Source organism: Falco rusticolus, chromosome 4, assembly GCF_015220075.1.
Source record: "Falco rusticolus isolate bFalRus1 chromosome 4, bFalRus1.pri, whole genome shotgun sequence".
Lineage (NCBI taxonomy): Eukaryota > Metazoa > Chordata > Aves > Falconiformes > Falconidae > Falco > Falco rusticolus.
This window is the reverse complement of record NC_051190.1, coordinates 39119598-39696313: the sequence shown is the minus strand read 5'-3', so window position 1 is coordinate 39696313 and position 576716 is coordinate 39119598. Positions and strand designations below refer to the sequence as shown.

Sequence of the window (576716 nt, the reverse complement as noted above, 5' to 3'; positions counted from 1 at the left end):
CCTGGTCTAGTGGAAGGTGTTGCTGCCCATGGCAGGGGAGCTGGAACTAGGTGATCTCTAAGATCCCTTCCAACCCAAAACATATTGTGATTCCAAGATTCCTTCCTTATAAATTCTCAAGGTCAAATCCCAAGGTCATCCAAGAGCTCAGACATCTCCACTTGATTTACTGAATATTTTCAATTAAATTGACTGCAGTATAAGTGTCTGACAGATGTGAAATCTATTTTAAATATAAATGAATGTAACAGAGCAGAAATATGTAAATCACTCACTACAAATATATTACAGTACTAGAAGTATAACAATTAATTTGTTGTGTACAGTAATTGGATTCTCTTTGCACAATTTATTTATTGCACATATTTCAACAGAACATGCACATTAATACTTTGAATATTTCCACTTGTGCTTTCTACTCTCACAAAAGCTATTTTGTTATTCCTCGCTTCTGTGGTGATTCTTTATTCTTATTTTAATTGTAAAAAATCTCAATAAGTGCAGTGAATTCCTCACTCACAATTATTTTTAACTAGTTTTTCATGTCCTGTTGAATCTAACAGCTTAAAAGCTTTGGCTTTAACTGCACTTTTTGAACCTCCTGTCCTTATAAATACAGAGACTTTTTCTTAATAGGATTTCCAATTTGATGTGCCCTGAGATGCAAAGCCAGAAGGATTACTTAAACTGTTGAAATTTAATTCTAAATCATTGTGGGTTTGGTCACATAACTGAAGAGGTTTTACTGCATATTGTACAGGGACGTGCCACACAGGCCTTTTTCACATCAGAAAGTTTAGAAAAAACAGTGTTTGTAGGGCAAGCTGATTATACTTTAGTTTTTTGGGCTATAGGTCTTATATACCATGATTTTTTTTATCATAGGTTTACATATTTCTATTTAAGTAGATATTCTAAGGGTCAAGCTCAAGCCGTTCCTAGGTCTCTAAATCAGGAAGAATAAGGATGAATGATAAAATACTTTAGAAGATTTATCACATTGAAAGCATCTATACCACCAGGGAATCAGATCCTCAGGAAGAATATTTGTGCTTTTGGACAAGGACTTCATTTCTTTTGTAGTAGATGCAAGAGAAGCAAAACCAAAAACTGAGTGGGAGGAGCCAGAATCTTTGAAATATAAGGAGAAAACCCATGTGGAATACATGATACATGAAGAATATATTCACATAAGCATCCAGTAGATGACAGGAAAGATCTTCAGATCATTAAACAGCCAACACGAACGCAAAGTCCAAGTGAACTAGTTGTTCAAGTCTTTCAGAAAGATAAGATGTTAGACTTGCACATTCAATGCCATTAAAAAAATACTGACCCACAGTCGCTGAAAAATAAAAATTGTAATCTGATCTGTTGTGTAAAATACCCCAAAGAGTTTCATTCAACATTATCTATATCAAACCCATAACTAATTAGAGCTGAAAGCTGCCTCTTCAAAAATTACTGAAAGTCCCTACTTCAAGTAAAAATTTTAATATTTTAATAGACATTAACTTATTTCTTAATAAAAACTTCTCCATTTTTATTTTTTTCTGACACCTCTAGCATTATCCTATAGAAATTCTGGTCTTCCTGTCTAAAATAAAATAAAGTACTCTACAAAGACAGTATTCTGTCTTACGGACTGCTCAAAAGTTAAATATCTTTTGGGACTCCTGAATTCCTACAGAACACCATAAAGCTTCTACGTGAAAATTAGGTGTCTGTATCTTTTCTACAGAATCACTGTGAAAAGCTGAAATTTACTGTTATTGCACACTTGTCAGAATTGACATTTGATTTTTAAACAAGTTGAGATTTGTCTTCACTCCCTTTGATGGCCATTTCAAGTTACTTTTTCTACCCTCTGTTTAACCCTATTGTATTTGTCACCTGCACCAAGAGTACTGTATCCAATCTTCCCCGTACTAAGGATGTAGCGAGTCCAGAGGAGAAGGCCACCAAGGTTTTGACAGGGCTACAGCACAAGACAGGAGAGACTGAGAGAACTGTGTTTAGTCAGCGTGAAGTTAGACAGTTAAGGGGGTTGGTCGGTCTTGCCTTAGGTGTGGTTATATAGAAGGAAGAACCAGATTCCCCACAAACACACAGCAAAAGGCCAAGAGGCAACAAATACATTGCAAGAAAGTCTGGTTAATTATAAGGACAAATTTTCTATGTAATTAGAAATGTGCTGCCCAGAAAGTCCAGACTCAACAAGACACAATCCTGAGCAGCATGACCTAACTCTAAATTTGGGCAAGATGCTGAACTAACTGACATCCCAAGGCCCTTTCAAAGCTAAGTCAATCTGTGAAATAATCAAAGAAACTTATTATTCTTTGGTTAACAAAGACTCTCTGGATTAGCCCAACCCATTTTAAAACATACTTTAAAAATCTGATCCATGTTTTCACTTTATTTTTCAAATGTCCCAGGATGAATTTCCCACACTGTTTCCCATTTAGCGGCTGCCTCTATTCCACATAGGGCAAAGGGTAAGCAAGGACAAATAATCCCACTTCTGTGCTGGCTCAGGGTATTTCACCCCATCTGCAAAGATCATATTCGTCATGGATTCTTCCAGGGTAAGTATAATGCCAGTTCTTTCAGTAATCACCAGCTGTAATCACAAACGTAGATGACAGCAGCATTTCTAGTGGGCTCCCAGATCTATACAAAGGCTTTGGAAATTCATAATTTCTACATAATGCAAAGTTACTACTGGCAACACTGGAAGTTTTATATTTGATTTCTCTCTGATCTCTTCAGAACACTTGCTATGTTTAGCTTTGTCTACCATTGTGCTAGCTCTTCTGACAGTATCATGCTCGTCTTTTCAAACATGAGTCACCAGAAGGATTTTAGCGCTGTATGAAGCAGCTTGAGTAGGAGCCACTAGCATGAAAACTCACTGTGCTGGAAAGTTACCAGCTGTTACTACCTAGGGAACAGTGAAACACATCAGTTAAGATATAGGCAAAAACTTCACATCAAAAAATATTTTCAACTTTGAATGAAAACAAGTTTTGAAATATAGATATTTCCCATACATTAGAAATGTTGAGTTCTGACCACTCTAAAAGCAGTGTTTCCCTTTGAGATAAACACAGGGAGAAAGCAAAATAAGTCAAGCAACCATCACTAACTGAAATTACAGCAGTGTTAGAAATCCAGATATGTATGATTTGAGCCTTTTACCAACTTATCATACACCCTTTGGCAGGTGATGTCCAAATTCCTGCTCTAAACATACTCTTCCTTTATGTGCAATATTCATTATCACACTCTCCATGGGTTAACTGCGCATCATATCTCCTATCTGCAATGTCCATGTGGCTTGAAGTTTGCTACTTTGACTCTCTGATCCCTTAAGTTAAATATGAGGTAAGAAACTGGAAGATTCTTTGGAAAAAAAAATAAAGCCAACTTTTTTCCCCTAAGCAATTACCTGAAATTTGCATGATCTCTGAATTTTATTTCTGAGGTTAAAAACAAACAAGAAGTTTTAAAATGGAATTTTAAAAAATAAACAAAAAATGTTGGAAGAGGATTTTTTTATTAAGAAAAAAGTTTTCAGTGAAGACTGTCAACTGGATAAATCTACAAGTGTGTGAAAAAAAACCCCTATTTTTCATTTTCATAACACATTTCTATACCAACATATCCTCATCCTAAGCAGACGTCTCTGCCTGATCTTTATGTACCAAAACGACAGAAGATAAAGCCAATAATGGGAAAATTGCACTTAAAGAACTGTCTGTTTGGCAATCTTTTTCCCCCAAAGAGAACATTCAAACTTAATGGACAGAAGTCTTTGTTTAGACGGACAAGAAAAGGAAATCTCTCCAATTGCACTGAATTTAGGACCATCTGAAGTCACTAAGAGTGGTGACATAACAAGTCCAGGGTAATTACTTATCTATGATTAATCCAAGAGCATGTGACCTGTGTAAACTACATTGGGTGTAGGTGGTAAGGTTTTGGCAGTGTGGGTCTGCAGGTGACAACCGCTACCCATACTGAGGCCCTGCTTTGCAGGGAATGGCTGAGCATTGATTGCTGATGGGAAATGCAATATAAATGTCCTTTGGTTTGTTTTGCTTCTGCACATGACCTTCACTTTTTTTTCATTAAACTGCCTTTAACTCAAGCCAGGAGTTTTTATTCTTGTTTTCTTCCCCTGTCCTGCCGGGTATGAGGAGTGAGAGAGCAGCTTGGTGGGCACCTGGCAGCCAGCCAAGGTCAACCCACCAGAAATGGTAACCCAGTGATTAATATATAATAAACTATCAATTATTTTTAAAGATATTAAAGCTATTGGGTGTTTCTTAAACAATGGCTGGTCATACCTGACAATTTCAGTTTTTCTGGATATGCTCAGCCATTAATTGGAAAACTAGCAAACAGGACATATCTCAGTAAATGGATCATACTGTAAAAAAGTATGTATATCCCCATATGAAATCTTTTCATAATGGTAGCAGTACTGTCAGCAATCAGGCACCCATTCCTTCAGACAAAAGGGATTTATGACCCTACTTTGCAAAGCTAAAGTTTCGTTTCACTTTTTTTACAGTTGTAAATCACCAGTTGTGGTATTTCTTAAAACAAATAATGGATTGAGCATTCTCCTTTGTGATAATTCCACATATTAAGTACAAACCCATCAGGAAATTATCTCAATGAATAATACGTCAAAATAAAGCAATGCACTTTAGCTCATATTCTTCTGATGGATTTAAAACCAGTCTTTAGGAAATGATAATGTTGTTTTGAAGATGAATCTACTTATAACAGACACTATGACAAATGATTTCTTTTCAGACCAGCAATTTATAACGGCCAGGTGGAAGATGATATAAACTTAATAAAAGTTTGAAAACATAACAGAACTGAAGGCAGTGCATCAATTTCTGAATCTCCAATCACGAAGGTAATGTCCTTAATAGCTTTTTAGAGCTCTGCCTCTCAAGGCTATAAATGTTAAGTTATCCAGCTCATGCATCTCCTATCTTTTCCAGTCCTACTTTTCTCCCCAGTGTGAGATTATGAAATACATTTATCTTTGCCCAGTAGAATACTGTAGCTATAGACACAAAATATGTTGCTATCAAGGAAACAAAGTACAGTGGAAAGTGTTCTGATATACTTATTAACTGTTTAGTGTTTCTTTATTAGAAGACTAATATAAGCTTAGCTTCTACAAAATCCCCAAGGATTCACGTATAATTGACTGAAGTCTGTTATTGCAACAAACACTGTAAAAATGAAGTTTACTTTCACCATGGGAAAAACATGCCCAAGTCTCAACTGTTTATCTAAGAGTATTCTCTAACAACATACTCCACATCCACCCCACTCAATTTTGTCACATACATCCTGAGAAACAATCATGAGACGTTAATAACCTCAATATTAACTTAGTACAACTTCTTCCAGGGACACAAAGTTCTAAGCACGCATACTACTTGAAGCAATGGGGCAGAAATCCTAGGAAGAATTATTGCTGCGATTGCAATGCCAACATCTTCAGCTGATACTGAGGTTTTCATCAACATTGACATCTTAGTTAAAACTAGGTATGTTGCCTCCTGCTCCTAATGCTTCATTTGGTTGCAGAACAAAAATAAATGATGTCCCACTGGTAGCAAGTGGGTAGAGTGAGCAGGGAACAAAGAACATGCTTAAACATCGTACTATGAAATATATGCTAACATTTCATCAAGTAAGTCAAGAAACCGTCTCAAAATAACTATCACACAGAAAGAAATAGCTTAATTCAACGAATACATGCATGTCTGTACACAGTTCAGCCACTCTGCTGAGAACTGTTGTCATCTCCCAAGATTCAAAGATTAAAAACCAAAATGACCAGAATTGTTCAGACACATGGCTGTCAGCTAGGCTTTGTGAAAAACGGAATCTTTCCCAGAATCTAGCATCAGTTTCAATTTTTGCTCACTTTTTGTATTCTTACTTTGTTAATTCAACAACAGAAACAAACCCCCCAAGTTTCACAGTAGACTGAAGACTGAAGTAACCAAGTTACTTTAATTTTGAGAACCTTTAAATATAGTCTTAATATTTTTTTTGCATTACCATAAGGCACAAGATCTCCTGTTTTAACGTAAACTGCCTTTGTCCTACCTATCCTAAAAATGCAAAAAACAGGGCAGACACCGATCACTATTCACTAACATTCTAAAGGAAAAGACAAAACAAAAACCAAAGGGAAGTTACAACCGGTAACAACAGTATTTGCAGTTTCTCTATTATCAACATTTCAATTCTCTCAGCAAAGCAGATGAAACCTGAAAAATAATCAGATTGCTGTGCAGGTGTGTGCCATCAGTTTCAGTGCTGACTGACTGAATTAGAGATGATAGGGTAGACAGAGCCATGCCTGCCTATCAGCAGTGAAAGCGAAGGTAAGCAGAGCACTTGATCACTGGACAAGAGTTATCAGTGCAGTGATGCACAATAGGATAGATGGGAAGTTTGAGAAGGGTTACTTTTTTCTCCTTTACTTCCTCCCTCCCTCTTCCTCTCTCAGGAGCCCTTGGATGAGAAGTGAAAGACAGGAAGCAGAGCACTGAAGGAAAGGAGTAAGCTAGAAGATGAGCAGAAATGCAAGGGCAAATCCAGAGAAAAGATAGGACATGAGATAAGGGGTAGGAAACAGAACAGCTAAGAACCTTCTGTGTCCATGACAAAGAAAGTCATCTGAAGAGCGGAGAATATATGAATAAATGACTCAGTTCAAACACAGAAAATAAAAATCAGTCTAATCTTCCTCTGTACCATTTCTACTACCAGTAAAGCACTCAAGTTCCTTGAAAAGATATAACCAAGGCCTCCATTATCTAGCCTGATTTGTTAGCCTTTGTAAATCACAAAATCCCAGTCTATAACAACCACCATATCCATATCTCAGAGAACATCACAGCTGATAAACAGAGATGTTCTGACAGACGTAGGTGGTTTGTAATGTTCACGGTAGTGTTGCTCCTATGAACAGAGGGTGCTTTCCTCCCTTTGTGCCACACACTCCCAATCTCAAAATCTCCCAATTGACTATTAGGCTCATCTTAATCAGAATGAACAATATTTTCCACCCCATGTTCCCAAAGGAACAGAGAGAACAAAATCAGGATGCACCCAATGGGAAATGAAACTGGAAATTTAGGCATTCTAAGAATTTTAAAAAAATATACAGAATTTTGTGATGGAAGACTAAATAAATGGGAAAAGTAAAACTTGAAAAAAAGAAATATAAATTCTAGAATACAAAAATCTTGGTACTTGAATCAATTACAATGGACAACAACTTCCCAAAAGAAGCAGCACTCTCTGTCACATGTTACTTTCAGGAACTTCTTTTCAATATATTGGGTTAACATGTAGTTTACCTGATGATTTTTACAAAACTGTGGAAATACAGTTTTGTAAGTAGTCCACAGAAATCTGCTGAACCACCCCTCTGCCCATCTTTAAGACTGAAGCAGGTGCCTCTTTACTGCAATAACATAACAGCAAAACTACTAACGTTGCATTTGACATTATAAAAAAACATCGGGAAACACAATGGTAAACTTTGAACATTCCAAAAATGCTGAAATATAAAAATACCTCTAAGAAAAGATTTTTCAGAAGGTACTAATAAGAAAGACTTTTTTTAAGAAATCATGAAGTATATATGCATAAATTTTTCACCTTGAAAAAGAACTTGAAAACCTAGACTAGAAAGCTGTCCATATGTTTGCTCTAACATTCCTGGAAATGTGAAAAAAAATAGGTAAAATACTCTTCAGTAAAGTATGAAATAGAGTCTTAAAATTTTTGTTTTCCTTTTATAGGTTCTGTGATACAGGAAATCAGGAAGAGACTATCAATGATTATGATGATCCCTGGAGGCGATAACCTTTTACAAACATCTAGACACCCGCAAGAATACCTTTCTCCTACATACAGAACCTTAGGTGATAATGGCAGGTGTTGCAGTCATGCAGAAATTCAGCATCTGTCCTAAAACTCCCATGGATGTGATCTTCCTAATCGACACCAGAATTAATACTTTTGTGTAAATTTGTTCAGTCACATTTTCAGCTGAATTAAGGAAGCAGATAGTACAGAAACTTAAGTGGAGGGCATAAAAGTACAAAAGTAGAGTTCAAAATATTTGGCCGAAGTTCTCTGAATTCTTCTCCCTCAGTTGTGCAAATGTGTGAGTGTTCCAAACTGTTCTGTCCACATAAAAACCTGTATGGCAACTAAAGGATCTGGCCAATAACACTTCAGGGACTTTTTTTATTGTTACTTATTTATCGATTATTTCTGATACATACACCATTTCCAGTGAAACCAGAAATCTGTTTCAGCATGCTTTATATATCTAATAGTTGAGATTTCCTCAAAAATAACATTTTATAGGTGTTTCAGTTCAAGCACTATATAAGCACATGTCAACCTCCAAACATTTTTGCTACAAGAAAAAACAAACATGTCAGCATTTTATTAATTAACGGTTTAGTTTTACTTTTAAAATTACCTCATTTCAGAGTTCTCTATTTAAAAGCATTATAAAAGTGGAAATAATCATAATTAAATTATTTATAATTGTGTTAAAACAATAATTTGAAACCCCAAAATGTATTTGGACTTTTCAAAGCTTTCTATTTTCCAGAATTTTTTATTTTCATTTATGATCAAAATGCCAAGTAAAAATAGAATTAAAAGGTTAATAAATAAATAAAAGCCCCTCTACATATTTCTTCAAGTCTCCACAAATATACACGGGTACATGTATAATCCCAGATTTTTGTGGGTTACCATGGTTATCTGCTTTCTTTGCTTGTTTGAACCAGAAATTAAAAAAAATAAATAAATTCAGAAAAACATATATTCTGCCACTTCCTATAATTCCCTTCTTCATGGTAGCTTTAAAGTATCAGCATAGAAGGGCAGTATGATTCACATGCCCTGGACAATGTTAGGGTTGTCACGTTATCAGGAAGGTCTATAATCAGAATGACCTACTCCGCTATATTTTAGAGCCATATGGACAGTGATCAGCACTTCCCAGTTAAAATGGTTGAGCAATAATTTTTTAATTCTTGGACCCCTGACAGAGGCCAACAGTGCACAGGCAATGATAAGGCTTTTAATGCATGCAAATTCGCCAGGCATGATGCATTTAATAATCCCTCATCTGAGTAAGTTGTAAAGAAGCCAGCAGGAGGAATAATTAATTTACATTAATAGCTCTCAGTGTGGTTTGCTGTAGTGCCTGAGTTAAAAAATAATAATAATAATAATAATAATCTGGAGAGCTAGAAGTAAGAGTTCACTCTGCAACAGCTATTTGCATTCCGATTCTCTGAAAACCTGTAAGTGCACAATTAGATATCAAACACTTGGTACATTTAACAGAGAGCAAGATGTGCCAACAGCAAACTATAGTAACACAGCAATTTGCCAAACAGTGGCAAAAACTGCTTTTCATAGGCATTGAGTTTACAATTAGGGAATCATTTCCGAGTGAGTCCTCATTATCCTGCATGATGGCAACTGATGGATCATGCTCATAAAAAGTCTTTTGAAGTAAAAATAGTGATGGAATAATTGTATCACAATGTGATACACCATGTTTAATGAAATGGAGCAATGCCAAGTGACATTAGCCTTGTGAACTTTGTGCCCTTTCAATACCACTTTGAAAACTACCATAAGGAAAATTTTTGCATGAAAACATGGTTAGCATCTACAACAGCTATTATCTTTCAGTTTCAACTGTTCAGTCTCTAAATTTCATTTAGTTCACATTTAGGTCCACCCTAACACTTTGTTACCAGGACTTTTTTTTTTTTCTGATAAATGAAAACTATAAAAAAGCAGAATCCATCTATAGAACTCCCACAGGAATAATCTCAAGTAATTTCATTTAATGCATCACCTAATAAGACCATAATTTTATTAACAGAATAACATGTGACTCAAAATTACTCAATGTGACCGTATTTGAACAAAGTTGCAAAATGGTGCATTTAGTTCACCTCACAAGGTCTTAAGCTACATGAGAACTCATTTGCTTATTTTGATTCTCCATGTGGCAGACTAAGTTTTGCTTTCCACTATGGAATAGTTAGATAAGAGTCATTGTAATAGGCTTTATTATCAGATCACAAACATTTTATATCATCTGGTGAACAACTGAAGTAGTCAATGAGTTAAATGGAGACATTCAGCAGTTGCTTTCTAATGAAAACAATATGCTTACAATCTGTTCTACATAAATAACAGTTGCAGAGAGCTGAATTACAATTTCCTACCTATGGTAAATATTATTTTAATAGGATACAGTGTTAAAGGGGAAACAGTGGGATGAAAGCAAAAGATGTAACAATATAGGGTCAGGGTTAGGTAGGTTGCTCAAAGGAAAATTGTTGCCAAGCATCCACACTTGAAGAGCCAGCAACAGTTAGTTAATGACTCCTGACATGTCTTTTATTTCCTTTGTCTTGTGTAGAGAAATATGAAGCGAGGAAACAGGTGTCAGGAACGTTAACAGTCTTTCCCAACTGGGATGAATGTTGAGCATGCCTTTTTGGTTACATGGCAAGAATAATCTCAACAGCTGCATTCAGATATATACACACACACAGAGCCAGGGAATTATACAGATTTTTTTTAACATAGAGATGTACTTCATTATGCTCCCCTTCTTTTGCAACCACTGTGCTTTAGTATGTTTTCCCTACTCCTGAAGGTGTGACTAGCTGCAAGGATGTTCAAGGGGCAATGAACCAAGCTAATTAATGACTTCAGGGGAAGACAAACAAAACCCTTCTGGGCAAAGAACTTTCAATTCAACCACATTTTATAACCTGCTCTTAAACATGGGACTTTTTTTTTTCTTTTCTTTTTTTCACTCCCTATGCTTTTTCAGGTATTGATTTCATTACCAGTCACCTTGCCATCTTTCAGGCACTTCCCACCGCACACGACCTTTTGCAGAAGGGAACAACAGTAATTCTCATACATTACCATGCTGTGTCTCAAGGTGCAGAAAGATCTCATTATCTGTTGCGTACCAGTTTGTAAACCCTGATTATTCATGCAATGATGCGACTGGAGCTTCACAAATGTGAGAGGTCATGTCACAGACCTTATATTCAGTAAGTTTCATTTTACTGTAGCATTTATTTAATTTCTTTTTTACTTTTACTTTTGCAAACTAGTGTTTAGCCACCTCACCTCATATAAGGCCACTGTATCACTTCAAGGGGGATATCACATATATACTAAGGTCTAGAATATAAACAGTGCTTTCAGAAAAGATCAGATACTTAAGAAATATGAGAATAGTGATCACGGAGTGGTTTGGCCTGGAAGGAAACTTCCAAGTTCATCTACTCTGGGCAGGGACATCTTCCACTGGATGAGGTTGCACAAGGTCCCATCCAGCCTCACACTTCAAGGCTGGGGTGACCCGACCACACATGGCCTCCTGTGGCCTGAACTGCCCGCAGGGCCGCCCCACTCCCACCCATGCCTTCTGCACGCCAGCAGCCACAGCCCTGGGTGCCTCACAAGCCTCCTGCTTCTCACGGCCGCCACGGCAGCTGCTCCCCTCAGCTTCCTGCCTTTTCAAACTGCCCTCAGGCACCTCACGCACCTCGCGCTCCTGAGGTGGCGGGGCTGGTGGCAACTCCCCCTTCAAGTTACTGCACCACAACTTATGCTCTAAACTACTGTCCTGAAGGTTGTGTCTCACATTCACGTGGTCAGTATATTTCTTTGTGTTTAACTATTAGTAGTGTATTCATATAAAACACAGATGGACGGACTGATATATATTTATTCTAGGCCCTTCTAACATGCCCAGTAGAGCAGCGTGTCACACGTCAAAGCTGCAGTTTGGTACACTCCACAGATCTTTGATACAAGATCTGCAAGAACATATTTCCTTCTAATTTTTTAGAAGCTGAGTAGCTAAGTCAGTCTTTTCTTACAGTATTTCTAGAAAATCCGTGAAGTGCTGTGCTTGTGTCAGCATCAACAGAGCCATCTTTATCAAAGAAGAGCTACAGAATGAGGGTAATAACATAAATTTCCTCACGGATCTCTCTCAAACCTAAGTTAAACACTTTCAGGAGAGCAGCACACTGGGACTGTTCAGTCCTTGTCCCCTCCAAGAGAGATGATGCAATGCACCTGCACCTAAAATGAATGGGGAGCTGCATTCCAGCAGCACCTGTGGCTTAGTGGCAGCAAGAGAAAGAAATAAGTGACCAGGGGGGTCATTAGCCTTTATCTGCTAGTAGGTAATGTAATGTACAGGCAGAATCACCAGTTATGCCTGTGAATTGACGAGTTTGTGATATGAATGTGTATAAGTAATATTTAAAAAAATTAAAGTTTGCATAATTTAATTTTTATTCCCATGTATCATGAAAGCTTTTTGGCATATGAATCAAGTTCAATTTGTAAAATTTAAGTCAGAGCTCTATGCTTGGTAAACCTACTAGTTCAGCCTTACACATGACAAAAGAACTACAGTTTTACCACATACCATGCAGAAGGCATCTGTATTTAAACGTCAAATAACAAAGAGCATATTGCATTCTTAATTAAGTTGTTTAAAAGCTAAACTATTCTCAGTCTTAAAATATCTACATTTTTTCTGTTGTCTGAATTTGTTTTACGCAGGGATCTTGTTCCCCTTTTTCTTCTGGATTAGAAGTGATCTCCTTACAGTAGTATTAGAAGACCATCATCCATTCATTCTTAACAAAATAAACTTACTTTAAGCTCCTTATTTTTACTCATGCTTTTGCAGGCCTTGACTAATACTTTTTGCTCTTCTCTGCATAGATTTCAGCATGGTCACGTTTTCCCTAAAATGGATTTGCCATTATAGTAACCATCTCCATAATGCAAGATTCACTTATGGTTTTTCTGAATTGTAACTTACTTTTCTTGAAGATTGACAAATTACTGTGCAAGATGAAAAGTGCTTTGTAAATATTCGTTTAGAAATACAGCAAGATCTCAAAGATAATTAGATTCAAATGCCTTGTGGTATGATAAGAGGAAAAAAAAAAACCTTAAATCAACACTTTAAAAAGTTGGGTCTGTAACACATCCAAACTACAGAACAGTATCAAATGCCAGCCCCTACTGGCCTTTTACAATGGAATTACTGATTATAAGGAGATTCTGTAGAAGGCCAAAAAACTACAATTCCATAGTTCATAACAGCCAAGAGACTATAATTACTTTGCAGTGTTCACCTCAACATTAAATATTAAATGCAGAAATGAGGACATGAACTGAATTTGTAGTGAGAAACTAAGAAAATAATTAGAAATAAATGCTGCTCATTTGGTTTCCCCCTTACTATACAAACTACTAAAACCATAACTAATTCTACAAATACAGCACTAGACATTTTGCTGAAGTGCATCCCATGCTTGTACATGGATGAAACAGCACCACCACCCTACCTCCAGTTGCCTCAAAAGGAACTCTGTTCTCCGGCAAGACTAAGTTAAATTTATATAAAAAGCACTCAAGCAAAATCATATCTTTCACTGTGAGAAAGCTGGAGGCATAACACTCACAGAGGGAAGTCACAGATTACTAAATTTATGCCCTGCCTCACTGTTTTACAGTTTGGAATTAGCACCTGAAGGCCTAACCTAAAACACAGTAACAATTATCATCAGATCCTTAATCCTTGAGGATTATTCACATCTCAGAACACTGTTCTCTAAAATTTTTGCACTGGGAGACAAACTACAGAGATGAAGTTGAAGCCTTGCAGATGGTTTGGGGAGGAACAGGGGAAACATTCCTGGTTTCTGGTATTCAGCTAGGGAATAAAGTAGACAAGCTCAAGGCATGTGGCTATACCAATTTACCAGCATTATGGGAAATAGCTGTTACACCATTGAGATAGAACAACAAGTTGGGAAGAAGCTGACCAAAAAAAAAAAAAAAACACCAACGTTTAACATATGGTTACCAAGCACCATGACTTTAAAGACAATTTAACAAAAAGATTGCTCTTAGATACATATTTTTCAGTATTTTTTTTTTGCATGATGCTTGGAACCAAGCTTTGAAACCTGATTTGACTTCCAAAGCGGAAAAGTACAGTCTAGATGCAAATGATAAACCCAGAATATTCCATCCCTTTACCTCTGAAATCAATGGCACCAAATGCATTTCAGTAATTCTGAAAAGCCAGGATGAAACTGGCCCTGCCAGTATAGTGACTCTTACCAGCTCAGATAATGAATCAACTCATCTTGAAGCAATACCTTTTTAAATTTATATCTCTATTCAAATGTCAGCAAATTTCTGGCAACATTGCACTGCAAGGTCAGTCATGGAAAAGTCACACCGGTCAAACAGTTGCCAGGGTCACCTCAGGAGCTAGCCCAGTGCCTGCTGAGGGCAGCCACTGATTTCCAAAGGCTTTGGATTTAACTCACACCGAGAAGCTGAAATGTGTAGCATATAAGGTTGTGTAATGTCCTGGTTTTGGCTGGGATGGAGTTATCTTTCTTAGTGGCTAGCACAGTGCTGTGTTTTGGCTCTGATGTGAGAACAACACTGATAACGCATTGTTTGTAGGGGTTGCTGTGTGATGTTTATACTAAGTCAAGAAGTTTTTGGTTTCTTGGGCCTTGCCAGCCAGAGGGCTGGGGGGGCACAAGAGACTGGGAGGGGGCACAGCCAAGTCAGCTGACCTGAACCAGCCAAAGAGCTATTACAGACCATGGGGCGCCATGCTTGGCATGTGAACTGGGGGAGGTAGCTGGGGGGTGCTGATCATTGCTCAGGGACCAGCTGGGCATTAGTCAGTGAGGGGTGAGCAGTTGTACTGTGCATCGCTTGTTTTCCTTTCTCCCTTTTCCTTTGGATTTTATCTTTTTCCCCACCTTTCCTTTATAACTGTTGTTATTATTATTGTTGTTGTTGTTGTTATTGTTGTTCTTTCCTTTTTATTCTGTTTAAATTATTAAATTGTCTTATCTCAACCCTCAACATTTCTTTCCAACTCTCCTACCCACCCTTCGGTGCGGGGGAGTGAGCGAGCAGCTGCGTGGTGCTTGGGTGCCGGCTGGGGTTAAACCATGACAAGTAATCTTAAGGAAAGATTATAGATAGATTCATACCTGTCTACTGTTGAATAAAATAAACTAGGACTAATAATATATATCAGAAAAAGTAACTCCAGAAAACATTTGTTAGGCCCTTTTTCTGTCATGATCCAACCTGAAGTAAATTAAAGGCAATTATTTTCAAAAATATATTCTTTATCTTTTGATCCTGCTAACAGGAGAAACCTATTTCTTGGGTTTGTGCATTTCTAAAACATGTCACGCTTTTAGTCTTAAATTTCAATTTGTATTTTTTAAATGGTGGTTATATATATATAGCTTATGTCACAGCTGTAAAACTTTATGTCTTCAAAGTAAGTAGAAAAATTACTACTAGGAAACATTATGATGTTTTGCTTCTGGCAAAACCACTGTCAACACTGAAATCTGTACATTCTGATTAAAACAGAACTTCCATCACAAATTTTTGTCACCAAATTCACTTCCAGCTTACATCAGCCAAAAACTTTGGCCATCTCATTTGATTGTAGTGTATTAGCACACAACTTTTGTTTCACTTGGGAATTCTTGAGAAAAATAATAGGTCAATTTTTCAGACAAGCACAATAGAATCAACTAAGATTAAAAACTGAAATAGAAGATATACCCTTCTCTTCCATCTTTTGAAGCGTTCTCAAAACCTTTCCTGTCATATTGATGATCCACTTAAACTTTTTGCTCTCAATCTGATCACTTTGTTCACACTGCTTGAGAGATTAGGTAGAAAAAAAGATGTTTTAGCCATACTGTTCAGCAAATGCCAAGAGCTCATCTTCATAACATCAGTGCTATGTGATTACTTCCTTACATCGTATTTCCACAAGTAGAGGATTATACAGCCTACTGTAAAATCCACTTATTTCACTATTACCAAAGGGAATTTTATTGTCATAAGTACCTACATGCATTTTTATCAGTTGAGTTTACTAAAAGCAGTTGGAAAGAAAAAAATGTCCATATTCCATTCTCACAGCAGATGTAATTAATCATAAATCTCAGGGCAGATGGAACTGTTGTACAGGCTTGGAAATCTCTGCAGTACTTCCAAAATTATTGCATTTGCTGTTTTGTGATACTGCAAAACAAACAAAAATTGCTTGGTATTCAAGTTCGGTTTTCATGTTTATGTTTATATATCTAGTCTGCCCTCAATGTTTTCTGTTTTTCTTATTATTTGGTTTAAAGGATAGGCTTTACTAGGATTAAGACAGCTGTGTTTTGAACATTTCCAATTGTCTTCAGTTTAAAGTACTTAGACTTGATCCACTATTGTAGTACTAGTCCACCAAGAATACTGGGATAGCTCGCTGGCACCACTGCTCATTATAATTTTAAATTTTTCTACCCATATTTCTCTTTCTATCTGCCTGCACATCCCAACACAGCATTTACTTCTGGCTTAAATGCTGCAATGACCGGTCTTATTTCTGCTGCAAATTGAATGGCTGAGGTTTGTGCAGGGATGCTGATGGTGGAATACATAATGCCCTGAACAGAATCATATTTTGCAACGAACTGTATTTTTTATAAATGTAATGCTGCATTGTTATGATTTTGAAATAAAGATCCTTGTGCAGTCAGATATGCTTCTGCAAACTGGGGTTTTTTTGGTCCTCAACCCCATAGCATACACAAGTCCCTTTTAGTAATGAACATCAGGTTCAGACCATGACCCTTTTAATGACATGTAAAACTGTCTCCCTATTATAAAACTTGAGCTGATCAAAACCAGAACCAGAAAATACTTTTCATCATTTTCAGGACTTGTCCAGGAACTCTGATTTTGCAAAGTTCTTGGACAATGTAAAGGGACTACACAAACCCAGAGGAGATATAACTCTAAAGAGAACAACAGAGTTCAAACCTAATACATTCTCTAGCATTTATATTGCACCTCCCTGGAAACACTGTGTACTAGTCGTCATATCAGTAACACACTCCTTGCTCCCAACCACAGCAAAGTTCAGTCCATTTGCCTGAACAAAGTGACCAGAATGCTAACTTACTGTAGAGGAGTCCCCCAGTCATTGTTTTGTACATTCTGTCTGAAGCTGTTCCTTATTTCACAAGCACAATACTTTCTATGCAGTGTTTCATCATTCCTCTCCCTCCAATGCCTTCACTTTAAAACATATTGAGAGTATTTCCATTCACATACAAAATAGTTTCCCTTGATTTAAAAATAAAATAAATGCCACCAGACTGTAAAACCAACCAGGGCCTGAATCCCTGGAAGTTTCTTTAAATATTTCAGTAATACATGCATTGATTAAAGTATTTCATCCTCAGTTCTGTGTAATCAGCAGAATTACCAATACTCATAGCATCACCCACTCCGAATCACAAAATGCTAAGGCTATGAAAAGATTAAATTTGTAATAGCTTTTAAGCATTAATACTAAAATAAACACTTCAGCAATAAACATTTCAGCTAAGTGGCACTGCAGACTTTTCCATAACCTGAGGAAAAGTAAATGCTCATGAACTGTTTTCAGGATTTTGTACATATATTAGAAAAGTTAGAATTGCAGAAATTTCTGTTCATCTGCTTTTACATTAAAACTGGCAGTCACGGCAATTTTTTCCAAAGTTTAAGTCTCTCAATTCTATTGAGCGATAGATGTCAGCACTTTTAACTTACCCTTAAGTGAGCTTATAAAGCATTAAAAAAATTTATCTGGAAGTTCTAAGTACATTCCTATTTTTACTTTTTGCTTGCCTGCCAGTAAGAAAATCTTCCCAGGTTACTTGAGAGCAGACTTGCAAATTTAATATTAAAAGTTTTGTTCAATATTTTAAAGCACAACATTTTAATAATTTGAAGTTTTACAGACAAATAGACACTAAAAGAATTTTAAAATAAACTGTAGAAATAGCTTCAAGCAATCTAAGTTATTTACGTCCCTTTTGATATTAAAGTATCTGATTATTTCTGAACAGCATCGTACCAGTGGAATCTCAGAAACTTAACAGCTATGCTGGAAATACAAATCTGTAAACAAAAACCGTGGTTTGAGCATCACTTCATCTGTATCTAAATGAGCAACTGAACACTCAGTTAAGGAAGCCTCTCTCTCTGTAGGTGGACACATATTTCTGCTAAACCATCGATCATATGCCCTGGGTTGTAGATGTCCCAGCCCATGCTACACAACCATTAGGTTTCAAGCAAATGGAATTTTTGCTGTTCACATCAACAGCATTAGAATTAAATCCTTAAGATGAGAACTGATTGAGAAGAACTATAGTGAAGCTCTGTAAACACAACAGGAAACTTCATTCTTCCCATTTTACTGGCACGGAAATGAAAAAAGAGAATGCTTTCTCATAATAGGATCATTCTCTAGGTTATTTTCCAAATGTTCCCAGAATTCAATTCTTGATTCTAATCAACCTTATTATTTCAACTCCCAACAATTCTTATATAAAATGTTTACAAGATAGAGCGCATACATTGTTTCTAACTATTTTACAATTACCTACTTTGAAGTTAATTATATCCTCACTCAGGACAACCCAGTTCGCTACCACTAATTTACCTCAATTATTCAAATGGATTTAATTGATTTTTGTAGTACATTACTCAAATGCAAATATAGATTAAGCCTGATATTTTCCTTTTGCAAGAGAAACCTTTAGACTGCTTATGATTTGCATAACTTTGTGAAGACCTTTCTTCATTAAAAATAATGACAACGCATTTTAAATGGACTTGCTATTAACAAAATGCTCTATTTGTACATTTCAGGCTCAAAGCCCAATCTTGCAAATAGCTAAGTAGTTTCAGCAAAGCTTGCTAAGTGTCAGAGTACTCTCTTTTCCTTCCTAGTGGTTTTCAACTTATTCAATTTGTGAAAGATAATAAATTTTTCAGTAGAGAGGAAGTCCTTGTATAGCAAATACAAGCATCCTGAGCACCAGTATGGTTTGTGTAGATTTTATTGTACATGCCTTACAGCAGTCTGCAGAACAGATTGAAAACCATTCCTCAGAAATTCAGCAGCATGCAACTTTGATTCCTAACTCTTGGGGGGGAAGGGGGACGCAATACTTGGGTAGAACCCAACCCAAATGTCCAGCTCTGTTGATCACTCAGATAAACCCCCTTAAATTCATTTTGCTTTAATATGCCAAAATTCTCATTTGAGAAGTGAGCATAATTTATGAAGCAGAGAACCTGTGATGAACAGCTCTGAAAAAAGAGGCAAGTGCTACTACTGAGGAATTAGCTGTGCAACAGATCCTAAAAAACAAAATTTAAAAAAACACAAAGCGTACTCTAGAAACAATATTCAATTCACCAGGATTTGCATTAGCACTTTGATAACAAGTCCAACAAACTGCATTTCTTTAGAGGGAACAGAGAACAGCTTGTCTCCACAGTCTATTATAATTACCGCAGAACTGCACTAGAAACTTGGCAATTTTGAATTTCATAACACCCATGACTGACATTCCTAATTAATACTATTGTTTTTCTCCTCTGGCTGAATTTCCTGAATTCCAACCTGCACAGCATACACTAAAAACAGGCATTAAAGAAAATAATATCAATGTTAATCTCTAGCACAAATATATTAAATGCCTTAGTAAAGTGTACGGAAAAGGACAGCATTCCTATAAATAATGGATCATTGCAGCCTGATAATCTTTATCCTCCTACGCTAATAAGATGATAATCTTTCTCCTCCTGTGTCCTTGCCTTTGAATTTCAGTGCTGCAGTGGCTAAAGTGCATTACCAGCTCTCCTTGTCATCTTGCTTTGAAATTTGTATATAAAAGAACCTTCTAAAAGAGAAAAGAAAAAAAATGGCCTAATGAAGATACAATGCAGAATGCTGTGCTGCATTAGTCCCTGATTAATACTGATACCAAGTTTTTCCCATTTCCTTTCTGTCATTTTAGTGTAGATCTAAGTCCTGGAAAATTCATAGATTTATGTATTTGATTCACGTTGGTTCGCTCAGGGCCCCTCTCTAATCTGCAGTAGACATCACAGATCTCCAGGGTATCCCAAACTATCTCCAGAAGCAGAATCAACATATTCGAAAGCAACATCAACACCAAGCTGACATCTCTCCACACCTCGTTTATGAGCAGAGCTGGTATTTATTTCTGCATAGCATGGTACTGAAGAATATAAGAGTATTAACTGTTACTGATTTCATGACCAGAGATTGTATGGCAAAATAAAAAAAATACTTAATTCATTAAAAATTCATTTCATTTCAGAAATGCTAAACTTGTATTACCTTTAAATTTGAAATAGTGATTTTGATGCAACTGGGGGGAAAATCTGACAGAAAGGAAGTAAGAAGGATAATATGAAAAACAAAGAGATTATTAGAGGTGATCAGAAAACTATTTTATTTATAAATAGTATATTGATTTGGCTTCACAAAAAGGAAAAAACACCAGTATTTTTAAGCTGAACCCACAGCATCCTACAAACCCATGTCATCTTCGTTTACCCACCCCCATAACTTTATTTAAAAAAACACTTTGATGTAATTTGGATGTAGAAAACTACCTTAATTTGATGTGGCCAAGATCAGTTGGAAATCAGCAAAAGTTAGATTTCATTTCCAACAGAGACTTCCTGCAGGCCAGATATTAACAGCTCCAAGTTTTAGATCTAAAATTTAAAATATTTATTTTGACAGATTTAAACTGAAATAAAACAAAAAAAACCCCAAACACAGCAGAGACTGTACCATACATATTCTATATATTGATCAAAAATATTTGAAGTAGAATACTCTGCATACAAATTACACCGACAGCCACTGTCAACATACAGAAACATGGAGGTGATAGACTTAAATACTGGATTCCTGGGAAGTGGCCAAACATTACCTGCTGATGGGAAATAGAGAATAACATTTTTTACTTTCCTTTACTTCAGCACACATGACCTTTGCTATTGCTCCACTAAACTGCCTTTATCTTGACCCACAAGGGTTTTTTTCCCCCCATCTTATTTTTTCCTCCCGCTTTCTGCTGAGGAAGGCAATGATCGACTGTCTTGGTGGGCACCTGGCACCCAAGCCAAGGTCAACCCACCACACACATGTATTTCTTTCTAAATTGGACAGTTCTGCAATGCTAGATCCATGGTCACTGATTTCCCAGTAAAAGAAATTTGATAATAATGCCTGTCTCTTTGAACTCATGATCTGAAGACTTAAACAAATTTCTAGCTACAGGGAACGGGAAAGGACCATAAAGCATTTAAATAGAGAGGCAGAGATTTTAGTTCAAGTGTTGGACGATGGAAGTGTGTATGAAAGTCTCAGTGTCTTCTGTTTCTAACTCCGTAGACTGCTTTCAAATTTCTCACTTCCATGAGAACCAATAAAACCAAAAATAGAATAGCACGGCTTGAGAATGACATTCAGAAAGATGCAACTGTTGGAGTCTGTTCTGCAGTGCTATTCAGTGAAACTAATGTATGTATGATTGATTGCAAAATCTGTTCTTTTGTAGATTGGGCAGAATTATTTTTTTTTCTAGCCCATGAAAATGTTAAAGATATCAAAAAGTGTTTGCCTACTGAATCTCAGTAAAATGTCAAAATTTTCAGTGCACTGAATTTGTCAGTTTAAGTCAATCAGTAGGCTTTATAAAATAGTTTTTATATGCTTTTGACTTATATTTCACTTTTTTAAAAATGTGTATCTAAATTGAATTGAAATATCAAAATAGAATAATTAAATCAAGGGGGGGGGGGGGGGGGGGGCACTCACGGCGGGGGGGAGAGATGCCAGTTTGAAAATACCTAGAATAGAGTAGATCTTCTTACAACCTCAAAACTACTTTACCAAAATTTCTATATACGTCTTTTTGCTTCACTTTCACATCCTATAAGGAAGTAGTAAAGTGCCATATACACTTAATCCTCATAACTGCTTTATCCACAACCTTGCAAATATCAAGCAGAGCATCCATCTACAGATTTTGTTTTGAACACTTCCCTTTTATCACAAGGTCATTCAGTCAGTACAACATTCAAAGACCAAAAGTCTGTGCATGTCAGAAGTCTGTCTTTTTTTTTTTTTTTTTTTAAATCTGCAATGTCATCTTCATCAAAGTCTGCAAAGAGCTTGGAAAAGGCTGTAGTCCCTTGGTAGCCCTGTGTTTCGTGGTGTGTGGTTTGAGAAACGCTTTTATCAGGAAAAGTGTCACAAAATTTTCTTTATGAACCCCATAAAGTTCTGTGCTTTGGTATCAATACATTCCTAGAAATGCCGGCACTGCTTGAATATTTCTCTTGTAAAACTTTGACAGACTTGAGCATGTGGCAGTTCTAATGATCTTTGTCTTGTCCCTTTCACCTCATGACACGTTTTACCCTTATACTTCTCTCTTGATATTGCCACATCCACAGTCCCCTTTCTACAAGTTCCTCTGAAAAACTCAGTGCGGCTGACAGCAAATTCTCTCTTCTTATTCCTTTGGATGTGCTATGGGAGATGCACTTCTACGTGACAGAGACAGACTGTCCCCTAAGACCTCTTTCATGACTGGATCACAACAAGAATGACAGACGTGACACTAGGGACAAGAACGCATTTTCATTGGGTTCTGGAGAAAAATATTTATATTTCAAAAGCATTTTTTTTTTATTTGGCTGTGAGAACGACCAGACTTTGTGCCTCAGGATTTGTTGGCTAAAAGACTTAGAGAGTGAAATGCCAAATTGGAAAAAAAAAAAAAATAATCTGAATTTAAAGCCTAATACCAGTAATGAAAAAAAGCCATTAATAACAACAGGAAGGCATCACTGTTTCAGTATCTCTTTCTTTTGCCTTTTCTACTTCTTTTCTCTGGTCTTCTCCTGTTTTCATTTTCTCCTTTCCTCTCATGAATCTTTCTATCATTTTTATCACTTATTCCAGCAGGATTTAAAATATATTTATCCAAAGGTATATGAAGTATAGATTTTTTGTTATTTTTTTTTACCTTTTGTCATTTACCTTCTTTTAACAAAATGGACTGTAACAGTACGTATGAAAAATACCTGTAGTTGAAAGCGCAATGTTTTCAGCATTGGGTTGGGAAGTGTTCCTAGCCAACAGGTACAATATGATTACAATATGTCCTGGATGCCTGGGGAAAAGCTGCAAAACTAAGGCAAAGGATATGTGGAAGATGTGAAATCCTAATCTAGACAAGTGTTTTACAGGAGAGTCGAGATTCACTAGAATAAGGAGCTATTCTGGGAACACAACAGTTCTTCATGAGTATTTCACTGTTAGATGAAAACAAACAAGAAGAATAAGAGAAGCTTACAGTTTTCAGAGAAACTATTTTATCTCAGTATTACAGTGCTAGTTGTATGGAGAAGAGATGCTGGAGGATCATATGCCACTGAGATTCCTGCCATAAGGAGGCTGGTCAGATTAGACTAGACTACAGGTAAACCTGTTCTAACTCCAAGGAAAGACATACAGTTACATGGAGATGGCAGGAAGTTTTTCACTTCAATAACATATTAAGCATCTCCACCAGATAAACTGACATGGAAGAAGAAACACACAAGAGAAACAATAGGATAAAAAGGAATGGGTGGTTGTTTTTTTTTTTCCTCAGGGATCCACAAGAAATAAAAGGAACAATCAAGGGAGAAGGAATATATGGACCTGTAGGAAATGATCGAGACAGGCCTAAATCATAAAAGACAGCACTATCAGGTAATACAAAAGGATTCCAGTAAAGATCAGTGCATACCTGAGCTTATTCTTAAATTTCCTTGCTCTATGGAAGAAAGCAAGTATAAAATCATGCTTATTTCCAATTAGAAATCAGGATTTAGAAGGTCAAATATTTTTCTCAGTAAATGGACATAAATCTGTAGTTAGTCTGACTCCTAGACGGACATTTTAACAGAAAACTTCTCAAAGGTAATCATGGCAGAGTAACTAGCACCTTTTCTCAGGGACACTGCAAACAACCTTAGAAATTACAGCATACAGCATTGAAGCATAAAAAATATGACCCTCCAGATGAACATTGCCCTAACCCAATGTCCCATTTTTAAGCTAAAAATGTACCATACAGGGGGTTTTATATAGACTAATGTTTAAAATGCTAATACAAAAGCATGCAGAGAAACATGTACTTCTAACACACAATGGCATCCTAGAAATGCAGAGAAGTTACTTACAATTCCTTTGGTAGGTATGTGTTGAACCTGATGTATGTGTTAAAACCAGTATCTGTTGCATAAGGTCACATTCAGGGTGCAGCTTTGCTAAGCTTTAACTAAATCCTCCAATTTCTTGCCTACTGTACTTCACGCATTTGCAGATCATGTATAAGACTGCTTCTCCATTTCAGAATGCTAGTTGCAATTCTGTTGTCATTTGTCTGTGCTTCAGTTGCAGCAACACATATGATCAGCTTGGTATCTCTCCTACTGTACACTGTTACTCTGCATCATCATCTTTCTAGACATATCCTGTTCATCTCAGTCTCATCCACCCTCGCTGGCACTGTTTATATCTCAAGAGATAATTTGTGACAATTTACAGATGCTTGCTTTATCAGTTTAGTTTCAAATAGTTATTTTCAGCTTATTCTCTGCATTGTGTATGTAAAAAGTAATGAACCATAGTAAAAAACATATGTTAGTTCTGAATACAGCAAAGACTTGAATACAAGTTCACTCCACAGTCTGACAGGAAAAAAGAAAAAATATCAAAAATACTATGAAAAATATTTAATTACACGAAAAATACTTGTAAAAAAAAGCTAAGCAATTAGTATAAAATTTTGTGAGCATACGTTACTCTATTTCAGGACAAATATGCCTCAAACATGGGAGCCATTATTTCATTTTTATTTTAGATTCAACGTTCTTATGTGAGTCATGATAATACAAGCTGATGGTCAGGTCTGAACTGTCATCACGTTCAACAGTGTTTGCTTCAGAACGCTCCATTGTGTGATATTACAATTAAATACTCTCTGTTCTCATAACAACCGCACTTTGGGGAAGAATTGGGCTTTTAAGCATTATCCATTTAATATAGCCCTTTGAAAGTATCTATTTCTAAAAAACCTAGAGAGAAGCAATTGTGTTGATAAGGATCATTTCTTCTATGTTCAACACTATTGAAATCTGTGCTGCCATGGGAATTATGGTTCTTCAAGGCTAATCACAAGGGCAGTAGTAGCATGGGTCTTTATTCATGACAAGAGACTGTTAATCCTGAAGTGTTCGGTGGCTTGACTGCCTTGAAAGCCAGAAAGAAATGCATTCAGTACCACAAACTGGGAGACAAATTAGCTATAGCTCCTAATTTCCACTTGGAAAAAATAAAACTATAGGAAACCCCTAATTAAGATTCTTCCCTTAATAGAATAACTTCATCATCAAATGAAATAAGAAATACAACAACGACTAGTAAGTACAGATCACAACCTCTATCATGTGGTTGCAAGTGACTCAACACATTCGATTCCACAAAGACTATAGAGGGGGGATTCAGCCAAGTGCCTGAGCTGATGCACTACTGTTATCCAGCACTTCAAAAGAGCACCATATTTAATTTTCGTGTACAGACATTAAAACAAGCTTTTAAAATGGAATTTGAGATACCACTACTGGAAAGTAGGCCAGGTATATCAGGGATCTAAATGGAGATTTGTTCCCTCCCATAAGCCAGGTTTGAAAATTTTAATCTTTGCTTTTCTTCACATCATTCACAGTACATCATAAAAATTCACCATAAAGTGGTAGAACTGCTTTAGAATTAAAGACCAAAATTTCTTCATTTGCTCATGCATCACCCAATAAATAATCACAAACGGTTGTTATTCTAATCATTTTATTAATGGGATCATTTGCAATGTTTTCCTGAACTGGGCATAATTATAACCCACACTTCATCACCCCACCCATCCTCAGTCTTTTTTCAGCCTCTTTTGTTGTTTTGGGTTTTTTTTTCCTCTTAACTGCCAGCTGCTGATACAGATGTCACTTCCTGCCAGATGTTTTCATATTATTATTATTATCTACCCACAAATAGAAGTGACTGTACCAATCCAGACTTTGGAAGTGCAAGTTGCTAAGTGAGATTCTGTTGCTCCCTACAATGTGTCTCTACAGGTGCAATCTTGCAGGTGAAGATTATCTGCATTATTCTTTCTAACTAAATTTAAAAGAATAAGCCAAACAGGTACTTTTAAAACAGCCAATGTGTAATAACCTATCAAAGGGGGATATAGAACTCAAACCTATAGCAAAGAGAGAGATACTGTAGGGAGAGCTGGGCAGGTTGTGGTCAGTCCATAACAGCTCCTCTCAGTCACTCCTTGCCCCTCACACTTTTCCCTGCTCCAGTGTGGATCCTTCCACAGGCTTTAGTACTTCAGGATAAACCACCACCAGCATGGGCTGCTCTCCACAAGGAGCCACTCCTGTCAGGAATGTTCCATCATGAGCTCTGCAGGGCTGCAGTCTTCTTCAGGTAATATCCACCTGCTCTGGCATGGGATACCCTCCATGGACTCCCATGTGGATACCTGGTCCGCCATGATTTCCCCGTGCATCAGGAGAATCTCTGCTCCAACATCTGCAGTGCCTCCCATCCTCCCCCTGCTCTCACCCAGGTGCTCACAGGGTTGGTTCTCACACATTTTTCTCCTCACTGCCTGGGCAGGGTTTTGCCATTTCTTAAGTAAGGAACGGGCTGGAACCATCTGCACCTGGCACAGCCCAGCCTCCCCTTAGCTCTCCTGCTACCGAAACTTTACCACAGACACCCACTACAGAGCCCACACATCCTGCGAGGCTGCTTAACCTGTGTGCCCAGTCACAGTACTTATATAAATCACCCCAGGAATAAAGACTTTTACCTTGAAGTTTTAGGGAAAGTAGTATAACTGAAATTAAACACGAGGTGAGATGAACACAAAATCCACAATATTCCACTGTGCAATAACTTTGCACTTAGGTTCTGATCTTGCTCCATTTTAACCTGTCATCACTTGTTAAACTTCTATGCCAGCTTAAGACACTGAGAACAACAAGCCTCGTATCATTACAGTAATAGCTTTATTAAAGGAATGAGGTTTAAAGCATTACCTTTCTCAGCATCTGAAAACACAGAGATAATTATGCCTGATTTTCTTCAAAGCTTTCCACCCTCCTAATGAGGTCTAATGAATTCAGCATTGAAGATTTAACAACAGGTGCCTTTACATTAGGAGGCCAAGCTGCACAGGCACAAACAGCACCTGTGTTTTCCTCAAGAATGCTAAAAAAGGCCTCCAAAGCTGCTCCCTGGAGCAACAGCTGCCTTAATAAACAAATAAATAAATGCTATTACCTAATGTTCATAACTTGCCCAGGCCCTGGCCTCTACCCCAGTGTTGGAGTGTCTATATCTATCACAAGTATTGGTTTGTTCTCATAACACATGCACAGTTCCCAACTTTTTAGTTCAATCTAGACTATCAGATGCAGGTTGGTAGGATTGTTTTTATCCCTTTGCTTGAAAGTCTGCAAGAAAACCTTTGTAGGAGGCACTCCCATCTGCTGCTGTCTTAGGGAGCAGAATGTTCTTCCCAGATCACCACAGTGACCACATATCTGAGAGGGCATGTAACTTTCTTATCACACAAGAAGGCTGAAAATCAGAAACTGTAATTGTACCTCAGGCCCGTCCTTAAACCATGAGACCACCCTGCTTTTTCAAGGTGAAGAGCTGACCTCCTTTGTCTACAAGGCAAGACCTAGTTTTTCAGCCCAGTGTTCTCCAAGTCGAGAGACTTCTCATGGAATACAACCCAGATTCAGGTCACAGACTGGGATGGGTTAAGAGAGATCATCTCAGAGCAAGATCCCCTCACTGCTGTATAGGAGATAAAGAACAGGAATTCCCCAGGCTGGTTCACAGACCTACAGTGACAGCTAACTCAGCGATAAAGAAAAGCTTCTAAGTGATCCTACAAATTTGGAACAGAGCCTCTGTGAGTGGTTCAGTGGCCGTTGGTGTTCACTTGTATCTTACCTGAATCCAAGGCATTTCCTTTTCTGCCTAAATGTTCCCCAATGTCCAAGAACTTTTATTCTCTTATTTCATGCTGATTTATTCTAAGGAAGGCAATTTCTCAGCATTTGTTTCTTTCTCTTAGCAAGCAATTTAACTAGTGAGAACTCAGCGAAACAGCTGTTAAAAATTGGTGCTGATACTCACAAACTCTTTTATAACCCATGACAGCAACACAAGGGAGTGTCTCCTTAATACTTGCTGAGGAACTCTGGGGAAAACACAGATGAGGCTGGTCTCACTTCTAATTAGGAAAAGAATTATGCTCCTGCATTTTGGTCCCTACCTCAGTGCATAAGATAGCTACAACCTTCTCAAGTGAGAACAAAAGACACTCAAACAAAAAAGCCAAGCAACTTAAAAGGTCTTTTTCACTGAAGTTAACCCACAGTCTCTGTCAGTTTCCAACTCCTACTTTTCATGCTTTGTTTGTCTCCATAAGAGCTACACGTTCTTCTGCTTCAAACTAGTGATGCTAGGAAGAGAACTCACAGAAATCTGTTCCCCAGGCTCTTGTGCCTGAGTCTTTTCCTGCAGACAATTGTGATTTGTGGTCATCCCTAAGCGGTCCAGCTATTTACCTACCATATTGCCACACAAGCATTTCACTCCGAGATCTCCAGCTGTGCCTCAATCTAAAAGTTTCTAATTCTCTTCAGATCACTCAACACATCTCCTGCCCACCCACATCTGACTTCTTGTCTGGATCTGCAGAGGTAAACACATATTTATCTAAGGTGGTCAAGAGACAAAGAGGTGAAAAACTAGAGTTACCAATCACTAAACTGAGATTTTATCACTAACCATCACTGCTTATTTTCAGATCCTTAAAGAGGAAACATCTACATGGTAAATTACATTATCTGAACAGTAATATATGATCTAATAAATCATATTATGTTCAGTAAGATAAAATATATAAAACACATTCTTTGATGTAATAAATATGCTCTAAATGATAGATAACACTCACATAAATCCTTTCATAAAAATGTTGGTCATTTTAATTGTGACACCCACATAAAAATAAGACCTTAAATATACTTAAGTTTCCTATAAAGAAACACATACATAATACACAAAAGACAGTTAAGCCCCTCCCCAGAAGACTCTTACTCATACCACACAAACACCATGAGCATTAGCGTTATGGTCATTGCTCAATTGTTGTGGCACATTCCACTTGCAGCTTTATTTCGGGAAGGTACAATGGCCGAGTATGATTAATCAGAGTCTATTTGTTGCAGAAGCTAATGGAAGGAACAGTGCTAAGCATTTTTCAAAAATGAATAATAACCCAGGTACCTGGCACCTGCATGTGATGTGAAGCATTACAAACAAATGAGGAGTAATAGAGCTTACTAGGCATAAAATGTTACCGTTTCATAAAAAAAGTGCAGAATAAGCAAACTAGAAGTAATCACCCTGAGCACTTCCACCAACTAAATAACCTTTAAACTTTCTGAGGTCCTACAAAATACCATGATTGATTAGCACCTGCATGAATCTAAAGGGGAACGGGACATATTTACTTTGAAATTATACTAGAATTTTAGACCTTCCTTAGTTCTGTTACTGTTCAAATACTAAAACACTGAGTTAACTATTGTAATGATCCAGATCTTTCTATTGTGTTTCCTGGGCTTTTAAAGTACTTGGAGAAATTTTATTGAGGCTATAGGTATTTGCCAAATTAATGTCTGGAGACTGCCAGGCATTTTAAAAAGAAATGCCAATTAATTGTTTCCTTATGTTGCACATTATTTAATATACTTTGCTAGAGATCCATCTTGTTAACAGTCCCCCTGCTTGGAACTTTATTTAAAGAGCAAAAAAAGAACTTCTAAGGAAACCATGGCTGATATATATGCAGATAGCAGTTTTACAGCTGGACAATACCCTTTTTAGAAAGGGTAACAGTCACTGCGTTTGCTGGGTAAAATGTTGCCAGTTCACTGATACCTTATTTCCAGAGAGCTGGAAATCATATTTTGTCATACAACTATATTAATCCTACCCTAGAAATCAAAATTAAACTTGGATTCATCATTACCAATTTATCAATTTTAGTAGTCACCTATCCATGGCTTCATATTTTCCAATTTGTTGGAACTTTTTTTCCATCTGGTTTAGCTTCTTGCTAAAGATTACTCGTACATGCTTTGTCTGTCCATAAACACTCTTACCTCAAAAATCTTCCTTCTGATGTGTCCTAATGTATGAGAGACTTTAGGGTCTGTCCTTTTAATGGAAATATTCTCAATTTACACTAAGAACAAAGAGGAAATTTATTGGTCACTAATTCCAGCCAACATGTAATAAATTCCACTCAAGGAGAAGTAATTCACAGTATACATGGACCAACACCTGAAAAAAAGGATCAGTAAGAACTTCAATTGCCCAATTACAGCACCTTTAAGTTAAATCCAAAGACTTGGGTTCTTTTTGTGGATTTATATTCCATACAGGCCTTAGAAGAACAAACAAAGTAGAGAGAACTTGAAAGACCAATATTTGTTGATCTTCAGAATGCTGGAAGTTCAGGAAGTTATGAGTATTAGAATTTCTGAGAGTCAGCTATCGTCAAATTGTTGTCCTTTTATAACTTACACACTTCAGAGGATTAAACAAAATAAAGAAAATCTTACCTAACTTTTTTCCTATAAGTAATAACACACCTGGAGCACAATTAAATATGGAGAGTACAAGGCAAGTGCACTGAGACTGTAACAGAGTTAAATATGGGTTAAAATTGAATACTATGAAAATCTTAGCCATCTTATTTCTCCTGAAATTAAAGTGCATTTTAAATAAAGGCTTTTTTAGAAAACAATACAGTACCATTCTCCTCTGAAAGAAGTTAGATATTTAGTAGGCTGGCTGACATTAGGGGTTGAATTTGCATTTGGCATACTTTAAATGTTCAAACTGAAAGGAGTGAAAGCCTTTGTTTTGAAACACAAAAATATCACACTGTGGAAAAAGAGAGAGAAAGAGACAGTGAAAACAACTGAATGATGGATTGAGAGATAAACATTGAGCATTATTGTTTATTCAAGCAGCTAGCAGCACTAAATAAGGTTTTCCCAATATCATTACTGTGGTGATTAACATCCTTTTTCACACTTAAAAATCATTCCTGAAACTCAAAAGTGAATTGATTTCTCCCCACTATAATTAATTACTCCACAATTAATTGCAGGAAGCTGCATATTTTTTCAACCCTGTACTTGCAAAATAGGGGCTTAATTCTACTCCCTTTCAGCTCTGTTCTGTGTGGGACCAGTGAACACTGGGGTATCAGGATGATGAAGTACCTGCTCCTAGCTTTCTTTCTATATAAAGCAAGAAACACAGATCTGCCGTACTACATCTCTGCCTCAGGAGAAGGAAAGCAGCTAGTTCTCAGTTTTAAATAAGGTACCAGAGACAAAAGACAGGACTGTAAAAAATATTCACTGTGGTTTAACAAGCACAGCCAAGCGTTCTGCTGGTTATAATGAAAATGGTGTCTTGAGAGTTTCTGTGTTGTAATAAGATAGCAGGGGTCACCTGGGCTACAGTGCATCACATTGGTATTTGAAAGAAAATTCCTATAAAAAGCAAGTAAGAGAAACGGAGACTAAAGATTGTTGAGGATATGTCAAGAATACTGTAATTTGTTTCCAGGTACTTTTTTTGGTTTTTTGAGCTGATTTTTGACAGGGAGAGAGAACAGAGAAATGGTGCTAATGTTTCATATTTAACAGCTACAAGAGTTTCTTGGCATGAGTTTGCTAATAATGTAATCAACTGAATTCTGCCATTCAGGTTTATTCTTTTATTGTTTTGATACACTGCACTTCAACATCAGCAATAATGGTACAACCTGTGGCACTTACATGTGTATGTGAACAACAGTGATAAACTAAACATAGTGCAATGAAAAAAAAAAAAACCTGAAGTAGCTCATAATTCCCACATTGGTGACTAAAGAAGGTTTGGGCATTATTTTTTCAGAATTGAACCAGCCTGGATCGTTTCTGTATTTGTGGCAACTTGGCACTTACCAATCATCAATAATCTAGATTTGGATTTTGTTAAAAACAGACCACCTCTATATATTACTAGTGGTATCAAAGCATTTTTCTGAGCTAGTAAGTATTTAACACAAGTTCAATAACAGAATCAAATGCAGAATATCATCATTGCATCACAAGTCACCTTTTCCAGTGTCTGCTAAGGATGACATCCCTTCAGTAACTTATTTTAGTAGTTCTTTTACTGCAGAAAAAAAAAAAACGTAATAAGGCCTAAAGCCCACATTAACACATTGCTGAGGTGCTTTCTATGCCACTAGAGCATTTGAAAGTATAAAAACTTGGCTTTCAGATCCTAACCCACATCCAATTCCAATGCACAAGATAATAATATGAAACTAGTTTATGTACGTACACATATGTGCAAGTACGCTTTCCAGAAATAATAACTTTGTGTTGATGAGATACTGGAAAAGCCCTTGGAGAAGAAAGCATTGAACTGGTTACCTTATGGTTTACCTTCCTATTTCAGCTTATTTGAAATCCTAACCTATAAATATGGGCAACACCAAGGAAAGAAAAACACAGGTTTTAACAGGTCTGAGGAAATTGATTTGTTGGGCTGAAGAACATTTCTGAACAAGAAGGTTACGTCATGTTTTGTCTCTAGCAGTCAGTACAAGGAAGACCACCCACTCACAACACCAAGAAGTACTTCCACCATGGCTTATCCACAGCCGGTACAGTCAGGCACAAAGCTCAGATCTCACATGAGAGAATACATCCAAATCCTGAAAATGGTCTCCAGTGCCACACCTCAAACATTCCCACAGGGGTTACAACTAGCTTGAAAGCAATATACATCAGAGAGAAGACTGCCTTTAGTTGACCTGTTTCCTGAGCTCTAGGGCCCACAGGTCAAGTGTTTCTCAACAGCTGCTAGAACTAGAAACTGTCTCAATGAAGGCAGATAAAACAGCAAAGTATCATATGACTCAAGGAACTGTGGCTATGCAAAAAAGGTCCAGCTGCTTAAGACTTGCAAACAAAAGTGAACTTTGTTTTCATGATTGTTAGGAGGGCATTATAAGCTGTATTAGCAAGACCATGACCTGCAGGTTGAAAGAAGTGATTCTCCTCATGTTCAGCAATTGTGAAACCACACCTGCGTCCAGGCCAGGGCTTCCCCATACAAGACAGACATTGAGATAACATGTCAGAAGCCATGAAGATGGTCAGGCACTGTACTGAGGACTCAGGAATGGCTGAAAACTGGGTTTGTTCAGCCCCAAGAACAGAAAGCTAATAGACGATACGGCTCCCTTCAGCTACCTAATGGCAGCATGTGAGAGAAAAACAGGCTCTTCTCACAGGGGTAACAAAGAAAAAAGAAGAGGCAAGAGATACTGCCTGAGATATGGGAGCTTCTGGCTAGAAAGAAGGAAAACAAATTTAATCAGGAAGATGGTCAAACACTGGAAGAGAGACCCAGAGACCCTATAGGACACCCATCCTTGGAAAAATTCAAAACTCAACACCTATGGAACTCAGCAAGTGAAGAAGAAAAATGAATAATCAAGTAAAACAGTAAAACAATAAAACAATCCTTAAAATAAGCATCTATATATCCTGATAACATTCTGATTCTTTTAGCCTCTTATTTCAGTCAAGAATCAAGACCCAAATGTGCCAAATCCCAAAACCAAGGCAACTTCACAATGAAGCACTTGCAAGGTGAAGTTACAATGGCGAACTGACTGATAAACCATACAGACAAAAAGCATAGACTAACAATGAAACTGCTCAGAGCAGAGCAGTAGTAACATCACAGCAGTAACATCACAAGTAACATCACATCCTACACACCATAATTAATTCATCATGTTATCCAAAAATTCAGCAATCATTTCAATATATTGAAGTATCTTCAAAGAACAAAGCCTTTGTGAAAGACGACCATGCTTTCAGAATCAGACTTCATTGATGACTGAAAACAAAAGCTAAAGGTGCACCATTAAACAACCTTGTCATGGCCTCATATTACAATAATAAGGTTGTCAATAGATCTAAATTAAAGGCATCATTGTCCGCACTGAAAAACGTTTCATTTCTGCAGGCTGGGATTCACTTTCCCCTGCATGTTCCCTCCTATGTTAAAAAAAACCCCTGTAATTATAAATGCTTTTATTCAAGCAAATGCTTTTTCCCCCCCGACTCTGTAGCTGCATATTTTAATATTGCAACAGATTAGAAATCACAGCTTTCTAAAAAACAAAGAAGTGTCCCAAGAACTACGTCCTCTTCTAAAATGCTAATTTTCTTGAGATAAATAACATTGTCATATGTCAATTATTCTAAAGGAAAAGAAACCAAAGAAAACAAACTACGCACATCCTTGGACTACAACACTGCAAAATTGTACCTTTTGAAAAGCTTTGTTTCCTTACCATGAACTTTTGCCTTTTTGAATTGCTAATTCAGTTAATGAGTTCATTTTGCTCTGAAATTTGCATCATGAAAATTACCAGCCTTACAAGGTCCTCTGTGCACAAAACAGTTTGCATATTTTGTTATAAAGGTTACCTTTGAAATTGGGAAATAGTAGGATGTCTTGAAAACATAAAAATGTAATAAGCTACATTAGGGTCAGTACTATAACAGTACATATTTTCATTTTTAAAAGAAAACATTAAGAACTGCATTTATTTTTATTCAATTTGTTTATTAATACAAAAACCCCAACCCTAAAATAAGTCTATGATCATTGCTTTGTCTGTCAGGTTAGCCAGAGTGGCCAGCTAGACATGCAGAGCTGGGACTTGGACCGCCATAGTGCAATTCTAGATTTGCAGATTTACTTGTCCTATTCCCAGTGATAGGCAGTATATATGAGCACAGGGAAGACAACTAAAAAGTCTCATCTTAAATCTATGGAAGTTAACGTTTGTTTTCAGCTAAGTTTCCAGACACTGTTCTCTATGGAAGGCAGTGTTCAATATCTGCATGACGGGGAATATGAAGGAAATTATACTGTAAGGCACGTGCAGTGGAAACCACACCTTCGTTCTTGATTTGTTCACCACGTAGCAAGAATGTGTCTTGAATCAGGTTTTGAGGCTCCTGTGTCTCAGAAAAATGCTAATGAACCGCTACCTGCAGATTTTAATGCTAAAGATGGTAATTTCTGGAAACTAACATGTGTCGTATTTAAACAATATGACAAAAATAAATACAAAATTACAACATCTGTTTCCAAATCAACCAATGTCACAAGTGTATCTAGAGTCAGGGTTCAGATACATGGATTTCATACATTATACATTATAAATCAAGTCTTGGCAAAGGCATGGAGCGAAAGTCAGAAATATTCACATAGCTCTGATATTCTCAAACTTACATACATGCTGATTAAGATGCGTAAGGTTTTCTTTAACCTCTGCTTCTGTGTTGCCAGGACAGCCTAGTATCATCACCAGAACTAAGCATCTAACAAAGTGTAAGCAACAACCGGACAGTGGTGGCTTTATCCAGCTACACAGGACTGAGGGAAATTGTAAAAAAATCCTTCCGGGATTAAAACATTGTACTGTACTTAGCTTTCCGAAAAGATTGTTGTGGGACATTTTCCCTAGGAAAAACTGAGAACAATCCAAATGAGCAGATACATATTGGAATATGTATTTACACAGCTCAAAAGCCCTTTGAAAGCTTGGTGTTACAGGCAAGACAAGAAGGCAAAGCCTAATTCAGAGCACTTTTGCATTTTGTATTGTTTTAAGCCTAGGGTAAATAATCACAACTGCTAATAGGGCTTTACTGCACCAGAGGTTGAGCAAAAGATTAACAAGTTGGGTGACAAGGCTGAGGAGACAGCTCCACACTGTCTTCCACAGGGAGAAGGCTGAGGAAACAGCCTCACACTGTTCTCCACAGGGAGAATCCCTTCAATCAGGCATGTGAAAAGAGTAGCTGGTACAATCTACAAAGCGGCTGAGAATGACACTTGGGACTTAGTAGCTCACCAGTAGTTTATGGACCAGAGTTTTAGAAGATCTGAAGCGACTGAAGTACTTGACCAGCTGCCTTGAGCAGCTCTCAAGGCAATGTTGCACATCCAAATAAACTACAATATTCTACAAAATGTACTTTATGAAGCAAATCATAACTTCTTTAAACTCCTTAACAATCAGAATGTCACAATACCTATTGATGGGGAAATTTTAATAACTAATGGCTTACACATTTAGGTGTGAAATATAATTTTTGAAGGATAAGAATGTAAGTTCTGAAAGCAACCGATTGCACTGTTAAAGAGGTCTTTAACTAAGATAATACATAAACATCAAGAATTACATGGTGCTGGAAGGACACAGTGTTCCAGGTTGTAATCGTCATATCCCAACTTCACAGATATGTTTATAATAGTTCTTGCTATGAAAACGGTACTTTATGAAAGAAAAAAAAGACCGACCCTGTATATACAATTACTAATTCTGAAGTCTAAATTCATCTGCCTGTCCACTTACAAACCGCAGAAGGATGAATGACTAATGCTGCAGACCCAGTCACGTACACAGGACTCCAGTCTCAGAAACTGCTGATGGATGCTTGCATCAAAGGTTTTCATTTCAATATCACATTCTAACTGCTAGCTATTCTACAGTATTGCTCTTATACCCTTCTAAAATGGATCTACCATAATCTTTTGATTTCAGCGATACAATTTTATGTATTTTCAGAGATAAAACACCACAAAACAAAAATTCCCCAAACTCCTTAGATACCATAGTTCTAAGTTTTGAATTGCTCTTTAGTATTTCACTCTAAGACTGGTTCAGCCACCATTAGTGTATTTTATTGTTTGTGCTTTGTATATCCACAGAGTGCTTTCCCAGCATCATCAATGCAGTCTTGTTACAAAGTAATTTCAATGAGTCAATACACACTAGCAGTTTGAAACAGCAGGGACTCAAAGTCTGAGAAGGGCAAACTCCTGTCACAGTTATGTTTCTTGATTTATTGGAACATAAATGTGATAAACAGGACCCACACTTCATAAAAGCAGCAAGGTACTTTCCTAGGATCGTAGGGTACATGCAAACCACAAGCTTCAGAGGCTTTTGAAACAGAAGGTCTTTGAGAGGAAAGAGGGTCTCAGCTGAAGGTTAACTACATGCACAACATGCACCAATAATGTTTGTGGCTCTTGGACTCAATCCTAAACCTTCAAAGTTCTGTATAAATACAGAATATTTAAGATTCCTAAAAGGCTCTTTAATAAGATACACGTGACCCACATACCGTCTTTCTGTGTTATGAAAGAGCATCATCACATTCAGAAAATAAGTTCTTGCATTAACAATGTTTTGTTTGGCCAAAAAGAAGAAATATATTCCCTTTTCTTTGTTACACTTATGTGATTTCTTAATCATAAGACAGTATGATTGGCTATACTGATGGCACCTAGCATTAAGAGGTTACCCAGCATTCAGAAATAAATGCTTCATAAAATCATCAGATGCGAGTTCTTAAAACCAAGAGACAAAAGTCTTCAGTCCTCTATTCCAATTATTCATATCTTGAAGCGGTATTCCTAAACAAAACAAGGCAAGAGAAGTATCACTGAAAACACATCTTCTAGCACTTTTCTTCAAGTGGCTTAGACAAGGCAGAGAACTTCAGAATAAGTGAAAAAAGGGACAAAAGAAAAGTAGATGAATGAAGTGTGCATGATCATGCTTCCCTGTCCTTATTAGTTCTGCAGCAATTTTTCAAAATGCTGTTGACACCATAATAGTCCCCAGGGAGAACATGTTAACTAAAGGGATAGCAGCTTCATTTATCAACAGTGGGATAGCAAATTTGCCTGTAGAAATTATGCCAACCTGCTAATACAGCTAATCAAGTATTGGTAAAATCAAGACATGCTACAAGAAGTCAAGGTCAAATTGCTGGGGTTTAGTATAGTTGCTGGGAATTTTTTAAGAGTTTTTCATTCTAGAGTGTATGTTCTGCAGGGCTACAATGCACAGCCAAACATGGAGTTTAACAGACCAAAAAAATACTCTCACAGTATGGAATAGGCAAACATTTTTCTTTGAGAAACCTGAGCTCCCCTGTCCAATCCTTGAAAAAATAAAGGAAGCTTAAAAGGTTTTGTCCACAAAGATTGCATAATAGCATAAAGACCCACTGTTACAGTTTGAGTGGGAAAAGATGATAAAATACTATGTGTTTTCACACATACAACTTGAACTTCAGATAACCCACTTCCTTTTGAAAGTAAAGTTCCTCAGATAATTCAGGAATATAAAAAAATAGTCCTTAGATATAATTCCACATAAGAAAACAAATGACTTGCAGAGGGAATCAGAGGAAAGGACATTAATAGATGAGAACAGGACTGCTGTAATTATACTTCATTTATACTATTCACTTTCAGTTGTATTATTCACAGTGGGAGGAAGGTAGAATAGAAATTTCCTTGTTTTGACAGCGTGTACAGAATCTAGGCCTTTACAAACAGTTAAACTTTTTCTTGCTTTTCTTTTATGTTGGGTTGCACACGCAGATAAGGCTTTTGAAGCCAGACCAACCAGAGCAAGAAGAGGCGCTGATAACCCAGTGCCTATGACAGAACCTTCTGTCTAAATCTCACATTTGAAAAGGAAACTTGGGAGTTTAACTACATTCACAGGCATCTTACAAGCTGTGACCTTTTTTCCCTTTTCAAAAACCTAAATCATGCCATTTGCTTTACTAATCGTTTTTTATCTGCTTTCTATTTATTCTGCTCCTTTAGAAAGATGTGCTGTGGAGACTCCCAGTTACCTCTAGATCAGCGGCTCCTGCCAATAACTGGTTGGCATTCTTGTGCAGTAGGTTTTGTCTTACAATAGGTACACAACTGGTAATAGGATATTTCACCTCATTCTTTATATACTGGCCAGCTTCTGAAACAAAGGCAACCAATTAATTCCACTCTCACCTCCCACTCTGGAGAACTTTGCAGAGTGACCTGTGGTAATTCTGTCAAACACTATCTTTTGGACTTGCGTACTGCAGAGCAGCGTACCATCTGCTCCACAGTGCGATAGGTTAGTCAAAACATCACACAGAAATTGGATTCACTGAAAGTAATCACACACTAGCTCAGAAATTGCTAATAATGCATAGATAATAGGAGGATCTGCAGAAAATACAGATACTGTATTCTGATTAGCAAACAGAACTTCACTCCAATGCCTGCAGGTCTAGAGTTCCTGCTAGAAGAGCAAATACATACACATTAACGCATGACATGGGTAAATCCGGAACCCTGCGACCAGCATATTAAAAGCAGAAGCATAAATGTGCTCTCTCATCAGATTTTGTTACTAGTTTGGACTCAAGGGTCCTTATACTTTTTTCTATGAAAAATAAAATACGAATTCCGACTTAGTTTTAAAGAAGGGGGGCGCAAATAAAACGCAAGCATGGAAAGCTGCCTTATATTGCTTATATGAACTAAGCTGGAACATACTCATCTGTTTCATTTTGTTCAAAAAGCACTTCCTAACACAGCGCTTCAAGGGAAGCAGAATGTTCAGAAAGGCAGAACTCTGGGTAGCAGAACAAAAAAGTTACAAGCACACTTCAACAAAAACCCTGCACCAAAAGCAAAATGGATGTATCTTGGGCCCTTGCTAAGCCTTTACAGAGATAAAACATTGAAATAACAACCCTTTCCATTGGTACTGAAGTACTATCTGTGTATATGAACATTAGAGGAAAGAAATGCAGTTTGTTTGTGTATCAATGGCTTGAGTGGTCAGAACACTGAGGTGTAAACACATCTGAGAGTAGGCAGTCATTTAATGGCTTTGTCATGAAGAATACTTTTGCTTTTTGTAACCCACTGTCACAACCTAAAGGGTTAGCTTGTTGACAGGCGTATAGAGATTGCAACCATGGATTTGGAGGATTCCACTGTACACAAGGACACGGAGGCGTTATCCTCTAAATTTCTCTACTTTATCAGATTATGGCAAATACCACTAAAGTCACCACTCACAGCTACATTTTGTAATCACTAGTCACTTCACTGTAAGCCATGGCAGTACCTTAAATAGTTTTAGTCAAAAATTTGAAAAGCCCCATAACAGTTTAATGAGGTATTTTCACAAAACAAAAAAAACCCCACTGGCTGCACTTGCACAAAGCACAGTTGCGTATCTGTAATAAGTTCTTTATTTGTAGCTGAAGGCTACAAATGCGTCTTTCATGAACACTTAATGTAAGTTAGCATCTGCTGTTGCAGTTATTCAGTGAAGTCACACACAAAATGGTGATTTCACACACAAAGAGGCAGGTAAACAGAAGTGTGGATCTACTCCTCAAAATATATTTAAGTATTTACTCCCAATGATTAAGACACACGTAAGGCAGACATACAGTGAAATTTCACCTTCTCCAGTAAGATACTATCAATGCTACTGGACTGAGCTTCTGTCCTTGACCTTGGACTGCAACAAACAGAAGTCCTGTAGCTCTGCAGAGAGCACATGAAGCAGTTCCCTTAAAAAGAAGCTAGAGAGGCATCATTAGAAGTTTTCCGTGCCTACAGAAATTCTTTTATTTAGGTGCTGTGTTATTGTTATGAGAGTGATTGCATCACCTGAGATCGGGTGAAGGCTCACAGAGCTGTTGCTCAAAGTTAAAATACCTTGCCAAGCTGCACGCCTCCAGCCCCAGGCAGATCTGCTGCTGTTTAACAGCCTATGGTGAAAATACTTCCTAGGTGGATCAGGATGCTGTATGCTAGCTGCTCTACAAGAGGAAAAGCAAAAATAGACTCCCTTAAACCGATATTAGGAGAAATAATCTTGCCATATTGTCATCTGGTGAGTTCTTTCCTGTCCATAATTTTATATGTATAAAACCTCAGAAGAATAAAAAGCACATAATTGAGAAGATACAGATGGCAAATGGGGCATCTGACCTTCTGCCTTTAAATACAGTGGTCTGAACAGTGTGTTTTTTTCAGGGAGTTTGATTTGTAATAGCAGAACCTTTTAGCCAGAAAATAGGAAATATATATAAAAAATGGAAAGCATTTGCTTTTATTATAGTACCTTTCAAGACCGTCAAAGCATTGGCTCCCTCCCAATTGGGGTAAATAACTACTATAACTTTATTGGCAAATAAAAAGACTATTTTTAAAATTTAAAAATACCAACTCTACTTTCTGTATTAAAAAAATGAATATGAAAACAGTATAATTTGGCTGAAAGAGGAAAAACTTGTTTTGCAAGATTAAAAAGATAATTTGACCTTAGTTAACTAACTTCTACACCTGTACTCAACCAATGACCCCAGGGGTAAGATTAGCCAAAGTACATGATGCTAATGGGAGTTCAGTATCTATTATTTATTTCAGCATTCTGTAGGAATTAATTTTTAATAAGCAAGCAGGCATTGTGAATTTAAAAACAAATTTTCAACATCACAGATATTTATGTCACCAGAGGGAAGAGATCTTTAATTATGAGACAATAGGTTGATATTTTTTCCCCTACAAATTTCTTTTCCACACTGATGCTTTTTATCTCAAAACATTCATCTCACTTTGCAGGCTAGAGTCAGTGTAAGTTTGTCTTCCTCATTACTTCTCTACATGGGTAATTGTGCTTCTAGTTTTCAGTCTCACTTCACTGGTGTACACCATTTTTTAATATCATTTGTTAATTTTTATTCCACCAGCATTGTTTTTAAATATTTTTTTTTGTTTGGATCCATTGTCTAATTGTAGGCAATGAAATTTCCAGTAATATTAGATTCATGATTTAATTTAACAAAAAATGATTCAAAATTGGTGGTTTTAAACTTTTTCAGAGATATCGTAACAGAACATCACCATTCATTGCTGCTGTGAGGGTGTTTATAAATCAGATTCCAGCCCAAGTCCCAGTTCCTTGCATTCATTCCAGCGACTCACATCTTGTTGCTACACTCATGAAGTGTTTTATTAATTGAGACTGAATAACAAACACCCACATTCTGGCACATCCACTTCAGGCCTCACAGTTTTACTTTTCTCTTTACGGGTACTTTTGCACTTTTGTTTACTGTATCTCAGATGCTTGAAGCTGTGATATCATCATTATAGAAATGTTTAATCAAACCCACAGTTTACTCCGACAATATTTGGCAGCTATAACTCACTATAAACATTAAACTGGCAAGCTTACTCATTAGATTTTTCCATGGCTTCTAAATAAGAATCATGTGGCATAAAACAGATATTTAGATACACACTGTAATTCCAAATTATTCTACCATGACTTTTTGTGTACAAATGTATACAAATAAGAAGAATCAGCAGATTTCTTCCAATGTTATATATAAATATAAAATAAAGTAACAGCAACTCGGCAAACTTGTATATTGCCCAAATAGGCAGAAGCCCCATTCAACTGAATGATGCAAAAACAGAGTTAAAGATACTGCAGATGCCAAAAAGATGTGCAGGTTCAAAAGCTATTTAGAGAAAAATGTTTATTACAGATGACTGAAGGCCAAAAATGGAGGCTTCCTTAGCAAGCCGTTATATCCACAGTCATAAGCTGCAGAAATTTAGGAACATAAAGATTATTACACATCTGATTGTTCTTACAGGTTTATAATACCTATTACTGGCCATATTAGAATAAAACATCTTGCACGATAGTCTCACCAAGAGCATTATCGTGCTCTTAACAACACTTTCTATCTTAGGCAGGAAATTACTGGTAGTTTTCTTTGAATGTAAATTGGAAAACACTGATGAGCAACATGCAGAATTTACAATTGCTTCAATTACTTACATAAACCCTTCCCTTTTTTAAAAATGTCAATACAAGATTGCTTTTGGGAGCTTATTTCTTTCTGCCTTCTTTTTAATACTGGTCTTCATAAATGGATGTTTAGCTACTTCCTCAGAAGCAAATCTATCTCTCAACATATACGCTTCCTTCACAGGTCCCATGAAATGACGTGAACAATCAAGGGAAGAAAGGATCAATATTTAAAAAAAAATAAATAAAAAAGCAAGTGTCTTCCCTTACAAATGATAAGGTTTACACAGTTTATTTTCAGCCACTTAGTCTTTAACCTGAATACATTCAGACTACTAGAATCTCCAAACAATTGTTTAAATTTTTGCACATCATTTGTATTTGTCAAACTCATTTACATCCAAAACCATATTATCTGTGTCTATTCAAATAGGTACACCACAAATCCTTATTCTGGGTCTGATAGATTACTGCTCAAATATTAGCCTGTTATGAAATGCTTTGTTTTGTCTCAAACAGACTGTTCACATGCTTCAGGTTAAGGATAGCTTCAAGTACTCTGCGATACAAAGACATTTATGAAGCCACTTCTTCAGTTATCTCACCTTTTGTAAACAGTCACGTTAAGAACTGTAGTAGTATAAGAACATTTTGTTTTCTGTTACGTAATTAAGAAGTTGGCAGTTATGGACAGGTTCATAGAGGTAGCTGACATGTTCTGGACTTTGTTGACTTGACATGACTTGACAAAATGACAAAAACCAGACGTTTTCCTTGCATGCTCATGCTAATAGGGCCCAGAGGACAGTGCTCACTACACCCTCTCAGGTAACCCACTCTAAAGATCATTTCTGGAACAAAATGAATCTAGTCTGACATCAGTTTCCCAGGATGCAGTAAGACCACATTCTCCCAAACTAGATTTGGCTGTCTCCAGGGAAACCAGGTGGCTATTACCAGCAAAAGAAACTATTACTTAAATAGTAGGTACCTAACCTCAATCTCTGTCTAATCAGTGCTTTCACAGTAAAAGAAGGTTAACTGTCCTGACAATAAACCCCAGACATTCTATGTATCTGATATTTCTAAGCAGCAACTGAATAAAAAGATTTATTTCTTTCTTCCAATAAGGAACAGAAAAAATATGCAAATACTCACAAGTTTAAATTAATCTGTTTGGGTTTGATTTGTTTTTTTAAAAAAAATAATTAAGCATTCTATATTCAAAATGACTTCTTTTCTAACATTATTACATATATTCTTTGCCAGGGAAGAGTAGAACTGCTGAAATACTACTCCACCAAATTCATCAAGGAACACATTTTATGCTGACCCGAGAGACAGGCTGATTTGGGAGGCAGCAATGGCAGTATTTGCCTTTACAAAGCAAAACCACGGGCAAGTAGAGGAAGCAAAGGAATTGAGTACCAGCGTTCCACATTTAATATAGCAGAAGATGAATCTAGTGCCAAACATTTTTCGAGAAAAACAACCTCTGAGTAACATGATGTTTGAATTTCTGCTCTGAAGAACAACCTCTGACTCCTTAAAAGGAGAAAACTTTTCTGTAAATACACATTGTGAACTACAATTTCCTACAAATTGTCACTAGATGGCATCTTGTCATCACTTTAAATATCAGAGTTCATCACCACTGTCATTCCCCTGTGACAGAAAATACTAAAGAGTGTCCTTATGAGATTTCAGTTTACAATAATGCATAAAATCCTGGCTCTACCATTATGCAATACATACTATGCGGCTGAAAGTCACCTCAAAAAAGGCAGAAAATAAGTCCCCATAAGTTGGCTTTTAGTACATGTTACAGTGTATGCGTAGAAGTGATAGCAAAAAATAAGGGGAGTTAAAGGGGCAGTTGGGAAGGTAAGCTGTTGGGGAGTGTTCTAATTTATATTTTCCATCCATTGGAATTCTAAAAGTTTTTATTGCTGGCTTTTAGAAACATGTTTTCTGGATTGGGTGGCTGGGTTTTTTTATTATTATTATTTTAGTACAGGATTTTATACTTTATGAACATTTTTAAGAAGAACAGAATGCAAAAGAAAACCACAGAAATATTAACTGAACTGTAGGTACTTTTAATATTAATGATGCATTGATTTATTTCCCTCTAAGAGAATGATAAAGACATCAAAATTAACAGTATGCAATTCTCATAACACAGTTAAATAGAATTTGTTTGATGGGTAGCTATACAGTATTAGAATCTTGCTTATACAAATATTTATGCAAATCAATAATTGTATTCATTTGTTTTCCAGTAGCACATTTTTGCAAGCCCTAACTGAAAACCAAGCAAAAGGAAAAAATTCAAAGGAAAAGCTGGGCAAAATTATCACATCCCATTTAGTTTCACTTGAATTAAATAAGTAGATATTTACAGAATCGCTGTATGAAATGTTTATTTATACCCTATGTATTATAGTCTCTTGCATTCCGTCTATGGGAGCACAGTCCACCCCACAAACAATCAGGACTTCTAGCAGTGGAAAAGATCAGCTTTACACAGCTTTTATACAACTTTCATGCAGATACCACCTTTTCCTGCTTTTTCTTAACCTGTTTGCTTATTCTTAGATTGTGAGTATGCTTACAAACTCCTTCCTGAAAGTTTGTCAAAATCCAGTATTTAGAACCACCAAAAATTGAACATTACTAACAGCAAAGACATTTGGTTTTCTCCTTTGCTTACTCCACAATTCCTTTTGAAAGAACCCTGGTTCAGTTCATTTCACCCATAGGGTGGCTTCCTTAATCTTCCAAGTAGAAGCGGTGCGTTGAGAGCCTTCAACGTCAGTTTGGCTTATCCTCCACGAGTGACAATACAAACAGAACTCCTAGACACCCACTCTATTCATAAGTGTCCTCTTCTTCAGGTATGCCTTCCCTCTCTGTATTGACCTGCTGCTGAGCCCCAGCTTTTCTTTCCACAACAGAACCATGAATATTCCAGAAGATACAAAGATCTTCTATCAACCTTTACCTGGTATTTCATCAGCTCTCTAGATTCACCTGCTTGTCAACATTTGAATTTCCAACTATTGGAAATTGCTTATTCTTGTATTATTTAGACGGACTTTCAAGCCCTCAGCTAAAGCACAGAAGCAGAACTTCAGATAGGGAAAGGAAGGCTGCCAAGAGAACAAGGCGTTGCTTAGTACCATCTCTACTGCCAGCCGAGGCAACACCAAACTTTATTTTAATCAGTGAAAAAAATCAAAACCTCAACCTCTGTCAATTTATCCTAGAGATCTGCTTTTCTAGGAATAACACACACAGCTACGACTTTGTAGACATCCACACTGTTACCACTGTAGGCAACCTATACAAGCTATAAAAGTAGCACTACCTCATCATCTAAAGGGTGCTGGAACATTTTCAAGGAGACTATTTCCAGTTAACACGGATTGCAACCTCCAGCCACTGGGCCAACTCACCTGATGCGATAAAAGACAGCGCCATATGCAACAACAGTGAGCAATAACACTAAACAACCGAAGATGTAAGGAATAAAAGTCAAGGTTATTTAACTGTTTCTAACTTTTCCTGTCTGCTGTGGATCAACACAGCAAGATACTTCATGTGCCTGGACACTCAAAAGCAGCCAAACCACATGATGTAAAACTTGATAAAATCTACCCACGTTAGGCAACTCAGGTAAAAATTTGACCTTGTTCTAAATTCAATTCACATGCAGTGAAAACCATAATGCACTTTCAGATCCACGTGACAAAGCTGTAAAGAATTTTCCTGTATTTACAACAGTTCTGTAGATTAGGTTGAGGATTAAAAAGAATTAATATATTTTCCCCTGATTTTTTCTTTTATTTTCACAAGTTAGATCAATTCTACAGTATCATCTGAGGTATCTGCACAATGAACTTTCCCTTTTCCCCTGCACAGACAATGCTCCCCCTCCCACCCAACATATTATCCAAATGGTCTTTAATGATGCTTAGGGAGGAGCTGTTTTTTCTTTCAATTCTATTCTTGTCCCTGGTAGTGACAGATTTTTTTTTATTATTATTTTTTAAATGCCAGTGTTAAGATATATTCAATTCAATAGAAAACTAAAATGTAAAGAAATCTACTTTTTTGGCAAACCATTATCTCCAACTAAGCATCTTTGATGATGCTTAGGGAGGAGTTGGTTTTCCTTTCAATTCTGTTGTTGTTCCTGGTAGTGACAGATCTTTTATTTTTTTTTTATAATGCTGCGGCTAAGATACAGTTAATTCAATACAAATCTAAAATTTAAAGAAATCTACTTTTTTTGGCAAGCCATTATCTCCAGCTAAATAGGTATCTCTCCCAAAACAGCAGTAGAGATAAGGTAACTTCAGGTAGCTAGCACATTTCTATTCAGATCACAGGCAGCAATTTCTGCAGCAATTTTATTTCTCCACAAAAATCATTACTGTCCCTACTGAATTACCCTGAAGAGTCCTATTTTACTCTCAGTACCTTTTTTCAACATCTCTTGATTAAAAACCACACATGATATTTGTTATCAAATATCAATATATAGACAAGAGTTTGAGAAATGGAGACTGGGGAAAAAGCAAAACCATTTTAGAAAATGTAAACCTTTAAATAAGCAGGAATGAGATTTAAAGGTAGCCTAGGAGAAGAGTACGAAACTGCAGATAGAAGAGTACAGCACTTAGAGGATGCCATGAGAAAAGGGATAATAATGGCAGAATCCTAGCCCACATCCAGCCCTCTGGATTGTGACAGCTAGTCATTTGACAGCTTCCTAAAGCTTCCCAATGTTCATTTCTTCAGTTAGATTTTCTTGGCTGCACAGGTATAACTGATTGCCTGATGAGATTTAAGAACAAAAGGTTTTAAAAGGCACAATCACTCAGCTTAATGAAAACATCCTGAATTATTTAACAAACAATCTATTAGGCAGCTATACCTATCAAGAAACATGAAGTTTGATAGATCTGATTCACCACTGAGTTACCACTGTGGATTTATATCACTAGCTCCAGTCATTTCAATAAAATCTCAATTATGTAACACAGAAGTAAATTCAGTCTATGAGTTTCAGCTGCATTAGATTTTCGTATAGGCTCTGTCACTAAGAGCAGAGAAAGCAGCCATCAATTATTTAAAAAAAAATACCTGGAAATAAGCCTTTTAGGCTTTGGAACTGGGGCATTATTCAATAATTCATTTTTTTTATCCATTTGAATTCGCATATGTCAACTCTCCTTTTATTACCAGATTGTTCTATAAGCAATGATCTAGCAACACATCTAAAAAAAAAAAAATCTATGTATTCCTTCTCATCCATCACAACAGTTTTCCAAGCAGCAACAGAGACAGCGTAATTTCAAGAGAAGAAAGCTAAACTCATAACTCATTTTTTTTATGCCATGCTTGTGTGGCATCAGAAGTATCGTGGAAACCATGAAACCCTTTCCTCTTCCTATCACAGCTCTCTCCGGTAGATCAAAATACACTGCTCAAGCTGCCTTTTAACTCTTCCCCTCATCCAAAAGTAAGCTAAAAAGCAATAATTAAAGGTCTGAGTTACTGAGGCTCAAGCAAGACAACTCAAGTCCTGGGGTTTTATAAGGCAGTACCTTGAAGTTTGAGGACACTTTCTTACAGGCAACAGCAATCAAAGGATTCAATCATAAAATAAAAGAAAAATTACAACTTCCAGGTTACATTTGGCTAACATATTCTGTAACACCGTACCCCACCCCTTCTCCCCTCCTCTTTAAAGAGAAGGAGCTTTTCAATATGGAATGAAAGGTGTTTCTAAAAACTTGCTCTGCACTTGTAGCAGACCATTTTCTATTTTAGAACACACATTCAGTCAGAAAAACCCTACCTAATTCTTCAAAACGTTCATTTTTACCTGATACAAACCTAGTTTCAATGCAAATATATGACAAATTCCTAAAAAATTTCCTTCAAATTCAAAAACAAATTCCTAAAAATAAACCTTCACCTCTCATAACATTAGTTTACAAGTTAACTTTTGACAAACAGAAAGGCTGTGACTTTTCAGTAGCTGTTATTGATTTTGAAAGCTGTTCTGGTAGGGAAGGCAGATCAGTGTCAGTGCAGAATTACTGAAAAAAGGTATTCTGCCAAAATTTAGTATATGGGATAAAAAGGATTCTGTCAAATCATCATCAGATAAATTTGAAAATTTGTATATATTATGAACTTTCAAGATATCTTTATTTTTACATTAATGTATCTAAGCAATTTCAAAAGGCAGGGATCTCAAACTGAATGACAGTGTTCGTTCAGGAAACATCCGCCACCACTTCTTTTCAGGGAACTGTCAGTGTTTAAGGTTCAAGTTTAAAGTTGCATTAATCATACCAGCCAAGAGGAAAAAAGGGGTTGCCAAAATTTGAAATATTCTGTATTCCTTTCTTCTGACATAAATCTACATGCCTACATCCTCAGGTCTGAGAGGATACCATTTAGATTATCAAATGAAAAAAAAAATGACCACAAAAAATAGAAACCCAAATGTGCATCAAGTGACATAGTGTCAGTGACTGCCATCATCCAACAAAGGGCACGTGAAAAAACCCTATGGCATGATATTAGCATTTTAGAGAGACAAAAGAGATTAAAGCGACTTAACTGCAACAAATTATTAACTCGGTACATCAAACTGACTTGAATATCATCAGCACCTTTGTAAATCAGGCCCATAACACCTCAGCATAAACTTATTTTATGGTACACTTGTTCCCCACCAAGTAATAATGTTACATGGCAAATGAAGGATAGGTGCAGTATAGAGGCAGACTGTATTATTTTTATTCTTTAAACCAGCATAAGGTACTTCCTCTTGGTCCAGCCCTGTTCAGTTTTCAAGCAAATAGCAGCATTACTCTTCTGAACACTTTGGTCTCACATGCCACTGAACTTCTCCAAATTTCTCTTTTCTTTTTCTGTATCTCCCTTCAGCTGGGGACACCATTCCGATATGGAATGGCAGGGGGAGGCTTGCAGTTGTAATCCCACCCTACAATTTACTCAGATGCTATCCCTCTCTGCACAGTAGTGAGACACAACCTGAAGCAGAGTCTATATGTTGACATTACACAATTAGTAGCACACAAGATAGATTCACTGGGCTGTTAATGAACTTACACTGCAAGGACTCTAATCAGTTTTATTCAGTTTGGTAAGACAGATCTTTGCCATACTATATATTCAAGTATTAAAGAGCATTTATGCTAATTCAAGTACAATCATGTCAAAAGCAGCAAGATGTCACAGGTAAAAATTGGTTCTAGTGATTGATGACTGCAAATTTAAAACACAACCTAAACTCAGCTACAGAATCTAATCTATTCAGCAAAATATTTCTACTTACTGGACCTTGAGGACTGTTCTTGGCACTGGAAACCAGAGTCATAACATCAGATTTATAGTCCTGAAAAGAGAGGATGGGGCAGGGGGAGAAGTCAGAATAAACAGAAGAGTTTGCACTTTACATAACAGGAATAAAAATCAGCATTGAGCACGACTATAATTAGGGTCAAGGGACCCATTAGTAAAAACATTTGATTACAGAGATTTTCATTGCTGTTCATCTTGTACATTAGTCCTTTTACTAAATTACACACTTCTTTGGTTTTACTATAATGATGCCAAGCCGGCTAGTATTCTTACCCCTACTTTAGAAGGGTGTGGGAGGGAAGGACAGGATGCTGATACAGCTACTGCCTTTCAGAAGCTCAGTCGAGAAGTCCAGTCCCGAACTAGGTCTGCACAGCCTCACCATGGAAGTTTGGATAACAGTTTCTCAGCCAGCCAAAATTCTCTTGTCATCTTCCAAAAATGACTCTCTATCCCATTAGAAGAGCCCTGGTTGATTTGCCTGCTAGGCGACACATGTAATGTGTTACAGACCACTACAGCACAGGCTGTGCAGGCAGGTTCATGGCTGTGCTGCCTCATCACCCTTTTGGACAGGGCTACCTTGGGGTCCACCCTAAAATGACGTAAAATTCCTAGTTTGCTATCTAACCCTCATGGAGCTTCTACTACATCCAAAGTGGCATTCTGCAAGTGTGGAGATAAAGCAGTTTGGGGCTTGGACACATCTTCCAAAGGCTTTGCAGTTACAGCTGAAAAGACCAGAATGCAGGGGAAAAAAAATAGTAATACAGAAAGTGTGAAAATAAGCTGACTATGTTGCCACTAAAGCAATAGAGAAACAAAAGCTTAGAGAGGTTTTTCAATAGGTGACACAAGTGCCACGGTATCTAGATACAGACACAAGAAATACAAGTGCAAGACTCAAGTCAGGAATTAAAACAACTATTTTTAAAAGGATGTGTTAGAAAGTAGTTGGCAAGTTAGATTTTTGCCTCTTCCCTAATGAGTGCAGCCACTACATTCATGTTTATACTTCGAAAAGGTCTCCCAGGGCTAGCGTCCTGTTGTCTTGCTGCTCCTGTCAATAAGATCAGACTTGCACGTCGAAGTGAAGCTACGCAGTTCCTCCTGATGTTTAGGAATGGAAGCCTGAGCAGCTGAAACTGAAGCATGTCTGGCAAAGGCAACAGAGTAACTGCTGTGAACTTTTTTCATTATTATTATTATTTTTTAGTATGCCTCCAGATATTAAGCTTCCCGATCTTATATTTATAGACGTGCTGTGATCCAGTAGACGGGACATATTTCAGGGAGCTGATAGTAGTTCTCTGGCACTTCACTGCATGACCTTTTTGTGTCACAGTTTGCCCATTAATATATAGAGGACTACACCGCTTTCTTACCTAAAAAGAAGCTTCATGCCTGTCAACTGTCTCAAAAAACAGCTGTTGCAGAAACACAGCAGTTTGAAGCATATTACATTTGCCACTGACACACAAAAAGAATTGATGGACTACAAACATGAACATCTCTAACGGCATCAAAAGTAATTAAAAAAAAAAATCCTCCATGTATCAGAAGTCACAAAAGGAACTTCTTATGCAGTGACTATCCACTTATCATATTAGTTCCTGAAAAGTATATACAGGAATATCAGATGCTCTCCATTCAATTAGACATTGTATACATTAACATACGCATTTCTTCATAGCAAATGCTAAGAGACAGACTCTACAGGCCATATTTGTATATACACACACCAAACTACCATCAAAATCAGCCAACAGACCCAATTCCTTCAGTCCAACTGCATATTTCCCACAGAGGAAAGCAGTCACTTCCATCCACTGTGAGAAGCTGCAACATCTCAGGGGTTGACATCAAATGAAACCACCAACCAGATCATCTGTTTTCTAGCCTCTGCATAATTTAATAGCACTTCCACATCCATACTCACTGCTGTATCATTGATAAACTGTGCATTTTCTACATTTTTAGGTTTTCTTCATGTTTACTCATTTCACTCTGCTTGCTTCCTCACCTTAGCTCTCTACCTTAGTGCTACAAGCTACAGTTCAGCCACCTCATACCCATTTTACTTCTGCTTTATTATGCACATTATACAGAGTGTACACAGAGATGCAGTACAATGTACATTCAACTATTTATATTTAATGCCCACTACCTTCCACTTCATCTTCTAATTAGCATGCTTTTTCTTGTTATAAAGGTATCATGCAGTAGGTATCTATGACCCTAGATCATAGTTTCACAGTGCTTGCAAAGGGCACTGTAAGAATTCAAACCCCATAAACTGTTTTGCAGGGATGTTGCTCTTGCGAAAATCTCTAGGAGAGGCAGGCTGGCAGACATGCAGAGACAGATTTTATCCTACACAACTCTTTTCCAGAAGGCAATACCCTGAGTTCCAAGTAAGTATGCCATTTTTAACATGTATTTTGCAAATAGACTCTCTGCCTTCTCTGCTCCACCCCCCTTATTTCTAAGCAGCACACAGCTCTGTGAAGCAGTAACAAACAGCTTTGCACCAATGTTGCATATGGCACATCTACTCAGAAAGCTTGTGATGTGCTCCAAATCAATGACATGCTTGCCACCTGTGATAATCCAGGACAGACTGAGCCAGAAAACATTAGCAAAATTAGCAAAAATCCTCAGGCAAAGGTTATTTTTAGGGTGGCATAGAATTCCATCAGTAGTCCAAACTAACCTAAGCCTGTTAGCATACTAGGAAGAGCCTCAGTCCCTTGTCCAGCAGGGCCAGAAGTTTGGGCTGGACAAACTGGTATGTGTCAAACACCAATCTCCTCCTGTATTATAAAGATTAAAATAATCATTCACTCCCTACAGCTGCAATAACAGCATTTGGGTGCAGCTTTCCGATAGACAAAAGAGATTAATTCTCTAGTCCCAATCCCACGATGATCATAATAATTTTCATATGTAAGACATTTTCCTAGACACTATTACTGTATTTAAAACAAAACAAAAAAACCAACATTGTTTGTGGAGTTGCATTCACACCCTTTTTCAGGTAATATGCCGTAATATTATCTCATCTATGTTTGGGTTATGCGAAGTAGTGTGCCACTGAAATCATTTAACTGCACGCTTGCCTTAGAGTCTGCAGGAAATGGAAATTACGTCACTTCAACACTGCAGCATTCAGAGCAGCACAATAAAAAAAAAAACTTACTCACTCCCATGGAACTATACTTCATGCTCCTATCAGTGCCTCCTCCAGGTAATTTCTTTTGGGCCTCTTGTTTCCATGAATATTTGTTTTTTGAAATGGTTTCTGCTTGGTACTCAAAGATGGAATTGCAACAGCCATTTACAGGCTGTTATCAGGGTCTACGCTGTTATAAAGGGAGCTGTGCAGTCTCCACATCAGGGTTTCCAGAGGCTTCTTATGATTTCTTCTTCTACCCTTCTGCCCTTACAGAAATCATGAAATAGCATTAAAAAGCTCCCTAATTTTTATATGGGGCACACCCTTCTCCCTAGCGCTCAAACTGAAAGTTTAGAGTAAATGTCAGCTTACAGACATTACTATCCATTCTTCTGCCTTTAATGGGAAAAATAAATTTTGGCAGTCTTTCCCCAGTGTTAAAAGTCTTAGCTACTCCCTGGGGATAGAAAGAATCAATGCAAGTAAGATCCATATTTTCTTTCTTGGAACACTACTACTTCCAGCAATTTATTTGACTGACTATGCCTTCTATTACCATGTAAATTGTTTCAGGCTGCAGGGAAAAAAAAAAAAAAAAAAAAAAAAAAGTATTAATCTCCCCTCAGTAAGTCATAAAATAAAGAAATCAATTTCAAGGTCAATTTAGTCTAAATAACACCTGCTGCCCTTTTTGTAACATGCAGACTCCTCTGAAACACTAAGTTGCTGTCTATAAAGGCATCAATACGTGATGTTTCACGTAAATCAAGGTAATGTATGGTACAGTACAGCCTATTTTCAGCATACCATCTGAGGCTTAAAGGAAGATTCAAAACAGGTCCCTTGTCATCATGCCTTTTCAGCATAAGCATGAGGCTTTATAACAGAAAACTAAAGCTAAGGAACTCGTGTGTGTATAGAGGTCTGGTTCTGCCAGAAGCTTGTATCTCTGAGGTTTTGGGGCTATCAAGGGATTCGCAGCTTTGTGCAGGAACTATTTAGATCCACAAAGGGTAAACCTCAAAGCAAGAACTTCAGGGAGGAGAGGAGGGAAGTGGTAGGCACAAGAAGAAATCTTTTCGTCTTCTAGTGGAAAGCAGAATGGAACGACAAAGAATAGGAAGGAAATAGGGTGATGGGGGGTTTTCCCCCCCAACCTCAAACCAGGAGTTCAGGAAAGGAAAACAATTTGAAAATTTCTCTCCTGTTTGCACAGAGGGAAAACTTAAGTGGAGATCCATTTTTCTTTTGGTCAAACCCAGTCCTATTTTTCCTTTAAGTATACTTAATAGGTTTTCATGGTAGCAGAAGACTATTTGATGACTCTACAGATCCTGCACATTCATGCACTGTTTCCTGAAAGGTTCACCTTGAACTCTGTTGCTTGTCTGGACCATCACAGAAAAGCTACAGACGCACAGGACTGGGTGGACAGGTGGATGTATTTCCACCCACGGTGGTAGTTTTCCCATAAGGTTAGTACAACTGCTTTTCCTTTCGCATGTGCAATTTGCAACAGTGCTGCTGCCTCTCTAAATAAGAAGTCCCTGATGGAGTAATTCTGAGCCAAAAGGTAGTCAAGGACAGTTATCTCGGGCAAAACTGGAGTTCAGGGAGAGGTTTCTTTCACAAACACCCGAGACATTCCAAGTCTTTGTAGAACCCATTAGGTTGGAAGTTAAGGAACATGCCAAGCCTGCTGCATCTAAAAAGATAGAAGAGATATTTTTTTTTAACAGCCTTTTTATTTCTTCCCTTGGGTCTCCCAGCAGGAGACGACAATCTAGACAGTCAATACCCAAGCAGTGTTCCTGAATGAAGCAAATATTCAGATATTCTGGAAAGAGGATTCCATAGTCTTATAAGACATTTAATAAATAAAAATACAACTTGAAGGCTTTTTAAAAGGGCTGAAAAAGGCTGAAAAAGCAAGGCTGAGCAGACAGGAAACTGTAATCACATTCTAGAAGACAGTTTCACAGCAAGAGTCATTTAAACCATAAATAGATTTTCACTTCCTTAACAGGGACATATAATACAGTTCTCCAGAATAAGGAATCTCCCAAGGGTTTTTGCCAGGCATGCAAAGGCTGACATTCCTACACAGAGTGTTACAGTAGCAGAATTCTCCCTCAAACAGCTGGCTGGCAAGTGGGAAGTGGTGTCCAAAGCCTTTCCACATTACATTGCATAGGTGAATCCAGCAGTTGAAAGCATTTTCACTTCCTATTCTACATGGCAGAACTACATTCCTACTGTACACAGAGGGGGAAAAAACACCAACCCAAGAATAACCATGTTCTACAGAGCAGGGACTGAGTTAAAAGTCAGACAATACTACCCCTATTTCACAATCCGTAACTAGCAATGGAATGTGGAGCAATTTTAATTATACCGTCTTTCTATACATTCAGCTTTATATTTAAGGTATCTAGAAGAACATATTTTACTTAAAATAATCAAAATATCATTTAATCAGTGCTAATTTTTGCATATATTTATAAAGTATAACAATTCCCCTATGATATTATACTAGGGAAAATGATCTTTAGAGGAAACAATAAGGAGTGCTCCCTTTTTCCAACAGACAGCACTCGGTCAATCAAATCAAAGGTTAGAAATAAATTTGAAATATAAATTCCCAGAACAGCCTGTGAAAAATACTTATTGGATACAAGAACATTTTTCATTGTTGAAATCCATGGTTCTGAATCATATTTAACACAAACCACTGAAATCTTACTATCACAAGCCGTCAAAAATAATGGTTGTGTACCAGGAGCTGCCAATATACTCACAGCTTAATGAGTCAAGAAACAAGTATGAGATTTGCTCAAAGTGATAAGCATATTAATTTGTATGATGTAAAATTATACAAATATCCATTTTGCAGTTGAATTGTCTGGCAGCATGAAATTCCACAGTAGAAAAATAAATAGAAGTCTGGATTGGCTATTCAAAAGCCCAAAAGGTTAGAACCATAAGGAAAGAGCAAGCTAAAAACAGTGTATTTGCTAAAGTTAAAGGAAACCAATAAAACACTAACATCAGAGATGTGCAGCAAGAAAGAGTAATGTAAGAAAAGAGAGGAAATTTTTTTCAGCAGGAAATTCTCTTCTCAATATGCCAAGCAGACACTTCAAATGCTGAAGAGTGAATCCCTTGGAAGAATACGGGGAGGTGTTTCCTGAAGATGAAGGATGTAAGCAATGCAAGAGGAAACCTAGAATATCCCTAACTACATCTGCTCAACCGAATTGTTAAATATTTCCTAATCCTCAAACAGTCAGTCAGTGAAGTGGGTAAATTATTGCAGGATGCGTTGTGAAATCAGGTTGAAGGAAAAGACAAAACAACTCAAGAGTTAAATACTTTCAAAATGTAATCACAAAGAAAAGCATAAAGATGAGGATGTCTGACATTTCCTATCTCCCAAGTAGAATAGCTTTAGGTTTACTGAGGCAGAAGCTTTCAGTAACCTACAAGTCTCTCAGGGATGTTTATCTAGGAGAGTTAAAAGACAATCAAGAACAGAATCTACAGAGCAGTGATAATCATCACCGAGGTCTCACAGTTTGAGGAGTTCATCCTTGCGCTGTAATAACCAGTAAACATCCCCACATATCTTCGAAAATCAGTACTGCCCTTGGGCATAGGTAATACTGATTGGTAGACCTCAAAGTACAAAATTCCAGCTGAGTTCAGAAAAAGAAATAAAAAGTTTCTGTCTGTTGGAAGCTCAGAAAAACCCAGCCAGGCTGTAACTCTACTCAAAACAGCCTCATATAATGTCTCCGACGACGACGACTCTGCAGCGAGGCAAGAAGTGTTTTGCTAGAAACCTCACAGAAGCATACTCCCATAGCACTCCATCACTGAAATATTAAATTCAGGAACTCTCTAACATTTTCTTTAACTGAATTTAAAGGCAAAAGGTCAGACACAAGAAAGTATCCTGATTTGCCCCGCCCCACCCCCTAGCACGGAAATATTTCTTATACTACATCCTTTTTGATCATGGATTGTTTTCAGATTTATTTCTTCTGAGTGGTCTGCCTGTCTTAGCACAGAAACAAAGAACACTTATTCGTAGAAGATACTTTAATGTGATTCTATGGCATCAGTTACAATGGAGTGATGCACAAATCAAATTTAATATCTGCCATCAAGATCCGTTAATGGCACAGCATTGATGTTATACCAGCAGCGATGCATTTTAACTGCCTTCCATTCTCATAACCCAAAATGCTTAGACGAGTTAGGTTATATGCAAGCTTCTAGGGCTGCGACTTCAGACAATAATAAAATATAAGCATAGTTATCATGTCATTAGGAACAGTTATATGAATCTTTGAGGTTTATTCATTTAGAATTAAATTGGTATCTCTCATACTTATTGTAAAATTAACTGGTACCAACATACAGTCTTTTTCTCGGGAAGACCAGAATGTACTTTTTCCAGACTTTGATATATTACATACAGGCCCACATATGTTGAGCCATTGTTACAAAATTTCCTTTGCATGAACCACTGTTCCTCAAAAATAATGGAGCCTTGACTCAAAAAGTAAATATTTCACTCTTGTGAAAAATTAGAAGTTTGTACAGGCCAAACGATGGCTGCACACCCCTTTGCTTTAAACAGCTTAGGGAAGCATAGCTGACTACTTCCCAGCTCCCAGGTGAATACCACATAGTGAATCCAGCTTTCAAAAGTATTTCTATTTTTCCTTCCTGCTAATAGCAATAGCATGTCATGAATTCTACATCCATGAGTTAAATAAGGATTGATAAAGATACATATTTCTAAATATTAATACATCATACCTTGCGCTATGATATTTGATATGTAACCTTCCCTCATCTCCTGTTAAAGCAGGAGGCTGTGCACTACCCATGACTTGGGCAGTTCCTCCTAAGAGCATTTAAGCCAAAGTTTACTTTATTAAGAACAAATTTTAATATATGTACCACCTGTTTTTTGTTAACATTATAACTATACTGACTGTTCTCTGAATGCGGTTTCAACAAAGAGCTGCAATTACAAGCCACCTTATGCTCTGAAGACTTGTTTAGCACAGATTTCTTGTAGGACTGATAGAAAACTACAGTTATGTATTTCAATTTTTGTTATACTACTATTATTCATGTTATTTTTCAGGAAGGTTGATGAAGCCTGAAATAATAGGAGATTTCTTCTTTTTATTGAAGAAGTACATATAAATGCAAACAAAAGTGAGGAATCAATTCAAAATCCTAGGATAGCTCTCCAATAAATAAAAGTAAAATGAAAATTCAGCTGCATGCAGCTATTACAAGCTCATATAACTCTGACAAGATAGCACTTATAGCTCTGTGTTTATTTCTGGCACTATAATATGAGGAATGCTCTATCAGTTGGAACTGGATTAAAAAAAACAAGATTCAATTTAAGAATAAATGGCATGAGTCTTGAGGGAAATTTAAAATTTGTATATTTAAGAAAAATAAATCTATACAGCTTACAAGAAATAATACTTTGCACGGTAAGTTTATGAAGGAGGTATACAAGCTATGAAATTATATAGATAGTGCTAACATACAGTACACGTCAGTTTAAGAGAACCAGCAGTAGAAATTATAGTAACAATAGAAAAGGAAGGCAATAAAAAGCAGATGCTCTGAGCAAGGACAGTAACACACAGAGAATTAGGTGCACAAAGAATAGAATTTAAGGCAAAAATCTTTGTATCCTTTCCCCACAACTCCCTCCCTCCTCGCTGACGTTGGGTTAAGCCTGTTTCCAGAATACATTATAGAAATTGGAATAAAAACAGTCAAATGATTTCTGCAAGAATTTTCAGCATCTCTGTAATGCTTTAAGGTATTAGAAATTAGAGGAAAAACATGTGACTGCATTAGAAACTGAGAATGTCCCTCGATACCACTCTATGCTGTACCTATGCCCTCTTCCTAAAGATTTCTCCTCAAAGATGGTTGTACGGAAGCAAAACCCTCGCTAGCCCAGAGAAATCAGGTGTATTCAAATCTACAACCTATAGAACCAGTTGAAATTTTGTCACTATTTCAAGACCACAAACATCATATACCAAGTTTGAGTTTTCATACAAAAGCTTTCTTTTACTAATGACTTGGTTAAAAGTATATGCCTTTTCTAACCTATTTAACGGACAATTCAAGTACATATTGAAACATGTCAACCCCAAACTTTCAGCTTCCAGAGAACAAGAAATTCAGGTCAACAAAAAAAATTACAGGCCTAAATCAAAGCTCCAGAAAAGGAGAGAACCCTTCCCTTGACTCAAGCTCAAGGGAAAAATTGGTAATAGGATGGCCTACACACACCTAGTTCAGCAGCACCGTATTGCTGCTTAACCTCTGCATTATTCCAGATTTTTATCAGTGAAAGAGTTCAGAACCACATCGATCGTCTCTTACTCAAATGTACGTCTTTCACAGGCACCAGCCCTTGGCAAACAGCAATACCACGATATATATGCAGATATTTCTAACTGACAGTGACACTTTCTACTTGTCACGAGTCTCTAGTATTAATTGCCACTTGAGAATCAATTCCTCGAACCAAAGGTGTCGGCAGAGCACATACCTGTATCAATATGGGAAATGAACAGGCACGTGCATACATAATAGTGGCTTGATTTCCTTTAGGCCACATAGAGAAACCTTCTAGTAATATCAGATCTAGCAGCTTGTCTCTAGCAGAGACCTTTACTTAGCACAGACCTTTACCTCACATGTTCCCAAGTGTAGTTAGCACAAATTAGGGCACATAATAAATAACCATTTCCACTCATGGAACTCAGGCTGTCCTTTACAATCTGAATGTGTCCATTTAAAATAAGGGAAGAAAGCCTGTATTTAGGGTTTCTGAAAATAATCTACATTCCTTAGGGTGCTGTAAAAAGCTCTTTTTAATGATTACTGTCTTGGTAGAGAATAGGTCAGTATCCACAAAATCCTCTAAGCAAAGGAAACAGGGTAGATGTACTTTCCTGATGGAAATGCAAATGCACCCAAACAACCCCCAAGACGAGAGAAATGAGGGCACTGGTCGTTCCTTGAGGGCACACAGAAAAGCAGCCGCAGCAGCCCTCAGAGGGGAAAATGCGAGAACAACGTGGACCAAAGAGACCATCGCTTGCCTGCATGGCAGCCCAAGCCAGCTCACACCCAAGACCTGAGCCAGTGGCCCTATTAATATTAACAAGGCTTCCAAACACAGTCACCTTCACACTTTGAAGTCAGAGCACTGAATAACGTCCTAAATAAGCCCCTAAACTCAAACTTCTCAACAAGCTAAAACTTGTTGCTTGAAGGAACCAAAATGCTTTCATTTATTCATGATGAAACTTTCATCTCTTGTTGCTCCCTGAGTGGAGCTGAGCATGAAAAGGATTTCTGGGTGTTTTAGCTTCAAGGCATGAAAATGTGCAGTCAAAGCAGATGGCTGTTAGCCAGCTCAAAATTATATGTGACAGGTGAGAATTTGCTTCTGAAACAGACATCAAATTCCAAGCAAAGATGATCTTTAATACTTTCAAAACACAGGCTTTCCCCAAACAAACAGTTTCTGAAGAAAGCTTACAAAGCAGAAGAAACATTTAAAGTGAAGAAACATTTGAAATAGTTCCTTCTGATTTACAAAAATGACTTAGCAATTTTCCAAGTCTTTATTGAAAACTGCGTGGTGAGAATTTTCATCATTTTCACCACAGTGATTGCCTGGGCACTGATACCTCCCACAATCAGACATGGTTTCTGACTCAGTTGTAGTTCAATCACTTGATCTCCTGTCTCTCCTTTGCCAGAAGGAACTGCGTCAAGACTCTGCTCTCTCCTCCATGCCCTTGTGTTAGCTGTCTATAACCTATCTATTGCCCACAGAGTTTTATTACAATTCAATTAATGATTTGCCAGCGGCGGCTCTGTTCCCTGTGTGACTATCCTGTAAGAGAAGGAGCTCATGCAAGTGTGCATATAGAGGAGCTGGTACCTACCTGCCTCTGAAAGGCACAGGAGAGGCACAGGGCAAGTCTTAACCGTCCTGTCCACTGGCTGCCGACAGCTCAGCGAAGTACTGTTTACACAGGATTCAATGGCACAATGAGCAAGACTTTACACATCTGAAACTGGATACTGAGAAGATGGTGCAGAAAAGGTACAAAGGGCATAGGAAAGGAAAGCTCATCTCCTAAAATATATTTTTGTTTCATAAACTTACTTCAACTAAAGGTCTTTCTGTTGGGTGGTAGAGTGATGCCAGCCCTTTATAGCTTACAGTCTTCCATCTATGATACAGGAATCCAAACCGAGCACATTTGAACAGAGGGCTTGTTTGCTGGGTTGTTGCAACCAATGTCATCATTTTCCGCACACCTATTATCAGTTGCCCTTGTCTTTCTCTGGCTGCCTTGGTTTATTTTGTGGGACTTTTTAATAGAAGGAATAAAACTGAACCCAGTCTTCAAGATACTGACACAGCAAGGACTCCCACAGCAGCATAACAATATTCTTGCTTCTGTTCTCTACTCTTTCCATAAGACAGAATTTGTCTTCTTAAGATACTATACAGCTTTCCAGTCTGAGATTTATCACACTTTGCTACAAAGCATCCAGCAGCAGATACTACAAAACCACACTACTCAATCCTGTTGCTCAAAGGGAAGAAATTCACCTACCAGTTGCACAACAGGTTCCAGCTTGTGTTCTGTGACACAAGTTACACAGGCTTTTCCTGGGGCGCCCAGCATTTAAATCCTTACAGCAGAGAACTCTTCAGCATTCTTTATGTTACAGCGCACATTAGACATCCTACCCTCCAGATACAACTAGACCTGACTTAAGAGCACTCTTAAGCTTTGCATATTAGGAAGATATGTTGCTACAAGACAAAACTCTTCAAGTTTGTGTCCATCATCATACATTTATCTGATACAAGACTGCTTATTCTCTTTTGGGAGAGAGAGAGAAAACACATTGATTTTACCCTAGATGGATTGGCAAGTGAAATGATACTGAGACAGAAATTTCAGCATTTACTTGGCTTTAATAAACCAAAGTGAGTAGAGTGCCAATGCATTACTGCTGGCACATTGAACATGGAAGGAAAGGGAAGGATATCAACCCACAATTTACACCAGTCAATCTGTGCAGGGAAGTGTGAACTCAACATTCACATCAGTATTTGTGCACACATTATGAGAGCACACAAGTCAAGCTGCAGAATCTGCTCTTAGATTTATTTCAGGGGGGGTATATACTTGAGCATGTGTGTTTGAAGTGCTGCCTTCTGCAGCAGAGAACTTTGCTTAGGGTTGAAATTCACTGTTGGGCAGGACAGCACTGCAGCTTCCAGTTGTTGCAGATCTCTGTGCTTCTGTGGACTCACAGAAAATAGTCAACTTCTAACACAGCTGCAGTTCCAGATAACTAGATTCTGTACTTTGTATCGCTTAGTCTAAATGTCACTCTACCAACAGGAGGTACATTTGAGCAGCCAGTACTGACTCCCCGTGTTTTGATCCATTTCAAATATGGAAACAGCTCCCTGGTTACTTACTAAGCTGAATTTACATGGGAAGTTACCCTACCCGGGACCTGTTCAGTTATCTGAGGCTTACAGATTCCAAAATTAAGAGTACTTAGGTTATAAATCAAATGACATCTAGTTAAAATAAATTCTAGTAATATTAGAGCTTACAATCTGCAAAACTATTGACTGTACCCATGAGGAAAGTATATTGATTAAAATTTATGTAGAGCCAAAAAAAGTTAATGTCCAAAAGAAAACAATTTGCTTTACATGTAATGAAATTTCCATTAATTTAGTAACAGTCAGCTTGTAAATAACATCTCTGTGATAAAGATTGGCTTCTTCTGGCTGCGTGTCCAGCTTTACAGAGAATTGTTGAGTTTCAGCAGGTTTTGTATTTGGGACTTTTTTTGCCCCTCAGCCATTTCAGCATAGGAAGCAATGGAAAAGAGATCATTGTCTTAAAGGAAAAGAATCCTGCATACAGATTGCAGGACTTGATACTAGAAGCCATAATAGCCCTTTATGTTCAGCAAGAAGTACTGATAAGCACTGAAACCATCCTATATCCAGTGCTCACCGTACAGTTGCCTGAAGGTGTAAACATGAATTTAATGCTAAGTCTACACGAGATATTTTTACCAGCACAGCTACACAGTTGAATCACCTATGGCTGTAGAGAGACTAGCTATACCTTTACTGGAGAGAAGGGCGAGCTGTGATATCAGACGCCAATCCTCACTTCTTATTGTGCACTGATCCGCCTGCATGGCTGGGGGAGGGAGCAGGACTGAGGAAAGCTTAACCCTGCTAAACCGAGCCCCCAGCAGAACACGAAAACTACTACTGAGATACCATTACACTGGCGATGGCTGCTCCCTGTTCTCCCAGGTTCAACCAGTGTATAATGAAGAGCAAAACACTGGTCAGACCTGCTGCACCCGCTTCTAAGTCTCTAGATGAGTTAAATCCTCCAGAGGCCCTTAATCATGGAATTGAAAGACACTATGAAAATTAGGAGGTAGTTTTGGGGTTTTGCTTTAGAAGTAATTTTTTTCAGGATGAAGAGTTACTGTTGTGTATCTCTGAAATTGCTTGGCAATACAACATAAATATTTTAGAAAAAACTTTGAGAGCAGCAGTCCAAAGAAAGTGTTAATAAGATGTCTATAAACAGAGGTTTCTCTCCTCTCAAATTAGATCACCAAAACCTCAAATAACACCCAGTTCAACAACTTTGAAGGGTCAAATGTTGGCTTCACTGTCATTTCATTTTTCCCCTGGTTCTTTATCTTTTTTAAACAGCAGCTATGTTTATGCTTGGAAATAGTGAGAAGTGAATCTTCCCAGAGCATTTTGTGCTTACTTGCCAATCCATACTTTGAATCTGCTTAACTAGAATTTACAAGTCAATTGATACAGTGGTTACATCTGACACACATCAGTCATCCTGTCCCGATGATGGACGAGGCAAGCTGACTGCAAAACGTGTCAGTTTTTAAAGCATTGCCTTAACCAAACAGAAATGAGCTAATAGCAATGCCAAGTTGTCACTCTATATTTATCAACAAAAGGGAATAATTTTTAGGAAAATAATAAACCCTTCTCACAATACTAATGCTAAATGACCTGAAAAACTTTCCTAAGGGACTGAAGTCATAGAACAAAGTTTCATTTTATCTTCATAGATCTGACAGCTCAATTTCCCAAGTTCCCAGGGACTTTCAGCAGTGCTGAACAGAGGCAGTAACAAATGTCAGTGTTTACTTTGAGATCCCTTTGTTAAAGCTCTCTGTACTCAGCAGTCTCTTTAATAACACTCTTTAGGCACAAGGAAAGCATATTTTGCATAAAGCAATAGGGAATGACTCAGCAGAGTGTGTCTATTATGTTTAAACAAGATGGAATTGCTGTATTTAACTAACATATGTTGAAGGTTTCCTAATGTGAATTCAAACTCTTCAGCTCAATGTGACCATAAATTATCATTTGAAATACATTATAAAACTGTTCAGATTCAGTCATTTCCCACAAGCTCTCCCTAATTCCACACACTGACTCTAGAAGCAAAGGATTTTTCCTTCTGTGCAGGAGTTCACAGTAAATAATATTCAAAACCACCCCTAACGTCCCCCAGATTCTTTTAAAAATAAATCTCTTCTCCAACATCATCCCTACAGCCACGATCTGCAATGACAAATGGTACAAAGGGTCAGACTGTCACCTGTTGTAATCCGCATCCCCCTCATGTGCATCCACTCATTGAATCTTGTTACTTGTGTCATACACTTACAGGCATATGGAAATACTGAAAGCCCTTTCCATATTGCCACAAGAACAAAGAAGAAAAATGCAGACATACAGAAAACAGTTATAAGCATGGCATCAAGGAAAGATGCTCTCCAATATGTTTCTTTTCCTCATCCTTTTTCCTCCAAAACTATTTCACATCTTCCTAGTTGAAGGAAAATTAGGAGAGACAGGTATTTTCCTTTCTTCCAGCAGAATACCAAAGCATTAAAGGTTTTCCTTCCAGTAGACTGATGTACTGTTTCCTGCTTTCAGTCTTGGTGGCACAGACCAAAGTTTTGGTCCATAACATTTACACTACCCACACAGGGTCTCATAGCTAACATGTGACAGCCCTAACAATGCAGCAAATACTTCCGTGAAACCATGTTAGCGTAGCTGTTATCCTCCTATGATACATGGCTATTCCAATGAGAGAACTGAATAGGGGAAAATATGTGGGATATAACGCTGAGGGAAGACAGCACTTCTCAAGTCATTGCACCCACAGGCTTAGTTTTGCATTTTCATCCCATGTCCCATCCATTGACAGCATTCTGCTGCCTTCAAGTGACCTAACCTACCAAAACAAATTTCCATCCTTGTTGACGTGAAACAACAAAACACTCAAGTTAATAAAGAAAAAATTTGGTCAATTCCTTAATAACTCAACTCTTAGTCTTCCATACAACGTCAAAAAAGGAAAACAAATTTTAATTGTGGGGTGGGGTTTTTTGTCATTTTGTTGTTTGGTTTTTTTGTTAATAATATGATATGGTGTAGGAAACTTTGATAGCATCTCCCTTGCCTCCTGAAATTTGTGAGTCTTATAACAGCTCTACACATCTTCATCCATTTTGGAAATTTATCTTGATATGTGGGAACTTGTTACAACACTTCTACTGGCCAGAGAGGATTTTTCCTCATTGCAATATCAACAGAACAATAAAGGTTAGAAACTGCCTGGGCTGAACCCTTTTTTTTCAGCATGTACGCTTTTTCCGTGGTAAAAATCAATAGATATTGTTAGTTCAGCTAGCAGTTTTATTTATCAAGCAATCAAATATCAAGTACATAATGAACAGGGAGATATTTTAATCTAGTCCACATCCAGCTCATGTTTACATGCATACATCCATTCACTTCAGCCACTGAAATGAAAGCAATTGCCAAGATCAGTGAATTATTCTCAAGCACTAATTTTACCTAGGAATCCATACTGGTATTTAGCATGAGACAGCTGCCTTGACTGCGGGGGGGGGGGTTCTTGGTGTTTTTTGGGTATGTTTTGTTTTGGTTGGTTGTTGGGGGGTTTTGGTGATGTGTTTTTTTTGGTGGTTCGTTTTTTTGGTGGTGGGTTTTTTTTGGGGGGGGGGGTTGTTTTGTTGGGTTTTTTTTGGGGGGGGGGGGCATGAGGGTGGGGAGTTAAATTGCATACATTTTTCCTCTTAGGAAGAAGAAACACTGCCTTTGAAAGCAAGCTGTGCTGACATTGCATCTATGTATAGTCACTTACATATTTAAACCTTACCAGCTACGCAAAAATCTCCAGTCTCAAACATATACATATTAATACTACTAAACCTATTAAAATATAATAATGCTTAGATATCCACTGTCATTATAAATGCATTTATCTGATTTGATCTCAAACACACAGATGTGTCCTTTTTTGAAAAAAGATATCTGTAAACAGATCAGATCTTGCATCAGACATTCAGATAAGCTAAAAAGCAAAATAACGATTTGAGAAGGTATTTGTGAAAAAGCATACCACACATATTTCTTGCCTTCTTTCCAGAAAAAAACTCCTGAAAAATTCTATTTTTTTCAATTCTCATTATAAAATACCCGATTTTATTAACTACTAAGCATAAATATGGCATATATTCTCTTATTATGTACATTAAACTACAGGGTAAGGCAGCTAATTCCCACCTTAAAACTGAAAATCAGAATCCAACTTTATCTGAACTGGGGGACACTGCACTGCTAGAAATCTAGAAATAGTGTCATCAGTAGTTATTAACCAATTTATATAGTGATTACAGAAGTGAGCAAATCAGTGTAGGCTCAGAACCATAAAGAAAAATCATAGGTGTCTCTAATCCCACACACCTCACAGACACTTTCTCCGCCCTCAGACTTTTTTCACATGTATCTTTCTTCACAAATACTCCTTTTCTAAGACAAGGCTACAGTTCTGCTCAGTCATTAGACCTGACCTTATGAAAAGATTTTCAGAACAAGCAAATAAATTCTGCACATTAACATTAACATCTATAGTTTGAAACGCAATCTGCTGAATGGAAAGTATTAGAGGAATATAGCAAAAAGGAGAGGGTACAAATAACTACACTGTAAATGAAGCATTCAGCTTCTTTTATAACTGGAAAAGATTTTCAGCTTGATATTTTGGGGAGGTATTAACTCCGCTTTACACATTGTCTTAAACAATATTTTTATTCCATTCAACAGAAGCCTTTATTATGGACACGAAACAAACAAGCAGTAAAACCATTTTTAGTATTTATTCATTGCATGATGTGGCAGGATATGCTACCAGATACTCTAAAAAACACATCTATACTATGCAGAATCATATTTCCTATGTATTCTGCATATAATTTAAATCACCATATAATTCACCACATTCAAATATTCCTAGGTTCCTTGTTTGGCAACAAGAGATCAACAAAAGACAACAAGCAGATGCAGAAAGATTAAGGGTCAGATTCAACACAACTTAATACACAGCCAGAGCCTCCAGCTCCACAGTAAAATAAGAAACAGGTTTCACTTTAGGTTTTACGCTTACTAATATGCAACACATAGCAGTAAACATTTAAAAAGCCTACATAGAAGAATTTACTAAGAATTGAACTCTATAGCTAATTCCCACCTTATTACTAAAGGTCAAAATCCCACCAAAATGTCTGTACGTATCCCTGCAACAGCTGCAATGTGATGTCTCTGTCTAGCTCTCAAGCAACACCGTAGCACATAGTAAATTATAAACACTTCTTTGTCTTAGAAGTTAAAAGAGATGTGATATTGGTTGCAGTTTTGATGGGAGCTTTTTGGTAGTTTTGGTTTGTTTTTTTCTTCCCCAATAATTCATTTACGTGGTGCTGAATAACCTCAGTATTGTCCTTACATGATTATAATTAAAGTCCTGAGGACATCTTATTAAACCTACTTAATAGGAACCAACAATGTCCAAGATTGCACTAGATCCAAATCCTCAAAGATCACAAATAATCATGTTCCCTATTAAGATACTTCTCTTGATATCAATGCTGGTAACAAACACAGCTCTGTTTTCAAGGACAGTCTCCCCACTTTCAAATGCAGCAATCAATGCTTTGCTTTTTTTTTTTATTGTTTTCTGACTGCAGCCAAGATACTGCCTCACATTTTCTCATAGCTCACATGGAAATACGATGCATTGCAGCTCTGGAGTTGCTGTTGGCCGGATGTGATGTGGGAAAACCACCACACTCCAGGAGTTCACAACTTTCTGCATGCAGCAAGAATGATGGTTACACACCAGGAACAGCAGGCTCCATGAGGCAGCAACAGTGAGAATTTCAGTAACAAAGTGTGATGATGTGGCAAGATATGTTCACTTTTAAATGACATACCCAACTGCTTTGGTCAAAGCTCATCATAACTGTTTTCCTCATAATTAATTGGTTGTCCAAGGTTTTCAAAATCTAGCTGTAAATTACAGATTCAAAGGTGGTTAACAGCAGCTCAACTGGGTGACAGGAGTTTATGCAGAAAGTTTAATCAATTAGAGCTTTTTTTTAAATATTAAAAAAATAAATCAGACTAATTTCCAGCTCAAGACTTGATATGTAACGAAAATAAGTAACCAAGAAAATAACTGGAGGCTTAACTGCCCATTTAAAACAATGAGTTTTATGAACTATTTTCCTTTGATAATATATTTGGCCAAGAACTTTTTCTGAAAACTAGTACATGCAAAATGGGAGAGAACCAGGATCAAAGAAAACAGAATATAGAAAAGAGAATGTAGAAAAATGGAAACAAGCAATGGAGACAGAACAATAGGACAGTGAACTAACTTGAAGAAGCAGGATATCCAACTCAAGTTGTTCTGTAGAGCCATCCATCTAACCTCTTTTTAAAAGCCTTCAGTTATAAAAATTTCACTTTTCCCCAAGTCATTTATTCCTGTGCTTAATTTTAAGCTTTCAGTTAGAAAGCTCTTCTTAATACTATATCTAGATCTCTCTTGCTACAATTTAAACCCATTATGTTTTGCTCTATTCTCTGTGGATCTGCATTATCATCATCATTACTTTAATCTCTGCAGCAACCTTTTCTGCATCTAAAGTTTGCTAGTATGTCTTCACACACTTTTTTTTCTCTTCTTTAGACTAAGCAACCTTCACTTTTTCAACCTTAACTCATAGACAATAATACAATGTGTAAGAGTCACTATTTTACATAAGTTCAGGCAGGAGAGGGCATAACAGGGATTGAAGCTGAGCCGGAATACCATGCCACTGTTCAAATGTGAAAGATTTTATATTTTTCAACAGCTTTTGAAAGTGGCACAGCACCCGAGTTACTTTTATATACAGTTATGCACACACATATACAGGTACCTTTGCTTTTGTGATATCTTAACATTGGTGGTTCAAACCTTAAAGGATTTGTATTGTAATCTATGTATTTTTAAAAGTGCACATCTAGCCAAGCCAGCCCCCTGAACTGGAGGTGCATTCCCGAGTGCAATTTTCATTTCAAAATTCCCGAAGATTAGGTTTATTCAGCTTTCAGAAGCTGGTTAATTTATTCAAGCCTGGAAAGCACAACCACAGATGGCAGCTTTTGGCTCCAGTTCCAAACTCCCAATCGCAATTCCCTTCAGATGTAGAGTTTTCATTTGGCCCATACTACCAGAGACAGCTGTGAAATCTATAATCTGGTGAGTCTTTCAGATTATAAACTCGGAAAGTATTTAGTTATTCTCAACTCTGTACTTTGGATGTGTTCATGTGCCTAGGATCTCTGAGCAGTAACGATTCTCAGAGTGAAGGATGCAGGAAAATACAACTTTTTGCATGTTCCAATACCAAATTCCTCATGCTACTCCTGCCTAACAACTCAGTTCCACTCTTAACAAAGAAACACTGCTCCTGATAGATTAAACATACTCACCCAGGTGTAGATAGCGCTGCTTTTTTTTTTTTTTTTTTTTTTAGAAAAAAACTCTGTAAACATAATGAACAAAAGACAGCAAAGAACAAATACGTTATTTGTCCTTTTTTGATTTGGACTCAGAAACAGAAAACAAGCAGGAGAAATACTTCATTCAAATGAGCTAATGAGAAGTCTGTTCTTGTACAATGAGATCCAGAGAAGTCTGTACTTGCCTTAGCTTCACTGCTTTATTTATAGTATGTGTGCTACTCTTATTTGAACTCTATATACACCAAGTCTATACATATAGATTTTAATTCATCAACTCCACTGTTTCTAGAGTAACAGCTCTTCCATGAATAAAAGATGTTAGACATTAGGCTGACAGTTCCATGACAGTTCTTCACCCCACTCCTTTTAAAACCTGGTCAGCTTTGCAAAGTTGAAGATATAACTGAAGTCGCTAGAGAATTTGAACACACAAAAATCCAGGGAAATAAAAAGAAATATACTTCCAAATCATGTGTTGGCTTTCCAGCCCAACAGAAATAGACATATTCTGTACTAGAATCAGTGGTGTCTTACAGCTCTGTATATAAAAAAAATTTCAATTTGTATTCATTAGCAGCAAACTGTTTGAGAAAAAGATGTTGTCCCTCAAGATATCCATGCCATTAAAAAAAAAAAATTCATTCCATAAAGAAGTTTTTTGACCTATTTAATCATTAAGTATCTTCATTAATCAAGGAAAATATTTCTTTGGTTAGTACTGAAGACCAGGAATTTCTCCTACTCAATACCTAGACCAACAATTTTAATTACTATGACATTTAATTAGTTTTCTTTTCTGGGTTCAAGTGCCTTTTGAGCCACAGAAAAACTGAATCAAAGCATGCTGTCTCAGTAAGCCCAAACAGCAGCATCACGTCCTATGCAAAGTCACCCAAGGACTGACTGCAAAATTATCCTTTATACAGCAGCGATGCACGGGGGCGTTTATATAGAAGTCTCAGCTCCGCTGTGCCTGGCATCAAAACTTGTCTTGGATAATGTAAGTACAAAGAAAAACTGACAGTAGGTAGAAAAATGAGGTCAGGAAAACAATAAAGAGACTAAATCTGGTAAAACAAGCATCTGCTAAAGCACACCAGCTGTCCAGCCACACCAGGAGTACTGCCAGTGTCACAGCAGAGCTGAGTTTCCACATGGTACTCGCAGATCATTTTTTTTAAAAAAAAAAAGCTCCTTCTGTCTTACCAGAGGAAAAAAGTAATACACATTTTCCAAGAAATATAGCTATACACTCTCAGTGAAAGTTTGCATTTAATGATTCATATGGTAAGAGAAAAGATACGTAGCTGAAGTAAAGAGGAAAAATCATAAGCGTGTTCTTAAAGGCAGAATTCCCGTTCCTAGGTACTTAGCTACATGCACCTGTCCTCATTACCTGGAACAAGGCCCTGAGGTTACAGAGCCCCTTAGATTTAATATGGATTATCTCTCATAACAGTTCAGGCTGTATGCTGCAAGAAAAAGGCAACCTTCTGAAAATGCTGTTGTAGATGAACTGGCCTGACTGAAACACTTCGGGCAAGATGCCTTTATTATAGTGCCAGCTGGGCAAGATGGAGTCCACTAGGAGCAGGGAAAGATGATCAAGAATTTGGTTTGGGTGATACTGAACTTAAATTGACAGTTGGACATCCACTCTGGGATGCAAGACAGGCAGGCTGAGATTCAACCCTTCTGTAGTACAGCTCTTACTGCTCTGCAGAACAACACTTACCCATCCCCACAGCTGGGCTGCCTTTCACCTCCTGGCTAGTGTGGAATGACAAAACGGGATGTGACGCTCGGAACTGGAGGTAGCAACGGCTACAGTAAAGCAGCCATTACTACTAACGGCCAAACCTACTACCTAATCTAATAAGGAAATAAATTCTTAGTAATTTTTTTGTAACAATACAGTACTCCCTACCTTCCTGGATGAAAAATCCCAGAATATTTCTTTCTCAGCGTTCAACAGTAGCTGCACGAACTACACATAGCTGACACCTTCCAAAGCCATGCTTTGGGCACACCTGCCCCTGCAGGGCTCTACCCTCCCACAGAAGTGCTGACTGCTACCTGGGGCATGAAGAGTTCAGTCTGGAGAGAATGTAAAGAAACTAATGTCCAAATAATGTAATAGCAAGAGCTTTACTCTCCTTTTTTTTTTTAAAGACAACTTCATTTTAGCTGAATCATTTCATTCCACAATTGCTGACTGCAAGCGTTACAAACAGATTATTCATTCCTATATCACTGCATTCTGCACATAATGTTGGCTTCTTAAATGGCATCTGCAGCTTGCCAGTCTGACTATAAATATAGCTCCTTAGGAACCATTAGGTCTTTTAGAAATATTTAGGACATTTTGAAAAGCTTTGTTATTTAGCTTCTAATAGTTCCATCAGGGACCATTAAATCTATCAGGTAAATAGGTCTTCTGAATTATTATTTTTTAACCACACATTAGTGGTTCCTAATGACCATGAAGATGTTGCTACACTGAGTACGCTCTTAAAACATATTGATATACACAGGAAAATGCATGTAAATACTGTATTTACCTCTTTCAAATGTTGTCTGCTTTGAGAGTTAAAAGACTATTTAATGTGTTCCCTAAAATAATCAAAATTGTGTAATTAGCGCAAGTTAAAAAGTAACCATTTAAAATGTGCACATTAAATTTGCTTCCACTGTCCCAAAATTCTTTGCTAAATGTGAGCAATACTTTAATAAATAGAAAAAAAACTTTGAAAAACTATAATATTTTTCCTTTGTCGTAGCCTACCAACAGGACACAAAATTCCTTCCACCTAGTAAGCTATGCACTGCATGGATGATCGGGGAATATGTTATAAACCAAGTTGTATCATTTGGTTGAAAACAACAGTTACATAATAAAATCGCCATTACAAATAGAACTCTGATTTCATCCTTAGCTGGAAATCTGTCTTAAAATAACCACAGGGTTGGTCGGTTTGTTTCTAACAAGCAGCAGTCTAAAGAAGGACCCTCAAGCTACCCATATCATTGCAGTTCATTCTGCCTGGCATAGCACTGCGGGGAAAAAGGAACGGAGACCATGCCTTCAATTTGGCAGTAGAAAGGAAGCAAAACACAGTAAAATTACAAAAAAAAAAAAAGTAATTAGGATATCAATTCCACCTTCACAGAAAAGAGTCTGGGTAGTTTGATTTCAGCTAATCAGTGGGGGCTCACGAACAACCTGAACAGATCTTGTAGATGGAAGCAATAGCTGCCTGTCCTGAGCATAAATAAATGAAGTCAGAAGAAATTACTTCAAGAATTGACAAATTCCCTTGGATTAAAAGCAAACTACAGCTTGACTCTATTCCCCTAAACTGACTGAATAAAACATTTTCTAAGGAAAAAAGGGAGAAAATTGAAACGAAAGCAACAACATGTTTTTCACTGGCATGTGACCTATGTTGACTACACTCACAGAAAAGCTGGTGAAGAGCCCACAGGAGGAAGGCACAAACACTGAGTGGTAATTTGAAAATTCAGTCTGCCATCAAATATTTGTTTCAATTTCAGTGTAGTATGCACTCAAGTATAGGGAGAAGTGTAAGGTCAATAACACCAGGAAATACTAATCTAATGGACAATAATTCGTATATTAAGCAAATATGTTTTCAATAATTTCCATCAGTCAGTTACTAACTCTGCCCAAAGTCAGACTGCACATAGGTTAAGCCTACTTTTCTCCAACAGTGAATCCCTAGATAGGATTACCAATTACATGCCTACCGTGGCAACTGCTGTACAGACACGCCACAAAGTCAAAACAACAGAGATATTTCCTCGTTCTGCCATTAACTCTGTAGTTTGACCTTCTGTTGAAAAACCACTATGTCATAAGGTGCTTAATATATATATATATAAAATATTGGGTATATAAAACACTAGGTAAGTATAGAGTATTTGTGTAGATTAATTTGCTATATAATTATAGATTATAACAGTATGTAAATAATTTTCTATAATTACATATTATCTATATAATAACATAGTACTGAAAAAAACTCAAAATTCAAGGTATGTCCAAATGAAACACCTTTAAGTAGGAATGCAGCTTCCCTTCACTTTTTGTCCAGAATGAGAAGTCTCAATGAAATCAACCCTTCAAACCAGATCTAACTCACTAGATCGCCTCTGCATTGAAAGCATCTTGAAATTCCTGAAAGATCCTATAGGCAATAGTGCCACATTGTATGCCACAATTATCCAAATTTAATTTAGCTCACATATAATCTTTACAAAGTATGGTAAGTCACAAAAAAAAAGCCCACTATGTAACTGAAAACATAGATAAGTGAAGTTTAGTAACTGGAGGATGGGGTGCTCAGTTGATTAGTAAAGGCATGAGTAGGACACATGAAACTTCTAGCAGTCAGGCCCCTGCTTATTGATGGGTGAAGCTATAGAAGCCCTGCAGCAGAATTATCCTTACTTATGTGATCTCAATCTGTTTTCTATTGATTTTCTTACACAGCAGAAAGTTTTGATTAACTTTAGTAATAGTGATGACTGCTTCAAAATGCCTTGAATTGATCAGACATAAGGATTTTCTGTTAACTAAAAATTAAAAATATATTTCTTCCAGTATTCCAATTAAGAAATGCCTTCCTCTTTGCAAAGGTATAAACGAAAAGATTGTAATGTTCCGCTAGCCATCTTGTTGACTTGGAAGGTCATTAGGACACCTCCCAGAAAGGTGATCTAAGCAGGGGGAGAAGTTTTTCTATGTGAACATGTATTCACAGCACTGAGCATCCTTCAGAGACTGCACAGCTCAGCTTGTTACATGTACCAGAAGATACCACATTTGCAGGAACTGAAATATAAAATACTAGCAACAACCCAATATAACAAAGTAAACAAAACCACTTGTAAGTAAAGCTTTTGAAATAAAAGCTGCCATAGCAGACAATGGAATGCTTGAATGCTGTGTTATTGCATGAGATAACGGTCTTCAAAAAGCTTTGCTGTCAGGCCTGGTGTGCATCACAATGGCTGGTTTAAAATATTTTGTGTCTTCTGAACCGTAAATTTTTGCAGATGCTTCAAGTCTTCTATTTTACAGGCCTTTCTAGAGAAACTGGAGAACTAACATCATCATGGAAGTTCAAAGGTTTATATACTGTCCAGTAAGGACAAAGTACAAACAGAAAAAAAAGATTGCATTGCTGATAAAAGGGTTCACATGCAAACACACCAAACAAAACAGAGATGAACTGCCTTAACAAAGATGACTGAAAACTATGACTTTAAGAATTGCCCTTATAACAAAAAAAAAGTTATTTGTTATCCTATCAGTTTGTATTAGATTAAGCAAATTCATCACAGAAAAAAGTGCCATTTGGCTGGCTACGTTAACCAGAAACATCAGGTTTTGGTGCACATCCCAAGCTGAAAGCTGCTTATTAGACCTGGCAACATTTTTTTTTTCTTCAATGAACAAAAAGTAAAAACATAATATACATTTAGGGTTTGGTTGTTTGGGTTTTTTTAACCTAAAGCTATTATTATGTTAATCAGAATTTGTGGTCAATAGCATGTATTTCTGGTTAAAGACAGATGACCCCATGAGCTTTTGCACAACTCACCTCTAAAAGGAAATTTTATTTGAAATAGAACTAAACCATAGGCTTATTGTGTCATTTAGGCTTCATGGTTCCATTTGTTGCATTTCTGGCTCCTCAGGGGGTGGGAAAAAAAAATAATCACTGAAATTGCTAATATATTCACAGTGTTTGTAATCCCAGGACAGAGAGAGACCAAAGGGCCTATATGGGAGGAGTTAAGTGCTGACAAAAAAACCAAACCTCTGTTGGGTTAAGCATGCAAGAGATAGGGGCACAACTGCTTTCTTCTTCCCGGTCACTAAGAATCCTACTAATAACTTCCACTGCCCTTCCCAGGAAGCAGATGGAGATTCACAATCCATACACACTTCTTCAGCTGCTAACATTGCCTTGGCTTCTCCAGTTAAATGCCAAAAAGATGAGATCACTGCTGCGCGAGTGGTGGAGCTTGTTCTCTACGTGAAGCCTGCACAGCTGAAGATGGAATTTTACTCTGCCTCGCAATTTCTGAGTATTTGAAAGCAAAACCCCTACAACCCCTTCACTCTGTTTTTCGTTTCTATAGATGCTTCCTGTTTCAACCTATATTCTTTTTCATACATTTTCTCCCTAATGAATAGCTAAATTGGAAGCATAATAAGTTATCTCCTAAAACTTCACACTTTATACTGCAGCACACAGAGCAAAGAGCAGATTTGTTTTCCTCAAGTTTTTGCTGACACCCTTTGGAATCTGTAGTTCTGTGAGACTAATACTTCAACAGTTGTCTTCTACTTACCTAGAATAGATCTAAACTGACGGCGCCACATCCTGAGATCCTTGGATCGCTGCAGTTGCTCTAGTCAGTAACTGATTCTAAGGTTCGTAGCAGTCGAGTTCATCACACAAGCAAGCTTTTAGATTTCCATCTCTGTACTCTGGTGTGCAAGCAATAAAAAAAGACTTAGTGTCACCTCCCTGTAGCTCTCCAAACACCTTCACATTTCATAATGGCTATCTAAACCCACATTTTTCTCCTCCTGTTTGATGAGAAGCATGAGTTTGTGATTTTTTTCAGACATGTTCAACAAAAGTCTGATGCTACCTTCCAGACCACTGTAACTTACAATTTCCTGTATCCCTCCACACTGCACATTTTAAAGTGTTAGAGTATCTCTTCCATAATGTTATCTAAAAATAACAACAGACTGGCGTAAAATCCACCGTAGAAATCTCACACCATTTGAAAGCAGCCAACAGAAAAACTCCCACTGGTATGCACTCTGGGTAGTGAATGATGCGTATCTTGAGAGAAATATTGTGGAATCGATGCTAGAGATCAATCACTTAAAAGAAACACAGTCATTTGGGACAGTATCTTTTGCAGGGCAGAAAGCAACTCTGCTAAAAAACACTATGCACACTGTACATTCGTATGCATATGATTATGTAGAAGTTCATTTATAATATATCTCAGGAGATGCTGTAGCTTGCATGAAGTTATTTAAATAGTTTGGGGACTTTGCAAGAGAGATTTACTCTTGCTCTCTCTGTGTTTTGTTATGGAAGGTTTATCATCAATATTAAAGTTTAATTCCCCCAAAGCAGTGCATTAATACATTCATAAACTTTAATACCTAGAGCTTTATACCCACCTTCATCATATATTGAACACAACTGTTAAACAGCAGTTCCATAATTTCCTGAAGTTTTTTCATAATAAAGGGATTTCAGAAATATTTCTAAAGCACAGAGTCATTTTGATGCACTACATTTTGCCTGATTTTAAATGTCTGCCATGCAGAAAATTGAGTTTTATGGTTTTCAAAATAAAAACCAAGACTGTAGACCCGTAGTTCTCACAGCTCATTCTTTTCAAACTATTTTGCTAATCACACACACTTTTTGTAAATTTATTATTTATTGCTTGCCCCAAAAGCCTGCTTTCCAGTTCACACATAATCATTTGGGTTTATGCCCTTTCATTATTTTGAAGGCATGTATTGCTTTGTGTAACAAATTCATCTTTGGGAGTCATTTCCCATTAAAGATCAACCCGCTATCCCAAATACTGTAAATATTTCTAACAGGCCATTGGCTGTCCTAAGAGTCCCCTGTGCTTCTCATACAGAGCAAGATATTGGGAAGAGGACATAAGCTGTCTTATTAAGCAGCTAATTAGCGTGATGGCACATTATAACATTTTTCTTTGTGTGTTCTGTGCACTTAGATGAGGTGACATCTAAGGACACAGATCACAGACAACTACGCTAGAAGGAGGAATGAAGGACATTGAAGAAGAACAAACAGGAAAATAAAGCCCATTTTGTTACAGTAGAAGAAAGCAAACGGCACCCTTACTACAGGGGGGAAATAAAAGTACTCCCAAAGACACTATCACTTGTCAGAATTGCTGCTGCTCTTTCTTTGACACCATGGCATGTACAGAATTGAGAAGGGGAAATTCAGAGACTATCAGGACCGCTTTAAAGCTGGCTCTCAGCGTCTAACACAGATTACACCACGAACCAACAAAGCCAGAGACACGAAAACCACCCCCAGCGGTCTATGAGTGAAACCTTAATTCAATATATAATTTATTTAATTTGGCTTCTGCTGCCTATAATTGCTTCAATTCTCAACAACAGCTGGCAGGCACAAAGAGAAAAAACATACTTAGGACAGCAACAGAGAGAGATTTAATTAATTTTTTAAATCTTTGTGGTTTATTTAGCTTCTGCTGCCATCTACAGTAATCACCACAAATCTGCACAAAGACCAGGTACAGCGCTAACAGCAACAAAATAAACCTTCAGCACAGTAACAAGCAGGGCTAGAAAGGCACCGGGGACTTTCACTGTCACTGGAAGATCTAATGAACTCCCTCTTCTCAGCTGGGGCCTAAAAATTCATTTACAGCTACTCGTCAGCTCTGTAAATGAATTAACTCATCTACATAGTACACAGATACAAGCATAGACCTTACGAGCCTGTATAATCAACAAAGTAGCGGTGCTGGCTATGAGCTAATGAAATTTTTAATTTCTCTATAGAAGATTATCACACAGGTATGACTAGTTCAATTCCGTTTCTAATTTTTCCATATGGTCATGTCATGAAAATGGTGGACACCATAAGAAATTAATTTGTTAATCTGCTCCCAAAGAGCCTTGTGTAATGAAAATATTTTTCACTAGTTATCTTAAGTAATGGACGTTTTTACATTCCAGATAACACCAAATAATGCTGCACTTCTTCCAAAACCTGTACATCTAATAAAATTGGTTTGTGGCACAAAGTAATATGCCCAAGGCACACTAGTAATCTTTACAGGATAAACCCAAAAACTCCAAACAAGAATGCAGCATCTGTTTTAATGTTAATTTTAACTTAAAAATAAGTAAATTGAAAAGACACTATACTAGCTAAAACTTTAACAACACACACAATTTCTAGTTCTTTGAGTCTTATCAGCAGTCCCACCAATTTTCATCTCAACTTTGTCAGTGCTATACAGTAGCATCGGAAGCAGCATAAATCCTAAACTTCACTTTCCGAATATATTGAGCCAAGTTCATCTTTTTTTATCCTGTGATTTGTAGCTTTTCTTTTGGGGAGTTTCTCCGGCTCCAACAGTCTGCATATTTCTACTGTCTACAGCATGACACCCATTTTTATTATTTATTTTTTTTAGTTTGAATACAGTCCATTCCTGGGATTCCCATTGGTAGTGTCACTGAGGAGTAACAGATTGAAACAGCTACATTTTGAGCTATACGCTTCATTAAGGGATGGGCTCTAATGCAACTCTACAGTATTCTTACTCCACTGATGGACAGACTGGCACTAGGCTCAAACTCAGAGCTACCACAGCCGAGAAAGGTGTGATTATTACCTTGTTAGAGAGCTGTCTAGTGAGTATCTCTGCTGAAATCCAGTGTTCTCAGATAAACCTTAAGAAAAGGTTACCCAAGGCAAGGCATAACTGAAAAATCAATTTTCTTCACTTTTCCAACTCTGACAAAGAGTCAATATTCAAGCTTACACAGTGCAAGTACAGAAAATATTTCTGAGGATCTAAGAAAGTAGTTTAACAGGTTTTTTATGCATAACCGTACTTGGTACTTCATCATTAGGTATTGTTAGAAGGATAACGCATCAAAATATTTGTTTACTTAAATTTCTGCCATAACACCGTCAACTGAGAAAGACGCAGAGTATTAGCTGGACTGTGAAACCAAGTTTAAGCCGTAACAAAATCTTCTGAAGATCAGCAAATACTAATGTCAAAGTGAACACACCTTTTCTAGCTAGCTGTTAGTACATGAGTACTATTGGCTACATGAGATTTGGAGTATAAGTGGAACTCTGAACAGTTTTCACAGTATTTTCCCCCTCTGTTTTTGATTGCTACAGACCACAGCAACACCAGGTAGAGTTTCAGCTTCTGATTATAGTCCTGTGGCCACAGAGGCAGCCGGTGACAGTTCCTGGGAGAGGTTGCCTTCACCCGACAGTAACCCAGGCATTACTCACCTCACTACAAACTGCCACCCACAGCAGCAGTAGCTGCCTGGTTTTTCAGGATCTGGCAGAGACGGCCACAAGCAGATGAGATTAGAGCCATTTTGCCACCCTAGAATTGCCTCCTTTGCCTACTTTAGTCTTGCTGTGCCACAGTTATGAATTATGCTTGAAACTGCATGGAACAAAGCAGCCAAAGTGGAGATTTCCGTGGGTGAGAAGGTACGACTATCATCCCATCTTCCTTCAGTTCTGCTTCCCCAACACACAGAGGTGTTACCAGGATAAACAGATCCACAGCCTTGGGGGTTTTTCAGGTATCAAGGTTGTTGGAGCTCTCTGACTGATAACGAAACTGCTTCGAGGTGCACAGAAAAGCATTTAAACATGCAGTGATCACTAAGGAGCCTTAAGTGCAACAGTGATAAGCACCTGGCACAAGCACTCAAAATGAAACAAATCTCGTCCTGGCTCTGTGACTGGTACCCTACATGACACTGAGCAACTCATTTCAGGTTCCCCATCTTATGGGGTTCATGACAAAGACCTGGACCTGGTTTGTTTATTTGGGAGCAAAGAGGGGTGGGTGGGTAGTTAATGTGTTTTGAGACCAGCTACAGAAAAGTGTTCACAAGGTCACATTACATATTGCCACCACAGGCACCCTAATAGATTTTGGTTTGTAACATTGCAGAAGAGTACTTGGCCCACTGCAGCTGCCAAATATCAAGAACTTCAAAAAGCAGAAAAAGTGAAAAATAATAAAAAAAAAAAGTCAGAGCCAGAAACCGTAGGCCATAAAATGACCCTGCTGTAAGGTTTTAATACAGAACATAACAGCAGCCCACTTTGTCGTCATTCTGTAAATAGCTACAATCTGTTCTAATAGATTTACAAATACACTTGAATGTACCAATAAAAACCTGACTCAGCACAAATAAAACTCAATCTGCATCTCCATGCAAAATTTGAAGTCATACCTATGTCCATATTAAATTTCAGCTGTTTCTTCCTCCCATAGCTTTGTCTGAAGGTTAAAGCACAAACCCAAAAGGCAGGCTGCAACCACCAGGTTTTCAGCACAGTCAAGAGCAACAAGCCCTCCCCACCAAAACTTCAGTTAGCAACTCCTGATTGAAATTTGCTGAACAAGCTCTGACACACTTGTCTCTGACAACATCTTTTAAATTATCTGACCACACCTGTTTAATGTTTGGAATGTTACATCAATGGGATCTTCAAACTCCAAGGGATTTACAACTTCCAATACTAAATTCAAACATGTGCTTTCGTTAAAGTCAAATGTGCACATTGAAAACATTAAATAAACTAAGTGTTATGGCTTCTTAAACTTAACTTTCCCAGTCCCAAATCACAGAGGATCTGCTCAGATAAAGGCGTGGTTTTTTCAAGTTTGATGGCATTTTTTTGTGGACTTTTACAGCTTGATTGATTAGTTAACGCTCATCTTGCAAAATACACCTTATTAGAGATGGCTTTCATTACAGATCCATGTATACTCCCTTTCTACATGCTTCTGATCATCACACCTTTACTGTATTTATGGAACTTCCATGCAAAATCCAAAGAAATTACAGTTGTGGACTACATTGTTCTTGATCCTCATAAAAAACAAACACCAGCACTCTCACCCGCCAAACCATTAAACCCCACATATTAAACAATCACCCCAATTAGAGTCTTACATCACTTGGATGGTTTCAGGAACTTGCTGGGAGTTTCAAAACTGCTTTGAAATGCTGAGATAAGACATGCTCATTTTAAAAACTGACTTGCAGAAAGAAATTGAACCATATACACCGTACAAGATTACTGAACACAGAAGAGCTGAAAGTGTTTGTCAGATTCCCTTAAAAACGTGCCAAGGCAAAAATCATCTGCTGGTGGTGCTGTAACATGAGAGATTTACAGCTTCCTTTCTGCCTGTCCATTTCTCTTCCAAACCAACATTTCACCAGCACACACCACTGATTCACAGAAGGAGAGGTTCTCACATTAGTCCTAAAACTCAGAACGATTTCAGACTTCAGGTTTTACCTTTCAGTCTTCTAGAAATCACCAAATTACCTTCAACAACTCATTAAACAAAACCTTTTACATGCCAGTAAGTAAAGACATTCTGAATATTTTAAGAAGTCCATTATATGTTTTCCATTCTACTTAAAGAAGGCAAAGCATAAAGCCAATAAGGAAAAAATGAGACGGAAGAAGAGAATCACATATTATAGTCTCCGATAATACCTGTTCTGGTGATCAAAAAGAAAACGTTGCCTACTCAAAAAGCTGTAAAATCCTTACAGGATTAGGATTATGCCAAACACTTCTCCTTCACATAAAATATAGTCTGAATTTTTTGCACAACTGCTGGAAATTGAATGATCTTAGAGCTGATCCTGAAGTGCCTTTTCCCTACTTGCTATGCATATAACATCCATGAGGATACGGATTGCCCTTAAGCCAATGAACTGTACATCTAATAGCTTGCTACTGTTTAGACATGAAACCTTGTAACCCAGAAGACAAGCTTTCCTGAAATAAGCTTCTTACAGCTGAGCCTGTTTATAAAAAAAAAAAAAAAAAAGCACAGTGATGTTTTATTAATAGAGCTAACATCTGTAGGCCAAAAAATTATGCAGTAAAACTACCAGAACTATTCATGGCTTGTTTGCACATTTTTTGCCTCTGCATATTTTAGGGCCAAGTATATTTACCTATTTACTTTAAGAGTCCCATCATTTAAATGTCACATGAAGCATGGGAAAAAAGCTTCAAACCTAAATTAAAAAAAAAAAATGTTTATACTGTACCACACCTATTATAAGTCAGTCTATGAAAACAGTGGTGAATGAGCTTCACCAAATTATATTTGAAAGCAAATATGAATCGTTTTACAAACCCAGTGAGTATATCCACAGTTAAAAGGACAGGCAAAACAACTTCTGTCTAAACTACATTTCTAAACTCTTACAGCATTCTGATTGGTAAACTATTTCCCAATAAAAGTGATCACTAAACATGAAGTGATAAAGTGACATGAACTAAAAATGCAGTTACTTACAATTTTAATAACAGGATTTTCAAGAAGATGTAATATTATTACACAACTGTAGATAGAAGTGTTGCTGTTCACGTAGAGTACCAGATATCAAAAGTATTAACTGCTAATAGACAATCAAGTGTACGAGATCATAATACCTATGAGCTGCAGCCCTTTTACTGCAGAACAAAAAAAGTAACGTAAAATTTCACAGTTTGAGTTTGCTGTAATTAAAGCCATCAAATATAAATTTGAGACATACTCAAGAGCTGCAAACTACCAATGCATTCACATGTATGCCAAATGACAGAATTAATTACATAAATTGATGTTTCTATTGAAACTAATAATACTTTTGTTTCTTGGAAATATAGCTGAAAATGTTCACCTAAAGATGGTAGTGAAAAAGATCTTGTCATTGAAGTACTTCTCTGGTACTTAGAAAGTCTAATTACTTACTAATTCTGCAGTCAATTCCCAACACAGAGTTAGTTAGCTAAGTTCACCCATCTCAATTTCCATTTGTAGAACAGGAATAATGCTTCATCCTACTTTTTTTGTCAAGCATCCGCTTTACTATGAATTCACTTAAAGAACTTTTTTTAAAAAAATGCCTTTATAGAGCATGCACTGCAATAGGCTTGCTGCCTTCATAAATTAAGACCATGACAAGAATGCCTACTGCATGTGGTTTTGCTTCAGAAGCAGCTTGTGAAGCTTTTTTTTTTTTTTTTCACAAGAAGCTGACAAAAAGCCTCATAGTTGGGCATCTCAAAGAAATCTACAAAGTGCTGCAAATACCAGAATTTTAACAGGCTGAGTATTTTCATGCAGCTACTCGGTGAAGAACAGTGATAACGAGAGGGGGAAAAATTCTCAGAGGGATATATTAATTGCAAATCTGTTTGTGACACTAGATCAAATTGAAGATATTAAAATTAAAACCACATTAAAATAAAACTGCACTAAGAATAAATCACAAAAAAATAGGCTATGTTCTACAGAATTGTCCAATAAATTCTGGAATCTGATTTCAGTCAGAGACACCCATAAAGCTTCAGGAAAGCGAGCAGTTCTGCCAGGCTGCTGCAGCTTGGGGGCCTTGCAGGCACAGCCACACACATCAAGCATACAGGGAAAAACATAGTTAGTATGCTTTTTCAGTAAAGGCATCTAAGATGCACCAAGAAAAAAGTCACCACGACAACCTTGAATGGGTTAAGAACCAACCAACCAGAAACCCAAAACCCTTATAGCAATCAATTGCCTCCTTATTAAACCCTTACAGCAGTCAATTGCCCTCTTATTAAACCAAATAACGCAGACAGAAACTGTTGGAGGCAGCGCTGTATTTTGGAAGGCTGATTCTGAGAAGTGAACATAGCACCGCCTGGGCGAGCAGCGCGGGTGGCCTTTCAGGCGCAAAGTAGTCACCCACGGAGTAGCGACCATGGAGCTCCTCAGGTCAGGACAGCGTTCCATGCTCTACAGACCTCACACATTTTCAGTCATCTGAAAGCATCGTAAAGGCAGAGAACACAGGTAAGGGATGAACGCCCGAAAAGCCACACAGCTGCCATGCAGGTTTTGGAGTACAAAGAGCCCCCAAGGTGTTGCCAACTCACTTTAGGTGCCTCTGGGTACAGAGCGCACTGGTGACAGGCAACCTTTCTGCCCCACACCTCCGCAATTTCCTGTGTTCTCATGCAACTAGTTTGATATAAATTTTTTATCTTGCCAGCCTGACAGTTTTATCAGAATTCCTTATCTGATCAGTTTTACTGCAACTTGTCATTCATGAGAAACCATTAATAATAAAAGGAAAGAGTTTAATGGTAATTTGACTGGCTAAAACTGACTGCCAAGTATTTTAAATCTGAACTTTCAAACTTAGCACGGTGATCTAGATCAGCTGAGGGTAGTGAGCTTTTGGCATACAGAAACCTTTATGGCCTTCACAACTAACACTGAGGGATCTCACGAGTTGTTTTATTTAAGGTATTTACCACCACAACTTTGCCTATACAGAAGTAGACATCTGGAGAAAGTATTTTGGGCACTTGTTCTACTTTCAAGGTATCCCATTTTCAGAATCAAATGGTTCATTTTATAAGAGCTAAGATGATTTATAGAAAACCAAGTAAGAAAATCCAGGGCAACCAAAAGTCATCAGAAGCCTTCAACAGCTCAAATAAGCATCTCTGATCAGAGTGGAAATAAACACTGGCAAAACCGAATCAGGAGTACTTCTTAACAGGGTTTGGAGGCCAGGGAGGAAGGTGAGGTGGGGGGAATGGATTTTCTTTTTTTTTTTTCTTACAGAAACATTCTCTGTGGCTTCTCATGGTCATGGTTGTCATTAACTGGAGGAAGAATAAATGCCGATAGCAAAATAAAATGGATTGTTTAAGAAGTTCAAAATCTTCTCTATTCCCTTTGTTTTTTTGATAAAGTAGCAATTTGCACTGGAACAAAATATCAGTACTCAGATTAATTCATATTCTGTACACACTCCGTAAGTCACTGAGTATTGCTTCAGTTGCAACCTCCAGTAATAAATGTGCTGAACGTTTTAGATTTAAAATAATATGAGAATAACAAATATCCTTAGCAGACAGGGCTTGACTCTGAAATATATGGGGGTGGAAGTGAAGAGTGGTACACTTTATCTTAGTTGACAAATTTTCACAAACAGCTGCAGCTCTGTGCTCAAGCACAGCACACTACTTACAGAAAACGAGTAAAATACAGGAATTCTTCAGCCCAGTTGCCTATGAAAATACTCTCGGTATTCACTAGGAAATTACCATAGACATGATATGTATCAGAGTGCCAGTTTCCACATAGACAGCAGTGCATAAGGTTTGGGGAATTTTAACCAATCAAGAACATCGTTAAAGCTCAGACATGGATAAATAGCAAGCAGCTGTACCAAATCTGTGCATTTTGGCAAAACCATGTATTTTAGACAAGGTACACTGAATCACCTATACAGCATGAAGTAATTGTTAAAAATTTCAAAAAATAATGTTTCTGATTAAACATCAGTTAAAAGTTATACAAGATAAAAAACAATACTACAGTTGTACCAACAAGACTTCCCCTTGTGTCACCATGTTCAAACATCACTCCCTTCTCTAGACATTCAAGTCAATGAGCAGTCTTCATACCCTCAGTGACCTTCAGTCTGCAGCCTAGGCCAGTTAGATGAGCAAACTAGCATTTCTGAAGAAGTGATCGGTACCTGGGAGCTCCTGCTGAGCTTCAGGCTTTGGCCTTAAAGGAAAAATAAATTAACCATAAAGGTAAAATACCAGCTATCAGAATGCACTGAAGCAGCATAGCTGGAGCCAGCACCGAAAAGCTTTGGGGCAAAATGATTTATGGATCATAAAATTAGGTAGATAAGTGATGTAAATCATGGAGGTAAATAGGTGAGCATACGTGGCGCTTGAGGATGAGAAAATTCTTCCAGACAAATAAGACAATGAGGTGACCAAAGACCCTGCTAGTACGAGAGTGATTTTTTCAGTTACCCCAGTGGCCACAGGACTAGTCCCACAAGGAACCTCCCAAGCAAGTGCAGGTAGGATGAAAATGAACATAAAGATTGCAGAAGCATCTCTGTTTCCACAAACACTCAGCAAAAATTTTCTTTCAAATTCCTTAGAAGCAGCTTGCAGAACACCTTTCAGTCTATCCCTTGTAGATGAGCCTCTTCTGCTTCCTGCCCCCGCGGCTGCACGTGCTGTCAGCGTGTGACAAACAGTCTTAACGGGATGCCACAGTAACAAACAGGACATTTATTAAATCACAGACAAATTGGAGACTCTTATTTTCTGACTCAAATTAGAACTTAAAAATAACTTTGGGGAGATGAAAACTCCATGCATTTGTCAGTTATGAGTAAAGAGACGAAATGGCTCGTCAAAGGGAAAGCCCAGCTCCCCGCTTCCCCTGCTGGGAAATGGTACCACCACAAGCCATTTGCCACCCAGCTGCAGCGGTCCCCAAACAGAGAGCTGTCCAAAACTAACCAGGGTACAAGGATGTTCACCTACATCTCAGGTAATTACCTGATAGCATACAAGATAGCCACTAAGGATCGGTGTTAAAGCATCTATCATCACCTTCTTGTCTGGGTCTATTTTTCTACTATGATCAGGATTACAAGCAATTTATTCATCATCTCCAACATAACATGTACAATTTCTACTTTTAACTTTGTTTAAAAAAGATGCAGAATAGGCCTATAATTAACTTTTGTGTTTTAAATGTAACGTTGTGTGTCAGAAAGCTTGCCTAATACAGTTGAGAGCAGAGGGCTAGAGACAGCAATTTGCCATTCTATATCATACCCTGACAGCAAGCTGACGTTCTATTTTAAAAGTACTGAGAAATTTGAAAGGTTTCCAGATAGCAGGGATTTAAATGTTCTTTCTGAGCTGAGATTTACTCATTTTTTCCACTCCATTGGAAAAAAAAAAAAAAAAAAAAAAAAAAACCACACACCAAGAAAACCAGAAAATCATTACTCCCTTTATAATTACAAATGCACTTGTTTGGGGGAAGGGTTAAAGCCATATGCTGGGAGCTACAGAAAGCAGCACACAAGCAGTCATGTAGCATTAAATAATCATATTGCTGGGATAAGGTTTTTTTAGGTATTTTGTGAGTAAATCTAGCTACAAAGCATAACACAAGCAGGAAATGTTCTATTCATCTCCAGCTGCAGTGTGGGGAGCAGGGAGGGGCAACTGCTCCAGTGATTCTTTTCACCAAAGTTTATAACATGCAAAAGCCCAAACAAACAGGTAATAAAAAGATTAGAAACATTTACAAGGATATTCCAGAGGAAATAAGTCATGTTATAGCTACAGCTGCCTTATCACACTAGCCCAAATCAACATCACAGGCTGCTTTTCTATGTATTTTTTACTCCCTGCAGCTACAAATGAGGCTTGGTGATTAATTTCATTTTTGTAGCAGTAATAAAAATACAAGTTCAACAAGAACGTGAGGAGGGACAAACGGGGACAAAGAGTGGAAAAAAACTGCAAAGTTACAACTGAGCTTTGCAGTACAGTTATATCTTACATTAGAAAGGATCTCAGATGGGAAGAAAAAGAGTTTTGAAGCATTAAACTTTAATGACTAGATCAAACATATTGCTGTATCAACTGTAAGCTAAGCCTGATAAGATAGAAAGGCAAGATGTACCATCAATCTCACCAAACGGGTATTGTCATTCACATTCTGTGCTTATTACCTTTACCTGTCATGTGTGCACATGACACATACCCCAGTAATATCAATCAATGCCAAGACAAAAATTGAGGTAAAAATCTTCCAGAGTTGCTTTCATCTGAGAGAAGCTGGGTTTTGCACGTTTCATTGACTGCTTGTGCTCCCTTCCCGCGCAAGCCCACAGGTACTGCCATGTAGCCAGTCGCTTACGCCACCGCTGTAACAGGCTTTTTAAGAAATGGGCACAACTCACCTGCTCAGCATTGCAGGTGGAAACCTGGATTTAATCTGTAATGCTCAAATGAGAAGGTCAGTAAGCTTTCTTCACCTGAGCTACACCACTGAGCCTAATAACTTCAGAAGACAAATCTGCTACACACTGCCATCCCTTCCCCAATATCCCTAACACCACAAAGCAGCACCACCCAGAAGGGCAGCCAGAGACACAGGCATTCCAAGCCAAACCATTTTATTATTGTTAAAATTGGTTCTCTTTCTATAATTGATTGTGACTTAGGGAAAGCACGTCAGTCATTTCTGCTTAAAATTTAGAATAAACTCAGTTTGCTGTGGTAAATGACACCACACTGGGAGGAGTGGCTGTTACACCAGGGAGTAATTTTTTATTTTTTTTTCATTTGGTCTTGCCTGAAAGACTTTTGAAAAGTAAAATGAAATTAGCAAGAATGTTTCAATACAAACGGCTTTAGTTTTAACATGGCCTTTGTATAACACATGTTTTTCCTAAGATAATCTGATGGCCAAGTGCCCAAAATTATTGCTTCTCAGAAGACTTTAATGTTCTGTAGCCTTTGAATCCTTCAGATATAACGAGAATGGCAACTCCTCTTCAGGACAGCATGATTGTCCCAGTTGGATAAGGAACTGAGCACAACATCACCAATCAGTCAATCCCATGTTATGGCTGCTCACAAAGGTGCAGGAGAAGAGTGGGATGCAGGCAGTACCAAAACAGCTACTTGCATTTTTAGGGAGAGGGGTATTTACTCAGTAGCCCAGTTTGAGCCACAAACCAGAGGTTAAAGGACCTTTAAGCGGTGTGTTTTCAATGAGCTGGAAACCAATGAAGAGTTGTGGTACTCCTGTGTCTGGCTCCCAAACCTCAGCCTTCGGCCTCGCCACCCCAGTGGGGCAGGCGCATGGTACATCTCAGAGCTGCATCTCACAGGCAGGGTCTTCACAGCTGGGTGACTCACATCAGCAGCTGTCAGGGGAAGCCAACTGAAAAATGCCAGTGATGCCGACATGATGATCAGTCCCACAACTCAGCCAGGCAAACACTTTCTCTTTCAGTGAACATCATTATTTAGAAGGGAAATCTTGCAAAGTCTTTTTATAAATTTGCTTTTTTTTTTAGAGACTATTGTAACAATTTTCCTATGGCAACTAAACAGGTTAATTATTTCCTGCAATACTTCTAACACATACAAACTATGGCATTTTAAATCACATATTAATTGACTATTTAAGGAATGGAATGCTTCTTTTGCAGTGATCTTTCATTGTGACACAGGCAATTATCTTCATGGATGGAAATCTATAGCTCCCAGAACTGCTGAACAATTAGTGAAAATTAATAAAAATCCAGGCATGACTTGATATTGCAGTCATAGATCAAATGGTAAACTAACACCAACTACATCTCCTCAGAGAATAAGATCTGCAAGTTTCTGTTTAAAGTAAGTCTGCTAGTAAAATGATTTTGGAACACGTACTTCATCGCCATAAACAGCTGCTGTGTGTCACAGTGGGAATCATTTCACCAAGATCCCCCTCAGTTAAATTGGTAGCGATATTTGTTTCTTTGGGGGGCTGCAAGTAGATATTTCTGCTTATGCATAGTACATAGATCTGCTTCCTGAGATCTGCCTTCTGAACCTTTTAGGATTTCATCTTCAAATTCAGATCTTTGGAAGCGGCTGAGCAGCTCTAGAATAACTAACTCAGCGCTTATTTGATGTTCCCGTATTATATCACTAATTACTTGGATCAAACAATTTATCTAAATGTGGTCAGGCATGATGGGATCTGCCCCCACACTTCCAGTTCAGATGGTGAACAAGAGTAGAATTGCCTGAAATAGTTAAATGCCTTATTAAACCTACTGAAAGTTAGTGGTACTTATGCTCCTAAGTGCATCTGGATCTTCTGAAAATTGTACTACAAAAGAAATCTATTATTGACTTGGAGCCTGGGCCTATAGTCCCCACACAGCGAAACTCCCACTGTAATTCAGTGAAAACTGCACAGAAGATTGCAGAACAACATTTTTAGATAAAATAATGGTCCCAAAAATTATTCCACAGCACCAACAGCCACTAGAGAAACCACAAAACTCCAATACAGGCTGAAGCGGAACATCGGACATGCCACATAGCGCGCTGTAAGTGTGGAAGCCTGCGCCCATTTAATGCTCTTTATCTGTAAATACTCCCTTTTCCCTTCTTAGCCCCCATTCCCCACAAGCACAGCATCCATAAACTCTCAGACTGCTTCTTGACATAATCAAGCAATCTTTAACCAGCGTGAAGCTGAAATATGGAGGTATGAGAAAGGTTTGGGAGTGCCACTTTGTGGACCCACCAGTTTCAAAGTGTGTCACTGGTGAACTTCATAGCCTGAACTAGAAATAAGAGTCACTAAAGAGCCCGGCAGAACAGAGAAAGTCTATTTTTGTCCTGGCTTTAATTGTGAGGCACAGCTCTTGGTTAAAAACATTAACAGGAGTACGCTTTACTGTGTATATATAAAGAACTAGTTAATAAGCGTAGTAGCACACTGTTCAACTCTAGGTTTCTGGCACTCATAAAACTTACTTTTTGAACACTCAAAATTAGTTTCTACCAGCCATTTTTTACATCATTTGTTAGCACTTAAATGCCACAAGAGCTTTCAGCATGAGTAAGCAACACCATTTAGAAAATCCATTTGCTTTGGCTGTACCAGCAATTGTCCTTCATTCTTTTTTATGAACATTATAGGAAACAAATTTTGCTTCTAGGGGAACAACGACAGAGAGCAAATATTCAGTTAATATCCTCAAGCCTGCAGAGAAATAGCAATATGTTTTAGATAGGTGGGATAACACTCAACAGAATAGCCAGAGCTGTGACACAGAGGTTATTTATCCAGAGGTGGATCTAACCGCAGCTTCCACCGTATCAAGCATACACATCTGGTCTGTGCGAGCATGAGCACATAGCATGCAATGCAGTGATTTAACAGATATATTTGGATCAGCTCCCCTCACTCCAGGAGTGTTGTTTTAGACATCCTAATCTGACACTTACTCCCAAGTCAAAACTCACTCAAGCAGCTTTGAGGCTTTCTCTTGATAGTGACTTTTAATTCAGAAGACTCAAATGCTTTTTAGCTTCTGGTTTTGCAGACATCTATGGAGACTAAAGTCTGGGTAAACTGGGCTTTATTTTCTGTAGTTTGATGGCAGAATATTACGACTGCCACTCTCGGTAAACTTACTCTTAACCTACCTATAAACAAAAAAGTGATAGCATTGTTAAACATACCAGTGATAAATACAACCAAAACAATCACTAACTGGTCTGTGTGATTTCTTACACTGAAAAAGAGATGGTGTTTTTCTCAGTTCCAGTGCCGGTCTTTGAGATGTCACCTTCACAATCAACTTCATTCTAAGAAGTAATCTACCAGCCCCTCTTGTTTCTTTCATTTCTGTATTTTGTTTCTGTTATTTCCTTGTCTCTAATTCCTTTCTGAACTCTCAGTTGCTCCTTCCTTTTTTTGTTTGTTTTCCTTCTCTACTATTCCATTATTTTCCCTTGTATCCCGCAGATCAAGTGAGCAAAATCTTACCATAGTGCACTGCAGTACATGAGAGGTCAGGAGGCAAGTGAGCACCAAGAATTTAGAAGCCAGTCTGCAGACACTCACTGCTTGTGATAGCTCAGGCCAGTAGAATCCATTTATTCAGAAGACAAAAAAAATCCAACCTCAAAACAGAGGCAAACATCCCAAACCAGCAACAGAAGCTGGGGGAGGCGAAGGTGGAAGGCAGAACCCTGTGGCGGTGTGTGTCTGGCTGTCTGCTGCAGCACTATCAAACCCAGGTTAACTTCAATAAGCAGTTCCCACGCCTTGCCCTGGCACAGCTACCAATTCCGCACAAGGTTTCAACAGTTCATCTACTGTCCGGGCTATTTCTTCACCCTTGTCAGGCCAGTCCACCCTGCTTCTTGCCTCCGCCGCGTCCAGAGTCTTTCTTTTCTGGGCTCCCTCTTCCAGCCAGCCTCTCCTCATCCAGGCCCCCTGCTTCTCCTGGGGCCTCTCCTTGTCTCTCCTACATTTGGGGCATTCTCTCTTCTCCCTCTGCTTCTTCTGGGGGTCTCTTCATCCAGTGCTCCTCTCCCCTACCCCTTACAGCTATTTAACTACTTAGCAGGAACCAGCCACAGCTGCACCTTCTCCACATTAGCCAGCCCACAGCTCTATATTATCAATGTTAATTAACCTGCCTTCATTCCTCTATAATCCTCTACAGCTGTCCTATCTGCTGTAACGTCCATCTCGGGGAGCCACGTCCGCCCTGCGCGGAGCGGGTGCAGCGCGCCCCGCGCCCCGCAGAGGGCACGTTTGCCCCGGGCAGGCGCCGCGGCCGGCAGCGCTGCCTCCCCGCAGCATCGCACCGAAACCCGAAGGCAGGTTCATCGGTTACGCGGCTCCATCCTCCAAAAGGCGAATACTACAGCAATTCCTGCCGGTTCTGTTTGTGCCGGTGTTCACAGCTACGCTTTTAGGGGCAGCCGCCTGCCATAGCCCGTTTTGTTCAGGGCCACCTTGCAATTTTATGAGACGATCATTTAAAAACTGACAGGTTTGTTCTACGTGCTGAAATTCCAGGCTTTTGCCTTCACATCACTGTTCACAAAGAGCTGATAGCTCACCAGAAATCCATTTCGAGACAATTCTGTGAACATATTATCACTACTTTCTTCTCCACGTGGAGATTTCACTTCTCTTTTCTCAAATTTTTTTTTATGTGACAATTCTTTTAATTTATTTTATTAATTTTTTTTAAGGAGTACACACAGTCCTGGGTTTTTTGTTTATCCATAAAGCTACCCTGTAGTGACATAACTTCTCCCTCAGCCTTCACTGTATTACAGACAGAACAGTATGCTCCCAGTATGTCAGAAGGGAAATTTAACTCTTCATCTCAAAGGGCTTCACTCTAAAGAGTAACGCTTCCTGGACCAAAACTTCGGGGATAGGGGATATGCATGCTTTGCACCACCACCACCATCTTTAGAAAGGCTCAATAGACCTGAATATACATTAAGTTCTAGTCTTAAAATGGTTCCAGAATACAGGATGCTGCATAAGGAAGAAACAGGAGGAACGAAGGGATTAAACTGAACAAGGTGTTTGGAAGGGAAATCATTAGGAGAGATCACCAGATATAACACAATTGCAAATTAAGCTTCAGGATGCATGTATTCCAAGAGGATTTTGTATTCCAGACACAGTCTTTAAATCTGAATATCTGAATTCATGCTAGTCTAACATAAATAGCAAGGCTCTGCTGCAGTCCAGGGTGAAATAAAGAGCAAAGATTAGCCTGGTACATTAACAAACCCATGACATCATACGCTGCTGTCACCTGGTTAGCAGATATATACAGTGTGCAGAGCCACTTGCTGTTAACCCCAAAGAGGAAAGACCCAGCCTGTGAGGCACAGGGCCGGTTTGGGGAGCTCAGTTGGAAACTGTCAGTGAAGCGACCTCAGTAGAGGACTCTGTTTGGCCCTTTAGAGGGTAGTGCTGCTGCGGAAAACTCATCCTTCCCTCTGGAAGGGGCTTTTGGCTATATCCATCATACAGCTGATCTCAAGCACTTAAAAAAAACCACCTTTGTATTCTAGCAAGCGATTTCTCGCATTTCTCTGCATGCCAGCTACACTATGCTTAATCCATCATGTTTGTAGCTGTCTACTGCCAAGAAGCAAATACTTCATTGAATATTTTATAGCTATTGCATTTTGTGGAGACAAACTGTGACTACTTAGATCAGAATAAATAATAGCAATAAAAATAAAGACTTCAGTGATTTGATTTTCTTAAGCACATCCAAACCCTTTCACTTTCAAAGTAAGACAAGACACGAATACAAGGCATGTATCTGTCATTTACACAGCAAGAATCTACCTTTATGCAGCCTACCTTCTTTCTTCAATATAAACTAATACTACTCCCTAAGGCAGCACTATTCATCTCTATCATTTAAGTTATTCTCTCTTATTATAACAAAGTCATAAAAAATAACCTTGTTGGGTTATTAATAGAACTCCATTGTGAAAATAAATAATTGCTCTATTCATTAGTACACTGAGTCAAAAGGTGAGAATAGAGTAGGGATGGCTATATTGGAAACAAAGTGAAGAAAACAGATTGAAAATGGCATTTTACAGACTATCTGATATTCTTAGGTTGGTTACTTATAAGCAGTACATTTAGTGTACACAAGTAGAAGAGTAGACAGATTAGTATTGAAAAACAGGCTATGTAGAGATTGATCAAAAAAATGTGGATTAATCCATAGTCCTATTCCACTATGGTAATACAAAATCCCATAATTTCAATGTTACAGCTGTTTTTGGAAGGGTTACAAAAGTAATTGAACAAAGGAAGATGTATCTGAACACTGGCTCATTTCCTTCCTCCAACTTCCACACACCGAGTTGTTTAACTGCAGACAAAAAAAATATTACAAGGGAACATCAACACCTTCACCCTTCAGTGGTCACTTCTCCCAGCCTTATCACAAACTGTTCAAAACAACTTGAGATCAAATAACCATCACTACAACCCAACAAAGCAGCAGCAGGGAATGAACTAGCTGAACCACGAGAAGTTATTCTTCCTGACACTAGATAACTGCAGTTCTCCTTGTAGCAGCAGAGCATGCTTTGTACTCCTCAGTGCTCTTCTGTGACACAGAATTTGAACAGACATATTACTAACCAATGCAAGTCTGTCATAATGAGTTTTATAACAATTCTGTTGGTTGTAGAGCTCTCATTTTTAGATCTATAGACAGACTAATTTGGACAGTTACCACCTCCTTCTTCCCCATCTAACAAGTACTCAACATTTCAAGCTACCACTTTTTACAAGGTTAGTACTTTGTTAATTAAGCAAATTCTATCATCTTTGCTGTCAAGCCGGGTAATGCTTGACATTCCTGTAACTGTCATGCAGATGAACACCACAGAGTCCAGGGTAATCAAGAACACAGCTAAAAATCAGATTTGGGATTCCTAGGGGTTTACAACTGCAAAACCACATACGTTGGCCAAAATTTTTAGACCCATGGAGGGCTATAACAGAGAGAAGGCACTAGCTACGTGGAGAAGTAAACTGCTACAAGACAAGCAAGCAGTTACTAGTGAAAGGCTGGTGCTGTAAGGAACAGGAGGAGAAAAATTAGTAAAGACTATGCCGAGTCAGAAACCAAATATATTTTTTACTGCCTTTCATCCATGGTAACTCTCCCAGACAAAAAAAAAGGGGCACAGATCTTGCAATACTGTTCTTCAACAATCTCAGTAACTCAGACAGTGGACTTAAAGCAATCCTTATACACAAAAACCCACCATAAAGATCAAATATGTATTCATTACTTCTGGAAGTATACAGTAACATTAGCTCCTTGTTACATACCTTTTACAAAAAATACAGCTATAGCCATAAACTCCCAATTGTTTATGTCTACTACGTGCAGCAAGCATAGACAGCATCAGGAAATCAAAACTGGAATCACTAGTGCCAGGAGTGCTAGACCATTGCAAATGAGGTTTCAGAATTAGCACCTCTTATTAGTGGGACACACCACCAGAACCATAGTCACTCTCGATAAAATATTGGAAGCATTAGTTAAAATAGTTGGGGTATTGCATCCAAAAATTTCTTAGCAGTTTCACAAATTTCAGCAACGATATAAGGTGACAAAAAAAATAGTGAAATCATTACTCAAGCCCCAATTTGGATCCAGATTTTTATTTAGAAATGCTAAAATATTTTCATTCCAGACATACTGTCTGCATTACTAATTCTAACAGCTCAAAGAAGGAACATTCATAATCAATTATTACAGAGTTAGAGCTGCATTTTAGCAATAAACTGTATAACAGGAAATATTTCCTTCGTAATGGCAAGAATGTAATCTTTCATAGCTCTTAACCAACGAGTAACAAAGTTCTTTGATCTCCAAAGTTGTGGAAAAGAAGAGCAAGGCTTTGAGAATATGATTGTTCTTTACCAGACAACTTCACTTAAATTGTTCCATCTAAGTGAACAATTAAAAACCCTGTAATACAGGCAATGTTGTTCTTTCCACCCTCTGAGTATTTGGAGTCAGGTAAGGGAATCTGATGACTTCATTTTCTCAGTCCCCAGGATGAAGAATGAATGATCTTGAAGTATAAGCCACAGATACCCAGTTTCTGTCTCGGTATACTGTAGGCAACTTAGGCAGCCCAGGGAAAACTGCTACCACTTCTGTGCCTCAATTTCTCGTTATAGGGAAAAAACAAATTACATACATGTATATTAACAGTTACATGAAGCTTGATTATTGTTACAAGTATTGCAGAAACTTTATGTTGAATGTATATACTAGGTACCATTTATATTTTTATAAATATATAAAAGGCATAAAAATCAACCTAACAAGGATAGAACCATTTTTACACTAGTTAAGTCACTGACCCATCAGGTTTACTCTACCTGCATCCCAGTACAGCTGTGAAGAGGCTGAGCCCAGCAGACCACCTTGTTTGTAAGCACCTGTATCACACAACTACAAGTCAGAAGAATTAGGCAGCAAGCAGATGTGGAGTGCTGATGTTAGGGGAAGAGAAGATCTAGAATTGTGAGCATCCCATCCAATTCTCTATACATGGATTAAATATTGTGAAGATGTTTCTGAAATGCTGCCTCTGAAGAAAAAAAAAAACTGCTCAGCATTTCCAGTTCCGAATGACCACCGAGTGTTTTAACAAAACACTAAGAAAAAGGATGGCTGTGGATTTGTGAGGCAGCAATATGTGCTGTTTCAATAGATTGCTCTTACGAAACAAGTAACGATCGGCACCTTGTCACGTTGACCTTGATCCATGAAAAAAATAACTAAATAGCAATCATGAATGATGTTACAACTTCTCTTATTGAAAGCTTCCCTCTTCTTGCTGGAATAACATACTTTACTAACATTTACCCAAAGCAACCCAACCTTCAGATCTCAACCACCTTTAACAACTTAATGTAAAAAGGACTGCGGCTCTAGAAGCATGCTTTCTCAAGATAAGGAGAAACATCATCTTGAAATCTTGAATCAAAGCATGTAGAATACACTAGATTTTGGAACTGGATGAACAAAATACTTTTCTACATAATTATGATATTCTCTCACAGTCAGGATCAAGAGATTGTAATTAACATTCTATTTAGAAAATTGACAGGATTTTTTCCAAAGGTACTGTTACAGGACCATGCTGGAGCAAAGATCTGTTTGCAAACAAGTTACTGTAGTGTGCTGAAGTACCACAGTAAGTCAATAAATGAGGTAGAAGTATACAATATTCAAGAATATGTAGCATTGGTCATGGCATTTGTAAGATCAATAAAACTATTTCTTAGCATACACTGCAGATAACTTCTCACATGTAGTGCTTCCCATGCTTCTCTTTTTTAAAAAAAAATATATACATGTTGTGTAATACTTTCTATCCAACATGACACTTCCAAAACCTTTCCAGATCTATTTTGGCACTCCTAGGTCTCAAACAATTACCAGTGATATGTCCAAGTTTAAATCATTCACAAAATACTAGCAAAAAATAACGTTTAAGGTATAACTTTGCAGTGTGACTTCTCACATCTCAGCTAACACAGGCACTGTTCTGTCTCCCAGCTTCCACTGCCAGTACCCCTCCTTCTACATATCATCAGTGCAGAGCAGGTGGAACAGCAATATTGGAGACTACTTGCAACATCATTCTCAGCACTGGAGTGTTAAACTGGAGAAAGTCTAAAGGAGGGCCACTGAGATGGTTGGGATGTCGAAAAACATGATGTTACAAGGAGAGGCTGAGGGGAATCTGTTTGTTTACCCTGGAGAAGAGAAAGTTAAGGGAGGGATCTAACTGCAGTTTACCACTATCCAAAGGGAGAATACCAGGTCAGACTTCTCAGGTGCATGGCAAAAGACCACAAAACAGTCATCACAGGTTGCAACCTGGGAAATTTCAATTGGACACAAGGGGGGAAAAAAGCTTTTCAATGACAATGGCTTAGCACTGGAACAGGTTTCCCAGAAGGGTTTTGTAATCTCCATCACTAGATATTCATCGGATCAAAACTTGATCAAACAAGGCCCTGACAATTTGTTCTAACTTTGCAGTTAGCCCCACTTTGAACAGCTGTTGTACATGATGCCATCTGTACATCTCTTACGATCTGAATCTATGATTCCATTTTACCTTAAAAGGCCATGGCTCTCACTTTAAAAAAAAAAAAAAGAAAAAGAAAAAAAAAGAAGAAATTTAAAAAACCAAGACACTATATGATCCAAATAGCCTCTAAGTTATTTTCTCTCATCCATCAGCCTAGCTATTTATTCTCCATCTGCACAGCTTACACTGCTCTTGCACTTGTCTTTGAGTTTCATCAGGCTATTTTGATTTGACACAATTTGATCTTGATGCATCCACATTGTTTCAGTTTTTGTTTTATCCTGTAGTTACTTTTATATAGGCTGCTTAATTTTCTACTATCTTCCCATTGATTGCAAGGGGAGTTAACTCTCTAGTTTGCTTTAAAAGCTTTCTGAAACTGCTCTGTAGCTACTTTCCTTTTTGATCCCAAAAGCACTTAGAAACTTCGTGACTGAATATAACTATCATCTATATGCAAATTCCTTAATTTTTCCTCTGCTAAGTTATATTTGTGAAAAACCAACACCTTAAATGATGTCTATTTTCATTGCACTTGGACTTGATCTTAAAGGTCTTTTCCAATCTAAACAATTCTATGAATCCAAAAATGAAAATAAATCTTAAAACAAACAAATAGACACCTATACAAATCCAAACAGTCTCACATTACAAAACATTCTGGAAAACAATCTTGAGCGAACGCAGCTGGTAATACCTAATGAGTATAGGTTATAGCCCATAGTTTTAAATACACAGAAATTTAGTCTGGCATTTCATACGACAGTCAGCTGTACTGCAAGGACCAGGCAAGGCAAGCTTGATGTGGCTTGCAAGTTGAGTTCTATTCAAATAAGAATCAAAAACGTCTGAACTGGCTACAGAAACCTCTTGCATAATACACTAGATTCCCTCTCAACACGTTCTGGCATTCCTCTCTCTTGATCCTGTCTGGAATCAGGAAGTACTAAGGCAAGATAAATAACTGGAGTGTTTTAAGCTCTTATAGCAACTCCCCTGCCTGTTTCCTTCTCAAAAAGAAAAAAAGACGGACTTATACTTCATGACAATTTTGAGCAGAGCTTTTGCAAGTTTTGTTGTAACTCAGGAAAGGTTTACCCAAGTTCACTCATGATACACAGTAGTTCAGCTCACCTAGTAAGCTGCTCCTGGTTCTCTCCATTTCAGTTTTAGCCTTTGCCTATTTGATAAAGGCTAGTAAGTTTCTACAAGTAGAACAGACTAAAAATAGTCAACTCACTGTTAGGTCTTTAACATACTAAGCAAATGCCACAAAGAAATTTACTTTCAAATCTCTTCCCCGGATTATAAAGACTGATGGCTCCAGCCAGACCTTGCATAGATTCTACTCGGCACCAGGACAGCACTTGGGGTATGTAGAGACCCACTCCGTGCTAGACAGCCCCAGGCGCCAGGGCATCTGCCAGCTTCCCACACAACTGCAACCCCCAGAATTCTCCAGGTCAATAAGATTCAAAACTCTCTTGGAACAAAAGTAATCTCTCTCAAGCTAAAATGAGTGATTATGTGCAAGTGGAGGTTAAAAATCCCAATTATTACAAGCAGAATAATTTAAAAGATATTTTTATTTATTTATTAAAGACCTGAATGTAGACTTTATCATAGCTAGGCAGTTATTATCAAGTCAGCTTTGCCTCTCCTTCCCTTGGATTATCTCTACCCTTTTGCATGCACATCCCCCACTCCCTTGTGTGCTTCAGTAAAGTAATGACTATTTTAGCAGGATTTTTTTTTCCAGTGATTCATTTCCCCAGAGAAATCAGAAGGTGGGCTAAGAATGAGAACACAGAAAATATTAATTATGAGATGTTAGAAGCCCAAAGAGAAAAATCAGACTTCATACACTAATACAATACATTCAGGTTCTGCATTTTATTGCATTGCAAACTCAGCAATCCAGTGAGAAATGCAAGAGGCAATTTTCTTTGTGTAAGTCACACATGGCTGATCATTGCATCCCCACATGTAGCATTTGTCAAGAATTAGAATTGCATATAGAGAGATTTTCAAAATTGAATAGCAACTTAGTCTTTGCCTCCTGTTAGTCTCAATGCAAATTGTGCGGTTAATTTAAGTGGTCCAAAATTCCTGAAATCACATTCTTCCCTTGTAATTTCACTCATAAATAGCAATTGAACTGCTTCATGGAAACCCAAAGGCAGCTATGCCAGGGTCAGGGATATTCAACAGCTTTTTTCATGCCTTCCAGGCCTGCAGAGTTTATAATACAGGAACAAGAAACACTTTTTATTTTCTTGAAAGATTTGTTCTCTAACATCTTAAAACGTTAATTTTAAAATGTTAATACAAACATACCATTGGGCAGCATTGTCTTTTCATTTCACAGAGCTCCAATGCAAATGTGAAACACCACATCCACATCTGCTCTGCTTAGCTGCCCTGCTGTCTCCCTCCATGGCTTCGAATGTTTTCGCCCGAGTTCATCTAGCTAGGACCCCAGCTGCATCATCCAGTGCTTGCTGACTCCCAGAAAGCTGTGCGTGCTGCCAGCAACTTCAGAACCATTTGTGCTATCAGACACATCTGGTCCCCAGCTTGCACCTGCAACTGTGGATGAGACATACTCTGTTCCATTACTACCCATCTTAGCAATCTTCTACAAGAAAACAGTTTACGCCGGTATGTTCCCACCAGTGCACCATGCACTTAAACCTGGGTCAGGGGACACACATGGAGGCAGAACAACCCTGCAAGCAGCTGTGTCTGTGAGACACCTAAATGCCTCCTGTCTGGAAGCCAGTCTGCTGCTGCTGGCACTGGGAAGAGAGGCAGATGACAACTGCTGGGAAAGAGGACATAGTTTCTTGCTGCTTGAAAGAGGCAGTTGCTTGCCAGGGGATGGGGAGGAGGTTTTTACTGCTGGGATGGTCCTGGATATGGCTGAACAGCTCTGGCTCACCAGCCTGGAGATGGCTGGGCATTCCCTGTTCCCCCTTAGACTTTTCTCAAGGCCACAGTCTCCACCTTCCTCTTTCCCCATCTCCATCTAGTATCACTGTTCATGTCTCAGTTTTGGGACACAAATGATGGATTGTCAATCATTGTATTATACTGTTATTTTCATATGTACACAGGCGAATCTGTGAGGGTAGTCCTCGATGCAAAGAAAGATACATGGCATGTGCTTCTAGGATTGAGATAGGAAGCTACAGGAAAGATGTCAGACAGGCAGCAGTTTAAGTGCTACGATCTGGCTAACCTGAACAATAGAGTCTGCGTCGCCCATCTTACATCCCAGGTTTCCTCTGCTAGTGCCATTTGCCATCTTATCAGTTTTCCTACATGAATCAGGCAGTGCTGTAATAAGTAACTAAGGGTAATCTGCTGATCAAACAAGGTAAGCAAGAGGAATGAACCCATTGCGGGAGGTCTTGAGAACTTCCCGAGACATGTCCACAATGTTATCTTGCTACACCAAACATGGGAACGTCCTGCTTGACAAGAAACCACCATAACGGAAGCAGCAGAGGCGCGTACCAAAGATGGCAGAAGCGACCTCGGTGAAGATAAAAAGAGCTGCTCAGCTTGCTTGAATTTGCGAGCCCTTGGTGGAGCTGCAACTCCCCGGCCACCCAGCGCTGCTTTTGCTTTCCTACCTTAATAAATTTTTAGTGAATCCATTTCGGACTCGATTTGTTTAAATTCAACTATAACAGTGCTGTGCCTGATTGCCTCCCATATACAACCTTAAGCCTCAATGAAGTGGCTGGAATCTTGAACGTAAACTCAGGAACAGCGCAGGCTGCCTTTCCAGATGCCACTTGATATAGTGAAAAACCTGGAACTCTGATGCAGACAGAAGCTGCATAGCAACAGAAACATCAACACCCGAGAAAGAGCCAAGGGCGGGAGCTTAGCACTTAGCACTGAGAAGGGACAGTTAGCACCGATGTAGATAAGCTCAACAAGAATGTAAATAAGGAGCCTTCTGAAGAGGACGTGCTCTAGGTTAAAATAATTGTGGTAGTAGGTGATCAGCGACCTCCTACTCACATGGCCCCCATCCCAAAGAAGGTGGATCCCCCGCCCGGGGATCATGCTGATATAGATTAAAACCAGCCCAGCGGGCACGTGTTAGCTTGACGTGTTTAGGGTGGACAATAAGGAGGGACTAATCGTTAGCTAGCAGATGTTTTCAGAGAACAGAAACTAAATAACAAAGACTGCTAATGTATGCAAAGATAAACAAGAACTTCAGGTAACTGCCCAAGAAGATGAAAAGTACATCTTGAAGAGACGCCAGAGGGAGGAGATTCTGAATGTTCAGAAACCTTATGTATATGCATGATTTTGTATAACAAATATCGGACTGCTTGTTGAAACGGTGTGCAAGTTAGGAGGAGCGATCCCCCATGTGCCCGGCGCCGCAATAAACATACCTGCTTTGTAACTCTCCTCGAGTTGTAGAGTTCAATTCCACACGTGACTCTTGAGAAATCAAGATATCCTTCATTTGCAAACCCCACTCACACACACATTATACAAATTAATAAATGTGAAACTAATGTAAAGGTTGCTATTATTGCTGTGTCACAGATCCTGACTGAGTGAGCTCCAGGACTAGGTACTTATACCTATAACATTAGGGACAGGGCTTTTATTTCCATCAGTGCTTTCTCACTCCTTGGAAAAAAGAAAAGATAAGTAGATACCTAAGCAGGAGAAGGCTACAGGCTCCTCACAGCCTAAATCTCTTGAGCCCACTGGAAAATTTCAAGACCTTTGTTAATTCCAGGTATCATCGCTAAGGTATAGGGAGAAGGTAAAGCCTGACGCTTGTTATGATTTCCTAAATCAAAGCACAGCTCCTCGCTAAAGTAAAATCAATGCCAAGCTCACAACAGCAGCACAGCATAGCGCAGCAGGCTTGGAAACCAGCTTCAGTGCAATGCTGTGAAAGAAGCCCCAAAGCTAACCATGGGTTATGGGCAAGGGAGAGGGAAACAGTGTGGGGCGAACCCACTGAAGAAATGAAAATTAGTTTATACAGTGAGAAAAATTTGAGGAATCTACCTCTGCAGACAATTCCTGCACTTCCACATTTCACTTATATCCTTTTCAGAGCTATATGTGAGAAACACTAATACCCCAAATACCCACCTTCTGTAATGAAGATTAAATGCAGTAATTTAGTATATGCTGATACATCTAGCTGCTCCACTTCTGAAAAAGTCTTTGCACATTAGGGAAAATAGGCAAAATCATGGTGACCACTGTATTATTGTGGCTACGTTCTGTTGGATGGGGCTTTCTTCTGGCTAGTACTGTACAAATATCACAGCAAAGATAACAGTTGCTAGTGAAAACAGTATCATGCTACATCTCAAAAAATGAGTGGTGAATCATTAAATACACGCAAATTTACACACATTTTAGCTAAGACTATTGTTATACAAGTAAATACAGCAATAATTATAACATCTTTAGGCTACAACCACACAATTACACCTGTCATACTTATAGCATAAGTTTCTTGAAAGAACAGACTAGAAATTAAGATGGGAACCTGGAACAGTGACTGAAGAGCAAAGGAAGTGTCAAAAGGTTTTCAGACCCCGTAGTGAAAACTGTGCTGAATACCAGACAACAGTGAGAAGCACTGCATGGAGGTAGTTGCTAGAGGTGCAAATAAGGGAATACCAAAAAAACCCAAAGGAATCTGGAGTTGTGAAAGAACAAACTCACAATGACCATCCTCTGCAGGTAGAGATAAGAGGTTAAGATTACACCAGTCACCCTGAAACCCTGCAAGAAAAGCATGGTGGCACATCCTCATAGCACTGCTGTCAGTTCAAAAAAAATCACAGTGCTTCTAAGTTACTTCACCATCTAGTAATTCAACAGCTCCTCTCCATCACTGTTCTCCTTTCCAAGCTGTTTATTAGGACTTCAGCTACCTAATTTTCATCCTAATTTACATCTACTTTGAAAACTGCTTTATTGTACTCTGTACTGTATTTAATCATTTGTCATTGTGACTTTCATTATCAGTCTTAATATGGAAAATTTCTCACAGATGCTGATAATTTAAGCAGGAAAAATAGTAACCACATCTGTTAGCACAGTCATGCCACGCGGTGTATCAGCTGGAGGGCCTGTGAAGACTGGTAGTCTCCAGTTAGCTCCTGATGTGATGGACTGACAGAAGCACATGCTGAGTATACATGTTTTCCGCTGTTAGTCTCAGAGCCAAGTAAATTAACTAGATGATTTGTCAGACACTTAACTATTTGGGTTGTTGACAGGAAAATAGCATTCATCAGTAAACAACAATGGAATCTAGTTACTTTTTAAGCAAGAAAATGTATCAGAGAAACTGAAAGATATAAGCATGACTGGTAGCTTTTTTTTTTTTATGTACAAGATCCTTATTTTCAACTCTTTTTGTATTATTCTGAGCAAAGCTCAGGAATTTCCATTTTGGCCTTTAGGTATTTTTTTCTAGTAACTACTGTTATTTTGGATTTATGAATCTCAGAAAGAAAAACTAATAACCATGGCCAACCATCTCAAATTTGCTGTGGGTTTGGGTTTTTGGTTGTTTTGGGTTTTTTTTTTTCCCCATTAGCACTACCCTTTGTTTATTGAGGATAGGAAATCATTTAGATGGTACTTGGGGCTTTTTTCATAAAGGAGTAATTATCATTACATTGCAGTAATTTAAATTAGTATGCAATAAAGCACTTCACACTGAGTCATCACATTTTCTTGCAAGTGATCCACAATGGGCACCTACAATTATGCATGAAAGGAGTGTGCCACTCCAAAATATAGTGCAGTCAGCAGGAAAATGAGCATGAGCTATGCTGAATGCATTAAGTGTACAAATAAAAAGGAAAAAAAAAAATCAGAGAGCGTGGCAGCATATTGCTGTAATTGATTCCTGCAAGTCCTGCAGTTTTCTTAGGTGCTCACTAAAACAATGCTGCAGAGCAATTACTACATTAAACAAAAATGTTTTCAAGCTTAGCTCACCTCTGAACTTAGGAAACCTTTTAACTAAGCTCTAATATTCAGGCTCAAGGCTAGGGTGGTAATTTATTATTTTTAAGATCTTTCTCTTTTTATTGAGGCAGAAGATATCTTGCAAGTGTCATCATTGCATAGCAGGTTTTCTTTCAAGCGGTAGGCCTAAAAGAGCAATAGTCTTTGCAAAACTGCTGTTTGAGGCATTTCATTTCTGCTTCGAGTTTCAAAACCAGGACAGTCAGACTGGAGATACAAATCCCCTCTAATATTTGGATATCTTTATTTTAATTGAGAATATGCCCTCTCACATATAATATTAAAATAAACAGATCTTATCAGCAAACCATAAAAAAACACAGCAACAGAAAAAGTCATTACATTTCACCAGTTTTTGAAAGAGCAATAGCTACAAGATCAATCTTTCAAGAAAATGCATGATTTCCATGAATAAATTTTTGTACGAGATTTTCAGAGCTTCTCAGGGGACTTGGATACCCAGTTTCACGACTGTATATAACTTATTCATTTTACAATTGGGAAAATTGTAAATTTTCCTCTGCACAGAAGCAGAGGGGAACTCCTGTTACTGATAGAAATGACAGACATGGAACAATAGAGCATTCTTTTTGTGCTTTTTTTAGAGCATGGCTGGGACAATACCCATTCCAATTAGTTCAAGGAGTCATTCAGGCTAAGTGGTTTTAACCAAGGAAATTTACGTGGATATTTATTCTCATCCTATAGGACTTTAAGAACAGGCTTCCATTGACCAACTTGTCAATTAGATGAACAACCAGCTTCAAAGTAGAAGACCACATAGCAGTACTGTTCTTGCTAACAGTAACTCCTCATGCTGCCAGCCATAGGTAATCCCTAATCTGAGTTTTCTCTACTGCTTCTGTAAAAGTTATTCTACTTTGCATAAGAAGTAAATGTTCCCACATCAGAGAAAGATGAGAAAATAATCTCATGGCCAAACAACTAAAGCATTGAGAGGAATGATACCACTACAAAGTATGGAGAGGATAGCCATTGCTACTGCATTTATTGAAGTTTAGTGCTTTATATTAAATAATTACTGGATCAGGGACTTACCTTTTGCCTGGCTTCATCTTTTGTTACCCTACAGTGTTTAGTTTTTCATTTTTCTAATAGCCACAGCTGGGAACCAGACTGAGGTCCCCTTATTAGTATTCCGCAGCACACGATGTGACAGCAGTGGCCTAGCAGCCTCATCCATTCTTCCCTTCCCCACCCCACAGCACCCAGATTTCATACAAGTATGATTGCATAGACACAGAACTCTCCTGCAGTAGGATATAAATTCATATCTGGTCGCTAAGCAGGGTCTATAAAAGTGAGGCATTATCCACAGTAGATAGAGCACTGAAGTTAATTGTTCATACACACCTATGGTATCAAATGGGATGAACCTGAGAGCACTGCAGGAGCAAGCCAAAAATCATTCTGAATTTGCTCTCTATCATCCCTGGTACCTACCAGATGATACCTAGTATCTACCATCTAGTAGTTCATGGCTACCAGAGGACCCCTCTTGATTACTGGAAGAAAAAGAGCAGGTGAGCCATCTGTCTTGGAAAAGAGAAAGTAGACACCCTCTGGTTGTTGCTAACCCAAATTATTCTCCAATTTCAACTTCAGTCCCCATCTCTTTGGTTTGTTTTCTAACTATGAAATAAATTGGGTCTACCTAAGCAGTGTCAAAGACTCCTTCCCCCCACTTGTAATTCTTTAATGAACAGGTACCTGAAATAGATATTTTGTTTTGGTGATTTTCAGTCAAGGAAGAGTATTTGAGCTTAATTTTTGAACTGGGCTGTTTGCCTGCAGTGCAAACCTTCTTGTTTCCAGATTTTTCCTTCCTGCTGATGGTCTGCAACTGCTGGTGGGTGCAGCCCTATATTTAAGATGTGATAATTGTTTCATTGCAGAAAAGAAGCCCTAACATTAACTTTTGGAGGCTACAGGTAAAAGAAGTGGCAGAAGAACAAGCCAACTGTGTTGCTAGGTAGTAGAAGACTGTTGCTTAAGTAGGAACTATTCCTACAGAAGAACTGAAAGTGAAATATAGGGCTAAAGTAGAAGTCACCATCATGGTCAGGTCATCTGGAAAATCAGGTTAATCCAGGCCTGTGTTTGAATGGACAAGAGCCTGCTGCTGGAATAGGGCACTGCAGACCTACAACACAGCCAGCCATATTTGCCTTTTAAGCTCAAAACAGACTCAGTCATCTCTCAGTTTATGCAATTTCTCTGCTAAACAGATCTCTGAGTTTGGCACTCAGACTATGTACTTAGTAGTACTTTGATGGAAATGAACCTGTCAGGTAGAATTGTTAAGAAAATCCCATTCTTTCTGTTTCATCATTTAAGTTGTCTCTACTGAGTTCATGGATTACCCAGGTACTCCAATAACTTGCTTTCAATCTCATTATCCAAGTAATTTATATACGTAATAAAATGCTTCAGTCTTGACACTAATTCTTACAAAATTTTACATTGGTATTAATTTTACTTCCTAGATTTTAATTGAAGAGAGTACATTTTGTCACAAGGGAAATAAAGCGCTAGTTCTTCTATCCAACAGCCATGTGGCTTCATTAGAAACTACATTAGTTCCTCATTAAGCAACAATAATAGTGCAGAATTGGGATCAATAAAAAATACATTGCCCTAAGGTGTTGAATAGTTTGGTTCAATTATACTCAATACTTCAAGATACAGTACTAAAAAAAACCCAAACCTAAGAATGCTTAAGAAATGCCTTAACACAATGCTTAAGAAATGTCTTTTTATTTTCAATTAATATAGATTCTGATTGTAATGAAATAAAGGCACATGCTCTGGCACAGCTCTGCACACTCCAAGAAAAAATTTACAAATTAAAAACATGCACAATTACAAGCATTGTTCCATAAACTACAACATAGGTAGCTTCAAGACCATCTTAAGAACTGACAGAATTAACTGAGTTTCACACCCACAGAATAAAGCACCAAATATGGTATGCAGCACCTTTTCTGTACCATTTGACAATATATTAGCAGTTATCCAAGGGTCAGCTGATAAATACTGTAAATAAGCATTAGGTTTCAGGGAAGGCAGCAGAAGGGATGAACTAAACTCATTCTTTGGAGGAGTCAGTCTATGCACCGTTACACCCTGGACAGGAGAACAGCCCACTGCTGCTTTTTGAAGGCATGAAATGTTTAAAGCATGAAAATTAAAAAGCACAACAATAGAAAAATAAAATTGCAGAGATGAAGTTCAGCCAGGGATCACACTTTTATTCACACTCAATGTTACTTCTCAAACATACAGCCAAGTAAAATCAGAAGGGTTCTGCAAGGAATAGGGTGAAATATCCCATGCAACTTCCCTCTTTGTTTTCTAAGGACCATTTCTTTTCCATCTGTACTGACAGATAGAAGGCCACAAGGAAAATATTGATTTTGCTTCTGTCTGTGTTTTCTGTAAACCAGCAATCCATGCTTGGTTTAACCCTTCTCCCCTTACACTTCATGGTTGTTGCCTGCATACGGTATTTTCAAGCAGAGAAGCTGGATCTTGATATTTAGACATGGAAGATAACTTCAGACAAGTTATGTTGTTTTTTAGTGAGTAATGCTGTTAATATGCCTAACTATACTATGGCTAAAATTCCTAATCTGAATTATAATCAACATTGCTTTTATGTTCTTATCAAAGGTACATTAACTTACTCCACAATAACTCTATAACAACATAATTTTCAGTACAAGGAGATTCAAAAGGCAGTCTTCACTTCTGGCATGAGCTGATGGCCGATGTGGAGTCGTTCACTAAAGACCTGAAAAAAAGTTGCACTGGTATGTATTTCAAGAACATAAAGAGTATCACTAGTTAGAGATCCTGCGTATATCAGATGCTTCCTCCTATGTCCCCAGCTGATAGCCAAACCTGTTGCTGAGTACTATTTTTTTTGGAAATATGTGGCGTGATCAACATTTTGAAGTACCTTAAGACTTTGGAACAGGAGTCCATAGCCCATGCAAATTTTAAAAATCATACACACTATCACATTCAAAGTTATGCATCTGTGAGCAAAACTATAAATCAGACTAAGGGTTAAGTTTTGACCTGGAACCACCAATAATGATAATGCTCAGTGTCCTATTCCTGTGCAAAGCGTCTAACTAGAAATACATCTTCAATAATAATAAAATAAATCAAATAATAATATTTGATTTTATACATTCTTTACTGGAATTATAAATCTCTTTTTTTGTGGTCAAAGCCTCCTCTGTATTTTTTTCTTCTTGGGACATCCACACTCTGAACTCCAATAGCAAAGTAATATTCAGGATATCTTCCCATTGCTGCCCACCAAGTCCTGGAAGCACCCAACTTCGGATGTGTCTTGTGTACGAGTCTCCTAAAAATCCCTGCTGATGTACTAGAGTGCAGTCCTTTACTATGAAATAGACATTTATACAAATCAAAGCAGACCTTTCAATCACTTCTTTCAAGCGAATGAAAAGCTTCAAATATGCTCAAATTGCCATCTTCTTACTTGAATACATGAATTTAGAGAAACAATTGCGTAAGTATAACACATCCAGGCACTAACTTCTTCCTCTCCAGAAGTTCCTATTTGGATTTATTGTTCACTTCAACAACAGGCTTGTAACCATCCCTAAGTCTACCTTCAAGAGAGACAGGGATCAGCCCTGAAGCCCTAGGATCCACAATGTCACACAAAGTGAGAGCTATTGAGACTGTGACTAGTTTCTTCTGTATCTTTGCACAACCATGAAAGGTCTTCTCTACTATCATGCACATGCATCCCACTGCAGGGTTCCTCATCAGCTGGGAACCTGCATTGCTCAGTGGCCTCGTTGTAGGTGCTCGGGAAGTCACATAAGGAATAAGCCACACTTCCAGCTGTAAGAGAAATCCCTCTTCAACAGGGACCATTTTCATCAACATAATACAAAGTTAAGATGTCATGGAAACAGTGATTCAGCTTTCACAGCCCCATGGGAGAAAGTTAAACCTCACCTTTGAGCTGCTACCTCAAGGAAATAGGCAATAGCATGCTAGCTGAAAGAATCACTGACTTCTTTTCCAGGGCTGTCAAAGGAGAAAAAGTAAGCAACTCTCCAGCAGTTATTTTGTATATTCCACAGGTTATGAAACGTTTAAACATCTCAGCTTCATTTTGACATCTGAAAAAGCAATATCAGCAGTTTGCTGCTTCACATACCACAAAGCAGTAGATGTCAAATATTATGTGCAACTACATTTTCCCTTGCCTTGTTCTCATCGTTTGTTTTTCAGCAGCACCTACAGGCCACCAACCTGTATGAGGGCCCAGTTGTTTTAGGCAATGTACACCTGCATTTTAAGATGCAGTATTTGATTCAAAGATGGCTGCATATCACAGGTGAAAGCATAGGTGAACATTTGTGCAGAAAGAATATACAGCTTTTTCCTCCCACAAAGAAGATACTAAATATATCCATGCCTTGTCTATCAGGCTGTTATTGTTTTGGAGAGAAACAGAATCTATCGAAAGCTGAAACTGAGGGTGTTGGATTATGTTCATTTCAATATTGATATGTTAAGCAATATTCAGGTTGACAGACCTCCTGCATTGTGAATCTGCAGGAGGGACCACTTAATGCAAGCTTCTTGCATGCATATTTTCTTTGTTAACTGCAAAACTGGGGAAGATCTGCAAGAAACTGATTTTTCCTTCTATAGCCTAACTGTTTTTATAACTACAGTGTGAGTAAACTAATATTGCCATTTAATAACATCTCACCTCTACTTTGTACTAGCAAGCACAACTACAATGAGTGGGTATTTCACATCTCCCTCATAATCTTTCATCTAACTATACTACCATATGCAAAATTCAGGGTATAATATACTTACTTACTGAAACCTTAAGGAATATAAGCAGAGATACTAGAGTTAATTAAGACTGACAATGACATAAACAAGGATCCTCATTCCATTTTATTCTTAGGTGCTGCTATCTTTACGGCATATTCTGACGCAATTTCACAAAATCTATATCATCAATGGCTATGCCTTAGGAAATGAATCATCACAAAATTCCAAAACAGAAGCACTAGGTAACTGCAGGGAAGCCACAGTTCTGACTAGTAACTGAATTCTCATTTTAAATGCAACAATTATTACAGTGTGAGTCCCAGGTTAGCGAACACAGACATAGTGGGAACAATAGAACTATAAGAACAAGTAACATCAACAATATAAACTCAGACTGTCAGGAGAACTGGAGAAGAAGTTCCATTTCTCTGAAAACTAAATTAATGTTATATTTTTCAAGAGGCTTGGGTTTGTGTTGTTTTGTTTGTTTCCTTTCAAACAATACTGTTAGACTAAGGCAGAAAACAAGAGGGGAAAATCCAAGAATGTACTACTTGACCAACATTGCTCCAGTTTTTCCAGAGACAATGGTAATTTATTTCATCTACCCATCCTAGAACTGTGTCTCATTCATATATAACCCTTCAAATCTAACAGACACGCAGAAATGCAAATACACAAGTGACATCAGTTTTAACATACAGGAGGCTGCTGTCTTTCTGATTGTATTTGATATTAAATACAGCAAGGAGCTCTATTTTATTTTAAGCAAGGCTCAAGAGATTCATTTCTTCAGTGGAGCAAAGAAAACAGGAGTGGGGAAAAATGATACAAGAAATTAAAAAACAATTAAAAAGGACTGAAAGAAAGAAAGAAAGAAAGGGATCCCTTCCCATGAGGTCCCACTACACCCAATATCATTAACAACAGTCCTACATGAGTTTTCTTGCTCAGACTATTCAGGAAAATCTACATGATTCTAGTTTCAAATTTCTAAGACTTAAAAAAAAAAGCTTTAATTGTTAAAATAATATTACATTTATGAACTTTAGTTGTGTCTAAATTCATGAGCTTTTTCTCCCTCTGTCAAACCAAAGTAACTGGGACATGTAAAAGAAAAATGTTTTTCCAAATGGTCATTCAATTGCCGAACTCCAATTACCAGTCTTTGATTAAAAAGGGTAAAACCAAACATGTCCCGAGATTCTTAAATGCTGTATTTGTTAATACAGTAGTCCCTACCTAAAAGTTCTGGTGATGTTGAGACCTTTATCAAGTATAAGTGGAACAGAAGTTTTCAGCTATCTTAACAGCTGAGCAGACCCCTCAGTAACAATTCAGATACTAAAAGATCAAATATTGTTACCAAAAAATGCCATTATTCTGGTTTCTTTCAGTGAAGCCAATCTTTTAAGCATTTCTAGAGATTCAGCATATACAAAACATACTGAAATGCCATGCTTCCAGCGAGCTACCTACCAAGTTTTTTCCCCACCTTCACTCAGTACCACTATGTTCCAACACAGAAGCTTCAGTAGAGTAGTTGAAAAAGTGTAAATATGCATTAGGAAGATTCTTGTGCTCAAAACCCTGACTGAAAACACTGTGTCATCACCATTCCTAGCTACTTTTCAAACACGTGGCAAGAGACAGCCTATGGTCTGACGCGCTTATAATCTAACTAGACATGACAAACCAAGTGTAAGGAAGCGACTTGCTCAAGGACATAGAGCAGATCATTAGCAGAAGAGCAAAGAGAATCCAGGTCTGACTGTCAGCAAAGTTTCCTACTCAGTAAATCATATCATCTCTGGAAATAAAAGTAGCATTATGAATCTGCAGTTGTAATAATTCCTTCCTCTTTAATTAGTTTCTACTGAGAAATCACTGTACAATCTTTCTAACACTCACAGAAGTTCATTTACTTAAAACAACAAGACTTATCCCAAAGGAAAACAGAGAGGCCTGATACTAAAAAACAAACTGTTAAGCAGATCTTACTTAATACAAGAAGAAAGAAAGTTGTGTTGAAATTTGGAGCGCTAAGCAAAAAACCTACACTTAATAGTATAACACAACTGAAAAGTAGGAAAATAATTTCTTCCATGTGGGAATAGGCACATCCTTCCTCTCAAATTTATGCTCTGTATCTACAAGCTGAACTTTGGCAATGTATATTGTTATTAATAATACTCAGAATCAGTATCTGTTGTTTCCAATTTTGTTTTTAATGGATCTCAGGCATTTAAGTTTCCTTACAAAGCAAGTTACCTATGATTATTAAAGCACTTAATCTGCATTTAAAACTCAGCTGCTCTGTGTTTGGCCAAGTGTCAAAATACTCCTCTTGAAATGCATGAAGCATCAGAAATCCATCTGTGCCAGCAGAAAGCTCTTTCTGCATTTTATTTTTGTTCAGATAGTTTTGAAATTTGTCCTGACATAGGTTTGTAATTATTGTGCTCCTTCTGCCTCTTAAATGCTATAAACTGACTTGCAGGTGGATTGGTCAACAACTTCCCTGATGATGAGGTCAGAACTAGCTTACACCCAGGGCCTGAATATGGACCTCTATCCCAAGCCACATGAGCCTTAAGCATCTCAAACACTGCAGCATCATTGTTATACGTAACCACAGGTTGTGCTGTAACACTGCTGACTTCAATTGCTGTAGCTTGAAATCTGCCTTCCTCCTGTTCATGGGCACTAGGGTCTGTGCCAGGGCCTTGAGACTACATTGGAAAAAGAAAACCTCCAAAAGAGTCTAAGACAAGCATTCTGCTCAGACACTGTTTTTCAGCTCAGTCCATCAGGATAGGATTCACAGGCTGAGGTGGTGAGAGCAGGAATATCCACAAATACAGCCCTGTCTGCTTGGTCTGTTAAGAGCTATGTATGAGGTTGGCTTGACCAAGCTTCTGGATCTTGACCAAAAGGTTGAATGTGGACGAACAGAGAAATGCAAATATTGTTCCTGCCTGGTTGCTGAAAGGAAAGTCAGTTTACCGAAGTGAAGCTTGAACTCTGCATGACAAGGAGATCTGCAGAGAGATTCACTTTGAATTGGAAAGACCCTAGGAATCAAGCTGGATTTCTCCATTGTTTTTCTTAGTATTGCAGTAACAAAGACTAGTATTATGCAAAGGTATAACAAAGACATAGTCCTTGCCCCATGTGAACACCACTGACTTCAAGAGATAAAAATGCAGTTCTTATTCCTCACTCCAGACTACAGACTAAAACCTGTTTACAGACTGCCTTCAACACTGAGGAAGAGTTAAGGTCACAGTTGTTTGTGCAGCACTGCTCACAATGGACCACTTCTAAGATGAAAAGATAATGCAGCCTGTCAATTTAGTCTTTTTCTTGTTATAAGTAACAATAGCAAAGAATAGTCAGTCTGCTGGCTTTCCCGAGGAAGAAAGTAGAGAAAAGACTCTTTAAAACACGATTTTCACATCATTACATGGAATTCAAATACTGTCTGTTTTCTGTATGTTTGACCTCAGTTATTCTTAAATTAGCTAAATTCAAAATTCTAAGTACAAAAATTAGTGACTGTCGTCATGTGTGTTTTTCCCACTTCACTTTAAATTTAATGAGGTGACACGCAGGAGCTTTGTTTTGTTCCCTCTACGCAGACATGCAAAATGACTAAAGTCCTTTGGATGCACAAAAATTCCTACTGAACAGCATTTTGAAAATTAAACAGGATTAGGGCTCTAAGATGTCAAATAAATAGAGTCTAGTAGACCAAATTAATTCTAATATTTGACTAGAAAATGTAGACAAGTGAGTTCTCAGTCTGACAAAGTATTAAGCTCCATTGAAGTCAATGGAACTTTAAACGTGCCTAAAATTCAGGTTTAAGTGATCTCTTGGATTTGAGTAAAGGACTTCATTAAACAAACACATCCATTAAACATCTTTTCAATATCATGAAATACTGTGCTAAAAGGTTCCAATAACCAATATATTTTTCTTTCGTGATTCTTACAGATATACATTGTCTTGTGTCAACAATGCTGCTGCTTTTATCTTCCATCAGCATCTCCTAACAGTTCAGACCATCCATTAATACACATTCTTAACAACCTTGTGTCATGCCTGTTACGATTCAACTTGCACTAATTTTACTGATGAAGCATTATTATTAAAAATGCCTTCCCTTTATTAGAACAATAAAAGAATCTTCAAATTAAGTGCCCATTTTACTACTCACCCATCAAAACCCTAATTGTTGTAAAAGACTTTTGTATAAAAAGTCTTTGAGTGTTTAAAAGCAATTTAGCGTACGGGCAAGAACATTCCACATGAAAAATGAGGCTGGAAATATCAAATGGAAATGTGCTGTAAACTTGTAAACTGGCCAAATTAAGTGAGACCCACCTTTATTATTTTAACTGTACCTCAGAATAAAGTGAAGCTGTTACACAAACACTGCTTACATGCAGCTCAAGAGGCACACAGAGAAAATGAACAATGAATATTCTACAGTTATCATCAGCCTCTTATTCTGATGTTGCAAGTAACACCCATGAAGTCAGTGAATTTATTAACTACAGTAAATTGGGATTAATAGCATGCCTGGGAGGCACCGACTGCATAGCAAACAAACAGTGGTAAAAACCATAAATCCTTCAAGAGATATATTTGGATGTGGTTTTATTAAAAATCTGGATTACAGTTAAGAGGCTTAAATCATCAGGAAGGAATCCATAGGCAACTTTACAATTTTGCTTAGAAACTAGATAGAAACTGATTAAATGAACTGCAGCTAAGAAGCATTCAACTTCCAAAAATTGTTACAAATTTTAGAACTTATCAGTATCTGGCAGTCAAAACATATGTGGGGACGTGAGCCTAAACTACATTGCTCCGTTCACATATATCAGGCAAAAATTAATGCAGCAGGGATTAATGAATATTTCTAAGGACTTTTGAAGATAAAAATCATTCAGATCAGAGGGGATCTCTGGATATCAAAGTAGGGTCAGACTACGTAGATCTTTGAAACCACCAAGCATGGAGATTCCAAAGCAACTCTGGGCAACTTGTTCCAATGCTTAATTATTCTTACAGTGATATTTTTTCTTTATACCCAGCTGGAACACCATATTTTTCAAATTTGGGCTAGCTTTTCATTCTCCCTCCATATGCTTCAGAAAAGAGCCAAGCTCCATCTTCTTGGTAACTACTTACACACAGTTCAACAGCAACTAGGCAATTAGGCCTTTGCTCACCTTTCTCCAGAAATAACAATTCTCTCAGCCCATCCTCATAGTTCATGTCCTTCAACCGCCAACCACCTTGATGGACCTCTCCCAGTCTCACTCAAGTTTACCTATACTTATCCCATACTGAGACAACTAAAAATTGGACACAGTATTCCAGGTTCAGTCTAATGCATGGCAGATAAAGAGGAATACCAGTTTCCCTAGATCCATTGGTTGTGCTTGAGTGATGCAGCACAGGACACTGCTTGGCCTTGATCACTGCCAGAACATACAGCTGGCTCCCGTTTAGCTTTCTGCCCACCAGGATCCCAGCCTTCAGCAGAGCTGCTACCCAGCCAGGCAGTCCCCAGCTGGTACCACTGCAGGGTTTAATCCATTTCAAGTGCAGAAATTTTTATCTGTGCTGTTAATCTCCATGAGATCCCTACTCCTCCAGCCCTCCCAGAGACAGCCCTTGAGTTCATTAACACCCCCCCAATTTGGCATCATGTGGACTTGGTGAGGGTGCACTCCATCACCTCCTCCAGTTCATTGACAGAGATATTAAACGTAACAGTTCCAAGATAGACCTCTAAGGGCTACATTTGTAACTGGCTTACAGGAAGAGGATGAAGCATTAGTAATGGAAAATCAACAGAGCAGTTTTAATTTTTTCTCTTCAGTTTTGCTTAACTGAAATCACTAATGTGCATTTTTTTCTTTGTTATTGTTAAATAAGCTTAATTCAAATTAATAAATACACTGTCTAGGGTCAGTCCAATATAACTGGGCACAAAATTAATTTCAGCAGTCACAGGTGGAACAAATCTGGCTCTGTTTCACAGTACAAAATGCAAATGCAGAGACAGTGATATAAGTTCTACAATCACTTCAAGGCAGATTACAGTACCAGGGCACATGGCCTCTGTAAATAATGGCTGCCACTGTCACAGCCCTTACTCAACTGTGCTAATTACATCCTGTTATCAAACGATGATGCAATTAACCAGGTTGACCATTGCTGTTATACTGCATGTTCTTTTGGTGACCTGAAAGAATAAATTTAGATTCATTCTTGCTTCTTAAATTTCCAAAGTCACAAAATACAAAGGTTCCTCCATGCACTGCCATGACTCACAGCTTCCTCTTGCCTATTGAAAAACTGCAGATTACCCAGGCCTGTAAATTACAGGACTTAAGGTTAAGTAAATGTAGCAATTTATCAGAGACCTTGTACAGATCTTGAAATCTTTTTCTCAAATGCAGAAGATGACATAATTTGGAGGATGTACTCTTGTTTCACAGATCAAGTCGTACTGGTACATTTTCTTAGGGTCTCAATTGCTATAAATCACAGCAGCTTCCTTAATTTGGAGAGATTTTACATGACAATTTTGACTTGCTCATCAAGAATGGTTTATTTACGAATTTGTCAAAGGTAACTGCTTCTGACTTTTTTTCCCAGCAAATCTGTCTGGCTTTCATACTCATTAACATGGCTGTCTCCCAGACCTTTTTGATACTCAGGATAATTAATTCCCAAGAGAGCTTCCTTTATGCATCAAGATGTAAATTTTGAGCTCCTAAGACAAAGTAACCTGTGGCACTCAGGCCCTCACCTCCTGAAAAAATCAACAACAACAAAAAAATTTTAACACATCACCCATCAGCCTCCCTTTCCATTGGCACTACTTATGGCAATGACTAACGAGCAGTTCCTCCACATTTGATAACTAGACATTTTGGCTTAACACACACAAATATTTGTGTTGGAAGCACATGGGACCAAGCATCTACAGGTATATTCGTAGATACTGAATATACTTAAGCATTCTGCAAAAGCACCCATGTCATTACTGGGCATTTTCAGTTTTTTGAATATGCTCCCACCTTATGAGATTCAAATAAAGCTGAAAGAATGCCAATTCACTCAGCATTGGGAATTCCAGCTGACTGAGCAGAACTTAATTTTGAAAGCTCTATAAAGCCTAGCATCTGATCCCTGGGCACCTGCATTGCGTCATTCATAACTAGCTCTGAAAAATACACTTCCAAAACTAGAAGTAAAGCAACATACTGAACATTACGGAATAAGGCAAGTCAACCCCTGCAAATATGGATAAGCCGGGGAATGCATAAAAAAAAAAAAGTGTCAGTCTATATAAAATTCAAGCTCTTTCTTCTGCAGTTATATCAGCATATAATGATATTAGGAAAAAAGCCTTAAATTCTAACTTGCCAAAACTGCCTGAAAAGACAAAGCCTCCAATGAAGCAACAAGTCACAGCTTAAGAAATTAATTGGTATCCATATGGTTCTGAACAAGCCACATTGTGTCCTGTCCTGCAGGTTGTTAGTCCATAATAGCAGAAACACTCACATTAACATTGGGACAGTATTTTCAACTGGTTTATGAAGCTAGATGTTATCAAAATAACATTAGCAGACCAGAAAGGCACAGGTCCTCTGCATATTCAGCGCTAGATGCTCAAAACAAAGGAAACACGATCCTGCCCTGAACAACATCTAACTTAAAGAGAAAGTACAGATAGAGGATAATAGAACAAAAATGCTATGATCACAGGTTTACAAATAGAAAACTGAAGCAAGAAGATTAAACCCTTTGCCCAAGATCAGAGAGGCATTTAGTGGTAGGAGCCTAGTGTTTCTTGAACCCAGTCCAACCCCAGAACACAAAGCATCTTTGCTTTCTACTTTATCTGGTTGGGTTTTTTGGTTAATGCAGAGATAGCACATTTTGTATTTTTCCTTAAAACAAACCAATTGAACAACCCTTATTGTCTCCAAGAGTCCTACTGCCGAGAGAGATACAGAGGCCTCAGATACTGCAGCCACCATGCACTTCTAGAGAAAACTAATATTCCTCATAACCACACATTCTGGAGCACTTTATTTCTCAATTATCAAACAGAGTTACCACATACTATTTCAGCTGTATAATGTTGATAAAGTGTGGAAAATAATGATTAAGCCGTTGCATAATTTTTCTGACATAAAAAAGCAACACCAAGGACAAACCCACCCTAGCAAAAAACCTGAAGTAGAACCTTGTAGCTAAGCTGTATCTTAGAGCAGTTAGATGCTCCAAAGTATTTTTTTCTCCTACTGTTGGACTCAGTTGAGTGTGTTCCAAACTCCAGAGTAACTTCTTCCAGGAGGAAACTGAACTGAAGAAGGGAGAGAGACCACAAGCTTGGTCAGGGTGTGAGGAGACACAGTATTGCTGATACTATTTCACAAAGAGAAAGAGCACACAAGGAATACTAACCCAGTAAGATTTTACATATATATGTAAGATTTTCTGAATAGAAATATCTTGCTTACTTGAGCCCAGCAGCGAGCAACTCAACAGTCTGGAGGTTTCTGAGAGGTTCACGCAAGCCACCCAGCCAGGCCGCCTGCTCCACAGCTCCCTGAGGGAAGCCAACACCAAAATGGCACCTAAGGGAACTGGGAGCTAATCCTTTCTGAGTGAAATCACCTGCGGTTTTATTCTCCAGACTGTGCAGCCGTTAAGAGTTTATTCACTGGGGCAAAAGGGCAGCACAGCTGTAAGGAATACAATGAGGTTGGCAAGCCCCATCAGCCTCACAGTTGGGCCACCTGGGTTAGGAGCAGGGCTTGTAGATGCACAACACCTGTGAGGGGTCGGGAGCAGCCACCATGGGGGCAGGGGGTCCTCAGCCTCGCACCTAGTGCCCCCGGCAAAGCCAAGCCCAGTCAGGAGCACCAGCCTCCCTCAGCCAGCAGTGATGGGCACCATGTAGCTGGGCTGTGTACTTCAGCACAGCAGGAGCACCAGGCCAGGCCAGGGACTGCCAGTGGGCCCACCAGGCACACCCTGGGCTTAGATATAGAGATGGTAGTCAATCCCAAATGATTTCTACAGTAACATGACAGGTTTTGTGGATGAGGAGAGAGTAGCTACTGTCATTTATCTCAACTGTAGGAAGCCTTTTAATGCTGCTGTGTCCTTCTATCCAAGTAAGGACATTAAATCCAGGACGGGTTGATAAGTAGATGACTAGCTGGATTTAAGAAAAAAAATAATATATAGATGATCAGGCCAGGCAGTAGTGGTTACTGGGTTGTTCTGTATCTAGAAGCTGGTAGCCAGTGGAGTACCACTAGGTCTGTACTGGGACCTGTCCTGTTTAACATTCCTGTCAATGACCTGGAGAAGGTCATGGAGTGCCCTCTCTCATGGCACCACACTGGGGTAGGGGTTTGAGTCAGTGTAAAAGGCAAGACCACCACTCACAGGGACCTAGCATGCTGGAAGAATAGGACAACAGGAAATTCCTGAAATTCAACAGGGAAAAAATGCAAATGTATGCATCTGGAAAGGAGGACCTCTTTGCAGTTACAGTAAATAGAGAGTAGCTCTGCTGTACAGTCTGAAAGTCTTGCTGGACAGCGAACTGAACATGAACAAACTGAATATAGTGTGTCTTGGCAGCAAAGACAACCAATGTAATCTCAAACAACAGGTCCCAGGCCCACCTTCTCATTAGCAAACAGTAAGTGTATACCAGAAGCAAACTGAACTCCAAACTTCCTTTAAGCAGTGCACCATCTCTCCCTTTCACCACATTAAAATGTTACACTTCCACAGAGCTTAGCTTGCAGTATCATGTTACTACATATAGAGAAAGAATTTCCTTTTCAATCAGGCTAAACTTTACATAGTAGAGTTTTAAGGAACACAACAAAGTACAAAGCAGTAAATTTACTGTCATACATTTTGTCTAAGCAAAAAAATTATGACAAACAGTTCCAAACAATTTATATGTTCCCAAGAAAGCACAGAAAATTTATAGAAACATAATTCAATCTTACTACCTTACTTGAATAAATAAGAGATTAGTTGATGTCTAAATTGGTATATAAAGTGTTTTCATAATAATAAACCTATCTCTCACAACAATGGCTCTGAAATGCACTTCAGTCAAGTTTCTGTTCAGATTAGAAGAACAGATTACATAAAAGCTTCATAGCCCGGAAATATATAAAGCAGTAAAACAAGAAATTTGTCACATTGTTCAGAACTAACACCACCAGAAACTGGCTAAAGATGATAATAGAAAAAATTAAGGAGGTTGATTATAACTTGTCATTTTTAAGTTGTTCAGAGAGTAAGAAAAGCTGTTCAGTGAACTAAATAAGCTAGCACAATTAGATGCATTTGTGGAAAGACTATATATGATTATGGAAGTGTCTCTTTAGGACGTAGTGGCTTGTTACTGGGGAATCTAGAGGAGTTTAAGGTTGGCCTTTCTAGTCCTACAAAGTATGTAGTCCTGCAGGTAAGTAATTTTCTTACTACTTCTATCTCTCTTGTCTATTACTACTACATTCAAACACATACTTGAGGACACAAGATTATGTAGTGAGCAACACATTAATTGAGATAGTAATGCAGTTAGACTGCAAAAACAACAACCACCCAAGACCAACCAAGTAGCAGATCACAGACATTGAATAGGGTGTTCATAGTTTAATCCTGGATCCAGCAATATTAACAGACCTTTTTCCACAAAGACATATGTTACAATATTTGTGATAGTTATTGCAGTATTCATTAATTAAACATAGTACAGAAGGATCCAATGAGATCACATAAGAACCAAAACTTCAAAGGCTTTGAGGAAACATCTTATTTTTTTCCAGTTATAAAAAGGGAATAGTAAGATATATCTAGTTCAAGATAAGTTAATTAAGTATAAATCATTTTAGTTCAAGTTCTTGGATATGGATTAAATGTTTAGGCACAACTTCTCAAGAGTGCCTCTGCTCTACAGCATTAAACTGCACAGAACTATCACCACAAAACCACCAGTCCAGGACTACCACGTATCATGGCCAGTCACCTGTGATATGATCGCTAGACACAGTAATATGGAGAATATTGGATTATACATGTCATAGCTGGTGCAAGGCCAGAAGCTGTGATTCTTTTCAAGAGAAGCTCAGCAGAAGGCAGGGTCCCTTTCCTTGCTTAGAGGCAAGGTGGCATGGATCAGATGTCCAGCAATATTTTTTAACTTTGAAAGGAGGCATCTCTTGGCTCCTAAGCATATTCAGATTCTAACCTGAGAAGGAAAATAAAACCCAGTGCACTCCCGTAGTTGCCAAACCTGGATTTAAATAACTTCATAAATAGAAATCTCTCTAGAGAACTTGTGTTTTATAGAAACAAAGCTCAAACAGTAGCAGGGCATCTTAAAGACACAACTTACCATGCCTGTCAAATGGCAGTCACACCACGGCAATGCAGAACTTGCCTGGAAAACAGGGTACGTTAAATCACATCCAACTCCGTGCTAGATAGAGACAGTGGTGTTGGTTTTAGTGCCCTAGTGAAGTTGGATATGTGAACATTAGACTTCACTCTCAGCATCGAATGCAGGATGCATATAATATTCTAGAAAGAAAAAAATAATTTACAATGATCAAGTGATGTGAGCAGCCAGAAAGGTGGCCTGGCTTGAAGAGGGGAGAAAAAGAATTACAGAAGAAAAGAAAATGCCTGCCAGCCTTGAAACTAGGTCTGGGAACCAAGAACAGCCTTGTAAAGTGCAGCCGGGGTACCTACAATCTGGAGACTTTGTAAGATACCACTGATAAGCACAAAAAGACCTGAGAAACTGTAACTACAACTTATTGTCTAAAAAATAGAAATAGTCTGGGAAAATAAAATGTCTTAAAGAACAGAAACATCACCAGCATTGACTGTTACAGATGAATAACAGAAATTCACAGCATCTGTGGGCTGCTCAAAGTGATGCTGTCCTACACTCCCTTATGTCTCTATGATATAAAAAGGACCCAATTTTTTTCCAAAATGGAGCTTCTCTCTCCAAGAACTTCCCATGCTGCACACAATTTTCCTTCCCTATTGAGGCTGAATTCTACATGAATTTTCTACGAGACTTTGAACTTTTACCAGGGACTCGCACCGGGGCTCACTTCGGGATCAGTTAAGTTTGTCCCCTCAACCTCTGAGATGGTTGGGTACCCTCTCGGGGATCAGTTCATCCTCTCCTTTGGGGTAGTTTGGTCTCTTCTCACATATGACTAATTCACTTAATACTGGTATTAAATATCCATGCAAGTAATCTATCATAAGAATATCTGCTGTTTATATTGTTGACAAATTGCTACACTGACGACAAGTCTGTAGCAATCTGTAATAGTTTATACTTACTTGCTATTATATTATTTGTTGCTATATGATTGGTTGTTGCCATACAGTTCTTTGCTGCTATAATTAACTGCTTCCATACTATTAACTGATACTGTGTTATTGACTGCTGATAGTAGTTTGTAATAGCTTTAAATATATATTTACTTCATTAATCATGGATATACTTGCTAGTGGTGTTTTCTGTGATATTTGCGGTCATCTTTATTAAAGTAGATAAATTCAGAGAATAAAAGCCTCTGTGCCCTTGTGTATTACAATATCTTGCAAAATCCTCATACACCTGCAGACTGGGTAACCTTTAAGTCATGACATCAAGTTCATAAATGGGCAAGTGTCTAGGAGTGAAATTAGTATAGAAGACAGCACACGAAAAAGGCAGCTGAGTAAAAATGAAAGAAAACAAAATGTTTACCAAATCAAGTGAAAAATACAAAGTAAATTGCACCTCTTAGGACCTTGTTTTTCCACTGCAGCTAGGCACACAGGCATAAGACTTCTGAAAGACCACTCTGGAATATTATACATATATACACGCACATCACAATTATTTAAAATTCAGAGCTTTCTGTACTCTCCTATATACAGGGAGCACTCCCGAGACAGAAGAAATCAAATCTGAAAGCCTTTCACATAGATAAAAAGTTCTATATATTATTTCAAGCCTGCTCTGAGTAGCTGATACTCTTCCTGAACAAGGACAATTTGAGTACTTTAACAGGGTGAAACGGATTTGAGAGTACTTCAGCAGAATTAGAACAATTATGTGCATTAGGCTACTATAGGAGCTTAAGCACTTTAATGGGATAAAGAAGAATTTAAGCGCTATGCACTGTATGACAGTTTAAAAATGGATCATTTGATAAAGATTTAAACTAAGTTAATGGATACAGTAGCAATTATCTACAGACTGAATTGCTAGAAACAGATTTTGACAATCATCTTTGCATGAATTCATGGGAAAAAATTTTATTGCTACAGTGTACTGTCCACATTTAACAATTTAGTGAACTCTTTCTTTCTTCCAAAACCAGAATGAAATTAGCATAGATGCACCTAATACATCTCATGTAGCTTAGGTGGCCTCTAGTTTTCTAATCACCCCTACAATGGTAGCATTTTTTAAGTGACAACATTAGGAGGAATCTGCAGATGTTCTTCCTCAGCCAAATTTCACTGCGCAAATCACTTCAGCATGAACAAAGAACAGATGAGAGGAGAAAATGAATTAGTTCAATGGCTTATTCTCTCTCCTGCATACACACAGTAGATACAACTGGCACACACGGTGACAAGCGTGCACAGGAAGAGAATGTCTCTTCAGGTTTTCCTCTTTAAAATACACGGGTCCTTCTCGTATCTTCTGAACAGATCTATCACCTCTTCGTGTCTATTTTAACTGCTCTGGCTGTGTGTGTAAGGAAGCGTACTAGCAAACTCAGGAAAGTTACATACGACTCGCTGTGAGCTGACACAGAGCAAGCGAGGAGACAATTTGCTACCAAAGTTTCCTTGTCACCAGGTAAAAACAGGCTTTTCTGCAGAATAACATCTCTCTGTTAATGATAGATTTGGTTAGAGGATAATCTGCTCCTTGGTATTCTCTCTTATTGCTCTCAAAGCCGGATAGGGAAAAGTGCTCTTTCTTACAGGCAGAGGAAGACCAAGGGCCTAAAGTCTTTACAGAGGGAAAATGACCTGGAAGGACCCACATTGCTGGTGAAGTAGATGATGAAAGAGGGCTTTGTAAAGCGTGGAACATCACACGTTTATATGTGCTCACCTCAAGACATGGTAAGGGTCTTTGTTTTCAGAAGACACTGAACTATCTGGAAATGGTGTCTCCATCTCATCTTAAACAGGATATCCAAAAAGTTGGGCAACCAAAAAAAATCAGTCTTATAGGAAATTCTTGGCTTAGAATTTCAAGTATTTGAGGCTTCCAAGTTAGATTCCCAGCCAACATCAAACAACACAAAAAAATGTGTAACATTGCATGGGAAAATATTTCCTGTTTATAAATTAACTATTATTAATATGAAGTAGTACATAAACCACATTGTTACTATTTCACAGACACTAAACAGAATGCTAGTAAAGCCTATAGTAATATAACCTTCACAAAGAGCAGTATGAACGTATTCATCTTATAGGCATCTACTTAACATAAATTTATGAGGAGAAATTTTTAAACAAGAAATGTATCAACTTCCATATGCTGAACACATTAAGGGAAAGCCACATAAGTATATGTAAATCCAAACCTAAGTTATTTCCTTAACATGATTAAATTATTCACAGAGCTTATAGCTGCATTTAGCATTGTGGTGCAGAACTGAGGTCTGAATCCTGTAGTTTGAGTGTAACGAGGTAAGCACAAAATTAATTAGTGCTTCATGAAATGACAAATTTGGGGAAAGACCTTTACAGTTATTCTTATATTAACATCTAAAGGATGATTCTAACATGTACCAACTTTATACATACTTGCATAATATATTATACATTTCAGATGAAAGCAGCAGCTTCATTTGTCATTTGCCTCATCGAACCACACACACCTTATTATCCAAAATGTCAAGCTAGTGTCTTTCTAGTCTGTTTTTATTACCACACCAGGCTATGATCACTAAATTATGTTCAGATACATTGACTCCCTTCAACAGGGAATAGGGAAACACCACAAGAAATTAACACTAATCTTCTAATTCAACAAGAATAAAATATGTGACTGATTAAATCTTAATTAACAGTTCACAAAAGGCTGCTTAATGTCACGTGGCATATGCATCCTAATTATCTGACTGCTCCATCACTGTTTGCATGAGGGAAAAGGCCTGTGCAAATTTCCAATTGCTTTTCATTTCTTCTTCCTCTCATTCCTTACATCCATTTTTAAAGTAACAGAAACTAGTTCCAGTTTCCTAGTGATTAAGACAGCTGCATTTGATTGCTGTAAAAATGTTGGTTTCGTCATGTTCATTTTGTCCTTAGCTCTTGCAGCTGCTCATATCTGAAGTATCACACCCACCTACACATAGCATATGCAGACACGGTCTTTCCAAACTTAAGAGATCAAGCACGCAAGCCCAGAAGAATTAGTCACTTTCAGGCCACCTGAAGACATGTTGTTAAAGTTAAAAAAAAATGTTAAAAATTTGTGCAAACTTCTTAATATTGCACAAAAAAATCACAACAGGAATGTTTGCAGTATATTCATTTTCATGTTCTAACAACAACTGTTGAGTTTTATTAAGAGATAGATCTCCTAATAAACTAATTTGAAATCTGTAAGTCTACAGAGTCGTAATTTTCCATAAACGGCATCAGAAATTCATCAAATAACATTAATTACTTAGTTTTACTTGTCATGCCTAAATTTTTGAAAGTATGGAATTTATTCTTCCCTGATCTTACTTACGACCGTAAAGTTTATGCAGTAATTACTTCTTCCTCAGATATGTTGTTATAACCGCATAATTCAGCAGGTAGTATCAAGAAGAAATTCTTGATTAGGATAGGTTCTTAGTTCAATTTAACTTTTGGACAACAACTTGAGTTCTGTTAACTTGAAACATTTACAGAATATTTAGGACTTCTTTCATGCCCAATGTTTATGCAGAGTAAAGAAAGCAACGTGACCTGTGCTTAGAGACCACATAAATCACTTGGCAGCATGCTGGGCATAAATAATTTCTGTGTATGAGACTCCTGATGAAAACTGGACAGTAAGAACAAAGTAAATATTTGCCTCTGATGAGCTATTTGAGCTTTTCAAGAGCGCAAACAAAGTAGGCACAACCTAGCTGAAAATAAATGTATTTCCCCTGAAAAACTGCTTCATTTCTGCATGGCCCGAGACTCCCAAGCCCCAGTACTGCCAGAAGGAGGAGGTCTATACATTTTAGATCTTCTACTAGACTCTGCTGTAATTAAAAGGTCTTCAACACGTTTGAGAATTTAACCCAAATTATCCCAGTTTCAACTTTCAAGACACTATGCTCTACACTTGGAAGTTTTACCTCTCCTGGTTATAAAGCCACCCAGCATTAGTTACAAATTACAGACAATTTTTGTATTGCTTTTAGCTATTTGTAAATGCAGGTCTGAAATGAAACAAACACTGTCACCTTGGACAGCTCACTCGTAGCAAGGATTCTTGCCAGTTTCAATACTTCAACTAACATTTTCCACAGAAAAGCCAAGACTGCCCATTTCCCTCCCTGTAATTTCTATCATGGGCACCTTCTTAGAAAAAACTATTTTAAAGGAAAAATACAGAGTCTAAAATCTACATTCAGTTACACGTGCAAAATCCACTAAACTTGACAAAAGGAATGCATAGGGTTGCAGGTATAAAGTTTGGGTCCCTTCATCCCTTTCACCTCCTTTTCCAAAATTTAGATCTAAAATCCCACCATACTTATTTACCTCCATGTAGTATGACCATAAATTAGAGGTACTGGCAACGATGAGCAGAAGTGTCTGTGTGTGCCCACAAGGTGTGTTTTTCTTAGAATAGTTTGTTATTTTTGAATAATATTTGATGACCCTGAAACAAGGCTGCATGTGTAATTAGGTTGTGCTAATAAAATAGTTACATAATAAGAAAACCACAGCTTGAAGGCTGTTGCAAACAAAGAAGCTTTAACAGGGTTCCACGGAAATAAAAGCACAGATGACAGCAGAGACCTTGAAAGTGCTGACACAGCACTATATTAAAGGTCCCAAGGCTATAAACAGAAATAGTTAATTACTGATCACTAAAGAAACACAACCCTGAGACATGGGTAAAACAGGGTTTAGGGATAACAAAGGGAGCAAAGGAAGAAGGAAACCAACATATGTAAAACATACTATGAGTATACTTGGCTATAACAAATTGTTACCCCTTTGAGAAAGGGCAAATGGATCACTCTAGCAGACATAAAACCAGTCCTGTGCAGACCCAGAGGGTAAGAAGGAAGAACTCCCTATCATCAGCCTCACACTCCTCCTGGCAAGTAGGCTGAGACACTGACTACTCGCCATAGTGCCCTTTGCCCTTTCACATAAGTGAAATTTCTAGCTGATATTGCATATGTACCCATGGTTTCTCTCCAAAAACGTGAAGGTATCTTTTGATTAAAACACAGTTAATGGCAGGCAAGCCACGGGGGCCTGTATATAATGTATAAATAAAATATTTTCTGGTTTTAAACAGTTTAAAAGAAAAGATATTTTAGAGATTAAAAGATTACATAAATTTACAATATGCATATCTTTGAAATAATCATTTCGATAACCTCCAGGTTGTAATCTCAGCTTTTATAAAAACTGGAACCATGATAAAAACCAGAACTGGAAGTAGGCAACAAAACCCTTAAAACTTGTAATTGGCACAAGATTTATTTCTTTTTAAAATGAATACATAATTAAATTGCAATTTTCAGAACTAAGCCAATTATACCCTGGATTGCTACTGTTATTTTTATCTTCCCTTCTGTCCCTGGCATTAAAGGAGAGCACATACACAGTGTATTTCAGCAGGGGTAACAGGTTTGACTAAGGAACACCTATAGTCATTTTTGAGGAAGAAAATAATTTTGCAGTCCAACACAGGTGCTAGTAATTATTTTCAGTTTGTTTCAACTCCTTGAAACTTCACTATAAAAAAAAAAAACACCAAAACAAAACAACCAAACCAAAGTCGCATATCTTAATCCTACTCAAGCAACATGTCTTTTTAGATAACAGAGCAATTAAAGAATGAATGTCCTCCCCCAAAGAAAGTCATATCATTTCTTTAAAATTGTAGCATATTTTTACCTTAGTTTGGCTTTACCTTTAGATCTCACTGATAAACTGTATTGTAACAAAAAATTTCACTGTTCTTTGAAGGATAAGCACAGCTCAAATTCATGAAATAGTAATTTATTTCCTTCTGCCCCAAAAAAGCCAACAGATGCATAACTAAAACTGAAGGACTGTATCAGCATTGTGTCACATTCCAGTGTCAATAGCTGATGTTGCTGAAGGCACATGAGAAAGGAAAATAAATACAAAAGCTTTCTCTCTGTTATCAGTTGCAACTAAAAAATAAATTAAACACTGCTGTTGCTCATACAAGTCAAAAGATAACACAAAATCACTACCTGCACCCCAACAACATACAGAGACTGTCACGCGTCTATTGTGCTCCAAAGGAATAGTCTTTTCTGGCAACTGTTTCACTGTATAAGGAAAAAAACTGCACAGTAAATGCAATCTCTAGCACAGTATCTCAATGGGCAAAATTCAATGGGAAGGCTGTTAACAGGGGATACTTGGTCTTTTCATATGTTTTCTTATGAATCTTTTCATTCCCTGACCTCTTTTCATTCTCTGCCCAAGGTGAATCTCATCATGATGATGCTTTTTGAAATGCTAAAAGCATTATGAGTAACCTAGCACATTCCATTTCTTAACTTAAATTGAATCCAAAGTGAAGAAGTGAGAGAAGCAGAAATCTGTGCCAAATTAGGTGCAATTCTCTGCATCAACATAAGGAAAGCATAAGCATAAAAATTTTACCTCCCCAGTCTCCATGTAGGACAGAAAAGGATTACATTGTCCTGATATGTTTTTAAACAGTGATTCTTTTGCATGACATTAGTTAGGCCTTAGTTATTTCCGGTTATGTTACTAATGGCTCTTTTCATACGGCTTATTTTGAATCCTGCCATATTACCTGAGCCAAATCCATTGATAGCTATTTTCTGTTATGTTTATATTTAGCCACTTTCACATGCTGCTTAACACTTACCTATTTTGAAATCACTGCAGTTCATCCGGTGAAAAAACACAGAGAGAAAATCAAGCCTATACAATAAAAGGAAATCATAGACATAGCATTTACACATGCACATACGCATTTACACAACACACACAGATATATACAATTAAAATCACCAGTTATTTTCCATTCAAAGAAATGGGTAACCTGTGGTATTTCAAATCCCAACCCACAGTAACTTTAATAAAAAAATTTTTGGGAACCCTTGTAACTTACTTTCTCACATTCACTTCTGCAGAAATATAGTTAGGGCTGACAAGATAAAAGCCTTGTTCTATCAGGTTTACTGAGTTCTGAACAACTGTCCAAAGCACCTTGCCACTGTCCCACCTTCTACTTCTCCCAATACACATACAAAACTCACTTCATGTATTTGTACTCCTACTTTATGAAGCCAAATATCACCAAAACTAAGATAAAAGCGCTGCATTTTTCTCCAGATGATGGTATATACACGGGGCCTTGCCAGGCTGCAAAATAAACCTAATTATATTGTGCAGTCCCCCAGCTGAGCTATCTCTGCTTCCAGGAACGCAAGCAGAAGCAGCAGGTATCTGAGTATTCAGATCATGTCATCTTCCAAGACTTAAAAAGAAAATAATTATCCTCTAGTAATTGAAAATACAAAATGAGGTTTAACATCATGTTCTGATCTTTTTATTTCATGCTGTGAGAGGATTAATTTACTGAAAATGGAAAGTGCTCCCAGACTGCTGTACCTGGCCCAATATATCAGCACTGATTATGTGAAATAAGTTGTTTGGGGAGCTAGATACAAGACTTCAAACCTGACCTACTTCAGTGTATACAGGACCAAAAGTCAGACTTTCCCATTATGACTGCTATACAGCTTTATTCAAGTCATTTGCTCTCACTGTGTCTGTTAATTATTCTGTGCACTAGGATAATGACCCTAGGCTGTTTTGAAGAGACTTCACATTTTTCTGGTAGTGCAGAGGTACTTTTCCAAATCAACAAGATTTCTCTGTCCTATTATCCAACTGTCAGTGAGCAAATCTTTTCCCTTCCCTACCGAAATGCAAGATTATCCCTTAGTTAAGATTCTTGTAACCCCACGAATAGGTTTAGAGAACACTACAAGTCTGCCAAAACTCTTGAGGAGATTCTGCTTTCAGAATTTCTTAGACTGAGTAGCCTTCCCACCAGGAGCTTCATAACCTAGCCTCTTTCTTCAGGTTTGATTTCAGTCCAGCAATTTACTGGCTTTCCAAATCAGAGGCAATTCTCACAGCCTCTTCTCAAGCTCTAGGAAACATCACTCTGCCACTTGTGACGTGGGGCTTCGTGTTTGCTCCATGTTTTTTCATAAGAGTACCTCAAGGCCCTCCTGTTTTGTCATGCTACATACCCCAAGCGTATGTAGCAGTTCTCAAGGGCAGAAACAACCTCTCTGTGCTCCAGAAAAAACAACATGTATCTCTAACCCATTAAACATTCTAACATAAAATAAAAAAACTAATACTATCCATCTCATAAGTAAATCAAAACATAGTTTGGGGGGTTTCATTGGGTTATAATTTGCTAACATAATTTTGTTAAATCAAAAGTAAATAGGATAAACCTCAACTTGTAATGAAGCACAAGTCGTAAAAGCCATATGCAAAAATACATAGAAACGTAAGTTGATGTCTTCTGTATTTTTACATATACTTTTAAAAATTACTATTATTATTATTAACTTCAGAAAGCTTTACAAAGGTTTGGTAGATATATCTGTGCATTTTCACGTGCTTTTAGTGTCTTTCATGCCTACAATTAACTCTTAAAAATTTTGTAACTAATCTCAGTATTTCTGACTTTCTAGAAATGTTTACATTTTCTGAATTCAAAATGTTATCTACAAAATGTTTTTCTGCCTCGGGAAAAATATTTTCTAGACACCTTTTCAGGAATCGGAAAAACTTTGTCACTCCTAAGCTGTCAAGTGAAAATGGTAGGCTTCCTCTCACTTTCAAAGTTGCCCAAATCAGAAATGGAGCTGTAAAGCTCAAGAAACCTGCTGGAAGCTTGACAAAGGTTCTTCAATGCTAATACATTTCTGAAAAACAATGTTGTTTTAACAAGCCAGCACTTACAAATCAAATCATGATTCACAAAATAATTCCCAGAAAGCCCTAACAGCCTGATGTTATTCTTATGTAGCCTCATAGGAAGCAAACAAAAATCTATATCTTGCTGGCTGTGGTAAGTTCTCTAACTGCACTGGCCTTTCTGCCCTGCCTTTTTTGTAATTATAGGCATTTGCATATAGTAATTTGTAATTACAGTTCAGAGTGATTTATACATATGAAACATTAAATCTCACTGAGCTTAATATCTCTCCAAAAGAAGTTCCATATGTAATAAAAAATAATGCTTTATATCTGTGATACCTGTCGTCATTTTAAGATGCCTGCATTTCTCAAGTGTTTTGTGGGTCTGACATATATAACTGCAAATGAAATTGTAATCTGGCGCCCCTGGAACACAAATGATAGATAAACCACTCCTCATATTAGAAAAAAAGTTTGTTTCTGAAAATGTAAGACTAAATGGGAAAGGCATTTTCCCCTAAGTTCCCTGGAGTCATCCCTCCCCCCTCAGCATCCTGTAAATGTCTGCTAACCTATGTATTTATTCTCACAAGTACCTTTTCTCCAGATTACATAAGTAGGTTCTCAAGGTTAAGAGAAACTTGAAAAGGCTTGCTTAAAAATATTTAGGGAGTCATCTGAAACTCACAAAGCCCTTAGTCACAGAAGCATGATCTCTATAAAATATTTCTCCCTGTAAGAATAATATGTGACTATCATTAGTTGGTGTTAGGGTCCTTTTATTGCAGTAGTGCAAGCCTCCTGTCATTGTAATCTAGAAAAACGTATAAAGCAAAGGAACTTCTGTCCCCACCTCTGCTTTAGTGTGTTCATATCTTTCTCTTCATTGATCACTACCATCTGAATTCAATTACAGTTTAAACCCCGGCACCTTGCCACTGTCTTTTTGGCCCCGTATTGTCCTATTTTTCTGTAGCCTTATGAATACAGAATGCATCTTGAAAGCCTGCCCATTTTACTTTTCAGATGGCTCAAAAAGATGTAGTGCCTATGACTGTCTTATTTTGTTCCTTAACCTTTGATCAAGAAAGTGTTATGTAAAGAAGAAACATCATAAAACCCCATGACATTGGGGGGCAGGGGAAAGGGGAAGCATTCTTTACCCACTGGAGGGAACAGAAATGTTCAGACTTCATACACAGGTTACACAGGTTTGCTAATGCTGTTAAATCTCATGCTGCCAAAAGAAAAAGCAATGAAAAGTGTTCCAAAATCACAGGTTTCCTGTATTTTGAATCTGTAACATAGCTCTTAAAAGCTACAATCTGTTTCTCGTTTCTTTTATTATCCAGGTCATCTCCTGAAAGATTATTCTACAGTAAGTCACAAAGCACAGACTAGAAATGTATTTATTCATAAAAAGAAAACAAAAAAATAACATTGAGTCCTGCACAGGTGAAAATGTACAACTGGGCTTCTACTGGGAGTATCCAAGAATATCTCTAGAAAGAAAAAAAATCTTAAAAATTTGAACTTCTTGGCTTTCAAGCTGACACAATTCAGAAGTATAGACTTTTCGGCACCTTGATCTATTGAAGTTCATTAAAACCCAGGTCTCCAAGAGCGGACAACACTTAACACATAGATTTGAGGAGTAGATGGGCACTTAAAGGAGTGTCTGCTTCTTAACTGCTTTAGTATGCGAATTTGTGGAAACCATCTTCAAAGCACATGGCACTCAACAGGTTAACAGTGGTCTGAAGTAGCTTATCAGTAACGATGGAAACCTACACTTCAATTAGCACAAGTTCTGTATACATTATTAAAGACAAGTGCTAATAAATTATACTTGGGTTACAGGTGGCAGCGTTTCATTTTTCCATTTAAGAATTCTGCACAAATTCTTATTTCAAAGCCACGCGAAAATGAAGCAGAGATTTAACACTGTGTACCACTCTCAGACTGGCTGGCCACTGTCCCTGCTTCCCTGGCAGACAACGGCCTTGAACTGCAGCAGCCCCACCACGCACCCTGCTACCCTTAGTGTCCTGTGGCCATCCTTGCCCCAAACTGCTCACCAAACATGAAGTAGAGCAGACAAAGAAGCAGACAAATACCAGAGAAGAATTATCTGTAGGATGAGGCTGCAGCAGAGGCAGATGTACCTGACAGTGAAAACCCATGGACATTAAAAGTGATATCAATCCTGCTCAGATGCAATTTGTAGATAACCTGCTAAGTTGGTGACAGGGTTGGAGAAGAGTACAAAGGCCTTTTGCTAGTTGCGTAAACAGCATCAGGATGAGTAAGAGTGCAAGGAAAAGCTGTCAGAACAAGGACAAAACTCCACAGCACATGGGAAGTTGAAGTTTACAGTCAGGTTTAGATGTACAGAATGAAAGTTGAGCTAAAGAGAGCATATAAATAAGTTTCTAGTATTGCTGTACCTGCAGAGGTACAATTTCTTACAGTAAATCACAGAAGGACGTTACAGAGGAAGCCTATAACAGCCGTATCTTCTGTGTTTTTTAAGAGTTCCACTTATAGCTGATGGCAATGAAAAACAAAGAAACTTTCATATTACCTTTAAATAATACCAGAAATTCTCAGAGACCAAAACAGAGAACCCACAGCTGAAGGAATATGCGCATGAACAGGACAAGCCTGGTAGATTCTCACTGGCTTTAAACGCAAAGAGGGATTAAACATTTCTGCTAATGGCTGTTGGATTTTTCAGTTCATCGGGGTTTAATGTCAGCAGCTCATAATGCTCAGATAGGTGCATAGTCTGCTTTCTGTCTCTTTCTGGGTTTGCAGTTGGCTGGATTTGATAAGAATAAATAGCAGTAAATGCAAGGAAGAAAGGGAAGAGAAATGTCCCAGAGTTGGCTCAGACTGCAATAGCTAAATCAAATAATTATATATAGGTCAATGCAATTTCTCTCAAACTGTTTATCAGATTGTGCCATAAATAAAGTAGATCACCCTGGGTTTAGGAAAGGCAGGTCCCCCTTGGCAAACCTGCTCCCCTCCTGTGACAGGACGACCTGCCCGGTGGGTGCGGGAAGGGCGGTGGATGATGCCTACCGGGACCTCGGTGTAAAGCCTTTGGCACCGTCTCCCACAGCATCTCCTGGAGACACCGGCTGCTCACGGCAGGGCCGGGGGGGCTCTGCGCTGGGTTAGAAGCTGGCTGGGTGCTGAGCCCACAGCGTGGTGGGGGATGGAGTCACATCCCACTGGTGCCGGGCACACGGGGTGTCCCCAGGGCTCGGTGCTGGGGCCAGCCCTGGGTAACGTCTGTACCGACGGGCTGGGCGAGGGGATCGAGTGCCCCCTCAGTCAGGCTGCAGGTGACCCCCAGCTGGGGGGTGCTGGGGGGCAGGGGGCTCTGCGGAGGGGTCTGGGCAGGCCGGGCCGAGCTGCCGAGGCCACTGAGTGAGGTTCAACAATTTGTGTAACAATTATAGTACAACTTTCAGTAGCAAATATGATTCAAGTGGACTGCAGTTCTTAAGATGAAGGACAAACCTTCATGCTGCCATTCCCAAAGTAATGTTCATCTGTCTTACCTATTGAAGGATTTATGCATTCAACGCATACACAGTATACACCATACTCACCATTGCCAGAGCATAACACTTTGTAATACTTAAAATCAAACTATTTTGCTTTCCTTATGGTAACATGGAGGCCAAAATATTATTCAAATATGCAGTATAAATAAACAGGAAATTTAATGGAAATGTCATAAATGACAATGAAGTTTTGAATTCCTGTTGAAAAGAACACCAACTCTTTTATTATTATTATACGTCTTCAAAAACCTCTTCCAATACTTTAACGATATGCAACCATTGACAAATTGGGATGCATTTTAACACATTCTGAGTGATTGTGATCAACCTAAATCATTCTTAGCCACAAAAGCAGTATTTTCACGTCAACACAGAGAGAGCTTACACCTAGTTAAAGTAGGCTGTAAGGTTATGATACTCATTATATCACCACTATAACAGCTACATTAGGTTAAATAAATCTGTGCTGCACGTGGAAACTTTAGTGTGCAAGACCTCAATTCCTAGTTTTGAAAAAGCCCTTTAGGAACTCTGAAAAAGGCAGAGCAGTTCAAGAAAGGACACAGAGCAAAGATATCAGAGAAAGAAGTGTCCTTTGTTTATTCTGTATCTCAAGCATTTGTCCAGAGGCAGCAGTGTAAAACCAGCAGCGTAAAACTTTCCTCAATCCATTTCAAGAATCACATGTCTAAGAAGAGATACACAATTCTTATTCCCTTTCTCAGCAGAAGTATGAAGAATCAGTGCAACTGGCTCTGTAATTTTAAAATGTGGGCAATAAACTGATGAAGAGGCAATTATTAAACTGCAAGCTTGACAGAACAAAACCAGAGATGTATAGGACACGTGAAGCCCTGATTCAACTATTTTATTTTCAGGTTTTATATTCCAGAAGCAAATATTTATTCTAGCCTCTGCCAGAGGCTGAACACCACTAGTGCCTCAGCAGTAGTCTGCAGAAGACTGTTTAAGCAGTCTATGGTCTGTATGAAACAGTTTCAAATTATTTCAAAGTATTTCTTTATGGGATGGAGGTATAATGGCACTGTGACAAAAAAAACATTCCAAATAGTCTTTTGATAAATAGTAAGACTAGTTGGTCACATCAGTTCCCCCAAAATATAATATGTTCACATCCCATTTTAGTAAAAATCATACATTATCAATATATATGTGTTTTAAATAGTTTCACCAAATATTCTTTGGTAAAAAAGCTCTGTTTTACAAAACAAAGACATAATTTGATTAATTTTTCTATGTTCTTCAAGAGGCAAGTGCCAGAATGGTATTACATTATTTGTACTATAGGCACATCTCAGAGCATTTTACAGATGTGCCTAGAACAGTATATGGATTTTTAAGATACAGTATGCTCACACATACACAAATAGTAGAAGCCAGATCTAATCAGTTTGGACTGTCTTGAAAAAAAGTAAAAGAAAAAACCCATACCTTCTTACTTTCCTCTTCTTTTCTTAAGATATAAACCAAAACTGCTGTGAAAGAACAAGGCAATTCATATTAAACTGTAGGAATCAGGTCAAAACTATTTAATGAAACAGGGGGGTTGTGGAAGTGAAAATAATAATTATTCTTGCCTTTATTTGCCACCATTTTTAGCAGGAAGGGTAGTAATCAAAAATTTGCCAAAAATGAACATTACAACAGAAAGAGCATTGAGCAGACTTCTTTTTATCTTTTCCCTCTACATGGATCACCCTTTATTCTGTGCCCAAACTCTCAGATGCACGATCATCTCTATGACAGCTCCAGAAATTGAATGATCCTCTCTATGACAGCTCCAGAAATTGATTAAAAAAAAAAAAACAACAAAAACAACACACCAAAAAATTATTCAAACATTACAATGAGGAAAACAAGAGCTAATTTGGCTATTCATAGCTCACCAGCTCTCTCACGATTGCATCACATTCTGCAGCTTGACAAACAGTTGCTTTTAAGCTGTGGTTCTTTCCCTGCCATGATTTTGAAAAGTGCAATTGCAATACCACTTGCCACAGCCTAACAATATTAGTGAAAAGAATAAAAAAGAATCCTGGAAAAAGAACATGTGTCAGTTGTACCACACTGAGACTTTTCAGAGTAGAGGTGCTATGGGAACGAGTACAGCTAAATTATTACGCAGTCTCCTCAAGTACCATGCTTCTCCAATGATTCCAGGTAATCATATTAACAGCTTCAAATGTTCTGTAATGACATCATTCAAACACATTGCTCCCAAAGGTTTGATATTAGATCAGGGAATTACCATTCATCATACATTTGTGACAAATCTAATAGTATGAAATGATTTGTTACACAAGGCAGCTTATGTTAGTTTCTCCCCTAACAGCAAATGTCTTCCCTTACCTCATGCATCTAATCTTGTCTGGAGCTAAGATGATGTACAGGAACCCTTAATTTGATATCTGAATTAAGAGAAGAACTTTACCTGAGGTCAAGAACAGGCTACTTCAGTAGCCTTTCAGTAGTTGATGTATGGGCTGTATTTTTCAAAACCATTTAAGGGCCTCAGGAATAGCAGTCTTTTTAAAAGTTAATAGAATTTGGGCATTGATATTGCATATTTGAAAAGCCAGTATTGGCTGCTCATTTAGGAAAAAAAGATAACAAAACAAAAAAACCTGACAACATATGGCCCATGGATGTTTTAATATCCAGAGCAATAAACATGTGTGCATCATTAAATTGGCTGTGTAAGCACTAGAAAGCCATGTCTTGCAGGTATCTATTCAAGAAATTAATCGAAATTGCAAGCAGAGAAGCACCCAGACTGCCAAAGAGAATATGGTGTGCCAACTATCCACTAAAATACAGCTCTTGTGTCTGCACCTGCCCTAGAGATAGGGCATAGAGATAACATCTCTAGGTTTGGTGGAATTCAGAACTGCTGTAAGCAAAAATTGAGCACCTAATATTCCAAATACTCTGCAGATGTGCAGCACAGACAAGTGTTCCTGTCAAAGGTAAAAAAATAACGAAATCTCAGGAGCAATTAGTGTGCGGACTATTCTTACACCTTTCAAAGATAGTGAATGCAATTGTTCAAAAAATATTCCTAAGTAAACATTAAAGTATATAAATACCTGGCTTGATAACTTTTTTTTGTCCTGGAGGGAAATATGGCCCTATTTCCCTCCCATTTCCATATACTATCCCCCTTCTGTCTCCATACATGGATAGAATGTAGGAGTTGATTCATACTTAGATAGAATACCTGAACAAAAACTTGAAAGTGGAAAATAGATCTGCCAGCATTACTTTTCATTTTCCAGGATTACTTTTCAAGTTAAATTATTGTTGGTTCTTTTTTCTAATTCCACACTTGTTGGAGAAGTTGGAGGCATTTTTTCTACCGTTAATTTCTCCTTCTAGTCTATTCTACAATACTTCTTATGACTAGCGATTACTTTTCATGAGTTCTATATTTTTCTTTCACGTATCACACATGCCTATAAAAAGATGTGTGTATTCAAGTGAAAGAGAGGAAAGGGCAAAGAACCTGTACAGCCATTTGACCGTATACTTAATTAACTGCCTCAGAAGTGACCTCCTTCCTCTGTTTTTATTTGAACTGTTGCCTCCTTGAGGCCAGAAGTTTTTCCTTTTTGTTTTGTGGCATGCTCAGGGCTATTCAGAAATGTCACCTCACAAACGAAAAAAAGAAAAGCAACAGGCAAGGAAAAGAAAGCCCACTGAAATTCAGACTATGACACTTCTTGAAAGCTGCAAGGAAATGATGATACTTTACCTCAAACTGTCAGATGCGTCTTCCAAAATCCCTCATTGCTCTGTAATACATTACCATAGCAACTTGTCTCTCCACTGATACAGTACTCCCTATGGGCAGGCTGCACTTTGTCAATGCTGCTGCTTCTCTGATGATGCAAGGAACACTGAGCAGTTAAATAGCAAATCATTAAAACAATGTTTCCCCAGTGACCACACTGAGTCACAGAAGGAATGGATAGCAAAATTATGGCAGGGGAAAGGGAGAACAGAGTGAGAAGAGCTTGCAGCACTTGGTGTAGGAGGAAAATAAATGTGTTGGAAAATAATAAAGCAGAGAAACAACATCTAATGTTTAATTTCCTTAAGGAAAGAAGAACACAGCATTACTATGTTGTAGAGCCTGATTTTATAAATCCTGTCACTGATACACTTCCTTTGCCAGTCCTCTGTCTCCAGTTTTGCTCTAGGTAATACAGACCTTGATTAATATTTATCTGCTCAATGACAGTTGTCACCTAAATGGTCAGCCACCATATCTGTGACTTCACGCATCTGACTACGTATTTTGTTGGGCATGAAAAGATGATTAAGATTAAAATCTAGTTTTTCCTCTTTTACTTTTTATATTTCTTAATCTTTCATCTTCTTACCTATGCACAGGTATTTTAAAACAGCTGATTTCAGGATCCAGCCCCACTAGACACAAATCAATTATCTCTTAAAAGAGAAACCCTGTTTATCATACAGTACAAATACACATTCTCCATATAGCTTGCATCCAATGTTGTCTCAATATGCCACATCCGACATGCAGAGAACTGAGACTCAGAAGTGTTACAACACTTCTCCCACAATACACAAGGAACCAGTGACAAAGGTGGGGGGGAAATCATTTTCCTAATTCTCACTGTTTCTCTTGTAAAGTAATAACTGAAGTCATCGAGCCTGGAAAAATAAAAACGCCAATTAAGGGTATTTTAGATATCTATTACCTATATGATACAGACATGTTTGAAATATTTTGTCTTGTGTTTCTACATAATTGCAGAATCCAAGGTTCATTCTCAAAAGGGTTTTGTTTTCAATAACTAGAAAATGTTACCATATGCTTATAAGTACACACAGTTTTAGTCATTTATACAGTTTTGAAAATACACACCATTTATCTGGAACGGGTAATTCTGTAGGTATCATAATAACAGAGTCAGGATAAGGTTTTTCATCCTCCTGTGCTGCAGGTACTCCCTGCAACACGCTGTGCACTTAACATGGAAAGAAAGCATGTCAAGAAGTTGTCTCTGCTTTCACAGAGCGAGACTGTTAAGCATACGTAACAGTTGCTGCAGCTACAGCACGCTTGAGCTAACAAACCTTGGCTATGGCAGTGGTGCCACGTGATGCCACATGTGTGTTGCATGAAAGTCAATCCATACCCTCAACTGTTCCTGACCTACTAGGAAAAACAGATGCAATTAAAAACATTGCAAAGAATATAACTTTCTAATATCTGTAGTTTACATGCGTGAGCTGGGACTTCAAGATCAGACAGAACGCTGTTTTAATAAAACAATGAGGGCCTTTTTTGTAATCAAGTGTTCAGAGTGTTCTTTGTCACTGTAAAAGGTTGCTGCCAGTTTAATACAGTGAGGATTACTTGAACAATGGTGGTTCTGCTCTCCAAGTCCAAATTTGCCTCAGCCCCTTTTGCTTGCTTTCATTCTTACAAAGCAGCAGCTTGGTTTGCCCAAAACCACTAATTTGCTCTTTATTTACTTAGAAATAAAAATCTACCTAAGCTGAATGCAGAACACCTCAAGGAAGAAATTCAACACACAAACCAGAGGAACTGGAGGAAAGCAAATGTCACTCCTATCTTTAAAAAGGACAAGCAGGAGGACCCAAGTATTTACAGGCTGGCCAGCCTCACCTCGGCACCTGGGAAAATACTAGAGCAAACAATCCTGGAAAACATCCCCAGGCATGTGAAGGACAAGGACAACAGGAGCAGTCGCCATGGACTCACCAAGGGGAAGTCACGCCTGACCAACCTGAGAACCTTCTGCAATGAAAGGCTATCTGGGTAGACAAGGGGAGAGCAGTGGATATTGCCTGCCTTGACTTCAGGAACACCTTCGGCACCATCTGCCCATCAGATCCTCATAGAGGAGTGTGGAAATATGGGCTGGATGAGCGACTGTGAGGTGGATTTAAAACTGGCTAAACATCCGAGTCCAGGGGGTGATGATCAGTGGCGCTAAGTCTAATTGGAGGCCAGTAACTAGCAGTGTACCCCAGGGGTCAATACCGAGTCCTGCCCTTTTTAACAACTTCATTAATGATCTGCATGTCGGGGCAGAATGTCTCCTCGAGCATGTTTGCAGAGAACACAAAACTGGCAGGAGTGGCTGATACACCAGTGGCTCATACTGCCATCCAGAGGAACCTTGACAGGCTGGACAAATAGGCCAACAGGAACTTCATGAAGTGCAATGCTTTTTTTACTGTGGGAGTGACCAAGCACTGAAAAGGGTTGTCCAAGGAGGTTATAGAAAACCCATCCTTGGATATATGCAAAAGCCATCTGGACATGGTCCTGGGGAACTGGCTGTCCGTGGTGCTGCCTGAGCAGGGGATTGGACAAGATGACCCAAGAGGTCATCCATCCTCAAATCTGTGATAAGCCAGGCTACACAGACATTTCAGAATTCTATTTATTGGTCCTTAAGAAATATCCCATACTGAGCTCTGTCAAGGGCTGTGTCCTAAGGTACCATGCTAATTTGGTTGCTGATGTAATAGCATTGTGTACTTTTCTTTGTATCAGCCTGTATGGGTCCTTCATGAAAGCTATTCTGCCTCAGCTTAATAAATGTCCTTTGTTAAAAATCGTGTCAGCTCTGGGTACTTTTCCTTTTGCTCTTTAACACCTAAGCACTAAGCACAGAATGTCATGATATTCAGTCACTTTTTCTAGAAAGTATCCACTAGGCAATTAACATTGAACTTCTTCAAATGCTGAGCCCTGTGTGATTGACATTTTGCTTGTTTTAGCAGTTCCCATGTTGTGGAAAGACAGCTCGTGTGTATGGTACAGGAGTCAAGGGACTTACAAATCCATTTGTTTTGATATCTGGAAAGACAAAGCAGTCTTAAAATATTATGAGCTTCAATTAAAACACAGCTGAGGGCAACAGGCTAAAGCATGACTGTGAGAGCAGTAGAGCTGAATGCTGACAGAAACAGGGATGGAGTATTGGAATTCAAAGCAACTCCTGTAACTAATAAACACAGCCAAAGGCGTATTCCCTTCAGAGCAGTTCATTAAGTTCAGCCAGCTATTGCTCTCTGTCTTCTTATGCAGAAGTCAGAAATTCCTTCTTTGTTTATGGGCTGTTTTTATGTTAAAGAATTTAACAATACCTGATAGAGAACATCCCCTCCCAGAAAGGTCAGTTTGTAAACAGCATACATTACATACAGTATAGGCACATATCCAATACAAATATGCTCCAGGGACACCTTAGGCAGCAACCTGGACTTCCAACTCCAAAGCTTTTTCAATTACAGACTCTTTTCAGCTCTGTTGCAAGCTATTACATGACCTTCACCTAGTCAACCGTGTTCTCTTCCCCTATTTTACAAGCCATAAAAAGGAGCTCGGTTCTGACCTATTTCACAACTGATGTGTTTCTGTGTTCTTCTTTAGGCTGTAGGCAATAAGGTTTATGGATCACAGAGGCCTCCATAGACGGATTGAAATATTTTATTATACCCATTACCACTGAGCAATCCTTATGCTTGAGAAAGAAAAAAATATTTTCCACGTATGTTTGCAGAAAAGTCCAGCTGCAGAATACATGTACACCGATAATTTTAAGACTGAAATAATCCAGGAAGAGAAGAGAAGGCCTAGAACCTCAGAAAAGCACTATATCATCCAAAGAATGACATAACTACGTTTCGTCTTGAATACAAAGCCGTCTGTACATGCTAGTGTGCGTCAAGTGTCTGTTTCGACTGCATACTTTTACCTAATGATACATGAAAACATGTAATCCTCATGTACCACCATAGATAATTATTAACTTGACTGTAATCCACAGGGGTCAGAACCCATTTCCTACATTCACAGATGTCATCACTGTGATTCTAGTCCTTACTTAATGGAAAATAAACTACCATATCAGGATGGGTAAATGGAAGTAAAACACCAATATACGGCGGCAATTTTGAAAAAGTTGAAATCCCTCTGCTGCGTCCTAACTACAAGACCTTTCCTCCTTGTAATCATGTACTGCATCATTACTATCGGGTTCATTTTGTATTGATTTCTGTTATAAGCCCCACCAAAGATGAACAGAAAGAGAACATAAAGCATCCTGTCCAGAAAACACCTTTTGTGGCAAGCTCTACCTTGCTCCATAATACACGTCACTGCTTTCAGTGGGAAGCACCGAGTGACGAAAAGGGCCAGTGTGAACATGGGACTATTTCTGGTCAGAGCAAAACATTTATTGAAAAATCAGAGAAATGCATTTGACAAAAATGCAGGCAAGAGAAATAGTCACAATAAATAATGGCTGCTATTGTAATGCCATTACCCTGAAGAAAAAAGAAAGGACAGTAAAAGACTTCATTGTTTAAGTGACTTATTTCTTATAAAGATTTTTCTTCTCCTCTTTTTAACAAGAGGGACAGGGAAAAGGACAGCAGCTTATCTTGCACAGCCCTGCTCTGATCACCAGACTACTCAAGATTCAGAGTCCTCAGTCAGCAATGGCAAAGTCTGTATATCTCCCTAGTTCATAATCATTATTTTTTAAAAATAAAAAGTCTAACAACTTTAAAGGGTAGGAAAGCTGTTCCAAAACATCCTGTTGCCCATCAAATCACGTACTCTCCTAGCTAAGGGAAAGGTGAGGTACCAGGTTCGTATCCTGCGATGACACAGGTAGAGTTTGTAATTATAACCAGACCGTCCCTCACAGCTGTTCCTTACCCAAACATCTCCCCTCCTTTGCTTGCAAAGATGGAAGACCATACACCCCAGGCCTTTTTTAAAGGTGTTACAAATGCCTGAAAAACAGGGGAGGGGGGGAGGATGGTACATGGGGGGGGGGAGGGGAGAGGGGGCGGAACGACCAAGAGAAACGAGGTCAGAAATTCATTTTCAGTTAAAACAATTTAATAGTCAGTCTAATATATTATGGAAAAGTAACTTTGCTATCAGTCTAAACTATTCCCCTCCAGTTTTCTAGAAGGTCTTCACACATCAAACTAAATAATCAACCATCTGGATGGCTCTAATTATGCTCCACTGCTGAAAGAAATACAAATAATCCACTTTCACTGAAAAACACCTACTTGCACAAAGCAGGTAGGGCCTGCAATTCGGAATAATGTTGCTGCAAGGTGGCATTTAATACCCTTTTCACTGTATTTACTCATGCTGCACTAACTCATGCAATCATGCCAAACAATGGAATACAATGACAGAACATGCTCCTCTTGCTTAATACTAAGGGAAATACAGGGTGCTTATTCTCAGTACAGAAGATCCAAATTCAAAACTGTAAATGGTTCCTTGTTTCAATGATTTTTTCTATTTTATCTGTCCTTGTCATTGCAGCAGAAAAACAGTATTTGTGACAGTGATTCATTCTCCTTTTTCTGATCTGTTATCTTGTGACTGAATTATGGGAATTGTATATTTTCATTTTAAGAGCTCTGTAGACATCACTAATGTCAGTGAATACCTAAATTCTCCATACTTACAGATGATTAAGTGTTTTGTTTCTTTGCTCAATTTGAAAAGGTTACATCTAGTTGTCTTTCTGTATCTCAATTGTATTGCTCCATTTGAGAAAAATACCAGCTTCTCGACAAGACACTCAGGAGTCCTGTCCTATAAAATCAAAATACTCAATTCTATGCAAAAGTATTCAAAACCAAGTCTTCGTACAGTATGAAAAACAACTAACAGACTAGAAATCATAATAATAAATAGATGATCCTCTTATCTGCCTAAGACAACTATCTTTTCTTCTAACCTCAAGGGACCCATATAAACCAGGGACTACACCTTCATAATAGACAGATACCCTTTTCGCCTCCTATCCCCCAAAAGGCTTACCAAAGTATAGCTGAATCTTAATGATTTTTCTATTTCCTCCTATCCCATGTAGTCCCTAGTACAGAATATGCAACTAAGGCAAAAGACATGACCAGAGCTGCACTGTGGTATGGTATCTCCAGTGCGGTGAATGAAGAGACGGGAAGTAGCTTGAAGCAAGCAAGATGTCGATTTATTAGTGATTCTTTTACATTAATATACGTTTCTACGTTCTACATGTTAGACACTGATTGGTTAAATCTTAAGCGTGAACTACGCAGATTGGCTATTTTCTAAGATGCATCATTTAAACAATAGGTACTGATTAGTCTATCTTAGCATCTAATCTTAGAATAAAGATTGGGGTTTTCTTTCTACTTGACTTTCGTGAATAACAAAGTTCCTTATCAGCACTATCCAGTTCCCTTATCTTGCTGTATGTCCCTCTTGTCTGTAGGGTTGGCATCTCAGCTGCTATGGCTCAAGAGTCTGCTGTTAACTTGTTCCTTTGTTCCCAGGGCTTATGCCCTACAAGTCCTAACACGTCTCCATTCATCAGGCTAACAGTGCTCAGACTCTCATCCTTGAGGCCTTGCCCTACACTCCAGGACCCTAGAAAAGATCTAAAAGCAAGGGTAGTTAAGTACAATTTAGAGCAACACCAAAACTATTCTTGGGTTTACCAAGGACTGAAGCAGACTCTGGACAAAGCAGGAAAGTACATAGTAGTAGTTGGGTATCATCTCTCTTCTCCATACCTGGTCTTCAACTGCGTACAGCTGAGCTGAATGAGGCCATTGGAACCAGAAACTTTGGAAAATAAAACAAGTACCAGCTGTATTTCTGTCACGAAGGAGCATCAACTTGGGATTTGAGAATGAAGCCAGGTTCTCTGTTCCATGTGTCCATCATCAGTGCTAACTGCCCAATTCAGACTTAACACGAGTGTACAGGGGTTTGCGTGTTGAGCAGAAAGACTCTGCTCAGTTTCACGAGAACTACAGGAATGAACACTTAAAACCTTTTTGGTTTCCAATGAAGAAAACAGTGATGCAAGATATGCCCAGGGATCTGCTTTTTCAAACATGCCCATTATTAGGAAAACTGACAATATAAAAAATAATAACACAGCATGTAATAACAGACAGCTAAGATTCTAAAATAGCTAGTAGAGATCTTATCAATTACTCATTCCATGGCACTGCCATCTTTACTATAGATAGCAAATCTGAGTTCTAAATACTACTGTGGACACCTTAAGGATGTGCAGGGAGAAATCTACATTTCAAAATACCTGTTACTTCAAAGAAGATTTTATTAACTTATTACCAAAGTCTGGTTATAGTGTACTGTTTCCACTAAGAATAAATAAATAAAGGGGGGAAAAAAAAGGAAGGTTCTTCTCCCCACGAAGGGGCAAAATCCGCTTTGAGTCATCTTGAACCTCATATTCTGGACTTTTATAAGAGCAAGTAAGGTTTTCAGCATAAAGTAAAGCGGGGGCGGGCAGAGGGGGACAAACCAAAACCACCTGTTAAATAACAGTGCATTTCCCTTTCAGGACTGCTCAGTGGTTGTTCTGCTACCTACAACAGCTGCCAAGGCACACAACTATAAGCAGCACAAAGGATTCATGCCTTCTTGCTGTCTCTGCTGAGGGGACAGTCTGAGTCATATAGGACAGCCTCTGGCTAGATACTGCCTGCACTCAAAGATGTTCTCCCCCAGCCTATTAAATGGCTTTTATAGCTGCTTTAAAGGCTACAACAGAGGAGAAAATCCCTCCCAAAGGTATACTGCACTGTAAAATCTCTCTATGATTCTTGCTTATAAGATGACAGCCATAGCTCTCTGTGTAATCGATGCTTCCTTTAAAACCACCTTGAAGAAACAACTGAGTTCTGTGGCCAGAGCACACTGGAGCAAGGCTTTCTGAGCATTGGTTCGATTCAGTGAGCAGATTTCTATGAGATGTACTAGGCAGAAGGTCAATGAGATGATCACGTATAATGGTCCTTTCTGGCTTTAAGAGTTTATCAACAGCAATCCTTTACAACTCATCTTATATATGTATACCCTTATTAATAACAGCAGAATTTAAGTAAAAATATTCTTATTTAATCCTATTGATTTATAAAACAGTGAAGTTACAGTCCCTGTAGGCAGGAATTTGAAATGCCAGAGGTCTGTGTGAACATTACACATCTTTATGAGTTCAAGTTTGTTACATGTGTTGATTTATGTGCAGTAGGCTATGTTCTGCAGCACTGTAAGCTTTATAAGTTGATAGAAATAACATTGCTGAGCCTCCTTCTCCTCCCAGCGTTTACAGCTAGATTTAATAGCAAGTGTAAGGCTTTTTCTGTATGTACACAGGATATTTCAGAGATTTTACTCCTGTCTCACTCTCCATTTGTCTCCGTGTCTCACTGCTAATAAGTGACCCACACCCACAGGTATCAAGAAGAAATCAATTAGCAGTCACAGGACAACATTTTCCTGGTGGCTCAGACCAAGGTTCAAACCCTCAACCCCAAGCTCACCTCCATTTTATACCAGGCCAGTGTTCTTGAGGCAAAGAAGTGAGAAGGATAGTTCCAAAACCCAGAAATGCCAGTGAGGTTTCTTCCATTCAGCTTTCATGTCTTTAGCAAATACCTTCTAAAAAGATTACAAGGAAATAAAAATCTATCTGATGTGATTTTCACCAAGGTAATGTATTTTCCTGTGGGCAGAGATATGGCAGTGCCACGTAAGTGAAGATGCCAGGATTCAGCATCCATGCAGTGTCACAACCATCTAGTCAAACAGTAGTATAAATTCAAGCTGTCAGATAGGATTCTGCCAATATTCAAGGCATCACAGCCGTAGCTCTGACTCTAAGAGGGGACCAGCTTTCCAAGGCAGCAGAAATGCCCACTGAACTACTTAGAAGACAGTAAACTGGCTAAAATTAAGTGCAATATCTAGTTGATACCTAACCTTCTTGCAGTTTGGGTTGCATAGTACAATGAACATGTAAATGTTGCTATTAACCTTACCAACTGCTTGGTTTTATAAGAACAAATGGTCTATTATGACCATGTAGAAAACTGGCTTGATTTTAAACAACTAAAAGATTAACAACTAGTAGAATCATCAAAGCTATCATACAAATACATATATACCCTCACATTGGTGTTTACTGAAGCTGAAAACATAATTGGCAGATACAGCTATTGTGATAAGGTCAGATCCTCTTAGGTTAATTATTACATAGGGGTGAGGCTTTTTTTGGAGGAGGCACTTTGGAGAAAGGAAACATTTGCCTTGTGAAAAGTTTGATAAAGCAAAGAACAATGTATGCAACGTGATTCATAGAAATTCTTCTGAGATGTGCTGTGGGTAGAAGCACAGAACATTTACAAAGATTTTCCTTGACATCTCCCTGCCTTATTCTAAAGGTGTACACCTCTACACATCTGGGTGTCCTGAAAAGGAACACCACCACTGTCCTCAGCAGCTTCTGTGGTTTGATATGTTTAAACTTTAAATCGGGCCAAATCTAGTTAAATTGATATTTCAAATCTGATCTATACTGGCATAAATGAAAGCAGGTCATAGCCCTCTTTTAATCTTTTTTCCTACATGCCTGACTATAAAAATTTGTCTTTATATCCTTGAAAAAATCTGTGCAGTTGTAATATATGACTGGTTAGAAATGAGTGAAAAACGACAACTTGTTTCTGTGAAAAATTTAGAAAAATGATGTTATTCTATAGTTTTTATTTGCTTTTACTTGAATTGTTTTAAATAAAAATATATTTTCAGTCCTTTTGTATGTCCCCTTTTTCCTCACTTTTGCATGAGAACACTGAGAAATCTTCCATGCTATAACTTCTAGAGCTATTTTCCATATACCATTGTATTAGTTAAAATATTATTTACCAGCCCCTCCCAAAAAACTCATAAAAGTACTAAACAAGTATTCCTTTGTTTTCGTGTAGAAAGTATTATTGATCATATTTGAGAATTGCAATTATGATTATTCTAGCTAATTGATTGTATGTAACTATGCACAGTATCCCCACAGAGATTATTTCCTGTATGGATTCCCAGTCTTTCAGGAGCAATTGAGGAAGTACAGAAAGCCACAGGCTGCAGAGTAAAACAACTCTTCAGAGACTGCAGGATGGGACCAGAAGGGGATTAGTGTTGAAAACCCCAGGACATGAGAATCCGCTCTTGTGGAGGCAGGCATCTCCAAGCCATCTCAACCATCAGGCAAGACATCCCCTAAGGCCTCTGTACTGTAAGCACAGACCGAGGGTCAGCAGAAGAGTCCTCTGCACCTTCGCAACATGGGAGAGCTTATCATAACCATTATGCCACACTGCTAATATTAACCATGACTGCACGCTGATGAGTGTTTCAGTGTCTACCGTTGCCAATTAACAAAATCATATGTGATGCAGTTATGATATTACCATAGACAAACATAACTGACAATTGTACTTGCCACTGCCATGCTTGAGTTATCATACTTTTTTGTTACTGTCTGTATAAGCTACTAAAAGATCAGTAGCGATGTATATAGCCACAGCCATGTAGCCACAGTTTCTTCCTTTGACAGATAATACTGCTGCAGTTTTTTCTTCCTGCTAACACCAAGGCCAGAAAGGGTACGCGTGCCTGATGTAAAGTTATTTGCTATAGATATACACCAGGTACACTATAACATCCAATTTAAATGAGAACATAAAGTCTTAATGTAATACTATTAAGTAACTTACACTTTGCTTTTTCTCATTAATAGACATTCAAAAAGAAGCCATTAAATTTACCCAGGGTTAAAACCAATGAGAAAACTCAAACTGGTCACCCATTAATTCATTCACCCTTGTGCCTCCCAGGCCATTACTTCTCTCCTTATTACAGACTTGCAATAAACTTCTTTCTTTACTACCTGGCAAGTTGCAAAAATAGAATGATGGCTACAATGTCATCTGATTTATAAATAGGTGAAAGCAATGGCTGAGTGTGTATTACATTATTGAGATTTATTTTACAGTTTTGCTAATACACAAAATTATTAATTACTTCATACACAAATAAAAGTGTTCAAGTACAATTTTTCCTGAGGAATATTATTCCTTTTATTGTGTTTGTAAAGTTGGTTCATTTATCTGTGAGCCCAAGAATATGGAGCCTTTTGTGTTCAGGTAATATTTAAAAGCAAGGCAAGTCTGAGTTACAACTTGTGAGTGTCCAAACAAGAGTATTTGCAAAGAAAATAAAGCTTACAAAACATTTGTTGAGTATAATTTACTGTATGTTATTTTCAAAAAGAAGAGAATGATTTAAAACAGCTGTGTGCATATATATTATTTAGCAAGAAAAAACTCATTTAGCTTTCTGTTTCAGATAAAGAATTAGTGCTTTTACCTTCCTTAGAATTCTGAGAGTAGCCTACTTCACCTGCACTAAATAGCACATTTATTTGATTTCTCTTAAAATTAGACCTCTTAAAATCCCTCTTAAACATTGTTGTTCAGGATTAAGGGGCAGTCCCTACTTCTACCAAACCAAGAACCCACAGAATCTGAACCAGAAAAAAAACACAGTAGCAATGGCAAGCTCGTAGCCTTTTATGTGGAACAACAAATAAATGTAGCATTGTAACCTATAAACAAGTACGTATAGCTACATTTATTTCTTACCTGTATCATCATCATCTGCACTGTGGCAGTGTTCAGAAATTGCAAGGGAAGGTCAGAATGACTGCTTTGTATATCACATAGCTCAAATAATTATGGTAGTTGCTTTAGAGAGTGAGAGCTTTGTTGTGAGGTAGTAGAAAACCAGAGTAAAGGGATACATTTTGACTATACTCTTCTGTCCTACAAGATTGCTCTGTCTTTGCTTTTTAAGACTAGTTTGGTGTGGAATGAGAGAGGTTTTAAGGGAAAAAATGAGAGGTATCACTTTGACAGTGATTCAAGAAAGATTTGTACTTATTCAGAGTGGGTAGGATGACACATGGATCACAAATGAGAGAAAACAAGTTATAATAAACACCTTGTGGAGTTTAGTGAAAGTACAGAAAAGCTGTCTTAATGAATTGTTTAAAAACAGAAAAGAAAAACTTTACTTCTAATTGAATGAAAGCACATCCCACCTACTACAGATTTGGACTAATTCTCATGTACATGGGTTCATACTCTCCATTCCTACAGTGATTAATCATAAAAATTTGATTTTGAGTGGACTGCAGGGTAGCTCATTAGACAATTGAATAATGGAGAAGAGACAATAGTGAATTGATTTCTTTAGCAAAATGAAAGCTGACAACAAGAAATTAAACATTGCTAACTTTTCTAATAAAAGTGCTAGATCAATACCTCTGAACAGCGTGTTCCATTTTTCAATTTATATCAGCAGACCCTGAATATTGTGATTGGTGAGAAGGAACAGAAACTGAGGTACGGAGGAAAAAAAGAAAAAAAATTGTTGAACAGGTTACCTGGAGAGTCTGTCTGACACTGCTGAAACAAGCCCAGGACTTCTGCTCCTGGAAGAATCCTAGAAGATGCTGCCTGCAACTCTGAGCCGAGTCCCTGCAGCAATGCTTTATTGTGGTGCTTGCTTCAGAAGGATCAACACTTTCTGTAACATTACCAGGTCAGCGATGACCAATAAGCCTTCTCCTATACACAGATTTAATATCTTGGCAAGGGTGAAAGCCATAATAAAAAAATCCTAGACATTAAGGAAAAATCCTTTTTAATTGTCAGTTAAAATGTACAGTGTATGTTAGGTATTTGCATGGCCTCCAACACTCCAGCATCACAATACAGGTTTTGATGCACCTAGCTCATGTTTCTCTAATGAAATACAGAAAAGCCCTTAGCCTTGCTGCTTTGAAAGATGAGAATGAAAGTACAGAGTAATTGATTTGCTCAAAGTCATCCACCAAATGTCTGTGGAAGAGAGAAGGACTATGATCCCATGTCTGCAGGGTACTGGGCTACAAAACAGATTTTTGTAATCTGCTTAATTCTTTCCATCTCTGAGAAGCAGTCACAGTCTACCAGGCCAAGACAACATTTGGAGACAGCAGCACATCACAATGATGTAACTTTCTCAGAAATTCAGGTACACCGAGTTCCTAAACTCCAATTATAGCAATAGGAGACAAAGCTAGCACAAGATTGCTATCCTGAAAAAATGAGACAGAGAGAGGAGGGGGACAGGGGATAGAAGAAGAGAGACTGAGGTGGGGGAAGAGAGAAGGAGGGAGACAGAGAGATTAGTGGAGAGACACAGGCAAAGAGGAGACAGACATGAAAAGACTGAGCTCTGGCTCAGCTCAGTGCTACTAGTCCAGCAGGAATGTCTCCTACATGGTGACAAGGTTAAACCTATCCAAGTGCCACAAATATTTAAGATAGTGAAACCTACTTCCCAAGAGAGGATGGATGCTGGCTTCTAGCTATGTTACCTCTAGAAGACTGACTAGATATTGAGCAGCACAGCTCTTCATATGCAAAACCACTCCCAAAGATGAAAAAAAAATGTATTTAAGCAAATTAAAGTACTTCTCCCATTGTCATCAGTAATTATTTAACATTTAAAAGCTATGATACTGTTTGTAAGAGTGAGTTTAAATAGACGGGTATTAAATACAAGGTGGAAAAAAAGTAAGTTTTCTTTGCTATTCTCTGGAATATGAGATATTCTTTACTAAAGTTTTAATTCGACTTACATTAGGATTTTTACTTCATGCTCCTTTGACAGCAAAAATCAAATAATCCCATCTACTCTGAACAGTTTGTGATCAAGGTAGACAAAAATGATGAAGAAAAAAAAAAATAATGTTCTTAGTCTCAAAAAGTGGAAGAAAAAGTTGCCTACAATTCAGACAGGCTTACAAGAGTCTTCCTTAACCAAGACAGGTTGCGCAGTATTCTTTTACAATATAACTAAGCTATCCACAAACAAAGAGCAGAAAGTACTGAAGAATTAGATCAGAAAATATTTATTTTGGTGGACCTAGTGGGATATTAAAACATCACCATGAACACAAGGAAAAATAAACAAATGAAATCCTGAATGAGGAGTTGAAAGGCTCTTGGCTACTTATAATGGATTTCTCCTTCCTGAACACCTTCAATAAGACTTTTTTCCCCTCCTCAAAAAAAAATAAAAGCAATTCATTGAAAACTTCTTCACATTAGACTTTTCAAACTACAATGAATATTTTGCCTCTATTCTGATCATTTCTTTCTTGGACTGGGAGAAAAAAAAAAAAGGGGGGGGGGCCGGGGGAGTGTCACGACATTTTCCTGTGATTTCACTTTAAACTAAAATCCTCCTGAAGGTGATCCTATTCCAGTCTGCTTCTTTTTGACTGGCTGCTTTCTAGGTAAAATGGCCTAAGGCAAAGGTATTTCATCAAGTAAGTGGAAAAACAAACAATTGCGCTTAAGCTGAAAAACTGTGGGAAAATTCAAACTAAAAGGATAAAGGCGGTATCTCAAAAAGAGAAGAGAAAATCAATAGTGAAGAGATAAGATCTGTAAAAGTGCAGGAAAAAAAGATATCAACACCACACAGAGAATAAGAACTCACTAATGGTACAGATCAAAGGAGAACAGGAACATGAATAAGAGGGATTGAAGATGTTCTGAATGAGAAGTACAATATCAATATATAAAGTATGAATAATTGTAAAACATCAAAGTAGCACTCAAAATTCACAAGTCTCAAATTTAGACTTGAGATTTATGAAGTGATGGGTAAAGGGAGAATCATCACAAGCAGAAAACTTCAGACTGAATACTAGGGGGGAAAAGGTAACACAACCAGAAACTGTTCCATAGAGTAGACAAGGGGGTCCTGGAAGCACTTGAGAAGAGCTAGAATGGAGAGTGTTTTACTTCAGAGAAAGCACATTTCATTAGGAGGTCAGGGATCAGAGGAGATCATAAAACATGGGTTGCTTCCTAATCAGTCTGCAAAACTTTTCATTTCTTTGCCTGAACCCCATGTCAGCTTACAGAAGCAAGTGGCCCCCAAGCCACCACATAACCCTGGTTTGGACAGGAAAACTAATCCTGCCTGTCCCAGCCATCCAGCGCAACTGCCTTTTCCCTGCACCTTCATCACGGACTGTGAAGAGTTCCTAAGGCTCCTCTCCTGCAGGGAGGCTTGGTGTCAGCTGGTCAGTTGGCTTCAGCTGTCCTGGCTGTGCCCCCTCCCAACTCCTTGCACACCCCCAGCCTCCTCGCTGGTGGGGTGAGCAACAGAAAAGGCCTTGACTGTGTAAGCACTGGTCAGTAATAATTAATACATCCCTGTATTATCAACACTGTTTCCAGCACAAATCCAAAACACAGCCCCACACCAGCTGCTATGACAAAAATGAACCCTGCCCCAGACAAAACTCGCACAAGGATGCAGCAGGGTTTGCAGCCAGTCTCCCCAACCCACTGGGCTAGCCAAGCGTGCAAGGGACACTCACTGCACATCCACGTGTGCAACAGGGAAGGCGTGCACACAGGTCCAAAATCACTCCAGTTAATTTGCCTGAGAAAGAGACCTAAAAAGTTCCTTTCACGATTGCAGTATATTTACTGTGCCAAATATAAAACCACATGCTACTCATAAAAATCAGGTCTAGGAAGAGTTATGCCTGGAGCCTGGCCAGTCACCAATCAAACCAATTTATACCTCAGATCTGGTTTAGGTACAGGGAGAGGGAACTCACTTTTAGTTTTAAGCTCGCAGAAGCTCAACAGAAGAAATTAGTAAAAGCATGCTGGAGAAATAAATATTGTTTTATGCAGCACCTTGTTGCTTCTAACACAAATCATAGCTCTTCAGTCATTCCTAACTATTTGAAACCTTTCCCCTCCAATGTGAAATCTGAAAATTCAGGTTATTGTGACAGGTTTTATTACTTCACAAATGTTTCATGAGTACTCTATATGGAGTGGGAAATTATCAAACTAGCTTTTACATGATCTGTCTGTTGTCTCCTGAAAGACACAAATATCAGAGCTACTCTAACATTAGACAGCTGGAAAACAAGATTATTATTAAGATCTTTTTAAAACCTCTTACAAGAGAGAGGCCTGACCCAACTCTCTTTGAAGGAAACTGGAATCTTGCCATAAGCACCAACAGATTATATTCAGACAGGAGGTGAATGCTGAAGTACAGAAAATTGTAGGAGACTAAGTAATCACTGCTATAGCAAATCCAATTAGTAAACTAACACCCCTAATGCCAAATGCCTGTTCCTTGAATGGCTGATAGAATTGTTTTGGTTGAATGATTTTGTTGCACATATTCCCCCTGTTACTTGCCTTTTTAATATTCTGTTCATTTAATCAAGTTGAGTAAGTAACTCAGTAAATATTTGGCTGCTGTTACTGACTCTGATAAGATAGGTTTCTTCCACTCACATGTCTTCTGTGCAAAACACAGAAGGACTGAACTAGTCATAGTGAGCTATGGAACAGAACTCAGATGAGCAACCTTAATTCTGAATCAACAAATTTAGGAAGTTGTTTATTTTATTTATTTTCTTTTTAATAAAATTAGAAGCCTTATGGCTTAGTCCCCTATGTTGCTGGAAAAGTTAGCTGATCATAGCAAGACATTCAAGCTGGTAAAATCTGGACTGCAAGGAACAGGCAAATGGACTTTATAAATGCAGGGTGCATGAACAAAAAAAGCAATGAAATTCAGTGTTGATACATGTGAAGTGATGCACGCAAGAGGAAAAGCCATCCTGAATTGATGAAATCTGGCAACCTACTAGCATTGGGGGGAAAAAATATCTTGGAGCTATAATAGGTCAATTAAAATGTCAGCTCAATGCTCAATAGCAGTGAAAGAAAACAGCATGTTAGGAATTATTAGGAAAGAGCAGAGAACAGAACTAGAAGCCTCATTATGGCACTGAATAATTCCATGGTGAGTCTACAATTTCAATATTTTGTGTAGCTTTGCTTCTCACCTACCTTAAAAGGATCTACTAAAATTAAAGTAGAGAGGAGAACAATAATGATTAAAGTTCTCTCAAGAATATCTAAATCAAATACACTTCATCCTGGGAACGAGCAAACTGAAGAGAAATATAAGCCAAGAGCAGCACAGACAGGTGGAAAGGAAGTAGTTGCTTACTATCGGCTGAAAAGCTAGAGAGGAAGTAGTAAAATTATCAGCTTGAATGTTTAAAAGAAACAAATGTTGCTTCATGCTTTACTCAGTTTCACTGTGGAATTCATTGTTTCAAGATGCTGCGGCTGCAAAAAGTCCATTTGACACATAGAAAAAAGTCTATAGACAGTTACTATTTTCCCCACCAAGGCAAAATCAGAAGAAATATTCAAACCAGGAAGTTATCAAGACTGAAATACGTATTTATATTCTTCTCTGCAAAACCTTAATGATGGACTCAGCCTTTCCTCCGTAACAGAACCTCTGGAATTCTTAGGAAAAACTCCTGGAACAGTGATTGAAAATTTGGTTCTTTTTAACATCTCCCCTAAACTGGTGAGCTACAGGAAAGGAGACCTGCAAAAGAAATCACTGTTGAAGTAGGAAAAAATACTGTAATGCCAAAGATCTGATACAAATTCCCAGCTTTGCCTCAGCCTCCTTGTATAACCTTAAGCTGATGATTTCATTTTTCTGTTCTCCAGTTTGATTTGTAAAATGAGAATAGAAATCTTTCTTCCGATCCAATACTCCCCATTTACTATGTAGCCTCTTTGGCTCAGGGCTGTCTTGTCCTAGATAATGTAAGGCACTTTGTGCAGGCAAAAAGGCTTCCTGGTTCTAGCTTCTAGATACAGCTGTAATGTAACACAGTATATTAAGATTATATTTGAGTCATGGATTATATTACATTTATACCTTTACATTACATTTTGACTTACTGTAAATCAAAAATAAACACTGCCATTCATTTATTTCCCCAGTCCAAATGCTGTTCATCTTTACATCCACAGGTGTGAATCAGCATGTTGCCAAATCAAGATAAATCAGACAAATGTCAAATGTTGTTTGGGTAATACCTGCAAAGAACACTGTGCTCTGCCTACTAACTTTCATGCGAGACCTACCTCTCAGTGAGGCTAGAAAGGAATACTAAAGCCATTCACAGTGCAGCCCAGCCCATGCAATTTAATTTTCATTCTAAAATACAAAAAAGGTGGCTTGACTTCAGACAGATGCAAGTACACCAGGCCTTGGGGAATCTATTTAAATAGAAGCATTTTACATGGATTGTTTTAAATAACACATTTTCATAGCATCAGGTTAAAAAAAAAATAATAATCTTACATGCTCTGAAGGGCTCTGGTTAACTTATTAACATACAGATAAGTGTGGTTTACTTTGCTATGCTTCAAGAAGATACATTCTAATGAAGCCAGTGCTTTAAAAGTCCATCTACTCTGAATTACAGCGTAATTAATCTGTGCTCAGAAAGGCATAGAGCAAAACATGTCTACAGAACCCACAATGCCACAGAGCCAAGGGCAGACTGCTCATGAAGTGAAGGGCCAAATGTCCCCCATACAAATGGATCTGTACAATAAAAATCAAGCAAAGTAGAACCAAAAAAACCTAAACCACCCAACAACAACAATCAGTCTCCACAGACACATGGCCTTTAAGTTGACATTAAATTGCATGTGGAAGTTCCAATAAAGGGAAAGTATAGTGGACTGTATGCTACTTTTATTGTTATGGACTGCTGTGGCACAAATCAGGCTTTTAGTTGCAATCTAATTTCCACTCGTCACTGGTAATACTGATCAAAAATCAACATCACTTTAACTTTATCAATAGGTAAGACCTAGTGAAGGCAATGGAAGAAACATATTTGTAGTCATATATCTAAGAATATGGTCCTAGATTTGTAATATGTTTCCAGCTGAGTATTTCTGGGCCCCAGCAGACTTTTACAGAGCCTATGAAGCATGCATAAAACCTAATAGCATTCCAACCATTGCTGGATTTTCTGCCTTCTGTTCTTTATCATAAAGTGGGTTATGATTTACTATTACCTTCTATGTGGACTGTTTGTCACAATTAAATTCTTGATACTCTATCAATAATAAAGTTGAGTAGGAGTGGCACAGGAAGCTTTTAAAAGAGTTAAAGCTTCTTTGATTGGCTTGTGGCTGTGAGCCCCAGGTTCACAATGCATTTTATTCTAGCAAAGGTGATTTGTAAGACATGGAAAAAATCTGTTTTCAAAATATTGACACCACCTTCCCTTTCTATTCAACATTAGCTTCAACTCAGTTTTGCAAAAGTCTTTAAGTCAAAACTATTCTGAATTCAAGCCAATGGTAGAGACTTGGCATAATTTGTATTGCTGCAGTGCTTGCAAGCAGGAACAGCTGCCTAATACCATTCACACTCAAAGAAAAAGCTGGTGCCTCTCCGGGGAGTAACAATGTAATTGTGGAAAAATGAAAGAAACAACTGGGAGAACATCAGGTAATAGCAAGCTTGCTATGAATACAACATCAATATAGGAATTGCTGCAAGAAACCTTGTTACCTTAAGTTGATCTTCTCAACTCACAGGGCCCTCATTTCTAGGATGTTACCTTGAAGGTTATCCTGTCTGGATTTAGAGTTTTTGGAGGAAGTGTTTGAAGGATGGGGAAGCTAAGTGTGCACTTAAATAGAAGCAAATTTGTTTTCTTTGCAAGTGTACTATTGACACTATGGGCACTGTACACAAAGTAGCAGACATCAGGATGGTGAAAAAATATATATTTTGATTTTATTGGATGGTCTTTAACATGACCTCCAGAGAGGGAGAGAAAGCTTGTGATATTAGTGTAGCCACGTGCTGATACCGGGAAAGCATCTAGTATGTACTGCTATGGGGACTGAACTTTTTTGTTTTCTTGTCATGATATTCGACTTTTGCAGGGATGTCATATGGCCCAGTCTTTGCACACTGAGATGTCAAGTCTCAAAGACATCTCATGGTGTCTGTCAGAGGCATTAAAAAAGTAAAAGAATCTCTTATGTATTTACAGTTGCCCTAAGGCCCAGACTCTCAGTCAACAAACCATTTTATCAAGAGTTCCTGCACTGTTTGAAGACATATATCGAGCCTGCAGCACCTACCATCAAAATCAGGATCTTCATGGCAACATTTTTCCTCCCCACCAGTGCTCCCTGTGTATGGTGCGTGCAACTACACACAGTAATGGGAAAATCTACATTCTTCCTGACAACTACTCTCAATAAAATAACTTGGAAAGGCCTTAGCAGGCACTTCAGTCTGCAAGTCTGCTGCCCCTCTCTATGGTTTATGATCTCCAATACATCAATAGCGTGAAAGCATTCCAGTGATGTATTACTAATACATCATTAGAGTATTGTCACCTTATTGATGAATTGCATGCACACATTGCTAAAGTCCTGTCCCTCTGAAGACATATTATATAAAAACAATTTCCTTCCCCCCCCCCCAGGACTTAAGGAGCACATTTACTTTACAAGCTTATTTCTCAGTGGTTCTGATTCCTGTCTGGTATTTTATCCTGCACTACTGGATATACAAAATAATGAAGTCACTATAAAGCATTATTCCACAACACACAGAAATGACTGAGCAGGTGAAAGGCTGTGAAACCACTCCACCTCCACCCCCAGGAAAAAACCCAATGAGCAACAAAAAGCAGAATTACAACATATTAAAGCAATTATTGGCATGGTACAAAATAAAGGCTGCTTGAATACAAAATAAAGCTTGGACAATATGAATTCAGCATAGATAAATTGTTCCCAACTGGCTCATCCAAAAAAAAGTTAAACCTTACTGCACATTCCCCTTTTTTACTACTTATTTCACAGAGAGATGAAGAATGGTAGTTATTCATGAGCAATGCAGATTTTGAACAATTTCTGAATTGCCAGACTCTATCCACTTTCTACACTTTGCATCTTATATCTCTCCATCATTTTGTGAAGAAGTAGGCATCATTATTGACACTTATATAAAGGAAAAGCAAGGCACAGGAAGGCCAGCTGATTCATGGAGATCTTCTGATAGCTGAGAGTAAGAGTAAGGTCCCCTAAAGTCTCTTACCCACAGCTATCAAGACCATTCCTCAGATCTTAAGTGCTATTTAATGCTATAGAAAACATTTATTTTGACACCTATACCATTTTGCATTTGTCACAGGAAACTCCTCAAGACCTTGTTGTGGCTATGATGTTACTTTTTTGAAGTGGCATCACAGTTAGGGCAGACTCTTTGCCCTTCTAAACTGGCATAAACAATTGCTTCCTAAGATACAATTCTAAGGTAGTTTGATTTATGTGGGTTTGTGTTGGCATTTTTTATTTGTTTAAGGCATACTTTCCAGTGTCCCTGACAAGCTGAACTTGCACTCTTCAGGGTAGTCAGGGTAACTGCCTTCACACCATCACCTTCTCTTCCTTGTTTTACAATTCCCACCTTTCCCTTGAAGTCTCAAGTGCTATTTTCCCAAGTGATTATATATGTAGAATGTATAGAAAATTTGGTGCTCTCAACAAACCTTTCTGCTAGCCTCCTTTCTTTAGCAACACTGCACTTTGGCTTACACAGAGATGGAAATAATAGAGAAATAATTTTGCAATCAGAAAAACATAGCAATGGCTACTCTAATTTACCTCCTTGATGCGATGTGGGTCCCTTTCAAGGCAACATCTCAACATGGGAAGGACATTATGGTTTCAAAAGCCGTGCTTCCCTTTTGCTTAAAAGTTAATTTTCCGTCTGTCTTCCAAACAGATTAAGAAGCTACTTCAGCAAGCAAAAGCAGTATGTCCAGCTAAAGACACTAAGTCTTAAAGGAATGAAGAACAGGATATAAGAACAAGGCAAAATCTAAAGCCAAAAGCAGGATGAGTAATTTATAACCAAATTTGCCTCAGCCTCCTAAAAATTGCATCAACTCTGACCCTGCATCCTTTGGCCTAAAGAAAGATTAAGATGAGGTTTATATTCTTAACAGCAGTGCTCAGTGAGATCTGTTAAAATAACCCATTTGGGATGCTTGGACACAAGAAGATGAAGCAAATACTGAACTAGTAGAAGTGAATATGAAAAATATCAGTCCCTAATACCTGAGACTGAGATAGTCAGAAGATCTGCATTAAAAAGCTTGTCCATCACCTGAACATCCCAGAAAAGAAAATGACAATTAAATCCACTTAGTTATAGTTTACTGCTATCCTTTGGTGCCAACTCAGTAAAGCATTTAGTTAAGCAATTGGGTAACTTTCCTCCTATTTACAAGCTTGTTTACACAGACTTTCATGATGTTTTGACTCTTGACTAATTCAGAGGGATACCTAATTTCAGGAAATAGTAAAATCACCCTCAGGTTAACAAAAGAAGCAACTCTGAGAGCCTAGTGAGAAAGAGAGGGGAAAAGAACTTGAAAGTATTTTTGAATCTACTAAAAGCAACATTAAAAGACAAAAAGGTCTACTGCAAAAAGAAGCAGCAAAGCACTTAGAAATGCTATATTTATTCTGGGCAGAATACAAACTCTTCTTCCTTGCCAAGTCTCCTGCTTACATCAGACATTGAATTTTCCAAATATAGCCTAGTAATTATTGATGGTTCTTTCTTTTTTTTATACCCAAGATGAAAGACTGTCAGGGACTGTTTGAGAGCTCTTCCCCCCCCCCCCAAAAAAAAAAAAAGCAGCCTAGAATTTTTACCTGATTTCTGGTAGAAGGGAAATGAACAGATGTGCACATGCAGCAGCACACACTAGAAAATGCTCCTAGAAAGATCCCAATACGTTAGTTTTATTTCTCCCAGACTTTTGTTCCTGATCCTTTTCAGAGACCAAATAGATCATGTTATAACGGATCCAAACTCAAACAGCAGCTTCCATTTCCCACCAGTAAGATGCACCACCTTCTAAGTCAATCCATTTTTCTGAAGGTTCATACCCAAAACAGGCTTTTGCAACACAAATTGGTTAGGAAAGAAATGGAGCTATTTGGACATATTTAGGTTAGCTGTAGTTTTCAAATCAAATTTAGGCATTGACTTTAAAAGCTCACTTAAATGCATTCAATTTTCTCAAAATCATGAAAGCTGAAAGTGCATTTTATTGGATCACAGACTGCCCTTTCATTCTGGAGACAGTTGAAACAAAAAAAGGACAACAGGATTGAAATACGCAGCACTTGGTTCAGCACTACATTATGCTGTGTATTTGGTAGTCTCTACGTGCCAGAAAAGATGGGAGGGGAGAGAAGAACAGGAAAATTATTGTTCTTTTCAAGTTTCAGCCTGCAGTGCTGCCAAGTACCTTACTAACCAGAATTTTTAGGCAAGGCGTTCAATTAAAGAAATCCTGAATTTATCACTTATGGGCTCACTTGCTGGATTCAAGAATCCAATGGCAACTGAACAAGTGTATAAGGTACATGTGTTCTACAAATAAATAACCCTGATCTTAAAATGAATCACATAAACACATAATGCTGAGGTATGTTTTGTTAAGGAAAATCACATTAGAAAACAGTAAGATAATCATGGCTTCTGAATGCTGGCAAATATTAGTTGCAGCAGTAGCTCTTGCATAGGAGGTTATATTGATCATTTAAAACTTGTTTACTTTGGCTAAGTAAATGAAGACTTTTAGATACATCTATTATACTTCAATAAATTCCATGTTTAATACTTATTGTTTATTTAGCACACAGTGCAATAACTGTCTAATTAAATATAGATTTGCAAATCTTGTTTTAAAGCAATACTGACACTGAAAGGACTGCCAAACCCCTTTTTTTTGTACAATGTTGATTTTGGTATCAATCTCTCTCAACTTTTGCATCAGTAAAACTGCTTTTTTCCTACATCTTAATGTCATACTCAAGTCCTGAGGTTTTCTGTCTGCACTCTATTCCCTCCCACAGACAAATTAACATAAGGTATTGGGTTAACTTGATTTTCAAGTCCTAGACTTCAACGTTTTGTATAGTTCCACATCGGCTTCATTATACCATGAGCATAGCGAAAGCCAGGACAAGGCCAAGAGGGCAAAAATTAAAACAAGCATCAATTATCGTTAAGCACATACTGAAGCCATAGTCCCACAATAACAAATGCCAGTTCTGTGTGCTACTGAATCACTCACCAGTATAAATTTGATCTGAATCAGTCATGTTATCCAGACAGTATGGGAAGAATTTATGCAGAAGGATAAACAATAGTCTGTCGGCAAAAGCTAGGTATTACATTGATGAGACTTGATCTGCCATAAAGCCTACTGATACAAACTTAAGCCATTGTGGTGTTTTGTTTGCTTGTTTATATTAAAACAAATTGAACAATCAGAGTGATTCAACAGCAAACCAGCATTCTCCCTCAGAAGACCACAGAATTTTTGTTCCATTAATATGAACTAAAACAAGATTTATTATAATGGCTGAATGTATCCGTTACGTTTCTTCCATTTCAGCAAAAGTACTACCATTTGCTGAGCTGAGCTTGAAAATAAGCTAAACTTTGCATTTCTGTTGCACCTCCTATCCAGAGATATGGAAGCACATTACTACCATTATTAGTCCTCTAGAAAGGAACAAAACGTCTGTCCCACTTAGCAGCTGGATAAGTTTACACAGCAAGTAAAAATATGGTGATGCCTGGTAACAGCCAACATGGCTTCACTGAGGGCACATCATGCCTGACAGATTTGGTGGCCTCCTACGACAGGGTTACAGAGTTGCTGGATAAGGGAAAAGCAACTACCTGGGAAAGGGAAAGTCATCTACCTGGACTTTGTGCAAAGCATTGGACACTGTCCTGTCAACATCCTTGTCTCTAAACTGAAGGGACATGGATTTGATGGATGGACCACTGGTGGATAAGGAATTGGCTAGATGGTTGCACTTAAAGAGATGCTGTCAACAGCTCAGTGTCCAAGTGGACCAAGCTGTGTGGTGTGGCCAAAATGCTGGAGGAGGGGATGCCATCCAGAGGGACCTTGACAGACTTGAGAGGTGGGCCCATGCAAAACTCATGCAGTTCAACAAGGCCAAGTGCAAGGTCCTGCACATGGGTCAGGGCAATCCCAAGCGCAAACACAGGCTGGAGGGAGAATGGATGGGGAGCAGCCCTGAGGAGAAAGATGTTGCGAGTGTTCATGGACAAGAAGCTCAACATGACCCGACAATGTGCGCTCACAGCCCAGAAAGCCAACCACACCCTTGGATGCATTAGAAGAACGTGACCAGCAGGTTGAGGGAGGTGACTGTCCCCCTCTATTCAGCTCTCATGAGACCCCACCTGCAGCACCACATCCAGCTCTGGAGCCCCCAACATAAGGAGGGCATGGACCTGTAGGAGAAAGTCCAGAGGAGGACCAGAAGATGGTCAGAGGTCTGGAACACCTCTTCTTTGAAGACAGGCTGAAAGAGCTGGGGTGGTTCAGCCTGGTGAAGAGAAAGCTCTGGGGAGACCTTATAGCAGCCTTCCAGTACCTGAAGGGGGCTTACAAGAAAGATGGGGAAGGACTTTTTACAAGGGCACGTACTGATAGGACAAGGGGGAATGGCTTTAAACTGAAAGAAGGTAGATATAGACAAGACACTAAAAAGAAATTATTTACTATGAGAGTGGCAAGGCACTGGCACAGGCTGTCCAGAGCAGCTGTGGGTGCCCCATCCCTGGCAGTGCTCAAGGCCAGGTTGAACAGGTCTTGGAGTGACCTGGTCTGGTGGAAGCTGTCCCTGCTCAAGGCAGGGGCGTTGGAACTGGGTGATCTTTAGGGTCCCTTCCAACCTAAACCATTCTGTGATTCTATCATGTCAGCAATACACACAGAGCAGTCCCGCTCTGCAGCATGTGTCCCTGACACTGAACTGTTGACTTCGACATGGCTAGTGTGAATTTATATCAATGTGATTCTAGCCAGTCCTGATCACTGCCTTTCAGCAGGTTTTTTAAGCAATTAAAATTAATGACATGCAGACACCTATAAAAATGTAGCAAAACAAAGCTATGGAAAAAAGCAAAGTATAACTCATGTTTGATCAGTGTAAACCCCTGACCTCTAACCTTACATAACAAGCACACTCTTCCTTCCTCCACCCCCCAAAAAAAGCTGCCCAAGTTTTACCTCCTAGTAACATACTGTTCATATTGGCATATGCTACACAGGCTTTTGCTTTTGACAGTGTTATAACAACCTGTATACACTATAATTTCCTTTTTTGTTTGATCACCATCATTCCCTTCTCCTCTGCTCTGTGGAGACTTAAAGCACATATAAACCACCCAAAGCAAAAGTTTCATCTATCATATTCCAGAGTCAAAAGGTAGAGTCACACTGTGCAGATCTGAACTGTAGGTGATTCCAAGTTGTGACAGTCACACTGTGCTGTGACCAAAGCTGAGACAAAGCTAGCTGGCTCACATCTCTTTCTGCATTAATGTTTTCAGGTCCCCCACAAATACCTCCCGCATGTCAGTGCATTGTAATGAAGGGATTTACAAGCTTAGAAAAGCACTAGAGCATAGAACCCACTGACTCATTTCACTGGACAGACATATCCTTAGGAACCCTTCTGACTGCATCTTCTTTTTTTTGCCAGTGTTTTCAGAGTTGCAGGTAGTGTTGACTTACTAATGCACATGATGAAAGAAACTAATGAAAAGCCTTTGATCTGTATTTCTATACATCTCTAATGACTAACATCCAAACTATACTCATCAATATATCAGTTGTAGTTTTGTCAATTGGTGTTGTGCAAGTGTCAGCTGAAATAATAAAAATCTGGGGTATTACAAAAGAGAATATTCCCCTCTTTAATTTCGCCTTGGTTCTGAAAGTGGGGTTGGGCTTGGTTGTGGGGGTTTTTGTTTGTTTATTTTTGGGGTTTTTTTTTTTAAACAAAATCTCCTTTGTTCATGATCTGCAGGCTACATCATTCAAAGCCCAATCCTAGGCCTTTAATAACAAGTAAGAGTAAGTGGCTTCAACAAGATTACTTATCCTAGCAAAGACTGCAGGACTGAGTCCAGGTATTCCCTGCCCCCCCCAACAGGTGTTCATCTCACACTACCTATCTCTTACCCAGTGAGATTACAAAGAACTTGTCGAACAGGAAAGAGAAACCAGATTTATGTTAAGTGCAAATAACTGTAATTGACATTTTCCAGAAAATGCTATTATTCAGAATTAAAGCACCTATCCTAAAAGTGGAATTAAATGATCTAAAATAAGGCAGTATCCTTGCTGAATAAAAGCCATGACATCTATGACATCTAAGCTCTTCAAGAGCCATCATGAACTAAGTCCTCACATACACAAGCCTTTACTCCACAGTGAAACAACGCACAGATGTTGAAAATAAGATATTTTGATGACAAACAAAACTAGGCTCTTACTTAAACTTGTAATCATTGAGGAACACATGCAGAGCTGACTGATTAGAAGCCTGGAGCTGACATATTAGGCAAAATTACACAGACTAATTAGAGTCAATTTAAACAGAACTGCTAGCAAACGAGAGACAGAACAAAGCTGAACCTAAGAAAATCCCTAAGCAATCCCTGTGCAACCCACTTGTGAAATAGGACACTCTGCTACTGCAGCACTGGTAGCACTTCAGTAACAACTAAACCCTGCCATAAGTTTTGGCATGCTGGAAACATTGATGGATATTATTTCGCTTATAAATGAGATTATAATGCAAACTTCCAGTCATCAGAGACTGAACACCTCTGATGTACCACACAACTCCTCTCTACACACCAGAAAGTTCTATGTCATCTTCAGAAGAATTAAGCTATGCATTTTTGTAATTTTTGACCAGTTTAATCACTTACTAGAGGAGATTGCCTGGATAACCATTCATTTAATTTGCCAATTTATTCAAAATATTTCTCTCTCAAAAACAACATATAGAAATGTGATTTTGAAAAAGTTTAGACATCTTCATAGACTGAAGACAGCTACTCTCACAGAGTAACATGAATTACTCTTAATAGTGTTCACATTTAAACACAAACTTAAAACACTCTTTGAGAATATAGCCCAGTAAACATATTTCTTTATAAATCTTAATGCACCTAAATGGTAAGATGAAAGACATCTGAAGAGACAATTAAAAGTCTTGACTTATGTTTAAATGATATTTAGTACCTTCATATGTTAAAAGCAAGCAGTAGCTCTGTGTGTCAAATAAAGCATTTGATAACAAGGCAAAACAAAGTACATTGAGCCAAGCTGATTTGTACTATCAATTTGCTTCGTACTTTTCAGCCTGTGGGAGGCACTTCTTTCCCCACTTTTAACTCCAAAACACATGCATTGGTTCATTGTTTGGGGCATGTGAAATTATCCACAAGAAACATGCTCAATCAGTGGAGGTGGTGGAATGAGATGGTTTAATCTCTGGACTGAAAACAGTTCCTTGTAAAAAGGAGTATTTTGTGTGAATTCTTTGAACTACTAATCACTGATTTACTTCCTCCTAAATGCAAAAAGGCACAATTTACACTGAGATTTATTCTGCGGGAGAAAGAAGAAAGTTCCTTGGGAAAATATTTGGAAAGAACTGAAGTTACCAACGTGGGTTGATGCCATTTGTCAACAGTGATTTGTTTGCCAAGAACAAAAATGGGGTTTAAAAAACAAGTGGCATGGCAGACCCATGATGAAATGCAGGTTTTGGGAAAAAAAATAAATTAAAAAAATCAGTCTTTCCTCTGTATGACTGTACAGAACACAAAAATACTTCAAGTCTGCTAATCCAGCAGATCTTCATTTGTGAGAGCTTAATCTCTACAGGTATCACTGGAGCTACAGACTGCATTCAACCCAGAAAAACTCAGCAAATTCTTCATGCCCATTGGGGAAGCTTAACTCAACTCCAGACAAGAAAAGGAAGAAATTGTGTCTGAAGTGGAGCAGAAGAGCTAAAAAATGTAGCAGAGGCACACAAGCAGCATGTATTCATGCAAGAAATGTGAAATCCAAAGGCTAAATCAAGATGCTCAAAGGCAGAACTATGGAGGAAGGGGCAGCTGCAAGGCAAATAAATCTCCCAGCTATCTTTGCCAGCAGACCTCCAAAAGGTTGTGTATATAGCAGGTTTGACTTGTGAAAACCCGTTGCTTCACCCACTGTTCCAGAGGCTTTTTGGTGCAATGTAAGGCTGTAGACGAAATTCATTTTTCACCGCACACCATGGCTAGTCCACAAAGCAGAAAATATTCTTTACACTGCAAATACTCTTTTCCCCCTATGTGAAGTACAGCAGATACATCTGCGCTCTGTAATTTGCCCCAGCAAATAAAGAGCTTTCTAACAGGTCTCACTTATTTATCCACCAGCAGAAGACCATGCACAAGTTGACAGATACAAACAAAAGACACAGAAGATTGAGACAAAGACCTTCGGTGCTTTTCTTATCCTCCCTTGCTACTGGCCAGCACGCAATTTCACATTATTACTTTGGAAAATATAACTTAAACATGTAGACATTTCCTCCTATACAAACATTGGAGTTGTAGTAGCTGAGAGTTTCAACTGAAATGAAAGATAGTAAAGAGAAGAATAGCTGCTATTGGAAATGGCTTCAAATCTCAGGGCAGTAAAGAACAACAATCCAGAAGCTGTTAGTATAGCTAAAAGATGGAAGTACATTTTTAAGTATGAATGAAGACATAAATAAAATTAATGGAACAAACCAGTGAGAATTCTTTGACTCTCAGAGCCAAAGAACATTAAGATCATATTTCAAATATTAATCTTCTATTTTTCCTCTAAGGTTTGCTACGCAAGCACAGATGAAAACATACTGGGAAATAGTAAATAAACTGGATAATCAGGATCTAAGTTTCTATTAACTTACAGGTAATTCCACCCTAAATATAGGGAACTCTGAAATGCTTTAGGACTCAAGTTCAGATGTTATCCTTGTAAACTCCTGCTACGTGCTAGCAGCAGAAGGTATATGAGAAATTTTGCATTTACTCTCTTTGAGCCTATAGTATTTACAACATGTAGCTTAGATAGAAACAACTAGACTAACTGAATTACATTTGGAAATCATCACATACAGATATCAGATCTCCTCCATAGTCTCCTTTGCACTCTCATAAGCAATAAAATCCTTATTACATTTAGGGATAAAAAACAGGGCAAACTGCCCTTTCCTTATTTTTCAAGCGTCTTTGCATTTACTGATTCCAGAACCAGAGGGCAGAAAAAAACACAGATAAATTTTTTTCCTGTGTTGTTTCTAGCTGACTGAGAAGAAAGGAGAACTACAATTAAAAACACAAGAGCCTGTTAGATCTTTCACTTTGTAATCTCGGATTCAGACATCTAAGGTGAGAGAGCTAACCCAAATGCTAACAGTAGGACAACTCATGACTTCTTGTTGTCTAATGTTACCCTGTCACCTACATACTTCAATTACTGTCTGCCTAAAAGCATGCAATTCTGTTGTGAAAATTATCTTAGGACTGTGACCCTGCTTTGTAGAAGAGTAGAAAGAAGTGGAACAAGGCAGGGGTGCTCACATGAGCTTCCACTGGCTGATAATTTGGCTATAGAAGCCTAAGACAGAAATTCAAGTTTTATGCTGTAAATGTACAGAAGAGACCACTCCAGCAGGAATATGGACCAAATTTGCTAAACAATTTTATATTTCTCCAGCATCTCTAATTCTAAACCAGTAATTACATAAATTTAAGGCTACTAAATAAGGAGGAAAAGCAGATATGGGGAAAAAAAAGTCCCAACAAATATGCTCTTAAAGCACAAGGTTTTGAATGGATGAACCTGCTTTCTTTAAGAACCCAAGTTACTAAAGGAGACTTTGCTAACAGGAGACCAACAGTTGGACCGGTGTACATGTTCCAGTGTCTTCCAGTGACTCCTGGTGTGTTGTGATGTTGAGGTTCAGAAAGTGACCTCTGGAGACAAAAATAGCAGCAGTTGTATGTGACCTAGTAACTGAATCATTAGATACGGTGTTCCAAATGCACAAAACCATGAAAAATTGCAATAAGATTAATGTATTACAGTGAATTATTTTAGAAAACACTACAGCACAACAGCAGGATTTAAGAATGTTTTCTAAATATCTTAAGAGGCACAAGTTCTTAAAATTTGAATATTGCTAATAATATATATGCTCTATTTGTTCTTTCAGGTCTAAGTATTTTAGCACTAACCACAGAAAGTGAGATCCTGTGTTGGAATTCGGATTTTGTTTTAAACAACAAAAGCCAGCATGGAAAACTGCTAATGCAATAATCTTTACAGCACTCTCAAACCAGATGTAGGCTTTGGTAAGCTATTTCCTTCTGCAAACAGAACTTTGTTTGGACAAGTAACCGAACATGCTCTGGAGAGTACACTGCTCCCACTACAGGGACCTGCATCCACTGATTTCTGTTAGCATCATAATGAATGCCAAATAGCCTTTAAATGAGAACACTAAATTAAGAAGTTCTTAGCCAGTAAATCTCAGCCTGCTTAAACAACTTGCTACATTTCTCTCTGGAAGAGCCCAATAGTTCAAATGATCAGTGGCTATATCGTTATAATCAAATGGCATCATGATACAGAAGCACAGCCCACCTGCTATTGATAGCAGGGTCGGAACCTCATTTACCAGCTTTAACGTCTTCGCATCACTGTGCTGTCTGTCCAACATGCACTAATCAATGTAAATATTTAAGTTATAGCTACAGTAAATTCCTGGACATCCTTTGCCTGTGCATTGAACAGTGGAGTCAGAGAGCCCCCAGTAGGCTGGGAACACAGCCTTATTTTACCTAACAAGCCTTAGGGTGCTATACAATATGGCAAACATCAATTTGAATCAAAGCCTACAGAAACTGGTAACAGCTACAGATTGTAGTATGAATTTTTTCAGCTCTACAGTGCACAGGAAACACAGCCTTGGGAATTCATCACAGGTTAAAGCAACTGAGGTGAGATAGAAGTGATTTTCCAACAAAACAGAACATTCACTTCCCTCAAATAAATTAACATTATTTCTTACTAGTCATAAGTTCTGAAAATAGCGTACCCCTCCAAGATGGTGTCCTTCTCACACCAAGCTTATCTTCATACAAAAGGTTTGCATCTGCAAATGCATTATTATCTTTGAAACTCAGATGCAAAGCTGGACTGTCTGCACTGGGAAATTAGTAACCTGCCAGGCAGCTTTAAAGGTAGGACCTTAATCTTTAAATATAAAACATCCATCTCACAAAATTATATGCCAGTCCATTCAGAAGTTCTGTAATTAAGTGTATGTTACTTCTGTATTGTCCTAAACTATAATTTTTATTTGCACATTGCATTGCATGGCCAAGACTGCAAGTAACATTCTCTAAAAATCTGCTTCCTCTGGGCCAGATTCCTGGATTCGTCTTGGTCTCAGGCTCTTGCAGGTTACAACTCCACCGATAATTATTTTCTTCCCTTATACAATGCTAAAGAGCTACTAAAGGCTCAAAAAAGCATTAGCCTGGAGACCTGAATTCCAACATTACTTGCTACTTCCAGATGAGCTGAACAGTTGTGCTAAAAGAATAAAGATCATGAGTTTTAATGAAGAGTTCCCACTTCTCAGGACAGCCAAATCCTCAATCAGTAGTACTTTGAAGCATCACCGGCACTTCTCCTTTATTAACTTCTTTTAGTGTTCCATAACGGAATCTGTTCAAGGACCATGCTTACTCTAGTATGGAGCAACAACAGATAGCAAAATGTTTAATAAGCAAGTAGTTGCAATGGCATCTCACTATGATGGGGGTGTGGGGGGGCAGCAGACAACACAAAAAGAAAGAAGTCTGGTTGCTTTTGAGTTAAAGGCCCTATACACACACTTTTCTTTCTTTCCCCAGCACAGAATCTCCCTATAAAAAGGTTGCTCATTTTGTCTTGTCTGTGGCAAACAAATTAGGAAAGCAGAAAAAAAAGTCAAACCACCTACTCCCCATCTTCTGTTCTCTTTACTGTGAAGGCTCACCTCACACACTGTCAATGCAGATTACTGCTACAAATAGAAAATCTCCCCTAAGATAGTATTTTTGCCTTTATATTTTCATGTTGACTCAGATTGGTTGAAAATGTGCCTGTTATCAACTTAAGACTGTAGGGCTAAGAAACAGATGATGCTAGCGTTAAATCATAAGGCTTAGAAAAACACATTTCTATGTAATAGGGGCATCTGCTATTCTTCATGCAGGAGTGTAACAGCTTCAAACCCTAAATGACAGCAGTACATGTCATTTGTACCAGCATTTTCATCTACCCTCCCTTGTTAATATTGCAATTTTGGCCCATCATATAAACAACATGTTTTTGTATTCTTTTAAAAAGCTAGAAAAACAGAGATTATAGCCTAGGGGGTGAGAGAGAGTCCCCCATCCAAAAGCACAGATGCTGACAGGCAGGAGAACAGAAATAAAACATCACAATCAACTGTGATAGACTAAGATTTCACCTGTCTTCTCATATACCAAAGTTATCCTCGAGAAGTTTTCAGTCACTTACTCAATATCAAAGTATTGCTAGCACAGCATTTATCATAGCATCTGCTTGATATTTCTTATGTTGAAAATCCAAAAAATTACTAATAGTATCTAGATTTAAAAAACTGGAAACATGTTAAAGATGATCTGCTGCATCTGCTGGCAAGGCCTTCTGCAATGCTGTATGTTTTTATCCTTGAAGAGATCAGCAAACAGGTTCAGAAGAAATTAGAACAATAGCTTCCTTCTACTAGCCTAAATTTCAGGGTCAAGAAACTGCATTATTTTTTCCTTAGTTTTATAGATATTTGTATCTGAAACACCTAACAAAAGGCAAAAATCCAGGTTGTGATCCAAACGGAACATTTATTTTTTCAGCACTTTACCTATGTTAACCTTTTCCGCAAGAGTAAATACTTAAGAGGACTCAACTTTAAAAATCAAAATAGAAAAAAACCTCCAAGCAACATTGACATAAAACCTTTAAATAGCTAACCATTCACAGGCACCACCTCCCCTAAAAGTGACACTCACATCAATGATTATTCCAAACATGTTCTTTTACTTCTCATTTTCCAGTATTTCTTTGCTTTAATCACAGAGCATATTAATGCAGGTGGGTCTTCCCTTTCTCCTTTACTCAATATTCATCTTTAGCATTCTTAAGTGCAAAAACTTTTAGTAGCTATCTATTTCTTTAAGATACAGCCATGTGTTAGACCAGTTCTACAAGCCTGCATAGCACTGGGCAAAATATTCAGCATTTCTTTTTCAGATTCTCTCCCGTTATATTCTATACTGTTCATTTCATAGCTGTTTTCAGAAAGATAGCTTGCACTCAAATCTGAGAAATAAATGCAATACTATAGACTGGACAGAACAGACTGGTACATATAAACAGGACCTAAAGAGAAGTCACTTGGAAAAACCATCGTAGATGACACTGAAAAGGTTTTACCGGTTTGATCAAAACAGATGATCTAGCGGACAGAAGGAAAGAAAAACAAATCAGTCTTTTTGTACCCCGCTTCAAGTTACACAACACAGTATTGGCTATCATCTCTGTAACCAAGAGATAGAACATGCAACAGAGATTTATGGTTACTAAAGTTGTACAAACCTTCCTGTTTGTTTTAAGTCCCTGAATAAATGCACTCCTACAACTGAGGGTCCTTCTTACCAGGCAGGTGGTAAACGTTACAAATAACATTTTTAGAAATGACTGAATTGTGGAAGTGCAACTCCATTGTTGGTCCAGAGAATCAGGAACTCAGTTCTCATTAAATGTGGTGGCCTACTGCCCACGACAAGGGTTTTATACTTTGTCTTACACAAGTATTTATCCTTAATTCAGTTTAGAGGGTTTGCAATGTGTAACAGAGCCATCAGCTACATGTTTTCTCCGGTTCCTTTATCTTACTTTCTTGTCTAAATCCTATCCACTGAAAGAAAGAAAATATCTTAACTATTTACAACATTTTGTTGTTTAGTCATACCATTACTGTGTAGAAAAATTATAAATTAGTCTGATGATTTAGACAGAAAAGCTCTGCAGAGCTTTTACCTGCACATACCATAGAAAGTATCTTTGATCAAGGTTTATAAGAAAAGACCTCTTCCCAGGGACACGCACTCCAGCTTCTTAAAGAAAAATCAATACATTCTGGGAGGAAGCATCTGGAGGATTAGCTTTTTGATTTAACAAAGCATCCCTCACTCCGGGACTTAGATCTGTTTGAAGCTTGCAGATCTTAAATCACACGTCAAATTTAAGAGTGAGCTTAACTGTTTCTCTAAATAGAAGTCCTAGGAAAGTGGTTTTGCATTTGTAACACAGGAAAACATTGTCACAAGAGTCGATACCCTTCAGATTTCTCTGGGTTTGGATTTTTTCCTGTTTTGTTATAGCTAAATCCAGCTCAACTTTTTAGTCCTTCCATCCAACACTGAATGGTTGTAAAAAAGCTCATAGAACTAAAATATTTACCTGCACTAATAGAATTAATGTAATTTGTTAACAGAAGGTCATTTTTCATATTGAAATAGCCAGTGTTTTCTTTCCAGTGGTTAGAATGCCTCCTTCTACATTACATACTTTTGAAAGACATCTGCAGGACTGTCTGTCCCTTTTCTTTCCAGAAGGGCACCGACTTGATGTAGTGCTGAGGAAGTATAAAAAGGAACAAAATTATGTAACATCTATTGAAACCTCAGTGTTTAAATTCCCTTTCACCAGGGCTGTCAAAAAAAGCAATTTTTATTGAGCTATGGAATCCAATAAAACTGTAACATTGCAAAGGCACTGGGACTGCCTGAAGTAATAATGTATGTATGACTAGGAAGGCAGTTTTTAGACCATATAGGCTAAGGGGTTTTTTTCTTTTTAATCTAGACTTTAACTTATCTTTTCTTCAGGTAAGAACTTCACAGAAAGATTGTTATCTAATAAGAAGTCAAAATCTTGTCTTACTGTCAACAGCAATAAGGCACTCAAATACAGCTGTAGGTCTGGAGTATATTGACTTAGGAGTACAAATTCAGCTACCTTCCACTGAGATTTAAGACCTTACATATCAAGATCACTTTTGAAAAGATGGCTGAAGTTTGTGAATCAGTTAGGTTTTATGTATTTATTCTGTAAGTGAAACATAAAATACATTATTGTTAACTGTTGCCTTTAAAACAAACTATTTTATCTCCTCTCACCAGATACAAGAAACTACCTACTCGTTTTGAACATTCCTTTTTACACAGGGTCTAATTTATGGAGATATTCGAATGGCTTACAACTATTTGTGTCATACTGTATCTGATTGAACATAGCAAATCACCCATGCTCTGTGGTAATAACTGGGCTTTTTGCTGCTGACCCATAAAATACTTTCACTACAAATATTATGTAATCAAGTTTTATAGCAATAAGTCCTCCCCTAAAAAAAGTCTCAGTTTCAGCTGCCATGCATAGCAAACAGCACTGAAAAATAGGTTGCAGTAGGAATTTATCAAAAAGGCAAAAACAGTTGATGCTGTTTTCTAGTCATCAACATTTTCTAAAAGAAGAAAAGGGGGGTAAACTGTTATTGACAGCTTTTTGAGCAATTCCCAATTAAAATCTTTTTGATATCTTCTCCACTATGACACCATACTAAGTACCTGGGAAGCATGAAATAGGGAACTGTCTTCCACTGAAGTGCTACTGAAGTTTGGAGAAATTCTTCTCAGGAAAAAAAAACCAAACGCACACGCCACACACAAAACAACCTCCCCTTAAGGAAGGCACAGCCTGTAACACCATCCTACTCTTGCAGTGCCCTTGACCAACTTCTGCAGTTGCCCTCTATAGACATTTTTGTTTCAGCTGACTGCATTGCCTCTCTATTGTAGTATTTCAGAAATTTTGCCTATAAGGTTATCCAAATTCTATGCTGACTCCAAATTGCTTTTTCTTCCAAAATGTACAGCAAAAGACGACCCAGATTATGGAACAAGAGCAAAGAGGCCAAGGAGTGACTGTTAGATGTTCATAGCATTGACACATGGAACCGGTTCTCCGCCAGATTTGGATGTGAGGTATTTTATTTTCTCTTTTTTGACAAAAAACTGCAGAAGTGTGGCTCACACTCTTGAAGAGGTGTCTGTGGAAAGTAGGAAGACACCTCTCAAAAGCTAGCATGGGTAAATGAGCCTTAGGGCCAGCAGCAAGTAGCAAACTATAGAAATAAAGGAATAAAGATAAATCAGCGTTGGCCTCCATGGCAGCGAAGGGGAGATGAGCAGCAGAGTCTGTAGCCTCCCTGCAGCTGAACTAAAAGCAGAAAAACGCCCATTTCCAAGCCTTTACATCCAAGTAGTGTGTGCAGGGCACTACTGTCATACACTTTATTAGTATAATAAACATTTTCCTCAGCTTTTGCAAGTGGCAGTTCATGAAAATATTGTGCCATCCAGGATCACATGCAGATGATGATTTTGCTCACATCATCCATGGATGTCTAACAGAAAATCCCTGCAGTGACAACTCTGACCCTTCAGTAAAAGGGCACAACTTAAAATCTTCAGTAGTCATTCATCACATTTAGTCGTAATTTCATTCTGGTTTTAGTCTTTTTTTTTTTTTTTCTTCTGCTGAGGCATGAGTTTGACTTTTCTAGAGAAATGATCCACCAAGGACAACACAGGCTATCTGTGACAAGGTAAAGTAAGTCACAGCACAGTGCATATGCTTCACACCTGCCCCTTGATTCCATTCTACTTTAATTTTTCCAGTATGATGCAGACCAAAAAGCAACTTCAAATACTGTAGTTCAGGAGGGAATAACAAGAAGCAGCATGCAGCACTAGTAAAATTAAAAGGGACATGAATTCTGATCCTAGCAAGCCCGTTTTGACTTCTGGATGAGTATACAGGTGCGCTGCTTTCTGAGCCTTTGGCAGGGGGACTGGAACTAGGTGATCTTTAAGGTTGTTTCCAACCCAAACCACCCTATGATTCTATGATTACTGAACACATCTTAATAAAACAGGAACGCTAGAGGCAAACACTACCCTCTCTCTTCTCTGAGCTAATTGGGAGGTGATAAACTCAAGCTATTATCATAGTGTTTGAGCTTGTGCTAATTACATTGCTCAGAACTACACAAGTTAAAACAGGGCAGCCAAAGAAGTGTTGCCTAAGAACAGTGTCTTGGGCTGAAAATGGAATTTCAAGACTAAACAAGAGAATCTAGTGCCTCTTTACCTCCCACTCTGGAAGAAGTGCCTATGTCCCCCCAGGATAGGCAAGAGCCAGATTCAGACCTTTGTCCTGCCTGCCGCAAGTCCACTTATTGGTATGTGTGACAATTCCAGCACAAAGAAGAATTGACTTGTGACAGCTAACTTATGGCATTGCTTGGCATAAAGATACATTCAAGTACCTGATAGGAATTAAAGCACATAGCAAACACAGGCTTCCTACTCTTCAAATGCAAGTTCAAGTTACTGACTACTTTGAAGCACACCTATCTCTGCCGGCTTTTATTTAGGAGGACTACTGGAAATGACAGCCCACTACATTCCAAAAACAAATCTGGAAACAGCATTTACTATAAACTGTGTTCTAGCCAGCCCAAATTTCCAGGAACTCTAGCGCCTTAAATCAGAAGGTTCAGGGGAACTGGGGTGGAAGCAGACACTGAATACTTTCATATGCTGGAGGTTTTTTTATCAGAATAACTAAGGATTCTTCAGTAAATTTTCAGTAAGGGAGTGGAACAAATTAGGTCACCCAGCAGACTCATGGCTGCAACATCAGTGGCATCACTTCAGTTTAAGTTCAAGACAACTTCAAGGAAAAAAATATTTTTTTTCCCCCAGAATAGAAACCCATTTGCCATCTAACGCTCAGAAATCAGCATATTTAATCCAAAGTGACTTGGAAGCATACACTAGCTCTTTTGATCACCACTCAAAAATTGTTTTAAGATCAAGATTTACACTGACGTATCTTGTCAATGCACTGTCCATGTCTTTTAAGAAAGAGAAGCAGCAGAATACAGATAAAAAAATCACAGCAGGAAAAGGTAACAACATAGACAAATATGCTATGCTTTAAATAGCACACTTCAACAAAAGAAATATTATTTTCTTTAAAAGGCAATTTATGCATTGTGATAGATCCAAATAAAAATCCACACCCTTTTTACCACACTGTATTCAAAAACCACCCTCAATATATTTGTAATTACGAATGTTATTTCCTCTGAGTATACAAATTCTGGAAGTGTTTTTTGGATTACAGCTACAATACAGCTAAAGTTCCAGTATTTATAGGCTAGGAAAAAGTTCTGAGGGCAAGACTTCATTTTTTTTCCCTTCCATATGTTTTTAAAAGTCATCATTAGAATCACCTAACTTCTCAGACCAATACAACATAGTGATCGTTATTTCGACTAATTCAAGAGTATCATAAATATTTGCTCAGTGCCAGGTATGGGGCCCAGAGGAAGATACCAATCAAGCAAATATGGATCACATCGACTACCTGGAAAAGGGAGTTTATGCAGCTTCCATTCCAGATGTTAAGGTTGCTGGAGTTTCATACATGAACAGATTAGATTTGCAATTAGACCTTTCTTTTCCATGAAGCAATGAACCATTTGTGAGTTCTTGTAATTAAATCCCTTTCAAGCCACCGTATCTCTGGATTCCTTTTACAAAAAGTTGGAGGGAGTCATCTCCAAAATGTAACAGATGTCTGTTAAAGTACGTTCCATGCTGGAAACAAAGGGTTACTGTTTAAAGCAATAATTCATGAAATATGGATCATAAATCAAGTCTACTCTCTATTCCCCTTACCTGCTATTAGCCAACAGGAAAAATCATGCTACATCTTGTTTTCTTCCATCCTATGTCCTTTCCTTTCTCCTTTCTTTGCCGCACAGTCACACAGATTAAACTGGAGATGTTGCTCATTCATACCCTCCTCACCCAAACCACAGCCTTGCCCATGCCTGCTGCCTAGGTGAGGAACCATTTCTGTCTGGCTAAGACTGCTTCAGCAAAACTTTCAGAACATTATTTTGTCTCAACTCTTCATCTTCCCTTCTCCCCCTTCTCAAGCTAAAAACTCTGGTAATAGCCTAACAACTAGGAAGTTGTGAGCTCTGGGATATGGACTGGCAAATGACCCTGACTATGGTTTCTTTTCTCATATACAAGCCCATTACCAAGAGCATCATGACTATAGGCAGCTCCTGCTCTTGACATACTTTGGAATGAAAGACTATCTTTATCCAAGGAAAACATTGATTTGGCATAAGTTGAATTCAACTCCAAAAGGTACCTCAGTGCTTCAGTGTTTCCAAAGGAAGTCAGTGACGCCAGTGGGCTGTTAGCACTAACAGTTTTCCTCTAAAGATCCACCCTACCTGGACCTTGTTATTTGCTAATGAAGACATAGCCAAAACCAGCAAGTTTTCTCTATTTCTGATCAGTCTGGGACTGATTGTAGCAGGGCAGGAGCTTCCTTTTACTTAGGTAGGCTCAGATGCAGCACAGGAAAGAATGTTTGAGTTAATGTATTAACAAATTTAGTCTGAGACTGTCTTAACATGTAAACTACAGGAAATACACAGAGGATTTAGAGCACCTCCCTTAGTTACAGAAGATTCTTTGGTTAGATCCAACAGCATTTCCAAAAACTAAATTCAGAGATGTTTCACATCATTGTAAGAATACATATGGAAACCTTGAATGCTCTTAGTTATAAAATAAGATAAGAAAACGGTTTGCCTGTAAAATACACTGGTATGATGCACACTGAATACAACTTCACATACACTTAAGTCAGTATACCTATTGCTGCTTCATTAATACTTTAATATTGACTAATTAAGTAGCCTTTAAAATGCAGGCATAGTGTGATAAGATGGTAGTTGCTATTCATTTTGTGCAGGTCAAATACACAATTCAGTTCAGCTTCTAGATCACACTACAGAGCATTACCAGAGTAGCAATTGCTTTTGAATCACACATCCTCTGGCACAACACTTCAATTACATTTAATTACTCGGCAGTTGCATTCCAATGAGTCTAAGCAAGATTTATGATGATGAAAATATATTTCCATATGTACTTCAACATTTTCCAGTTCTTATGTACCAGAAATATAGAATTCAGGCTTTTGTAGCTCTTACTGAAGCATTTATGCTTATTTCTGTTTTGATATCTGGAGTCCCATGCCCTAAAAATACCCTTAATTCAGACTCCAAATTCAACAAATTCAGTGTTGCTCATAATTTATGAAAATTCCCAACTGAAAAAACACTAGGTATGAAAGACATGTCTAATTTTGTACAGAAAAATGAAAGAACCAACACCCAGAATCTGAAGTGGAACAAAACCAAACAAAAACCAGGCACGCCATACATGTATTTTTGAATAACCAGGGTGATTCTCCATGAGAAAAGTATCCCAAAAAAAAGTGAGGGATTCTCTATCCAGTCTGAGTTTCCCAACACAAAGATAAACACTGAGAGCCTTCTGACTGGAAGACACACACTTCTGTATCAAAGGCATCTTACCTGACTCAGTAGTTATAAGTACAAGGTAAAGGCATATGATATTCAGAAGCTAACATGAAATGATCAGATGTTTCCAGTTTTATATCACACAAAAATTCTAGAATCTTTAACTCCATGAAGAAGTATTCATACTGGGATCTCTTCACACTTCTGCAAAGAAGTAATAAAGTACAATAGAAATAAATGCTTATATTGAGAAGTGCAGAGCCCAATTCTGAGAAGAGAAAGAAAACTTCAATTTTTATTCGAACGAGCATTGATGGATATATAAACGTAACAGGAATCTTGCCACTGACTTTTTGATTTTGCATTAGGTCCAAAGTGCCTGTTATCACACAAAAGCCCTATTTAATTTCAAAGGAGGGGATTTTTCACATACCAGCCCTGAATATTAAATAACAAGGACCTAAACTGACTTTTCTATGCAACAGCAGAAGAAAAATCTCCAAAGAACGTTAAATCCAGAGATTTTATTTGCACTGAGTTTTAAAAGGAAGTATGGTCATGTCACTCAAAGAAAAAACAAACCATACTTCATACCAGAACATTTGCTTAATAACATGGTGAATGTCAGCTAGAGATTTCTGCTGCAATATTGAACCTGAGAAAAAACAGTAAATCTCTAAGCAGTATTGCTCTGTGATAAAACTATACACATCAAAAATTAAGACTTCTAAAAGCAAGGCTGACTCACCATATGGCAACTCTAGTAATATTATAAACCACCTAATTGTGTGGCCATCCACCTTCCACTTCGCAGTGGATGATCGTAACATTCAGGGAAGACAGAACATCTGTGAGCCTGAAGTCTGCTTTGAAAATCTGGAAACAGCATTTGAACCACACTAACCATATCAGATTTGATCTTTGTTTTATTTTTATGGACTACTAGGAAGCTTCAGTGTAGTTAAATGCATGCCAGTTTTCAAAGCAGTATTTTGATAAATTACTTCTGCTAAGAATGTTGCAGTTGTTTTCCTGCATTTTGCTTCCCTAGGGAGTAAACTATGGCAAAAGATAGATTTTTGAAGAAAATGTCTATTGTTCTGCATGTAGGATTGGCCTTAATTTTCCAGATAAGAAAGGCTTAAATATTAGATCTGATAAGCCTATCAATTTCAGTTTTTATAAACCTGGGCCATTTATGCTGTCTTCTAGGTCAAAACTGAATGATTTCTCTATGATCAAAGTTGTTATTAGTCTGCAGCTGTCTCTAATAGGTCAAACTCACAAGCATGTTCACTTTTGCAGTAGCTGCTGAACAAGGATCTTGGCAAAGCAGAGCAGAGATCCAAACATTGTCAAGCACGAAGCAATTGATTTGCAATCTTGTTTTCCAACAGCACAGTTTGCTAACTAGATTCTACAGGCTCTATAAAGTACAACATTATAAATTTGATATTTTAATATGATACAGAAACCATTAATACACATATCTGCATATTGATAGACACCTGATTGATAAAGTGGCTTCCTAGACTAGCAAAGATTGAAACCAGCTGGTATTCCTATGATCATCTAATGTATCATCCACTGATTTCTATACCTGTGTGAGCACATTACACTCAGTATTCACCTCATTTAGTCAACCAAATTTTAACACAACCAAATTCTCTCCTGTTACCTGACTCAGTAACTACAGATTAATTTTAACACTAGATGAACACTAAACCTGAAGCAGTCGTGGTCTTAGACGTGAGATATTTCTTAATAGCATTATGAAAGTTTATTTTGTCTCTACTCTAAATGTAGCAAAGAAATCAACCCACTGGGCAGAAACCTGCAGGGTCTTTGAAAAGGAAGACCTAAAGTTGCAGAAGGCAACTACTTAGAAAACTCTGAGTAGTTTTGTAACCATGGTTTGAATGCTAGATGCATTTACATCACTTTTTAAATAGCGGAGCCCCGGAAATCACCTCACCAAGAGCCTGTTTAGGTTTACCACCATTCAGATTCAAAAACTTCTTGATATTATTTTTCCCATACACCAAGCAGATGGACACATGATCCAAGATATGATTCCTTAGCAACACTCTGCTGCAGTTTAACACTGTTATATTACTTCCTTCACTATATCCATGACCACAGAAAGAAAAATTTGATTCTGTTACTGCATGCATGAGATTTTCTCTACTCTTCAGAAAAGCAATGCAAGAGACACCTGACTTAGAGGATGTGATTACATCCACCCTATTTTAAAGTATGTTTTTAGTACCACTAATTTAAGCAGAACTTACACAGTACTGAAAAGCATGCACAAGCACTTTCCTAGGCCAAATCAAAGCCTCTGTTTGAAGAACGGTATCCTTTTCTCATCATGACCTTACAAATATGCCCTCATTAGTTATGGAGAGCAAAATTAAGCTGCATGACCATACAGAAGAACAAAAGCAAGAAAGAAGATCTTAGAAATGTCTTTATGTTACTGCAAATAGCATAGAAGCAAACAATACACAGAAACCAGCAACAACAGGAGTAACTGTAGGAATTATTTAGTTTAAAAAATGTATTAGCATTTAGTATTTCATAAGCACACAAATTTTCAAATGGGGCAAGGTATTTTCTGTATGTGAGGTCTTATTCTGAAAGAACAGCATATTAGCACTGCTGCCCCTGGAGATATCAACCGCATACCCTACATGGGGCACACTGCAGGAGAGAGATCATAGCACACAGCTTTCACCTGTCCATACAATAGACTACATGACTGTAGAGGAATGAAGGCAGTGGGTTGATTAGCATTGTTAAAATAGGGTTTGTCTCTGTCCACTTCTGATTGTTCTAGCGAATCTATGATCAATCTCCATGTTCTTAATGAAGCTGTGGCAATTTTGTCTCCTCTCGTGGCAGCCCCCAAAAGTAACAATCCAGCGCTTTGCATCTCTGAATGCTAGAGACATTTTTTACCGTAACTGGCAAATTATTCCTTTTGCATCACCCTAGCAGAGTTCTTATTGCCATCTCATCATGCTTTATGCTTCTATTTTCAAATATGTCTATTAGCATTGTTAACATAGAATTTTCTTCTTCTGCACCCATATCAATGAGTCCCCATCTACAGTGGGCACAAAAAGTTGCCATTTGAGTTAAGATGGACAACAAATATTGCAATACACCCATATCGATTAGCTGTCAACTGCTCACCTCTCACCATGTCTGTTATAGGTCACAGGTTCTCCCACTTGTCTCAGCTACACATTGGGCACCCACTGCTGTAGTCAGAGTCCAACTCAGGCAGCCTCACACAGGGCACCAGTTGCTGCAGCACAAACAAGCTATCAAGTTGCAACAAGGCTTTTACCATCTGTCAGATTCTACTGTCCATGTTGTATCTCCTTCCTCCAGAGATCAAACCACACTGCTGCTCCTCCACTGTCCAACCCCCTCTCCCCCAATCCTCAGGGCTGTTTAACCACTTAGCAGGAACGAGCTACAGCTGCACGTTACCCATGTCAATCAACCCACTGCCTTGGGGCAAGGCCACAGCTGCATGTTATCAATGCTGATCAACCCACTGCCTGCATTCCTCTACAGGTGACTAACTCAGTTGAAGAAGATGGGCAACCATGCCCTAAGGAGCTGTTTTTCTCAATGTTATCAAATTTAGTCCATTTTTTATTTTATTAAATGCTTCCACCTACATTTTATTCCAAGAATTGCTTTTTCAAAGGATTTTGTTTTGATGTGTATAGCATATTCTTCTTTCCTTTGATAAATGGAAGTGTTGCATTTATATAGCAGATTCCTCTAAAAACTGTGAAGGGGCTAGCCATTTTGTTCCCCAAAAAAGTGCTATTACTGTGAATTATTTTTAAAAATGCTGATTGCATCTGGTTTACCACTTCATGGATGGGTGGAGACTTTTTTGTGAAGGTGAGGCTTCTGCATAACAAACCCATTAATGATACCACACAGACAGAGTGCCGTCTACAGGATCAGGCACAAAACAGTAATTTGCTGTTGAATGTGTTACATCTCCATTGTCTTGCTGTAATAGTTCCAAGCATTTGACAGGGCTTTTCAAACTATCTAAATCTTTTACAAAGAACAATGGAAGAGAGAATGAAGAACTTCTGCAAAACAGTCATTCAATCTTAATCAAGAAATTAAAAAACATTCCTATAAAATGCTCCTATTCATCCTGTCTCATATGTTCCTCAAGTTCCTAAATTATTATGGAATACTACTGAATGAACCGAAATGGCCCGCACTTACTGCCAGCAGCTGAGCATCCTGCATTTTGCTGAAATAGGTGAGACTGGAATGCTGTGAGCTCATCTGCCTGGCAAGCCAGAACTCAAGAAGTTATTAATGAAGCGGGTACACAAAGTCATTTCTCACAGTAAATCTTGATCTGGCAAGCCATTTAAAACTTCCATTATTTCAAAAGAATTTTCTTTCTTGCAAGTATCAATGCTTCTAAATTTCCACTTTTTAAATCAAGACTCTCATCAACATTTTGGTTTATTCTTAAAATTCTGTACTGCTGAAGTGATGGAATTATTTCAGAAACTCAGCTTTACTAAAAATTCAGCTTTTAATTTACATTCTTGTGTAGCAGCTTACATTCCCATTTGCAGTCTTACAGATAAATCTGTCACTAAAATAACACCCAAACAGCTTAAAATGTAGAAGGTAACAAAAATTTAATCTAAAATTACTACTTTTAAAATATCATGATTGAAGACAGATTCATGATTTTAAGAGAGGTTTACTTATAATTTAATATTTGGAGTTGTTAATACAAGAGTATTTTTATGATAAAAATCTATGTAGCTGTTAGAAGATTTAAAGTTTTCTGCATATATATATACACCAACACTTTTCTCATACTCATTGTATAATTTCTTCCATATCTTAATGTTTAAGCTGTTGGTATTTTTATTAAGGTGACATTTGACAGTTCAGTCCCCACAGATACAACTGCCTTTATTACTACAGAAACATATTTTTCCCCTCCACACACAATTGTGTAGCCCAAAGAACATGATAAATGATTGGAAATAACAGCTTCAGGATTATTCAATTTCTTTACTCTTTTAAGTATATTGTGCTGGATACTTTCCTCTCCCATTGAAACTTTTCAGCAATGAAAAGGTAAAATGGGTATCTACTATTTACAAAAATAAAACAAAGTAGAAGAAAGCAAACTGACAGTAATATTTAAAAAAAAGTTTTAAATTCAGCCTCTTTAATCAGTTGAGGAGATGAAAACACATGTATCTTGTAGAAGAACAGGCCATTGAGGTAAGCAAGTCAGTTCTTTAGTCAGAAGCTTTTTCTTCCAGCTACCAAAAGCTCAGAGGTGAAAGCCAAAACCCCGGACAACTGTGCTGGCTACTATAAACCATACACACCTGCTAAAGAGGGAGATGGAAGGGCAGGGGAGTGCTGAAAAAAGCCAAGCGGGAAATAAGACCTAATCATAGGGGATTCCTAAATACCAAGATTCTAAAAACAACTACAGAAAGGACAGCCAGGCTGAAACATTGATTTCTCCCCTAATTGAAGGCAATGTGATAATGGCCTCAGCACTTTGTTTGGGTTTCAAAGTTCCTCATGTTATTTTGGGATATGACCTATCTGTGCACATGCACAGTAAGACATCTTTCACCAGCTCTCACAGATCTCTGTGTGCTACTGTCAACCTCTCAGGCCAGTACTCCCCAACAGCATCCAGAAATTAATCTGAACAAAACAAGGAGACTTCCTGAAGTACCTATATTAAAACAACAACAAGCCAATTTCAATTATCTCATTTAGGAATTACAAGATATTGGGACACTGACTGACTTCCACCACCACCCCAAGACAGTTAAGCTCATTTGCAATGAAAGCCTGCCATGTAAGCGGAGCATACACACAGAGATCTGTATCAAAGTCAGCAATAATAATTCAGTTACTGTAACAAATCTCCAAACCAATGACAACCTCCAGCCTTCCTAGATAAATTTTCCAGGGAACAATTTGTTTATCCTACCTATCTTTTGCACTTGTTGGGAAACATTTACTTGGGAATATGTCATCATGTCCTGCTTTAGGTCACTTCTATGCTATATAGCTTCTGACCATATACTACAAGACACCTCACATATTACCATGAGGAAAGGACATGGCTTTGCTTTACGTTGGCTGAAAATTGTGAAAGAATCCCCCAACCCTGCCCCTAATCTATAGATTGAGGGAATCCACAGAAAAAAAAATAATTTGCTTAAAAATTAATTTGGGAATGAGGTAGAAAAAAGTTAAACAAACACTTGAATACTTTATCTGAGTGTTACACTCCCTCTTTAACACTATCTTACACACACACTTAAAATCCCGTGCCTGTATTGGATGCCAAATTTAACATGCAAGACCGCCCACTGGTAACTTCCCCAAAGACATTCTTAGAACATTGGTAGAACTCAGATGTCCCTGATCTTCTAACAAACAGTATGTTATTAAGAAAACTAGCTATGATAAAGAAGAGACACCTTTAGAGTACTGCAAAGGCACTTTAACTCTTTCCTCTCAGTCTCAGAAGAGAAATTCAGGTCCACACTTTATCAGAATTATCTGCTCCATCTTCCCAGGAGGACAGAGCTAGAATCAAGGGGCCAGCTGCCCTTCCTGGAACAGCCACATATGTTACAAAACAACAATTTCCCAGAAGATGCAGTTGCCTCAATGCAGATCTGTTTTGCTTTATCACTGAAATAATAGGTTTTCGGATTTTAAATTATATTAATGCAGATCTTGTTGATCCCTGTTTGAGAGGTGGGTTCAGTGCCTGGCTCAAGCCACCATTCCTGTGGTGGAACAAACTCCTGATTCATACCTTGAATGGTTTCTTCCCCCAGATAACCCTAATGAAATACAAAAAGTCTGAGAACAGCTGTTGACATACCCCTGTAGGTTCTATTAAATTTTGTTCCTGCTCCAGCACAGCTACAATTGGTTCCTAATTTGACACTGGCTTGATGAGAGACAGGTCAGGGGTGGAAACATTTAAAACAGTGCTTTACAGACTATTCCACTCAGTCTGTGTGGCTTCTCAATTTCCTCTTTCCCCCAACGTGTGTAATTTTGCAGAGATCTTTGCATAAAACTTGTGTGGTTTTAAGTATTCATCAGTTCCTGCTGCTCCTTCTCCACCCAAAAGCCTAATACCTACTCTGACACTGCAATCATTTAGACAGTAACTAATTGCAAATCAGAGAAAAGATTGTGCCTCCAGGTGAGGAATGAGCAGCAGGAACAGATGAACTCTTCAAGATCCCATTTTCATGCAAATGCCCCATACAATAAAGAACAGAAAACCACAAGAAAAAACAAACTTCACAATTTGTTTAATGAAAAGTTTCTGTCAGTTCTGCAGGAGGTATCAAGGCTCTTTTAATACAAGTGCACTTTTACCCTAGTCTTAGAGGGCTTAAAGTTTAAGTTTAGAGTGCACATAAAAAACAGATTCAGTCTCAGGTCTTGGGAGATTTAGGAGGATCCCAATGTCACCTATGCAGTTTGCACTACTTGTTCAGTTTAAGTGAAATCAAAATATGTCTAACAAGTGTTATGCAGAAAGCTACCATCTCCTTTTGGCCTAAACTAAAGGGAATTTGTTACTGCATTTGCAAATCAAGTTCTGCTGCACTCATACTGAAAAACTAATTTTGAAGGTAAAGGAGTCTGCCTAGTCTTTGGAGGGCTTCCTGGCACTGAATGCAAAGATTATATTAAATATGACCCCAAGTCACCTTCAAGCTGTAGCTTAACATACAAGCCCTTCGAAAGAAACTGGGCTTTTATTATCAGCAATAATAAACACACTTCCCAAATTTACATAAGGCCTTTCATCAGAGAAACTCATGATGCTTTTCAAACTTTAATTATTTTAGGTGAACCTAATGGAGGCATGCATGTTAAAGTGTTATTGTTGCCATTTATAAAATTATTAATCCTAGAATATGAGAATTTTAACTACTTGCTTTATGTGATACAACTAACTTGGCAAATTGTACTAAGAAAGCCACTTTTGGAGTCAGGGGACCTTTGACTGAACTATTATAAGTACAGCTAAAAGCAAGGAAATTTTAACTTCTTTCTAAGTTAAAGATGTAGGAGGGAAATTACCATGCCAAGGGAGAAAACAAAACAGTCACATACACAGCTGCATTCTTTTTCTTGGTTTCCTAAAGCAAAATGCATCTTGGGACACCAGACATTAAAGCATTGGCTTCTGCCATCCATCTACAGAATAACATCCAGTGCCAACAAGGTAAAACCACAAAGCTCTAGGCATGACAAACATCACAAGTTAAACATCATGATGAATACCAAATAATTTGAACATTGTCAAAGACAAAGCAAAGCTGTTTAAACAGAACCTGACATCCAGCTCCAGAGAGACACACTCTTAACAGGTCTCATCCTCTGTTGCTATGACTTTAGTGACTGATTTCTTTGGTCTCAAAGGGAGCATAAACAGTATCTTTACATTTTCAGGAAGAAGCATCAAGAACAGTGAAGTACCTTGGGAGCTTGATGACAATTCTTTGCATTAGTTTCCTCTCTTCTTGACACCTTTGAGAAAAGTAGATTGTTCCCACGGTTTATTCCCTTACATGTTATCTGTATTCCCCCAGCAACCAACATCACCTCTTCAGCTGAGGGGCTTTACTTCACTAAAATACAATTTCCTTGCTAGGTGAAAGCAACGAAAATCCATCAACCTGACTCCAAATCCCCATTAAAGTCTCTGTATATAATAATATGTCTTCATAAGGAAGACTGTTCAGATGATTTTATATGATTTGTTATTACAGGGGAAACTTGAAGTTTTTGACACTTTAAGCTGTTGGATACTTTTGTGATACTTGAAGCCTTTGGAATTCCTTGGCTAAAAGATACAATGTAGCAAGTGCTTGTTTATGGTTTTGCTTCTGTTTATGTTTGCTTGTTTTTGTGAAGAGAATGGTCTACATACCGACTTCTGCCAATTACCAGGCAGCAAACCTCACTGACTTAAGATGCAGAGTAAGACTCACTGAAACGTCCATTTCTTTGAAAAATTTCTTGGTGCTATTGCTGACTAAATGAACGCTGTGCTAAAACACATCTTGCAAGGGACTTAGGACAAATGGTCTCTCTACCATCTGCCAGGAGAAACCACGCTCTTCATCCCCAGAAGCATCCACACATCTGCTCCCAGTGGCAGAGCACACAGAATCAATTTCAAAAGTTCAAAGCAAAGAGGAGCAGAAAGAAAAGCTTAGTGAATTTTCAAAGTCCTGTAGACAACATGCACTTTCTTGAGATGATGGGAAACAGACCTTATACCTTGAAAGTAATTGTTTTCTTCAGGCAACAGTTCCTTAGCCCAAGGAGTAGGGTCAGTAATTTAAAGAGCTGTAAGCTTTTTTTATAGGCCAGACATGCACATTTCCTTTCCAGGTTTCCTTAAGTCAGCATGCCAAAATTACCAATTAATGAAGTAGGGTATTTTGGACTTTGGGCATAGAAAAAGAAAAATATTCCTGGCAGTTATGAAAACTGATGCAAGACCAAAGCAGCCACAAGGATGTATACACATTTGCACAGTCACATCATACATATGTAACTAATTCAATAATTCAATTCTGCACCCTCTATGAACTGGTATAGTAGTCAAATCTTAATACTAATTCAGTAACCTGTAACAGCTACTTCTTTAGAACCTCCAGAAGAGGGCCAAGGATTAGCATGTGAAAAATCCCCCTTCCTTTAGCAAACAGAATTAAGATTAACGTGTTTAGCGATTATGCAGCTGGTATAAGAGAAAAATCTACTTTAGCAATTTAAGTAAATGCTCATTTTACATAAAAAGGCTTTAAGAAAGGAAAGAGATAATAGGATGCTATCACTTGTATATATGTGGAATTCCAATGAAAACTGCCATATACTGAGAAAACAGCAATTGGTATGAAATATCATTAATTATTGTATTTTTTTTTTCTTTATTAGGTGGTTTCAACAAAGAAATTGCTCTGTGGGATTATGATTTTTCCCTAGTGAAAAAACAAACAAACAAGCAAACAAAATCATGCATCTGTCCTCAGCATTACCAGGCATCACACTTCCCTAACCTTGTGCAATAGTTTTTCCAAAAAACTAACTTCCTGATGTGCATGAACTTTTAATGTTTTAGTATAGCTCAATCTGTTTCAGCAGAGGCAGCTGTAAATTGCACAAACACTGCTAAGAGAACATTATCATGTCACAGGAGAAAATTAAGAAGTTGTTGCTGTGCCTTGTAGCCAAACTGCCACCACTCTCTAATAACACTGTACTTCACGCTCTTAAAAGGTATCGATAGTCCAACTCGTGTATCCAGCTCTCAAGTGAACTCAACTCTTCTGATTGCTGACAGTCCCTTACTGCTTTCGCTTCGCCTTGTTCGGTGCATCTAGTGATGACTCCAGCCACCTCTGGAGGTGAGATTTCTTTTATTTAGACATCAGTTACGTATCTTCAGTGAACAGGTCACTCAGGTTTTTCTATGAATTATATAACAAGCTGATCACCTTCCAGCAACATCACACAAGCCCACTGCAGTGGGCAAGAACTTGAAGAGCACATTAGCCCATCGTTTATTTCAGACACACAGTTGGGTTTTTTTCTGGTTTTTGTTTCCTTGTTTTGTTTTTGTTAAAGGCTTCCCTGCTGTACACTATATACACTGTATCCCCAAAGGAACATCTTTAGCAGCTGCCTTATGTACATTATGTACAAGGTTATAGACATTGAGTCCTGAGACACCAAACAGTAGTTTGTGTCACATGTGACAAATATATTTGGATTTTTGTCCAAACTGACCCATCAACTAGGAATATTAAGGAGCTTGGAAAGTAATCTTTGGAGCAAAATTCATCTGTCAACAGATAATAAAAAGATATTAATTTAGTTTATCTTCTTGGCTCTGCTATTTAATGAAGTACTTTTTTTAAATAATCACCATTCAACATATTGTAAGGGTACAATGTGGCTGCCTAATGTTGCACTGATCTAGGACAATGAGGGAAATTAGAACAGAGCTCAGGATTACGTAACAGAATGACTACTGTCAACTGATGGTGTGTTATGGAAAATAATTACAGTCCAACCTGAAATGATTTTTGATTGAAGTTTTGGAGTTCTGTTTGTAAAAACAATTATTTATAATATACATCTACCACTCTGAAGTACTAACATACATATCCAGATTGGCTTAACTGCACAGCTATATAGCACACTAAAATTAATTTAAACATAGCGGGGGGGCGGGGGGGGGGGGGAGGGGAGGAAAAGAGCAGGGTCACTCCAATTAAGATGCTTCTAGAGTTATGCCGCACAAGGATCTGTTCTTCCATGAATATTAGTCAGTGATTTTTTTTCAATGAATTGAGGAAAGTGTGTAGGGACAAATCAAGTAACTGGTAATTTTCATACAACTTAAACCAAATCAAAAGCAGTGATAAATTCCGAGCATGTCTGACAGAAATGCACTGCCATATGAACACACACAAAGCCATTTGTGACAAAAGCAGCATGAGGGTATAGTTTTAACAGAAACCAGGGTCTGACAGTCAATTCTAGCCTTGAAATCTAACAAGGGTCTATATATTAGTGGCCAAGAACGTCATCCCGTTGTGTAACATGTGCTTACATAGCGACATCAGAAGAAAATCTTGTCACATAACCAAAAGCTATTGTGCCTGCAAGATTTGGAAACCAACCTGTAGTGAGAGGAAGAAATTTTGTTCTGTTGCTTTTCCAAGAATCAGTCTTTTTCAAAATCTAATGCAACAGCTTTCTACAATATCATTATTTATTTTAAATTAAGTAAAAACTGATTAATTGCTCAAGTAGCATTCTTTCCATTTTATATAGACTCTTTTAATTCACACAAAAGTCAATGATTTTGCCCTCTGGAGACAGTGAAAAGATTAGGGGTTTTAGTTGAAATATATATTTTAGTTAAAGCAAAAAAAAAAAACCTTTCAGCATCTCAGAATAGAGGTTACTTCACCAGTCCATTATTGATCAGAATGCTTGCTTTCCTTTTAGTTATGGCCCAACTCAAGGAACTAATATAATCTCAGTGTGGTGACGGTTGGTAATTTTACATACTAAAACCATTTATATTTTTTGTGATTAGCCTTTTTGGGAAATAACATTCACTGAAAATATTATGTGTTGAATACACAGTACATTTCAGCTACTAAACCAAACATTCATACTATGACATAAATTTATATACATTATAGCAATTCAATTAAAAAAAAAACCACACTTTTTAAGACACGTGATTAAACAAAAAGCTTGCCAAAGCCTACATAGTATAAGTGGAACTGGGATGTACACTTAAGTGAGACTGATAGATTTAAATGTAAAATAAGATTATGCAGCCTGTCTCACCGTCTCTCTTTTTTTCTATCCTTCTTCCAGTGTACTTCAGCTAGGACCTGTTTCTCCCCTATCATTCTAATCCTGTGTTAGCAAAAAGCCTGTCACTGTACAGGAGCAGTTGTTCTTCCTGTAAGTAGCTCCAGCACAACTTTCCATCCTGTTCAACCATAAAAGTACAGTTACCATACCTTACCAGAAACTGCCAAACACTTCTTATTCTTGCTGGGACTCCAAAAAGGGCTTGCCTATCACACCCAGTCATAGAGTAGCGACTTTGGATATTGCAACATAGGAACTAGCATAATAAATATACAATAATTTGATTTTTTTTGACCCACACAAAGCACATAATTAGTGCTCACCAAACAGGATGGCAAAGAAATCTACTCTGAACCACTGTGTTGTAAACTAGAAAAATTTACTGGATGAAATTCAATCCTTGCTGTTTATGCAAGTTTTATCCTGCCATGAGTTCACTTAAGGCTATGCATATTTATTTGGTGTTTGCACTAGTAAGGCTAAGCCCCAGTTAAAAGAAACAAATGTTCAACAGAAAGCACTAAATCAGATTCAGGTCTCAACAAGAATATCAATAAGAAAGATACAACCAGCATTTAAAAACCACAGATCATCATCAGGGTAATATTTGACAATACGTCGCATTTTTTACCTTTAGATATCTCAGAGATGGTCCATGCTATGCAGCCTTCCAACACCTGCAGTCATTCTGACTTACAGCAAATACAGAAATAAGAATTTTAAATGGCTATGAGTTTACACATGTTATTTGAAATCCTCATCTTAGAGAAAACTTGTGAATACCATCTTACTAAAATCCCTAATCATTAATTTCAGAACAAGGAGACTGAATAGATAACACTGCTTCTCTAAAACAGGATTTACCACACTGTTCATGGACATTAACAATAAAAAAAACTTTGTGAAAACTTGAAGATTTTTCATCTCCTTACTATCAAAGGTAACCAATACCATCAAAATAATGACAGAGGCTGGGGAAATATAGAGCCCATCAAGTGTATGCCATTAATGACTGATCCTATGTTGTCTTCGCTCATCTATTCAAGGTCATTATGACCTTGGGAAAACATAAAGCCCTTTAAGTTTACGCTAGAGATGGCTGATTTTATGGTGTCCCTGCTCAATTATTAAAGGCCATTATGACCCTGCACAATTCTTGCCAGCCTTCAGGCAACAACACTGAGCAAGTAATACACCACAGATAACTCATCTTCACTCTCCCTTTGCAGCCTTTACTTTCTTATAGCAATGAGGAATTACTACAGGTTTCAGACGTTATCTCTGAGTCACAGCTTGGAGACCACAGGTCTTAACAGTTGAGGCCTAAAACCTGAGCAGCTTGAGCATTGCATATAATGACTTCCTATATAGTCTTGGACAAGTACCTGCTTCTCTTTTCCCTCACCTTTTGACTTGTCTGTCCAGTTGCCAACTAGTTAAAGAATTATTTTTTTTTTAACAAGTACCAGAGTTGTGTTATTTCCTAGGGATTCTAAATGATCTGTAATACACAGTAACATTTGAAGCACAAGGATACACAACACGGTTTACATTTCCTTGCAAGTACCTGAGACAGCAGAACAGAAACATTGCAATCTGTAGCACTATCATCAGACACAACTCCACGTAATGGCTGGTATAATATGGCTGAAATGCATTATATTGTAAGCATGCAAAAAGAAAATAGCAGGTAGAAGAAAGATGGATTTATAAGAATTATTGTGCTTAGAAAATCTTTTTCACTTTAAACAAGTTTTGCTTTTAGGACTAGAATGAAAGTATCCTTTCCAAGGACTGCAGTTACTAATATGTCCTCTCCCGCCACTTCTCATTGATTTGTAAATCTTAGATAGACTTTTATTAATTAAATCTCAGTACAACTAATTCAGAATTACTTCATTATCTACCACTTACAGTCAATGACATTAGGTTAGGTTACTCAACTGTTGTATTTTCCTACACTGAGCTATTAGAAGACTCCTGTTAGCAACCAGCTTGCTTCATAACTATTGAAAAAGTTAAGTCCATTTTAATAATAGCTTAAGTTGCCAGAAGGAAAGAGTTCAGGGCACAAGACAACTATCAAAAGTAAACGTTCTGTCTGTATTCTTAATTTAAAGGATAAATTCCTTTCTAGCGTATACAAGACTATGCATAACTCCTTGGGCTGTTTAAGAACTGCATAGTGGACAAAGCAGTAGAACACATTAAGCGCATTCTCGAGGGAGAAATTACATGGGTGGCAGTGCATCAGATACTACAGTCTAATTTAATGGAACAGAATAGGCAACTTCTTAGTAATAATGCACTCACAAATGAGTCTGAACATTAAGCACTCCACAGGAAAGGGAAAGCTGGTAAAGCACCAGCTTGCTTCTATTTTCAATTTTTGCATTGTTCCTATGGCATACTCCCCATTGTTTCAATCCAAGCTAATGATTAAGACAGCAAATATAAAAAAAAAACAAACACCCAGAAAGTAAATAATTTTATTATTTTCTAAATCATAAAGACCTGAAATAAAAATATTTTTCATAATGACTGGGAGATTATTCAATGCACAGTAACCTCTATCACATTACAGAAGGAGAAGGACAGTAGCAAATATGAGCAATGCATAACTATCTTAATTTCATATCTCCACTAATTCAACTCTGTAGATAAGAAATGTCTTCTATTGCACTTCAGAAGATTTTGACACATTTTGGTTGTAATTTCAATCAAAAGTAATATTCCAATTACTCTGCAAAAATTATAATTTTAGGTAATTGATTATTCAAATTGAGATAGAAATGCTCCATGAATGCTCCTTATCAGTAAAATTAAACTGCCAATGGGTAAATACAAAGGACTTATGCCTTGGTTGCAATTGCATGTTAAAAATAGGCAGTCATTTACTGAATAAAACAAAATTTCTCCCATGTCAAAACAATCAGGCAGTCTATATGAAGTCTTTAGTTTTGTACACTTACCCCCTGCCATCTAGTGATCTGTCCTAATAACTACAGTAAAAATGTTAAAATAAGGTCATTCATAAGGGTCTATTTCTGCTGCCTTTAGTTGTCCTAGTCACTTCCTTACTCCTCAAGTCCCAGTGACACAGTTTACCAACATGGGTCTTAACCAGCAGAAGGTTAAGAGGAGGATGAATCAGTTTCAGGGAGAACTTTTCCATTGACTTGTTCTAAGACCTGGAATCAAGTCTAAACTCATTTTTGAAGATCATTTATCCATACCTTTCTACCAAAGGTTCCCTTATTAACATTTAGCAAATATTCCCGTGGACGTAACTCCAGCAGCTTATATCATACCAACACTCACTTCTAAAGAATTATTATTCCTTTCCTTGCATTTCTAAAGACAAATGCTTCTGTCCTAGATCACACAATATGATTGTGTTACAAATCAAAACAACACAAACCTTAATTCCAGCATATATCACAGCTTGCTCAACAAGTCAACAGACTAAAACTTTGTTATCCTCTAAATTAGGTAACCAGATCCAAAAAAAGGCAAGAGAGGAATGGCAGACAGACTGCTTTACACAACACATTCCAAATATCATGCTATTCAAAATGTTTCAGATCTGTGGTGTCCTCCTAGAGGAGGTCCATTCCTTTCCATAACTTCTGAGGACAAAAGGATTTCAATAGACTTAAACAATATTATAAGTAGGAGGGGAAAAAACTAAACTGCAGCCTTGATAGTAGAGTACTTCAATCTGCTTAGGACCCTGAAAGTCAAAAATCAGCACCTGAAATTGGATTCTCAATCCAGTATGGACCCATCATCCCAAACTGGGTTGATGTTCTCTCTCTAAACATCATTCCCCTTCAAAGTAATATTCATAAATATGATCAAGAGCACAAAGCCATGGACACACAAACAAGTCTTGTTAATAAACCAACTTTAAAGAGCAAATAATTTTTTCTGAAAAAAAATCTATATGAGAAACTGCATTAACACAGTGCGAAGTTGTGTGGCAATGCACAGAAAGGTCAAACTGTCAGACGTCAGATCCGCTTCTTAGACTTGACTCTATGTTGATGCATATATTTCATGAAATAGACTTGAGATATTGAGCCAAAACCTACTTCTTTTATTACCTGAGCTAACATAATAGATAATAAATTTGCATTTCATTTTCTAGATTAACACCATTCTCATATTCAATGCCTCCTTTTATCTTTGTTATTTACCTCAAGTACTTGCATGCCAGCAGCTCGTGCTGCTACAGGCACATACTAAAGCTTCTGCAGTGAATCCATATGCAGGGTTCAGTTCCTGCATCCTCACCCGCTCTCTGTAGAGCTTTCAATTTGATACCCTGAACCCAGACCTGTGCCTCACGTGAGTGAATTTAATCTTGAACTGAACATTAGGCCTTTTAAGTTCCAAGTTCATATCTTTATTCCTAGAAAATCCTTCCTCTCCTCCTGAGAAATTTAAATGATCAGCTTTCCAAGGGGTGTTTTTCAGCTTTCCAAGGTGTGTTCTTCTACAGTTTGGGAATACCAATACACCAGTAAAGAGCTGAAGCAAAGTGTTTCTATCAAATGGGCCCAGTACAAGTTTAATGTGAAGCAGCAGACAGATGTTAGGGAACAATGAAAGAGGGAAGGCTTTTCTCATTCTTAACCATGGCCTGGCCAGCCCAGGCTTCTAGTATCTAGGTATGACATGATAGTGCCACTGTGGAGAACAGGAGGAAAGGCCACAGGGACTAGGGCGCATCTTCATTCCAAATACCTCATGCAGGCAGTGATGAGCACGGGAGAAGAATGCTAAAATTTTAATCAGATATGAAAGGTAGTTTCCCCGTACTCCAACTGACCCAAAATACCTGCTTTTAAAGATTAAGGAAGGAGTGGATCTCCCAGCACTTTTCAAAGAAGTAATGACAAGGTTCAATTTGTTCTGTATGCAAAGACAAGGACATCACACAGTATACCACATCTTCCCATCTAAACTGTATTTAAAATATCTATTAACATCTGAGATTTAGAAAGCTGGATTTGTCACATGCTACAAGTTTACTGTAGCCAGTTCTTCACAGCTGATCAGCAAAACCAGTTTTCTCTTCTTACAAAAGTATTAAAGAGTAAGTTTCATATTCTTTTCTCAGATTTCTTTTATACCATGACAGTCCCAAAACTGCAATACAGATGTTACTTTTGATGTTAACAATGAAAAGCTGCAATTTTTCTTCACTGTACTTCTACACTTTCCTCTTTTCAAAGTCTTCAAAAGGCAATTTCTGTAAAAATTTGAAACAGTGCTTTAATTCCCAAATTCGCTAAGTTTTTCTGAAAGTTGTTTCAGAAGATACAAATGCTCGGAAGGGATAAAAGTTCATGCTTTCTCCTACACATTCCTGCACAGGTGACATTACAGATGAAAAATCAATTAAGATTGCTGGATGCTATATGAACACTAAAGAAGTCAAACCAAACCGGGGAATTTGGTCTTGTTCTATAAATTTTGCACAAAATTTTAGGGAGAAAAGAAGTTTGGTTTGTAGCAAGGCAGGCATTATGAATACAGAAGTATCTTTGCACCAAAATCCAAACAAGCTTCACCAGGTCATATGGACTAACAGCTGGTTAAAGAGAGACCAAACAAGACTGTATCTCCTTTAAGTATAAGGATACATGGATTACAAGGGTACACATGCTTGATGATCTAACTCGTGGATAACGCATAACTCATATAAGATAGTCAGGGGAAGAACACATCTATCAGTCTAGGGGAAGAACACATCTATCAGCCTAGGAAAAAGTCATTCTTTGAATGCTTACTTCTTCACATGCTATTTCACTAAACTTTATTTTATACTAACAATTTCCAGTACGTATTGAAGCATTGGTAGGGTGACAATCAACCACAGGACATCATGTAGTGGACAGTTATGGTCATCCTCCAACAAGAGGTAGATTGAAATCTACAGAGACACAGGTTAAATATTTTTACCCAAACTTTTGAAGAAAAGGGGTAACTCACCAGCTCTTCCAAATGCTAATTCCCCACCATCTATACCAAACAAGAAATTTCTCAAGATGAACCTTACTACAAAGATTGCATTCCATTTTGTTTGAACAAAACACTTCATTCTTATACTATGCCAAAAAGAAATATTACAGAGGAAAAAATTACATGGCCTTAGACTATGTAATTCACATCTCCTGTGTGCAGTTTCCTCACTGTAAATGAAAGCACTAAAAAGAGAAAGGAAGAAGGAAATTATTTTAATAGATGCCTAAATTAACAACTACAGTTTTACCCCAGGTTACTACATTAACTAGCTACTAGTACTAAGTGAAGAAATCATTCCAGATACCACTGCAAACTAGTTGTTGGCAAATGCAGCCCTTCATTCCCATGGCAAACAAAACAGCTCTGTCCAGCGAAGCTAGCGGCAGAGATGTCCTTCTACAATCAACTTCTGCACAGCAGCAGCTACTGTTATAAATACACAATGCCAAGTGAATGCCCAGAAGTATTATACATCATTTCACAAGCATAAAATATAGATGGTGTTTGCATTTACTCATAGTACAAGATTTCATTGTGGAGTAATGAGTTAGAGCAGACGACCTAGGTAGATTTCTTTCTTCTCAACCTAAGAATGGATGTTGAATCAGGCAAATAGCAGTAGAATAAATAAAGAAATAGCACACTTACTGTGCTGATTTTTTTATTACTAGTCCAAAAATGAGTCAAAGCCTATAATTTTTTTTAATGTCCTTCTTTAAAATAGAAGACATAATGGACTATTAGGAAATGTTCTTCCAATGCATGCATTGATTACCCATACCACTATGCCTATTAAAATAAAGATTCTTCTAAGCACAGAAATGAAGTCATTCCAGTGTTTCCTAAGGGCACACAGTCCATCTTTTCCAGCAACTTGCTCTCTATAGGGTGACAGGCACTTACAGCAATAGTTGAACAAGTATTTATCGTTTCAGAAAGAGTTTTATGTTAACAGAATTTCAAATGTCACATAATTTATTTCTAATAATGTCTCCAACTCAGACACACTGCTTTAAATGGGAAGGGGAAAAAATATTGGAATTCTATACAAAACATAGTGCAATATCCCAAGCAAGAGTCCATTGAAGTGAGTGGAAAGAATAGCTTCACTGAGCTCCAATGAATTTTGAATCAAACTCTGTTTAAGAATTATTATAAGAACTGTTACATTATTATAAAAACTATTTAAGAATAGTTTTTTAGGCGAGACAAGCAGTGACATAATTGCTCACTACCATATTGCTTTGTCGTTATTTTTAGCAAACCCCTGACAAAAAGTCAGAATATAGTGTTGGAGCAGATATACACAGGTCCTTGAGAGGACAAAACAAAAGGGCAGGTATCCATCACCACAGAGTTTTCCTGTACTTGCAGAACATTTAATAAGGGAGTAAACCTAGCCTCACAACTGGGGCAGAGCCCAGTGATTCAGGTACTCAACCATTCTAGTATATTCTACATTCAAAAACTGATCCCTTAAAAGACAAAGTAAACTTACTCAATTAAGGCTTATTTTTCAATAACTTCCTAATTAAATATTATAGTAAGACATACTATCAAAAACACTTTTACCCCAAATCATAGTATTCAGTTATGAATATTTATCATGAAGTGGAATGGATTTAAAGCCTTTATTTCAGAAAAAAACCCACAACATTATGATTTGACCAATTAACTTGTCCATATATTGTATAACTTTGGGGGGAAAAATATCTTTACCAAAACTGGTATTAAAAAAAGAGTGCTACTTTCATATCTGAGAGTTAAAAAAAAAAATAAAAATAAAAGCATGCCTTCGTAAGCATTGAAAACCCAAAACACAGACTTAAACCGAAGTGCAACTGTATGCAGTTACATGGACTGATAAAAGAGATCTGACACTCTAGACACATTTTAAATAGTTTCGTGAGTCAGGAAAACTGTTGCATTTAGAGATGACCTTCCACCACAATGAGCTGAGTAAGCGGCCTTTCAAATTATTTAAAAATTTAAATCCTACCAAACTGTGGAGCATCTACTTGACTCCTCATTCGAAGATGAGTATCTTAATTCAGGAAATGAATCCCAGGAGAGAAAAAAATACATTTCAGAAAACTCCTAGACAAAATCTGTACGTTAAAATTTCCAGCAGCTGTTCAGTGAATTCTAGAAGCTACACTCTCACTGTATGACAATTTAAACAGGAAACATCTACACCCAAGACACTGTTCCCACACACACACCCTCCACTTCTGATTGAGGGAAGCAGCTAGTATGTGTCCAGGAAAAGTACCGGGCCCAAATTGCAACCTTGAGAGGAAAAGCTTCAGCTGGCTGGGAATCCATATGTTGGCGCCCTCTCCCCCCCGTTTTCTGCTATGCCTCAGAAACCTGCTGACAGGCATAGCAGCTGAGTAAATAACCAGTCAGAAAACACTGACAAAGTTAACCTCATATAAAGATCTGGTGATGGTGATACTTATACAGGTAACTGTCCAGCAGTTCTATTTTGCAAAATCTCACAGATGCCATTTGCTCTCTCAGTAGATGAGATCTCTAACCACCAACTGTCCTCTCCCCCTGGAGGCTGTGCCCTCACACCCAGCTGTAAAATAGTGTTCCACAACATAAATGCAGTTGAAAGTCTGAATGGACAGGCTGATAAGCAACCCAAAATGTCCAATTCAATGTACCAACTGTTATCCAATTTCCAAATACATATAGGGAGCTGAAAAACAAGCTTTAGCAGTTAATATTCCTTCTCCCCTCACACACACCACCCCCCCCAAAAAAAAAAAATCACTTCTCTGACATACACATTTTGCAAGCAGCTAGCAGTGAGAGCCAAATGAAAATACACACTCCTGCACTAAAAAGCATGTAGCCAAGACAAGAAACTGAAGAGTAACATTCTTATAATCTCAGTGAGACGGGACACTTGATTGCATTTGTCCTACACTACTTGATGCCCAATTACAACTTCAGGATGACAAATAATTTCAAAGGTAACCTCACGGCCCTTCCCCCTTTCCCAGCTCAGAGCCACTGAAGATCCTTACTTACACTTTTGCCTTCACCACCTCCTTCGGGCACGGGCTCTTCTCTGCCTAAACAAGGCATTATTTCTTCTGCTGCTGCTCCTCTGTCCTTCCCAATGTTTCCTCCTTCATTCCCCAGCTTCAACCTCTTCCCCTCAGGTTGAGAATCATCCACGTCCTCCCTTCTCATCTTGCCATCTCTGCCTCGCTGCTTCACAGTGTCTTCGGGGCTGCCACAGGAATTTGACATTTTTAAAGTGTTACGGACTTTTTAAAAAAGACCGATGAAGCTGCCTTTTTTGAAGGGGATTTTGTTTCCGAGAGCTCCGATGTGCTCTCGCTCCTCTTAAATTTTTAAGTGGTGTTTCGAAGCCTTTGCAGGAATTGCACATAGCACTCCTGTTTCTCTGCCGCCCTCTCCTGCTCGCCGGCCAGCACTGTGCCCAGGACACTTCCCAGTGCACGCTACTCACAAGCTTCTTTCTATATTCCACCCCCTGCACCTAACAAAAAGTAATAACCTTTCCTATATTGATTGTATGCACAAATCTGCTACTTACACTGCCAAAACCTTTGTACTTCTCTTCTACCTGATCCAGGGTAATTGCCTTTCCTTAAAGTACAAAATATTTGCTGCACCTTTTTTAAATCCAGATGTACCTCTGTCCCCGAGGGACGTAGTGATTTTGGTTATATACTGTTACTGATGCCAAGAATGATTACCTATTAAAATTTAAAGGTTGATTTAATTCCAAACAACTTTTTTCAAAATTATTTCATTATAGATTATTTTTTTAAGGGCATTCTTACTTTGTAAATAACCTTTGTTTCTTCTAAATCCATATTCCACATTGTCACATCAATTTTGTACAATGTATTCTGGTCCTACAGCTGTAACAATGAGGTTAAAAAAAGATTAGGACAACTCAACATGACAGTTTGGAGATCCTTTTTCTCTCTCAGTTTATGAAAACCACCAACACAAATAATCGAAGGATTGGTGTAGTATCTGGGCTTTTTTTTTTTTTTAATAACAGTAACCTAGTGCTTTTATATATAGACTACAATATGCTGCTTCACCTTATTCTTCCAATACAGAAGGCAATATGAAGTAGAGTTTTAAAAAAGGGTAATATGAGGTTTGTTTTCTCCTGCTTAAATGCTTCTAGAGTTAAATAAGTTTCCTTGTATCTTGCAGAGTTCAGTGAATCCCTAAGAAGCCCTCTGCAAATCCCTACATATGTTCCAGTCAGGGGCATAGGGACTAAGCTTCAGAAATAGTGGTCCGTCAGTTGTGGATGAATGCATCTAATCAAACTATCCAGTATTTCCAGGGTTCAATAAGGTATGTCTTCCAAGAATATGACAGTTACAGGGAGTTAATCTTTGTCCCAACATTGGTATCACTGACATTACAGAGTAGGCTTTAGTTTGAGCAAGTAACATTGATTATTCAAGAATGAACATAGAGGAGAAGAACCTTAACAGGCATCAGTCATTCAAGACACCCCAACCTGATCTGCAGAGATGTGCAAGTCTCCACACCCAGAACTAGAGACATTAAACATCTACTAATAAAACTCCTTGTCCTAAAGGAATGGGCATTTGCCTCAGCCTAACTTGCAGCTGTAAATATTTTCAGAGCTGGATGAGTACAAGCCAAGGCAGCTCAATGAAGGAAAAATAAAACTGCTGGGCTTTTTAAATGGTGCTAGATAAATACATGCCTTGTAATCTGCAGTTGTTTAGTTCCACAGCTTGGCCTTCTTTTTTGAATCATGTCCACTTGTGATTAACCATCTACCAAAGTAACCTGCTTGACTGATAACTTTGCTCCTCTTCAATAACCCAGAGACTGCCAGCAAGAGCACAGCCAGGCAGCTACTGCCGGAAGAGTCTCACTCTAGACGAGCACAGATTAATACAGCTCATGTCCCACTTCCCAGATCTAGGAGTTCCTACACACATATAGCTCAGGAGAAAAGGAAAGCTTTAAAACACTACTCACTATCCTCAATAGCAGCAGAAGTAGCAAGTAACAACTGGGATTTTGTAAACAAGTTACATCCCCTATACAGAACTCTTGACTTAGAAAAACCCTTTACCCTCTTCCCCTGCTTATTAACAATATGATCCAATACTCCTCCAACACCTTCTCTCCAATCTTTTCCACCTTTCCCTCTGTCTTGGAACTCTTTCAAGAATTCTGCAACTGTTCAGACCATGTCCCCCATAGTGGAAGGTAAAGCTCTAAACAGCAACAGTGGTCAGACTGCAAAAGCCCGAAGCTTTCTCCTTTCTAGTGCTCATTCACCATTCATACCTGCTTTTTCCATCACACGTGTGCCACCAGGTCCTTTAATCCTGTTTTCCATTTCTGCTCAGTTTATTCTTTCTATACACTTCCCAACCTTACCTAAAATACTAAAAGACAGAAATAATCCTGAAACAAAAATGTTGTTTTAACTATCATACTGTTCAGGCAGATAGCTTATTTGTACAGTAAACTGCATCAATTTTAGTTGACAGAGTTCTCCATCCAAAAGCTTTGATTTCATAGAATCCAAGCGCTTTGCAAGAAATCGCCAGTTCTACCAGTATTTTAGTTGTGTTTGAAGTGGGACCAGACAGCCACCCAGGCTGCCTCAGTGACCAGTCCAGCCACATCCCTGCCAGTGTGCTTGCCAAGCAGCTGCCTGGCTCCTTGCACACTTGTGACTCCAAGCTGTCTTGACCATAAGCTGAATCTGCTTCTTCCAAATTAAAAACTAAAACATCCAGTTCTTTGTTTTTGAAGCATAGCTTCTCTTTTCGAAAAAATGAAAATTTACAGAGACAGACGCTGTATTTTTGTTTCTAATTAAAAACAAACATTTTGGAAATGCCAACATTTTCTTGCAAAGAAAAGGAGAAATGGCATGATAACAAATAAATTCTCTGTTGGTATTCTGGGAGAGAAGGTTGGTCAGGCCTTTGCTTCCTGTTACTTAGCATGCAAATACTGTATGGCAAGAATAGTTAGTTGTTATATTTTTATGTTTCTACAGCATGTTGCACTAAAAGGATCCCTGACACCAGGCAGTTCCCCCATACATTAGCCTACACCATAAGTTTGCGTTGGAGCACCGGACTTTATGCATGAAACTCACCTCGGAATGGGTTCCAAATCTTTCAGATCATTCGTTATAAATTTTAGAGGAGGATAAAGTGATCAACCTGGGAGAAGAGTCAGTGCTACAGACATATCTAGCTGCCTTCTTTTTTCTGTATTGCTACATCCCTTGCTTAATGTCAGCCTGATTTAGTTTCACCTTCTGACTTAGCTGAAGAGATCACTTAACAACTCGTCTTGGCCATAATCACTCCCTTCCCTTCTTTTGACAGAAGTCACTTTATACCAAATGAGCATTTTCAGATTTCAAGTCCCTTGTTGGTTCCTCACACAACCCTTCACAAAACCGATCATGAGCCAAACAGAGCAATTAGCACAACTCACTAAAATCTAAGAGGCCATTAACAAGGATGGTATGCCAAACTGAGTAACAAACTGCTTTGAGCCCTTGGGAATTCTTGCACAACCAGCTTTCAAGAGGTTTCTGCTTGGAATCATTGCTAATAAATGCAATATTATCAACAGCAAAACAGAACAGCCAGGCTTTCATAGGTGTCGTACACAATACCATTCTCAGCAGCTAGCCCAGCTCTAGTCAGCATCTCTTCTTGGACCGTAAGGTATGCTAAGTACAATACAACTGGCATGTTGAGCATCCCAGGGCACTGCAATGAGACACCAGTGTTCAAACTGAGCCAGAGATACAAACACATCCTGTGATACCAGTTAACAAAAAAACAGCCCAAAAATCCCTCTGATCTTTCTCTCACTTGTTTACCCTCTCACAGAGGCATCCTTTGTAACAGCAAAGAAAACATAACATCAGTGCTTACCTGGAACCAAACAGGGAGCTGTAGCTGGGAGGAACATGGGGATAGCAGCTACAACTCTGTTTATCTATATCTGGATACCTGTGCACATGTTGGTGTGGCCTACAATCTCAACAGAGAAACCTGTACTTTACCGTTTCCACCTTTGTGGAACAGCAAAACACACTGAGCCCTGAAGCAGCTGGAGGTACAGTAACTGTGAGGTCTCCTGCTGAGAAGCCTAGTCTCCACCAAGTGCCACCCAGGAGCCGCGGGATTTGGATGCATCCTGCTGAGTCTCATAACACTCAGATGTAAAGATGGTTTATTTCATTGTATCCACTTTATAAATAAGCAACTGAAATATCAAGGACAGTTGTTTCAGTTCAGGGGCTGAATTTCATCTCCTGTAGAATGCCGGGATGGTGCCTACCCATTGTTTGCATCCTACTTAATCTCTCAGTTTAAACTTGGCAATGACCCCTTTTTGTTAGGCTCTTCTAGGAAAACAACACTCACAGTGAATTTCAAGTTTCAAGGACAGACTGGCCAAGAGATTATATTTTTACCTAACTGTGCTCCCACTGAAAGTAGGCACGTTCAGTGTAAGCAGAGTCAGACCATTCCCAAGTGATTTTGCAGTTCAGCTCAACCAGTTCACAACCATGATAAAACAGAAGTTTGGGATATTAATATATTTTAGTGTCTTAATGAGTAAAATAATGGGAATTATCTCAGAATGCTATTTATATGAGAGTTCTATTATGTTTAATTTAATGGAATACTTGTTGCATTCCGTTAGCTCACCTTAGTTTGCAAGCCAATGTAAGACTAATCTTCTGATTTAAAGCCCTCTAATGTATGCCTTCCTCACAGTGAAAACACAGGCTCTGTAAGTCTATTCATGTTGCAAGAGAACATAAAATGCCAGTCCTGCCAATGAAAGGCAATATAGTCAGCAGTAAAAGCTCGGATCTCTTTTCATACGTGCTCTGATAAAAAAAAAAAAAAAAAAAAAAAAAAAAAGGAACAACAAACAACTTACACACTTGTAAAATTACTTTCATGGGAGGAGAACGGAATTGTAAGTTTACGTTAATCAGGTAATTTGGCACATCTTATTGCTACTAGGAGGACAAGTTATTTTTTAATAAGTCTGAAAATGAACCAATAGGTATGGAAAATTAATTTTTCATTTATTTTGCTATTGCTTCCAAATTAAACTCTGCATCTCATCATTGTAATTACTTCTAAAAGCTTATAAATATTTCATTCTTCTTTATTATTGTTTTATGTTCACTGACAAACATTGCAAGCAGACTCTGTTGTTTATAGCACATTGTTTATAGCTTCAGGTTTCCCTATAAACTTACTCTGCTCTGTACTAGGAGCAGAGAGAGAAATAATCTTTTTGCATGGTGGTTTCTATATTGCCTACATTTCAAAATCTAATTGCAAACCACATGTTATCATATAAACCAAAGTGATAACCTTGTCTAGAACTGTTGAGACATTTGAGTTTCTAGAGATATGATCCCAAACCTTCACAAAGTTCTTCAAGAGGTACTGTAACAGGCTGTAGGTATTGGCAAAGGCCTCTAGTGATATAGTGAAAAACCTGGAACTCTGCTGCAGACAGAAGCTGCATAGCAACAGAAACATCAACACCGGGAGCTTAGCACTTAGCACTTTGAGAAGGGACAATTAGTACCGATGGAGATGAGCTCAACAAGAATGTAAATAAGGAGCCTTCTGAAGAGGACATGCGAACTGCTAAAAGAAAATAAACCAAGGTAAAATAATTGTGGTAGTAGGTGATCAGCGACCTCCTACTCACATGGCCCCCATCCCAAAGAAGGTGGATCCCCCGCCCGGGGATCATGCTGATATAGATTAAAACCAGCCCAGCGGGCACGTGTTAGCTTGACATGTTTAGGGTGGACAATAAGGAAGGACTAATCGTTAGCTAGCAGATGTTTTCAGAGAACAGAAACTAAATAACAAAGACTGCTAATGTATGCAAAGATAAACAAGAACTTCAGGTAACTGCCCAAGAAGATGAAAAGTACATCTTGAAGAGGCGCCAGAGGGAGGAGATTCTGAATGTTCAGAAACCTTATGTATATGCATGATTTTGTATAACAAATATCGGACTGCTTGTTGAAACGGTGTGCAAGTTAGGAGGAGCGATCCCCCATGTGCCTGGCGCCGCAATAAACATACCTGCTTTGTAACTCTCCTCGAGTTGTAGAATTCGTTTCCGCACATCGCTAGCTTTTGTAAGGACTTTGGAACTAGATTCTTGCCATAATATGGCAGCTTCAAAATAGCCCCCTGCAGGTGACATCTAATAAATAAGATTTGGCAAAAGACAGATCTACAAAAATCTTCCTTCCATACAACAGCATTGTGATACATCATCCCTGCAGGCTATGTGCACCTAACGATGGGGGGGCTGCAGCTGAGGAAGAATGCTTGGATGCAACAGTTGTATCTGCTCTGATGGCTACATGAAAAAACAAAATAGGATATGTCGCTGACTATTAAATCTTCCAGAACCAATCAGATATCAAAATATCCCCATGAAACTCTACCAGAAATGTGTCAGGACTTCAGTAAGGATTAAAGATTCATGGTTACTCACAGACAATGGAGAGACTTGCTTTTTCAATCTTGGATCAAATGGTACAGTTTGTTTCTAACTTCTCCCATGGAAGATCAGAAACAGCCCAACGTTTATGCCCTCATGTTTCTCTCCACAGCTACAAGTTGCATTCTGTGCCAGATAACATCAATTTCCATTCCCACTGCCACCATACCTGGGTGATGACAGAACAATGTCCCACCCTCAGGATCGTTATGCAAAACATGCACAGCTGGGTGAAACATACACGTGTGTTTTAATCCCCTTTCCAAATCTCCTTTCTTAATTCAAAGGGGATTAGAAAGAAAGACACTTTCAAGTTTATAATTCAATAAATTTAAGTTAAAACCAAAAAAGTATTTATTATTAAACACATTTATAATAACAATTTTTTCCCTTTGTTGACGTGGTACTTTTCTTGCTTTAGAAAGCCATTGTATGGGTAGGAGTTCTTTCTCCAATATCCTTACCATGCCATGAACTCCACATGTAGACAGCAGACATGAAACTCCTCACAAGAAAGTAGATTATTCCTACATAATTTTCTGTAACACCTTGAAATCCTTCTTAATTAAAAATCTTGCCTACCACCACTTACCACTCTGGAGTTCTGGTTAAATTATGTTTAACATCCAAGTCCTGAGCATCCTATTACTGATAATCTTGAGCCTTAATAACGTTGGATCAGAGTAAAGTAAGCATTTAACTGGATGATCTGGTTTATTTTAATGTCATTAATAGGCCAGAATACGGCAGTTAATTGAACAATGGGATTAATTTTTAACCAAAGCAATTGCTGTCTTCTCTGTGGTCTACTTTAAGCATGAGATGTATTGTACCATCCACTTCCATCCTTCACATTAGTTTCAGTGCATCCAAATCTATTCACCCTTCAAATAAGCTTGTCAAACATCTGATCAAGTGGGCAGTTATTGGCAGGAGCTACGCGTGTCACCTATTGCATTGCCTGAGTTTTTGAGATCAAATTTCAGTCTTTCATTTAATGGATAAGGACATCTAAGATGTTTTGAGGAATTTGAACATCCAGTTGTCAAACTGGGGCAATAAACAGTCACTCTTTGGAGACTGGAGTAACAGCATTCCCGCTTAGGTGGCTCATATTAAAACAGGCCATAAAAAAATCTTCTGTTTCAATTTTTATGTTTCAATTTTTACAAGAAGCCATCTCAAATTATCTAGTTGCATTAGGAAAGTTACTCTGGATTCACACCTGCTGAGTACAAAGTCGATGATGCTGTTATCATCACCCTCCCCCCTACCAACACTTTCCATCTGTGTAACCCTTACAAACCAGAGTAAGTTTATAAAGAGAATCTATTAAAAAACAGCCTATTACTATAGGCTTTATAAAAAACGGCTATCACATTTAAAATCATATAGAAAGCATTAAAATCCCAAATTTATCCTGTCTTTTCTTTGAAGAGAATCTTAAATGGCCAGAGAGTAACAAACCACTACTGAAAGACTGCAGGCACTACAGAGGGGAAATCTTTTTCATTTTTCTGGAAAAGATCTTTCCCTCTGAAAAAAAAGTTATATAGAAGAAAGGTCTAAAAAATGATTATACTTACTTATTGTTTCAACATCTCGGGATCATAAAAGTCAGGTGAGAAAAATATTATACAGTAGTGAACAAAATACAATAGCTGACAGAACACAAAACCATATTCAGATGGCATCCCAGACATACACAGATCAGAAGGCCAGAACTCATCATTTTGGCACAGCCATACCCTGTAAACCCACCACATGGATTTACAGTCTCCTAAGCAACAGACTGACAGGCAGGATTACACAGCACCATACAAGGGTTGGTGCAGCATGCATGAATAGCATCATTTTCTCCCCCTTAGCAAAGGCTTACCCAATCCACAGGATGGGGATGCAGACATAAAGCCTGAAAACATTGCTCCCAATTAATTTGAACCCATACACAAATAGAAAACTCCTAAGTAGATAATAAGCAGCTCATGTTTTTTCTCATGCTGTTTTAAGTCCTCTGGAGGAAAGCTTTTCTTAGTCTTTGTGCCTGCCTAAGTGCTTTGATGTCAGCCTACTGAAAGGACCCTGGCTGTGATGGAATATTGCTTACATGGTCACATTAAACATATCTAAGCACAAAGTTAATTTTCAGTTTATGTGCTCTAAAACTGTAGTATCTCCCTCATGAAAGAAGTATTTTGAAGTATTTAGACTACTTACTCAAAAACAAAGATAGAACAAATATACTGTAAGAACCTGAGAAGCATCTCAGCATTCTGGTTTACTAGCCAGCCATTTGTGCTGGTTGGTCCTGTACTTTTGTTGTGCCATCAGGAGTGGACAAGGGCACAAAATATGCCATTCATGGTTTCATAAAGACTTCTTAATTTGAGTTTGGACTTGGATATATCAGAATGATAGCAGTTGCATGTAGGTTTCAAAGTAACCTTCATATTGCAGCTATAACAACGTTTCCTCATTTATGTGCAGCTCAGACAACAGTATTCAAAACATTTTCACCCTCTTTTAGTCCTTGAAGGCAGCCCAGGCCATGTGCTAGGTACTGTGAAGGGTGCTTAGGTTTAAGGTCAACTGCTGGCTATTGTCAAGACTAAGTTAAGCAGAACCAGATGAAGAATTTAGTATGTTGATGACATCAGTGCTCAAGCTGATTAGTGTAAAATACTATTTTCATTGTTGCACAAGACTAGTTCGCGGCACTAAAATACATAATACATGCTTTTCTGAAAACATGTGCTGTATGTTATCTCATTATATATTAAAGTGATAAAAAGTTGAAGCAATACACTCAGTACTTAAAAGTGCATTTAGTTATATTTTACAAGGCATTAAGCCATCTTAAAAGGTTACATTTTAGTTTAATATTTTTAATTGATTCTTTGGAGTAGGAGCTTCTGTCAGAGAAAGCATTTTCAGACTTCAGGCTGGCTCACTTCAAGACCCAGATTTTGAATTACAATTAAAAGCTTGAAACTGGTTCACACTTTTCTTCAGCAAGTTGTTGATTATAGGAAAATCAAGTTAGTGCAAAAAACACATAAACCAAATTCAGGGAAAACAGACCTGTTTTTGAAATTGTAACAGAGAGAACATCCAGACCTTGACTGTAATACTATAAAGCTGCTTGGCACATCTCTACAGCAGGTTTCATGTTGACCTCAAGGCCAGCTGACAAACTGAACACTTTGCAATGCAAGTGCTTGATAACAACAGCCTCACAAAGATACACATCCCTGAAGAGATCATCCAGAATATCTTTTGGAGTATAGAAACCAGGCAAAAGGTACTTCAGCCAAAGAATGCTAAGTAATAGGAGATGTCAGTCAGAAAGCTTGTTACCTTCAAATACCCTTTCTTAAAAATGAAACACTATGCTAAATGTTCTCTAAATATTATAGGGAACTAGCAAGCTTTTGTGATTGATAATTTTCTGGAATGTCTATGTTGTCCTTACAAATTATTCAGACTGTCTCAGAACCCCCTGTACAGCACCCAGCAGGTGGGAGGAGGCCAGCTGAGGATGCTCTGTGCAATTAAGGTCCATTAGTGCTCTCAGGGCCCTGATGATTCCATGCTGGAGGCAAAACAGATTGATAAATAAGGATCAGAGAAAAAAAGGACAAGGATGTATTCACATCTGTTTTATAGACAGGGACAGGGGTTTATAATATAACCAGTACAGGAAGTGATTAGGTTCTTCCTTCAGCACCCTTGGTCATAAAATAAATAAATGACTCCACTCAAGCTCCCAGTAGATGTAGTTAATGTTATATGTCTGCTTCTCCTACCACGTGACTAAACCTCAGGCAAGAGGACAACTAGTTTTTGCTTTCTTCACCCTGTTCTCCTCCCTTGCTGTGTTTTAATACAGGCCATTTCCAGTGAAGTAACACTTGTCTCCACCACAAAAACTTCCAACTAATTGTCCCCCACCCCAACCAGACAAGTACAAAGCAGAAAAAAAGGAAAGAAGATACTGAAAGGTTATTTGCTCTTTCCTTCCACTTGAGCATCCTTGTAAATTTTTAATAACCAGTATAAGTAAGAACATGCATAAATATGGACCAGCAGAGACCAGCTTCATGAAAATCTTCTTTCTAAATGTTAAAAATCTAGTTCACTTTGATTCCTTGGGGGGGAGGAGGGAAAGCAGAAGCAGCACACAGGAAAATTATTTAAAGCACCTATTAGTTCTGTAAGGATACAGAAATCTCCTGCCTTCTCCAGGTTTAAAGGTCACATAGGACCACCAAGAAAACTATTTTCCACAAAGTTGGGGTTTTTTTCCTAAAAATTTCTGGTTTGTGGTGTTTTCTATCCCACCATCTGTGTCTGAGGCCTAATAATGGACTGGCAGTTCCAAAGCCTTAATTTCATTCATCATTAGATTTCATGCTAGGAACAGACTTCAGAGTTTTGGCAGCAACAGCTGTCATGCATTGAAATAAACTTATTTGTATTACCAAGGCATGTGTCTGAAGGAGCTCAGCCTTATAAAGCTGCCCTTTGCTCTCTTCTCCTTGGTCTTTGAACAAAAATTCACTTTGCCACTCTTACTATCTCCCAAATTCACTGGCACATCTGTGAACAGTGATAAAGCACAGGATTGCAAGGAAGTAACTGACAAATCAAAACAAGCAGCTTGAAAAATGCAGCAATTGGCTCTCACTAAACTCGTTGGGGTTTTTTTGTTCCTCTTTCCAGTATTATTCCAGTTTACAATAAGATCTTGATCAGTGAAGTCAAAAGAAATCTTATCAAGTGATTTCAGAGATAGTCAGCTCAAAAGCTTACATTATCATCATAATACTAGAAATGCTACTTACTAAAGGAGCGTGAGAAGACAAAGGCACAAACTAGATGGCTGGAAGAAATAAAAACTGCTGTAGCATTCAGCCACCATTCAGGCATGGTGACTGCCATCTGAATATCCTTCCAGTCCACCTAGCATCTCCATTTTATAAACTCTGCTGTCTTCAGTGCACCCTCTTTACCGCTCTAGCTTCAGCACAGCCTCATGCAAATTCTCCTTTAAAAAGCTTTGTTTCCCTTTCACACTTTGTAGCCCTTGCTTTGCTTGTATATCACATACCTTTTCTTTGTCTGCTTTGTATCTTTCTGAAGGAGTGGTGTCATGCTTCATGCTTTAAAAACCTTAATGCAACAGAACCTTGATCATAACTAGGGCCAACAGATACTACCATAATCCACATGTATGATACGTGGAGCCCATCAGTCAAAAGCAATATTCTTTGTCTATACTGCAGGAGTAAAGAGGAAGTCAGGTCAAAAATAAACACACTAATGTCAGATAACCAGCTTAACCAAGTGAAGAGTTGGTAGTCTGAAAGCAAGGTCATCAGTTTAGGTCAACCTGGAACCAACCAAAGTAGAAATAACTGAGCTACAACATTCCTCTGTAGAAGAAAACAATCTTCTCATAGCCAAAGGAAGAAAATAAAGTGTAACCCGGGGTGCCTGTTACTACCTGAGTCGCAGAAAAGACCAAGATCCAAAGCAGGAGGTGAACCTCACTGCCTTTAGTGCAGGTAAGTTATTATCACAGGTACTTCAGCGGAAATAAAGCATATGATCCCAACCGGTTTTCAGCAATTTCACTTTCCTCCAAGCATCATCCCTGAAAGGAAGAGATCCTATTTCCTTCAGTCATGAAACAGAAAGAAGCTGTCTCTGCCTTTTGTGAGAGTGTCTTATAATTGATAAGGGTTCATCTTTACATGGGATTGAAAGGTATGTCCTAATCCATCAAAGCCTTTTATGACACAATTATAGAAACCCACTCGGTGTCTAACAAACATAGCTAGCTTATTAGCCTCTTCCTGTTCCTGTTAGCAAATGGCAAAGGCAAGGCTGCTATCTAGTTTTGTTTATACATGCATTATCACAGGTGCCTAAGCGCTGTGTAAGCAATTTATATTAGAGAGAGCAGAAATTTCAAGAACATACTATAGGCAGTCTCTAATCCAAGGAATAAAATAGAGGTTTTGGAGCCACAACTAACATCTGACTATCTGCTATTATGTAAAGCAGGCTGTGGGTTAGTAGTTTTAAATTTGCCAGAGGACAGCAGAAAAGATTAATGCATACCTGCTCATATCCGCCTCAAAATGAGTCTAGTATTTCAGGTAAAAGACTCCTAACCCCCTTAAGTGCCCATTGTTCATTCTTAGTATCACTTATTTCATTGATGTGTTATGCTCAGAATGTAGCTATGGTGAAATAAATATCTTTAAAGACACACTGAAGTAGAAGGTGGGAAGGTCAGGGGAAAAAACCAAACCTGGCATGCAAAGGCATTTCACACCTTACGCTCCTTTTGTCTCTCTCATTTGAGTATTGATGCTGTGTAATCACACTAGCCTTCATCTAGTTAATGCCCTAAACTTCCAGAGTGTATTCTTCTAAGCAACAGAATTATAATCTCTTGTGTTCACCTTTATGGAAATAAATCAGCCTAACATCCTCTGCAAAACAGGAGCAAGTGAAGGAGTGCCTTATTCGTTTCCCTTAGAAAGTGAAAAGGAAAAAAATCCCTGCTGTACCTCTGCAGAAGCAGCTACAGTAAAGGAAGCATATTTGTTTTACTGTTAATTCTAGGTAAAGCAAGCCCTATATGGTACTTTACACATCACTGGCAAGCAGTCAGATAAGCTGCTGGACAGTGCACAGGTCCTACAAGAAGTTAAAGAAAACTGCCATGGGAGACAGAGACCAAGAAATGGTGAGATTATGCCAGTCTTTACATAGCTCAGATTAAGTCACTGGGGCTATCTTGATTTTACCTTAGGGACACCTATAAACCTAATTGCAAGAAAGCTGTTCCCAAGGGCAGACAAGCAAGAATACACAATTCAAAAAAGTGGTTATATTAAACCAGGGAATGGCTAACTACCCTTAAGACTAACAGAAACCCATTGATGATGTAATTTTTATCACTTACAGGTTCTTTCAACCACAGGAAACCAATGCTTCAAGCAGCAGCTGCCATGTGTTGCTGCCATGAGGAGCCCGAGGTGTGTGAGTGACCAAGGCGGGTGTGAGGAGATTTCCCCATCCACCAGCATGCTCGGATGCCATGTGCAGAGTGAGGGACCGGCCAGAAGCAGGTCCCTCAAAAGCCCAGAGTGCCACAGCCCCTGAGCTGGATCGATCTGCCAGAAGCCAACTATCGTCAGCCCCCAGGGAGTGGCAGCCATTTGAGGGGGGCACTGCAGCAGTTAAGTGTGGGAAGGGCACCAGTGGCACCGTAAAGCATTCACTGGGCAGGATCATGCAGGACCCTAGAGCCCTGGGAGCATCCCCCTTCAGGGGAGAGCAGCTGAGTGATCTTTGTCTTGCGAGTCAGAGATAGGGGTGCAGGTCAAGGCATCATGCATATCAAAGCCTGGCTTTGTGGCTGGTGTCATTGTTAGAGCTTTGGATTCTATGATGATAGGACCTTATCTGATGAATACAGATAACTGGGGATCCACCTGTCTAAAAGAGGAAGGCGAATCTTTGCTGGCAGATCGGCTGACTTGGCCGATTAGTTTAAATCATGCTTTAAACTAATGAACTTGGGTGGTGGGGTCCAAAGCTGTGACACTTGTGTGCTCACAAGCAACAGGGTAGATAAGCGCACCTAACACAGTAGAGATGAATGCCTCCCAACCCTCCAGAAACCTCTCCCTCAAATCCTGCCTGGCCCCAGGGAGCTGCAGCTGTGCTCTGAGCACTGACGCTAGTGTCCATGTTTCACCACACAGAAGGATGCTTTGCTGGCATCTGCCAGCACACTCTACAATAAGGACAGTTTTATTCATTGCATTTTAATCAGACCTGAGCGATCTGTTTAAAACTGAGATATAGCCTCTGCATCTCACAGTTTTAAAGGTCTCCCCTTTATTTATCAACAGTGTTTAAACAGCTGTACCTTTGTGGTGCAAACCACACAAGGAAGTAATTAAATGCTATAGAATTTGAAGTCCTGGAGAGAAGCCATTAAATTTAATAATAATGCTGGCTTCTACAGCAGCTAAAATAACACATGCACAGCATTAGCTTTTATGTTTTGACTGATTATTTCTGCACCACCTAGGCAAACCATTAAGTTTAGATCTTAAGTTGAAAGATACTACTCAAAATCTCTTAATGAAGAATGAATGCTTCACATTTCAGCTTTAACTATAGAATAGCATTTTTTTTATTGAAGTATTTAATACAACTATAATGTTTATGTGCTTAAAGAGACAGATCTCACTTGCTCTTACCACATAGCACCTCCTTGCATGATTTTCCTGAAAGACCATCTGTTCTGAGAGACTGTAGATATATAGCCACTATAAATTGACTCTGCCTTCAGTGCTGTTGAGGATATGGCCCAGCAGACCTGCCAAGACCAGAGGAAAAGATTTAAACATCTCATGGTGGTGATTCAATTAATAGAAATCCATCTTTTAATACCACAATTGTATAGAAATACAGTCGACCAAATTATCCTACAGTGCATTCACTGCTGCAAAATTTTTGTGAATTGCTACTAGTATTTTAACTATGATTTTCTTACATTCTTACATAATATTCTTTGCTTCTAACTTTTCCAATGTCCATTTTCGTGTATCAATAGAAACATGAGGACTCCTGAAACCCATCTGCAATTATTCTAGACAATTGTACATAAAGAAACTGAGGCATGAGTTAGGGGGTTGACCTGCTAGTCACTCCAGACAAATACCAAAGCAAAGAACAGAATCTAAGTTTCAAAAAGACGTTTTCTACATCAGCAACAAAGTGCTGTGTAAGGTTATATTACAGAAATACTAGTTTTTTTCTCCTTATCAAATGTTTTGATAAGTCTGGTACTTTCCCCCTATCTTTAAACATTACTCTTACAGATATGAAAAGCTATTACAGTCTTGAGGAGTATCAGTTTAAGACATTTAGAAAAAAAAAAAAAACCACATAGAAAAGGTTGTTGAAAAGGAGCCTTTGGCATCACCTAATCCCATCTCACATTTGAAGAGGAGCTATTTTAAGCAGTGTATCACATCACATCACCCTGTCATGGAAAGAGATTTCTAAAGCCCAAAGTTTTGAAATACAACTGGGTGTTCCTTCTCTTGTTGCAAATCTGTCCCTAGCCATGAGGCACCTTGACCAGTAAGAGGTTTAAAGCATTTAAAATACTAGCTGTGTAACACAGTACAAACAGTTGCCATTGTAGTTCACACTAATTCTAAACCATTGCTCAAGCAGTTGCTGCTTTTCAGCCCCAGCAATCTATTTCTATTTGCTTTTATACATTATACAAATCCAATTACATTAACGTAAGGAAAAAAAAAATGGGAGTTAAGGTCCTTCATTCTTGTTTTCCTCATAAATGCAGATTTACAGCTACCTGCTCTGCATACACCAGCTTTGAAAAACTGATCTATTTCTGACGGACTAAGAGAAAATTCACCTTTCAAGAGATACTTGTCTAATTCTCATTCATATAAAAAGCTGCCCCACACATGTTCTACAGCCATTTGTGACTGCAATATGTTAAGCTATGGCTTTTTATTTAAAGGGTGAGCTACCAACAGATCCTGACCACCTGTGCCAGTCCTAACCACTCTTACCTGTTTCTCCCTTGCACCTGTTCTGCAGGATTAAGCTAGTAGAGACTTTAATAGTCATAGCTTCAACACCAGACACATCAGATGCTGTTAGTCTAAAGGCGCTTTACCAGTGCCACGGACAGTCAGGCTGAGTAGTCCTAATAGCTGTTCTATCCAGTGCAAAATGCATTTTGTGCTTCAAAATCTGAAGCAGAGAAGTTACTCTTTAACAATTAACCTCGGCTGTATATCATGGACTTGATTATTACATTGAGGAGCAACGCAGGGTCAGACTATCAACTACATTTGATACTCAGGTTTTTGGTGGAATAAAGAAAGAGAACTATACTGGGAAATGACTATCCAAAAGTCCAAATCCTTCCACTATGAAATGAATTAGCAAACTTTTCTTTTAGCTAGAGGCATTAATCATCATCTTGCAGTCCTTTTCCAAGAACTTATCTTTTCACAGTATAAGAATAACAAAAAAGTAGTGGGTGATACCACTCACAGAGCACAATGCCAGCAGCTGAGATTTTTACCACAGGAAAACAAGCAAAAGATTGTAAAAGACCATCAGGCAGCTGCTGAATCTAGCCGACATTAGGGCTTAGAAAATGCTTAGCATGAGCACTTGAAAGCTAGCCTGTTGATTTAAAGCTTGTTTACCTAGTGGTAACAGCATCCATTTGTAGTGAAGATGCACTTTGGTCAATAAGCACAAATACTTAAACCACAAATTGGGCTAAAGGGATTTCTTCGGAAGAAGCAATTAAAGACTTAATGTGTAATACCTTGACTAAATAATCACAGAGGGGAACAATAACCTCACTGAAATACATGGAGGATGAACACACCAAGGGGGGAGATGACTCTTCAGGGACTAAGATAATAGGATTAAAATTTAGAATATCAAATACTTTAATAGTGTAACCTATTAGGCCATGGAATAATTGGTATCATAGAGCAAAGAGGCATTTTATTAATACCATATAGACAAAGTACTCACAGTGAGACTGTGGAGAAAAGCAACACTTTTAAGGTTTTTTTGTGGCATCATTTTTAAATAGACTTATGAGTCTATTATTGCATTCTTTTAAATATTTTAGTATAATTAATTTGAAATAATAGGTGAGATTTTCAAATGAAAGTAAGAGAAGACTTTTCTCCCAATTTTCCTTTAGGAAACTACTTCTTTGGCAGAATATTTTCCTCACTCTGGTTCATAGTCTGTAGGCAACGAAATTCCTACCTTTGCAGGCAGCTGTACTTTTCCCCCACCCAACAGCTAAACTTCCAGCTTCAGCTAACACTGGCAGTACCGTCTTTCATTTCTCAATAAAAAGTAGGGTCTGCATCATTTCCAGAACATATCCAGTTATGTACAGTGATGGTAATGTTAAAGTGTTTTTTGTTAAGATCAAAATCTTTGTTGCCACATAAAACTTTGTAACTGAGAGACTCCAGTAAAACAAAGTGGAGTCACAGTTTGAATGCCACTCTCCAGGAAAGATATTGATGGCTTCTGGCTGGAAGTCCCACTTCTAATATGTAGATACCCTGCATCAGATTTATATGCCTTAAATGCAAACAAACTAGCTAAAGTTAATCTATTCTCATCACACTTGATTAAACTCAGTACACAAATTCCCCAAATCAATAGTTAATTAAAAAGAGATGGCAATTTCTACATACTAAATTAGCTCATATCTAGCATTATACATTCCCTGTTCCAGCTATGTGTATAAGACTGGAAGAAAGAAAACTAGTTCAACTGGAAACAAGTTATCTATTACATTTATGAGGCTGCCTTTTGTTTTGGGGACAAAAAAAAAAACCAAACAAACAAAAAAAGCCAAACCCCAAACATAACAACAACAGAAAAGCCTCAAAGAAAACTTTTTATTAATGCTGAATTTTGAAAAACAGATCATTACTAGGTATATCAAGACTGACTAGAGGAGGGCATTGCAAAGTTGTACAAGGCTTGGCCAGCCTATGCAAAGTAGACACAGAACTAAAAAAAAACCAACCAAACAACAAAACAACCCACAATAAAAAAGGGAACAAAACCAAAACAAAAGGAAAAAAATGTTGCCAATGTGTAAAAATATATACAACTCTGTGCCATTCTATTCCTATATTTCCTAGAGAATGCTACTTGGGTATGGCAGTGAGTTTATGCACCAAAACAACACTTTGGTGGTGTACAGCCAAGACAAAAAAATAGAGCTAAGAAAAGCTGCACTGAAGCCTTTCTTCTAGTAGCAGGCTCTTACTAGACTTGTGTAGTAGACTTGTAATTGGAGCCATTATTTTCTCATTCCTCTTCCTTCCTACGCCCAACCCAAAGCAAATATCATCAGGCATTCCTCACCTCCTCAGGACTTTCACAGACCATGAATTCAGTAACTCATTTTATTCTTAGGGCCCAGCAAATTAAGGACACTGATTAGTCCCTGTTTCACATGAAACTAGCAAGTCCTACATTGCTCTACTGTAGTCTATGGTATTCCTTCACATGAAGCACACTGCAAAGATAAGGAGTTGTAAGAGTGAGTCATGAGTCTTAAAGACACAAAAATTTAAGGCTTTTCTATTTTTCACTGCGTTTGACTTCCAAGTACACTACAGTCAGTTATGTGAACCTGCCAGCAGCAGAATGCCTTCATCCTATTAGGACATTTTTGCAACTTTCTTGGTTTACATATCTTCAAATTTTTTAAACTAAAGAAAAAAATTATTATGTATACCAATCTGGAGCTAGCAGATGTGGGGATAGAACTAGTTATTTGTATTATGCTAATGTAAGCCGGTTCAAAATACACAATTAAATTGCAAGTTTGGTAGGCATGTTAGGCTTGCATATGCCAGCTACTCCACTAGGTCTCTCATGCCCAACTAAGAACTAAGGAATGTTTGTAATCCAGGTACAAAATGTCCTCTGCTCCATGCAGTACATAATCCAATTTGAAGGAAGGCAACACGAGCAAGACAATAAAGGAATAAAAGCAAAGGCTAGGACTGCTCACATTACCTCCAGCAGATACCTCATAAGAAAATATCAAATCAGTGGAATCTATGTATTCTGCAAAAACTTGTCAAAGTTTGCACTGGAAGCCAGAGGAGCTGATGGCATAACTAGCTGGTACTTCTGGCCTGCCTTCTTGCCCATCCAGCCTGCTCAGTTAACATGAGTGAGCTGTTAGATTTGCAATTGTCCAAACCATTCTTCACTGTAAACAAATGTTTAGATTGTAACAAGTGTAAAGGCAAATCTGAAACATGTCCTATTTACAGCCCAGAAATGACTCACCAGTATTCTTCACAGAAGGTTTTGTAGAGCTCAGCAAGATATTCCATTACAAATGTAAGCTCTGCTTGGAACCTGAATTTTATTTGGGGAGGAGGCAGGGACAGGGGTCGGCATCAGTGTTTTGGGTTTTTTGGGGGCAGGTTTCTTGTTTGTTTTTTCTTTTTAGCTGTATGTAAGATAATGAATTATATATATGTAGCATATATCTCTTTCAATCTGTTCTTGACTATCAACAGTATCTTGAACCAAGTCTGGCTTCATTCCTTTATGAACTAGCAGTACTGTGACTGATTCCCAACAGATGTTCCTCCCCCAGCTTTGCTACTCCTTCAGAGAAACATTACTCTCTTTCAGAGGGCTTTTTCCAGTTCTTCTGTATGTACACGCAAGACACGCCCTCCTGTGTAATGTTTTCCCCACAGAATACAGACGTTTTGTTACTGTGGAAGCAGACTCGGCTACTTCTCTGCCATGATCTCTTGCAATCTTGAGATAAGAAAGGGAAGAGAAATCAGGGGCTGGAATGATTCCTTTTGCTTATGCCATTCGTGCTACCAGTCATTCCAGAAGAAATCAGTTGTTATAACACGGTGTTATTTGCCCCACTGTCACCTCACTAACATTTGTTCACTTTCGAATTACATATTTCTCTAATACATTCAGGAAACATTTTTAAGGTAACAGAGAACATACTCGCATCAAAGAACATGAAATAAACAAGGGAAATTCCTTTGTTTGTTTGTTTCTTTGAACACATGGTAAGCACAAGGAGAAAGTGACAGACTGACTTGTCTACTGAATCGTTTAATAGTTTTAGTTCCTGCAGTTTCTCTGGAAGTATGAAACCCTTTTTCATAACACGTCATGGGTTTTTAGTAAAAAAATGTCGTGGTACCCATATTTGTATACACATAGGCTAAGTGTTTCAACTCTGAATTTAAAAGAAAAATATTTAATTGCTCTGGGGTAAATGTACTTCTAGAAGTTAAAGATGGGTTACAGAATATAAAACGATGTATAAAACCAGCAGCTATTATCCTGTGACATCCTTAAGCTATATAGTTTCTCATCTCAATGAACTGGCCTGAAGAATTAATTTTAAAAATAGTTCTTCCAACAGTTATTTCTCATTCATTGTACTTTCACTTGAAGGAAGATTATAAATTATTACAGTTACCCCAAATAAAGTTACACACAATGTGGACAAGAGGCAAAAACCATTTCAAAGGAGTAACACTGTAGTTTTTCTAGTGTCAATTTATGCCTTTGCAGACACAGGTAGCCATCTCTCACTAACCCAATGAAAGAATGCTAATGGATGAATACATCCAGAAACACAGTTTCAAGTTGTGCATGTATCATATCACTGAAGAATACATGGGTCTGAGAAGGCAGAGTAAGAGAACTGCAAAGGCTGGAGACTTGAAAGAGAAAGATACACTTTAAAAAAAGAGCTTAGAGATAATTGTTTTGTTTTCTTCATAGTTTGAACTTTAAGAAAAGTCTTTTCCACAGGACAGTTCCAGAGGAATTGTGGTAAACAGGAAATGGCAAACTTCAATTCCAGTCAGATCAATACCTGTGATGTGGGTCAACTCTATAGACTAGTTATGTTAATTCACCTACTTGTCACTCAATAACTGCACTTAAAAAACAGAATACATCAGATTCACTAAAGAAACAATTTGGAATTAGGATGAAATCCTGAAAAACACTGATCCCAAACCAAAAAAACCTATGACTAACCTGAACTGTAGTTAAAAAGTGCATGATAGGATTTGTATTTTTCTCTCAGGAACATCTGTGGTGTAATCCAGATTTCATCCATACTGGTAATGCCGGCACAGGTGGGTTTACTGATCTCAGTGGTTACTGACTGCAGAAAGTGACAGCAGAGTCACTTCTCTAAGTTTTGCCTGTTTAAAAAAAATATAATTAAAAAGAACGCAATTTGCAATTTTCCACAGATAGTTTAAAAAAACAGTTTAGAAAATAATATTAACATTAACTGTTGCTAACACTGTTAGATGCGTCTGCCTCATGCTTTGCAGGGACCACACCAGAGGTCACCAGTTGCTAAAGGTTTATAAAAATAAACTATGCATCTAGAGCTATATGAGCTCGGTACTACAAATGATCTCTTTACTCTTACCTGTTTACTCATCACTAAGGTTTGAAACAGAATAAATGAGGCTTTGAAAATAATTTTTTCTGATGCCTACTTTTCTCTTGCAAAGATGTATCCTTTACTTCTTCCTTTCTACTCCCATCGCTTTCAGGCTTTTCGAATTGACTAAGCCCATAAGGTACCTTCTAGACAGGAAAAATCTTCCAATTGCTTCTAAAGTACAGTCATGGACCTTTTTTGCAGTCAAAAGAGTTTGCCTGCCACTCTGGCATCTCCTCGTGTGGGATCCTGAACCTCTCTGTTCTTCCTCTGTCCTTGCCTGGCTGCCTGCGGAAAGCGCCACACTTTGGAAAGGAAATGTCACCCCAGGGAGCACACACAGGTCTCAGGGGTACAAGTGTCCTGCTCCTTTCCCAGAGTCTAACCTGATCTGGAGCACAGTCCTAGGACCTGATACCAGAAAATCTTCCCAGTCACATTCTTTTTAACTGCACAGTAGCAAAAATCAAACAGCTTATATTGTCTTTCACGTCTGTGTAACTATCCCTCTCACAGACTGTAAGGGTTGCAAGGAATTTGAACGGACAACCTACAATATCTCCTTTTTCTCAGTCAATAAAATAGAGCCCATGTTTCTTGAACCTAATACCTAACTTCAGCAATCTTTTAATTGACTTTTGTATAGAGCCATTTCTTGTGGCTATTGAAGATGTTTTTACATCTTAGAGCTAGGAAACACTCTGACAAATAACAGAATTGTCAAAATATTTAGATTTCAGGGGACTGAAACTGTGACCAAGCTTGGTAAATAGTTAACAAAGAGGGAGAACACTTCTGAGATACTGAAAAGTTTCAAAATTTAGAAAGCTTTCACATTCATTTTTTATTACCTGACCTAGAAAAATAATCACATTATACTCAAGCCCCTGTGACCACGGCTGATGGCACAGCCATTCACCACAATGACTTCTATTTTATTTCAAGATTGCTCACTCATTCGATAGGTAGAATAGATAATGCCCAGCTAATCTGTGGATTTTTTGTATTCTATTTCCCTCTTGCTGTTCAGTGTTATGCTATGCATATTCTTGTTTTTCAAAATCCTGCTGAGGAGACGGAGTTACTTGGGCCTGTCTTTCTACCACAGGCAACGGTGCAGCACCCAAGCTCAGGAGCAAACACCAGGCAGAACACTGTCTGCTCTGTCCAAACACCTTTAATTTTTCTTTTCACACAGATTTTTTCCTTTTCATACAGGACACTACCCACTGCTGAAATACTCTTTTTTCTTTTCACATACGAACTTTAGTTTTTCACAGGGAAGTTTTGCTAGTCAGTTACAGTTTAGGTATCAGAGCTGAAATGAAAAGTTCAGACACATGTTTTTGAAAACATTCCAAATGTGATTGCTGTTCCTAGGGTGAATAAGAAGTACACTTCCATACGTTTGAAACAGTTTGTGTTCTGCATTGTATTAAGATTTCCCCAGCATTTCCTTTTGCCGGGTCCCCCCTTACGCAGGACCGCCTCGCAGCTCCCCTTCCTGCCTCCTCACCTCACGCCACCGGCAGCACAGGAGTGTGGCGCCACAGCTCTCGCGAGAGTTGGGTGGGCGAGAGCGGGGCGTGGGCCGTTTAAAAGGCGGGAAGCCAAGGGGAGCTGGCACCCTGGCTGTGGGGTTGCGAGGCTTGCGACGCTCCCGGGGCTGTGCGAGCGGGTTTCGGGGCCCTGGAGGGTCAGGATGGGGGGTCAGGTGGCAGGCTGCTGGCTGGCAAGTGTGGGGTGGTTGTCCCTAAGATTGGTTCAGTCTTTGGGAAGCTGAAGCCGCCAGCAGCAGCAGCTCCTGCGTGCTGACAGGATGTGGGGTGCCTGGGGTACAGGAACATCTGCTGTTGCAAAGTTGACTCACTTGTGAGTGGAAAAACCTGCGCTGAACAGAAAGCTTCATAATCAAAACGGGTAAATATTGTTACATTATTCAGTGGCAATTCATACAAACAGGCTAAAATATTACATTTGTCAGAGCCTTTAAAAGTATTTACCCCCCTCAATATAAATGGGAATAGAAGCACAGAGTGACAGAAGTTAATGGTAAGGATAACAAGAGACCTGTCTCCTGAAGCTAACTTTAATGTTTTATATTTATTTAAACATAAACATTCTTAGCCTGATTCCAAAGTGAAGTGCTAATATCTGTCCGAGTTACTGTCATTTTTTTTCATTGCTTCTTTCTTGCTTTCCTCCTCCAGCACTGCAAAGAGAACCTTCATACTCTTCTGGGGTTTTGTTTGAAAGCACTCATTCTCTGAAGGCTTGGAATGGAAAGGTGGGTGGAGAAAAGAGAGTTCTACTTTTGTTCTTCATGTGCTGCTAAATTATAGTGCCTGGGGGGCAGTTGTGTGATGCAGATTAATGCTGACAGGAATTATGGGGCTGTAGTCTTCCACAAGTTTGAGAGTTTAAAGCTTAACATATATTTTATCAGAAGGTCTGGTGCTTATTTTTATTATTCCATGTTTTCCCTTGACATCAAAGCTCAAATAATACAAATCTAGTAAAATGTGTAGATAATGATATTTCACCTCAGTTTTACAGACTAACTACCAGAAAGTATATATACCCTGGAGTGGAAAAGGGAATGTATAACTATCAGAGAAACTTAGAAATTCTGTCAATGTACACCAAAGGGAAAAAGGATTACTTTTTCCCAGTAGCATTAAAATAAAGCAACGCAACAAAGTGCTTGATCACTACAAAAAGTAGTCTTAAAAGTTTTCAACAACCGATTTGTAACTTCATCTACTTCTACTGAAATGAAAATCCTCTTTTCTCAAAATATTCCTATGTGTCAGTTGCATGTCTGACTGACTGAAACATGGCATGTCCAGGAGTGGTAAGGTACAGACTACTTGTTAGTATAAATTAAACAGTTTGACTGAAGGAGACATATTCATATACCTACCTTGCTCATCCTCATAACTTTTGTCTAAAATGCATTAGTTCACGTACTGAAACAGTATTTAAGAGAGATTGATGTGGCTTAGTGGACTCTCCCTGCTATTAAAAAGTACAATAGGAGTACTGTGTTTTTATAGATACTATGAAAAATGAAAGAAACAAAAAGTATTTTGACAAAAGGTTATGTGAACTGAAGCATTAGTAGCTACAGTAGCAAAACACAAATACAACTTGCAAACCTTATGTCCTGATTTTAAAGACTTACACCAGTATTGGTGATACTCAAGGCTAAAGCTAGTCTAAGAAATAGGACTTTACAGTCTGCTACAAGTGAATTTGAACATTGTGAAAATGAGCCTTTTCCATGGTGCATTACTAATTCTCACTGACATCACCTTTCGCTGCCAGTTGCATTAGTTTGACCTGGGAATCAAGCTTTCAGATCAAAATGGCAAATGTAATGCTTCTGCTCTGATAAAAACCATTAGATGAGGAAAAGACATTTGCCTTTTTCCATGTTTTGGGATAATTTTACTTCAGAGAAGTTGTCATGTCCAGAGTGGATGTCATACATGACTGTGTATGTGTCAAAGGAGTTCCTCTCTTACAGAAGACCTTGTGTAACAGACTAATAGAAATATTTCTAGGTGAATAAAAGGGGATTACATACCATGACTTATGGAGAAGAAGCAAGTTTACTTAATCACTGTAGTTTTTTTAAGTCATTACATTTCTTGTGATCCACTGAGCAAACCTATTTGCATAACTAGGTTTTAAATGCAAATCAGATAAAGAATTTTACTAAGTGGATGATTTGTACAATACAGCCTCTAGGTCTCTTGTAGAATTACTTTGATGAGGGAATGTTTCTTTAATTATACTGAGGGCCAATTACCCCATTACAGCCACAATGTTTTGTGGATTGCATATAATTTTGCTGTTTCCAAAGATTCCTTGCCATAATTCTGAAGAAAATGCAAACAGCAAGCAGACACTTGAGACACATTAGGCAAGAGATGAAGATGCTTTAGTGAATTCAATTTAAGCTGCAACATTAAAGTGATTTTGTTGAATAAAACATAATGCAATAATAAGCCTGTGTATGTCAACTCTGCAGAGAAGATAATAGCTGAAGAGCTAGCTTTCCTTTCCTCTTTTCTAGACTCTTCTCTTTTTAGACTCATTAGTCAGACAATCCTGCAGACAGAAACCTTTTCTAGCATCTGCTTTATTTCAGCTTAAGTAAATTTCCTACAGTTGTATTGAACAGTTGAATAAAGTGTTAAAGGAATTAATTTATGTCAGCTTCACAGAAGCACTAATGAAATTACACACTACATAATTTTTTATCAATTTATGCCTGATATTGGGGATAACAATGTATAGATCACTCTAGATCACTGAGTAATGTTTGCCTTTTTAGAGAAGGAGTATTTACAAATATATATAATTCAAGGACAATAAAAATCTCAGCTATACTCTGTCCAATTTTTTCTCATTATACATTCTGTCATCCTTCTTTATAGATGACTACACTGAATGCAACAAGGCCGTGAGCCTGTTATGTCCAGAGTAAAGATTACACATTACATTAATGAGGCTTGCAGTTTGGAGCTCATGGTTTCTTCCCTCCTCTTGGAGGTGCTCAAATCTGAATTACATAAAGTAGGTCTTCTGTGGCTGCAAGAACATTCATCTTCACCAGAAACAGAAGAAAGATTTAAAAGTTAATATTACAGAAAATAAAAACTAACAGGGTTATCTATTCATTTTAGCTTCCATCAGACCTGTTCTAATTTCCATATGAAGTTAACCTATAACTTTGGCTAAGTACAGTACAGCTACCAGGTTTTTCTTTTAAGACCTACCAAAACATCTATAATCTGATATTTGTAAATGGAGATGTGACTCCTAACACTTATATCTGTACTGTTCTTAGTTATTTCTACTTTGAGCTTTTATAGACTTTATGATTTTAGAACAACCACCAGCTCTGGTGTCACAAAGCCCTCCACTACAGAAAACTCCCTGGATTCTATGATTGTAATATACTGGCAGCATTTCAGCTTTAAGAAAACTCCTTTTATTTATTCATGGAGTCATCATTTTATATGGAAAAGAATAGTAATAAATCAAAATCTCAGCCATTCATCATTTAGAGGGGTGCGTCACCTTGTAAATTCAAATTGGTTTAATGGTTTGGCACCACTTTATTTAATCTTCATTGAAGGAAGAACAGCTAAGAGCAGCCAAGCTTATACATCATTACATATATGAATCGAAGGAAAAAACAAGAAAAGCAACAACAGGAAATAAAAGAAAATGTTACTTAGAGGAAGAAAAAGGAGTCAGACAACCTTTTTTGTTTCAATTTAGGTGTTAAAAAATACTGTGCCTTTGTAAGATAATAAAAGCCCTAGGATCTGCAGGATACTGATAGTTCAGTTTGGAAGTTGGGGCGAGTGCTCCAGGGGTCTCTGGCATGCTTGTCTATGGCAGAGTTGAACCTTTGGGGGAAGTTTGTCAAATGTGGTTGACGGTGGTTTTGCCATTGCTGTGGTATGCTAGCCAAACACATTCAAACCTATTCCCTGCTCTATTGTGCAGGGACTCTAGGGGAGCAGCAATATAGAAGAGCTTTATAGCTGATCAAAGCTGTCCTTGCAGTCTTGTTTGCTCTTATCTCCAGTTCTGTTCTCCTCACAAGCCTTATTTCTTTGCTGTTTGGGGCTGCAGAATTTAATTTCATTAGAAAAAAAAAAAAGTATCATTTAAATTCTGTGTTACTTAGAACAACTTTATAACTTAAGTGGGCAATAGGAAATAGATTATGAATTCCAGGGGAGTTCTTAGGTTGTGCTAATTAAAAGAATGAAGATAAAGCACAAGAAATTATTTGCACTACAAAGTGAATGTTGTAGGGACTACAAATTCTAGCATGTATGTTACTTCAGTAGAGGAATAAATGAGTCAGTCTATATTCTCCTATCTCTTTAACTTGCTGCTCAATCCTTAATGAGGAACAGGTCATGCTAGATCGTAGAGTCAGATGGAAAGCATCCATCCCCACTTCTTGAGTCAGAAAAGAACTATGTTTTCAAAAGGTAAAGAAGGAAGGAACAATTTTCAAATAGATGTGTTTACCACAGGAAGTTTAACTAAACTACTTTCTACTGTGTTCATTACCTCACATTTTAGCAGAAAAGAAGCTTCAGCGATAGCATAATAAAGGGATGAGATCTGGGCATTAACCCCTTCTAAACAAAACGTTAGAAACATTGCTGTTTCCTGCCCTGTACCTTTTTTTCATTCCCTGACTCCTCCTTTCTCATTGACCTCTTCTGAAAATCCTCATGTTGTTGACATCCGGAACAGTGACTGTGTGCTTGTTGCACATGCAATGTGCTTGTTACACACGCGATGGCTACAGCTTTGTTCAGAAATTGTATTTGGTCAAGTAAGATGGCTCAATAGCTACAGGACAGGCCATTTGTGTAATCCCTAAAATCCCTAATTGTGTGTGACACTTGTGAGTTGTGTCATTCCTGAACTGGCCTTATTGTGGTAGCTCCAAGCCAAGAATTATTGTTTGCACTTTGGTGACTGATAGTGTAGATCTAGTGGGGAGTTGCAAAATAATCAATTTTCCCATCTTCTAGCCATGCAACTGACTAACCTAATAGTGCCGTCTATCTTGTACTTGCCCCTGCCTCATTTTATCATTTTTTAGACCATTTCTCCAATATCCAAGATAGTTCTAAATTGCTCTCCAAAATCTTTGCAGCTTTATTGAACATTTCTTCCGATATTCAGTTTCCAATGTGTAGACCAGGAATGAAAACACAGTATAGAACCAAGGCTGTTTGAGTGTCCATCCTTCTGATAAAAGCAATACAGAATGAAACCTTTACTAATAAAGTAATATCAACATACTGGATATCAGCAGCTTTTTCACAACATCATAAACCCACATTTCTCTTAATTCATTTACCCTACTGAAAATGCAGTAGTAACAACATTAGCATGCGTATATGTCATTCATTCCAGCTTTTGTGTGCTTTGCTGTTCCACCTGTGTTTTTCAGTCTCGATTATTCATCGGTAACAAAAGAACTAAACTTTTGTTTAATGTTCATAAGATTCAAAAATCTAATATTAAAATAGAAACAAAACACAAACACAAAAAAAAATGTGTTCAAAAGGAAAATAGTAAATGGAAAATTGTAAATGGATTGCAGTTTGTCAAAACATATTTAGCAACATGATTTTTCTAGAAGGAGACCTTCAAACTAGAGGGATCCAGTGGTTGTTAGTATTCTGCAGTGATATGCAGGCCTTGGCAGAATATAAAGAATTTTTAGAGACTGATTATGCATTCTTTTTTATTGGTGCCATGTTTGTAATATTTGTTTGTCCCTGGCTGATGCCACAGTAGGTGATATAAAAAGATGTATGAATTATTTATAAAAGAACTCAGTAGTCATCAAAGAGCATTGCTCTGATGGTGTAGTATGCATGAAGGCCTTGGATAATAGATTACAGTGGAAGACACTGGAAGGATACATTTTGGTCTGCATGTTTTTTGCTTCATTTCTAGAGGTCTAGGCACTTTAGACATCTTAAGCTGCAAAAAGAAATTTTCCAAGTAAAAGCATGTTGAAGGTCTATAGTTTCTCCAAATCCTTAAAACAATGAACTTTGTCATACAGAAAGGTCACTGAATGTATATATTGTGTTAGCAGGTTCACTTAGATATTACCTGAGGCCTTTCATCAGAAAGACGTCAATTCTGTTTGTAAATCAGTATAATCTGTATGTAGGTGATTATTCATAATGAGCAGGCTTACTTCTTTTTTTTAAAAAGTCAATGTTATTAGCCTGATCTTAAAAGGGAAACAAAACACTGGTGGTTTCAGTTCTGCGTCTCCACATCAGCATTTCACAGAACAAACTACTGCTGTCACTTAGAACAGTAAAAATGAGAAGGGATTTAACTTTTGGACCATTGAATGCAAAGGCATTATTATTTAAGATGAGAATCTGGCTGTGTATGAAATACCTTCCGTTGGGACAAAAGCAGAAGCTGCCTGGAGGGAGGTTCCTAAGAGTCCGCTTTCTGGTTCCCTCCATTTTGGACCATAGGAAAGAGGTGTGGCACAATCAAAAGCAGTAGTTCAGAACTTCTGAGATACGTTAAACGTAAGATGATGACCAGAGAAATAAAACTTTAGAGTCTGTATCTAGTCTTACTGAGAGGATGTCAAAACATTTCTCTGTGCTAGCACTGTTCCCTGTACCTTCAGAGAAGAAAACGTGATCCTTTCATTAATGATTCAAAGTGGCTAAGGCTATTTTGAAATAGATCAATGACCTGTGAAAACTGACACTTTGGCTCTTAGAAATTCAGGCTTTGCTCAAAGTTAAGTTAAGGTTGCCTTAACTTTTCTTTCATGCAAATGTTAAGAAAATTAGCAGGCTCCTTGAACAGAAGCATGAGGCAGAACTGTATTTTAAATTTTATTAAGGTCAGTTCCACGAACTTGAATATAATAATTCAATGTATATTGCCTATGCTCATTCACTTCCTTGTGCTCACATGCAGTAATAAGAAATCATGAAGTTTATGCTAATAGTATATTAGCTGGTGCCAAAGTATGTGCTTGAAGCGCAGGGTTTTAACAGAGGGTAAGGCACCTTGTGCCTATTGGCACCTTACCTCTCTTATCCTTCCTCCTCCACTTCTCCACCCATTTATTTAATGTGTGGTGTCTCACCTTAAGTCAAGACTGCAGACAGACGTCGGCAGGTGGTGGTGAACCTGTGTAACTGGATCAGAAGTTCCCTACTGTGTACAGGCAAGAATGAGGTATCAAAAAAGTACACTGAGCTTCAGCGGTTACCACATGGTAGATTGCTTTGTCCAAGCTAGTAAAGTCAGGCAGAGGTCAGAGAATCCTTCTGACCTTCTCAAACACCACATGGTGTATAGCAAAATGGCATTCCAGGAACTGTGGAGCATTGGCAGCTGAAGCTGGTAAAGAACAGCAACAGCAGAGAATTTAAGCCAATGTTTTTTGAACAAGTACGGGAGACCAGGTGAACTGAGAGACTACTGCCTCGGTAGCACCACATTATGGACTAGAAACTCTTCTAAGGGAAAGACATGACAATCTAGAGAGCCTGTGATGATCAGCAGCGAAGTGTATGGACCTACATAACAAACTAAAGTAGGAAAGGTAATTTTGAGGGGATTTAGTAGAATTAATGGTCTCGGTTTTAAGCACATCTTTTAAACTGTCTAGAGTACAATTTTTGAATACCAGATGGATTATTCTCACCTGTCACAGCTATGCTATCAGATATATTTTTTTTCCTCTTAATTTTGATTCCTGAGATATCTTCAGCACAAACAGGACTCTCTTTAAAAAATCTAAAATTCTCATCCTGAGCCCCGATCACATGCTGAGTGAGAAATGTTTTCTGAGTTTACTTCCATATTCATCTGCCAATATCTGACCATCAGGCCAAACACAGCGTTTTTACAATAATGCATGGTGTCTCTCATAAACCTACAAACTTTAAGAGTCAGACATTCATGTGCACACTCCTGTACCTGTCCAGAGTATTCAGTATGGATGATCTTACAGACTTCTACAGGCAGTTACTGGGACCACACACAGACAGCTTTGGAGTCAGTCTCTATAAATTACTCTATAAAATAGCAATCTGTTCTCATCCATGGAGCTCCAGTACATATCATATATTGTATATAACCTTGAAATGTATACCATTTTTATCTTTTGAATAGCATAGAAATAAACGTAACCTTATGAGCACATTTTGCAGTTACAGAAGACATTCAATTGCCATAGCGCTGCATATAATGAGAGACTTGAGAATTAAAAAAATTAGTATTAGTGATCTCACAATGATTTCTTCAGTCACAGGCTGTAACCTCATATGTGGAAGCTCTCCCCAGACTGACTTTACTGCAACTCTACTGAATTTGGCTTAGTTTGTAAAGAAACAGAGAATGTAAGGTCTTGCTTTAGAAAATGACAGTAACTGGCAGAGATGAACTTCAGAAAAACAAATATGCAGTTCCCATGTTAGTGTCCTGAGAAATAACCATATTTAATATATATCATATATTATACAGGTATAATAAAAATATATAATATAAAGATTAATTTATAATATATATTTATATTATAAATATAAATAAATATAGAATAAGAATTGTCCCTTAGCTGAATACTTACATATATTCTCTGAAGTCTAAGAGGCTTTTAATACTGCAATTTGGCTCCTACACCTGCATAGATATTTCAAAACATGCTTACTTCTCTCCTGTTAAGTCATTTTTTCTTAAAATCCTTCTACACTCAATTTCCTCTAACCTACACTCTCTTTCCTTATTTCCTTACTTCTGGAAAATCTAAGATGGAATTCATGAAAAGCAACTGCTATATACACAGCAAAACTCAAAAATGGCTCACCCTATAGCAAGAAGGTATCTTCTTTGTTAACCGTAGCTCTGTTGTGTCTTTGGCAAGACTCTCTTGTTCACTTGTGCTTGAGATTCTTGGACCAGCTTGAATTATTTAAGCATTCATCTAACCCAGAGATACTTTTTTCAAAGAGGAAAATATTAATCCTCAGTAGAATATACATTAAGCTTGTTTCCAAAGTCAAGACTTCCAGATTATCTTTTGGCACTGAATTGCTGGATGTATCTGTTAGAGATTTCTATAATACGTTCCACCAATTTTTTTCTTCTATAATGGTACCTTATTTTGCCTCTCTTACTCCTACTGAATTTTGACAAACCCCCAAAAAATTAATACACTAGGTTTTCTCTATTTATGGTTCTAGAAAGCATACCAGATAGCAAGGTTTTTTAAGAAAAAAAAATAAATAAAATCTTGTGGACAGGGTTAACAAAGTACCTGTTTTTCTAAAGTTGATATTCTTTCTTAGCTGCATTAGCTGAGGATAGGTCTCATCTAGAAGTAACACAAATACATTCACAAGTATGTATTATAGCTTCCAAAGATTTTTTGTCTTTAGAAGTTATCTTTGACAAAATAAGGTGCCTGCAGCCATTTTGTGGAGCAACAGTGACATTTAGTGGTCACTGAAGCAATTCCTAAATCCTGTTGACCCTTTATTGTCTTGTTGACCGCAGGAACATTTAGCATACACTGTCTCTCACCCTTTCTGTACTTCACAGCTAATTTCCCCTTCCTCCTATACCCATACTCTTGTATATTGTAATGTAATATTTGTGAAGGGGTAAAAAGCAATTTTCTGTAATAGATTACTACAGACATTTTAACAACATAATTTTTTGTTTCGAGGGTCTTGAAAGTCAGTTCTTCTGCATATTATGATAAAACACTTAATAATAATGAAATCCAAGTTGTTTGAGAATCAGGCCAAAACAGCACATTGTACAAATCAAATTGCAAGGATTGGCTAGAACCACTATTTCCCTTAATTTTTCACTTGGTTATCACAGCATTCTGGTATTAAGCTCAGATTGTTCATTTGTGGGTTTGCTTTGAACCCTGAGCATGACGTATTTGCTTCTTCAAAGTCCCTGTTTCCTACTTCACTTCATAGGAAGTCGCTTTTCCCAGATGTCTTGATACAATTTACAATTGTGTCTGCAGAGCTCTGCAAATAAACTGGAAGAGCAGAGCTAAAGCTTTCCTAGCTGGCATGCTGTACCACCACAAGCAGCTCCCTTCCTGACCTTAAAAGCCACAGGCTTAGGAACATAAGGCGTCACTTACTCTGCAGCACAAGCCAAGCCATGGTCTGTCTATTAGCACAGAGTGAACTGCCAATATGATTATTCAAAGTTACTCTGTTTTAAAATAGACATAGGTTCCTTCTGATGTAGGTTTTAGGAAAACTTTTGCAGAGCACCAAGAGAAAAATGGTCAACGCTGAGTGTGTGCAGCCTAATGCTTCAATACCAGAACACTGAAGTACATTCTTGAACCTACATACTATTTCTCACATTTCTTATGAAAGTTACAGCCTGTCCAAATTCAGCATCTAACTAAATTTTCCCTCCCTCCTATACACTTGTGTGTACGCTGCTATGTATTGTTAGATGCCAGCTAGACTTCGCTAGATACATAGGAGCAGTTTCAGTGAAGGATTAATAAACCATTGCATGTGAAATTAAGCCTACGAGTTCCTTTGCGATTGGAAGCATTAAATAAATATGAATGAGTGTTCTGTTTTGTTTCACTCTGATTTTAGGAATTCCATACATTTTAACAAAGGAGATCAAGTGTTTGCTAATGGTCATCTGAACATAAACATGACATTTAGAGCTTTTGGCCCTATTTTTAAACATAATTATTTAGCTTAGCCCATTGACAGGATCCACATATCTACTGATGTGTAAACTCTTGAGATATCATCCTTTGTCCCATTCTGGGTCTCTAATACCTATAGAGAAAATGCTAGTTGAAAAACCAAAGGAGAAAATCAGGCATGGAGCTAAGGTAATTTTGAGTACTACAGCAGCAGCTCTTGTACTCATCTTGTCTGTATTATAGATTGCCATTCAATGGAAGGACTAAATTAATACCTACATAATTGGAAGCATTGAAAAAGTAGAGATGAGAGTCTTGGGAGAGAGTTGGACGGATAAAACAGATAGTTTTGCTGTTTGACTAATTATGGGAAACAGGACATGACTATCTCTTTCTAAGCATGCTCATTTCATTGAGCACTTAATTCCTGTTTTTCCACTTAAGGCAATATTTGCACTTAGTGTCCCAGTTTGGAGAAAGCTTCTTATTACCTGTATGCCTGAGCCCATAAGCATCTGTGAAAGCACAGCACTGCAGTTTTTTTCAGCCAGTACTAAAGTTATCTTTCGAGACTCCTGAATTTAAAGGGCTATTTCAAGGATGTATTGTCTGTCTTGATGAAACTTCTTCCCAATAAAGAGCTTTGAAAATCTTTTCTAGATTTAACCACAGCCAGGAGTTTCTTTCAGGTAGTGCTATAATTTCTCTTTGAAGAACTTAAAATTGTGCTTTAATATAGTACTTCTCCCTCTAGTCATTTATTTTCTTCTGTCAGCCTTGTTCCTGCTCGTAAACAACAGCAGTAGTTGGTATGCCACTGAAGTGCAATACAGACACATCTGATTCAGCCAGATCAACATAGTTTATTTACCAGCAGCAGGAAGCTCAGCAGCTTATTTATGCTGATGCTTGGGTGTGTTAGTCCACGCTGCGCTTTATGCATAGCTCAACTTGGTAACTACTTCTTCCCCAACATACTTATTTTTTTCTCAAGCTTTCTTAACTGGTTCTGTGCTTTCCACTCACCTAGCAAATCTGTTACACACAACAGCTAACCTTACAGCTAAACTTGTTGTGATTTACTAAGAATGTAAACAAACCAACCAGCTGTACATATTTTGCTTTGATATCCTTCTAATTTGGGTATTCCCTTAGGAAATGTTGGCATATCTATCAGCAAGCCTTATGTTTGTAAACGGCCTTCTGGGGTTTGAGCAATTTATTTTTGGTTGTTTTTTTTTTCAGAATAGTAGCAAACGATTGAACTGTTTTCTTTACCTTCTGCATTACTGTTGATTTCCTCTGTTTTGCAAACCGAATGATCATTGTTGCAAATATGTTTGGCAAATGTCATGACCTATTTTAGAGTTCCCCTGTTCAATCACACGTATTAGAAACAGAACTACACTCACAGACCCTAAGGCAATCAATTTTTCCTTTTCTTGGTAGTGGCAGCTTTTTTTCCTCATGAGCAGCTAGAAAAATTGTTAAAACTCCATGGCAAATTCCAGTTTCTCAGTATGTCTTTGTCTTTCTTTTGCTGATTTTCACTTGCAAAGCCAAGCCTACCCAAACATTAATAAACCAATTTATTGCCAATTTATTTTAGGGGTCCTCATTTGTCTCAAACATACCAAAAGCTCAACTCTGTTTACATATTCTGCCAGTTTCCCTTCTGTCCAGTTTTCCACTATTTCCTTGCAAGGTTAAGCTGGTGGTTAACTTGAAGCACCATGTCAAAGGCTGTACAGTCTCTTTTTTTTCTGGATGTAGATTTTGAGTATCATCAAACTAGTGTTAATCAAATTTTATGCAACAGAATCTCATTTCTGTCCTCCTCAGCCAGTGATTGTGATGCTGATGGTAAACTGTCTAAACTGACCACCCAAATATAGTTTTGTAGCATGTTGGATTGATTTGTATGAGCAAAATAATCCAGAATACCTCCAAAGTAGGCAACTGTTGGAATTTACCCATAGTTTCTTACTGAAACTATGTAAACGAGCATTTACAGCTATATAAGCTACATGGAAATGTCGAATGAATCCTGTTTCCTCCTTAAAACATCTTTAATACACGTAATTGCTAAGTGAAACAAAGTCATGACATCTAATTGAGCAGTTGCACAGACCTGTAAAGAAACGCTGGCATCAGATTACCTGGGCACTCCCTGGAACTACACCCTTACAAACAATGTGTGTGTGTCTTTGGCATTGGTGCAGGCAGGCAGAGAAGCTGTGGTTTGCAATATTCCCCTGGAGTCTTCACTTCGCTCACATCATGGCTGGCTCAGATAGGGCTCCCTATCCAGGAGGGGAAATTTCTGAGCTGTGCAACAGGGTATGAATGTGGAAAAAGGCAACAAGAGTGAGCAAAATGTCATTAAAGCACATCTGCTTCTTCCTCTGCGCTCTGATTGCACCAAATCTCACAGGTAAATGGCTAAAATATCTTCAGTTGACTTAAGTCAGAAGGCAAAGGGGTTGTGAGAAACAAAAAGGGTTTTGTCCTTTTGTTAAAAATGCCTCTACAAAACTTAAACCAAATAGTATGAGGTCAGGTGATCTTGCATTTTAATCCTTTGTCTAAAATTAATACTAGAAAAAGACAATCCATAAGTTCTATGTTATGCAAGTCAATTCTGAAATCTAAATGGGAGTTTCAGTTTGAAGGAAATTATCTTACTGACACTGTATTTTTCTCTGCTCTTTTGCTGTTCTGTGGGAAGCTGAACTTTAAAGTCCTCTTTCAAATGCTGATCTCTTTGAACACAGGGTATGCCCTGCCTGTGGAGTGGATGCAGGGTCAGAGAGGAAGGGTATGAAGTTAATTAATAGCTCAAAAATGTTCAGTGAGGGTCTCCTTCACCATGGAAGGAGGCTGTATAATTTGTGATCTTCCCCAAGTAAATACTAGGCTTTTCTAGAAGGAGTTTAGCTTCAGATCTCCTGACGACACTTTGGTGGTTTTGCCAGTCCTCTAGAAAGCAAACATGGCTTGCCACTGTGCTCAGATTTTTCTCAGTTCCACCTTTCTAAATGTGCCATCTTAGCTCCTGAATTCACATTGTGTCTTGCTCCATTTTGTTCTCTGCCTCAGAAAAAATAGTTGCATAGCTTCCTTGGCCAGCAAAACAATTTAGGTAATTGTTTATAGTTCTTAGTTGCTAGCTACGGAAACCACTGACTCAGCACCAGGTTGCATATGCTCTGAAAGTTTATTCTATGGAATAGGAAAGATTATGACAAATGTTTTTTTTAAAAGATGGCAAAGCTGGGCAAATATTCTTTAAAGAAATCTGGGTTTGTTTTTACTGTATTTTTGTTTCAGGTCTGGCTAGTTGTGTGATGTTTCTGCTGTGTATAGCGACTGCCAGCCTTGCTTAGCTGCAGACACATCCAATTTTGTCTTCTACACTGAACAGTAGGAAAGAAAGGTGGGATAGCTGATATTGTGCCCCCCATTTTCTTGGTCTTGACCTGAAATATGAAAATTTGTGTCCTAGTGTCCTTTTTGAGCAAAGAACATCGTGTGATTATTTACATCTAAATCTGCCCTGCAGTTGCACAGAGCAGACAGCAGGTTAAGAGGGTGTTCCTGGCTAGCCTGGGAGTCCAGGCTTTGCATCCCGGGTGCTGGGGAGAAAAACAGTCAAGGGGGGTATGCCCTGGGGTCTTGCCTTTTGCAGTCAGTTTGTGCAGGTGGCAAATGGGGGAGGGGATATTCCCAGAGCCCTCAGGTTAGATTTACAGCCAAAGAGATGGTTTAGCATAATTTACTACTGTTGTCTGAAATTGTCACCATTTAGCTTACAAAGAAATTCCTTTAGCTTTTTGTGGTGTTACAGACATTACTCTGTTTTCTTGTCACCAATAGAGTGCAGAATTCTCTTGTCATTTTCCTCTTCACTGGAATTTCCTCAAATGCAGAGGCAGACAGTGCTCAAAGATACAAGAAGCTAGTGACTGTTGTCCTCCAGATTAGAAAAAGGAGATTAAATGACACAATGCTTGGAAGTTAAAAGGCAATACTTACTAACACAGCAGTAAGGAGGGATTTCTCAGCCCTGTATATAAAAGTTTAAGGGTCGTGCCAGAAAAAGTACAGATGAGCTGAAGTACTTCTGAATGGTATGCAACACTGATTCTGGAGTTACTGTATCTTCTTGTGTTTGTTGAGCCCCAGAAAGGAGAGGCTATTATGAATAAAGAGGTAATTTTATTAATATTTTTGCAGTGTTCACTTACATTTAACAGTAAGTAGTGGTGATAGTAGTGATGAAGTAACAGCAAGTAATGATCAAGTAGTAGTGATGAAAGATTATTGGGTTCTGTATTTACAGAGAAAGAACGGTATCAATACCTGTCCCAGAGCAATGGAATTTTAATAGAGTTTATTTAAGGTATTTTAAACTGAAAAAAAAGAATGTACTGGACTTGATCTTTTTTTTTTTTTAATTGTAAATTCTTTCAGACAGAGTAGAAAAACATTAAACAAAAGAGGTCATCACCATTCTAAACTGGAACCCATTCTTCGCGTCACAAAGTAAATGAAATATACTGCTGATAGGGTAGGAGGCAAAAATGCTATTTACAGAGAAAATCTGGACATGTCTTTTCTCTGGCATGAATGGACATGTTAGGAGTTAAAGTAGTATGACTTGAAAGACACCAGTTTGTTTTTTCCTGTGAGGCTATTTACATATTGCTTGTGAATCCAAAATAAAGTGGAACTGGCATGCAGCCTTGGGCTAACAGCTTTCTGGGTCCTGCCTGCTCTCTCTGTTCAGTTGTCTCCTGCACTTCATATGATTGCTGTCTCTTTCCCCTTCAGTATGTATAGACCAGAGTTAATGGAGTATTTTAGTACTGAAGCAACATACTTCACCGTTTATACTCAGTGCTTTCCCTGTTTATAAAACCTGAATTGCCTTTTCTCCCAGTGTTAAACATGTATTTGCTTGCAATCATTTTGTGGGCTGTTGCAACAGACAGATTGGAGAAACCACAAATACAATTTATTTGGATATGACACAGGATGCATTATGTCTGTACCAACAGTATTTTGGGAAAAGCACGAACCTCTCTTCCAAACTACAGCTTTCAGCATAGCTCTGGGTCCCAGGCAGAAAGCAGGGAAGTGCATTTTTTCTTTTAACGGTTAGGGACCCCATTTCATTGGTGTACTGGCTGAAAAGATCTCAGGTTTTAGCTTCACACCTTTTTGATTTAGTCCTGAGGTCTGGCCATTGTGTTTGCAGTAGGGCATGGTTATGCAGTTACAAACATCTCTATACGTACAATCGAGTGAGCCATACTAAAGCTGAATCGTAAGTTTCACTCTAGTGTATTTGTTATTTAATTATTTAACTTACTAAGCACAAAATTTTATACTCATATATATACATATATAAGCTACACTTGCATACATATGTATACTTATGCCCAGATACCTCTTTCTATATTGTTTGATTATGGAAGGTAAATAATAACTTCCTCTAAGGATGCAGCTCCCCTCATCTGAAGGCAGATGTCCAAAGTAGTGCACTGTTGATGTGAACTGTTTGTCCATAACACTATACCTCATCACTACCATCTTACCTGCAGTGCTGGAGACTTGTTTTCTGTCACTAAATTGCAAACACTCCATGGTACTGAATGAACAGCTGCTGTGTGCTGTGGTTCTGCCACAGAACATACGTGGCCCTGTAAAAATCAGCAAACACACACAAGTATTAGGGTTTTATATCTTATTTCTCTTGGAAAAGAGTTCTTACAAGTAGCAGAATTTGTGCCCATCCTGAATCTATTAAGAACAATCAGAAACTTAAACCAGTGAATTTTTTTTTATACAGGTCCACGGCACTTTCATTAGGCCCAGAGTTTTTTCTAATGAAAGGAAGAAATCTTAGTGTCTGTATCTGAGCTTCTGTGGTTCCGCTGAAGTGATGCAACAGATCTCACTGTGCCAACAGGAGAGTCACTGGTTTTGCCAGCAAACCAGGCAAACAGTGTACTAAGCCAGGCATAGCCAGGAAATGAATATTGGTCTCAACCAGATAGAAAATAATTTTTGAGCCATTAAAAGGAGAATAATCCAAATCAGAACTATCTTCTGCTTTTAAAACTGGTTTCTAGGCAGTTTAATAAGCTTACTTAGTAAGCTCAGTACTATTGAGCACAAAAAAAAAATATATATCCAAAAAGTCCTAAAGTCAAGAACTTCAAAATTTGGAAACACTCCAGTGCAGTTCACCCCTGTTCAGACCTGGAACATCATTGTGTGCATGAGTCATGTGGAAAAATTAGTGTCTGTTCATGTAATTGAAGTCCGTTGCAGAATTCACACACTTAGATATGCCAACTCCCCAAATTAACATGGGAACCAAGAGTACAAGGAAAAAATACCATAGAATCACAGAATGGTTTGGGCTGGAAGGGACCTTAAAGGTAGTCTAGTTCAACCACCCTGCCATGAGCAGGGACACCTTCCACTAGAGCAAGTTGCTCATCCAACCTGGCCTTGAACATTTCCAGGGGTCAGAAAAGTAGTAGCAAACAATCTAAATGTTGAGAAGCATGGACAATATAAGAGACCAAATGGGTGTTTAAGCTGCAGAGTGAAAGTCAATACTTTTTTTTAAGACAAAACGTGCCTTGACCCTGGCATGGACCCTCAACCAGCCAGAAACAATAGAACTGCTGATATGGCAGACAGTGACTCTTCCATTATCTAAATGGCAAGGAGAGGAAAGCTGCTCATCCCAGAGATATCTGGCTTCTAATTTAAATAACAGCTGAGCTTTGTGTCAACATATCCATATAACTTATGCCAAAGAATCATTAAAAGGGTTGGCATCAAGATTCTCCACATCATTAGTGATTTTATAAAGATACGAATACAGGGAATATTCTAAGGGCAGAAAAAGGACCAATGTTGTTCCAATGCTTTAAAAGAATAATCATGATGAAAACATTGTTCATGGACTTGTCAACCTGGTTTCGATCCTGAGTAAAACAACTGACATTAAATAGTTAATTTTGTAAACACAGCTTAAAAGACACCCTCTTCTTGATAACACTTAGCAAGGTCTATTTTCCATTAGTCTTTAAGTGAAATAGACATAATTTTTAAAAAAATCTTAGGAAATAATCTTTAGGTAACCTACATATATTGTGAAAGAACAGTTACAGTGTTTCTAGGAGATTGTTGAAATGACCACTGCTATGCTGGGTTGGTTAACCTGCTCCATCCGTTCCTCCCTTCTGGTGATTCCTTGGGAACCATTCCCTGCTAAGCAGAGAAAACATAATTTTCTTGGGACTGGAAAGTGGCAGAACAGAGATAACTCTGTTCCCATAGTGTAGTGCAGGGTGTGCCCATGGGGAATCCTGCCTTCTGTGCTTTGGTCCAAACACTGCTAAGGATTTTATGTCATAGGATAAAATTAACTACACTGTAGGTACTAACCCATACTTATGTTTTGACCATCTCAGAGTAATGTAGTAATTTCATTTATAGTCCATTGAATACATCTATTCCATTAAGAGGTGCTTTGATTGCAGTCTGCAAGCACTTACATTATTAGAATCCTGCAACATGAAAAAAACTGTGCCAGAGCTAGGATCTTCTACAGTGTCCAACCCAGTCAAGTCTGGAAAGAAATGGCACTTTTCAAACCATAACATCCAGTGAAACAGTCTATAGAGTGCAATAGCATAACTGTTACTTGACTTCATTAAATTGAATTGGATAGCTTTATAAAAGCTTGACTTTTTTTGCAGTGTTTTGCTGATATGAAAAACTGAAATAATGAAAAGGCATGCTTTGCCTTTCTGTAAGCAGTGCCAGCCTAATTGCTTTGTCATTTCCTCTTTGGTTGTCATTTCTTCTTTGCAAAACCCTTTCAAACACTGAAGTAACAGTAGTGAAATGGAGAGTGTGTACTTCTGATGCAAAACACAGTTTTGCACTGTTCTTCTAAGCTTTTTTTGTAGTACATTCATATACCTTTTTTCTTTCTTTTCTTTTACTGGGAATTTTAGGTGAAGATGCTTTGTTGCCAACACCTCAGAATATCTCTATTCTTTCTACCAACATGAAACACTTCTTAACTTGGAGTCCTGTGATCATCCAGGGAGAAACTGTGAGATACTCTGTGGAGTTTCAGGGGTAACTTCTGGGTTTTTTCTTCTTTGCTCTTTGAACACTGTTTACATAGACTAAAAATCCTGCACTGTTAGGATGTCTTGAGCACTGTTCAGTTCACAGGCATAAGAGAAGCTATATACTCCAGCACTGTTGCTCACAAGCTGGGGAGGTGTGGTGTCCTTTTGCTCCTATTCTGAGACTGTTTACAGATTAATAGATACCTAAAATTGCATTAAGCCCACATAAGAAAACAGTCTCTGTCCAAAGATTTAAAAAGGTAGGAAGATTAGCAACAGTTTACTTAAAAGAGGGAAGAGAAAACATTTGAGATTTATTGAGTGTTAATCTTTTAAACATTTAGCACACATTACAGGAGGTTTCTGACACATCTTGAGCTATGACTTGTATCACAGTATGGTTTTGGAATTCTGTTTTACCAGGGATGATCAAGTCAAGTGAGTGGGCAGGATTTGATGCATCGACACTGCGTTTGCTATCCCCACCTCCTACAATATCACGCTGCATTTGGCTCATGAACAAGCTGTTTCTGGGAGATTTTATCTAGATAAGATCTAAAACACACCCATACTGGTTTCACACACTCCTGGCGTTCCAGTCCCAATGTATCCCAGTACTGGTTTTACCTGGAAAGAACTAGCAAGCAGCCTTAGCCTATGTCACAGATAGATCTCTCATCAGACTGTTGTCTGTCTGCTTTCTTTTCCTTTCCTCAGTGAATATGAACGCGAGTATGCCAATGAGAGCTGGATTCCAATCTGTGAATGTTCACTCATCACAGCCACAGTGTGTAACATCACAGAAGATATTTCAGCCACTGTGGCCTATAACCTGCGTGTAAGGGCAGATGTTGATGCTAGAAGATCAGAGTGGGGCACCCTGAAAGGTTTCTTCAATCGCATCACAAGTGAGTTCTGCTATTTGGCTTCAGCTACATTAGTCATGTTAATCAGAGTTCAGTGTTGAGGGATTGCTCATGTGCATGTGTGTGTACTGTGCATGTCACAAAGCCCATAAACACACAGAGCACAGCCTACTCAGCTCCTCTCGCGCCCCGCTGGGTTTCACTCTTAGACAGCTACACTGTGTTCTTGGACATGAGTTCCTCCTGAGGCAGGGCTTGAATTTCAAGGGCTTCAATGATAGGGAAGACTACTCCAGACATTTCTTTTGGCAAGTTGGCCATTCTTGCCTCCAATTTTGAAGGGTCCTGATCAATTACGGTTGCTGTCAATGCTCCATCTATTCCATGTCACCTAGTCAGTTCTGAAGATCCAGAACTTGATCCTATGGAAGCACTCACTCTAGAAAGTCAACCATCTGCCTCACGCTGTCCTGGAAACCTTCTCACTTCCAGACATGATTTCCTCCTCCTATATTGTCAGATCTATGAAGTAACCTCAGAAGAGGAAAGAAAAACAAATCACAGCATTGCTGCAGTCCTAGCAGTGTAGGGTATTTTCTCCACATCCTTCTAGCTCCAGGCAGAGCTTCGCACCCAGCTCAACCCAAGGAGCACGTTGCAGCCTAAAATCAGCATATTATTTCCAGTGTTTCTCTGGAATCATTACCTCTGTTCTCTGCCATGCGGTCAGCTGAAAACTGTGGTGGAAAACCTCTGTTGAGGTCACTATTGGAGTGCAACTCAGTCTGGGATGAGCAGCAGTCATCAGTTTTAGCCAAGGAAGAAGTCTGAGAGAAACTCAGGAATTCAAAGCTCAGCCCACAGGTTCTGTATGTGGTTCATAGACAGTCAGGGCATCAGCATAGCCCACGGTACTTCTAGACTAAATAGCTCCAGTGTCAAACCTTAGGTGTAGAGACACATGAAATATGATAACACATGGAAAACACTTGTAAAGGTTCTTTCTAAAACCAACAATTTAGTTGGTCTTACTTCTTCTTTTATCAAAATTCAAATAGTTAGTTGGTATTCAGTGTGCCAGCACAGAGATAAATATAAACGCTCCTGTTTGGTTAGTAGTGGCATCTTGCAATGTCCATTTGTCAATACATTAGCCTGATATTTGTTGTTAACCTGCAAATGTTACCACTTTTCAAAATTTTGAGTCATAGCATCAAGCAGATGCTCAGCTTTTAATTTAAAAGTATAAAATAGTTTTACAGGCCTCCCATATGTGACACACTTATGAACATACTTTGATTTTATGTTTTCATATTGCTTAGTATTAATGACAATTCACTGGATGCAAAAGCAAATTCTGTTAAGAACATCTCTTCTGTATGTGGCTATATATTGCTCTCCCTCCTTTCTTGAAAGCAAGGTTGAAACCGGTTTCACCTACAACAGAGTGGTGAAGAGTGGCATAGATAAGGAGTGCAAATATGACCTCCATACTGCCTTGGTTCCCAATTCACAAACATACAGTGTGTAGTTTCATCCATGCTTGATTGATTCTGATTGTTTCACTAATACTCCTTGCAACAGAATCCCAGATTGAAGCAAGTTTTGAATATCAAAGTAAGCGTGAAGCAAATCATCTACAGATTTACTTGCATGCATTTACAAAAACTTAAGTCATAGCAGGTCACCAGCTCAGGTCTTTTCAAAACTATGTAGATGCTGAAAGATAATTAGGATTCATGTGAACTGCCAGAGTTATCCTGAGGCTCATATTGCTTTTTCCTTCACCTTTGAATAACTGCCAAAATTCCCATGAAGCAGCAGTGGTTTCACAGCTCCTGTTCTGCATGTTAGTGCTAAGCTAATGCCCAGGAGCAGAACTGGCCATATCTGGTGCCTCAGCTTCTGGTCACCCAGCTGGTTCTGCTGCTGTTGATCACACAGGACCTCCAGGCCAGCCACTTCCTCCACTGGAGAAATTCCAAACCTTTCAAGGTCTGTGCAACTCAGCTATTACCAAACTCCTGTTTACAATACCAGTCATGGTCCTCCTTCTGCTCAAAGTCTGCTACTGTATCTAGACATACTGGGAAGTAGAGCAGAGACAAGTTTCTGCCCCACTGAAGCAACCAGATATTATTCCAGATTAATATTACTGTGCTCGTGACAGCAGCTTCCCTTCCTCTCCCAGCTAGGAAAAAAAAAAGACAGTTTAAGGGTTGCCTGTGATGCAATAACAGTGCTCTCTCTGTGTTGGCAGCTTCCCTGACCCCACCTCTGATGAAGGTCATAGCAGATGGGTATCATTTACTAGTGGAGCTGGAAGACATGGGGCCTGCTTTTCAGCTCCGTGTGCTCTACTGGAAGAAGGGCCAGGAGAGTAGGGTGAGTTTTATCCTTGGGTTTAACAGGGAGCCCACATACTTATAGAGTGCAAGCATGCAGACATTGCCCAGGGCTTGTTCGCCAGTCCAAGCTCCTGCTGTGAGGCTGGATGACCTGCCTGGAGTCAAGGTGTGCCAAATTCCTCTGCACTTACCAGTGGGTTGCTCTTACTCCCATTGCCGCAACACTCTCAAAACTAGTAGGCTACAACAAGGCTTTTACCATCAGGCAGATTCTACTGTCCATGCTGTATGTCCTTCCTCCAGAGATCAGACCACACCACTCCTCTTCCAGCCAACCACTTCTCCCATGCTCCTCAGGGCTATTTAACCACTTAGTGGGAATGAGCTACAGCTGCACATCACCCATGTCAATCGACCCACTGCCTCTGAGGCAAGGCCACAGCTGCATACCATCAATGCCAATCAACCCACTGCCTTCATTCCTCTACACCCCATGGGAAGCTTGTTTCTTTCCACATTTCCTTCTCTGGGAAGAGGAATCCCCCAGGGACCTCAGTTATTGAAAGAAACCAGAAATCAAGAATGGAAGGTGTTCATGCTGATTTTCCTCTCTGAATGTCATTTGGACACACAACTAAGGTGTTGCACTAAGGTGCTGACAAAGTTTTCTCAGGAGTTTTTTGTAAAACAGCTTGCCTGTGACAGCAAACTGTAACTTGCTTAGCTGAGGGCATTGCTTACACCTGGGTAATACTGAAGCAGTGACAATTTATGTTCCATTCAGGTCTTCTTGTTTTTACTAGACATATTTTTTCTTTTTCTCCTGGGAATTTGGTGCTTCTATAGCACCTAAGAACATAAAAGCATGAAAGCAGCCATATAAAGTCAGATCATGGGACTATAAAACCCCCCATCTTCCTTCTGCCAGTGGACAATGGATATGACCAAGGAAGATAATAAGGAGAGAGCCTGTGTGTAATTACACTTAGATTATTTTCTGAGATTTCAGAGAGACAGCTCCAGGAAATTCCTGAGGCAGACATGGTATCATTAATAACCCTTGATGAATTTTTGTTCAATTAATTTATCTGTTCTGGTTTTCAAGCTATGTAAACTTTTACTATGTACACCTTTCTGTAGTCAGGAGTTCTGCAGGTTAACTGTTGTGCAGTCTCAGCCTTGGTTTAGCGGGGAGAGAAACAGTTATTCCCTATGTGCTTTCCCCACCACTCTAACAGGTTTATATTGTCTATTTTTTTCCAGGCCAGGGACTCCCAGATTGCTTAGTTGTTGACTGTGGAAGCCCTTCTAGCTATTTTTGCCTTTACCAAGGTGGGCTGGGAGTAAACCTGCACGGTTCGAGGTGCAGGAGCACTGTAAGTTAGCACCGTAAAACAAAACAGGTCTTCACACTCTTTTTCTTTTCCCAGTAATTGTTAACATAGGTGACTACCACAGAGCTATTCCATGAAACCTGAACACCAGGTTCCTGTTTCTGATAAGGGATGCTCAACTAAGGTTCAGTCACTGTAAAAATAAAGGGGTAAAATTCTCATGAGCATCATTTTGCATTTATCTGTGTTGAATTTCATTTTTCATTTTCTTACAAGATCCTCCTGCCGTTCTTCACAGATGGCTGTCACCTTTATTATTCTGAAGTGGTGTTTTTAGTGTCATTAGCATGTATCAGTTTTCAGTTTTCTTCCTGATCATCCGTAGCAATATGATGGTGATCACAGATCTGCATGGGTCTCCACCATGACTTCTACTCTGAGAAAGGATTAGCAATCTAAGCATACAGAACTCTTTCTCGTATCAGGAAGCAGCAAGGGTAGGGCTGCTCACTGTGAGCAGGCAAGCCAGGAGCAAAGGGTGATCCCAGTGCAAGCAGTGCCCTCCCCAGTGAAGCACAAACCCACAGAGTGTGAGCACAGTGGACAGAACCAAGTACTGGTAACAGGGTCCATTGCCAGCCCCAGACAAGGCAAGCGCCAAACCAGGCCCAGGGTCTCTACAGGGACCCCAGCCAGGAGCAAAAGGAGATGGGAGCAGAGGCAGGGCTTGACGATGAGGCTGCAGTGTGCTTAAGGGTCCACCCTGGAGACAAGCTACATACAAAGTATATCCGAGGTCCCTGCTGGAGACAGGTCTGGAGACAGGCATACTTCCATCATAACTCAGACTGGGACTGAAGGTCTTAGGCTGAGCTTAAATGGGACTCCTGAGCTATGGACAGGAGAGTGAGGACAGGGAGGCAGACAGGGCTGGTCAGGACCATTCCAGCCTGGTTAGGGCACTCAGAGCTCCGATGTCTTTTTATCCCATGGCTATTAGCTTAATAAGCTTTTGAAATAGATCTTCTTGACTATCTTTTGGAAATGCAAGTAAATGAGATCAACCTTGTCTGTGAGCTTTCTGACACCTTAGAAAAAAGCATATAGATTTGTACGTGATTGCTTTTTATGAATGAAATGTTAACTATTCTTCAGTATATATTAGCCACCTGAACATTAATTCCAAACTTCAGAATACTTTCTACTAACTGGACTGTCACAAGCATCAGATTTGCTGGTCAGTTCATGTCCAGTTCTCTGCTGGGGCTCTTAATTTTTTTTTTTAAATGACTGTTGCATTTGACATGTCTGATTTGAGGTTTTGCAAGAGGTTACACACCTCAAGTAGTCGCTGACCTGATTTTGTCGTTGAAATCTTCTCAGACTAATGGCCCTCAAGATCATGTTTCAGTGGAGAAGGCTATTTTGATGGAAAGAAGGACTTGCCCTGCCAGGAGAGCCTGACTGGCTTGTTGGAGGTGTCCATATGTGTGTGGTGCTGGAGGCTGATCAGGCCTTCTGTGAGGCAGGCTTTGCATCTGCAACACAGCAAGATTCAGGAGCAACTAGTTAATTGTTATCTGTCTCTTATGACTGAGGAGACTGGGAGTAGCAATTTCATTTTGCTAGCAGTTAATGGAGTCCTATTTATTACAAGAAAATGATGTACTGGTGTTCATATGGTGTTTAAGGGTTGCTGAAGTGTTATAGTTGCACACACCAAATTCACTCACTCCTCACTAGCCTGGTCCATCTCCTGTCTGTGCTCTAGTCATGAGAGAGCTCTCACACCCCTATCACAGCATGGTTCTGGCACTCCTATCATACCATGCTAGCATCAGCATGATTTTGGTATCCTAGCAAAAACTTGGATCAGTCAAGATCAAGACCCCCCTTCCATGAGGGGAGTAGGTCATGGTCCAGTGTTGTGGACCAACATCATGATTATGCCTCTTTGGCTCACAGCCCCTTGTTTCCATCCCCTCCTACCCTTCCAGACACATGTGGTCTCATTCTGTACTCCACTGTGCTTCCTTGTTTGCTGTTTTTCTCCCTCTCCCCTCTTATTCACGCAGTCCTCTGTCATCTCCTGCTGCTCCTTCCTTTTCTCCCAGTAAAGTCTGGGCTAGCATCATGTTAGGACTCCTCAGTTATGTCCTTGCTCTATGTTCTGATGCTCTCTCCCCTGGGCTTGTGGCAGATGCAACAGAAACTGGTGAAAGAGGTCAGCCCAGTTGTTCATCTGGACACCATGGAGGCAGGACCTGATTATTGTGTAAAAGCTCAGACGTATGTCGAGGCAATCAACAGAAGTAGCAGCTTCAGCCAGACACAGTGCGTGAGGGCACAAGGTAACACCCAGCCTTCCTCCCCATTGCCCAAGACAGATACCCCAGCAGCTCTTCCTTTCATTTCCACCCAATATCTCATGTCTTGTTTGCAAATGTGCTGCCCTTTTGTTCCTTGGGGGAGGCAAAAAAGGAAGACTCAGGAGTGCAGCCCTCTGCACTGCACTGGTATCCTTTCCTGGAGTGTACTAGCAAAGGATCTCACCAGGATGGGTGGGAAGAGCAGTCACAGAGGGTGTAGGCTGACTGCACTGAGTAGTTCATCCTAGCAATCTCTCTGAGAAGTTTTGCTGCTTCTGTTATTTCTAGGTGGGACATCCATGTGGCTGGTTACTGCCCTCATCTCTGCTGGCTTTGCTGTGGCTGCTTTGGCCCTGCCTTTCCTTACCTGGAAAACAAGTAAAATCTTTCAGTATTCCTGCTGCCCTCTTGCAGTCCTGCCAGACACACTGGTAAGTTGTGGGGTTTTTATACTTTATTGGTTTTTAGGGTGCTGGGTATTATAGGAGCATGAGGCAGGCAGCGTGATGACCTGTGCTGCAGGGGTCAGGCAGCACACGAGCTGGCTGCGCAGCTGTCACTGCTTTTGGCCCAGAGCCCTGAACAGGGAAGATGCTCCTGGTGCTTGTGGAGAAGCATCTCGGGGGACATGGACTGACCCTGCCTCACAAGCTGCTACCTGAACAAAACAGCTGTGTCACTGGCAGTGCTGCTCCATGTCCCCAGGTACCAGCACTGAGCTTCTCAACTTCTTCGTGAGGAGAAACCATCATCAAAAGCAACCTCTTTTCTCGTGCACTCAGGAGGAGTATGTTTAAGTCAGCAGCTTAAATGTGCTGTCCAATTCAACTGAGAATGCAGGCAGCAGCTTTTGTGTGTGTGGCTTCCTGAGCACTGGATCTCTGGGCAGTTGTGGCAGGAAGGATGAAAGGAATAGTTTGTGGGGAAAAGTAGAAGATGGACAGACCAGTTCATCAGCCTAAGTGCATTTGTTTTACAGCAAGTACCAGAGCCCCCCACCCAGCTGGTACTGTGCGGCAATGAAGAAGCTGAGCAATGTGATCTTATGGTGCGTGTGGTGCCCTCAGAAGAAGTTCTCCGACTGTGGATTCAAGAAACACTTTAGAGCACCCCAGAAAAAAACAACCTGTGGGAACAGAACTTCTAAGCAGAGCTGCCAAATTTTGCCCCCACCACTTTCCTCAGAGTGCCAATAAGTAACATGGTTTTCTTCAGGTCTAAGAGCTGCTGCAAACCAAAGGTGTTGTGTATGATGAGCATGTGGCCTCTTGTGGTCCCCTTTGTAGCATCTTCCTCCATCTACATAAAAAGCAAGTGAAGATCACAGGTGACAACTGCATGTTTCTGTTCTCCTTCATATCCATACCCATGACCAGACATGAGTTAACTCATGTTCCCTTTACCTCTGTCAGCCACATCGATGGTCCCAAGGCAGAGCCCCCCCTTCAGCCACCAGGATTTCACCAGAGCAATAAATGCAGAGCCCAGTTTCTTACTTCCAGACAATTTCAGCCTCATGATTTTTGCCTCAGTAAAAAAAGAAATTAAGCAGCCAGTAAGAGCCTCTCACATGGCTAAATCAGCTGGAATGAGTAGGAAATTATTTTTTTTAAAGCTATAGGCCCTGACCTATGCTCATTTAAAAGGCATCTGGGCTCATTTAGAAGGATGCTGGGCATCCCTGTAGTTCAACACCACACCTGAAGCCAGTCATTGACTATGTCACAACTGGAGTGCCTATCTTGGCTAGCAGAGGAATATCAGGACATATGGATCAAGCATCACAGCGCTGCAATGTTAGTAGCCATTCCAGGCCTGACAACGTCATTATCTTCCAAATATCTTGTCCTCTTAAGGAAGGAAATTGCAAAAGACAAAGAGAAATTCCTTCTAAATACAAGTAAAATATAGTTCGTGCGCATATTACAGTTATGGTTGTCACTTCGAAGGAAAGTAATTTATTACCTGTGAAGAAGAGACCTGCGTTAGCAAGGCATGAAAAGACTTCGAGCTGAAAAGCTTTTTGCGAAGACATCAGTGGATCTAATGAAATGCAAGACAACGCTTAAAGAAGGTGCCTTTTAAAATTTCATTCTTGCAACCTTGCATCAGGCCATCAGGTGGCAACGAAGCACCGTGAAAAAAGTAGAAGTGACAGGCCTGCTGGTACCTCTGTTCTCTGGGGAGGCAGCTCACGCCCTGGCTCCTGGTTAGCACCTCACTTTCCCGTTGCAGCCCAGTTGTATTCCTGTCTCGCTAGCTTCTGCCTGGACAATATGGGACTATAGTGCTTTGGTGTTAAATCATAATATTGGTACTGCTGAATATGTAGCAAATTACAGGGTGAGAAAATCTGTGCAAGTCTGAGCATTGAGGAGTCAAGATTAAATTTTACATTGTTGATACCTGTGAAGTGCCTAGTTGCAAACACCCATGTGATGCTGGGAGCAAAGAGGAGAAGGGCCTATGCAAGGACTGATATGGCAAGTGCTAAGGGACCCAGCAGCTCTCTCGCCTTCCCTGAATCGAGCTGGGGTGGCCGTGGGAGGCAGCAAACAACTGGCTGATTCTGGCAGCAGGCAGTGGAGAGCAATAATTTTGCTGAGGACAGGCAGCGCAGAAGTGCACTCCCTTGCACGGCTGTGCGTTCTTTGTCAAACAACCCCTTAAATGGCTTTGCCCAGTGCTTGAATTTTCAAGGCATAGCTCCCCACTACAGATGCCTTAGTAGTAAGTCTGGTTTAGAGAGCTCCTCTGCCTCAAATTTATTCTTATTTTATTCCCCACTGATTTGGATGAGTTCAGTGTCTTGGTTTCTAATGTGCCCCACAGGAGTGCCCCCATGCAGGAAAATGTCCTGTTGTCCATTCCATTGCTATAGGTCTGAAAAGCCTCAGCAGTTCCTCCTGTATTTTCCCTCCCGACATTGTTACATTATGGCAGTTACCAGCAATTGTTCAGGAATACAGAGAAAAGCAGGGAAAGAAAAGGCCCTTGAATGTGAAGGGCTTTTAAAAATTATTTTAATGCATGTTTTCCACCTGCATATTAAGCATAGAGCATATGTTTCTTTCTAACCTGCAATAACAGATTTTATGCCCTTTCTCATTGCCAATAAAGCAGTTAAACTGTTGTACCAAACTGCGCAGACAATGTTAAACAAAAGAAATACCTGAAAAAAATTCTTACAATAGGGAGATGGAAGTGAATTGTTTAAGTGCTGCTACCATCTTAGCAAAAGCATATTCAGCTTGCATCAGGATATTCCAGTTCATGTCTGTGGAGACTTATAGCCAAAAGTGCGATACTGATTGAAAGTCCCTCGAAAGCTGCTCACTTTGAAGTATGTGCTGCATTTTCTTAAGCCTGATAATCATGGTATAGAACAAGAGCAATTCCTTTGCCATCCATGTACACAGTACCGTGGTGGCATTGGTACAGGCAGCTGCCATCAGTCACTATCTTTAGTGCACTTCTGCGCACTGCAAGAGTTAATCATGCCTTAGCAGTCATGGCAACCGCTGCCTTTGATAACTGATTTTGCTTCCACAACCATGATACTACATTTCAAAGAAGGACCAGACAAGTAACTGCAGCAAAAAGCAATGTGTACTGATGAACTTTGGTGTTTCTTTCCATTGATGTGGTAGTAAGTGGCTCCATTTTTTCAAAATATACTTCTTTTTTATTTTCCTCAAAAAAAAGTTACATGAAAATAAAGCACAAACCTGCACCACCTCTTCAGTGGGTTTTGTTTCTGTGCTGCATGGAACCTGTGGGATGTGATTCCAAAAAAACAACTTTTTTTGTGAAGACTTGGAAGAACAGAAGAACAGGAGAAATGCTGATAAGACTGGTTTTCAAAGGAAAAATGAGTCAGTCTATTAAATGCAGACCAGTAAAAAGACTGTTGATTACATGAACATTTTAAAAAAGAGTTACATATTACTGGCTTGACAAGAAAGCGAGGAATTGAAATATCTGTTCCATGACACTAACTGGCTGGAATACAGACTAATTTTTCCTGTGAAGTATATTTCCTTAGAAGTATATTTATGTTTCCAAATTTAAAGTGCTGATATTAATATATAGTCCAGCATTTCACTGTCCAGTCAAACTGAAATCTTTAACTTAATAAATTACCATTTTAAATATTTTCTGCATATGTATGTTTTGTTTCTTTAAAAGTTACCTTTTTTCTTACAAAATCAAAAAGTAACCGAAATCACTGCTTTGACTACAAATCGATGCAATTTCTTGTGAAGGTGGTACTGTGTCCTGCAAATGAACTGCTACAAAGATAATAAACATCTAAAACACTGCAGATAAAGATGTTTATTGTTTAAAGACTTTATGTACAGATGATTCTGTTGCTATTAAAGTACAAAGCTGCAGAAACAGAAAATTACCCAGTTCAGGTCTCTTGTGGTCTTCTCAATAAATGGAACTATAAAAAAATTCAGAAATTACTAAATCAAGGTATATAAGGAATTAAAAGATGGCAAGGTTAAGTGAAATTGCCCAAATAAATACTGCACACAGAGCCCTAATTTGGTTTCATTCAGCGTATGTGCTATAATTTAGCTATTACCACAGAAATGGCTATTTCTGAGGAGTTTAATGTCTGTGATTCGCTCGGGATCAAACTCTGACCTTCATTAACAGCCAAGGACGTGCTCTCATGGTGCAGGCCAGCAGGCAGTGATCCCACCCAACAACATCTCCTGTTCACCCCCACAGCCTTCAACCCCAGAGCGAGGTTTGACAGGAGCTTGCGCTTGCTTTACAGATCTTCAGCGCTGGAATGAAAGAGAGAAATGAGGAAACTGGCAGCCTGAACTTTCCTGGTGCAGCTGTATTTAACGATGTTAATGGCTAACTTTGCCCACACCGGGGTGTGTCATGCCGCCCCGGAGTCTGTCATTCCTCACCCGGACCCAGGAGGAGAGCGACAGCTCTGCAAGGTGAGGTGAGCTAGCAGCAAGGTAGGAAGGGCTGCTATCTCCCAGCAAGGCACAGCTCCCCTAGTCCCACACAAGAAGGTCCAGGGGCAATGGTGGGGGTCAGGCGTAATCACTGGACAAGTCTGCAGTGATGAGGCTGGTGGATCAGGACTGGGGCATCAAACACGGCCAGGCACAGACAGAGCCAGAGTGTGGCTCTGGCAATGACCAAGGGCCAGGGCTTGAGTTCAAAGGCTCCCCCAGCAGAGGGGGGTCCTAGTAAGAATTTTCACAGTCCTCCCCCACAGCAGTCTGAAATCAGGTGACATGGGTTCACCATATCAGAGCTGGTCTTGGCCATAGGCCCTCCAGCCACTGACACCAGGGGATCTACTGACCTCCTCTACAAGTAAGCTGAAGGACCTGTGTCTTCATTGTCCCTTGGGACATTGACAATATTTGATTTTTTTGTCATTTTTTTTTACATTATCCTTAATTTTTTGATGAGACATCTGAATCAAGAGCATGAGGCCTATTTAAAGACACAGCACAGGCTTAAAGTAATACATTCCACTTATTAAAAATGACTTTAGGAAGAGCAGAGAAGTGATGGCAAGGTGAAATAGCAAGGTGAAGAATGATAATACAAGCAATAAGGCATCCTTCAAAAACCTAAAGTCATATCCAAATGAGAAGAAACAGGAGGGATCAAAATTTCCATCTGGTTAAATATAAGCACACACTAGATCAGGAGAAAAAGAATTTGAGATACAACTTCTTACAACTATCTAAACTAATAATAGATCCTAGAAATGGGATGCTTGCCAGGGAGTCTACAGGGCCAACAGATGATCATGTATCAAGGGAGCTCTCAGAGAACTTAGAGCAATGGCAGAAAAACAAACTAAATTTGTAACAACTTCGCTTAATGTGAAGGAATTTACGAAGGTTCCCATGCTGAATTTTCATGCCTGAAAGCATAGGATTACCTTTCACAAATGGATGTGCTTGGAATGTTTGTTCATTAGGAATGTTTGTCTACTAGGAACAAAATGGATAAATTACTCCAATATTCAACCTGGAGTTTCTCTGTGTGTGTGGGATATATGAATACTAGCTGTGGTGCACAGCTCTCCCATGATCCCAGGATAATCCAGGCTGGAAGAAACCTCAGGAGGTCCCTAGTCCAACCTCCTGCTCAGAGCAGGGCCAGCTCTCATGTCAGAGCAGGTCACTCAGGGCTTTACCCAGTGTGGGCTTGGAAATCTCCAATATCGGAAACTACACAACCTTTCTCAGCAACCTGTTCACCTTGGCTGTCCTCGTGGTGAAAAATGTCTCCTTAAGTCTGGACAGAAGCACTCTTGCATTATACTGGGCATAGTACTGAACTTGTTTGTCAGGGTCCCCAGTAGTTTTGATCTAGGTGTGAAGTTAGCTTGGAATTGGGGGTTGGATCAAAAGAACCCCAGTTAGCCATTCCAACCACAAATATTCTACACTTCACATTTGGCAGAACTATTTTAACTGAGTCTTCCTACCTCTATCAAATCATGCAGTCGATTCTGTCTTATGGGGGTTATATTAAATATACAGAACAACAGATTTCCGTGAAAACTGAACCATTTGGAGACTACCCGTAGAGCACATGGTAGAGAAAAGGGAGAAATCTAAAAAAATGCACACAGCCTTAGAAGCTAAGTAGAGAGGTGGAGTGTTCCCTACCTGAAACCTTGTAGGAAAGTGAGAATAGTGAGGGCTTTTCCCCATCCAAAACTCAGCCAAGGAAGGGCTTTGAAAGAGTAAATATTCAAGATCAGCCGTGAGCCTGGAAATACAACCCCAGACTCCTAGGCTGAGCAGGCAGTCCTTAGGCTACTGCTGAACTTCATCCCTCCTGCAACTTCATTCCTTTTTAAGTTCCCAGAAGATTTATTGCATTTTTCCTTTGAACAATTGCTTTTTTATTCTGCCCCCCTGCTGAAGCCAGATAGCTCACATAGTCCTGTGAAAGCAGTCTGTGATACAAACCAGCTGCAGCTCTATACTTTTTAACATATTGTGGTCTTTGAACCAACCTCCCACTGTATAATCCCTATCTGTTCACTGCTGTGCTTTCATTCTGGTAAGTACTGTCCTGCTTGTCCTCCAGGTTGCCCATATATCTCATCCCTCCTGCTGCTATCCAGACAGGCTGATGGCGAACATTTTCTCTCTTTTTGCCAAGTCCTGGCCTTGACTTCCTCTTCTGCCATCTGGTACAACTTCATTGTTAATTTTGACATTGTTCCCATCACTCTGCTGAGTTTGGTGCTACCTCAAATGTCCTGCAGTTTAGAGGATGTCTCTCACCATGACACTGTGTCTCATTATGGGATAGTGTTACCCAGGCCTTCTCAGCTTCTCATATTGTCCATACAGTTTGGAATTTTCTTACTCACTTCTGCATAGCCATTCATTTTTCTTCCAATGCACTGTGAAATATTGTCCCCTGCTAGGCACAAGCTTCCTGTGCACCAGCCTGCCATCCGCCTGTTGACCTTTTCTCTTCTACTTGGAACAGTTATGCAATTACCTAGCTTTTCCATGAAGAGACATTTTTACTCTCTTGTTTTGCTTTTACTATTGATCTCTTAATTTTTACTTCTGTTGCTTTGTCTTCTGCTCCCTTCCCAGGGGGAAAGACTTCTGCTCAAATTGAGATTTGGTAGCAAAATGTTTTAAATCTCCTTGCTGTATGTACAAATTTGCTGTGTTCTGTAGCTTCTGCCTCAACATAGACTGCAGTATTTTGCAAAATTCAGCTTTAGCTTCTAGAGCCAACCTGACTACCCTGCCTTCCCATGGTTGCCAAACTTTGCACTGACCTTCAGGATCACTACCCCGTCTTCCATTTGTCTCTGAGCCAGCAACACTACTTGAGATCATGAGCACAGCCTGGGGGCTCTTGATCCATTGGCTTGGAATATGCATTCAGTGACAGAATGTAAGCTCATTCTCTGCAAGCCATACTGGCCCCATCAGAAAGCCATCCCTGTACATAAGTAGCCTCTCCTGCTCTGCTCTGGTAAAGTCTACTTTCCCAAATGTATTTTGTACAGGATACAATTTCTGCAGAGAATATACAGAAACATGAACCCCAGGGTACAGAGCCTGCTCAAACAAAGCTGCCTGGCTACCCCTTTTTGAACTAAAATCTCATTGCCAAATCATATTCTACCACTTAGAATTCCTAGGCATAGAGATGAATCCTCATTATGGGAATAAAATACATGGATATACAAATAAACAACATTATTCTTCACATAAATGACATCAAATGTACAGAGTTTACTCCTTTGCCAAGCAGAAACTGAAAGCTATAGTCATTTAAATATTATAGCTTCTGTCCCTAAAAATATATTGATAATAGAAGGGGGAAAATGTCTTTTAAAAAACCCAAAAAACAACGGATGGGCAAGGGATATCTGAGAGGAGTTAAAATGCTATTTCAGAGTTTGAATCTATTTTGAGGAAGTCAAATTTTCATTAAATCCATCTTAAATCTGGTTGCTTTGCCACAAGGGCTAGAATGCAATGTTTCTGAGATCTCTGTGATCTCAAAAGGTTTTGATCAACCGTCAGTGACCAACTAGTGCCAGTGTAACCTTAGCAATGTTTCAAAAAACATAAGTGATATAAATGAATCAATCTCTAGTTAGGGGATTAGGCAATTCAAAAGGCACAGTGGGATATGACAATATATAACTTTATATAAACATGGAAATCAGGTGCCTGGATTATAAAAGAGCACGTTTGTGTAACTGGCCCTTTGACACTTCTCAGCATTGCTGTTTATTGTGGCTACCTTTGTTTTGCGGCTACTATTTTGCCAGGCCAAGGAGTCTACGAATACTGAAAGGCTCAAAAGCTACTATTAAGGCTTTGATGAGCAAGAATGCTTCTTTTATTGTAGCAATAAAGAATGTGAGTTCAGCTTCTAGGGTACTTAAGTAAGCCTCTAACTTCTTGCAAAAACTTAAACCTATCTGAGAAAAGTTAGCCTTAACAAAAGTACTAAATATTAATTAAACTTTCATCTTAATCCAATCCAACAGTATGCATCTTGATTGTGAAGAAATAATTCTTGTAACTCCAGGGCAGAAAAATTTCTAATTTAGGGTCAAAAGTAGGATGCCATTACATTTTAATCACTCCCAGAATAAGCAAACACATGTAAATGGCCTATTGGGAATAGTCACAGAAATATCTTACTTGTTCAGCCATGACCTTTTGGACTGCCTTTTCAGGCAACTTAGCCAGTCAACTCTCCTGGACATGATCTACAACATGACTCAGGCCTGTCACTTCTTTTCATCTCCCTTCCTCTCCACCAGCTGCTGGAAGAATTAAATGCAGATACCAGATAAGTGCAAATCTGTTAGCATCCCATTCCTATTATAAATATATGGACCACCCAGTTCTTACGCAGAGAGTAGTGCTGGATGATTAATCTGACTCTGTTGGTGACAGACTGCAAATCAGATTGCTGCAGAGACCCCATTTGTTATCAGAGGAAAGAGTGCTTATAGTCTGAATGGCACAGTCCTGGTGACCAAGCAAGGATGAGCAACACCGAAAACTGATTAAAATAACCAAACCAGCTATACTGAAGAGCATAGTTAGGAGCGCCTTGTCTACTGACCAGTGACACTGGGCCAAGGAAATTGTTATGGGGAAAATGTACAGGAGAATAAACATTTTTTTTTTGCTGCTTTCCTTTCTGTCAAGACTGCTAAAGGTCTTCGCTACAGTCGTGTCAGAAACCATTTTTTGCCTGGTCAATTTAAGAGGAGAAAAATTTTCCTAAGCAATCTTCTTGTGCTTGACTCAATGCCCACAAGCAAAGTGCATAAAAGACACACTTCAAGTCAGATGTTAAACTGAAAGACCAAAATTTCATATGGTATAAATATGCAGCCCACTTTCAGATATACACTAGTGGGATTGTCCATTTGCTGAAGGCTTAATTTCTGTAAAAAAATCTGTAATGTCTCTCAGCATCATCTCTGAGATGAACAGGATTGTACAGCTCAGCCTGTGGGCTCAGAGTGCTAAGCATCACTGCTGAACACAGACTAGTCTGGGTCAGAGTTCTGAGCAAAAACTAAAAAATGAGGTGAAAACAACAAAAGGTAGCTTATATATGGAATGGAAAGAAGACAAACTATGCATAGTTGACTAACACACACAGTAGTGATCTGGGGAAGTATATAGACCATTTCCATCCTAACCCACTTCTCCAAATAAAAAAATCAATACTGTTATGTGACTGAGGTAAGGAAAAAATTGCCATTTTGCTGGACAGAGTGGGGACGGGGTAAGTATACTGGGGGCACACTAACAATTCTTATTTGCCACAGTAAGAGATCAAGAAAAAGATGAGCTGTGCAGATCACTATTCCAAAGGAGGAAAATTCTGACCAGAAAAAGAGATTTTAAACCATTTGCAAGATGAATTAATTAAACAAGTGGTTTCTGTGGCTCTGTGGTGCTGAGAAAAAGCACAGATGAGCTACCAGATGGGGTCCAACCCAAGGTTGGTGGCAGAAGGAGGTGGGAAGCCCAGTCCAGTGACAGCTGAAAAAGACAATACAAACACATAAGAAAACCCAGGAGGATAGACCTGTAAGAAATGAGAATTTTAAGAAAAGCTGTAGGGTTTTTAAAATGTTGATTTAAACCCAACATATAATCCCATGCAGCTGACACCACTGGTCTCAAATAAACAACCAGACTAAGCTCACCAAGCCCTCTGTCATCACCAGGGGACCCAAAAGTCAGGCTTCCTCTCATTTCAGTGAATGTTGCTTCTGTTCCCCACTAGTGAGAAAGGGCTCCCTTGCAAACGCTATCATTATTTTAAATCCTCTGGGTCAAATTTTTTTTGTACTTGAGTAAATACTGAGGAGTAACAATTTACACTGATCCTATAAGAAAGTAAAGGAAGAGGGGTTTAGCTATAACTCATGAAGGTAGTTTTTCTCACAACATCAGAGAAAAGCTATTGCTGCAAAAAGGATTTTAAAGGTTCTTGTAGCCACAATATGAAAACTGCTTCTCTATAGCATTCAAACCCTTCTGCTTTACTATTAAATCTAATACCACATAAATACAACTTAATCCAGGCATCTGAAATGCCTTCTGCAACATACACATGATCTTTCCATTTTTATACACAACAAATCTGATAAACAGATTATATAAAAAGAAGTCATCGGAGCATTACAGCATGAGTATAGCACAGACTAGTTTCTTTCTTTTCAAGTAATGCCAACATATACAGCCAGAGTAGTCTAATAATTGGAAAAAAAATACTTAGGAAAAAGAAAAAATCATGTTAAAAAAATTCCCTGACTTTGAGCATAGTTTACTTTGTGCTGAATATTTTTAAATGTTTAAAATTCTAAAAGCTCTCTATCACAAAAGAAACTAAATTTCTGCTTTCTTTTGCTTTTTTTTTTAAAATATACTGCCACCATCTCTATTCTCAACAGCCCTGTCAGCCTGAAAACCATGAATAAAGAAGATAAGGAGGAACACAAATAGAAATATCTGTTAGGATTAGAAGTAAAAACAAAATTATCACAGATAACCAAACTCCTGGATGCCCACCCCACAGGGAGAAGCAGAGTCTGCAAAAGTTGGTGCTGAGACCAGAATACGCAAGCCATGGAGCAGCAGAGAGAGAAGATTTGTGAGAAAAGACCTGCAAAGACCTGTAGTCACACTTGGAAAAGTGTGATGATTCAGATACTGACAGCCACTTGAAAGATAATCCTGAAGAAGAGCACTAGCTTTCTTTTGAAGGCATTCTGTCAGAGTTTAAAGTGCATTGTTTATTCCTCTAAGCAGGTAGATAAGCCTGAGAAACACACGAACATACAAATTCTTTACTAAGTAGGATGTTCTGCAACATGAAAATAATTGAAGTAATAATCCTGTTGTCCTCTAAATAACTATCATCTGTATTTCTTGCATGCAATTAAACCCAAGCAAATAATGCTGATTATTTGGCTGCTAAGACTGGAACTGGGAGGGGGGGTGGAATTCAAAGAGGACAAAGGAGACTGTGCACAGAGGCACTCTGCTAGCACAAGCCACTGGAAAAATCCAGCACTGAGGAGGCAGCAGTCATCATGTACAAGCAGGAGTGGGCAAAACGGAGGCCGCTCAGGTAGGGAAGTATCTGCAGTACAAAGCTATTTCACTAACCTTGTAATTTTGCCATCACAATTGTTCTCACAGAGCAGAAGTTTCTAGTAACTTTCTGGTTAATTTATAACATAAAATGGCTGAAGTCGAGTGAGTCGGTTTAAATCGTGAAAAATCACATTGACAGTTGGGACCACACATGCAGAACAGGCAGCAACAAGAAGCATAATACGGAGTCCTATGGCTACCTGTGAGGAGGGCATCAGGGAGGCAGGAGCACATCCCTGAAGTCCTGTGTGGTGGCTTGCTAAGGAGAAACTTCACCTGGTTCTTGCTGGCTTTCTTCAAGGAGCTGGAGAAACTACCATGACAGTTAATGTCTGCAGGCAGTAAGGCATAGGATGAGCTTTGCATATTGAGTCAATGTGCTGACTTAACAGAGTACAGGGTGTGAGATGAGAGCATTGTCCCATCTGCTAGTATGAGCCTGTGTGGCTGCTTGGTTATTTCCAGGGCTTGCTGGAAACCCACTGCTGAATTGCTCTGAGAGGCCACAAGCATCCCCACAGCCCTTGCAGGGAGTCCAAACAAGGCTGGAAGGAAATGTCACTCAGCCCAAAGTCCAGGAGGTACGTGCAACTTCACCACAGAAAATTACATTCATCTACTATGGACACAAAACTGTTGTGTGACAAATGTGGCCAAACTCAGTGCTTGGATACGAGGTCTTACAGGTTGTACCACCACCACCATCAGGCGCCCTGGTCTCCCCACAGCACTCAGTATTCACCAGATAGCTCTGAGCAATGTGGAAGAGGTCATAAACTCAAGTCAGCCAACAAACAAGAATGGACGATAACTTCTCTCTGAAAATGTGATACTATGCAGTGCTCCCTGCTCTCAGAGCATTGCCATCTGGCGAGTAAAGGCCAGGGTTTGCTCTGATTAGTTCTCTCCTCCTGCACAAACCAGGACCCTCAGAATGTCCTACAGACCCATGTCAAACACAACCTCCGCATGCACTGTGGCTGGGAACGAAAGCCTGAGAAAAGGACTCCACCTGGTATTGAGAAAGATGTGGGGTTTACTCATTACACACATTCAAATCTAAATTCCTCTGGGGCTTTGCTGACTGCCCTGAAGACAGAGATTTACACCACTATGCTGACAGCAGAATCAACCCCCTGATGTACTACCCGCTAGCTCAGAGCAGGAATGTTAAAGTACCACTCCATCCCTCCTCCTCCTCCTGGATGAATCTCTGCCCTCTGGTATATGAAAAACGTATTTCACAGCTCCAAATAACAATTCTTTTTGGGACTAAGATGTGACGCCTCCCCCCAGCCCAACTCAACCGTCAGCATGCTGCAGTGGTCCCCGAGGTCTGCCGAGGACGGTGGCAGCAGGCAGCAGCTGTCCCTGCCGCCTGCCTCCCACTGAGTTTCTCCTGCTTCATCCTACGGGAGCAGAGGACAGCGAGTCCCGCAGCCTGCAGGTGTCTCCCAGCGGAGGAGGCTGCGGAGCCCCTTGGGATCATGTGTGGTACCCGAGCAGATGTTCACTTGCTCTTGGTGCTGTTTGTGAGGCAGACCCTCTCTGATCCTGCCAGCGCACTGAAGCACACCAACTCCGAGAGGACGGCCGCACTCCCGCGCCTGCAGCTGCTCCTTTAACATACAAAGGCAGGATTTCAAGTGAAGAGAAGAATGGGAGTCTGGGTGCAGCGTTTCCTTCACTGCTACAACAACAGATTGGAAGAAGCTGAGAGTTTTGATGCCTGGACAACTGGATTCTGAATCGTGAGAGGCTTTGAACGCTCCCCCCCCCTCCCCCCCCCCCCCAATAAAACAAACCCCTTTGACTTCTTCTCTCAGCAGGAGGGGGAGGGAGGGCGGATTTACCATGAAGACAAATCGAAGATGCAGAGCCCTGCTAGCAGTGAGTCTGAATCTGATGGCTCTCCTCTTCTCTACAACAGCTTTTATCACGACCCACTGGTGTGAGGGCACACAGAGGGTTCCCAAGCCGAGCTGTGGGAAAGAGAAGAAGACAAACTGCCTCAACTACAGTGGGAATGAGACTGCAAATGAGACAAACCAGAATGTGGTTCATTACAGCTGGGAGACAGGAGATGACCGCTTCCTTTTCAGGTATTTCCACACTGGGATCTGGTACTCCTGTGAGGAAAATATCAATGCTGCTGGTAAGTATAAAACAACTTCCTTCCAGCTTGTGTTGCTTTGTGTTTGGCTCGGTGTGATAAACACACAGGCAAGCTGTTCTGTGCTGTATCTTAAAGCAGATTCGCCCTGCAGAGAGAGGCAGGATTTTAACAGTTCTTTTGTTGAAAAGCAACCTGTTTCCAGTGAGGGCAAGGATTTGCTTGTTTACCTGCTGGCTGATGCAGGGTCTGTGCTCTAAAGCCAGCTGAAGCTCTGAGAAGCAGTATGTCCTACCCTCCTGGGCACTGCAGCCAGAGACTGGTCAGTGCTTCCCTTCTGGGAGCTGCTCCATGGAGCGCACAAAAGACAGCGGCTGGTAGTTGTTAAGGAGGTTCTGACATCTAATTGTAATTGCTCCTGAAATATCCCCTAAGACAGTAGTCTGAATGACAGGGAAAGCACAAAGGTCACAGTTTTTATTATGCTGTAGCCTAGAGTGCCTCTTTTCTGGTATCCCTTAGGTAAATGACCACCCACAAACCCTTCCTGGTGGCTGGGCTGTATGTTTATTGGAGTAGAGAAATCGCAGTTAAAGGGCACAACTGGGCACAAGAAAGCTCATTTCTGTTCCCTGCTCAGCTGTTTACTGGCTGAGAACCACTCAAGAAGACATCCCTCCAGCTTATCAGTGCCTTCATTTCCTTTGCTGTACCCTGGCACTTACCAAGAAATGAAACACCGGAGGGTGGATGGAAGGTAGCAGCCATGGGACTGATTTAAGTCTCAACAGATGCAAACTGACAGTCCCTACTCCCAGAGCTGTCTGGTAGAGCTAACATCCAAGCTCTGCTTTTGAGAGAGCTTTTTTCTAGATTATGTGACTAGAAAATAAAGTTTACAAATGTGACACAGTATGAGATGATGATGGCTCATGGATACTGGTCCCTCTTTGCTGAGCTGTTTCTGTTCTATCCTGCCATTGCCCAAGGAGTAGACCGGGGAGTTGGTCCTTCAGCACTGTTGGGAGAGAGGAACAGTTATTCATCCTACATGTTGTGTCTTTGAGGACACAAGTTCCTCAATAATGGAAAGTTTATTAGACCCTGGTAAAACTACTCTGTAAGGATGTACTATCAAGTTGGGCAAACCTGGGGAGCAGCTCACAGTCCATTTCATCCCAAGGTGCTGTGTATACTCACTGGAATTTTTGAGGAAGGTGCTTCAAGAATTAGTTGGTCATTAAAACTCAATTTGATGTATGAAAAGGAAAGTTCATTAACTCCAACCTTGGGACTGTCAATAAATAAATAGCTCCATGCTGAAACGAGGGCACCAAAGTAACCTTCCTGATGTTTGAAAAAATATCAAAAGAAAAGATTATTTGTCTTACTGATTTGGAAATAAACTTAGGCCACAGCAACTTCACTGGGCAACTCTCAGCAAGACTCTCCAACTTTTTGAGCATCTTAGCTGGAATTAGGACAATCAAACATGACCGAATTTCTGGCAGACATTGAAAGGTTTCCAAGCCAAGATTTATGTGTGAGATAAGTTGTAACTGCATGACTCCAGCCCACTCAGAAAACTGAATTATCTGTGGGAGAAGAGAAATACAGTGATCTATTCTGTACTGGGTAAACAAAGCTGTGCTGTCGTGGGTGATTTCAGGAGATAGCTGGAAGCCAGCTTTAGAAAGTTATGGTGAAAGCAGGAGAGAACGGGTTGTTTCTCCCTCCCACACCACCACAGCAGCCACACGTGTGTTTCATCTTACTTGAAACAGTAACTTGGTGAAAAGTACTCTTCAGTTAGCAGACCAGGAAGGACCAACCTTTGGAAAGAACTCAGCCAGGTGCAGGGATATATTGGCTTAGACAGACAGCTGCCTAGTTCAGGATTTACCATAGGTTTTTTTCTGGTAAGGACAGGAACAATGTAACGGACACAGGTCTAAATCTGTCCCTAAGAATGTCAACATGAAATAACCATGAAAGTTCTTCATTCAGAATACCAGACTGTCATTACGTTGTCATGGCCTTTTGCAGCCTGACTGGTGATCATTATCTGAGCTCCAGGGCAGTGAGGCCCAATCCAACAGCATTGTGATCATGCTTATACATACACCCCCAATGCTCGATATATCTGTGAGTAACCCATCTCATAGGCTCATCACACCGTCCACAGCATGCTTACTGACCACAGCCCTGTAGGTATCACAAGTCATTATGGCACCATGTTGTTAATACACATCCTAGGATGTCAGGAGAACATCCAGAAAATACTGCTAACCACACAGATAGTAGTGTATTAAATTAGTCAGAATCCCTGACTTGAGTGCACTTCATACTTTCAACAGCATCTTTCTTAAAGCTTTACCAATAGCATACTGAAAATGACTGCAACCGCATTACTCCAGGCAAAGTCCTTTCAGTAGCCATTTCCACAGCCTCACACCTCTGTCAGCAGAACATATGGCCACAGCCTATGGTCAGCACCATTCCTACAGCTCCTGTCCTATCCCTGAAGCCTTGCTGCCCATGTCTAAAGTTAAGTAACATGAATCCCACCAGGAACACATGAGTGCCAGTAACACTCTCTGTGGTTGTGATGCTGTCAAAACTCTCCAGAGACCCCTAACTTTCCACATTCTTAATCTAGCCACCAGGTCTGTCCCTACAGTCACAGTACTGTCAAAACTTTCTGCTGTCTGCATTGGTGCAGCTGCAACACCCCAGATATTGTAGTGCAGACACAATAGGACCAGTTTCCAGAAGGTTGATACTGCAAAGGACAGGATTGCAGGGCTTCCAGTTGGCTGGAAGGGCTGGGACTCAGTCATATCTTAAAATGACATTTAGGCTGCAATCAAAAAAATTTTACTGTTCTCCTCCTCCCATTGTTTATCTGAAATGTCTATTTTGATTCCAGAGGTTGAGGTGCAAAAAGCATGCTATCCACTCTGTGCAGGGACTAGCAAAGTGGGCCTTCATCTTGTTGCAGATTTCTAGTTTTCACTGACATCTCTAACAGAGATTGAATGCTGCGATTATTTCTGAAATAATTTGTGACTCCAGAGTTTATTTTTATCCAGCATACCTAGGATGGCTAAAGAATCCAAAAACCATTTAGCACCTGAGAAATATAATTGTGAATCCCCTCTGGGAATAGAAGGACAGGAGCATATATATTACATTGGTGGGTGTGTCCTGTAATTATTTAGCACAATTTCTGACTCAAAAATATGCTGATTCCCCATCTACCAAAACGAGAATGAAGGCTCTCCTTTTCAAAGTGGATTTGATGCTTTGGATTCCACACAGGTGGAGGTACCATCTGTAAATTGAGCAATGCACCTGATCTCTGGAAGGGGATGAAGCTAAAGCATACCCTGTGAGCTCTGCAGATATTGCTGGTCACACATCCTGTTCTGCACTCACATGCTGCACAGGGCACTTGGTGCCTCATCCCAAGCCACAAATTCCTTGGACATGGCCAGGTGTCTCAGAGCCAAGCTCTCTATCATTTAATTTCTTTTTGAGTATGACTTCAAGTGCATATCTGATGTCACACTTGCAGTCTAGGTCTGTCCTTGTGTCAGTACAGGACACCTCAAGATAACAGGCAAGTGATGTATTAATAGCAGCAGTAATAAACTAACCAGTAGATTCCATGACTCAAGAACATACACGTCATGAAAAAATTAACACATGAAGTAGGTAAGGTGGCATACCTTATCCTAACAGGTAAGAGGAGTTTGAGAGCTGGGAAGCAATAATGAGTTAGTTTTGCTCAATAGTGTGTTTGCTTTGATTTTAATAGAAAAAAAATCCACAAACTCAGAGCTTGTTTTAGTTGCTAATGAACAGGCAATCTCAGTAATAACATCCACATTCAGAGGGAAAAGCAGCTGCCTTGATGCCTTATAAGAGTACTGTCCCATTAAATAAATGAGCATTTTCATGTTGCTCACCACACTCCATAGAAGTCAGGTAGATCAGGAATGGCTATGTGTAGTTCTGTTCTTGGAATGATATTTTAAGGGCAGGGGGTCTGTAGCTCTTTGCATGCTCTGTACCACATATTCCTTAGCACTCTAAATGGTAAAGAGGAAATGGTAGAGAGGAACTTGCGTGGTATATAAGGATGCATCCAAATGGGCTGTAAATATGGACATCAAATGCACATTTGTGAAGGGCCCAGAGAATGAGAGAGGTATACCCTGCAGAAATAAATAAATAATGTAAAGACAAGAACTTGCCATACACTTTCACTTATCCAGAGCGGTACTGCATCACCCTTCTCCCCCACCACCGTGTGGTAATAAGCATATGTGATTCACCATAGGCGGCTGTCCAGAGAGGGGGACCGGGGAAAAGCACCTTATTACTGTATAATTAAAAGCAAGAGGAATTGAAAATTCTTGCTGGATTATGAGAAATACAATATAATTGGCATGACTGAAACCTGGTGGGTTTATTCGCATGACTGGAATGTAAAAATTGGTAGTTATAAATTGTTTAGGAAGGGAAGACTGGTAAAAGGAACTGAGGAGGTAGAGCTCTATATTAAAGATAAAATTTCCAGTGATGGAGAAACTGAACCCAGGGGGCCTGGATAATCTCCGTCTGAGGATGTTGAAATAATTGGCACACGAAAATGCAGGGTTAGTAGCAAGAATCTGCACACTGCTGTATTCAAAGACTGGGAAAAAAATGTATACAGGCCACTTGACCCAGCAACCTTAGGACAGTTTTCAGGGAAAGTGCTCACAGCAACAAATGGGTTTTATCAAAGGCAGGGTTTTATTAAAGGTGAATCTTTTAACAATATGAATAATTTCTTAGGGAAGAGTAATGCATTAGGCCCAGTCTCTATGGATTTACAAAAAAAGCATTTGATGGAATGTCCCACTGAAAATTCTTTACAGAAGAACTACAGAGAGGAGAGAATGGTAACAACATGGTGATAGATGTAGGCATGCTTCCACACCAGGGAACGCTAAATAGTCTGAGCCTCTTCAGACTGGAAGGAAGGCACAATGTACAGAGAGCTATGATATTGGTGGGGATCAACTGGGAATGGCAGAGCTCAGACAAGAAATAGTGTTGACTGCTTCTGCAAGCTAAGAACAATAAGGCATAGCAGACAAAAAGAAATACTCCTTCCTACAGAGCTCCCTGCCAGGGAATGCTGTGAAGGCCAAAACTGGGATTGCATGGATGCAGGGAAGAAATAGCCATTTGTGTTACTAACATTATGATTTGTGAGCAACCTCTGACAGGGAAGTCCTTGAACTACTGATGCAGTACTGATATCACAAGGGGAGCACATGGGCAAAATCACCCTATACCCACCCTTTTGTTCTCCCCTAAATATCTGTCATGGGATGACAATACAAAGATAGTGAAGTATGTAGATATTTTGCCTGAACCTGTAGTGCAGATTTTACTTTATTTATTCTAATGGGGATAAATAGAGAGATTGTAAACTGACAGAACAGTCACAAAAAGGCTGTGGCAAGTAATATAAATAGGGAAAATATTATAATGGAGATCAGCTATTTCTAGTTATCCTCAAATTTGGGTTTACGACTGATTCTGTTATTGCTGAGATTAGCAAACTAGGAAAAAAAAATTAGGGATACAATTCACGTCACCTAATCTGTAAAAAAAACCACAACAAAAACAAAGGCAAGATGAATCCTATAGCAAACCTGTGGACATTAGCAAATGTAAATGTCTGTGCCTAAACTGATCGACGTCATTGTTACAGTCAGTGCGTATTTCCTGGGAAGATTAAATTCCTACTCATATGGGATGAACTGAGCCCTGGGATTATATTTTTTCCTCATTGGCCAAAAAGGAATCCATATAAAAAGTTGCCATTTCTAACACAGAAGTCTTAATTTGAAGAGAATAATCCTACTTTAAATGAACTCCTTACATATGCTGAGACACAAAGTCTGGGAATACTGGCATTACAGAGGAGAGATTTTTCTGCATAAGTAAATATGTGAGCTGGTCTGATAGAGTTGCAAGAATAGTACTAAAAATCAAAAAAAAAGCAGCTTTAAAGCACAAAACACTGAGGCATAAAATTCTATGAGGATACAGGTAGTTAGCAATTGCAGGCAAAAGATACGAAACAAGTTGTGGGCCGGTATTTGTCTGTGGGGTGACTGAGCTGCAAAGTGCTGTGATATAAAAGAAAGGTGTTATTCTAGGGAAAAATTAGCACCACTGCGCAAGGTTCAGATAACACCGGTGCATTTCACTAATGCCATCGTGTATAGTTACGGTAAGAAAAAGGGGGAGGTGAAACAGATGCAGAGTGGGATTTCTAAGTAGCTAAGGAAAAGAGAATCTCCTTCAAGAAAAGAAAAGAAAAGAGAAAAGAAAAGAAAAGAAAAGAGAAAAGAGAAAAGAAGAGAAAAGAAGAGAAAAGAAGAGGAGAAAAGAAAAGAAAAGGAGAAAAGAAGAGAAAAGAAGAGGAGAAAAGAAAAGAAAAGGAGAAAAGAAGAGAAAAGAAGAGAAAAGAAGAGAAGAGAAAAGAAGAGAAAAGAAAAGAAGAGAAAAAAAGAAGAGAAAAGAAGAGAAAAAAAGAAGAGAAAAGAAGAGAAAAGAAGAGAAAAGAAAAGAAGAGAAAAGAAGAGAAAAGAAGAGAAAAGAAGAGAAAAGAAGAGAAAAGAAGAGAAAAGAAGAGAAAAGAAGAGAAAAGAAGAGAAAAGAAGAGAAAAGAAGAGAAAAGAAGAGAAAAGAAGAGAAAAGAAGAGAAAAGAAAAGAAAAGAAAAGAAAAGAAAAGAAAAGAAAAGAAAAGAAAAGAAAAGAAAAGAAAAGAAAAGAAAAGAAAAGAAAAGAAAAGAAAAGAAAAGAAAAGAAAAGAAAAGAAAAGAAAAGAAAAGAAAAGAAAAGAAAAGAAAAAGAAAAGAATAACTGGTCCTCTTTAGTATAACATTTAGTATAAAAATGAAGATCTAGAGGGGATGTGATGGTACCTTATCCGTATATATATATATATGTATAAATATCAAGAAAACAATAGGACTTAAGTAACTTGTCATTGAGAAAAAAAGCGAAAATCCAAGAAGGGGTTCCTAGAGAGGGTGTCTCTGGACTTCACCTCCACAGAGGGCAGTGTGAACAAAGGAAACCCATGGGCTGAAATGGATACTTCTTGAAGTCACAGAAAGAACTGGACCAGGGAAAAGGAATGTTCCTGGCACGAGGAAGCTTGGAGTGAGTCCTGCATAGCTGATTTGTTGGTATCTTAAACGAGGTCTGAAAGGATTCATCTTGGTTTCACTGCCTTGCTGACACCATGTCTATATTCTATTACATGACATCCATGCTTCAGGGCTGCAGTGGGTCACCAGTAGGAGCCAAGAAAAAAACAGTTGCTGACTTGGTGCTTACCATGTTCTCTGGAGGGTTTTATGCCTTCTCTAAAGCATCAGAAATTGGCTACAGGTGGAGACAGTGTGTGAGGAGGTTGCTTTGCTGCCGTTGACATTATTACAGCTTCTCAGTATCTAATTGGTATGTCTGCTCATGCACTGAACATTAAACTGATGATCTAATTTGGGATCAGAAGGGAAATCTCCCTCAGGCTCGATAACAAGGATAGTAACAAATTTTTGCCTTCCTTTACAACATGGGGAAGGTCCATTTCAGAAAAGCACTTGTGAACTTCTAACAAATCCCTGTTTTTTTGCTTACAGGATAAGATAGGCCTGGCCATAGGAATTTAAGCTATATGATAAGAGTCTTCAGATCTGTTCATGTTCCTCACGTTCACTTTTGCTTTCTTCTTGTGGTACATGATAGCTGTGGGTTTTGTGGTGGTGATTGTTTTATTATAGACATTCGGTTTTTTATAGGATGTTGGGGATATTTTGTGTCTGCAGTGCACTAGGAATTTTGGACTTTAGGTCTTCCTGATCTTGCTAGACAGACTAGCTATATGAACATCTATCATACATAAAATGTGGATATAAATCCCTGCAGGCTGAGACTCATAAGAGTAAAGGAAGGGACTAGGCAATGAACTACTTCTTTCTTATTTGATATGTTTCTACCTCATGAGCAAAAACTGTGTTTCTTTCTCTTTGGATGTGTCTGTCCTCAACCATTTAACCCAGTAGCTTTAAAGGAAGCATCTGAGGGGTTCTGGTATTTTCTCATAAACAGAATAAACTTCAGAGTGCTGGAAGACTAACACATAGGTCCCATATCTCAAAGAGAATGGAGATGCTTACTCCAGTGTCAGTGCAAAATATGAACAGATACATTCATGGCTACAGAAACAAATACAGGATGGGATATCAATCATCATCGTATCCCGTGGTTTTTGAATTATACCAGGATCAATGCTGATTTTAAAACTTTCCTTGTATGGAATTAACAGACACGGCTTACTAACAGATCTCAAAATGGGGACTTACCAGGGAATAGGGCTGCTTCTAGCAGCACCCTCTGTTAATCATAAAGTGGCGTAATGCTTTTCAGTATTCTTGTTGGTAAACAAAATGGTAATATAAATCTTTCCTGATCCAGCTTACAAATGACTACAGAAAACAGTAAAACAGTAAATAATAAGAAGCAGATGTTATTACTATGGAATGACATAGCTTGCAGAATAGTCACAGGCAAGCAAAATTCACTTTAAAGTGTTCTAGCTTGCATTTAGCTGCATTGGGGGTGGGGGGGTGGGGGGCAAGGATGCAAACCATGCTTACAGTGTGGGAAACTGATTTAAGAAGCAGAGCCATTCCACCACATCTAGACCCACTAGGTTTGGAAAGACCGAAAAAAGCATCATACTGTCATTCAGCCGGATTTCACTGAGCATCACCTGGTCAGAAAAAAATCCACTAAATGAGAATTTCTTGCAAAGTTATTAGGTACAAGCTTGGAAATACAGTTCACAAGAGGAAATACAAGCACAACTTTTTTTCACTTGATTTCAAAACGTGGTCATTCATTTGCAGTGTAGTGCAGTGTACTTCCTTTAAAAGTCTGTGGCTGAAAGGTTAAAGTTATCTCAGTTCCCATACCTGAAGTCGGGTTTGCCTGCCTGGAAAACCAGGATGCTTCAACCCAAAAAGCAACTGAGTGTCGTTGGATTAGGAGAAGTTTCTGGAGTTCACTTTGAAACAGGCAGCCTAAATTGCAACAGCTGAGGAACAGAGAGCAGATAGACACACAAATGAGGGAAAAAATATTGTTACAGTGTCACTGTGTTAACAGTGAAGAAGGAATACAGGTTGATGTAGTACAGGCTCTGACATTCAAGGTCCCCTCCCCTCCAGTAATCCCTGTGTCCCTTACCTACAGTCACTTGCATGTGTTTCAAGCTGCAACCTCAGGACTCACATTCACAGGGACGTGCCAGGCCACCAGAGTAATGCTCTGTCCCAAATCTGTCTTTCTCTCCATTTTGGCACGCATCAACTTTAGAAGTTTTCATTTTCTGGAGTAATCGCATCAGTGAAAAGAAGTTTTCTTCTTTGCTGTCAGTGACTTTCATATCTGCCTGCCCTGCTCATGTATCTCTGGAGCTAGGGCACCAATCCAGTACAAATACTCTGGTTGGGCATTATCTGGAGAGAAACACTGGCATGGATAAAAGAGAATCCGTATTGATCCACAGCTAATAATTGGAAGGAGTGGGATATGATTGGTTACTTACTCTTTTGATCTTTGTTAATCACCAGTCTGAATGGAACTGCTAATGCAGTCACACAGAAGACTGCAGAAGGTATGTCATACTTGTACAATGATAGATTTCAGCTACATCTTCTGCGAAGAGCATCATTTCTAGCCTTTCACAGATTTCTGGGGAGAATTTATAGTCCCACAGATACTGGACTGCTGATAACTACCTTATTTTGGTATAATTACACCCACACAGAGTAAGCACAGTGTGACAGATGGGCACCTGTGGGATGAGCAGGTAAAAACCTTCCTCTTCCTGTTCCACGGTTCAAAATGCTTAAAGCAACTCAGAACTCTTGGTCTGATTTAATGTTTTCCAAATTATAAAGTCAGGTCTAATTTGACATCAGAATCATTGAAGGACTCTCTCAGCACCATTGTTTCCTTGATTCTCCCAATCATTTAGAAAGCTGAACTATTTTCTAGCTCTCCAAATGATAAATGTGTGCACACATCTTTCAGGCCTTACTAAGATAATCAGATGAGTCTTGTGACTTGGATGTGTTTCAATTAGATGTGATTTGAGAGCAGCCTGTGGAGATGTTTGCTTTCAGATACTGTGCAAGATTTTTCACATCAGGAAGAGTTTCAGCACAGAAAATGCAGTTGCCATGGCATATAATCCCAGTTAGCACGAACACTCTGGGCACTCCCTGCTCTGCCCGCACCCTCTGCCCACTGCACAGCTATCTACTGCTCCAAGGAACTGAAGGGGAAACTCCACAGCGTGGATGATACCTCTCTGATAAAATTATTACCATTTCTTTGTGAATAAGTGAATTGAGGCAAAATGCATGCCTGAAATTAAAAAGTGTAAAGCTTAAAGTTTTTCCACTTTAAGAGGTAGAAAGTTTTAAGAGTTTGAATTTGCTGAAAAAAACCTGTAGTATAGCATTCCAATCTAAAAGCAACCCCAAAAGGGAAAAAGGCTGAGAAATCAACCAAATTCTCATGTTATTTGGAAGTAAGAGAAATGTTGATGGGCAGCAGCTATGAATGACAGCTGTTAGAGTGAAAGACAGCAATTGTTTTCATAGTTCAAGACATATTTAGTGCAATTCTGGACGAACTTGTTTACTTTCCAGAAGAAAATATCGCTCCAGCAAAATCAATGTGGTCAACTGAAAAATGTTGATTTTGCAGATTAATACTCAATTTTTCATTAGAAAGAAATCAATTAAATACTCTGTCTGAGATCTGCTTAATCAAAAGTGGAATATTTCACTCACTAATTAACCTAATACAACGCAGCTTGAGTGAGCTCATTAACCTGTATTTTCCCTAATGTAGTACTTTATTTCACTGAAGTTGTGTTGGAGTCCTCAGCCTCGTCTAGGCTGGGATCCCTTGAGGGTTATGTCTTTTTTTAGACAAATACAATGATTTTACTCTCAGTAGATGATGTGGGATCTCATCAGAATCACATGACTCCAGATATAATTGGAGAGATAAAGATTTGTTAAGGCCTATTGGGAAAAAAGGGGACCTTGTCTTTCGTAGGCTGGGAGCCAGTGTTACTAAAAGGGAATGCTGTTTAAATGAAATGTAATCATTTAAATTTCCATCAGAACTGTACTTTTGAACTCGTAAAATTTTATGCAGAGTAAGTGAATACAGACAGCTTTTTCTTTTCTTTGAGATGAAAAGCAGAGTTATAACAGAGATCGTTCAGAAATCACCAGATTTCTTTTAAGTCACATTATTTAACTAGAATATTTTGAAACCATGTAGTTGGGAGACATACAAACTAGGATTTTTTAGAGTTGTTTTTATTCTGCTGCCCTGGTTGTTAATGAGGCATCTATCACTGGCTCAGAAAGGAAAGAACTTGGGAGTGTAGGACCAGTAAGTACAATCCAGGACATCAACTTCTGATCCTTGCTATTGCAACAGCCACGTTATAAACTTAGAATACTATCTTAAAGCCTATGCTCTTTTTGGAGTGTTTTCTGCCCTCTTCCCAGTTTCCAGTCTAAACCACCAGTTTACTGAGGTAGACTCTGGAAAAATCCAATCACTGTTGCACAGTGTGGGGTCCTGAAGACGGGCGCACACAAACCATACATTTTAGACAACTGGTGGAAGAAACGGTAGAATACACACGGGTTTCACAAAGGCTTACAGTCAGAGTGACTCCAGTGCGTACAGTGAGCTTGGAAGACATCTGTGCACTATAGTTTAGACCCAAACTATATGCACCTAGTCCTGCCTCTCCAGCTGCCTTATAGAGTTCCCTAATTGCTCCCTAGAGTTGTCCATAGACCTACAGCGGAATGGCAGCCTGCATCCACTTTGGAACTGCAGCTGAGCAGATCTGTCACAATGCAACTGCACTGTGCCCACGACAAGGAGTGCAGCCCATAACAGGGAAAGTAGCCCAGTACACCGAGCAGACCTGATGGTCTATGGAACCTGTTTGTCTTCATTCTCTGAAAGGACCAAATTTGAGGGATTTGGAAAAGCCACTTCCTTAGCTTTTCCTTTCAAATTATTGTTCAGGCTAGGGAGGTACAGATGTCTCTGAACTCTGCCTGAGGAAGGTAGGAGGAACAAGCATTTGCTTCCAGCACAGAGTCCCAGCTGTCCAAAGTATGTGTGACACTGAAGTAGGACTCTTCAGTGGATAAGGTAACAGAGCAGCCTCACTACCTCCATGGGGAAGGCGAGGTGTCTGGGGGACTGGTCTACCTATCTGAGGTGACAGGACATGTGGGTGACCCCTCCACCGTGTGCGACTGCTTGTCAGCAGTGTCCTGCAGTGCCTCCTTCCCATCCCTACAGAAGTTCTACTCTTACCAGCTCATTTACTTTCTCCAGAACACAGCTCTGCCAGCACAGTGCCTGCTTTTCACACAGCCTTCTACTTTTTCCTGAAATGATTTGATTTTGAAGACATGAGACAATTTTCATGACAAGTATGTGCCACAGACTTGAAAGAGCTGGAAGCTCAGGACTTCCCTCCATGTTGCGAGCAGCAGAAGGAGAATAAAGAGCAGGGGCTTCAGGTGGGAAGCAGGACAGAGATCATCTCATGCTGCCACACCTTTCTCTGTGTCCCTGGCACTGACACAGTGATAAAATCCACATCTTCCTGTACAGTGATTCCTAAGAACACGCAGCAGCCCAAAGCTGAGCTTTCTTCAGTAGGAACTACTGAGGAGCTGGAAAGCATTTGACCTGCACTTCTGCGGGAGCTTCCACAGCTGCAGAGCCATGAAATGGGAAAAGTCTTAATGAGCCTGTCTGAGCAAATGCTGTGTGTGCTCCTAGGCAGCAGATGCCAGGAGACTTTAAGGCCCAGGGGATCTCTCCTCCCTTGACTGTTTGCTGCTGGTGTCCTTCCCAGTTCAGGCTAGGCGCATATTGAAGATGCAGGTGCACACACATGCACATGCACACACACACATGTGCAAGCATGCGTGACACTAGTGTGGCTGGCCACACAGGCCAACCCAGAGAGAGCTGTGCCTTTACCAGCACACACAGAAACAACATCACTCCCAACAGCAAGCTTGCTCCTCTTCCTCCTCTCTGGCTGAGCAGGTTTGCAGATCACTACTGAAACTTGCACATCCCTTCCCTCTGTAGATGCACAAGCACATCACACTAATGGTCCCTCAGATATTATCGTGGGCTGTAAGTTTATCTTCCATACCAAGACTGCAAGACTCTTACCCAGCCACTAGCTTGGGCCTTGGGCCTTTCCTGATATCTGTCCTCCCGCTTTTCGGCTGGTTAGGTTTGAAGCTCCCTAGCAAATTAGAAATACACATAAACATGCACATAAGTAGTATTATATTAATTAATTAGGATTAATTAGAGAAAAACACACACAATTTTTGGGCTGTTGCTGGTATGAAGTCCCGACCCATGACCCCTTCTTGGGAAGCCCAGTAGAGACACAACTGAGCCCGTGCAGTACCAGTGGTTGTGAGGGAATGTATTTGCAAGGGCTTGCAGAGATGATGTTTCTACCTCACCCTTGGGAAGCCATAAAAGAAGGCAGTATCAAGTGTTACTGATGTTTAGGTGGTCGGTCAGCCCTCTCTCCTCAGCCTCCAGCAGCTCCCTGACACTGCTGAGCTCCAGAGAGCTTCACATACACTGTACACGGGCATTGCTCCCACGTGGAAGTGGAAAGCATTCAAGCCAGGTCATGCCTCTTCTTTCTTATGTGTTACATGCAGGAGAGCACACTTCTTGGCTATCTCTTCTGTCAGAATCGCTGCCACAAATGGGTGAAGGCAGGACTATCAGGGGAATGAATCCTAGACACTGTTCTTGTTGCATGTCTAAACAGCCTTTTCTGTATTCTCTAAAGAGTCTCCAGGAGCCTGGTTATGAGGAGAAGATGCATCTGGAAAAGGGCAGCACAGCAGGATAAACTCTGCCAAGTCTAAAATTAAACTTAAGAGAGCTTAAGAGATCGGTTATACAAGATACCCAAAAATAACTTAGAATAAATCCTAAGAGGAACAGTGAAAGCACTGCTGACATCTTCAGTTCTCAGTGCGATGCCTGTCTGCATGTTGAAGTACGAATGTGGTCTATAAATACCACCAGTGGTTACCATTGAAAATGGAGGAGGGGTTTCCAGTGCTCCAGCAACAAGAACAATGGAGGGAAATGTTCTTTATCAGGAACTGCTTGTGCAATTCCTACCACAACCTTTAGCAATAAGTCAGGCCAGGCATTAACCACTGAAAATGAAGTGACCTCCTTCCAAGCTTTTCTCTGTCTCCAATCTACAGTCATTTCTCTGTGCTACAGCTCCAAAAGGACTTCTGAACACTCCAGCATTTTCTGTCCATATTATTTAAACTGGAGGCCTCAGCCATGTCCAGCTGTCCTGGGAGAGGTGGGGGTCTGGGCAAGCTGATTTGAGGGAGGATGAGGATGCACATTCTTCCAAATAGCCTGTGATCACGCTCTACATCGGTCCTGCAGACAAGACACCTGCAGCCAAACACTATGGTACCACCAGCCTCTGCAGTACGCACGCAGGTCAGAAAGGCTTTGTACCTTGCCATGTGTCTGAAACACAGCATGTATCTCCAGCTCTCAGAACAGCCTGTGCAGTTTCTGTAGTAGCAAATGCCATTCCTCTTTGGCTGGCTTGGGATAACATGCTAGAGTCAGGTGTTTGTTAAAATTTTCCAGTAATAGAGCTTCAGATTCAGTGCAGCTTCAGGTGAGAGATGATTCAGTGCTAGCCAGTTAGCTTGAAGTCAGTTTAGAATAAAACTGTGGTAGACGTAACATCTTGCATCCGAAAAGAACAGCCACAATCCCAAACCACAGATCCATATGGCTAGAATGAAAAACCCTGATTAACCTGCTTACATCGCATCTGAATCTAAAGGTCACTCTCCCAATATTCCTTTGATTTTATGTCAATGCTTTCCTGACATACCTCACACCCTAAAACTCAGAGTCTGGATGAGAATGATTCCTGCTTACAGCACAGTATTTTTCATAGTCCACCTGTATCTCTGGATTTCTTGGTCAGGGACCTAAAGTACACCAAGTGTGAAAAGATACTGAGGGAGGTGGCCTTCTTCATGTCCTTAAAAGTAGAAGAAGGATGACTACAAAGATGACAAAGCAGCTAGAGAAGTTCAGGTTGGCTGTGAGGAAACACTTTTCCTGAAGGGTAGTGCAGCCCTGGGACCAGAACAGGAGAGAAACTAAATAGTGACAGGAGAGTCACTAAATAATGAGTGTCACCATCCTTGAAGTATTTCAAATGTGGCTGGGAAATTTCACACCTGACCTGGTCAGGTGTTAGTGATAGTCCTGCTCTGAAGGAGGCTGGACAAGAGACCTGCAGGCTTCTGTCAACACAACACTTCTGGGCTGCTGTGATTTCTGTGATCCATCACTTATCTTTCAGTCTGTCTGCCACAAAACTTAATAACTAACTCATCTGACATTCCTTCTGCTCAGGTATAGACTGCCCTACCTACCTCTTTGGAAAAAGAGATGGTGCTTTGATAAGAACTCAAGTGTCGCTTCCTTGTCTTGACTGTCCTCTTGGCCATGCCTGGATTCACAGAGTAGAAATCCTCTCCCCTGCCACGGAGATATTTAAATGTTCGTTTCAATGTCAAGTGGACCTTTTCTTTTAGAGCAACTTATTCATACACAAACAGGCTACAGTCTATGTACACAACATTTTTAAGCATATTTAGCATAGGTTTAAAACTGCAAAAAGTAAATTTAAAAAGTGGTAATAGCAGCATTATAATAATAGATTGTTATTTCAGCACAGTTATAATTTGAATGGTTATGTTTATCTTAATCCCACCAACAAAGACACCAGAAAGATTAACATCTTATATTGGTTTGTATATATAATTAATTACAACTAGGAAAAAATTACACACTGACTTCAACATCACTACAGCATTTCACTGTTTATTCTTTTTTAATGGCTTACATTTCCTAAATTGGTCTTTTGACTGTGCAATTAAAATTGAGAAAAACTAATATAAAAACCTACTCCTATAGCTGTCTGCATCAATTAATGTCTTAAAGGTCAAAATGGATTCTTCTCCATTACCTCTGGCAGGCATGCTGGGCTCTGATTCCTTGAGGCAGGCAGGCTATGGGTCACCCTGGAACATGTCCTGCTGAAGGAGACACATGCACTTGGTGGATGGATGTACCTAGAGCAGAGGAATTGTTTTATAATCTCTGACTGCCTGAAGAAGGAATAAGAAAGGTCAAAACATCCACCCTTAAGATACATTTTCTGCTCAGAAGCACTAGGCTTCTCAAAAACGTCTGCAAAAATGGAGGTGGAGTCCTAAACAGAGAAAATGTAATTTAAAATGATAAACAGATGCAGCAGCCACAAAGCAGAGGGAGTGGCACAGGGCTCTGATGGTCACAGCAAGGCATTTGCCTGCTTTGTCAATTTTTTTTTTTAGATGCTATGCAATTGCTTAGCTTGCTTTGTGCTTCAGGTTTTGTCTGTCCTAGTCACATGTGTTGTATCTGTTTGTTGAGATGTCTGTGCCCATGGCAATGCTTCCTGGAGCAAGGAGGTTCGGTCACACCCTGGTGGGGCGCAGGCATTGTCCTGACCACGAGAAGGAGAGCAGAAGCGTTGGTGAGAGAGGCCTGTGCCCTCCCAGCACCACCCCTCTGCAGTGTTTTGCGCTCTGTCTCTCCATCTGACGTGCAACACCATTCCTGGCCTTGGGAAAGAGTCTCACTGACCCCACAGGGATCCAGCCATCAGAGAGAACTTTTTTCTTCATTAACTGTATTTCATACTCCTGATGAAGGGACTTTAATCCTAAGGGAGAGTCCAGCCTTGTGAGCCCCACATTTTTGGTGCAGGATGCAGGCACAGGAAAATGTCTGCTCTTTGTGTGAGACAACCTAGTGAGCCTGTAGAGAGTCAGGTGGGAGCAAGGACAGAAACACCAGTCAGAGAGAGGAGGCAGAGCAAAACCAATCAACTTCTGTCTCCTAAAATAATCCTTTTCTTTTAAAGGTGAAAAATGTCGAAGTTTTATTGACCTTGCCCCGGCTTCTGAAAAAGGTAAGACAAAACAGTCAAGGCTTCTTCCCATTTTACAAATTGCATCAGTATTGTTTCTTGTCGTACTTCAGTGCCAGGGGAAACATTACTTCCTAAGCACACGAGCACCTACATGTCATCCAGATTACACACAGTCAGGTGAAACAAATGCCAAGGGTTTATGACAGCTGTTTACTTGGTTTATGCAGATCTGTCATTTCTCTGATGCATTTTCTCTTCATTCAGCTGATTTTTTTTCAAGAATATAAAGATCTATATTGTAATACAGACATTTCTTTTCTTCCTCTAGTGAGGAAGGACATGCTACATGGTTTCCTCAGGCCATGAAGACATTTATGGTCAGAAAGCTGCAGTCACAGTACCAAATGTCTTTTGGTGAAAGCAAATCATCTAGATGCTTGTTTGCTTGATTTACCATTGAAAAAAATATATATTCAAGCGCACAGAGACAGGCTGCAAAGATTTTCCTTGCCCTGGCATTGGAGTTGTAAATTCTCAACACCAGTTTAACCCATATTTCAAAGTAGTATTTATCAGGAAAAAATGGGTAGGGTTCAATTAAAAAAAATGGGCAGCTGAGCCCATTCTGCTCCCTGCTCACGACAGAGTGCTCTGCCCACAGCTGAAGAGGTGCACGAGCCTTGCAGTGCCCTTCATACTAGCAGTGGGCTTCTGGAGAATCCAAAGGACAGATGAAAATTCATGTTTGTACAAAGAAGCGGTGTATTTTGTTAGATCACTTGAGACAATCACAAAACCTTTTGGGCATACAGTACCTCCATCAGGTCTGGCAGAGAGGCAGTAAGTGGTGTAAGGAACAGTTGTTCTTAGTTTGTCTGAATTGCTGATCAGCTGGACAAATTGAAAGAGAAGAGCAATTACCATTAATAAAGCAGTAGGGTATTTCTATGAGAGAAACAGTAACAGAGACAGCCTCTGTGAAATTCATTGTAAGTAAACGTAAATAAATTATGCACATAAGGGAAGAACAATCCTGGGATTACTGCCACTAAATGGGCTCTGAGTTAAGTCTTACACACACAAATGGGACCTTGGGGCGTAACCATTCTTATGAAAACACTAGCTCAATACTCAGCAACAGTCAAAAAACAATCAGCTAGAAAACATTAGCAAAGGATTTGAGAACAGAGCAGAGAGTATCCTGTTGCATGAGGACTGTAACCAAAGCTTCACCTTTATATAAAATACAGTGTGTTTTTTTGTCCTTTTTAGTCCAGAACACAGAATGGCATCAAGGATAATCATAGGTCTGGAAGGTTCTGTACAAGGACAAGACTAAGACTTTCCAGCCTGAAGGAGAAGCATGTGAGAAGAGATATGATGGGCATTGATAAAGGCATAAGAGGAACTGAAAAGGCAACTGGGGGAATGGTAGTTCACTGCCTTTCCCAGTGCAAGGACTAGTGGGCATTGCATGACACCTTCAGGAGACAGACTCAAAACAAGCACAATCTGTCTGTTGCAAAGGCAATGGGATGTTTTCATGCTTTATCCATCTTCTGTGAAAGTTCATTATGGTGCATAATGCTTGGTTGCATCACCCACACACTTTCCAAAACAGCATTTAGCGCTTTAAGTATTTCTTTTTGTTGTGTGAAATGCTGTCAGCAAATTTTTTTTTAGTAGAATTTTAGAGTTACTGCACAGTGTCACTGTATATTTCCAGACTATTCTATTCTTCCTTTTTAAGGAAGGCAGGCCCTTCTGCTGTAGTGATGTCAAGAAAGTTGTATCTATTTCTGAAGTTTTCCAATAGAGTTGTAAAGCATATTGACAGAAAGAGAGGAGAATGCTCTGTCAGAGATGGAAAATGCTGACCATCTGACTCACAAACAAAGCCAGGATAAATTCCGCAACTGTAGATCGTTGGACACTGCAACATACTTAATCTTAATTTTTCACCATCAGTCTTATACTGTCCAGAGATACTTCCACCAGATGTGAAGAGAAAATTATGTCGGTGATGCCCAATTTACTTTCACTGCAGAATTCTTTAACTTCTTGACTTATTTGGCTCTTTTCCTATTAAAAAGAACCTTCCACTCCCTTAATTTCTTCATCCCCTGTCAGCATTGACTTTAATGGCCAGAGGCTTGTCAAGTACTCAGTTACACCCAATACTGGGACAGATTCTCAATTTTTCTTCCAAGTAAACGAGATATGATAAAACGCAGAAAATATCACAGTTTGAGTTCAGTTATACAAACATATTGTGGTTTTCACAGTCCATTGTGTAACTGGGAATTTTTGGACTAAACATCTTCACAATGAGACTTCATCTTATTCAGTTTCCGTACATATTGTTAGCATCACTTACAACTAAAAAGTGGTTGTTCAAGCTTCAATTATCTAAAATGTCTCAACGAGTACATGCTCCATTACTGCAAAATGAGCACTCAGGTTTTCCAAAGTTTTCTTTTCAGTAGGTTTTCCCTGATCCAAAGAAGACCTCTATCTAACCAACTGTTAAGCTACACACAGGCTGTTGAAGCCTGGGCCTCCTTCTGAGCACATCATCTTCCACTTTTAAGACATGCTAAAAGGAAGCCTAAGAACAAACTTAGTCTAGTTGTACAGCTAGTCTCTTCTGGAGTCTGTCATCAACAGCAAGTCAGTACAAAACTCCTTGATAATATTTAAAACCTGCTTAGCATAGAAAAGCTAATCACCAAAACTCACAGTAATATAAAACCATTTATGCTAAGGCAAGCTACATCCTTACCACAAATCTTGCATTCATAAATGAAAATGTTTCTTATTCTTACTGTAAAAATGTAATAGCTTATGCTTGAGCTTTCTATCTTTAATCCGTTTGTGCTGATCTCTAGTGTAGCTGGATACTATATCTCTGATCAGTTATTATTCCCTTTGCATATATCACACCCATGACATCTACTAAAAGGAGGCAGCAAAATTTGGGGGCAAACAGACCCACAGTATGGTATAAATAAGCGTTTCCAACCCACACTAGGAGAGCTCTTCCCTGCATTTAAGGCAGCTGCCAACAATCTGTCAGAACCTTGTAAGCCTAACATTGAATTTATTAGCTATTGCTGGTTGTTAGTGCCAAATCTGCTTAACAAAATCAGCTTGGTGATGGTAGATAATAACTAGAAAAAAAAAACATTTTCTGTGTCCACAAATATTTCTTATTACAATTTCCATTTGCTGTTGATAAAGGATGATAGGGTAATAGCTGGTTATATTGGCCAGGACTTTTAATAGGCTCTCACAGAGCAGATGTTGTCGGATCCCATGACGTGTGCTATTTTCTAATGTTTGTTACAGATGTGAGTAGAAAGCTAGCAAGTTATTTCCAAAAGGAGTCACAAGGGAACTGTCACAGTAGGCTGGACCTGATCTTTCAGTTCTGAATTGCTCCTGGGGTCTTCTCCACAAAACTTAATCACAGTTTTGTTCCTGCTGAGTATTTTGATATCCAAAGAATAATATGATAACCTATTTAGTGAGGGACACTTACATGATACACTCAGTTTTCAGCTGCTTGGTCTAATTTTGGATGCGGCTTGAAACCTTTCCTCTCCCTTTGGGCTGTTGTAAGCCTTCCTAGAACATCTTTCTGCCATGCTCCCTGTTGCAGTGTCCAACCAGAACACTGAGGCTGGGACACACTCCACCACTATCCTCCTCTCCCCATACCTTTTGGGTGCACCTTCTAGCTCCCCTTTACCATTGCATCAAATCTGCACCTGAGAGGACTTCCAAGAGGCCATGGAGGATAGGTTCAAAAGGAAGAGACCAAGGCCAAGTATTATGTCTGGAAACTGTGGCACCACAATGGAAAGCAAAATGTGGCTATATATGTCCCATCAAATGATCTGATAAATTGCTTCACTGACTAGCATAACACCACAGCTATATATGTATATAGGTCTGTTCCTCCCCCTGCCCAGAACTGTGTGGGGATTCAAATTCCCACATCCTTCTATAGATGCATAAATGTCAGCTGTCAATGACAGTGACACCGTGAGAGCCAGAGGATGGGGAGTCACGACCAGCTGAACTCCTTGTGTAAGTGAAGGCTGGGATATATACAGTGGAAATAAGTTGGAAGCAGAATTTTTGCTAAAGAACTTTGCTGGGGAAGAGTGAGGGTCTACAGGAAACATGGGGCCCCCAAGAGTTTTGTTCTCCAAGGCTGTGACTCAGGCACTTCCAAGTACCTGGAGTGCCTCCAGCACATGCTGAAATGAGGTGCTCCAGCCTGAGGAGTTCTGTTGCAAAGTTGCCTCAGGAACAGTCTCAAAGGTCAGCATTGGCCCAAAATTTAGAGATGGCTACACCAACACAGGACAGGAGTCACAGGACAGACTCCTTACAGGTGTGGTACAATCTGGTCTAAGTTACTCTAATGCTCTGTAGAACCTCACTTGCTTCAGCTGTGGTACTTATGGAATAATATCCACAATGAACGGCAAAGCAGCAGGTCATCAGCAACTGCCTATATTGCAGTGCTTTCTGCTTATTTATAGGGAAATTCACATGTATAAAACAAACAAGACTTTTTAGAAACTATAGAGGTTGAGGCAAGGCAAAACCTTGCAGAAGGAAAATGTTCATTGCTAGTGAGCATTTAACAGTCCAAAATGTTACAGGGGACTTTTTAAAATTAAAGACTGTACTGGCAGAGGTAGGAGATGCCTTCTGCATGTCCTCTACACAGCCCATAATGATGCATCCTGTAGAGATGAAGCAATAAAAATTCTATATTATCTAAAGAGTAGCTGGCAAAACTAAGGTAGCACATGGCAAACAGCACATAAATAAAGTCTCACCTAAACACAGCACAGAAAAAGAGAAATCTGAGCCAAATCTATACATGCTTCGAAGCCAGCACTACAACAGCAATTAATGAGAAGAGAAACTAGATGCCTGATTCTAATGGATACTGACATAATAGGTGTACCAGAAATTTGATGGGAGAAAGATAATTAGTGGGACAATAACGTCTTGGTACTGATTACACTGAAAGACAAAGCAGATGTCAGGTACTAAAGCTGAATCAGAATAACAAGGTAATGTCATTAATGAGCAACAAAATCTCTGTGGATGGATTCCATGCTCAGATAAAAAATACAGAATTATATTAGTGATCACCCATTGGAATAACTTACAGTAGCAGGGTTAAACTTGATATCAGAGAAGGTATAAGGATAGAAAGCAAAACAGTAGGAGCAGACTTCAAAACCCCATGCAAAAACTGAGAAACATCATGCTTGGCACAATGCAGAGACTAAAATTAGGACAAATTTTATGAGCATGGAGAAAAGAGTTGCAAAACCTGTAACTCTTGACTTATTCCTGAGTGGTGTGGGGACCATGATTCTAAATGTTGGTAAGAAATACCTCGTATCCAGGACTAACAGAGAGAGATTCGGTTCCCTTGCAGAAGCAAGAAAAGTTAAAAACAAAAACAAAAAAACAAACAAACAAAAAAGTTGCGAAGAAGGGTATGCAAGAAAAACGAGTTGATTAAAAGTAATTAAAAGGTTCAGCTAAAAGGACAGATGGAGCTTGAAAACTTTGACAATACTAGATATACTACAGACATCTAAACTATTCACAAATCCTTCTCAGTCACTCAGTGACTGAGAGAAAATGGCAGATAATATTTGGTGTTGGTAAACGCAAAGTGGCGAACATGAAGAGTAATCCTACCTTTACATATATAGTGATGGGTTCTGAATGAGCTTTTCCCCCTCAGGATAGAGTTCCTGGAGTGATGACAGACACTTCTATGAAACCATTAATTCACTGCTCTGCAGACATTAAGAAAAGATAAAAAGAAACATTGGGATCATTGTAGGAAATAAAGAACAAAACAAAAATGTCACCATGCCACCACATGTATTCATGATGCACCCACTCGCAGCACTCTGTGCACCTCTCACCCCTCCTCTGCCAGCCCCAGCTCAAAAAAGTTATGATAAAATTGAAAGAGGTAGAGAGAAGACTTTGACAGTTATGGTCAAGGATAGGGAATACTTTTTTGTTTGCGGACAGCGCAGAACAGATTTCAGGCTGGAAAAGAGACAAATGAAACTCGTAAGAGCCAAGTTAAAAAACAGACCTCCTTTTTTGGGAACTGGGTAGCTCTTCTTGAGAAGAAAAAAAAAAAAGAGGACAGATTTTCTAAAAGGACCACTGAGAGACCTGCATCCAGTGAAAAGTAATGTAACTGGGTTTCCCACAAATTGTACACTTTCCAAAACAGTTTCTACTGTCTTCTTGAATATTTTGTATTTTGATCGCATTAGTCTTAATATATCTGCAATAGGGTATATACATACCCACACAGACACATACCTGTGCACTTGTTTTAGGAGAGCTGTCATTAAGTATGCAGGAAAAAATGTGTTACTAACATTTTATCTGTGTTTTCTTACACATCTGTTATGAAACACTGAAGTTATTTTTAAAAACTCATCAGATATACAAAGATAATACCGTGCTCAGTAGCTGAATTCCTAATTCCTAAAAGGAAGCAAGTCCTGTATTTCACACTGGTGATGTCAAAGACACAGAGAATACTGGTTCTCTGCTGTGGACAATGACAGCCACAGGGTCTGAACATAATTTCTCAGCCCATTGCTGAGGGGGGGAAGTACATCACATGCCCTGCACTGTAGGTCTTCAAAGGGAAACATTTAACCCAAATACATTTAGTAAGGCATATGGGCTAGTCCTTATTTAGAGTATTTTTCATTGTCTTTTCTATTACATAACTCACTATATTACTATTACACCAAGAAAAAAAAGAAAATAAGCACAAAGTTATTCCACAGTCTGCTCAGTATCATGCACAAGATTAAATTCAAAATCAAGCTCAATACCAGAACTATAAAAAGTCACAGAAAACACATCATCCTGTAGAAAAGATTAATTTTAGGATTCACAGCTCCACCTCATCTTTCACAATCAAGAAACTAATGAAGAACTAAAGTTAAACAAAATAGAAACAGCTGGCATTTCTTCTCTCACCTAAGCAGTTTCAGGTATTTGTCATATGGTCTCTCATGTCTGCAAACAGCAGTCTCTTCTCTGGGTGTCGGCCCTTTATCTATCTTGACTGTCTTACTTGCTTTACAACAACAGGTAGTTTTAGGTATCTCTGATAGCTTTTAGGATCATGAAGCTTCCATTCTTTTGGAGGGACGTCTCTCATAGCTCTGTGGTCTACTTCTCCCAGTGTTTTTACACTGCAGCACAAGAGGAGCAGGCAGATGGTCTGATATTATGAGACTGCATTAACCAACAGACGGGCTGACTGCTCAGAGCTGAGTCCCTATGCCAGCCACAACAGCATGCTCAATGTTTATTTCTTTCACCATTTTTTATTGATCACTCCAATATTTCTGGCTTGTAATTGCCAGTATTGGAGCAGCAGAGATGAGCAAATTACTAAAACAATCAGAATGCAACTGGAAGAGAAAGCATGAGATTTACATGGCACTTTCAAGCTTACTTTAATGCTTTTCCCAAATGAGATGCACATTTCTCAATGTGTACCCATTTGTATATTTTTTTCCTCTCTTCTCTCTTGCCCTGAACATGAAGAGGAGAGCTAAAAGTGAGAACCAGGTGTCAGTTCCAACATAGCATGTAAGTCTGGAAAAGCCGAGCAATGACAGCCAGAGTCAAGAAACATAAGGACACCAAATATAGACCAGGAGGAACTAAGCAGACAGGACCAAAAATGTGGAGAAAATTCCATTCAACATAGGTAAACAGAATATTTTTAAAACCAGTAGTGAAAAAAACCAAACACCCACTAGGTCTATGGAGCACTCACCATAAAAACCAGCACCTACTACACATTTTGCAGCTGCCAGTCTGCTCACAGCATTACGCTACTAGCTCTGGAATCAAGTATTAAAGAAATAACAAGATTTTCCCTGATGTGGCAGACCACTGTGTGGGCGCCACAGGCTATGGATGGTCAGCATCTTCCTGAGAATTAGATCTCGATAAGGAAGTGCAAGAGGGCTGTTGGGGCCACTCTTTTCACAGCTATCTCTGCTCCCTTTTGCTTCCTTTCCCAGGAAGGGTGACAACAAGGGCTGCAGTTTTTCAGTTACTAAGAAGTTCTGGGTCCCTCACACACTCTTTAGCTCTAACACAGTACCTTACAGAAAGAAATTTATCTTTAGATTTCCATCATCAAAAAACAAACCAAGGAGAAGGATCGATTCCCATCTAGCACACAGGTGCTCTCCCCCCATCTCCAATGCAAGTGTTATGTTCATAAAGCAGGCCATACAGCCCTGAGGCTGTCAAAGGCAAGCGGGCACAGCTTTTTGTTGCTGGTAACATGACCACAGGTAACAGCTTCCCATCTCCCTGGCTGCTGCAGCATGCAGGGAGACCAAGAAGAATAGTGAAACATTTTTGCACAAAGAAGGAATAATGCCTGTACCACGACTTCCTCCATGCAAACTCACATCACCCAAAACCAAGTTTTACCCTCATATGTGGTTCCTTTCCTCCCATGTTGGATGACATCTAGCTATTTGACTTGTCAGCCTCTTGTGGTTTCCCTGTGTTGTTCAGCCATTCAGGATCTTGGGGACAATGACTGTGAACCATGGGCTAACAGGAGCACTTTCTTCCTCAAGTAGCAGCATCAGTGTCTGGGGCTAGCAGCAATGCCAATGAGGAGGTAGGGAGGTTGCACACTCTCCAGGACAATGTTGCTTGAACACTTGATGTCCCTTCAGCTGTCCAACAATGCAGCACCCAGCTTGTCCTTCGAGTGCAGTGCTCTGGATTTCATCTCAGTCAGCTGCGATAATCCTAATAGTTATTTAGGAGCACACACTGCTCAAGCTCCACTGTTTCTAGTATACAGAAGGTTTTTGTCATATGATGAACCCTGATGTAGAAAAAACCCCAGAGCCTCTACTTGTTTGTATCAGAATTTCTCAGACAGGTTAAGGTTGAATTGACAGAGGAGTGACTTGAAATGATGCCTCACCATAGCTCAGACTATCAGGCTCTGACTATCAGAGCAGATGCGTAATGCTGAGTTATGAGGAATGTGGCAAACATAAACCTTTTCAAGATCTCTTTGCCTGCCTGCACCATTGTCCAGTCTGATTACTTGCTCAGGGACAGCATGGCAGTGTGACAGTTCAAATGAAGCTGCTTTGGTCAGATCCTTGAACTCATCAGCCAGGAGGGCAGTTGTGCTATTAGGAAGGCTGGTAAGCAGCAACCACAGATCATCTTCAGCAGAGAGCAGAGACTGAGACAGTAGGAGGATGAGATCCCACTGAGGCATTCTGAATGTGAGTTTACCCCAATTAGGAAGCTAATTTTCTGTCTGAAAGGGCCCTCAAAAATCAATACAGAATCTGGACTATTGCTTTTTGGGCATTGCTCAGGGAATGCTGGGGCTTTCAGCAGGAAGCATCCCATAGCTTGGCAGTTAATACATTCACTTATGTGGTTTTTTTTTATAATTCTGGCATAATTTCCAAGCTACTAGCCAAAATGCCTGACTTAAATTTTCATGTACACAATTCCTGCCTATGCTGCATATAACATAGTTAACATGACTCAGCAATTTCCTTCAGGAATAGCAAAATTATTTTCCCAGAAGAGATCCTTTATGAGCAAACAGCTCATGTTTATGGATTAAAAACACTTTGAACTCTAACAGCAATTTCTCTGTTGGCCACCTCTTCAGTGCTGCCTTGAGAACATGTACTAATATTGGATCTTTGACAGTAATTTTCATGACCTGACCAGCCTAGAGAAGCAGCCAGGAGGGGATTTCAATATCATTATTTCATCTGGAGATAGGACCTCACAATCTGGCATCAGAAACTGTTAGCGTAGTAAGCTGGCACCAAAAATCAACTTTTCTAATTTGCCAACAAGTATAACTCCATGCCTGCATGTGAATGTAGGTGGTAGGAGGTATAGATGTGTATTTAGGCTCTCTAGAACTAGTTTGTCAGCTGTATTCATCTCCAAAGCTCAACAATAATCGAAATTATGGAACTTTGTGGTTCCAGAAACAGCAGTAAATGCTCCTTTATCATCCTGCTCATAATCGCATTCAGATGTTATCCACGTTCTTGGTATTTCAGCCCAAATTGCTAACGAGTCTAAGAATGGCTTTAATAATACGACACAAGACAACTAAGAATTATCTTTGCATGTTGTGGGGAAAGAGCACAGAAGAGCATGTCAGTAATTTCTTGACATTTCTGAGGTCAGTTTAACCAGAAGTCTCTCACAGAAAAGTCTGCATCAGCAACTGTTGCTTTTTTGTGACAGGAAATTGCAGTGGACCTGAACAAAGAATACTAGATGTTTTGCTATGTATTTTTGCTCAGGATACTGTGAATGGTCCTTGGTGTTTCGTACTCCAGAGGAAAAAGGCCACATGGATACCAACAGAATAACCTGTGGCAACAACAGCAGTTACCCCAGTTTCATATTTATACTTCTTAACTTGGATACCAAACAGGCAAAATCAGCTCAAAACAACTGGAAGTCATTAACCACACTGTTCTTTAGATTCCTTAATCAGGAATTCACTGAAACGTGGTACGATGCTTCGAGTCCTAAGCAGAATTTCTATGACATTTTTCAGAATTCCTATTTCAAAGGAAACTGGCATGGGAGATTCCTGACTCAGAGTGCTCCCTGATGAGAGGTAATAGCGTGTTCATTTACAGTGCCTTCTTCCCTGGTGATCTGGGCTGACTTGAAATAAACTCGGGTTTTGTGAAGAACTTCTGAGCCGAGACTCATTGCAGGCGGAGGTAAAGCTTCTTTACCTTGCTGTCAGAAAAATATTCAGTTTGTTTCATTCATTCAGAAGGTGTCTGCAACCTCCTTTTGTTAACACATTGTCTCTGGCAGATGCACTTAACATGATCACCACAGAAATGCACTCAGTATCTATGAATCTTCTTTCAAAATGTTGATGCTGCCCTCCGCTGTCTGACAGAAATGCAAGGGACTGATCTTGTCAGAGGGTTCATGAAGTACTTAAGTTCCTAAAATTTCAGCAATCATGTGGGTAACAGTTATCTTTTCAGCCACAATGAAGAGTTTGTTCGCTTCACTTGGGGTTGCTGGAAATGAATTTCCTTGCCATGTAACGATGCTGATGCAGTGGCTAAGTCCATGAGGAGGTGACACTGATGCTTTTCGCTATGAACTCCACAGAGAAGACAATCTCTTAGTGCATTGTTGAGGAAATAAAAATAGCTCCAAGGCACAAAGAAGTTTAGTAATGTCCCAGCTATTTTACTGATCTTGAAAAATCAGAATCTCTGGCCAATGACAGAAGCAAGAAAAATATTCTTTTAGCAGGGGTATGTTTTCATTTTAGGCAAAGCTGGTGATCATATAGAGTGCAACACATCTTGAGATAACATGACAGCGGTATGATTCCTTCTGAGGTAGGAATCCAATGACGTCAGTTGATTTATGTAAGTTTTTCTGGTGGGTCCCAGCTTTGCCATCTCAAGTTCCAGGTGAGCAGCTCAGCCCAGGTCCTGTACTTCCAGTGTTTTCACTTCACAAGGAAGTTGTCCAAAAGATGGTGACCGCTTTACCTCCAGGAACAACTTCAGAGTCTGTGGTGTTCAGCATCAGAACAATCCCACCTGTGACATACAGCATAATATCTGTGGGGCAGGAGCAAAGATTCAAAGTGGTCCACAGTACACAATAGTAACTGTCATTGTCAGCAGCACTGTTGAGGACATGGTAGACTGGTTGGTGGAGAAGTACCAGAGTCAACAATGGCTGGAGAAGGTGTATTAGAATAGCAGGTGTTGATGGTTCCAAGATTAGTGGGTCATCAAGATCCATCAAGGCCCATCTACCCATACATTATCAGACACCAGGTTGAAAGACACAGGACAACAAGCAAATCATGATGTGTAACAGAGACATGACAGAACAACAAGACAGATCACTGTCAGCTCCTAGCTGGAATGAAAAGGGACATGCAAACCTATCACATTTTTGCTAACCTACAAAAAGCCCAGAAGACATGAGGAGGACTCAACAGCTGGTGTCCTCTGTATTATTTCAGGGAATCCTGGGAAGAATGACTGAATGCACGCGTCTTGGTGCTTGCAAGCTGGATGGACTCCTTGCACATACTCGTGATTGTGAGAATGTGTGTACAGGAGTGTAAGTGAAATCAGTTTTGATTTAGTTTTGTTTTAAAGACTGTCCTTTCCCAGGAGGTTTCATGTTGCTGCCACAATGGCACAGCATTATTTCCGACAAGGTGAGCAGGGATGACACAGCATCTGACAAATGCTGCTCATAGTGAGGAGGAGGCAGGCCAGAACCTGAAATCTTTCTGCATTAGGGAAGAATGTCCTTGACATAACAGGCACATCCCACTGTACACAAACCCACAGCACCTCTCTGCACATGTAACAGCCAATTTGATGAACAGGCAAGGAAAAAGCATAAACAGGACAAAAACAAACAAACAAAAAAAAAAACCAACAGAGAAAGCTGATGATTTATAAGAATACAGACCCTCAGATACAGGCCATCCAGGTAGGATTCTCCAAATGAATGGAGTGCTGACTCTTCTGAAGGAAAGTTTTTTCACAAAAGCTGAGTTAGGCCAGACAAATCCCTGGAGCAGAGGACACAGGCTGGTGGGAAATAAGACAGACAGAAAAGGTGACAGCAGAAAAGACAAGGAAAGAGAAAAATCCTCTGGAGAACTTCTTCCCTGTCACCTGGAATAACTGAGGTCTCCTCAGGAGAAGGAGCTCTCTACTTTGCAGGAAGGAGGCTGTAAGAGATTGTAAGTAGAAGTAAGTGATGCCAAGTGACTGCCTCATGAATCTCATGTTGAGAGAGGAGCAGTGGGAGATCACTTCACCATCAGCACAGAACAGAAAGACACTGTCTCCTGAATTAATAACCTGAATCAACTGTTCTGCTTCTGACAGACACAGGAAGATGCAAAACCCAGATATAGCTTGCATTTTCTGGATGTTATTATTTCAGATTAAATTCAAAATCAAAGCAGGCAGGACAGGACATAATCAGAACTATGCAAACTCTGCATGTGTAACTTACTTTCCCCCACACTAAATGCATTTTAAAAAGGCATAGAGCAAATATTCAAGGTACGCCAGGAAATAAGACAGAAGAGTTAGAGTTCTTTTCCAGATAGGAATAGGGTCCAAAAAAAGCAGAAAGAATTGACTATGTCTTCCAGGGGTAACTCACCTGGTCATTGTCTCATTGGAAAGAGGTTTCACAGGACAGCAAAACTCATGTCTCACTGAGTTGTTCATCAGGGCCATAGTTCAACTCTGTTTCTACTCCTGTTATCCCTACCCCAGTTAGTTTCCTCCCTCCAGCTGCTTCCCCAGCACAATAGACCTAGGAACTGTGAAATTAAAAAAATCATAGGATGATTTAGGGTTGAAGGGGCTTCTGAAGCCTTCAGTCCAAGCCTCTGCTGAAAGCATGTCCACTAGATCCAGCCGCTCAGGGCCACATCCAGTAGAGATTTTAATGTCATCAAGGACAGAGATCACACAGCCTCACTGGGCCCCTCTTCCAGTGTTTGACCACCTTTTTGCTTAGCTCAATCTGGAATTGTTGCAAATTTTGTCTCCTACTCCTGGTTCAGCTGGTTCAGCTCCAAGGGCTAGGCTCTATTATCTATGTACCTCAGTTAGGCAGCTGTAGAGAGCGAGAACTTCGCCTCTTCTTGTACAGGATGAGAAGGTGAAGCTCTCCCTGCCTTACCTTGTACACCATGAGCTCCAGCCCCACAACGCTTCCTCACTGTCCCCCATGCCCTTAGAGGTCTTTAAATTATGTCAAACCTTCTCCAGCGTATCAGGTTTGAAGATCTTCCAAGGTTATCCTGCTGGCAAAACCACTCTTGTCCCATTTGACCAGGTAGATCCTATTCCTGTCACCAGCCCTTGTTCCTTGTGGTTAGAGAAGCCAGCGCACTCCCTGCGACACCAGCCACACAGCCAGGTCTTCCTTCCTCCTGTTCCTTTCTCCTTCACCAGCAGGATAAAGAACAGCCACCGGGCCCCATACCCTCCACCCTCACCTCCCAGAGCCCTCCTGTCACTCTGAATGTGCACAAGGCTGCCTCTAGCAGCGTCTCCTCTCCTGCCTTCTGGCCACGTTAACCTGGAACCTCCCATAGAGACGTATGTGCATCTCTCCAGCTTCCCATTATTTCTCAAGCACACTGCGCTTCTGTCTACAGTATCCAGCTTCAAGCACTATTTCATAGGTGGGCAATAGATAAAATAGATAAAAATTGTATAGAACCAAGATGTTCTAGAGATACCCAAAGAGGTCCTTTAGTGAAGCTGGTATCTTAGGCAGCAGCTTGTTCTTTCTGCAGTATCTTTACTGCGGATGTGGATCAACTGAACCCCCAAGCCATCAACAAACCCCTAGATCCCTTTCTCCAGGGCTGCACTCCAGCCTCTTGTCCTCCAGTCTATACATACATCCAGGATTATACTGTCCCAGGAGCAGAATCCATTATTTATCCTTGTTAAATTTCATCCAGTTGGTGATTTCCCAGCACTCAGATCTACCAAGATCTCCCTCCTCTCAAGGGACTCAACATCTCCTCCTAATTTAGAATCATCAGCAAACCTTCTTAGCATGTGCTCAACTCTTGTGTCCATGTCACTGATAGAAACATTCAAGAGAACTGACCTTAAAACTGAGCCCTGAGGAGCACCACTAGTGACTGGCCACCAGCCTGATGATACCTCACTGATCACAACTCTTTGAGTCCAATCCTTCTGGCTAGCTGTTCGCCCAAGGAAGCTGAAGACAGAGCCACACTGGAGTCACTACTACAGCACTGCCCTTGTGATACCAGCAGTGAGTATCCTCAGGAGTAGAAACAGAGCGATAAACATCTGGGCAGATATGTTGTCTATTACCCTTTCCAGTCTGGGCTGAAAAATGTATAGAACCACGGAGTCATTCAGGTTGGAAAAGACCTATGAATTAGAACTCGTTAGTTAGGGCTCCCTGCTGCCCCGGTTTATAGTCAGGTTTACATAATCTGATTCTTGCCAACTCAAACCATTTCATCATTCTCCTGTGACAGAAACTTCTGTTTGTGAGAAAATGAGGCAAAATCCGTTATTAATCCTGCTGATTCACAGAACACCACCCTTGCTGTCTCTCACTGGTATTTCTTTTTGGAAGCCTGTGCCAGTTGCCCTGATACCAAATTGCCTAACAGGAGTGAGGTAAACAGCTGTTTGCTGTTGATAGATGCAATATTACACATACAGTCACTGCGAGAAATTAGAAGGTTTATTTATTACAGTCTCTGTAGTATTGTTTAAAAACTCAAAAGGTCGGATACAGTGGCAACAATGAATAGCACATATTAATCAGATGTAATTATAAAGACAAATTCCCAGACAAATATGAGCTGGGATCAACTTGGTCATTAAGAGGACACTCAAATACTTGATAGAAGTAAGACTGCATATCTGGTTTGATATAGGCATTATCACACATATGTTCTTACCGCAAGAAGAGAATGTATTAATACAAGTGAAGCCTGTAGCAGTCTCTATGGTTACAGCGACAATTTCTAATATAAGCCATTGTCTTCAGATGCTTAACTTTCCATGTTTCGACTGCTTAGGCTGAAATTTTCCATCACTGCTCATTGTTTCCAGGTGAATTCTCTAGCAATCAGGTTAGCAAATGTACCGAAGAATTCTAGCAGATTCTCATGCTGAAACAGCAATTGGAAATTTGGCAGGGACTCAATATTATCATCTGTTACCAACCTCTCAGATTTACCCCATGGCTTGGTGACTTTAAAAGGCCCAGCAGATCATGCAAGAGGTTTTGTGCTGAAATTTCCGAATGTGCTATCTATAGTGAGCGAATCTGTCTCAGCCAGACCCACTTACTTGCGCACAGCCCCAAGGTCCTGCAGCACGCGCAGGTCACACTTGCATGTCAACTCTGCCCTTCCTCTGAGGGATTGTACCTAGGGGTTGCGAAAACGGAAGGCAGTCCAAATTTTGTGTCTGCAGCTCTTCAACTGCGTGAGTTATAAATAACTGGCTCTCCCCCACTGGTATCCTGGCAGTTTTTGTATTAGTCCCAGCAGCAGAGACCTGTGCAGTGGATGCAAACGCTCCAAGTCAGAACAGTCATTCGGCAGGACACCACTTTCTGTGAAAGAGTTTCTAGTAACAGGCCCCAACATTGTATTGTGATAAGAATTTTAAAACCTAGACTGAAAACGTTTTCTTCGAACACTCTTGTGAAAAAGAGGTATCCAAACCTGTCCATCTCCACCAGCCCATACGTCATCAGGTATCATGTCCCATCACCTCCATGTATGCCAGATTCTGCTCATCTAAACCATGACACAGGGAGGGAAAACAGATTGTGTGTCTTATGTTTTGGGTCAGAGGAGCCAAGAGGTTCTAGAGATACCCAAAGAGGTTCTTCAGTCAAGCTGGGATCTTAGGCAACAGCTTGTTCTTTCTGCAGTATCTTTACCACCCTGATGCTCTTCATATCTTCATTCACCTCTTTTTTTATTTTTCAGAGTTTGGGTGGTAGTTTGCTAAATTTAAGCTTTCTGAATACACAATTACTCCTAGATAGTCCTGATTTCCTAATCAATTTTTACAAACTCTAACCTCTTAAAGTATTTACCAAATAAGTGTCTGGTTGCTGCTCTGTTGTATTGCAGGTGTCCTGTGGTTATCAGTAGTATCCGAGGTGTTATACATCATGCTGTTAGTCGTCGGATTCAGCCTTATGTGCCTCGAGCTCTTTCATTCAAGCAGTGTGATAGATGGGCTCAAGTTAAATGCCTTTGCTGCTGTCTTCACTGTGCTTTCAGGTATGAACCTTTCCTTTCCCTTTTGCCTGAGGAACCACAACAAGACAAAATTCTAAAACTTTGAAAGAATAAAACCTGGGGGACACAAGACTCTCTTATCCCCATTTAACTAGCATATTTTTCACCATGATTTTTTTGTTCCTTTGAAACAAGGACTGCATGATAAATTTGCCTCTTGCCAGGGAGAAGCGAAAATAGATATTCCTGATTTCACAACAGCGATGCAGTAATTAGCCTTCCCCCAGCCTGCACAGCCGTTACCGTAGCCATAGCCTGAGCCTTCCTTTTTCAGCATCATCGTACTGATTAGCCAATAGAAAATGAAAAACATATAGTGTTGATAATTTTTTTTCCTGTGTTAATCCTGAAAGTAGGTGAAGGCTTGATGCTTCAAACCAAAGAAGCCCATCTTGTTCATTAGCAAAACTAAGTATGAAAAGGGCTCTAGTAATCGCACTGAGCAGCAACCTCAAGAGTAATGTGGGGACATGTACATCTCTCAGGACAAGTGTTTCAGGTTATTTTCATGCTTGGTCTGTACCTGGAGCCCTTCAGTGTCTGAACTTGAGGAACTCCTCTAAAAGAAGTTATCAAATCTATCCATGTAATTAAGTGTCCCTTTACTGCTGTGCTGGCTAAAAGCTCCACTTCCCAGGATTTATACAAGCATCGAGCCACAGCTGGTTTCTGTAAGCACTCCTGCATGGACCTCTCTGGCAGAAAGAACTTCTGTAATAAAAGGGCATTTTATTCTGCTGTATTTCAAGCTGAAAGAGATTATAATGGGCAGTGTACATTCTGTGAAGGAGTTTGTATCTTCAGAAATAGCTTCAAATTTTTAAATACAATTAGAGGTATAAAACTTAGATCAGAAGCAGAGCTGAGAGGACAAAAAATATCTGGTAAAAACTGCCAAAGCATGTATTTCAGCTTTGAATGTAATTTGGATTTTAAAAAAAGTCAGTTCAACTTTCAAAGTCAAAATACATTGAATTCTTCAGCATTCAAGCAATTATTTCCATGCTGTTTCTGTCTCTTCACCATTAACTGTGGTTTTAAAGTTTGTAAGAATTATGAAGTTTGCTTTCCTACACAACTTTCTATTTTTATTTTGTCCTTCCCTCTTTATAAACACATTGCCATGGTGTTCCAAATATAAATTTTAAAGTTTGACAGGGAAAAAAGATAGAAAAATAGGAAGAACTGAAAAAAAAAAACCCAAACAAACCAAAACCAAACCCCATAACACTGCTAGATTTTATTTTCAGTAACAGAGATATCAGAAGAAAGAAGAAAAACATATTTGTTTAAGTTTAGCATATTTATAATGACACAGCTCAATAGAAATTAAGTAACAAAGAGGATTTTGCCTTGGAGCAACACACCTCTCATTAAATCCATGCTAGAATTCCCCCTAAAACTGCAATGGGTTCCTCATATTCTCATAGCTCAACACCTAAAGGTTAGGAAAAATTATGCTGATAGTGTGGCCACTTACTGCAGTTTCTCAACCTCTTATGAGTCATTTAAAAAACAAACCCCAGAACATCATGATTTTGGTATCCTTTGTAACTTTATACAAATAAAAAAACTTACATATGTCTCTCATGTAATATTCATAATGAAGTATTTTAATTAATGTGATATATTTTATAAATAATATTTTTGGTAAAGTTATCTGAACATGCTTTAAAAGACCTTGTCTTTTCAAATTTAGTTCCTTAAGTTTTCCCATTACTGACACCTAGCAACCGTTCTGGTCCTGCAAGGCCAATGATCTTGAGACAGCTATAAATGGTCAGTGTTTCTGCTCTCCCATCCACCCGGTCACTCCAGTCCACCAAATTATCAGGATTTTCCACCTGCAAGCGTCTGTTGCCCTGGACCCCAGGTGGGTGGGCAGACAGGCATTTTGTCCTCTTTGCCCAGCTGGAGGAAAAGATGACCTTGTAAATACAGCATTTGTTGATTTACATTACAGCTGTTAATTTTATCTAAAATCTTACAAATAAATGTACAACAAAAAAGTACCAGAGGATATCCCCATGGAGAACTTGGCAAGGCACACCTAAAATAGCCCACACCAATGGGTGGCATCAGGAACAAGCCAAATCAGAAGTGCATGAAGTAGCACAATGAAAGTAGGATTCGTATTGTGCATGGCATAATGGCACTGCCAGCGCAGCCTGGCACATGTCTGCCCCCACCCCGCCCCACCATGAGGCAGATAAAGCAATAAACACCATGTTTTCGCTGTGGTCCCCCAGTTGCAGCAGGATTTGCTGATGACCTCCTACTCACCTGTATCAGTGGACTGTCATGCTGGCCTCCCACACGGCAAAAGGCCTGAACGTTGCTGAAATGCCATTAAGGTTTTGCATGACAGAACAGATCAGCCTTGCTGAAGGTAGTGCTGGCTGTGTCAAACCTCCTGATGGCTCTGAGTGACTATGACATGTCTCAGGGCAGTCTGTAATATTTTATTAAGGTTGAAAAATTACTGACAGTAGGTACAGGAACAGCAAACCACAAACTTTAAGATCAATGTTATAACTGTCAGCTGGAGAAAAAAAAATCCACCAATTTAAGAAGTACAGCAAGCTCCCAGTGAATTCTGGAAATTAAATATAGCCAGAAACAAGCAAGGTGTGTACCAGTTTGCTGTGCTCCCATTAGGCCACCCACCTTGCTGAAATACCATTCCTTCCGATGTGAATTGCTCTTTCCACCTCCTAACTTTGCAGTGTGTCACACCAACATGAAGCAGCTGAGCAAACCACTGCAGCTTCTTGTAATAAAATGTCTTCTTTCAGCCTCTGCAGTTGTTTGCATCAAATATGACATTTGTCTTGCTGAAGGTCCTGCTTAACATACCCACAACACAAACATGACGTTCCCCGACTTCCCTCCCCCAGAATTGCCCTGAATCATCTACGTGTCTGGTGAGACTAATGAAGAGCTTTAGACTCTGAAAGTAAGCAGGAAAGAAAAGCAAAGAGTTGGGTCTGGGGAGGGAAAAATCAGCATCTTCTATATGGAGGAAGGGCAACCGTGGAAAAAAGTAGATGGTCAGAGAGAACAGTAAATGGCAGCTTCGGTTAAGGTGCCAGTGTAAGGTGTAGGACCACATCGTACCCCACCCTGACAGAACACCAGTATTCCTAACTGCCTTGAACTGCTGATGCAGAACAAGGGAGTTTTTGACATCTGTAGGTCCAAGGTCTATTTGGGATATGATGATCCTGCCCCACTCTTTAGCTAAGTGCCTGAACCCATGCTTTTCGTGAGCTCAGCTGGGAGCATAATCTGCATTGCCAAGGGACTAAGCACACACATCCCAGATTATTGTACCTAGAAAATTCTCCAAGCATCAGAGCTGCTCCTGGCCACCACTCCTTGAAAAGCAGGGTCTGGTTTTCCTCAGAGAGATGTCTAAATGTAAAAATCAGACAGTTTTTTCTGCTTAAGCTGAAGAACCATGCTGGCCAGCTAAGCGGCAGAGCAAACTCAGGCTACCCTGCGATTTATCTGCAGCCCTGTTCTTAACACCATGGTGAGTGGAGCATCTAATCTTCACCCAGTTGTCATTATCTCAGCAAAATATAATGGTGGCACAAAAGCAAGCATCATCAGCATTGTACTGGCAAAAGTATTCCTGTGGTGTCCTCTCGCCACACATCATCAGGAATACTGAGTTCATTTAACTTCCTTGTGTAACTTCCAAGTGTTTTATGAGTGTTCAAATTTATAAAGTTTAGCAGCTGTTCAGATAAAATATCATTGTTTGGCATTAACACTTTGAATCTTGAATTGCCTACAGAAGTCTCTCTCCTTATTCTCTTACCTGAGGCCTGCCTGCGATGGGCTAAGTGAGATAGCTTGTGGGTGGCATACCCCTGTTTTGCAGCAGCAAGGTTGGTGGGGATGCTAATTGTGCAACGTTTTCTTCAACAATTTTCTTTCTTTAACTCTTCTCTTAATTGAGAATTCAGTATGATGTAAAATAATGAGTTCTCAGTCACACCTTTCCTCTGCCCATGCAACTCCCTCCTCCACAGTAGAATAAGAGGCATAAAAGTACAACAAAGACTTTTCTGGAGCTTTCAAAGCACTTCCAGCAGTAGCTATCTCAAGAATTATAAAAAACATTAGCACAAAAATTCCTGTTATAATCCCTGCTTCTCAGGTCTCTTGGGGATGGTGGCACACATGATGTATACTCAAGTTTTCCAAGTGACAGTCAGCCTTGGGCCAGAGGACTGGCGACCACATTCATGGGACTATGGATGGTCCTTCTGGTAAGTGTCACCACTGGTTAATATCTTTTCATTTTTGAGTTGTTCCATCAGTTTGTTGAGAGATTGTACATATCACAGATTTCCAGGAAGATGCATGTAAATTTCCAGCTGCCAAAATGCTAGGAGCAAAAAACCACCATGGCCATACAGTTGTTGAGGTGTAGAGGACAGTTATCAGTGACTGTGCAGCAGCAGCTGTGCCTATCAGCAGGTACATAGCATTTGTAAATAAACAGCAACCACAATTACCAACACAGATTGAGCACTCTCATTAAAGTTCAATTTAGGTACATAATTGCCATGGCATTTCAGAGACTTTGAGCTTTTTTTTTTTTTCTTTTTTTTTTTAATTAATGTCTTAGTTGAACCTTACACTGCAGCTTTTAACACAGCCACAGTGGAAGGCATAGTGCTCCTGGCACCTTAAGACTTCCCTGTGGATCATGGCAAGAAGGCTTGGGAAAATGGTCATGACATTTTGGAAACTGATTTTATTTTTACTTTTCCCATTTATCTTCTAAAATTCACATAAAAAATAATTTGGCCAAGATACGTCAACTGTGTTATATTGCTTGCAAGCTTATAAGAAGCTTACAAGGAGACCGTGGAGAATAGAAATAACTGCAAACGACTTTCACATCCCTCTAGAGGCATCAGCCTCTTTGCACGGCTAAGGAGAATACTTTTTCATTGCTAAATATAGTGTATTATTTTCATTCCATCTCAAAGCAGAGACAAGAACCTTTGCTAACACCAGTAAACAAACACAAATGCTTCTTACGCACAGCACTACAGGGAATTATTAGTCTTTCCTTCTCCCCTCACTGTATTGTGTTTGATGGGAGGAGTTACTAATATTGTAGTAACATGTTACAAAATATAAATTGCATTATATTTAAAATACAGCTTATTTTGTGTATCAAAAATTAATATTTATTGCATGTGGTGATGAACTTCTAAATAAACTGCAATCATATATTTATAATATTTATATAAATGTTCGTAGCAATTCTGTGGTCATAATTGTATAATTATTAATATCTTTAAATAATAAGGCATATCCTCTGTTAATTTGTCTTCAGAACTCTATTTAATAATTTACTGCAATACTCAAAATTCAGAATATTGTTAAATGTCTAGCATGATAAAGCACTCATTAGATCATTCCCCTTCATCTTGTGCAAGACAAGAAACCCCGTGTCTCAGAGCGGGCATCAAAGGCTTGCAGGTCCCGTAGGGCATCACGAGCCCACTCATCCCACCCATGCTCAGAGAGAGCTGTTCAGAGCCAGCATCCCACCTGCGCTCGCAGCCGGCAGTGCTGCCGCTGCCCTCACCACAGCTTTGCCCCAGAGCAGGCGCACCCCTGCCCGCAGCTCTCCCCACGCAGCCACCGCCAGGGCACAGCAGGCTTTGGTTTAAAGACCCTGGGGTTAGGCTTCACTGTGGAGGATGCTGGAGATACCCACCAGCAGAAAAATACATGGGAGCAACCTCAGCTCTTCCCATATTCCTGAAGTGGGACCTCAGCTTCACTCTATCCAGTAACTGCGGGTTCACCCCGAGCTCTGCTCAAGCTATTGCCGTCACAAAGTAGCTTCTCAGATTTGGGAATCTCCCTCCTTTCCACTAATACCTTCCGAGGCAACGCACTTACCTAGGCAGACGCTGGGCACAGTGCAAACCGCAGCTCAGTCACAGCTCCCCCGGGGCAGACGTGAACAGCGCAGCGTTTCCAGCCGGCAGCGGTGCTCAGCAGCCAGGGGAAGGCCATGGGGTTCCTCATGCCACGTCAGTGACTGGGAGCAGAACTGGCAAAGGAAGGTCTGAAAGTCAAATGCAGCAAAAACAAGAGGCTTCTTCCTCCCAGCTAACACTAAACCACCACTTCCATAGGGACTAGAGAGCTACAACCCCTCCTGGCATCCCCAGACTTCAACGCCTTCTTTAAGAAGGGTTAAAAACAAACACCCACCCAGTCTGGTGGAGTTTGGGAACGCTGCACATGCAGGAATTTCCTTCTGCTCGATCTGGGTTCAGGTGATGGCCTGAAGCATGAGCTTTAAATACCCCTGAACCAGTAGTACAAACATCAGCATTGTTTACAGCCTTCTGTAAGAAGTACCACTGCATCATCCTCCTAGACACCTGTCAGAGCATGGAGAATTGCAACGCCACTGAAACGTGGGTCCTGGGAACACTGTCCCCATGGCCAAGAGCCCAAGGGCATGAGTGCAGACCTGGACTGCCATTCGTTTCCCAAGTGCCAATGGGAAAGCTATTTTTTCCGTGACTCTATTTCCCCTCTATCGAAAGGGGATGACAAAAATACTCCCCTCAGATAAGGAAGGGATGCTCATGATCTGCTCAGACACCCCAGGGTTGAAAATGCATCACTTTGTCCCTGTTATCCTACCCCATTCCCAAGCCTTTGGCAAAGCCTGGAAGGGTGTTTGTGCTCTGGCACGAGCCAGGAGTAGCCCAGGGAATTCTCCACTGGCTCTGAGGATCAGGGGATGTTCAAATTTGCCCCTCCTAGAAAAAAGAAATATACAAAACCCTGAGCTGTTTAGGCCACAGAGGAACTTGAAAGCACAGCCCTGAGCTCAGCTACCAGAGGCACTATAGGTACAGTCCCACCACATCTGGGGCACAGCTGGCACAGAGGGGCATTGCTGTTAAAGAGGCCTTCACCTAAAGTAGGATGGTACTCTTACAGGTACGAGAACCACTTTTTACACTGAAATAACATTTAACCAAAGTCCATAAAAAATCTCAACCATATCAACCATAATTGTCTCATTATTATGATTTACCAAATGCCAGGCCTGAGGTCACATTAAGAGTCTTCATTCTGTATTTCCTTCTCTGAACCTTTCAGCATTTCTGAGTTAGTGATTAGAAATTATCAGAAACTTTCAAGAGAAATTTTTCTCCATATGTCATTCCCCAGGCACCAACCAGGCACAGTGAAGCATGTGGTTTCAGCTGGCTTCTTCCTTGATATTGTTTAGGAGTCCAGCTGGAAATATTTGGAGCTCTTGGAGGTTTTCCACACGCTCCATGTAGGAGGAAGACACTTGCCAGGATTCCCTGTGCCTGGACAGTCACACATAGCATAAATTTCCTTTCCACTTCACCCAGCTGTGGGAAATCTAAGAGAACTTCATCACCCCGGTGTTCACTGTGCTTCCTTCTTATCTGACTGCATCTGGCAAAGGGGCTCAAAAATGCGGAGGAAAGGGGCTGCCTCCACAAGCTTCACTGCCATGGGAGTCCCTAAAGGACTTGGTATGCACTGAATTTTGAAATCATTGAAATGAGCCGTTTCTGTTTACTTGAACCATTTTTTTCCCCCAGATTTTTCAGTGCATGAATAGGTGCTCTTTTTCAACTTTCATCTAATTTGAAATGAGAAACTGTTTCCTTGTCTGCAGATCCTTTGCAGAAAGGGAAAACAGCTCATGCTGAGGGCTCTGTTGATAATGCGTATTTATAAGATAATCCTACTGTGGCTGTATTCTTCCTGTTCTGCATAATTTATATCAGTGTTCAATTTGGTTATAGGAAAGGTGAAAGCAAGGCGCAGGTAAAGTGTGTAGCTGACACAGATGATTAACTTAATCCAAGTTAGTTAGGAAGCCACTGTGAACTGTAGCTGCAGCTGATGGGCTGAATGTGAAGTCAACGGGAGCCTGAAAGCAGATAAGCTCTGCAAACAAAAGGAAGATTTCAGTGCCTTTTTTGTAGCTCTATTTCATGCTCAAAATGCATCTAAACTCCGTGGGGTCATGAGTTCCTCCCCAAGCCACATCTGAACTGGAGATCAGGGAGATGAAGGCTGGAGGAGAGATGTGGAGGGAGGGCAGAAGGCACCTGGGGGAAACCCAGTCCAGAGCAGGGAGCAGAGCAGCTCCCAGCTGAACGTTCCTTGCCAGGAGGCCCAGGACAACACCGGCTGCTGTTCCAGCCTGGCATTGGGACAGTTACTTTTATTTCTTCCACTTTCCTTCTCCCTCCATCTCCCCATGCTTGCAGGTTGGTACTTGAAGGTGTCCTGCTACCAGCTGACTGAGATTGGCCAGCACTGCCTGTACACTGGGAGCACTGCCCTCAGATTTAATCTCTCCACAAAATGCAAGCGCTGTCTTCTATTCTGGTCAGGCTTTTAGAGACTGGATATAAGCCAGGAATGCTAGAAATGTCCATGAGCCAGGGAAGAAGGAAATACAGTAGTCTGATGAAGGCACAAAACCACAGAATTGAAACCAACCCTGCAGTAGCATTGTGCAGAGCCGGTCTCCCATGGACGCTGGAGAACTTCCACTGGTCCAAAAGATGTGTTCTCTGGGGTGGGACTCCTTCTAGGAGTTTGTGACTGCTCTATAGATTTTAGCACTTATCTGCAAGGGTCTGAAACATTTCAAAGGGAAATTGAGAGGCATTTGACTCTTCTGTCAGAGCACATCGAGTGTTCACATTAGCCACTCTGCCACACGGTTGTCCATGGGATGAAAGCTGTGCCCAGCCCCCAGCCCAGCATCCTGCCTGCATGCCTGAGCATGTGCCACAGGTCACTGGAGGTAAGATGAGGAGAACGGGTTTGTCACCACCGACTTACCTGCCTAGTTGCATCCTGTGTATGTGTGTCTCTTGGCATCAGAAATATAACGTGAGCTGCTGTCTTAACCCAGCTCTGCTGGTTTCTCTCTCCACAGTCTGGCATGGGGTTCTTTCACCTGCTGCATGGCGGCCTCCGTTACTACCTTGAACTCTTACACTAAGACTGTCATTGAGTTCAGACACAAGCGCAAAATCTTTGAGCAGGGCTTTCGAGAAGAGCAGAACTTCCTAGACCAGGAAGCCATCAAGTACTTCAGAGAAAGGTCAGTGCAGTCAGTTGCTCGATCAGTGGAGGTTGTCACGGACTCTGCTAGTCGCAGAAAATCCAGGCTCTCACCGATTTCAGCACATGTGGGCGAAGTCTCTGAGATACTTGGAGAAGATGTGTGTTAAAGACAAATACAAAAGATCCTCCTTGATTTGTTTTTTCTTAAATTTTGTGATGTCCCAGTGCCTGCCTTTTCCTATATACTCACACAAGACTGACAAGTCCCTACAGTGTGCATCCGATTCATAGGAACTCATAAGAAGCTATGCTGCCAATACAAGCTGATTTTCCCTCTCTGGAAAGGTAAAATTGTGGGGAAACAAATGTTACAGCCATCTTTTCTCAGCATGTGTAATAGGCACCTCCCAATAATCCTAACAGCTGCTGAGACATCTTCCAGCCACTTTGGAGTTGCTATCTTCCATAGCCACAGGCCTACAACTCATGCTAGGCTCCTCCACACAACTCATCCTCCTGAGCTTCTCCACACAAGCACAGCACATACATTATTTTGCACTGCAGAAACATCCACACAGTGCCACCCACGCTGCTGCCAGGGCCTTAGACAGGCTCTAAGTCCTGCCTGAGCCTTGAAGGCCCAGATGCTCCTTCACTCTGCCCATCACCACACGCTGCCCACCTGCCGCACCGCTGACCCCTTGCACTCTTAGCTGGCCCAGGTGGCTGTGCTGGGATACTTGCTGCCCTTATTCTTTTATGATAAGTTTAAGGCTTTGCTTAGAATTGCATAAGGTGAAGAACACACAAATATTGACCTCACACAGCAGGGAAGGTGTGATGCACTCCACAGGGGTACCTTCACGGAATGAGGAGCTGATAAGTACAGAGAATCCTCACCAAAAGCCTATTGTTGGAAGTTACATAGAGATATTTCAGGGTCAGAGAACATAAGGAGGATTCGTTCTTGTTCTTCTGACCAACGTGGCAGTGGTAGAAAAGAGTGGCTGGGAAGCTCTGGGGAGACAGAAAATTTGAAATGATCAGACATTTCAGTAGTGAAGTGAGGAGCTCCCCTGAGCAGGAAGAACTAAAGAACTTCCATGCTTGTTACTTTGCTTTGGTTACCCAACCTAAACTAATAGTCCCTATTCTTACAGTTATTCCTTAGCCAACTTCCAAGTTTTCACTCTACGTTTCAGACAGTCTGGAAGGATGAGCGAAATGATTCAAACCACCATGATTTTCCTAATTTTGCATTTAGAGGTTGACACTGAATTTAAAAAAATTCTGTGTGTGAGAAAAAACCCTCAAACACAGTGAAGAGAAAGTGGTCAGCATGTGCCTCAGGAGAAACCAACACACAGTGAGGGAAAACACTCAGCCAAGGGAAAACAGTCAGACAAATTACTGAAGTGAGAATTGCAGATGAGAGACCAGCAGAATTGTAAATAACATGTTGAGTTCTATCGGGAAATGCTAAGGAAACTTGATAAAGTACCCCTGCCGCCCTTTCTGGAACAGTAAACAGCGCAAAACATTAATGGCATAGAGGACTGTAACCCCCTTTATCTCACATATGCTTTGTGTGGTTTGCTTTTGATTCCTCGTGCATTCACCACGTTACACAGCCCCCTCTCCTTTCAGTCTGAGAGGGCTTCACCCCAACACACCAGATGAACAGGTGAAGGGCCCCAAAGAAAGACAACAAACCAAACACAGCATTGAGGGTTTTTCAGGTCTCTTGGAAGGAAGGTTTGAACTCAACCTAGGGAACTAGCCGGCTATTTAACACACACATGCCCAAGGCGAGTGACAAGCCCCTCCTCGGCCATACAAAGCAATGTGTTTTTAAACTCTTCTTTCATACGTTTCATTCAAAACCAGCTCCATACAAGGCAACACGCATACAGAACAGCCTGTTCCCTGTGACTGCTCTGCATACTGGTCAGAGCCACCCTGACCAGTGTACAGAGACAACGCTGTCTCTACCACTTGCTTTATGACTGGGCTGGATGTTTTGTTCTGTCCTTCCAGTTTCCGTGCTCGTTTTGAATTTGTGTGAACAGTGCACTTATCTGTCACATCCTCCAAGCCCTTCCACACGCACTTGGCAAACACAGCTCGAGCATGTGGTGTTCCCAAACTTCATGATTATGACTTTCTTTTTTTATATCACATTATTTTAATTGTTGTATCTGAATACATAATAAGAAGCCCAGAGAGAGTGTTACCATGGGATCAATTTAGAGATTTAAACTGTGCAGCATGACTTTTTTTTTTTTTTTTTTTAAGTTACCATACGCATGATCACCTTCGCTACTGTGACCAGGGAATCCTCTGGGACTGCTGGGCGTCCAGGGGTCATCAATTGGCAACACAGAGTCCGTACGTGCTGTGGGTGCCAACAGTCCCAGCAAGCACACAACTTCCCCTTGCTCCCATCTTCCTTTGCACAAACAGCAAATAACTTCAATTCTCTTCCCTTCCTATGCTTATATATACCCAGGGATACTTCACATTCCTTCCTACTCCTACACCTCCATATTCCTTTTCATATCTCATAAATAAAACCCTGCAGCCTTTCTTCCTTCCAGGTATTTTGCACATTTTGCTACCCTCTTTGCATGTTCCTTTGCCTCAGTACACATCCAGCACCCACTGTACGCACGCATCTAGCCTCTGTGTTGAATAAACTTTGTGCAATGGGCAGTTTTCTAAAAGCAATATATTTCTAGTGAAAGTTAAAGCTTTATCATCATTCCCAATAGCTGCAGTTTATCTTCTGGGAGACAGGGAAGAAAAGAGTTAGCCGCATTTTAACTCAGAAAAGTTTTTTGTTGGAATATTCTTCTACAGGTCCCTGTTCCCAGAGAAGAAATTTACTTTATGAAAAATACTGACAGTAAAATAAAAACTGCTAATATTGCAAGTACTATGTCAAACATAATATTATTGTATTTCACTTAATTTTAATCGCATGTAACTGCACATAACAACAGAAGATTTACTAGAAATGTATTAGATGAAAGACCTGAAATGTTCCCTTGAGAGTTCCCAGTTCAACCAGTGTGCACCATGTTCACCACCCAGTGCAGGAGATGCAGGGGATGAGCCACATCAACGCCTGGCATCTTGTCCTGACCTGAGTTTCTCCATCAGCTCAGCCCATCCCCTCCCCTAGCACGTCTGCATTACTGCTGCTCGTTAACTTCGGTCTCCGCATCCTAAGAACTGCCTCAGTGGTGCAGAACATAGGAAAGACATTTAGAATTACATAAATATCTGTGTACACCCCAAATGCTGCTCCACTGCCTGGTTTGACTCCACCTTAAGCACATACAGTTATCCAGCCCTAAGTCCACACGTAAGCACAAGCAAGTTGCAAACAGACAGCTTACAGAGAGGCAGCCAAATTCTCTTGACTCCCTGTGACCACAAAGACACAGACTTTGTCTCTCAATAGCTAAGCATCTCGCTATTTCTCTCACTGGGAAAATATTTAAATGGCTGCTAAAAAAAAATATCAAAGATTGATGGTGTTATATTCAACAATCATTTCATTCTGAGGCCTGGGATACTTTGAAAAGTCCAGACAAAATAGACTGTAGTTCACACCATAAAATCAAAAGATATTATATCTCTTCAGACATAAAAGCTATGATAGCCCTCAGAGTAACTGGAAGCAGAAAAAGTAAATGATACAAGATTGGAGGTGTTATTCATGCATTAAGTGTTCTATAACATTGTCAGTAGAATTATCTGCAATGTGTCAGCTTTCACTCTTTGTCCTGTTATTGGCTGTTCTCCCTTTTTCTCTGGTTTTTCTTTTAACTGAATATTTGTCTATAACTTTTGCTCACCTTTTTCAGTTGTTTAGTTTATTAGGTGTCAGCTCATAATAGGTTATCTCTCTTCCTTCCCTCTCAATTTCTCCTTCTCCATTTCACATGAATAGCCTTGCCCCATATGATCTCGAGCATGGTCCATTGTCTAAGGGTTCACCCCAGCCAGCAGGGAAGGAACCTCCACATCTGCTTCCTTTGCTATGAGGCTCCTTCCAGATAAGTCAAAGGGACAAGAATTCTTTGTTCTCACCTATATAGTCTGATAAGCTGATTGTGACAGTCAGCTGAAGGGATGTCGGCGTGCTAGGACCGTCTCCTCTTCCACTGCCCAGCTATCTGGCTTCTGCAGTGCCCTGCAGCGTAGGTAGCAGTTCCAGGGCTGCCACCCCTTTGCCACTGCCGGCTGCCACGAGATGCAGCTGCTGCAGAGTGGGGTCACACCATGCCATCCCACACTTTCCTCCCCACCCTGCACAAGTGTACCCGTAAGGCCCCAAGCAGGGGTCTGGGGTAACCTCTCCAGTGCAGCACTCACTACGGTGCACTCGGACTACCACATCTTCAGCTTTCTCAATGTAACATCTAATAGATGTGCAATCATCTAGTTTGGGGGTTCTAAAAAGACAGTGAGAGGAAGGCAAGATGGAAATCAGCAGTAGATGCAGCAGTTTTAGCAGCTTTGTCCAAATGGCTGTGTAATAATTAGGACACGTTCATAAGAACTGTGAATTTTGGACCAATTGGCTACACCAACATTACTGTCGCACCCATTCAGGCAAGGGACAGTGCAGCTAGGTGATTCACACTGAATGTCTGTCCCAAATTTGTCCGCGGTTTCTTGCCTTCCTTTTTTTATATATTAAAAAAAAACCCTTTCAACTGTTCCCCACCACCTTTCCCTTCTCCCAGAACTCTGGTGGACTTTGCTTTCAGGTAAAGAAGGAAAACTTTCCTCTCTGCTTCTTTGGTATGCTGGGGAAAGGCAGAAAGCATTAGTGGGGCAGATGGAGACCCTGGGGTGACAGCCACAGCTGCCGGAACAGGGATGATTGTAGCTACAGGGAGGAAGGTCTGGGGCAAGGGAACATAGAGGCTTGGGGTGACAGTACGTGAGGATTGAAGCCAGGGGTCAGGGACAGGGGCCCTGGAAGGGTGCCAGTCAAATCCAGGTGAGCTCCTCGTGGAGACCTAGTCATCACCTTGAGCAGGGAATAACAAGTTAGTGAAGCGGTATGAGGAAACTGGCATTACCCATCACCCTCTTTTACTGCTGATGAGAGGAGAAAGAGCAGCAGCTTTTGGAAACGCACCCATATGTGGTCAGGCTGCGTGAGGCGGGGGTGGTGCACCCCTCTGGGACTGCGGCCGCTGCAGACGGGGGGCTAGCCCACCCAGCCTGGTGGGAAGGGGGACCCCAGAGCTCAGCACAGGGCTGTCCCCAGCCTGCCAACCCACCTTTTGCTCCCTGGGAAGCAAATCTCACTTACTAGGTGCTGTCAAACCATACAAATTTAGCAAGAAAGTCTGGAAGATGCAGCCTTCCCCGTGCACTCAGCCCCGCGCAGCGTTTGCCAGCTCGCAGTGCCCACCCACGCCCGCTGTGGCATGGCAGCCGCTCCACAGCAGCCCCCTTCCCCATGGGGCCCTTGCTCTGGTCTGCAAAACCAACCCAACGTCAGGCAGATGCTACCGGGGACATGCTAGAGTGAACAGAGTTCAAACTGCCGTTGATACTAGTGCAGACAAAAATGTCTCTGCAGGGATGGAAAATGTCAGTTTGAAGTGCTAGGAGCAGTCTGAAACAGACGGCAGGTCCAAGGCTGTTGCAGAGATAATAAATCAGGACTACTCCCAACATAGTGAGAATCAGAACTTCTCAAATCATCATTCACATATGCTTTTTTTTTTTTTTTTTTTTTTTGCTTTTCTGTACCTTTCTGTAATATAGCTTACTCACAGCTTGCTTTCTCTAACTCCATTGTACTCATTTAAGGTGTTGTGCAGATCATACCAATGCTTTCCAAAGACATGCTAAACTTTTGCTCCAGTTTCCTCTTTAGCCCCCTAGATATCTGAACAGATTTTAAGCTACTGACCTACCATAACTCCCGTTTACAGAGTCAGTATCTTTTTGTAGGGACATCAGTAAGAATTTCCAATCTGACTATCCACCTTTCATTAGCACACAGGGATGACTATAACGTTCTGCCTTGGATTTATTCTGTACTTTATTCTGCAACACAGGAAGGTTTATCTGCAGAGCCGTTCCTTCCGGAAAATTACACGGACTGGCACTTAAATGGTGTAGCACTAGCAATACACCCACTTCCAACACACACGTACTGTACAATGCTGTTAGTCCCTGACACTTAGATGCATCCTGAAGAGTGAAAGAGTGGGAGAGACGCAGCCCTGAGCCCCTCATTTCTATCCCCCACGGCCTCTTTACATGAGCTTTCCCCTGAGAGGGGCAAAGCCAATGGAACCAAGTCCTTCCTGAGACCGTTACGAGCTTCGTAATGGGCCTGGCTGGCTATAGATGGAGGAGCCCAGGTATGTTGTGCTCATGTTGATTCTGACCCTTCCATTCCTGTATGTTTGGGAGCAGCCTTTGTTTCTGTTAAAGGTGCTACTTCTATATTCTCTTTTCCAGGACTGAGGAGGAGAGGGCTGAGGCTGGGGACCTGAGGTTACAGTGCCTCCATAGCTGCTCCCCAAATAGTAAGTGACCATGGCTCAAATATGTCCGATACACAATGGCTTGTACCAGCCCCATGCTGGCTCCTTGGGGTTAAGAATAAGGCTTGGAGTAGGAAGCTATGGAAATAGAGGTTTGTAACTTTGCCAGACAGCGTTGCCCAAATGATAATCAACTAGCATACGAACAGTGCAAAATTCTCCAAGATTCAATTTAGGATGTGCACATACCCTATAATTTTATGTTATCTCAAGAAGCTGTGACTTCATAGTAGTTTAAAAATATGCTCTAATTTACACCTGTATAAATTTCATTATCACTACCTTTTTTCATCTATATTTATCATCAATTCATGATGATGCATGCTATTGAATATAAAAATGATTGAAAGCAGCTTTGGTAGACAATAACTTTAGTGTAATTAATGCCATTTCTTGCACTTACTCAGAAAATTGCTATGCTTTTATTCAGCGTTTGCAAAAATTCTTACTTTAAGCTATGGGAATCAGTGGTTCAATGTACGGAGCACTATTGGAGCATGGCTCCTGCCCTGCTCTGAATACTACACTTTTCCTTTACTCTCCAGGAAAGATGTGGGCAGTTTCATGCATCTATTTCCTTGCAGAGAAAGCAAGCGATCCTTCATTCAGCAGGAGGGAGGCTTGGGAAAGTGACTTGCTGACTCTGCGCTATGAAAATTTGGAAACCTCATAGCACTTTGCTGCTTCAGTCTTGCTGAGATGCACGTCTCAGCCACATACGCATGGAAGCTTGGTGTCCGTAACCCTAACAATTGAGGGTCCTGCTCCCTCATCAGACCTGCTGGAACAGCTCTGCAGTCCCATGTCACTGCAAGTGGTCTCCCCACAGGCAGAACAGGGCTAGCACTGCTCTCCAGCTTGGTTTGGCATCAGCTCACTTGGTAACTCCTGCTCCTTGAAAATGCCATGTCAGTTACGGACCTTTCGGAAAGCAGATCCACATCCTTCATTTTCACGGGCCTGGAAATGTCTATTAGTACAAAACGGATCTGGGTCATATTTCCCAAGAAAATTCCCCACTTGCCAAGCTACTGGCTTGTGCTGAAATATGCTCATTTCATTACAAAGACTGTCCAAAGGTCTTTGTTTCAAAGAATGAATAACAATTCTTGACATTAGGTGTTCCAAGGAATAGAAACAAGGGTCTATTGGTCCTTTGCCCAGCTCTGCCTCAGTACTTCAAGTTCAAGGACACCCAGCTTACCTCCACAGGTGAGCCGATAGCGCTGCAAAAGCAAACTGCAAATGAGAACTCCGCTATCAGGTTAAAGAACAGTGGCCATTCTTCAATATTACATCAGTTTCAGCTTCACACCAGCTACCTATCGTAAAAAAAATCAGATCAATATTTATGAAGTGACATGAGTGAAGTTCTGCTCTCAGTTCACACTAGGTATGAATCCAACCTAAGCTTTAGAATCTTCATTATTTGTGCTTGTTAGGGAAGAAAATACATTCGTTACTGCTGCTCAGGATGGCACAAAGCCTCACAACCTTCAGATGAAAGTCTTCCTGGAACAAGCCCCATAACTGGCCTGTACCTGAGCAGAGGATCCTCCTTAATGTTGTTTTTAGCTTCCTGCACTCCCACTCTTTGTCGCATTACCCATGCAACGGGCTCATGGCCAGCAGAGAAGCGTTAGTGGCAGGAGAATGACATGAGAAGTGCTTTGCTAAAAGTCAGAGCAGCCACAAAGGTTACACTGGCCCTTTGGCTATCCAGGGGCCTGCTGGGATGGAAGAGGAGGGCACAGCACCTAGAGCAGACCAAGACCTCACCATTGCTTGGCCAACACACCACCTGCATTGCACTAGCAGGGTAAATGCCAGCAGATCGTTCTGAGCTCTCCTTGAACACTTCACACGGCAGTGGTCCTGTACCAGCAGGACACAAGGAGGTATCACCAGAAGTTATTCATCTGTTCACTTCAACCAGCATTTCGTTCCCTAGAGGACTTGTCTGCTGCCCTCAGAAAAGCTCTGAGGCTCTTCTGGTTTGAACCAAAGAGCATATAAGGAATATTCACTCATTCTCAGCCATCACGTCTACAAAGACAAAACAGAGCATCTGGTCCTTGTTGAGAGGCAAGTGTTTGGGGGGAGTGCTGCTATAGAGTGAAAGAGAAAAAACTTTAAATAAAAGAACAAGACTGAGCAGTCATAGAAGACGAACACCAGCTGGCCAGGTGATTTTAGAAGAGAGAATATTAAAGGTTTGTGAGCAGCCCAGGAGGCCTGTGAGAGTGCAGGTAGCAAGAAGGGCCTTATGCCAAGCCAGGACCAGAGCAGGATCTCAGGTTCCTCTGTTGGCGGGAGTAAGCTATCCATTTTGAGAAGTAGCCTTAAATTATGAATTTCATCAGAAGCTTGATTCCAGAGGACCCCTGATCAGGGCAATGCAATATTCAGTCTTGACAATTCTGTATTAAACCATTTAATATCCATCACAAAACTATAATTTTCCTTTAACAGGGTTTAAACCTGCCTGAGCTGGGCTAAGAAGAGCATCAGGAAACTCTAGCTACAAATTGGCATCCTCCAAGCTGCCTTCCTGTGCAAACATATGGCACTGGCCCTTGCACATCTAGTATCCCCAGTCATATTTCATTCATACCAAATTTAGCATTTCCATTGCAAAGCTCTAACTTCATAACAAAGCTCAACCATTCTTAATAGTCTATTTGTTGTCATTTTTGACGTTGGAGATCTCAACTTTTTCCTTCAGATGTGCAGGGCTGGGGGATCTCAATGCACAGCTTGCGCACGGTGGCTACAGGAAAACAACAAGAAGTTTTACACTAGGATTTTTTTTTTTGCTTGCAGTTATTTATTACCAAGAAAAGCTCACTGTTATTAGGCTTCAGACAGCAACCGTACCTGATTTCAGACATCTGTATGTCCATGCCACTTCCACCCTCTCCTCCAGTCTTCTCCCAGCTCTAGGCATTCATATGGTGAGCTTGCTGCTTAGATCGATGTGCCTGGGACCCACCAGGCGGATGGGAGAGGCATGGGTGATAGCTGTAGAACAAGGGGTAAGAGAGAGGTGAGAGAAACATCACATAGGATGAAGAGGGACAGGTATGGTGGCAAAGCCAAAGAGGGGATGGGCAGCTCAGAAGAGCCAAGAGCTGAGCAGGAAACAGCAGATTCTTACCATCTGTGGCTACAAGACTTGGTTGTTATTTGAGGCAGATAAACCCAGGGTTTGGGACACCAGCTTTTCTTGTAGGACACTGAAAGACTATTCAAAATTAATTCAGCATTAAAAAAATAATAAGGTTTTGGCAGTGTGGGCATTATAGGACAGTCACCTGACAAAGAGGAGGCCTTGAAAAAAAATAATTTTATTCTCATATCATCACCCTGCAGGCATTTCCCCTGGGTCCATCCCACAGCTCTTCTACCATCCTCCCACCCTGGCTGTCTACAGTAAAATTTATGCAACCAGCCCCTCAGTGCTTCACTGTAAAACATATTGTCATTTCTTTCTATTAAGACAAGATCATGAGAAGAACTCTAGACTTAAAACATGGTGAAAATAATTCATAAAAAAAAAAATAATATCCACTGTTTTTTCTTGGTCACAAGTGTCACAGAAGCAAAGTGGTGCCAGATTTACAGGCAACTTTCAAATGTCTCCAAATTCAGTGCTACAAAAAGCCTACTGCACAAGCTCAGCTGGAGAGGGCAAGGCACAGACGGCAGACAAGGTCACTCTGACAACGGGGAACATGCTTTATATGCTGAGCAGCACAGGGCTGGAAGAAGGCAGACAACAAGGGCTTGACGCATTTGAAGTGTCGCTCAAAGTTGAGTCAAGGTTTCTCCTTGTGGAGGTACCTGACAGCTGCAATCACCTTCCTATTTCATGTCAGCATTGATTGCAACTCCGGGTCTTGCAATTCTTCCTGTAATTTATTCAGTTCATAGTGATTCACTACATAAAAACAGGTGGAAAAACATCCATTCTGATAAAGCACCATGGTTACAGATCTAAGATCCAGCCTTGCTATATTGAAAGCAATGGGAATTTCTTTCCTGTCTTCAGGCAAACCCTTGCCCACTAGAAAACTCCAAAGTTATAGGTCTCAGCTCTGTCCTCATTTACCTCTGCTAAAATCCAAACTGACATTTTGCTTTAAGAAGCTTCATATTGTTTCTTAAGCAACCAGTTCCTCTGCTTCTGAGATAAGCGCGATGATAAAAGTAAGTTCAGGCCCATGTTCAGTGCTGCAGTCAGTGAAAATTAAAGAGTGGAAAAGGAAAGCAAAATAAAGTCATAGTTCATAATATTTTTTTGTTTCCTCTAGTGTACAGGTGAATTGGAAAAGTTTCTTACATAAATTTCAGTGAGATTAGTTACAAAACACATTTTCTGTCACACTTTTAAATTGTATCTTTCAATAAATGTTCCATCTCCTACAGCTAATCCTGGATTTATCCAAAAAAAACCTACCCCAAAACCAAAAAACCCAAACTAAAACAAAAATTCCACCTTCCACAAAAAAGATAACCCTATCCAACACTGCTAAAGATGTGAAATGAAGTATTTGGGATTGTACATGCACCCAAACAGCCTTTCAGTTGCTGTGCATATTATATTTCCCCCCTGGAATGCAAGTAGGGATTGTTGCTCACTTAACGTTCAGATAGTTTTACACTGTAAGATATTTGAGGACAAATATGCATATTTTTAACAAAAAAAGTTTAAACATGCCTTTTTATTTTAGTTGCCTTAAAATGGGGTTTGCTCTTGTCAGAATAAGTTTCCTACACGTTGCTGCAGCAAAAAAGTATTTCCTGAACATGGGGTTTTGTAGCGAAGACTAAGCAATGCCCGAGATTCAGCTCTGATTTAAATAATTTTAAGTAAATTTGTGTTATTTGAGCCAGAAGATCCCCCTTTTCCACTCCTCCTCTTGGTCCCAGAGCAGCCCATGTGCCAAGAGCCAGCTCTCCCCCGTCGCTGCCCTGGGGCGCGGGGACGTGCTCCTTGGGCCAGAAGCTCTGGCTCCAGGTCCTCGCACCTTTACCAGGTTTGTGAGACTCTCTGGGGAGAAATGAACAATCAGCTTTGCACTTCACCTGTGCCAAATTGCAGCTTTCGGAACACTCCCACAGCACGACCAAACACGCTCTGAGCCATCATTCCCTGCTTTCAGGAGAGACTGAGAAACAGCAGCTCAGTTATCAAAGGCAACATGAGGAGGATGCCCGGGGCCGGACTCCTGCAAAGAAGGGGAAGCAATCCACCTGAGCCAGGGGGCTGCAAGTTACACGATTTTTCCTTTAAAACCTTTTGTATTTACAAGGGACTATCCTGCAACCGGCACTATAAAGTCAGTATGGAAGAGGACAGCCCAGAGGCTCCAGTGGAAGAGAAGGATGGTGAGGTGGGACTCAGAGGCAGGAAAAGGGAAAGGAGAAAGGGAAACTAGAGGGGGAAATAAATTCCTTTCAGAGAAGGCAGCAGACTACTAAAGCACAGAATAACACAGGGTGGAGAGGGCCTCCAGAGGTCTCTGGTCCAGTCCCTTGCCCACTACATGTCCATTGGACCAGGCTGGATCAGGCTGCTGGGTTCCTTGCCCAGCTGAGTACTGAACACCTGCAAAGGTGGATACCCCAGTACCTCTCCAGGCCTCTGTCCCAGTGTTTGAACACCCTCAGGGTGAAAAAGCTTTTCCTTCTATCTAGTTGGCAATTCTTGTCTTCCATCCCTGTTCAGCCAGTTTATGAAGGCAAGGCACTTCTGGGGACGGAGCCTCCCTCTGACACTTGTGCTCTGGTTTTCTCTCCTGCCTTCCATCTAACTAATTTTATGCTTCTTTCTTGGTTCTGTTCTTATACAGTAGCTTTGCTTTCCCAATTATAAAACCTCTAAATTTGATTTAAACCTAATAATTACACTGTGATCTAGTAAAGGCCTTGATTAACCCTATTGAAGCCAATAGATGTGGGGCATGCTTTTTAGGACCTTAAAAATGTGGTATTTAATTGCATCCGACATTGAGAAAGGTGCAGGGAGGTGGAGATGTGAATATGTAGCTAATTCAAACCCCGATACTAACAGGACAGGACTTCACGCGCTAGATCTCATACAACCCATCCCTACCAGGATTCTCTGCTGTCTTCCACCACAAGAGACAGACGAATATACCAGATGCATGAGAAGACTCGGTTGGTCACTGGTACTGCTACAAAAGTTTGTCATGTCCTTTGGCTGTTAGAAATCCTGTATTGTGATCTGCACAGTGGGTATGTTCATGTTCCCCTTCAAGGTCAAGGCACAATCCCAGTCTACAGCGGTACATCTTCCTCTCTTGCCACCAGTCTTGCCAAACTAAGTAAAATTTAGCCATAGAAAGAAAAGCATTGGGATGTCTCCTGCCTGGCAGCAGCCAGGAAAAAAGTACAGGAAACAATACTGAGGAGGAGAAGTCTGGCATCCCACGTGGCTGGCTTTGCCAGCCACCTAAAATAGCTGGTCAGCCCCGTACACAGGCTACAGCTTGGGGGAGGCAGCGGGGAGAAATGTCTTTAACACACTAAGCTGTATAAAAGAAACATCCTATAACGTCACTGCAGGAACAATGATGTCATTCTGTGCTGCCCTTCTGTTTTTATCTTGCCTGTTTATGCATCCCCTGATGGACTGGGTAACCGTGCAGAGCCACCAGAAACCTGAAGCACGTGGGTCCGAGGTGAAGGCACATCTTCACACTTTGCAGAGAAAACCAAGGGCAGGTGCTGTGGCAACCTGCCAGCCAGGTTTTACCCTTTTGCACTTACTGGAATTTGTCAGAGTCAATATGCCAGTAGCTTGCTTCCCTTCCTGTCCTTCCCCCGCACTAAATCCTTGGTTCCCACAGAGCTGTATGGCTTTTGGGAAGGAGAACACTGATGTACCAGTGATTATCACACTGATAATAGCCGAAAAACACTTGGTTAGCAACAGGGAGGAGCTGGTCCTGGACTTACCGTGCCTTATTCTCAAACACTTTGTTCCTGGTCATGAGAAGCCGAGGGTTTTATACAGACATAAGAAGCAAATCAGCCTGTGGGGAAATGCAGTTATGGGAAACAGGCTTAAAATTGTCTTATAAGCCTTTAGCCCAGTCCAGAGGAAAAAGTGTCTGTTTGTCTTTCTTTAGGGCTTCACAACACCCAGCTCTAAATGCCACTAGCACGCAGAGGAACAGGAGTGACCATAACGCTCAGAAAATACCCCCATTCGCTACGCCAAGCTCTTCCAGCGACACATCAAGCAGCTCTTCACTTTCATCAGAACCAACCAGCCAGATCTCCATGGTTCAGGATCAAACCCTGCTGGACATTACCTCCATCACTAGATTGGCCCTAGGAGAATCACCAAACCCTCAACCATTTGAGCAAAGAGATAAAAACGTAGCAATATTGTGTTCCAGCCCACTCGGAGCAAGGACTATTGCAGTACCTTGCCCGGCCAGCCCCAGGCTCAGTCTAACACCCAGCTCAGCCAAGCCACAGCAATACTCTGACTCCTCTCCAGGCAGCCCAGGGATCAATGCAACCTCCTTCTATACCTTTTGTCCTCACACAGCACAAAACGTACAAGCTTCAGCATCAGATCACACACTGACCCCAACCAGGAAAAGCACAAGGCCTCCAGCAACAATGACTCCTGAAGAGAGTTCCCAGTCTCCTGGCTATTCTAAAGCTGGATTAAAGAATACAGGAAAGGGTTTTGAATCAGATCTGGAAGATCCTGATCACGAAAGGTACGTATCCAGACCATACACATGTCTTAGGTCTTCAAATGACTCAACTTTGTATAGGGTCATTAAGAGCCCCTCATAAAAAAAAAGTTAAGTATCTTTTATGACGTAGATGTTCCCAGCACCTGTTTTGCAGTAACAACCCTGTGCTCCCCACTAAACCCTCTTCTCCAAGAAGCAACATACCGCATTGCCATACATTCATATAGCTCTCCAGACCTGCCATCAGCCCCTCCAGCAGGGCACAGCCATACGGCACCTCCTTGCCTTCCACATGAGAAAGCCCACCTCTCCCTGTGCTAGCGGAGAGAAACTCTGCTGTTCCTGCGAAAGCTGGCAGACCAGAGCTGGGGCCGGAGCGCAGTGACGTGGCTGGTATCTCCCGGCCCGGCCCACAGGCCCTGCGGTCTGAGCCCCGGCAAGCTGCGCCGATTCCACCCCTCTGAGCCTCTGAACTCCACACTGTGTCTGCCGCTTCTTTCCTTGGCAGGAGATTTGTAACCGCGAAGGAATTCCAAGCCATGGAGAAAGAACTAGAAGATGTAAAAGACGAACTGAAATGCCTGAAGTGGAAGGTGAGACACATTGGCGAGACTGTGCAGCCCCTGGCTGAAGACAGCAAGCGCTACAACGGCTATACCCTGACGGAGCTCAAGGCAATGGTGCAGTTTGAGGATGACCCTTACAAGGCTGCACACAAGATCCTAAACGCGCTCTTCAGTGATGTCTACTTGCTACAGCACTCAGTCACCGAACAGGCCTGCAAGTCCCGGTCTCTGCCCAAGCCCAAAATAGACCCAGAGCTGTACACGGTGTACTGTGACATTCTGAAAAGCATATTCCCTGCAATGAGCAGCCAGACCTTGAGGGAAGAGACCCAACACGTGCAGAAAAGCACTCAGAAAGATGTGCAGTAACACCAGACCCTGCAAGATGTTCTGCAACGTGAGAAGCCTCCGCTGATTTTAGAGGACTGAACTGTGGTAGGTACCGCTGGTTGAGTCCATCCCTTTTAGGTATGAATCATCTGTAACGACATTGGTGAGCTCTGAGCCCTTCATGCCACTTGCCCAATGAGACAGGGTGGGAAGGCATTCTGCATACTCCCTATGTTATAGAAAAAAATTGCCCCCTTAGTGTGTCTTTCAATATATGAACGTTTCCTTGTTTCCAGCAACTACAAATGCTGACAAAAGAATCCAGAGAAGGCAGTGTATGTCCAGGCAAGGGCCTTCTCCCACCCCCAAACAGACCAACCAACCAGCACTTGGGTAGTTTCTATTTTCTAGAGTATATCATTCATTAAATGACATTACTTGTTAGAAAATTGTGCCTGTTCTTCTGTTTTTATTTTTTCCCCTCTAAAAATGCTTTGCACATCTAATCAATCATCTTACCTTGAATACACACTGGGATGAAACCTGGGCATGCAGCAAACCACCCTCCCCTGCCCATCTGCATTGCTGAGTTACACGGGAGGAAAACCAGGGCAGAGAGGTCAGCAGCTCCAGCACCCCCGAGCAGGTCTCCATTCCACCTCGCTGGGGGCCAGGACATAAAAGTGTGCAATATGCCCCTAAATCACCAACCCGCTAGTGAAACAGGGAAAGGTCTGTGACCTCCCTCTCTCCCAGCCTCTGACAACTGAGCTGACAGACCAGCAGACACGTGTTACCAGCCGTGCTTTGCCTCCCCGTGACGATGATGCTGGAAGGCTGGCCCTGCTGCTGCGGAGCCTGCCCCCAGGGAAGGAGGCTGCTGGTCATGGAGGACATGGAGGAAAATGGCCCTGGAGCTCCTGCTTCCATGTCTGGGACCCAGCAAAGTGCAATGGATGAGCAACAGTTTGTCCATCAGGTTCTGCTCACAGGGCTGGCCTTGCAGCCTGCTTTCTCTTTATGGTTTCTCTTTGAACAGACCTGGAGGGATGCGCTTGTGCCACTTTGCTTGGTACCAATGGAAGATACTGCTTCCCTACCCTACTGGTTCACCCAGCACCTTTCAGAGAGTCACTGACACTTCTTGGGAACAGTCACTTCCCTGGTCTCAGTGTGACACAGACATCACACCCCAGCACGTGTCCATCCTGCACACTGCTCCGGCTCTCTGCCAGGCCACAGGACAGCAAGAGGAGCAGAAAGTAACCTGTGAGCTCAGCCTACCTTTCCCTCTGCCGGGATATAAACCACTTCTTAAGTTTATTCCAAAAAGAACGGGGGGGGGGGGGGGGGGGGGCATAAAATTGAAAAAATAATGAGCAGATCATTCCTTGTGTCACCATGGCTCCAGACATCTTCAGAGATGGGAGGGGCAGTCCATTCCAAGGACACACTCTGTACCTTCTCGGCTCTTCTGACATTTGTATGAGCAATCCTACCTGTCTTTCAGCATGATCCATCTATACTGTTCTCTGCTGGGCTTATAAATGCATATTTTTAAGCTCCTTGTTACTAGCAATTTATGTTACTTGCAAGCCGATGTGCAGAGGCACAGCCCTTCACCTGCATGTCCTCTCTGTGCCACACCACAGCCCAGCTCTGCAACCGTGCCCAGCACACCACCGGGCAGCCACGGCAGGACACAGGGTGGGCACAGCGCCACAGCAAGGGACAGGGCACAGGACACCTCCCCGCGCAGCCAGCCCCTTCGCCGGCAGGCCGGGGTCGGGGGTGGGATGGATGGAGCGCTGGAGGTGCAGCATCCCCCAGAGCAGATCACGCACTCTGGTGAGCACTGTCAAGGTTCATGACAAATTGTCTGGAAGGTGCTGTGCACCATGGGGGGGATGATAGTGTCTCACACAAGCACTCCCTCCAGCAAGCATTTATATTCTGCTTTCCTGGATCTTTCTGTAGGAAAATGCATCCCTTTGGTTCAGGCGGGTGCAAAGAGGCTGGCCCTCCCCTCACAGCGCTGTAGGTGCTGCCCCAGGCTTGCTTTTCTGTGACAGACCAGACCCCGAGTCACCTGGAGGCCTCTCTTCAGAGCTTTCCATCATCTCCAGTGGACACAGAACTGAGGCATCAGCCATATCAATCCTTGTCTGTTGCATCGCCTGCTCTCTCTGCCTGTAACATCGTGACGCAGTTGTTCCTATACGAACAGGCTCTGCGGCATCCCATGTTCATGAGGCTGGACAACATGCTCACATTAGCTCTTTTAGCCTTGTTCTCCTCACGCCTACTGGACCTACCTAACAAGGTCCAGCACAGGCCTATGAGTTGTTTATTACCCTGGCATCATCAAGGCCAGTTCTGTCAGATATTGTCAGTTCCAGGTCCCTTTCAGGTTTCAGTGTCCTCCTCCTGGCTCAGCTGTGGCACGATTCACCTCTGCCCATTTCAGAGATGTGCATTAGGTCTTTCACTCTGACAGCCCCGGCATTTAGCTGTGCCAGTGGAGCTTCCAGGTTATTTGCACCCAACTAGAGCTGGCCAGTCCTGCCAGATCTTCCACACGTCATTATCAGGTACCTGCAACTTCTGAGTCCTGCAGCCTGTCCCCAGCACCTCGCCACCACAGCAGCCCGTGATCGGCTGCAGGGAACCTGGGGAGAGCAGCAGGGCACAGCCACCGCATCTGTCCTGCACAGGCTGCTCCTTCCTTCTGCTCCTCTGCTGTTTGCACCTCAAAGGCAGCTCTGCCTCTGCGAGGTCAGTTTGGTTTTCAGTTCCTACGTTATCTGCAGCTTTGTGAACATCTCCAGTACTTGAGCCGCCTTCCGTAATGTTAGTACAGGGAGAAAAATCCACTGATTTTCTACTCATTTTCCTGAGCGCTTCCTGCTGTTTGTATTCCTGTGCAATACCATGTCCTTTCATCCTCTTACCAGCCTTAGCTCTCCCTGCCAGCTTTGCTTACCTCTTGTTTGCTGGGAAGAGAAACACAATTCTGAAGAGCTCTTCTGTGCCCAGTCTGTTGATTTTTTCTGTGGTCACTCCTAAACACAGCAGGAGAGTGAAGGCTGAACGCCTACACCTGCAGAACGAGCCCCTCTCCGTGGAGGGTAACAAAACCGAGTCAGCATAACAGGCGTAAGCCAGCAGTATCTTAAATACACAGGCCTGAAAGCAATTTTTTTGCTTTCACTTTTAACATCCCGCATTTGCCAGAAATGTGTCGTTACAAGCATTCTCTGCCTTAAGACTTTAGGTCTTGCTGCCTGGTGTTCAGACAGAAAGGCAATTACACAGTGCCATTATTCTGACAGTTAAAAAGATTCAGCCATTGTTCTTCTTGGACAATTCATGCTGATGTGCACCGTGCCGGCATTGCTCCTTAGCCTAAATAAGCCTTCTCTCCAAAATGTTATCACCTTCACTTGTATAGACAGACAGAGAAGGCAATCAGACACCTAGTGAAAAATTAGTCTAAAAATCCATGTTGCATTCCATCTACCCTCCTTTAAACCACAGAACTATTTTTTTCCGCGAACACGTACTTTCAAGTCTGAAGACCCAATACTGAACTAAATTATTTTTTTTTCTTTCCTTTCTGAACCACAGGCATTACATTTGCTATTCTCCAGTCGCACCCAGAGCCAAAGATTCATTAGTATTACACTTATTAAGTAACATGCACTGTCGGTTATGTATTCATCCCTGCATATAACCCGAGGACCTAAGAGCCATGGCACAGGTTGTCTTCCCCTGTGCCATCTCCAGGAGCAGATGTCTAGCCAGAAGTGTGAGGACATGAATACTTTTTCCAGCCTCAGGCGATCTGTAGTTTGTACTGATTGATTGTGTTAAATAAGCAACCTATTAATATTCACCATGCTGCGGCTCGGTAGGCTTCAGTTGGCAGAACAGATCCTACAGCAGATAAGTTATGTTAAACAGAGGGTCCTGATCCATGCTGGTCATAGAACCGCAGAATAATTCAGGCTGGAAAGAGCCTCTGGAGGTCAACTGGCCCAACCCCTCCCATCAGAGAGTATTCTAGTAAAAGACACCAAATAATAAGATCTGTGCTGCAGAAACGAAACCATCGCAGTACAACAAACATCTGACAACTGCCACACACCCACCCCCGCAAAAAAATAAACCACCAAAAGCCAGAAAAAAAAGCCAAACAGAGAGAAGCTGTACAAACAACCTGCGCTGGAACCATTTGCAGATCGGATCCACCATAGGAAAATCTGAAGAGTTATCATCTCCCAAAAGCACAATGCTGGGAGATCATCTAGACAGGAGCTCTCCACAGGCTAATCAGCCTGTAGAAACTTAATTTACATCTGCATTAGTGATAAAGAAGATAAATGGCAAAGTTTCTGTAGCGCTGTTTTGGAGGGCCCTTTACTACGGTTAGATCTACAGGCATTGCCAATTCACTTTCCCGACTTCTCATTAATATCTCTAATGCATAATTGCAGTCAAAATCAGTCACTGAATCACACATTTTATGACCTCATGCTTACCCCTTTGTACTGTTAATAATAATATCCCTGCATAATGTGAACGCTGTCTGCAAAACAAGTCCACCAGCCCTTCTGGTTTATGACTTAAAATATAGCAGAACCAGTTTTAGGCAACTGTCAGCATCTTTATATTAATTATCAGCATCATCTGCACTGAAATCTGAGCCACAAGGGTTTGGGCAGTACCATTAATTACCATTAATCCCTTCTCCATTCTTCCTACCTGAACGCCTCTTCTCACGACGTGTTCTCCATACGTGTATATATCTAGCTCCTCTTACACACTCCAGTTCTACTTGACTTTATTAATTTTCATGTTAAATCTTAAAATCTTTGTTTCCCAAGGTGAAACTGCCCCAGAGACCCTTTTCTATTTCTTATATCCATATGCTTCTATAGGTGGTTACTTTTCACTATGAGCTAAAGTCCTCCCCTGCGGACCCCTCCTCCCTTGGAGGCTGACAGGCAAACAAGTGCCCCACAAGTCGCCCCCGACCCTTATTCTCAAACCACAAGCACATGACCAAGGTGCAGATCTCCCCAGGGCTTTAATGCTACTCACCCAGGAAAAAGAGTGACACTGGGGGATCCCAAAGGATTTCAGACAGAATACACAAGGACAGAGCATGCCCTGATCCACCCAAGAACTGTGCTAAGAAACACAGACCTTCGCTTCTTGCAGATTTGTTAAGAGTAAGTTTTCTCAGTGCCCCAAAGAGTGATTAAAATACATATCAATGTCTTCTTGGGTCACTGGGTTCTGATCAGATCTCCCATTTTGAGTTAATATTCAGATACGTTACCATCCCAGAGAGATGAATAATAGGAGCTATTTCATTTCTCTGACAATATTAAACATAATGAAAAGTCTTACTATCATCCCACATCCTTCTCCATGAATTCTGGCCACAGATAGATCCCCTGTTGGTAATGGAAATGTCAGTTTGATTCATCTGTTCACCAACTAATCCTTACCAAACAATTTCCAGTATATAGCAAGCCATCCAAAAACATTCCTTTGGAAACGAGCCAGAACCGCCATTCGTTGCAGATTAGTTTTCACCACTGTTTAGGCTTACACCATTTCAGGTAGCTGTGCTACTTACTCTATTTTTAGCAGTGCCTCCAGCAGACCAGGAAAGAAGCAGATCATAAGACTTCTGCTAATCTGCAAATCTGAAATTATAGTTGGGAGATGAAATTTATTATTACACAGCTAGATGACGACAGCAGAGATGACCTTTCTGCAATGCCAGAAGCCTCATCCATGCTGATCTAGGCCTTTAATCAGTGGGGAACAACAGAGATCAGTATATACAGAGGAAAAACTTTTTCCCTATTAGGACAGTCGCGTATTAGAACAGATTGCCCAGAGAGGTTGTGCAGCTTCCATCCCTAGAGGTTTTCCAAGCCAACCTAGGTGAAGCCCTGTGTATCCTGGTGTCCTGATTTTGGCTAGGATAGGGTTCATTTTCTTCCTAGTAGCTGGTGCAGCATTGTGTTTTGGATATAGGATGGGAGTAGTGTTGATAACACGCTGATGTTTTCATTGTTGCTAAAGTAGCGCTTACTCTAAGTCAAGGACTTCTCAGTTTCCCGTGCTCTGCCAGCGAGGAGGGGCACAAGAAGCCGGGCGGGAGCAGGGCCAGGCCAGCTGACCTGAACTGACCAAAGAGCTATTCCATACCACAGACCATCATGCCCAGTATATAAACCGGGGGAGTTGGCTGGGGGCTGCTTGAGGACTGGCCAGGCATTGGTCAGCAGGTGGTGAGCAACTGCATCGTGCATCGCTTGTCTGTCTGTCTTGGGATTTATTCCTCTCTCTCTTTGCCCTTTTCATTATTAACAACTATTTCAATTACTAAACAGTACTTAACTCATGGATTTTACCTTTTTCCAGTTCTCCTTCCCATCACCAGCATGGGAGGGGAGCAAGCAAGCGGCTGCGCGGTACTTAGCTGCTGGCTGGGGTTTAAACCATGACACCTGGTCTGACTTTTGTAAGACCAGGTAAAGATTTGTAAAAAAAAAAAAAAGATGTGTAATTGCAGAAAGCAGCCAGGAATATCTTCAATGAATGGGAGCACAGAGCCATGAATAATAGGCAGGAATAGCACCATCAGTGTTTTACACTTGCTAAGCGCCCCTTGTAAGCAAGCAGGGCTGACAGTCACCTGTGTCTCAGTTCAGCTCGCCATGCTGCCCGACTCATTTTCCTGCCAACCACTCCGTACACTCAGTAAAGCTGCTGTGCTGGTGCTGCCTCAGTCCTCGCCCTTTTTGATGAAAGATGAAAGCTCTCTCTTGCTCAAGATGAAAGTTCTTTCCCCAGCTTGTTACAGACAGAAACGTCTATTCTGGCAGCCACCTTATGCTGCCACCAGGCAGAAGAGAAATCTTAGTGAAAATGATAAAAGGGCGCAGCTGCTCCTAGTTCATTATCTTTACCGCAGGGACCATCTCTCCTCCTAAGTACAATGCTCCCCTTGGGTGGAAAGCCATTTCCCTGAGAAACCTTCACAGCCATTGCAGCTTCTTGTGTATTGCCCCCTACCCTTATGCCTACCATGCTTACCTTCCATCGGAGCCTGTGACCAACATCTGTTTCAGCTCCAGCTGTTCTGATGGGGACACAGTTTGGCAATCGGTTCGGTCCATAATACCCAGCCATGCTCACACTCAGGAGGCAGCGGCTGGGTACCAGGCTCCTCCTGGCCCATACAACAGCTTCTTTGCTGAGAAGATGGAGACTTGGCTATTCCCAAGGCTATTCCTTTAGCCTTCTCTGACATTCACCTCCACATGCTTAGCCCAGGCAGGAAGAACTTTCAAAACCCACTGTGAAGCTCCTTTTCCAGTTAGATCCTGGTAAGCTAAGGAACATGAGAAGCTGAGCTCTGGAAGAACAGATCACATATAGGAGTAATAGTTGAGCACAAGTTAATTGTGTCTATCCGATACATCTCCTTAGATTTCTGGTTCCCTGGAATGCCCATCTTCTCAGGAAACCTGCACAAACTCTGTGCATTTTTTGAAGTCCCATGAGCAACAGAGCAGAGATGCACACTAAGAATTTGTGAGTCAAGTGGACTTCAGCCGCACCAAAGAGACCTGTTGAAAGCCAAAGGCGGGATTTCACTGTGGTCTCACTGTATAATTGGGATCTTCCAAAAATCAACAGCGTACACTGGGGATGGCTGCTAGCAGATCACGAGGTGGTGGTTTTCCTCTCCTAATTAGAGACAAAGCAGTGAGCTATGACTGGAGGACCATGCAGTGTTGGAAGCAATAGTTCAGGCTGGGAAACTCCTATCCTGCTGACCATTGGGATCCTCAGCCCTCGGCTTCAACCAGGGGCTAAAGAAAGGAACACTAGAAAGCCATCAGACAGAAGGTCTGTAGCCTTGGTTTTCCCTTTGCCAGTATTTTCTAGGTTATTAAGAAAGAAGTTGCAAATTCCAAATGTTTCCTTTTACGCATAGATCTCAACACTGCAGCACTTCACAGGGTCCTGAGCTGGGGTGACAGGAGCTGATGCTATTAGGCAAGGGTGGAAAATTTATCTTTTCCCAGCAAGATTTAGAGGCCAGTCGGACAGGAAATTACTCCAGCTGGGCACTCTGTCCCCATCCCTCAGCTCTTCCTGCAGCTAGGAGATTCACTCTGTAATTGCTTTCTTAGTCCACATTTTATCCTCAGCTGACAGAATTCCATTAGGGTGATACAAGCTGTGTGATAAAGGGATGTTTGTGTCTCACATGGGCTGTAAGTCATTTCTCAGCAAACAAGCAAATAGTCACAGAAATGGGCAAAGAGACCACTGAGCCAGGAACCCTCTTTCTTTTGCTCTGAATACCAGGACCTTGGCACTCAAATGGAAGCAAACATTCTCCCAGTCCGTTACACTCCTCTCTGCTCCCCTCCTTGCTCTTTAGAGGAGACATGCCAGTGCCCATCTCAACGAACACTTATCTCTGCAGTATTTCCAAATGGACAGTAACTGAGCAGGCAGACATGCAGCACCAGCACCCCTAGGAACGAGAGCCCCGTGCAAACAGGAGCCACTGTGCTGTGACCACAGCACGGGGGTTGGTGACACCACAGATCCTGGACAGGCGGGGGCCCACGTATGAGAAACTAGATGGCATGAAACTAACGCTGCAACACGTCTGAGCCCATACGTCTGAAGAGCACAACAGGCTGGTCACACCGGCAAGACACAGAACAATGATTCCAAACAGGACCTTCGGGACTGGTTTGGAAGACAAAAGGAGTGACCTCTTAAGCATAATGATGCAGCTAAAAGACATGATGAAAAAAGCCCAAAGGGAATACAGGAGGGTGCATCAAACGCGGCAGTGCGCACAGTTGCGATACCTACAGCACTGGTGAAGCCATTACCAGGCAGCTCCAGAGTTCACATTTTTTGAAGACTGTTGGAACAGATTCGGCTACCTCAGCGACTCTTAACAGAAGAGAGGCTCCTGTTAGAGCTCAGCCTCCTGGACCAGCAGACCCGGAGCGTGGAGGCCAGCCTAAGGCATCCCTACGCACTGTGTCTGCTCACACCAGCGCTAATTCAAACTCCAACCACTTGCTATATTCCCCTGGGCAGTATAGAAACGTATCGAACAGCGAGCATTGCGGAGGCAGAGAGCAGGAAGGAACAGGAAACGCTTCTGTCTCACACAGTAAAAGCCACTGAGTCAATCAAAGGGAAAGCAGAGATCATCCCCCGCGTGAGCCACAATTCAGGTGTCAATGCAGCACTTCATGTTTGCTCTTACCAGACTTGGGCTGAGAAGCGAGCTTTTCCTGGTAACGTCAGAGCGTTTAAAGACTCAACACTCACCCTCCCTCACCTGTGCTCTCATCCTCACATCATCACTGGCAGCAAGTTGCTTGATCCGCTGCGTTACCTGGTACACAAGATCTCTGTCCAGTCTCACACCACCCGGTCACCCATTGGCACTGCCAGGATCCCGCAGGTGCTGCCAGTCTGGCGCACATCCCTGAACCGGCGGGGCTGAGCATCCCCGTGGGGAAGGAGCAGCACACCGGGAACATGGCAGAAGACCAGCAGGACCCGGAGATCTTACAGAAGACAGCATCACCTAAGCAGGATGCTGTAGTGCAGTTTTATGTCCAGGCCCAGCCTAAGCCATGAGAAGGGCTCGGTTTAATTTAGGTGCCGTATGTAGCTGCTCATGTGCCTCTTACGGGTTTATCCTCCCAAAGAGAACGAGTCTCCTGATTCAGCAACACTCAAGCTTCCACGTCTTCTGTGCCACCTTTTACACTGCCTGCACCACCACTTGCTCCCTTGTCCACAGACAGGTGCTTCTCCCTGCTGTTTAAATTCTACTGGATTAAAGGACAAAAAGAAAATGAAAACAGAAGGTGGAGGCCTTCCCAGGCATCCCGGTTTTCAGATTACACCATTAAGACTGACAAAAATATATTTTTAGAGCCCAAAAAGTAGACAGCATGACATGTACTTCCTCACAGATTATTTCTTTATCCTCCGTCCTTCTCAGTGTCATTGTGGGACAAACAAATTCATTTCTGTTACCTTGATCCAGCCCCTTTAAAGCAAGTCACCACAGGTAAATGTGAGGAACTACGACAGATTTTTTTGAGTGGCTCAGAAACCGGAACTGGGCAAAAGTTCAATCATTTACATCAAAGGCTTCAGCAAGAATTCATATGAATCCTTTTCTTTTGTCACGCTTTTGACAATGTTGAATTCCATGCACATTCTTGCAGAATCACTCTTGCTGAAACAGCGCCTGACATTGACTGAAGTGCTCCGTGGGGATTTTCTTGATTGCGTGTTTACTCTTCCTCTTTTCCCTCCCATAAATGCTAGTCTGACATGAATGTACTTGTGAATAGCTAGCTAAAAAAAGGTGAAAAATGGAATAAACTTTTTTTTTTTAAACCCTGATTCACTGTGGATGTAAGTCGATTGTCTATATTTGAGTACATAGGGCTGACTAGGACAACTTAATTATCTTTGGTTATATAAAGGATCATTACATCTCAGCTCTAATTAGGAGGCCAAATGCTGACATCTCCTACCCCACAGAGATTAATGAAGTATTTTCTAAACATTTTGCTACTTTCTCTATATGACTGACTAGAAACAAGGACTTCATTAGGCCTTGCCTTGGTGGGTATGTCATCCCGGAGCAGACAGCAGGCTGGCAAACCCTTATTTCAGACAAAGACATTGCAGGGGAGATGTTCCACAACTTCACAATTTTTTTTGAAATATTTTGAAGACTTTCATGGTCTTTCTACTGTGTGGCAATTGTGGGGAATCTCTTGAATGAGTAAAAGGAGCTGCTAGGAGAGGCTGGCAGATGGTACAAGCCAATACTCTGTGCCAGAACAGCTGCACTGGATACAGATGTCCAAAGGGAAAAGGTGTGAAAACCAGCTGCAGTTACCAACAGACCAGTGAGGAAGAGTTTGTGGTAGAGAAACAGAAACACAGGGAACTGTGACCCATCTGAGGTTGACCCAGTATTTTGCAATAATTTACAAAACCTGGAGTTATGTCAAAGCACTAGGGTTGAAAAATCATTAGTCCATCACACAGGACTTGATATGCTCCAGGCAGATACAGAGGAGACAGATGAGCATAGAAAGTTGCCTCCCCCTTGTACCTTCTCTTATCAAGAAGAAGGACGCTGCTCTGTGCCAGAAAACACGACAGATTTCATTCCTCTTCACATTCAATGCAATTTTCTCAGAAGAACAAACAATGCGACAGGCCTTATCTCATCTAGAGATTGCCTACACGATAAACCTGTGATTCTGCCTTGAGTCTTAAAAACCTTGCTATAGCCTCCCTGCTTCCAAACACACACATTTCTATCTGTTCTTAGCCCTACCAGTAACTTTCAGCTCTGCCACTTTTTTGTTTTGGAATCGCATGTAATAGTTGTCTGCTTTGGAACAAAAATTAAAACTGGATTCTTGGTAGAGCTACACTAGGGGAGCCAGTTCTCAGAACAACAGAAGGTTCGTTTGTCAGTCCAGTTTGGAAAGAGCCTTTAAACAAAGTACAATATACTCAGAACACTGTTTTACATTTAGAAGTAAAGTTTTTTGTATTTAGTAAAAAATACATTTTGTTGGTCCATCAGTACAAAGACATCTGGGAAATCCATTGCTGTCTTGCACCTATTCAGCTTAGCCAACAACAGTTAAGAAGTATGCTTTTCATAAGCAAATATACAAGATATTGCACTCCTGACCTACTACAGAAAGGGAAGCAGCACATTTTGACTTTCTATCAGAAGCTGCAGTACTATCTCTCTGTTTCAGGTCTAAAAGCATTTACTGACTTCAGAGCGTTCAGTTCTCTTTGGGAAAAAATGAGCAAGTTCTAAACGAGAAAGGAAGAATCTTCTATGGAAGAGATTTACAGGTTGTCACAACTGACAAACTTTCAGTGAAAAGTACATTTGCATAGCTACAGATCTTGCAGAATAATTATTTGGTTAGTTTTTGTTTAAACAACCGCATGTGCAGGGCATTTTGTGTTTAAAAATGCAGTTTCCTCCATACTTCCTGCTGGTTAACATGCATTTACCATTTCTCAAAAGTGATGAAATGTTGCTGGCAACAGATCTGGTCGGTGCAGCACAGAGGTACGGCCTCCTTGTTCATATAACCAAATTCAGGCAAAAGAGGAGAGAAAAGCACCGTTCTGTAACAGGAGGACCCTGAAGGGTAGAGTGCCTGTCAATGGCACTTCAGGCAAAACACCTGATCTGCCTTTTTCATGGTAGTGAAATAATGAAAGAAATAATTATTTCACTGCAAAAGATGAAAGAAGTGACAGCTGAAACTTACTTATTAAACCCTGACAAATCCACTGCCCAACCTCAATTTTCTAAAAGCATTCCTCACACTTCTGCCTGCCCAGTGGTACCTCTCCAGATGTCAGAAACAGTGTCGGCCCCTAGAGAGAGCCGTGGCATCAAAGCATACGGTGGCAGCCCAGAAACAGAAAAAGAGTATTTCCTCCAGTAAGTGCATTTCCCAAAGAACTATTTACAGGCATCAGAAACAAAGCAGACACATCTTTCTAGTGAGAAGCTTCATGACCATCCAGCTAGGAATTAGTAATTAAAGCTTGAGAAATATTCGAAAGACCTCTTGTTAAAACCATCCTGCTTCACCCAAGTTCTTGGTATTTGGCAGGAACAGCTGTCAGTTAGCAATAAGGTTCTCACTCACTCCTTTATGTTCTTTCCTCCCTGGATTTTCAATTAAGAGACTGAGAAAAAAAATCATAATGAAAAAAAAGAAAACCAAGTTCATGCTTTAAAGTTCATTACTGAAGAAAATTTCCTGTAGTGAATAAAATTCCCTCTCATAAGACAGGAGGTGGTTCAGCAGCAGCAGAAACAGAAGATCTTCCATTTGGATGGTGCGCATCTTGGAGATCACAATCCCTTGTTACCGTTTCCTCCTCTGCAGGCCTTTTTCATATATGCAGGTTTTCGGACGCAAAGCTGTTGAGGAAAATGGAGTGCTGTTTTAAGACTGTACCTGTATTAACAGTGAAGCCACAGACTAAAATGAGGAAGAAACACGCTCTTTCCATCCCAGAGTGATAGCTAAGCTACTCTTCTCAGTAACACTTCTTATCTTGACAATGAGTGCTGCCCCTTCTTTCAGTCCCATGGAATCACTTCCCTGTGGAATCTGGTCTGAATTCAATGCTGACACTGTTCTGCACAGGAGGTTGGACCTCCTGAGGTCTCCTCCAGCCCAAATCATTCTACAAATCTGATATCGACCACTGCGGCTGATACCAGTACATGCTACAGAGGAGACACGCCGCAAATGGCAACAGGCAACCCTCAACAGATCACACCAGAGGCATTCTGTGCCCTTAATGCTTAGACAATAGATGTGATAGCCATGGCCATGACAGCTGTTCTTTATTGAACATAGGGTATGTCTGCCCTGGAACCCAGGATGTCATTACAACAGGCACAGAGATGTTCAAAACACTTCTGACACAGCGAGTGCTAATACACTAATAACTTTGAACCTGTATTTGTACAGTCAATGGCATTTCAAGTCCTTCTCCTACAGAACTGTTACTAGAAGCCATCAAACACTTCCTGTAACACTTTCTAGAGGAACTAATTGGAGAAAGTATCATGCTCAGGAGAGAAAACCAATCATGATTATACCATCTTGACTGAGAATTTGTAATGTATTTAGGGAGCTATGCTGAGCAATTTACAATGAATGGCTGGGACTCTTCAGACTACAAATACAATCTACTCTTTCTCCTTGGGAAAAAGAGAAGTTGTCTTTTTAATTACCAGTTTGTAAGAGAGAAGACCAACCAGAAAGACAGTGGGAGGAATAAAGTCAATGTGTTTTCCCCCTTGTTACACTTACCATGATTTTGGATTTGCTTGAGGAGCAACAAGCAGCTAATTCTGAGATACAGATGCATCCTCTAAAGCTGCTTAAAAGGCCAGTAGGGATGCAATCAGCCTATTATTCCCAAAGCTATCTATGAACCTGCACAATTAACACCAGTTTTCAGTTTATCTTCAGTCAGTTTCTTTCCTGAGCACTTCTGTGTATGTGTTGGTATGACTACATGCCACAGCCATCTTTCATTCGTATCATTCACTTTCAGATTTAAATATAGAATAAAAATCCACTGGAGTATGACATTCCTGGTTTGCCTTTCTATGGTAGAAAAAGTAGAGCTAAATATATAAAAGAGGTGCAAATCTCCCCATTTTACCCAGTTTGAGTCTGTAACAATGTTCATTATCTATACTGTCTCTGTAGAAAATGAGCAAAAGAAAACTGTAGAAGACAGAACTAACCCGGATCAGCCACAACCTGCTTCTTTTTGCTGTTTGTGACAATCTCATTTTCATTCATCATTCGTACATCCTGATCTCCCACGTGATTGCTGAAAAGATTAAGATCAGTACAATAGCCAAAATAATCAACATTGTGAAAAGTTATGAGAGTCATGGAAAAGGTTACCAGAGAAGTTATTTAGGTCCTGGAGGCTAGACAAAGCCACATTATATGAGACTACTCAGAAAGGAAAGGCATTCTGTCTGCATCCACCTGAAGGATTTCTTGCCGGCTTTTTTGTGGCATTCATTCAGGCACACATTCAAATCTAAATATCATCATATTCACTCTACAGTTTTCATGCCTGCCTACACAGCTTGAACCACATTTACCAAAGTGAGACTTTAAATCAGTGCTGAACAAAAAGGGTATAAAAATCCCTATATGGAGCTTAACACTGTTTTGTAATGTTAATATAGCATTATTTGAAAGTTTTCTGAACTAAACAAAATTAATTTACTGTTACAAGTTTTGTTTACAGGCTGCTGCAAAGTTTTAACAATTTCTTTTTGGGAAAGAAGTACTAACTTCATCGTTAAATTAAATCAGACAAATTACAGATAAAAAATGTGAACCGAATTGAAAGTTAAAGAAAATATCTCTAATAACATCTCCCTTTCACACAGACAAAAACAAAACATCCATGTCTTCAGAAAAAAAAAAAAAGTGTATTTTTCTTTTCTCTACAAATACTGCACAAAATAGGTTTCTATTTTTGGAGAAAAATGCGATGTCTCGCAAACTGTCCGAGAGAAACAGGGGAACCTATACTGAAGTAAATCAGAATTTACACTATTGATGATAACATCAGATTCAAGTTCAGGGTTCATAAAATACTGAACAGTGACATGTGAAAGAGAACAGGCCAAAATCAGAAGTAACAATACATAAAAGCTCAAGAGCATTTTTTAAATGGAGGACTATTATCCTGCATGTAGTAAAGGATTTGTTTTCTATTGATGAAGTACCCTATATTTTAGTAGGGTAGTAGGTGAAAAGAAGGAAAAGAAGATTGCAAAACAGGTTAAGAAGAAAGACCAAGAAATCTCCTGCACAGAAGTCTAGAAGAGAAGACTCTGCATGTTCTTGACTGGAAAACAGATCATACAGTTTGCATGACCCCAGAAGTATACCCTGCTTAAAACTAAATCAAAGGATCTATGTTTTGTTAAAATATGTGACAAAAGTTACGTGAAAAAGATCTATGATTACAGCTGGTGCTCCTCTGCTTCCAATAAAGTAACTTAACTCACAGAAATATGTTACACTGAAGAAAGTAAAGGTTCATTTCTCCTCCTCCTCTTTATATCCCACTGAAAAAATTCTCAAAACTCGTATTTCCTCAAGACATTCTCAGTTTAGTTTCACTTGAAAAATTGTTTACCTCCCAATTTTACCGTGACAACACAGACACTTGTACACAAACATGATTCTAACACAACACATCCAAACAATAATAATTTATTGCAACATCTGACAAGCACCAGTGGCCAACAGCCAATACTTTAGAGAAACAGAGGAAAACAAAGCCCGTAGGCAAATGTGAATTTCTGTTCTTCATCAGGACAGCTTATGTTTCTTCTACTTACTGCAAAATATTTGAATATGCCTCTGAATGGGTCATGTGCTATTCTTGAATGCAAAACTGTCGTCTTTTCCTCCAAGTGATGTATGTGCAACACATTCTACTTGCTAGCTGTGCAATGTATAAGAAAGTGTTTATTTCTCTGTAAGCTTTCAATTTTTTACTTCTCCATCTCATTTAAAATAAATTATTCTTTCAATCTTTATTTTCCTTGCTAGGGACTGTTTTTTAGACTCTATCAATCCTGACCTTCTAAATATAACTGCATTTTTTCACTGCTTTTCATCGTATTTTCTGTGCAATTGCCAACTTAGTGGTTTCAAAGTGTCATTCCTTTGAACACAATTCATCTCTCATTTAAGAAGTTCATTATTTTAGAACGTTTACAAAACAGTAGAATTCTGGTTCCTTAATTAGTATCTGTGCCAAACCAGAGGACTTTCTTTTCTTTACTTGATGTTTTGTTCTTTTTCATTAACTTTATATTTTTATTTATTTTTCCTCTGTGTAATATCATTGGGATTTATTATTTCTTCTGTAAGGAAGCTTAACTTTTTTCTTTTGTGTTTATTACTATAGGCTTCCATAAAAACATATGTAAATATGAATCATGAATCCCAGAAACTGCTAAGAAATGCTTACAAATAAAGCTGGCAACTTGTCCTAGTATCTAAGAAACTATTGGTTATTTCTCATTAAGTGAGGCAGAGTATGCTTTGGAAGGGAATTTTCTATAGCAATATACATATTGCTGACATTAGTTACATAAAAACATTTTCTGAAAACAAGATTCTTTCCTCCAGTCAAGATCCACTCACATACCTAATAACAGTTCTCTTCTCCTGAAGGCAAATCTTCTCATCATCTGTGAAGAGAATGGTATGATACGGGACCACTGGATCACAGGTTGGCAGGATGCCTGATACTACATGGTGCACCATATCCAGAATGCCATTGTAGACAAGCAAGTCATCCACCAGAAGCTAAAGATATTTAAGAAAGAAACAAAACATGTAGAAATCAGGCACTGCTTTCACCACTTGTCTCTATCAATTCACCAGAAATTATTTGCCCTATTTGTTCCACAAGTCTGGCCATTAGTTTAGCTTTTGTTCCTTAAAACTTCCACTTCTCTCTATTTGCTGCTGGGTTTTGATTTTTTTCCCCCCAGGTTTTTGTCTTCTCACTGATGTTTCAAATGCAGCTTTCAAGTAGGCAATTAAAAATGTATTTCATATTTTACATAATTGCCATTCTACCAACTAGAGTGAATCACACTCAAATCTAGGAATTAATGAATCTCACCACACTTCAGCTGTCTAAAACTTGGGTTTGTAGTTTAAACTAGTCTTCCAGGCCTGCTCTACACTCAGTGGAAAAAGGAAAGCATTATTCTATCTTAAGACAATTATCCAAGAAAAATATCAGATAAAGTGTTCTCCCCCCGGACAAGAAAGGGAGAACAGATGACTGGCATAGATTAGTCATTTTAATACTAAATGCAGAGTTAAATGAGATGAATCCCATCCTTTGAGATTATATGGAATCACACTTCAGTAAACTGTGAAAGTAAGTACAGAAATCAAGTAAGCTGACTCACCAGAACATACAAAATGCATCCAAAAATTACTTACACCAAATTCTTTCACACCTCTCTGAGGTGTTTTGGCATAGTTCCATAACTTGATCATTGACACAGTAGTAGGTACATCAAAAATTACATACACCCTATTCACCTGTAAAAGAGAATTAATTTATATTTAACAGCACAAACTGCCCAAAGAAATTAAATTCTCATGCATGTTGCATCAAAAGGGGTGCATATTTAAAGAGATATAGCTAGGAGACAGACAACTGATGCGAGGGATTTAAGTTCCGCTATCATCTCTGTTGATAGTTCACAGATGTTGTGCCTGCCCCAGAGCTGCCCTCACACACGTAAGTATAACTCCTCAGAGCACCTACCCCGAGCCTGCCATCCTGGGCAGTCATCCTGCTAATCAGCTGGAGGAGAGGTCGAGAGACACTTTTGACGACTATTTCACATCAGACATGTGCTTCAGGATAAGACAAGCTGGTGTCTATTCCATTCCCCCAAATACAAACGGAATCCACCTTTCTATTTGCAAGGCTGAACTTTCTCCTGTACCCTCTGACTTTGAAAGCTCTTGCACAAGTTTTGCAATTTTTGTCTGAGGTACAGCAGTAGGAATGTAGAGACAATTCTCTAGATGCTTGCTAAACAACTACTGCTAGCGGTGTTACTCATTTCACTTTCAGTGACATTAACGTCAAGATGTGAAGACCAAGGATTAGGCTGTAGGAAACCAATCTTGCCTGTTACAGTTAATTCAATGTTATTCCTTTTATGAGCTACTAGATCAATTTTGGGCCAACATATCTTCAGCTTCATCTCTAGCATCCTCTGAAGTTGTAATCCTCTGATGCACTGGAGAAGATAACTGTTAGTTGTATCACATCACTATGCTCTTTTTTTTTTTTTAACTGAAGAAAAAAAGGGAGATGCGATCAATATAAATGTTTCTGCCTGTGATTTTCCAGAAGACAATCTGGGCATAGCATTCGATGGCAATTGCTAGTCTCACATCAAATGATAGATTTGATGGAAAATACATTCAAACAAATAAATAAAATTACAATCAGTAACAGGAAACAAAGAATTCCAATTGTGCTTGCATTAGTAATAAATTTGCAAAAGACAAAAACCACTTTTAGAATTAAAAAGGAAGATATATTTAGTAAGGAAAAGAAAGGCTGTAATATAAAATTTCCTTAAAGCTTTCGAACCTTCCAGTATAGCACAAAGTTAATTCAGCTTTCTAGGCAACTGGCATGTTTCAAAGCAGCTTAGCAATGATGATGTAAGTATACACAAGCTTTGGATCAGCATCCCAACTACAGAGGATGATCATGAATAGGCTGATCACTTAATCCATTTGCAATTCCTGGCTGTACAACCATACCACGCAAGAAAGAAAAATATTATGTGGATCTTGAAAAGGGGTAATTTGCTACAGTTCAAGGACAGAAAGCATCATGATATTGCTTACTCTTTCCTCTTGCATAACACACTTTATCAATTTACCCTTTTTATACTGCTACCTTATGTTTTTCTACAGTATTTTGGTGTCAGACACAACACCACAAAACAGTGTATGCATCTATCTGTGCTGGAACTCCAGGTACTGGTATTTTCCTGTTTGTCAAAATGAAAGAGCCTCTGCGAGCATGTCTTTCATAAGGACATGAGCAAACCCAGACTCACAATGTTATAATGGATATCTGAGCATCCCATTAAATTAATTACCAGGATTCAAGATGTGGGATCTACACAGTAGGAGCCTCAAGCATTACATAGACCTTCCGTTTTCCTAAGCAATGCAAGTGGTCAGTATTCCCAACTATACTTAAAATTGTTATCTTTATTATACCCACTGCATTACAACATACAATGATACATGAAGTATTTTCAAAATTGACTTAATTCTTTGCTTTTAATATTCTAATTAATAACTAACATATGGAGTAAGGATTTTTCCAACACAGTAAGCTACAACATATCACATGTCAGGTTTACATTTTGTTACTTTTGAAATCCATCCTCTTCTAAGAAATAAACACATCTTAATGAAGTTCATAACAGGCCCCTAAAAAATGTCCTCTCCTAAAACGAAGTCAGAACTTTAAGTTTATCTGCTCTTCCTGTTTGTAGATTTGATATCCCATAATTTAAACATGGTGCTTCTAAAAGGGCTGAACCATTTGGGGCCTTAGGACATGAAATACTAAACCTGTCATCTCTAATTTATGAATTTGAATTCAACACAGATAATGAGATTAAAAAAATTCTCACTGCTGGAACAATATTCATTGCTTTTTGTAAAAACGAATTTAAGATCCTAGTCTGCTCCCATTTGAAAGGTGTTTATTGCACAGAACACACATATTAAACTCCTTTGTCAGTATCTTTATCATAGTAACTGAAAAAACATCTAGCCTTGGAAATTCTTCTGCTGTTGCACCATGGAGACAGGAGGAGATTACAAACCTGGGAAATCTATACTGCTGCTATCTGTGCAGTGAAGAGAAACTGGAATAAAAAGAACTTCTAAAAGGCACTGATTTAGCATCATTTACTAATATCAAATTTACCTAAGAATTATGTATGCTTCTTCCTTTCCTTTATGCTTCTAGCTACATCTACGCACATCACTAAAATGATATGAAAAGAGAAAATGTACCAAACCAGGAAGAATGGGTGCAAGCCACATATGTCTGCCATCAGTTGTGTCATTTACTCTGTCAATTAGTTTGTCTGGAGTTCGGATGTCTCCAGACACATCTTCTAAAATGTTGACACTATCTGGAAAAGCAGCAATATCTGAAAAAAAAACTTTAAGCGCAAACAACCGAAAAGAGCATTTCAGAAACAGCATATTTAAAAGCTCACGCTTGCTCTTCCAGGTTCCATGAGCAAGTATTCACCATTACCACAGTAAAACTTAAAAATACTCCAAGCACTTCACATAGGTAGATGAGAAACCTGGAGGCACATTTTTAAAAGCAGGAAAACCCTTACAAATTCTGGCATTCAAAAAATTTTTTTTAAAATAGAAATAAATGACCTAGCTGCATTTATTTTCAAATATGTATCTTTGACTTCATGACGAAGTTCCCTCATCAGGAACATGCACCTCCCAGCTTTTTTGTGACGAAGCCCCATTTTCTTAGAATGAACTTGTGAAAACTCCTCATATAAAACATGTCTCAAGAAAAGCTTCCTTGCAGGAGGTAGCCATCGATCAGATTAGCTTTTGCTTGAGTTCCTCAAAGTTTCTGATAAAAAGCAGTAATTGTTTAATAAGGCCTTCTTTCAGTTCTTTGAGAGGGAATGATTAAACCTCCTATTGAACAGGCTTTCTAGACAACTGCTAACCACATTTTCTCTATAAGAGAACATCTGTGTAAAAAACATATGTATGTTCAAGACATGCAAAGGAATGTGAATGGATGACACTGTCTTCAGAATTCTAAATCCCTAGCAATCCAGTTTGAGGGACACTAACTTCCCCTTCTCCTGCGTTCTAAAAGGCCTCAGTCTGTAAGTATTTATAAAGAATTTAAGTAACGACATGGCAATGCCTCAACTGTTTAAGAAAAGCTTACTCCAGACTCAGTACTGAACTATCACATCTAGTACTGCACTAAGACAAATATCCTCTTTTGGAGATCCTAATATATCTAAGCAACGCTACTGTACAGGCAGAAACAGGCCATCATTCAAAACAAGCGGAGGTATCTTTACCTGGCATTGCATTGTACTGTAAAGACATACCATTTAAAACCCAAGTTAAAGATCCTTTGCTCTTAAAAACAATTTGTTACCACTTTTCAATTTCAAAATGCTTCTTCTCCATTACAGATGTTTCAACTGCATCATGTATCATACAAGATACACAATTTTTTTTTAAAAAAGCTTTTATTACCTTTTTCAATGTATCCTCTATTTATTAGGCAATGAGGATCCTTAGAGATGTACAATTCATGCAGCATCCATGGTTTTTACCCTTCCTAGTTGGCTAAGAAACTGTTTCTTCCATGTGACTGAACTACGTGAATTGTATGTTGGTGTATGAAGTTTTTAGCTCTTAAGAGACTTCAGCTGATACAGAGCACTGAAGTGTAACCCTGATGACTATGAATCTTTCAAACACACCCTTTGTTCCTGCTGTCGGTTACCCAGGGAACACTGTATCAAATTCGAAGTCTCAGCCCTTATCTTCAAGACGGGATCGGATGTCTAGAATAGCCTAAAGCTCCAGAACAAGAGTTATGAAAAAATTCTTTCTTGTGGTACAATGAAAGATTCCGTAACAAATAACTGAGTTCAACCTTTCCTTATGAAATTATAACTCATCAAACTTCCTGGTACCTCCATACCATAGAAGAAATAAATGTTGATAGCAAAAACACCCATATCCTTCTTAAGCTTTCCCTTCTCTAACCTTGCCTTGCTTTGTTGGTGCATCCCATTCAGAGAAGAAATGTTCTGAAAGTATATAGAATACATTAAAAGATGGAAAGAAGTATCATCACGCAAATATAGAGAAGTACAGCCAGAGTAGTCATAGGGGATAAACCGGCAATTTGGAAGAAGCAGCAAGCAATGCTATATGATAATTTGCCAGGGAGCAAGCAAGGATAGAGGCACTTGGTCATTAGAAGGATACTGTTTTCTGTCAGTACGATTTGGTCCCCGTGTTCATTGAACAACTCAAGTCCATTCAAACCAATGTAGTATGGATCGCCCCAACTTGTCAAAAGCTGAAACTGGAAAACAACTGAAAAGCAAAAAGCTGTTAAGGAAAATTTCAATACTGATACTTTGTCCTAAGAGACTATTTAATTTGCAGTTTCAAAAATTATTGTGCAGCCCATATCTCAATGACAGACACTCTTATTAGCAGTTTGCAGGAGTGAAAAAAAATATGTTTTTCACTTCTGACTTTACTATGTCTTAAAACTCTCTGAATAAAACTATTTTAAGCGAAGAAGACTGCCTTTTCTAACACTGATAATAGATATAGAAATGATCATCTGCAGGTGACACAACTAGGCAGAAGTCTGTAATTGTTTACACACATATACAAGTTCATGTATATGTATGTTCATATACGTTCTTCCATCAGATGAACTACTGAATCTTTTCAGTGTGCGTCTTACCTTCTTGTACACTGCAAGTTTTTAACACCACAGCTCCCATGTGGAGCCTTAACTGCCTTAATGTTTCCTGAATGTTCCTTTGCCTGGTTTTGAATTATATGGGTGATAACTGGGCAGAAAATACTCCCCTACACTGAATGGCACAACAGGTAATGATGGAGCCTGTGCTGTCCATTTCTGTAATGGAGCAGTCATTTGTACCTCTTTGCTCTACCCAGACACTGATTTTCATGAAACCAGCAGGAACTTCATATTGCTGAGACTCCATTCTCTCCACACTTGGTTAGAATAATCTAATGGGTTTAAAAAGCCCATCAAATAGATTGATGGCATAACAGTAAGTATTATCAGAAAAGGCTGTACTTATCTAGGAAAACCTAGGCTTAAAAAGCCACCAACATAAAGAAAAATGGCAGAAATATTACACAGTTCTGGTCAACTTTAATAAAGATATAAAACGAGACAAACGTTCAAACATACGCAAAAATATGAAGACTACTTCTAGCTTTGATAGGCTTGCTGGATACTACACTAACAGAGCTTTAGCTCCAGCTTGGGTGGATTGTAAAAGGCAGGACAAAAAGCTACCAGAATATCTGAAAACAGTTCATACATATGTTATGTTTTTATTTATTTATTTATTCTTAATCCATACTTAATGGAAGCCTTTCTCATATTCTTGCTATCTTGTTAATTTCTTAAAGCACCAAAAACTGTTGGATTCAAAAAAGGTCAGGACTGATAACCACAGTATATAACTAAAATATTCTACATGACAAGTAAGAAAACGACAGAGAAGGATACAACCACATGGCATTAACGGTGCTTCATAGTCCATACTAGCTTGTTCCATTCTCTTTGAAGCAGTCCTGCCAAAAAACCCCCCAGACAAAATAGTTTCTTTATGTACCTTTGGCTCATTCAGAAAAGAAGAGAACAAAACCAAAGAACTAAGCTTTCACAAACACCACCCCCTACCCCACCACCTGCAATTATGGACTAGCTTGTCCTCTAATCTCAATGAAATCTTGTTAACAGTATATAGTTAAAACCCAATTAAGCATTTTTCTCTAAATGCTCTGTATTTTCATCCAGGTGCCTCATACAACTGGTTTCAACAGAGAATATAAAAAAATACTAAACAGTTAAGAGACATTGCGTGGTTCAGATAACAAAAACATCCCAGTTTACCTCCTTTGTACTTTATTAGTCAGCTGGGGCTGCAGATAGTCAAGAAAGAGAATTTCTTGGGCAAAGTCAAAATGGCAGTTGCCTGGTCCCTTGCGGATAAGAAAGCCTTCTGGTGGGGAGATGCTGTGACCATCCAGCAACACATGCACTACCTTAGCCTTGTTTAAAATAACATAACATAAGATTACATGACATGAAATGATATTACATAAAATAAAATAGATCCAAAACAATTGTATTCACTTCCCAGGCTGAAATCATTTCAGTGATTTTGTTATATTTGTTTCATTGCTCTGTAGTATGACTTCCTTTGGCAAAAACAAAGCCCAAACCAGCAGATAGCAGTTGCAGCCTGTGGTATGCAATTCAAAGCATCACAGCTGACACTGATGGGGATGGGAGAGGTGAGGATTTGGGGGAAAAAGGAAAAAAAAAAAGTATTGAAGAGATCCTTCAATTACTGGGTCTCACTAGATCTCAACAAACTGAAGCTTCAGGTTGTCAAGCACTGGAACAGGCTGCCCAGGGAAGCGGTTGAGTCATCATCCCTGGAGGTATTTAAAAGACATGTAAATGTGGAGCTTAGGGACGTGGGTTAGTGGTGGGCTTGGCAGGGTTAGGCTTATGGTTTGATTTGATGATCTTAAAGGTCCTTTCCAACCTAAATGATCCTATGATTCCAAGATTCCTGAGCCTGCAGCAATACATACACCCATCAACAGAATGGACAGACAGCTTTCAGGCCAGAACATGTCACAAAGGTGATTTGAGGAGACAGTCATCATGCACCTGAACGCACTGCTAGATCAGGTCTGATTGCTCAGCACTGGCTGCAGCTAGCCTTTAAGAAATCATATAACTTGGGGGTCTCTCAAGAGCAGTTTCTTTTTGTATCTCTGTTGCATTTAGAGAAAGTCAGTGTTTCACCAGTTCTATTTATCTTTGTGGCAGGTGGCACTTGGACTTTCCAGCATCATGCAAACTCATCTGGCAAGCAGTCCTTATGCAACCTAAGGGCATATGAATAAAGAAGAGGTACCCATACCAGGCAGAAAGAATTGAGCCTTGTCCACGTCATAGATGCATGCAGGTTTTATACAATCTCTGAAGATTAAACTAAATAATTCAGGCATACTTATTCAGATGATGCAGGAGTTCTGGCCCCTTCACCCTCCCCCATTAGCACCATCTGGTGTATGAGTGATCCCAGGCACATAAAAATTCAATCATGCAGCAATAATTATCACTGCATCTTGCCCTGAAATATGTTAAATATAACTAACGTTAAAAACAAGCAGCATTTATTGCACTGAGTCTTCCACTAACTACTGGTTAAGGAAGGAACGATACCTGTAAAACATAACAAGATGACCTTAAAACTGGCACTGTGATTAAAGCTTGCTGATTAATGGACTGAACCAAAATTGTTTCACTTAGTTAACAAAAGACTTAATTTAGTCTAAAGGTAATATGAGTCAGTTTTATAATCTTTGGATTTTGTACTGACTGATGTATACGCGATAATTTGTGGTTACCTTAGTTTTGTAGCCAAATACTTAATTTTCATTATTAGGATTTCTATTAAAAATCTATATGCAATATTTATAGTTAAAATTCCCATTTCAGGTGTCTATCTAAGGAGAACTTAAAAACATTCAGTGTTTTCTGTAGTCTATATATTATTATTTGCCTGATACTCATAACAGTTTTCATACTTTTTCCATTTGTAAATGATTTTTTATTCAGTTACAATTTCAGTAACTTACACATGCAATTTCCCAAAAGCAAATAATTTTCAGTATTTGTTTGGTTTTTTTTTTTTACACAAAATTTTTTTGATTTGCAAACCTTGGGTATTGTACTAGACTTAAGGAGGTGCTCAGTTCATTTTCAAACAGCATGAAGATTAATTAGGAGAGAATGTGTGAGTACCAAGCATGGAGAAATAACGATTTCTGGTTTCACTTTTTATATGCTTGGGAGCAAAGAAAGGAAATATCTTTTTCATATCAGAAACCCTTCTGCATGCTACTTTCCAGCTGAATCAGTCTGCCAGGCTAAGGAGAGGTAGTGAAAAATCCACTGAAATACACTTTAGTTTAGGAAACACGTATTGAATGGGAAGTCTAGAGACTTAGAGATGAAATCTTACCTATTATACCACAGCTGCTTATATTTATGTGCCCTTACAGCCCTCATTTCTAAGTAATTTTCATCATCTGAGAAGGCACTCAACCATCACACATAGCATTTTACAAATCACATAACAAAGCTTTCACAAGGTAATTTTTCATACAGCTGGAAATAGCACGCAAGCCTTCATTTTGACAGTTCACTGCCATTACCCTCTCATTCTAAAGCTGTGAATAGAAGCCACCAGTCTACAGCTGCCTGGCAAAAGCATTATATCTCATACCCGGGACTGTTTCGTAGCAGGAACAGCAATACTTCAACAGACAGATGTCATGATGCCCTAGGTTTGCAGTCTAAAGCCTCTTTACTGTGACCCAGCAGATACCTTGCATCTTCAGTTTCCCAAATAATTTATTTCATCCTTTTACAGGACTGAGGGATGAACTCCTCATTTAAATTGTAAGCACTAACTGTTACGGGACTTCCAGGTGTGCCACCTGCATGCACACTTCATCAGACTCACCTCTTTTTTCTACCTAGCAAAGTAAACTGTGAAAATATACCTTCCTTTCTTTCTTGGTTTGGCCTCCAAAGACCGAATTCCATGATAGGGTTTAGGGATTTAGCTGTTTCTTTTCCTCCTTTTAATAACTGTGACACACACACAGTTTGTTGATTTGGTATGCAAATTCATGTTCAAACTTTTCTCCCCTGTTCTGCCTTGGAGAAGCTTGGGCTTACAACAGTAGTCAAAAACATTCCACATCACCACCTAAGAGACAGTTCTTCATATTGCATTTTGTACACAGAATCACAGAAAGATTTAGGTTGGAAGGGCCTTCTGCATGTCTCCAGTCACAGCTCCTGCTCAGAGCAGAGAAGCCTGCATAGGTAAATCAGGTTGCTCTGGGCTTTGTCAAATTTAGTTTTGAAAGTTTCTTATCACTACATCCTGTCCCAGAGCTGTGCCACTCTCACAGGGAAGTGTCCTTTCTTTATGCCAAATCATACCAATTAAGTAACAGATTTTTGTGTTTTAACCCAGCAGGCAGCTGAACACACAGCCATTCACTCCATCTCTCCAGTGGGATGGGGGAGAGAACTGAAAAAAAATGGTAAAATTCGTGGGTTGAGATAAAAACAGTTTAATAGGACAGAAAAGGGAGGGAAAATAATAATAATGATAAAAGAATATACAAAAGAAGCAATGCACAATGCAATTGCCTACCACCCACTGACCGATGTCCAGCCAGTCCCCCAGCGGGGGGCTGCCACCCCCCAGTTTTATGGTTCAGCATGAAATCATATGGTCTGGAACATCCCCTTGGCCAGCTGGGGTCAGCTGTCCTGGCTGTGTCCCCTCCCAGCTCCTTGTGCCCCCCAGCCTGCTCGCTGGCAGGGCAGCGTGAGAAGATGAAAAGTCCGAGACTTGGAGTAAGCACTGCTCAGCAACAGCTAAAACATCGGGGTGTGACCAACATTATTCTCACACTAAATCCAAAACACAGCGCTGTACCAGCTACTAGGAAGAAAATGAACCTTATCCCAGACAAAACTAGGACACAGATTTTACTAAAAATCCCTAGTTGTTATACAGGGGTTATGTTTAGATGGGCAGCTCACCATGCTCCTGAACCCTCCCATGTGTCAGACATGTTGGGTTAATGCAATGTATTACAAAACCAGGTGCCATATGTTAAAATCTGTAGATCATTTATGGCTTAAATTAAAGAACTTACACTCTGGCCCTCTGGGAGTCTTTGGCCAGCCTTTGGCACTCAACAACACCCATGCTGATACGAAAAGATGACAGGGCTCTGTTGTGGAAAGGAAACACCTCTCCACGCATTTATGTAGTTTTCATATTAAAGCAATTCCTGGAAGGTAAATTTACACAAAGAAGCCGTTCTGCCACTTTTGCCACTATCTTGCCCAATCATATGAAGGATCTGTGCCTCCAGCTTCAATTCTAAAATTTCTTCCAGAACTTTAGTGACCCTTTTTGTCCTTGTCCTGTCTCTCCCTGGTTTAATACATACCAACATTTTTCTTCTTATCTACTGACTGAGTCTAGACATCAAGAATGCAACAGTTACACATGAAGGGGAAGATCTGGAAACAAATGGATTCCTAAACTGTCTGTGCTGTGAACAGCAACTACTTCTTCATTATCATTACAAGCGTACGTGTATAGCTTCTGAGAAAAACCAGAGAAATGAGGGACAGCAAAACTCAGAGTGCCAGCAAGATGTAACATGACCTCTACCAGGTATCAATTGCCAGTCAATTCCCAGTATTCAATAAGAAAAAAAATACAAACCAAGCTATTTGGAAAAAGAAGAGAGGAGGTATGTGAGACAGTTTTAGCTAAACTACTTTAGCCAAACCGTTTGAAGATGTCAGCTTTCCCTAATAAATGTTAGAGATCTAGAGACTCTTCTTGCTTCTTGGGAAAGACTGATTGACTGGCCTTCTGTAACTTACCTAAACAGAATTTCTGTTAGAGAACCGTCTGTGCTCTCTCACTCCCTGTGTTCCAGGAAATAAAGAATCATATGGTAGGCCTAAGTACTAGATACCGAGGGATACCACTTCAGAATCATGTATTTTGAAAATAATATGTGCTGTTGTATGTGTCTCTTAGAAAAATCAGCTGTGAAGATTTCTTTAAACTATCTCTGGCTTTTTTTCAATATTTGCTGTTTGTGGAGACAGAAATGCATTATACCTGCCACAAAATTCAGACTCAGACAATCTAGAAAGATTTATGGTGTTCCATTAAGGCAGCTATATTCATTTATCACAGTACCAATTTTCCAATGCACTGCCGTATATTTTTGCTGGCAGTGCTCCTTTTCTTTTACTTACCCCTCTATAGGTATCCTCCGGAGATTTATTATAGTTCCAAAAGCGAAGCCCTGCAATACTTTCAATTTTATCAAAATGGATTGTGAGCAGATGATCTTCTCCAAAAGAGAAGGGAACAAGCCACATATGGTCATCTTCTACTGTGATATTAGTCCCATCTATTAACCTTCAAAGAGAAAAATCCATTAGCTGCAAAAAAAGGAAAAGCCTGCTTTTCTCATGAAAATCAGGTACTTTACTAGGTGTTTTTTTCTAGATCCTGCTTCCAGGGCTTAATGTGCCCATGTGTACGCAATTAAAAAGCACAGTAAACATCAAAAATAAAATGCAATTGCTGAACTAAAGACGGGGGGTGGGGTGGGGAGCAGACAGTATTTCCTTTAGTTGGGTGTCCCTGAGGAAAAACAGAAAAATCCTTAGGTTTTCCCTGTGTGAACAGGAGCCGGTAGAGGAAAGCTCAACTGTACCAAAACGGCCAAAGGCAAAACTCTAAGGCCCAGACACAATATAATTTATTAATATAGTACCATGCCTGAACTGGTGTGTGTTACTATGCCAAAGCAACCACACCGAATCCAACAAGTTGCTGGATGGCAGCTGGATAACCCAGAGAAGGAGCAGAGTTTCTTCACATCCTTCTTCATGCACACAGGTTGGCACATTCCTACTTTTCCAAAAAGCTTTGTACCAGGATGACAATGTCTTTTCATAATAGCACAGACTTCAGGCTGACTAGATAAAGTTAATTCCATTATTTCCTCATTTTGGAATCCTGACATTCTCCTACCACAAACTACAGCATACAAAGATTGAGTAAAGGAGAATATAAACTAATTGTCCTCTGTAATTACTTTGGTACACTGCCCTGTGTACTTACTATTTATTTAAAAGTTTAATGGAAGAATGAGTGCCAGACTTGGCAGTTCCTTAAAGAAAAAGGTTTGAATAATTACCCTTTCAGAGAGGAACTGATTAGGGAGCCCATGAGAGAAGATATAATCCTTGACTTGGTCCTGAATAGCACACAGGACTCACTCCAAATGCTAGAGCTGAAGAGCACTGCAGTGCACTCAAATTCAACATGCTTGCAGAAATATCAAAAGTCAGAAAAGCCCCTATTTCTTGTGCCCAAACAGGTTTTTACACAAAAATGATGATGTAAAAAAAAAAAAAAAAAAGGCAACAAAATAAAATAAAAACATTACACACAGCAGGGAGAATATTAAGGGATATTATACTGGAAACACAGAAAAATGAATCCCACTTACTAAGAAAGATGTTAGAAAGAGGGAGGACTTGAAAAATCAAAGCCAGCCTGGCTCAGTGGCAGGATAAAGAAAGTTATTACACGCCATCTTTCAACAAAATTCATGATCAAAAAACCCTAAATGGATAGGATCATAAACTCTGGAAGGCTAAATGCGTATGCACAGGCCAAAAAAAAGAGTATGAAGGCTAGCAAGCAAAAGGTACCATAAATAAAATTCCTCAAATACATCAGGAGCAGAAAGCCTGCCAGAAATTCTGTAGGATCAACAGATGACTAGGCAGTAAAAGGAGCATTCAGAGAAGATAAAACACCAACAGGAAAGCTAAATGAATTCTTTGCATCTGGGTGCATCACAGTGGAGTATGGAGAGACTTATAAAGACTCCACCACCAGAAACTCTTCATCACAGGGGATCTCATGGGATGATTTCTTAGACCTTGACATCTACAGAAGACTTTCATACAAATAGGCAGAAGAACCAAGGAATTACATACAAGTAAACTTGACATCTGTATTAGTCAGATTGGCAGAAATTACAAAGAACCGTGGATAAATACAGCATTCTAAGACTCAACAAAGATCTTGAAAAGAGAAGCCCTAATTCATAAACCTATTCACAGACCATAAATATGCCAGAGGACAGGATTACAGCTGAGAATACCCTTTAAAAATGGAGATATGACTTGGAAACAACAGGATGCAGCTTCAGTAGCATCCAAATGCTGAGTCCTCTCCAGACCCATAGCATATGATTTCTGTACTGCTGCCATTCAGGAGGTACAAGTTAATTTGAGGACGTATACTGTCAATGAATAAAACTTCATTTTATTAACAAAAAAAATTTTACAAAAGCTGCAGAATTGCCAAAAGAATGACACCTATTTATGCAATACCTTAATACACCCTCACCCTTGGCTAACTTGAAAATTTGTCTTGAAATCATCCAGAAATCCTGCCTAAATATCACTGCATATGCACAGACAGATGCTACAGAGCACCCACATTTCTGCCTGGAAAGTCGTTAGCAGAGATACCAACCGGGCATATCACAATCTCCTAACTCAAACACAGTCTTTTGGAAACATCTTATTCATGTTTCTACAACAGGCTGTTCCCGAGTAGCATTCCAAGAATGAGCAGTGACAGTATGAAAATCATGTTCACATTAACATGTGTTAACATAATAAAAGCATATATAATTCTGTCACTTTAAAAAGTCTCATGTAAAATGCTAAAATTGATAAATTTCCAAAACTATTGGTGGAAACAACAGGCACAAAGAAAAAAAATAAAAGAAAAAGAACGGTGCCGAAATGCTTGGACAATCTAACTCTTTTGCTACTTACTTTTCTAATGTTCTGGAATCTCCTGTATACTCCGGAAGATCATTTAAGTCTTGGGGTGAAGCAGAAATCTGTTCTGTATTTATTTGTAATGCATGACCATTCTTTCCTATCACTTCAAATCCTGTCAGTCCAAGGTAATGAGAGTCTCCCCAGGTCATGGTAAAATTCAGTTGCAGGCCTATATCAAAGAATATAAATTTAATATATCTATACACATACTTACTACTTACTAGTTTGAAGTAAGGAGACAATATAAGACTGCATGCAAGCCCCAGTGATTAACATTGTATGTACTGTGTTTAGACTAAATAACTTTATATGCTGTATTGGATATGTCCTGGTCTGCACACCTGCCTCCACATGTATTAGACCCCTTTAGTGGGGCACCAACATCTTGTTCACTTGTAACTGTACAACTCCTGATCAAGCACATTACCAAGTGTCTCATTACTTAGATTGTAGACTGGTGGTAATTAAATGATAAATTTAAGCAGTTACATGAAAGATTTTGTGATTATGCAGACACAGAGAAGACCTATTAGGCTGAAGCCTATCCATCATCTTTTGCCAGCTAAGTGACTACATAGATTCATATAAATCCAGTCTCTCATAAATCCATAAATTGTCAGAGAACATCAACTCATAGTTGGTTTACTAATGCATTTAAAGTTACTACGTTCATGTCAGAACTGGACACATGGATGTATTTTAGTGGAACAGCGTTAGTGAAAAGCAGCAATGTTGATTAGCCTGCATCCCCAGAAAATAAATACAAAAGAAAAACTGGGCAGACAAAAGATTGTATGTGTATCTTCAGATCCACCTGTTTCACACCTTACTGAAAAAATATAAATAGCATATACAGATATAACAAGTAATATTTCAATCTGGTCAGGTTCCGTAAAAATCTATCACTGTAAATTAAAAACATCTTTTGTTTCACACATTACAGAAGCCCAGAAATAATCAGGTTGGATAATGTGTAAAGAAGCACCAGTAGTCATGACGCCCTGTAAAACAAACAAGCATTAAACCTATTAAGCCATCCAGCCCAATTACCTCTAAATAGCCGTAGCAATTTACGCGAGACTAAGCCTTGATATGCACATAAATTCACTTGGGTGTAAGATCTCATTAGCATTTGCAAGGACGCTAAGAAATAAATAGTTCTATTAGCTGACAAGTTTGGAGCTATGGCTACATTGCTATTAGACGCTATTCCCAAGGCCATTGCTAAAACGAAACTCGCTTAGTGTACGAGCATGCAAGAGTTCTCGTATATTTTGAAACAAAAGGGAAAAGACTGAGTAAAGCAGCTACACACAAGGTTTAGTATTCACATCACCATGCCAATGCCTTCATAGAATCTCAGACTGATGCAGGGTGGAAGGGACCTCTGGAGGTCTCTAGTCCAACTCCAAGCTCAGAGCACGTCCATTACATCAGGTCTCTTGGGAGCTAATCCAGCGGAAATCTGAAGGTTCCCAAGGCTGGCAGATTTCAAAAACTCTCTCAACCCTACCCTCAGGGTGAAAAAGATTTCCTAATACCCGGTTGGCAATTCTTGTCTTCTACCTCATTGACTCAGTTGCCTCTCAACCCGATCCTATGTCGATGCCTGAGAATGGCCTGGACCCCTCCTTTCTACGCCCTTCTGATAGGCTATAGGTAGCAAGAAGATCTCCCCTCACCTTATCTTCTCTTCTGCAGGATGAACAAACCAACCCAGCCCTCCCACGTTTCTCTCACATGCCAGGTACGCCAGCTGCCTGACCATCTTGGTCACCCTCCTCCACTGGACCCACACCAGTAATGACAAATTTCTTCTTGTTCTAGGGAGCTCCATACTGAACCCCATACTCCAAACGCAGCTGCACACAAGCAGAATCCCCTTCCTTGCCCTGCTGGCTGCACTCTTATTTTTGCATCCCAGGAGGCAGCTGGCTGCCTTTACTGCAAGGCGGCACTGCTGGCTGGTTCAGTTTGTGGTCTTCGAAGGACTTTAGGCCCTTCAATGCAAAGCTGCTTTTTTAGCTAGCTGGCCCCCAGCCTGGCCTGCGGCACACATTATTACCTCCCACACTTTGCACTTGCCCTGAACTTCATGAGGTTACGCTGGGTAACATGTTACTATTTCTCCAGCTTGCTGAGGTACCTCTGAAGAACAGCCTTGCCCTCCAGGATATCAACCACTCCCCTCTGCTTGGTATCACCCACAACCTTGCTGTGACCGTACTTTATCCCATCAACCAAGTTCTTTCAAAAAGAAGACACTGAGCAGTGCAGACTACAGTAGTACTGTTCCCTGAGGGACACCTCTAGTAACTAGCCACTAGCTGGACTTCGTACCAGTGACCATCACACTCTGAGGCACTATTTCTCCTTTACATCATGACTGGCAACAGGATGGAAGAGATGAAAACTACCTACAACAGGCCAAAGATATAAATCCTCAGTGACTCCATGCACAATTTATTACCAGGATTCCCAGATGAAAAGGCAGTACTGATCCTAAGTTTTGCACAATTTCCAGTAATTTCCCAAAACAAGAAACAGCAAAAGGACTCTCACTCCAGGTCTAAGGGACCACCCCACAAAATAAGAACAAGGAACAATATACACAGGCAGGGCAGGGTATGCAGAAATCATTGGCAAAAATGAGGCTGTAGCCTCTAGTTGTTTTTGTGCAAGGTCGTTTACATAGACAGGCCCTTGTAGCAATTAATGGCGTTTTTTTCTGTTTAAGAGACTAAGTTGGAGTTTGTTTTGCATTTCATAAGGCATGGAAAGCCTCCCTTAAATGCAGCTAGCTTTCTCCAGCTCTTTCCCTGCAAGAACTCATAGAACTCAGGACCTATGTGTGATAGGGACAGGTTAGTCCAATTAACAATGTCTTGTCAGTGTCACAAACTATACCTGCTGAGCTCTGAATCACACCCTCACTACACTTTTTTCACCCACTTTGAGAAATGGGAGAAGGGAAAGGCATCTTAAGTTCACAGGTATGAATTGATCATAGACATGCTCATAGATAAAAGTTCACAGATCCAGATATCCTTCATGGGTCACAGATCACAGACGTGTGACTAAGGCACAGCACTGTGTATATTTGCAGAGAGCACAGCACAGGTTGCTGAGGTCTTTATGCCAGGCCCAAGAACCAGATTTCTCTTGTGCTGGTCGAACGACCAGAAGCTGATACCAAAACCTCTGGGCTGTCCAGAAGTTCTCTGGACAATAACTTAAAGGGCCACATAGATCTGTTTTTGTACAGGATAAAGAAATCAGGTACTTCAAGTATGAATATAACATTCTGGTATAGCTTTACTGTAGGGTTTCCGTTGCCTATCAGATCTGAGAAATTAAGTCAGTGTACAGAAATATGTAGGATTGGGAGAGAATTACTGGGTAAGGGACACGGCTATTACAAATCCCATTCAGGGACTAGGCAAACAGCTAGTGCTATTTTTCTGAGATTAAAAGCCAACTGTTACGACATAATATTCTAAATGCCATAGTAAACAAAGCTTCTGCCTTAAATATTCAATTACTCTTCTTTATACTAGACCTGACATCTGTCACAAAGTTCCGTACAGCTCTGACAAATCAAATCCTCCTTGATAACATGTTAAGGGGGAGGGAGATTAAGCAAGAAGTAAATGTAAGAACTTACATTTTCCAGTAAATATTCCTGATTCCTTGGGTATACATTCAGAGAGAGGGTCTGGCTCTTGAACCTAAGAAGTAAACAGGTGCATCATATACATATAACAGACATACTGTTTATAAAGTGTGTGTGTGTGTGTGGACTTGTCTGTTTCTTTAGTTTTGGGCAGGTTTTTTGCATCCAGCCTTTTGTATATCAATCTCCCCTTTGCCCCACCATCCAGGGTGTCCTGCAAATAATGGGAAATATGCCCCAAAATGTAGATCATAGGGCTCCTTATAAAGTCAAAACTGTTAGGGGTTTTTTGTTGTTAGTGCACACTGAAGTGTTAAACAGGAGACTCCCTAGTGTGGGCTACCTGTTCTCAAAGAGGCTGAAATTCTTAAGTCAGTCTCACTTACCTGCAGACTGCAATTAGCAAATGATAATGTGCTGTATTTGTAACACATGGCAAATATGTTGCAGAGACAAGAAGAACCAAGAGGCAGAGCAAATAAGCAAACTTGTCCAAAAGCTTACATTTGTTCTTTGACAATACTAATTAATAATAGCCTATGTTATTCAAAATAGCAAACCAGAAAGTGAATAAACAGATGACAAATTCTGCTGATCATACTGGGGCAATTAGGGTAGTAAAGACAACTGCAGAGGTTGCAGACTGACTTCATTTCATTGAGTGAGCATGATGAAATGGCTAATTATATACACTGTAGGTAATTGTAAAAATACTACATATGATGAAAACAATCTTTACAGATACAGTACTGGGCTCCAAACAAAACAATAGCAGATTAGAATGAAATCTTGGCATTATTATAAGTAATCCTACAAAAACATCAGTTCAATCCTCATTAGTAAGCAAAAAGCCAAACAGGAAATTAGAAGTCCAGACTCATTCTCTATAGCTTCATTCATCGTTAGAAGTAGACTTCCTGTCATCCAGAATACATCAAATGGATCTACATTGTGCCTAAAAAAACCAAAAGGCTTGTCAACGCTTTTCTCCTACTGTTATATTAGAGCTGTGCAGGATAACCATTGACATCCTGGATCTTATATGTGTATGTTCCCAGACTGCAACATATTCCATGTAGTAGCAAATGTCCTTGTAATTAAGTGGGTGAAACTGAAGAAGAAGTGTGCACTGAAATAAACACACACAGACAACCTAGAGAAGATGGAAAAAACCCTTCTACTGGGGGTATCTGTCTTGCAAAACTGTGACTCTATCTTAGATACTTGATGCCTTCTTCTCAGAACAACTTCAAAAGACCAGCCTGGGAATTAAAATTTGCAACTCCACTGAATATCAAAACCCACGGACACAATAAAGCTAGTGGTTTTATGGAATGCAGAATAATGCCCTCCCTTGCAGGCAGTAAACCACCTGTGCCAAGCTACCTTATTACCTTTTCTCCCTCTTCCTCCTTTCTTGACTACTCAGATCCCTTCATTCCACTGGTGCCCACTATCTTTTCTTTCAGATATTGTTCAATTTTCTATAATTTCAACTATGCCTACTTGCTCCTGCCTGTGACTTGCTTGCTCCTACCTTATGACTAGAACAAAACACCACCATAGTACAGGAGTTGTTGGAAAAGCAATAAAAAGTAAAAAGTATTTCCCTGGTCCTATACCTGACCATACTGTATAGCACCTTCCATGTGAGGAATAACTGAAGTAGGACTAAACATTCTGGAAAAGAGACTTAGTGTGACAGAGAGGCATAAATCTTTTGAGTGTCCTGAAGAAGCAAATGGAAAAAAATTGTTTAGTTTCTTCCAACACAAAAACTAGGGGACATTAAGTGAAGCTAGAGACAACCAGAAAGAGGTTCTTTGTGCTACACAAGTTAAGCTGGGAAATTTACCACAGAGCATGGTTAAGCTGTAGAAGTGCCCTCAGGTTCAAAAACCTAGTGGATGAATTAACACAAAAAAAAAAAAATCTATGGCTGGTTACTAAACACAAAGGCTAAGTCAAGGAGTCCTTGTGAGACAAATTTCGAAGGGCTGGATGAGTGTTTCAGAAAAACACCACTGCATGTTTGCGCTGCTCTTACATTCTCCGCAGGCATCCACTATCAGCCACAGTCAGAGTTGGGTCAAGTGCACTAGTAACAGCTCTGACTTGCTATAAAGGCTGACATGTTAAGGATTACTGAATTCATAGGAAAAACAGACGACTGTGGATAATATTGACAAGAAATTAAGATGCTCCCATAAGAGCTTTTGAAAAGTTCTGTAGACAGTGCAGTGTAACTCTGCTTCATCCACTGAACATGCTACAGGAAAAAAGGGTGCATCATCGACAGGTAGACTGTTCAAGCCCAATACTAGCCTGAATGCCAACGTAATGCTGGGCAAGACAAATCATCTAGTAATCTGCATCATTCTGATAGCATAAGCATCCGTCTACAAAATCTTGATGGTACCAACAAATACAGAATATCAGGGAGATCAATGGCTCAGTCACAATAGCTTCTGTTATCGCATTGCTGATACAGCATGTTTCAGAGTTAGAAAAGGAGTATGAAGGGCGTCACAGATGAAGAGCAAAATAAAAGGCAGAGGCTCTGAGTAAGGACCAGACAGGCCACGTCTAGGCTTCTGCAATGAAAGAGTTCCTGGTGAATGCTCACAATAAACAAGCGATCAAGAAAAGAACAGTGAACTTCAATTTGTGTTCATGGAATCCTGCATTGCGTAAGGTGCCTGAACAGTTTAAGATACGACAAACAAAGATGACACTGAAATTACTGTTGCCAGTGTTAACCAGCACTGAAGAAGTCAAAAGGATTAGAGTCACTGACTCATGATCTTAATAGTGAGATCAAATTCCAATGTCATGGCATGTCCCTTTGTCTTATAAGCCACCAGGAGAAGAGGACAAGACAGAACAGGAAGGCTTAACAACAGCACAAGGCTCATTAGGAGCCATATATCACTGGGAACACTTCACCTGAACCAGCTGGAATTTGGGTCGATTCAGCTTTGGATCTCCTCACAGACTTACACGTAAGAGTGTGACCCCTACAAAAAGATAACATCATTGAAGCAGCAATAGGTGCTCATGAAAATTCTAAGGTAGAGGATTTGATGGAAATCAGGTCAAAGTCTGCCCCACACCATCCTGAGCAGAAAATCTTGCAGGATCTTAGCTCAGACACTGGACTGTTGGGCTGGAATGGTTTGAGGCAAGACTCCAGTGCTTGAAAATATGGCTTTCCTCCAAGCAGTAAAACACCCACTGTATGGAACAGTAAAGTGGCATTTTTATGCTGCAAAATGCACACAGACCTGTGGAGATGCTAGTCAAAAAAGGGAAGAGTAAAAATTAGGGGACACTTGACAGGGGGAGATCCTTCTCACCTAGGATACTTAATTCGTGGAGGAAGGAAAAAACAAGTAAGAGTATACTTTGTGTGGAAAACACGGAAAAGTCTTTGCTTTGGAGTGACAGGGAGCACAGCTACTCATTACATGAATAAATGTATGATAAAAATCACGGACAGTGGCATAAACCTGTAGGAGTACCTAAATCAAAAAGAACTTCCTCTAATCTCTGTCCAAGGAAGTAAAGAAAAAAACCAAACCACCATACAATCTGGTATAATTTTCCTTGTAGTTTTATTAATTAATCAGAAAAACAACAACTTGGAGGACCTTTTGGACCAAAAAAACGCACATAAATTATTGAGCTGGTGAAAAAAGTAATCTTCAAAACAGACAGATAGCTGCATTAGTTCTTCTACAGAGCTTTACTCCATCATGGAAATCAGTGTCTACTGCTTCCATGTCATGTTTCAAAAAGACATTATAGGGAGTTCTGAACATGGAGGCCCCTACCTGTAGATCCCCTGTTCTTGATCCTGCTTGTGTAAAAGGTCTTTCATCTCCCTCCCTATCAGCAGTTGTTGGCCTCTTTAGCTCTTCCTCATATCTCAAGGAGCTGGCATTTTCCATTTCTCCATGATAAGTTTCATCATAGCAGTACATAGCTTCAAGAATGTCATCATCGGTAGTAAACAGTATGGTATCCCCGAAGTGCTCTGGAGCTGGAGGCAATATACAGAATTAAATGGAGAAACCATACAAAAGAATATATAGAGTGATAAAAACTATTTTCAGTCCTTCTTTACATTTAATTTGCAGTAGTGTTTAAATATATGGTAAATTGATACTGACAACTGATATAATTAGTATGTTCATTCCCAAACTTATACTGCACAGCAGAATAGAGAACTCAGTCAAATTTCAAATACATATAAAAGAAAATGGGGAAAAAGCTTCTCCATCACCTTTTCCAGAAGACCGTATCTGTGCGAACAAGTAAAAGTCTGCAACTTTTAAATGTCTAGTGACTATATGATGTTATTGATATATGGTCTTGTCGCTAAGACATCGTTAAGAGTAGAGATTAACTCTATATGCTGCTAAATTCACAGTTTCATTGAAGAATGCATTACTGGGTTTTGCATTATGTTTTGAAATTAAAAGGACTAAATACTATACAAAGTGCCACTTGCTTTGAAGTGGAAAGTGATAACAAACAAGCTAAATGTATTTGTATTGTACTGCTGTTTCCACAAAGAAAACAAGAAATTATAGCATACCTCCAGACAAGGTTCCTGAAGCTTTCGCAATTTCTCCTTTAAAGATGCATTGTTCATCTAACAACATTATAATGTCTTTCACACCTCTGAAAGAATGTATGCGAGATTTATTATAATTCCAAATCCTAATCATAGCTACTTGACAGGAATTCACAAAGTCAATAAAGATGAAGTGAGGTTTTCCAGGGGTAAATGGTGCGAGCCAGAGATGCATATCATCCTGGGTCCGATTTACCCCATCAATTAGGTTGGTTATTATTCTGGGATCATTGCCATAAGCTGGTAAAATATTTATATCAGGTGGTTCAGCTGTTATTTTTGAAATCTGAACAGGCTCTCCTTTAGAACTGAAAACTTCAATTCCATTAAGACCAACATAATGTCTGTCTCCCCATGTTGTTTGAATGTCTATCACCAAGTGCTTTCCATAAGGTAAAACAGGAATTTTAAAATCATTTCCATCATGTGCCTCCACAGAATTTCCTTCTTGCCTTTTCAGTAGCATTTGTAGTCCCTCTTTTCTCACTTGCTGATATTCTCCAGGCCGGTTGATTTTCTGTTGATGGAGAAACTCATCAAAAATATCCCCTTGAAAATCCATGTTAGAGATTCGGCCACGATGGGAATAATTAAACTTTACCAAGGAGTTCCAGGACTCCTGCAGCGTGTGTTCTTGTTCATTGTGCCACTTTGCTCTAGAAGTTGCTATGTCCTTGATCGAAAACGCTGCATCTGGAAAAAAACATTACACAGGCATTTAATGTATCAACAGGACTGGAAGCAAAGCACTACAACACGAACTTTCCAGAATTACACTGATCATACTTGTGTTCCCTTACTGTGAAATTCTGTTACAGCAACACTTTTTTGTTGCCTCCCTATTACGAGGGCTACATGTTCCAATTTCCCTTCCCCATTTAGACATAACAAAACCAATCGTTTTTAACTATTGAAGAGCAAAGCACATGCCAAGATACAAAATGCAACTAAGTTTGAGATTGCAAATCCTTGACACAACGCTTACAGAACTTGGGATTTTGCCCAGTGATACTTATTATGTGGCTGTCACGACAGTTTAAATCATCTGTCTGCATTTCTGCAGAACATCTTTCAAACAGCTGGAAATGGCTTAAGTGGTGAAGTTTATAAAGCATTACAGAGAACAGGTAGGGCTTCCTGTCAAAATCAGCCACGAGTATATAAAGAAAAGTGATGAGAAAAGACGTAGGTTCAGCATACAACAAGAATGAGGTCAGCATTGCATTCTGTGCAGGTAACACCCAAATATTTTTCTCACTTTTCAGCAAGTGAGATGTAGAAGGGGGATAATGACAAAGGATCTAATGGGAACGCAGTGGAGACGACAAATTAGAGGGGCACAGTGGGAGCAAAGCATGCTCTCCTTGTGACTGCACTTGGGAACTGCTTAATTTCCACCTCAAAACAATTAAGAGCAGATAATAACAAAGATTTTCAATAAAGCTGTCACTTATGTATTTTCTTCAAATAAATGAAGAAAAGCAAGTGGAGTACTAAAGAATTACAGACCCATGGGCTAGATTTTACTTCTGTACAATGTCCTTGAGTGTATACTAAAACAAATGGTTATCAAGAATAAATGCCAATAGCTGTAAAATGCAAAATAATAATTTCCCAAAAGACTTCTCAAGACTAACTTTCAACTTTCTTTTTGGAAAGAGGCAATGTTCCTAATCTATCTGTGGCCAATAATCATTTACAATACACAAGCGAGATAAAAATAAGAATTTTAAAGCAGATGGGAAACTACCTAAAAGAGGGTTGTTTTCCAGAATGAAAGGCTGGAGACGAACCTGGCCACTCCTCCTTACCCCACAAGGGGAATACAGAGAGGAAGCAGAGGTCCATACTTCAGAGAATATCAGACTTTTTAAGTCACTCCCTTGTTCAAACCATCATCCATATGGATACTCATGAGGTGGGTGATCCCAAACTACTTCCCAGAGCCTCACAATTTACCTGAAGAAGATGACACTGTATATATATTTACCACTTTAAAATGTCAAAGTTTGAAAATTTCAGAATGAGGATGTACAGAAGAGTATTTGACATCCACTGGTTTTCCTTGTTTTGGAGGTTTTTTCCCTTTTTTTCCTTTTTTTTTAAACATTACATACTTCAAGCAGTACAGAGATTACAGCTTTGAAGCACTTCTACAGCAGTTCAACAGGAGTTACTGTCAATGGGAGGTTAACAGGTTTGTTAGCTATGTTAAGAAGTGACAACAGGAAAAGTGGAGCTCTGAAATGAAAGCAGAGAATAGCCCAAAACCACAGGCCAATGGCTGAAGGCTTACAGGGTTTGGGCTGGTTTTTTTTAGAATCTAAAATTTATTATTTTTATTGGAGCCACGTGAACAAACTCTGCATGCAAAACAAAAGTATCCCACTTGCAGATGTTACAGATACATTCCCAGTCTTCTGCATGCCTGAGAGGATTGTATGGTGGATGCTATCCCAGCATCCAGAAATGATGACACCTGCAATGTGCACCTCCCCTATGGGTTTAGGGGGGATTTCTTGAATCACCAAGTGCCTTGCCCTGCTTCCAATGGCAACACACTCCACACAATTCCTCTCAGAACTTCAGTAAACTACATTTGAGGCAACGTTAGCTTGGAAAAAAACTACCTTTCTTCTCCCTCTGTTGTGTTAATCTCATTTTTACTTCCTGCAGTTATAAATAGCAATCATATTTCCATGCTGCAATCACACAATTCATTACCTAAATCATTCTAAAAGCTCTCTTCTGTATCTGTTCCACTCTGTAATCAGCTTTCCTGAAAATGGATGATCAGAACTGCAGTTTTGCAACTGACATCTCACAAGTGCCTGTGTTGAGATATTAATATTCCCCTAACTAACAGAAATGCCTCTGCTGATACATCCTCAGAGTGCATCACTATAATCATGCCTGCGTCACACTAGCATTTCATAGTCAATCTGTTACCAACTACTCAACCAAGATCCTTCTCTTCCTCGGTCATTTTCAATTGATGATTACTCAGCTTACAACTTAATTTTTTGTTATTAGTCCCCAAATGACCCTGCTAGCAGCACTATTGAATTGCATTCCAAAGCTATTACTCCAGTTCTCAAGCTCATCTTTCTGTGCTGTTCTTTAATCTTCTTAACTCATAACACCCCAAATTATATGTTATTTGCAAATTTGATCAGTACACTGCCATCATTTCCTTTGCACATTAAACCAGTTATCAAAGAAAAATTGTATGTTTTTATAGCAACATTAACTCGAGCCAAATATGCATGTATGTGCTAGTTTTAATTTCTGTTGTTCTCATTATTCTTCATTTAGTGACCAAAGGCGGGCTGTGACATTGCATACGAGCTTGTGCAGCCTCCCCATTGTCACATACTGCTATTGGGAAACTGCAGTTCCCGTAGCCCCGTACCAATTAAAATTCACCACTCTTAGGGAAACGCTTAATACTGTTTCCCTGTGGTTAATGCTCACTCAGCTCCACTGCGAAGATGGCTTTACCCTGCACAGTACAGCACAGAGAGAACAAAAGCTGCTCGATGGCATGCAATTTTCCCAGGGACAAACACATATTGGGAGTTTTAAGCACCAGAAAAACCTGCTCTGAGCAACATTAGAGAACAGTATAATTAGAATCATAATAAGCCTCATCTTACAGTTTACATGAAAACTTCTCAATTTTTAGCATTTTTACAACCAAACAGAAATTACTAAGGTGGGACTTATTTATATTTTCCATAATGTTGACAAGTTTTTAATATAACAGAGGTACTGTGAAATGTGTGAAACAGCAAAAGGGCTGTGGTGAGTGGGTGGGTGAAGGCAGTTATTCCAACTACTTCCGTACTTTTTTCTTCTTTGAGGTATAATTGCAGACATACTTATAAGATTATTGTTTTCTCCACAGATGGGCAGAGAAGAAAAAATTTAGATATTCTAAGTTTAGAAAGAACCATTTTCCTCACCTGTCTGCAAAGCTGTTGATATTTGAGCTGGCATTCCTGCACTTACGCATATTTCCAGTCCCTTACGACCATAACTTTAATGTATACACCCAAATACAGTATACAGCAAGCTACACTATCATGTACATTTTTCTGATGCTAAATCACTCCCAAAATTTCAATTCGTATTTTTGTAACCTCGTCTTCCAATTCTCTGGGGCTTGTTGTCCTTGTTCTGTCAGACTATCTTCATTTGAGTCAAGTCTTACAGGATGCCAAAGAAGAGGTATGAAGGGTCCAAAAAAAAATAAAAAAGTCAGTGACACATGGCTTGAAACTGAACAGAGGAGATTAAAAATAGATCCTAAGCAACAGAAACCCAAAAATGTTAGTTAAAAGCAAGACAAACTAGAACTTGTGGGTAAGAAATTCTATTCTTGTGTTATTTATAGTGGTTAAGCACAAAAATATTACCCCCCACACAGAAAATTTCTTAGCCATGAATTGCCAAAGATTGGGAGAGAGCAGGAACTTCACAACTTGGCCAGTTCTCATACTTTTCCCGGGGCACACACTGTTGCCAGAGGTAGAACACAAGTACACAAATCTGGATCTTCCACCTCCAACAGGATCCAGACAAACTAAAAAAGGTTTGAAGAAGAATGAAAAGGATAATCAAAAGCATGGAGGAGATAACAGCTAAATTTACAAGAAAAAGCTTCATAAATAAGCAGAGATGTCTGAGGGAGAGGTTTGAAAGAGGTATGTGATCTCATGAGCAGAGAAGGGAAAATAAGGGCAGTTTTCCAATCACTCTGAACAAATACATTCAGCATATATTCTCACTGAGAAAGACACAAACCTACTACACAAACTGTCAATTTACTCACTACCTTGAGGTCACACCTTATCTTTTTGCAGATTTCCCATGATATTAGCAAACATTTGCTGTCTGCAGGACTGTCAATTTTAGCATATAATTTACTGAAATATAATCTTCAATCTTCTCCCAGTAAATTAAAAAAAACTAACTCAGAATGTAAATTTGTCAGAAAAGCATTTCACATCAGGTGTAGGACAAGGAGAGAGACTGAGCACTGTCATAGCATGAATGAGAAAAAACTGAATACTGTAAATAGCAAAACTAAAATCCCCCTGCCTAGGCCTTCAGGAATGTCAAGAGGTGCCTTCCCACCTAAATGATTCTGTGCATCTGCAAAAGGGAGAACTTGTCAGCACTTGCACTACGGTTGCTATTGTGAGCTCTTACCTTTGAGAGCAGAATCATCTTCTCCAAGATTTACAGTGCTTAATCCTATCTTTTTTGCACATCTAACACTTCTCCTTCCACTTGTAGGGTACTGTGAGCTGCAGGAATTTTTGTTAGAAGGTTGCTCCAAAACGTCCAGGCCCACGTCATCCTCCTTTCTGCTTAGCGTTTGTGATCTCTCACCTCCATTTGCATTTCTACTACTGGATCTTCCCAGTCCATTTCTCTGACATTTGACACCCTCAGTCAGATCAGAAAAGTTTTTCATGATTCCATCTGACTGTGTTTGAAATCTCAAGCCTAAACCATGTTCTGTAGCAAGCCAGGGAGGCTTCTGCTTACTGGAAATAACTTGATTACTCTCTGTTACTTGGGAAGATGACTGTAACCAAGAGGGAACTGCACCTGTAGAATCAGACAATTTTCTTCCTGTTAGCTTTTCCATTTGCTTGCTCAAAGCAAGTTCATCATCAGACTGAAGAAGATGCGTAACTGCTTGTGCTGTTGCATTCTCTTTAGCATCTTTTATACAAACATGAGATGGTAAAACTTTTAGATCATCCTCTAACTCAGACACATTTTTCTTCGTAAAGCTGTTTGAGTTCATCTTACGCTCAAGATGATTGTCCTCTGGCAGAGATTTCCAGTTTAGTGAAGTACTGTTTGACTGTAAGCATTTAAAATTTAAGTCTGCTCTCTTCTGGGTGACTGCAGGTGCGTTTACTTCTTTCCCTTCATTTGAAGAATATGCAGAGGTATTTTGCTTGTGATCTGTGAGGTCAATTGTAGTGCTATGGTCAGTGCAGAGATCTCCAGAAGCTCTCTCTAGTTCACCATCAAATACAAGGTTCTCATTGATATATAACCTCACCTTCCTTGCTCCAACATCAAGGTCCTACAAAAATAAAAGTATGAAGGTTTCAGTTAAGCTGTTCAAGCATTAGATATCACTGTTCTGGAACTCTGACACTTGAACGTAATCAATAAACAGATGAAAAACTATTAAAAACCCATATCAGTAACATGCTTTTGACTACTTTTTAATCAAAAGCTCAAACTACTGAAAATATCATGGAATACTTAAGATTTTATTTAAAAGGACTAAAAACCCTGCTAGACGCTACTCTGAACCATTCTGGCTGACAAGGCTTGAATATTTAGAAAAGCTTGAGCAAAGAAGTCTAGATTAAGTATGCTTATATTTGATCAGGATATAAATTCCAGAGGCACATTTTGCTTCAGCATCTTTAAGATTCATGACTTTTATAACATGTTCCACAGCGAACCACCCCCCAGATCAAAGCCACTAGAGTTAAAAAGAGTTATAAAGAGTTATAGAAATACAGGGCTGGAAAGGACATTAAAAAGAAAAAATCATTTGGTCCATCTCTTTCTAACTGGAAAAAGTAAAATAACCTATACCATTGTGAAGAAATCTGTTTTTAACAGTTTCAAATGATCTGCCTTCATAGCCTATTCTAACACTTAACTAGCCTTTTAAATAGAAGGCCTTTATCTCAAACACAACTCTGCCACTCACAACTTTATGTTCTTTTCTGTGCCACTCACTAAAACCTTTTTTTTTTTTTTTTCATTCCCCTGAAGTTGGAACTAATGTTCTTTCTATACTCTATCATTTCCATCTAACCTTTTTCTCCTTCTCATCAAAAATACCGGTATCTTCAAAGAAAATCTCGAAGATAAGGCAAAATCCATCTCCTTTCTGCCCTCTAAATTTCAGTAATGTGTCCATCAGTGTAGAATCTTTTTAGATTCTCTGTTCTTTCCTTATTTTCATGGAAAATAAGAAGCTTTTCATGAAAGTAAGAAGTTTCAGTTTCGTCCCTCTTGCTCATCTCCTGGATGCCCTTGAATGCAATTTAAACTTTCCTCTGCTCCCAGCCTAAGCCAGTTACTCCTTCACCTTCAGGTACAAGTGGCTCCAGTTCTTCACTCCTGCACACACTCTTTACAGCTTACGAGTCTTTATAGCTTCCATTCAATAATGAGTATGAGGTGAAAAATGTAATATGGACCTACACAGGGGGAAAAACGGAAGATGCAGGCATAACAAGAAAGGTACAGCTGAGGGAGGGGAGTAGGTGTGGGAATGCAAGACACATTCCTGATAGAAAAAGATAACCTTCACTAACTTCTCAGAGAACAGCTGTAAACCCAGTTTAATTGGCCATTATGACATGACTGCCTGTGTTATTCCTAGAGTATCATAAAGTGCTATATGTCTGTACTGATGCATTTGGCCATAAAACATGATATTTTCTCCCCTTGAACAAGGACACTGCTAGGTTAATCTAATTGGGGATCAAAACACTTTAATAATTGTATATATTAAAAACTGACTACATGGCTTTGCCGGAAATGATGATGGGGAAGAGAAAGACTATCAGGATGCCCAGTAATGTTATTTTTTTTAATCTCTCTACTTCTGGACTGTTAGTGTACTCCTTAAATGGTAGAGATATTGGATATTTACAGTTGAATTTGGGATACTTGTAACATTTTTACATAGTATCCTAGCCCCTACTGATGTCAGATATACTCAAACCTTTGGTCTGTATTTTTTACCTGGGAACAGATATAAACTGCATGAAACCATGGAAATATACACAGGTATATTTTGAAAAGTGTTTGTCAGTTTCATGCGTTTTAATTAAAATCTGCAACCTCTAAAGAACAACAGGATTTGAAATGAATCTTCACCCACCAGTACCGGAGGAGGAAGGTAGGCAGAGAAAACATTACAAAATGAGATAGATGGTGGAGCTTACCCTCCCTGAAAGATGGGCAGTCAAGCACAGAAAAGGGCCAGTAACCTCAAAATTACTACCCTAGTCAGTAGGAAATGACTTCCCAATCTCTGGAATATCTGGGATAGGTATTGTAGGAAGCAAAAGAGGTGTTCAGATTGCATGAAGATGCATCAGGCAACCCTAACAGACATTTATAGGACATTAGAGACAGACCAAACTGGGGCAGGCATTAATAAAGCCAATAGCTCAGAAGAACCTTCTATTAATGAAGAACTAATAAAAGAGCTAATGAAAATCTCACGCACCAAAATTCTAAGCAGACCTAGGCTCAGGGAGGAAAAATATGAACAGATCTCAGGGACTCCAAGACCAAACATATGCAGACACAAGACTAAGAACATGCCCTCCCACCTGGCTTCTAAACTTCCAGTCGCCTAGCGATCACATGTGGTGTGGAAGATCGACAAAACGGTTAGCTTCCCTAGTGCCACCACTTAACTCTCCTCAAGCATGAGGAGGCTGGAGAAATCCCTTCCTCATGAGTAATTCCATCAAGAAACCACCCTGTAAACTAACACGCAGTACTTCACCCAAGGCAGGGTTCTTCCCTCCCAGAAGAGTAATCAGAATAGCACAATGTCGTAGAACAAGCAAGCAGGTATGATCAACATCAGAGAGAAAAAAATGAAAGATTTTGTGAAAATAGTTCTACAGTTTCCCTCGATGTTCCTTCCCAGCATGCACCTTCAGCCCTCACAAAGTGCCTGCTGGAATGGTGCTTTCTAATGGAGCAACGAGGATGGTATTCCCAGCCATTTCAGTGATATTTGTGCATGAAGGACAAAGCTTAAAAACAGAGGCATTTTCCTGTGAATTAAAGCTGGACAGAAGACCTGAAGTTGCCTCTGCCTGACTTCTCACAGAAGCGTGAAAAAGAAGGAGCAAGAGATAAGGCGGCAAGAACTAGAAGAAAAAATTTCTTCTACAAACCTAACTCTGCTGGCACAAAGCTGCTGCATTCTTACAGAAAATGCACCCCGGTGGCAGTCCAGCACTAAAAAAAAATCTCCAGCTCAAGACAACGGCCATGAACATAGTCACATGAGGAGCACGTATACAAGCAATCACTCGAAGAAGAAAACGATCCAACTGGACAGCAACAAAGACCTTCATGCATTGAAGCATTAATTCCATTCACAGATTTGTGAAGATATACAACAGACATTTTATCGGAACTTATGAAAAGAGTTTTAATAGCACCAAGTAACGATGCAATTTCAAGGCTCTAGCAAGTATTCACAGAATGTCTGAATATTTCAAACTAACTTGAAAAGAACTGGCTGCCCTTACACTTGATCTCTTCTTGCAGACTAAAATGACCTCCTTTTCCACAGACCTCATCTGAGGTAAATAAAGGCAAGATGAAGCATTCTGTGAGACCTTCCTTGTAATTCAATGAACCAAAAACCTATGACAATGATGTAATCTGACTTTTACAGCTTCCTTCAGACATATTTTTTCTACTTTCAGACTCAAGTTCTAAAATTCAGACGTACGAAAGTACTGGCCTGAATTAATTTTTTGCCTATTTTTTTAAGAACTACTGGGGCACCTCGCACTTATGTGGTTTTTGAAGAAGGATGTTAGAATGATTACCAAAAAAAAAGGCACAGAAGTCTGGCTCTGGATTCACACTAGCAGGAAAAGAATTGTTAGCCAATTATATTTTGGGGTTTTATACTTCTCAGACAAAACTTCCTCATGACAAATTACAGAATTGCGCAGAACTGCTTGTATTATTCTTTCATCTTAAGTATAATGAGACATGTCTTTAGTTAGAGTAGATTGCTGCATTGCCACCAAAATCCATGGGATTATACTCCTAATGGATTTTGCAGCTTGCCTCATAGCAGTTGATTAAAAAAAACGGTGCCTTGAAACAGAGAAATACCTTTATATGTATTCCCTGCATTATATTCAATAGGTTTGGTAACAAATCATGCCATTACCTCCTAAAACAGCAGTCCTTTTCACACTCTGTAATGATGATGGAACATTTTGTAGCCCACATTTTAATAGAAAAAGCTATTAGAATTCCAGAAAATAAACATAAATCACGTTATAGTAAATTTGTTTAAGCTGTCCCTTCCCTGGCCATTTCCATATGTATAAATTACCATATGTGCTTATATAAGAACATGGATGAGAGCAAAACCAGAGAGATAAAGCCTCTTATTTATAATCCAGGACAGCAAATCCTCTTTGATCTAGTACCTGGGATTTTTTTCTTAACATTGCAGCGTACAAACAAGAATAATTTTCACGGTGACTTTCAAACACACAAACAAGAGACCATCTGCCGTGAGATGTCTCTCTTGTAACACTAGACTACTTGTTTTATTACGAACACACAGCATACTTTTCAATTTAAGTGACAAAACTGAAATCGAGCAACAGTCAGCCTATTTATCCTATACATGAGAAAAAACATATCGAAACACGTTTCTTTTTATTGTGATAAAACAACTGAAAGTACTGAGTATTAAGATGCACTTACCTTTGTATCTTTATTTCTTACTACAGTAGAGGATTCAGTGACAGAATATGGAAGCCTTTTATTAGGTCTTTAGAGACTTCTAATAGCTTTGAAAGAAAATGCTCATCGTGCCTATGTAAACATTAAAATTACATTGCTACCACTTACAATTAAGACAAAAGCAAATCTTACAGTAGACACGGACCCCTCCTAGCTCCCTATTTTATTAGGGAAAATGGTATCTACTTTTATTTCATACTTTCGGAAAGAAGATCAAACTGAGTTTCCCTAGGCAAGGTACAACATACATAGAGTTGAGAACAGACTACTTACACTGGGAGTTGTTGTGCTGTAATTCCAAATCTTGATCTTGGATATACCAAAGTCATGTGACCGGGTGGGATTGCGGATAACAAAGTAAAGTTGGACAAGTGGATGGAAAGGGCACATCCAAAGGAAGCTTTTCTCCGTGATCTAAGAACATGTACAAGCAGACTGTCACTAATACTCTTTTTCTCCTAAAGCAGGATATTTTAATTAATTCACCACCCCACAAAAAATATACATCGATTAGAAAAGTAACCATTTACGAAAATCTGCTATGTTAAGAGCAAAATCTTAACCTCATTTCCAAACAGTAAATCCGACCCTCTTGCCTGTAAGACAGCTTGCAACAACCTGACAATTAGATGAAGGTCAGCTGCTCGCTGTCCCAGTAAGACATCTGCACGCTCACAAATGACAGTCTGCCATGCTTTGTAAATGCAGGGTCAGGGCAAGCCCAGTTTATTTTAATCAAATTAATCAGCTTTGCAAGCACTAGAGGGGATCACTGAGCACAATGGACACTGCATAATCATTTTACGATTTCTTAAAGTGCTTACACTTCTGTTTTGCCCTCTAAAGAGGGGAATCTTATAGAATTTTATTTCACTGCCTCTGTTTTAATCAGGCTTTGTAGGCATCTAATTTCACTTCTAGATCTCTAGAGCTATATATAGGACTCTACACTTGAAATTTTCTAACATTTTCTAAATGTTTCTAACAGAAACTCCCGACATGAATTTTACAGACCACTGACGATCAAGACATTTTAAAGTACCAAAGAATGCCTAAATCTCAATATTGCTCAGAACAGCCGCCCCTACACATTCAGAAGTGGAGGGAAAGGATGTGCGGCAGCTCAGAAAGAAGCAAGAAGTAAAGAGTCACAGAATCAAAATGTTGAATATTAATATACTTGATGTCAAATGTTACCCCAAAAATGAGACAAATGAGGGCACAAAGTAAATATGCATGCAGACAACATTTCAGTGATCTGAGATTAGCAGATAAATTAGCTCCCTTTCTGTTTTCAAGGATACATAGTACATAGCGTCTAGTCACACAGTACGTACACAAAGTCAGTATTTTTCCATATCCTTTCACTTTGAAGTGAGTCTGTCAGTTTTTCCTGAAAGCAGTAACAACAAAACTTTCCTACCGAATGATGGAATGGACAGAGCTCTGCCAGTCTGTTCAAAGAAATCATGAACAGGGCCACTTCTCAGAGTGGTCATCTTCATTCTCCAAGCTTTGATGGCTCACAAAGACTCTGCCCCACAGAACTCTTCAAAAGCTTTGGGAGACTGTTGTTGCTTTGAATGTCAGTTTTGGGCATAAACAGCCATACGAGTGCCAGACAGGTTTAATCCTTTCTATATAAAATAAGTTGTCTCTTAACATTGAAGACATGAAGGATAGCTCTTCAAACTAGTGTAAACCCAACTCCAGGATCAACTTCAAAGCTAAATCATATTACTGAAGCCATACTATCAAACAAGAATGATTAAAAAAAAAAAATCATTTTCCAACAGCAAACAACATCTGGTAAGTGATCGATTTCCAGACCTCTCCAGTCAGGAGCTGGTTCCCTAGAAATCAGTGGGTTCTGGTGTGTACTGAAATAGCGCCAGAAGTGCCTTCACAGGAGGGCACCAGATTCAGCATGGATCTTTGAAAAGACCTGTTCATGCTTCTCACTACTTTCTCTGGAAAGTTGCACATGATTTTCCAAATAGAAGGCATATCAGAGCCAGGCCAAGTATTGTGTTTTGAGTGAGAGGCAGCTGTAGCAATTGTTTTGTTTATCAGTGGAAGCAATTGCTTACAACTGAGGATACACAAACTCACAGGTGTTACAGTCACTGTCAGCATGTCAACCATCTGACACCAGAAACTGAAGGCAGCTTGACTCCATGCCAAAACTCACTAGACTGGGGAAGGCCCATGTTTTATCACCAAGAGTGAGAGTGATGTCCGTACCTTCACATAACATACTCAAGTCTGGAGTTACTGTCTTCGCAACTAGCACTGAAAAATCTAGCCCAAAAGTTCTTTGAAGCATCAGGGTGATATATAAGGAGTAGGAATTACATTTGAACTGGATCAAGAGAAAAAAAAAAGTAAGCGTGGGAACCTTTGGTCTTAGATTCTGTGGGAGACTGGCTCAAGACACTGCTTTGTGTGGGCATGAAGATATACCTGCTGGAAAGTAAAGGAAGGCTCAAGCACTGTGAAGAGGAATGACATGGGTCTGAGAGTTCACCACTGTGAAGAAGTACCTTTGTCAGTTATGTCTAGGATTACAATTACCTGTCCTTGTCATTCTGAGGTTTAAAAGACCTATATATGCATGTAAGAATCAGAAAGGTTTACAGAAAGCAATTTCAATGAAATACCTATTTTACATTTCTCTCTATATATAAATAATATAATGCTTTATTAAGCATTATATCCATCAGGCACCATTTCCTTAGTTGAGAGCACCTGATGTTCTGCTGGGCGTTTTTTTCTTTCACAGCATATCACAAAGTACAAGGGAAGCAGCAATTTAGATGTTCTTCTAGAAGTCTGCAAAGGTAATTAATAAATAAATAAATAAATATAATGCCCAATCTTCTATAAGAGTATGTCTGTTCTCAAAGACAAATGTACACCTAAATGATCAAAGATGGAAGTGTTTTAACTGTGGTAAAGCAAGTTTTCCACAAAGTAAGTTTTTATATTAAGTGTTCATTGTGTTGAAAATACTAGACGCTTGGAGAGTCATCAATTTGCAGTTTTTTCTAATGCACCCAAAAGCTTTCCTGTATGATCTGAAATGCACACAAACTGGAAATGCTGCTTTGACTCCTGCAGGAGTAAGCAGTTCAGTTATCACATATCCACATTCTATGACCATATTCCCCGTCCACATTGCATCTTCTCTGATGCAATATCTTGCCAGCTTCAAGAGAGGAGATTAAAAGTGTCACAAATCAAAAGAATATATTAATCAATGAAATACAAAACCTCATTATTTAAGAAGAATGGGATATATAAATACATGAGAAATGCTAAGAATAACAGGTTTATAATGGCTTAATGAATATATTATGACATAATTTATAATTATGTAGGAAGCACAAGAGTCACTGCTGCTACTACTACTGCTGCTACCAAAGTCTCATCAGCCAGAGAGCACAGACATAAATGAGAATGGGTATTTACGACACTCAAACTACAATTCTCAGGAGACAGTAAGAAAGATGGTTCAAGTGAAAATATTGCTCCGGAAATACTACTCCACACTAAGTTTCAACTAAATTTCAGATTACTGCGTATTTGCCCTCTTTCTATTCTCATTCACCCTGCAAGCACAAAAGTATCACTAGCATGAAATGAGTTTTCATTTATATTTTTTAATACACTAAGTCATTTATTATCCTCATCCACTAAAAACATTAATTTTTACTGGAATCCTAGCTTTGAGGAACCATGGAGACAAAGGACACACAGTGAAAGCGCAGCACAAATGAAATTTTGACTGTATGAAGGGCTATGGACATTTGTTCATCTCTTCAGGAGCATCAAAAGTTCCTACCGGTTATTGTCTTTTGTTCACTGTCTTTAGTATGTAAGCACTTCATGTCTCCTCATCTTACTATCTCACAGAAGAGCCATGAAATATTTTCACAATGCCACACATTTTTCTTAGTCTCTTGTTCAAAACTATCTATCTACACAATCTTATTCTTATGTGATTCTTCCCTAGGTAAAAGGATAACAAGGGGATGGGGGAAAATACACATTTCCTCCTTACGTTTACTTAAATTCATATTAAACGTCTGAAAGAAGTTAGCAGTGAAGCTCCCACACCTTCAGATCACAAGAATTACTTAAGTTTATCAGCAGACATTCTGTAAAAGTATGAAATTTCCTGTCCTTAAAAGTTTTATGATCTCATTCTACAAATATTATGATTACATTAGAATATTATAAAAACTGAATGTGTTTTATCCAAGACAATACCACAGAGTTAATATATAAGGAGGCAGAGTTAAAGCTGCCTCCTTCCAGTTGCTCAGTTAAGTCAGTCAGGCAAATTAATCAAATTTTGTTCTATAGCAAAATTATAACTGAATACCAACATCTTTGGACAGGAAAGCTGAATTTGCTAATAATAAGCAATCTTTGTATTTTTTTTAAATTATCATATAGTTGTTATGCAGTTCAGACAAAATGCAATCATGTCTCTAAACAAAAAACCTAGTGACAGAATATTAAAGAAATATTCTAATGAGAAATTCTCACTTCCACGACTAAGCTGTCTTACATTTAAGTTCTTATTGACCAAGCAGCACAAATCCCCTGAGTTGTCAGCATTTCGAATGTCCACGTCATAAGGAGACACAAATATCTTTTCATTGTATAAATCAAAGAATTCCACCTCACTCAGGCCCACGTTTACTGGATTTCCCCAGTTAGAAAGAAGTTCCATAGTCACATAAATGGCATCACATACTTCCATACTGGTTGTCGTCTGGAATGAAATGAAATATGGTATAAACATAAGTGACAAAACAATAAAACACAGAAGAAAATTAAGACTGTTAAGGCTACATTACTGATGGATCAGAAGCAAAAAGCTTGCAAACTCCAGGCTATCTGGATCGCATTCAGTCATTCCAGGTTTCACCAGTTCTGACCCACATCAACTAATAAATCTATGGCAGGGTAAGAGAAGAGAACTTATGACCCTCTTACAAAACCTAGGGAGAAAACAACTCTCTGTTCTTTGTCATTCTGATGAACAAAGGAATGGTGACATTCTCTTCTCTTACCCTGCCATAAGGTGGAATTGGTGGAATACAGGTCATTCAATGTACTTTTATTTCAGTAATACTGGCAAGCATCAGTACAGGTGCATGTAAACACAAACCTTCTCTCTCAACATGGAATCTACTTCAGGTTTGTCACCAGACAGGAATATGTCATTATCATGGGCAGAATGGCTCTCAGGCTCAGCAAGGACTTTCAGGAGATTCTCCTGTTGTCTGAAACATACATATTATTTTACATGTTACTTCCTCATAATTCTTGTATTTTTAAGAAACAGTTTAGCTGGTGCAAAGGTGAAAAGATAAGATGAACACACACACCCCACAGAAGAATCCTGTGTACCCTCACACTGAACAGTAACTGTTGCAGCATCCCACCTTCGATACACAGTTAGGTTAAAAGACAGGGCTCGAGTTCTCAGCTGGTTCTACAGCAGTCTGACGAAGCAAGACATAGGTAATATAGAGACAGAGGAAGATGTTGGCACAGAGACTGGCCCAAGGCTGGAACTTTCTCCCTGATTTACTGTCACTTGCATTATGGTATCTAAAGATTGTCAGGTGTAGCAGTACTACACTACGCCAGCTGGTATACTGGAAAACATCTCCTCAAAAAAGGAAGGTAGTCTTAAAGGAAATATATATACCTGTTTCCAAAAGGACAAATTCTCTCAACAGCTTTTATGACTGCAGTCCTTGGCTGGCTTTTTCCTGGAGGTTCAGCCATTGCAGAAACAACAGATGAAAGAGAAAATTCCCTCTAAGTAAGAAAAAGATGAACATGTTTAATTCACATTGTTTTCCACATACCAATGAGTATCAATCTGCATCTCTGGAATAAATGAATAGTTTGGGCCTAGCACTGGTCTCAGTTAACCTTAGCTAATCTGTAACTCTATAGTGAGTTGAAGCACATTTAACAGAACTGGTCCTGATTTGCAATGAAAGAGCTGAGCTTGGAGTTTGATCTGTGTGGAAGAAAAGTAATGTAAAAGCATTCTCTGATGACTATTACATATACATATATATGTCTGAAATCCCATTGTATACATTTGGTAGGACTCAGAGTTGGCCAAAGCTTTGGCACAGGTCTGCTTAGTCTTCTTCCTTCTCCAAAAAAAGGATCATAAAGACTTTTAAACCCCAAAAAAGCTCATTTCATTAGAATAAAACCTTGATTTATTTTTTTAAAGATAGAACCATCAGCAGTGACTATCTAAAAGAAAACAGAGGAAAAGTCCTGCAGTTCTTACAGGGTTATAGGCTCTTTCTCTGCCTGTACCCCACTTTGTAAGAATATCCTGCTCCCTTTGTTAAAATTTGTTGGTAATTTTTGTCAGACAGAATACTCAGCATCAGCAAAAAACTAGTCAGAAAAAGAAGAGTCCTTCTATTCTTAGGTGAACTCCATTTCTATAAATTTTTAAGACTAAGAGAACTTTAAAATGCTTATAAGTTAATTGCTTTTTTAAGTAGTAAAAAATCTGCATTGTTATACATTTAAATATTAAAGGCCAAGTTCAATAATCCCTTAATTGTGTAAGCAAAATTAAATTACTTCTGAAAGATCAGTTAGGTCAGCTTTAAGACTGAGAACTTGCAGGGGTTTTTTGAAACTCCATCTCAAGTGTCAGGGCAAAATTACATCTGTTTTAGGTATTATTTAATTATTTTTCATTTAAGCACAACAATATTAAAATCAGTCCTAATGTTAGCGGGAAGATATATTATATGAGAATATTCAAAGGAATTTGTTCTCTCAATCACAAAGCTATATATATATATATCTCAAAACCAAGAGAAATAAGATTGAAAACTTGACCTAGATAGTGAAACCATATGTAAAGTACTTACCTATAGTAAAAGAATGTTTTCACCTTTGTTCCTAACCAAAACTCCCCAGAAACCTAATGTTAGCTCAGAGATGACAGTGGATATTCATCATAGCACCAACTCACAACTTCAGAGAGCATCAGCTTAGGTAAAAGTTGTCAGCTGTCTTGGAAACCCTCAGTGTTCAAATGAGCACCTCCAACAATGTCTAGGCATATCTCTTCTCCTTCCTATAAAAGTGAGTCTCTTAAACACCAAACTGGAAGCAGACTTTGAATCCATGAACACTGTCCGTAACAGAGAGTTTTGTAAATTTGCTCAAATTTCTTTATGCCTCCTTATTCTTTAACTTAACAAGGAATAATGGTCTGACCTGAATCAGAAGGGAATGGATTTTTGTGGTTTTCTTTGTTTATGAGGTTTTAATTGTTTTTAAACACAGATGTTTGATCTAAGAGATGTACACACATTGGTGCTGGAAACCCACACCAGCTCCTCCTCACTAAGAGGTAGCAGTGTACATGACAGCTCTGCTCCAAAAGCAGAGCATGTATTAACAGGCAACAGTGCCCATATTAACAAGCCCAGTAAGAAGGTAAGATTTATTGGTACTGAAATCACATTATCTCATTTAGGAAGCTTCCAGAATGAAAATGGCTCAAGCCATATGTCTATACATATTGTGACTAGTCTATCAGTTGCTCAGTGATCCCTGAAATCAAGAGAGCTGTGGGATGCTATCCTGGGGAAGCAGATTAAAGAAAATCACCCTACAGAAGAACAATACAAATTCAATTACGCTTAAAGAGGCATCACCATTCATTCATACACAATCTTAATATGTAAAAGATAGTAATTCACTGAGATTTTGCTACTTGATCAAACAGCCCTCTTCTGTATTTCACCATACCTTTGGAGAGCTTGTGGAAACTGTCTGCCTTTGCCAATCTGTCTGCAAGACTTCATTTTCAATTTGCATTGCTTTAACCACAGCCATAACTGAGAAATCAGGATCCTCCTCACACACATTCTTTCGAGTTGCTGAAAGCGGTCGTTCTGGTCGATTTAATGGTCCTGCCACAAAAAGAAGGAAGGAATATTCATTTGTCCAGACATACAAGTACGGAACATTACAACAGCACGCGTTTCAAACATCCACTTCAGTTACTGAGGCAGGGCTTTGCTAGCAGTCTGTAACTATTCCAAGCGAGGCTGAATTGCTCTAATTTGTTTTTATTGAGATTCCAGGTCACATCTACTTTAGACAACAGCTGAAATGGTATCATAAGAGGAGAACAGAAAAGTGAAAAACATAGGGTTTATGCCTTAAGATTTTCTGTACTTGCTTTGTTCTGGTATTTAAAGGAAATGCATCGTAACAGTTCACTGAAAAAGAAGTATATATAATTTCAGCACACAAGAGTTTTTCAATGTATCTGGGGTGTTTAGCTATTTTGGAGGAATCCCCAGAGTTTTCTAGAAAAACAAGGGGAGTCAGGAGTTGCTGTTTGCAAAGCAAAATAAATTACCTTATCACTTAAGTAGTTATCAAAAGGCCCATATGCATCCCAATCCTCCCAAACACCACAGAGAAATAGAAACATCACAGCCTATAAACATGTTTAAAAGAAAGGAAATAAAGTTTAACAGTAGAGGATCTGAGACTGGACTGAAAGAGAAGCACAGTGGTTACATTCAAGAACTTCAAAAGTCAAGAGAAGAACAGAGACTGAAGTTGTGCAGACATTTAGATCAAGTAAAAATATTGAAGAACAGCCTAATACGCAAGTGTGGTCATAATGCTGCAGTGAGGTTTACTAAGCAGGAGAGTAAAATGGCAGTGGATGCTAGTAACAAGAAGTCTACTTTGAAAAGATAGGAAGTTAAAATCGAACTGAGATTTGTATGCATTCACACTCTTTAAGCCCTATGCCATCTACACCCATAAAAACTTCAACGAGTATTAGTCACCTCTGCAAACACAGGGACAGAATAAAGTCCTTTTATTTTTCTGTACTATAACACCCCCCAGAAATGTAATTAATGTAAGGATTTAAAGTGATAGTTGGACAGAAACAATTCTAACAAGCACTATTATAACCTGAGAAAATGCTACACCCACCTTTGGAAAGCAGTCAAAGCAAGCATCTGCTCAGACAGATGGTGGGTGAGGGTCTCAGAAGCTACAAAGAGGATTTATTTTGAAGCCAAAAAGAATTAGTTTCTTTTCCTCAATTTGGTTTCCTGCCAATTTAAGAAATGAATATTTTGACTTTTCAAAACTCTTAGCTCTATTGCTTTCTTGGGACACGTCTGGATTTTGCTTTTTTGAAAAGTGTCTTAACTACAGACTATGGTAAGTCTGAAAACTTTATCTCAGACCTTTCAAAACTCAATTTCATTGGATTTGTTCAGGTAAGGACTGCATTGGAGTAACAACTGCAGCCATGATTTCAGCCCCTAAGATTTGGGGTTTGGTTGTTTTTTTTTTTTAGCCCAGATCAAGACTGCACATTAGTAATAGATTTCTAGAATAAGCAGTGATGCCTTCAAAACGGTGTTCTCCAGTCCAGGAAAAACATTTTCCAGTATGGTACTAGATACCATCATATCTACCCAGCACTGGAAACTGATCTGCATTGTTCAAGGTGTAATTCAAGTACAGACCCAAGCAGCAACAGAGCTAGTTTTGCTGTGCTGTGGAAAACTATGCCTTTATTGCTATAAATGCATTGTGTTAAAGCCTTCTACCAAAGCGTCAATTGCTGATTTTGAGAAGACACACGTCTCTTGATACCACAGGGAACAGACCTCTGTGGGGAAGGTGGAAAACGCAGAGCAAGCACAAGGACTGAAAGGGAGAGGAAAAAGTTTTATGCTGTGGGAGCAAGAAGAAAAGGAAGGTAGTGAAGATGTAGCAAAGACTCAAGTATACAGGCTGTGGACTTTCTCACGATATTACTCAAGCCAAAACACTCAAGGTGGTAACAACAACAACAAAAAGAAGAAAGGACAACAGCTAAGAAAAATCACATAATGATAGATGTGTGCCGAAATTACATCTGAGCCAGAGAGGAAAAAAAAAGCATGAAAACTTTTCTTATTGACATTAAATTTTCTTATTTCTTACTAGAACAAATTCTTTCATGTCTTTTCTGGTGCAAGAACTCAGCAGAGAGTGGCCGAGTGATTTTATTTTTTACCACAGCTGGTTTGACAGGAATGTACATTTCAGCATTATCTTTTCTTTTTGCAGAGAGAACTCGTAGTGGCTTCCCTTCTGCAAGATAATAAGGGAACAGAAATAATCAACTTCAGATGTATTTAGCAGCTGCCAGTCAGGGAAAACTTAGTGGGATCTTAACTGCTAAAATTTTGCCACTTTAATTATGCTGGCATAGTTAAAGTGATAACCTCCACCTTCCCTCCCTTTCATTGACTCTGTTCTATTGATGTAGAAGTACATATGCATGGCTGGCACTGGATTCATGGAATAAAATAAAATATGTCGTTATAAGGTACCAATATCTCTTATCCATACCAGATACTTACCTGCATTACTGTCAAGAAAAGCAAAAATAAAAAAGTCCCAAGTCACTTATTAACATTGTTATACCAAAATATATCCTTAAAAGACAGACGAAAATGTTGTCTTATTTAGAAGTTTCAAAGGGGGAGGGGGTTGCCTAGTGTAGTTCATAAGAGTACTTTTTCATTTTTTCATTTGAGAATTATTAATGCCTCCATTGTTTTCATCACAGGCTTTGAAACTTCTCTCTGGAAAAAAACAAATCATGTACTCTACCGAAGATCTTGTTCTCACTGTGGCTCCATCCCTTGTTCCCCTACCTCTTCTTCTGCCACCTCTTCACGTTCACACTCCACTCACCTCTGTGATAATGAGGAACACTCCTTTACTCACTTTGTTCAAAGATTGTTCCTCTTAAGTTAAGCAATTAACTATGGATAAGGAAAAGGCGGGGAGGGGGAAGGAAAAACAAAACAAAAAAACGAAACCAAAGAATGTACCCGAAATGAGTGGGGAGGAAATTCTGAGAAATACTGAAGGTAGACCAAGGTCTGGTTTCTGCCTGAACTCTCTACCTTTAACAAGCTAAACATCTCTGAGACCTAGTAACTCATTTTGGGTTTGGACATTGAGGTCTCTTAAGAAGAAGACCTGACAAAAAAGAAGTGGCTTATAGCCAGATATGTTTGCTTTCTCATATTAATACATCTTTCACCAGGGATGAACAGCACATGCTATGACGACAAGCACCCAGCATGCAGGATGTGAAATGGAGAAAGCCGAGACTGGGAAGATTTGGCTGCCTGGATTACTGCAAAAACAATTCAATAATATGTTGAAAAAATAATAACCTTTGGAGAAATCTCACAGACTGTCTGAGACAGTCTTAATTCAAGTGTCTAAGGCTGGTAATGCAAGTGTGTTAACCAGGGCTATATATTTATGCTTGCAAAAAAATTCTTAATATAGTATTAAGAGGATGCAAGTCTCTCAAGTCAGGAGATTAAAACAGGTTTGCTGAAGACTATGAAAGTATTGGGTAACCATTAACAATTAACCAGCAGTGACTCCCTTAAAAGTAATGCTCTCAAATAATAATAATTATTATTATTATTCTAGTACTGTAGCAGCGTATGATAGACAGAGGCTTACTACTTTGATCCTGGTTGAACTCCAACACAGTAAGGGCACTGGAATCAAGGCCAGAGCATCTCCCAGCATCCTGACATTCAGAAGCTTCTTTCTGCAGTGATCTACTGCTACACAACTGAAGGTCTCCAAAGCTTGTAATTGTTTCCTCAGTGGGAGATGGTTCTGAAAACACATCCTCTTCAACAGAATCATAATCATCACTAAGACAGTCTTCTTCCATCCTTTTCTCTTCTGTACTGAGTTGCAAGCTTCCTCTCAATTTCTGGTACAATTCAAACAGATTTATCAGAAAAGCTCAAACATATTTTAAAATAAACCAATGTGGCTGCCTCTCCCCCACCAGGAGAATCTTCTCATGAACTCAGAGCCCTGATGCAGCTAAAAATATTCATATTCCTATGTCGTGTCTTTACTCCTCTGATGAGGACTTGTAAAGAAAAAACATCCTACAATTCCTTTATTCATTCTCATTATCCTTGCAGGAAAATCCTGTAGGCCAAGGAATTTTTATGCACTAAACCAATTTTTAGGAACAAGTTACAAACAGGAGGCAAACAATGGAGAGAGCAAGGGCATAGATTTTTCCAGTCTCACACAGTCAGATTACTGTATCTTTTGACTTGCTATTTGAAGACTAGCTGCAATCCAGATTTTCCAAGTACCTTCACAAGACTGCAATAAGCAACTGGATAGATAATAGTCCTGTCCTGTCCACGTCTGTGCTTCAAAAAACAGTAGGAAAGAGCTGTATTCTACTGGACTAAGCTTCCAGGTTGCACAGATTTTTTTTTAAAGTGGGCACACTGTAACAGGATTTTATGCAAAAAATTATCTATTTTGAAATTTACTGAGGAAAAAACTTCCATGCCTCTCAGCATATGCCACAAACAGCACAGATGATGCTGGGGAACCTTGTGTTTTTCTGAATGCAAAAGGCAAAGACCTTGCATATCTTCCCTTTTCCCCCCCTACTTTGTTGGTATTAGAGTTTTGAGATAAGTATAGGTAAGCAAACCGTACGAGTAAAATGAAAACCTGAAGCTATCTTAGGTACAAATGAACTGTGACAGTGTATGTTTGGATTGCCATGAAAGCTCCAAGCTGCTCTTCTGCTACAGATACACTTGTTAGGAAATCCATGTTGACAGAAACATATTACAAAGAGCAGGCAAGCTTAGGTTCAAAAGAGGGTCTATAAGCAACCTAAGGCTTGATATTGAGCGTGTCTTTATGACAGTCAAGAGTCATATTTCTAGCTATTTGACAGGGAATTGTACAGGTTTCCTTTTTGTTGGAAACCTCATAACATCTGCATTATAAGAAGACATTCAAGAAAACACATTATAGCTTCAGGAAAACCAAAAGTACTTCCATCTGGAATATGAAGAAAAGTGGGGGTTTGGTTTAAAATTATTAGTTTATTACTTACACATAAATGATTATAAATATCTATCACTGTAAACAAGTTACTGCTTTGTAGAGCAAGAAACAGTAATCACAAGCTCAAAAGCAATGCAGGAAAGGTAGAAAGATACAAGCTAGGAAAACATGTTTGGGAAGTTTGTCTGATGTCAGTGGCAACATCTGTAGACAGTTTCACATATAGATGCTACTCCACTACCCAGAAAAGTTTTATTGATGTCATTAATTGGTTAGGCAGAAAAACATTCATGAATTTTTGTTCATTTTTTTTTTTTAAGAACAAGACATTTGTGAAGTGTGCTAGAACAATTAGTAATCAATTGAAAGGCTGAACTGTCAAACAATGGAGCCAATACAATAACAACCCCTGATGGAAAGCAACTGTATTGATTTTATCTTTAAAACTTTACTCTGACTTCTGTTAGGTAAAACAATGACATACAATAATTTTAGCATGGCTATTCAAAACCGTAAACCCAGAAAAAGTTGTTGTTTAAGCTTTCTCTAACCCAACGAGATGTTCATGTGGACAACCATTAAGTGAACTGAAAGAGCCTACCTGCATAAAGCACCTTGGTTCTATCCAACAAAGACAATACTCATTTAAATTAGGACTTAACATGTTACAGCATTGCTGACTGAGATTAGATTTTCCAAGTAGTTACATTTTTTCTTTTCTTTTTTTCTTTATGTCACATCTTATCAATGCAATAATCATCTAGTAAAAGAAACACTATATACTGGGTTTGCATGGTCTTGTCAAGACTGATACCTGGGCCCATTCACATTTCAACTGACAATACCATGAATAGAAAGCAACTGCCAATTGTACCTGGGAGCAACGGAGAGGATCATCACCATTTGTCTCCACACTCAAGCTTTCATAAGGCTCAAAATCCTCTGAGTACTCAAAAGGAGGTTTAATGCAGAGTTTAGACCCTCTTTCTGTTTTAATCTCCACAGTTTTCTGTTAAAAGCAGCATTCAAAGAAATTAGACATCTTTTGTGCCATCAGCTGTACAAAAAGAATAATCATCACATTCACAGAACAATACCAGATCAAGCAATGCTTTTACCCTCTGTTCCACAGAAGGTTTCTGTTCTCACCTTCAGGTCCCTGCATTACGGTGTAACTGCCCTAGTCAGGCTCCCCACCTGCTGCTGCTATCCCCAGAGCAGCTCAGGCCCAGCACACACTATGTGTTTGGCACCAAAGTGAGTGCCCATCAGGGTTCACCCCCTCACCTCACCAGGTAAGTGAAAAACTGGTATGAGTAGGGACAAAGCAATCAACAAAATAGCTGAAGTGGAATCACTTAAAGCAGAGACATGTAAAGAGGTGCTGGTGGAACAACCTTATGGCAAAAGCTCTTCAAGCCTCTTCTGAGGAACCAGCATGCTTGGGTGCTGCTCTGAAATGCACCTGTGTGGATAACTGGCTAGCTGAAAAGGGTCACATAGACACAGTCCAGCTGGCTGGACAAAAATGCACATCGCTCTCAGCTTATCTGAAGTAAAGCAAAAATACACTATCCTTGGCTGTTCTTGTTACACAATAACAGGAAGATTTCGGTGGGAAAAGAATGTTGCAGGTGGGAACAGATAACTAAAGAAGAGAAACTAGGGGCGGGCTTGGTATTTAGGCAACTAACCAATAATGAGCTTAACTTTTGTAATATGTATGAGCTAATTATAACAAGGCATAAAAGGTGACTGTAAGGTACAATAAACGAAGTCTGCTGATCACTCATATTGAGTGACTGTGTCTTCCCTCCGTCGCGACACACCTGCACTAATGGAGAACAAGCACATGGGGAACAAACAGGATGAGTTAGAAGCTTGTATCTGGTTACAGGGCTATGACCTCACTGGGATTACAGAGATGGTGGAATAGCTCACAAGACCAGCGTGGTGCGATGCATGGATGCGGACAGAGGTTCTTTAAGACAGGCTAAGTAGGTGAGAAGGAACTGTCATCCTTAATGTGAGAGAGCGCTGGAATGTACGGAGCTCTGCAAGGAACAGGTCAGGAGCCAGCCAAAAGCTTCCGAGTCAAGAGTAGCTGGCAAACCAGCATGGGTGCTGTGATAGCGGGTATCTGCTATAGACCACTTGATCAGTAGTAGATGAGACCTTCCTCAAAAAACGGGAAGAATTTGCAAGTGCAAAGACCCATGTCCTCAGGGGGTACTTTAACAAATCTGATATCTGCTGGAAAGACAACACAGCAGGGCTCAAGCAATCTAGGTTTCTGAAGTGCACACAGAATTGAGGAGGCGACAAGCAAAGATGCCCTACCAGAGATGCTGAGAAAGCTGGGACTTTTCAGCCTGGGAAAAAGGCAACTTTGGGGCTTCTCATCAATGTGTATAAAAACCTGATGGGTATCTGCTCATTGGCGGGACAAGAGGCAATGAATGCAAATTTAAAAAAAACCATGAAATTCCATCAGAACAGTAGAAAAAAAAAAATTACAGTGAGGGTGATCAAACACCAGAACAGGTTTCCTGGAGAGGATGTGGAGTCTCCCTCTGCAGAGTATTCAAACCCTGACTGGACGTGGCCCTGGGCAAACTGCTTTAGCCAACCCTGGTTGAGCACAGGAATCGGACTAGGTAATCTCAAGAGTTCCCTTTCAACCACAATAATTCTGTGATTCTGTAACGTCTATGCATGAAAATGACTACTTTAAGTAACTGCAATTTTTTGAAGATGCATTATTCTTGTGTATAATATAACGAGGAGGAAACGTTATGTCATAAGCATTTGAGCATAAAGATATCTTTATCTTTGTAAATTCAGACACGGCTGTGAAAATGGTTCAAATTAATTTGTTTTACTTCATAATTAGGATGCAATCAAAGTATGCACGCTATCAGTTACTCAGGCATGGCTAAAAAAGTGTAGAAGATTTGAGAAACTCATCTTCCCATACCACAGAATTTTAGTACTCCAGAAGATGACAAACCAGAAAGCAGGAAGCGCATATACCTCTCTCAAGGAATAAAGTTATCTGTAAGTAACTTTTCCCCCCCCACTTTTGAACTCTGCCGCAAACATATTCCATGGGGGGAAGTCTCATAAGTGAACAATGTTTCATGTTTCAATAAATGTAACATGATCCAAAAGTCTGTGCAATGATATTAAACTTGGTTACCTGGTGTTCATACACTCCCCTACCATTTTAAGTGCCAGGAGCAGCAATGTCCCAGAGGGAATATCCTAAGGCAACTTGGCTTTTGACAGAATGTGTTCTTTCAATAAGTCCGTCTTCCCACCTTATAACATACTTTAGCACAGCCTAAGTTTGACAGTTTTGATCATTAATTGCTAGGTCCTCTAGCTATCCAAAAAACCCACAGGGCAAATTATTGGGCAAGTAAACTGCTGTCTGGCACAACCTGCACCTTAGTGGTTGCATGTAGCAGCACTCTCCAAACTATCAAGCTGCAACAAGGTCTTTTATCATCTCATACCAACACACTCTTCATGCCAGTCCCTCTGCTGCTTTCTCCTCACCCAGAGCCCACTCTCTCTTCTCTTGCTTCTTCCTCTCTCTGCTCCCTCTTCATTGGCTCTCAACCACTTAACAGAACCAGCCACAGCTGCAACTTATCTACATCAGTCAACCCACAGCCCCTGAAGCCAACCCACCGTTGTATATTATCAATGCTAATTAACCCAGCTTCATTCCTCTACAGTTGCACATTTCCTTATGTGTTAAATAATTCCAGTTGGTCACTGAGATGCTATAACTGTTATCCTTCCATCTCATTGGATAAAGACTTAAGGTATCATTCTAAGCTAGTCTCAAGTAGTAGCTAGTTTACACTATAGCTACCTATATTTGGCTAACTTTTCCACCCAGCCAGAGGAGATACCTTCATTTGGTTTTTGTGATTAGAATGATGTAGGTTATGATAAGTCACATGTTTGGCAAATTTAGCAAACAAGTTCTGACAGGCCAGTATGTAAGCAGTGACCTACTGAGTAAACAACAGCTGAGAAAATTAATTCATCTAAGCAGTAAAGGTAATAAATAAAGTAATACAGCCTTAAAACCTGAATATGCAAAATTTGCTGAAAGAAAAGAAAACCTGCATGACACAGACCCCTGATTCCCAGTCACTCAAGCATGGACTGGACATCCAGCCAGAGCAACCGCTAATCAAGTAGTGTAATTATTTGGGTGACATATCTCAGTTGTTCAGAATTCACATTTGTTAATTAAGTCATACTCCTTAACAGATTAAGTCAGATCCTTCATCAGACCAGAAGAAAAAAAGACCACTGAGGTTGTCCAGTGAACCAACAACTATGTAGCTCATGGCTCCAAATTTGTTATTGACAGGGTATTTTTATTACCTACATACAGTTTCTTCTCTTCTGATCTACAAGAATCTGTCACAAATTACAACTCAAGCTATGCAAATTACACCTCTGTATCCCTTAATACTATCACAGGGTGGAAAACAGCAGTGACGGGGAGGGATGTGTCTCCAAAATGAGGTTCTCCATCCTTTGCACTAGCTAACCTCTAGGCTTGCCAGCAGAGATGTCACGCAACAGCTCTTCTGCTAGAGGACAGATTGAGCCAATCATGTCAAGACTACAAAAGTTTCTGTCACAGATGTCACTGAAAGCAGACCCTTTCAATGAGATTTGCCTCTTTAAGCATCGAAGTAGATACAAAACTGGTCAGGATATCACTTTGCATTGTCACTCAGTATCCAGACAAAACCAAGAATCAGGTTCTACAAGAATCCCAACTGCCTGCTATGTACTAGTTGCAACAGATTGTCCCTAAAATTATTTACAATCTAAGACTTACTTCAAAGATGCAATCTTTCAAAATGTTTCTTACCTGAAGCCAACCTCTGCGCCGTGTTTTCCTTGGTGCAGTCGGTGTGCTGCATTCACTCTCTTCTAGTTGGGCTGCTTTTTCAGAATGTAGAGAAAAGAATGAGAAGACAGAAAATAGAAATATGCTATTTGACAATAAAACCCCCAGGAACTAAGGTGTATGTTTGGTTGGTTTTTTCTACAGATGAGGATAGAAGAGTAATTCTTTGACATGTGAATGGTATCAACAACTGAAAAGGCATTCCACTTCAGATACTGCCTAGTTGTGCATTAGTAGCAGGAGTTTTGAACCTCTTTGATGACAGTCATGCTTACATGTATTCAAGAGAATAAATTGTTTAACGATACATTAGCTTAACAGCAAGTGAAGCCCCACATTCACTGATACGAAAGTATAGAAATATGTTCTAGAATAGGGGCACACATCATTCTAACTCCTAGCTGGGTAGACAGTAAGCTGTCTTAGGAAGCCAGCGGAGCCCAGAACCCATGCTACTGAAGGCAGTCTCCAATAGATGGGGTTCTGGTGAACAACAGGTAATATGCTTGCTGGGTTTACAAAGGAATTGTGTGTATTTACTCTCAAACTAAGCAAACATAACATACTGGCAGCTTAAACAGAATGCATTAGGTATTTAACATACCATGCAGAGAAGGACTCTTCATGTACAAATCATAAACGAAGGACAATAATTTTCTTTCATTTATAAGGCATGGAAGAGCTGGTTCCCAAATTTCTGCAAAAATCCTGTGTATGATCAAGGAGACCTATGGGTTCCTGTGCTGGAAATGGTCCCAACTTACAGTGGAACAATGGATTGCTGAGAAGACACTTTGATTGAGACAAAGAGACAAACCTCAGATCACATCAGCATCCTCAGTGGAGCAAGGACAGCACCAACACTCTCAAAGGCATCCTAAATAAAGACATCTCATTTCCTATGTCCAAGACAGATTTACAGCTTCCATTTCTTCTCAGTGGAGAAAAATAGCTGATGCAAAACCTTTTTTCTTTAAGCCATAATTTAATGGTCAACCTAAGGCAGCAGAAACTGGCACTACCAATAAAAGAAGCAATTGTCCTACAAAGGTCATAGAATCATGAGAGACTTCATTTGGAAGGAACCTCTGGAGGTCACCTAGTCCAACTTTCTATTCAAAGCCGGGCTTACTTCAAAATTATGTCAGGTTGCTCATTACAGCTCTCAATACCACATTTTCTTTTTTGGGTTGGACAATCCTACATGCACCTGTGCAAGAAACCGTTCAGTGAACTGATATGGGCAAGTTTTAACTGAGGAAAAACAGAAAATAAAGATTACTTTTAATTGTAGTCATTTTTGTCATCTAGTTTACCAGGAGATTGCAAAAATGCTGGTACAAGCAGAAAGGAGAGGACAGCGACAGAGTAGGATTGTTCTTGGGGGAACAGTGTATGCTTATGTCAATTCAGAGTGATCATATAATTACAAATCAAGAAGTACAAGATGTTGTTCTCTATTGCTTCAGCAAAGTGTCTGTCTCTCAGGCCCAAAACAGGACTAAAAACAGAGGGGAAAAGGAACAGAGCACTCCAAGGAAGAAAAACACAACTTCCAGCTAGAGCTCCTGTTACTCTACCAGGCTATTCCTAAGTAGCTCCAGAAAGACTTTGCAGTCACCACCGCTGCTGCTGATTGTTGTGGGGCTCTTCTGGCACTGAGAGTGAACTGTCCTGAGATTACAATGCTAGAAGCATGGTCTGATTATTCAGTTACTGCTTTGGGACAGAACTGGAAGCATCTTTCACTTTCAGCTCCTAAGCAACTGCCCAGAAGGCCACTCGTTTCCTACAAATACAAGTAGGAAAAGGGAACAGGGTAGGACTCATGCTACCACTGCTGAGTACTCAATTCTCAGAATTGTCCCAGTATTTTGTGATGGATTCATGCGACTAGGTCTCTCAAAACCAGGAAAAATAGTGGTTCAAATCCCAGGCAGAAGTTGATGCAGCTGAGCTAGTTGTCTGTACTACTAACATTACTTCAGAACAAAAACATCCTTCTCCATGGGATGGATGGGATGTGAATACCAACCACTGCCTCTTTTGGCACACAAAATAGGTCCACTGGTGTCATTCCCATGGAGACTTGAGCTGACAGTGCCTATTCTAATAGCCAAGAACTGAGCAGTACATCACCAAAATATCCTTCATAATCAAAGGAGACCCCACGTTACCTTTAAGCCATGCCTTTGTGACCACACCAACATTCACTGAAGGTACACACATGGCTGTGAAACTATGTCTGGATTATACACCCAAAGAAATTACAGTATACATAAAGACCCGCTTCATTACCTTATAAGCTCATCGTTTACTTTAATTCATTTACCAAGCCTAAGCATAAAATTTTTATCAATCACTACTATCATGAATTACTCCTAGTGAACACAGACAAAGAAAATAGTCCAGACAAACAGAATTATGATGACACTTTCAGGAACCACAAAGAGGCATTTGTGCCCATTCCGTATTATTAAGTATCACACATTCCTAATTTTTCAGTGAAGACTAATTCTATAGACGAATGCTTTAGAAATAATAAATGATGCAATAATTCTCGTGGGAGATGGATAGGAAAGAAAATTCAGTGCTGTATCTCAGCGAGAAATCATTTCTGTAAGTAAAATCATATTCAATCATTAGGAATAAATGCCTAGAAATGAAACAGACCACAGAATTGCTAAGGTACTACCCCCAGGCAAGAAGCTTATACAGATCCCCAGTGACTCCCACTCTGGACCCTAGTGGCAAAATCAAATGGAAGAAGAAAAATGACAGGATGATGATTCAGTTGATATCTTTCACTGCAGCTACACGTGTCTAAAATAACAACATCGGATAGGTAAGAAACAGCAAAACACCGAGTTCTCTTCTGCAGAGAATGCTACTGTCTCTGAGTTGATGAAGTTGAGGAGAGGAACAGTGACTGCCACTGAAGTCTTTAAAGGTCCCTAAGACAAGCTGAAGTATTCTGCCTTGACTGAATCACATGGCATTAAGCAACCATAAAAATGAACAACTTCAGTTAAGCTTAGAGATAACAGCTGCACAGCAGAACTTTCAAGAGGAAATTTCTCCTGACAGAGTTCTATTACAGCTGCTGCCGCAATATCCCTGCACAATTTTTGGAGCAAAAAGTCAAAGATGTTGGTTCACACTCTCTTTAGCTATGTAAAGGTACAACATCCCAGTGTGACAGAGCACACAATCTCCTCCATTTTCCAATATCCAAGAACATGAACTTTTTTGCATCATTACACATGAGATTTTACTTTCACACAAAACAGTGAAACTAGGCCAATAGCTAATTCCCCACCACCATCCATACAATCCGCAAGAAATTACATAGTAGCCAGCTAAGCCTGAACACATTTAAACCTGAAAACAAATAGTATGGGTCCAGTGTAGCAGGAAAACAAAGAAAAAAAAAATCAAGTCATGGTTAGAACACTTACTGAAAATAAAGTTAGCTTCCAGTGTTGTTGAGATTAATAAACTTTCAACCCTAATATATTATTAAATAACTTTTTAAACTTTGTCTTCATTTTTAGGTGAAAATAAAACTTAAGCAGACACTATCTACATAGCAATAGATTAAAAAAATAGACTGTAAAATAGACAGGTTGTAGCAAATGTGAGAATAACAGATTACAGTTGGTGAACTGCTTTACACAGGGATTTAGTGAAATCAATTTTCATTATGCTAAATAGATTAGGCCAGCAAGCTCAGACTTTATACCTTCATACATGCAAAATTATTCCTGTCACTACATTGCTCTCTATGACAGACAGACTTAAATTAGAAACAAAACACACATTTTTAAGTAGTCGGCTAATCACTGGCAGTAAATGGTAGATTTTCTTTACTTCAAATATTTAAAGAAAGATTAGCTGTCTTTTTAAGACAACTATTATAGCTTAAACAAAATTTATAAGCTTAATGCAGCTATTACCAGATATAATTTGATTGTAGTCTATGTCATCAAATGTCATTTGTCTACAGGGCAACAGACTTAGATAACGTTGAAGTCCATCAGATTTTAAAGCCTATTAACAGTATTACATATCAGACAAAGGTATAGCATTATTTTACACTGACAGTTTATATACATTTCTAACTAGTTTTAGTTATAATCGTTTAACAAACGGAGAGGTGGGGAAGTTAAACTTCAGAATTAGTCAGGGACCAACTGAGAAACTGATGAGGTGCTGCAGAGATCTTTCCTTACATACAACCAGCTTAAATACTCTGATGAAAGACTCCCATGGAATTTCATTCCACGAAGCTCAAATGCTGCCACCTCTTTATCACAGCCTGATCAGTAACCTCACTGACTGAATTACAGCTCTGATGAGTAAATGTTTCAAATAGTTCTAGACTGCAGCCTTTGTAAAACTCTCATATAACTCACCATTTGTCCTGGTGGTCTTTGTCTCATTTTTAAGGTAGCCATGTGACTTGATTTTTCTACGGTAATTTCTCAGCTCTGAATTAGCTCCATTCAGATACAGAGAAAATCCTTGCTCTAACTGTTCCAGTTTGATTTGTACAGGATCCTTTCTTTTTAAACGTCCCAGTAGCCTGAGTAGAAAGGATAATAATTCATCCTTATGTAGTGCATATACAGATGATCAGGCTAGCAATAAATACAAAAACACACAATATCAAAGCTGAAAAATATTTTCATAGTTCAAATAATTTCAGAACATAGCTTCCAGGATCTGTTCCTGTTCAGTAATGCTTGTATGAGTACCCACACGCTGTGACATATGAAGTTTGACCAAGCCTCTCCCTTCTGAGTTTTTTTTTCCCCATGTTCCTTCTCATTTCCCATTATCTTTTCCATTTGGTATTTAGCATATTTAACCATTCTTCTTGACAATTTTTAAGAGTTTTACTCAGAACATTAAAAAGCTTAAAAATGGTTGAGCTCTTTTCAAGACAAAAAAAGGTTTGTGTTTTGAAACTTAAGAGAGAAAGTCCCCAATCAATAGTGCAGTTAGAGATACCAGGAAATTAAAGTCTGGTTAAAATAATATTTAAATAACGCCCATCCCCAGGCTCAGCTTCAGTGAAACACCTACCCTCCCTCTTCCAGTCCTCATCTTCCCTACTTTCTCCATGGGTTATACTCAGTCCATCCTAATTCCTTCAGTGGGGTGACATGCAAGCCAGGAGGTTGGGGCATGTGTGTGACAATTTGCACCTGCCCCTGCAGGCTGCTTCCTGGTTTCCCTCTGACTCCAGGGTGGGTCAATCCACAGGCCAAAATTCCCCAGGAGTGTATCTGCACTGACATGAGTGTGTTCCCAGCCTGTCCCCAGCCACGTGGCCAGCAGCCCTCTAGGCAGCATGCCTCCACAGGAGCACCCTGTCGCCACCACTCTCTTAAATCCACGCCAGGCTGCTCTGACTGATGATGTTTTGGCACACGATGGGCTGTTCCTGTTAGTTTTGATGCAGCAGGAACCAGCCATGACTGGCCCAGGGTAGTACCTGACCTGCTCCCACGCAGGCTACTCTGCAGCCCCCACTACCCAAACCTGCCAGTTATGCCCAATACATGAACACATCCAGCATGCCTCCTCTGCAAGGTATGGTTTGCCACCTGCTTGTCGTGTTGTAATTCAGTGGCATTTGTTTCCAACAAAATTCAGTATTAGGGCTCTGATAACAGGGATGCAAGTTGTTCCAATCATTAAATATTTCGTTTTACGCTTTTCTAAAAACACTTTAGGAGACTATATGAAAGAAACCCATGTTCACAAAAATTGGATGTTGATCTAACATAATTGTGGCTTTTGTAGGTTTTTTTTTTTTGTCTTTTCACCAAACCATTCAGTTTGTTATAGAATTTGAGTACAAATCTTATGACCTGTGGTAAAAGGGGGAATCCAGCAAAAAAGTTCTGTAGACTTTTCTTTTTTTTCCCCTTCTGAATTAACCTGTGAAAATTCATCTCTCTAGGGTACAATGACAGGAAGCTTCCTATGAACAAAGATTAAAAGAAATGTTTTAAACTTGTCTGAAAGATACTGAAGTTCGCAAAAGTAACCTAGATGTCCTTGTCTCCCACCTCAGCAGAACCTGACTTTGCACATTTAACTTTAGCAACTTTTGCATGCAATTTTCAGTATTTCTGACAACCTAAAATCCTTGCCTCATAACATTCACACAGTGTGAGCTGCCAGTTACTTCTGGATCTACCTCTTGCTTTAGAAACAAAAATCTTCCCTGTAAACCATGGAAACATTTATAGTAACAAATTTATTTGTATTTTAAAGTATGCTGAAGAAATACTCTGATCACCTCTAGAAATAAGAACTTTGACATATTTGGCAAACAAAGGGAAGAAAAGAGAACCAGCTGAATGTTTTAAAACACAGCAAGTCAGACTTTGCATCACAAGTTCAAAACCCAAGGTTTTAAATTAATATTCACAACTACTGATATTAGCTACTATGTTAGGTAGTACACAACAGCTATTACATACTCAATGGTGGTAACAATTCTGTATCTTACCGGTTTCTCTGCTGAAGGTATATTAAGTATTCATCATGTTTTTCATCAAAATTAGTCACCATGTCCTTAACATAAAGCTGCAATGAGAATGTAATCGTCACGCTGAAGTATAGAAATTATTTATTATAGAGTACTACTGGTTTTGCACCCTCAATATACAGAAATGCTATAAACTGAAAAAAGTTCCTCCTTCAATAATGTGTAACACTGACAGCGTAATAAATAAAGTTCCTGAAGAACAGAGAAGATATTACTTGTTTTATTTTTTTTCAGAACCCTTCACAATCTACTGAAGAGCATATAAATATGAAAAATGGAAGGCATGTGCTATAATGAGTTTGCAATCTGAGAATTGACGAGCAAGTCAACTGTGAGGCGCCAGCTGAAAGGGCCATGCCCGCAGCCCAGCTGTGGGCTGATGTTCCTGAACTGCTCACATGGGCAGTTAACTGTTGAACTTATTCACTGCAGAGGCTGTACACATTTAAGGTGTTCATTTAAAGATTTTTGCTTGCCTTTGAGGAAACATGAACTTTTCCAGCAATTCCCACCAAAAGTATCCCAGAGTCGCTGCTGCAAGTTGTGATACGGTGCCCTCTTATATGCTTTGAAGTTTAAAGTTACCACCGAAACACTTAATTTAGCTCTCTACCAGAGAAAAATAACAAAAAACAAAACCAAAAAAAACCGCAACCAAAAAAAGCAAACCCTGTATTTTGCCTCTTACCGACCGCAGAGTATCTTTGCTTAAACGCTGCCCTTTCCCGCGCCCGCGCCGAGGTCAGCAGCGTCAGGGCTGAGCCAACAGCTCTCCCGAAGGACAGAGCAGGGCCCGGGGCCTTGCCCCCGCAGTGCCAGCAGGCCCCGGGCTGAGGGGCGCCCCCGGGGCCGCGGACCCCGCACCAGAGCAGCGGAGGAAGGAGGGAGGGAGGGCCGGGCCGGGCCGGGCCGCGCCGCCGTTGCCCTGTTTGTGCGTTCCCTTGGTTACCGGCGCGCTGGTGACCTCACTTCCGGCGCGCCGGCCCCGGCCGGAAGCGGCGGCGGAGATGGAGGCGTTGTGGGTGCTGCTGGACGAGGTGGCCCTGGAGGGGCTGGACGGTATCACGCTGAGTGCGCTGTGGCACCGCCTGGGTGCCCGCTGGCCTCCCTTCCCGCTGCCGCTGGAGCCCGCCACGCAGCAGCTCCTCTGGGCCGCGCTCAGCGCCCAGCCCGACGTCAGCTTCTACCTGCTGCCCCGGGCGCGCCCGCCGCTCCGCCTGCACGACCGGTGAGGGCAGCTCCGCCGGGCCGGGCCAGAGCCTCCCGTGGGGCTTGGGAGGGGCTGGCCGCTCCGCTGGGGGCAGCTGAGGGCTCTCCAGCCGCCCCGGGGCTGCCCCCGCCGCCCCTGCCCGCCTGTAGGGCCGCTGGGGTTTGCCCCAGGCTGGCTGGCGGCGGGCAGGGCCGAGCGGGGCCGGAGGCCTCAGCAGGTGTCCTGGCGGGGCTGCAGCATTGTTGACCACGAGCATACAAGCAGAACTTATATATCCCCGTTCGTCGCGGTGGATGTATCTGTATTTTCTGTAAACTAGTGTGCGTATATGTTGCCTTTATTCCCACCACTTCAACATCCTTGAATTTTTGAAGATCAAATAACGTATTCGCTGTCTCCTGCCTCACACACTGCACATTGATAAGGCTTGGTCGGTCTCAGGAGTGCAGCTCTGCTCTTTTGTGTTTTTTCTAGTTTTGAGGTTTCAAAATAATTTAGTTTTTCCAAGGTATTTCATAGAGTTATCAGTATTGTCTGCGACAATCTTATATTTCAGTTCCACATTCCCCTTGCTCGGTTAAATGTTGGCTCTCTGCTTCTGTTTCAGATATGAAGAAATAGACCTTGAAACAGGAATACTGGAAACCAAAAGAGATCCAGTTCCTTCAAATGATATTTATCCTGTCCACATGATTTTGGATAATAAAGATGGCATACAAGGTTCCTGCCAGTATTTTAAAGAGAGAGTAGATATCACTGATCAGATAAGGAGAAAGGATTTGCAGCCATGTTATACTTATACAGAAGCTGTTGAAAAGTGAGTGAAATTCTTATATTGGGCATTGGAAGATTTTTAACTTAAGTTTTAAAATTTAGTTCTCTTTGCAGATTATATCAAGAATGGTGTTTCCGAGGGGAAAGCGGTTGATCTCTCTGCTTTCATGGAACTAATAATAATTTATTACTTGCCCTTGTTTCTTAGGTGGGGAGAGAAACTTGTCATTGTTGCCTCCCAAGACCAGCGTTACAGAGCTTTAATAGGCTGGGACGGGGACCCTGACTTAAAACTCCCTGACTTCTCCTACTGTATATTGGAGCGCTTAGGTCGTGCTAGGTGGCAAGGAGAGCTTCAGAGGGACCTTCACAGTGGGGCTTTCAAGTAAGTTTATGTCTTGCTATATGAATTAAAGCTAATAAGTTTCCACTGGTTATTTATAAAGTTCTTTCCACTTAAGAATTTCTGTGTGTTGATTTAAACTCCTGTCTATATTGGTAGTGTCTCATCCTTACTACCATGAGCACTTGGTTCTTTGAGCCCGTATTGCTGGCAGTGTACTGTCTCTTCCTTATAATAATTATAATTATTCCTTATAATAATTAGAATTTATATATTTTATATGTAAAAGTTCCTATGCCTATAGATATCTTTCCGTCTTTCCTTTAGAGTGGATGCTGGAAAAATTCATTATCACCGAAGAGTATTGGACAGAAACGGTCTCATAACAATGCAGTCCCATGTCATAAGGCTACCAAGTGGAGGACAGCAACACTCAATTCTTCTACTTCTGACTCGCTTTCATGTTGATAGGTATGTGCCACTCAGGCGTTTCAAAATCTCCTGGGTAGACTGGGACCATTTACTCTGATGAAAGATCGCTCTGTTGTCACAGAACTATTAAAGTTTCCTGGTATTGACCCTTGTCCATTGCTTTATTAACTCCTCTTCTGAATGCTGGATAGTTTAAAACTTACTTGTCTGGGAGCTGTAAACAATAAGGTATTCTAGTGTCTGTCACCTGCCTACGTAAGTCTAACTCCTCTTGTTGTAGCCCTAATCATTGTGTTTATTTTGAGTGTTCTCACTTCAAACACATTTCTAATAGATTTCTTTTGTCTTCCTATCTTGTTTATGATTAGAATATGTACTTCTGTGGCTTGCCAATGAAGTAACAGCCTGGGCTTAGTCACTGTTCCCTCAGTTGGGTTCTCTTCTTAGTGACAAATTCTCTCATGTGCTATTCACAGAGGGAAAAGAAACTGTAATTCCTAAAACAATCTGAGAACACTTCCTCTAGTGACTGACATTTTGTAAAGGTACAACTCATGTTTATAAAGTTATATGCGTGCTTATGTGTAAAATGTTTTCCTTCTCTTGGTTAGGAGGAGCAAATACGATATTCTGATGGAGAAGCTCTCAAGTATGCTAAGTGCTCGTTCAAACCAGATGGAAACATTAGGAAACTTGAGGGAAGAATTGGTGAGTTCCATTACTCTTTCAAATTCTCACTCATGAGGAACATAGATAATTAGTGTCAAAGGCAGTCATTCATACTGCCTGGGGTTTTTTAAAGTTGCACAGAATTTGGGGGTAGGATATTCTAACAGAGGATCTTAAAAACCTACTAGATCAAGTTACTGTTGCTGTTTAATAAGGAAGGAGTTCTGTTTGATCCACAGTTTCAGAAAAGTTTTCTCAGTGGATCTCATCACGCAATTTTTACTTGCTCAGTGCTGCTGCTGGTTGCTGCTGCTTGTTTGGATGGTAGAGTTGGAGGGATAGAAAACACTCCAGAAGCATTTCACACTCTGCCTGTGTCTGCCATAGTAGGCTTTTATGATCCTTCTTTGACATCCTACCCCAAAATACTGCCTTTTAAGAACAGGCAGTATGAATGTCTTTGGTACTAATCACCTACAGGTGAAACTTTTGGGCTACAGTGGCTTTTGTGATTTCTCTTCGCATTAGGGTCTTTGTGAGAGAACTTTCAAACGTCTGTATCAATATATGATGAATGCTGGCCTAGCTAAGGTAATATCCATCCCATTACAAGATATACACCCCAATGGAGGACCCTACAAGACAAAGAAAGGTAACTAGAACCATATTTTTGCTTTCTTTTTGTGTAATGACATCAATGCTATTCTATCTGTAAGCTTCAAAACTTAAATCACAAGATGCCTAAGTGAAAATCTGTATGCAGTTATGTGAAGAAATATGCTAATTCAAGTGGGCTGCAGTGTTCTAGTTTTATTAAGCATTTGTTTCAGGGTTTTTAGAAATGGATGCAGGCAAGTTTGTTGTATATCAGTGTAAGCTGTTTGAGTGGATTGAGGCTCCTAATAATACTACACGAGGCGATACAGAGTGGGGACAAAGAGCAGTCTGCTGACCTTTCAGGTTCAAGTTGAATGACAAGTCAATACACTTGAAAAAACATATAAAAAGTTTCATTAAAAAAAAAAAAGAACATTACAAAATAAGCTAAAGAAACAGACCATCTTAGTTAAGCCTTTTGCTAAATTATGATTTTTGCTGGAAGTCATGAGAATACAAAGTTTCATTTCAGATTATGAAAGTAAGCTTCTCCAGCACTACCGTGGAATTCTTGGAAGTAAGCAAGATAGTCAACAACTACTATTCAAAAAAGCTGTAGTCTGCTGAGGGACATGCATAACCAGCTCTAAATTCAAATTTAATGGGTTTGCAAGAACTGCTGATAACTTCCAAACATGTAGTGGAAAGACAAAGAAGAGTATAACTCCATGAAGAAAGGGAATGAAAGAAAGGAACTGCTCTCAGAAGAAGATGCAGATAAAACTTGCATGGGGAAAATATTACAAGAAGTAATAACAGAAGGTATGAGGAGGGATGGTATCGCCAATGGAATTAATGCAATTGCTTAAGGAATCCTAAACCAGATCTTTTATCACAGAAAATCCTAAGAGGCAGGTTTGCAATGGTTAAAAAGAAAGTCATTCTAAAGGATGAACAGTGTGTTTTTCAGAGATGTAGCGAACTGTTTGTGAAAAAATAAAAAATAAAACAACTAAATCTGATATGATCTAAACATTACAAATGACATCGTCTTTGCAAGTAGGAGTGATCATGAAGAAGTAAAGGAGCCAATAAAAACATGACAACTTCAAGAAGGCAAAAGTGAATGCCAGCTACATGGAGTTGGATTAAGGCCCTTGATAAGAACAAATTCCTTCAGTCTTTTAAGTCTGAGGGAAGGAAATCTCTCTGTCAGGAAATTGTATCATGAACAAAGAAAAGCAATGGCCAAAAGTAGGTACAGCATCTAGCGCGGTTCAGAGAGAAATCTCCTACATTGCACTGAATAAATAAGGGAGTGATTGAACGAGTTCATTTGTCATGAAATATACAGGTCTGCCTCCTTCCCATAAGAATATCAGAGGGAGTTTTATGCAGGAGAATTCTTTGAAGTTCACAGTTTCAAGAAAGCAGTGGAGATCCTCAAAAAATATTCTAGAATAGATCAGTATACAATAAAACATATGGGGACAATGATCATCAAATTTTTACAAAATATGTATTGTACATAGTTAATGTATTTCTGGTTTGAGCAAGTGTTTCAACATACAGTGGCTTGTATGGCAGGGATACCTTTAGTCACACCACTTGGCATTGGCGTTGACGAAAACCTAGATTCTGTCTTACGCTGGCTTTGAGTAGATTGCACCAGTTATATTTGTTTATACTTCCTCATACTGACTTAAGTCTCAGAGGCATTCTAATGAGCTGAAGACACTTGTAAATAAAGCCCGAGAGACTAGATACTATTCCTGAAATGTGGAGTTTATAAACAGTAGTAAAAACATCTTAACTTCCAATTGAAGCATTTACTTAGAAGACAAGAAAATGCAAGTCCATTTAGAAACTTGGTGGCAACTACAAGGCAGTTGTTTCATGTTTTGTCAGATTGGCACAATGGCAGCTGCATTTACTACTTAAATTTAACATGAAAAATGCCACTTGATGAATCTTTCACTTGTATGATAATTCCATCTTACAGACATAAAAGCTGAAAATCTACAAAAATGCATTAAAAAACACTAGGTATTAAACTAGGATAAATTAATAATAGCTGATTTTCATCAGAGATCAAGATAGTTTAATCTCTGGAGTTACAGAGGAAAGCAGATACAAATATGTGGGACACGCTGAAGATGAAGCCAGAGCATCTGCTATTGGAAGCATATTAGGCAGCAGGAGCTAAAGTAAAAGGAACTGGTTGGTTGGTTGGTTTCTTTGTTTTTCCCCAAATACTGCTTCAAGTGAAAACTAACAGGGTGAAGAAATACAGAGCATGTGATAACAACGCATGCAGCCCTACCATAATGTCAGCACTTAATTACTATCCTAAGCAGTATCCTAGGATACTGTCAAGGAAAGGATTCAGATTGAGGAAAAATAATGGAATCATCTGGCCTAGAGCTCCGTCTCATGGTTAAGTTGCTGTGGATTAACTTCATGTCAGCTAGGCTTTGGTAACTGATTGTATATACACATAAGATAAAACTCATCAGCTGAAACTGTAGTGATTTCAGCTAAAGCTTTCACCTGGCATTTTTCACAGCAGGGCTGTACCAGAGGAGTAGAGATGGCTGTAGATGTTCCCACCACAGCTGCAGGATGAATTAGCTACTTCTGCCCTAACTGCTGAATCACTGCAACTTGATAAGCTGGAAGTGTACAGTAACCTAGTTCTAGTTTACCACTGGTCTCTTAAATTGTTCAGCAGGAGCTAGATGATACTGGTGATGGTAGGTCATCCTTACAGCAGGGAGCAGGATTACTAGAGCTCTCTTGAAGTCGTATGTCCCCACTTTACCCTTCTGGGATCTCATAGAAAAGTAGGTGGAGAGTTACTACAGCACAGCCAGTGCCCAGTAACATGTTAAGACATGGAATTCAATCATGTATGTGACTGGTGGGTGGCAGTGTGTTCTGTCCTTGTATATAACAACTTCATATATTGTATCTCCGTTTTCATTGCACATAATTATAGTACACAATACGTGTTAACAAACCTAGCCATTCCCTAGCTGCAGAGAGTAAGTGAGGACAGATTTTGACATTCAGATACAGGGAAAACTGTTGCAAACCTTTCCTAGAAATAAACATTTGATTTTGCTCGTTTGTTCCCCATTGCATCCCTACTTGTTCATGCTGCTGAAAGAAATAAAATGGTTTAAACAAGTGCACGCACTCTATGTTTTGTTAAGAGTCGTTACTAACATTCATGTTCACAGGTACTGATGTGATGGTCCGTTGCCTTAAATTACTAAAGGAATTTCGGAAGAAAATGGAAGACTATCATGATGATGATGAAGAAGAGATCATCACAAAAGCTGTTCAGCCCGTGGATATTGTTTGTGAAAGGGATATGCTCACCCAGGCTTATGAGCTAAGTAGGTCATATAGTAAGACATCCTAAGATGTTTTTCCCATTGCCTTCTTACTGCTTGTATATGTAAAAGAAAGGTATATATTGTGGGAGGGGTTTTAACACTTTGATACATAAAAAGCAATCAAAACTTAATTTTTCATGGAAATGTTCAGATTAGACTGGAGCTATAGGTGCTGTCACCTGTTAGCCCTCCCTGGAAGCTTATGAACTAATCAGTACCACCCAAATAAAACAGCATGGTAGAACGAGGATGTTGTGGTGGGATGAGAAAAGATGATAAGGGAAACGGTGTTCTTTCTTCTATCTCTTTTCCTTTCGTGATAGAGAAATTAATATCTAACTGTGGAAAGCTGGTGGGAGAAATTCACTCTTGCTTTTAATCTGAAGCTGTCACTTTCAAACCTCATTCTGCTGGGTCACTGCTTCGCATAAAATTGTGTTTCATGACATTATTTGACTGAATGTTTTATAAATCTGTGAAAATGTCATTAGTTACTGGGGAATTAAATTTTATATTCAGAGCAAATATGAATGTATATGTAATTTGGTCAGATTATTTCCCTGAAATATTTTTTGGTTTTCCTTTCTGAAACAGTTGAAAGTAGGGGAACCAAAGGTATTTCTCAGGCAGAAATTCGCTTGGCTATGAATGTGGGGAAGCTAGAAGCAAGGATGCTCTGTCGTCTTCTGGAAAGGTACAAAGTTGTCAAGGTAAGATTAAAATAATTTAGATACTTATGGAAACTGGAGATGCAATTGTGGTTAGTGTGGTAATATGTTGTAACATTGTTCACCTCAAATGATAGAAACAGTGTGATTTGAGAACTGACAGTGAAAGAATCCTGGTAAGACTGAAAAGCGTATGACTTTGAAGAAAATGTATATAAGACAAGTATTCAAAAAATATAAAGATTTTAACCTGCTGTATTCTGAGGACTAATCCTAGTTGTTGGAATGTAACATATCCACTCTTGTAGGGTACCTTTTCTTTATTGTTTCCTGGCTGGCTGCCTTGACGTTTAATAGTTTGCTGACCCAGATACAGGAGTATTTTACATTGGTTTGTGACTGGATGCTTAAGTAATAAAGATTGTGGGGAGAAATGCGCACTGCCCCATTTTTTTTGTCTCTGTGGAGTGCACGTTCTGGTGATGCACACCAGCTGGTGGAATTCTGCCAGGCACTGTTTCGCAGCATTCCAGAGAAACACTGTTCTGAGCACCATGATGCAGGTCTGCCCTCCAAAAAGAGACAGGGCAGAGAAACTGGCCTCGGCCCTGCTTCGCCTGGTTGCGACAACTTGTCTGAGTCATTCACTGTAATCAGTGGTAACCCAAGTGGCCTGGAAGCTGGTACTTTATGGAGATGAACATAAATGTCTCTCCACTCAAAACAGCCACTCTGCTTAATTTTTGCTGTAAGGCAACTTCTATTTTGCAAGATCCTTTACTAAAGAATCTTGTCAGAGATCCTCTGTTGAAAATTATCAATCTACTACCAGTAAGTTCTAGAAGAAAACAGTTACTTCTGTGGAGGCTATGGTGATTAAACTCCTTATTTCCAAATACTTCAATATTTTTTCATTTCAACAAGACAAATTCAGCTGTCATTTCTCACATGTACCCATCTGCCCCTTTTCGCAAAGGCATGATAATTGACATCTTTCCAATAGAGAATTTTTTTACTAAGATCTTGTCATTTGGTAAAAAGTTCTGTAGAATTAAAAAGAAACAAACTATACGAACCACTGGAGTATCTAAACATACTTTCTCCTAAGTCAACTGTGAAAATGAAACCTTCCCTTATTGATAGACTAAGTGTTTGAGTTTCTGGATGCTTGAAAGCTCCTGTTGTAGTAGATGGGGCAACAGCAGTTCCAGTTAAGTCTGATTCACTCTGGTGACTTCTGTGTTGTAGTTATTTCAAAGGAAAACTTTTCTGAAAAAAATTTATTTCCAGCCTGAACAAGTATAGTTTGTTCTTTCTTAAGCTTTTCTACATCCCATATACTGTAGGTGTTTCATTCTAGTATGCAGGTAATGCAGGTTTGTTTATTTTTCATTTATTTTCATTAATTTTCAAAAAATTCTTTTGATTTCTGTATGTTAAGGTTGATGAACGTTTTTATTTAGAAAAAAGGCAGAATAACATGGGATCTTTTGGTGTGAGGGGAGAACAGTTAAAAAAATTTCCCGCTGCTGTTGCTGGAGAACACTGCAAGAATGGAGAAATAAGGTGGTAAAATAACATTCCAACTATTTCCTTAGGGTTTTATGGAGGATGAAGGTCGGCAAAGAACAACAAAGTATATTTCATACATCTTTGCAGAGGAGAGTGATTTAAACCGTCAGTTTGAGAGAGAGAAGGCTAGGAGTGAGCAGTTAGCTACGGTTACTTTGGCATTGGTGCCAGAAGGTTCCCCACCTGTGGAGGATGCGTCTCCTGGAGAAGATGATACTTTGGTCTCAGAGTCTGACAATGAAGAAGAAGGGAAGGATGGCAAGAAGAGAGGAAAAGGTCAGAAGGCCAATTCTGATTCTTCGTTGAAATTAAGCTTCCAAGATGACACCCATCAGTCGACAGCAGCTAAAGGTAGATCATGATTTTGAAATTTAGAGAGAACCCTACCTTGTCCTTATGGATCCTTTGATTAAAGAAAAAATAATATGCTATTAGCTTTCATTAAAGTTTTTGGTCAGATATTAATTTTTACCCCTATTTGATTATTTCCATGCGTTTTTGATGTTCTCTTTTTCCCAAAATTGTTATGTTTTGGAATACTGTAAGCATGGTAATCTCTGGAGATTCTCAGAGCTGAAGGTTGCTCTGGTGTCTGTATGCCAAGTAGTGGTTATCACTAATCACTGAGAAGGTAATCTGCTTCTCCTTACCTCTGTGTCGTTTCTCCCCTTATTTTCCATGCAAATGAAATGGGTTCACACACCATGCTCCTTGGATATTCAGTAATTTTTCTGGTGGTTTGAAGGGCTGAAATAATGCTGCAGAGGGTCAGACAAATTCTAAAACTGTTGCAAGGAAGGAGGCAGGACCATGTGGCTGAAAGCCAGCATAGTGGTGAGATTGTGGTAGCTAGCAGTCAAGTTGGCTTAAGCTGCTGAGAAATACAGTATCCTTGGGTAATTTTTATGACTGCCTTGAATGTTCTGTAATGAACTGACAAGGTATGTGTCATGGGCTCTGTTTTTCAAAATAACTTACAGTTCAGGCTGTGCCCATCAGAGCGCACCATCTTGGCAGAGAGCTTTAGCTTTTCAAGTCCTTGAAGATTTCAGAAGGGATTTGAAAGCACATGGTCTTGTATTTCTTCCACACTAAGGAAAAAGATGGGCTGTGCCTCTCATTAAAACACATAATTTCGTTCCATGGGATGTTTAAATGTCATCTTAGGTGTGGGAAATAGCACAGGAACTGACAGACAAGCCAGTTAACTTCTTTATTTAATTTTAACATATAAAAATTCTTCCCCTTTTAGCGGTGGGGTTTTTTCAGATGAAAATGTCTGGTATCGAGCCTTAGACTCTGTGCAAAATCTGTTGTGAACTTTCAAGTGGGATGAGTATATGCAGAGTAATACTGACTCCTTAGCTGAGACCAGATAAGGTGGTAGCTACTTTCAAGCAGCCATAGGCTTGGGATGACTTGACCCACAGCCTTACTCACCCAAGCACATTGTAATAAAAATGCCTTGTCCCCTGAAGCTAATTGCTTCATCTTTTACCTACCAGCCTTATGGGGACATTATTTTCAAGAGCATATGGTGGTTTAATTTTTATTTGATTTATTTGAACTACTTGAACATTCCTACAACTTCTCTGAAAGTCCAAGGGAAGAGAGAACAGATCTCCATTCTGTATGTATATTATCTTCAGGATAATACTAAATCTTTGTTCTCATTTTGCTTTGTGAGAAAAGCCAGGTTTCCAGCAGAACTCTTGAGTCTTTGTGACGGAAACCTTCCTTCCTTCAGACAGCATTTTCTGGATAAGCTAATCTGGCCCTTCATGGTCTTCTAAGTCTGCCCGTGGAGAGAATTATTTGATGGCAGAGAGTTCACTTTGGTTTTTTAACTTTACTTTTAGAGGCTGAATGCGATCATTCATGGTCAAACCACTGCTTCCAGCAGGGTAGAAGAATATGTGAAAAATGTAGCAGAATGCTTTTGAGTACAGTTATCTGGCTGAATGGGGGAGTACCTTTTACAGAGAGAGAAGCTGAACACTTACAGGAAGCCAAGAGCAGAATAATTACAAAGCTGTTTGCTCTTTAAACCAGTCTCAAAACCAACAGCTGTGAAGTCTCAGGGGAAGAAGCTGCCTTCCCCTCAAATTCTTGAAGAGCCTGATGAGCTTTCAGACAACGTTCCGGGGGAGAATTCTACTTTGGAAACTCTAATGCAGGAGTCCAGTCTTTCCACCTGTGCTCATTCCCCTGGTGAAGCTGGGGATGGGGATGTGGCTGTGGTGGAGGAGGTCAGACTTGAAGACCCTAAGGTAAGATCACATGTCTTAATATTTTCTTGTTGGTACAGTTGTTTGAGCTAAGCTATATGTTTACACAGCAAGGCTTTAAACTCTAGTTTTTGTGTTCATTTATGGGATTGGTTTGCTTTTTTTAAATTTAATTTCAAAATACATTCATATTTTGGCTGCATTGTAGTTCTAAGTGAAAATTATTCCAGGCAATAGGCAGGTAGATCTTCAAATTATAGTTCTGGGTTAGTTTCCTGGTGCTCTCCACATTCCCTGTGTTGACTTAATACATGTCATCACTTAATGTCTGTCTGTGCACCCAAGTGCTGCGTATCATCTGGTCTGCCTCCCTGCCTGTGAAGGGGAGGTAAAAGATAATTCTTGACTGACTAGTTTGTTACAAATAAACACATCAAAACTCTGAATTCCTCAGATGCTACTGTGTGAGGAACCAACATCAGGCTGAAGACATTGAATAGTTAATGTAAAATTTTTGTTTTGTTCATACTGTGCACTAGAAGACATGTGGCCAAAAGAAGGAAAAGCGTTCCAAAGCTACAGCAGTGGAGAGATCTCATGAAACGTACAGGCTACTGAAGCGCCGCAATCTCATTGTGGAAGCTGTTCGAAACCTCCGGCTAATTGAAAGCTTGTTCACGTGAGTCAGTCTGAAAACAGTGTGGTGGGGCCTGATGCATTTTGGTAGCAGAAGCACTACTTGAGTGAGCAGTCTGTGTGCTCATTCCGTTGTTGGCTTTTCTTGTCCCTGATGGCACTATACCCTATAATGTTGGAGAGGATGGCATACAGAAGGTGTGGAGGGTTGCAGTTCTACTGAATCTTGACAATCAGTCAGCTGTTTGGAAGTATCTGCAGAGAACTGTTAATTACACAAGTGAATTTTATACAGTATGTGTCCCATAAATAGAGACCAGAGAACTTTTTTTTTTTTCTCTCTGCAGTAGGCCACAGTGCTTGGGGCCACATAGTAAGATACAACACTTCCCTGCTTGAGGATTCTTTCATATGCATAAGTTTCATTTCTGCATGGTTTCAAAAGTTGTTCGTGTGTTATTCCGTCATGGACTGTAGAGACTCATGACTTCATGTCAGTCAGTCATCATTGGTCACTAGGATTCTAGCAGAGTCCTGGAAGTTCACTTTTCTTTGCGCTTTTATGTGTAATGGTTATATGTCTTCTCCTGACTTGCCTTGTCTGGACTAAAGACACTTCCCTGAACGTTGTGATGCCTTTCAGCCTTTTAAGATTCGCCTCCAAAGAGAAACTGAAATTTTGGTGCTCTTCTGGAGTCCCAGCTTCCAAATTGGCAGGACTCTGTTGTCACAAATAGAATTGCACCATCCGTCTTCTGTATCAGCACATAAGATCCGGGCATTTCAATACACACAGGGCTGCCTGCTATTGGAATTTAGTAAGAAATCATGGCCTTATTCTCCCCTGGGTGTGAGAATTTTGAAACCTGCTGTCACCTGGTTCAGTTGCATAGTGGTGTAAAATTAGAGCCTCGTCTTCTGGCACCAGCCTCATCGCTGATTGACCAGGTCATATCCAAGTGCAGGCTCAGAAGGTATTTCAGGTCTCTGCTGTTCCCTTCAGTGCCACCAGTGGGTAGCTCACAGGTTCCCTCGGCACTGGTGAAAGTTCTGCCCCTCCCCAATCTCTGCCAAGAAAACCTGCTGTCACTCCAATAATTTTAGTTACCAGGATGTGGTAGTCTTTTGAAAAAGTTGAAGTCCGCATTGCCGTAATACCCTTCCATATCTTTTTCAGAATTGAGTCTCTGGGATTGAAAGAGTCAGAAGTAGGCCCTGAGGCATTTGTGACAAAGTGCATGAAAACAGGCATTAGGAGAATAGGGTGTGAGCACGCTCCTGCAGACTGCCACAAGGGAAGAAGTGAGCTGGCTTCAAGTGATGGGATATCTGTATCTGTACTGTGAATGTGTGTGTCGTTTCTGAGCTTAGAATGCCACTAAACAATTTCTGCCCTGAGCTGAACTCACAAGTGGAAATATAAACTGTATATGTGTAATCACAACTTAAAAAAGCTGTAGGTTACCCTGACCTTAGGAAGGCTGGATTTGGAACTGCACTATAACCACACACAGAGAAATCAGGCATTGAGAATTTGCTGTTATCAGAACAGCAGTCCTCACCTAAAAAGGAAAAGCTTGATTACAAAGAAAATACAGCTGAAATGTAAAGCTAAGTTACTGGTTGTCTACAGCAAAAGGGAAAATGAGCAGTAATTGCTAGAAGCAGGGGAATACCTATTTACCCTACATCCTCTTAACAAACTTCTTAGGCAGTTTGGAGCATTGCTGGACTTAAAATGCAAGGTATATTTTGCATCTTTTAGACTTCAGAAGATGGTCATGGATCAAGAGAAGCAAGAAGGTGTCTCCACTAAATGCTGCAAAAAGTCTATCATACGACTGGTACAGAAGCTTGCGCGAGAAGGACTCCTCAGACTCTATCGTACTACAGTCATTCAAGATGGCATAAGTAAAAAGGTGACTTTACAAACCCTGGCAGCAGAAGCAGCTTTTCTCACAACTTTCTAATCTATGAGAAGGTTTTGCACCTTTTTACTGAAATACATGGATGACTTCATTTTTTGTAGCAGAACCCACAGTCAAGCTGCCTAGAAGCTGCATGTCCCAAACTAAGCTACTGTGAAAACCAGATTAGTGCTTTTAATTATTGTGCTGCAGATAATTGTGAGGCGAAGGAATAGTCTAGAGATCAAAGTCTCTGAATCTCTCTTCTGAGAGGTTCAGCTGCTTATCGGTTATGCAACGCATGGTTCTCTCTCTGCACTGTCAGGCTGCAACACAATTCTGTTTAATCCCCTTTGGAAAGCCAGGAGTATATGAGAAATCATAAGTTAGCTTCTGAGTTGAAATTTGTAGAACATGATCTGTTTTTTCCAAAAACAAAAATCCATTGTTATTGAGGTTTATGAAAATAGCATGTTTGTAGTTGTAAAGCTGAGACTTCTTATTGTAACTGTAGTGTGAAGTGCTCACAAGCGGGGAGAAAATCTACTGAAAATTGGCTGCTGCACAATTACTGTAGAGCATATGTGAAATCTTACTAATCTGAATTTTGTGTGTACTTTAAACAACAATATGTATTCATAGCCTTATGAGCTATGGCTTTTCATTTATCCCTTTCAGCCTGATACTTGTAAGTTGAAGTGCTTGTTCCCCAAATGTTTCAGATTTTAAAAACCAAAAAAATGTGATGTTTGTAGAAATTATCTGAACTGTCTATTGTTACAGAGACCATACAGTCTGGCCTCCTGCTTGAAACAAATTAGCAATGGGAGTTTTTCATCTGAAAGTGTTAATATTCTGTGATGTACTAAACCTTCATAGGATCAGTCCATTGTGGCTACTGTTAACTGTCTGTGAATCACTGATAATTTATGCACCTGATTAAGAGCCAGTGTCTTATAAATACCTTTTCTTTGTTTTCTGCTGCTCTGAACAGGTAGAGTTTGTTGTGCACCCTTCAGTGAGTCCTAATGATTCCCTGGTAAAAAGTGCCATCGAGCAGGTGCGTTTCCGAATCTCCAATTCAAGCACCGCAAACAGGCAAGTTGCAGCGGCGGTTTGGATGGCTTGTGGGAAACTTGGCTTTTCTAGTACGTGCAAAAAATATGCAGAGGAAATAAACACAAAGTAAGCAAAAGAAAAGAAAAATCTTTTCTTTAGCAACAGAGAAATGGAAGCACAAAGATGAAGGAAGAGGCTGAATATCTCCTGAAGTCAGGAAAGAGGAGGAATTGAACTCTGCTTAATTTTTACCAAAGTTCTGTGTGGTTTTAATACAGGATTAAAGTTCCCCAGGCACCGACATCCCAGGACCACACTGAGGAAGAGAATGCAGGGCAAGAGGCAGCTCCTGATTGCGGAGAAACGCAAGAAAGCTCATGTAAAGCTGATAATAATGGTCGGGCAAGAAAAACTGATGAAAAAATGGGCGTAACACAGCTAAAAAACTATCACCCTGTTACAGGTACAGCTGCCTTTGGCTTTTTTGTCACCTTTCACTTTCTCATTCATTGTTAATGATCACTTCAGATGAGTGGGATTTTCTTTTACAGAGGAAAAATTGGGTTTACATTAAAGCATTCTCACAATCCAACATTTACTTGGCTGCTTTTTCTTTTTCTTTACAATTGTGAACTGGAGTATTTGTATGCACTACTACCTTTTACCTATTTGTAAGTTAATATTTGTAACTTAGATTTACTTTCAGCTGCCTATCTTTCTTTCTGCTTTTCTTCACATCAGTTTTGCAGAGGTAGCTGTTTCTCCTGTTCTGACCCTCCTTTTATTTCTGTTTGGTACTTAATCTTCCCTCACAGTTCCAGGACTTGGGCGTTCTCTTGGCTTTCTTCCTAAAATGCCCCGTTTAAGAATGGTCCACATGTTCCTCTGGTACTTGATTTATGGACACCCTTTAAATGGAACACAGCAAAAAGGAGGTAGTGATGGTGAGAAAAAGGGCAGCAAACAAGGGCTGGATGCAAATGCAGCTGTACTTGAAGCGCAACCGGATGGGACCTTGGAAATTATCACAAGTGTGGTGAATCCCGAAATCTCTGCACAGGAGACTGAAGTAGAGTTGTCTAATCAAACAGGTGAGAAGTGGCACACCCTGACTTTCCTACAGACTTTGCCATGGTTCAACCTGAAAAAAAGTAAAAGTCCACTTCAAAAAAGACTGAAAAATCAGCGGTTCAGATGATTTCCAGATTTCTAGGCTATGAACTGCCAAATGTGTTCTGCTTGAACACTCGCTGTAAAACTATTAGTGTAGCTATTAGGTTTGTGCTCTCTGAATCTAAGCCAGTCTTCTCGCTCCTAGTATATGTGGATGATGTGTCATGGATGCGCTATGTCCCTCCTCTGCCAGTTCACAGAGAGTTTGGATTTGGATGGGCTCTTGTTAGTGACATTCTTCTCTGCTTGCCTCTCTCACTTTTTGTCCAGATAGTGCAAGTCAGCTACAAGGTATGGTGCTTTTTTGGTTTACATTTGTTTTACTTTAAAGTCTGATGATATCAACTGTAGCTATAAGCAGTAAAAACGTCCTTTTAGTCTGTTCAAACAAAACGTGCTATTGGAGAGTAGACACTTTAGTTCTTGAGAGTCTTTTACAGAAAAGTTAGTTGCTTTTACAGCCACAATGAAAAAAATGTATAGCCCTGTAACACTGCAAATTCTTAAGCTAATATTTTGCAAAGAGCTTTTTATAATCTGAATGAATCTTCTGCCTCGTTGATTAACAAGAATAATGTTTAAGCATTTTACAAAAGCAGTAGCATTTGCTTAGAAAATATTACAGTGGACAGTTCTGGTAGCAAAGCTTAAGACTTTAAAGGCTAGTTATATTTTGCATTTTGATGAACTTCTAAAATAATTCTAGGTGGATGGTCTGGAAGATTTTTTAAATGATCCACTAAAAAAGCACACTCTGATCAGATTTCTTCCAAGGTCAGTCCGACAGCAGCTCCTCTACAAAAGGTAAGCAGATGAGTCAAAGTAAATGGTTTTAGGAAGGAAACAACAGTGGTTGGCTGTTTTCTAAGTTATTTCCTGCTTGTGTCAAAGAGAACTTTGTTACTTAAGACAAGGATCATCAGTCTTCTAAGGATAGTGTGCCAAATTGTTTTTTTTCTCTCCCAAATAGAAGGTAATAAGAAACTAATAAACAATATTCATGCATGCTGTCAGGCAGTGTTTGAGAGCTGGGAGGTTCTGTCCTTCATAACTCATCAGCAGGATGTTACTACCGTATAGAACACACTCCTGACTGCTGCTGAATTCAGAATTTAATAGAGTCTAAATGTTGCTGTCCTTCATAAATCTTTCAGAAGATGCCACATTTCCCAGTTCTGCCTCTCACACTTACCATTCAGTTTCTACTCATGCTCTCAGTGGCACACCTGCCCCTGTTTGCCATTCTTCGTCTAGGAGATTTTAAAATTGAGATTGGACTGAAGACGGGAAGGGAGAGCAACAGTAAAGTGATTTGAATACGCGGAATCCACAGCACCACGTTAGTTTCCCCAGGGAAGTCATTGCTAACTGTATGGATTTGGATGGTTGGAGGCTTATACAATATTTTGCAAACCTGCAGATGTGTTGCTGGTGAGCGAGTAGTGCTGAACACTCTCAGGTGTCAAGACCTGTGGTTAGTTCGGGTTTGCAGTTCCTAACCTATTAGTTGCTACACCTTAGTAACAGGGAAACTGGATTTATGGTTATTTTCGGAAATCTGCGGGCTCCATCTCATAGTTTTATGCAAAACAGTATGACATGTAACCAAGTTGTCTCTTTGCCCTTTCTGCCCGCCACAAAGCACTACGACTTCTAACAGCCAAATTGGCTGCAGTATTTCTAAGCTGGTCAAATAATCTTTCAGAGCCCCAAAGAAAGCTCCTGCCAAAATATAATTCTCGTTTAGCTGCACAGAAAAACTTTGGTCTTAGTGAAGTTAAATGTGGGCAAAACTAAGTTTTTAGAAACTCTTTCTAAGAAACTAGGGCTTGCAGCAGTTTCCAGCAACTTCTAGATTTTTGCCATTTAAGTAGATGCGCAGCATGGGAAATGTTGCATTTCCTGCTCTGCCAAAGCTATAAACAACCAAAAGCAGTTTCTTGGCACAGTAATTCTAAAAAAACTTAACTATAAAGATTGTTGCCCAGTTCTTCGTATGTACACATGTGAAGGCTTATTAGCCCATATTTAGCAGTCATGTTTTCTTAATCATGTTTTCTTTTCATTACACAAAATTGTCTGCGGATCTGCTGGTGTTCAGACCTTGTTTAATTCGTTTTTACATATGGTATTTCTGGCTAATTTTGTTCTTTGATTGCAAAATTTTAGTTAGTATTTGGCTAAAACACTGTTTGTGATTTGAGGAAAGGAAATTTTGAGCTTTGGGTTATTATATGTTTTCCATAGGCTGATAATTCAAACAAAAGTACCACTTAAGAAATTCTGAAACTCATTATCTCAAAAAAGCAGTGGTTTCCTGAAAACATGGCATTGCTGCATGAAAATGGCATGGTTTCTGTTATCATTTTTACTGTATTCATGAGTGCTAATTGTAATACTCCTCATGTTGCTGCAGGAGATACATCTTTTCAGTGGTAGAAAACCTTCAAAGATTATGTTATATGGGACTGATACAGTTTGGCCCAACAGAGAAGTTTCAAGACAAAGACCAGGTAATTTAAAAAAAAATAAAAATTTGCTGTTATTTTTCATGGGTTTTGTCCAGTGAAATAAATGCAAGATTCGGTGTTTGTAATTTCCTTTAATAATTAAATACTGATGTTTTAGATGTGTATGCAGACCTCCAGATCCAAGTGACATATTGCAAACTGTACAGATAATTTTTACCCCTTTCTCTGGAAAGATTCTACTCAAATGTGTAATGCTGAACGCTGCACACAGTAGTGATCTAGGAGGTTCCAGGCCGGCAGCACTTTATGAAAAATGAGCATGTCACATTCTTTTCTATCAAGGCGTCAGGCATTGGATGTGTGGCACAGATCAGAGTAAAATAATGACATTTGTACACATCTTGTAAACAGAGAGCATGTGCAATGGAGAAAGCAGTCCCAACATACACTTTATGAGGGTAAGAAAGATAGTAAGGCTCCAACACACATCTATTCAAATGCTGAATGAGAATTTGTAGTCAATAGTTGCTCTCTGTGGAAACTTGGAACATCCTGTGCACAAGGGGAAAAAGAAACTGTTCTAAATCTAGAAACAAAACTTCTGGATCGCTGGCAAGGGAAGTTTGGGAATACGGCACTGTAGGGTGGGGATGGGTGTGTCTGCTAGCAGCATACTGGCTCAAAGCAGTGGAGTCTGAGAAGATGCTAAGCAGTCCTAAACTAGATTAACTTGTGTGTCCTGTAAATTAGGCAGTTTCAATGACTTTTCCCTACCAGCCTGAAATACACTGTATTTGACAGGTCTTTGTGTATATGAAGAGAAATGCTGTGATTGTTGATACCACTATCTGTGACCCCCACTATAACCTGGCGCAGAGTAGCCGCCCGTTTGAGAGACGCCTGTATGTTCTGAATACCCTGCAGGATGTGGAAAACTTCTGGTTTGATCTGCAGTGTGTCTGCCTTAACACACCACTGGGTAGGGTATAACTGTACCTTATCATCACCTTCACTGTTCTGTCTGTGTCATTTTATGAAATTATGGTCCACTTGAAATTTTCAGAGCAGTTTTCATGGAAAAGCATTGCTGTCCTGTTAGAAGTAGCAAATTTGATAATAGCCCTGTTAGATTTTAATCCAGTTGTGAAAAAGTCTTTTTGAAAATGGTTACTAGTATATTTTTGCTGTAGCTCTCTACTAGTTTGAACAGAGATCCCTTTTCCTTAGCAAGATGTTGCTAAACCTTGTAATAGCCCAAGTAAGATGAGATGTGGAAGTCAAGAGAGTTTAGGCACCCCCGTTTTTTGGTGTTTATTTTTGTGCTTGGTCCTTTTACATTTTAAATAGGATATACAGATACAAAAAGTATACCTTATTAAAAAAATAAAATTAAAAAAAAAGAACTGGAGGAAACCCTAGACAACACTATTCTGTATTTCTGCAGTTTAGTCAGCAAGGTAAAAGGATCTATTTGTAATTTCGTATTTCTTTTGTATGGAAGCAGCTATGTGCAAAAGGCTCCTTACACATTTGTCAAGTGGTAGCAAATCACAAGTCTGTGATCGTTGCAGCTTTCGTAGGCTGGTCAGAACATTACTCCTAGCCCCCAAAATATGGTAATGATACTTTTTCACCAGTTTGCGTGTTTGTGGAAGCTTTGTTGTGTTCCAGTTAAGTATTTTCCATGTTGAGCCTTGAGGGGAAAATTGCTCAGTGCTAGATTTAAATTTATACTGAGCCTCTCTCTAGATCAGATACTTGCCTGAGATCTGGGCCTGCCCTGTTGCCTTTGTAACATGGGCAGCCAAAAAGCAGTAGTAAGCCAGAAACTGGGGATTTTACTACCTTTGAGTTTTGTTACTATAAAGCCATCACATGACTCCTCTGCTACATCCTAAATGTATCTCCAACATGAAGGGGTCAGACATGCAAAACATTCACACTGTTTCAAACTGAGCTGCAAACTGAACTGAAGACACGTTCACAACCTGCCACAGTGTTTCTTGAGGACTGTTGCCACATTTGAGTATCTGAAAGTATGTGATCTGTGCCTAGATCACTGAACTGCTGATTTTTTTTCCCTGTCAAGGGTACCAGCCTTCATTACTTCTGCCCTGAACACAATTTTGGACAAGTTAGTGCCTTCTAGTGTTAGTTAACGAGAACACCATTAGCCTGTGTGAGCAGGTAGCATGTTTTATCCAGAAGTGGTAAAAAGTTAGTACCATTTAGGAGCAGTAGTTTGCTGCAGCAAGGTGGTTTCAAAATGGGTTGAAGTCTTCTTATGCTGATAGTCAAAACCATTTGTATGTTTAGGAGTTGTCCGCTGTCCTCGTTCAAAGAGAAGTAATCTTCAAGGGGAGGAGCCTGCACTAGATGTAGAAATGGAACAAGAGTCAGCAGTGGATAAACACAATCTGGAACGAAAGTGTGCAATGTTGGAATATACCACGTATGTCATCTGCATTCTTGCTTTGTTGCTTGACTAGTGGAGGCAAAGAACTGGTCTGGTTTTGAGGATGTTACTCAATAGCAAAAGCAGTTTAAACTGTAGCATTTCAGTTGGTGTTGTGGGGGTTTTCTGTGTAATTCAGAGGCTGATTAAAAAGACTTGTAGTTATGTATCATGTTTATGAGTAGCTTGCCTACCAAGCAGGTTTTTATGCTACAGGAATGAGAAAAACCTGATTTTGATTTCCTTCCAAAGTAGTACAGATATGTGTTGCAAGAGTCTTGGGGAAGGCAAAGTTTAGAGGGAAGTAGAATTAAGGCAAAGGAAAAATTTAAAAATTCTCTGTTCCTGTGCTTTATATTGTGTTATCTCAAGTATGCTGTAGCTTCAGTAGCTCCCCAGTGTCACACTCTGAATTGTGTTCTGTGGTGCGCTTTGCACATTGTTTCTAATTTAATATGTTAATTTCTAATATGGTGCTGGTGCACACTGGTGAAATCTGGAAGTGATCTCTGGAGAGCTTTAATCTTCTGCCTAATCACAGCCAGAATACTCAAGGATTGTATACCTGTGACAGCCATGTGGAACGCCGGTTATACTTTTCATATCGTGTTGTGCACAGTGATTTAGTTTTGTTTATATTCTGTTCTGTCTTAAGAAACAGTCTGTTTAAAAGTATTTTCAGTAGTTCAGTGTTACACGTAGATGTATCAAGTTATCTTAAAAAAAGATCAATGGAGTTGAGGCAACCTAATTCCACTGATCCTCACTGACAGCAAAAAATTCTGTTCAATCCACTTGTCAGCTTTTGCTATGGTCTCTGTTCCATGGTGATGTATCTTTTAGTTTGGATATACAGTGTCTATTTGCACTTGGGCTGAAGATGACTGCGCCCTCTTTAAGGTCAAGAAACAAGTTTTGGATTTAATTGATGGTGTACTGTTAAAATGAAGGAGTTGTCTATTGAAAGCTTGACTGAAATAATTTTTTTCATGGTAGCTTTCAAACAATCTTTCATAAGGCGAAACGGGATTTCAGAAATACTCTTTGCTGTTATTGCTGGACTGTCAGAGCTGTCATATCTACTGCATATACAAAGCTCATTCATAGTTTGGGTTTTGGGGGTTTTTTTGGTGGGGGAGATTTTGGTAAGTATGTTTGTCTCCATGATTTCTTGCAAAGCGTCATATTTATACAGAAGAAAAAAATATTTTTTTCATTCTGCACTGTAACACCACACTAATTATTAATAGTAGCTCATTCATGAAGGATACCAGTTCATCCATTATGTGCTATTCATTATTAGTTTCATCCTCTTTCCAGGGAGAGAATTGCAGTGCATTGCTTTCCTGGCTTGTGTGTGTATTTAAACAAGCTTTAATGTATTTGTTAGAAAACTGGAGAGACCAGTGCTTGACAGGCAGTGTGAAGAAGGGTTATGATTGCCTTTTAGTTCCTGTGTGAGATTTTCCCCACACTTGTCCTGAGAAAGTGTTTCATCTGAGCAGGTATTTTCTCTAGTTCTGTGGTAGGAGTAGTACTGAGAACAGAGTTTAATGTGGCTGTTGGAACTTAGTTAACAATAATGAAGTTGCTGTGGGTATAATCTGTAAACTGAAAGCTCAGTCATGAAATAGCAGGGATTAAAACTTAATGGAAAAGGATTGTTGTCATGGTACTTCTGGAACAGGGTTAAGGGAAGTAGTATCTCTCCTTCTCTTCTTTCCCAGCCCTATCTAAATTGGGCGGGCAAGGAAAGGGTTCTGCACATGGCACACACATCACTTCAGAGCAGCTGAGAAGGCGCTCCCTACAAAATAATTACTGTATATTTTGTTACTCTTTCTCTTAGAGGCAGCCGAGAGGTGGTTGATGATGGAACTATCCCTGGAGATGGGTTAGGAGCTGCAGGTCTGGATTCCAGCTTTTATGGGCATCTAAAACGCAACTGGATCTGGACAAGCTACATCATCAATAAGACTAGGAAGGTGGGTATTTTAAAATTTGTATTCTGTAATGACTTTTCCAAATTTTAGTATTCTTAAGCTTGAGGTACCGATAGCAAAATCTTGCTGCTTGCATGCTTTCTCAGTTGTATCTCAGTAAGGCTTTGCGTCACTGGAAAGAAACTAATGCCAAATGTGGTAAATCTTGGTGCTGGAGTGAGTGAAAGAATTGGATGTGAATTTTGTCTGAACTGAATTTGATACTATATTCAACCAAAGGAGAAATACTTTATTAAGCAAGAAATTTAGATTACTTATTGGTACCTCTTGCCTTTCTGGAACACAGAAGTTTTCAGACAAAAACTGAAACATCCAGAATAAGGAAATACGCACAGGAAAAAAATAAAATAGTTTACTAGGAAGCCAAATACTGGCAAATAAGAATGACCATCCTATTTCTGGCTAACGTCCTGTCTGTGGTTGCCAGTAAAAGATCTGTAGGGAAGGTTGTACAAGCAAGGGAGTTTTATAGTGGTAAGTCCTCAGAATATTCTCGCAGCTGCCTGCAGGTTTGTCTCCAGGCCAACTAAACCTGGGGGTGGTGTTTCAAGTAGTTAATAGCTCTTTCTTCTGGCATTAATTTGTCTGATTAGACACAAGTAAATCTTCAGTATCTGCAATGTAGCAAAGTGGGTCAAAGTCCTATTAGGGATCACCACTTCCTTTTGGTGGTTTAAGCTCCCTAGTAATTGTAGTACTCAGGGAAGCTGTGAAAAATACCATTCTTCATTACCCTTTCCATTTCACTTGATTTTATAGACATCTCTCATGTTTCCCTCTCTCACCTCTGGGTTTTATTTATTATTTATTAATTTTTTAAAGACTGGCATCTACTATATTACTTAACGGTTCCCAGTATGGAACCTCTTCTGCCTTTAATCGTTCTTCTTGATTTTCTTTTAACCTGTTCTACTATATCCTTTTTAAGGTGGAAATAGAATCACATAGTGCTTTCAGGCTGTGGCCACCCATGGATTTTTACAGCAGCATGGTGTTGCTCTCCTTTCCTAAGAATTCCTTACATTTTGTTTGCTTTTTGACCATTACCAAGCATTGAACAGGTACTTTCACAGAATTGGTTGTAATTACGGTACCCTAAGTGTAGTGGTCAATTAGAGCCTGTCAGTGTATATATAAAACTAGTTGCTTGGGTTTTTTCCCTCAGGCAGGACCATTTCACTCTTAATTTCATCTGCTGTTCTGTCACTAAGTTGTTCAGCATTTACAGGACCTCCAGCAATTCTTCAGCCTCAGCTTTTGTCTCCACATCTGTGACCAACTTCTGTCGCCAGTGAATTCTGCACAAAAGAAATGGGTTTTGCTGAGAATGTCAAAGCTCCTAATACATTGCAGTCAGTTCGGGCTCAGATTTAGGATGGATAGAATATGGTGTAGGAGGCATTTACTCAATGTTTGTGTTTGCATTTTGGTTTTGTGCTTTTTAGAAGTCCCTTTGGAATGTAAAATGCTTTGAAAAAATACTGTTGTGCAGAAAATTCTGCTCGGCCTCTGTAGCAATGAAAGAATTAAGCATTTCTTTTCCAATGATGATTTCTTTTAAACTTGAGGAGATTTGCTGTTTTTTAACCTTCATAACTTAGTGGTCATTACAGTATGATTTAAGAAAAGCTCTAGAGCTGTTCAAATATGTGGTAGCAATAAGAAAAAAGAATTCTTCATCGTAGCCAAGGATCTTTTCCTTTCAACTGAAAATCTTATTTCTGACAATACACAAAGGATAGAGTGTATAGTGTTGCTAAAACCAGTGTGCTCCTTTTGCGTATCACATTTTTTAAAGCTGTGTTGTCTTAGGAAAGTACAGTTTCTGAAAACGGACTGACGGTGAGACTCCAAACCTTCTTAACAAAGCACCCCCTTCAACTCAGCACTGGAGGTAAGGTGGTGATGCTGGTGGTGGGTCTATAACAGTGTAATAGCTGTTACTGTCTTTGTCAGACCCAGTATGGAGGATGTAGGGTATTCCTGTTTCCTTATGGTAATCCAGGATGCTTCTGGGGCAGTAAAATAGATAAATAATTTCCTTCCCTATCTCTGGATATATGGGACAATAATGGTGTTTTATCCAGTATTGTTGACATGGTTTGTTCCTGTCTCCTTAAAATGATCTAGCGTGTTTCTGTGGTAGTAAAATAGATATGTAAATAATTTCCTATAGAACAATAATTCTTCTCCTTTGTAATTTTTGATGTGCAGTTTGAAGAAAGTCTAGAGGGACCAATATTCTGTATGACTAGACACTTAAAACTGCATAGCCTAACATTTAAGCTAAGGAGGAAGAAATGCTTCAGTTGAAACCTCAACTCAGTTCCCTTCTGTTTGTGCACTGTGCACTAGACTTAGCAATTACATGATGATCCCTCAGCTACGTGGGGTTTTATTGTGTGAGCTGCTGAGAAGTGGCATGAAATGACACGACTAACAAAGGACAGGTCTGAGAGGGCATCTCTTTTCATATACTGAAACTTTGGCATTTTCTCTTTATACATCAATATTGTGGAAAGTAATTGTTGTAAAGCCCCACTACTGTAAATATGTGTCATTTTAGGTAACAAAATTAATATTTTGGGAGAAGCAAAGGTAGGATCTGAGTCACTTGTCCAGAAAGAGGAATGTATTGAAATAAGTAAAGAACCAACCCAGGATCGAACAAGACGAGTGCGAGGTGGAAAAAGCCAAAAGAGGAAGAGGCTTAGGAAAGACATTGGAAAGAAAACAAAGAAGAAAAAGAAAGGTAACTAACACATCAGGAAAAAGAAGCATTCTTTTTAATGCATAGGCCTGCTGTAAGTTGCTTTACAAAAGCTGATGTGACTGTCAAGTAGTGCAGGTAATGGAAACGTACTGGCCCTCTCTCCGGGTTGCCTCTTGCAGTGGAGGTTTGGGTGTCCTGGGGCTCTGTACTAGCTCTGGAGAAAAACAGCAGTGTGCTGCAACTGCTACCTGTGTGTGAATCATGATGGCACCACTGTACTGTACAAATGAAAGAAATTCTAATAGTGTCTGCAACAGATCAACTCCTTGCAGTTCACCATCAGCTTTGGATAGCTGGCTCAAAGATTCTCCATAGCGTGATGCTCTAGGTGCTTGTTTTCTCATTCCTAGGAGAGAGATTAATGAATTTTACTTTCTGAACTGCTACTTCTCTGCTTTTGTCTTTCATTCTTACAAACTCCAAATGGTGCTCTTACTGCTAGTGATAGTTTGAATTAATCAGAATATATAGCGCTGAGAGAACTGTCTTGTCTTTTTTTTTCTGAATTTGTTAGAAGAGGATTCTGTAGAAAAGAGCAAAAGACTCCGCTACCATGATGAAGCTGATCAGAGTGCCCTGCAGAGAATGACACGTCTGCGTGTCACCTGGACGGTGCAAGAAGACAGTCTGCTCATGCTGTGCCGAATTGCTAGTCATGTGCTAAACGCAAAGGTATTTAATAGGCCTATTAAGTAGAGGTCCTATATACTGAGCACACATTTCATTGGTCCTAAGAATAAATCATGGTTTTAACTATCATTTGTGTACATAAAAGCTGAAGTTTTAACTCCAGACATAGTGACAGGACAAGGGGCAACAGTTTTAAACTGCAGGAGGGCAGGTTTAGACTGGACATAAGGAAGAAATGTTTTACAATGAGGGTGCTGAGGCGCTGGCCCAGGCTGCCCAGAGCAGCTGTGGGTGCCCCATCCCTGGCATCTTCGAGGCCAGGCTGGACGGGGCTGGGAGCCACCTGGGCGGGTGGGAGGTGTCCCTGCCCGTGGCCGGGGGCTTGAACTTGATCCTTTTTGAAGGTCTCTTCCAACTGAAGCCATTCTGTGATTCTGTGTTCTTCACACAGGTGAAAGGGCCCTTTGTTCCATGGCAAGTAGTTCGGGACATCATGCATGCCAGCTTTGAGGAGTCCCTTGACAAAACTTCTCATTCCGTTGGACGAAGAGCTCGTTATATTGTCAGAAATCCACAGACCTATCTTAATTACAAGTAAGAAGGTTTCTCACTATGTTCTAGGTATAAGCTAAATTCTCCTGAAATTAACTGAACATCAGATATGGTCCTCCCATGTTTTTGTCTTGTTCATGTGACTGATAAATTGCAACTTTTCTGCACACTAGTGCTATCAAATCTGTGTTGAATTGGCAAAAATTCAACCATGTACAACACCTTCAATTGTGTCTGTTGCAGAGTTTGCCTTGCTGAGGTTTACCAAGATAAAGGCCTTATTGAAGATTTCATGAATAGAGAAAATAATTATGAAGATCCACAGGTAGGAGAGTATCCTAAAAGGTCATAGAGTACGCTGTTTGGATTACTGAGTACTTGCACTGTTTTGATTATTGTGATTTCATATCTTATCTCTCCTGTGTGCCCTTAGCTATTTTAAAAATAGCATCATTGTAAAAATGCAGCATCATTGCTGTTTTGGGAGTAAGGTGGACACAGGCAGCTTTCCAAAGGCACATAAACAGCACTACTGTGCAACAAAAATTTTGTTTTTTCAATGTGCTTGTTCATAAACATCCATGACTGAGCATCTATATGCACTGATTTTTTTTTTTTAATTTTCTCAGTGTCCTTGTTATCTGAGCAATAAAACATTTTTGCTCTGTAATTTCTTATTTTTTATTCCAGTTGCATGTTGATATATTGCCTTAGCCTCTGTGGATGAGTGCAGGAATGTAAGCAAATTTTATGACAAAAGCCTTGATTTGATCAGTCGAAAGATTTTAATTAATTTTTGAGCTTTTTATGGCTTAAATCAATGACTATTTCAAATGGAAAAGTTGTTTACGCTTTCAGTGCAAACAATTCCATTTTGAATTTCAAAACTGGGACAACATCACGGCAAGATTTTTTTTGGTTTTATCCAGGAATGACAATTTGCATTATTGTCAGAAAACTCCAGTCAGTTCTGTTGTTATGTTGCTCACTGGTGAGACATTACTGAAGTAAATGCATGTGCCCCCATCCCCAAAGCCTGCCTCTGGAAGCAGAAAAAAACTTATTTCTAGAGAGGTACTGGATTGTTCCTCTGGTGTAACAGGTGTTCTCCAAGCCATAATTGTACAGAGTTAATGGAGAACGTGATAATGCCTGAAGGGTATGAAGAGAAAAAGACTTAAGCAGAAGCTTAAACAAAGCTCTAGCAAGAGATCTTACACTGTTAATTCAGCATAATTGTTTTTAGAACATATGTTTGTGGTGGGTTGCTTGTAGCTGTGAGCGTGATTACAGACAGAACCTGCAACTGTTAAGTAAATCAGCAAACACAACTTTCACGGAGCTTTTTTGATGCATTCCTTTGTCTGCTGTGCTGTTCCCGACTGATTCAAACACAGCTATTTCTACTAGAATTTTCCATGAACGCTTTAAAAGTAGAGGGTCTTTTCCCACACTAAGAAACTGAGGCTGATAACATTTCAATCTCCTCTTTCCTAAGGTTTGTGCAAAGGAGTTTAAAGAGTTTGTGGAAAGACTGAAAGAGAAATTCAGTTCAACCCTGGGGAATCCCAAGCTTGAGATTCCTGATACTTTGCAGGAACTCTTTTGCAGGTACTTCAATTATGGTGCTTTAGATTCTGCGTGTGGGTGAGGCTGTGAAAGAGGAGGGCAACTCAGAGTAGACATCTTCTCTGCTATGCGTTATTTACACCCTCTGTTACTCATACTCTTAATATAAAAAAAAAAGTTTCAGTAAATTAAACAAGCCACACTTCTTTTAAATCCATGCTTCCTAAATACGTAGAACTGATTTTCAGTTATTTGTACAAGCTTGCTTATTTTAAAACATTCCTATTTTGCTAAATAAGACTTTTAATCCAGAAATTCACAATGTCAGATTTTCTTAAATTGTCAAATCCTCAATTCCACTATTGGAGATGCTGGCACTCAGGTGTAACATTTTAATGCAATAGAAAATTTCCCTTTACCATTTTCCAAATTAACTGGCCCCATTTTATATCACAGTTTGTAGCTGGTTGCTCAGCTAAAATCATCTCAGTGCTGCTAAAACTGTTGATTCAGAAGAGCACTCAGGCTTGTATAGCATTCTTCAGCCCCAGATCATCATGCTTTTTTGTGACGAGTAACACTTGGAGAGGAGTGTGAAAATTTGGGTCTCAAACCATTTTATGATAACAAATTTAGCACCTGTGTAAATTTTTTTACTTTGGGAAGAGCTGTATGTTACAGCAAAAGTGCTGCCAACGGTAACTGGAAGTCCAAAACCTCAATAGAACAGGAAATCCATGCAGTTCTGCTCTGTGTCCTGTCCGTGTGTTTTATCTCATTGTCAACGGGTATCTTAGTGAAGTGAAGGATGTTGATCTGGACAGGTCTTCTCATTTTTGACACTCGTGCTGACGGCTGCTGGAGCAGATAGGAGCCCTGCGCTGGTTCAGCGCTTGCCTTATTAGCAGTTGCACTTGTCAGCCTCTGGGTTTCATTGTTGATATAAAATCACAGAATGTTACGTTTGTTTCAGTGTTTTCCTTTCCCTTCCCTTATCTAGATTCCGAGTTTTGGCAATCGGAGAAGACACAAATCAAAACACAAAAGAGGACAGCCTAAGCAGGTGAGTAGCAGTAGCACCGTTTTTCCCACATTAGGACTCCAAGGTCATGTCAGCCCTCACATCTGTGAAAGTAATATACATATAGTCTTCTAATTCAGTACATTTTTCATCTGTTTGTTGCAGCATATAAATTTATTAATACAAAAATACTTTTGCAGGGCCGTAGAGACCTCAGACATAGATTATAGATTTGATGAATAAAATGACAGCAGCAATGGCCTTGTCAGAATGGTGGTCTGTTATCATTAGGAAAACAGTCTATGTTTTCTATGTGGGTGCTGGATCTTGAGAGGAGGAGATGTTCTTCTCAAAGAGAACTTCTTGTGTTAGATTATCTGGACTGATCCAAAAATTCAGAGTGGAAGGTAAGGGGAAAATGTAACAGGCTCCATTACATGAATGATCCTCAGCTGTAGTAATCTCGGGCCTTTATGCATCTATTTCAGAAGCAAATGACTGAGTTTGTATGTTTTTGTGCTAGTTTAATAGTTAGGTACCTCATGCATAAAAATCACTGTGAATAAATTATTTTCGTTGGTTTGTCTTTTTTTTTTTTTTCAGTGTCTATGATATTCATTTTCTAGTGCTACAGAATCTGATTCAGAGCACGCTGGCACTCTCAGATAACCAGATGAAATCTTGCCAGTCATTTCAGGTACAGTATCTGGACTGGACTTTACTGGTCATAGAATCATTTAGGTTGAAAAAGACCTTTAAGGTTGTAAAGTCCAACCGTTAACCTAACACTGCCAAGTCCACCACTAAACCGTGTCTGAGTGCCACATCTACACATTGTCATACAACCCTAAAGGGTTTCTCCTTCCCACCTTGACATATGCCTTGTTCAAATGGGAGAAAAGAAACCCAGAAACTTACATTTGTGTCCGTCCTGTGGGACACAATTCTCTTCTGCTTTTTGCAAATTACATATTCTAGGCAGACTTTCAGCATGTTCAGCTTTTTTCTCTAAGGCTGAGATCACAAGATGTGAAGTTGAAGCAATCCCCAAAAACCATATGAAATAAACTCCACATCCCTTCCATTGGGTCAGACTGCATCGTGATTTAGTGCCCACTTGAGCAGTTGGAATTATGCTCTGGAGGACTTGTTAGAAAGACAGTCCTAGTATCCAGCTGACACTGGTGTTGGGGAGCCTGTCCTCGGAGAGGCTGTGGGGTCTCCGCTGGAGATACTCAAAATCCGCCTGGACACAATTCTGTGCAACCTGCTCTAGGAGAACCTGCTTTAGCAGGGAGTTGGACTAGATGATCTCCAAAGGTCTCTTCCAACCCTGACCGTTCTGTGATTCAGCATTGGGGACAATGAAAATATATCATCTATCAGTCAGGCACTTAAAAAAATAAAGTTATAAGTTCAAACAGAGTTTAGTATCTTATCAGCAGGCAAGAGTGGAGCCTAGAAAGCCAAGCTTATAGAAGCATGTGTTCCTGGTAAAGTGATGGAAAGAATCTACCAAAATGTGTTGCAGATGAGCATTTTTTACATATATAATTCTAGTGGAAGCCTGATCTCATTTTGAATGTCAAGTGTTCTATAGTATTTAGTTAATTTAATTGGCATTTACTGTGAAAAGCCTGAAAGCCCATAAAAGGAATGTAATAGTGCAGTTTAGTAAATTTGTTTGTATCATTTACATTCTGGCTTCTAGCTTCATGTGCATTTAGTTAATGTAAACCTCAAGTAGGTGAGTCTAACAGTGGATTCAGAGCTAACGCTGCCTTTTACATTGAACGGGGGTTTTTTGCAGACATTTCGTTTGTACCGGGAGTACCGGGACGACATTCTTGTGAAGGCTTTCCTAGAGTGTCAGAAAAGAAGCTTGGTCAATCGCCGTCGAGTAAACCACACGTTGGGTCCAAAGAAGAGCCGGGCTTTGCCTTTTGTACCCATGTCCTATCAGCTGTCTCAGAGTTACTACAGGTGGGTCTCAGAAAGGTCACTCCAAATTTGAGCAAATAAAAATCTATCCAGGCATGCTTGGCATGGAGGAGAGAATACGCATCAAGTATCTAGAGCAAAGAACCTGCCCATCTCAGCTGAAGCTGAAGCCACAAAGCTAACATCCATGTATGTTAGCCTTTTATTCCGTTAGTAACTAGAGCTGGACAGGGAATAGAGCCAAGTTTGCTGGGCAAGGCTTTACAAAGACATAGTGGAGAGGAGAGGAGAGGCAGCTCCAAAGTTTTAGAGGTGGTGGAAAGAGTTTTTTAGCACTCTGATCATTCTGCTGGTTGCTTGCTTTTTCTCTCCAGTTACTTTGTGCTGCCACTGTACCTGGATGTTGGAGGTGGGGGAGGACACTCAAACTGTAAATGTATTGAGTCCTCAAGCAGATGACTGCTTTGCTATTTGCTATATATACCTGACCGTTACATGGTGCATAAATACCTAACGTTCTGCAACTAGTACAAGGACTGTGAGAGCAGATGTAGAAGGTACTTGGTCACCACCTCTAGCATGGAACTTCAACTGTTTGCCTGCTCTATGCTACCATGCGTCTAAAGTTCATACACAGTAAATTAGAACAGATTGTGAAAGATTTATGTTTCATTGAATTTGTCTTTTTGTCCAGAGTTTTTACATGGCGGTTTCCCAGTACAATTTGTACAGAGTCCTTTCAGTTCCTCGAGAAGCTCAAGGACGCTGAAAAATCAGACCAGCCAGATAACTTCTCATTTAAAGATCAAGAAAACAAAGCATCAGAAGGCATGATTGCATTTCCTATGGATGGGCCTGGTGGCCAGTGTGTGGCAATGCTTTCCCTATTCTCCCTGGGACTTGTATCTGTGAATGTGAGAATCCCAGAGCAGATAGTTGTGGTGGACAGCACTATGGTGGAAAATGAAGTGATAAAAAGGTAAAAACTGTTATTTCTATAGTAAATATGGTTTGTGGGTAACTTGAATGAAACTGGACAGGCATTAGCGTTTCCTGCACTGTGCTGTGGCACGTGATGTTGTTTAGATTGTTAGTTCTGAGGGAGCAGTCTGAAAACTTAATGGCACTTCAGTTAGTGCCTGTCATTATAGCCTTGAACTGCATTTGTCTTCACGTATGTGACATTTAAATTGCTAGGCACTTCATTGCCATCAGCGCTAATGGGGAAAGGAGAGCAGGGTGTGCTAGAGGAGCATTTCCATCAACATTGTACCTTCCTATTCCAAAGACTAAGAAGCATTAGTAACAAGGTTTCAGCTTTATCAGTGAAGCCTGTCTCCACAGTATGGGTTCCCTGTATTGTCTCCGCTCTGACTTTTTTTTTTTTTTTTAAGCCTCCAGTAATTGCATACCACACAAATCGAAACTCTCTCCCCAGGCAGTCTAATCCTATGAGTAGTTATCTTTACAATCATTATGTGTTTTCTCAGAGTGCAACTAAAATGTCTTGCTGCAGTTTAACCTGTTGTATATATACATGGAAAATACTTTGTTCTTTTTCTCTTTAGAGCAGCTTATTACCTATTCGAAGACTGTTATCATAGTCCCCTTTCCATAATACACCACCCTTTAAAATGAGCAGCCTCAGTTCCTTTACTTGTGCTTTTGGTACGTTATTTGTGTCATCTGGATCTCTGTCTTTCTCACTGTTTTCCTCTGCACTGAAATGTGAGGTCAAAAACCAAATGCCACGCTCTTGCTGGCAGGTCTGTGCCAATTACATCATGTTTTATAGGTGATATGCCTGCTAATACATTGCAAAACGATGAATGGCCATGGTCTTGCCAAAAAAAAAAAAAAAAAAAAAAAAAAAAAGCAGCCAAAAACCCCCAGTGCAGTGATTCACGTACAGCTTATGATTCTTGTGATTCACTCTAACAAGTTTCTTTTCCTTTACCTAGCTAATTGTTTCCTCTTAGTGTGGAAGGACAGGTGCATAGTACTAGAATATAAATAGCATGCATTTGTCCATATGAAATTGTTTCCTGCTCCTTTCCAGACTATTTCTCCAGTTTGCTGGAAACATTCTGAATGCAGATCCTGTCTTCTCATATACTTGCAGTCTCTCCAGTTCAGTATCCTGTCTTCTCATATACTTGCAGTCTCTCCAGTTCAGTGATCCTATGCAAACTTAATAAGCTATTTTATCACCCAGGTCATTAGCAAAAATACACTGAACCCTGGTCTAGCCCCATTTCTCAGTACAGGCAGAGTCCAGTTTTCCAACTGGTTATGTACTTGCACTGTTTTCTTAAAATGTTATGTTCCCTTTTGGTTTTAAATAAGTTTTAAGAGAAGGTACATAATCTCTAACTCATTTTAGACAAGGTTAGAAGGAAGCTTTGGTTGTCTCTGGCATAATCTGCTTAAAACATAGGCAACCTCCAAGTTAGATCAGGTTGTTCAGAGCCCTCACCTTTATCCGTAATGGCTCTTGTCATGTCCTGGAAAGAAACAGTGTTGGTTTGACAAAGTTTGTTTCTGGGAAATTTATCCTGGCTGCTGCTACTATTCTTTACTTTGAGGCTGTCTGTAGTTTGTGGTGGTTTTTTGGTGTTTTTTTTTTTTTTTAAAGTCACTGAAGTCTTTGGTCTGTAATTCTTTCTTCTCCTTTTCTCCCTTAAAAATAAACCCTGTCTGCCCTATCCTGCAGATCCCTTTTGGTCTCAGCCTCTGTGCTGTGATAGATGTTCCCTCATGATGAAGTGTCTGCTGAACCGTAGAGGTTCAGCACTGTAAGCTGAGATATTCTGGGTTTATTTCAACATGTTTACAAAAAAGAGAGTGCTTCCTTTTCCAAGGACCTTTTAGTCTATATTTTTTTTTTTTTGTAGTTGCTTGTTCTCAGCACTTTAAACAAGCCTGCTATGGACAAACCCGCAACTGTTCGCGACCAAATACCAGAATGCAGAACAGCATGTCTTCTCACTCTGCTCAGTGTCATGAGTCACTTTCTTATTTGGGGGGGGCGGGGGGGGGGGGGGGGGGGCGAACAACAACCAACCCAAAAAAAAACCCTCTGTTTGCTCTAGTTTGGGAAAAGAAGGACTTGACGATGATGATGACGATGATGATGACTTAGATGACAGCTCTGGAGGCAAACGGAGAATAGAAGTAAAAGCTCGTCAAGCATCTCATACCAATTACTTACTGATGAGAGGCTACTATGCCCCTGGAATTGTCAGCACACGCAATCTGAGTCCCAGTGACAACATTGTGGTCAATTCCTGCCAGGTGAAGGTTAAGCTGCGATGTACCCCGGTTCCAGGAAGACTCAGCTCTCCAGGTTAGTCTGTTTGGCCTAACTTGCAACAGAAGTGGGCTGGAGCAGGAAAGATGGTGAACTCGTCAGCTGAGGAACTGATTTGAACAAAGCCTTTTAATAGGAACATTCTTTTGTCGTTACACATGCAGTTTGCCTTGTAATGCTTTCTCTCCTGATTTAAACAAACAGTTGGTTGGCTCAGAGGCACCTTTTGTTGGTGACAGGTCCTTGCCTGTATTTCATGTTGTGTGAAACTATGAATCCAAAGAGGAAGTCTTCCTCTGCTCTGTTACCCCTTCTCCAGTAGGTTTTTCAGTCCCTTCTGCAAATTAAAATACTGTATTTTGTTACACCTAGGTTTTCTCTTCTGTGAAAAGAAAATCTTTCAGAACTCCTTGAATGGAAATTCACATTTACTTGTCTTATGCAAGTGCCTGAAATAGTGGTGTCCGATCTCTGGCCTTTTACCTACAGTAATTTAAACATTTGGGTAATATCTAGAGCTTGAATATTTGTAATTTATCAGCACTTCCCCTTCTTAAAGAGCAGCTTCCTTTCAGCTGTAATGCATCTGTATCCAGGAAAGCCTTTAGTTATCTATCTCTTTGGCTAGAAGTTCTAGTGCTGCCCCTGGTCATTCCTATTGCTGTTGTGGTAGAGGTAAAATAGAAATTCTTTCTCGTATCTCTGCTGCCACATGTGCCCCCCCGGTGTACTGAGCTGACGGCTCATTACAGTTGTTCTCATTTTTCCTTGGCTGTCAGAGAAGCGCAGCTGTCATGCGAGTGTCCCACAAGCATGATGTAAAGGCAGCCTGCAGATAAAAGGGTGGGGAGCCGGTAAGAACAGTGCCAAAGCTGCCCTCTAATCATTTGGGACTGGCAAAAGGTGTCACGGTACTTCAGCTTCTGAATGCTCACTACAGTGAGGGTCAGTTTTGTGCAGTGACAGACCTGCCTCCAAGCACAGAGATGCTTTGTTACACTAATTGTACCAAGACATTGCCAACTTGTGGTTTATACCGTATTTGGCCAATATTTCTGCAGTGGATCAGCCGCTTCCAGTTTTTTGATTAATAGGGTCCTCCATAGCGTTTCCTTGCCCTAGACTTTTCACTTGACCTTCTTCAAGAAAAAAGGAGATGATTGCCTCACAAACTTAGAGTTAAGCTGACCCAGTGTTAGAGAGCATACCAGTAAGTCTACGCTGTATTTCAGCGGTACCTCACTTTGATATGAGGGCGAGCCCTTGTAAACCAGCTTGCTGCTCTTCTGCAGGTCTTTTCAGAGACAAATATGTAAGGCAGAAAGCAAAAAGGAAACTGCAGCAATGAAGATGGAAAACTGAGCTCTGTTTTTAATTGAAATAGTCTAGAATACCTCTGATCTGTCTGTCTCAGAACATTTATCTTTCTGTAGCGTATTGCCTAGTAACAACTGCTTCACAGCTTATACATTTGGGGTTTTTATTTGCTTTGCAGTTTCTTCTCTGCTTGATAACACGGTTGTGGGAATCTCCTGCCTCCCTGAAACTTTTACCAGGCTGATAAAAGTCCAAGAAGAAAACTACGAGGTTGATCAGTTTCTTCGTGAGTGTACAGAACATTATGGCTATAATCCCAGAGATGTAGCTGCTGTTTTGCAGATTCGTAATGAAATAGAGGCAACTTCCCACTTTGGAATTTGCAAAACTGAGCTGAGCAAACGTTTCTGCAGCTATGAAGAGGAGGAACCTGAACGCACCAGGAGCTTGGAGCAGTACATTCAGGTGATTTTACAGCCAGCTGCTTCCCATACATTAATGTCTGCATGTTTAGTGTTCCCCTTGAAGAGGACAATCTTCCAGGCTGTAGGAAGCAAATATAAACTGGACAAAACTATTTATATTAGGCAAGAGATCACATACCAATACCTGATAGCAATCTCGCATCAAAGCTAGGAAGGCCAAAACTTAAAGCAGCACTGCCTCAAAGATAGGAATGAACTGTTTCAGAAACCTAGAGGTACAAACTTTGTACCACCTTTGGAAGCAAAATGGTCTTTCCCAGTTACATTTTGACTTAATTTAAGCTGAACATAAATATCTTGTGTTGTAATTTCAGAAAAGTTTAAGGGGTAATACATCTTTTCAGCTTCAGTGCAGCAGCACATAAAACTGAATATTCTACTAAGATTGTCCTCTTCCTTTGCTGACAGTTAAAGATGGCAATTCCATGTTATTTGGTTAAACTGATGTTTTCCAGTGAAAGCTCCTGAAACAATTTTTGTTGTGGTTTTTTTGTTTGTTTGTTTTTTAATAGGACCTTATTGAAATGCAGCAGGTTTTAGAAGTAGGAGGCCACTCTGTAAGACTGGTTGCAATAGTATTTGCCAAGCCCTGGCTCTTGCATTCAGTCTGTCTGAAAAATAAACCAGATGATTCTGATCAGCAAGGTGCAGACACCACTCCCCCAGATGTACAACAGGATTGCCTGCCCTCAGAACCAAAGAAGGGAGAGGAATGTTCGAGAGAAGAGGAGCAGCTGGGAAAAGACACACAATCTGTCAGTGATGAAGAGCCCCCAAGGAAGAGATGTAAGACTCAAAATGATGACCTTCAAGATGGCAATCAGTTCTGCCAGGGTTCACAGAGTGATTTGAAAAGTGCAAATGAAAATAACTTTGATGCAGGTGTTCCTGATCCTGTTACAATGCAGGAAGCTTTAGTCATGGATGAAGAAACGGGCTCCCTGGGAGGGCAGACAGAACACCTAGCTGAACACCCAGCGTGTGCCTCAGACGCTGTGAATGTGGACACTTACAAGGAACAAGATAAATCTTGTTCTGAGGACAAAGAACTTGAAGTAGACAATGATGAGCTCAGCACTGAGCACAAGCAGCAGATTCCTAGCCTTGAACAATCAGCTGGTGAGCAGGATGATGATCTTTCCTACTTACAGGAGAACCCAGGAGTCTTTAAAGGTATGTAGGAGCGCTCTACATCCAAGAAATCGAGACTAGCTCATCATCAGTTGCTCCCAAACAGGTAGCTCCATTTTATATGCAAATACTGGATTCTTTTTGAAGCTGTACCGGGGAGAAAGGTTGTCATTTCTCATAGACAAAGTGGCATAACACTACTTAATCTGGAACGTCTTGGAGGGTTCAGATACATAAAGATTCCTTCCTATGCCTGTTGCTGGAATGCTCATGACTAGTTCAGAAATGTGTGTTCTTTAGAAACTCGTTTACATCTCTTACTTTTCTCCAAAAACATATTTAGATCTGAAGTTTCTAATCTCTGGCTTCAGTCCAAAGGCTGGACATCTCTAAACCTGGAAAACACAGTGCTACTGGTGTACAGTTAACTAGAATGCCCGTGACTGAAAGTTGTGAAGTCATTAAAGCATTCACCCAAAAGCAGCACATGCCAGTGAGAAGATCAATAACCTTGTTTGTAACCCAATATGACTTCATTTGCATTTCCTCTTTACTGCCAGGTTGGGGTTTTTTTGATAGCTAGCAGTTCTTGCTAAGCTTTACGTTAAGTAGGTTGTTGGGGATTTTGTTTTGCTTTTGTCTTTTATCAGCTCTGGTTTCAGATGGAATCACAAGCTAACTGCTTGTGTGGTATTTTGCCAAGATCTGCCTTTACCCGGCAGACTGCCGTGTGAATCAGTGCAGACGGATCCAAAGCGTGTTAGAGCTTGCTGCTGTTTAACTGGAGCCTTCCTGCAGGAAATGGACTGTCTAAACAGCATAGACCTCAGCAGTTCCTAACGTGAAACTACTAAACACTGGTTTGGATTTAACTTCTCTACTTGTTTGTAACACAGGAGGGAAGAAATAGTTATGTTATCAAGCACAGACTTCTTACTGGTCCTGCTGACTGAAGGCCAGTTGAAGGGTTTACGTGTGCTTAAGCCAAAGCTGTTAGCCTCTGGGTGTGGTAGAAATACCTACGTTAAGTAATCGTGTAATTAAAACCCATGACATAATGCATAATGGAAGTTGCAGAGGCAGCCTTCACTTTGAAACCGAACCCTGCTGAAATCTTGAGTTTGCATTCTCCAGTCTACAGCTGTGTGGGCTTCTGCTCAACTTCCGTAGGATTAGCAGGAGCATTAAGCGAAACAAGCCGATGTGAGTGCTTACACGCCGAGACCCTGCGTAGCTCCCTGTGTAAAACTCCGTTCTTTCAGTTCATAGAACTACCTGCGGTTCAGCCATGTCAGCAGACTTCTAGGAATAAAACTTCTTGCTGTGCTTTGGGAATGGAACCATAAAAAGCGTGGCTGGAGTAGGCAGAGGTGGTTGCAAGGTGAGGTGTGGAACGGAGTACGCTGCAGATGGGTGAAGGCAGTCAGAGTGGAAGCTTAGAGCTCCCCGTCCAACTGCAAACACGCGGTGTATCACTGAAGGCTCAGGGCTGGAAGGGACCTCTGGAGATCTAGTCCAACCCCCCGCTGAAGCGGGGTCACCTAGAGCAGGTTGCAGAGTCGTGTCCAGGCAGGTTTGAATGTCTCCAGAGGAGACTCCACAGCCTCTCTGGGCAGCCTGTGCCAGGGCTCTGTCACCCTCAAAGTTTTTCTTCATATTGAGATGGAACTGCCCGTGTTGGGGTTTGTGCCCGTTGCCCCTTGTCCCGCCGCGGGGCACCGCTGAAGAGCCTGGCCCCATCCCCTTGGCACTCGCCCTTAAGGTGTTTGTGGGCATTGGGAAGGTCCCCTCAGCCTTCCCTTCTCCAGGTGAAGAGGCTCAGCTCCCTCAGCCTTTCCTCACAAGAGAGATGCTCCAGTTCCCGCACCATCTTTGTAGCCCTCCGCTGGCCCCTCTCCAGTAGCTCCCTCAAGCTTGTTTGTGTTTGCATAGTTTGCTGTTGCATTTTACAGCTTAGCTGCCTTTTACATTCCTTCCGATAGATAAAAGAGTTTGGGTTAATTAAAAACCGTATGTTCTGTTCTTTTCAGGAAGTTCTATGACAGATGTATCCCAGGCAGCCAGGGACCGGTGAGTAACAGAGAGGTCTGCAGAATAAGCTAAACACTTGGTACTACCAAAATCATACCTGGAACAATTTGGAAACCTTAGTTTTATGCTCTGATGAGCACTGAGCATTGATGATGGAGAAACCCCATGTTACCCTCCATTGTTCTTGTTGATACTTGTGCTTGTACGCATGCTGAAAAAATTCTTCTGTTTTCCCAAAAAACAACTATCTCCAAATATCAGAGGAACAAAACTAATTTTATTTCACAAATAAGTCCAGTGCCAGAAAGTCTCAGCTTCCACATGCCCGGGAAAGGCCTGGAGAAAACTGCAGTGTAGGAAATGGGATTTCTACGCAGGGTCTGTCTTTTGCCCACAAAATGCTAAAAATGAGGAAATTCTTTCCTGCTGAGCACTGTTGCTGCATGTTGCAGACTGAAGCAGGTCTTGGATAACTTTTGGAGGATATTGGAGCTAGTACCAAACAAAGCTTTCCTGGTTGTCAAGGCTCAAGGTAACTGCTGGGTGCTGTAGTGGTGCTAGAGGTGTTTCTCAGGTGGTGAACACGTAGCGTGAAATACTTCAGGTCTGTGGAACTGTCGGGTAGATCAGCACCCGTCTCTGCTCAGAGCAGCTGCAGAATTTACACCTAGCATGTGAGCAAACATCAGCAATGGATGGAGGAAGAATCTGTATTATGCAGAAATTATGATGATTGGAAATCTAGCTAGAAAAGTGATTTCTGACAGAGCTGCACTTAAATCGTCTTTTGCAGGGCCTGCGAGAATGTCTGCTTCATCGGGAGACCGTGGAGGATTGTGGATGGGAACCTGAATAAACCTGTGTGTAAAGGGATGATGGAAGCTGTGCTCTATCACATCATGACAAAGCCAGGCATCACGGAAGGCATGCTGTTGCAGCATTACGTGGGGGTACTGCAGCCCGTTGCCGTCTTAGAGATACTGCAGGTATGTGAAACACCAGCTTTAATCAGGTTCAGCTTCCACACATCCGCAACTACTTTGCTAGAAGTCGCAGGAAAATGGGACTGTGACTGAACCATGAAAAACCACCTTCTGCCTTTAGTGTAAATTACCCAAAGCCAGAGCACGTTCCTGTTCACCATGAGGGAAGGAAGCCTGCTTTACCCATCCTTGACACCACCATATTATCGATATTTTAAATTTGAGCTTGCTTCTGAAGTGGATGTACATGCAGTTGAAATTCCAGCTGGTTAACAACGAGTGGTGGCTTGTCACTGTAAAATATGAAGCTGGACTGTTTAATGCAGTGTTAATCACCATAGAGTTTATCTTCGTTTTTCCCTCACATTCGTTTTCAGATGGGTGGTCTTTGACATAAGAATCAGACTGAAATGTCTGTGCTAGACAATACCATAAATGACCTTGTCCTGACAGACCTGCTTACAGGCATTCATCCTTACATATAAAACTGCACGTAGGGAGAAAATGTGAGTTTCCTGGGGGGCTTTTTCCCCACATCTTGAGGTTTGATTACCACCAACTGCTATTTGCAAATGAAACCTTGATCTGTATTTTTTTTTTTTTTCCTATAAGGATTCGAGATCTTAGGTATAGCGGTAATGTTGCGGTCCTTCCCATGAGCATGACTTCCCCTACTAGCGCTGAAACGAACGCTCCAGTGTACGCGTGCCCCGCGTCTGTCCAAGGGCTCGTAGGTTTTGGTAACAGTGCAAGCTGTGTGTGCTGCCGATGAAGCACTGAGCAACTATCCCGTTCCCTGGGTGTTCAGCACAGCCCATCCGTGTGTCCTATGCCACAGCAACCCTGCCAGGAGGGTAGCCGGGATCGGGGACAGGTTTAAGACCGCAGTACAGAGTGTATAGTGGTGAGGCATGCACGTGTGGGACAGCAATAGATTCCTAGGCAATTTTAATTCAAATCCACAAAACCAAGCACTTACCTGTACATTTTACAGGCATAAATTGGAGAGCTTGAATCTAACTGGTAACAGATTTGATAAGAACTGGTTTTGAAACCAGAGACAGAGCTTATATCTCTAATATGCCAAACACTAGTAAATCTAGGTGCACTCCTATGTTAGATCACTGAATACACACCAGATGTCTTCAGCAAACAGAGCACATGAATTGCCTTGCTGGGTGTTGCGGTGGGAACGAATGCTAACCCATTAGCAAGAACTGACCCAAAAATCTGGGATTTATGTCTCTATCAGCCTTAAATTATTTGTAACTGATCCTAAATGTTGAGATCTGTTGTTGAACGCAGCAGCAGTCAGATGTTAGCTACTGTGCCAAAAGTAACAAACGAGCATATATCCAGCTATGTGAACTTGCTTAGTTGTGCTGCTGCAATCTTTGCCATCCCCATGGTCACCTGAGGGCGCAAACCTGCTTTTAGTATAAATCCTCTAATCTTTCTGAGAGCACTGTAGGTAGAACAGCATTCAGCGCATTTTTTTATTTTTTTTTTTTTTAAACCGCAGCTGCTCAAGCTAAAATATGTGAATTTTTCTCCAGGGTCTGGAAACTCTTGGTTGCATCAGACGATTCTACATGAAAAAGCCGTCCTTGGTGTCACTCTTTTCTCAGCCAGTTATAGAAGAACAACTAAATAATCCCAAACTGAGTGAAACCCCAACAGTATACTACGAGCCTACGATAGACTGTACTCTCAGGCTGGGAAGAGTGTTCCCCTGTGAAGTGAATTGGAATAAATGGGTGCAGATTATCCCTGTATAAAAGAGGTAAAGCTAAGTCATGTTGAATTGGTTTAGCCCGTAGGAGTGAGTGTTAATGCAGATTAAATGTTACAATTTGTGCTCCATTGAGTGTTTATGAAGTTATTTATCCTTTTTACTTTTGAGTATGTTGAAAGTGAGAATAAAGCTTGATGTTAAAGCGGGATCAAATATTACTTCTGCCTTAAGTATATTCTCTTTTTACCAATAATTGCTTGTAGAGCATATAGTTCATAGTTTCTGCTTTGTATTATGGTGTTTTCACAGGTCATAGTAAAGGCCCCTTTTTTTCCCCTTCCCCCTAAGGCCACAGTAGGAACACTTTACTGCTGCGTTGCCTTCTGTTCTGCAGCCCAGCCGCTGGCTCTGAGCTAAGGTTTGGTACCTGCTCTTCAGCCAAGTTCCCTTGTGGTCCCTCTGTATTTTAAACACTGGTTGCTCGACATGCGTGGTATCAGTTTATTCTGTGTGCTTTTTCCAGCACCCCTGCACTGCCTGAAATAAGACCCCCACCTTCCCCCCGTGCTGTGGCAGTGGGGAACCACCCCTCCAGGGCTCGGGGCGGGGGGGTGTCAGGTTTGAAAGGAACCACACGGCAGCCGGTGCTTCCACCCAGTGACACTTTATTGCAGGAGAAGGCACCCAGCCCCATCCCGCGGGGCCTGCGCTCCAGGGCCGGCCGCCACCGGCTGCCCCCTTCCTCGGCTTGGAGGGTGAGCGGCCCCCGGGACCCTCACCCCCCCCCTCCCCGGGACCCTCAGCGCCCCCCGGGCGGCCGGGGCAGAGCCGGGCCCCTCAGTCCCGCCATCGGTGCCCGCACTGCGCGTTGCAGCACTTGTAGAAGGTGGTCATGGGCTCGTCGGCCGAGCGCGTCTGGATCTGCATGAAGTAGGCGCGGGGGTGCTCGCACTTGGGGCACGGCTCTGCGGGGCGAAGCACCGTCAGCCCCGGCCCGAACGCCCCGCGCCCCCCCGGCCCGGCCCGGCCCGGCCCTACCTGCGGTGGAGTCCACGTTCTCCCAGGCCGCGGCGCCGCCCAGCACGTCATCCACCTCCTTCAGCCGCGGGTACTTTCTGCTCGTCACCTGCGGGAGGGCTCGGTCAGGCCGGGGAGGCCGCGCTCGGTCAGGGGGGGCCGGGAAGGGCTCGCTCGGACCGGGGAGGGGGAGGCCGGTCGGTCAGGGGAGGGCCCGGTCGGTCGGGGAGGGCTCGGCCAGGGGGAGGCCGCGCTCGGCCGGTCAGGCCGGGGAGGGTTCGGCCAGGACGGGGAAGCCGCCCCCGCCCAGGAGGCCCCGGCCGCCCGCGCCCGCCCCCCGCTGCCCCGGCACCTTCCGCGTAACGTTGCGCACGTAGGGGCAGGTGGTGCAGGCGAAGCGGTGGCAGCGGGGCCCCTCCTCGGCCACCAGCACGTTGCCGCAGGCCGGGCAGAAGAGCAGCATGGCCGGTCCCGCGGCGGCGGCCGCCCCTTCCCCTTCCGGCGGGGCGATGGCGGCGGAGCCCGAGGAGGAGCTGGCGCACGCCGAGGTGCTGGAGCTCTTCCAGGCGGCGCTGGCGCGGCTGGTGCAGGACCCGCTGCTCTGCGACCTCCCGCCGCAGGTGGGGCCGGGGCCGCCGGGGGCCGGGCGGGGGGCGGCGGGGGGCGGCGGGCTCAGGCCCCCCTGGCTCGCCGGCCACGGCCTTGCCGCCCGCAGGTGACGGCGGAGGAGATCGGCTCGCAGGTGGCGCTGGAATACGGGCAGGCCATGACCGTGCGCGTCTGCAAGGCGGACGGCGAGACCATGCGTGAGACGCGGGGCCGGGGGGGGCTCGGGGGGGGCCGGCGGGCCCGGCGCGGCGCTGACAGGGCGTCCCTGTGCCCCCGCTCTCCCCCAGCCGTGGTGGTGGTGCAGAACGCCTCGGTGCTGGAGCTGAAGAAGGCGCTGCGGAGGCACGTCCAGCTGCGGCAGGCGCGGCAGGGGGGCGTCCAGCACCTCAGCTGGTGAGCGGCTCCCGGGGGGCTCTGCCTGCCCGCTCCCCCCGCCGGCAGCACTCCCCGGCGGCCGGCGGGTCCTCCTGCCGCTCCCCCTGAGCCTTCTTCCCCTAGGAAGTACATATGGAGGACGTACCACTTAACCTACGGCGGAGAGAAACTGGCAGACGACAGGAAGAAGCTGAGAGAGTGAGTGCGCGACTGGGGGCTGGAGGGGGCCCGCTGGGGTCCGCACAGCATCTGCGCGGGCTGGGGCTTCTGCCCTGGCCGAGGGAGGCCCTGCCCGGGGCACTGACCGGAGGATGGGACAGGCCCTGCCCTGGCAGAGAGGCCACCAGCAGCGCAGGAGGGTTCCTCAGCCCCAGCCGTCCTGTGCTGGGCACGCTCACCCCATCCCATCGAGGCCCACGGACACGCGTCCTCTTGGCCACCTGCAGAATAGGCTGCGCTTGCTCAGCCTGTACCCGAGGTGTCCTGCAGGGACAAGATAAGTGAGAAAAGGCGTTGAGCGTGAGGGGTGTGGAACGCAGAGATGGCCAGGGATGGTGTCACACACGTGAAGCACATCCATTCATCTCCAGGGAAGGTGGGAGCACTTGGGGAGCAGCTACTTGGCAGAGGATGGGGTTAGGAACCGTTATGTGGTGGAGGGGATCCTCTGGGAGTCATCTAGTCCGACCCTCTGCACAAGCAGGGTCAGCCAGAGCCGGTTGCTGAGGGCTGTGTCCAGCTGGGTTTTGAGCGTCTCCGAGACCGGAGGCTGCACAACCGTTCTAGGGAAGCCTCTTCTGCTGCTCGGTCACCCTCACGGAGGGCCTGGAGCAGCTGAGGTACAGAGGTAGGAAGGAGGATGGAAGAACACTGAGCAAAGAGTAAGTGTGTTGGGCTCTGGACCTGCTCAGCCACCTGTCAGACAATCCAGTAGCACCACTGACAGATGACGCCCATGTTTCCGTGCCCATTCTCGGGGCAGGGAGGCAGGAGATGCTTCTGAGCACTCTGGCTGTTGCATACAGCCATGCTGGGTATGCCAGCCTGTGTGCAGGCCAGCAAGAAAAGGTTTGTGGGAAGTATTAAAAATTTAGCAAGACAGCCCGAATCAACGCTGTCCTTGAAAGACTGCGCCACGAGTGATAGATGTTGCATTAAGGGGGTGTTGCAGTTAAAAAGGCAGTTGATCAGGTGCTGGCAGCATGTCCTACGTAGGCAAGTAAGAATTTTGCCTTGTCCTGCCTTAGAGCACAGCACAGGGTGGTAGGAGTCCATCTCCCCTTGCAAAGGAGGAGGCTGTAGGATTTCAAAGGTTTCAGTTCCTGGGAAACGCGTATAACAGCATAAGTCTCTCTTCAGGTACGGCATCAGAAACCGGGATGAGGTCAGCTTCATAAAGAAGCTTCGAAAGTAACCTGTCAGGTAAGTCCTGAACACCCATTAAGTGCTACCAATTCTTCCTCCTCCCCAGACCTTAGTGTTCAGGCTTATAGCAGCTGGTGTTGCTGCTCCCCGCTGCGTAGCGCGCATTTCTGAACGCTGGGTGCTAACTAATCCCGAGGACAGAGGTCTTTGTGCTACAGGCCATTGCCATCACCCAGGTCACTTGGGTCCGTCTGCGTGCCTCAGACTGTCATACCCCACCCCACTCCTAGTGCTCCTGCACCACTCCGAGCACCTGCAGCTAACAGAAAGGTCCCACGGGTGCACTTACGTCAGTGCAAGAAGCAAACACAGCCTGTTTTCGCTGTTCCACAGTGGGTGGATGTTGAGCTATTTCTCTCAGTTACTGCAGGCTGTAAGGATTTAGGAAAAGGGGACCTCAGCTTACATATCCTGTAGGTTTTGACTCCCAGTTTCTCCATTTTCCAGTTTATAGAAACTTGTGTTCAATGGATTCATTGTTCGCAGAAGACAGGCCACACCACTAGACAACTTTTAGTCATGATATTTCTGTGCAGCTGATGCATTTAAGAACACTTCCAGCACAGGAAGCACTAGTACCGTGTATAGTTACCTGTTTGTAACCTGTGTTGACATAATTCTGGTATTATATTGCTATTTTTAGAAAGTCGTAAACATAAACACAAGATGTGGCCAAGTACTCTCAAGCTTAAATTTAAAATTATGTCTGCTTCCCCTCCACACCCGAAAACACAATTGCAGTGGCTGGAGAGCAGTGGTGGTAGCAGCTTTTCCATACTTGGGTTTTTGTTTTGGCTCCAGCTAGCTGGGTTAGAAACTGTTGCTTTGAACAGTAACTTTTTTCCCCCCTCTTTCTTTCAACATTGCAACACCCAGCGTAAGGAGATGGGTGCTGGAACACAGGCCAGCGGCCCCCTGGTGTCAGTGACTAGCAGTCCCCAACGGCACTGGCTGATCCCCCTGGGCTTTCTAAGCAGGGTGGGCTGGTGCTGAGAGCCCGGCCTGCAGGAACTGTTGTCACTGCCAAATTATTTTCTTTAACAGAGAGAGCAGAAAATCCAGCCCTACCAAGACCAGACTGTGGATTCAGCACTTTCCTGGTGGAAGAGGTTGTACCATTTCAAAGAGAAATGCACTCCAGCTGAATGGACATTCTCACGTGTTTTTTGCAGTTGCTGTTTGAAACATCCGCCTCTGAGCTGTGTGTGGAATGCCCTTTCAGTGATTAAAGAGAACCTCTTGTTTTCTGAGGCTTTCAAGGCCCTTATTTCCAGGTACAAATCTGTGTCTGACCGTTTTGGGTGCTAGAAAAGTATTGATTCTACCGGTATGTGAAACAGCACAGGGGAGATAAAGTAACAAACGTAGGCACACACTATGCAGAACAATTAACAGTAGCTAAAACGCTACCTTACCATTTAATCACCACCTTAGCAGTAGTAAACAACTCTGGTTAAAAATGTAGTATTGAAACTAGTGTAATAAAAATAATGGCAGCAGAAAAGGTTCAATACAATTGAACAAGGCACAAACGTTCTGTATTCAGAGTCTTCTGGGATAAGGCAAAACATGCCAAGTGCTAAGGAGACAGTTTAAATTAACCACGGGCAAGGTTAGAAGTGTCATTGGATTAGAGGCTTTGTCCACATGGAACTGGCACAGCAAACGCAAAGACAGTCCATCTCCAGTGCCTGCTCGAGAAGCCAGTCTTTGCCTTTCAGTGGAGCTGTGCGTCCAGGTCGTATTTCTCGCAGAATTTGTCTGTGAATGGTATACAAGTAAGGAACTCGCACCACTCGCACTTGATGGGGTAGAAATAGAACAGAATAACAAGTCCTGAGAAGAGTGCGATGAAGATGAGCTGGAAAACTATAATTTGGCATCGCTTCCTATATAAATCAAACTTCCCAAAGCTAATGTAGGGCAGGAAGGCAAAGGAGAGGAAGAATCCGCTGATAAATCCTGAAATGTGAGCAAAATTATCAATCCAAGGCAGGAGGCCAAAGGCAAAAAGAAAGAGCACCACAGCCAGCAGCTTGAAGAAAGCCCTCCATGGGCGTGCCAGGATTTGCCAACTCTGGAAGAGCTCCACAAAGAGACAGGCCAGAATCCCAAACTGGGATCCTGCAGGGCCAACCTGCAGAAGAAGAGCATTACAGGTAATGTCAGACACGTGCCACCTGCCTGGCCTCTGCAGCCAGCTCCAGGCGTTGCAGTCGCGTGTTACTCAACTCATCGTTCAGTGTTTCTGGGGGAAAAAGATGCCGCAGCCTGCAACTTCATCCTTACAATGGGGTTCCTAGAGTAAAGGGGCCTGGTTTGATTTAGGATCAAGGTAGGCGTGAGGCCAGCAAGCACCAGAACAGACTTTATATTTAAGGAGGACAGATCTGGTTTTAGTCACCAGAGGGGAGAAGCCTTTGAAGGCAGTCTGGCTCCCCCCACGCGCCGTGTGCTTTTCCTTATTGAAGGACCTGGAAGACAGTCCTCCAGGTCCTGCCATGCAGCCTTCTGAAGTGAAGCTGGACAGTCACATCCGACTTACCCAGCTGTGGCATGTGGACGGGGCCAGTCCTGTCAGGCTGTGGGGAAGGTGAGCTCTGTTCTTTGCCCCTCTCCCGCCCACCACTCACATGCAGAGGGTCTCTGGCACCAGCTGCAGCTCTCAATTCCCACCCTGCCAGGGGCCTCTCTTACCCGTGGCCGGACAAACCCCCCACTCATTACAGGAGGCAGCCTTCTTACTGCAGCCAGACCGGGCCGCTCAGTTGGAAAGCCCAGGGTACGCGGGGGGGTGTTACTGCTCAGCAGCTAGGTGATGGTGTGGTGCCATCTTCTAGCTACAAATCGGCACAAGGCACATGCTGCAGAGATGAGCCCAGCTCTGGCGTCTCTGCCTCTGCCAGAGAGGCACAGGGATACAGAGAAGGCTTGTGTTTGGGGCAAGTTACCAGGACCCTAGTCTGCAGGAGACCCACCTCTGCTCTGTAGGGTAGAAATATTGCACTGGCAAGGTTCCCAGTGATGCCACTGAGAAGGTAGATGATAGAGATGCGATGCCATCCTGCCAGCTTCTCTAGGTCCCGCAGGATCGTCATTTGGAAACAGACCGAAACCAGACAGTGCAGGATCCTGCCAAGTTGAGAGTACAGGAGCTGAAGCAGCAGCCCCTGAAGTCACCACTGTGCTTGTGTTCTTCGCTGAGACTTGCTGAGAGCTCCTGGTCTGGCCTCACCCATGCCTCTAATATCCCTCTCAGAAAGTGGTAAACTTCAGCAAGAACATCAGCTCAGCACCCCCATATCCCCCAGGGAAGGGACAGCCAGAACAGGCCTCACCGCAGTCCCAGGGTTCAGGGTTCCCCCACCCAGCCAGTGGAAGTCGTACACCTGTGCTCACCCAGCATGGAGGAAAAGCGAGAGCCAGAGGCGGTAGAACTGGTCAGGGACTTCTGGATTTAGGAAAGGAAGGAGTCCACAGACATCATCCATGCAGTGCACCTAGGGCAGAAGTGGGGTGGTGAGGTGCAGCAGCCAGCACGGCCCTTTACCGAGGCCAGGGCAGACTGCCATCGGCTCTGGAAGAGGGGCTCTCCTGCCTCGCCTGTGCTCTATCAAGTCCCAACTCGTTTCCAACACCAAGTTACACGTGACCCCACCCGTTCCCTCTGGCAGCTTTATGCCCTCACTCTTCACCCCAACACACCACAACTGAGACATCCACACTTGCTCACCAGTGGAGCAGGAAGGTTGCATTCCCCACTGCTTCCACAGTGGCCCCGTGCTGGGCTTTCACAGCTGCCAGCACAAGCCCTGAACTGGCCTCCAAAGAGGGACAGACGCAGCCAGCTCTGCCACTACAGTTGGGATCAGCAACTTCCCCCGGGCTCAGGGTAGGACAGGACACAAGACTCCTACCTACACTGCAGCACAGCTGCCCCCAGATCTTGCCAAGCTGCTAAGAGGAACAGGAGGGAGAAGGGCAGCCACACAACCCCCCGCTGTGCACTCACCTGAGAGCAGAGTGTCGCCTCCTCATGGAAATAGCCCCGCATAAACTCACAATACTCCCGGGAGGTTATTTCACACCTGGAGGAAGCACAAGTAATCAAAATTAGGAACAAGTCACACGTGGAAGGTGCAACAGGCCATCCTGTGCACTCCCGGGCCACCCACCCGCCCCGTCCCATCCCAAGTCTGCCTCTGAGAACCGCTACCTTCAGCTGCCCCTGAAGTGCTGTAGCGTCTCTGCAACAGATGCACGAACACGTTCCCATCAGCGCCACTCTCCATACACCCCTCTTGCCTCTCTCCCACAGGCAAGCTTGTGTCACCTCCACAGACTAACACCCTGCACACAGGGGTTCCAAACCAGGTGCTAAAGCTGAGCTGTTAACAGCTGAGGAAGAGCCACCAAGCTTGGGGAAGCTGCCTCTCTGGGCTTGGGGAGCTCTTGCGCCTCTGCAGCTGAGTGGAAAGGGGGGGCTAGGCCAAGAGCATCCTGGTCAGGACTTTCAGGGACAGAGAAACTCCTTGGGGCAGCACTGATTTTTCTCCCTAGCAGGCAAAGCCAGGCCCAAGCACTAGGTAACTACTCGAGCTGAGGAGCAACGTGAGGAAGAACAGCATCTTCCTCCTTGGCAAACACAGAGCAGGTGGTTTCCTGACATCTCCTTGAGCGCCCAGAGACTCCAGGCTGGGGCTAATGTAGCCTGCCAGGACCAAGCTGGCCATTCCCAGGGAAAAGCGCAGAACTCCCCAGCAGAAGTATTTAACCCCTTGGGATCTGAGTCCCTCCAAACTGCAGGACCAGTTGAGCAAGATACCCTGCCGCACCGAAGACTCAGGCTGGCTGTTATCTCCTGCTCATCCCAGAGTCCTGCTCCGTCTGGGAGACCTGTCATGGCTCCCTGTCCAACTCCGCTTCCCAGCAGGGCTCTGGGCTGCATGTGGGAAGGACAAGGAGGACAAATGGCTGTGTCAACAACCTGAAAAGGCCTCCCCATGTCTCACCCCAATACCCAGCCCCTCTCCACACAGGTAAAAATTCATTACCTTCCTTTGGTCCCAATGCAGCAGGGCCGGCCCGTAATCACACAGTCCATGTGAAGGTGGTTGGTGTAATTCCCAGCACTGTTTTTTGTGCAGATCTGCAAAACAACAACAGGCTGCAAGTCAGACAGCCGTGGCTCTGCCTGCTGCCTGGGTAAAGTCGAAACAGCCCCCTGGGAAGCAACCAGTCTCACAGACATGGGCCTCCCAAGGTCTCCCTCTGACAGCAGAAAGGTGCTTGCTGCCTGAGCCTCCACCAACACCTCTCCGACAAGGAATGAGAGCAGCGCCGAGGCCGAGTCGGTCTCCATCATGCTGTTTACCCTGGCAGGGCCCAGGGCTTTAGTTGGCACAGGGCAACTTTTGTCGGTGGAGGGTGTTGAGCCTTGGCTAGACAAAGCTATGGCTGCCCTGATCTGCTACTTGTCACAATAAGCAGGTGCCGGCGCCAGAGGTTCTGCCCTTCCACCATACACAGCTGTGGCTCTGCACAATGAGATGCCAATGCCATATTCCAGCTGCCTGTACAGGCTCTGTGCCACGGGCAATGCTCACCGGCCATTTGGTGATGTCATCTGGCCACTCATGCGGCTCCATCGAGGCTGGCTGCTCACACACCCTGCAGCAACAGAATGCAGAGAGCAGCCTGAGAAACAGCTTTCCCCAGCACCGGGCAGGACCCCCCAGGGAGCCATCACGCTGTCCCTGCCCCCAGGCTGTGACCCCACAGCTCTCCTCTGTCCCTGGCAAGGGGCTGATGACAGGCTATGCCAGATCAGCCAAGGCTGTGCTGATCAAAGCCACAACCTCCTTCAGCGAGCACAGATCACCTTCAGCATGAAGGCAGCGGCTCAAGAGCACACAGCTGCCCAGCAACTCACTGGCTCCCTTCCAGGTGGGCACAACCCCAAAGGTGGGCATTCAGCGGGTCTCAGCTCTACATCAGCCCATGGTGACTGAGGGCAAGGGTGTGCCATGGCACCCAGCAGCTGGCAGGGCTCTGGGGCAGAGGTGTGCTGGGAACGTGACTGCTGTACCCCAAGAAGGGAGCTTGTTCAGGGAGCAGGTGAGGAGGAAGAGGAGAGGGATGAGGAAGCTCACAATAGGCCACTGTGCAGGTGGGCAGCCAACAACAGTGGAGACTACAGGCAAGCAGAAATATGATCAGAGCTCTGCCTAAGCCTCCTCCACAGCCACGGGGGCAGGCAGGGACTTCGCTGCCCCCATGTCTCTTGGTCTGCAAAGCAGCCACTGTCCCACCCAGCAATCAGCCGGCCTGGCACTCCACATCTCTCTGACTCTGCTGTCACAGCAGCCCTGACCCCTCCAGGATGGCAGCTGGGCTAGGCAGGACCTACCTGGGGTCCTGATGACAAACAGACCCAAACTGTCTCTTGCTTCCTGCCAGCATTGGTGTGCTGGGGTGATGGGGCCACTTCACCCACACAGCCAGCGTGGACTGCAGGAGAAAGGAGAGGTGTCACCATGAAGCCCAGGGTGGGAGAAGCAGAACAGAAGTGGCCCTGAGCCTGCAGGGACAGCACAAAAGGGGCCACCGCACTCACCGAGCACTCCTCCTCCGAGGTCTGCACGCAGCCTGACTTGTCATTCCGCACGCAGCAAGCCGAGTGCTTCTCCTTCTCTCGCTTGGCACTGATGAAGCTGTGCACTTGCTGGTCCTGCCTCATGCATGGTGAGAACTTGGCCCCTAGGTGGATCAGCGCCTCCTGGCAGAGATGGAAACACTCAGCTCAGCCAAGGGGCAGGCAATGATGGCCTGGGGCTGAGCAGGCTGGGGGAACTGCAAGGGATACCCCTGTCAAGGCTCCACAGAGCATGGACAAGTCCTGCATGACGAAGCCCAACACACATCAGGCATACTTCCAATACTTGCTTTGAAGAAGGTAAGCCCAGAACAAAAGTTCAGGAATTTCCTTGCCTACAGCTCCAGAAAGGCCAGCACTGTGGCCAGGAAACAAAACTCTTGGGGCATAACAGCCTTTCCCAGGGGGAAGAGCATCAAGAAAGCTGTCACACACTACACAACTCTCTAACCCCATGCTTGGCTTCGTAAGCACAGGGTGCAAAGCAGAAGTGACAAGGTCCATCCCAGCCCCTTCTGCAGGGTGGTTGGGGCTCGGCACACGGCTGCGCCCTGCCAGTGAGGGCAGGGCCCCATGGGGGGTCCAACCAATACCAGCTGCCTGCACCAAGCTCCAGGCAGCAGAGGGCTCCAGTCCTCCGAGTGGCACGGCTGCAGCACAGGGTTCCCCATCAGCCCACCAGCAGTCCCAGCCAACAGCACTCACTGAGCTGGGGCCAATCCAGAAGTTTTCCTGCTGAACGTATTTGACGTTTTCATAAACCCCTCTGTTTCGCAAGACCTGCAAGGAGGGAAAGCAAGAGCCCCATGAGATCGTGTCCACAGGGTCAGCAGGGCAAGCAGCAGCGGCTGGTGAAAACAGCACCTAGGACGAACAGAAATCCCCATAGCTGGTGACTGGGCACACCATCCTCTCAAACTGGTCTTTTGCAGGATCACAGGTAAACCCCCATCAAGGCGCGGGCATCTTCATCTTAAGATTTCATTTAAAATGTCTATTGCCAGCTACTTCAACTTTCAAGAAATCCCAGGGCCTGGAGACCTGGGAGTGGCTTGACAGCCTGCAAAAAGCTTCACACAGGTCTGAAGCATAAGCAGCACCTGCCGGCAGCATAGGCCCAGGTGCTGGTGACAGCGCTCTGAAGCCTGTCAGACACATAGGTGAGAAGCTCCCCAGGGCAGCCCCTGCATGAAGCTGGGATATGGCTGCAGAAACATGTTCCCCAGAGACCTTTAACAGGCAGAAAGGCTACAAACAGCTTCAAGATCAGCTCTCAGACACATCAGTTTTGCAGAAGCAAAATCCTGCAGCTATTGTGAAAACTCAACTCAGGTTTGAAATATTTCCCTGCCATGAACATCCTCCTGGTCTCCACCAGGAGGGGAACCAGTTGTTTGAAAGGGCTCCCAGCACAGACACAAGCAGAGCCTGCAAAGCATCCACCATGCTTTGTGCCGGATAGAGTTTGATGTCAAGAACAATGCGGCTGCAGGAGGTACAGAAGGCAGAAAGGCAGCATTGAGGACTCGCAAAGATGCTGCAGGCAGCCCCCCAAGGCTGGACACCCAGTGTCCAGCCATCAAGGCCCTCAGGCAAGTAGCCAGTATGCTGAAGACTAGGACACAAATGCCAGCAACCAAAGGCTGAGACACAATCACACTCGAGGCAAGTCAGGGGGATTTACTTACTGAATCAACCGTTTCATGTTGTGAGAACCCCACAGGGGCAATGCCATAGATGCACACAGCAAGGATGGTGATGAGCGAATGCACAAAGGTGACCCAGTAAGTGAAGAAGGGCCTGGATGGAGGGAAAGGGAAAAGATGAGAGACGGAAACCCAGGCATATTACATCTACTCACAGAACGCAGGAGAAAAGCTGATTTTTTCTCCAAGAACCTTGGCAGAATCTAGGGTACAGGGCCAGGATGACCTAGAGATTGGGTCAAGATGGGAGGCAATGACCTAAGGTCTTGCTGGCAGACAGATCCTGTTTACTCTGACTCCTTCATTGCACTGGGCAAGCCACACTTTCCCAAGAAAACATCCATGAGAACACAAAAGGCTGAGGCCAAAATGTGCTGTGTGTCTGAAATAATGACTTTAGGGGAATGATCAGAGGCAGGGATACCTGAGCCTTCCTGTTCATCACAGGACAGTGGTGGTGGTGTAGAGATCTGCAATTCCTCCAGGTAGCAGAGATACAGAAACCCAAAGCAACGTGAGGAGCAGGATGAGCTCCCAGTGCATGGTGACAGGCTGCTGTCTGCCACAGTTCGCACTGTACTTCAGGGATAACGACTGGGGGCGGCTTAGCAGCAGGATTCACTCAATGACCTCGAGGCAGTGACCTGAGCTGCCAAGCGGCAACAGCAATCACTCACTCGGTAGTTTTGTTGCTGTCCCTTCTATGACTGCAGCTCTCACCTGTGATCATCCATGTCTTCAATCTGCCGCTTGACATAGCTGTCGATGCGCTTGCGGTATGTACGGTTCGTCAGCTTCCCCACCATACCCAGGCCATACGGCCTCTTCTCCTTGGCGAAGAGCTTCCTCACAGGGACCGCGATGCGCTGGCCACGCTTCTGTGGGCTGACACTCACCACCTCCTGCCGCAAGCGGACCTTGGGTTGTGCCAGAGCCCCATCCTTTTGTTTCCTCCAGCCTCGCTCCAGTGGGCTGAAATAAAAAGCAGGACAGCAATGGTTTCCTTCTGCATGGCACAGCAACAGGGACCAGATGTCCCCTGGTCTTTGGTGGCAGCAGGCCCTCTCTCTGTCTCACCACAGCTGGGCTTAGCAGCAGCTGATGGCAGACAAGTGGAAGATGTATTTCAAAGGGTTAAGCACCACCAGTTGATGAAAGTGCAGGACTACATGCAGGAGGTGGCACAAGGTGCCAAGCTAAGCCCCACTGATGAGGAGCTCTCAAGGCTTTAAAAAAAATGTTTCAGCAGCAGACTGAAATGCCAGGCACATCTAAAGCCTCACGCACATCTACTTCCTCCTTTACTTCATTCCTTCTACTCTACTCTCTACTAAGAAATGGAAGTGTAGTCTAGCCCAGCAGTAGAAATCCCCACCCTTAAAGCATGTCACTCTCATCTGACTGGCAAGTCAAACCCCCATGCCCACCAAATCACACAGAGGAGAAAAGCAGGAATACAAGCAGCTTCCCAGACAGAGAAAGTGACACTGTCACATGCTGCAAGCTGTGACAGTTATCTCTCACAATCTGTCTTCCATTCCTCCCTTTATTTGCACCAATGCATGCATTTTTGGGGAGAACAACAAAACCAGGCTTCAACACCACAATAAAAATCCCAAGCATCACTGTCTAAAGGAAGGCTTTTTTTACCGAAGTAAGAGTATGTGGTGAACATTGCGCAAGCTACTGCTGAACAACAGCACATGCTTTGTAAGTCTCCATCATATTCAGATGGTTTTGTATTTCTTTGCTCTTAAACAGCAGTCTGGAGGTGAGGACTGCAGCATTCAGACCCTAAGCAAAAAGAAAAAACCCTACCTACCATTTCACCCTTGCTCACTGCCTAGCACATGTCCCTCACATGTGCTCTAGTCTAGTTTACCCCCTCTGGCTTCCTAAATGATCGCTCCTGCACAAAGGCAATGGTTGTCAGAAGCGGTCAGAGAATTAACTTTTTCCTGAAAGATCACCAGAGCATCTTGGAAAGATCATGACAGCTCTGAAATATGGACAAGCAACAGAATGAGGGAGAATCTGAACCTCTTTAACCAAATACACTGCTGTGAAACTTCAGCTATTTTCAGTATTGCACCTTGCAGAAGATGCATTTTTGTAAAGCTGAAAGTCCCAGCTTCCCCTTGGGAAGTCCTTCTTCAACAGAAAGTGCAGATTCCACTGCAGCCTGCTCTTGCCCCAAGAGTTCAAGTAGTTTCTGTGTTAGGGATGTGCTGTTTCCCAGTATTTTCAGTGCTGAGCTATCAGCCTGTGCCAAAATAAACACCTGACCACCTAAAAGGACACCCGACTATGATTCTGATAACAGTTCTCTGAAGTGTGAAGGAAATCTATTTTCCTCCATAAATAAAACTATTTAAGGAGATCCAAATGGAGCCAAGAAGTCTAAAACTGTCTCAGAGGAGTGACAACAAACTCCCACCATTTGCTGCTTCCACTTATATTAAGACTGAGTCAAGTTCTTGGAAACACTTAAAGGGAAAGTGCCAACACAGCAAGATGGGCCGAGAGTAGCAGAACCACAACAAGGACCTCCCTGTCTGCTCCATGTTCACACCCAGCAGAGCTCTCTTGCCGGGGTGAGCTGCCAGCTAAGCTAGAGCTGACTCGGAAACGACACAGAGCAATTACTCAGTACCAGTTACTCAGGTGGAAAAAATCTAGGCATACAGTACAGTACCACCCACATATTTGTAGGGCTCTCACCATCAATGCCACACCTTTCTCTCATTTCAAGTGAGGAATGTAGCCCAGCTTGACACTCAGCAATGCTTCACACTGCTCCTTGGAGCAGGACAACAGTTCCTGGTGACTGTAGCAATGGCAACAGTCTTCTCGTCTTTGCTACATTCTCCATAGCCAAAGGCTGGATGCCCAGCACCCTCACAGCTGATCTAAAATGTCTTTTGTTTCCTCAAGGCACGATACAGGCTCCAAAACACACCACATGAGGCTAAAAGTTGCTGGAGAGACTGCAGAGGTGGGCTCAGAGTCATCCTTTCACATGCACAGGTAGCTGGGGCAGGAGGTCTTAAGCTGGGTTTAAAGAAACCCCATCACTGCACTGCTCTGAGCTCTGCACCAAGCACACACAGCACTCAGATCCCAGCTTCCTCCATGCAGGACATCCCACTCTGAATGGGTTGGCCACCACATGTCAGGCTTTGGCAGCTTCCAGGAAGATACTCACAGTAGCAAGTGGCTTCTTTCAAGCTCGTTTTTGTCCAAGGCACCTCCTGTGAGATCTGTCTGATCCAGAGGTTTCACCTCAGCATCTTTGATTGCAGCTTCTGATGGCGACTCGAACACTTCATCTGGATAAGTAGAGAGCTCCTCATGAAGGACTCCTTCCTGGGCAGAGAAACAGAAGTCCCATCAGAAGAAGCCAGCATCGCATTTGAGACACAAGCCCTGGCAGAAAGCAGTGCCACTCTCTGCAACACAGTCCTGCCAGACCTAGAGTCTCGCACTGCCTCTGGGGCCAGTACCATGCCACAGGTCTGCCACTCACCCGAGCAAAGAAAGAAGTGTCAAGCTCATCTGGAAAATCCACCGTGTCCTCCTCCAGGAAACTTGCTGGGGTGAAGCTGCGCCGCTGAGCTCTCCTCAGAGTGCTGTCCTTCACAGAGCGCCCCTGTAGCCAAAGAAAGTGGCATCGAGTCACTGCCAGAAACCTGAACCCCAGGCACATGCAGGGCCACCCCAGTCAGTGCACAAAGAGCCTAAGTGCTGAGCTGGTTCACACTCGTGTACGGAGCAGAGCAGACCTGCTGATGTGCGATGCCTTCCTGGTGAGACTCACAGGTGCTACCCACGTTGCAATCCACAGTGCCCACCTTCCCTGCAGGTGAGGCTTGCAACATGCTCCTCTACCTTGTATTGTACAGTGTGACTGGCCAAACCACAGCGATGGGTGGTACTGAACACAGCAAAAAAGGTCACTGGGCCCAGGAAAGCAGACACGTGGCAGGATGAAGAGACTTGCATAGTAAGAGCCTCAGGCACTTCTGCTCTTCCATGACTTTCTGACCAGGTGCAGATGGACCGCCCAGAGGTCCAGGCAGGCTGAACTGGACCTGCTGGAATGCTCTGAGGATGCTGGCTGTGAGAATCAAAACCCCCAGGCCAATAAAGGGAAAGCAAGACCTGTACCAAAACCTAGCCATCATCCCTGCTTCTCGCAAATTCTGCCTCCTAGACATATGGCTGAAACAGAACAGGAGATGGCTTGATTTCTTCCCCTCTACCACTGCTCTTTTCCTATCCTCTCTGCTCAGCAGCTCCTTCCATCACCCTTCTCTCAGGGCAGAGCCCCATGCTGCTGCCAGACTGATCCCTGCCCTCCCACAGACAGTACCTTCACCAAAGCCGCAGCTGCTCGGAAACTCATTTTGGCAACAGACTCCCGTTTCCGCCGTCGTGGGAGGCGATTGAACCCTGAGCGCGAGCTGGTGAAAGAGCAGAGCGACGTGGCACCCGGTGTGATCGGTGTGTGCGGGATGCTGCAGCCATCATTGTCGTCAGCCATACGGAAGGCTCGGCCACGGGCCAAAGGGTCTATGATCTGCCGAGAGAAGGAGTCCATCAGTTCACTCACCCCCAAACGCCTCCCTGCCAAGCCCACCTCCCTCCAAGCAAACATCCTGAGACCATGACAGTGGCCTGGCCCCTGGGATTGCCCAAGAACCAGGCTGGATGAACCAACAAACAATTCCACAATAGTAATATGGAATAACTTGTTGCAAGCTAAGCCCTAGCTGTAAGCCTCAAACCTAGTCCTCAAACCTCTCCCCCAGACTCTTTTTTTTTTTGCTTCTTTTCTTTTTTCTTTTATTGGTATTGACTATTTTCACGCAGAACATTTCTCATGTTCACACGAGACATCAAACCTCCTTCAGCCCTTCCTGACCTCTTGGTTTAATTCATCTCCTGAGCCAGTGAGCTCTACAGAGAACATGGTGTCTGAATAGGAGTTTGAGAAATCCCTGAAAACAGCCATGCTTTTTCTCCAGCTAGTTTCCTTTCTGATACTGGGCAGCCCAGGACATAAACAGTACCCTGTTGAAGCTTAACTGTATATTTACATCTGCTTCCATTAATGAAGCTGTAACAGCTGGAAAAAGCAGGCAAGCTTCCAGGAGCTGCAAGCCCTTCTTTGGGACTCTTCAGGCCAAAGCTCTCACTTCTTCCAAACATACGAATCAACCTAATGAAAATATTGCCTTCAGCTACAAACCTTGCCTCTGTCCTTACATCATCACAGCTGTGGTTTCCATAAGACTTCTATGCTTTAAGCTAATGTTTTATGAGCTTTTTTTAATCCACAGTTGCACACTCAACTGGAAGCCTTATGGGCTTACACCTACTGATACCATGTTCTGATTTAATGTAGCCTGCATAGAGCCCAACAATATTTCTGAGTCTCCTGTGACCAAAGACTAACTGCAAGGCACTTCAGCTAGTAAAAAAACAGGAAAGAGCATAAGTGAAACATGATTGAAAGATGCACACTATTCTCCTCTGCTTCAGTACATAGCCAGGCTTCAGGTCACAGACTAGCCTGCTTTGGAAGGAATCAGTTTCCCCACTTGCCCAGGTTGCAGCGGTGATCACTAATGGCCAGTAATCAACCACATCGATTACTACCTCTGAATGGAGCAAAAAGAAGAGCTGGGATATTGCGGGTTAGTTCTGCAGTGCTGGTAACTGGATGTGCTTGATTGGGTCTTGTCCCATGGGGTCACGCTTGAAGGCAGCAAGTAGGCGGCTACCAGATGCCCTTTGCAGGCACTCAAAACTACTTCTGAGGACCCATGAGCAGAGTTGCAGTACTGCTGATGCAAGAGACACTTCTCAAAGTCCCCATACATAACCAGGTTTCTATGAGGACAGAAGCTGTGCCACTGCCCGCATTCTGTTTGGGACAAGGATCCGCTAGCCAAGTGTCCTGCGTGATACCAGGCCTGTTACTGCGTACTGGGGTCCAGGATACTGGCTACTCTGTGTACAGCAGAATTTTGTCCTTGAAAAATGGGAGCAAAAAGCCCAACCTGAGAGCCCTTGGACATGCTGCAGACACCTAATCATCACCATAACCATAACATGACAAACATGGCTCTGAGTCTATCACCGAAACAGCTGAGGGATCTCAGGCAATGAGACCGGAGAGAGGCTGCTGAAGTAGGGAGTCTGCCAAGCTGTATCTGAGACTTGCAAGTGTCTGAGCATGGAGCCCAGGCATGTTCAGGCAGAACTAAACCCACAGATAGGTCACAGCTGCCAAAGTGGTAAAGACACTGTGCAGGAAACTCACAATGGCCTTGACTCTGTCCCAGGTTACTCACTTTTTGCATGCCCAGCTGGCAGGGTCCGACATAGAGCGGAGGAGGAGTCTCTGTGCTTGTTAGAGAAATATTGTCCTGACTGGGCAAGTCCATTTCCCGGATGACCTGAGGCTTCAGCTTCCCATACCGCAGGCTGCAGTGGCGGAGGCTCTTTCTCTGCCATTTCTGAGTAGCGTCGCTGTCTTTGCTCACCCCAAACCAGTCCGCTGTGCCCCTGAAAGATGCCAGCATACAAGTGCAAAGAAGCATTATGTTTGCTTGTACTATGCACATGAAAAGACAAAACCCCTGGTGGTCACTTCCAGCCCACCCTGATTCAAAGACAGGCAGAACTCTTCCTCACGAGCATCTCACAGCCTGTCCTCAGCTGGTTTTAGCAACCTGACAGATGCTGGCCAGAAATGTTCAACCATCAGCAACATTCTGGCCCTTAAGACAGAAGCAAAATGACAGAGGAGATTCACCGTGTATAAAGGACAGTTTGTCCTGAGTTTTTCTAAAAAGAAAGAGATGGAACAGAAATTCAGAAATAACTTGAGGAAAGTTGGGTTTTTTTTTCCTTTAAAAACCATCTATTGAAAACACTTACCATCTTCAGGCCAGCTCTAGATCCCCATTGTGGGATAGTTTCACGGCTCTGTTGCTTCTCCCAAGAGCCACCAGAATTCACTGTTCTCTCCCAGCCTCTCCCCACACTCCCAGGATACCCCTAACTTCTCCATCTCATGCTGCAGGATTTCTATCCTCCTCAAAGGTAACATTAATGGCAAACATTTGCTGTGGTCCTGAGCGCTGCTAAAGCACAGCAGTTTTAAGCTGCTCGTTGCAGAGGTAGGAGCACAAGGCTGCAGCCACAAGGTAGGTTTGCTGCCAAGTGGCTGCTGTCACAGAAGAGCAGTGGATCAGAAGCAAAATCCCAAGGAAGATGGAGATGGATCAGGATAAGTCAGACTAACAACCTACTTCAAATGCTGCAGGACAGCTGGTACCCTAAACCTACAAAGATCATCGTAGCCCTGCCAAGCCTTTCCCACTGTGGCTGATCCTTCCTCAGAAGATGACAAGCTGTGTCAGCCTATAGCTGTCTGGCCCACGTGCTGAAACCTGAAAGTCCTTCCAAGCCAAACCCAAAAACCTGGCCTCAGACCTCCTGCTCAGGGGCAGGATTTCCAGCTGCTGAGAAGCAAGACCTCACAGATCACTAAGGGAGTATTAAAACATACACTGGAGTAAAGGCTAAGTTAAATCTAGAATTAGGTCACATGGGGAAACTCTCCAGTGCACTGGAGACAGGAAACTAGTCCTGTGTTTTGCACCTTACCGAGCAAAAATACCATCAATGAACAGGTGAAGGTGTCCAGCCACAATGTAAAAAGATGTGAATTTAGAACCCACAGCCTTTCCAGCTAAAGCCTCCAGATGCAAACAACCACACATTGCCCTCACCTTCCCTGTTCTCCCAGCAATCCAGAACAGACTTTTCAGCAGGCATGAGGTCACGTGGCACCACTGCTAGACCTTACCTGACCTCACTGACCCAGATGTCTCCAAATGCCTCAGCAAGTCAACAGCGGCCAGACCTCAGAGATGGGGCTACGTGCATGTCTGAGAGCACTGCTCTGCTCCCATGGACCCACACCTCAGATGCTCTTGTCAGAGCAATCTTCATCTCTGTTCAGAGCAGATGGGCCTAGGGTCAGCACCTGGCCTGACAGACCCAAACCAAGCCTATAGCACAGAGGGTAACACTCTGGCCATGCAGATGCACAACACGCACCATAAAAGTCTTCTAATTCAGAGAGCTTCTTCATAGACCACTGTAACCAATACTCCAACACCAAGGTGACCTTGGATGACAAGCCCATACAAGGGGCCACTACTCGAAGGGCGAGGACTGTGGGTTGTTTGTGCCCATACGAGCCTGCTGATGAATGGCCCATTGGGCCAACAGCAGTGCCTCAGAGCCCTCTGAAGGTGTGCTCCCGGCTAGCCTGGAAGAACAAGCCACCACCAAGCTCTTTTGCACTGTGAGGGCCACTCCTGAACTGCCAGATACCACTACTGGTCACGGCAGCGTAAAGAGCATTCTGCACTCTAATCATAGTTGAGATAGTCAAGGAGACCCAACTACAGAGTTTAGGGTACCTGGAGCACCCTGGGAACATGCTGAATGCCCCTGTTCAGGTGGGAAGCCCCATCACATCCTACAGACTCCCTGGAGCACTCTAACAAGCAACACACCAACGTCAAAGGTCAGCTCTTGCCCTTCGATCGTGTTGAGCTAACCAGCCCTGAAAGCCCAAGACCAAATGCAAAGTCACCAAAGGTGGACACAGTGCCAGAGTGGCATCTGGCCAAGTGAGGAAGGCAGGACAGGAATGGACTCCTGGGCATTAGGTCCAGACCCTGCCATGAACAAAGTCACATTGTCTGTCTGATTTAAATGTTTACTGAGCTCCAGTCTTGGGGTGGTGGTTGATGGGCCATTGTGCCCTGGACTCCTGGAGTGGCTCATCTCCTTGGTGCTAAGTAAACGAAGACCTCGACCTCAAAAAGAAGACAGTCACATTTGGATTAGAAAAAGTCACGACTTCAACAAGGAAAGAGTGAATGCTCTATTCCATTGACCCGCTTCTGAGCTCTGTCTGGACCAACATGACTAACGTCTGTTCGGTGCTGCTTCCCTTCCTTCCCCTTCTGCCCCAAGGAGGCTTTGGGGCCAACATATGCATATGCCACACATTGCATTGATGCTAGCAAAGGCAGGCTGCACTGTGGCTGCCCTGGGGAGATATTCCAGCTACAGTGAACACCAGGAAGTTGACAGCTTGTTAGGAAAGGAGGGAGTGAGGCTGGTGGGTGGACAGCTTGTTAGTCCATGCTACTTACTGACAGCTGCCTACATATTTAGTAGGAGTGACAATTGTTTTTTGTTAGAAGCACACATGAACTTTCTCACTCCCGCCTGTTTGTAGGCCTCCTGGCCAGCCCTGGGAAGGCAGCGTGGTCCCAGCAACAGCCAGAATCTGTGCGGTTCACAACAGCCCTTGCACACACATGCAGGGGTGGGTTTCACACTCAGTGCTACCAGTACCTGAAAAACGATCGGGGCAGGGACTGCCGCTTTCTCAGGGAACTCCTGCCCACCCGGTGCCCATGAATGGGCAGGGTCTGACTCCTTTCAAACCGTACCTGTCTGCTGCAAAGAAAAGAAAGCTGAAGGGAAGAAGCCTGCAGGGCTGTGGAGAGGAGCATCCAGCATCTCCCCATCTCCTTCCATAGCCACATTGGCAGCAGCTGAGCCACGCTGCACATGACAGCAGCCTCCAGCTGAGAGCGTGACCTAAGAGAAACAATCAGACTCAAGCCACACAGCACCATCTTTGAACCCAGGAGGCTGGTGAATCTTTTTGGTGCATCTGCACCTCTGAGGTATGTCTCCCATTGCTCCTGAAGATACCAGGATACTGCAATCCCCCTCAGCCCCAGACCTCTGTGATCTGCTGCCTTCTGCCCAGACACCCAGCTACATAGCCCACTGGCTGGCTTTGAATACCAGAGTGTGAAACCTGGGAGGTGTCAGCAGGACAAGAAATGAGCTGATTCGATATGGGTGTCTGATGCCACTGGAAGTGTCCTGGGCCTGTTCTGGTTGACCCTGGCAGGATCTTTGCCTGGTGCACTAGTCTATCTGTGCCACATCTGCTGTCTTGCATGGACATCTCAGACACCCCAGGAGACTAGAAGTGGTGTTAGATGCCTGCACTCAGTGAATCACTCCCATGCCATGTTCTGGACCACACAGACTTCACCTTAGGCTCACACTTGATCTGTATCCTCCAAGCCCAAGTTTCCTTGGTACTTTCCAGTCTCCTGTCCTTGTTTCGATCCACTTATTTCATGCTTTTATTGCTGGTGTCATGTCACGTATGCATCTCCTGCAGTTCTGCCCCTTGGAAAGTCCTTCCCACTGCTGCCCCCGCTCTCCTACCCACATTCCACAGCACTCTGTAGAAGTCACCCGCAAGTTGTGAGTCCTCCAGGAGGAAGAGACCTGGCCACCCCCCATGCTGCACAACAGCCTGCACGAGACAACTCAGCACTGCAAAATAGCATTGAACCCCCCATACACACTCTGAGCAGAAGACTCCCAGGACTCAAAACCATTTGTGTATCTCCGGGCTACTCCCTGCAGGACCACATGTACTCCCAGGGTACAAAATGCCTACACAGACCATTTAAGCACAGGCAGGGACGCAGCCACCAACCTGAGCCCCAGCACTTCCATTACAGCCTGGGCAGACAAGAGGAAGACAAGTCATGGGGTCTGTTGGTGCAACAGCCACAGGTGTCTGCCCACCTCCCCCAGTGTTAGGCAGGACATCAGCATCTCCCTTGGTGTCTGGCAGCTTCACCACCACTGTCCAGTGCTCCTTCCTTGCTCACTGTAGCTCCATATGCCTTGTCTGTCTTATAGTGTAGCAGCACTGGGGAAAAATTTGTTCCCTCAGCACCAAACTGGTTCAGTTCCCCAGCTAATCCACCCTACACACAAGCTGCATGTTGTGAGGACCTCTGGGGGAGAAGGTTACCCTCGCCCTCCTGCACAATGCTTCTTGTCAGGGCCTTTGCAGCACCCTCCCAGGGTATTCCCTCATCCTTGACATGCACTTGCCTAACTGTCCTGGCAAGGAGCGGGACAATGGCAGGGAGGTGAGAGAAGAGGCAGTCTAGGTGTGCAAGGACAGCCTCAGGCAGGCCCGGAAGCCACCCACAGCCCTGAAAAGAGCAGACACTGCTTCATGGCTCAGCCCTCCCAACCTTGTAAGAAGCAGGATCACAGATTGCTGCTGTGGGAGAGCTTCACCACCATGGCAGCTGGGGAATGTCTGAGGCAAAGGAAAACAGTGCGTGGGAGGTCAGTCTCTCCCATAGCTGGAAAGTTGCTCCTCTGTGAGTGGGCGAAGCCTAGCTGGCTGAAAGTGCCCCTGACCTGTGGAGCTCCAGGGATGCTCCTGTGATCCAGGCAGGCCTGACACGTTGCCAGGGATACAAGCCAGGCATCTCAGGAGAGCAGCTGGGAGAGCCACTCCCTTTGGACAAACTGGGATAAGCCTTTCCCACAAGGAGGGAAGGAGCATCCAGCTCTGTGGCCATGTCTCAGAGACCCTGTGAGTCATAAGGACAAATGATAACCCCCTATGCAGGCATGGGAGACGAGACCAGAGCAGCCTCTCCCTACCCTCCATCACCCGCCACGGCCATCTCAAGGACCTGCCAATGACCCAATGCTAGGGGCCAAGCTGCTGAGAGCCCTGGCCCACTCAGGATGGGCATCTGCCTCCCCCAGCAATCATATAGTTTCAGATACCGTACCAAAGCAAGGCCAACACACCACATCACACAGTCTCAGCTAAACATCAGGCCCTGAGGCATCCTGTTAGTCAGAAACAGCCAGCTCCCTCTGTCATGGGAGCAGTCAAAATTTGTCTCTAGGTGACAAGAACCATTCGTTGTTCTGATGACCACAATCTGCCTGCCAGGACTTGTCTCCTCACTTACTAAAGATAGGCTATATTGCACCACTGGGCTAATATAGTGGCGACCTATCTGCACCCACCCCTCATTATAGATAACAAGGGAGACAGCCTAATCCTGGTGTGACAGCATGCCACTTAAATGCCAGGCAATGGGACAAGCAGAGGACCATAAATTCACAAATAAAGGATGGCAATGGATGGCAGAATCCACTAAAGCAGGCTCTGTGAACTCAGCATCTCACCTCTTGATGGTCTGGGTGATTGAGGTCTGTCGTTGTAGCACCGGCCTCCTCACTTCATTAGGCAGGGAGGGTACACGGCTGTTGTCAGCGGGCATGCTCACACTTCGCAGAAAGGCCTGCCGTCTCGTTGGCTGCAAGGAAAAGCAGGAGGGCTGTCAGTGTTCTTGGAATGATGCTCTCCAGGGCCAGTCAGGTTGTGAAACGTCTAGTTAGCAATTCAACAGCGGCCCAACACCCCAACAAGTGTGCATGCAGTTGGGCAACAAAATCAGGCTAACAAGGACTGTGTTCATGTTAGCCAGAAATGGCTTTGCAGAACAGAATGGTTAACATCAAGGACACAGCACCTGTGTGTTGCAGTGGGTCTCAGCTCAGACTGGCTCTAGCCTGGCCCATGGACTGATAGCCACTTGTAGATGGAAGTATATTAAACGAGCTCCTGCAACATACCCTCCTGGCTTTTTTCTAGCCACAAGGAACCCAGGTCATGCACTCCTAAACCACTCCACGAGGTGATGAGAAGAACAGTAAGTGAGATTGCTTCATAAGTGACTCTGGATCAGCTCTAAAAGCCTGCGAGAGATGTGGGTGGGTCTGCGCTGTAGCTGCTGCCTGGTGCAGGCTATGCAAGCTGGGAAAGTCACATCAGCTTTGCTCATAACCTAATTGTCTGGACACACTCAGGTCTGAAAGCTCCTGGCATGTCTTGGCTGAATGTCACCTACCAAACATGACAAAGCTCACCGGACCGCTCTCAGCTCATACAACTGCCTCCCCAGGGCTGCTCCAGATTAATTTTTCATCAGCTTGGCAGAGACACCATCTCCCATTTGTAAAATGCAGGCGGAGCAGACTGTCCCTCTGGCAAGTGAAGATCTAATCAACTGTTTCTCTGGTCAGACACTGTCTCCATCTCAAGACTACTCGCTACTCCAGCCCCTCTAGCCCAGAAAGCTAATAATTTCCACTAATCTTAACGTTTTTGTTATGTTTTATGTGAAAACAATACATAGATACTCAGGTTGTAAGCCAAAGGAGCCCATTACACACTCTTAACTTGACAGCCTGTGCTGCACACACCGGACCTGCAGAGAACCTCTGCCAGCTTCCATCACAAGTACAGAGTGCCTCTGCAGAAGGTGCCCCGCTGGATTTAGAGATTTCACACAAGAGAACATTCATCATAGCCCTAAATAAGTGATTCGGAAGGTTTCAACCTGCATTCCACTTAAAAACACTCCACAGTTAAAACACCGCATTCCACTTCGAATCCCTGCAGACTGAACCCTGATCACTTTCCTTCCAGGGGAAAACCAGGAGCAAGATTTATCTGCCAGAAGCTGTCACATAACTGCTGGAACAGCAAAAAGGCCAGTCTTTGCTATTCCAAGCTCAACATAGGTTTCCTCTTAAGACAAGCTCATCCTCAACTCCCCTCCAGGGAAGCTCTATAACCCTCCATTTCTCTGATGGCTAAACCATTCTTCCACACAAGCAACTGAACCCGGGCACTGCACCCCACCCACGGAGCTGGGCAGTAAGAACCCTCCTCCAGCTCTGCCTTTGGTGCAGGTAGTCTCTGTTCCTGCAATACGGTCACACAAGCAGCCAGCAATCATCCTACCCAGGTCTCACCTGTACATGAGAGTTTTTGCCACCTTGTAGCAGAATTTCCTGTTATTCTTCCTATTGCCAGCACAAATACCTATGTTTTCTCTCAGTTTGCGCAGTTCCTGTTAACCTATCACCCCATCTCTGCTTCACCACTCTTCAATGTTACTTATTTCCCATCCCACATGATTTTCTTATGTTTCTCATGCTGGTAAAAGCATTGTGTTGCCAGTAACTGTTCTTTCTCTGCTGTTACTGATGACAGCCTGTTATTATCTTGGCTGTTCATAAGTCAGATTCATTCCCTGTTCATTTCAGCATGAGGTCCAGCACTTCCAGGGCCTCATGTTTGTCTAGGTGCCCTTCACTCCTCCAGTCCCCTAAGAAATGCTTCTTTGAATACTTCACTCCCATATCCCCCAGCCAGGACACTTTTCACAATCCACACATCCACAAAGTCACATCCACTGATCTGAGCACATCAGCAACCCACTCTCATCCCTCCCACATCCCCTTCAAGGAGGAGTTAATTAGCGATCATAAATTTACTCAACGCCTCTGCCCCTTCTCACATGGCCTCGTGACCTGCCATCACACACTGCCTTTCCCTCAGCCAGGACTGCTGGAGACCATGGGCACAGGCATGCTCTTGGCACAGTGAGGCTCTGCACACCCCCTCCATGGCTCTGCAGACCCTTCCTCCTGCCCCCAGCCTCTATACCTGTACAGGCTGGGGCTCTTCTGGCACCGACACAGGCACCGGCACCGGGATGTCCAGTTTTAACCATGGTGGCTTCTTCCGCTGTAAACTGCTCGTGCTGTCGTGTCGCACCTCCGACATTGTCCCACGTTCGTCCTCAGGCCTAGGAAGAGGGAAGAAATCAGAGTCAGGAGCAGGCAGGCTCATCCCTGACATACATGCCAGGGTCAAGCAGGGTCAAGCAGGGTCAAGCACAGCACTCTCCTCCAGGCTGTGAATGATGAGAGCCAAGCCCCACATCGAACAACTTCCCAAAGTGCCTTGTGAGGCTTCAGGCATCACAGGTTGTGTCTGCACTGGTCAGCCAGGACCAGACACTCAGAGGACAGGGTGCATTTCTAAGGCCTGCAGGACCTTGAGCCAGGTGCCAGTCACAAGTTTGAGAGTCACCTCCCATTAAGTTTTTTGCTGAGACTACTGTCAGATCCAGGTTCCTTAAGAACCAGCCATGAATTAAATCTTAATGAGATCTGGATCCAGTCCCAACTGAATAAGTAGCTGCAATACCAAAAGCCACTGACCTCCCTCTAAAAACAGTTTGTGACTCACAGGCACCCTTGCCCATCTAAAGCAGCACCAAACTTTCCTACCTAACTACTACTTAGCAATTAGCAAGTGGCCATTTCTCGTTGTTGGTTCTGATCTCTTCTAAATGTAGTCATTTCCCAGAAACACAACATAGTGCACAAAGTAATACAAGTATAGCATCAACATTACAGAACTGGCACTAATCCTGAACTAAGAGTGGTTTTCATACATAAATAATAATGATAAGGTATTTAAATAGAAACCGCTGTGTTACCAAAATTCCAGAGGAACCAGAGTGACTCGCTGTCATCTTGCCCCCTCTACTATACTTCAACTTTCTCTTCCTGTTTAGGTTGCATGCAGTGGGACAGGGACCATGCAACTCCTTCAGGCTGGCAGAGCACCTACTTTACTGTGCACGCTCAGAGAAACAATTAAGAAAATAGATTTAATTGGAGGAATCAGCTCAAATACCTCCACAGGTACTTTCCAACCTAAGTTATTCTACAAGCTCCTAGCACAAATGCAACTGCAAGCTAGCAGTGGGACACATGTGCTGAATGGGACAACAGATTTAATTCCCTCCTAGCTCCCCCGTTGCATTGTCCTAGGCCACACATTCCACAGGGGACAAAAAAAAAACAATTAAAAAAAATAATATCAAGAGTCCCAGCCTCTTCTCCCACCATGGTGGACAGATGGAATAAGAATCCAGTTAACTTAGCAGGCACACATGATCTGAAAGGGAGTAGGAGAAAAGCTCTCTGTTCCAATTGAAACTCAGTGCTCTTACAATGTTAACACAGTCAATTTATTTTAAATGCTTAATGAGTGTAATATGCAAGGATTCTTCCTTGGGAGTGGCCAAGTCCTAAGACAGGACCAGAGGCAGAGGGACCTCCATCCTTGGAGACATTCAGCACTCAACTAAATGAAACCCTGAGCAGCCTGAATTATCCCTGCCTTGCACAGTGCCCGAGCCAGACAACCTGCGAAGGTCCCTCCCAACCCTCCCAACCTGTATTAGGCACCGGTACCCTGAAACACGCGCTGCCTTTCACAGCATTTCCACCATATTCCCACAGCTCACTGCAGCTGCTCTGGAAAGGGAGCTGCACAAGTGGCAAAGCTTACCACTGCAAAAGAAACACGGGGCGGGGGGGGGGGGGGGGGCGCGGGGCGGGAATAGGTCAACAAAAAGGAGAGGGGGATGATCTGGATTGGGTTAGAAGAGAATCTCATCTAAAAGGAGCTGAAGACCAGCTGCTAGCTCAGTCCTGCAAGCTGGGCTGGCTGCCAGCAGCACCGCGCTCAGCTGAGCTGGAACGACAGATAGGGAGGACTCAGCTGTAGGTGGGTGAAGGTTGGGTTTCAGCAAATACCACAGGCCCCCAAAAGTCTGGGAATTCAAGTACAGACATGCCCTTCATACATGCACCACAGTCCTGTGTGCAGACAGTGCCATACATTAGAGGGACACAATTCCTTCCTTCCCTCCACTCCTAGCCACAGGGGTGACTAAATGCATCTGTTCTAACTTCCTATAAGAAGAAAATAAGAGTATTAGGGGAACTCACGTCTGCTCTTGGTAAGGGTAAATCCACTACAAGACAACTTTCAGTCTTGCATACAAACAGGCAAACTTGCCTTTACGGTGAGGTCAGAAAGCAAAGCAGATTTCTCATACCTGAAAAACTCCCTTGGTGTAATGCAAAGAGCTCCAGCATTTACCCATGAGGATCACGAACACCAGGTCTTCTTGAGATGCTCTAATCAGACAAGCAAAGAGGGACAGAGCCACCAGTCTAGCATGACCAAACACAACCTATTTCATACATGCCCCTCATGATGCAACTTAAGAGCCTCCTTTCTGTGCCTTCAAGGGCAAATGCAGAGCCTCTGAACTAGCAACTCTTCTTTTTCCAGCATCTCTTTAATGAGCAGACATCACTCAGCTTCCTTCCTGTCCACCTACAGAGCTGCCTTTGTGAGCAGGTGCTTTGGGTGTAACGCATACAAGCGTGTAAGGTTTGCAGCTTTATCAAACAGTGAGACCAAGCCAGGATGGTAGTGAATGAAATGTCCAAAAGCTGGCACAACAACACTGCACTCTGTGAAAGACTTTCAAGTGAAATCTGTTTTCAGTCCCCCTTCCCAAATTGCCACAGACAGGGATGTTCACCTATCCATCACGCTGGCTTCGTTGCAACCCTTGCAGACTAGTGCACAGGGATCTTCAGCAGTGTGCACACACGCCACATGCAAGGAAGAGGACAGAGCACGCACACACATGGGGTCAAGCCTGTGGCCTTATCATTATCCCCAAAGTTGACTTGAGTTTGTACGTTAGGCCAAAAGAAGATCTCAAGATGAAATTCACGTAGCTGACAAAGCAATGCACTGCTTTGTCCCAACTTCAGCCATTAAAGAGCTCTGTAAATAGCAAAGCATTAAAATGCATATATAACTGTGTAAGTGTTTAAAAACCAGGTGAGTTTCAAGAGTGACTGCAAACAGAGTACTTGGGAGCAAGTTCTTCTACCAGTTTGACCTTTCTTACTTACTGAAATGTTCGTTTCCCAATAAAAAAGTACAGTGAAGGCAGAGCTGTTTAGCATTCCCAACTACATGTGTGCATTTGGAGCGGCCAAGCCTAAACCTCACAAACACATAAGATGAAACTTGCAGGGCCTGATCCTCTGCACACTGTGGATACACGGCCACAGCACAGGTCAGCCAACTGCCTCTGACTCAGGGCACAAAGACTGGGATTTGGACATAAGAGGCAGGTCTCCAGCAGATTAATGGCAAGACTGAATGTGGATCCAGCCGTATACATAGACATATAGTTTAGCTGTACATAGGTGCATAGCTGCGTACATACATGTACAGCTGGATGGTTGAACAGAGGCTTTGCAAGGCAGGTAACACCCCTAATTTATACCTGGTCCTCACTCAAAAGTGCTGCAGTCACTAATTTCTGTCTCTAAAAGCACATGCTAAGTTTCACACTAACCCCTCGATTATTTTCAGGGGTTAGTATTTCAGGATACAACATCCACATATTTGATTGGGCCAATGGGTTTTGTTTCAGAGTTGACTGCATTGGTACATATTTCATTTGAATGGCCCCATATCCTCAGTCCCAATTTCTCAGTACTGTTCCAACAAGCTTTTTGAAGAGGTCACTGACAGCAGAAGGATAGGAACATACACAGTACAGCCATGCAAGGTCAGGCCTAGCGTCCATCTAAAGGCAGTATCTCATTTCCAACAGAGGATGCCTGGCAATGGGTACAGAGTACAGGATCACTCGACAGTCGTTATCTCCCAGGACAGAGTCATGGCATGTGCTATGAATAACTCGGAGGCTTCTGGTGCCAAAGATGTCTTCGCATTTAATGGTTCTGCATCAATCCAAAGATTTTTCTTCCAGAATTTATCCAACTCATCTTTTAAATCAAGCAAACTTCTGGTATTCGTCACTGCATGTAACAAAGAGCTCCACAGCTGAAACATGTACTGGGTGACAAGCCATCTTCTCCAGTTTGTCTCTAAACCAGCCATTTCCTGTGTTCACTTGATGCCCCATAGTTCTCAGGCCTGGGCTAGAAGAGTGAACAGCTTTTCCTTGTCCTCTTTTCCATGCCAATCCTGACTCTACAGATCTCTTCCATGCCCTTCCTACCATCCTCTCTTCCCACAAGCACAGCAGGATCCACATCCAGCTGCTCAGTCCTTGGACAGGAGCTGTTCCAGACCTCTCACTTGTGGTTTGCAGCACCTCCTAAAGTCCAGAAAATGCTCCACCAACCTTGACATATACTAAATATCTTCACCCTGGGAAGGTGGAAATGTTCATGCTTTCAAGCTTTTGTGACCTGTCATTGGGGCTTGAAACTCAACTTCTGGGAACCGTTAGGATACCAATTCCAAGTGACATCAAGAGAGAAGTCTATTACCAAAATCATGTAAGAGCCACTGGAGACATGGGTAAGGACACTGAAGAGACTGGGAAGAGGTGGAATGGCCCCAATACTTGCCTGGACTTCTCATCCCAGTGCTGGCACAGTTCCAGTCCTGCTGCCACCACCTGCACTGCCCAGTCAGCTCAGAAGCTGTTCCCTCAGCATCACTGAACTGAGGAATCCAGAAACACAAACTCTTCTCCAGCACACAGGTTGATCACCCAGCATTTGTAAATCTAGCTTCTTCCAACTGATCAGCTGCATGTACAACTGCGGTAGCAGTGCAAAAATTATTAATGAAGTCCATTTCAATGCAAATAAACAAACAAAAGAAAAAGGTGGTATATTGCAGATATTCTGGGAAAGTCATTTTCAAAAGCTTCGTGCCAAAGCAAGGTCACAGTACCAGAACAAAAGCCAAATCCACTCTGCTGTGGGTCAGGCTAAGAAAGAGGGAGAGCGCATTAAATTCCAAAGTTGGCACATGATCAAGAAAAGCTGCTTAGTGAAATCCACTGACCCAAACAGAGAAGGAAAAGCCTTGTACAGAAGCCTGAGTATGCTCCTAAAACTGACAGGCATCTCAAATACATTCAGACATTTGCACAGTCATTTCAAGGACAAACCATCCTTCCATTTAAACAGATAACTGAAGCTACTCCCATGCTGATTTTTTTTTCTTCCAAAGTTTCCATTTTACCAGCATTCCCATTTAAAATAAAGCTTTTTTTTCCTTCCAAAAACATACAAAACAAAAAAACAACTTCATTCAACCTTGCCACACAAACACACATCATCTGCTTTCTCCAGCAACACTGCTCCCCTCCAGCACAGCGTGTGCACGTAAAAGACACCTGGGCTACTCCATTGCAATCTGATCACCACGCCCCATGGTCAGCCTCCAGCTGTTTTCTTCCACTTTTTAAACTCCCATCACTGTAGCAGCTGTATTTGCCATGCCTGCTCTGCAGAGTCCCAGGCAAGGCCAGTGTACCTGAAGGGGTCTGCCCATGCAGCTGTCTGGCTGAGGCACACGGGTAGGCATCCGGGTGGAGGGACAGCAAAGAAACCGGGATCCTAAATGTGTTCTCCAGGCAGAGTGAGCCAGGGGAGACAGTGGACTGCTGGCTGTGCCTCTCTCTCGAGGAGGATTTCTGCTGGCACAGCAGGGAAAAGGCAGGAAGCCCAAGGAGAAGAGGAGCAGTGGGGTTTCAGTCTTGCGGCTGCCAATAAAACCATCAAGCATGGAACAGACCCAACAAGTTACAAATAATATCTCGAATACCAGGCGCAAGCCAGACCTTTAAAGCAAGCCAGATGGAGGGGCTGAGGGCAGGCAGGGATGAGGAAGAAGGATCAGGCCTGTGACCCTGCACTCTAGAAAAGGCTGTTGAGGGCACAGCAACACCCAGGCTTTAGCTGAGACCACCACCATGTCTCCCCCTAAGAACTACCTCAGAAATGAAACAAGGCCAGCAGCACTGCTCTGCCAGCAGCCCTGTGCAGGGTGCTCTCCTGCTCTCCTGACCCTCACTGCTGAGCTCGGAGGAGATGCCATGAGGCTTTGCAGACCCACAGGCTGCCAAGCAGAAGGTGGGGTCAGAGCAACCCAGGCACCCCTGAGCACAAGCCTGGCAGCAAGCTAGGCAGACACGCTGCCCTTTTAGCCCTGCACAGCAGGGAGCTGGCAGGACTACCATCCCCACGCCCACTGCCCCTCTCACTGCCCTCTCCCATGCACAAGCTCTGTGAGTGATGGTAGGGATTGATACTGCCTAAAACAGCCTGCACCAAATCACACAGGCAATGGTTCCCCTGCCTTCCGCTTGCAAGCAAACCAACCTGACAGCTAGCTGCTGCCCAAAAAGCAGTCTTGCCTTACTCTAGTGAGCCACTTCAAGGTGTTTTACCAGCACAAAACTAACCCTAGTAAATTATTTCCTGTTGATCTGGCATCCTGAAGAGGCTCAATTTCAGATAAGCTCTGTGCAACCTGAGAGAGGAAGGGTAGGACCAGCTTATTCAGTGATAGCTCAGCATGATAGCAGCTGAGCTGAAACATCAAACTACAGCCTGAGCACCTTTGTCCCCCACCTGTGTGAAACAATGTTCCTCCATCCCCAGCCCAGCAGATCAGTGCTCAGGGAAACTGCATTTGCCCCTGCCAGCACGCACACAGCACACTGAGCCCCTGTGCTCTCCTCTGGAGAGGGACCAGACAGGAGGCCTGGGGAACAGCCAACCTCTTATTAAAAGACATAGCTTTCCTGCAGGCCAGTGTGGCACACTGGAAAGACCTGTCCCTACCCAAACTGTCTTTAAACTTCATGTCAAAGCAGAACATGGAAGAATGGATCTGAGGTGCCGAAATCCTTTACGTGGGCTTCAATGGAACAGAGGACTTTGCCTTGTAGAGAGTGAATTAAAAAGCACACAATCTTCCACCTGAGAGTTTTCTTTTCAACGTAGAAAGAGCACGCTTGAGCAGGTGGCCGTAAAACCAGCATGCAAGTAGATCATGGGAAAGCAGCACGCCAGCACCATTGCAGAGCTGCGCCAGCAGGAACCCACCAAGGTGGGGAGCTTGCTATGGAGAAGGTCTTTTAACTTCTGCGGCTACCCAAGCAACCAAAGCAGCGCGGAGGGATCTCACCGTGAACCACTTCATTTAATTAACTGAGAAATACCAGTGGAAACTTCCTGGCTTGGAAGAGGCCAAGCAGACAGGAAACGGGAAGCTACACTAGCAAAAACCCAAGGGTTTGGATTCAATGCAAAGCCTTGTAGAATGATACTGGTATGCAAGAGGCACACCAAGACTGCAAAGCTTCAACTGGGACCCACTGAACTTGGAGAAAGTTCAGCTATATACAGAGCCAGTGGGTTTTAAATACAGGTAATAAAGCATCTGCCACTGAAATCCGAATGTATATGAGTCAACCTCATGAACAGGAGCGCAGATCAGATGTCCCTTTGAGCAACTGATTTTCTTGATTTTCAGAAAAAGCTACAGGTCATGATGGAAATCAATAATAAACAAGTTCCTACTGGAACACCAGCATTAAAACTTTTCAAAGCAGCATCACATGGGACCCGAAAGGTCTCCAGATCTGGCGCCCTTATATAGAAGAGAGAAAAAACAGGGAACTCAGAAAACTCTCTGATTCCCATTAGTCCCCAGATCTGTAGTTCAGCTTCTCCAAATACAGGTTAAAAGATGACCCCCAACTGCAGCCTACAAACAACACTCACACAGGCAATTGACTGATCTTCAAGGTCCTTTTGTTGCAGCAGACAAAAGGCAGAATAGTAACAAGAACACAGAAGCCAACGCTCAAAATTCAAGCTATAAAGATGTCACACCCACTTGAAAGAGATGCAAGACAAGAGAAGAAGCAGTGCCCCCAGCCCTGTGTTGCCCCCCTCCTCGTGCTGGCACGGGCATCCCTGCAGCTGTTGGGTGATCCACACTGGGAACCGACCCACATTAGCTCAGCAAAGAAAACGGTTTGTTCCAGCCCAAGCTCCTTCCCTGATCCAAGTCACCACATGGCTCCACAAACACTTGTGCCAGCAGAAGGAAAGGGGAACAAAAAGAGCAGCTGGAGCCAAACGACTGGACTGCTTCTCAAGGCAGCACAGTTTAAAACAATCACGAAAACATGGCAAAAAACTCACACTTGCAGCACTGTAGGAAGCTAACAATTATCACAAGGGAGGTGGTGGGTTCTGCATCTCTTGAGGCTTAAAAAATCTTCTGAGAAGTGCCTTCACTGCAGGTGCTGAGTGCAGCAGGAATAAAATACTACTGTATCACCAGAGGCAGAGCGAATTTTTGGTGGGATCAAAACATCCAAACCATCCACAGATTTCTCCAGAGCTGACAGCCAAGCCTCATGCATGGGGAGCTTCCATAGAAGGGTTCCCAAGGGATGAGTTTCCCCTGCTCATCTATGGCCTGTGGCACCCACAAAGCAAATAGGTGGAAAGGAGCCAAGTAGAGCAGACTGGACAGAGGGGCTGTCTTTTCCATCTCCTAAGCATGTGTGACCAGATGACAGAAGCAGGTTCACAGCACTAGCCAGCATGCCTGCACCCCAGAGTCCACACAGGGCCCAGGCAACAAGCGATCAGCATCCAACTCCACCTTCTAGAGTAAACCCAATACAGAACCATCTACAGCCCCTAGATACCAGATACCAGCAAGGGGAACAGTTCGAGTATAAAACATAACAAACAAAGAGGAGGGAGCAGTGGAAATCCTTCTGGAGTACTTTGGCATCTTCATCCTGTTTGTGCCTCTCCATGAACACACCCTGCAGCTTTGCACAGAGAACACCAGCCTGCCACCACATGCAACAGCCACATCTCCAGCAGCCATGTCCCAATACCCTGGTCACAGCACGCCACTTATAGGCTACATCTGGGCACAGATTGATGATGATACCTGCTCATAGCTCCAGTCACAGTATGTCAAACATAGGGTGAGAGAAGCCAGCACTGACCATCACTCCCATTCCTTAGGGAAGCTGGTAGAGTCAGCACTGCCTGGTTCTCAAAAGGAGAGGCTTCCCACCTAGAGATCCATTACAGCTACCAGACAGCTGATGCTTCTCAGCATGCCTGTGCAGGAACCCAAGGATACTACTGGTGGTCCAGTGCCACAGTGACCATAGCCAGAATGGATAACAAGTATAATCACATTAACAACTCAAATATTAACAATTCCAATTATAAACAACTGACTGCCAGCACTGGAAGCGTATCTACAGCAGAATCACTTACACAAGCCTTGTTCTTGCATGCTACTCCAAGGTAGCCACAGCTGCCTGTTGGGTTAGCAGTGCCTGTGCTGAGCTGGCAGAGCCCTTTGCCCTGGGGTCCCCAGCAGCCTCAAAGCACAGCTGGCTCAGTACTCTGCCTGGGTCTACACGTTCTTCAGCTCCTTGTTAACAAAGAAGCAGGAAAGCATGATCACAGAAACTATTTTAGTATGCATTTAACTCATTGCAACAATTAATGGGGCTGCAGAAGACCCTGTTCTGGATTTATTTTCATTACTAGTAAAACAGATGTGCTGTCAAGTACTGGCTGATCCACAAGTACCATGGACACAGTTATTGCTTGAATTATACAGCAAGGTAAGACGCACAAAAATGCTTTTGTCAGCGAAGCCATGACCCCACATAAGAAAACAAAAGACAAAACCAACAAAATCCTGCCACTGTATTTTAACAAAGGTACAATTTTTCACTGGAATTGTGCATTTTAAGTTTTTTCCACCAGCCCTCATATGCATCACAAGTACTGTAAGTGTTCGGGACAAGGAAAGCTAGGAACACAACACTGGTACAACTCTCAAGACAGCAGTAAACACTGGCTCTGGTTGCTTTTGAAATAGCTGCTGCCAGTGCACCCACCTCAAGAGCAATTTTCTTGGTAAAGTAACGCCTCTTAGTGATTACAGCATTGTTTGTTTAGAAAATATGACATCAATAAACAATCAATGGAAAAGCAACTGCCAAAACTAGCAAGTTCCCCTAAAAAGATCACAATACTCCAAACCAAGAATTATGTTAGACCAAAAGCCACCCAACCTCCACGGCAAAAGCTCTCTGTACTAAAGCAGCTAAGAATCACTGTTTGTTGTGCTAAATAAAAACGCCCCATTGGCAAATGAGATCAAAACTGCCACAAATGACAACATTTCCTATGGAAAGTTACATAAAACCATGCTGAATAGCAATCTAAAAAAATCTTAGAGGAAATAACAATAACAAACACTGGAGCCACCAGAAGACGGACTATATTCAGGAAGGATGGAAGCCACAGCATCTGAGCCATTCAAGCCAGCTTTCTTTCCACGTTCCTTTGAAATTCAGAGCATCTTCACTCACCATCACACACCGGTTTTTTCCAACACAACCACAGTTCTGTTCACCTGGATCCAAGTGAGAGGACAAGCCTGCATCCACCAGCAATGCCCACAGCAATGAGGCTCAGTGGAGTTCCTTCAAAGCAACAACTAAATAGCCAAGGACTCAGAGCAGAGCTGGTTCAGCTGGAGCTGCTCTTCCCAAGCATTAGCAGATTTAGCAAGGGACACAGGAGTCTGACTTCTACTCTTGCTAGCACTCGACAGTCAGCCACACACCATCTCCTACTTTGTCTAACTGGAAAGCAGTTGCAAGAAGAGCTTAGTCTTGCTCTGCAGGTATGTGTACACATGTGTATGTTCATGTGTGCCCAACACACCAACTAATTTATAACGCAAATAGAAACAATCAAATTCTAACTTTGTTTTAGCAAACCAAATTAAAAAACTAAGTGAACCACACTTCTTCAATCTGAGTGAATGGCACGTTCTCTCTCACTGCTCTCCCTGAAATTACAGTCCCAGAGTAGTCAGAGAATAGGAAGGTATGCTCACACTTTCTGGCAAAACAACTCACAGCCTGCTGTCTTCTACAGTTCACTTTAACGCACTGGGCTTTGAATTTGACAGAGAAAAGTACCTCCCATGTGCTGCCTGCAACAGGGCAATAACTCCTGAAATACGGAAACTCTAGTCATCAATGCAGCTGCCTGAGCCCTCAAGATTTTAAAATTCAAGCTGTTATAACTTTCACTGAGTCAAAGCCAAGTAAGCGTTGGACCTGTAGAACAGTGAAAGCAGCATCCTGCACAGCTTCAGGATGACCTCATACAGATTGTTCCTTTTTAAAGAAAAAAAAACACACCTTCAAAGTAGGGATTGCTGCTGACCAGCAGAGCAAGGGGCTGTCTCTCAGCAATGTGGAAACAGGAACGGGAGGAGGCGGCAAAGGTAGGCTTTCCAGAAAAGGCAAGATCAGGCATGTCTTGATATCTCTTCTCCCCTTGGGAAGGCTGTACTGTGCCAGGGAAGTGTTTTGTAATGATACTTCTTAGTTCACTGAGAAGAAATTACATTTCCTTTAATAATCGCTGTGTTTTAGAGATGCTCTGATTACTAGGGCAAGGTCTATTTGTTGCTAAAGGCCCCAGAATTTGAGAATTTGAGTATCCACTGCTCAGGTCTACATCACAATAGTTCTAATGCTTCCAATGGTATGCAAAAAATAGCTTTAATTATATTTGAAACAAATGGTTCATCTACATAGTTGAAGAGTGCACCCAAAGCAAATTTCAGCAAGAACAAGCCTTATGTCAATCTGACATTTGCTGTCTCTGCAGCAAACAGAGCACACAACCAATGGAACTCGCACTCAGTAGCTTTAGGAGATTTAAGTTAACCTTAACATGAAGAGTAAGCTCTCCGCCTTCACCAAGTAGCAAATCGCCACCGTTTGTTATTCAGAAGGATTGACCATACTTTGGGTGATTTATTCAAAAACTCAGCTACTCATTTGCTCATTGTGACATCCCAACACACATTAAAAAAAAACAAAAACACACTTCCTCGTTCCTACTGCAGTATGGACTGAAAACAGCAAGTATGAGACATGGGATCTTAAGTGGGCTTCAACTACTCCTGTATGGCAGCTAGATGAGCAGGACCAAAAAAAGGAGCAAGCGATCAGAAACCCCTGAAGTTCAGCTAACAGGGACATGACAATGGGCAATCTCAGCACAGACACAATTTCCACTGCTCCCTGTGGAAATGCCATTCTCACAGGGTTGCCCCTAGACCTTCCCAAAGGCACAGTCAAGCCAGCCTGTGAAAGCAGAGTGGTTGGCAGGCAAGTCTTTCCCACCCCATGCTGTATTGGAGTGAGGGCCTCTATGACTTCGAGAAAGCAGGCCTGGGTGGCAAGAGCACACATCACACACCAAATCAGTTTGGGGTTCTTCAAGGACACAGAAAGAGCTGCCAGCATGACAATGGGAAATGCTGTCTAACAGATTCATTTCCCTCCAAGGTTAATTCTTGCCTGTTGCCTCCCTGATCCCTTGGGACTAATATCTGCAGGACTAGGATTGTCCTTTTTAAATATTTTTCTGTCACTTGTATGGTGGGTGCTGACCTCAGAGGGGAAATCACTGGACACTAGTGGAGTAAGCAACAGGTCCTCATGTTCATTCAGTTCAACTGGTTTGTCTGCTGGTTCTGAACAAGGCAAAAAATAAGCAAACCAAAAGATAAAAAAAAAAAAAAACCAACCAAAACAACAAACCACAAAGATTAAAAAAAAACCACCACTGAGAAGACCACTACCCACATGACCCTGAACAGCAGGGCTTCCCCTCCTTTGAAGAAAGAAACCATCTTCACTCTATTTTCCAGCGGCATTGGGACATTTTACCCACAACACAAGTCCCACTAAATTCAGGCTACAGCACACATTGAGACATTGTCACACTCTCAGCAGAGAGGATCCAACACACTTCTCTGAGCAGGCAGACAAGACATGCGTTCTGTGGGTTACTTAAAACTACAACAGGTACATACCCAGCATCAGGGAGGCAACCTTACAATAAACCGGGTGGGATCTGCACATTTCATGTCCATTTCATTCCAACTAGATGACAATAAAGTTAGACCTGGAGCCCAGCACCTCTTCAGCTGAAAAGACAGGATACTAATCCACATCTCAGTTCAGGGAAAATGTTTAGGAAGGAACCCATCCTTGAGTTTTAAGTGTTTCTACCAAAATGGGTCATATACCAGCAACAGGCAGGTGGCTGCAGGAACAGCAATTAAAAGAAGTGTCACACTGGGTCACAATTAATGCTGGAACCTCCAAGAAGAGCACATGGTCTTCATGGGATGCCAAAGCATCCAGGGAAAACTAAGGAAGAAAGGGAAAACTAAGGAAGAAAGGGAACAACCACAAGGGAAGAATCCTCTCAAAGATCGTTCTGCTAGAGATACAGAGAAACACCAGGATCTTCAGCTCACAGCCAGTCTCACTCAGTGGGCAGCATCCCCAGCAGCACACGGAGTGCTCTGCCAGCCTTTTTGCTGGATACACTGAACGGAAGAGGAAAAACTGGGACTCCTGGTCATGTTTCCCACCTCAGGCCTTCAGCACTAACCAGGCTGTGTTTGCACTGCAGAGAGATCTGACACACTGAATGGAATTAAATCTTTACTAATTATATCTGAGCATGTGGGCTTTGTGCCCAGAATCAACTGTCCTATCATGCCACACTCAGCAGACCCTGCCTCTTTCAGGGCAACGTGCTGGGACTTGCTGACTACTCTCCGGGTCTGGATTCCAGAAGAACAGGACTGATGACCCCAAAAGGAATTCCTATTCCTGCCTCACGACCTCGCTCAGTTGCAGGCTCACTGCAGTCCCCACCACAAAAATTAAATCAGCCATCTGCCAAGTCCAGTGACAAGGCACTGACCCTCTCCGAGGGACATAACTCCTGACTGAGGTGACACGTCAGGGCCATGCGCTCTCAGCACCAAGCCACAGGAAGGACGAGCTCACTAGAGAAGAGGTGCCTGCTCTGCTCTGCAGGCAAGCAGCACTCTTCACATCCAAAGCTCATCACCCTGGCTGAAGCCTACCCAGGCACAGAGCAAGACATTCCTGAGACTGGGGCCAGCCCATGGCTTTCCCCAGAACCTGAAAAGCCAGTTTGTAGGAGATCTCTTGCAACTGTATGGCTTAAAAAAAAAAAAAAAAAAAAAAAAAAAAAAAAAGCCTGTCATGGGAAGTCCCAGAGCAGAACTAGTTTTGTGGGAGTTGCTTTTACGCTGCGCTGCATTCACCTCCTTTCATGGGAACACACACAATCAGGCACACCACTGACAGATGACCACGCATGAGAGCCGCTTGCCTTCCAGGGGGGCTCAGGACCGATGAGCACAGAAACCACAACAAAGCTGGGGACCTGTTCCAAATCCACAGCACCTCTCGGGAGGCTGGCAGGGTCCCAGCTCAGGAATGGCACCAAACTCCCCAAGAATCCGCACACAGACAGTGGAGACCTGGGCTGCCCAGCAGTAGCCACGAGGATCTAAGGACACAAGAGGGATGCAGCAGGAGAGGGGGATGATAGCAGTTATTAGAGCAACAGAGGGTTAAAAAAAAAAAAGTAGACAAGCTTTCAGGTACACAGGGCCTTTCATAAAGTCCTTTTAACAATGAAAACTTCAAGGAAGTATCTGAAAGCTTATCTGTTTCTTCTAACTATATTAACCAATCTAACACAAGTTATCACCTCCTCTTGCAAAACCTGCACCACCAAGACAGAAGAGCTGGAGAGCAACATATATCCACACACTGGAATGGAAATCCCATTCTCCTTCCAAGGGTCAGCTCCCCAGCTGGCCTCAAGCCAGCCCTTTTTACCGCTGTGGTCATGGCACAAAGGCAGCTACTTGTCTATGCCGGTCTGTCAGCATTACTGCAGTTAACACCCTGCGCTCCTTCCTCGTCCCATGCTTCATTCAGAAGCGCCTACAACTTTGCTGCCTTGTCCCTTCCCGTTACGTGCGACTATTTTTTCCTTTACTGCAGAATACACAGCTTTCTTCCCAGAGGAAATCAGCAGCTATGGGGACAAAAACAGGAAGAAAGGAAACAACTTCCTGCTCACTCCAAGACCCGGCCTGGAGGCATCCCTGACCAACACCGAGCACCCCTCCAAGCCAACCTGGCAAGAGAACCAGCAGCCAGAACCATGCCCGTGCACAAGGACAAGCACCAGGCACAAGTCATCTGTGTTGCCGCTCGCCTCTCCCGAGTTACAGGGAGAAAAGCACAAGCTGCAACGTGCACAAGGGGCTTTTTGGCCACAGCGGGGCTAGTGATGGAGGGGAAGGACAGGTCGCTCTCTGAGGAGCCTGAAGGGACTCAGCACCAAGGACGCAATCCTGCAACAACCTTACTCAGGCTCCAGTTGGGCTGCTGTGATCCTCTGCTTCGTGCCAGCAGCGCGTAGTGTGAAAAGTCAGTTGAGGGGCTCGGTCCTGAGGAAAACTAACCTTTACGTGTAAAAAGCAGTATGTTTTCCACAAAGTGGCTGCCGAAACAGCGGTGACAGCATCAGGGGAAGGGCGGGTGGCAAACGTGTGGGAAGAGATGGGGGCGGAGGGGCCATTTCTGCTCCAGCGCGGACTTGGATCAGCTGAAACACGCCATGACCACGCACCTTCACCTACGGCCGAAAGCACCAGGGTCACCAACCTCCCGATGTCCAGAAATCCACGGTCAAAGCTGTGAAACCCCGGTTCTCCTCACAGATCCTCTCCACAGATCCAAACGCTGCTACTTCCAGCTGTCACTGACAGGGCCGGGCTCTCCACCTGAGGTACCGGGAGGCGAGCGAGGGCTGCCCCAGCCCGCGCTTTACCTCACGACGGTGGGCGGGCGGGGGGCATTTTCTCAGGGCTGACAGGGGTCGGCGCCGTCACCTCAGGACACCGGGCTCAGCCCCGCGCTCCGCCGAGGGCCGTTCCCTGCCCGGCTGAGGCGGCGCGACCGCGCCGCCTCAGCCGGGCAGGGAGCGGCCCTCGGCGGAGCGCGGGGCTGCCCCTCACGGCCGCGCCGCCAGCAGGGGGCTGCCGAGCCGCGGCTGAGGCGGCCGGGCCGCGGGACGGGACGGAGCCCGCAACTCACGTGTGCGCCGAACCCCGGGAGCACCCCCGCCTCGACCCCCACCCACACATACACACCCACACCCCTCAGCCCCGGGACTCACCGTAAAGGCGGGTGGAACGCAGCGGCGAAGCGCCGCTCGGGTCGGGCCGCCCCCCAGTGCGGTTTAAGGGACCGGCTCCGCCGAGCTCGGCCCGCGGAGGGCGCGGAGACTCCTCCCCCGTGCCAGGGGCCGGCCGGCCGGGCACGCCATTCACAGCCGCGGCATGCAAATGGGAGACGGGAACCGAGCGGCGTTCGGCGGCCTGAGTCCCGCCGGGGAAGTGCCAGCGCCCGGGGCCGCGGGACGACGCATAGCGCCGCGCCGCCGCCCTGACTCACGGTGCAGGAATGCGCCGCGCCGGGCGGAAGCCACCGGCCCGCCCGCGGCCCCCGCAGCCCCGGCGTGGAGCCCCCGCCTCCACCGCCGGCGTTTTGGGGGTCGGCTTCACGGGTGGCCAGCGCTCCCTGGGGGCTGCAACCGCCCACCCCCGGCCGAGCTGGGGGTGCAGCTCCAGGTCCCGTTAGTCCCGGGCTGCTGGAAGCTGCGTTTCCCCGCAGCGCCCGGCTGCGAGAGCAGGCAGAGCCGGGGGGAGCCCCGGGGGGGAGCCAAGCTCGGCACGATGGGACACAGAGGGGCCGGGCACAGCCAACTGCCAGGGCCCTGCTGGGCCTGCCCCGGCCCCGCTGCCGCCCTCGGCGCCGGGGCTCTCGCAGGGATGGCACACAGCTGCTGGCGCTGGCCTGGGTTGCTCCCAGTTACCTTCTCGCTCTGTCACTGTACTTTACCTGCTTTGCCTCATTCCCCTCCCCATGCTTAGCCCTGTGTTTCCCATCAAGTTCTTCACACCTCCTCCAGCCATGTGGTTAGCGTATCATCCCTTCCCTAAACTGCTTCTTTCCTCCCAGCTTCAACATTTTCCCCTTCTGGCTGGCATCCTCCCACCCCAATTGCTCAGCTGTCCTTGCCTTTGTCCTGGGATTGTTGCCGAAGATTTCTCCATCCCTCCTCTCCAGAGCGTTGGTCAGCATGTATCATTCACACAGAGGTTTGCTAGAGCTCCAGCAAGGCCTGCAGCATGCAGGTCCCTGACCCACAGCTGTAGATGCTTTTGATATTAGTAAGAACCGGGGTGGTAGGGGGTGTGTGTGTATACCTTGCCATCTCACCGTGTCTTCCCTGCCAACCCGCAATCGAGACAAGCGGGAAACCTGTTGCTGGGGCCAGTGCTCCCCACGAAGGCTGAGCTCATCGGTACCACACCCACCCCTGCACGTGCCCGTGCACAGCAACGGCAACCACACGTCGAAGGCAGCCCCCCAGAGAGCCCTGCTAACTGCATTGCATCTCATTAGCTAATGAGCAAATGCAGATCGGCCTCAGCTAGTCCTGGCTGAGGTGGAGACCAAATTGCACACAGAACCCCAACTGTCCGCAAAGCTTAACAGGCACAAATTATTTTCAGATGTTTCTACCACATAAACAAGGAAAAGTGTCCAGTAACGTAACAGAGCAGAGATGAAATCACAGGGCCCTTCAGCATCTCCCAGGAGGAGCACTCTGGGGCCAGAGTGTGACTCTGACCCGCCCCGTGCTCGCTCAGCCTCCTGCCAACAGTACGTGCATTTTGCAAGACAAACAAAGCTCTGTCACTGAAACATGATTTCTTGCTCCTGTATGACACTCTTGCAGACAGCACTGCTGACCCCATCCCACAAGCTCTCGTTTCCCCAGTGCTTCCCTGCCCAGCCCACAGGTCTGTGGGGTAGGATTCTTTTACCCAACTGCAGGCATCTCCACTTAGTCGGGTAAAATCTACCCTCTTGGTCAAGAATACGCCCTCCTTGCTCCCAGTGCCACACAGGAGGGTGTTTCTCCTTCAGTGCATGGAGTCTTATCAGACTATACATGGATAAGGTTAAGTTAAGGCCAGCTTCTCGCTGATGCTCTCTTGAGCACAAGCTGGTGCACAACAGCAGTTTGGTGTTGAGGACCCACCAGTCCTGGTCCAGAGTAGGTCATCCAGCCCAACAACCTTGTTTATTTTTTCCCTCACGAATGCTTGCAGGGAGTACTTCTGTTTGAAATGCAGCCTCTGAGGGCCAGCTGAAGGAGAGCTCTCTTCTGGTGCTTGTTATGTTTAACATGAACATGTGATTACATGAATTTGCTTCGTTCTTCTCTGCTGGAAACTGGAATTTCCTCCCTTCTACTTGAAACCCATGTGAACCTGTGATCTTGCCACAAGACATGGTTAAGACCCAGTGAAATAGATACCCATCAGCCTGTGAGGTGCAGGACTTCTACTGCTGCAGCTCACTTTAAACTTCTTCAAAGCCAGGTGAGCCACACACCTGCCCACTTACAGTCAGGCACTGGTGGGTCTGCACCAGCTGGGAGCGGTGTGAAACAGCCCATGGGTACCTCACACGTTTGTTCAATACCTCGCCTTCACCAGCACACCGCGGTTCTCCCCGCTGCATGCAGATTTGTATGCAATGCTCCTTGTATGCAATGATCCTGTGTCATCAAGCATTAAATTGGGCTGCACTGTATATTGATTATACACCCCAGTAGGCAAAAGGTGGTGTTGCATGGGCTTATGGCCACTGCTGGACATGCGGCACCGGGGAGCTGTGCAATGCTCCGAGCCAGCACAGCCCTTTTTCCCTTCTTAGAGCCTGCGTGCATTGCCTAACAGTTATGTGAGGACAGCTGGGACACACCAGGAGCACAGAGCTCTATTTTTATCTGGATTGACGGTTATCTAGACAGATGATTTGATTTCGACCCGCTTGCCAAAAAAGCATCCCCGTATCCGGCAAGCACAGCCTTCGTGGAGGAAGCAGAGCTCCCCTTGCCTTCTGGAAATGCACGGGCTTTGCAGTGCCTCTTGTGCTGACACGAAGCAGCGGCGCAGCCCTGGCAGCTGTCCTAGCAAACAGAGAAGAGGTCCAGAAAGGACTGGGATTTCTTCTGGGGAGGATTAATAACACAGAAACCCAAAGTCCCACAGAGTTTCAAATGCAGGTGGCCTGGCCAGGAGCCAGAGAGGGAATGGCTAGGAGCAAGAGGACGGGGATTCCCCTTGGGGAATGCATTTCCAGTGCAGATCAGAGATCACCTGCCTCCCCTCACGGGAACAAACCAGGTTCCCGGGTACCAGCCGCAGGTCAGGTTATCGCCCCCTGCCCCATGTGCAAGCAGATCCTGTGGACAGGAGAAGTGAGATTGGTACTGTGGGATCCATTCACCAGAGCCGCTAGAGAAATTCTTTCCTCTTCCTTGCTACCCTACAGCTCCGGCATGTGCAGCTGGCATTGCTGCTTTCTGCCCCAGCCTCATGCCAGGAAAAGCACCGCTGGCTGCTCCAAGCATTCAGCCCCAGCAGTGCCCTTTCTACCGCAGCACCATGGGTGCTAACAGCCCATCGATCCAGAGAGTCAGCTCAAAATGCTTGGAGTGCAGATGCTTCCTCTCCAGATCGGATGCCAAGCTGAGAATGGTGCTGCTGATCTGCAACAAAAATATTAACGCTTTTTGGAGTGCAAATGAAATAACTTTTGCTTTCAGAAAACCCCCAAAAAACCTCTACTAACAAGCAGCTATGTTGCAACTTCGATTTCTTCTAATCCACTCAATTTACATTAAGTTCAAAAACCTAACACTGGGTAGAAAGTCTTTTGACTTTTGAACTTTGACTTTTGAAGCCCGTCACCCCCAGCCACCAGCAGGCATGGCAGACACTGTTACACAGGATCACGCTGTGGCAAGGTGGGACACAGTGGTGACTTCAGCCTGGCAATTGCGTGTGCCCAGTGACGAGCTGGATGTGCTGCGGGCTGAGCTGGCGGCGGGCTCACAGGGCTGCGCACAGAGCAGGGCTGGGGTGTTAAGCAGGACTTAAAGCCCAGGGAAGAGGCCCAAAAATAAAATCAAGCCCCACTGTCCTAGTCCGTAGCTTGCTCTGCCTAAACCAAGATGGATAATTCACTTCACAGGCGTGTTCAGCGAGTCCACATAGGGCTGGGGACCATAACCAGGAGATGAGGTGGGAGAGGAGCCAAAATGCTGAGGATCTGGGAAGGTGATGGCACCCCAGAACACTCACAGCCACAGGAGCTGCTGCCCAGCAGAGCACAAGGATTTCACATTAAAACTCAGCCCCTTCATTTTCTGCCCAGATTAATTGCAATTGATCATTCCTAGCTCTAGCCACAGAGAATGTGTGTGTTTGTGGTGCCAGGAGGAGGTGGAGGAGTGGAAATAACATAAAAGTAGGATTTTGTGGCCAGCCCTTACAGAAATATTTATTTTCAACTGTATTTCACCCAGAAAATCCATTTGGATCAAAATGGCAATTTTCATTTTGGTCAACCCATTAGGGGAATTGACAAAAAAAAAAAAAAACCAAACATGTGTAAAGAAGGCTATTATTTCCAACGTACTTAGGAAATGTCACTGAGCAAAATAGCTTCCTTCTCTCCAGTTTACTCCAACAAAAATATGAGCTTTTAACATACAGATATATATATATATATAAAAAACATACATATATGTGTGTTTCATATGGAAGGAATAAAAATGTCATGGAATAAGTAAGATGAAACTCCCAAAATATCTGTTGTGTAGCCTGAAAGACTCTTATCATTTTCCAATCCACTATTGGCAACAGATGAAATAATATCACTTCAAAATTTCAAAACTAGATAGATTTATTTCCAAGAGGCACATAAGGACTCTTGTAAAGCAATCAAATATGGAGCATAGTCACCAAGTGTGTGATCAAACCTTGCCATCAGAAAGCAGGCATGGAAGAGGCAGAATTCAAATGGCACAAATTAGCTTTTTGTTGGTGATTTGGAATTCTGGAGTGACTGAGTTTTGAACAGTGACTTTCATTTAAATGCCTGACTTCTGCTATGGGGAATGGTGCCAGAAGGGAAAGGTGAGCCCCAAGTAGCATGAGCTCTGTGGCCAGTAGCTGAATGCCATGGTGGTGTTTGGGATTCCTGCTTGCCCCCCTGCCAGGGCTGGTTTAGCAGCTACTGGTGCTACACTTCCTTCTGGTACAAAGAGTTATTCATGTTGATGAAGAAGAGGTACACAAGAGGCAGGAACACAGCACATCAGCTTGACAGATGCCAGAGAAGCCAATCCTCAAAGCACTGTGAGAAATGATGTCAGGTGGACGAGGAAGATTTTGGTAGCCTGCAGCCCATAAGCGCATCCCTCCAGGCTAGCCTAGGTGGCTGCTAACCTGCTGCTGGGGACAAGCCTTGAAGGGCAACATTCAAAATTGGCAATAATGAATTATATAGTTCAGAAAGGAGAGCATCATGGAAAGGGGTTCAAACACAGCATTAGCCACAACGAAGTTCACCATCTTGTAAGTCCCCATATTAACTAAAAGGGAATTGTATTAAAAAAAAAAAAAAAAAAGCAAACACAACCACAAACATTTCCAGTTCAGTTCACAAATGAACTGAAGGAGTTCATAAAAAAGCCAAGGAATTTTGGTTGGTTTGTCAGAAAAAAACTACATTTTTGCAGAAAGAGCAGAGATACACTCTCGATGTAAAAATATGAACTCAGTAATTGGAGAAAAAAATAATAATGCAGTTACTGACAACAACCCTGTAAAGAACTTGCTCAGCTAAAATAACAGGGCTTTGTGTAAATCCAGTAAATCTTTAAACAAATCTTTAAGAATAGTTTTGGCATAGGCAAGTAAAAGACAAAGTAAAAGGCTGAAATTTCAAAGTAAAATCCACTCTCCCTGTTTCAGTAACATAGATCAACTCTCCAGTAACAAATAATTTAACCATGTGATACTGTAGTTATCTCAACTTAAGGAACAATAACATTTAATGTAAAAACTATTCCAAACAATCTACTTTCATGGGCTCTGGTCTAAACTTTATCGGTCCCCCTGTGCTGCCTGGTAAATGGGAAAAGGCATGGCTGGAAAGGTGGCTCTTCTGCTCGGTCTGTCACTGCTTTGCTGGTTTGGTCCTTCTTCACTATTTCTGATTTTTCAGGTTGAAGCAGGAGCCAGGGAAGAGGAGGGGCTTACCAGCTTCCAAAGGTTTTATGAGCTCTGTCTCTGGCACATCTAGGCAGTGGCTTTGCTGTAGTATTTTGAAGACCTCAAAGAATGGAGGTCCCACCAATTCTCTGGGTCCTGTCCCAGGGCTGCACCGCTCTCACAGGGAAGAGCCCTGTCTTTGTGTGCAGCCCATTTCCCTTGTCCCTGCTGCGGCCTCCTGCCCTTGCAGGGTCCCTGTAGCCTCTATGGGCCATGCAAGGTGGGTTTCAGCCCCCTCCACCTTGTCCTCCAGGGTAAGCAAGGCTGCTCTCTCAGCCTCTCCTCCCCAGCCCCAGCCATCCCAGCGGCCCTTCTCTGGGGTCTCCAGTTTCTCTGCCTCTCCTCTCTACTCGGGATCCAAAGTGAGGTGCCGCAATGCATGTGCACTGAAACGCCAGCACTATGCAAACAGGAACAGGTTTACTCGTAATTAAACCCCATCAAGAGTGAGCCTACAAACATCTGTCAAAGCACACTGAGCTGTAAAGACTCCCCGTTTTCCTGCAGACTTTTGGGTGCAGGAACTAAAGAAGCTGCTGCCAACCTTAAATGAGGAAGCACCAGTGGAGCTGTCTCTGTCTTTCCAGACCTTCTGCAGGACGTGGCAGAAAGAGCAAGCTGCCAGCAAAGTTTTTAACCAATATTGTGTTTATGCTTGTCATAAGATGCCAAACCAGGGGAAGGCAAGAAAGGAACGAAACCCAAGAAGAAATCAACTGTTAATCTTGACTTTCACCCAAGACCCATGCACGTATTACATTTTATTACAGGCATTTCTTACAAAAGGTCTGCACTTGAAGGAAATTATCCCAGTGGAGTGACAGAGTTTGGCACTAGCCAGCCTACAAGTATCTGCCTTGCTTGTTTTTCTTTTTTCCTGGCACGTGAACCATTTTGAAATCATCTGGAGCTTCCTACTGCTTCAGGACTTGTGAGGTCCCAAAGCCAGTCATTCAAAAAACTCCTGAGTCAATCTTTGGAAAACTTTCGGGTATACGTGTCACCAAGCTGTCCTCTCAGAGCCTTGGCTAAGGCAGACTGTCTGCCCCAGAGACCTGTCCCCTCTTTCCCTGGAGGTGACAATTGCACCAGTGAATATGGTCAAAGCTTCAACAAGACAGAAAGCAGAAGGCCAGCCTCCCAAAGGATCTGATAAAACAGAGCATGTCTTCATTCCAGATTGCTACAAAGTCCCTGGATTTCAAGTTGTCCACAAAAGAAAGATCTGTACAAAATATCTAAGGCTTTCCAAAAAAGAAACCCACAAATGTTTGGACATAGTCCATTTTTAATGTAACGTACAGAAACTTCTCAAAAACTGGGTGGGGAATTGTTTCAAAACAGGGCAAAACCTTCCAAACTGCTTGCTTCCAAAACCCCTCCGAGCCCTGTGGAGGAGACGGGTAGATGTTTTGCTGGAGTCCTAGCAAAATCACTGCAGGGCACACACAATCATCCAGGAAAGGGCAGATCTGGAGCTTCACTGCCCTGGTCTGATTCCTCCTGGAGCAGACAGGCTGCAGCCAGGGAGACCAGCTGGACAGGCTCCTCACTGGGCTGTGCAGCTTCCTTGAAGTGGGGTCTCTCCTGTGCTCCAGCATCCATGGTTTAGTTCGCAGCCCTCAGTGCCAGCAAGAGAAAGAAGCTGCTCACTGTCTCGTTCCTATTCTCCCCTGAATAAAGCCTCGTAGGAAAGGGAAGGGATCATTTCATTTCTTAAAGGGCAGCTGACTCCCCTCTAAATGGCCACATTCTTGTCCTTCTCACAGAGTGTGGCTGGTGCCAAACTTGGTCACAAAGGCGTATTCACGGCTTTTTCCTTCCTACACATTCAGGAGTTGAAAGCCAGTTTGGTACAAACTCCCCCAAATGACTTATTCAGCAGCTGCTCACCAGCTTCCTGTTTGCACAGCGGCAGGGCCGGAGCCGGGGCACGAGCCCTGACACCACGCACGCTGCCGCGGGGAGACCCTGCCCCTCCAGCGGACCCTGAGCCATCACTGACAGGGCTCAGCTTGGGCAAAGACCCCATCACGAGGCTGGCCTTTTCACCTCTGCTTTTGGTTTCATCACCAAATTTGCTTTTTCTTGAGGTCACTGATCCCTGGGACATGTTCCAGCTGTAATGAGGATCTTTTCCCCAGTAAATAATTCCTGCTCTTTCCAAGGGAATGGAGCAAATACTCAGCCTCAAGCTACTGAGCACTGAGGGCAGCCAGCTTCTACCCTTGCCAACAGCCATGGAAGTGATTATCCTCCCTGGGATCAAGAGACTCAATGTCTTGTCTAGAAATCTACAGGAAGATATTAGGGGAACAGGGACAAAGCTGCCCTTCAGCTCTGATGTTCATTTACAGCAGGAAAATCAGGCAAAATGGACAAACTTTGCCCAGCACAATGCCACCTTCATACACTGGCACCCCCAGATCCTTCCTGATATGCTCTTAGCTCCATCACGCTTTGGGGAAGTATAGGAAAGACCAGGTGCTTTTCAGCCGGGAGCTAAGCTCCCAGGAGCAGTTTGGGGTGGCAGAGTGCTCCTACTGCAGACATCATAGGTTTACCAAGGAGAAGAAACTCTTGGGTCTGTGCAAGCTGACAGAAAAAACAGTGTCTGCTGTGAGCACATCAGTGGTGGTTCCTGGTTGCAGGGGGAGGTGATCAGGATGTTTTCCCAAGGCCAGTCCTTGGTTATGTGGTTTCTTCACTGTCTGTGGCTTCAGTGCGATTGCCAGCAGTATGGTTTCTCCTCTCAGCCTCCTACATGGCCTTTTGCTGGAAAAAGCCCATATAGTGTCTGCAGTCCCTGCGGCCAAGCTTGCTGCTCAGCTCACAGGGAGGAACCGAGAACATCTTTGTGTTCACGACACCTCCAGGAAAACAACTTGCCTCAGACAAGAGACGGCCTTCCCAAGAGCATGCCACAACCTATGGGGAAGGATCCCTGTGCTAATGGAAATAGGCATATTTCTTCCACAGTGCCACCATCGTTTCAACTCACGTGTTGTTAACTGAGCAAGCTGGGTCCTCGTGGCCTTTCCCACCAGGCTGGTGGTACGAGACAGCAGAATTCACTCCAGTAGCCCCATGCTCTTTCACAGCTGCACACTGGTAGGCTCAGACTGTCCTCAGCTGGAATTACTTAAGCAGCAACGTGCTGATATGCTGACCACCAAAGCTGGCTAATGACTGCACAGATGATAATTTGTGGCAGGTCAGTGCTAAATGAGCTCAGACGTGGTTTCCTGGCAGCAAGGAGACCCTTTCTGGTCACTGAGCTCTTTCAGCCATGTCTATTTGTACATGAACAAAAGTGTTCACACCTGACCCTGGTTGTGGGCCATAAACGTTGCCTTATTGCAGCAGAGACCGTGGCAAAGGAGCCTGGGGCTGCGGCCACCTGCGCTGGGCTCCCTGCACTGGCCATGGGAGTGGGACGGCCGCCCGCCCGGCTGCATCACGCTCTGCCACGGTGCACTCCTGAGACAAGGGTCAGAAATGCCTCTGGCAGGAGCAGCAAGCGCTGCTGAGGGTGGATTAGGGCAGGAATGTGGAAGGATTTGACAGCTCAGACACAAGAGACGAAGGATACAGGCACTGCAGGCAGGGAGCCGAGGCATGTCAGTGCTCACTTCTCCCTGACCAGGCCTCCTGTCCCAGGACAGGAGCCATCCCAGCCTTCTTCACCTGGAAAGTGTGGATGCCTTCCTTCTGGAAATGGGCCTGTCCCTACCATCACCCTTTCCACGTGGCTGCCATGGAGAGAACAAATGTTTTTGTGCCTTTACTGAGTTGAAGTTTGGATCTAGCTGCAACTGGGGTTGATTAGCAAAGGTGACTTGATATCTTGCTCAGTGGATCCACAGGATAACGCTCCAGGCCCCAGGTCTGTACACACACCCCCTCTGAGCTCACTGCATCAGCCTCACTGGCATGCAAACAGTGGTGTGGCTGGGATGTGTAGGAGGGATCCCAGGCTACTGGGACACAGCTCCTTGACCAGACACACCTCCAGCATAAGGCAGCTCTTCAGCCTGGGTGCTGAGCTGAGATTCACGTTTAGCATCTTACGCACTAATCCTATATAAACCACTGGCTCATATATAGGCTCTGCTACGCACAGGGACTGATGGTGCTGATTCCAAATGGACATTGCCAAGGAAAAATGCCTTTGGCAATATAAATTCCCAGCAGTCCCCAGAAGGATCAAAACCAAGTATTTAAATATCTCCAGAAGAAGCATCTGAAGGACAGGAGGGTGCCGGCACAGTACTGGGCATACTGGGGCCAGGGAAGATAGAGAGACCGCAGCATCCAGTGCTGCTGACTCAGACTCAGCAATCACAGAGTCTAGTATAATTTTGTTGCACATCATCACACCAAAAGAGCCAGAATGGTAGGTAAGTGGTGTTGCAAGTGAGGCCAGTTTTGCACCGTATGTGCTGCAATTCTTACAACCACTGATTCAGCTAAAAGGATGTTCCGCCCTGGGGCTGGGCAATTACAAATTTAGCAGCTAGAGTTATATGTCCATAAATACCTTTGTGGTAACCTTTCTCATTGCATCTGGGAAGAGCCCAAACAGGAAATCTCAGGTAGAAATGGGAAACAAAACCTCATAATTTGAGTCATCAATCATATGGTAAACTTAGGAGAGGAGTTAGCCGGAGTACAAAGGAGCTTGTCTCTGGCAGGGCTTCTAGAAATAGAAGCAGCAATTTCTTCTGGTTTCCTGGAAATCTCGTATTTGGGCTTGCTCTTAATTTTCCTGCTGGAAAAGGAATAAAATCTGACCTACTTTTGATCAAAAGAGCCATTGGGATCAGACTCCCAAAATAGGCCTGGGCATAGATGCTTCCTTGGTGCCCGCTGAAGCTGGTGGTTTGATGCAATGAGATAATGCTTCTCTGGAAGAATTTCAAACAAAGAGTTGCTGTAACTAAGGCTTCAAATAAAATTATCTCCCTTGTTGTTTAGGACTAAAGAGTCCATCATAATATTGAAAGGCAGTTGTGTTTTCTGTTTAGAGCTTGAGTTTTGTCACAAATTTTAAAAAAGCATGGCCCTGGTAACCAAATTGATGAGGAGCCACTGCTCAAAGTGAAGTCAGACTCTGAAATCAGCCCTCACAAACAGTTGTTTTTCTGGCCTTTTGAAAATAACTCTTTTCATATGTGCAATTGGGAATTTGCCAGGCCGCTTCAGATATTTCCCCAGAGGTCCAGATGATACCAGAAGACATGGAAAATAAGATATGTCATTCTTAAACGAGATTATTGACACTCTGCCTTGCTGTAAAGTACTCTCATTGTATCAGGGTAGTTTGGGTGTATGACCCATAGCTCTACAGCCTTTTGCAAACAGAGGGTGTTGTGCTAAGAGGGAGGGACTCGTGCAGGGTTGCATGTGTCCATGGGGTTGAACACAGCCAGGTCCCCAAGCAGTCCAGTCTCACTGGAGGAGATGAGAAGCATCTTCTCAATCAGCACCATGATTTTCTTTAGCTGTAACAGCTAAAGCAGTGTTAGAATGAAAATTCAATCGGCCACACAGCAAGCAGTGGGCCCTGGCCTCAGCCTCTCAGCAGGGTAATCCTGAGAGCTGACCTGTGAACAAAGATGCCTGAAATCTGCCATCCTCTTTGGGTGAGGAATTCCAGAGAAGGAGGGTAGGAAAATGTTGCCATTTGGTTTCACAATGAGGACCAGATTTTCAAGAATTCCTACTGAAAGGAAATTCCAACACATTTGGAAACTAATTTTGGAAAAAAAAAATATTTCCATTCGTTCAGGGGAGGGATGCAATATGTGTCCCGCACAGAGCACTATCCCCAGCACAGCTCTGAGCACCAGGGGTTTCACGATGCGCCTGGAGGACAGGGGGTTCTGGCCAGCCAAGGACACCTCCCAGTGTCCTGGAGAACACGTGGAGGAGATGTCCAAGCAACATCCTGGTAATTTGGCAGCATCCACCTCACAGTTTTGTTTGTATATCTTGTTTCAGTCTTGAACAAAAAAATGAAACAAGACCAAGCCCTGAAGAGCATGTGCTCAGTGTGTCTGGGCAAAGCCGCGGTAAGCCCGGCTTGGCGGCTTTGAGAGGAAAAGCTAAGCCACTCCCCAGTCTCCCCATCTTCCCCAACAAAATGTTCCCAGAGCCCCTCAGGACGTGGATGTGGGGTTTAGCAGCACTTCAGGAGCCCTGTGTGGAGCAGGGGGCTGCCCAGCAGTGCCAGCAGACTTCATCACCTGTACCAGAGGTCCCTGGAGCACAGCGTCCAGCTGCTCTTTGGGTGTTGTGGGAGGGCCTGGACGGCTTTCCAGCTGCCAGAGTGGTGGAGCCGAGGGGCCTGACTCATCCCTCTCTGCGGGATGGAGCTGGGATGGTAGGCAGCCGAAAGGCCACTGCTGGACCTCACCCCCCATGCCCTGCTGCAAACCCAAGGAATGTTTCATGGGATAATGATAGTCCTGTGGAATGTGACTGCCTGCCGGACTGCTGCACGCTGCCGCTTGCAAGATACTATTTCTGGCACCATTGCCAGCCTAAACCCCAAGCTGTAACGCTGCAGCCGGAGACTGCCTGATTCCCAGAAATTCCAGCAATGGATGAGGCAGGGGATTTTTTTCACACACCCACACAGGAACTTAGAAAAGGAAAAGCTAAATACAAATGGAGAAACTATTGCTGGTGGTCACCTAAGCCCTACATAAGCATCCAGCCTGGAGAAGCTGCTGTCTCCTGAAATGTGAAATTCTCTGAGCTTTCCCCTGGCCTCTCTGACTGCAGCCTCTCCCCAGCTGATGGAGGTCTGGCTTGACCCACTGTCACTGAACTGAAATATGCCTGCCATGTTGTGAGGAGAACAGCTCACTGTGAAATCGAAGAACCTGAGTTTCTCTAGGGATTATTCTAATTAGACACTGGCTATTTTTACGCCATATCATATATTTGAAATAAAACTTTAAAATCACACTGGAGCAGCCAAGTTAAATACTGTAATAACTTTGAAAATAGGGTTAGTGAATTTAATGGCTAACAACATTTCCAGCAATAATGCTAAACCAGAGGGACTAACTGCCATGCTTCTTGGCAAAAGCTGGACACCAGGAGAATCAGGAATGAATCTGCAACCCTTGACAGAAGCTCATGGCTATCTGAGTCCATCAGCAGAAGCACTGTCGTAGCCACTGCGAATGATAGGTGGCTGAAGTTGCTCAGATAAACACTGACAAATCCTAGAAACAAATTGTATTTACAACAGCTTCTATATTCACAAATATCATTACAGCAGGTCTTATAAATTTTCCAGCAAACCAGTGATTATGGCTAACGGGAAGGAGGCCAGTGGCTTAGTGCCCAGAGTAGCTTGGGAATCCTGGGCTCACTCACAACTCACACTGGGACGAGGAAGGAGCAGTGCCAAGTCCTGCCTGACCACAGTCCTGCAGTGCCACGATGCTAGGCAGCTCAGCAAGCCCCGGACAGCCATAGGCCTGCAAGCATCCAACACCAGTATGCTTGACCAAGGTTTATTTTTCCTGGGCCATGTAGCGAGACCCTGTATCAGGACCTTGCTGCCTAAGCTACGTCCTCACACACAGAAGCTGAGGTTTGGCAAAAGCTCTAGGGAAAAAATTCCCTTCTTGTTCCCAAAATATCATGTCTTCTACAGCAGGCTAGTCTGGCAGACCTCCAGTTACGTGAACACAGGTTTGGAAGGACTGGGATGAAACTTAGCTCCAAACATACACAGAGTTTAGAGCTTGTTCTACAGCTGTAAAACTCCTGCTTGGTTTAAATCCTGTGTGCCGTCCCTCAAGGCCCTTATGGTGCCCTTCACCCTGCCCCTTTTCACATGGGGGCCTGGTCCTCCCCAGGGGGCACAGAGGTGCTCTCTCTCTGCAGTCAGCTGAGTGGTGGCACCACACCAGCTCAAGACCTGCATCCAGTTTGCAATGTTAGATGGATTTTCTGGACAGAGCAGCAGGTACATGCCCATTCTGCTCCCCCAGGACATCTCCCTGGCACTGGGAACCTTCGCACTCAAGTTGGCAGTGCTGCTTGGGCAGAAAGGCTTCCTGAGAAAAGCTCCTGGGGATGTTCAGCTGCAAAAGCCCACAGCAGTCAGCCTAGAGGGTCCCATGCATTTCACCAGGGTGCAACTTGCTTCACCTACAGCACAGCTCTCTGCAGAAACCCTGGAATTTTAAAAATATTTTGTCCAGACAGGTTACCCTTACTTGTGCAGGGTAACACTCTCTTTCAAGGCAAGTGACAGGTTTTGATCTCAGGGCTGTATGAAAGGTGATTGCGCAGGCATTTGGCCTGCAGTGCACATTTTCCATACACCTCTTAGAAAATATCTGCTACCTAATCCAAGAGCACACCTGGAAAGTCCCCATCCTTGGCCTGCTGTGTGCACAGCTTGTAGGGGGTCTCTGACATATGGGATTTTCCTGCAGACATCACAGTGAGAACCAAGCAATTTTGACAGCACTGGGATGGTTAAAGACAAAGTTTGGAGGGTTTTTTTTTGGGGGGGGGTTGTTTTGCTTTGTTTCCCGTGGTCTGCAAATGCAGTGCCACTTGGGTATCTGTCCTGAACTTTGGAAACACCAGTCCCACAGACACCAACTGGGTAAAATGGTGCTCAGCAGACAGTTTCTTTAATCCCCCAGGTTTCTGGCTACTGTGGCCCACTCTGCCAGTGCCAGTAGCTCATTTCTTTGTCAGTGTGGAACATCTCTGTAACCCAGGTCTGTGGCTGCAATCCCACATCACTGGTCCCACACCCCTCTCTGCTGGTGTCCTCCCCTTTCCCCATAGCTCTGAAACTTCCTTGACCTTCCACCCAGCAGTCCTCAAAATAGTTTAATTTCTTTCCATTTCTAGAGGCCAGCCAGGCTCAAAACCCGGGGCAACAGTTTCTCCCAGCAGCACAGACCCAGGTGCCAAAGCCAGACGATGAATCCAGACCCTGGGAGCACCTCACCACACCATAAGGGACGATTCTTCTCAAACGAGACCATGGGAGTATGATGGCATGGGAGCTCAGCTTCTCACATTCCTGATCACACTGAATCCTGGGTATATACATTATCCCAAAATAGTGGAATCAGCCACATGTATGGTCTTCTGGGAAAGGGCAGACAAACAGCATGTTGCAGGATGACAGGGCAGGACAGATGAGTTACAGCAGCATTTCCTTTCTCATGATCACTCAGTTTATCTTTGATTAGAACAGGGTTTTTTTTTTAAACTTCAATCAGTCAGCCTGGGAAAATAGTATGGCAGTTCTTCTAACTGTCCACCTAACTCCTTGTTGAAACCATTCACAAGGGCTCATCTAACCCACAGAAATGGCTCCAGAAAGACAGCGCTGACTCCAAAAATGTATTATACAACATTTAATTTCTAATGCTCTTAGTCAAAAAAACAAAACAAAACAAAACCTCAATTCCAATGGGAATTAATAAATGTAATTGATTTAGTGGTACCTGAGTGAGGTCTGTAAATAGCATGTGTAAATATCACCTTAGCTCTTTGCCTGTAGGTCACTGTAGCAAACACATCAAGCTATTGTGTTTCCCCTACAAACCTGTCATCACACACACCACCCCAGCTGGCAAATTCTCTGCCTTTTTTTTTGCCTCACCAGACATTTCAATCTCCAGTTTGAAGCTGACATCTGGAGAAGTGATGTTGCAGAAATGCTACACATCAGCAGGCCAAATATGGGATATGCTAAGGAAATTAAAAGGTAGTGACAGAACAAAATTAATGGACTTTCAGATGCAAGTCAGTAAGTGTTATAGTGCCTGTCAATAGTTTCCTAATGCAAAAACAGGCGAGAAACCTTGTTTATATCGAGAGGCCCCCCAAGAGAGACGTGACATCTGGCCAGACAGAGTTTCTGAAAAAAGGCACTCTGAAATCTGACTCGCCCCCAGTTAGTCAACATCTCTCCAGTGCCTTTCTCTGCTCATCACTCCCAAATCCTCGTTAAGCTGCCCCAGTCCTCTCCCATCTTTTCATCCTTTGTAGCCATTTCTGCCAAGACAAAAGCACTTTTGAAATACCTCCTCCGTGGTATTTTGGGGTTTTGGCCATCTCAAGAGATGAGACTGCAGGCAAAGTGGCTTACATGGTCATGGCAGATGGAGGTTTTATCTGTGGATCGCTCAGTGTCTGTCTCAGAAGCTGGAGAAAAAGCAGAGAGGCAAAGAGGATAGGAAGACCTCCTTTAAGGAACAGGTTCACAAAGAAAGGCTTAGAGTAGCCCCTCAGGGAACAAGCAACTGCTCCTTTGAGCTCCACTGCAGGCAGAAAGAGCAGATTTTCTGTGCATTCTTTATAAGAAATCTGTGCTCATCAGGCTTGTGGAAGATGAGCATTTCTGCTAAAGCAGCACTTATCTTTTTGGTGAAACCATGAAGGAAACCATTGTTGGGATTTTTGCAGTGAAAGGCGTGCAGATCTGTGTGCTTTGAGTTGGGCAAAGTGGTCATTGTGTCTGACAGTAGCAATGGACTGCTTGATCCTTAAGTCGTACAAAAAAGATTACTGAAGGATTTTGGTGGAACAGGACCCTTGGAGGTCTGCAGTCTAATGTCCTGCTCCAAGCAGGGCTGGCTGCAAAGCTACAGTGCGTTGATCAGTGCCTCACCCAGCTGAGTTCTGAAAACTCTCCAAGGATGGAGATCCCACCACCTTTCTGGGTACTGTCTAGTGCACGGGAACCACAGCTTCCTGTTACTACCTGTGGCTTCCTGCCCTTACAAGGTCCTTGTAACCCCCATGAGCAGCACAATGAGATGTGATCCCACTCCGTCACCTCCTCCAGGGTGACCAAAGCCACTCTCACAGCAGCCTTTCACTGGAGCCTCAATTTTGTCTTTGTCTCTCTTGTACTGGTTGGTGTACTGTCTAGAAAGGTGGAGAGAAAAGCGAAACAAATCTGTTGGCTGCATTAAGGCAGTTTTTAGAATTATTTTTTTCTCTGTAGACATGCAGATGAATTCTCCAGCAGCTCTGACCAAAAAAGAAAACCCAAAACCCCAATTCTGGTCATTTTATTTACATAAGGAGGAATGCAGGAATTCTGCCTTACTCCAAAGTATCTTTGGTTACCCAGTAACACTACAAATTTGTTAAGAGCAGAACAGGCTAACCCACGATCCCACTGCAAGTTTTAATTGAAACGACTACAGCAGCCCACAAAATGTAGCAAGACACAGCTCCTGCTGCACTTTCAGAAATATGTCTGAAATGTCAGAGAGAAAACAAGAGATAAGTAGGAAAAAGCCATGAGCTAAGCAAATGTGATAAATTTTCAGGAAATAGGAAGAATAAATTGGGAGCTTAGCTACTTTGAAAGTAATTCCTATTTTTTCAGTGAATATTTATATTGGCTCTGTGTTGCTATCTTTCCAGTCAAAATTCTGTTTCTCACCATGTGACAATGTATTTTAACATAAGGCCAAAAGGGATCCGTATTCCAACTAAAGCACACTGTACACACATAACTCGCCTTCACTAAGCTGCCTGAAAAGGGCAAGAAAGTTTCAGATCATTGCAACCAGATGTGGTGTCTGTTTCAACCAGCTCCTAAACTAAGAAGTGAAACAAGCCTTTGACAGGCAGCGATCTGCAGTAAGAGAAAAGGGGTTCCTACCCAGAGAGACAGCATAGTCTACAGTCCCCTATGGGAGTGTATATATTCTGCTATGGGAATACAAACTGCTCCTGACTTCAGTTCTCGCATATCTTCTTTGGCCACCCATGACAGTGGAAGGAGCAGAGCTAGACTCAGCAGTGCTATTTAAATTGGCTCCTTGGTGAGTGTCAAGACCTTTGGTGCAGGTAGACACACTCTAGGGGATTGCTGATTTCAGTATGATCACCCCCAAACTGCACAGGAACGACAGGAGGGGTTGCCTTAGCAATAGCATTGCTTGGCACAGAAGGTGTCTTCCATTTAATCTTGGTTATCTAGCCAAGGTCATTGGAAAGTTGGTTGCAGAGAGGCTCAGAGGCCCTGGAAGAGCTGGAGGCCAATCACCATAATTGCCCAATTTCAGGAGCCATTGCTCAGCAGAGATGATTCCTTAAGCACTTGACTTAGCTTCAAAGCCTGTTAAAAAACACTTACATAGAGATCCAGCTTACACTGCCAAAAAGTGTTCCTAGTAGTTCAGAGGAATTACTACCTCAGAGTAAGATTCCTTAGCAAAGGGACTAATTTTTCATTATTAATTAAACCTATACTGGGGTTTTCCCAATATAATTTTATTGGTCAGAGTACGATCTTTGTTTTTTCTTTTTTTTTTTTTTTTTTACATTCCTAAAGTAAAAGCCATAGCAGATCTGCAACACAAACCTGTCTTGACTGAAGCAGTGGGTAAGGACAGAGATGTTAAAAATAAGTGAGCACTGAGGAAAGCATTAGTGATTTACATACAAAAGCAAACTTTACCTATGTTGTATTTATGCCCCCAGACCATTTTTTTCCCTGGGAATATCTGAGTTCCCATCTCTTCAAAAGGAGGAGTTTGTTTTCAGTGGCAGTTCTTGGAACTGGAACACTAAGTCTGATGCCAACTGAAAAATTGATATGCAGAGGGTGCACCCCGCTGCTTTCCAGTTATTTGAATTCTCACTCTGGAGCTCAGGCTGCCTGTGTTTCTCTGGGAAATCCTGCAGCAGCAAATAATCACATCAAACCGAAGAGATTTGTTTGAAGACAGATTTGAGTGTTCAAGAGCCCTTTTTTTTTTTTCAAATGGGACCTTAGAAACTGGAGATCCTTCATGTTTAAGTTGCTCTTTGAGCAGTGGAACAAAGTACAGTCTCCTAGGCTCCTCTGTGTCCCACTTCCTTTCCACAATAACCTCCATCTCCTCTTGTCCTCCTGAGGATCTCATAATGCTGCCAGCTCCCCTGCTCCCCCCCCCCCATACACCATCTACCTCCTGTGTCCCACAAGCAGCATGAGCTGGCTGGACAGTACATCTGTGCTGATTGTCTCGAACATTTCAAACAGTGAAACAGTGTAGGGACTTGCTGAGCACATTCTTGTTTTTATTGTAAGGAGGGACGTGATTCCAGATCTTTCCCCTCTACCTAGAAACTAGGTTTTATAAACTCTACAGGAACTCAGCCTGCAGATTCAAAAGGGAAGGAGAGAGATATATAGACAATATGAATGCGTAAATTTTCTTGCCCTGGGAAAGAAGGTTAAAAGGGAAACATAACAGCAATTTTAGTTAAAACTACTAAACTTGAAACACAAACCCCAAGAGAGGGGGGTCTCTGCCTCTTGTTCTGGCTTGTGAACCCTAAGATCATCTCTCTCTTGCAGCATTTATAATCATTCCTTTAATCTATGAGGACAAGCAAGATGGAGTGAGGAGTCACTAGGAATATAATTAACTTGCAGTGAATGCAGAGCTAATCTTTTTTTGCCAGCACTGTTACACAGGCAGTAAAGCCTCCCTCAGACTGGGTCCTACATGCCAACAATTCTGGTCAATGATTACCCCTTGCAAAAAGCTTGTGACATACCCCCCCAGTCACCTGTTTACATCCCAAATGTTCTCAAGTTCTGCTATTTCAGGCTTAACTCTTGTGACCTTAGTCAATGATATTCAATCCAAGCCTCCTTACCATATCCTGCAAGGCAAAAAACTTCAGGTCAGTTTTAGTAACCAGTGCTATGTCATGCCTGTGGTCAATGACTCTAAATATGCCCACGCCCATCTGTTTCCTAAATTCAGATGTCTGTGATAGCAAACTGGGTCTGGGTGGGCAGTCCTGCTTCACCAAAGAAGATCTGGGGCATTTTTGCTCTTTGAACATATTCTTTCACCTTCTGAGCATTACCTGGATTAATTTAGATTTATTAGAAGAGATCGGCTAAGCAGTATAAGCAAAACAATGGTGACTCCTGCAGAATGTCTCCAAGAGCTGGATGAGTCAGATAACAGATCCACCAAGCAGAAGATCCTTACCTCCAACAGCAGCCAATTGCAAAAGCTTACAGACAGTATAAAACCAGGTCAAGTATACAGTCACATTTCTCCTAAATACTCCACCAGACCCAGTGGTTTGTGGCTCAGGGAGTTCCTGAGTTAGAGATGGTGTGTCTGTCTAATAGCTCGGACAGATTTTTCTTCCTTTCTTCAAAAGGTTCTTGAACCCCTACAACATTTTAGTACCCACAGTGTCCTATGAAAATAGGCTCCTCAGTCTATGTGTGAACTGTCTTTTTGATCCTGCCACTTTCTGGGCCACTTTCTTTCCTTTTTAGTCTTTGTTCACCCTCTCCATGCCAATTGTAACAAGCCTGTAAGACAGAGAGTGACTGGGTCCCATTCAGTACATGACTTCTGCTCTCCTTTGGAGAATGCTCTGTTGTTTTCCCCTGGGGAGCTAGTAAGTAGGTGACTGATTTTTATCCCAGTACACTCACACAATACAAGCATCACCTTTGAAAGTTCCCTCCCAGCAGCTCTTCCATATTTACAAAGCGTACAGAATTATTCCTGTAAAAACAAATGATCACCATTAGCTGAATAGCATCCTAATTTGAACATTTTTTGTCTGTTATGAGACATTGGTGGAGCTTATCTGAACTACTGCTAGCAGCTGGCATGCTGACATTCCACAGGATGTAGAAAAACAGTTATTCCTCGGTGTGTTACCCTGACTTCAGCTTTGCTGATGCACTTCATTTGTGCCTGTTTCTGCTCTTACTGCTCTAGGCTATGCATGTCAAAGGTGATCTGTTGTTCCGTCCAGAGGGTATGGATGTGATAGCAGGAGCACATGGAAGAGATGAGAGATGTTAACCTTAACCAGTTCAGGGAGCTGGTTTAAGCACAGCTCTGCAAGTTATTATACTGGTACAATAAAGGGGAAATTGCTCTGAAGGAGAGAAGCAAGAGTAAGTGGCTGGGGGCAAAGAGCCAGTGGAATTTCTTAAATTAGCTTTTCCCCTGCATCTAGCACATTCTGGGCACTCTCAGCAGAGGGGCAGTGCTGGAGGTGGCTAATAGCTCTTAGGCTTGCAGTGCTCTGACTCTACATACGTGCACACATACATACATACATACATACATATATATATATGTATATATATGTGTCCACAAAATTCTCCCTGACTCTCATGTATACCCTTTTTCTGTTTTGATTGATTTATAAGGTGTGCTTGCACTACGACTCCTCTTGATTTAGGAAATACTGACTAAACACTCTTTAACACCTTCAGAAAAGAAATTACCATGTTTAAAAAAGCTTGGCTGACAGCCTGGGCAGCTCCATCTCATGCCTCCCAACCTCCTACAAGTTCAGCTGAGCCTTTGGTCTCAGACTCCAGCTTCCCAGCATTCCTGTCCCATGCAGCTGGGAGAGACCACCAGGCATGGCTGTCCTTATGGCACCACCAAAACCCATTCCATGGGGGATACCACATAAGCTATCAGTCCTGCAGACATAGCAAGCAGAGCCCGTCAGCCCAGCAGTCTGCCTTGCTCACTTGGTTTTTGCATTTGTTTCTCTGCACTGAGCAATCCTGTAAAGCCAAGCATTTCTGTCTTGTCAGAAAACAACATCTTACATACCAAAAAATAAGTAAAAAAAAAAAAAAAGACTCAGTACAATCCATTAATATGTTACTAAATAGGACTTGCCTGCCCTCTCCGGTCCAGAGCTGAGGCTCCCAGGAGGTCTGTTAATTTACTGTGTTTTCCCATTACATGCAGCACACTTGCTAGAATTCTTTGCACCGTGAGTGCAAAGTGGGTGGAATGGTATCCACCATGGATGTCACCAAATTTAGAGTAAAACATACACATCTGCTTACATAATGAGTTGTATGGGCTTGGTTCACAAAACTAGATATTTGATGTGTGGCTCAGCTTGGGTGTGGGAGATACCAAAGTAGCCATGAGCACCTCTCCCTTCTAGTAGCTGGTTAGTTCTGGTACAAATTTGAGGGTTGTGTGTACCTTAAACAGTCGCTGATTGGAAATAGCTCCAAATAAGACATACTGGCAGTTGAGGATAAGTAGGAAGCAGCAGCCAAGACTGGATGTCAGGAGAGGCCAAAAGTGGATGTCATAAAAACCCTGAGCTGTTTGGAGCGTTTTCATCCATGGGAATTCTTCAACAGTTGGCTCATAAAATGTTGCAGTGCTCTTGCAAATGTTGGCAAAAGTAGTGTGACCATGTGAAGTGGCCAGTCAATGGTCGTTGGTGGGAAACTCCATGTCTCTTTCCAACTGAACAGAGGAGGTTTTCAGCAGATGCTGCTGAAGCTTGATTTGGTATCTTACACAGAGAAAACTTGAAAATCTGTTCCTTCTGCTTTGTTCTGCTTCCACGCTAATCTGCTGTCCTTACTGTAAAAGGATGGTAAATCAGCAGTCCGCAAATCCTGGAAGCCATAGGGAACCACTCTGCAAACACAGTTTTTCCTCCAAGAAAAGCTCAGTGCGCTGCATGCATGCATTGTGCCACAGACCCCAGGGTCTCCGAAAGCCAGATTTTCTAACCACAGATTCCAAGTCATTCCTCTCACATTATAGAAAAAAAAAAAAAAAAAGAAAAAAGAACAAGTTTTTGCCCAGTAGGGAGGGAAACTTTAATCTTCTCAAACAGAGCAGCTTTTACAGGAGGCTATTTTAGGTGTTGATTCTGTAACACTGAAGTTATTGGACCAATGGAGAACAGGGTATATGCTGTAGCTTGGAGCAATTCACATTCCTCAGGTGCTAAAGGCTTTAAATACTTCCTTTGGGCATGAAATAGATCTGCTGTCAAAGAAGCCAGCATTCCTGACAGTGCCTGTCCCACAGACTCCCACAGGAGAAAGTCTGCAAAGCTGAACTAGTCTGACCCCAGGAAATCCTTCCTACATATCTTGTTCTTGCTTAGCTTCTCCTTTAATTCTCAGAATTTGCTGAAAGGCCAGTTTGATGTTTGGTTATCTTCCTTTTCACGCACTTTCTTGGTCCTCCTCTTTTATATTAATACCACATTAAAGCCAGGATGTGAACCATGCAAGTCAGGAAGTCCAAGATGCTCTTTTGGTGACACTCAGTTGACAGTAATTTTTAGGAACTTCTTTTGGTGTCCTGGCTAGTAACACCAACAGCTGATTTCAGACTGGAGCTAAGCACATTTATGCAGCCAGTTGGCAATATCTCTCCAGAGAATCCTAACTCTTGTGAGCTTATCTTTGTCCATTGCAACTACAAAAATCATACAGAGATCTCCAATTAAAGTATTGGTAACTTCCCAGATGTATGCATGTTTCCTTCCCTTTCTTTTTTACACCACTACAGCAGCAGTACTATCATGTTTTACAAGAATGATTTAAGGGCTTTTCAGTGCATTCTTGGTGTTGCTTTGGGTTCCAAAGTACCTTAGCTGTTTCTTCATGGGCAAAAAGAATGAGTATCATGTAACAGACACTGAATTTGCTCCATTCATGGCTGGTTTGGGGTTTTTTTTTACATCTTCTTAAACAGGAAGAGTAAAAATTAGAAATTCTGGATTTGAGTCAGGATTTACAGGAATGTCAAAGCTTTTTATATGGCTTACTCACATTCAAGCTTACCACTGGACTGTTGATCTTGTTTCTGCCTCCATAAGAACACTCGTACACTTGGCTGCACCCCCAAAGCTGTTGATGTCACTGATAAATGTTAGTCATTTATCCTTCATCTTTGCAAATTCACGAATGGGGGGCACACTAAGTGCTCCTTCTCTGCATCACGGGCTCCCAGCTGCTGCTGTCCTAGCTAGTGCTAGCCTGGAATCGGTATTTTAGTATGCAAAAGGGAATAAATCCATTCCAATCCATCACATTTTCCCTCATACCTTTTGTCCAACTGCTTGTTTATGAATCAACAGCCCTCACTGCATGTCTACAGAAAGTTGTGAGGTAAACTGTTTTTGGACCATACCATCTGGTTAAAAGCTGAATCAGAGTATTTTTTTCTTCAGGCCAGGTATTTGTTACTCAGGGAACAGAGGGGATAATTAACGCAGCTCTCTACAGAGCCAGCTTGTGACCATTTGTATTCATCGGAATGTGTATTTTTTTCAGAATATGGTTAATATGAAACAGCAAGGAGCACGGAGTGGATGCTGACAACGAAGGAGAGTTCAAAGGCAGCCTCCGGAGGATCTGCGATCCAGCAAGCAGGAGGTACGAGCAGAGAGAAAAGGCTGTAAACCCATCTGCCTGCGGCCCGCCGCCATCTACAGAGCGAGGCCTCAGGGAAAGGCACGACCTCCACCCCCGCTCCAGCCGCCCCGCACCTCTCCCGGCACCTCAGGCCCGCCTCCCCTCCCGCCGCGCCGGGCCCGCCCCACAGGCGAGCTCCCGGCTTCCGCCGGGCCTCCGGGCAGCGTCTGCCCGCGCCCCCCCGCGGCGGCTGCGGCCTGGGCGGGAAAGCGGCCGGCGGCGGCGCGGGGAGGCCCCGGCAGGTGCGTGTGTGGCGGGGCCGGGGCGGGCGCTGGGCCGGGGAGGCGTGAGGGAGCTCCAGCTGCAAATGGCGGCCTTCGGGGCGCAGACCCGGTGGCGGCGGCCTCCGGCACTGCTTGCCGCGCACCGCAAGGCCGGCCGGGCCTAGCGGCGCGTAGCGAGCGGTGCCGGAGACCGCCGCCTCTCGGAGGCCTGACTGGCTTGAAAAGACACGAGCGTGTTAATTACTGTGTAAAAATAATTTACTCGTAGGCTCTGCTTAGCGCCAGGTTAACCAGTTAAGAGCAGTATTTCTGCTACATGCTTCCTAGTGGGAAAAGCACTGAGGGGGCCTGCATTTCCCTCACGGCTGTCAGCCCTAGTTGTTGCCTGCATGTGGAGATGACCTGTTCTAACACTGCAGTAACTGTTTTATATATGTTGCGAGTCAAAGATATTGTAAAGACTATGGAATGAACTAAGGAAAAGGTAACATCCCCATTTTCTGACTACGAGGTGATGGAAAAGGGCATGCAGTCAGCTGATTAAATAAGGTGTACAAATGCACTTCAAATAAGGTTGCACTGTGGTTTCCTAGCTCTCGTGCCACTTCTGCAGAAAGCTTCTTTTGCTATTTTCGTACATAACTAACTAAACAGCTTACAAAATTGATAATACATACTGGAGAGGTCTTGGGAGAAGGGTGGTTTCACAGTGAAGCGCTCAAAGAGCAGCTGTTGTCCAGATGTGTCACAAAAGTAGTATGGTTGGGACCCTGTAAGGAGGAAAAATAGCCAGACTATAGAAATGTGCTAAAAACCTGTTTTGGAAAAAAAAACCTGAGGCTTTTCTAAATAAGATTGCCATGGTAGAAACAAGGCTGCAGTGGCATGACTGGAGCGCCTTTGTACTCTAACAGTTCAAATCAGTGTCTGACTCAGATTTCCACAGCCTCTACAAGGCAACAGTGGTTTGCTGGTTTCCTGGAAGTATCTTTTTGTAGAAGAGACTTTAGCTTTTGTTCCCCCGTTACATCATAAGTGTTTTGTCTCACTTGCCATTAGCAAGCTATTGTCACATACAGCATATTATCCAAAGCAGTGTGGGGAAATCATCCTTTCTTCTCAGATTCTTCTTTGTTTATATAGGGCCTGAAGGCTTTGTTCTAGTGTTTCGAAGTTGGCCACCACTTTCATGGTGGGTATCTCATCAGCTATTTGTCTTCACCTGGGTTTACACTCGTTATCTTTGCAGACTGTCATCTGTTGAGGCTTTGATCCCTTGTTCTGTTTTCTTACTATAACTGTTTAACAGTGTCTGGTAGTGGAATGCAAAGTACACATGAATAGTTTCTCTGTAACAAGGATATACTGTGCAGATTAATTCTGAATCACTAAATGTAGGACAAGCCTCTCCTCTGGTTGAGAATAGAAGAAAGGGACCTTGCTAAGGAGTAAGGCTCATAGCATGTGCATTGAATCAGTCCCAATTTCATCACCTGCAGCAGCACCTTAGCTGTTCCTGAGCCTGTCTCGTGACTGATTACAGTGTGGCTGTGATTCCCTACACATGGTTTTGGAGCACGCACGTTGTTTGTGCAGAGCATGAATGCTAAGGCCTGCCTTTGTGTAGCTTGGCCTGCAATAATCTGTTCTCTTGCTCTCTTTAAGTCAAAGACTTATGATAGGACTTCGTGTAGTCCACCTTTGTGAAACTGGATGTGGAGCAGTTTCTTTTTCTGAATCTAGAGCTGACTTCTCAGGAGGAGGTGTGAGAACCCTCTGCTTCCATGCTCATGTGGGGAGCAGCTCCAGGATCATTTGCAGGTAAGTCTTTGCATCTTTGCTATTTGTGTATTTCTTCCTAGTCTTTTGAGTTACTGGTACTGCAGGAGGAACTCAGAAGGGGGAAGTTTGAGACCAGTTTTCCTTTTTGTCAGTGCATTAACAAAGGCTTTGGTGAAACATCTTTCGTCATTGAGTCCAATCCCCATGCCAGAACTAAATTATTTCTCATGCAGTGTTAAGATTTGGGGAAGGAACGTGTTTCCTAGTCATTTTATAAGATGGGTACCTAAGACTTTAGTTGTAACTAGTTCTGTATCTCCTTATAGCTCTTTTGATATACTTCACAAATCAGGAGTGTTCTCGCTCTCTCATATAGGTGGAAAAGAGTAAGACTTAGAGCTCTTGGATGATTAGGCAAATATACCCAACATACATTTGCTACAAATAATGTAGACATAAAGAAAAAAACCTGAACTGGAGATGATTTTGAATCCTTGTGTCCATTTCCTGATCAGTGTTTGTGGCTGCTGTAAATGCTGGCTTGGTTAACTTGCATCTCAGGAGGCTGAGCTAGCTAACATCCATTGTTAGTAGTCTATTTAACTTGTTTGTTTTCATTTTAATATGCAAGTTTGGCACTCAGTTAAAAATAGCAGCTAGAATGTTGGGGAGAGAAAAAACAGAACAAAACAAAGTGGTTTAAGAGAGTCAACTGAAACAGAGCACAGTTTTGCTGTGAAGGCTTTTTGAGTTTTTAATGACTTTTCATCACTCTTGCTCATTTTATCTTCCTTGTTCTTTACAGAAGGATGAGGAAACTTCTTTCCAGAAAGCTCAAGATGTTCAGTAGGCAGTAGGAGCGGGGACTGGAATTGCAAGAATGATGTCTTGCAGGAAATGACATCCCCAGCACTCTAAGGTGAACAAACCCATTCATTTTGATATACTTTTGAGGTATCAGTGGGATTGCATGTAGCATCAAAGTCTGTCTGTGGAGAAATTGACTTAATATTTATAGTTATGCTATATTGGCTCCTGCTTGCACTTTTCTTTCAAGCAGTTTGGGGTTTTTTTTGCCTGCTTCTCACTGTTGTCCAGAAAGATATATTTAATTAACTTACTTCTGGTTACTAATAGATTAGGTTAGACAGGAAATCCTTCTTGCTGAGAACTCATTGAAGGATCTGGCTTAAAATTAAGCATCTGTGTAAGAGGTTATGGAACAAATAGACCACAGGCCAGAATAAGTTGCCAAATCAGATGAAGCCCCCAGGGACAGTGCTGCTAATGATGGTCTCACCAGCAAATGTGTCACTACTTTTTAAAGAGGGTTCTAGGGGAAACCTGTAGACCTCAGACCTGAAACTTTGACCACCGCCAACTGAATGAGTAGAAAATACAGCAAGGTAGAATTACTGGACACCTGCATAAATATTATATAGTAGGGAAAAGCCAACATGACTTTTGTAATGGAAAGTCATGCCTTCAAAAACTGTTGGAATTCTCTGAAGGTGAATCTAGATAAGCGTGTTGAGAGGTCTGGCTTACAGTCTTGTACTCAGATTTCAGGAAGGTTTCAAACAGGAGCCCTCACCTGAGTAGTCCTTGACATAATAATGGAGTTCCCTGTCATAAATAAACAGTTGGTGCAAAGATAAGAAAGAGGATGTGAGTAAATAAGTAGCTCTCATGGTGGCTGGAGGTCACCATTGGGGTGCCCCAGGGTTGTTTTGTAAATGACATGGAAAAACAATGTTTTCAGCTGGCTTTACCTTATTTGAGGTGGTAAAGAAGAGGGCTGAGGGTGGTGAATTGCAAATGTAAACTGATTCATGTGGGTGGGGAGCAGTCCTAATTTCACACACAAAATGAGTGACTCCTTGGAGCTGTAATGACTAATTCTGTGGAGCTTTCTTGATCAGTAAAATCTGTTTGGATAGTTTCACACAGGCTCAGGGAAGACTGCATAAGCTCACCGTGACTAAGTACACAGAAACGGTGCCTGATTCAGGAGGTTCTGGTCTAAAGACATGAAGGATGTGTGGAAATGCACTGCGTGCTTATTCTGTCCTTCCTTAGGCTCCTGCTTTTGACCTGTGCCGGAGAGCAGGATACAGGGAGTAGTGTCCTTTAGTCTGACCCAGCGCTGACCATTCATATGTTCCCACATAAAATCCATATAACTGGGAATTGGAATGAGGTATTGTCTCTCCAGAAGTGGCTACTTCATTATGCTATCAGAAAGATATATGTGTGTGAGGAAGACCTTGCAGCTGCAGGTACCTGGACCTGTGAGCCACAAGTACAGGCAATTTACTAGTGGGACTTTTTTTTTTCTTTTACCTCACTTTAGTGAAAGCTCATTAAATGCCTAAGGAAATACCTACAAATGCAGTCTTATTGGTAGGATTAAAGCAGCCTGTGTTGTGCCACGTGGCTGTATTTTATACAGATTTTCAATGTCTTTCTAATTCTGGCTTGCAGGGTCCCTAAACACTTGCCTGAGACTAGCCCAGCAGCCCTGAACACTTTAGGCACTTGTGAAAAGGCTTTGTCAACTCTTGACCTTTCTTTTCTGACTTCCAGGCTTATTTTTGTGCATGTGTATACACATGTTTAACAACTTGTAGCTAGTTTGGTCAAAACAGGATTAGTAAAAAGCGATTAAACCCACAGCTGATTCTTATTTGAGGCACCGAAGTAGAACTTGTTTACTATACAAGCAAGAAAATCTAGCTAGGAATGCAGAGTTGCAGAGTTTGTAACTTACACATGAAGAGATCGTGTCTCTTGCTTCCCAGACACACAGGGCTTGGGTACTTGGTATGTGCTATCTTCTGCAGTGTGCTTTTTCATAGGCAAGAAGGGATTTGTGTATACCAACAACATCCTTTATAGAAAGTGTTGATAGGCTTTGGGGCATGGAATTTTATGTTTCATATCTTGGTATGATCAAGCAGGGAGACGATGGGTAGACTGGGATTTTTCTGCATTTCTGAGATGGTATTGCAGTCCCGTTGTTCTGTGTCTTTGCTTTTTAAAGCAATCACATTTCTGTATGTGACCCATTTCTCATGACTGTAAGGCAGTTTCCTACTGCTCTTTCTAATGACAGTTGAAGATGCTGAGATCTGTCTAGCATTAGCCCATAGCAATGAAATTACAAGTGCCCAGAGGCTGCCAGTATAACATTTACATGAGCGCACTTTCAGCTTTTAAGAATTGCTTAATTGGAAATGCAGTAGGTGCCAGGCAACTTAGATCTTGTTTCTGATGTCGCATTCCATAAGAGCACAAATTACCAAATGAGTTAATGCTCTACTCAAATTGGCCATGTTTTCAGCATGTCTTTATGTGTGACTGGTGAACTGGAAGTTCCAGTTAATACTGTCAGAGAAATCGGGAGGTACTGTCTTCAGTGTGAAGCATTCCCTTGACTGAGTCTTTTAGAGGGCCAGTCTGGTATGGAGAAGTGTTCCTCCTCCGTCCCTTCCTTCCTGCAACCCTTTTTCTTATTCTCACCCTTTCTCCTAGACAGGACTCTCATTTGCAAAGGCTGCCAGGCAGTTTTGTCTGAGGCAGGCTGGCAACTTTCATCAAAATTTTTAAGAATTTCTACTAGGAAAAAAGCCACAGTTCAGAGCAGAATACCTGGCATGGAGCTGGCTATTCTATGGCAAGTCTCTGACATCACTGAATTATTGCAATAGGTAATTAGATGTTTAGAAAAAAAGAAAGAACATCCCGCCTCTCTGCCAGTCGTGCCAATGTGAGTTTTTTTGCTGCCTATTTTTATATGTTTGTGTCTGGATTCTTCTGAAGTGAAATGTAACACTGTTGGAGAATTGGCACTTGTGATTCAGAGTGTAGCAATGCTGAATTTGTTTCAGTGTAGTTCAAAGAAACTATTGCTGGTGGATCTTCTTTTGTAAGAAGTGTCAGAGCAAGATAAGGATTGTTTGTGGTGGTGGAAGTTTTTGCAGTCATTTTTAAAAGCTGATGATCCGGTAAAAAATGAGTGGCAAAAGCTGATTAATTATGTGTATACTTCCCCTGCAGGTTCAGCTATATACAGGATTCTTTCTGTGTTTCTAATTGTGTATGGTATTGAACCTTTGGGTTTTTCTCTTATATCTACATGTTGTTGGATTTCAGAACTGATGAGGTGTCTTCTAAAACCTGGTGTCTTTGCATTCTCCTAAGAGCCCTTTTTTTGCAGCTGGCACTTTGCAAATGTAGTGCCAACGGGTGAATTTTAAAAGTCTGGTTCAGGTTTTCAGGTATTCGGTATAGGTAAAGTACATTTGGCCAATGTTTTCACAGCCTTTTATATAAAAAAAGCATCTCCAGCAGTGCTCTAGCTGGGAGATGGTCTTTTGCTAGACCAATAGAAAACTGCAAATTGTTCTTGAGTTCAAGCTAATGATGCACTGCTAGTGGTATGATCTCCGCCTCCAAGATCTCTTAGCCTATTTCAGAGTGCTTTATACAGTGAATAAGTTTGTTCCTGTTTGACAGGTATAAGGGCTGCGGCACAGAAACATTAACTTTTTGAAGCTCACATGGTAAATTGGTGACAAACATAGAAGAACAATCACAGGTTACATAGTTATCTAAAATACATAACTGTTGACTGGAACAGGCTATTCTTCATCTTTCTGGTAGGTTGAATTTAAAGCTTATTTTATGGAGATTCCAGCATAAACATTTCTAGAGCACGATAAACAAGTTTGTCACTGTGACTCTAAATAGGGCATCTCCCAACTCCAGTGTTCTGTGTCCTGTGGAGTTTTAGATTCTCATCCAGTTACATTACTGTTTAAGTTGATCGATATATGACTTCTGTGGCCTTTTTGAGCCAGCACAGTTTTTGAGATGGTTGTTTCCTTTTTTTTTATTTATTTTTTTTTCCCCTGGCTGCTCAACAGATTACGTTAGTTGTAGGTAAAAGGTGTATAGGACTAGTTCATCTTTGTTTTCAGTTTTTGAATTTCCAAACCTAAGAGCAAAGTTACTTTTACCGCTTAGTGGAGCAGAGTTGATTTTTATCTGCAGTCCTTAAAAGATGAATGCTCAAACTGTAGTTTTCTGTTTGCTTATCAGTAAAGCCCAATATTTTCCCAGCCTGATGTAGACACAACTATATGAGTCACCTGCTTCTGTAGTTTGCCTAGGTTGTCCAATTAGTGATAGCTTTCAGACTCCTTGTTGTGGAGAGATGTGTGAAAAAAACCAAAAAACAAAAAAACCCAAAAAACCCAAAACCACCCAAAGAGTTTGTGGGAATTAATTACTTTCAAATAAGCTTTATATTACTAATTATGTTTATATCCATTTTCTAGAACGATGCCAAGAAAAAGAAAGCTGTTGGCTCAATTAAGTGCTCTCCAAAGCAACTCCAGCTTCCCTCCGTTTGATGCCTTGGAGAACCTGAATGCTACTCCTGATGGGGATTCTTCTCCAAAAAGCAGCAAATACTTTGCAATAGAGAAAAAAAATACTTCCCGACTAGAAGCAGATTTCTTCAACCAGCCCTGTATTAGTCTGGCCAAGTCTTTTCTGGGACAGGTAAGATGTAAACTGACATTACTGTACTGGAGCATGTGCTAGCTAATAATCTAGTGTAAAAGGATGACATTCTTTTTTGCCATTTGACTCCAGGGCTTTGCTATTTTAGGAATACAGCTCTCATTCCTTCTCTTGTTAAGTGCAGTGGAATTTAAAGACTAGTAGCCAAATCTATTTTGGATGAAGTCAGAGGAGTAATTTTTCATATTTAGTTTACTGTCACATTTCAGAATTAGTATTTTGTGGAGTTTTTCTCCCTTTTTTCTGGTCTACTGAAATATACTTTGATGTTTGTGGCATGAAGGTTCTTTCAAGGCCCATTATTTTCTCTTCAGGTATGCCTGTATTTGGTTTTGACTCTTGCTTATCCCAGTGGGAAGTAATGCTCTGCAGTCAGCAGCATCTCCTCTGCCTCCATTTACTATCTTGTGATGCTAACAGTGTGGCAGGCCCTTGGCCTTTCTTGACCGGTATCATAGTGTACTCGAGTATCTAATTCTTCTGCAAGTTTAGCAGACTGCTTGGTACTTTCTTGTATGCTGTCCCATATGCTTTGAAAGCTGTGTGTCATACTGCCTGCTTTTATTTTTTTCTGTTCTGAATAACTTGATATTGTCAGTACACATGGTGAGCTCTCTAATGATCACTTTTCTGAGGTTATTAACACAAATACACAAGGCAGAACAGGCCCTAGTGTGTGTGGAGACATCTAGGATTCCACAGTCCCACAGTTAAGCTGTCTTCACTCCAAAACCTGCTTCTCCTATCTTTTGTTTCTGAGTTTTCAAGCCATTGCTTGTTCACAAAAAGACCTTCTCCCTTACTGAAACTTTGAGGAATCTTTGGACCTTGCTGAAAGCCTTTGGAAATCAGAGTAGGGGAGTTAAAATGTCTCTTCTGCTTAGAGAGTCCTTCAAAAAAGTCTTCTGTTTCCATGGGAGGGAGTTCTTCCAGTGTTTTCCGTATTAGAAGTTCCAGTCAGGGATCTCCTAAATGCAATTGCAAAATGTGTTTTTAGTTTCACTCCTACGGTCTTATCTTCTCTTGAGTCTTTTTTTATACCTTTATTGTCTGTAGGGTGAACAGACTCTCTGGGTTCTCATTGGTTTAGATAACTTCAGGAATTTGTTCCACAAACTGTTGGTTTTGGCCTGTCTTGCTGTGTCTAGCTTTTTTCTAAAAAAAAAAAAAAAAAAAAATTCTAGGGATATTGTCTTGCTTGTCATTGCTGTGCTTTTTAACCCTGCTGGGTTTTTTTGGGGGTCTGTCTTAACCTGTCTCTGATTAAGTCATGTGTGTTTGCTATCTTTATAGACATCCTGCTAGAGGCTTGCCTTTCCAGCTTTAACCTTTGGCTGCCTCTGTAAGTTCTTCCTAACAAGCTTCCTCACTTTATGTAGTTTTCCCTTTTTGCTGGTAAGCAGAACTCTGAGAGGTTATTTTTGGACCTTAATACTTGTGGAAGGACACTGAATTTCATGGTCATGATACAAAGTTGTTTTTCAGAAAACTATGGATTTTGCTCTCAGTTTGAGACTTTAGTCTTGTGAGATCCCTGATTACTCACTCTGCAAAGCATTTGATGGTGTCTAAAAAAACATAGCCTGTGTCCTGTCCTACTGTGGTATTTACTTGGCCTACATGAGGATACCTGAAGTCTCTCAGTAATGATGGATTTTTTTTCCGTCTTAATGAGCATTATTTTGATATTTTGATGTCTTAATGACATCCTTATGCATTCAGTTACCCTGGGCAGATGATATTTTAGTCCTAATGGTCTATACTTTTCCTGTTCAGGCCTAGAATTACAAGCCAGGCAATTTCTATCTTAATTTTACGTTTTCCTTAAAATATAATCCCCAATCTCCCATGACCGGTCTATTCTCTAATTTTTTTTTTAATTATAACCGTAATGGTAATTTAAGGTTTCATTCATTATCTTCATTCTACTGAATTTTGGAGGTGCCTGGTATATTAATATTGTTTACCTCAAACGTGATACTGGAGTTCTTGGAAACAAAAAAAATACCCCAAAACATGCACGCAGTAAATGGCCTCTCAAAATGAACTGTCATAACACCAAGATACACCCTTAATGAGAAATAAAACCCTCAATAAACAGTTTACTGTGACGTGTTGTGAATGATCACCATTTTTTAACTGTTTCAACCGTATTTGTTGTGTCTGAAGAGCCAGGGAAATGCCTGCATGCTTTTAAAAATCATAACCTAACCATGAACGTTTCATCGTATTGAAAGAGAAATGTGGCCACGTGGGTGTGCTTTTGGGGTGTTTACAGGCAGTTGCTAGACACAAGTGCTTTTCTAAGGGCACTGCAGTTTTCATAACAATAATAAACTGATAGTTTTCAACAATTTGAGAAGAGCTGTAGGGAAATACGGCTATACCAGAGTTGCAACATTTGAAACAGACTTCTGGAGCACCCATACTGAATCAGGTCAATAACTGCATTAGCAATCCAGCACAAACATATCTTAGGAATTAAGCTTTGTTTCTTGAAGGTCATTTTTTAATAGCTGGTTTTCAAACATGAAAGGGCTGAATACAGAATAATTGAACTGATTGCTGTTGCCTAAATGAGACTATACTGCAGTATTTTTTAAACATAGGTAAAATAAAAAGTTTAGAAATCAGATCAAACAACAAAAAGCTTTATATGAAGTTTAGTGATTGTTTTATTTTTTAAAGAGAATCTTTTCACTGTCATGGTTTTTTTTCCCCTGCATCTGCTTTGTTTTATTTAAGGAGGTACCAGCAGCAAGAAACACACTGTAATAACAAAGATCTGTTGTCTGCCTGAAGCCAATTCCCAGCTCTCCTGCACTGTCCCTCTCTGTGGTGCAGAAAGTACAGAAATAGCATTGATAACTCACTCTGGTCATGATTATCTTTATGGTTAGGGACTAGGACTTGTTTGAAGCATCTCTATGGAGAGAGCAACTCTCTAATTGTAGCAGTCCTTGTGCCACTGTCATATTTCTTCTGACCTAAAGAATGTACATTCATGGTGCTTCAAGGTTAATATTGGTGGTGCTTTTTTGCCTTAAACCTGGTGGATTGGGGTGAAAGATACAGAAAATAAAGCCAACTCTGTGGACTCTATATAGGATCATAAACTCGTTCTTTATGATACTGCCACATCTAGACATGCCAGCTGTTTTGTGGGGTGAATGACAGGTAGGAACTTCTTGTACTGGTCTGTGGCCTGGATGGTAGGAGCTGAAAAAGTTCACGTTGGCTTACAGAGTGGGCTGCTAGATGGAGAGGAGAGTATGTAGTGCTATCAAGTCCTTTTTTTCTGACGACTTCGTTTCCACAGCTCTTGCACTCTGGTTATTTTGTACAGAGGGTTGCTAACTGATGCACTCTGACCTCTCTTTCAGATTTTAGTTCGGAAACTTCCTGATGGCAGAGAACTCTGGGGGAGGATTGTTGAAACAGAAGCTTATCTGGGTGGGGAAGATGAAGCTTCCCACTCGAAAGGTGGGAAGCAAACTCAACGAAATGCGGCAATGTTCATGAAACCAGGAACTCTGTACGTGTATCAGATCTACGGGATTTATTTCTGCGTGAATGTTTCCAGCCAAGGTAAGTTAAGGTTGAAAGAGGTTTAATGCCTATAGCATAGGGATGATATTTCAAGCTACGCTTGCCATATTGCAGTCGTTTATGGGCTCCCTCTGTGCTCTGAAATCAGTGACGTGCTGTCACAACCTTTCCTTGGGACCCGGGTTTTGCCATTGCGAACAGTGTGTAACTGTGGGCAGGCAGCGTATTGGCTTCCAGCGTTACAAGCAGGGCCTGTCTCCAGCTGCACAGAGACCACCCCAGTGGGGCTGCGCTCCCAGCCATGAGCTGTGTGAGCCCTTCAGGCGCAGGAGGAAACACTGATAGGATGGAGCTTTCAGGTTTGCTGACCTGGGCTGCTGCCTTACTCATGGGATTCAGGGAACTTTGTTCCTTGAAAGTGGTGATGCAGAAGTAAATTTGCCATCTAATCACAGCTTAAATCTTGGTGTCTGTTGTCATGACAAGAAACTCTTGTGTCTCCTACCTTTATCTTCAGAAGCTGTAAATATTGGGGAAAACAAAAAAAGCCTGAGATGTCCTAAGCTTAAGCGAGGAGTCAGTGTAGGAGTGTTTTAGCTGCTTTGCTGTATCTTAAAACTAAGAAAACCCACCCCCCAAAAGAAAATACCCAGACTTACAGAAGCTTCAAACTTCTTTTATTATTCTTGAGATAAGATAATCAACCCTAATCAAATTATCCTGGAATTCCCTGAGACTCTTCTTCCACAGCTCCTCTTAATGTGCAAGTGTTACTTCTATAAATTTGGGGTTTTTTTCCCTTCCTGTAAAAATGACAATATTTGCCTTGCAATAAAGCTATTGGTTAATTAGACACCTTGAAATGGCAGCAGGTATTTCTTAGATAAATACTCGTTTTGTTAGAAAAAAATGTCAAAAATAATTTATTTTCTTTTTAGCCATTTCAAAGGTACAGCTTAAAAATCCCTGCTGCTTGTATATTCCTAAGTGGAAAGCAAATGTAACAGTAACCATTAATGCTCAGGTTTTGGCCTTTGGACAGGAGCCAAGCAGAAGAACTGCCAGGTTATGCTGCGGGGGAAGAGTCTTGTCTTTCTAAATGGAGGTCTGGAGTCTGGCGGATGAACACATGTGAATTTCATTATATTGTCTCTGCCAAATCTCTTCAGATAATGAAAGCAGAATGGTTCATTATTCAGGATGGGATTCTTAGTGTTTGAAATATTAGGAATAATAATTTCTATTAAAAAAGAAAGATGCTTAGCCTTTGAATTCGAAGACTATTTCTTTGAAATTTATACTTTGGGAAATTTTCCCTTATATATTTGTTTAGTTTTGTAACAAATTAGTTAAAAGAGCTCACCATTGTGATGGCTTTAGTTGCGTTTCTTGTTACAAACTCTGTCTCCGTTAGCCTGTCACCTGTGCAGCCATGCTGACACCAAGCCCAGCTGTCACTGCTAGCTTTGTCAGGACTGCACTTCAGTAAATAGCATGGTTGTGCGTGCTTTGTGTCACAGGTGCATCTACATAAGTAGGATTTACTCCTTCAGTATATTTGCGCATGTGCAGATGTTTTGAAAGGAAGAATGTGAGGAGGAATTGTACCCAAGATGTTTTTCTCATCTTAAACATAGATGGAGAAGAAACCTGTCCTGTTGTTTAGTCTGAGGGAAGGACTGGGGAAGTCTTTTGAGGTGGCAGTTACACACCTGGGTAGAAGGGAAGAGCATTTCCTCCTCTGGATATGGGACAGATCTTGAAAACTTTGTTTTGAATCTTGCTCTGCCTATATAGAAAACACAAGGAAATACTGGCAAAGAAAAAAAGCCTGTTGTGGCATTGCTCAGTCCTTCTTAGTAGCACAGGCCACGCTCTACTTATAGCATGAACTTCTGATGTTACAGATTTCATCGTCTTTGTGCAGGGAATTTGATGCTAAATATCCAAGTACTTCAGGGTGTCCCTCAGAACGCTGTGAAAACCTGAGTGACTGACCATGAGACCATAAAACATATGAACATAATATTCCTGAAGGTGTTGCTTGGGAAGGGTGGACACAGGTTACTGAGAGAACACTAAATGCTTTTCCTTTTCAAAGGGCACGTCTCCAGTGACGTCCACCACTCTCTTGGATTTTGGCAGTGGAATGATTGCATCTATTCCCATGTGTTATCTTCTGCCTCCTGGGATCTCTCATGTTCTCCCCTCAGCTGTCTTCCAAGCTGAAGGTTTCTAGTCTACTTAGTTATTCCTTCCTTAGGCTTTTGCTCCAAAGCCAGTCCGTAACTTTGATAGTCCTGGTCATCTGTCCCTGAATCTCTTCCAGTTTAATCTTTCTATAGGTGGAGGGAAGGAGCAGAACAAATCTAGACGTGCACACAAATTTCAGGACAGCAGAGCAACTTACTTTATATATGAGTAGTTGGGGTTTACATCTGGGAATACCGTATGGCACTGCTGCAGCACGTGGGAGCAGTGGAGAAGGGGAAAGGTCTTTGGGAGTTCCCTGATGTCTTCAAACACACACAGATTTGTCTTTAGCCATTTCAATTTTGGCCTGGATGCATGTTAGCAAAGGTCATACTAATGACATGAGAATTAGGGGGAAAAGTGAGGTTGATTTGGGGAGAAATCAGTTCTAGAGATTTTCCAAATGACTCTTGAAAGATGTGTCTGTTTGGCCATCAGGTGGTTTGTATCAAAATACCGATGCAGTCATACACTGATTTTTAACAAAGCATTTATTTCTGGAGACTGTTGGCACAAGCACGTAGATTTAACTGAGATGTAGTGGGGGTTTAGGTGGTTTATTGCAGTTAGCACAAACTAATTCTTAGCTGGCTTAGATTACCTGGTTTTGTTATGTAGGCAAGTCCTTGTGCTGCTTAAATTACAGGATCCTTGTGGGAGGAAGGCAAGCAGTGCAGAGAACCACTATATCCTCTGAAGTACTGGTGGTGACTGCTGTCCTGCTGCTTCTCAGACTCTTGAACTGAGTGACCGTGGAGCTGATTGGAACTGCTAGCTTAATGAAGGCAGCTGTCTTTTTACTGGAGAGAGATCAGAGTGCAGCACTGTCCCTGCGTTGTCTGTGCCTGCCACCTTGGCACAGATGCTGCACAGGGCTGTCCTGGACACATGCACTGTTGGGACCAGGCAAGCATGAATTGGACTGTTGCAGCAGGCTTTGTTTTTAAAAAGTAGTTTAACACTGACTTGAATTATGCTGAGGCTTTCTTGGTCCTTGAGTTGGGGATGTGAGGCCTATATGAGATGTACAAAGCTTTATATGCCACTCATACTTGCTTCTCTCTGCTTAGCTTGTCAAGAATGGGATATGTGGCTCGTGAGACTGGCTCTTCAGAGATCTTGTTTCGATATGAAACCTCATAGCATTGTCTGTTCTAACACCAGGTGGAATAAACCTTCTCTTCTGTTTTCTATATTTGGCTTATACTAGACTTCAGGCTCAGCAGTATCTCCCGGGGGTAGGAAAAGGTGTGTCACCAGCAGAGCTGTGCTGGTGGAGGTGCTTGGTAGAGCAGCTAGGAAAGCACAGACTTTACCTGGAGAGCTGCCACCACGGTGGTGTCCTCAGCAGTACATCCCCCGCTCGGCCTGACGCTGCCGACAGGAGCCCTTCGGCTGCAGCCTGCTGTTTTGCCACTTTGCTGGGGCAAGAAGTTGTGGCTGTTAGCGTGTTCAGTCGAGTTCACTTAACTGTAATTTGTGTTTATAAAACCATAATGAGTTGAAGGGTGGGCTGAAATGGTTTTTCTCACTGACGAAGGGGAAATGTTTGTGCATATCACTGAAATAAAGCTGCACTGTGTGGGATTTTACTGTGAGAGGTCTTCCCTTCAGTGGGTCAAATGCTGCTACTGCCTGAAGCCACGGCGGGCATCACTACCTTGGTTTTTTTTGAGAAATCATAGATGACAGAGGAAGAATTTATAGAAAAAATATAACCAATGTCTTTCAGCATGCATGAATCCTACAGTGTATCCTGAGCAGCACAATAATCTTAGTACAAAGCTTTCCCTATGGTTAAGACGGACGTTGGGCTTCCCTCACTTCAGGAGGAGGGTAAATGCCAGTCAGGCCTTTCGTTGACTTTACTGTGCTTTGTTTTTCTGGAATTTGCCAAGGTGTGTGTTTTGCTGCCAAACCTCAAAGAATAGCTTGTGAAATCAAGATCCCAGTGATGCTCTACAAAGGCCCAGAGTCACACTGTGTGGACTTCCCCCTAACTTTTGGATCCTAGACTAGGACTTTGAAGGAAGTGTTTCATGAGCAGTGAGTCAGACGGGTGGAGAGAGGAGAAAATTTTCTTCTCTCCAGTGGCCAGGAGCTGTTTCCAAGAATGGGAGCTGGAGCCCTTCCAGGGAAGGAGCACAAGCAGCGCAGTGGGGGTGTGGGACTTCCCTATTGTTTTATGATTTCTAGCTGCTCAGGGAGAGAATTGGCCTCTGCCTTGTTGTTAGATCCCAGCTTTTAGCTCTGAAGGCTACTCGTTATATGGAGTGACTCCTGGGCATGGGAGGTAGGTACTTGGCATCTCTGGACTGGCATCGCTGCTGACGGCGTGTCAGTGGCTGTGTCAGTGGCTGTGTCCGTGTCAGGCAGATGCTCAAGTCAGATAACCCCTGAGAGCAAACTGCTGCAGGCTGCAGAGAGGGAGGAAGGCAGGCTGAAGCGTTCTGGCCTGCAGGAGTTGAGTTGGAAGGATTCAGCTCCTTTTTGGTAGTTAAAATAAAACTTCTGATGTGTGAGTAAGCTCAGGAGGACCCGAACATCAGCCCAGGGGTGTGGGGACAAATGGGGGCAGAGAAGGCAGCAGCTCATCGCGGCATCCGGGCGCTCTAATCCTGCCTGCTGTCGCCACCTCTTCCCAAAGCTCTTGTGGTGTTACTGTCACATTCAGGGGCTGCTGACTGTGAGCAGAGCACGGTGGCTGTGTCACACACCGCTACGAAGAGCGCGAAAACTTCCTGGAGGAAACGCAGAAAGAGCAGCCAGAGACAGAAGTGCTAGGTACCCCCTGGCACGGCTCTGCTGATGCTGTGGGAGCACCTGCAGTTTCTCCGAGTGCTTGTCTCTCTTCACGTGAACTCCCAAGGGCTCCGTACAATTCAAGTGTAACCACAGGTTCCACTTGGATTTGTGATGGAGGAAAGCAAGTGGTGTAGGTTGCGATTGCTCACAATCCCACAGTTGTTCTGGCGAGTGAGGCAGCATCCCGATGCAAAGGCTGTTTCTTTGTGCATGGATAAAAAGCAGAATTAGGACATGGAACATGTTCTTAAAATCTAAAATGACCTTTGCGCTCTAAATTACTGTAGTACAGGGAAGCAGCTTTTGGCTGCCAGATTAGCATCAATCCTCTTCCTTAGAGAAGGGAGTGCCTGGGAACAGATTGCAGACAGCTGTTGGAAATAAGACTGTTGACTTCACCGAGCTGCACCGAGGGCAGCGGGGGGCTCTGAGCAGGTTCGGGGCAACAGGCACACCTCGCAAAGCCAGAAATCGGGTCCTCAGCTGACAGGCTGAGGTTGGGAGCCCAGAAGGGTAATTTAGCGTGGGATTTGTACAAAATATGAGAGGGATTCTATTTTTGGAAATTGCGGGTCCTTAGGGATCTGTCAGTGCCTACAAAAAAAGCTTTCGCCAGGCGTGAGCATGGCTCCAGATGTTTGAGGCTGGAGAGGGAGAGGGGATTCTTGCGGAGCAGCATCAGCGAGCACGCAGACACTGGGGGGAGGAATGCCGTGGGCGGCCCGGCACAAGGGGTGCTGTGTGGGGCAGCACACAGCCCGCTTTACCAGGCTCTGACCTCGCCCACTCCGGGTCATGAGAAGACCTTCCTTTTGCTGTCCAGGGGAAAATGCCGAGGAAGTGTGTATGTCCCGCTGGGGCTGGAGGCCCTTGTCACAGGGGCATGTCTGTGCTCAGAGCTGTGTCTTTGCTTCGCCGTCACCAAAATCAGGGAGGGCAGCTGGCTACAGCAGCTGTGTGGGGCTGGAGTTCCCCAAGGCTCCTGACAGGGTGGCAAGTCACATTTGAGAAGACAACCTGTCACCTTTTCCGCTTTCTGTCATAGAAGGGTCTTATCCACTGAAGCAATGCTCCCAGGGCCGCACAGACCCATCCTGCCCTGGGTCCCCATCCCACGAGAGCTTCCCTGGCCCAGGGGTTGGCACTGCTCTCCGTGGTGGCCACGCGGCTCCCCAAAGCTACGGCCACCCCACCTGCTGTCACACCTCCAGGCACGTGTTTGATTTGGCAGTGCCTGCAGCCAGGGCTCCCGCAGCAGCGACAGCAGCTGCTCCCAGTGCCTGCAGCTCCTTCCCTGATTTGTCTTTGTCCAGCCTAGCTCTGCAAGCTGCCTCTTTCTGCTGGCAGCATCTCTCATTCCTCTTCTCCTTTGTTAGCTGGAGTTCTTGTAATCAGTTTATTATAAATCCACTGGGTTTGGGAGCAGCTTTGGATAGCTGTGCCAAAACCTGAACCATATGTGTATTTATTCCTGAACATTGTGCTGACATAAGAAAAACCTCTTGCCCTCTGGCAAGCCTTGGAGCAGCAGCTAGACTTAGTAACATTAAGAAGTGGCACTGGGAAAGAGCAAGTCAGCACGGATCAGCAGAGGGCACAGCTATGGGAACACTGGGCACTGAGAAGAGGGGAGGGAGCGCGCTGACCACAGGTAAGCAGCACTGGAAGGACAGACCCTGCGGTTGGGCACTGCAGCCCATTCCCCGCTCCATCGGGCTCAGGGCTGAAGCACTCCTGCTGGCGGGGGGGCTGCAAGCTGAGACGTTCTTGACAAACAGCCCTGTACTAACACACACTTCTTGTTCTGCGCAGGGGAAGGGGCTGCGGTATTACTTCGCTCTTTGGAACCTCTTCAGGGTTTAGATGCGATGAGAGAGCTACGCAGTGCCTCAAGGAAAGGCCTCCCAAAGCTGCTGAAGGACTGGCAGCTGTGCAACGGGCCCTCCAAGCTCTGCCAGGCGTTTGGGATTGATAAGGCGTTTGACCAAAGGGACCTGACTCAAGATGCAGCCATCTGGATGGTACCTGGACGTGACCTACCAGGGGAGCAGGACGTGGTAGCCACCACAAGGATCGGTATTGGCAACAGGGGAGAGTGGGCACAGAAACCGCTCAGGTTTTATTTACGAGGGAATAGATTTGTGAGTGTTGTAGACAAGAAAATGGAGAAAGAGATGGTGGCAATGGGAAACCTCCCTTGCAGCTGACAAGCCTTGCCAGTGTGCCACTGACCAGCACTCGAGGTGTGCGCTGTACGATAGCCTCAGGCTAGGTCCTGGCAGCAGCTGGGGCAGCCGTGGGGGCTTGGAGGTTTTTAACAATAAATGTACTTTATCACAATGAGCAAGGCCCAGTGGAATGTTTGCGGGGCAGCCCAGCGTGGGTCTCCCAGTCAGAACTGAGGTTGGTTTTGGATGTTGAGGGCCACTTTCTCCCTTGCCAGCAGATCCAGGCTTAACTAAGGTGGGTGGGTGGTGAAGGCTCACTGCTCTGACCTGCTGCGCTGCTCCCACCTGTGCTGCCCCCAGCAGAGCCCAGCACCTGGTTGCTGCAGGGGAATAGTCAGAAGCCTGGCAGTGGGGCTGATGGAGGGGCAAGAGCTGGGAGGAGGTGAAGGAGGGATCTGACCGTTGTCTGCAAGTACCTCGTAGCGAGAGGGTGTAGAGAAGGCAGAGCCAGGCTTTTGTCAGACAGGATGAGAGGCAATGGGCACAAGCTGGAAAACAGGAAATTCTCATTAGCTGTATGGAAAAAATTTTCACCATGAGAGTGGTCAAACATTGGAACGGGGGCCCAGTGGGGCTGTGGGACATTCAAACCTCCACTGGACAAGCTCCTGAGTGACCTGAGCTGACATATTTTGTTTGAGCAGAGGTTTGGACAAAAGCCCTCCAGAGACCCCTTCCAACCTATGGCTGGAAGTCTGTAACACCCAGTGCAGAGAATGTTTGTTTGTTTTCCCAGCTGCTTTTGAAACCAGTTCAGAACTTACCAGTGTGTGAACCCCAACACAGAGACAGCAGCAATGCTGCAGCCTGCCATGAGGTACGGGGGCAAAAAACCCTGCAGAACTGTGGTCACGCTGGCTGGCTGAAGGGTGACAGGGACATCCTGCACCCTCCGCCTTAGGACTCACAGGCAAGAGAAGCTCAATTTTTTTCAAAACCCTGTCCCCATCACATGTAAAAATTTTTTTGGCCCCTTGTTATGGTGATCCGAGTAGCTCTTGAGCCGCAGTTGCTGGGACCTGGTTGGAACTGGGGCCCTACACCGATGTTGATCTGATTTTTTAGGTCAGATACTGCTTTTGCTCTTCTCTCACATCCCCGCTTGCAGCTGCAGGGGCCCTGAGTAAGCAGCTGTCATCGTGTATCTGGTGCGCCGTGGGCACTGGGCTCCCCCGGCGCATTGCTGGTGGTAGGTTACATAAAGCTCACGGTTTCACCCAGTTTGCGTGTGCATGTGAAGCTGCTCCATGAGAGCCTGCAGCTCTGGGAAAAGCTTCAGGGTGTGTGTGTGTGTGTGGTATAAGGGAAGGTCTCCAGGAGGAGCCTTACAATCCCTGAACAACACCCACCCCGGGAAGCCGCCACCATGGAGGGAAAGACCTGCCCCGGGTATGCAGCACAGAGCAGCTGAGGGGAACGGTGGCCTCAGAGCTGGTGTAAGCTTCTGCTGTCCCCAGAACCAGGGCTGGCGTGGCTGACGAGCTGTCCTCGGCCCCAGCAGGAACCGCGGCCATGTACAGACCTGGATCTTGTTTTTCCGCTGGACAGTGTTAACCAGGCCTGGTTCCCAGTCTGGTTGCTGGCAGCCGCAGCCATGCTTGCAGGGAGGGGAAGGGAGGAACAAAACAAGCCCTGGGGGACAAGGGCGAGTGCCCTTAGCACCTGCTGCTGGCTCTGTGGAACTAATGTGCCCATGCACCTGCAGCTTGACCAGCTAATTTTGGTCCTGCTCAACAACAAAGCTCCCCCTCCCCGGTGAAAAATTGGAAACCCTGAAGCCTCCCAGACGCAGGGGCCACTTGGTGCAGATGTGCTCAAATGGGCACTTTGTCATGAGGCTAGTGGGGAGAGGCAATAATAAGCTGTAACACAGTGAGCGAGCTCATTCATGAAACTGTTTACTTGCGATACTCTGCCTCCCTACCTGTGTTCTCACGGCTGCCAGGTAACTGATCAAACAGAATTCCTCGGTGCCCAGGGACTCTTCCCTAAAAGCCAGGCCAGCTCCACTCTGCCCTTGAGCAGAGGCCATGCGCGCTGTGCCGTGGGGACAGGCTGCTCACAGACAGTGCTCGCGGCTGAATGACCCAGCTGTCATGCTGCTGCAGGGCAGAGAAAGCGCTGCTGACGCACCGGTGGCCGCCCCAGGGTGAAGTACTGTCACTAACACTGCAGCTGAAGTCTTCCTGGCCCACTCTCACAACCCTGGGGAGGGAGCAGGATCAGGGAAGGGCTAAGCAAGCGCACACTGTCCCGCAGCGGGCCCCAGAGCCCTCAGACTGGCCTCAGCTGTCGCCACAGGGAGCGGATGGAAAACTGAGGCACAGAGCAGGAGAACCTGCTCGATGTCACATGGAAAGAAGGAACTAAAATAGCCTCCTTCAGGCATCTTTCAGACTATCGGTATGGAGAGCGTAGCAGGTTCCCTTCCTTTGCCAGCAGAGTCACTTTAAGAGAGACTGAAAAACTGAAATCACGGGGTCCTCGTGGCTGGTCACCACCAGCACGCTGCGGAACTTGTCAAACAGCATGAGGAGCTGGGAGCGCCGCATGTTCTCATTGTACATGATCTCCTCCAAATGATGTCGGCCTCGGAAATAGTGCAGCAGCCTGCAGGGAAGGAGACAAGGGAGGCACATGAGCCAAAAGCAAGTGCACACAGCTAGAACCAATACTGCCACCCTCAAGGTTTCCACTCCCATGGGACACAAATCAGAAGGCACTTGGGTTGTGTCCCTCATTTACATGAAACTTGAGGGGAATTCAATCGGTTCTTACCTTAGGCATGCCTAGCACAGCAAGCCCCTGGAAAAGCAGGGGACTCCCCGGCTTTGTGGCTTTGCAAAGGGCCTCCTTGTACCAAAAGGTTTCCTAGCCTGGGGCATTTCCTGAGGTGGTCCCTTTTCAATACAGTTTCCATTTCAGAAAGCGAGGAGCCACAAGCCTTGAGAAGTTGGGACACAGCAGAGTCACTTCTGCGCCCTTAGCTGGGCCCGCATTGCCCTGTCACGGCTCTGCGGCACGGCCTGGGGACCTACGCTTGCTTTCAGAATCGGGCATGTTTTCCCTCACAGCAGCCCAAGGGACTTAGGAACTACAGGTTGTGCACTTGAGGCTTGGTCAGCTTGGGTTGGGTGGAGCAGTTGCAACAGACAGATGGAAATTTTGGTGACAGGCACCACAGAGAAGCTCTGGGAGTTATAAGGCCCCCAAAGAACCCCAAAATCCCTGAAGCCTAAGCTCAAACAACACTGGCTTCTTAAATTCCCCGTTCTCTTTAGAGACAGCACAGATCGGCCTTCGCTGGCCCCCAGCACGCTTACAGACATCAGATAACCTCAGCCCCGCGCAGGCAGGCACGGCAGGGCCTAAGACAAACCACTGCAGCAAGTCCCTGATGGCTGAGGACCTGCTCCCCAGAGACCTTCATGGCCCTAACGGAAGCCACTCAGGCTCTTAATCGCCGTGACAACCTCCCAAGCGTAGGAACCGAACCATCCTGCACATGGCGCTCAGACACTCCTACCCGTCCAGGCCTGAACACATACGGCACAATCACTTCCCAGCTACACAGGCAGATGTGCGTCCGCACGTGTTGCACATCACACTGTGCTCCAGCAGCTCTTGCTGGTGTTTCCGTACCCATCTGCAGTTCGGGAATATGCTGGCTTGCTGCTTCGTGCCAACTGACAGCAAAAATGAGTGGAGATAACATGAGCTGTTTTGCAATTCATCCATACAGTCCTCAGGCAGGAACAGCCCTCAAAAGACACCAACCATCCTTAGACCATTCCTGCCTATTTTCACGTGACAGCAGGATGGGGGGTCTCGTGCTTCCCCTGAAGAACTGACATCTGCCTGGCTGACTGCTGCTGCTCAGGCTAGGCGCTCCTGTCCCCCATCACCCTCCATGGTGACTGGAAAGGAGTCACTGCAACAAGCCTCCCTCCATCACACCCTCCCCACACTGCACAGAGTAGGTTTCACCTCTAGTCCACTGCCATTTGTGTTTCTCTGCTCTGCAATTTGCTGTGTCCCTCCTCTCACCCCTGTCCTGTTCCCCAGACCGCTGTGTGGAAGCTCAGAGCCGGGTCCCTCACTGCCTCACCGCTGCCGGCAGCCTGGGGCTGTGGCAGCCCCCAGCACGCTGCGAACTCCCGTCTGCTCTGATGTTCATCCGCCAGCTCTCAGGTTGGCACCATCATGTAGAACTTAACTGCTACGTCTCTGTGCCTGCAGTACAAACAAACAACAGACGGACAAGCTCCAGTCGTATTTACCTTTCCACTGTGCGGGCTGTGCATTTGCCTTTTGCAGGATCTCCCACTGGGTACTTAAATCAGGCTAATTGGCTTCCTCCCCTGGGCCGGTGGCAACCAGTGCGCACTGAGCAGTGGCCGTGAGCAGGGACAGTGTCAGTTTGACCGTGCATGTGTCAGAACTAGGCCATTCCCTGAGGCATTACCAGAAATTTTTCTATATTGTATCACTGTTAAAAAAGTGATTTTGAAAAAGATTTTCAAAGCTGCGTATTCCCTCCCTGGTACAGAGCTGCTCACCGTGACTGCCCATGCGCTCATCTCCTGGCACAGCTCCCTTCTGTGCAAATGATTCTGACCTGGCTTTCAACAGCAACACAGCCTAAGCGGGAGTTTTCCAATAAATAAATCCATCCTGTATTCAAAAAGAGTCTGGATTTGTAACCGGTCAAGATGAAATACTTTCCACTCCAATAAAAGCTAGAGAGGATATTAAAGAATATCACAAAAATGCCGTCTGGAAGACACCTCTAAAGTCTAGTCCAGCATCCTGCTCCAGCAGGACTATTGCCAACGCTGTAGCTTTTTCTAGCCAAGCACTGAAACTGCCCCAGGACGGAGATACCCCCACATGCCTGGGTAATCTGGCCTGCGCTGCACCACCATGCCACGGAAGTTTTCCCAAAAATCCAAGCAAAATCTACAAAGCTGTAACCTGGGGCTCACAGCTCCAGTGAAGATGGGCACTACCTTCGCCTTTTTAAGGGCAATGAACATTTACAGCACCCAAACAGGACAGAAGGTGGCACTTCTTGTGGTAGTAACGCTGCATTTGGGTCCCCCTGCAGCTGCACAGATAGGTCTGTTGACAGATGTGCCCTTCCAGATGCAGAGGTGGGAGATTATGGCTTCCCATTGCTCATCACTGTTCTCCCCTCTTCAAGTTATATGAGCTGCCCCGCTAACAGCAGTGTAGCGTTCTTAAACACACCCACCCACCAAGGATTATCTCAGACTAGTCAGTCAAATAAAATTAGCTTATTTCTGGCCGAGGAGATACCCCTTCCACTAGCACGGCTTGAAAATGGAGCAGAACTGTCCACAGCTTAGTGCCACCAGTGAGCATTCCTCAGTGGAGTAAAGGATCTCCATCTCTCATTCTAAGAGCAAGAAAAAAAAATAATCCTGAAAGTAACCCCAGACCCATGGCTTGGGAGAGAAGCCACGAGTAAAGCCTCAAACTGTCTTTAAAAGCACTGCTTTACATGCAGTGAGGAACACTTTGTGTGCGTTGCTGAAGGTCTAGCTCAAAAAGAACTTGTCTCTTTCTTGAGTTTACCTCTGGAAGGACAGGCCAACCCTCCTCCAGCAGCACCTAAGGAAAGAACTTGGATTTCAATTCCCATACAACGTTATGAGGGTTAAGGCACCCACTGCTGGAGCCAAGCTTCAGTATTCCCTATTTACCCTTCAGGTTCTTGTCTGGCAAATACCTGCTCTGCATGGCAATGGCCAGGCACAAGCTCCTTCTGCCCTCCGAGGCAGAGACACAAGAAAATGTACAGGGCTGAAATTTATTGCTCTGCTGAAAATAGCCCATCCCTTTGTGTGCACACACAGCTACGCTGGAAGGGCAGTTGCAGTATATTTAGTGCACTAACGATGCATTTATAGCAGGAGTTTGTTCTGGGAGGCAGCTGATACAGCATAGCTATTTGCCAGAGCACAGCCCTCACCAGGCTGCTATTCCTCAAAATGAAGCAAAAAGAGCTGGCACAGGAATGCCTATTAGGGTAATGAGGGAGATCAGCTCCTTCACTCCACCGGCCTTTCCACAGTTGTTTATGCTTTCATTAAGAGGTTTACCCAGAAACCGATCTCTGCTGGTTTACAGCAAAAAAAGGGAGAAAATACAGCCACAACCTCCAAGTTACAGTGTCTCATAAAGCCACCGGTAACCAAGAGCATCTTGCATAAGCATTTCTATTTATATGCTCCAGCATCCTACCCGTAGGACCCGTTTGTTTACTGTATCTTCTCTCTTCCTCACTGCTGACTTAAGAGTAAGCCATGCAGTTGTCAACTCAATCAATTCAATCATCCTGGGGATCCGCAAAAGAACCTGGTGCACAAGCAAACTGCAAAATAAACATTGTTCAGACAGCTTCCTGGTTACGGCAGCTGGTTTTATGAAGAAATCAAAGTAATTTTTTGCATCTGTAGTTTCAAACAGCTGCTTCACCCAGATGAGGGAAGTGATAGGGGAGCAATCATGAAATCCTTCCCCCTCCCTAGGATAACTAAGAAGCTGCGCTGCCACTAAACTGCTCCAAAGCATCCTCCACAAATTCTGTCTTAAGATGTCACCAATTATGATGTTGTTTTTACTTTCCTTTCTCACTGGTTTTGTAGCAACTTATCTGGTAACAATGAAAAAACATTTCAGAGTTCTCAAATGGCCAAAGTGTTGCCTCTCAATCAGAGAATATCCTCTGAACAGTTTACAGAGGATGGAGGAGATGAGTAATTCAGAGAGCAGTACCTACCCACAAGCCTGGGGGAGCGCTATGAAAATACCTGAGCACAGCACAGCTGCAAGCTTTGCCGCAGACAAGAAAAGTATTTTTTGCTATTACAGTGTCTCTGGGCTACTTGACTATATCCATCCTAGGGCGAGAACCAGCTTCTCAGAGGATTACCAACTGAATCTGGGATGTACACGAAAAGCTGCAGTACTTGCCTCAGGTGGTTTTCCCGCTCCACAAGTATGAAAACCAGTGAAAGCTCCATTCCAGTGTTTTGAAATGCTTAGGAAGAAAAAGTATTTTCCCCCACACCTTCTTCCCATATGGCTGGTTAGGAAATCGTTCTGCTTTTTACCATGTGCAGAACCACGTCTTGCATATTTTTGTTGTGTTGAAATTTGTAACAACAAAACCGTGTGCTACTCATCACACATCCCAGTGACTCTGGCCTAACTAACTTAATGTAACGAGCAGCTCATCTCTGCAAAACAGACCTTGAAACATTGGTAGACTGGCCTGTAAAAGTATTCAGGCTGGCTTTGTGTCTGATGCTTTTTGTCTCCGTCTCATATTTGCACAAAGTTTACAAACCTTAAAATAAAGGATAGCTGGCTTGGAAATATCAGTGGACAAAAAATGACAGCATCAGCATGACTGGGTCTGTGCTTTGCATGCTTAGAAGGTTTCTTCAGGCTATGCAGTTTTATGTCTACCACGTGCAGCCACAGAAAAACTGGCAGCAGGCAACCAGTGAAGTCCTTGTTGTCCAACCATACGCCCTGATGTTCCTTCACACATCCAGGACTCTTTGTTAACAAGTGTTCTTGTAACACATATATTAGTTTTTTGTCACAAACTGACGTATACAGATGAAATAGGTGTAAGGGGAACAAACCCAAAAGAATTTATCCTCTAAAATCCCAAGCTAATGGGATTTTCTCAGAGTCCACGCCAATCCTCTAATAAAACAGCACGGATAAGAAAAAAAGATGGCATTCGCACTCCTCGTTTCCTACCTTGCGAACATGCGAAGATCTTCTGGATTCTGGGCAGCAGGGACATTAAGGATAGCTTCCCGCTCATGTTCCAACAAGCTTGCTAGGAGATTCTCCGTCATCCTTTTATTTAGGGGTGAGTCCCCACCAGGTATCAACTCAGCGCTGGAATTATCCATGCTAGGGCTTGTCAGAGTCATGTCATCACTACTAGCTATCAAGGGAGGAGAGAGAGACACACAGCGTTTTTATGTTCCTCAGCACAACAATGCAAAGATTATCAATTCAGGCTGTTTCTGTGCAGTCTTTCCAAATAATCCCTTCAGATTTGTAGAGCAAAGAAAGTGGCTCTCTAACTGCTGCATGTATCTGCCATTAGTCATATGACAACACAGCGATTTTCTCAATGGGAAAGTCAAATGTTTCAACAAAGTCATCAATTTATGTGGAAAATTGTACTTCTGGAGACTATAAACAGTCCATTAAAAACATCTGAAAAGAAAATTCCCAGCCAGCTCTGCTGGAATACCGTGAAGTGGTAACATAAAAAGCCTAGCAGCACAGAAGGTGGGAGCAAGCAGAAAGAAAGGCCAAGAAGCAATATCCTCTTGTGAGTGAGCCAGAATAAGCAGATCGCAGACTTATCGGACTCACATTCCAAAACTTCTGCCCTAATTCATGACTTCTGCAAAGCTGAAAGTTGTACAGAAACCTCTCCTGATATCCAACCTCAGTGGCATTCTGAGAATGCTGCTTGTAACAGTACAGGCAGGAAAGTTTGGGGATTTCAGCATTGTATCCGATTTATACTCTTGAAAAAATGCTTTCCTGGAATCACCCAGAAGAATGGCACTGAGGAAATTAAAGCAATCAGGATACATAAACAGAAAAGCAACCATCTGCGCAAACGACAGCTAGCTGTGCATCTCCTCCTTAGGTGGCTCTGCAGCCCGCAGAAACCAGTGCTGTTTGAAACAAATTCTCACAATTTTCTTCCTCTCCTGAAAACCAAAGTTCATGCAGTAACAGCAGTGCAGCCAGGGGAACATGGCAGTTACTTTTGTGTACAGCAAGGAAGCAGGAAGTTACTTTGAGAAAATGGAAGTACCTCTAGTAAAACATTTTACGTGACCAAATAAGAACTCGGCAAATTACAAAGCACTACTCCTTTTTACAAAGAGTGTGTAGCCCTTAAGACTTTCACCAATGCCCAGCTCTAAATTTAAGCAGGGCTGGACCAAATTAAGACTCCAAGCAAAGACGAGTTAGTCTTGTTACCAAGGCCTGATTACCCTAGGCATCACTAAGGGAAGCTCTAGAAGTGGGCTGTAGCCTGAACAGCAGAGAAAAGTGTGCTCGTACTTGGAGAACCAAAGCTGAGAGCATTGGGGGTGCTTAAACTTCGGCCTCCAACTCTAGCAGTAAAGGGCATGTCTTCGTCTTGGGCTCGGAAATCCTCCTCGTTTGGTGGCACCATCAGACAGACGTACGTGTGAAGCTGAATAAGAAGCCGGTGTTGGAGCATCCATATCACCATTTGAATGAGCTGAGTCTGCAGAGTGAGGAATGAGGTATGAAAGACCCGTGAAATAAAATACAGGAGGAAAACAATGCACAAAGGTTAGGCTTTGTGACTAAGTCACAAGAAGTGCTTTCCACGAAAAACAACAGTTTTATCTCTTCTCCAATCATAAAAAAGTGACCAGGCACACACGTTCATCACACTTAAAAAGCTTTTGTGGATGCTCAGGCTGTAATCAAGCCTTTAACGATCAACATGTCTTTATGCTACACATATGCACAGCCAGTGTCCTCAAACGAAGCAGCCCTGCCCCTTGCCATAGCTCCCGCACCTGCTGGGTGGTGGCAGAGCAGCCGCATCCCCTCACCACCCAACGCTTCAGCCACACAAATGGAGCCACACAACCCCACCTGGAGCCCTTCCGTACGTTTAATAGGTGCTCAAACAAGGGGCTAGCCTTCCTTCTGAGCGACCAGACATGGGAAAATGAGTCAGCCAGAGGCAGGCCCTGCTGCCCACAGCCCAACAGCGTGAACCCAGAGACCAGGTTGCTGGTTTCTACACGAGGCCTGCTAAAATAAGTAGTCACCAAAGGGTCAAATCCCAGAGCGGTCAGATTAAAGCGCATGTTTCCTGAGAAAGCCAGGGAGAGGGCAGGGTGAAGGGGCAGAGATGAAGCAACCAGTGGTGCCCAGAAGTAGGAGCCATTTGCTGTCAGACGGGAAATTGCTGCATGACCATGGGAGGGACCTGAGATCAGAGCCCTGCCAGGACTTGGCGACACAGAAACAGCCGCAGAAACCTTGGCAAGAGATAGCAGCCTGCTGCTGCCAAGGAGGCCCCTCTCAGTGCAGAGGGTTAATATGCCCCATTTGCTCGCCATCCCTCTGCAATAATAGGGCAGGTCAAGCTTATACAGGCACCTAGGTGGTTAGGGTGCAGATAGGCAAGAGTTTCAAAAGCACCAAGAGATGATGCTCAAGTTAAACAAACATGCACACCACCTTTGTGTTCCAGCAGCTGCAGACCTGCACAGTGTCCCCAGAGCGATGCTGAAAGCAGTGGGCAGAGTGAGGGACAGGCATTTGCAGGTTCATGGCATGGCCTGCTTTCAGGAGTTTTGGAGGAGCATTCAAAACGCATCATCACATCTGAATTCCTGCACAAAAAGCCTTTTCATATCACTGCCGGCAACCCTTCCCATAGCTAACGGCTCTGAAAACACTGATTCACTAACAAAAGCTGTTTGGGGATTTCATAGCAACCAACACTGTTTTGGTGAGAGAAACACATGCAGAATGAGCTCAGACTCTGAGAAGGAAGTTAGCTCTGCTGTATTAATCATCAGGGTAACAGGCCAAATCTCAATAAAAGCCCCAAACTGAAGTTCATCAGCCCAAATAATTTTCCTTTTTCCATAAATCTTGTAATTCTCAGTTCCTCCTCTGCAATCAAACCACAAAAGCAGTATCTTCTGTTTGCAGACAGACCCACACCCTGTCTTTTCAGGGATTACCACTTTTGGGGGCTGAACAGATTTTAATCTTAAAACATTATCTGGGATCGCCTTCAAACATATCTTTTTTGGAAAAGCCAGAGTTCATTTTATATGTTTAATAGCAAATCTACAGAAGAGGAAGGCTGGCAAAAGATACCAAATGCATAGTGTTTTGCTAACACCTGAAATCAGCCTGGAAGACAAGAGGAGGCTTACTGCAGCGATTACATTGCTAAAAACCTTCCTTCCAGACACAGGAGGCCTGGATGAAAAGATGTCTCATATATTTTACTTCAATTTCCGACCTGTTGGCAGGCAGCGATGTCTGATTAGCTAGTTCCCTATCAAATGAAAGAGGTCTGCGCATTTCACAGCACAGAACCACCCTGGAAAAATCCAAGGCAATTCAAGGAGACAGTAAGTCAGGCTCTACCAGACCTGCAGAATCTGCCGGGTAGGGCCTGACCTCAACCAGCCTCCACTGGTCACTTCGGTGGTTTCGTGAACTACAGAAATAGCCAGTTGCTTTCATTACAGCTCCATGTGCGTGGAAAGTCTTAACCAACACTTTCTAATTCTGCATACACACCTTCACCTCTACGCTCTTGTGCAAATAGCTGGAGAGCCACCCTGAGCCAGCAGCTATGCTCAGTGGAACAAGCAGCCAGGCGAACATGGTGTTACAGCTTTACAACCCTAACACTGTACAACCAACGACGGCCAAACGCCTTTGTGCTGTAAGTGGGAGAGCTGGAGATCAGCTGTGACTAACTTCAGAACTAGAGGAAACTATTCTTCCATATTGAAGTGAGCCTGAATAATCATCCCCAGATAAGAGAACATTAAGATCATTGACGGTTATCTGTATTAGCTCGACTTCAGTGGAAATTTGGTGCCTCTTAAAATCTAGTCCTAGAAAAAAAGCTCAAGCGCTGCAGCGCCCTGCACCCGGCACCATGCCCAAAACTGTGTGCTCCATGCCATCACTGCACGTGCCTCACGCCATTTCCACTTTTTCCAGGTTTAAACCTATTTCTTACCAAAAGCAGCAATTGTTTTCACAGACAAGGTCTAGCAGAGGCTTTGCTAATACGTTCTGCTGCTTGTCCTTCAGGACACGAACCGTGAATTTACATCCATTCCCCACCTGCTCCTTTTGAGCTCTGATGGAGCTTACAGGCAGGCCTGCAGGAGAAGAGGCTTCCCTGCACCATCTGTGCTGCGCTGGCTGCAGGAAGCGCCCTTCCTCCCTCAGAGATACACCGTTATCTTCGTGCTCGGTCTCAGCCTACTTGATTAGCTGGGCTCCTTGCTGAAGCCAAAAGGTCTGGGAGTAGCTTCTCAGGCGAGGCTATGCCCCGCTCCCAGGGCCGCCTCCACTCGCTCAAGCCATCATCTGGCACGGTAGGAATCCACGGCCAGCCTTTTTTGGCTGAAACACCACAACTGTGACAGAAATATAGAATGAAACGTTTTTCATTGCTTAATTTAACTACCAATCAACTCTAAATTTTATCCATATTCCTTTCATCCTTCCTGTCTCCCTACGTCTCTTTCCAGTCTGCTGTGAGGGGGTCCCGTCTGCTGCAGCATGTGGACCGCTCCTGCTGGCACGCAGCAGCCCACGGCCAGCCCCTCTGTCTGCCGGCCCCATGGTGCAGCAGGCCCTGGGAAGAGTTAGAGCGTGTGGTCATGCAGGGCGGCATTGGTAACAATACATTGCTTTGTGCTTACTGACAGAAGCAGAGAAGATGTATTAGCTTCTGAAAACACAGGCACTATACGTCAGCCCATCTGGGCAGTTTGGGACAGTCAGAGGAAAGCTCAGCCCCAAATCTTGGAGGGACAAGATCCAGCATTCACTATTCTCTTCCCTCTGGGAACCAAGGGGAGCGTTTGTAAAACTCTTGAATAATATGTTAAATAAACCACATTTCCTGCAAGGATTCTTTAAGGCCGTTTTCTTTGTCAGGCCTAAAACACTAAGGAAAACGCCAGGGTAACTGGGACCAGCAACAGATTCAGGAGAGGGAAGGGAAAACAGCAGCCCAGAAGCACTCAATCCTAGCTTGCTTCTCACTACACCAGGATACATTTGCAGTTAAAACATGGTTTGTTTTGCCTATGGAAGTATAGGAGCCCCCTTTCTCCAGTCTGGGTTATCTAGTTATTTGCCACATGCAGTCTTTGAGGTCTGACTTGAGGACTAAGGGCTGGCTTGGCTCCATAGGATAGCACCTTCAAAGTCGCTGGGGTAAACGGATGTTTGCTGACATATATTGCCTGCCTTTATCATTCAAACCACATTGTTTTAAGAAAAACAATCGGCTAGCAAAACTTATTTTACTGCAAACAGACTCTGAAGACCCCTGTTAATGTAGGACAAAATATTGTCTAATATTGCCATTTTAATCATTAGGTAACAGATTTCAATTCTCAGCTTAACCATTGCCTCCATTTAGGCCCAGAACAACATAATTTTTAAACTGATTTTATACCTAGTCCAACTGAATATAAATGCACCTTAATACTACTTTGATAGCTCTGCCAACAAAAGCTCCCATGACTCTTAATGCCTTCCAGATGCCCAGCAGAACAGCCCCGTTTGCAGCGTGTCTCTTGGAAGACACAACTGCCTATTCGGTATGTGCATGCAGCTCTCCTCCCACTCCCATCCCCTGACACACTCCCTCATTTTCCACCAAGCCGTTACACAAAGCACAGCACGTTTTCCGGATGCACAAGGCAGAGGCCTCATCCACCGTTGCCTTACTCCCAATAGGATGGCCAGACTTATCAAAACAAAAGTGAAAAATTAAACATTTTTTGTTCAGCAGCAGCTGTCATACTTTCCCATCTGGTTTTTTTTTTCTGCAGTTATCCTAGCCTCATCAAGGGAGAATTAGATAACTACAATAATAACAATGTGCATTATGACAAAGAGCTACTGTAGTGAAGGGGATGCAGGGAGGAAATGGGATGTCCAGTTCACCTAGGTGTGCTCCTTCTACCTTACGGGTGGAAAGATCCCTCCTGCTAGTCCACGTTTGCTCCTCCAGGCAGGGTAGGGAGATGTTATAGCTTCTTCTGAAACAGATGAACTAGCTGAGGCCATAATGCATGGATCAGGAGAAGTCACAAGCATTACCCATTTCTCTTGGTTTGCAAAGAAACTTAGCGAAGAGTAGCTGAGTGAAGAAAATTTGCTGTTGTCCAAAAAGCCTTGCACCGAGAAGCAGGTTGAAGCATTCCCTTGCACCAGGTGCAGTGCCTAGTACACACACTCTGTCAATGAACGTATCCTGACCAAAAGGTTTTAGGTCACCAGGTGTCTCTGTGCATTTGCAGGAGGTTATGAAGGAGTGTGCACCACAGAACACCAGCAGAGCTCCACTCTGGTGTGCCCTGTGGTCACATCAAGGCTGTGCCACATGCATGAGAGGAGAGCACAAGGACAGAAACCAACAGTCACAGGCAGCAGAAGGAACGATAGCTTCTTTGGGGTTGGGGTAGGGGAGATGCAAACTGCTCTTTTCCAGTAAAAACACTAAAAGGAAAGATGAGTTTCCCTATGGTATCAGCTCACAGGATCTCCTCAACCCACGGCCGTACCCTGGGGAGATCCAGCACCAGCAGCATGAGCTGAACTGGTTGCTGCTCAGGACTGTCCCAGGCTGCACTGGATTGTTGCGAGCCCAGGTGACACTACACAGCACAGTGTAGCTAACAGACAACTCACCACCGTGAAAAGGGGAAAACAGCTTCTGCTTTCCTCACTCACATGCCCAGCTGCAGAAGTACCTCCCTCACCCTGTGCCAGCCCTGCAGCTTGCTGGATCTCCCCCAAGCGAATTCCACCTGCTAACCTGGCAGAAAACTAGCGCGGCTGAAACAAGTTAAATGAATAGAGTCGAGCTGGACAGAAGCCAGAGCTCTAGCACAAAGGGAAGAGGGAAAGGAAGAAGGTATGTGTGCACACACCTGAGTGTGGAAAGGAAAAACAGGGCCTCCTCTCAGCAACACCGCTATCGTTAGATCACCTGAGCTGTAGGCCTAGCCTCATCCTCAGGCTGCTGCAACACTGCTATCCAAGCAAGGCAGGTTAAACACAGAGAAGGGTCAGCAAGCACAGAGATGACTACATGAACACCAAATTCTTTTCAATTTACAAGCACAAGACCACTGATGGATATAAAACTACCACCAAGTTCAACTGCAATATACTGCTTGTCATCACAGGCAAGAAAAAAGATCAGGATGACAGGCTTAAGAATTCCTGCCTCCAGCACCAGGGCATGGCCAAGAGCACTGGCAGTCCCAGCAGGCACCACTCACTGGACACCTCCCACCTACTTGACAGACAGACATCAAAAGCAGAATGTGGACATGCACTCTTGTCTTTCAAGGCAATCTCATCCTTGTCCTTGCTCAGGGTATCGCCGGTTGGTTGTACCTCCACCAGCCAAAAAATACCACAGGGCCCCAAGTATAAAAATATCAGTGTCACTTTTTTTTTTTTTCCCATCTCCCCAAAGGAATGGAGCAATTCCATCCATATGGGGTAAGTAAGCAAACAAATATAACTTTGTCCTCTTTCAAATCAAACTGTATGACTTTGTATAAAAACAGGAGGAAGTGCTCTTCAAACAGCTTTCCTATTCTGTATTGTGGACTTTATTAATGCCTTCTCTGCCCATCCAGAGGCACATGCCAAAAGGAGGGAGCCAACCCCATGCTTAGGACAAGAACCAAATGGGACAGATGCCACGAGACCGTAAGTTTCTGCAGAAAATACAGCCCTTCCCACAGTACTGACCTAGCACAGATGACTTTCAGAAATACTGAGACAGTATAGTCAGCATGATAAAAAGCACAAGGTAACAGACTACTAGTGACAATCTTTAAAGTTAAAAAAATATCCACCTACCCTCCTATGTACACAAAGAACAAAATTACATTGAGAGGTCCCAAGTTTGTTAACTTTTTTCAAAGGCAAAGCAAATAACGTTTGACAATATTTACAGTTCAGGGTACAGCATCTTTTATCACTGCACAGCGGAACAAAAACCCACCCACATTTCATCAGATTAATTTATCAGCTGGTTCTCTGTTAATTACAATTGCAGCCTGACCACTTCAGGATGGATCGGATTGATCTCTCTTAAAAGGCTAGCTCCTAACAAAACAATAATACAAAGAGTTCTACATAGGTAAATCAAAGTAGAAGAAAATGTACTGATATGAAAACACTTAAGAACTCTCTCTAGTCTAAACTCCCCCAAGAACTGTCACGCTTAGCTTTACCAAAAAGCAGCTCATCATGACTCAGAACCGCCCACCAGTGTATGGTGGTCTCCTTCATCTTCACACGTGTCTTGCCAATGTGGCCCCAAGTCTTCTGCAACCACAGTTCTCAGCTCCCCTTTTCAGACTGTACAAGGCACTTCGTAGCTTTTCACAGCATCACCCTTCATCCTTCCATGCACGTTCAAAGGATGATGAAAACAAGCCGTGTTGTTGATCTTTAGGACCCCGCTACAGACAGGTGAGCATCAGAGAGAAGGCAGCCAGCCTAGAAGAGCCGTTTCAGTACTCCAAAAGCTCTGGCAAACATTGATCATGCACTGCTGTTTCAAGGCATAACTGTGGCAGTAAGTGAGAGATTTCATTTGTGTATTTTAAACAAAACCAGGATGTCCAAGAACAACCAGAAGTATTGAAGGAGAAGTATTAAGGCAAGTAATTAATTTTAAAAGGAGTACTGAGAATAAGAATGCCTCCTGAAGCTACTACAGCTATAATAACATTAATGCTATTAATTCAGCTTCAATTTTCAGGACACTGATTTGTCTGTAACTATGATAAAGTACTGACAAAACGATAGAACTCTTCCTCTTACGTCCCAAGGTGGCAGCTGACCAGTACACGCTACTGGGATCAGACGCTACATCATTACTTATCTTTATCTCTGATCATCATCTCTGCCAACCTGTAATTACAACAAATTCTTCTCTCACAATTGGATCTGTGTGCGCAACTGATGCTAATCTTCCAGATATCTGAACAGTGGCTAAATTCACACAGCCAGCAAGTCACCTAAGTATGAAGGCTAGCAAACACCACTACAAGAAATCGGCTACAGAAATCTGCCTGTGCTTCCTTTGCCACAATGAGCTATGTGCACAGGTCTGAGCGTCTTCATCTGGGAATGTAACAGTGTCAGCCAGGACACCTCACATTATTGAGCTCCTTCTTGTATTTCACCAGTTCCCAGAAATGCCGCAAGCCATGATGCACAAGCAAAACAATGGCTCACAAATCCAAAATCAGTCTATTATTATCCCAAATCTCAACATTAAAATGCTAATGCTGTAACACATGGACTTCTGTTGACTACATGCTGAGTCTACTTCCTCTAATAGCCTTTAAACAATTCCAGTTTCATAGCAAAAGCTAAGTGAATAGACAGTTTGCTTTTAAAACCAGATTGTGAACTTAAAGCAGATGGAATATAATAAAATTAAATGTGATTGTGAGGAATCCACAAACTTGCACTCAGCCCTACTAATTTATGACAGTTTTCAACAGACCAAATGGAGTTTCAATTTTCCCTACTATATCACTCAAGGTAAAGAAACAGTCTGGTTTAGGATTGTGCTTTGCTAGCACAGAACATCCACACAGCAGCATGTGGATATGACACAACAAATCATATGGTTGGAAACACAGTAACTGGCAACTTCTAAACCAGCAATAGCAGGTTCCTGACTAGGTACTCCAGAAGCAACACCATTCCTTCTTCCCATTAGCAGGAGAACAAGGACCTCTTGTACATTCCCCATCTCACCTCCTGAACAGGCGGCGCAAGTGGATTCTTGAACTCCGAGAGTGACACTGGGAGGGAGAACTTGGAAAGCATCGACGGCAGGTTGTGGCCCCGGAACTGACAAGAAAATGCATCTGCTAATGGAGAGTAGCTACAGAAAAAAGGTACAGGCAGAAATCAGTTTTATATTGCTTGTCAGTGTAACATTTATCCATTTAAGCGCTACAGAAGTGCCAATTCCTAAATGAAATATTCTCTGTGATCTAGATAAACAGTAAGGGTAGTTTATGGCATGTTGTGTCCTGCAAAAGTAAGCAAGTAGCATATGCACTTTCATCTTGGCGTTACATTCAGCTCCAGGACATTATTCAAGGAGTGGAGGGAATCCAGAGGAGAAAAATAAAAACAATAGAAAGTCTCGACCTGTGCAGTCTCTGATCAAAGGAGCAGGGACTGGGCAGTCAAGAGAAGACAGGGATGGGCAGGATATACACACTGTCTTTAACTATGTAAAATGCAGCTACAGATGTGACTGTTCTCCCTGCCTATGCTGACAGGACAAGCAGTACCACTGATCAGGAGTAAAGAGTCAAGTTAAATATTAGGAAAACTGTCCGCCTTAGGATTTCCATCTACAAAGGTCTTCAAGAACAGCACTGCCATATATGACACAGGCACAGTTGTTCCTGAATGACCTTAAGGTCCCTTCCAGCCCTATTTTTATACTTCCAGAGAAGTTTTGATTTAAAACTATTTTCCTGTAACTGAGTTCCAACACACATTCTAAAAACATCTCAAAATCCAACACAGAAAGGGTCGTCGATCTTCAGCAGAGCAAAAATACCCACCACTGCCTCCACATCTTCCTTGCATTGCCGCTGCCTGCTCTCAAAATGCCACATTGCCTTCTGTCTGCGAGAAGGCGTATCAGTATAAAATGCCATCACATGAAACAACAGTGATAGTGACACTACCCGATTTGCTAATTTTGATTAATTTCAGGTGATGCTGTGTGCCAGATACAAAGATAGTCCTATGAAATACTGATTTATTTAACTTAATCAGAATGTATTTTGTTTTATAAATGTTTCCATGTTGCTTCAGGTTCATACAGCCTTTCTGATGTGGACGTTCAGAGAGCAAGCATACTAAAAATACTAGAAGCAGCTTCAGAGGGTAAATATTGCTTCTCAGGCCCACATCACTGCAGAAGCATACTGATCTACTGTGACACTCCTCCCTACCACACACTGGCTTTGCAAGTTCAGGCACATGTAATGGTTTGTGTTTTGTACAGCCTCAACAAATTCATACGAGGAAAAATCCCAGCCTGTATCCAGTAACAAAGAGAAGGGAAGCATAGCCGCACTTCTCACCACTTTTTTGCTAGTGTCACTCATTTTCCTTCTACTTACAGACAGACACTGGCATTTGGAGAAAGCATGTAGACATTGTTTTCACACAGCGGATAAATAATAATTGCTTTTCCCCAGTAAACAAGATGTGCAGCAAGCTGGAAAACCTGCATTGAGAAAACAAGAAAAAAATAAGGGAGCAAAAGCAAAATTCAAACTCTTAGCAAGCGTTCCATACAATCACGAAAAGTCTCGTTTGAGCTGAAATGAAAGAATGTTCCATCCTTTGACCCTGCCTTCAGAATAAATTCATGGTTTAATAGAACATGTGGCACATCAAAAAGCATTTGACAAGGTTATTAACTTCCAGAGGCTCGCTCCACATTTCTAAGCAACTTAGTATTTCCTGCCTCAAAGGAATTTCTTCAAACTGTATCAATAGAAGTTTAGTTACTTTTCATGCCCCAAAAACCTATTTACCTATTTTTGTTTATGCACAAAATGAATTAAGTGTTACACATGAAAAACAAAACAAAAGAATCAGCCTCTACTATGACACAAACATAAAGGAAACCAACACTGCCTTTTTAATGCACTGAGATTTTTCAGTAATGAGCTGCACAAAGTATTTTAATGTGTTAAACAAGTCAGTGGTTGTTAATGGCTCTGGAAGAGCCACATAAATAGCGTCTACGAGACATAAAACCCAGCCTGCATCATTAGATGCATTTAACTTTGCTTTTTTGTGGAGAACAAAACTACAGAAGCAGTAGGGAATTTCCAGAGTTCATCTTATAGCTATATAATGCAAAGTAACACCACAGACCCCTGTAAGCAGGCCTGGACATTTTGTTATGAAATAGGAACTTTCCCTTCGAATAAGAGAAGGTGTGGACCTATGATCATGAGCATCTGAGATGACAAGCTGCGTTCTTCTCTCCTGTCACACAGAGCACAGATCGCATCCCTGGGTCTGAACCGACTGTTAGAAGCACGGAGTGGTTCTCCCCTCTCCTGTATCTTCTAATATCATCAGGGCTGACAAGCAAAGCGCCACAATGACCACAGACACCCAGAGTGGCCTCTCAGTGGCCTCATGTCTCACACAATTACCAGTCTTATTCCCTCCACTGGCACAAACTTCCCTTTTCAAGGACTCGTCATGTCACCTGAGCAATTTAGGTTTGAAATCTGGTTGCCAGTACTAGAAAGGCATTCAGAAATTGCTGCTGGCTTGGAGAGACTGGCTCAAAATTTTTGCTCAAGCCTAAACTAGAGCCTCTTCCTGGGACTCTGCAAAGTCCACGCACTAATGTGCTAAGAGAAATCGACAGGTAGGTTTGCACAGGCTTCCAGAGCTCTTCAATAGAAAAGACAGATCTTGGCAGATTCAGGGGAAGCAGCGTATTTGGCCACGGCAGCTGCAAGCCTTCACTTGCATTTTGGGTGCCACCACTCGCACATAGACATCAATGTGGCAGAACCAAGACTGTGTGATTTACACTGTGGTGTAAGTCAAGAGTACTATTGATTCTGATTTTCACTACCTAACGGGAAGGCATAGAGAAGGCAGAGCCACTCTTCTCAGAACGGCACAGGGACAAGGTGGAAGGCAACACACACAAGGTGGAAGAAGAGAAATTCCCATTAAATATAAGGAAAGTTCTTTACTCTGATGCTGGTCAGATGCTGAACCAGGGCCCAGAGAGGCTGTGGGAGGTATCCCTGGTGGTACTCACAATTTGAACAGACAAGTTCCTGAGCAGCCTGTGTTAATGGACTTGCTCTGAGCAGTGGTGTGGACTCAAGACCTCCAGCCCCTCCTGCCACCCCGCAGTGATCTGCCGAGCACTGTTGCTGCACCGCTGCCCTTCATTCTCCAACCTTTCCCCACGGTCTAAGGCTTGTGTTTTCTCTGTTGCTCTGCTCGCACCAAGAGAACTGACATGCTCATGTACCACAGAAACCCACTGGCACACAGAAAGAAAACACCTCGTGATTTAAAAGAATTTCATCTGCTGCTGACAGTTCCCCGTACCTGTAGCAATGCCAAGTCAGCATCTTGAGCCAGTTGCTGCAAATTCTTCACAGCAGAGGTAGTTTTAATTACTCTCACCAGGGCAGGAGAGCAGTCCAACGGGAGCTCATTAAGCAATGACTTCTCATCATTTAAAAGTAATAAGGCATGGTAAGGCCTGCAGAAAAATAGAATACATTTGCACAGTAAACTGCAGCTTTTCCTGAAGGCTTAGTTATTCCCAGACCATGATACCTAGGTTAATCTACTGGTAAAAAAGAACTTCTAATATCATCTTTTTCCTGTAAGTGGGTTCAGAATAAGCTTATTTTTATGTCACAAGGTAAGACGCTCCCCATAAAAAAGGGACAGAGGGTTATATGGTAAGTGGATGCCCTAGTGACTGGAAAAAAAAGACTGCAACGGGCTGGCATGCAATTAAGCCTGGAGAACTAGTCTGAAAACTGCTCATCTGCATTACTGAAATACAGAATGGAGTAGAGGAAAGGAAGAAAGCAAGAGTTAGTTATTTTTGCAAGTAAAAAGCTGTAAACAATGAATGCAGGAAATAAGATATTGTGGGGCCTGGGCTCACTCTCTTCTAAAAGCAAAATTACTTTTGGATCAACAGATTAAAACGAACACACAATTCCTCTAACTGTAAACAGTGCAGACCACCTAATGTTAACACAAAGCTATGGCTTCACACCACCATGTATACAGCAGCATGGTACCCCAGCATCAGCTCCAGGAAGCCCTGACTCAGCCCACGCCCCCACCACCGCTACAGCTCAGTGTCACATCGTCCCCCAAGCTGTGCCAGCACAGGCATTTGCAGCACCATACTGGCAACTGGAGGACCAGCCAAACTCTGAAAGACAGAGCTTGCTCTTACCTGATAGATTTCAGGCTTCTCTCAATTGCTTCAGGGGGTATAAAGTTTGTGGCAACATAATGGATTTTATGAGGCAGGCAGAAACTCACTTCCAGCCAGTTGTTGATATGTAAACGGACCACCCCTGTTGTGCAGAGACTAAAATAGGAAGAAAATAAATACATACAGCATTTACCATGTATAACAAATGAATGTAGTGGTCCAGATTCACCCCTGCAGAGGAATCACACCAGGACAAGAAAAAACTGCGTGTACGCTGTCTATCTCCAGACTGGCTCAGGACCAGCTGATTCCCAGCTGCAAGGGCTTCCTGAACTTGTACTTACAAAGCATTATCCCCTAACGAGGCTTTGGGGGGATGTGAAAGACTGATAGTCTGCTCCCTCTGCTCTTAACATTGCAACACTATCTCGAGTTAAAAGTGTTTCTTGAAGATCTACTGCAGGGCACTGGAAAATTCCCTAGACCAGAGCTGCAAAGGGCAGAGATGAATCGGGCACAATGTTTTCACCTCCAATTTCCATCTTCCTCTCTAAGGAAAAAGAAAAGGAGATGTCTGTACTGGGCAAGGGGTGTTACAAGCAACATATTTCCACAATAATGGACTCCTCCAGTTCTGCTTTTAGGTTGTTTGTTTCCTACTAACCTGCTCCTGCTTGTCACGTGAAGTCACAAACATGCTGTTAAATGGTTTCACTCTAGGAAACCACAGGGACTAAGCTAAGCCTTTAAGCTGACTTCAAACAACAGGACTGGAGTGGATATGATGGACATCTCAGGAATGACAATAAAGTCTGACCCTCATGTTCAGCCTGAAAGCAACTATAAGCCTCTTTTACTGAAAAAAACCCAGAGAACTGAAAGATTTAAGCAATGAACGTCATTCAGGTAGTTTTATGGAAGTCTGTAAATCTAGACAACAGGTTAAACATACCTAGGTAGGTAACCATGTTTACTTCAAAATGAGTAGATACCATAAGGAGCTAAGCTAGCACCACCTTGCAAACCTTCACACCACTGCCCAGCCCACAGGCAGGAACCACTGGCCTGGGAACAGCTTTGCTGGAGGCACTGGGACTGAGCAGGGAGGAAAAGGCAAGGCCCATCACATCTTTCCATGTACACTGAGCTTGGAACACATATAAACTTGCAAATCAATCTTAAGCAACAGCTAATCTTGTCTACACTGTAAAGCTGAATTTCTCAGTATGTCCTTTGACTTTAAACTTTCTTCCAAAATCTTTTTTTCTGGCCTAAAATAAAATTTCAAAGTTTGCACTCTAAAAATCCCCATCTGAATTTTTAATTCAAGTGTATTGAGACTCACAATATGACTTTTGTGTCGATAATGCCCACGAATTTCCCCTCTACACAAAATATATTTAAAAACATTCCAGGAGCAAATACATGTCTTGGAAACTTTATGTGGATTTTTAAACATTTATACCTAGCATTCAATTGTAGGCCACAAACTAACGTGCTCTTTTTCAAGTTCATCTGGTTGTATACAGGATTTAGAGAGACCTGAAAATTCAGCTTTAAAACAAAAACACTGGGTAGCTTTGGCTGCCTGTGTAACTATTCACCAAACCACAACAGAGTGGTGAGAGAGCAAACACGATCCCATCCTGCCTCATGCATGATCAGACTCATTAGGGAAAATCTCACTGCAGACAACACTTTTCAAAAGCAGAGGCCATGGTTTTGTTATCAAATCTTGCACTGACCTCGAAAATATATCTATTTTTCAAGTTGCAAATGGAGCAGATACAACATACTTCCTTTTTTAAAAAGGAACTGAAAAGATGAATCCATTGTCTCTCTGCGTTACCACATCGCATCTGATCAGAGGCTCCACACCCTGAAGGAACATGCAAAGCACGGCAAACACCTCCGTTTTTCTTGCATTACATGCTGCAACTCCAGTAACACTGCTTATCCCACCAGACATACACCAACTGACAGAAAAAGCTGGATTCTCTCAAAACACATCAAGGCAAAGTGCACCCTGAAGCAGTAGCTATCCACACTATCTACCAGGCCAAATACTCACAAGAGAAAACACAACAATAAATGAAGGTCAAGCAAGTTAAAAGACTACCTGAAAGCTATTGGCGTTGTTCTTTTTCCGAAAAGAAGCAGAGATACATGAAACACTTGCAGGGATATTTTCCCTGCACAGGTTAACATTCAGGAAACAGAAAAAATATACAGTTGGTTCCTTTCATTCTTTGGTTCAAGTGCACCAAGGCAGCAGCTTTAATTACATAATTATACTCTCCACAGCATAATTTTGTCTACAGTGCACTATACAACAAAAGCCTAGAATTAAAGACAACAAGAAAACCAGATTTTCAGTTCTGATCTGGATCTTAATTTCATTCTTCTACATTTGCACTCAACTGTATAATTTCAAGCCTTCATTACAGCTTTATGTACGTGATTTCTCCTTTACCTACCCCTCCTTGGATGGAAAATAATTTAAGTCCCTAATAATTTGACAAGGAATAAGCTACATGCTCCAGCAGCAATGTATGCGACTGGCTTTAGTCAGCCAACACTTAAATAATTTCACTTCTATATATATATACACACACAAAGATTCATGCAACATGAAATATAGTCAAGTCACAGAAAGTGAAGTTTGGATCCACATCTGCCTTCACTTTTACAGGTTCCCCATGAAGTCACCTACTTAGCAAGATTTTTAGTGTGAGCCTCACAAATCTCCGTGAGCTGGCCCCAAGCTCTTTGGCTGGCGACCAGCAGACCCAGAAGCCACCTTCTTTTAGGGGCAGAAGCAGAACAGCAAAAACCAGCAACAGAACAGAATACCAAGAAAACAAGTTTTCAAAGTTACATCAGCAAGTCACCAAGCTCCAATTCTACTTTATTCTTCTTAACCAACTAGAATCGTGCAGCAAAGACTCCAGGAAGATGCAGGACTGTGGGAAGTCGAGAACGCTGCATCAGCTGCACACCATGAACCTCAGGGACACAGTTTAAGTAGTCCCTGGTAGGAAACCTAAAATTGCAAAAAAATTCAAGGGTGCATTAGGTACATCAGTAATTTAAAGAAGGTTCTCTTTTGTTCTTTGCTCCTTTCCTAACTGCTTCTCACATTTTATGGGGATTTTTTTCAGTGTTACTGCACCCTGAGCTTTTTCACTGAGTTCACATTTTCACTGAACTATCTGCTGTAATTTCAAAAGCTCTCTTCAGAGCAGTTATGTACTATATAAAGGTTGTTTGGCCTTACATACATTCCTTTACACTGAATTTCATCTGCTGTTCTACTAGTTAACTGGTATCCAGAGACCTTACTGCAACTTCTTTTTCCCACAGACTTCAAGAGTATCAGGGCAAAAATAGCTTCATTCCCCATACTCTTAACTGGCTATTAAAGCCTCAAAGACGTTCCATTTATCCCATGAAAACTTAATTTCAACACTTTTAAAAAAATCTCTAGTTAGATAATACATGATAAGTGATACCAAGGGATACATGGTGAGGGATTAGGATACTGAGAGGGGATATCATTGTCTAAAATTGAGACAGGGAGAAGTCAATAGGAAAAAGCTGTTTAGCGTCTCTCCATCGTAAGACCTATGAGACATCTCAAGATACTAGAAGAGGCAAAGTTCAAAAGAAATAGAAAGAAACACAGAAACTAGTTAAGCCATGGACCTCTTTATCAGAGGATGCTGTGGTGGTTAAATATTTACTCTGGCTCACAGGATGGTGGACTAATTCCGGGAAGTGAGATCAGCTGAAGGCTGTTGAATATACAGAAACCACCTCCAGAGCTGCAGGAAGCTGGGAAACATTTTTGGAAATATGACTGCTCTTTTCTCTATTCTGCTCTGCCCTGAACAGCAACTGTGAGCCACTACCCCAAAACGGGAACTCAAAAGTTGGCCAGTATCCACAGAACTCAGCCTTCTTTTTCATAACTATTGGAAAAGCAAAGACAATCCCACCTCATATTTTATAAAAGAGTTATGAGTTTTTACAGATACACCCCTCATGTCTATCCTATTTAAATCAGAAATTAATGTTTTCTAGTTTGGTGGAGGTGAGCTTGTAGCTTTGGAGTTTGTTTATTTTTTGCTAGAGGTCGTGACTACATAGAGCTTTGAAATGATTTCACATTTCCTTGTGAAGGACACATTGACCATCCTTTGACCAAATAACTGGTGATGGTTTATCTTTTACAGTACAGCCACACAAATCACACCTAATAATTCACTAAATTTCATATAATTATTCCACTTCTCCCTGAGCTGCTGAGAGGCTAGATCTACCAGTCAGCTCAAATCCCACTAGGCTAAAAGAAAATGTATAAAGGCTCTTTGTGTGTTAAAAAGAAGAAACAAACAATCCAACCCTCCCCAAAAACCTCCCTGTACTTCCACTTTACTCCAATATAAAGCTAAGAGAAGATTGCTATAAACAGACAGGCAGCGCACTAATATCAAGCTAACATATTACCTGCAGCTGCAGATCAAACTTGGTGAAAGTCATCTTAATTCCCTAAATTGAAACTGGCTTAAAAGAGACACCCATTGCAACACTGGTAAATTTGTCAGCGCTGGAGGTACCAGCAACTGGACTTTCTTGCTCCTAAAGCCCTTGCTTTTTGTTCCACACCAATGCTGGAGTTTGGGGACGAAGTGAACAGAGACTTTCAAATCTATTTTCTGAACTCATAAAAAAGAAACATTCCAGTTTTCTCCATTAGAGTCAAAAAAGGTCCCAGGAGCTAGATGTTTATTACCTCTAAACCCTCCGTTTACTAACAGGCCATTACTATAGCAGCAACAGTGTTAACAGTTAAGATGACCTGGCTATTGATTCCTGCCTTATAAAATACAGGCATTTCATTCAAAACGCAAGGGACACTTTGAACTGTAAAAAGATTCATACCCTTTGTGGTTTGGTACAAACCAACTTGTTAAGGGACATGTGGGTCTTGCCTGAAATACCTCAGCACCATCTACAGGAAACCAAGGGCTAGGCAGCACCTCTAGAGCAGCCGTGACAATTCAAGAGGCCTTTGACTGGAACTGCAGAAACAGCAGACACTAGGAAACGCTGGCTTAAGCGAATCTCAAATGGAGACCTGGATTTCCATCTGCAATTCAAAGTGCTCTCTCCACTTTACTATGTTTCCCCTATGCCAAAGGCTATGCCAGAAATCGCTGTATATTTAAAACAGCACATTGTCACTACATGCATTTGAAGACTTACTGTTCCCAGCAGCCTATTCTTCTCTAAAAGAAACAGACTAAATCTTGCAATCTCTCCTCTTAGGTCATTCTCACTCCTCCTCACTCTCTAGGTGGCCCAAATCCTTCTTGAAATATGCCGCCCCAAACTGGATATAATATTCATTACAGCAGGGGCTTTACAATCCTGAGTGAGATTGCTTCCTATCTTACAGACAAGACTTTTATTTTATGCATGCTTGCTTGTTTGCTTTTTTCTGCAACCCCAGGTCACAAGTGACTAACTCATTTCACAGAAGACCACACAGACTTCACTCCAGAACTGTTGCCACACAGGAATTCTTCATCTTGGAGTTGCAGAATAAAAATCCTATGTCTAGGCCATTTCTTCTACCTTACAAAAAAATAATATTAATTCTGTGCCTGCCTGGCAAGGTGCTGCAGCCCCTCTCAACTAACCTGACTGCAGGTGTAATCAGCTTATTTCCTATTCTCTCATATGAGGTATGGAAATGGTAGTGGAAAAATACCGCAGACCACCACCTTATTACCCAGCCAGCCAACAACACTGGTAACTACTCTTCAAACAGAGCTTTCCAATCAAATGCACAGACATTTGATATTTTTACCAACACCTTATTTCTTACAAATTTGTTTATGACAGTGTCACACAAAAGTGTCAAAATATAACTTGCACCACTTCTCCCCACTCACAATGCCTAAATGAGGGAGACACTGACTTACTTCACATCTGGGGGGCAGCACCAATGTGTGTTTCTCTGTGGTCAGTCTATTCTTACGTCATGGAAGGGTGGAATATATTACACACTCCAGGAGCTTGGGCTGCATGCTCCTCCAGTCACAGCTAAATGCCACAAGATGTCACTGTGTCACTAAAATGTTTGGAAACAAGATCAGGGTTTGCCCAGTCACAAATACACAGCCTTGGAGAAATAGAAAAAAAAAGTAAGTAGTAGGTGAAGTTTAGTATTACAATTACAGGCTACATAAAAAACGCCTTATTTTAAACTTTAGTACAGGTTTTGTGCGAATTGTATGGAACAACATTCAACATTCCTTCCAAACAAGCTGAAATTCACAGCTCTTGAACATAACAAAGAACAGCTTATTAGGAGCTTTCTAATGTGCCTGGCAATCATTATATTATTTAGGCTTTCAGTGCCTTACCTTACAGGGCTTTGCAATTATTCCCTTTGTACAAGGGGAACCACAGTCTAGGGAGGGTAAAGGGTTTGTCTAATATACAGTGTGCTCTACAGTCAATCAAGGAACTCCAGCATAATTCTCCCAAGCCCTGACAAACACCCTAATCAAGGGGCACATCACCTTCCTCCCCACCAAAACCTTCCATGCTCCTTTTTCAAGGTCTTCCACCAAGCTCATACCCTGAACAGAGGTATCTGCTCTGCACGAGGAGTCAGCACTGACAGGCTGTCAAGAGCAGAAGTATGCTGGAGGAGGTTGGTGCCGGCTCCTGCTGAAATTCAACACTTAACTCCACACTCCTTTGAAATCCTTGCCAGAACTTTTAATCCAGTCAAGAAATGGCATGTTACACTTTCCATTCTGCTGAAAGTCTCACCACCTAATTCAAATTCACTGTCCAGACATGCACAGTGTAACCAAATGAAGCCAGTGCAGTATCTGACTTGCCATCAGCACAAGATGCAGCACTTTTCTCTTAGCTGCAGGTTTAGAGCACTTCTACAGCGATATGATATTCATATTATGACACTTCTCAATTCTACAATTCACTTGTCATTATGTGCCTCTGTGCTAAGGAGGAAATAATAATTCTTAAAGCTGTAACAGACATCATCAACTTTTAAGAACTGTAACATAGTCACAGGGAGACCAAGGTAATGATTAGGATAGCAATTCTGCAAACTTTTTGCCTGATGGCTAGCCTTCACATTTCTTCACCTAGTCTAAAACCCAAATCCCAACGGCTCAACAGTATGAAGAGGTGGATAATATCCTATGGAATAAGGTCAAGAGGTTCCAGTAAGAAGCAGCATACTGTGAGTGAGGAAGAAAATCCCACTTACCTGTCATATGTCTCTTTGAGATCTCTGGCCAGTTTGCACTTGGGTAGGATGTGATGAAAAGGTGACTGTGGCCCTTCTGTGGCTATGGAAAATTTCAAAACAAGAAAGCAAACCACTGATTTCAAAGCAAAGAGTTTCCTCTTCCCCCACTAGGTATCAACCAGTATCTTAGAGACAGAATCCCCATCTTTTCAATCCATAATTGTCTTTCAAAGCTTTTACAATAACTCAAGTTACATACTAAAATAATAACAGTGAATTATTGTCAATTTCTCCTAAACCTCAACTCAGTTAAGTGCATGTAACTGTGAATTTGACAAGTGATGATTTTGTTTTTGTTTTCATAGACGTTAGTTTTAATTTTTAATGCTTGCAGCAAGATGATGCATCACTGTCAGACAGAGATCACCTTAAATAGTGTGTATTATTATAGTAATTTGCTCTGAAGTACATTCTATAAAAATGCTCTGTAACTATTTGCTAGCCATGGTAACAACATGTAAGAGTAAAGTTTCCACGCAAGAAGTCTGGTGACTCAGCATACAGCATTAAAGCATGGGAAACTTGCTCCAGGGTGGGTGAAGCAGGCTACTTGTGAGTTCTTCCATCTCAGCCTGACAGGCAGATCCAAATGTTCAGTGTACATTTGTCAGTGATCACACTGAACTGAGGTAGCGATGCACATCTAAAACTGACATCTCTGCATAGGGATAGTGATCTTGGATGAGGCGAAATGCAGTCAAAAGGCATCAGAATGCTAAAGAGCACCAAAACTTGTTCATACTGATCCCAGCCACAAAAGAAGGTGGCACAATCAGCACTTTTCTGAAAAAGTGCTCCTGGACAAACATGTTCCTGTACAAAGCTAAGCTCAGCACTCACTTTCTGACATGGCAGACACTTCATCCTGAATAGCTAAGATCAGCTTGGCCTCCCTGGTCAGGTACTGGCAGCGGCGCTCCTCGTGCTGCAAGACTATGGCGATTCTTCGGGAGAGGTTGTGCAAGCAGTTTATCACAGATGGATCTGCATTGGCCTGCAGGCAACACAGAAAAGAAACAGGTTGGTGATACAGCCACAATCATATCTATGGAACTACAGTGATGGATAAGTAGTCAAAATAACTCTTCAGTAGATAACAAAAGTCAGCCTCTGGCAAATGGCAAAAGGAAGGAACTTGACTGAGCAGAAAAAAAGCAGAAGCTCAGAGATGTCCAGAGGTAAAGAGAAGACTCAGGGATTTCTAAGCATGTCTATGTGTATCAGATGAACACAGCACCTGGAGCATGATATTCCTATCAGGTTTATTTTTTCCAGTTGTTAATGGGCCTTCTGCTAGCAGACAGACCAAAAAACTCCATTTCACACAGTGAGAAAAGAAAGTGTCAAGCTATTCGAAAAGGCAGAATATCACGGTGTGCAGGTTGAATTTACTGGGAGTATAAGGACTGCTGTGCCTTTAACACAGCCCACTCGTTCCATGTTGCTGTACTGATGTTTGTCTTACATACTGACAAGACAGCACCTAGGCAAGAATTACCAGTACATGATCAACAATTTGATCCCAAACCAGAATCAATTTGGATTTACTCTCCCAAACATTTCACAAATATGGCTTATTACTAACACTGTGTTTGTGCATGTCCTAGAATGAAAGTGCTAGAAAAATCTATCATGTAAGTACAGCTGACAAGGAGGGGGGACTCAGTGGCTCCAGACCGAGTGAGCAGCTGCTTCATGTTTGTTAAGACATTTAAAAGAATTTATGGTTCTAGCAAGTGATCACTTGGCATGTAAACTCACAAACCATGAGTCATCATTTTTGGATTCCACTGTTCTTGCTGAGTCACGACACGTTGGTAACCCTGAAGCTTGAACACAGCAGGATCAGTGCTGATTACAGCATTTGGGACTTTGCCTGCTCTGTCTGCCCACTGCAGATGGACTCTCATCTTTATCGCAGAATGCCTCCACCCACCCTCTGCAGTGCACTACACCGTGCTACGAAAAAATTTCCACTCACTTCTTGCACAGCACTCTCCAGAAACTTGACGGCTCTCTATGAACTAAGAGTGTCTCATTTGGCAAATATGATTTAGTGCTATTACACACTCAATTACATCAGTATCATGACAGTGCCAAAATGCAAAAGCACATTTCCCTAGGAGAACCACTAGAAATTATATTCTAGAAAAATGTGGGCTAGAAACAGCCTTCACAGCACTTCACCAAGCTCTTGCAGTGTTGTGAACGAAGAAGCATTGGCTTCAATGCTTCTGCTTCCACAGGACTCAGTGCATACGTATGTCTGTGTTTACATGTGCATCTACACACACCTACCTACAACCAAAGCATGGTGCTTTACCAATACACCAAAACAACATAATTCTTGAAGCTAAGGTCTTTTAATGCATGAAATCTAAAATCAACTCCTGCACTGCAAATTCAGCACTTCCTGACCTAAGAATGTCCCACAGCACAAGAACACTGGATCCCCAGCAGAACTCAGCAAGAACAATTTCTTGCTTGACTCAGACTGATTGCTGGGATAATTGTGTGAAATCTTGCTCTTCAGCTGAGGACAAGCCACCCAGACTGTGGCCATTTCCACGTTAGTCACTACTGGAAAGCCAGCAGTAAGAAAAGTACTAGTGCCAAAAGGAAAAAAAAAAAAGAAAAGAAAATGTAATTTCACAAGCAGGGAGCTGAAGGCTTTTAAATCATGACATTGTATCCAGTCAAGCAAAAATCAACCATTCCCATAAAGACAGGTATTCCAACTCCCTCTTTTATTTTTAAGATGTTTCTTTGTATGTGTACCTGACACAAAAATAATATCTTAGCTCCACAGATGCAACTTTTGGGCTGGGAAGAGAAAGCCAGAACTCAGAAATCAAATAATGCTCAAACACAATCAAATTTCTAGGGTTTTATACCACCTAATCAGCCAAGCCAGGATCCCTGAACACAGACACCAACATCCAGTCAACAGAGCTGAAAAAAATTACAGGCAAACACTACATATTTGCTCCAGGTTCTTACTGAGCATCAAAACCTAGTTATTCATCACTTGTACCTTCTTCTCATTTAGAATGCTACAGCTTCTGCTCCCTGGCACTCTCCCTTTACAACGATCTCATTGCTAAGAGGAGGCAGATTTCAAACACTGTCCATTTAATTATTAAAAAAGCCTGGAGGCACTGAGCAAAGACACATGTCTCTGTATCACACAGCATTAGTAAGAGCTCAAAACAATGCTGTTCTGAGCCACACTAGGCTTCTGAATGACTCTGCACTAAGCAAGCTTGGGTTGACCAAGGTTATGGTGGGGATCTGACCCTTCAGGCTGGCCAAGCATGAGCCGCTGACCACGCTGCCTCCTGCCTCCACTTCTGGAGCAGAGCCGACCACCAAGGTCCGAGCTGCATGGAGTCACAAGGGTCTGGCAGCACGCTAGCGCAGCTGTAGGGATTTGGTCCTATCCTGGGCAGGAGTAGAGCAGCCATGTACAGAGAGCGACATCTGACACACAGGACAGTCAGAGCCAGGCTGCTCCCTGCACAGCTTCGTGGGACAAGCCTCAGTTGCAGGGTCTAGAAAAATCACAGCAGATTACCAGCTCACTAATAACAAAAGACAAGAGACATACAGGACTTGCAGCTGGGTCGTATCTATTTTGCGAAGTGGCTTCTTGCATGCCTTTACACTCTGGGGATTTAAAACCAAAAACTCTAGAAAATGTCCTGAAAAGAACAACTGTACTTGTTTTCTACTGGGCTGGAAAACCTTCCCACTTCTCAGTGTCAGATTCTACAACGTTTAGGCTTGTTGCTTCCAATTAAAATATCCCCATGATATCAGGCACTGAATGTTTTACAAAAGATTACTGGAACATGAGCCTACTGCATTCTCTTATAGATCCAAAGCACATCCCACTGTCAGACGGCATGAAGATGGTCCTTACCCTTAGTGCAAACACCACATTGAAGAGAATCATAGTGGGCATCTCTCTCTTCGGTGAGGGATCAGTTTTGGATACCTGAAAATATTTAAAAAAAAATCCCATAGGCTAGTGTCAGTAGGATCCAGTAACAATGGAAAAAAAGAAAAAAACCACAACCTAACTTGGTCAAATAACAAGTTTGCTGAGAAAAAGAGAGCAGACAAATCAAACCATTAAATCTGACTTGTAAACTATTATTTTATTAGTGTCACAGTTACTCTACAACACTGCCTTTTCTGAGAAGCTGTGAAGGCTTACACAAAAGCATTTTCATCATGACCATGGAAATGAGTATCAGCTCAGATAGCAGTCTTACTAGGTATCTTTACTATTGCAATTTAGCATCATTAGTTTTAAATTCCTTAGCAGAATTGTCATATATATTGTTAACTAAAGAGAAGTCCATAGATTTCTCATCCCAGGTCACACCTATTCTTTTGCTTCCTAAAATTCCCATTTGGATTGTGTCACGTTACAAACTGTTGCTTTTATCAGAAAAAAAATATGCTCTAGAACTGCAGTACTAAAATAAAGTTTGATTTTCCCTTCCTGCAGGGTTTTTCAAACACATTGTCCAGCTCCCCCTATTCTTTCTGCAGCAGAGAGCTTCATGCCTAATGCAGGTACAGACTTTCTGGTGGGGAGGCCCAGTGAAAGCCAAGACAAGCAAGCTGAATTTGCACGGCTGGGACTAACAACTCTGAATTGAGCAAGCGTCGCCACAAGATGGAGCACAAAATCCAGGGGACGTTCCTGCTACCCCCGAAACTGCCTGCTGAACACCCATCCAATCCCAAGTGAAAAAGCTATAACCTGCCAGACCAAACCAAACACCCAGCTAACCTAGTATTCGGTCTCTACCCTGAGTATGTGCATACGTAGCTAATGCAGCATCTGAGATGGAGCAAAAGCAGAGAAGCTGAAAAAAGCAGAGCTGCATCCACCCTTCCTGACAGGTTCCAAGCATCATCAATGAACTGCTCAGCAGTGAAACCCGAAATCCCAGTGCTTTCACTCAGCAGACTTAACAATTAGAGAAACTAAAAAAAGCGATACATATTTTTGTTTTTTTCTGATGTGTAAGTGAAGTTCTATCAAAAAGGTGGTGATGGGAGGGTGGTAAAACCCATTTACTGTGTGTATTTGTTCTCAAGTTAGAGGTTCCGGGATGTCTTGTGAATTTCAATAAAGCCCTTCTGAGTGTAGGGACTGATTCTGTTCCTTCTTTAAAATCAAAGAAACTACCTGGGATGCAGGCTAATTTCATATCACTTCTCCAGAAAACAGAAGAAAAGACTAAGCTGGAAAAGAAAATGTTGAAGGAATTCAAAGAATTCAGAATATTGCTACATAAAAGGCATACAGGATTAAATATCTGTGCTCTTGTAACTCCTGAATCTCATCCGAGTAAGAATTTGCTGAGCTGTCCCATGGATTAATTTATGACTCTGAGAGACCCAAACCAGAGACTGTCAGGTTACTCCAGTCACTGCCTTTGCTCCCATGGGAAAGGAGTCCATCTAGCTTCCTCCTAACTGCAGAAGGGTCCCAGATTTAGAACTCAAATGAGCTAGCAAGAGTTAGCTGCCACATCTAGAAAATTCTGTGTGCTAGAAAGTTCTGGAGTGCCTACCAGGGTGATAAGACACACCCAAAAAGAAGATTCTACAAAAATTAATTAAAAAAGTGTGTACAGCACTTTATAACTTCATTTATTTACCCAGATGCAATTTTATTTAGATAAATTGAAAATGGAGAGGAAATTCCTGCAATTAGGATAAAACCGACTGGGAAGTAGAGAGAATGTATAATAACACGTGGTAAATAATGCAAATACAAAATTTCAACCTCATTTACACTACATTTAGTTGTACCTTTCAGACAAGATTAACAAAATAAAGGAATCTGATACTTCGAGAGCAAAGGCCACCCCTGTCAGGGCCCTGAGGGCACCAAAAGGTCTTAATGGTCCTGAGCAGCCTCGATTGGGTCCCCCCACGCACCACAGCCCATGACCTGGGAGCCCCATTTAAGCTGAGCCCAGGGCCTGTAGGTGTGCCTGTCTCCAGCCGGTCTCCTGGATGGACTTTCGACCTACATCGTGTTAGGTAGCTTGTCTCCAGGGTGGACCCTTAAGCACACTGCAGCCTCATCATCAAGCCCTGCCTCTGCTCCCATCTCCTTTCGCTCCTGGCTGGGGTCCCTGTAGAGACCCTGGGCCTGGTTTGGCGCTTGCCTTGTCTGGGGCTGGTGATGTACTTGCACAGCTTGGGACGCTTGAATCCTGTCTTCCAAACCAGCTTAAATATTTGAGGACTGAGTCTTGGTGATCCTCTGTCACTTTTCTTGTGGACTCATGACAGTTTCGAAAGTGGAACACTAGCATCTTCTGATGCTTGAGGCCAGCTCCTCACTTGGATTAAAGCAGTCTGGTCCTCTAAATATCAAGGAGCAGTTGCCAACAATCTGTTTGCACCTCTAATTATAGATAGAAAGGATGACAGAATTGGCAAGCAGACTTTTTTCCTGAAAAAATGAACGATTTAGCAAATTTGCTGAAAAAATGAGATCAAAGCAGTTCAGTGACAGAGATCCGTGTTGGATTCAGAAATCACCAAAGCCTAGTTCATTCTTACAGTCTATCAGGAAGAAGGAACTGGACAGGGAAGATTTTGCACACAGAAGCATGTAAATTCTTTCCTAGATTTAAGCAGGACCTTCTCCATAGCCTAGGTGGCAAGTGCTTTCATTCCAGGCAGCTAAAACACAGGCCACCGAGCAAGGTCTCAATGCAAACAGCAGCCTGACTTTGCCCACAAGAAAATTTCAAACCTCTTTCTACATTCAACTATTTCAACCAAGCCTTGCAAATCGTCTTCAGCACCACTAAGAGTTAAAAGCCAAACAAGGCTGACAGCTTCTACCATTCCTGAAGGTTTAGGGTGGTTTGTTTTGGGTTTTTTTTAACTGCCATACTAATTAGAGGTGCTAAAAAGCTAACTTGCAATAGCTAACATAGTAAGAAACTGCTTTTTAAGCTGGACTGCTTAGTATTACTCCTCTTTATCCACACTGCTTTTCTACAGTAACCAGATGGGGGTTCAGTGAATCGCTGACACGGCTCCCTCAGTTTGCCACTCACTGTATTTATCTGGAAGTAAGTAAAAAGCCAGCTTTGAGCATCAGGAAGTGAAAACAGGATCAAAAGCCAACACGCACATTCTGAATCCTAAGCTTCCTAACCAAGCCAGGCAGTTTGTAAAGAAGCAGGTCCCTGGAGTGGACCTGGCACCGTACCTGCCCCAGGGCATGCTGAAGCAACGTGGGATGGCCAACAAAGCGAACATTGTCAATCTTCAGTTCAAACTTCTTGCCACACATATCTGACTTGGTAGCCAAAATAGTTGCCAGGATGACATCCGAAAACCTTGAAAAGCAGCAACATAAGTTATTACAATTTTCAAAAAACATACCCCCAGAATATTTCCCCCAATACAGGTATATTTAACTCATAAGTTTTTAACGTATTGTAAATTGCATCTAAATTGCTGTACCTGGAGTACCACCAATTAAGTAAAATTAAGAACCCCTTAATTACGTCTCTCAGATCATCACAATTATAAAACAGGAAGCATTCACGACAAAGACTGCAGGGTCATGCTTATTTAATTACATGCTCAGCAAAATACATTGGAAAGATTAGATGCAGTTCGCTTAAATATAAAAACAGCTCAAGTTAGCCATTGCCTAGATTTAGCTGCAGGTTAATGAACTTACTAAGCAACTACATATTGACACAGCCTGTCACTCAAGCACAACAGAGATCTTTAAGCCACCCAGTATGGCAGAGGGGAAGGTAAGAAAGAGCTGATTTAATTAGAAGAAACATACAACCAACACTTGTCCTTCCTTTCCCAAAGTTTATCAGTGAGACTCAAAAGTTTCTCACTTAACAGATCACAACCTGTGCCCTTCTGAGTGCTGCCTGGCCTCACCTGGGCTTCCTCATTCAATAAACCAAACGTTAGACAAATTCATGACAGGGCAGGCCCTTCCCAACACCAACCACGGTGTTACTGGGTTGCTCTGGATCGGTGGTGGGAAGAAAGCAGCTGCGAGACAGGAGGGCAAGCATCTACAAGGAGTCTGCCCTGTAAAAGACAGCTACCACTGCAAAAATGGGTAAGAATCCAGTGTGACAAGGGAGGAAAATTCTGCAACTGCTCTTTCCGATGGCATTGCGACATGAGTCTGGTCTCTACAAACACTTGTTTTCCTCAGGGTGTCCTCTGAGACAGTGGAGCTCATTTCCACAGGGAAGGGGATGTCAGCTAGCTGCTGGAGGGAATTTGTTCTAGAATAGGAGCAGTGCAAGGTTTGCTATTAGCAAGTTCTTTCCTTATCTGATTTCTCTGAGGCTCCCATTTAACCAAATGAATTTCAAACCAGCTTCTGATGAGACCAGTTTTTCTTAAAGAATGACAACGTTTATTTCATTTTCTTCATTTACATGCAGGGATGTGCCCCCTGTCAGACCATCCCCCTCCACCAGGCAGGTATCCCAGATAACCCAGTATCACTCAGAGAAAAGGGCAGGCATGGGTGTGTGCTACACTCACCTTATCTCTCAGCCACAAGTGAGCCCTCAATGCCCAGAGAAGGAATTAATGTACCATATTCCTGGTTCACCCTAAGTGAGTTACAGAGCACTACAGAAATTAAGACAAATGCGCACACCCAGGCCTTTTGTGTGTATCCACCTGCATATGACCCAGGGGGCACTTCTTTTATTAGACCTACATATACTGAAGATGAAGGACAACATGGACATTTTACAAACTGTCAAAGCCCCAGTGTTTGTCAACCTGACCACAGCACGCTGCTTATGTTTGGCTTATGGAAGGAGCAGCTGCATACAAATGTCCAAATCCCCTGACCACTCTGCTTCAAACACAGCTAAGGGCAAGCAGAGAGATGGGGAGACTAGCCAGAGGCTCCTGGGGCCACTGAGCCCACAGTCCTCGGCCACCATACTGCACAACACATGGAGTTTTTGAAGAAAGAGCAAAATGTCCTTAAACAGGACTGGGACTGACAGCTCCTGGAGATCACATTCAAAATAGGAAAAAGAGTCACCATGACAGCAGTGAGCTTTTCCCCCTCTTTTTGCCTGTTCAGCTGTGTTCATTAACAGGCTCATCATGGAGCCAGGAAGACCATAATAGTGATGCATCCAAAATGAGCATATGGTCATTGCAGGGTGAAGGGAGAAGGAGGGTAAACTAGAAAATGCCTGCTCGCTGGTAAGAAATTACTCTTCCCTCCCCCAGCCTCGGCAAAGGATACCTTGGGAGCTGGAAAACTGATCATTACAATGACTCACCACTGTTAAGATTTGACTTTTTCAAGGAATTACACCAGCAGATCTTTTAACAGATAAACATGGTGCTGAACCTAAGAGTTCAGCATTTCCCCAAGGGAGCTCACGACACCAACAGCCCTCTGTCTGCCCTGTATGTGGCTCTGAGGGGAGGAGGAAATTAAAAGGTTGATTTTGTAAAGTCCTCAGTACCTTCCCACTAGCACAGGCTTCTCTTTCTGGGAGAGTACTGCACCTGCAGACAGATGACTCACTCAGGACAGCCCTGTGATGGGTTACACAGGTGCTACCTGATAGGTACAGACACTTGGTATCACCACAGGCTCTCCCAAGAGTGACCTGGACTACAGTCCCATTCTCCTCATCCAACAGCCTAGATTTACCGGGTTTGCTCCTTTGGGGTTTTTTTCCCCCAATGATCTACATAATTTATACATATCTTAGGCCTCAGGATGACGGAGAGATTGAGGGACAGCAGATACATTATCCCCATCATTTCAATTAATTGTCTCATCTTAGAAAATAACACTTTTACTGATTTTTCTAATCTGCCGGCTGTATTAAGATGACCTACATATACTGACTTATCAGAGCCCAAGAGTTTATTAGAAGCAGATTATGTTTCACAGTTGGGCAGTAACAGTCCTTTCTTGTATGAGATTTGTCTGAGCATTGTGATTTCCAGAGGGAAGCAAACCTCTCTTGTACTAAGGAATTCAGCAGGCGGAAACTAAATACAAAAAACAAAAGCTTTGATTTGGCCAAAATATCCTACCATTCCTATCACAAGCTCAACATAGCAGCAACAACAGACAATCCAGCAGTACGGTACAAACCACACTAGAGCAGATCGACTGCTGTCACCGGCATCTCCTCTGGAAACCCAGCTGAAACAACAATTGCTTTAGCATACGGAAAAGGAGGGGGAAAAGAATCTCAAACACAAGTTCATTTTTTTCCCCAAGAACAAATAATAACTTTTTATATGCCACAGGAATTCAAAGCGAGGTTTATATAAAGAATTCTTTTTGAAGTAATTTAGAATTGGAGTTGAGTATCTAGGTGAGCATCTTTATGTTAAACAGGGACTAGAGAATACTTCTGGGGTCCTGGGTAGAGATCAGCACTTTTCCCTCCACACATTCAAAAAGGGGTCGGGTATAATGCAGTCATCTAGCTTAGCTTACGGGGGCACCAAGAACAAGCAACCAGCACAGCTGCTCAAAACCAGGCCTCTGAAGAGCTCTCCATAATTCCTGTGGGATTAAATAGTTTACTCACTGATCTGTATTTTTAAGTCATTGTTCATCAGAAAGCAATTTGTTTCAGGGCCCCTTGTTGGAGTAACTACAATGCCAACGTTATAGTTGTTGCATTCTTGGAGGATCACAACTTTTCTCAGTTCACAGAAGGGACAGTACCACACCCATTCTGGATACCCTACAGGAAGCACAGAAATGTTAGTAGGACCTTTGTAATTATCCTAGCATAAACCTTTAGGGATACCTTTCCTACAGACATTGTGATTTAGCATATAATTATCTCATCATTCAGTGTAAAACAGAAACCAGAAACAAAGCACAATTAAAAGGATGGTGAGAAAAGTAAGCCATTCTAGACAAAGGTGATTGTTTAGAACATTTGGTCTTACCCTGAAACCAATTGCTCATCAGTTAGAGGACATTGGTCTCTGAAATGGGAACATGGCCATAAACACAAAACAAAACACAACAAAAGAAAATAAACGAGGCGAGTACACAAAATAAAAAAAAAAAAAAAGAGATAATATTAAAAACTAGGATGAACTATTAAGGGTTAAACTCCTGTAAAGGAAATATGAAATATAAGTATTGAAAAGAGTCAAAAGTTAATGGTAGATGAATTCTGGGGACATATTGCAGGCTTAGATTGACAACACTGAGAAAGGCTAAGGCATTTTAGTCCTCTTGTTAACACTGGCTGCTGTAATGCGTTCCCACAATACGTTGCATTTATGGAGCTGTATCTACATCATACTTTTTAATTCATGCTTACCTTATGAAATAATAGAAGAAGTTGCAGTCTGATTTATGGCAAATTCTAAACATCAGTTTCTTTTCTAGACTATTACTAGCATTTTCACCAAAGGAGCATCCTATGCAGCCCCAAACAGCCCACAGCTCTTCACAACTGATTCTGGTGCTTCCATACCCACAAGACTTAGAAAAGGAGGATGCCAACCGTTTATTGTCACATGCACAGCCAGGATTCTGTAAAGGGCCTTGCACACAGAGCAGCTGCTGCTCTCTGCAGGGATCTAAACAATAGGTGCAAGTCCGGCCAGACTCACAGCACAAGCATGAAGTCACCCTCCATCTCCCAGGCAGTAAGCAGAAACTTAGGAAGAGTAGGCTGAAAATGTTTTCAAGGCAGAGCCTGAAAACCTTCTTTAGAACAGGTGTACACAGCAAGGCTCTGTTAATAGCCCTACTCACTTTGATATCAGAGAAACAAACACACACCTATTTTCATTGTAACAGTCAACTGCTTTTTTTCCCCCCTCCAAATAACAAGGGAAAAAAGGACTTGGTTCCAGAAACAAATTTCCTATATATACTGAAAAATTAAACTGATAAAAGCTTTATACTGTCCACGTTAGAAATGGGAGACAAAATTAAAACCTCCAACAATTATTTAATCCAAAAGACAGTGGATTTCTACTGGTCACATTGAAAAGGGAACCTAGAACAATCCTAAATGACAAACTATACAAAGAGGGTGATATCACAGGAAGGATGTTTTAAAGGGAGGGAGGGATGGATGGATGGATGAATGAATGGAAAAGCACGGGCTTACAGAAAGGAAGCCTTTCAGAACAGATACGAGGAAGAACACTGGAGTCCAGTGAAAGAGGGACAGAGGATTCAGAAATGTTATCACAGGAGAGCTACTGTTTGTTAGAAAGGGACATTCAAGTCCTTGTTTGTCAGTAACTTGGGGGTTTTTATAACAGAAGCATTTGGCCAATTAATGACACCAATGCTGTCAAACTTGCTAAATCTCCTTCAGTTAGTCAGTTATGCTACTAAAAAATGTGAAGTCTGGTGTAACATATGTTATTATATGTGCATCTTCATTAGAATTTTTGCTTGCCGACTATACCACCTTCAGAAAACTACAAAAACCATTTCAGAACAATTTAACAAAGTATTATCTTATGGCTTCAAAAGAGTAATTGCCTCACGTTTTTTCAGGGGATAAAAAAATTAAAAATAACTGGCAGGCATCTCCATAAGCCGTGAGGGGTATGTATTACTGGTAAAGCACTTAAAAACTGCAGGATGTTTTTGAAGACAGCAAATGATGAAAGACTGAGAAGAAGCCAATAAAGAGAGACACTTGACAGGCAATTTGTTTTCTGAAAGATTCTTCTGAATACCTTTTGTTGCATGGCCACCATCAACACACCTCAACCACTTCTGCTGCTTGACTTGCTTTTAAAAGGAAGAAAAATCTATATACTGAAGATCCAAACACACAGCTCCATTGAGTAGAAATTAATATAAGCAAGATCTGGGTTCCAATAGCTTAGGAAAAAAGCTATGGTAAACCTTATCTAGGATACACTTGATTCTAGATTGCTAGTAAATTAAAGACAGCCATGCAGCATAAAAAAAAAAAAAAAAAAAGGATGAATCCAACCCTCATAAGAACTATTGCAGGAACAAGATAAATCTGAAATAACCCTTATTACTGAACATGAAAACATACAAAAGACCCAACCCTTCAACATTATCAAACATTGCCACACACCATCAACTCAGCCTAGCAGTCTGTCTGCCCCAAAGCCTCAGTCTGTGCCATCAAAAACATAGAAGGTTGGAAAACACCTTTAAGATCACCAAGTCCAACCATTAACCCAGCACTGCCAAGCCCACCACTAAACCATGTCCCTGAGCACCACATCTACGTCATTTAAACACCTCCAGGGATGGTGATTCTCCCACCTCCCTGGGCAGCCTGTTCCAGTGCTTGGCCACCCTTTCAGTGGAGACATTTCCCCAACATGCAACCTAACCTCCCCTGGCGCAGCCTGAGGCGGCTGCCTCTTGTCCTGTTGCTGTTTATCTGGGAGAAGAGACCGACCCTCCCTGCCTACACCCCCCTGCCAGGCAGCTGTAGGGAGCAATAAGGTCCCCCCAAGCCCCCTCCTCTCCAGGCCAAACACTCCCAGTTCCCCCAGCCAAATCATATGCATCTTGCTCTCTCCAAGACACCTGCACCTTTCTGCCTTCACTCTCCCCTTAGAATCTCTTCTACTCCAAGGCACCAACCTCTGTTACTCCTAACATGGTCTGATACAAATCAAAAGTCTGAGCAACCTGTTTTACATGGTTTTGAAGATCCCTTTTTGTTTTGTGCTAGAAGGGTCTGTGTACCTAAAACTTGCACATTTTTCCACCTGTATCACTAAGTCCAGTGAAAGATACTAACTCTGCCAACAAACCTCCTCTTGTCTAATATAAATTAACAGTACTCAGTATAAAGAGTATTGGTGATTTCTTCTACTGGCTGTTTTCACTGAAGAGAAGGATATGTTTAGCTGCTGTTACATCAGCTGTACGGGATGCAGCATACTTAGAACACCGCTTACACTGGTATCGGGAAAAAGCTTTCCAATAAACAAACCTGGAACAAATGCAATTTTGAAAAAAACTCTGAACTTCTGAATGCAGGTGCCCAGCCATGTAAGCAGCACAAGCAGTGTGTTGGGCCTCGGTATCTGGCCTCTAGCAGAACCAAGACTTTCAGAGTAACATAAATGCTCCTCTTCTATTTCCCCTTCATCTGCATGGCAGCTACCGACAGATCCACTGGAGATAGTATTCAGGGACTTCCTGCTAACAGACCTGTGCTGGCTGACACCTCAGTTTTGTAACACTGACCTTATTAAGAGTTGGGTGCAGACACTGCAGCACGAATTTGTATGTATTGCTATATACAGAACTGTACAAGTGACAACTACTTTTTTCTGAAGACCGTCACTGCAGAGGAGGATTTCTGTCTCAATGTTCTTTCATTCAGCGCTTCAGAACTGTGATACCTTGCACTTAGTGAGCTCAGTTGAGAGATCATATATTCTTTTAAACACTAAAAGCTTAATAACATATACCTGACCAGAACGTTAAGCACTAACTTTCAAGCCCAGAGTTCTGGACACTATTACAATGAAATAATCTTTATTTAACACAGGTTACATGCCAGAACATTCAATCTACTTAAAACCAGGTTCAGGAAAATACTAGCAGTTTTCTCATCTGACCATAATTTGAAATTATAAAAGCTTTTCCTATATCACTGTAGTAGCCACATACTGCATTACACTAATTCAGCACCACAGGCAACACCAAGCATTAAGTGCTTTGTCCAACCTGCCAAAACGGCAGAGGCAACAAGAATCAGTATCAGACAGAAGCTGGTACCATTCCAACACCATCTTAATCTATCTAAGGAAAGACTAGAGACAGGGTTTTGAACAGCAACCAACAAAATCCCTGAGATAACCAACAAACGTGTGCTCTGGGACTTCCTAATGTGCATACTAGCTGCTGTCCACAGCACAGTCTGAAATGCCATTCACCAATTACCAAACTCACAAAACCACAGCTTGCTCCCACTAGAGTTGTGCCCTGTACCGTACTGTACTCACTGGCGACATGACAGAAGTCTGCATTTGAAGGTTTCACAGACACCAGAAGAAGCAAGAGACACAAATGACCTCAAGCAAATGTGTTTTCATAAGATCCCAGTCCTGGAAAAACATATGAATTAATGAAGTCTGCTGTCATTGGTGTTTTTAACTTCACCTAAACCAGTCACAGTCATAAAGCTAAGAACACGCTGACATTTTGCAAGGCTGGAATCTAAATTTATTTTTGGGGGGCAAGTGATGAGTACTTCTTATTTTACTCTTACATATGAGAAGAGTAGCAACTACCCTATTTTATTAGTACTGGAGATTAAAACACCCATCACAAAAAAGATCTGCAACCGAGCTACAGGCCAATGGAGAAAAAAACCAACTTTTTATTTCCCAGATTTGTCTCCTATCTAATGGTGATAAATTTAGAACTATGCAGCAGATTTCACATTTTCTACAAAAACTAATTAGTGTCCATTCGCATGTATGTGCAGGCTGAACAACGCACTGCCTATTTTCAGTGCACTTGTTACCCATAATTTCCTGTAATCGAAAAACTATCTTTAAGTCTCAGTTTCCTTTTGAGCTACTATTTCACTTTACAGACACAAAGGCAGCTATATCTGGAGAAACAAAATTAGTTATTCATTAGTGCACAGCAATTCCATACAATAATTACAGGAGATAGGGAAGATTTTGAGGCAACTGAATAATATATCCAGTCAAAGGTAGGAAGGTAAAGAAAAGTGGAATTTTGCCAAAGGATTAATACTCCTAGTTTTGAAAGAGTAATATTGCCTTCCTAATGAGCACAAGATATCTGACCTATACCTTGCCCAGAAAACAACACATTTGGTAGCATTCCCTCATGAGACATTCCTCGTTCCTAAGCACTAATTTGCTCATAACTTGGCATTAAAGCATTTTTTGGCAGGTCATCCTCTATACAGTCCAGGAGAATTTGCCTACTGAATTAGGAGACAAGAGAGCAAGATGTCATGACTCCTCTGCTTCAAACTCTTAGGCAACAAGAAAAGTTTTCCCCCTACCTGGAGTCCCCATCTTGATCTTCTGTGGCGTCACCAGAGCCATTCACAGCATATCGACTCCTTGGTTTATCTGAAGCAAAGAATAAACACATTTTCAAGGAACAGTCTCCTTAAAGTGTGTGTTAAGAGAATACTTGACCATGCCATTTTTAAAATTATTTATAAAGCAGATATAAAAAAAGTAGTATTAAAAGCAGAAACCCCCTTCCGTTCTAGGTAGGGGTACCAGATCTTTCTTTTTTATATCTATATATTATATAGATATATACATATAAAATAAATAAATGTCTCATATAAAATATGAGAAAGAGGTTTCCATTTTCGGGGGATAAAGAGGAGAAAGTAAAACATTCACAGAAACACCTGTTCTCTCAAGTGCCAGGTAACAGTTTGCAGTCTGAGAGAGAGCGGCAAATAAAATTCTGACCAATGTGTTTCCCTCCTTATTGCTCCGGTTTCAGGACAACGATAATGCTCCAGGTGCCCCTCCTGCAGTCACCAGTATCGAAATCCTTCACCATCAAAAAGCAGGAGGGGGTAGCAGGGAATCTGCCAGCCCCAAACAGATTTCACCCATAAAAGGGGTTCAAAGAAGATTCTCTCCTGCTAAAAAGCAACTCACAACCTAAACAGGGGCGTTAAACCTCTAGTGACTTGCAGCAGTCAGCAAGCAACCCAAGTCAAACAGCCCCATCGCTCTGCAGCGCCCTGAGGCCCAGCACCAAGACGCTCACGCACCGGCAAGGCCTGGTGGGACAGTGACTCTGCCCGCAGTGCCGTGGGCACAGCCATCCTGCCACCGGCCCCCATGCTCCAAGTCTGGCCCCAGACACTGTCCTGCGTCAGGAATCTCGGAGAAAGAGGTACAACAAACAGTGGCTCCACAGCAGCCAGCGGGCACCCAAACGGTCCCGTGTTCCAGAAGCCACACCACCTCCTCCGCCCCATTACTCCACACAAGGGACTCAACTCTCTTACTTTCTACCAATTATCAGTTAAAGCTCACTAAGTGTCCTCCAAATCCCCTCTCCCAGACGGGTCCCTCTACTTCTCACCCTGCCGCCTCCTCCTCCTCCTTCCCCTACAGCTCTTAAAACCCACTTGCTTCAGCTGACCCAGGAATAGCAACAAGGCACTGGCCTGGTTAACACTTGGCACCCGCACGGTTCGATTAACGTGGGGTGTGAGGGGGGCGAGAGGGGTGCCAGGCCCCCACAGAGGGTACGAGGCATGGAGGGGGTGTGAGACCACCACAGGGGGTGTGAGGGAGGGTGTGGGGTACCACAGGAATGTGAGGGGGGGTATATGGGACACCACAGGGGTGTGAGGGGGGTATGTGGGGTACCACAGGGGTGCGAGGGGGGTATGTGGGGTACCACAGGGGTGCGAGGGGGGCTATGTGAGGTACCACAGGGGTGTGAGGGGGGTATGTGGGGTACCACAGGGGTGTCAAGAGGTGCCAGGCCCCCGGGGGCAGCCGCAGTCCCCGAGCCCCGCGGCGTCGCGCACTTACTGGCCTGTGCGGCGGGGTGCTCGGCGCCGCGCTGGAAGGGGAAGCGGAAGAGCAGCTTGTTGCCGCGGCTGCCCGAGCTCACCAGGATAACGCTGATAGGGCTGGTGCTCTCGCCCATGCCGGCACGGCACGGCACGGCACGGCCCGGCCCGCGGAAAGGCGGCCCGGCACGGCCCGGCCCGCGGGAAGGCGGCACGGCACCCTGGCTTCCGCTTCCGCCCCCGCCCGCTGCCCGCTGAGCCCGGCTGCGCTGGGGCGGAGCCGCCGGGGCGTCCCGGAGCCGCCGGGGCCTCCCGGCTGTGGGCAGCGCGCCTGACGGCCCGCTCCGGCCCGGAGCCGCCACCCCCGCAGCCCAGTGTCCCCAGTTCAGCCCAAGCGCAGCACCTCGCACCCCTATAGTCCTGGGCCCCAGTTC

General features: G+C 41.3%; 9 protein-coding genes and 1 long non-coding RNA gene across 39 annotated transcripts; 6 read left to right on the top strand and 4 right to left on the bottom strand.

The window, feature by feature from the left end:
• The first annotated feature begins 240679 nt into the window (after positions 1 to 240679).
• IL20RB (interleukin 20 receptor subunit beta) lies at positions 240680 to 254523 on the top strand. The gene is made up of 7 exons (XM_037382486.1): positions 240680 to 240765; positions 246368 to 246505; positions 247219 to 247409; positions 249628 to 249752; positions 253250 to 253400; positions 253707 to 253849; positions 254398 to 254523. The coding sequence occupies exons 1-7, from the start codon at positions 240680 to 240682 to the stop codon at positions 254521 to 254523; spliced, it is 960 nt and encodes a 319-aa protein (XP_037238383.1).
• A 12311-nt stretch (positions 254524 to 266834) lies between these two features.
• Positions 266835 to 326713, top strand: GSG1L (GSG1 like). 2 transcript variants are annotated; one of them, XM_037386441.1, is made up of 7 exons: positions 266839 to 267758; positions 284936 to 284983; positions 301755 to 301907; positions 306094 to 306205; positions 310924 to 311091; positions 324799 to 325404; positions 325892 to 326713. In XM_037386441.1, exons 1-7 carry the CDS (start codon positions 267458 to 267460, stop codon positions 326316 to 326318), a joined length of 1815 nt encoding a protein of 604 aa, XP_037242338.1. In that variant the 5' UTR covers positions 266839 to 267457; the 3' UTR covers positions 326319 to 326713. The 2 variants fall into 2 exon arrangements, with proteins under 2 accessions (XP_037242339.1, XP_037242338.1); XM_037386442.1 differs by lacking the exon at positions 310924 to 311091 and having other exon boundaries at positions 266835 to 267758.
• Positions 326714 to 336336: 9623 nt separating this feature from the next.
• LOC119147319 (katanin interacting protein) lies at positions 336337 to 402193 on the bottom strand. 4 transcript variants are annotated; one of them, XM_037386101.1, is made up of 26 exons: positions 401954 to 402193; positions 401227 to 401303; positions 399116 to 399285; positions 394662 to 394735; positions 390630 to 390764; positions 388376 to 388637; positions 386825 to 386974; positions 384605 to 384768; positions 382509 to 382621; positions 381963 to 382077; positions 381357 to 381563; positions 377054 to 377194; positions 371414 to 372308; positions 366161 to 366892; positions 365394 to 365602; positions 361552 to 361615; positions 357879 to 358056; positions 355263 to 355428; positions 350262 to 350419; positions 349875 to 349939; positions 348578 to 348688; positions 346589 to 346728; positions 343961 to 344062; positions 343149 to 343309; positions 340702 to 340790; positions 336337 to 339354 (listed from the first exon to the last, which is right to left on the bottom strand). In XM_037386101.1, the coding sequence occupies exons 2-26, from the start codon at positions 401286 to 401288 to the stop codon at positions 339299 to 339301; spliced, it is 4719 nt and encodes a 1572-aa protein (XP_037241998.1). In that variant the 5' UTR covers positions 401289 to 401303; positions 401954 to 402193; the 3' UTR covers positions 336337 to 339298. The 4 variants fall into 4 exon arrangements, with proteins under 4 accessions (XP_037241998.1, XP_037241999.1, XP_037242000.1 ...); XM_037386102.1 differs by having other exon boundaries at positions 394662 to 394732; XM_037386103.1 differs by lacking the exon at positions 386825 to 386974.
• A 79-nt stretch (positions 402194 to 402272) lies between these two features.
• Positions 402273 to 444559, top strand: GTF3C1 (general transcription factor IIIC subunit 1). 2 transcript variants are annotated; one of them, XM_037386099.1, is made up of 37 exons: positions 402273 to 402493; positions 403083 to 403292; positions 403458 to 403634; positions 403920 to 404063; positions 404636 to 404732; positions 405222 to 405345; positions 408533 to 408691; positions 409286 to 409401; positions 410958 to 411282; positions 412984 to 413201; positions 413699 to 413838; positions 415561 to 415714; positions 416697 to 416800; positions 417040 to 417224; positions 417577 to 417852; positions 418080 to 418225; positions 418641 to 418738; positions 420351 to 420447; positions 421207 to 421384; positions 422722 to 422857; positions 424710 to 424845; positions 426676 to 426757; positions 427430 to 427615; positions 428151 to 428308; positions 428718 to 428860; positions 429062 to 429143; positions 430317 to 430429; positions 431388 to 431450; positions 432012 to 432105; positions 433219 to 433391; positions 434044 to 434328; positions 436442 to 436695; positions 438155 to 438441; positions 438974 to 439634; positions 441623 to 441662; positions 442417 to 442609; positions 444163 to 444559. In XM_037386099.1, exons 1-37 carry the CDS (start codon positions 402273 to 402275, stop codon positions 444382 to 444384), a joined length of 6477 nt encoding a protein of 2158 aa, XP_037241996.1. In that variant the 3' UTR covers positions 444385 to 444559. The 2 variants fall into 2 exon arrangements, with proteins under 2 accessions (XP_037241996.1, XP_037241997.1); XM_037386100.1 differs by having other exon boundaries at positions 413702 to 413838; positions 444163 to 444384.
• Positions 444560 to 444989: 430 nt separating this feature from the next.
• POLR3K (RNA polymerase III subunit K) lies at positions 444990 to 445847 on the bottom strand. Its single transcript, XM_037386137.1, has 3 exons — positions 445711 to 445847; positions 445380 to 445467; positions 444990 to 445306 (listed from the first exon to the last, which is right to left on the bottom strand). Exons 1-3 carry the CDS (start codon positions 445819 to 445821, stop codon positions 445179 to 445181), a joined length of 327 nt encoding a protein of 108 aa, XP_037242034.1. The 5' UTR covers positions 445822 to 445847; the 3' UTR covers positions 444990 to 445178.
• On the top strand, positions 445711 to 449034 carry SNRNP25 (small nuclear ribonucleoprotein U11/U12 subunit 25). Of its 2 annotated transcripts, none has more exons than XM_037386135.1 (6): positions 445711 to 445978; positions 446074 to 446164; positions 446255 to 446360; positions 446466 to 446540; positions 447702 to 447764; positions 448812 to 449020. In XM_037386135.1, exons 1-5 carry the CDS (start codon positions 445820 to 445822, stop codon positions 447754 to 447756), a joined length of 486 nt encoding a protein of 161 aa, XP_037242032.1. In that variant the 5' UTR covers positions 445711 to 445819; the 3' UTR covers positions 447757 to 447764; positions 448812 to 449020. The 2 variants fall into 2 exon arrangements, with proteins under 2 accessions (XP_037242032.1, XP_037242031.1); XM_037386134.1 differs by having other exon boundaries at positions 445748 to 445978; positions 448940 to 449034.
• A 111-nt stretch (positions 449035 to 449145) lies between these two features.
• RHBDF1 (rhomboid 5 homolog 1) lies at positions 449146 to 487013 on the bottom strand. 5 transcript variants are annotated; one of them, XM_037386108.1, is made up of 19 exons: positions 486777 to 486881; positions 486061 to 486233; positions 470602 to 470743; positions 468270 to 468400; positions 462488 to 462701; positions 460501 to 460707; positions 459655 to 459777; positions 459334 to 459494; positions 456849 to 457100; positions 456111 to 456222; positions 455128 to 455202; positions 454384 to 454545; positions 454177 to 454277; positions 453374 to 453437; positions 452822 to 452916; positions 451780 to 451855; positions 451167 to 451267; positions 450746 to 450899; positions 449146 to 449904 (listed from the first exon to the last, which is right to left on the bottom strand). In XM_037386108.1, the coding sequence occupies exons 3-19, from the start codon at positions 470719 to 470721 to the stop codon at positions 449485 to 449487; spliced, it is 2568 nt and encodes an 855-aa protein (XP_037242005.1). In that variant the 5' UTR covers positions 470722 to 470743; positions 486061 to 486233; positions 486777 to 486881; the 3' UTR covers positions 449146 to 449484. The 5 variants fall into 5 exon arrangements, with proteins under 5 accessions (XP_037242005.1, XP_037242003.1, XP_037242006.1 ...); XM_037386106.1 differs by lacking the exon at positions 486061 to 486233 and having other exon boundaries at positions 486777 to 487013; XM_037386109.1 differs by lacking the exons at positions 486061 to 486233; positions 486777 to 486881 and adding an exon at positions 486263 to 486538.
• Positions 487014 to 511178: 24165 nt separating this feature from the next.
• On the top strand, positions 511179 to 529602 carry MPG (N-methylpurine DNA glycosylase). 8 transcript variants are annotated; one of them, XM_037386129.1, is made up of 7 exons: positions 511231 to 511299; positions 512405 to 512473; positions 513025 to 513102; positions 513869 to 513982; positions 518406 to 518631; positions 522036 to 522240; positions 529072 to 529602. In XM_037386129.1, the coding sequence occupies exons 5-7, from the start codon at positions 518410 to 518412 to the stop codon at positions 529464 to 529466; spliced, it is 822 nt and encodes a 273-aa protein (XP_037242026.1). In that variant the 5' UTR covers positions 511231 to 511299; positions 512405 to 512473; positions 513025 to 513102; positions 513869 to 513982; positions 518406 to 518409; the 3' UTR covers positions 529467 to 529602. The 8 variants fall into 8 exon arrangements, with proteins under 8 accessions (XP_037242030.1, XP_037242028.1, XP_037242026.1 ...); XM_037386126.1 differs by having other exon boundaries at positions 512953 to 513102; XM_037386125.1 differs by having other exon boundaries at positions 512947 to 513102.
• Positions 529603 to 531367: 1765 nt separating this feature from the next.
• NPRL3 (NPR3 like, GATOR1 complex subunit) lies at positions 531368 to 576513 on the bottom strand. Of its 13 annotated transcripts, XM_037386111.1 has the most exons (15): positions 576302 to 576512; positions 574789 to 574858; positions 569711 to 569749; positions 568896 to 568946; positions 565977 to 566106; positions 562641 to 562715; positions 559559 to 559712; positions 558677 to 558758; positions 551380 to 551517; positions 550506 to 550662; positions 548528 to 548634; positions 547134 to 547263; positions 538629 to 538818; positions 537288 to 537480; positions 531368 to 532097 (listed from the first exon to the last, which is right to left on the bottom strand). In XM_037386111.1, the coding sequence occupies exons 1-15, from the start codon at positions 576417 to 576419 to the stop codon at positions 531932 to 531934; spliced, it is 1800 nt and encodes a 599-aa protein (XP_037242008.1). In that variant the 5' UTR covers positions 576420 to 576512; the 3' UTR covers positions 531368 to 531931. The 13 variants fall into 13 exon arrangements, with proteins under 13 accessions (XP_037242008.1, XP_037242010.1, XP_037242009.1 ...); XM_037386113.1 differs by lacking the exon at positions 568896 to 568946 and having other exon boundaries at positions 576302 to 576511; XM_037386112.1 differs by lacking the exon at positions 569711 to 569749 and having other exon boundaries at positions 576302 to 576511.
• On the top strand, positions 559654 to 563882 carry LOC119147328. The gene is made up of 2 exons (XR_005103991.1): positions 559654 to 559738; positions 563235 to 563882. It is a non-coding gene; the product is annotated as an uncharacterized LOC119147328 (long non-coding RNA).
• Positions 576514 to 576716: the final 203 nt, after the last annotated feature.

Coding starts and splice junctions, on each gene's coding strand:
- IL20RB (XM_037382486.1), top strand. CDS start 240,680: ATGTGGAAAAAGGCAACAAGAGTGAGCAAAATGTCATTAAAGCACATC. Junction 253,401..253,706: donor ACAGTGCGTGAGGGCACAAG/GTAACACCCAGC, acceptor TGTTATTTCTAG/GTGGGACATCCATGTGGCTG. Junction 253,850..254,397: donor CAGTCCTGCCAGACACACTG/GTAAGTTGTGGG, acceptor TTTGTTTTACAG/CAAGTACCAGAGCCCCCCAC.
- GSG1L (XM_037386441.1), top strand. CDS start 267,458: ATGAAGACAAATCGAAGATGCAGAGCCCTGCTAGCAGTGAGTCTGAAT. Junction 267,759..284,935: donor GGAAAATATCAATGCTGCTG/GTAAGTATAAAA, acceptor TTTCTTTTAAAG/GTGAAAAATGTCGAAGTTTT. Junction 301,908..306,093: donor TGTCTTCACTGTGCTTTCAG/GTATGAACCTTT, acceptor CCTGCTTCTCAG/GTCTCTTGGGGATGGTGGCA.
- LOC119147319 (XM_037386101.1), bottom strand. CDS start 401,288: ATGGTGACTAATTTTGATGAAAAACATGATGAATACTTAATATACCTT. Junction 390,765..394,661: donor GGCGCAGAGGTTGGCTTCAG/GTAAGAAACATT, acceptor TGCTTTTAACAG/AAAACTGTGGAGATTAAAAC. Junction 382,078..382,508: donor ATTTGTCCTTTTGGAAACAG/GTATATATATTT, acceptor TGTATGTTTCAG/ACAACAGGAGAATCTCCTGA.
- GTF3C1 (XM_037386099.1), top strand. CDS start 402,273: ATGGAGGCGTTGTGGGTGCTGCTGGACGAGGTGGCCCTGGAGGGGCTG. Junction 404,064..404,635: donor ACTCGCTTTCATGTTGATAG/GTATGTGCCACT, acceptor TCTCTTGGTTAG/GAGGAGCAAATACGATATTC. Junction 418,226..418,640: donor TAGTGCAAGTCAGCTACAAG/GTATGGTGCTTT, acceptor AAATAATTCTAG/GTGGATGGTCTGGAAGATTT.
- SNRNP25 (XM_037386134.1), top strand. CDS start 445,820: ATGGCCGGTCCCGCGGCGGCGGCCGCCCCTTCCCCTTCCGGCGGGGCG. Junction 446,165..446,254: donor GGCGGACGGCGAGACCATGC/GTGAGACGCGGG, acceptor GCTCTCCCCCAG/CCGTGGTGGTGGTGCAGAAC. Junction 446,541..447,701: donor GACAGGAAGAAGCTGAGAGA/GTGAGTGCGCGA, acceptor GTCTCTCTTCAG/GTACGGCATCAGAAACCGGG.
- POLR3K (XM_037386137.1), bottom strand. CDS start 445,821: ATGCTGCTCTTCTGCCCGGCCTGCGGCAACGTGCTGGTGGCCGAGGAG. Junction 445,468..445,710: donor TGCGCAACGTTACGCGGAAG/GTGCCGGGGCAG, acceptor GCCCTCCCGCAG/GTGACGAGCAGAAAGTACCC. Junction 445,307..445,379: donor GAACGTGGACTCCACCGCAG/GTAGGGCCGGGC, acceptor TTCGCCCCGCAG/AGCCGTGCCCCAAGTGCGAG.
- RHBDF1 (XM_037386107.1), bottom strand. CDS start 465,868: ATGGTGCTGTGTGGCTTGAGTCTGATTGTTTCTCTTAGGTCACGCTCT. Junction 454,278..454,383: donor CCTCGGAGGAGGAGTGCTCG/GTGAGTGCGGTG, acceptor TTTCTCCTGCAG/TCCACGCTGGCTGTGTGGGT. Junction 452,917..453,373: donor ATGACATCACCAAATGGCCG/GTGAGCATTGCC, acceptor GTTGTTTTGCAG/ATCTGCACAAAAAACAGTGC.
- MPG (XM_037386133.1), top strand. CDS start 518,410: ATGCCAAGAAAAAGAAAGCTGTTGGCTCAATTAAGTGCTCTCCAAAGC. Junction 518,632..522,035: donor CCAAGTCTTTTCTGGGACAG/GTAAGATGTAAA, acceptor CCTCTCTTTCAG/ATTTTAGTTCGGAAACTTCC. Junction 522,241..529,071: donor CGTGAATGTTTCCAGCCAAG/GTAAGTTAAGGT, acceptor TGTTCTGCGCAG/GGGAAGGGGCTGCGGTATTA.
- NPRL3 (XM_037386111.1), bottom strand. CDS start 576,419: ATGGGCGAGAGCACCAGCCCTATCAGCGTTATCCTGGTGAGCTCGGGC. Junction 574,859..576,301: donor GCACCCCGCCGCACAGGCCA/GTAAGTGCGCGA, acceptor TCTTTGCTTCAG/ATAAACCAAGGAGTCGATAT. Junction 562,716..565,976: donor TTCAGCATGCCCTGGGGCAG/GTACGGTGCCAG, acceptor AAATATTTTCAG/GTATCCAAAACTGATCCCTC.